Here is a 576,716-nt window from a genome sequence, read left to right as displayed (position 1 = left end):
CATTTAGTTCTTCTCAACCATTGTTATTTATTTTCTTCTGCTGCCTTGGGATTTTGTTCATTTATTTGCCTTTTTCAAGTTCCTTGAGATGTGACATTAGGTTGTTAATTTGTGATCTTTCTGTCTTTTCAATATAGACATTCAAAGCTGTGAATTTTCCCCTTGGTACTGCCTTTGCTGTATCCCATAGATTTTGAAAGCTTATGTCTCCTTTGTCATTCAGTTTGAGGAATCTTGTGATTTCCATCTTAATTTCATCATTGACCAAAGGATCATTCAGCAACAGGTTGTTTAATTTCCATGACTTTATTTAGATTTGATTGTTTCTCATGGAATTGATTTCTAGTTTTATTCCACTGTGGTCTAAGAAGATACATGGTATGATTTCGATTCTTTGAATTTGCTGAGATTTGTTTTGTGGCCCAAGGTATAATCAGTCTTGGAGAATGTCCCATGTGCTGATGAGAAGAATGTATATTCACAACTTTTGGGGTCTGTAAATATCTGTTAGGTCCATTTGTTCTAGAGTTCTATTTAAGTGTAGTGTTTCTTTATTGAATTTTCTGCTTCAAAAATATGTCCAGCTCTGTCAATGTGGTGTTGAAGTCCCCAGCAATTGCTATGCTACTGTGTATTTCTTTGCTTAGATCTAGTAGAATTTGCTTTATGAATCTAGGAGCTGCTGTGTTAGGCACATATATATTTAGGATTGCTATGTGTTCTTGTTGAATTGTTCCCTTTACCATTATATAATGACCATCTTTGTCTTTTTTTTTTTTTTTTTTACCATTATTGAGTTAAAGTCTATTTATCTGATGTAAGAATGACTACATCTGCTCACTTTTAGTTTCCATTTGCAGGGAATATTTTTTCCCATTCCTTTACCTTGAGTCTGTGCAAGTCCTTCTGAGTTAGATGTGTTTCTTGGAGACAGCATATACTTGGGGTTTGTTTTTTTAATCCATTCAACCAGTCTATGTCTTTTAAGCGGGGTATTAATACCATTCACATTCTGTGTTAGTATTGATGCAGGACACTGTTCTGTTATGTTGGATGATACTTTGTTATTTTGTTTTCCCTCTTGTGCTATTGTCTTATAAGAGCTGTGAGCTTTAGATTTCAGTGTTTTTACACTGGTGGGTATCTATGATGTTGTTCCATGTATAATGCAGTTCTGAGGATTTCCTGTAGGACAAGTCTAGTAGTGATAAATTTCCTTAGTGTTTGCTTATCTGGAAAAGTCTTTATTTCTCCATCATTTATGAAACTTAGTTTTGTAGGATACAAAATTCTCGGCTGGCAGTTTTTCTGTTTAAGAAGATTAAAAATGGAACCCAAATCCCTTTTGACTTCTAAGGTCTCTGCTGAGAAGTCTGTTGTTAGCATGATGGGTTTTCCTTGTAAGTTAGTTGTTGCTTTTGTCTTGCTGCTTGTAGAATTTTCTCCTTCATTTTGACTTTGGCCAAGTTGATGACTGTCTTAGCGATGTCTATTTGCTATGAATCATCCTAGTGTTCACTGACCATCTTGTATCTGGATATCTGAATCTCTGGTAATACCAGGGAAGTTTTCCTCAATAATTCCCTCAAATAGGTTTTCCATTAGATTTCTTGTTCTCCCTCAGGAATATCTATAATTCATATATTGGTTCACTTCACATAGCCCCATATTTCTCTGAGTGGTTGTTCATTCTTCCTTATTTTTTTTTTCTGCATGTTTGACTGACTAGGTTAGTTCAAGAGCCTTGTCTTTTAAGCACTGAGATTCTTTTTTCTGCTTGGTTTAATCTGTTGCCGAAGCTTACTGCCATGTTTTGAAATTCCCTAAATGACTCTTTCGTTATTTTAAGTTGTGTTATATCTTTTCTTATGTTATCTAGCTCTGTAGTGAGTTTTTTTGTTTCTTTCATTGATGTCTTCAAATTTTTTTTTGGCTTCTTTATATTAGTTTTCAACTTTCTCTTTAATCCCATTCATCTTATTTGCCATCCATATTCTAAATTCCATTTCTGACATTTTGAAAATTTCCTTTTGGTTGAGGTCTATTGCTGTAGATGCATTGTCATGCCTAGGATGTGTCGAACTAGCTTGTTTTTTCATGTTGCCAGAGTTCTTTTGCTGATGTCTTCTCATCTGAAACCTCTTTTCTCAGGTTATGGCAGGTAGGTTTGCAGTCCACCTGTTCTCCTTTGCTGAGAACTCTCCTACTTAGCAAGAAGAAGAACAGGTCCCCAGATGGCACTTTTATGATCTCCTCTGGAATATTGACCTGGCAGGGGAAGGTTGAATGCACTGAGAACCGGTAATGCAGCTGATCTGTGTGGTCAGGTTACCCTGTGGTTGTCACAGTCCAAGCCGGTGCTAGATGATCTTTGTGCTTACTATAGAGTAGTAGATTATTCCCCAGGCCACTGCTGGAAACTTCTGGTTGGGGACTGGGTGAGTCCCTCTCCACAAAGGCTGGATTGCAGGAGATTATTCTTTCCAGGCTTCCTTGCAGTGGTGACAGTGGTTGCTGGATGAGGTTATCTGGGTAGTGGTTGTGGATGTCAGGGCTGTGGACATTTGCTCCAACCTACCAGTTGCAATTGTAGCTGAAGGCTAGTGGTTCCCCGGCAGAGCATTGGACTATGGGGGTGGTTCCCATCAGGCAGCCAGTGGGATCCTCAGGATCAGGGCCGTGGGTCCTGACAGCAACAAAGGAGCCTCAGGGCTAGGGCTGCAGGGCCTGGCAGTGGTGCTGGAACCTCAGGAGTGAGCTGTGGGGCCCTGAGGCAGTGTTGGAGACTCGGGGGCAGGGCCACAGGGCCTGACGACAGCTGGGGAGCCTCAGAGCTGGGGCCACAGGCTGGGCAGCAGTGCTGGAGTGTCAGGGCCCTGTAGTGACACCAGAGCTATGGGGCCTCACAGCAGTGGGGGAGCCTGGGGATCCTGTAAAACATGGATATTTTACATGCCAAGGGCCACATGGCCAGACAGCAGCATGGGAACTGTGGGGGCAGAGCTGTGGGGCCTGGTGGCAGCTTGTGGGGCAGAGGGGTGGGGCTGTGGGGCCAGGCCACTGGACAGCCTGGTTCTTCCCCTGCCCAGGTCCCAGGGAGGCAGCCACCATAGGGCTTTTCAAGTTGGGTTTGTAGTGCCCATTTGGCTCAGGTCCCCCACAATGGGGAGGGGTGCTCGGCTCCCAGTCACGGAGCACATGAAAGTGTCTACTCTCCCTACTTCCTCCCTTGCCCAGGTGGGGCAATTCAAAGGTGACTGCAGCAAAGCTGAGCCCTAGGTAGACCTGTGCTCTAGATCTGAGAGCTGGGAATGTGTCAGTTGCAGCAACCCAGGAACAGGAGCCACCAGGTCCCTGCTGTGCCCGCTCTCTGGTGCAGTGTCACTGCACAGACTCCAAGCAGCTCCCTGATCAGTCTGGAGGTCTATGCTGGTGGGGTGCCCTCACAGCTCGGGCCTCAGTGCCTGCAGGGGGAGTATGAAGGCCCAGGACTCTGTCCTGTCCTTTTGCACATGTGGATCCCTCCTCCTGTACCTTCCAGTACCTCTAGTACCTTCCAGCTGAGAGGGTTGCCCCATCACCTTCTTCACTCTGAATGTCCGCTGTCACTTCTCTGATGCTTCACAATGCTCTTTCCAAGAAGGCCCATCCATAGGTGGGCATCCACCTGCATCTTTCCATCCTCTCCTTCAGAGCAGGGCTCATGGAATCAGGCTGCTTCTAGTCCTCCATCTTGCCCCTCCCTCCTAAAATTTAGTAACAAGGAGAAAATAAAGGAAAGGAATCAATTCCATCTCACCTGATAAGAGCTAAGTTCCAGAACAACCCAAAATTCTAGGAAGGAGAACTGAGAGCCAGAAAATTTTCCCAAAAATGTTCTCTTTTGTGGATAATTCCTCTCCCCCCTCAGGAATGGAATATAATCAACCCAAACAAGGAAGGGCAGTGGAAAAAGAAAAGGAAAATTCAGCACTTTCTTTGTTGACATAAGTCACACATATAATGTAGACAAATTAGAAAATAGAGACAAGAAAATATAACCACCTGTAAGCCTGCTACCAAGAGATAAGCCTGCTACTGTGTTTTGGTGTATCTCCTTCAAAATGTTTATATATAATATGTTTGTGTAATTATATATTTATATATCTACATATGAGTAGATATATACACATAAAATTATTTTCCTTCCAAGTGGCATGCTATAGATGCTTTTTAAAAACAAAATTTTATTTTCTGTTAATCATAAAACATGGATATTTTACATGCCAATAAATATGTATTTATTTTATCATTTTAGATGGCTACATGATAGTATTTTCATTGATAGATCATAATTTATTTAACCAAAGCCTAATTCTGGACATTGACATTTTTACAGGTATTTACTGTTTATGAATAATGCTGAGGTATCCCTACCTAGGTATCAAGTTTTAAGCACAAGACGTATTGCTTTTTCTTCCTTGCTAGGGTCTGAATATTTGGGTCTCTCCGAAATTCATATATTGAAATCCTAACCCTCAAGGTGATGGTATTAGGAGGCAGGGGATTTGGGAGGTGATTATTAGGCAGGTGGACCCTCATGATTGGGATTAGTTCTCTTATGAAAGAGACCCCAGGAAACTTGCTCTCCCTTCCTGCCATGTGAAGACACAGTGAAAAGCCAGCTGTCTATGAACTCCTAAGTGGGCCCTCACCTGACTCTGCTGGCACCTTAATTATGTATTTCCCAGCCTCCAGAATGGTAAGCGATAAACTCCAATTGTTTATAAGTTATCAAGTATATTGTATTTTGTGATAGCACCCCAAATGAACTAAGACACTCTTGATCAAAATTGAACTCTGCAAATTGCAAAATAACCAAGACATTAAGGAGAGAAGTAAAAGCCACCTTTCTGAGAAAACAGCTAACATTTCAGCGACCATCCTTTCATGTAACTCTTTGTGCATTATGTGCACATAGATATACATATACATATATGTGTATATTTATGTGTACATTTATGTGTACTTGTGTACATATACACAAAGTTTAAGGGGGCATTTTTAAATGACTTGGTGATATATAATTCTCTGTGTCTTAATATATAATGGAAATTCTGCCAGGTTAAGTAGTATAGATTTTAATTCTTACATAAAATTCTATAATAATTATCATAATTCATTCAGCTATATTTTTATTAATGGACTTTTGATTTGCCACCAACTTTTATTATTAAAACTAATGCTGCAATATATATAGCCTTGTGCACATATATACACACACATATATATACACACATACACACATTGACATACTGAGGGTTTTATTTCTATATTATAGAGTCCCAGGAATGGGATTCTGGTTTGAATTATATATGCATTTAAATTTTTAATAGAGATCATGAATTGCTTTTTGACATTTCCACCCAGTGATGTATGAAAGTGCCCTCACCCCAACTCCCAACTTTGCTAATAATAGGTGCTATTATCCTTTGATTTTTGCCACTCTGGTGAGTACCATTGTGGTAATTTTCATGTCCATTTCTTTGCCTATTGGGGAAGATTGAACATGTTATCAAACCTACTCTTCTGTCAATTGCCTATTTATATCCCTAGCCTTTTTGCTATTGGGTTGATTATTTTTACCTTATTAAACAATGAAAGAGCTTTTTATATACTACAGACACTGATTTTTTATCATTTGAATTTATAATATTTTTCCTAATTTGTTTGTCTAGTGACTTTGTTCTTGGTATCTCTTGTATAACAAATAATACTTTAAAATTTTATATGTGTATACATAAGATATATATAAGATATAAAAATATATATCTTATGCATAATATCTTGTGCATATTCCTGCCTTAGTTTAAAATATTTCTCTAATTCCTAGGTGTACAAACAGTAACCTAATTTTTTTTTCTAAAATGATTATTATTTATTTATTTTTACTTCCAAGTGTTAAATCTATCAGAAATTTAGTTTTGGAATTAATGTAAACTAGAAAGCCCAAATTTATTTTCTTCCATTAGTAGTATTATATAAATATAAGTATTATTAATAAATAATTAAAAATTAAGAAAAATAGTACAATCTACCACTGCATTTCACCATTCAGAAATTATATTTGCTGTTGCTTTTTCATGTATATTCTTTACAGTATTTGTCATTAACTGAGTAATTTCCTTCTATTCCGATTTTACTCAATGTGTGTGTGTGTGCCCATGTGTATATTGTAAGAGATACTTGTTGAATTTTTCCAAACCCTTCACAGTATTTATCGCTATGATGGAATGGTTTCCACCTTTAATTTGTTGACGTAATATTAATAATTTCCCCTATATTTAACTGAATTGCTAAAGTAGTTTGTACTTGGTAACTGTGAACTATTCTCCTGTTAATTCAATGAATTCTAGTTAATAAAATATAGAATTTTTGTATTTATATTGCTCAGTATGACTAGCTGATATGATAATATTCTTTTCTTGTTCAGTCTCAGGTTAGGCTATTAAATTATGTAAGTTTCATAAGGTAAATTGGGAAGTTTTTAATCTTTATTCTTATGAATTACCATAATTTACTAGAATTTAGTCTTTAAAGTTAGCTAGAATTCAGGTCTGAAATTATCTGATCCTGACACCTTTCACATAATAGTTTATTAACTATCTATCCAAACAGTTCTGTGTTAAATGATCTGTTTAAGTTTTCTACTCCTTCATGGGTTACTTTGAGAACTTAAAATTTAAAAGAAAATCCTTTGTTTATTGTAGGTTTTCAAATTTCTTACCAAAGAGTTCCATGTGCATTTTATTATAATCTTTTTTGTTTATTTTATATATACACAATTGCCTAAATTTTTATACTATTTTTCATAATCACATTTGTGATTTATGTATCTTTTTTATTGATCAAGAAGTAGCTTTTGAATTTAGTTCTCCTTTTACTATCATTTTTTTTCTGACTCATTGACTTCAGCTTTTATCTTCATACATTTCATTTTGAGTTTATTTTCTTGTTCATTTAATTTTTAAGACAATTACTTTCTTTTTGATAATATTTTTTGTTCCTTTTTTATTTTGGCATATTATGGGGGTACAATTTTTAAGGGTTTTTGATAATTTTTATCAGAGAAAATTATAACTATAAATTTTTCTTTATTAGTCTTTCATTTCTTATGGTATTAATATAAAGTAAACATTTTCACTGCTTTATAGTTCATAATATAAATTTAATCACTGCCCCACACTATTTATCTTCAGATACACTAATGTTATGCTTCCATGTTCTCTTATTTTTTTTTTATTTTGGCATATTATGGGGGTACAGATTTTAAGGTTTCAATAAATGCCCATTTCCCCCCCTCCCCCCACAAGTCTGAGTCTCCATCATGACCATCCCCCAGATGGTGCACATCTCACTCATTATGTATGTATATACCCGCCCCCTCCCCCCTCCCCCCTGCCCAATACCCTATTACTGTAGTACCTATGTGACCACTTAGGTGCTGTTCAGTTAATACCAATTTGCTGGTGAGTATATGTGGTACTTGTTTTTCCATTCTTGGGAAACTTCACTTAATAGTATGGGTTCCAGCTCTAACCAGGAAAATATAAGATGTGCTATGTCACCATTGTTTCTTAGAGCTGAATAGTACTCCATGGTATACATATACTACATTTTATTAATCCATTCTTGGATTGATACATGTTCTCTTTATGGTTAATATCATCTATTGCTATGATTTAAGCTACTACTTTTAAGCTGAATAGTTTTCAAATTTCCCAGAAGCTGCAGGCTTACAAGATCTACCTGGCCTCATGTATATAACCACTTAATCTGCTTAAACTTGTCAACTCTAAATCAAAAATAACTATATATTTTTCTAAGTTATCGACCTAGTCACTCAAACTAGAAACTTAGGACTCATCCTTTACCTCTGCCTGCCCCTTACAACCATATCCAGTCAAACACCAAATCCTGATTATTTTACCTTCTGAATAAAAATTTACCGTTATCCCATCTTCTCCATCTCTGCTGTTACTGCCCAGTTTTAACCTTAAACATCTAGGGCAGATTATTTCAAAGGTGCAAAACTCTCCCTCCTCTCTGACTCCAGTTCCATCCACCCCAAACATATCTCATAAAACCTCCAGGTTGATTTATCTAAAATGTAAATCTCAACATACTAAAAACCCTTCACTCCCAATTTCAAAACTCAACATAGCCTACTAGGCCCTTTTGATTCTCTCCTGAAGAGCATCTCACAATGTGAATAACAGTACGAACCATTTAATGAGTTCCTCTATGAAATGTGCTTTTGTATTCAGAAAGATATGGTAGGGTATTGGGTAGAGAAAGGAACTAAAAATTATTCTCTGTCTACTGTGAACCAAGTCTTGCACTCGGGGCTTGTCATCTTGTTTAATCGTTATAACACGCTTGTGAGATGGGCAGTTAGGAACACTTTCAGCTGCAAGTATCAGAATATCTCACTGGTGGTAGCTTAAACCACAAAGACAGTTCATTCTCTCATCTTACAATGAGACTAGAAGTTGGTGTTTCCAGCTCAATCGTGCCATCAAAGACTCCCAGACTCTATTATTCCACTTAGCACATTGGCTTTTCAACCTTATGCCTGTTTCCTCATGAAAGCAAGATGGCTAATGAAGCTTCGGGTTTCACAGGGAAAACGGAAAAGAGGTGTTACTACTGGTGAGCTTTCCTTCTGAGCCTGGCCCCTTTAGAAGGAAGCAGAAGTTCTCCCAGAAGCACCCAGTAGGTTCCCATTTGCATCTCATTGGCCAGACTGGGCCACCTGGCTTCCCTTATCTGCAAGGGAGATGCATGAGCAAGAACTTAGCGTTTCCGGCCTTTAAGGTGAATGGCAGTGGAAGAGGGGGAGAGAGAAGAGAGTGGCTAGCAGGGTGGCCCAGGGTGGAGACTCCAAAGGCATTTTCATCTTCAATTCATAGATGATGCTAAAGATGCCCAAATTGGGAATTAAGTTGTGTTTCCAAAGTTTATGCTGTCTTCTCTACACTACTTCAGTCTCTACATATACTCTTTCTAAGAATAGAGATATTTTAGATATTTAGACATCGCTGGGGGACATTTCTTGACACCTGCTGGTTTCCCCCAAATCACACTACAATATGTTCTCAGACATTGGATAGAATCACCCTAGAATGTTCTAAAGATGAAGCTATACTGCTACCTATTTGATGAAACCACATGTAAATTGAAACATTTGTAAATTGAAACATTAGGGGCTATACCAATGCTTAGATTGGCTTTTAAGTGTTGTACTTAAAAAGAAAGCATATTCGAAGTATTTAAACTCATATGGCATGCTTTCTCTGACCTCCAGATCTCCAATTGGGAATCCTCGCCAAATTTAATCATTTAGTTATGAATAAGGTATTGGATAGTCATCTTGACCTTTGGATATTTCCCTTTGCCTAATGAATAGGTTGTCAGTTAATTAGTAATGATGGTTAAACTTCCTCTAATATATTGAAGAAAAATGTTTCAAGACTTACCTTAGAGCAGATTTTCTAAAAAGGGAAAATCTGCATGTAAATCTTTGTATCTTATGTTTCTTTAATCCTTGCTTTAATAAATGAGAATCCACAGGGCAATAGTGCAATTTTTTGCTGCTGTAAAAAAAAGATTTAAACCTTTTATTAGTTACTGTGTGACAATTGTGACATTACAATGGAAAGTTTATGATTTTAGATCAAAAGTGGGAGAAGTATATATATATAAATAGTAAAAACATAAAATGTGTACTAATTCTGACCTCATTCGAAATCATTCTTCCCTGACAATAATTTTCAGTTCTACCTGCTGAAAACTCATTTTCTATAAAAATGAAGCCACAGGCAATTTAACAGTCAAGGTTAAAAAAAACGGTCTCAGAAACATGTAGATGGGGAAAATTTTTTTTGCTTATCTCATATCGTTTTCTTTTGAAACAAACCAATCTTAGCCATTAAAACATACTAAAAAGACCTGCATCTCCCATTAAAGACTGGGTAGTCAAGAACATTCATGCCACTCTCTTAGCACCATTAGGTTAAAAATTACTGTACTGTTTCCAGCCTTACTAATAATTTTAATGATGTCCTCATTTTTCTTTCAAACATACACAATTTTCCTATGATGGAAGCATATTACTACTGGCAAAATGAAATATATTCATAGGAATTTTCAGCTTTGAACAGGGGACAGTAATTTCTTTACACAGTCTTCCCAAAAGCATTTGAAAGATTTGCATTTCTGCTGTTAAACATGCATTTTCTGATGACAAAAAAAAGGTTAGAAAAAAAAAAACAATAACAGGTATATATATATGTGTGTGTATATATATATATATGTATGTATGTATGTATATATTATACCATGTGTAATATACATATATATGTAATCTTGAGACACTCTGTAATTTATGGTTCAGGGATGAAAGAAATACAACATCACAGAAGCAAACCCTCAGCATTCTTCTGACTTAGTTTATGCTAAAACAAGTGTTGCTATAGCAACATTAAATCCCCAACAGAATTCCTGGAAGTTAAAGATCTGCCTGCAGACTTGCTTCCAGATGCTGGCTTGTTTGCTTGTTCAATAAAACTTGGCATTTTACATCCTACATGCTGTGTAAAAAAAAAAAAAAAAAAAAAAAAAAAAAAAAAAAACTTGGCATTTATCATATGGGGGGTTGTATCTTGAAACATGCTATGAGAAATACCTGTGACATTGAGTGCAGTGCTCACACTGGGAGGAATAGTATTCAAATGGTAAGAAGGACTAGTCTGGTAGGTGTTTTAGAATTTAGTGCCTATCAGCCTGGTCATTTTTCCTCTTCTCTCATCAAGATTTCCTGTGAAGAAGGAGCTATAAAATACGATTCACCCTAAATGACCATATGATGGGAACTCATTTTGTTAATTAAATTGTTAATCCGTGTCAAGCAGGTTAAGTCTTTCTGGATATCAATGAGAAAATCACATTTTTCTATAGACACTTTGTGGCTTCTATTTAAGAGCAATTTCCCCCCTCCTAATTATACAGCAGTTTGCTCTCAGAAAACAGACTGATTAATGAGGAAGCAGCTAAATGAGTTCTTTAAAAATGTCTAAAAATGTTCTTGCGTCTCCTTTTCTAATCTTCCTCAACCAAGCTGACAGTTTTTTTTTTAAAGAATCTCCTTAAATAGTGAATGCATGACAATTACATCAGAACTCAAAGAATTACCAATGGTCTTAGTTTAAGAAGAGATTTTAAATCACAAAGAAGAGTACTCTATTCATTAAAAGGCCATCTGTCAGATGTTCCCCCCCCCCCACTGACATCACCCTCATCTTTACCTTCCTCTCATCCTGTTGTTTTAATCTCATTTGACTTTCTTGACTACTTTTGCAGAAAACCAGCCTATCTCCACTTGGGCATTTGTCCTCAGCCTCTGCTGAGATGACTTCCTGCCTTGCCAGCCACTGCTCATTAGTCACAACATTTTCAACTTTTTTTCCCAACTTTTAATAAATGTATATAAATGTAGTAGAAGGTAATGTCTCTTGTGGCCCTTGAAAAAGAGGAGGGAGCCCTACTCCTTCTGTATGGGCTGTACCAAGTGACTTCCTTCCAAAGAGTACAGTATGGAAAGGGAACAGAAGAGTCACTTTACAGTGGAGACATGTGGTACACACTGCCTTGGCCAGGTGGTCACAGTCAACATCAGCAGTCATGAATCCTGTTCATAGTTTGCGCCTTTGCAATGATGTGACCAATATGGCACTTTACCTCTGTGATCTTCTCATGTCTGTGGACCCAGGTGAGAATGGGAACCATGTGTTCTTCATCTCTGTAACTCCATGCCAAGCTCACCTCTTTAACATGAGCATTGCCATTCATCAAGTATCCACTATGGACCCTACACTGCACTAAGTGCTCTAGGTATACTGTCTCAGAGAGGTGTTGTCTTAGTCCATTTGTGTTGCTATGCAGGAATACCTGAGACTGGGTAATTTATAAAGAAAAGAGGCTTATTTGGCTCATGGTTCTGTAGGCTGTACAAGAAACATGGCACCAGCATCTGTTTCTGCTGAGGGCTTCTGGCTATTTGCACTCATGGCAGAAGGCAAAAGGGAGCCAGTATGTACAGAGATCACAAGCAGAGAGAAAAAGCAAGAGAGAGGAAGTGCCAGGCCCTTGTTAACAAACAGCTCTGATGGGAGCTAACAATCAGAACTCACTCATGCCCCCTCCTGGCATTCATCTATTCATAAGAGAGCTACCTCCATGACCCATCCCATTAAGCCCTCTGTCCAACATTGGGGATCAAATTTTCATGTGAGATTTGGAAGGGTTAAACAAACCAAACTATAGCAGGTATTAGCCCAATTGTACACACAAGGAAAGCTGAGGTACAGAGAAGTTAAGTAGTTTACCCGAGGACACACAGCTGGTAACTGGCAGAGCTAAGATTTGAACCAGGAAGTCTGACTTCCTAGTATCATACTGTATGCTACCACAAGCAGATACTGAATAAATGCTGGCAATAGGAAATGATTTTCTACTCTCACATGTTATATTTCAGGTAAGAACCACTGGTTTGTTTTGAACATCTGAAATTCCCAAGCTATGTTTGGCATACCCAGTTGATCCTCAGCATTGGGAAATTTACGGTTCTTGGGTTTGGGTGTGGGAGAGCCAATGAAAAGTCCATGACATGTAGCAATTTGTAATGCTGTTGAGCCATGAACCAGAATCACCCTCCTGTGAGGCTGGACAGTAAGAGTCCTTTAAAGTGGTCATTCGTTTTGAGCACTCTCAGCTCTAACCCCTGCAGAAGTTGAGTGGTCAGGTCCAAGCTCCTTGGCTGCCACTCACCCAGGAGTTCAGCATGCTGGTGGACAGTTATCCTGGGTGGGAGGGCTTAGGAGTGATACCAATGACAATCTTCTATGTGGATTACTTACCTTGACGTCCCCAGAGTTTTGACTACACATCATTAAATAGATATGAGCTCTATTTGAACACATCATAAATGCTTTTCCTGTATGCTCAGATATCATGGTTTACCGATGACTGTTGTCCCTACATAATTATTAATAGTGCCCTCTTTCACTCTCAAAAGTGCCCCAGTTTGGTGATGTGTGCAGCCACTGTATCTATAACACAAAGAGTTGTCTGCCACCTCCAAGCTAAAACTCTAGGCACCATACTAACCATGGTCCTAATATGTCAGTGACACCCTGACCTCCTGATCCTAGAGCTTTGGTAGAGTGAGTTTATCTGGGAAAAAAAAAGGGGATTGTGAAAGAAATCATGCTTTTCAGGAGTGTCATTCCATGTGGGTAACTATTTTGCAACTTTGATAAATTTCAACTACATTTCTTTTGCCTTCAAAAAGTGTAACTACTGCAAAACACGTATTTATTTTACAAGAAATATACTTTTTGACCATCACCTGAGTTTCAAAACTAGATAGCTGCCCTTGAGAAGTGACAGATGGCACCATTCTCTACAAGGACAGTCAGCGTGATCCCATGTGACGCCACACTGAGCATCGAGGCATCATCAGCCAGCCTGTTGGAACAGGGCCTGGAGCAAGAAATGCTATAGTTCAACCCTTACTGGCTTGTCATTGAAAACTTTTTGCAGTTCTCACCTTTACCATCGTCCTCAACTTCTCTTCAGGTCTGATATACCTGTCATCCACTGACTGTACAAAACTCAATAGTGTTGTCCGTCACCTGTCATCACAGAATTCTTCTTTACCTTTACATGCTTTAATTTTCTCTTCTATCTGCATCTTTTTTGGTTGCCTTGTCTGTTTCTTTATCATTTGTGATAAAGAAACACATTCACTGAAAAAGAAGGAATTCCACTTCCAAAACCTTATAAGCCGGTGGTCCCCAACATTTTTGGCATCAGGGACCTGTTCGTGGAAGACAATTTTTCCATGGATGGAGGGCATGGGGAGCTCAGGCGGCGATGCGAGTGATGGGGAGCAGCTGTAAATACAGATGAAGCTTCACTGGCTCGCTCACCGCTCACTTCCTGCTGTACGGCCCCCACCCCATTTCCTAAGATTCATGGAAGAAAATTTTTCTACGGCACGGGGAAGTGCGTGGGAGTTGGTCTCTAACAGGCTGCAGACTGGCACTGGTCCCTGGACCGGGGTTGCCGACCACAGTCCTAAGCCAAATACCAGCTATTAATTCCTATTATTTGCTTTCTCTCATTCTGATTTGTTGCAAAATTTTCTTCTCCCATGATCACAAATTTGTGTCAGCCTCCAAAAAAAATCCAAATATGCACTCAATTCTAATTGAGTCAACTAAGGCTCAAAAAGTGAGAAGTCAAAAAAGACAACATATAAGTAACACATCATAACTCAAGCTGCTCTTTGCCAGGTGGGAAGGAATATTTTCTCCCCTCTGCATGGGTCTCTCCCCACCTCTTCTCCAAAGGAAGTAGAGAGGACCCTGGTTGGTCACGCTTCGTGACAGTGATTGGGTCATGTTTACCAGTGGACACCACTGTTGACCAGTGGGTAAAAGGGTCCCATGCCCAGGTGTGCAGAGCATAAAGGGGTCAGATCACTTGAGTTTGCAGCTTGCTGCTGCCACTGACATGTCATGTGACCTCGGGCAAGTTATTTAGTCTAGCAAAACTTCCATTTTTTCATTATGAAAGAGGGAAAATAAACATTTCTATCTCCTAAAATAGTTGAAGATTAAATGATCTTGTCCATGTAAGATGCTTAGCCCAGCACCTGGCACACAGTACGCATCTAACAAATGCTAGTTGCTATTGTTATCTCATGCCATAAGCAGTCCTATCTTGTGCACTCATTTATTCTATTTCCTTATGTATATTCCCAAGTGTGCACTTCATTTCCTATATCATAACCCCAGATTAGGATTCATGTTTACGGACACAGCAGCACACATTCAGCTTTCATCCCATAATCAGGTTGTCCCCGCCCAGCCTTGACCAGGACTCTCTAGCCTGAGTATTGGCAATTGTCCTTGATGAAAATGAAATAGTACTTTAATTATCATTTGTTTAGTTAGCACATTGCTCCTTGTCAGTATAGCTTCATCATGAACTTCATGGGACAGAGTAGAGTTAGTTGGACAAGGATTCCTAGATCCTGACCTAAATACTACTTGTTCAACATGATTTGAGCATATGCTGTGTGCTTGTCATTGTCCTATGTACTGGGATTTCACGGAGAACAAAACAAATATTACCCCACTCATATTCCTTACTTGATCCTTCATATATATCTTATTATAGTCCTTGACATCTTAGATTGTAATTATTTGGTTTTTGCCTGTCTCCCTCTGTTAAGCCATGGATTCCTAAGAGGCAGGTACTCTAACTCCCTCAGTGTCAACTGAGAGTGAGAAAGATGGAGGCATAAAACCATCAGGGAGGAATGGGCTCTCATCCATGCTTGCCCTCTCTTTTTCTTTCTATGTCATGTTCTGAGTAATTTCTTCAGTTCTATCGTCTAAATTACTGATTCTCATTTAAGCTGTGTCTAATCTGCTATTAATTCATCCATTGAAGGTTTAATTTCAGCAATTTTTTTTCTATTCTAGAAATTCTACTTGGGGCCTCTTCTAAATCTTTCTCATTTTCTTTGACTATTATGATAGTGTCATATTGCTTTCTTATGTTTTCAATTCCATCTTTTATTTTCTTTACATATTTTAAATATAATTAATTTCTGTATTTTGTATCTGATAATTTCATTACCTGAGGTTCTTAGGGAAAGGGTGTGGTCCTCCTCCTGCAACTTGTTGTTTCTGCTGATAGTGGCTTGCTTATACAAGTTTGCAATTTTGGATTGTGAGCAAAAGTTTAATTGAGCTTTATGTATGGGAACCTTCTCAAGTATGGATTGAAAAACTTTTTTCTCCTCTGCTAAATGCCTAGGAGCATTATAAACCTGGGGTCGCTTTATATTAATTTATTGTTTTAGAATTTCTAGGACTATGCAAATTGTATAGATATAAATTCAAACCCATGTACTAACATGCATTTGGTCACTAATTTTGAGGAGGTGTTTCTATTCACTCAGAACGTTGGCCAAGACAAATTTATTCCTCATTTTCCATTATGAGGCAAATGTTTTCTAACCCCCTCTTTCTTTGAGTCTGTACCTTTAAGGGTCCCAGCTTTATGTGGCATTCTCAGTCCCAGATCCCACTTTTTGCAGGACTAAGATCTTTTTGTCGCTGCAGAGCCATTGAAACCATGTTTGTTGGTTAAGAAATTGGCAAATACCTTCAGAATTTGATCTTACAATTTCTTTGTTTTGGGCACTCAAGAATTTCTCTTACTTTTTTTTTTCCACTCTCACCTTTGTATTTGAGAATATGTTTATTACATTTTATCCAACTTTCCCAAGTGTGTTGTAATGGAAGGGCTTTCAAGTTAACACCATATTGCAAATCATGAAGGTTAATAATGCTATCAGGGATGTATTGGAGTTTTGTTATTGCTGCCTTTCAGGAGTTCGCAATCTTCTGGGGCATTTATTTGGAAATATCTCTAGGAAGATGTAAAGAAATATGTTCGAAAAGCTGACCCTCCCAGACACTACTCAGTTGGGACAAACATGGTGGGCTTCACTGCTCTTCTATATTCCAGGATTACAGGCGTGAGCACTGCTTCTGTTCCTTGGGTGAAGTGCACACAACACTCAACTGAACACCAAGAATTTAGTGAGCTCCCTCGGAAAGCCAGAGCAAGAAAACCACCTAAGAGCAAAAGCCTTCTGAGTAATGGAGGAGAGACTTTCAAATATCACTCAAACCAGGATATGTTTATGTCCCAACTCAAATTGGGAAATCCCATCGAACCTTCATACCACTGGGGAGGGCGTCTGATAAGTTTTTCACAAAGGGGTTGTCTGACTAATAGCCTCACAATCATCTCAAAACTTTGTTTGAAAAAGTAGACTTCTGAATTCCACTCTCAATATTCTGATTGAGTAGTCTCACATGGAATCTGGTAATCAGCATCTTTAACAAGCAACCCTGGTGACTCTTAAGTATGCCAAAGTGGGAGAAGCTCTAGTTTTCATTTGAAAAGAGTCTGTTGCCATAATTTCAGGGGCCCCACTCATTTATGCAGTAGGAATTTAAAAAAAAAAAAAAGCCAAACAAAAGAAAATCTGTTTCAGCCCTTGAGATTGAAAGTTCTCAATTTCTGTTGCATTAAATCCAAAACTTGGAGCCATTACAGGGAGAGACAGAGACAGACAGACAGACAGAAAGTTCTCTGTAGTTAGTTCAGTAGCCTTGACCCAAATACTTGTGTATCTGGACTCTCATGACAGCAGACATGGACCGCCATAGAATGCAGAAATGCCTAACAAGAGTCAGAGAAATATTAAATAGATACAAGACCCTAAAAGAAGAGTTTCTAGAGCCAGAGCAAAATTGAAACTTCACTCCAGGCCCTCCCGGAGAGAATCCTTCCCAATTGTAATTCAGGAAGGGATTTGTAATTAGTGCCAGAATCACACCCCGTCTAAAGCCATATGTTACTTGCTGCCTATTGTATGCAGCACATGTCATTTAACCATTACTTAACTGTATACTTTTCTTTCCATTTTGTGGGTTTAATCCTTACCCTAAATTGAGTCTTTATAAAACCCAAGTTAAAAGACTACCTTCTGGGAAGTTTATGTAGTCACCGGAACCACAGTCTTGCTGCCCAGAGCAGGAATGTAGCAAATCTATTGAAATGGTGACCAAACAGGGACCTCTGGAGTCCTAGGAGGAAAAAAACACTACATAATATAGAGTGTGTGTGTGGCTAGGCAGTGGGGGACCCGTAATCCATAGCATTAGGCAGATGATTAGACTCAGAAAATATAATTGCAAGTGATGTGGTCTTTTAAGGAATGCCATTAAGATAAAATATTTTAAAGAATGCCATCCATTTGAAATAGTTTTTGGAAAAAAAATTAGATGAGTTTCAAATGAAGAACCTTGCTGAGATTGTTGCTTTAAGCACCATTTTTGGTTTACAAATTATATGCCATTTTACAGACAACTAAAGAAACATGATCCAACTGTATTATTCTGTTACCCCACGTTTTAACAGTTCCATATGGTTAACATCAGTCGGGTAGTTTCTTTAGAAACAATTAAAAACCTTGCCAGACATACAAGAAGAAACCTTGTGAGCATGTTTTCCGCTTGCTGGTGACATTTCATCCTCTCCCCATCCCTTTAGTCTTTAACAAATTACTCAGCCTGTTGGAGTAGAATCCCGCAAAGGCTGGGAAATGACAGCCCTTATCGGAGACAGCTCCTCCTACCACAACCCAAATTGGGCCTTTAGGCAAACCATAAAGTAGAAAGAGATATGGTGTTTTTTTTTTCTTTCCTGTGGCACCCAAATGACAGTATTAGAAAATGAAGCCAGTATGAAAAGCAGCTTATGGAGTCTCGAAATGCAGTACACCATCAAGGTAAAGGAGTTAACAATAAATCAACAGAATGTGAACCCATGTAGAAGGTTGTATTCATCAGGATACCTAGGTTTTGCTGCTGTAATGCTCACTCCAAAATCTTAATGGTTTATGATCACAAAGGTTCGTTTCTCACTCTCGCTGTCAGTGGGGGTGGGGGTAAGCCCAGCTCACTGCCTAAGTCATCACTCGGAGCCTCAGGCTGACAGACAGGGAACCATCTGGACAGTGGTCAGTCAACATCGTAGGGGGAAAGAGAATGTGCTAGATTTGGTGTGTACATTGACTTAGTCAACCTTTCAGCCATCCAATGAGATGGGTAGTAATATCCCTACTTTACAGATGAGGAAACAAGTCTAGAGTAGTTTTAAAGGATTTAATCAAAGTTACCACCTAGCGAAGGGAGAATTCAATGCTAGGTCTGTCCGAATGTGGCAGGCAGGCTCTAAGATGGCCCACAATAGTCCTGGCTTGTGTGTCCTCGTGCAGTCTCCTCCCCTGGAGTGTGGACTAGACCTACTAACTTGCTTGTAATGAATAGCATATGGCAGAGGTGGTGGAATGTGGCTCCTGGATTAGGTTGTAAGAGATAGTAACTTCCGCCCTGCTAGCAGGCTCTCCTTATTGACACTCTCCCTTGCCAGCTTTGATGAAGCAAGTTGCCATGTTGGGTAAACCTACATGGCCCAGAAATGAAGGCAACCTCTGTTCAGAGCCCTAAAGGAACTGAGGCCTGCCAACAGCCGTGTAAGTGAGCTTAGAAGTTGAACCTTCCCCGGTTGAGCTTTTGCATGAGACCCCAGCCCATTTAACACCTTGACTGTGGCCTCACGAGAGCCCCTGAAGTAGATGACCCATCTAAGGCATGCCCAGATAATTCACACACAGAAACTATGAAATAATAAATGTGTGATGTTTTAAGACACTAATTTTATAGTAATTTGTTACACAGCAATAGATAATACACTGGCTACAGAGCCCATGCTCTTTCTAGTAAATGAGTTGGCCTCTTTGTTGCAGAGTATACCACCCAAACCTGTTCTCCATCCTACATTCCTTGCTTTGGTTGGTGATTCTATACATCCAGTCTCGTAAGCCAGAAACTTGAAAATGATCCTAGAACCCAGCCACTCTCTCATTCTTCATATACAGATAGTCACCAAATCTTAGACACTACATCTTATACATCTCGAAACGCTATTCCCTCTTCAATCCCACCATTTAAGCCAGACCTCAACTGTCTCTTGCCTGGACCATTTCCATGGCTCCTGTTTCCCTGAATCTAGACTTACTCCAATCCAATCAACCTCAAACCTATCACTGTCTCCCACATTGCTCCCAGGGTAGATCTATACTCCAAAGCATCTTAGCATGACATTGTAATTTGATGATACTTTTCTCTAAACTTCCTGTGACCTCCAGAACCTTCTTCCAATTCAGGTCACATATAGGTTGTTCTATGTATGGCTTCAAGGAAGGATTGTTAAAGCAGAAACAGGAAAGCAAAATAATCAAAGCCTTGGCTTTTACATACTAAGAATTTAGACAAAATCCTTGAGGGAATCAGGGCATACATTTCACGCCATGTAGTTTTTGAAGGATTTGAGATCAGTCACAGTCAGTTTTCCTCACCTGAGACTAGCCCAAGGTTCTGTGGGCTAGAGCTCAGAAAGGATGGAGGGAAAGCATGAGATGTAGATATATGTGCCCCTGAGAAGAGCTTTTGCTTCCTGACTAGGTGCTCCCATCCCAGTCTTGGGGAGAGGAACAATAGAAACCCCAGCTGGGTTTGGGGGATCAGCTAACAGGGAAAGACATGCACCTGGCTTCCTGGCTGGGAGAAGGGAGCAAACACAGGGAAGGCTGGCAGAGTGCCTTGGCTCCCAGCCTCAGCTGTGAGCTGTAGAGACCCAGCTGAGTGGGGTGCCGAGGTAGACAGGTGGCCATCTGGCTGGACTCTTAGTGGAAGGCCAGATGGGAAGGAGGGCATATTAGTGACTGCCCATATACACAGATGGGGATGAAGGACCAGCCATTTTCCCTCTCCTGGCCCTCCATCAATATTTCAGCACTTTGGAAGCCCCCAGTTAGATACAACCTATGGATTGGGAGAAGCCCCATAATTAATGAAGACTTAGCATCCACTACTGGACAGGTGAGAGATTTGAAACACAGGCTTCACCCTCTCACCAAGTTTCCTTTTAAAACTCTTTCTACCCACCATCCCCACCCCCACCCCCACCCCCAACTTGGGGAGAAAGCATTCGAGAAATCCAGTGTTGGCCTAACAGATCAATGCTTTGGATAGGAATGTGACTCTTGAGAAATGTGGGATGATAGAAGAAGATCCGAGTAATGAAATCACCCCCAGAGCTCAGCCACAGACACCCTTGCCTCCTCCGGCCCTTTCCACTGTTTCACTGGCTCTTGTTTTCCATCGAGCTTTCTCTACCTCTGAGCTTTGTCTGGCCTTGAGGATTTTCCCTATGAATTCTATTCCCCTTGATCTCTAAAGTCCTGGAAAGAAACGTATCCATAAAAATTACTTAAGATCAAACTCTACTCATCACTCCTATTTGATGTAAGGGACAGGAGGTAAAAGGGGACATTCAACGTTTCCTTCCATTTCTCTTAACCCCTCACTCCAAACCCCTCCATTGCCCAAGCTGTGACTGGCAAGCACGGTATCTGTTGCCAACCACCCCAACTTCTGGGCTACCAGTGGACTTTTGTAAGAGTCTAGGGTCTTAGGGAGCTGGAGTGGACTGTTCTGGATTGAGGGGCGAGTTGGAATTGCAACCCCCAGGGGCTTGTATCTATTGGTGTTGGAGCGTGATTACATGTCCAGAGGCAAGGGACGGAAGGGCTTTGGGGCAATTAGAAAATAGACAAGTAAAAAAAGAAGCAAGCCAGATAACTATTCATTCGGGAGTTAATGCTGATGCTCCGAAACACTCCATCCAGCGCAGACTGCGCCTGTCCATAGGAGGAGAGAATGACGGAAGCCCTGATCCTTTACGGCACGATCAACAAGTGCAGTTTAGTGAGACGTTCGATGCTTGATCTTTTGGCCTGGTCCTAACAGGTACTTAGAAATGCCTGTGTGATGATAAATCTGGGGCCACAAGGAAGCCATGGGGGACAAAAATAAAACACAGGTTTGTTGTTGGTACACAAGCTGCGTGCGTGCATGTGCGTGTGTTACGTGTATGTGCGTGCTGTCCCCATGACCTAAGGAAACCCAACTGAGATGTCACCCCCAGGTCCAGAGTAACTAACTGTGGTTTCTGTTTCTTCCTATCTCAGATCTGATTTCCTTTTTCCCTACCTTCCCAGATGCTTTTAATCTGCATTTCTCCTCCATGTCAAAGAAAGTCCAGACTTTCCCCTCCACATCCTCAACCACTGTTTCCATCACTCTCTGGGGAATGAAGCAGCCCTAACTCACTCCCGCCCCCGTCATTTCCTAAAGGGAGTCCTCAGGTCCATCAGCCAGCCCTGTCACTTAGAAACACCGCTCAGTAGAAGCAGAGTCCCCATGTGGGTGCCCTCCTGTGGCTGCTGTGACAGAAATGTATTGTCTCGCAGCTCTGGAGGCTAGAATTCCAAACTTAAGGTGTTGTCAGTGGTGTCATCATAGCTCACTATTACCTTGAACTCCTGGGCTCAAGCGATCCTTCTGCCTCAGCCTCCGAGTAGCTGGGACTACAGGCACGCACTACCACACCCAGCTAATATTTCTATTTTTTATAGAGATGAGGTCTCACTATCTTGTCCAGGCTGGTATCTAACTCCTGGCCTCAAGCAAGTCTCTCACCTCAGCCTCCAAAATGCTGGGGTCACAGGTGTAAGCCACTGCCTCCAGCCTGTGCCTCAGTTTCCCCAGATTTAAATTGAGGGTACCTCACTGGGTTTTGTGATGAATAAATGAGTTACATAAATAGAGCATTTAGAAAAGCATATGAAACATACAAAAAAGTCCGTTCATTTTAGCTCCTTCGGGTTGCAAGGACAGAGATAATTTCTGTCTCACTCTGGGACTTGTTGATTCTGACAAGTCCAGAAACCACATCCAGCTCCTATGTTGCTTCTGTGAATGAAAAGCAATTTCTAATTTAGGACTCTTTTGGTGTCACTAGTTTCTAATTTTCTCCTCTGTCCGGATATTACATCAAGTAAAGATTTATATAGCAATTTTCATCTGAGGGAGCTCAATTTTTTTTAACAGAATGAATGTAGCAAATCACCACTCATCGTCATCATAGCCCTTCAGATGGTCAGATGCATTTACCGCATTTACTTATTCTGAATCCCAAATCGCAGCAGCCTTCAGGAGCCTGTCCTCAAGCTGGGAAGAAATACCAGGCAGCTCAGTAAAGCTGGAACAACCCTGCTCTCTTTTAGGTATAAGAATTAGGGAGCCCAGATGAACAGTTTCTTTGGGGGGCGGAGGGGGGGGGACAGGGAAAGGAAGTTTGAGCCTCTCCAATGTGTTTCTCAACCACAAAACTCCTTCAGAATTGAGCTTTTAGATTCAAACTTCCAAGGGGGATTGTCCCTGGAATAGCATGACAAGTCCCTGATCCAAATTTCAACAATCAGGATGGGCATGGTTTTGTGGCTATAACAAACAAGACCCCAAATCTCAGTACTTTAAAACAGCAAAGGTTCATTTCTAGCTCTTGCCATAGAGCTCGCATATATGGGCCGTGGTCTCTGCTCCAGTGAGACCTTCCCACTCTAGGAATCAGGCTGATGTGTCCAGACAGGCAGCAAAAGAAGAAGGATGTGGAAAATTGCAAAGTAGCTCTTAAATGATATTGCCCTCAAAGTGGCCGATCTCACCTCTGCCCATCTTTCATTGGTCAGAGCACATCTCATGGCCACAAAGTGTGCCCCTCCAATGTACCCAAAGTGAAGGGGAACCGGAGCTCAGACATATGTGCACATGGTAATGTTTGCCGTACCAATATGGCTCCCAGGTTTTGGCTGCTACACCACCTTTGTTCTGATCTATTGGCTTCACCATCGGCATTTGGAACATGATGTAATTCCATTTCACTTTACCTCTCTTCTAACTTGACAGCATCCCTGATATTCTCTGAAATCTGTAGGTGGGAGCTAAGCTCCTCAGCCATACAAATTTGTTCCCTCAAACGTAAGACATTCTCTAAAGAGGAGCCTTTGGCGTTGTCAAGAACGAGTTTGTTTTTCCTCTGAGTTTTCTGCTTCACCCAGCCCCACCTGAGTCTCGTTGTAAAATGCATCTGCATGTTTTAAAAGCTCATTATGTAAATGTATCAGAGTCCATATCCATCAACAGATAATTAAGAAGACTATATCCATATTTATGAGTTAGCTTAATACTGCTTTAATGAGGAGGTTTACTAGAAATACCAAATGAAGGAGGCAAGAAGAAAGACGATCATAACAAAGATGAACACTAGTTTCCAGCAGTTCCTGGGAGTTCTGAGAGCTGTCAGAACATTCAAAGAGCTGTCAGGATGCAGATTTCCTGTGAGCCTACCATAAATGGTAAGCAGCAGCCGGGGAAAGAAGCAGATCATGTCACTCAATACTTCCTTGAAAGTAAACGTATATGCTTTTATTTCAAACAGAAAATATTTAAGGAGCCAAGGTGTCATATTCCCGCCACCTGTAAAAGAAAGCAAGGTCACTGTCTGTGGGACATGGTCAAAAGTCCATCAGCCTCCAGCGGATGTCAAAAACATTCAGAGAGAGTGCCACCACTCTAGCCCATATGGTGCCTCTGTGCAAATTAGAAGAACGTGCCTCCTAGGACAGGAGGAGAATTTGTGTCTCATTCCAGCAGGCACAGTCCTGCAGGCACTTGGCTCTAAGAGGAGAAGGCGTTTGTATGGAGATGCAGGTGCCCTTGCCCCAGGTAGATGATGCCTAGAGCCAGGACACACAGCTAGGTGAGTGGAGCCTGGCCTAGAACTTAGCCTTCATTTGCCCTGACAGCCAGCCACCTTCGTACATAATATAGTACACATAGTACACAATCTGCACAGTGGCAAAGCCCTGTCTAGAAACTCAGGAGTTCTCAGTAAGAACCAGCCTAAGTCTGCAGCAACAGAGAATCCTTCCTCATTCTATCTACAAACTTCTCCCTTCTGTTTACCCAAATGTGTGCTCAACCCCACTTTTGGGACTCTGGATTGCCCCTCTCTTCACCACCCACACACATTCTGTCAACCAGACCTCAGTCACAGGGTACCACCAAATTGCAAAGAAAACAGAAGTATAGGCTTGCTGGGTGACTGGGAAGAGAAGGAAACTGGGCTTGTTGACCCAACATTGTCTCTGCATGGTGCACCCATCTATTCACCTCACCCCTACACATTGGTGGAGTAGGAAGAGGACATCCAAAATTAAAACTCCCATTCAATCAAGGGAAGAGTGGAAGAAGCAGTCCTTGCCCATAGCAATTCTGAAATCCTGGCGTTGGAGAAAGTTCCTTGATTTGATCTAATGCTGGTCTCTCAGGAACAACTCTTGTCTGTCACTCTCCTTTGCAAATGTGAGCTGGACGCCGACTAGCATGTTCTCTTTAGGAGCTCTACAGTTAGGAGACCCTGGTTCTTCCTGGGACAAGTTTAGAGATCAAAGGTTATTTTACAGCTTCAACAATCAAAGGCTTCTTTTTCTTTTAAACTTAGGCTTGTCATTTCTTTGGCTTAAATATATCTCTTCTGTTCTATTTGTGATCAATCAATACTATGTGTCAGGAACCACACCCAGTCCGTTCCTAGACATAATCCTCAAACTCAATTTATGCCTCTGCTTCCTTATACCTACCCCCGCCCCATGAATGGCAGACATCACGTCTTCCCACGTTCCATTGACCAGAACTCATTCACATGCCCATTGAACTGCAATGAAAGCTGGAAAATACAGTCTCACTGTTGCCCAAAAGGAAACGGAAACACAGTTTGTTTGAATGGATATCATTGTTTCTTCCTCATCCGCTAACCTCTGTGGCCGGGGAGATAGTTATCCTGGTTAGTTGGCAGCAGCCACTTGTTTAGAGTGAGGTAAGTCATCTCCAAAAGAAGAAGGGGGCATTGTTTCCAGAAGAAAATAGGATGTGAAATAGACAAAGCAATTGATTCTAAGGGGGATAGAGGTTGAATATTTGGAGGAGGAGACAACCCTAGAATAAAATTGTGACTTCAATGTTTATCAGCCTTATGTGTCTATGGGAAAGTCAGAAGAGCTCTTTGGGCCTGGGTTGCCTCAATTGTAAAATGAGGTAAGAGCAGTATTTCCTTCATAGACTGTTGTAAAGTTCTACTCGATAATGTTTGTCAAGCACTTGGCACGATGCTAGGCAAGAGGACATGTCAGTATTCCATAGTGTGGAGCATGTAAGGCTCAGTCTCTAAACTCTGTTAAAATAAAATTTCACTTTATTTTCCTATATCTGCACTTAACATTTCTGTTAAATCTCCATTCCTTCTGATGACAGAAATTTAGTCTCAGTCCATTCTCAGCCTCCCCCATGGTGCTGTGTAAGTTCCAGGGAGGTAACAGGGAGACAGGATGGCAGGGGTGAGACAGTGGGTGTCTGTCCTTCCACGTTGTTCCACGTTGTTCCCTGTCCACTGAGATGGCCTCACCTATCACTTTGGTCTTTGGTCTGTGTGGTCATGTCTGTGGCCTCCTTTGTTCCTAGCCTGCAGGTCTGCCAACATCACGTATGATGTCTGGGTTAATCCACAGTACACAGGAAACATTTGACTGCTCACGCCATGTTGCAATCTCAGAAACCTCCATGAGGCATGGACCCATCTGTCTGGACTCATTGCACAGATATACCTTCTGCTCCCATCCTTATTGGCTTAGGAACCTCTGGAGTCTTCTCACCTCCTGGCAATGAGGCTGGGGTGCTCTCTGTTCTTGGTTCCCCAGTTCTATCTGGGAGTAACACCACTCAGCATCAACCATCAAAAAATTTAAATCAAGCAAAATTACATGGTGTGATTTTTATTACAGAGTACTTTTGTCACCCTGGAAAGTTCTACTGGATGGCACTGGTCTAAGATCTCTCCCTTGTCTGTCCCTCCCTTCCTCCTCATCTCGGAATCTCTATCTGATCCGAGGGAGAAGCCTTGCTCTCGCATGATCTTACATTCTTACACGCATCCCACCTCATGTATGGACCCAGGTTTTGAAACTCAAAAGCCAAGAACTGACTCCCTGTACTCTGGGCATTCTGCTGAGAGGTCAGAGGCACTGAGGACCAGATACCTTTGTTACCAGTAGGGTGACTGACAATTCCAGTTTTCCAGGACTAGGAGGATTTGTAGAACATGGGACTTACAGGTTCAAAATCAAGAAAGTTCCAGATCATCAGGGACAAGTTGGTCACCCTAGTTACAGAGAGCCAATGCCCATGGGAAAAAATACTCATCTTTCTATCTCAAAATGCATCTCATTTCTGTAGCTAATATTATTCTGATGAGAATTGCACTTTCACCTCCAAAGTTAGACTTGCATATTGTATTTCTTCTTCTCTTTCTAGAAGTTTTCCTGAATCCCACTCTCCCTCCCTTTTCCCTTGCTAGTCCTGTGACTTCCACAGATTTCAGTTGGTTCCACCTAGTATTTATTAAGTGTACACCTTCATGTCACCTTTCCCCTCTACCGCCTCACCAGGGGAATTGTTTGAGTGTTTGATATTTCCCCCTTCTTTCAAGGGAAAACTATTGATTCCAAGGTCAGATGAAGAATGAGCCACATAAAGGACTTCTACAGGACAAATGACCAGAGCCAGCTCCAAAGAATCCCTTTGGGCATTAAACTAAGCCCATCAGTGGATTGTTAATAGCTACCTTTTGGCCCATCTCTAAGTCACATAGTGCCAGTTTCAAAAAGCCACTGCAGGGCTCAGCTGTAAGAGGGACTGCCGTGAACCGCTGTCACTCATCTGCCAACTGCCGTGTGACCCTTGCAAGTAAGTCTCCCTGACATACTCCTGACTTGGCTTATTAGTTCGTGTGAACTGCCTAAAAATACCTTAATAGCAGCAGCTCAGAGGGTTAAGGAAGAAAAAAAAGAGTTGTTCAGTAAGAAGACAAGTGTTCTTCTTTCAACCAATTCCTTCCCTCAGTGACATTCAGGCCTGAGGCAACACCAGCGTTAGTTTTGTCAGAGAATCTGACCAGGGGACATGCTTCGTGCTGTTTTCTGCTCCAGGAACATCCTCTTCCTCTACTGACTGTAACCTGTAAGGTCCAACGCAAGTTCAGCCTCACCAGGAAACTGGCCGTGATTTATCTTGGCCAAATCATTCGTCACAGCTACATATCTGACAGAAGATTTGAAAAAGCAAGGCATTTTATCTAACCCCCCCCCCCCGACTTGTATCAAAATCTTGGGAGAAGGTTCGGAGAACATGAATTCTTAACAAACACTCCAGGTGCTTTTTTCTTTTTTTACAATTTTATTGAGATGTAAATCATATGCCATGGAATTTGTTCATCTAAAGAGTACAGTTCAACAGCTTTTAGTGTATCCACAGGTTTGTGCAAGCACCATCACAATTAATTTTAGAACACTGCCATCACCCCAAAAAGAACTCCATATTCTTAGCTGTCAGCCCCCAACTCCTCCTCCCCCCTCCCTTAGCCCTAGGCAATCACAAATCCGTTTCTATTTTTATAGATTTCCCTAAACTGGACATTTCAGATTAATGGAATCATACAACATGTGGTCCTTTGTGAATGGATTCTGTCACTTAGTATAATTTTTCAAGTTTCATCCCATACTGGTAGCATTTATCAGTACTTCATTTCTTTTTATGTCCTAATAATATTCTGTATGGATATACCCCATTGCATATTTTTTCATTTATTAGTTGGTGTACATTTGGGTTGTTTCCACTGTTACCTGTTATGAATAATGCTACTATGAACATTCATGTACAGGTTTTTGTGTGGACATATGTTTTCATTTCTCTTGGCTAGACTCCTAGGTGTATAATTGCTGGGTCGTATGGTAACTCTATGTCTAATTTTTTGAGCAACTGCTAGACAAGTTTCCACAACAGCTACACCATTTTACATTCCCGCCAGCTGTATAGGAGGGTTCCAATCTCTCCACCTCCTCACCAACACTTGTTATTACCTGCCTTTTAGTTAGAGCCATCTCAGCAGGCGTGGAGTGGAATCTCATTGCAGTTTTGATTTGCTTTTCCCTGATGGCTAATGCAAGCACCACTTATACTCACTAAAGTTTGAGAAACTGATATCCTGCCCTATAGTACAGTGACAGAGTTCCCTGTCTCACGTCCCCCACTGGATAGCAAGTTCCCAGAGGACCTGGAATACATACACAGCTGCTTAGACTCTTCTCAGTGATTGCCCCGTGCCTGGCACATTGTAGGTGCTCCATAAACGAGACCTAACATCTAGTGAGGGCTGGCATTGTGGCAAGCACAAGTTATACCAATTAACTCATTAAGTCATCACAACCAGCCCATGAGGTATAGAATACTATTGCCATCATTTTACAGATGAAGAAACTAAGGCACAAAAAGTTAAATAATTCACCCAGGGTTAGTCAGATATCAAGTGGTGGAGCCTGTATTTGAACTCAAGTTGCATGATGCCAGACTGCAATAGATATCCATAATAAATCTATAATAAATATCTATATATAAAATCTATAATAAATATCGAATAAATGAATGAATTCAAAACTCTGAAAAAGGAGGAAACAATAGGCTACAAAGGCAAGACTCACTCTGTCATCCCTTTCCGTCTGCATCGGCGGACGGAACAGCCATCTTTCAGGAAGAACAGCACTAGGAATTCCTACATATGACATCTTGACCCCTGACAAAACACCAATTCCTGATGTAGGACAGAAAGTTCCACATGCTTAAATTTTTTAGAATCAAACAGACACTAAGCCTGAGCTCCCGTGCCCATCAAGAAGCATTTATGGGCCGGGCGCTGTGGCTCACGCCTGTAATCCTAGCTCTTGGGAGGCCGAGGCGGGCGGATTGCTCAAGGTCAGGAGTTCAAAACCAGCCTGAGCAAGAGCGAGACCCCGTCTCTACTATAAATAGAAAGAAATCAATTGGCCAACTGATATATATATATAAAAAAATTAGCCGGGCATGGTGGCGCATGCCTGTAGTCCCAGCTACTCGGGAGGCTGAGGCAGAAGGATTGCTTGAGCCTAGGAGTTTGAGGTTGCTGTGAGCTAGGCTGACGCCACGGCACTCACTCTAGCCTGGACAACAAAGCGAGACTCTGTCTCAAAAAAAAAAAAAAAAAAAAAAAAAGAAGCATTTATGGTAGAGAATGAAAATTGAGACTCATTCTGGTGCAGACTTGGATAAATGCATGCTATCCAGGCATTCTAGGGATGCCCTGGCAGTGAGGTTGAAAGGAAGAAAGAAGTCTAGATAGCTCTGGATGGAGCTGTTTCATATCAGTTGTCTCCTCTTGAGAGTAAGCCTGCTGAAGATCAGCTTCTAACTGCCAACATTATTTTCTACCTTCTGTATAAGGTAATCCCTTCAACATCTCCTACCAAGCAGGGCTGCTGCACATCCATATCATGAGTTTGTGCAAATTATAAAAAGGTGATGCTTCAATCTGAGCCAAGGTGAATGGCTTGCTGAGCCAAGCCTGGGCTGGATTTTAGCCCATTACCAGTCCACTTGCCTGGGCACCCTTGTGCAGTGCTCAACCTGAACAAGCATATATGGCAGCCCTACTACACCTACATTCTAAAGAGTAGGTAACTCTCTGTATATTAACATCTTGGCAGTCCTAATCCTGGTAAATATAAGAATCTTGGCAATCAGGGAGCTACCTGCCATAAATCAAATAATGGGTTGCCAAAACCTACTTAAGCTTTTCATAATCTAGATAAAGAAACAACTATAGGAACAACAAATGACTGATTAGAGCTTTTGTCTGATATAATGAGATACAAGAGCCAAAAAAAAAAAAAAAAAAAAAAAAAAAAAAACCCAGGTGCCTGCAACTCAAGCCAAAGCCATAATTCAATGCCAGAATCATTCATCTCCACTTCAGTGCCTAATCCAGAAATCCAGGATGTCCTTGGGGTCCTGAAAGACAGAATATAACACCAACAAAGAAGTGAAGGTTTGCAGATCAGGACAGCAGGCAACCTGCTCAGCAGGGGCAAGACCAACTTCCAGCCATGCATCCTGCTTCTTAGACAGTTGACAGAGCCACCCATGATGCAGACTTCGTGAAATGATCACATTGAGGGCCTGGCCAACCGCCAGCCACCACCACCAAACAACGTCTGCCTCAAAGTGTTCTGCCCAATCAGGTTCTATTTCCCACTACACAGAAGGAAGCCAATACACTGAGACAGCAGGGGTTGAAGCAGAGAAAGAGTTTAATGTTGCAGGGTACCACGCAAAAAGATGGGAATAATTTCTCAAATCCATCTCCCCAAGAATTTGGAGACTAGGGTTTTTAAGGATGGTTTGGTGAGCAAGGGGCTAGGGCATTGGTATTGCTGATCAGCTGAGGATGAACTTACAGAGTTGGGAAGCAGAAATTGTCTTCTTGTGCTGAGATAGTTCCTGCTAGGTAGAGAGTAACAGGACCTGTTCAGTCAGTTCTCATGTATGGCCACTGGTCTGGTTGGCATTAGTTGGTCCACCCCAATGCAGAGTCTGGAAAATATCTCAAAGACAAGTCTTAGGTTTTATAATAGTGATATTATCTATAGAAGTGATTAGGGAAGTTACAAATCCTGTGACAGCTGGGGTTACAAGACTCCTAAGCAATAAGCAATTATAGGAAGACAAGCTAGGAAACAATGGCTAATTAATTTTTGGTTATGCCTATACTTCTGTAGAAATCAGACTTCTACAGAAGTTCTTGCCTTACATTAGTTTAATATAGATGGTTTCAAAATCAGCCCCAGGAGGCAGGCCATGGGGAGCAGAAGTAGAGGAAAAGCTTCAGGAGGCACCCAAGCAGATGTCAGGGGAAATGAAAACACGGAGCAACACCAACTCTTATTCATCCCCCTCCCAGTGGCCAAGCCCCTTGACACACAGCTTCAAATGATGTGGCATGGTGGTGGCTTGCTAAGAGACTGTGGTCACAGATGGAATAGCAGTGTTCAGAGAGAAAGAGAGAGAAAGACTATGCATGGACAGATAAGTAGAGCAATATGCTGTAGCAGGCAGTACATAAAGAGAGGCATTAGTCTAACAATGTTAATTATTTATAATGAATTGGCTAATAAAGTTACTAATAAGTTGCTAAGCTTATACTATGCCCTTTACTTGAATTACCTCACTTGCATTGATAAGGCAGCCAATAATCCTAAGAAGTGGGTATTATAAACGTAAGCTACTTATAAGTAAGAACACTGAAATAACTGACCCAAGATCTCACAGCTTCTAAGTAGTAGAGTCTGAATCTGGAACCCTACGGTCCAACCCCAAAGCCCAAGCTCTTAACTATAGCCCTATCTTGTTTCTCTAAGGACTATCTATGGGTAAATGTGAGGTGTAGAAATGATTTGGAGTCATCTATGGGTCTATGAAGGCACAATCAGTCTTTGAAGGCATGATCATATACACTCGGCATGTTTTCCATACATACTTGGACACATACATATATAAATATATACATACATTTAGTCAAAGAATATTAACTGTGCACTGTTATTTGTATGCACTGTTGCATTTGATATTCTCAACAGCTCTAAGAGATTGGGAAATATATGAGAAACAAAACATGGTCCCTAACTATGGCAGATTGTTTCCTAAAATGGCTACAATAGTATCTTCCATCCCTACATCTTCTGCAATGAGATTTCGTCAATCCTCTCTTTAAAAGGTGAAATCTCTTTATCCTCACCTTGAATCTGGGCTGGCAGCGTGGCTTGATTTGACCAATAGCATACAGTGGAAGAGATATTCTGAGATTCAAAGCCCACGGTTTAAGAGGACTGGAAGCTTTCACTTTTCTTACATGCCAGCTGCCATGTAATTAGTCTAAGTGCCCTGAGACCACCATGCTGTGAGGAAGTCCAAGCCAGCCATGTCAAGAGACAGTGACCATGTGGAGGAGCAACCAGATATCAGACATGTGGGTAAAATCTTCATGGAGACCTTTTAGTGTGTCTTAGTAAGAGTTATCCAAAGAAATAAAACCAGCAGGAGATTATATACACATATATATGTGGGAAGAGAGAGATTTAAGGACTTGGTTCCTGTGATTAGGGAGGCTGATACATCTAAAGTCTGCAGGGCGGGCCAGCAGGCTGGAGACCCAGGGAAGAGCTAACATTGCAGTCCAAGCCTGAATGCCATCTACTGGAATGTCATCTTCTAGTCCTGAGACAAGTCAGTCTTTTATTCTATTTGGCCCTTCAACTGATTGGATGAAGCCTACCCATGATATGAAGGGCAATCTGCTCTACTCAAAGTCTACTAAAGTAAATGTTGATCTTGTCCAAAAACATCCTAAAAAAAAGTAGGATATCATGTGACAAAATATCTGGACACCATGGTCCAGCCAAGTTGACACATAAAATTAACCCTCTCCCCCGCCCCCGCCATAGTTCAACTCAAACACCAGCACAATGAGGTTGAGAGACCCCTGCTGACACCATGTGCAACAGCTGAGCTTTGACCAAATTCCTGACTCTCAGGATCATTAGATAACTAATAGCCCTAAAATGTAGTGCCTCAGGACCAGTAATTTATTATACGGCAGTAGAACACTGAAAACTACCCTAATGGAGTTTATAATTCAGTGACCTTAATAGACAAGTAAATAAACACATAGGTGTATAATTACATACTTGATACATGGTGAGAACACAGTTGTTCATTTATTGCATTCATTAAATACGTACTAGGTAAAATTTCCATGATAGTGTCAGACAAAGCTATGGTGATAAGATCTTCCTTTTCTGGGCTCTAATTTGCAGTGGTGGCTAGGCACATCACCGATCCTTCTAGAGCTCGGCTTCCCTATGTGTGACAGCACATCTCCTCTCTGCCTCCTAGGCTCTCGTGAAGATGAAGTGAAACAAGAAACAAAAGTGCTATCATTGCTGAAAAGTCCTCTGCAAGCTACACAAAATAAATGTTCCTTTGTGCTTAAAACGCAAAAATGTTTTACAATTTATTGCTGAAATGGAAACATCTGGCCAAGGAAATTTGAAGGGAGCAGCAACCTTTCTGATCAAAGCAAATTCATCTAATAGCTGGTCCCTGGACTCTCCCTTTCAGCTGTGAGATGCCCATTGCTGAGAGTTGAGATTTTTAGATCAAAATATGTGTCAGCCTTACTTTTTTTTTTCTTTTGACACTTCTGTTTTTTCTATTTTTACTTTTGACCAAGTTAGAAAAGGAAAATGTTATGCATGGTAAATATCCATTGTTGGACATTCCAGCGATCCAGCTAAAGCTTAGGAATTGTTCCATACGTTTATTCACCAGTATGTCTTTTAAACGTAGAGAAAACTGGAAGGAACCAGAATTGTATAGAAATTGTAGAAGCAGTCTCAGCAGGCTACAATAGTCTATAGATGTATGGGATTCCCCCTGGGTTATGAGACAGTGAACCCATAGCCGAATCCAGCCGTGTCTTAAAAACTCCTTTATTGACTCCCCAGGGCCCTCTGTATAAACTGAACTCCTTGGCATAGCACTGCGGTGCCCGTGGTCTGACCATGGCTCCCCTCCCCAACTCTGCTTCTCATCAATCACCTCCTTGGGCTTCCAGTGTTAATGCAGTTGTTTCATCTCTAGCCTTTGCATGAGCTAAGCCCCACCCAGTCCCCACCTCATTTCCATCTTTGCCTAGCTCACTCCTTCACCCCTCATGTTGGACTTTACTTGACCTCTCTGAGAAATCGTCCCTCAACCCCCAAGCTGAATTTGGTCTCCTCTTCTTTGACCCCTTAGCACCCTGGTCTTACCTCAAAGGCAGTGTCAGATTATAGTTTCCAAAAAGTCGAAGTCCTGACTCTCATGCAAATACACCGTGAGCCTCTGCCAAAGACTTCTTTAACTCACTAAATGAGGGACCCAGCAGGCTGATACAGCTGCATCAAAGGAACACATGAGAAGCTGAGTACATACAGAGCGGTCAGGGAAAGGATGCTGAGGTAAGATTGCTATGAATAGCTTAAATGCCAGACTGAATAATGCCCTACAAGCAGTAAAATCATAACTCTCTGGAACTGTCTTTTCCAGTGGACAGAAATCACTGACATCTCTGCCAGACAAAAATCCTTTGCAACTTATCAATTTCCTACAAATGAAGATCTAACTTTACAGGGTCTAGATCCTAACCACAAGTGACAGTAAGCCGAACCATGGCCTTCGGATGGCCCGTGGGCTGACCAATTAGTGCTTTAGAATGACACTGAAGGACACACAGTCATCTTTCTGGGTAATTTATTTTTTTAACCAGTAGGCATCAATGCCCTATTATAACTACCTGTTATCTTGCCTGAAATTCCCGGTAAACCCAAAGTATCTAGGGACAAGGATTGCGTTTTGTTACGTCCTGTAGCCTCTGACCCCAGGGCAGTGCCTAGGATATGTTAATAGGAGGCAATTAGGAATTATTGTTGAATGAATGAAAAAGGCCTTTCTCTTTGAGCACTGAAGTCTCTCCTGCAAGGAGCTCTCAGTTTCCCACAGATCCAGGTAGGAAGCAGCTGGGCAGAGGTTCCAGGCCGGGTCTCTCCAGCCCCAGCCAGTATTGCCTTCTCCTGCTTCTTTCATTCATCCTGCTCTGCAAACCCTAGAGTCACCTGGGTGATCAGGCACCCGGGCAAGGACAAAGAAGCGTGTCTGCAGGGCCACGCCTCCATTCAAGAAGGAGGATTTCCCCGCCAAGGCCCCTGCCCCAGCGAATGGACTAGAACGCAGCCCTCCCTGGCTGGCTGCCTTCATGCTGCTTCTGGGAGTGCAGGGGATCCTTCTATCCCTGGATTTAACTCCCTGGGGACAGCTCTTAGAGTGTGGCTCATCATTCTAACAGGCTGGTGGGGCAGCCAGCTTTTCTCACTGATAATGAGCCCGTATAATTTACATCAAGACTAATTTATGCACTTAAAAAGATATTGCCCAGCAGGGAGAAACTGCCCTATTTGTGACTTGTTTTTATTTTGCACAGGAGGTGGGTAAAACACAGGGAGCCGGGACGGGTGCACTCCAAACACCTTTAAGTTGTGAAGGGTCTGAAAAAGTCTGGGAAAAAACGGAATTGAATTAGCACGGGTGAGAGTGCCGTTGTCACTTTGCATAATGCCATTGTCAATCTTACAAGGATCTCGGATAGAGTTCAGAAAAACAGGGAGCTGTCTGGCTTCAGACAAAAACCACAGGAAAGAATTTCAGACTTCTTGGCTGAACGGTAGGCTCCAGTCACCCCAGAGGCGCTGGTGGAGGGCGGATTGGGACTGTGTCAAAGGAGAAACAACAGGAAAAGAACAAAAATGCGCCAACAAAGGCTTCGCGTGTTCTTAGAAGCAGGGTGGGTGGCTGAAAAATCTAGGAAGCAGGTGTGGTTTGCCTTTAGAGCTCCCAGTCCTCGTTTCTGCCCCTTCTCCCCATTCCAGGGAACCACTTTTACTCCACGTGCTCCTTACAGTTCTGCCCCCCAACCCTTGTGTGCCATTTACCCTTTTATTGTGACTTTGAAGGCTGTGCATTTTCTCTCTCTCTTCCAGTGGCATTCACTTTTTCTCTCTGAAAAAGTGGCCAAGCTCTTTATCATCCACCCAAGGACATTTTTGAATACTGTAAAATTGCTCCAGAACAATAGGAACAAACTACAGCTATTCCAGAAGGGTCCTGGGCAAACTGGACCGAAGGTCACCCCAGAAATGAAAGGTCTTGCCTCTTGTTTAGAAATTGTGGGTAACACCAGACAGGTGGAAAGGAGTCTCTGATTCTTTCCAAAGTGGGGAGTAAGGGAAGGGGGTGGAGAGGAACAGAGATGTATCAGATAGGATGCTTCCAATTGTACATGATCATGTGGCCAGCAATAATGGGCTTAAGTTAAAGGGATTTTTCTCACATAACAGTGGTCCAGGGAGAGGTTGGTCAATGGCTCAGCCACATCAGGGCCACTCTGAAACTCTCTTGGCACTCGCTATCTCATGATGGCTGCTAAGGCTCTGTCCACCATGTCTTGGCAAAGTACACTCAAATGTTGGGAAGAAGATTTGGCTTTTCCTCTTATCTATTTCTTTTATTACATAGATTCTATGTTGCCCAGAAGCCCTCCAGCAGAGTTGACCTCTGTTTTAATTGGCCACATTGGGTCACATGACTATTGCCATAGCTGCAAGGGAGGCTGTGAAAGTGAGAACCTCCATTTTCCCCCTCTGTGGGCAACGAACTCTACAGGGCTGAGAAAGGGTCAGAAAACAACTGCTTGGTGAGCAACTAAGAGAGTCTACCAACAACAACCTTTGCCCAGGCCTTGTACTAAATCCCTAGTCTTGTCAAGAATATATTTTATATTCCCATTGAGAGACATAAAAGTTCCAAAGCAGACAATCTTCTATCAATTAACCTTCGGTGAGATCCAGAGACGTTAGGTATGAATCCATTTGTATATCCCCAATGACTGCCATAATCTTTTCCAAAATGCTTTGTCTTCACTCCTGTTTGATGTCCTGCTGCCCTTGGCTTCTAAGCTGTTAGCTGGGAGTTGTCCTCTCGAGCCTGACGAAAAGTCAGAGATCTCTAGGTAGGGACTGGAAAGTTCCAGATGAGGGGCTCGCAGGGGTGAGTGCTACGTAATAGACACTCTTGAGCCTACAAAGGACAGGTTTGGATGGAGCCTTGAAAGTCTGACCAGGAATTTAAATATGACCAGATTTAAAAGTTTTTAATAGACATCCCTTTTTTCAAATGAAGTCCAGTGCACAAAACAAAACCATCTGGGGCAAATATTGGCTGAATCAAGGGGTAGACCCAGAGCCCTGTGGCTGTCCTTGTTCCTCCTCCCAGCAGAGAGAAGTGGCTGTTGTTCCCAGGAGCTGGCTCTGAGCCAGACGTGGGGAGGGAAACTGATTTAGTCTTTGCAGCATCTCCACAAAATTGATGCTATTGTTGTCACCATTTAATGGATCAGGAAACTGAGTTTTAGCAAATTTTTGGTGGCTTGCTCAAGGTCACTAAGTTCCCAAAGGACAGAGTACAGTCTAGAAAATTAATGATGATTTGATTAGTCAATTTATTAGTAGTAATTATTCCCAGTGCCTTATACGTCCTGTGTGATTCCCTCTTTCCTCTTTCCTTTGTCCACTTTCCCCCTTAGTTACTATGTGAGACTGATAAAGATCTTATTTCCACTTCCTGACTACCCCAAACTCTGTTCTGCCTCAGGACCTTTGCACTTGTTGTCTTCTCTACCTGGAATGCTCTTGACCCAGCTCCTTCCTTTCTTCAAGTTGCAACTCCAAAAAGCTTACCCTGGCCACCCTGAAGGACCCCCCCTTATTTTCTGTAACAGCACCCTGATTATTTCTTCCACTGGGTTTATCACTGATATTGTTTTCTTATTTGTTTGTTCACTTCTCTCCTCCAAAACCTGCCAAGGACTCTCTGAGGTCAGAGATTTCATTCTTGATTTACCCCCTTGGGTTAGAAAAATGCCTGACCCATAATAGGTGCTCAATAAATCTGCCAAATCCTTAAATAGTTTTCAAAGCTAAGACCTAAATCCAAGTTTGAGTAGCTCCAAAAAGCCTGTGGCTATACCTACCTGGCTAGGAGTTCCTTGGAACACAAATTAGAAAACAGCGATCTAATCTAACCCTCTCATTTTAAAGATATGAAAATAAGGCCAAAAGATTGGTATATTTTTCCCTTAGGCTTATAAAGCAAATTGGTAGCAGAGTTTTAAAAAAGGACATTAGAATTGGAAACTGAATACACATTTACAAGCCAAATAGCCTTTGAGAAGCCAGTTAAGCTCTGTAGCCTCAGTTTCCTCATTTGTAAAATATCAATAAGACAGCTGACCTCATAGAGTAGTTTTGAGGTTTACATGGAAGCAAGTAGGCAAAAGAGGCTAGCACAGTGCCTAGCTCATAGTAGGCACTCAGGAAAAGGGAGACTCACTTGAACCTTGGCTAATACTCTTCATTTCCACCATGTTCTTGACATGACATATTACTCTCCACAGACCAGTTTTGCAAGGTCATATTTTTGCAAACCCAGTTTCTTGTTGCAGGACTACAGGAAACTCAAACAATAAACGAGTAGGATCCTGTCTCAGTTAGTTCCTGCTGCTATAACAAAATATCTGAGACTGTGTGATTTGTAAAGAACAGAAATTTATTTTCTCATGGTTCTGGAGTCTGGAAAGTCCAAGATCAAGGCAGCAAACTCAAGGTCTGTGGAAGGCCACTCTCTGCTCCCACAATGGTGCCTCGTTGTTGTGTCCTCATGTGGCAGGAGGCAGAGGGCAAAGGGATCCAGTGAGTTCCTGCAAGCCTGTTTATAAGGGTGCTCATCCCATTCATGATAGGCGGAGCCCTCATGACTTAATCACCCCAAACGCCCCACCTCTTAATACTATCATAATTGGCAGTTAAATTGCAACATATGAATTTGGGGGGACACATCCAGACCATAGAAGGTCCAAATGACTCATCTGCGAATCCCTGGTTCAGAGCTCAAAGTGCCACCCCCTGTGCCCAGGGTCCTAGGCCAGCCACAAAGGCTGAATCAAACTGTCTTGCAGCAGAAGCACTGGTGGAAATCCTGGGGAAGCAGCAGCATTCCGTACGCAGTAACTAACCAAGGGGAAAACCAGCACCTTGGTGTGTCAGGGTCGGGGCGGGACGACAGAGCTGTCAGAGGAAAGTGGAGGCAGAGGCAGGCCATGGTGGGGAGACGCAATTGGAGGTTGCAGTTCCCCTCTGCCTGTCATAGCAGGCAATAGGATATTGGGGTTACCACTGAAGACTCTGGGGTCGCAAAGACCTGGATTCAAATTCTTATCAGCTGTGCTACATTGAACACATGTCCTTAATTTCTTAGAGCCTTAATTTCTTTATCTATGAAATGGAAACAACAGTATCTATAGCAGTGAGTTGTAGCAAGGTTCAAAAGAGATAAAACATGCAAAGCTCCCTGTGTAGTTCTTGGCATAAACCTGGGTTCAGTGAGGTTGACAATTTATATCAACTTATACGGTTGTCGACAGATTTTTTTTAAGTAAAAGACTGAGAGGTGGGGGGCGGGGTGTACTGATCACAAAGCCAGGCCGCTTTGCTTTCTCTGATTTCCTTTTCCATTTTGCAACGGGGAAGGCAGGCAAGACGCAGCCTGTGCTCAGCCTGTGCAGCCACCCGGTTTCAAAATAACCTTGGGCTACAGAGTTGGAAGCTGTATCTTTCGCAGAAACCAAACTTTTCCATCTCAGCCTGCGTGAATGGAGCATGAGAACAGCCCGCAGCCTGCGTTTGCTGCATGTTTCTACGAGCACCAGCAAAGCACGACTTCTAGTAATGGGATCAGTAACCTGAGCAAGGGAACTGAACAGGCAGGTCTGAATTTATCTCCGTCTGTCATGTTCCAGCGAACAAAGAAAGCACAGCAAAGGCGTATGCTGCCTTCTTACGTGTCTGTGCCGGTCCAGCCCTACTGGGCACTATTATTAGTAGCAATATGAATAAATGCTCCTGACGTGCAGGAAAGTTTCTGAGTGCTGGAGAGCCACAGAGCGTGCCAAACACATAAACCACCTGCCTCACAGCTCACAGCACGAAGGGTTCAGGACAAGGCCCACGTGGCACAAACATACTGTGGGGAAGAGTCGTGGCAGGTGAGGTGCAGAGATTTTTTTTTTTTTCCAGGGCTGTGCTGGCAATGAGAGAGACAAGCCTTGGCCCCCACTATCTGGCTGCTCATCCCATTCTTGGCAAATCATTAGAAGACAAGTGACAGTCCACTTCTCATTCACCTCTGCCACCCTGGAGCCCTGGGGGGAAAGCTAAAGATGTGTCCAGCCTTATGGCTAACTAAGTTTGGGGCCAAGGCAGAGACTGCTAATTGCTCCCCAGAGGCTGTTGTCTCTTCCTCGCTCTGTAAGTCAGCAGGGAACTCCTGGGCACAGGACTCCTCTCGGGCAAGCTGGAGACACCCACTCCAGACTCCAGGGCAGGAGGTGTGGTCCCAGGGCTGGACACAGGCCAGCGGGGGAAGAACAGAAGCAAAGTGCACAACACCCCACATCACAGTTTTAGGCGGGGGTTTGGGATTTGTTTGTTTGTTTGTTTGTTTAGAGATAAGGTCTCGCTCTGTAGCCCAGGCTGGAGTGCAATGGCATGATCACAGCTCACTGCAACATCAAACTTCTGGGACCAAGGAATCCTCGCACTCTAGCCTCCTGAGTATATGAGACTATGAGCAAGTGCAACTACACCAGGACAATTTTCTTTTCTTTTCTTTTCTTTTCTTTTCTTTTTTTTAATTTTCTTGTAGAGACAGGTTCTTACTATGTTGCCCAGACCGGTCTTGAACTCCTGGCTTCAAACAATCCTCCCACCTTGGCCTCTCAAAGTGCTGGGATTATAGATGTGAGCCACTGCACCCAATCTCAAATCTGTTTTTTAATACAGAAGCACCACACCCTCCATTCCTTCTTCCCCCTCCCGTTGGCTGGGCAATGGCAGCAACTGGAGCAGCAGACCCCACCGCCCCGCCCCGGAGAAGGAAGCCACGTGCAGAAAATGGCAAATCTGCCCAACCAGCGTCCCGCCCCACCAGCTCCAACCCTCTCGCCCTCCTCCGCTCCACTGCATGGGAGCAAAGCAAACTTCTGTCCTATTTAAGCCACTCTGTTTGGGGGTTCCTTTCCCATAGCTGCTTATCCCATGCCACGTGCACAGACCTGGCACTGAACTCAAGTGCGAGAGCCCTGTCTTATGATTATAAAAGGTTCAAAGTTTATCCGCATTACCTTCATCCTGTCCCCTGCTTTCCTTCGCCCCCTGGGCTCCAGCTGAACTGGCCGCTTTTCTCTTCTTGAACTCATTCCCTTCCTTCCCATCTCAGAGTCCTTGGCCCGGAATGTTCTTCCTTGGCACTCTTCCCGTGCTGACTCCTTGGGGTCTTAGTTCACAAGTCACACCTCAGAGAGGCCTTCTTTGCTCACTATACATATATGTACATATGTACTCATTTTCTACGGTGCACAGCCAACCACTACAAACGGAGCAGCCTAAAACAACACACATTTGTTAATATATCTCACCATTTCTGTGGGTCAGAAGTCTGCCACGTGCTCTCAGGGCCTCACAAGGCTGCAGTCAGGGTGGCAGCTGGCCGTGTCCTCACGTGAAGGCTCAGCGGGGAAGCATCTGCTTCCAAGCTGTCTCAGGTGTTGGCAGAATTCACTTCCATCTGGCTGCATGACCAAGGTCCCCATTTCCTTGCTGGCTGTCACACGAGGCCCCCTGTGAGCTCCCAGCGGCCACTCTTGGGTCTTCGCCATGTGGCCCCCTCCACAGGCGGCTCACCACGTGGTTATTGGCTCTGCAAGGCAAGCCGGAGAATCTGCTGCTGCAGTCAGCTAAGAGGGAGTCTCCTATAAAATAACCTCATCAAGGGCAACATCCCATTGTATTCACAGGCCCTAGTCCACTTTCAAGGGGAGGGGATTCTACAGGGCAGGACACCAGGGGACCAGGTCTCGGCGGCCATCCAAGAATTCAGCCTGGCACCCTGTGTAAATAGCCCTGTCCTTCGTGTTGTTCCTTATTTAATCTCTTCACCACACTCACCAGTTTTAATTATACATTTGTTGACTTGTTGTATGTCTGTCTTGCCTACTGGATTGTAAGCTTCATGTCTTTATATTCAGTGCCCAGTATAAAGCCTAGTGCAAAGCACACAGTTAATAAATAATCTGTTGAATGAATGAATGAACGAACGAATGCTGTAAGGTAGCAGAGCAGACATTATTCAATAGCTCCATTACAGAGTTGAGGAAATGACTTTTGGAGAGTTGCCCAGCCTGCCCAGGGTTAGCCAGCTAGTTAGGGGAAGAGCCTGGACTGAACTAGAATCCAGACGCAGACTCTCCTAGAGAGGGGGGCTCCGGGAGCCTGTGAAAAGCTTCCTTCCCTGTGTAGGTAGCAGAGCTCCTGAAGTGCCACTGGGGGCTACCGAGACGGTTAATGACGAGAGGGCAAGGTTGTGTGCACAGCAGACCTGGGATTCAGGAGTGCCTGGTCCTACCCTTGGTCACACGCCCCGCCCCCTGCAAACCCTGTGCCCAGCTGCCCATTTGACATCTCCACCTGGATGTTTAAAGAGTTTCTCCAATGCAACATGTCCAACGCCAGGTCTCTGGGTCCCTGTGCCTCCCCTCCCCACAGCACTTCCGTCCTAGAGCCTTCCTCCCTGGAGGAAGAAATGTCTCCATCCTTCCAGCTACTCAAGCCAATATCCAGGGTTGGATTGGTTTTTTTTGTTGGTTTTTTTTTTTTTTTTTTTTTTTTTGGTTTGTGTTTGTTTTTGTTGTTTGGGTTTTGTTTGTTTGGGGTTTGTTGAGACAGCATCTTGCTCTGTCACCCAGGCTAGAGTACAGTGGCATGATCATAGCTCACTGCAGCCTTGAACTCCTGGGCTCAAGGGATCCTCCCAAGTAGCTGGGACCACAGGCATGTGCCACCACACCTGGCCCAATCTCCAGTCTTCACCTCTCTGCCCCTGTCCAGTCTGCTCCTTGCAGTCCTCCTGGGTGAGGTCATCCAGTTCATTAGGCAACAGTGACCACTTCTCACCTCCCCCACCACCCATCCCCCTGTCCTGTCTGCCTTTAATCCATTCTCTTCACAGTAGCTGAACAGGGGCTGTTAAAGTATTAAGTTAGTCCTCTGTTCAAACCCTCCAGTCTCCCTTCTTTTTTAGGGGAAAAGCCAAAGCTCTGCCCAGCCTCTATTGGTCCCATACTCTGGTCCCTTTCCTCTGTGCCCTGAGCCTGTCCCTCTGGCCTTGGCTCTCTCTGTGGCAGCCTCACCAGTCTTCTTGTCCTTCCTGGAACACAACCAGGCATGTCCCCACCTCTGGGACAATCCATGCCTTTCCTGCCCAGAACTCTCTTCCCTTCCCTATGTGCTTAACCTGAACCGTCATCTCTTCCAGGCCTGCAAAATGCCACCTAATCAGTGATCCCTGACCAGCCCCTTTGCCCTCAGCCCACCTTCTTGTTCTCCAGAGCACTTATCGCCACTCTTTTTTTTAAAAAAAAAATTATTTACAATCTGTTTATTTTCTTATTGTCTGTATCCCCCGTATTAGCTCGTGAGGGCTGACGTAAAAAAAACACCGCAGACTGGGTGGCTTAAACAACAGAAATTCATTGTCTCGCTCTGGAGGCCAGAAGTCCAAAATCAAGGTGTTGGTAGGGTTGGTTCCTGCAGAGGGCTGTGAGGGAGGGATCTGTTCCAGGCTCTCTCTTTGGCTTGTGCACGGCCATCTTGTCCCCATGTCTCCTCATGTCATCTTTTCTCCTCGTGTGCTTCTCTGTCCAAATTTCCCTTGTTTATAAAAACACCAGTAATGGTGGATTAGAGCCCGCCATTGTTATTTAATTACCTCTGTTAAGTGTCCCTGTCTCCAAATAAGGTCACCTTCTGACGTTCCAGTGGTTAGCACTTCAACATATGAATTTGGGGAGGACATGATTCAGCCCATGACACCCTCCCTGAACATGAGCATCATCCATCTGGCACAGAGAAGGCACTCATTAATCTTTATTGAATGAATTGATGTGTAAACATTCATCATTTTTATAATCATCAATATCATTATCCTTATCAACTAGAAATCTTTTACTGGTATTTCTGGACTTCTATAGGATACTGATAATTTATATTGATATTGATAACCTGGAATTATGTAAAGATCCCAAGATTCCATTTGACTAATTGGATAAATATAACAGAAATATTTTAAAAGGTCAGTATAATTTTGATATTGATTATATTTTATTATATTCTGCTAATATAAAATTTGGTCATGCATAGATGGGATTTATATTACTCACCAAATATCTCAAATGTTTGTTTTTACTCTAGTCTAAAAGAACTTGAGGGTTTAAGTAACATACCAAAAAACAGGATTTCAATAAAATGAGAATAAAAACAGATAAAGCTGGATTAAGCAAAGAAAAGTAAATGTGCTTGCCGTGGGAGTCACTATAATTGCTCTACTTCAGCATAAACTTGTATGAAAAATTGGGGGCAACACAGCAGCAGATAAAAACAGTATCTCAGAGGCAGATTTATTGCAGTTCTTTAGGACACAGGAGACTGTGCCTTCTATGAAACTCAGAGAAATTTCCACATGGCGCAATCCATAGGGCACAATTGTCAGTTGCATCATTCAGTAGCTTTCACAACAGCCGCACTAAGAATTCAGAAGTATTCAGGCTGTTTCTTGTACCCAGCATTGTAAAAGTCAGGCAACAACATTAAGCCATAATTTAGTGCAGGTAGTTTTTGAGGTGTGTGGTGCAAATACACCTTCCACTAAGAGCATCACATAAAACACATAGCGGAATAAATAGATACCACAGCCCTTAAATTCTCTCCCACAAATCTCACTTCTGTTCAGTTGAGCTCTTTGCAAGAATGGACTCTAGCACAATAGGTTAAGGGAGTCAGATATCTGGATTTTAATCCAGGCTCCCCTACTTCTGAGCAGTGTGACCTAGGACAGTTACTTATCTATGAAATGGGGATGATTATAATGCTTTTTCTATAGGTCTGTAAGTGATTATTAAGTTAAATAACGTATGTGACTCTCTTAATGCAATACATGGCATATGGCAGGCCACAGTAATGTTAGCGATTGTTAGTTGTAGCATATTCACAGTTGTAGATCACAGGGGTGTGTGTGTGTGTGTGTGTGTGTGTGTGTGTGAAATTATATAATGAGTGATAGAGTTCACATTCCCTTATGAAAACCAAGGTTCTTGAGTGGTATACTTGCTTAGATGGAAGGCTGTGCCCTGTTTACATGTTCACATGAAGGAAGGGTATAGTAGAATCTGTTCTAGTTTCACTAGAACACCCCATTCTCTGAAAAACAACAGTATGTTAACTCTATCCATGATTTTCCAAAGGTAATGCCCTCATTATGACCACTAGTTTTATTTCTTGGCATTAATTCACTTGATTAAATGGAAAAGAAAGAGACTCTAATTTATCCAACTCTAATTACCCCTCCAAAAAAATTTTGCATGAACAGCCCATCTGTTGTGTAATAATGAATTTGACTGGCCTTTGTTCTTGGTTCCTGGGAGAGGGACTCTGAGTTCTTGGAATTTACCATGTAATAGGAGTGTGTTTGTTATTCATAAGCCTCTTGGATCACACTTGAATTTAAAATATGAGATAACTCAGATTGGATATGGTTACTAGAAAGACCAACCATGTGATTAGAAGGTTGGAGCTGTGAGCCAGCTCAATCTCTAGGGAGAAGAGAGGGCTGTAGATTGAATTTAACCACATGGCTAATGATCCAATCAATCATGCCTACATAATGAGACCCCAATAAAAACTCTGAACATGAAGGCTCAGTAGGCCTTCCTGGTTAGTGAAGACATTGACGTGCTGGAGGGTGATGCCCTGACTCCATGGGCAGAGAACATGGAGGCTCTGTAGTCATACCATCACCCCATGTGTCTCTTCATTTGGCTGGTCCTGATTTGTATCCTTCATAATAAAACTAGAATCATAAATGTAGCACTTTCCTGAGTTCTGTGAGTCATTCTAGCAAATTGCCAAACCTCAGAGTGTTGTAGGAATCCCCAAGATTTGTAGCCCACTGGTCAGGAGTATACAGGTGGTCTGGAAATTGAAGGAGGGGCAGTCTTGTCAGAGACCATGCCCTTAAACCTGTGGGATCTAATGTTAACTCCAGGGAGTTAGTGTCAGAACTGAATATTTTTATACCTATTGGTGTCAAAATACCACCTGAATGCTCTTGAAGTCTTCAGAACCCCTCATCCTGGCTGTGGAATACAAATCATGAGAAAGAGGCCTCAGGCCTCAATTTCTAGACCACCTATATACTCCTGACCAGTGGGCTACAAATCTTGGGGATTCCTACAACACCCTGGGGTTTGGCAATTTGCTAGAATGACTCACAGAACTCAGGAAAGTGCTACATTTATGATTCTAGTTTTATTATTATTTTAGGTCCCTAGGGTCCAAAGCAAAGCTGTCAGCAATCCTCCACCCCCACAACCACTACCACCACCACCAGTGGGATCACAACTGGCACATGGCGGTCAAACACTTCCTGGCCCCTTGTAGCAGGTCTTCTGTTTATTGTGAGGTGGATCTCACCAAACCTTTGGCTGTCCTTCCATTAAAGGGAGCTTAAGAAAGTTTATAAAACTATTGAGACAGTTTTCATTCAGATTTCAGGCTCAAGTCAAGTCCATGTTTATAATAATGGAACATTATATACTCTGTTACTCTCAGTTTCCTTATTCACTTCAATACCCTCATCAGCCCCTTATGTTCCCAATGTCCTGTTCAGGCATAATCATGCGTCATTGATTTATAATGATTCCATTTTTAAATTGGAGCTCAATTATTAGCATCTTATTTATGGTAACCACTAAATAAATAGTTACTAATTGCTGCAGATTGTAGTAGTTATTTCCTTGTTCATTTGTTGTATTCCCAACACTTTTTTTTCCTCTCCTTTTTCTCCTGGTAGCATGCTCTGCCCATTTTCCATTCCCATGTCACAAGAATCATCATGAGACCAGGCCTGTCCAGTCACAGTACTTGTTTTAGTTAGGGTAGGTCAATTGGTATAACAAGTAAGCCTCAAAGTGTATAATGGCTCAAACACAATAGAAGTTTATTTTCTGCTCACATAAATAGCCCAAAGCTATCAAGGTCAGACTAGGGAGGAAGTGGCCTTTGTTCCACACAGTCATTCAGCAGTCAGCTGTCAACGGCTCCTTTAACACCATTTCCAAGATATCTTTGGGCATTAACATCCAGATGGAAGGGGGTGGAAGGCCCACCTGCTTCATAATCTTTCTGGGCCAGGAATAACACACGTTAATTTCATTCTTACTTCTCTGATGGGGACTAGTTATACGGCCTCATCTAGATGCAAGTGTAGCTGGGAAGTGTAGTTCTTGTCTGGGCTGCTGCTTCCCAGAAAGACCTCTGTAATTTGGAAAGGATATAGTACAGATTTTGGTGGACAGCTAGCCATCAGAGATTGGTTAAAGGGGAGACCCATGACATGACCCAAACTGGACCAATCAAAGTACGTTTGTGGGATTGATATTTGAAAGCTGAGAGAAAAAGAGAGCTTTCCTTTCCAGCAACACTGGGAGGATGCAAATCTGGACTTTTGTGGCCACATTCTCTGCCATGAAGTGAAATGTCTACAGAATGAAACCAGAGAGAGGGAGGAAGGGGGAAGAGGGAGAGAGAACTAGAAAGTGAGTGAATCCCAGTAGCCTCAACTTTCATTTTAGTTCTGGTCTTTGAGGCCCAGGCTCCCCTCCTCCTCCTTTGGGCCTCTAGGTCACTCCACTCTACTTCCCAGCTACAGAAGCCACTGAATTCCCCTCTTTGTTTGGGGTTGGGTTGGATTTCTATCACTTTTATCCTTCTTTGAGCCTCAGCTATATGCCAAAAGCTACTAGGCATTTTACATACTTGCCCAAACGGATCCTTAAGACAATTATAGGTATTATTAGTTCCATTTTATAGATAAGAAAACGGAAATGTGAAGTTAAGTAGAGGAATAGAATCTGAAATCTAGATCTAATGGGATGGGGTCAGGATTGACAGGCATTTTCTATACAGGGTCAGAGAGTGAATATGTTTGGCTTTATGGGCCACATGATCTCTGTCACAGCTAGTCAACAATGTCATTGTAGCCCAAAAGCATCCACAGACAACAACATACTGATGGGTGTAGCTTGGCTCCAATAAGACTGTATTTACCAATCCGGCAGTGGACAGGATTTGGCCCAAAGGCCGTCATTTGCTGACCCCTGGTATGGGGGCAAGAATGAACAATGCTAGCCTGAAAGTCAAGAGAGTTGTAGTTTTGTCTGTAGCTGAATCTGTGGCGCCTTGAACAAACTACTTGACACCTCTGTTACTCTCTGTTTCCTCATTCCCTTCAATACCCTCATCAGCCCCTTGTGTTCCATCATGTCCTATTCAGGCATAATCGTGCGTCATTAATTTATTATGGCTCCATTTTTAAATTGGAGCTCAACTGAGAACTACAAACGTATGTCTATTTTAACTTTGTCTTCTTATCACAGGGTATATAAATGTGAATCAATCTTTTTACTTGATGCCCCAGTTCATGGAAGGCATTGGTTAATTGTGTGATTCAGCCCATCACGTGCCCCTGGGGTGTGCAGGGACAGTGTCCCACACTGTGTGCCATGGAGTTGGCCAGTTAGTCTCCCTGATGGAGCTGCCTCCTGCCTCTGCAGTCACTTCTCGCTGCTGCTAATCTGCTCCCTAATGAAGACTCAGTCGCTTAGATCAAGCTCCAAGAATGCGTCCTTGCCCATCTCTCCTTCGAGTAAACTACAACTATTAATAAACCCCTAGAGGCCATTCCCTTTAATTTCAAAGTTAAATTCTAGAGCCTGGATGGTTGGCATTCCTAGAAATATGATCCTGGAGTAACAGGGCATTAAATAAATGCCTGCCTGTTAACCTATTTAGCAAAAAGTGTGACTGACACTCTAGTTATAAGACTAATTTTACAAACTACTCTCTCCTTAAATGACTAGGCTTCCAGAAGTCTCTGGCACTTAAAAATTTTCCATGAAGCCTGAAAGTCAATTACAACAGAGAAAAACAAAAGCTGGAGACTCCCCAGTCTCCATCCTCAGTGGAGCATGGAAACCCCCTCAGGGTTCTCTGGAGAAAGTTCATTATCAACACATTTGTATGTTGTCAACAGGATCAAAAGGGCATTGAATCTGTTGCGGGTATTTAGAATTAGAGATCTGACTCATAGAATGAGTCAAAGAAGGTTAAATAGTAAATGTTTGCTCAGTGGGTCATACAAACATTTGGGCAGGTAGTAGACAGGCAAATTGTATTTAGAAAAGGGCTAGACAGTAAATATTTTTAGGCTTTGAATTCTACATATGGTCTTTGTTGCATGTTCTTCATTTTTTGCTTTTTGGGTTTTTTCTTTACAACCCTTTTAAAATTATAGAAAACTATTTTTAGCTCAAGGACTGTACAAAACTAGCCAGTTTTGGCCCATAGGCTATAGTTTGCTGACCACAGTCTCAGACTGTTGCTTTGCCACCACCAGTTGTATGATTGGGGTGAGCAAACTACGCATGCTAGGCCTCAGTTTCACCACTTATAAAATAAGAAAACCACCACCCATCTTGGTTGACTTGGAAGTGCTATATCACAATACCTGGGCCATAGCAGCATTCAGTCCATGAATGGTGGCTGGCATTGCTATTTTCGGAATCATACACAGAGTCTCTGCTTTAATGTGGCTACTTTCTCTTTGTTTCTTGTTTCTCTGAACAAGTCACTTAAACGTTAGGGTTAGGGATCAAGGTCAGGGTTAAATCTATACACAGGTAGGCCTGGAGGAATAAGATGGTGCTATAGCTTGGATAGCTGTCCCCCAAACTCATGTTGAAATTTGATCACCAATGTTGGAGGTGGGGCCTAATGGGAGGTATCTGGGTGATGGGGGAGCATCCCTCCCTCATGAGTGGCTTGGTGCTGTCCTTGTGGTAACGAGTGAGTTCTTGCTCTACTAGTTCCCAAAAGAGCTGGTTATTAAAAAGAGCCTGGCACCTCCGCTTCTCATGCTTCCTCTCTCACCATGTGATCTCTGCACAGAGGCTCTGCCTGTCCTTCTGCCATGAATGGAAGTAGCCTGGGCCCCTCACCTGAGGCAGATGCTTCTTGTACATCTTGCAGAACCATGAGTCAAATAAACCTCTCTTCTTTATAAATTACCCAGCCTCAGCTATTTCTTTATAGCAGCACAAATGGACTTAGACAGATGCATTTAAGGGTTGCTCCTTAATGTCTTTCCTGCCAACCTGACAAAGGCTTGAATTTCCACCATGAGAATAGCTATTTTGCAACATGGTACCAGGTCTCCATAGTTCCCTGTTACGGCACAAATATATTACCTGGAGGAGACGAGGCCATCGGGCCACCCTCACTAATACCAGAGCATGAGGTTACTTATCACATTAGCTCATTGATGGGCACAGAGCCTGAGGGAAATGTCCACAGTGAAGACCACAGTGGCCAGGAGACAGTCTGCCCAGGAGTTGGCCAAAGATATTGTGAGAAACGAGGGAGGGGACTCTAAATGAGGAGGTAAACTTTGTGGTCAAGTGTCCTATGCCTTTTGCTGTCCTGAGCCCCCTCCCTCCCCACCCCTGAGTTCTGGCCCCAGCTCCCTCCATTGCTGGTGCCTGCAATTTATTTGCTCTACTCATCCCAAGTCAGGCTAGCCACATCTTGTCTCCAGGCCTTTTTCAGAATTCAGCCCACGTTCCCTTGCCAACAGGGAAGCTTGCATTTCCAGAAAGTTTTGTGTGTTTAAAATGACGAGAAAGTGGACTTATGTTTCATTTTCTGTTTTTGTGATTGTGAGATCTAACTAACGTACAGAAAAGTGCATGAAGCATGAACCTAGAAGGAAAGAAACCCACAGAGCCTCCTGCCCCTACACAGCCTTCAGGCCCTGCCAGGGCATAACACCCTCCCCACCCTTGTGGCCACCACTGTCCTCAGTGTCCTGGTATCCATTTCCTTACTCTTTTTAGAAAATAGTGTCATTACCTCACTATGCATACCTGCTTGACATACTTTTTTTTTTTTTTTTAATATATCTATTGTGATAAAACTGCTTGACATACTTAAATGTTATCTGGATTTGAAACGTGTAAGTGTAATTGCACGATTTGTATTTTTGTGTGCCTAACCCCTCTTGCTCAATATCATGGCTTTCAAAGCATACCTGTCATGGTATGAAGCAGGACTTCTTTATTTTGATTGCTATATGGGATTCCACTGTTCAAACACACGCCAGCTGTTTACCCATTCTGCTGTTGATAGACATTTGGTATTTCCATGTTGAGACAATTACAAACAGTGCCGCTGTGTTTTCACTCCTATGTCCTGGTACGATAAGCACACATTTCTAATAAGACCTAGAGTGGCTTTGTGGTCATACAGTATGTGTAGCTTCAGTTTTACTAAATATTGCCAAATGTTTTCTTCAGTACAGTTTTTTTTTCCCTTGTACTTTTCTTGCATTGGCCTATTTCAATTCATACAAGAATTAAAAAAGTGATTTTTTTTCACATTATTCTTAATCATCTTCAATGTTTATATTATGTCATAGCACCCTCATTCCATCATTCATTTAACAACTTTAGTAAAAATGTAGCATGCATCTATCTAGTATAAATCTAGCATGCACATATCTCCAGCCTTAAACAGCTAACATTCCAGTAGGGAGAATTACAAATAAATAATACCTTTTAAAAAGTATGCCAGATACAGACTATATAAAGAAATCCTGGCCGGGTGTGGTGGCTCACGCCTATAATCCTAGCACTTTGGGAGGCCGAGGTGGGTGGATTGCTTGAGGTCAGGAGTTCAAAACCAGCCTGAACAAGAGCCAGACCCCGTCTCTACTAAAAAAAAATAGAAAGAAATTAATTGACCAACTAAAAATATACATACAAAAAATTAGCCGGGCATGGTGGCGCATGCCTGTAATCCCAGCTACTCAGGAGGCTGAGGCAGCAGGATCGCTTGAGCCCAGGAGATTGAGGTTGCTGTGAGCTAGGCTGATGCCACGGCATTTACTCTAGCCAGGGCAACAAAGTGAGACTCTGTCTCTAAAAAAAGAAAAAAGAAAAAAAGAAAAAAAAAGAAAGAAAGAAATCCTACAACTCAACAACAACAAAAAATCTGTTTTTAAAATGAGCAAAGACTTAGATATTGCACCAAAGAAGACATACAAATGCCAACAAGTGTGTGAAAAGATGCTCAGCATCACTCACCGTTAGGGAAATGCAAATCCAAACCACAATGAGATACTACCTCGTATCCATTAGGATGGCTACTTGAAAAAAAATAGAAAATAACAAATGTTGACGACAATATGGAGAAACTGGAACGTTTGTGCAACGTTGGTGGGAATGTAAAACGTTCCTGCTGCTCTGGAAAACAGTATGGCAATTCCTCAAAAACTAAAAGTAGAATTATCATATGATCCAGCACTCAGCTTCTGAGTATATACCTCAAAGAATTGAAAGCAGGGCCTTGAGAGAGAGATTTGTACATCCATGTTTATAGCTGCATTATTCACAATAGCCAAGAGGTAGAAGCAACCCAAGTGTCCATCAATGGAAGAATAGATAAACAAAATACAGTGTATACACACAATGGAATATTATTCAGCCTTTAAAAAGAAAGAAATTCTGACCCAGGCTACGATATGAGTGACCATTGAGGACATCATGTTCAATGAAATAAGCCAGTCACAAAAACGAACACAAATATTGTGTGATTGCATTTATAAAAGTAGTTAAGTTCACAGAGATAGAAAGTAGAACCACGGTTGCCAGAGGCTGGGAGAGGGCACACAGGGGGCTAGTGTTTATTGGGTACAGGGTTTTAGTTCTACAAGATAAAAGAGGTAGGGAGATGGATGGTAATGAAGGTGGCACAACAATGTGCATGTACTTAACACCCACTGAACTGTGTACTTAAAAATGTGTAAGATGATAAATTTTATGTCACATACATTTTAGCACAATTTTTTAAAAAATATGTAGGATATATAAATATAGCTCCCATAGGTATATATCAGACATATGTGTACATATCAGATATAGACAAATAAAATGGGAGGAGTAGGGAGTGTTGTGAGGGTGCAGTTTTAAATGGGGCGATGGAGGAAGCCTCCCTGGGGAGGAGATACTGGAGCAGGGAGGAGGGGTGCGAAGCCATGTGGGTTTGGTGGGGGAGGGTGTTCTGGGTGGCAGCGATGGTAAGTGCAAAGGCCCCGAGGTGGCGTGTTCCTGGGGTGTCCGTGGGCTGGAGCAGAACCAGGGAGGGGAAGATGAGATCAAAGCAGGAAGGCGGGGAAGGGAGGGGACAAGTGCAGAAGGCGTTCCAGGCCACCAGTGGCGCACGACTTTTACTCTCAGTGAAACGGTGAGCTATTGTGGGGTTTTGAGCAGAGAAATGACAAGTGCCGACCTACATTTTAACAGATCCTCCCTGGCCATGGCGTGGAGAGCAGACCACGGGGCCAGAGGTGGAAGCTGGGCAAGCATATGGGAGGCTACAGCAATTGTCCAGGCCAGGGATGACGGGGGAGTGGACGAGGGTGGTCGCAAAGGACATGTGTGTGGATTATGAGCACACTTTGAAGCCAGAGTCAACAGGATTCACTGAAAGATTGGACATGGGGTGGGGGTGGGGTGAAAGGAAGAGAGGGATCGAGGATTCCTTCAACCAGGAACTCTTTTCTAAGAGTTGGGTGACCGCTCCTGAGTGGTCGCATGGTCTCCTGTGTGCTTGGGGCAGGTGGGAAGCAGTTCTTTGGCTGTCCTTTGGGATTGTGCCCTCCCAGACAGCAGCAATGTGCTCTAGGGCCATTCTTCTCCCCTGGCCTAATGTATCTTCGTCCCTGGACTGAACCAACTGGACATTTTAACATGCATCTTCCTCCCTCTAGCCAAAGATTTAGTTCTAGAACACCAGCACAGAGGACCTTTTCCTCCTCCTCCTCCCCTAATTTAGCACATAGATTAGGAAATGGGAAGATACATGGACATGATCAAAGAATAGACCATGTGGGGCATGAAGGAAGGGTAGCGGGGCCCAGGAAGAGCACTGCACTGGGTTTCTGAACACTTGGGTCTCTACTAGCTGCGAATCACAAATCCCAACCTCTCAGAATGTCAGAGTCTTTGACTGTAAAATACGAATAACAAATCTGCCCCTGCACGCTGTGGCGTTATTCAGAGGATGAAATGAGGGAAAGCATGTGAATTTCAGGTGTCACAGGACACGAATTGCAATATTTATTAAATTCAAATTCATAAGCTATGATCCCAGTCATCTCCCACTGTATCCCACAGTGTGGTTTGTGGACCTCCTTTGTTAGGATCACCTGCCTAATAAAATACTGAATTCTGGGTCCCACCCCAGCCCAAGCTTCCTTCCTCCCCTGATCCCAAACAACCAAGCAATTCTTAAACAGGAAAGTTTGGAGCCACTGGTTCAGGAACTAGGTTTGATGGAATCATTTTAAAAAGGGAGAAAGGATAATTTTGTAAGCGCCCAGAGATTCTTGGCACGTAGGTGCTAACCTATAATATAAATAATGGACCTTATTCATCACATTTTAATCTTCCCAGTGGGTGGTACCTAGTGTTCTATTAAAAATAGCCAGGTAAGGCCACTTGTCAGAGATTTAAATGGGCAATAAAAGTTGTAATACACGTCCCTTCTGGAGGAACATTTTTAATGTAGAGGCTTTTGTCTGCAGATGAATTTCAAATGTTCTTTCCACATGTTCCTATGCCCCCAGAGCACTCAGCCTTGGCTTTTCTTGGTACTTTGCTAAGTGCCACAAAATTAAGGACCCAGTGCTTTTATGCCAGCATTTCAGACCTGGGCTCCTCTCCCACAGCCGTTCCATCACTAGGGCCAAATCAGCAATCACACCTGCTTTATCGATCTGGGCAAGTGCCCAGGGGACAGCCTGTCCCGGGTGAAAGCAGGCCCTTAAGTTCTTGCAGCGCATTGACTCAGCAGGACTCAGATGCTTCCACAAGCCAGATGGGCAGTTGGAGTCTCTAAACCCTCAACCTGCAATTTCTTTGACCCAGATAACAGGCCCACCAGCTGGTCACCCCATCCCAATGTCTTCAGCTGGGCATTTCTCCATCCACTCAAGAGACAATAAGCTTTGTGGATATACAGATGCTCAAGAACCCGTCAGGAGTAAATTGAGCATGTGGCAGAGGAACAGGGCAGGGGGCTTCTAAAAATGACCAGCAGCACTTGGGGATTTGTATTTTATATGTAGCCCCAGCTCCTTTTCTTCTCTGATCTTGGAGTCCTGCGTGAAATGACCAGGGACTTCTCTCCAGGGATAATGCACACACACACGGCCACTTGCTATTGGTGCAAAGAGGCACCACTCAGCTGCCCTGATCTCTGGGCATTTCACTGGCCACCAGAAAGCAGCTGGAACAGAGATGCTGCATGCAACAGCCTGAGCCCAGAGCCCTGGGTAACTTTAGGAAAGCAGCACCCACTCACGTGGGAGACACAGACACCTTGAGGAAGGTATAGAGCATGTATGTCTGGGAGCCAGGGTACCCCAGTGGACAGGTGGTTTGCATGGTTATTTTTGCTGCTGCTATTCTTATTTTCATAATTTCCCTGGACTCACTCTACCTGTCCCTGCTCAGGTTGTCTCCTCTTCTGGAATGCCCTTCCTGTTCCTACCTCGCCCTACCCATATTTCTCATGTGTCACCTGCCCAGACCACACGAGTCCTCATTGACCTGCCACCACCCCACAAGCTCCTAGCAATCATCTTCTTCCTATTATTCTGTGCATGTGACTCTGCACTCCCAACTCGATTATGCGTCAGGCACCATGCCTGCGTGTCCTTCTTTACTCCACCTCACTAACTCACGTGACACTGAGCCAAAGCGGGCGCCTGCTCAATGCCTGCTGACTCATTGGCACAAGCTGGGGCATGGAAATAATTGTTAAAACCTGAACTGGGGAATACAAGAGACTTTGTGAAAGGGAGATACCACCTCAGTGAACGAGAAACAAGCTTTGGCAAAACCAAGCAGTAGAGTTATTCCATCATTCTGCAGCTAAGAAAAATGAGAGGGAGAGAGCAAAGTGAAAGTTCCCGGTGACATCAGCCTTGGCAGTCCCTAATGGAAAATGGCCCTGCCAGAGAGCCCTGTGCCCTCATTCCATCGGGAACGGGAAGAGCGCTTTCCATTAACGCCATTAACCTGGCGCTACAGTCAGAAGCAGAACTGGCTGGGCCAAACGCCGCATTTCCAATTGCTGAATCATCTCCGTCTCTTTCGCCCTTTCTAATACCTTCAAGAACTGGAAGAAGCAAAGGAGAGGGAGAGGAAGGCCAAGCACTATCGACATTAGCAAATCGGTAATCGGAAGTGGCTTGGCCGGTCCCTTCCATTTCCTTCCATCCTTGGGAACCCTTGCCATTAAAAACATTTCTCCACCACATCCATATTTTAGACTTCTCATTGTATCCTCAGCCCAAAGGAAAATTCTCAGCTCTCCACCCCCAACCACATACCACCAGCGATTTCTTTCTAAGGGACGAAAATCACTCTTTGTAGTTTACAGCTTCATTGGTTGGCATCAACCAAGAAACCTCAGTAACATCCTGACCTTCTGAAAGACCAAAGATCAGAGGCCTTTCCAGCTGCCCCCTGCTCATGCTCACAATGAAAAGGTGCAAAAGGACCCCTAGATTGGAGATGTGGGAAAAAACACGGAGAAGGAAGTAAAAGTCAGACATAACCAAACTCAATCTTCTCTGAGCTAGGAAATTAGATAGAGCCCAGGGAATTCTATTATTAGGAGAGACTCCGCCACCTCTGTTCCGAAGGCAGGGTGGGGGTAGGTCGCAGAGAAGTCTGCACTGCCCTCTATCGGGACCTGTCGGCATTCAGCTAAGGGCTTTTCATTCACCATCTGTCATTGCACAACCCTGGAGGCTAGTACTACCGGTATCTGAAAAAAATCAGACCAGAGAAGTCAAGTAACTTGCCCAAGGTCGTGCAACTAGGCAACGGCACAAGCAAGGATGCCTAACCAGGCGTTCCCAAGTTCATTTCCTTGCCATTCATCTGGACAGTTAATCTTTCCTTCTTGGAGTTCCAGCAGTTCTCTCTAGCATGGTGTGTCCTACAGCAAGCTGCATATTAGAACCACCTGGAGAAATGATCTAACCTGCCATATGTTCAAGCCCCACCTCCAGAGATAGTGATTTTTAACTGATTGGAAGTAGATCCTGGCTTAGGTAGGTTTTAACAGTTCTCTGGGTAATTCTAAGATATAACCAGCATTCAGAATTCCTGCTCTAGCTGCAGAATTGATGGAGGCAGAGACAGGTGGTCCCTCCCAAACTTGGAACTCATATTTAATAGAGAGGTTAGAAGGCTTCACTAAGGAAAAGTCACTTTTGAAGGATGTAGGCTTCCTAGTGGAATGTTACCATCATGCTTTGTGATACAGCAGGCTGACTAATAGTGCCCCAAAGAGCTTCATGTCTTAATCCCTGGAACCCAAATATATTACCTAGCATGAAAAAGGGACTTTGCAGATGTGATTAAGTTAAGGATATTCAGGTGGGGCAATTATGCAAGATTGTCTGGGGGGTCCCAGTGTAATCACAAGGCTCCTTATGACAGAAAAAGGGGAGTCAGCATTAGAGAAGGAGGTGTGATGATAGAAGCAGAGGTTGGAATGGTGTGAGGAAGGGATCCAAGAAATGTGGCAACCTGTAGAAACTGAAAAAGGCAGAGAAAACAGATCCTCCTTTAGATCATCCAGAAAGAACAGTCTTGCCAGCACCTGGACGTTAGCCCATTACGTCTGATTTTGGACTTCTGACCTCCAGATCTATAAGAATAAATTTAAGTTGTTTTAAGCCATTAAGTTTGTGGTAATTTGTTACAGCAGCAATAGGAACTAATACAGATGTGTACAACTCACTTCACTTGTCTGAAGCTTGGTTTCCTCGCTTATGAAATGGGCTACTCGTATCTACTTCAGTGGGGTACTCGTGAAGACTAATTGTGATCATTACGAGCAATTATTGTGGCTGGCACAGTTAAGTGCTCAATAAACGGAGCTTCCTATTGTGATCCTCGATAGTGGTCTCCTGGAATCCTAGATTCCCCTCGTGGCAACTCTGGGTCAGAACAGGAGGGCAGAAAGTGAAAAGATATTATAATAAAATGTAGAAGAGAAAGACTTCCAGCTGTGTCCGAAGACATTTCTACAGGACAAGGGATCAAGGAGAATGGAAAGTAGATTAGCAAGAGAGAGAGGTAGCAGGATTTCTCAGCCAACTAGCCTTTGGGGGATGCCTGCACCTGCCAGTTCTGAACACCCCATCACATTCCCAGAACTACTGGGTCTGCTTCCCAGGAACTCAGCACCTCACTGTAAAAATTCACACAGAGAAAGACAAAAGGAATGGAAATCGTTGTGATACCTAAGGGGCCCAGAAATACAGGTTCCCTGCCATTTCATTTACACTTCAAATACAGCCAGCAGGTCAGTTTCTGAGGTTGACCTGAGACAATTTTGGGTTCCTAAGCCCTCCCAAGAATAACACATTGTTTTCTATCAATTTAGTTTTGGTTGAATTGTGAATATTAATGTACATTCTACCATATATGATACTTGAGGCCTTGGGCAAATTATTCTGTTCTTCAGCTTCCTCACCTGTAAAATGGGGACAAGGATAATGCCTGCCTGTAGGGTTGTCGTGAGCATTAAATGATCTGTACGCACAAAGGTCACAGTACAGTAGTACAGTGCCTGTCACATAGTCAAGTGCTCAGTAAATTAGCTATTAACATTTCTGTTGGATTATTTTTATTTTGGGAAAAGACACAAGACTAGGTAAAAGAAGCCACACACTTAGAAGACCTAACAGAAAAGACAGTAACTGTCAATGTCCCTCTATTGTTTCATCTAGTTTCTTTTAAGGAGCTGCAAGAGAAAGTAGTCCAAAACTCACTCAATGTTTATTGAGTGCCTATTATGTACCAGGTGCTTTTCTAGGAACTGGGAACCTAAAAATAAACAAGGTCTGTCCCCTTTTCCTCAAGGGCTGTCCGGTGCAATGGTGGAAAGAGACATGGTAGATTTCTTGCACAAGACAGTGAGATGCATGCCGTGACAAGGGTAGGCAGGGTGTGATGAAGACATACGTAGGAAAGGCCCAAATCTGGGAGAGGGGGGCATCGGGGAAGACTTCCTGGAGAAAGTGACATCTACACTGGCTGAGAAGTTTCCCAGATGAATGCCAGGGAAGTGAAGAGTGTTACAGGGAACCAGCTCTTCAAAAATGCAAGATGAGCACAAAGTGTGGGCCAAGCCCCCCCAGAGGGGAGGTGTGAGAGAGGGGAAGTGGGAGAGGGGAGGTGAGAGATTGGGGGAGATGGCAGTGCCTTCCGTTCAGATCACAGACCACAGAGATTAAGAATCAGGATAAAGAGTTTGAATTTTAGCTTGAGGACAATGAGTTGTTGAAAGTGTCCTTTTTGCAGCAAACTTAGTGCCAATTTTTCACGTTTTTGTGCATGTTGTTGGTGATTTCGGTGTTCAAAATTGCTCCCAAGCAAAGGGCTGAAGTGCTGTCTAGCGTGTTCCCAAGCTCCAGAAGGCTGTGTTGTGCCTTACAGAGAAAACACGCGTGTTAGACAAGCTTTGTTCAGGCACGAGTTAGCGCCATTGGTTGTGAGTGCAATGCTAATGAATCAACAGTATATATTAAATAAGGTGTTTTTAAACAGAAACACATATAAAACAAGGTTATGTATTGATTGGTTGATGAAAATGTCGTAACCAGAGGCTCACAGGGACCTAACCCTGTATTTCCCCTAGAAGCAATGATTCCATATTCGCTAATTCAGTGTTTACAGCGGCTGCATAGAACACAACTACTGCAAATAGCGAGAATCCACTGCACGAGAGAGAGGGAGAGTCAGAAGAGGTCCCAGAGGAAGACTTGGGTGGCTTCCAGGTACTGGAGCATTCCTCTCGAGTCCCCCATCTTGACAGCCAATAAGTTTGCTAGACCAAAATGTTCTTTTCAAATAAGGACGTCAGGAGATAGCTTTCAATTGGCTTTGCTTTGAAAAAGCAGCCGTGTTATATGAGGTGAGAGAGGACGGAAGGGAAGTGACATCAGCAAGGCAACATTGAAAATACGATATGGGCGGAGAGAGCACGACAGAGAGCTCATTTTGTTGCGCATGCGCTCACGCGCGCTCTCTCTGGGCGTTACGCAATTATCAACTTGAAGGGGAGCCTTTTCTGGGAATTTTCCAGGGAGTCACAGATTTTACATTCCTACCTCTTCTGACGACACCAAACTTTATTTTGACCCCTACTCTAAAGCAGTACAGTTAAATCTTTGCTTTGCCTCCTCCCGGATTCAGGAGGAAGTTAATTCCAGGCAATTGAGACTTGGCATTACACAGTAATCTCTTTTTTATTAACTCATCTCAGCAGTTGAAAGCATTGGAAAAACACTATCAAAATATTGCAACCAAAAAACCCAAAAACATTGCAATCAAGCTTATATCCTGAACACTGAGAACAATCTTTCCCTTCTCACCGCCCTTATCCTATATTAGAAAAGCAAGGCTTCTCTGCTCTCAAAGTGAGTTCAAAATAAAGAAAAAAATTACTTTGTTTTAAATGATGTGTACATTTTAAAGATAGAAAGAGGACTCCAGCCAAGAGGAAAACAGGTTCTCAAATAGTCACCATCCTAATTAGGCCAGGTAAATCTATAATGAAGTTCTGATATTGTGGAGGAAACTGACACCTGATATATTTTCATGGCAGGTCATGAAAGGTAGTACATTCCGTTGCTTTGTATAAGAAACCACACTCATTCAGACCATCACCCAACTGATAGGTAATTTATGATCGTTCAGAGAGGGCTGGGCCAAACCTCACATCTTTTCTAGCCGAATAAAAGCTGTTATTAGCAGATTGACAAGGTGAACAAATTTAATTTATTTAAACAAATATATTTCTGTGCAGATTATAAATTTACCAGATTTTGGTAACACTAGAGAAACTTTTTGATCTTTTTAAAATTGATAGACTTTATTTTTTTAAAGTAATTTTAGGTTTACAGAAAAATTAAGCAGAAAGTACAAAGTCCTATCCCCTCCCCCCACAAACACAAAATTCCCTCTGTTATTAACATCTTGCATGTCGAAAAGTACATTTATTACAATTGGTGAACCAATATTAATATATTATTATTAACTATACTCCATAGTTTACATTAGGGTTCATTCTGTGTGTACAAAATACACTCTTAATACATTTAAGAAGCACTGAAATCACATCAAAATAAAGGTATCATTTTAGAGGAATCTCTAGGTCACAGTGCAGTGCCACACACATAACAGTCCTGAAAGATAGGATGAGACCCTTAAAGAAAAGGAGCTGAGGTTCAGAGAGGCAAATGGGCTACACAAGCTGAGACAGCTATGAAGTGGCAGAGACAGGATGAGAACGCAGGTCTTCTTTTCTACTTATGCTAATGCTAACTTTTAACAAGCCATTCTTAGGCCCACTTCTTCAGGTTCAGGTTTACATTTCTAAGCAGGGGATTTAGATACACACTGCTAGTGTTTGCACTGAGAAACAAACTGTGACAAGGTGACCAAGATAGCCCCCAGTCAAATGCTTGGCAGGCGAAGGGGCTAATTCATCTCATGGGCTTGGGTGTTAAGTCTGTACCTACAGCTAATTCCCTTGTCTGTCTCCCCCTCTGCATGGGAAGCTCTGGGAGAAAGGGAACCATGTCTACTTGCTCACTACTGTTTCTTTGTTGCTCACTTACTGCCTGGCATAGACTAGTGCTCAAACAGCAGGTATTAGGGAAGCCAATGGAAGGATGGGTGTCCTCACCCGTGAGCAACAATAACCATGCACAACTGCCTCTGGAATCTCTTTCTGCTATTTCCCCTTTCGTTTGTCTGGTAGTTTTCCAATTACTATTTCATATTGCTTTTTCTATTTCTGTGATATTTTGGGCCTTACAATTTCAACCACATTCTATAATTACCAGATAACTTGAACCAACACCAAATTTCCCATTTTCCTTTTCTGCTGTATAATAAGACTCAGAGCCTACCATTTCTCTTAAGATAATATTTACAACTTTGGTCGGCTTCCAGTTCCCGGATCCATGTGCGTGTAGACATGTCAATGCAAATAGCTCTCGCCTTGTCCTTTCCCATCAGCATGAATGGCAAAAGGAGCTGACAGAAGGCAAACTGGGTAAAAAAAATCAGGAAATCTAAGTCCTAAATCTAAGTTCTGCTTTCAGCTCCTTCGAGTAATAAAAACTTGTTTCCCTTTGGATTCATTAACCACGAAATGGGGATAATGTCATGGGTTCTTAGGACACCCTCTAAAACTACTTTTTCCCCATATAAATGAGCAAACAAGGGATGTTAAAATGCTTGGGCATTTCATTAAGCTGTTTATTAGTGTCAGTGATCATTGAATCCAAGGATTCAATGCAAAAATTATAAACTGATAATTTTAGAGACCACATTGAGTCAATAGAAGTGTTTTGTTTGTCTAGTGGTGGTATTTGTAAATTTTAATTTGGTTGCTGAGATGTTTAAAATTTGGGGGACTTCATGTTGTAATTCTGGCTTCCCTTGAAAAGTATGAGGATTTGGCACTGTAGGCCCACATTGCTGTTTGGCAACAGCTGGCCAAAGTTTTTAAAGGCCCAGGAGCACTCTAGTTTTCCACAGTCCCCACCACTCCCTATTGTATTACACCAAGTCTGATCTACTTATTTATGTTACCATCTGGTTCCCACAGGCATTTGAATTTACAACTCATGTTTTAAAGGAAAATTATAAAACATGTAACTGGCTCTCCAATCTGCAGCTGCCAGACTGATCTGTTCACAAATAGTTCTAAAGAAGAAAATTCATAATATTATTTGGCAATCCATTCAAACAGCGAAAAATCTCTCTCCTATCCAGAAAACTTTCCTCCCACCATAAATAAACCAATAAGAATAATATAATTTTAGAGCTAGATGACATCTACAAGCTCATCTCATCCAACCACCTATACAACAGCTGAGAAATCTAAAAGACTAGATCATGAAGATGCTTATTCAAGCCCAATAGCCAACAGCAACCAGAACTAGACTCCAGATAATTCTGGAAACCAGTGGAAAGCTTTCTAGGAAGTCTCTTCTCCTCCTTCCCAGGGTGGGCATAGAAAAGAGATGCTTACTTTCCTTGATGAAAAAAACTTTAGGCTTGGGCTCAAGAACAAGAAGTGTTTTTACTCTTGTTGTAGGCTTTAGATTCTCAGGGAGCTTATTTTCTGACTTTAATTATCATGAAGATTCTCTTTTGCACTCTGCATTCATTTCTTAGGGCTACTCTAACCAAATACTACAAACCAGGTGGCTGACAACAACAGAAATGTATTCTCTCACAGTTCTAACGGCTACAATTCTAAAACCAAGGTGTCAGCAAGGCCATGCTGCTTCTAAGCCTCTCAGTGAGAATCCCCCCTTGCCTTTCCTAGCTTCTGGCAGCTCCTGGCAATCCTTGGCATTCCTTGACTTGTGGCTGCATCACTCCAAGCCCTGCCTCTATCTCCACATATCCTTCTTCCTTGTGTCTCCATGTCTCTGTCTTTGTATCCCACTCCCTCTCGCTCATAAAGACACCAGTCATTGGATTTAGGGTATGCCCTGTCCAGCATGACCTCTGGGATGGATAATTGTATGTGTCAACTTGACTAGGCTAAGGGATGCCCAGATAGCTGGTGAAACATTATTCTGGGTGTGACTGTGAGGGTGTTACAGGAAGATCAGCATTTGAGTTGGTGAACTGAGTGAAGCAGATGCCCTCCCCAGGGTAGGAAGGCCTCATCCAATCCACTGAGGGCCTGAATAGAATGAAAGGTGAAGGAAGGGCGAATTTATTCACTCTGCTTAAGCTGAGAGACTCATCTTCATCTGCCCTCAGACATCAGTGCTCCTGGTTTGGGGGCCATCAGACAGCAGTGCCTCCCCCAGCCCCCATCCTCAGGCCTTCAGCCTTGGACTGAATTATACCAACTTCCCTGGTTCTTCAGCTTGCAGATGGCAGAATGTGGAACTTCTTGACTCCATGACCACATGAGCTAATTTCTATAATAAATTTCTCTCTCTTTCCCTCTCACACTCTCACTCCAATTACACACACACACACACATAATTATTTCTGTTTCTCTGGTTCTTTCTGACACTATGAACCTTTTCTCCAAATTTTCCTAAAATTGTAAACCAGTCCACTGGGGCTGATGAGGACCTCATGGCTCCTGTGTGCTCTATCGCCATTTCTACAGGTCATCACAGAGCTGGCTTTTAAGAGACAATGTGTGCAAACCCTTGTTACCCACCAGGTTCTTGAGGTCTTTACTGCCATCCTTATGTGAGCAACAATAGAGTGCTGTGGTCAGCATTTGGGCTTCTGTGTCAGGCCCTGAGTTACCAGCTGTTTGGCTTTCACACTCCAGCTTGTCCTCTTGTTGGGGACTGACATCACACTTTCCTGGTTTAAGAATTAAATTTAGTGAGTAATGTACGTGCTCTGCCCAGAGCGTTTGAGAGTAATGTGTTCCAGACGGGGTCTTTGTGACAAACAAGGTTGCTGCCTAGAGGTATAACAAAGGACCTGAGTTTCTGCAAGTAAGCAAGACCTGCCCAGCCCCAAGGCAGTGGGGGTCTGGAGGCCACACCATAAACACATTGTTCCTAGGATTGCTGCTTAGCCCCATAAGATGGCTGGTTAGTCAATGACAGGTAAGATTCCTCAGGGAGGAACAACCTAAGACATACACAGCCACCAGGGGCCGGCCTAAAGGAACCGTGGCTGCCTTGCCCAACCTTGCTAATCTCGGTCCGTGATCTATGCCTGGTACCTAGAGCAACCAACTGAAAACCTTGAGTCAGGGGACATCTGTGTCCACAGGCCTATGTGTTCCAGAATTTATGGCCATTGCTGCAATGCCTGGGTGGTCACGTATAAGGAAGTAACTTTGATTTTTTGGAGTATAAAAATAAACTGACCAGTGCATTGGGCACTCGAGTCTTGTACTGTCTTCGTGTGTGTCCGTGTCTTTCTTTTATGTTTTGTGTTCATCCCTCGTCCTGCAAATGGGCCACGGCATCCTCTCATGGTTGCAAGATGGCTGTCCCAGCTATGAGAATCGTGTCTTCACACAGTCACATCCACAGATAGGAACTTTGTTTTCCAAAGGAGAGAAACATTTCTCAGAAACCCCCACCCCTGTGCCATGCAGACTTCTCAGGTGCCATTGGTCACAACTGGGTCACGTAACAATGTCCTAGCTCAGGGCTCTCAAACGTTTTTGGGCCCAGGACCCCTTTACACTATTAAAAAATATTAAGCACCCAAAGAATTTTTGTTTTTGTGTATTATATCTACCCATAGTTACTATATTAATACTGAGACTTCTCTAAAACACTTATTCATTCATTTAAAAATAACAATATAAACCAATTACATGTGAAAATAAATGCTTTTATGAAAAACAGCTATAATTTCCAAAAAAAATTTAGTGATAAGAGTAGCACTGTTTTATGTTTTTGTAAATCTCTTTGGTATCTAGCTTAAGAGAAAGAATAGAAGAAAGCTGTATTCTTATATATACTTTTACACTCAGTCTGTTGTGGTACGTTCTTTTGGCTAAAGTATATATAGAAAATCCAGCTCACATAGACGAAAGGTTGGAAAAGGAGGAGTGTGTTAGCAGCCTTTTTAGATGACTGTGAATATTCTGCTTTGATATTGTCCCAAAACTTGACACACAGTAGTTTCTTAAAGGCTAGTTGCAATGTGAAATCTGAAAAAAATAACAATAAGGTTTTCATACTTGATTACATTAAAATCTTGTATTTCAAATTTTAGAACATTATGTATTGGTCATTCAGAAAATATTAGCCCATTGAGTTATGCAGATCTTCCAAATGCTGACACACTTCAATGTACAATTTTAAAGTATCACATTCATAAATATCACCACCAATCTCATTCTAATTTCTTTTTAAAACTTGAATTTTATTATTGACATCAAATATTATCTTCCTTAATATGACTAACTCATATTGTTTTCCTTGATATGACTAACTCACTTTAGTTTTTGAGAACATTTCTATCAAATACCCAAACCTGAATAATTAGTTTGTCTGTCAGTTGTTATTGCAAGTAAAAATCGTATTCCATGAAAAAACAAACAGCTAATTTAGTAAGCAGCTCAAACAATTGCACAAGTGCTTTTCCTCAGGATCTGCATCAAACCATCATCAAACCATCATTGTGATTAAGGGTTGAAATGTAGTAAATTAATAACATTTACTACTTCAAGGACATTCTCAGTAAAATACTTTCTTTTACTTGTGGTGGTGAAGAATACAGCGACTACAGTTTGGTGCCATGATTTATGTTAAGCCACCAGTATAATTTTTCCCACCATTGCTCTTGCAAGATCAGTACAAATGACTACATGGTGAAAAAGGCAAATGTTATCTTGAAATAATTATATGTGTATATTTTGTCAGGTCTCTATATTCATATGTAAAATTTTGAAAAAAGTTTTGACCTTGAAGACTTCTGAAAAGGTCTCAGGACCCCTAGGTAAATTTACACTTTGAGAACTGCTACCCTATCTGAACAGAAAGCTGGGACAATAAATATCCAAGATTTTTAGCTCGGTTCCCCAGGAAGCAGGCCCTGCCAGCCAGGAAGGATGTAAAGTGTAGCTATTTGTGGCTACTAATAACGCCTGTCATCACCTTTAAATGACATAGAGAAATCCCTCATTGACATTAAATGCCATTGTTTTTGTTGTATCATCTTGTATATGAGCAGTTTATTTTTCCTTTCCTCTCTTCTTTGGCATGCTTCTTAAAAAGTGACTAATTTATTTGATTTTCTCAAAATCTTGTGGATGCAACAGACATTTTTTTAGAGAGATAGGTTAAGTAACCTAAGGTCTGATACAAATTAGGGGACAATCACAGTATCACCCAGGACAGTGTTTCAGGGCCCCACACCAACCTATGTGTAATAGGGACTTTATCGGTATGCCCTGGACTGAAGAATTATGGCGAGTGAGTCATGCCAACTCAGACCTCCAGAAAGCTACTTCAGACAGTTTGACCACAGAACTATGAATGTGATTCTATGGGCTTTTTTTTTTTTTTTCCTGTGGTACCAAATATCTCTTTCCAGTTAGCTAACTTCTCAAATGAACATTTTTTAAATTCTATATCTGTATTCTTATATTACCAGAGAGCTTACATTCTATATCATATTACTTTATCTCACTGCAGAAATGTATTCATTGAATGGGTAACCATGTATCACTGACATTATGACGTACCTTTTTTTAAATTTTAACATTTTTAAATTAGAATGTATTTTATAGTCGATGGAAAGTCATAATCTATTTGGAAGTATTTTCCCTTAATGATACATAAAATAATGGTATATCTATTATCAATAATGTCTTAAATCCAACAAAATATGGTATTTAAAAACTTGACTCTTGGCCGGGCGCTGTGGCTCACACCTGTAATCCTAGCTCTTGGGAGGCCGAGGCGGGCGGATTGCTCAAGGTCAGGAGTTCAAAACCAGCCTGAGCAAGAGCGAGACCCCGTCTCTACTATAAATAGAAAGAAATTAATTGGCCAACTGATATATATATAAAAAATTAGCCGGGCATGGTGGCACATGCTTGTAGTCCCAGCTACCCGGGAGGCTGAGGCAGAAGGATCGCTCAAGCCCAGGAGTTTGAGGTTGCTGTGAGCTAGGCTGACGCCACGGCACTCACTCTAGCCTGGGCAACAAAGCGAGACTCTGTCTCAAAAAAAAAACAAAAAAAACATGACTCTAGATTTTTCAAGGACTGACATAAGAAATAACTATAGTCATGTGTCATTTAACAACGGGAATGCATCATTAGGTGATTCTGTCATTGTGTGAACATCAAAGAGTATACTCACACAAACCTAGATAATATAGCCCAGGCTATGTGGTATATAGCCTAATGCTTCTAGGCTATAAATCTGTGTAGCATATTACTGTACCAAACACTGTAGGCAATTGCAACCCAATGGTATTTAGGTATCTAAACATAGAAAATGTAGAGTAAAAATACAGTATTATGGCCAGGCACCATAGCTCATACCTGCAATCCTAGCACTCTGGGAGGCTGGGAGGACAGGGGGATTACTTGAAGCTTGGCATTCAAGACCAGCCTGAGCAAGAGCAAGACCTTATCTCTACAAAAAATAGAAAAATTAACCAGGCGTTGTGGCACACACCTGTAGTCCCAGCTACTCAGGAGACTGAGGCAGAATGATCACTTGAGTCAAGGAGTTTGAGGTTGCAGTGAATTGTGATGATCCCACTGCACTCTAGCCCAGGTGACAGAAAGAGACTCTGTCTCAAAAATAAATAAATAAATAAATGCTACAATATTACAGTCTAATCTTATGTGACCACTGTCATATACATAGTTCGTCATTGACCAAAACGTCATGTGGTACATGACTGTATTTGAAGACCACCTTCCAACCTTTGGCAAAGCTATTATTCTATGGTTTAACGTCTCTGAAACAAAACTGGCACTATAAATCTCATTGAGTTCCCTGCTTTTAGCCATCTTGCTGTGCCTAGGAGAGTGAATTGCACACAGTAAAAGCTCAATAAATTGTTCCTGAAAATAACATAAAATTAAGAATACAAAATTAGGCATAAACACTTGGAAGGAGCCCTAGTGAGTGAATGTCTCTGAGGTTTAAACTTCATTAGCCTCTAGGTGTGGCATTTGCCTGGCCAAGGAGACATAAGTGTTGAGCAAGACTTCTGGGTAATCTCCTTACAAGAAGGAAGCAGGCCTCTCTTCTCCCCTTCCTCCATCCCACTATCTGGGATTCACCTGTAATGGCTAGGGCTCCAGCAACCATCCTGGGCCAAGAAAATGAGTGTCATAGTCCAGAATGTGGGACAAAAAGTCTGAAGTGATCTGAATCTCTGATGACCATGAAGCTGCCTGCCAATCCCAGGCTGCTTCCCTCCCAGAACCCTGTTGTGAAGGAAGGAAGGTGCTCAAACCACCATCTGAGGTCTCTCTTACTGTCAGCCAGATACAGTTCTTTCCTGATGGGACATCATAAAAATGATTCATACAAGAAGGTTCTAGATCAGGGCAAGGATGAAGGTCATAAAATGAGCTAAGACACAGAGGTCAGAAACACTTTTTCTAGTCTTTGCTGTGCTAGTGATGCCTTTAGCCTGCTCCACGAACTTAAGAAATCCACTTAAGCTGTATTTACTCAAATTTCCTCATTAAAAAAAAAAGAACCTCCTCCCACAGAGTTATGATAGCTAAATGCCATAAAAATGGGTAAGTACTTTGAGATGGCGAAACCACTCATCTTTGTTATGGTTAGTGGTAGTCGTGATGCACCAAGAGATAATCCTTTCATTATCCCACTCCTGCTAAATGAGTTCAAACCTATACTCCCACATGGTGGTGTTGACGTTAAAAATTAAACCTTCATAAACAGTGGTTCATGGAACAGGCACTTTCAAAGTCTTCAGATTTTGAGGTAGTTGCATAGAGTGATCAGCTGTTTTCTATGTCCTCCAAAGATGGAGGGTCGTGACTAGGAGAATAAGAATTTCCTAGCCGGGTACGTCTCAGAGCCATTCCCCTCGGAGCAGAGCCTGTGAGGTTAGCGTTCTCTTGCAAAGGGCTCAGGAGAAGGATGTCAAGGAGTTGGAAGCAGGTTAGAGAGGAAGAAGATAGATAAACATGTGGCTTCGGCTAAGGTCTAGCCTCAGCCTGATCCCACAGGGAGCTCTGCTGCACAAGGCATTGTCCCGCCCCAAGGCAAGGGGGCCTTGAAAGCCCTGTGTCACTCAGTCCCTGGTCCAGCCCTGAGAAGGTGAGGGAAGCCCAGTCTCCCAAGCTTCTCTGGGTGGGGAGGCTCCCACTGGCCGAGGACAATTCTCCAGAAAGGGTGTGGCTGAGATCCGGCAGCAGCTGTGTGAGGATGCTTTGGCCCAATAAAGGGGGTCTGGGTGGTGCACCCCCAGCATCTGTTACAGCAACAGAACACTGAAATGCTAGAGCATTATGGAAGTTCTGACTACTTCTCGAGAGACGCTTAAAAATAGAAACAACTCCCTGTCTGGCAGAGTCCGAATAAACAGGCTTGCCGTGAAAAGGTGCATGGATGCGATATGTTTACCACACGCTATGGGACTCTGCAGCTCTGTTTCTCTGCACCCCCGGAATTCAACTGGAACCTGGCAGAAAATGAGAATGAGTAGAATCCAAGAGCTCTAGCCTGACCATGTCCACACACAGCCAGAGGAGAGAGATGAGATGGGGAGACCTTTTCTCCTATTCCACATTCTTTTTCCCTTTAAATCAGTGACCGCTGGCAGAAGTGGTTTGGATCATCATTAGGAAAGCAAGGTTCACAGACAGCCCCTGTTGGTTTGGGCCTTGGACTATTAGTTAGGCTTTGCTTTCTCCAGCTCTTGTGGCTGACCACAGCGTGGGCACGTGGCTGTGCAGCCAGTGCCCATGCCTCCCAGGCAGGGTGCCCCGCAGCCCCATGAGACTAATTCTCACAGGTGGGGTGTGAGCGGAAGTGATTGTCTGTGATGCGAGATGGTCAGGAAGTGGGTGTGACTCCCCACCATCTCTTTCCCCAGCCTACAGCTGAAGGATTCAGAGGACCAAGAGGAGGACAGAGGCATGAGATAGGAGCCTGAGTTCCTACTTACAGAGAAGCCTGCCCACCCAGGGTGGCTTGGAATAGACCGAAGTGAGTGAGAAATAAATGTTTTGGTATGTTAAAGCACCAACATTTGGAGGCACATTAAAACAACTCGTGTTATTCTAACTAATACAATTATGAATTTCCCCTTTAAAGTTGTCATGAGATTGAGATGATATTTGCAAAGAGTTTTAGGTCCCTTAATGATCTGCAGCATCTTTCCCAGCAAAGTACCTCAAAATGAAAATATTTTTCAAAATTTTGTTGATATATAGGCAAATGTAGCAATAAGGCAAATTCCCTACCCACTCCCTTAAAATATGACATATGGAAATTGTGGAGTCACTTTTGCTAAGCACAGTGTCTGGCAGAAAATAAGCACTTAAAATTGTGGGTTATAAGTATTAGCAAAGAGAAAAGATAGAATATTTTTATGTCAACAATAATAAAAATCAATAATTATTGAATGCTTACTATGTGCTAGACACTGTGCTAAGGATTTAGGTATGTTATTCATTTAATTCTGACCATAAACTGATTGATGTATACATATTATTATCCTCATTTACATGTAAGAAAACTGAGATTCAAAAAGTTTTAGGAACTCGCTGAGTTAGTGACAGAACAGAAATTTGAATTCAGACCTGCCAGCCCCAAAGCCAGTGTCCTTTCCTGTCTACTAAATTAAGGAGTTTCAGGGGTCCCCTCAGAACCTAAGGGCCCCAGTTGTTGGGTATCATTTAATCACCATAAAGCCATATCCAGATCCCTATCCCTTGGTAGATTTTTTTTATCCACTCAAAGTCAACAGGCCACCCAGAAAGCAGGCAATCCCAAATGGAAAGGTGTTTTAGTTTTTGTTTTCTTTTAGGCTATGATTTATATAGATTATGCTATTGTAGCATTTTTCAATCTTCTCTTAATTTCAGCACCGCCCCATATCCTAAAATGTCACATCATGGAAGGAAAAGACCAGAAAACTTACAACGGAGGGAGAGATAGAAGGAGTTAGTGATTTTGCCCCCAGATTGAAGACGCGACCTGCACATTTCGGTCCCCGCTGGCTTCTCAAGTGAGCTCTGGCATCCTGTGATTTTATGCATCACGCATGTGAGCCAAGGGCTCCAACTCTGCCAGACAGCTCTGCACAGGAGGGTGACCTAGACATACCCGTGGGCAAGCCCAGTCAATCAGATGAAAATAAAATTGTACAGATGCTCCATGATACCTACAGGAAAGGGGGACTGCCTTCTCAGACCATTAGTGCCTGTCACGGGTGGCCCAGTGGTATAAGGAAAGTCACAGCTTTGCCATTCCAATCATTCATACCTTGTGAGCCTGCCCAACCTGCTACACTGTGGATTTTTGTTTTTGTCAACAATCGGTATGCTCTCAGCGATAAATTCTGATCCTGTTCCTTAATAGCAACTCAAGGCTAGGGAAACAAGGAAAGTGTTACTGCCACTCACACTCGGCATGTCACTGCGTGGATTTCTCCACAGAACTGGGGATTTAAACCCGTGAATGAATCCTATTTCTCCTCCCCTCTGGATTCTGAACCAATGGAAAAAAATCACACAGGAGGATCAAAGATCATACGAAATTGGTCTTGCCAAGAAGGCTGGGTCAAAGACGTGACTTGGATCCAAGGCCAAGAGAAGCGTCTTCTTGGTCCCCCTGAACTGAAGCCACGCCCTGGCCACACTCCAGGCTGAGTGGAGGGGAGGAGAATGGGTACCCACTGTGGGCTGAGCTGGGGACTTCATGCCCTCTCCCCATTTTCCCAAGGAAGACTGGAAAGAAGGACTGGAGCTGCTCTTCCCGGAATCTTCCTGGGGGACAAGGAAGGATCCCTCTTCTGCAGGATCATGAGAACTGGAGCAGATAAGCTTCCCCCACCCCAACAGACTGCTAAGGACAAGGAGAAAGGATCCCCTGACTCTGGAAGCAGCCTCCAGGCAGCTCTGGCAGACATACCACCAAAGAAAGGTCAGCCTGGACTCTGATCTGGCACACCAGCTACATCCTTGAACTTCCCCTCGTCAACTTTTTTGCACCAAGGACCTGACTAATGTTGTCACTCTTGGCTGAACAGCTGGGACACATCAGCACCTATTGATCCAGATCAGCTCTGCCAGTCTCCACCAGCCAGCGCCCCATGGCTGTTCCTCCGGGTCCTTTCTCCTGAAAGCATCGTCCAGCCTTGAATACAGGCTGACATTTTGAAGTATTGCTTTTCCTGAATTTACTGCATTTTTTGTTCTTGGACATCATAGATGTCCCACTCTATTTTCCTTCACTGCAGACATTGCTCTGTGGTCTCCATAGCTCCAGAATACGTTAGCAGATTAGGCAAGATGAAAATTACAGCGTCCCGGGCTCCAACATGCCTTCCTGGTTGGCGTGGTGTTTTCCAATCTGCTAGTAGTTCACAAACATCCATTTAATTACTTTTGGCTGTACCCATGGGCCATATTTTTCTCTGCTTTTTCTTGTCCCTAGCTCCCAAACCCCTTTGCACCATCACAGCAGTGTCTCCCATAATGAGCCACATACTTCCAGTTACAAGAAGTGCTGTGGAGGCCAAGGAAAGGGCTCTGTTTTTAAGGCACCTTCTTACGAGACCTTGGGTCTTAGGAAGCTAGTTCTTGCTTAGTGCGGCCCTCGTGGCCTTCTTTTGGTGCCCGAAGAGTCAAAGCTCCCTAAAGTAGGCTAGGTTCGCGGGTTTGGTTGACCTGATCTCCTCTCCACTGTAAATGACCTCTTACTTAAAATACTTGCACGTTTTAAATTGTCTTGTTGCCCAAGCAAGGTGGAATGTTCCAGAAGAAGCTACATAAGCACAGAGGTTTAACGCGCGGTAGGTTCTGCCTTGTTGCGCAAGGGCTGTTTTCCTGACAGGCCAGGCAGAGCTGCCAGATCCCACAGGAGCCAACAAGAATTGTAGGCAAATATCCTCAGGCTGAATAATAGCGATGATATCTGGAAATTGTCTCACTTCCAAAAACTCCATGGAACAAAGGGGGTGTTTTGCATATATGTGATCTGTGCTTCACAGGTGGTGTTTTTTTTATATTATTTTAATGAGAAAATATATTTTCAAGGGTTTATAGAACATCCCCTCGGCCCACCCAAGTTCAAGCCATCACTCTTTCTCACCTGGATTGACCTCATGTCCTCCTCTCTGCTGTTGACTTCCAGCCATCCCTCCCACGGTGCCAGCGCCAATCTCCTAGAGCCAGTTGGAATCATGTTTGTCTCTGGTTAAAACCTGTCGAGTCTCTCCTGACTGCGTTGAGTGTGAGTGCCTCACTCTTGGTGCAGGGCCTGCCTTGAAGCAGACCCGATTTACCTTCCTAAGCGCGGCCTGCTCTGTAGCACGTAGCTCTCTCCAAAAATACACCACCCTGCCTGCCCTGGCGCCTGCACAAGGAGACAGACCCCAGCTTCTTCTCTCATCAGGATTCTGCCATGGTTCAAGGCCAGCCCTAAATGCCACCTTCTTCAGGAAGCCTACCACCCTGATCCTTCTAAGCAACATTCTTTCTCTGGGTGTCGATGTGGCCCCTCATTTCCTGTTCTGTCCATTTGTGAGCTTGTCTTACCCTTCTCTTTGAGGACAGTTTGTCTGTCCATCTTGTATCCCATGTAGAATCCAGCACAGTGTCTTACACTTAGTAGTTGCTCAATCAAAGGTAACTGAATTGATTTGGAGTTGGAGCAAGTACTTTTCTTATGCACACTAAAATACTACCTTCCTGAATAGTTTCTATTCATTCTATCTTCAGAAATTGTAACAGCCATTTTTCCAAAACGGCATCAAGATAGAAAACGTGTGCTCTTCAATTTTTAGAACAGTTTCTGTTCTTTTTATCAGACTTTAGAAAGCATGGAAGCCTGTTGTTGGAGGTGGGGGCAAACGGCCTAGCAACTTAGTAAAAACTGCAAGGGCTTTGGAGTTAGGTTTGAATCCTTGTTCCATCATTGACTACTTGTGTAGTCAAGACTTAAGCAAGTTCAGCTCCTTAATCACACTGAACCTTAATTTGTCATCTCTAAAGTGAAGACAAAACTACCTATTTTACAAGCTTATTTCTAAGACTTAAATTAGAACATTTCTGTTAAGCACCCAACCCAGTGCCTAGTACATACTACTAATCATAGCTATCATCATCATCTTTCTCCTAGCAGTAAATCAGAGTTTCTATCATCCTTATCCTCCTATATTTTACTTCAGAATCAAATGTTAAACCTTTTAAGGAGTATACAGTTGGCCTTTGAACAATGAAGGGGTTAGGGGGATTTCCCTCCCCATTCCATGCAGCCAAAAATCCAAGTATGACTTTTGACTCCCCCAAAACTTAACTGCTAATAGCCTATGGTTGACAAAAAGGCTTACCGATAACAGTTGATTAACGCACATTTTGTGTGTTACATGTATTATATACTACACTCTCACAATAAGGTAAGCTAGAGAAAAGAAAATGGTTTTAAGAAAATCATAAGGAAGAGAAAATATATTTACTATTCATCAAGTGGACGTGGATCACCTCAAAGGTCTTCATCCTCATCATCTTCACATTGAGTAGATGGAGGAGGAAGAAAATGCATATAAGTGGACCCGCGCTGTTCAAGAGTTGACTACGTATTGAGCACCTGTTATTTCCGGCATATTACTGGGGAGGAGAAGGCGGATGGGGGAGAGATGGGGACCCAAAAATTGAATACGATGAGATTGTGATTTGATTGAGTGGAGGAAACTAACATTCATTGAACCATGCTATAGACACGTGCTCAGTGTACGTTAAAAGGTAAACGAGAACTAACAGAATCAAAGGGAGCTGCAATATAAATGCAGCAACGAGGAGCCCTTGGACAGGCCTGCAAGCCCCTCTGCCAGGACCCACCTCTCCCAAGGCTGTCAACAGACTGATGCGTGCACTGATGTCACCTCTCTGACCCCTGGAGCAGGGCTGGCTTCCTGGGCCTGAGACCCATGCAGTCCTGTAAGTCCCCCCACCCCCACCCCCACTTAGAAGTGTCCCGTGCTTAGTTTAATACTCTGCTGCTGTTGCCCTGAAATTCTTAATAATTCTCTAATGGGCCTCGTATTTTCCTTTTGCACTGAGCCCCACAAATTCTACAGGAGTCCTGCTTTTGGAATGTGAGAGGTTATGCTTAATTCATTTTTTTTGTCCCCAGTACCTGATACACCATGTGCTCCTAAATATTTCTGGAATGGTTGAATGAATTTCACTTCTACACATAGGTGGCAAATGCTTGTACGCCCACCTTTACTTAAAGTTTTACGCTTAAAGCTTGCAAGTCAGGTGCACGTCTACCTTGGACTTTGAATTGTGTGCAATAGGACGTTTGCAATTTTCTCCAAAATCTGCATGGGGGAGACATAAAGCTGGGTGCCTTCTTCTCCACTTCAGCTTTTAACACCTCAGCTTACCTGTTCTTTTTATACACATAGTTATAACCTAGATCCCCTGTAGTCTAACACACACACCCCTTTTCCTGAGATTGTTTTAAGACCAATTTGTACTTTCAAGCAAACAAATTTATATCGTACATTTAAAAAACAGCTCAAGTACGATATCTAAAAACTAGTGGAGTAACAGGAGACAAGTTTAAAAAACATTTAAAAAGAGATACAGATGTATTTATTAGGGTAAAATGTATATAACATAAAATTTACCATTTTACTGAACTAGACATTTCTCCAAAGAGGGTATACAAATGGCCTGTAAGTTCATGAGAAGATGCTCCCTGTCACTAAATCATTAGAGAAATGCAAATCAAAACCACCTCACCCCCATTAGGATGGCTACTATCAAAAAGCCAGAAAATAACACATGTTGGCAAGAACGTGGGGAAACTGGGACCCTTGTATCCTCCCAGTGAGAATCTAAAATGGTGCAGCCACTGTGGAAAACGGTATGGAGTTTCCACAAAAACACTAAGAATAGAATTAGCATACGAGCCAGCAATTCTACTTCTGGGTATATACTCCAAAGAAGTGAAAAGCAGGGATATGAAGAGATACTTGTACACCCATTCTTGTAGCAGCTTTACTCATGGTAGCCTAAAGGTAGAAGGAACCCAGGTGCCCATCAGTGGAGGAATGGATAAAGAAAAAGTGGTATGTACAGACAATGCAATATTATTCAGCCTTGAAAAAGGAAGGAAATGCAGACAGCCACTACAATATGGGTAAACACTGAAGACATTATGCTAAATGAAATAAGCCACTCATAAAAGGACTCATATGGTTCCACTCATGAGAGGGACTTAGAGCAACCATCACCACTAGAACTCTTCCAGAACCCTTCCATGGTCCCCACCGGAAACTTTGTTCCCATTAAACACAAATTCCCCATCCCTCTCTCCCTTCAGCCCTGGGTAACCACCTTTTTACTGTCTATTTCTATGAATTTGACTATATTAGGTATCTCACATAGCAAAGTATTCGTCCTTTTGTGTCTGGCTGGCTTCACTTGACATAATGTCTTCAAAACCCATTCATGGTGTTGCATGTATCCAAATTTCATTTCTTTTCAAAGCTAAATAACATTTCACGGTACGTGCATGCCACAGTTTGTTTATCTATTCATGTTGATGAACATTTGGGTTGTTTCAGATATATTTTGTTTGTTTGTTTGTTTTTGTTTGTTTGTTTTTTTGTTGTTGTTGTTTTTTGTTTTTTCAGATATATTTTTAAAAGACAGGGTCATGGTATTCCCTGAGAGTTTAAAATTGTACGATATGCAACAGAAATTCTTTTTGACAATGGAAACGAATTTCTTTCAGCGCCCGTGAGCCAGTGGGACATTTTCCCACACAGCCTCGGAGGACTTCTGCGATCACAAAAGACTGCTGCCAGGAAGAGAAAGATGCAGACCTGTCCCGAGGTAAATCTCTGGTCTAACCTGGGTTAATAAGCATGGCCTGTAAATGTCCATTCAACCCGGAGCATAGGCAGAGGGTGTGCCAGCCTTACAAATAAGACTCAGATGCTAAAGGCTTTCATCAACATTTGTACAAGCCACATAACCCAAATCAAGGGACTAGGGTTTGCAATGAAGCGGGCTCTGGCATGGGAGCTATCAAGTGTCCCATTCTTGGGAAAAGTATTTTTTTTTCCATACTGGAGTTTGTGGTGTGGAGGATGGGGGTTGGTTGCAAGAGTTGCTGTAAATACCTTGGCCTGTGGCTTATCTCTCGTGAACATGCCAACCTTAGGATACCATGCTAGATTTACCTAAGTCGGTGAAAGGCTTCTGCAAACCAGACAATGGTCAGAAAACACTGAACGGCATCTTGATGGAGTTCAGATGACTTCTTCCTTCTTTCCTATTCAGTTCGTTGATCACATATGTATGGAGCATCCATGACATAAGTTCCAGGCATCTTGTCTCTGGGGCTACAGAAGTGACGAGCAAGGTCCCTTTACCCAAGGAGGTTATGCACTGAAAAAGAATAAATGAGCAAACAGACAGGATCACTGGAGGTTGTGGCAAGTCCTGTCAAGGCCATGACCAGGGACCTGTGACAAGGAGTGGCTGTGAGGAAGGGGTGGTAGAGCCACTGTCCACCAGAGCGTGAGGGGCAGGGAGCAGGTGGCAGAGGCAGGCAGGATGGGGTGGGCTGTGGGAAGCAGCTGACCAGTGACGGGAAGCCACAGGAAGGTGCCGGGCAGAATAATGATTTGAGTGACACAGTTCAGAGAGCACTCACGCTACAGCTGTGGGGTGGAGAACGCCTTGTGTGAGTCTTTCCTTTGGAAATACCACAGGAAGGTGCAGCAGAGAGCTCAGCTTCGCCTTTCCCTCACTCAGAGGGACTCCAGACTGTCATGGTGGAGGCAGATTTCTGTCTTGTTTAGGCCTCCGCTATATAGAACCTCTTTTATTCTTTCACCTAATTAGCCAGACCTGATCCTAGCGAATAAAGCTCTCGTTTTTGGCAGTTCATAAAAACCCACACTCTGGGGACCATTACCCTGCACCAGCCCTTGGCCTTTGGCATACTCCTCTATTTGACTCTATCGACGTGCGTGCATCCTTGGCACGGGGCGCCACCCATTAGTAGGTGCTCCCTAAACACTGAAGAGAAGGAGAAGGGTGCAGCACCCAGAGTTGTCTTGTTGTTTTCAGATCTTGTTAGTCATCAGGACTCAGAAGAAATCTGTAATGTGAATTTCATCATGCAAAATGGCTCATGCCTGACCAAGTGGCACCCAGCCCAGGAGGGCGAGAGAGTAAGCCGGACTTGGACTCTGGTTACCTCACCTGGGCATGTGCCGTGCCTTGAACACACTGACTCACCGTCTTCTGGGAGGCCATGATTTTATCCGTTTGCAAGCAGCGAGAGGAGAGGCTAGAAGCATCAAGGCACTGGGAGGAGGTTGTGCCCGAGATTCAGGAGGGAACTTCACCTGGTTCACTGCCACAGCCCTGCCCAGAAGCCTCTGCTTCTTCTTTGTAGCATTTATCTCCTATATGACAATTTGTGTTTCCTACAGTTATTTATTCAACATAGCTTCCTTACTATACCATTAAGTCCGCCCAAATCAGGAGCCAAGTCTGCCTTTGTCACCCTGGTACCTGGCACACAGAAAGTGCTCAATAAAATACTGATTGAAAAAAACAAAGGAATGATCAACCTTTTCATGCCAAAAGGAAAGAGATTAAAAAATAGAATCGGTTAGGCTTTACATGGGAAAAACCCCTCTGCAAGTGTATTAATAGATAAGATTATTCACTTTGTGGATGAACCCTGGCAGAAGTCTCCATCCTGAGCCAGCTTCTTTAGTTCCATTCTTGTCCTGCCAGGTAAGTTCTCTCTGTTACCAGGAGCTCCAGGAAATGTAAATAAATTTCAACATTTACTTAAGAAAATAAAACTGAGCGGTAAGCCAGCTAGGAGCAAAGGGAACAGGACACTCAGAGGCTGCGCGCAAGGTCGGACAGAAGTGGCTCTGACATTATCCCGGTGCAGGGCTGCAAGCAGGCACCTGGTGCCGGCGGCCCCGCCTGGCCGCGGCAGGGCGCGGGGCTGAGCTGCGGGGGGCGCGCCCGGCGGGGAGCTGGCGCAGGGGCAGGGCGCCCCCTGCCGGGGGTGGGGGAAATGCGTCCGCACGCGCGGAGCGTGGGTCCCGCAGCCTGTCGGATCCTCGTGCGCAGACTTCGGTTCCCAGCACAGGACAGGTGGGGGGCGGGAGGGGGGTTTGGCAGCCTCGGACTCCAGCCGGGGAGGTGCTCCTCACAAGCATTTTCCGACTCCATCCATCCCCTTCAGCCCTGACGCGCCCCCGTGGCGCACGGGAAAGCACTGTGGTTAATCGCAGACGTACAGTGAAGCCAGGTACGTCCCCCACTCCCCATCCCCAAAGTCCAAAGAAAGAGGGGATTGTTTGAGACGATCTGCAGAAATGTCAGGCCCTAACAGATCCGCAGGGACCCTCTTCTGACCGCGCCACCCTCCCTGTCCTGGGTTCTGGAACACAGGAGCGGGGTCTACTGAGTGTGGCTTGAGGGGCACCCCACGGTGCAGGCCCCCCGGGGACGACCCAGGACACCCTTTAGGCCGAGAGCCTGGACCCTCCCGCGCCTCCTCGGCGGCTGCCCAAGAGTAGGGAGGGGCGCGCGGACCCACGTGGGAACTGAAGCGGGGCCCTGCTCCCCGCCCTGCGCGAGCCCCCAGCTCTGGTTGCCGGCCCACAACATCGCGAGGCTACATTAGATGGTCGGGGTGGCCCCCAACCCTGGTAGCTTCCGATGCTGTGGTCCTATTTTAGACCCTGCGTTGTCGGCGCGGGGCGTAGGGGAACAGCGCGGTCGGTGTGCGCGGGAGAAGAGGGTGGCAGGGGGCCGTCTAACCCGCTGGCTCCGCGAGGGCGCAGGCGGCGCTCCCAGGACCTGGCTCTCTCTTTATTGAATCTTGAGTGACACCTAGTGGCTCATCGCCTCGCCGTCGCGACGAGGCTTTTCAGCAGGCGTCCTTGCCTGTCCGTGGTTCTCTCCACGCACAGACCTGGGGGCCCGGGGGCTGCAGACACTGCTTGGGATGTCCCGGGGAGCGCTGGCTGTCACCTGCCAACAGCCCCCTTCGCGCGCCGTGTGCAGCTCTCATGAAAACGTGCTCCGTGTCTGGGGGGCCGGCTCGGGCCCATCCCTCACTCTCAGGTAGCAAATATACGTTGAGCAGGGTACTGTTCTAAGTGCTGGGGACACAAAGATGACCAAGGCTTGGTTCCTGCTCTCAAGAAACTCACGGCCCAGCTGGGGGAGAAATTGACCAGTAAAAAATATATTACATTGGACAGATGTTAAGAGTGAGTATTGGGTGCTGTAGGGTACAGGGAGTGGACCTAACTCAGCCTAGAGGCTTGGGGGAAGGCGGTCACCCTGGAGCTCAGTTTTGAATATTAGATGGTGCATTAGGCAGAATTCGAAGACGATGCTCCCAAGATTCCCAGCCCCCTGATATGCCCACACCTTCCCCCAGTTATTCAATCAAACAACTAATTTAGGTGCCTCAGTGAAGAGAATTTGCAGGTGTAATTAAAGCTCCCAAATCAGTTGAGCTGAAAAATCTGGAGATTATCTCAGGTGAGCCTGGCCTAACCAGGTGAACCTTTAAAAGAGACTGGGCTTTTCTGAGCCAAAGAGATTTGAAGAGTGAAAAGGACTCATGGTGGGCAAGATTTTCCTTCGCTGGCTTTAGAAATGAAGGGGTCTGCATGTCCAGGAACGCAGGCAGCCTCCAGGAGCTGAGAACAACCTCGGGCGACAGCCAGCAGAGAAACAGAACTTCAGTCCTACGGCTCTAAGGAAACTGGATCCTGACAATAAGGAGTAAGGTTGGAAGTGAACCTCCCTCACATACAGCAAAAGCCAACGTCCTTAGCTATGCCCCTGAGGTCACGCACAGTCCATCCTGACCTTGACCTCTCTCTGCCTGGGTTCATCCTGCTGCAGCCACACTTGTGTCAGAGCAGCTCATCAAGGATGCCCCTCTACCTGCTCCCTCCCCAGTGAGACCTTCCTTGATCTCCCTGATTTCAGTTTGATCCTCCTTGCCCTTCCCCCTCCCCGGGCTCCCTGTTCCCTGCTCCCTTCCCTGTTTTATTTTGCTCCTCAGCACTTTCCACCCTGGCCATGCTCTGGGTTTTATTTATCTCCTTGTCTATATTGCCTCTCTCTCATCATTAGCATACTTGTCTTTTGCTCGCTGAAGCATCTCCAGAGCGTATAACAGTGCATCTATCTGGCGTTCAGCAAATCTCTGCCATGCACTAAGGTCTTGGCTTAAATATCGCCTCTTCAGAGAGCCCCACTACCATGCTATGTAAAGTGCCCCCCATCACTCTCTATCCCCTCACTCTGCTCTTCTCCATAGAACTTATCCCCACCTGGCATTATGTATTTGTCTATCTGCTTACTGTTCGTCTTCCCAACTAGATGCCAGCAAGGACCTAGCTTGGCTCACTGGTACATCCCAAGTGCCTATAATGGCACATGATACATACTTGTTGAACGACTGCTTTATCATTCTTTACTGCTGTTATTAATACTGGTATTGGGAAGCAGAAGATAAGGAGCATTTGCCCTCCAGAGTGGAATAGGGCAGGGGAGAGGGATCCTAAATTGACTGCCCAGCACAAGCTACGAAAGGTAGTTGAATATCTACTCCCTACTCCTGGACTGGACCAATCCCCACTCCCAGGCGCCATTTATTTATTACATGTATGCAACTCTGGATGACACCACGGGCAGCAACCAGGTGGTGTTGCTCTATAAGTGCTTGTGGACCTTTAGGAGGAGAACCACTGTTGCCAACATCGGTCAGTGTGTTTTGGATGTGTAGAGCAGCGCTGCATTTGCAAAGTGAAAGTCAGTAGCTCAGGCAAGCTCCGGGATCATCTGCTCATGAGAAGAGAAGGAGGGAACAGAGCACAGATAGATCCCAGAACCACACTGCCTGGTTCAAATCCTGGCTTTGCTGCCTACTTGAATAATGTCTCTGTGCCTCAGTTTCCTCATCTGTAAAATGAGCATAATGATAATATCTACTTTATAAGGTTGTTATGAGGACACACACACACATACACAACAGTGCCTGGCGTACATCCAGAACTATGAAAGGTCTGAGATTTTTACCCTCTTGCAAGTTCACAAGTTAGCCTGCCGCCCCTTCGTAGATGCTGGATGACACAAGACTCCTGGTTGGAGGCAAAGGACTTTATCACTCACAGTGACAATATAGCCAGAGTATCTGTGTTTATGCCAGTTCCGTGAGCTCAGTTCCCATGGAGTGATACAAAGACATTATCTGCACATAGTGGGCTGCATTACAGGCAAGGAACCCTGAACTTAGGGAACCCAAATCTTTTATAATGGGCAATAAGCATGCCTGGCATTTGCTCCAGAAGGAAACACTACCTCTGTCTTTAAAAGCTGTTTGCTAACAAATGTCTTTGAAAAGATAATCCAGAACAAAGGCAGTTAGTGCCCCTGCTCATAAGATATGCAGAAATACGAGAGACCCATGGAGAATTGTTTCCCAAGAGCGTGTGGTAAGAACTATTATGCTATGAGAAAATGAACCCATACTACATAACTTTATTTCTTTTGGTGACACTAAAATTGATAGAAATTAGAGCAAATCAGGACACGGACTAAGGAAAAGTTACAAAGACTAATGGCAAGTCAAGGAATTTGAGTTAATGCTCAGTGACTAGACTACCAAATGTGTTTCACAAATGGGTTTCCAGAAAAACTGCTGTCAGCAATTGATTATGATATTGGGCAAATGAGTTTGCTGTTTCATGATGAATAATCTATCACCCCCTGTCTTAGAAACGCCGGCACTCGATCTTTTCTGACAGGCAGCATGTATATTCTATTGCCAGGAAGGAAGGCAGTTGTCCAATTCCTAATTTTTTGCTTTGAAAAATTAACATTTAAGTCAAATATAAGATCTGGGGGAGCACATAAGACCTTAATTACAAAGCACAAAGATTTGTACTAATTAATAAGCTGATGAAAAATTCATTGAAATTCAGAGGAAAAGAAATTGGCCAGCATGAACACTGAGTTCCCTAAAATGTTTAAGTCTATCCAAGTAGGCAGTTACCTCTCTGTCATAATTATAATTTAATCATTCACATGATTATTTCATTTGTAAGACTTTAATTGCCCATCAAAAACTATGCAGATATTTCTTTAAAGTTTCTAATTTTTAACAGATATATTTTCCTAGTATGTTAGACACATTTAAAGATCAGATTATCTACCTAAAATACGGTTTTTAGAAAAGTGTCAGAAGTCATCTGTTTGAATCCTGGCTTTGACATTCACTAGCTATGACCTTCAGCAAGTTGTTTAAGCCCTTTGAGCCTGTTTCCCCTTTCCAAATGGGGATAACGATAGGTATGAGGTTGTGATGATGAATGGTTATTATTGTGACTCAATCACATGCCTTCCTTACAGATTCTTAACCAAACCAGACCAGGAGCTAGATGGGGATTGAAATCCAGTAACTGGTTTGTTATAAATTCAGATAGATTGAGCTTCGTGCATCCACAGTCCCCATACCCCAGTCACCACCACCACCCCCCCAGCCTCCAGGTCCTAGAACCTGGCTGTGCAGAGAACTGTACCTGCAGAGCAACACCCAGGCAGCCTCAGGGAGGATGCCAGGCTGCCTTGGCCGGCGGGAGCAGGAAAGAGGGCAGCCAGTGCAGAGAGAGGGTGGAGAGAGGCCTCAGCTGGAGGCAGGCAGTGTGGGTCCCTCCAGGAGACCAGAGCTTGCATGGTGGGACAGGAGGGAGGAAGGAGGGGTGGGGTTATGCACCCTCGGCCCCACCAGACAAGTCTCATCCACCTGCTAAGTGCTTCCACTCAATGGAGGGTAACTATCAGGCCAGATGATCCTTCTAACTCGTGAAACTCCCATTTCCTGAGTGGTTGAGAGAGGAACGGCACCTGTCCCAGCTCTGCTTGTATCTTCCATCCCCCTATGTGGCCAGCCTCCGCCGCCCCCCGCCCCCGCCCCCAAGGCCCTCAAAGTATCTTTCCAGAGTAGAAGCCTAATCAGTATCCCATAGGGGAAAATCCAGCCAGACACACAGGCCTTTAGTGGCATGGGCCCTGTTCCATTTCCCATGTCACATTTCCCTTGCCACCCCATCGTGCCACCTCCCACCCTACAGTCCCCTAAACCACTCACAGCCCCAAACACACCCTGCCCCTGTGTGCGTGCCCTTCCCTCCGTAGGAACACCTGGCTCCCTTATCCATTCACGGAACACGACTCACATCTTCGGAGCTACTTTAAACACTACCCCTGCCTCGAACCTTCTCTGACTCTCACCTCCCGCTGCTCCTCACCTCCTGGCGATCCCAAACCTCAGTTCTTCCGAGCATCCACACCGAAGCCAGCTGTCTGGATTTGAATCTAGTACCCGTGTGACCTCAGGCAATTACGTGAGCTCTCTGGGCTCAGTTTCCTTATTGGCAAAGTAGGGATAATAATACTACCTCATGGGAGTTGTAAAGATATACACAAGTACGAAAAGCACTTACAAAAGGAGCCTGGCACATGTTAGGCACTCTGCAAGACTTGGCATTATGACCATTGTTATTATTTACCAATTTAGTGATTTTTCTACATCCCAACACCACTTAGTCTATTATTAATATTTTGTTTAAATCAACTCTGCCAGTCGCCTCAGCAGTGTCTGTGGAATTACACATTGGAAGGGCTAGTTATATATAATACAGATGAAAATAAAATACGTAATTATTTAAATAAAACCTGATCATCTGAGGACCCCCTCCCCCACCATCGGTTCCTCTCCGAGCACGCCTGGAGAAACACTATTTTATGCTGTTATTCAATCATTTATCCATCTGCCTGCAGAGATTATAAGCTGCACGAGGCAGGCACCAAAACCTGGTTCGCTTTTTAGTTTGCAAAGAGTTGACAAGTACCCTTGATGGGTCATACACCCTCCATAACCATTTGTGGGATGAGTGCATGAATGCATGTAGTTGAATGCATCAACGGATGGTCAAAAAGCCAGAACATTCTACACACAGGTCAGAAAATCATAAATTAAGAATTGCAAAAATAAATAAATTGCAAGATAAAATAGCAAATTAAGAATTGAAGTGAGCTGCCTTCTTCCTCTCCCCACTTTTACCCCTGGAATAACTGGAAGAGCCTTCTCTTCCCAATCTTCTCTCTCCCCTTTCAACAAACCAGCCTCCTGGCTTTTTGACAGCATGTGTTGAAGAAGGTTTTAGGATGGAATGAATCTTGCAGTTGTAATGAATCAGAAATTGGGGGAAAACATCATATTTCAGCAACAGCCGAATACTCTCACTGTTTAAAAAGCACTCATCCCTTAAGCTTGAAAAGATTAGAAGGTAATAATTTATGTTGAAATCCGGCAAAGCCCTTTACAAAGTCCTGTTACTTGTTCCTGCCTTTTGACTGACAAGTATGAAAATAGAGACTGATTTGAAAACCCAGGGCTATTTAACTAGAGCAGCACTAGTTCCTCCATTAGAAACTAGGGAACGAGAAGGCAGGGAGGGTCCAGACACCACAAAGAAACCTGTTATTGTAAGAAGACCACGCCTTTTTCCAAATGAAACTCTCCCCAGCCCTCCAAGTTTGAGTTTAGCTTTCTAAGCCTTCCGAACCTCAAATTGGCAAAAATAATTTTTTCCATGCTAGTTAAAATGCCCTCAAGCTACAGTCATTAGATTTGCTGGACAGCGGCATCATTCTGATGTTATCGGCTCTGTCTTCCTGTTTTCATGAATAATGTATAAGCAGCAGCTATTAGAAATGGATTCTTCCGTGGCTGACGGTATCGCCACCAGACGAGTCCCTGGATTCTCAGTCATTGTGTCTGTAGCTCTAGCAGATCTCCCTCCTCTCTGGCTGCCTGCCATGCATGGAGAACCTTCCAAAGACGTCCGATCCCTGCTTCTCCCTCCGTAATAGGAAACTGGGGGCATCAAGAAGCGGTGCCCACTACCTTCCTGCCTTATAATTGTTGCTCTCTGTCAGAGGGGTCCTGCTGGAGCTCCTGCTAATGCCAAGTTCATGGGCTTGATGCCTGGCCCAGCCTTGCTCTGTGTCCAAATGCCTGCCAGAAAACGCTGCTCCTTGGGCACAGGCTGGATGGGAACTGTGCTAAGGCTCCTCTGCCTGCACTTTTTTCTTCCAGATTGCTCTATGCCGATATCTATCTTATCTTTACAAAGAGAACAAAGATCTTCCAGCCCCTGCCTTCATTCACTCATTCATTCAACACATTTTTATTATTATCTGCGAGGCTTCCGGTGATGGAGGTGTTCAGAGAGCAATCAAGGATTACAGGAATGAATGCTAAATGTTTACAAAGAAGAGCAGCGATTTTGAGAGTGTACGCTAGAGGGAAGTAGCCAAGTCAGGGAAGTCAGGAAAGGGAGGTGAGGATTGAGCTAAGGAGCTGAAAGACCAGGAACCTGAATTCAGTGGAAGGGGTGCAGGCAGCAGGAACTGCATGTGCAAAGTCTCTCTGCAGCGGGAGGGGGCAGGGCCGCTGTTAGAGGAGCTGGAAGAAGGCTGAGGACAGAGCACAGTTTGCAAACAGGATTCGGGGCTCCTCTGCCCCTTTTGACACTTGCCCAATTTTTCCTTCCAGACACTTTCCCCTCCCCTGGAGTCTGTGTCTGGGAGCTGCACAGTCTTGGCTCTCCTCCCAGCTCCCGCCAGCTCTTCCCCTCCCAGGCTACTCCAGTTTTGCCCCTAAACTGTGACTGTGAACTTAGAGCTTTCCTCCCCCTCGGTGCCTGCCCCGAAGAGGAGCACAGTGGGTGCAACGGAGCAGGTACTGTTCTGAGTCTCAGCACAGAACTTGGAAGCATGCTGACTGCCCAATACGGGCACAGGTAAATAACCTGCGGTACACACGCATACAGTCATTAAAAGTGATGTGTTTTCAGATTAATGATTTTGGCAATTCCTCTTGACATAACATTAATTTTAAAAGCCGAATACAAAATTCATCATAAAGCATGATTTCAATTTTATGTGGAAAAACGTGTAGGCAAAGAAGAAGACTAGAATCAAATTCATCAAAATATTAACAGGCTACTTCTATTGGTGGCATTTTTAGGGTGTTTTGTTTGTTTGAGACAGGGTCTCGCTCTGTTGCCCAGGCTAGAGTGCAGTGGTATTGTCATAGCTCACTGCAACCTCCAGCTCCTGGGCTCAAGCCATCCTCCTGCCTCAGCCTCCCAAGTAACTGGGACTACAGGCACACACCATTATTGGTGCTTTTTTAAATCTCCATTTCCCCACAAATGTGTTAAACAACTTAATAAATAATTTAAATGAGGTGACTTAATTGAACTAAACTTCAAGCACTTATTACATGGGAGGCATCACTAGCAATTCAATAATGGGCAGAACACAAACATGGTTTCTGTCCTGAAGAATTGCTTTTACAATTAAAAAAAAAAAGTTAAAAAACAAGATGGAAAAAAACAGCCATCATCACTCCTGGAAAACAATTCAAAAAACACTCCCTCTTGCTGATGCCAGTGGGGCGAGCGCCACCCAGCAACATCCTGATATTCCCCAGCAAGAGTGCCAAGGACTGAACCTTGGTGAGCGTCCATTTGTCATTTGAGCACAGGGCAAGATGCTCGGAACAAGGACTCTCCCCTTGTTTTCTTGTCAGCTGCACAAAACTCCCAGCTTCTGTTATCCTGGAGCGAAAGCTCTTTGTACCACTCCTTTATCAAATTCAGTCCCCACCTCCCTGCCTGCTTACAGTCACTTCATTTCCAGCCCTCCTGTGGGTATATTTCCAAGGAGTTTCTCCCCTGGGAATCATCCCTCAAGGATTCTAGATGGAAAAGCCACCTCCCCACGTGTCTGAAGCCCAGCTGCACTACTCGCTGGTTTCCTAACCGTGCCCAAAGCAGGGGCTTGTGATTCCACGCAGACAAAGCCTCAGCCTGAGCGAGCTAAACAGCGGGAGCCCCAGGACTCCAGTGAGCGGAAGAGTCTGATTGTTTTCATGCAAATTGTTTTTAGTAGTAGGGAGATAACAGGCAAATGAAATATGTGAGATAGGCAGAGATTTTTTTCTAAACCAAGAGTCGGGGTGGGGGAGTTCTTTCATAAAACCTCGGCATGTCTTTAACAGTTAAACGATCAAGTTCCCATATTTCTTATTGAGGGGAATAGAATTTGTCTCCTCCTCCTCCCGCTCTCCCAGGCCAGCACAATCAGTGTCTCTTTCTGCTTCTCCAACGTTCCATCTTAGCCTTGACCGAAGAGTCTGCTTCAGAATGGCAGCTTCCTAAAGATGAAAAGTGCACTACCAGAGGAGAATTCTAATGGTAGACAGGATGAGCAATATTAATTCTACTAGTTGTCTATTTATTTTAATGCACTTAGGGAAAACTATGTCTAGCACATCAAACCCATGATTTTATTATAGACTGTGGCAGTTTTTTAAAAAGTGAGTTAATATAGACCTGATGAAGAGAAAAGCATTAAGTAAATCATAATATGCATGGTATGCAAATGTGGTTAAAACAAAAAAACAAAAAACCTGTGAAGTGGTGCCTTACATGTAAGATGTTTAGAAAATAAGAGAAGGAATTCTGCAACAAATCCAACTCAGCTCCTGGGGCAGGGCCAGAAAAATCAGCTGGTTCATTGCAGTAACTCAGACATAGACGTTTGCATTTCATTCTGGGTCATCAATAGTCTTCACAGTTCAGAATCCAGGAACCTCCTGAAGTCTAAGGTGTGAGTTTTCAAGTTGGTAGACTTGGCCTCCAGTGGGGAGAGGTGTTTTGTTTTAACAATCAGGAAATTTTACATAAAAATCCAAGTTTCTTGATCTCTTGAAAAGCTGGAAGACCTGGCAGGCTAAGTTTACAGCCCTGCATGACAATAATCAGGTGACCAGAGGCAGCAGAAGTCGCCATTCCCTGACACTAGGTCCTACTCCTTCACTTCTGTGACTCAGGCTGCTCCCAGAACAAAGGGTAAATAGGGGGTCCCTCTTCTCTCACCCTCCTTTTCCCCTGCTTCCCTCCCTTCTCATTCTTCTCTCTTCCCTGACAATCCTTTGCCACCCATACACGTGTGTGCGCACACACACACACTCATGAACACAGGAATACCTCCAGGAAATGAAAAAAACATCTCTCTTCCTCCGCTGACCCCCAGGTTTACCTGCCCCTGAGGTGGCAGAGGTGGCCCTAATGCACGGAGACTTCCCAGGTTGATTATTTACTGCCTTTTAGCCATTTAACTGCAATAAGCTCATTTGAAACCTAAATACGTTGTTTTGTTGTGTAGGATATTAGGTAGAAGTAAAGATTCCATTTTTTTCCTACTTTCTACATCATAAAAAAAATAGTATAATGTAGACAGAACAGACATATTTTTTGGAGCCAGTGTGCCTGAGTTCAAATCCTGGTTCTTTCATTTCCTGGCTATAGGATCACGGGCAAGTCATTTAACTTTTCTGCGCCTTAATGTCCTCATCCATAAAATGGGGATTGTAGAACCTATTGTATAGGATTGTCATAAAGATTAAGAGAGTGAACATATATAATGCACTTAGAATAGAGGCTGACACAATAAGAGTTGTACATATTTGGCCTATTATATGAGTAATAGTCTTCCATTCTGTGAACTACCAGTGGGAAAAACTTTAACTCTGCACCTTGAAATGATTGAATCAGTCATATTCCTTTATTCAGCAACCATTTGTTACTGGCAGATAAGTGCCAGGCATTGCACTGAGCACTAGAGACACAAAAAAGTTTTTAAAATGCCTTTGTCTTTAAGGAGTTTCCTATCACTAGTTGATTTGGAATTTGAGGTTAAATTAAGCAAACACCATATGACAATTGTTTAAATAAGGATAAGTTCAATTAAACAAAAGTCAGATGACAATTGTTAATGTAAATAAGAGTCTTATGGAGAACAAAGAATTAGAATCATTCCAGATCCAGTCTACAAACACCAGTCTTCCAAAGAGTCAGAGACTAATTGAGATTTTGAAAGATAGCCCCAGTAAGAAGCAAAGTCCTCAAATTAAGACCGGGAGTGAAGACCAGAGGAAGCTGGTGGAAACTTTCAGGAGAAGATGACCAAGGGCATGTGAGTTACACACACACACACACACACACACACACACACACAGATGAGGGAGCACAGCCTGGACTGGGGGCCGGGAGAACCAGTTCAGGGTTCAGAACAGGTGGGATCTGTTCCATTGTCTTTGCATAATTTTAAGTCACTTGAATTCACACCATACCTAAGTTTTCCTACTACAACGGAGATATATTATGCGTCTATCATTTACTTTTAAGTACTTTAGCAAAATCAGGGTGATATTATACATCTATTGGGTGGTCAGTGAATACACACTCAGGAGTGTACATTCGAGGGAGGCCAGTTAGCATTATATCAGAGAGGGCCAGCTCCCAAGGTGGCTACAAGTCCTTCTGCTATAGATCTCTCAATCAACAATCAATCACTACTTAATTAGCATATTGAGTGTCAGCATTTGTTTTTTATTGCTGAAATTAGTAGCTCATAAAATGACATGATGCATATGAGAAAATGCCTCTCATTAAAAAAAGTCAAAACATGTGGACTGGCTAAAATGGTTCAGAGGGACCCTGCCCTGTGACACACACACACACACCCCAGGAATGAATAGGGAACAAGAATCCAGCTAAGCCTGAAAGCCTACACCCTCAGGTGGCACCTGAGGCTTGATCCCTAACCCGTTCCCTCGAAGAGGGGATTTTTACTTGCATGATGCCTGCTGGGGCACAGAATCCTGCCTCGGCAAGTTTGTCTCTAGTGACTTTCCTCCAGGTGGATCAGATCACAGAAAAGGACAGAGAGCTGGGACTTCATCAAGGCTGCAGAACTGTTTTATGCCTGTGTGGCTAAAGAAGTTCCATCTAAGAAAAACTAGAAGCGTGGTAGAATTTGGCTTGAACTTTGCCTTTAGTTCAGCTAGGACGTGACGTTTGGGGAAGAGGTAACCGTCACCACCTCAGGTTCTCCAGTGGCTACTGTCACCCCCCAAAAAGGAGCCTACATGCAGTGCATGACCAAATTGGCCTAGGCCAGTTCCCAAGGAGGGGTGGGACTCCCTGCCCGGCTCTGGCCTTTGGTCCTCTGGTGCTTCCCTTCCCACCGGATCCTAACAGGCAGGTCCTGAAAGACTCATAGATGTGACAACAGCTGGCAGGTGTCCTTAGAGGGCTGGTATGTGACAGAAAGCTCTCAATGGTCTTATTTGATTTTGAAATGTTTTCCATTTGACCCTGGCTGTTCCCAAGGCCCAAGAGAGAGCCTCACTATCCTAGCTGCCACCAGAAAGTCACATCCAGGGCTTCCAGACTCCAGTTTTACCCAGAGAGTGAATTTCTGCTTCTTGGCCCACCCCAGGCTGCATCAGAGGGAGGGGCTGGCTGGGGTAGGTGTGAGGCTGGGAGGAATAGTGAAATAGCCCGGCTGGCCCAGCCTCCCAGCACACCGACATTAGAACTCCATTCTCTAACTGAGGTCTGCACACTCGTGGGAAAAATTAGCCTTTCTGCCCCTAAGGAGATCTGTCCAAAAGAACTTTCTACAGTGATAGGAATGCTCTGTGTTGGCGCTGTCCAACATGGTAGCCGCTCGCCACATGCAGCCATTGAGCAGTCAAAATGTGACCAGTGTGACAGAGGAACTACATTTCAAATTGTGTTTCATTTTAATTAATTTAAGTGAAATCGCCAGATGTGGCTAATGGTTACTGTATTGGACAGCACAGTCCTGGAGCCTGGCCTCTCTCCCTCTCTCTCAGGACCTTCTCTCAATTCTGAAGCCCTTTGACGTATTGTCAGCCTCTTTCTCCCAGTCTCTTGTCTTGACCTGAGTCCCCCAACTCTGTCTCCTTTCTTCAACCCTCTGGAGGGAAACCCATGCTTCCAAAACATTCCCCAAGAAGTAATGGCCAAGAGGTTAGGCCACCTGGAAATAGGATATTTAATGACATACGGGGCCTCACAGACTGCACACACCCATTTGGAACTAATAAATGCAATGATGCTATTCAAAGTAATAGTAACAACAGTAAGTTATACTCTACTTGCATAGGCGTGTGGACACATCATCACCATGCACCCTGCATGCAAAGCTAGCAGGACAAGAATTAGACTTCCCATTTTAAAGATAAAAAAACCAAAGTCAGGTTAGCTAATAGAGTCACACAACAGGTAATGACAGAGCCGGGACCAGAACCAGGTGTTCTGCCTCCTAATTTCTCATCATTGAAATATTTGAGTGAGCCCTGATTCAAGACGAAACATGACAGGAGAAAAGAGCAAACCATAATCGCCCCCAACAGCTTGACCACGTCTTAAATACAGCTCTTTTCTTTCAGACCTGCAGAGAGCCGTTGCAGATACACTGGACGCTATTTCATTCTCTAGCACTGTAGAAGCCGGAATGAGTTAGGGAAGGTAAGTGGTAACTGTCTTGCAGAGCACTAATGGGCTATCGTAATCCTTCTTGCATTCTTACTGTATTTTTAGGGATCGATGCATCTCCCTCCAACAAGACTTCTGGCCTTCACGCAACTCCAGAGGGTGCCTTCTTATGTAACACCATATGCAAGGCAGTGGCATTACTCTAATGGACTTCATTTCTAAATCGAACAAGCCAAGTTTCTTTCCTTATGCGTCAGTTAAATTGATTTTCATATTATTTTTCTGGGTTCTCCGATGAAGCACGTGCCAGGCTAAGGGTTCTCATGTTTGGCTATTTATCCGAATTGGTGGCACTTTTTAAAAAATACACATGCCAGGTTCCATCCCTTGAGAAGCTGCGGTTGGGCCTGAGCATCTGCATTTTTCCAAGGTTTCCCCCCACCCCATGTGATTCCAGTGCTGAGAGCTGAGGCTCATGGAACATTGGACCAGGACTCAAGAGACCCACGTTCCGGTTCCTGACTTTTCCCCCCGCACTAGCCTCTCTGAGCTTGCTTCCTATTCTGTAAAATGGAGAGATAGAAGGCCTGTCCTACTTTTGTGAGTTTTAAGCATGAGAGCTTGTGTGAAAGAATTTTGACAAGTAACCTATGTATCGATGGTAGGAGGGATCTGGTGACCAGCAGGCAGGCACCGCCTGCGAACAGGCCTGGGATTCGTGACACTGGTGACATTTCCACAGGGGTTCTCATGGTCTGCCTGCCTCCATCACACTGTGCTAAAAATGGGGAGAGTGTAGGTGGCGCTCAAAATGCTTCAACTCCAGTGCAATGGTGTGGGCAGCCTCTCCATGGCTAGGTAATTCTGGACAAATGGAAGCTTGTCTGCAAGAAGCTATATTCATTTCCAGAATAACTGGTGAGATCCCCCAGAATTTTAGGACATTCATTATTTCAGTTTTATCTGTTTTGAGACCTTTAGGCCATGAGATTTGAAACCCTCAGGCATGAATCAGGAGGCAGAAGCACACAAGTCGTCTATTCCCAACCTTGGAGCTATCACTCAGGGTAAACCCATAGCCATTTCATGTGGGGGCATTTTAATTTGGGAGGTCAAATGCAGGAAAAATACTACCGTACTCTTAATTTCAAGCATCACACACACACACACACACACACAGGTTAAATGCCCAGAATTAGGCTACTGTCAAGCCCTAGCCATACAAAAATTACAGACTTACACGAATGCTCCAAAATGCTGATGATATTTTCTTCTGAAACTTCATGGTTTTACCTCTCTTGACAAAAAGATGCTCTATTTCTGTTAATTACATTTTATGCCTTCAGTGCCTCATGAATTGATCATAGCAAGAAAAGAAATGCATTAAGGATCAGGATTTTGCAAAGGATTAATAAGAATACTGAAGGAAGGAAGTTAAACTTTTGATGGCCCTGATAGAGTTATTTTAAAATTCTTATGCAGCAAATTTAAATTTTTTCATTTAAGATAGACATTCTCAAACTTTAATTCCTACCAAAATTACTGTCTGAAATAGATAGAAGGACCCTATCCTAGACCTAGAGAACCAGAAACTATTGGGTGAGGTTGGGGAGTTTGCATTTTAAACTAAGTATTAAAACCACTGTTCAGAGCATTGTCCTAAGAGATGAGTGCCTATGGGGAGCTGGTCAGAAAGAGCAGAGGCCAACTGGGTGAACCAACTATGAAAAATCAATTCCTTCCATGAGTGCCACTGGAATTCCCTATAATAAGAGACTGCTGGCCTGAAATGGACCCCAGAGATCATTTCTTTGTCTTCCCAATAGGTCACAGGTTGAGTGCCAATAAAGCACATTAGAACTTTGGATTTCTGATGAGGCTGCCCAATACAGTTGTACAGGTCAAGCACTGCACAATGGCACCACATCTAAGGGGCCACCATTTACAGTAAACACAGTTAATTTGTATATTATTATGACAGTTTTCTGGTAGATGGCAGTAATGTGTCTTATTCCAACAAATCAACCCACAACAACAATTTTCCAACAGAAGTAAGCAAAGTGTCTTGAAGAAGAGGTGGGGAGTGCCCTTTTGTAATTCACACATAGATGCAGTTTGGGCTCCTTGTAGCCCAGTTCTGGTTCCTGATCTCTTTCCTGGTCATCCCTGGCCTGGAGGCAAAGTCTTCCATCTAAGAGAGGGCTGAGTGAGCAGCAGTTGGGCTTTCCCAGCCTAACAACCTCCCAACCACCTCCAGGCCAGACTCCCTGTGCTCTGCTGGCCATACATAAAAGTGGACCCAGCAGTCTGGCTTCTTAGTGGTCAGTTTATAGGAGGTGGGGAGGGGTTTCTACTGTACCCTGCAAAAAAACAGAAAACTTCTCCTCCTCTTTCTCTTTGTATTCCTTCCCTAATCTCTGTTTATATTGTCCCTACTGATCTCAGGAGATCTGCTCTAGGACTCCTTTTTCATTTTTTCCTTCCCTCCACATCTGGCCTTTAATTTAAAAACATCTGGGCTATTCCTATATCTTACCCTGGGTGTCTGAACCCTGTTCAGCGATGTTAGAGTACTGTTCATTGCCCCAAACTTTGAGGTTTGGGCATGTACTTCCTGTCTCTCCAGGAAGTTTAAAAAAAGAAGTATTTCTTAGTAAAGGGGCAGTGGATCCTCAAATTCTATCTTTTACCCCCTCCACTTTCATACCCAAGCTGTTCCCAGGACAACCTCCCCCCCTCCTTCCTCACCCCTTTCTTTGTAAGCCTGATCAAAATGAGGCAGTATCAATATATGGTGAATGTAGGCTGGCTTAAAATTCTCTGGAGGTGGAACACACAAACCTTAGGATCCTGGAAGAAGCTGCTATAAGAGGATGCAACGTTACATTACAATCTGATGGGGTTAGGGTCACTTTTCTAAGTGCTGGTGTGCTTTCAAAAAGCAAGTATCTTGTAGACCAAGTGGATGCTGTGCTGGCCCGAAGTGACCTTGTGTATAATAGGAACCCTGATCCATTTCATTTATTGCGACAGGTACATGTACATTCACCGAGCATGCAGTATGTGCCAGGCACTTTGCTAGGAGTTGAAGACAATAAGTAAACACAACCATTTCCTGCCTTCGTGGAGTGATCAGTCTAGTGGCGGAGCTGCTTTCCAGCCAGGTAAACAATTTCATATGCGACTACACTCCATATAAATGTTCTAAAGGGAAAGCACACTGTGCTGAATGATGGAATAACATGGGGAGCCTACTCTAGACTGTGAGTGAGGCAAGGCGTGCCTGGGCTGGACTTTCAAGCTGAGATCTAACGGCTGCAAAGGAGCCAGCCCCGGGAAGAGTTGGAGAAGCCTGTGCCGGGCAGTGCAAACAGTCACACAAAGACGACGAACTGAAAACTCTAGAATGTCAGCCTCTATCCTTTTCCTTTTTCCCACCCCCTAAGGTGTCTCTTCATCCTGCCTCTGTTATTTCCGCTAGTACAGTGTGAGAAGCCCTGAGCACCATGCCCGACATAACTAACGCTTACTATGTGCAAGTACAGGTGTGTGATGAGCATGGACTCATTTACTTCTCGTAAACACCCCACATGGAGGGTCTATTCATGCCCGCTGTTTTACAGATAAGGAAACTACACGAGTCACTATGCGCAAAAATGGTCCCTATTATTATTAAAGTGGTAATGTATTCAATAATAGCGTATCAAGCATTTCCAGGTTTCTGGCAGACTTCATCTTGTTTGTTTCTGACCTTTTTACTGCTCATTGAGAGCCTCCTTACTTGACTTCTTCTGTGTAATTTGCAAATTTTAAAAGCTTCTGGTTTTTAAAAATCCATTTTTCATGTTATTGGTGAAAAAAGTCTTTTAACACTGCTGGTCAGGTTTCATAGAAAAAACATTTGCTGTGTCCTCCCTAATCAGCAGCACTTCTTTGGATTCCATTCAATTTAGCAAATGTTTATTGAGAAGCTACTAATTGCCCAGCATGACCCTGGAGATGCCAGTTCCAGAAGTTCAAAATCAAGGGGAAAAAGCACACAAATCACTGTAATAGAAGAGGATGCATGCTCTGATTGTCTTATAATTGAAATAGACACACAGATGGTTGAGAAAAATATGATATAGAGTCAAGTGGACAACTGTCCAGAAGATATTTCTCAGACTTAATTTATATTTTTTGTTTTTTAAATGATAAATGTATAACTGGTCAAAAGCCTTTTTAATATGAAGACATAATAACTCCATATGTTGGAATTTGTTGACTCCATACATCTGATTGGTCTGAGAATTGTTGTGTTCTAAATCACCTGGGTTTCCCCTAATTACCTACTGTTTATTTTATTTATTTATTTATTTATTTTTTAATTTTATTTTATTTCAGAGTGTTACAAGGATAGAAACACTTTGGTTACCTAAATTGCCTTTGCATCACCGAACAATTGAGCCCATCCCCCAGACAGCATGCACCACACCCATAAATACCCATCCCTTCCTCTCCCCATTGTCAAATACATTTTTACCTTTTTTCGTTTTAATTTACAGGTAGGGGAAGCTAATCTTTGAAGATCTATCTAATAAGCAAAGCAGTAATTGTCGAAGAATTGGTGGTACCTGGTGTGCTTATTTCTCAGTTGAAAAGGAACATGATCTTTGCAACAATAAAACAGCGATCTGCCTTTCCCAATGGGGTGAGGACACTTCCTTCTGACTCCTCCTCCCCAGCTTGTTTAGGTAAGTACTAAACTACGCAGGAAAGGGGAAACCCTAAGCAACTGACCGAGTACATTATGATTACAAGTTTGTATTTATGGGGGGAGAGATGAAAAATTATAGGAGTTCCTTGTTTGTATCTTAATAGGCACAAACTTCCCCTTCCAGAGAAGCCTGGCCCGGCATCGATCGGTTTTCAAAGAACGATTTCATGCAATGAGTAAGCAGCTTCTCTAGGTGGAGAGTTTGAATTTCCCCTTCCTGAATCATTTCCTGTATCTGAAATGCCCACATCTTACTAGGCAAGAGCCTAGTAAGTAGAATGTAAAGGGTCTAGCAACTACTAAATCAGAAGAAAACACAATTAATACCAATGTGAGACAAGCACATTCAAAGGAGAGTTCATGGGAATGAATCCAATAAAGGTCTTTTGCTACCAGTAGCCTAATAGGACATTTCCTCTCTTTTTGTTGTTGAACCCATCTATCTAAGAACATATATATTTCAAGGTGAGCAATATAAATTGTGATGTAATTGCTTGAATAAGGGAGAAATGACCTCCTAGAGCTGTGCCCATCAATGTCAGGAAAACACATGCTGACTCTAGTTCTCAACCTGGTTACCATGTGCTGGAGGGACCTCAGAACAGCAGTTTTTAACCTGGGTCTGTGAACTTGGATGCTAAAATAAAATTACATCTTTATTTTCTCTAACCTCTCACTGAAGTTAAACATTGCCTGCAATGACAAATGTAGCACCCGTGGCTTTGTCATGGAGAGAAATCACAGATCTTTTCAAATCACGTGACAATTGTTGCAGCTATCTGGATTTATCCTTATTACCACTTCAGATTATGATTAAATATTAGAGATGCTGCTTGTTTTTGTTATTTACGCTGTTATTAAAGAAGCACATATGTAAGGCACTGTGCTGTATTTTTAAAAATTCTTTTGTAGCTGTGTTTCAACATAGTTGACTTCTTTCATAATCCTGTGTATTTTATTTTATGCGTTTTAAAACATTCTGAGAAGAGTCCACAGATTTTACTGGACTGTCAAAGGGATCCACTCCCCCACCCCCACCCCTCAGTGTGAAGTACCCCTATGGCGTTAGGAAACTCTCAGTGTTGTCCCATTGCTTTAGGAGATTTTTCAGTATTTACCCACTGTAAAAACACAGTTTCCATGAAGCGAAGGGCCTAGAAAATTATCCATTTAGTGCATTTCACTGTGCCTTTCACACAGTTTTAGGTACCTCTTTTCCAATAACACACCTTCACAAAAACCTCAAATGTAGTACAATTGTGCAATATGGAATCATTTGATCTTCAAATCACTGGTTAAAACTGCATCAGCTTTCAGCTATTCAAGAGCTGACTATCTAAGCTGTGAATTATCAAGGTCCCCTTTTCTCCCTGGTTCCCTTTTTGGCTGTTTACCATGTGGTTCTTTTACTATTGGGTCACAGGTGCACTGACAGATAGGCAGGGCTCCCGGAGGAAATGACATTCAAATCTGACAATTTTCCTACACCGCTAAGAAATTGTGGATGAGCGGAGGTTGAAAGTGTTGATTAAATTAGGGTTTGGAGTTACCTGTGGATTTTAATTACCATTCTACCCCTGCCCCAATGTCCTCTGTCTTCCCACTGCTACCGCACTTCTGTGGCTCTAATGAGACACTTGTCAGATGCTATTTTGGATTGCTAGTTATCTTTGCCCTGCATAGGGTCTTCCTACAGAACCTGTGTCCTCCTCTGTGTTGCTCCTGATGCTCAGCAGACAGTAAGATTTTTTTATGAGTAGGTGTGGTTGAACCGAATAGCTAGCTACTGTGCATATTTAGTGGGCCTTCATGCTTGACGATGCCAGTGTCAATGTGATTATTTCCTGTCCTGGATTTTGTTCTGTCTATTCAGATTTTGTTATACAAACATCTATTCCACAAATACTGAACGCTGACTGTGGGCTAGGCATCTTGCTAGACATTAGAGACAAAGATGACCACACTATGAACTTCTTTCAAGGAGTTCTGGAGCCACAGAGACACCAGGCAAATAAATATTTCCATAGGGAGTAACAAGAGCAAACACGGGGGTGGGAACTAGGTGTGTTGGAGACACGAAGGAAGGACTGGTCAATTCTGGAGCGTGAGAGTCAGAGAAGACAGTACAGTGGGAACCCGAAGCATAATTGGGACTTGGCCAAGGGGAAGACGGAGGTGGAGACCTTGCAGGATCAGAGAGCGGCAAGGCTTTCAGCATTGGAGCTGTACGCAGCATTCTTTACATGCCCAGCGCGCATTTCTTTCCCCTCCTCCTCCTTCCGGCTAAAAGAATCCTCATTTTATATATGGGGTGATCCCAAGGAAGCTAAGCTCCTCCCCCAAACCCTCATAAGCCAATCACAGTCGTTCCTTTTCTCTTCCCCGGTGACTGCAGTGATTGGTGTAGGGTGGGCACGTGACCACGCTCTCGCCTCTAGGTATAAGGGGAAGTCTGCCCTGGGACTTCTGTTTGGACCTGAAAAGACAGGGTCTAGCAAGGAGAGAGCTAGCCCTCCACTTCTTGTCTTGAAAACTAATATGATGTGTGCAGCTGTGGCAGCTATGTCGCAACAGCAGAAAGATAATAAGAGCCTTTGGGCTCTTATTGGGGCTCTTATTTGGGCCTATTGGGGCTCTTTGATGGTAACACTGAATAGCAGCGATACTGGCAACTGGACTCCTTGTGAGAGAAAAGGTTAACCCCTGCTTGTCTATGCTGTAAGTAGGTAGATTATTTTTCCTTACAGCTAAGCACTCTGAAACTGATTGACATAGCTTCTGTAAACTAGTTTTCACAGGTCTCCCCAGTGGGCACCCATGAGGCCACGGCTAACACCCGTGAGTTCTACTGGCTGGGTACCCCCAAACTGCATAACTCTATGACTCAAACCCTTCTTCCTTCAATCTCTCCAGTCATTCTGGGGAGTCCCCAGGGGAACATCTCTGAGAATGTGGCCTCTTCCTCTACTCTGTCTGTCCCCATTTTGATGTTGACACGGTGTTGTATGCAAAGACAGGAAGAAAGCCCTTTTCTCTGACTCTTTCTCTCTGTCACGAGACTCCAAGGTGATGCAAGTGCCCTGAATGTCGTAAGCTTCTGGTCAAAGTACTTCTAGCCCCTGACTATCCCCCACCCTGCTCTCCATTAGAGAACGCCTGTAGATTGGGAAACTTACTGTTTTCATCTTTTCTTTGTGTCTTTTCATAGAAGTCTGAGCCTAGTATCAACCTCCTCCTTTAGACAGAACAAAGCAGAAGCAAAAGCCACCAGGCTTATCAAGCTGTGCCTACAGATACCCGGAGTTCAAGTTTGCTGGCCCCACACAGCTGCTCTCCAACTAGCTCAGCCCAGAGCTCAGTTACACTCGCATATGAAGGAGTGGACATCATATTGCAAATATGGTCAGGCGGGGACCTTATATATCAAGCTAAGAAGTATAAGCTGTGTCCTGTAAGCCAGAGCTTCCCGACAAGGGTGCCATACGGTGTGTTGAGATACTACCCTGCCCTCTTGGCCCTTGGGACTGCCAGGCAGAGCCTGACAGACGGGCCCCTAGTGGCCTTGGCTGGGTGTCGGAGGATGTTGCCAAGGAGAGTGAGGGATGACCGGACCATAATATTAAAAGATTGGGAAACAATAGGGAGCCACTGAAGGATTTTTAACATGAAGTAATCTGAGCAGCTGCCCATTTTGGAAGACAGTGAAAGGGCAATGAACCTGGGACCAGGAACGCCAGTCTCACCTGAAACAGCCTAGATATGAAATGATGAGGGGCCAAACTAAGGAGCAGGAGTGAGGGAACAGAGGGCATTCTGGGATATGAGAAATCTTTGATGAAAAATCAAGCCCATGATACAAATCAAGGGACTTGCTGGTTGATCAAATCTAGAATGTTAGGGAAGTTTCCAGGATGACTTCCACCTTCTGGTTTGAGAACCTAGGTGAACAGTCGTGTCATCCAATGAGACTTGGAACATGTGGAGAAAAGGTGCAGAAGAAAATTAACTTGAGGTAAATGTGGACTGTCCAAGGGGTGTGACCAGTAGGCACGTGGACAGATAGCTCTAAAGTTCAAGAGATCACTCTGGTGTAGAGATTTTAGAGTCATCAGCTGGTAAGTAATGGTGGAAGCCCATGGTCATTGGTGATATTGACCATGGAGAATATTCCAATGATAAGGGGGCCAAAACAGAACAAGTGATTGAAGTCAAAAGACCAGGACTGGGGACTAGTTCAGGTGGGCCTCAGCCACTCAGTGTCTCTCTCTCTCTCTCTTTCTCTCTCTCTCTGTCTCTATCTCACCTCTGCTTGTCTTTCAGCACCAGCCATATTATCTCCTACTTCAGTTAGGACTTTTCTACTAGGCAGAGGACAAAGTCACTGGCAGCCCCAGATTTGGCCACTCCCATAAAAGACTTTTTCTCCTACAACCCATATACCAATCCTTGGAAAGAACTCTGATTGGCTTTGCTGGGATCACATGACCTATCCTTTGCCCAAACATATGGAGCACTGGGATTGGCCAGACCTGGGTCATGTGCCCACGTCTGGATGGGATGAGGGGTACAGGCTTTATTAACAGAAGAACAGGGTTGGTAAAGCTGTCTGGGCACATGAAAATAGTTACCATGGTCCCCTACACATCAGCATTTACAAAGACAGAAGGAGGAAGGGGACCCAGTACAGGAGACGGAAAGTTGACATGTCCGATTAGATCAACAGCTTTTCAGAGGCCAAGAACTGTGTCTTATTCTGACCCGTTTCCTCTGTCCCCTACTGTCTTGTACCTAGCGCTGTGCCTATGAACACCCAGTGTGTATGGAAGGAATGCATAGACACTACACGTGATAGGTAGCAGGGATTTGTCAAAAGACATGACAAAGACTAACTCAGAAATCTAATCTGGACAATATACGAAAGCCCATTTTTTAAGTAGCTGGCATAGATATTAATAGATTCTCTGAAAAGAGCCAATTTTTTTTTTTTTTTTGTGATTTGGATGAAGGCACCATATCAGTGTGGACCAAATAGTTACAGATGAGAATCTGACTTGGGGGGAGCGTCTTAGGGAAATTAGGTGGTGGTGTTTTAAAGAGAGTTCGTTTTATTGCTCTGTTCTAGGGCTGACTGCAATTTCATGCTGCATTTGCAAGCCTGCAGGCAGACACCTTAATTACTATGGATGCCAGATAGAAAGAGGAGTGCTAATCAAACCTTTATTAATCGGTGACATACTTCCAACTTTCAGGAACAGATGCTAGGGAGGAATGAAAGCTTGTAAACCACAGTACACACCAACTCCCCTCAGGTAGGGAATGTCTTTTTTCCGTATCAAGTACCCTTTACATCCACTAGGGGGAACCCTCGTGTGCGTCAAAGCTTGGCTTTTTCTGTGCGTTAATAGAATGATATACCCATGAAAACATGCTTGTCTGTTGAGAGGTGGGTCCTCCTCTCTGTAAAGGCTCAAATCTGGCATGTTGTCATATTTTTCAGACAGATGAGAGAATGTCATTCAAGGCATGATAAATAAAATAAATTGCGTAAATTCCCACTGGATTTAGAAGAAATCCATCTTAGAGAAAGTTTTTATTGTAAACAGAAGTTTCTAACAGGAAAAGGAGAGAGTAATGGTTTGTCAGAATCTTTGCTTATTAAAAAATAGAAAATGTTGAATCTGTGCCTTTTCAATTTTAAAGAGCTTAGTTTTAAATACCTGTTAGACACTAGTGTGATCTTTATGCTCAGTGGCATTCTTAAAGTATTATTGGCACTCAGTTGATAATTATTATAATTATTATAAGCTTGCCTAACATAATTACAGTATAAGACTCTTCCCTTTTCAACACAAAACCATTTCCAAACAAAGTTTGAAAGGTGCTGTAAATTAACAAATAATCCAAAAGCAATGCTCAGATTTGCATTCAGTGGTGGTTCCTTCGTATTGTCAATGATATTTTTTGCAGCAAGGAGTTGCTTTTCTCCTTTTATACTCTCTGTCTCTGCAGAGATAATCAATTCATGACTTGGTAAATATGTATTGTGCACATGCCATGTTAAGTCATTGTATTTGGAGCTGTGGGTACCTCAAAGAATGACCCCTTCCCCTAAGAAGTATCCGAGCTTTACAATACAATTCAAACAACATTTATTGAACGTTGACTCTCTGCAAGGCCCAGTGATCTGCACAAGGATGGAACCATTGGTCTTGCTCATTGCCATACTCCCAGCCCTCAAAACATGCCTAGCACATGGTAAATTCTCAGGAAGTATTTGTTAAAGACATGAGCAAGTAAATGAACAGAAAGTTTGAGGCTTAAAGGGAATTATGGAGATAAACTGAATAAGACACCATTTCTGATCTCAGAGAAATGACATTAAGTGGAAGAGCTAAACACACAACCAATGCATAATGTATAATGTGAATCACAAGATTTAAATGCTGTCATAGCTTTACAAATAATGTTCTATTCACATTCAGAGGAGGGAATTCATAACCAAGTGGAAGAATAGTTCAGTTAAACAGATACAACAGGTGAGTTTGAGTACACTGCTAGAATGGAGCCTGGCCTGGAAGAGACATACTCGTTACCATTTTGGGATAAATGAATGAACACTTGCTATACACAAGGCCCTAGTTCCTGGGGGGACTGTAGATGTGCTAGTACTTGGTTTCTATTTTTGTTTATTTTTTTTAAAGGAGCTTAACGCTTAGTAGAGAGGTTCTATTACAACTTCCAGAAAGAGTGCAAGGAGAAAATGGCTTTTAAACTGGATCTTGATCAATAAATAAGAGTTGGAAAAGTAGAGAAGAAGGGAAGGGTGTTTTAAGTGAAAAGTGCAGTGAATGCAAAGGCATGGAGACATGAAAGGTCCTGGCTTGTTTAAAGAGGCATGGAAAGCCCATGGCTAAAACTTGGAGGTGGTCCCAAGCATATCCCTAGCTCTTAGCATAAGGCCCTATATAAGGAAGTCCCTTAATAAATACTTGTTATTTTTAACAATAATGATGGCAAGAGCCAAAAGATGAGTGTAAGTCTTCAGTGCTGGACAAGTCTGAAGATGAAACAGTTATCTGGGCTGGCGTCTGCTCATTGGGGTCAATTTATGGTCAATATCTTTGGTCTTTGTGTGCTGAGGCCATAGGACCCTCCAGACTAGCTGGAGGGTCCTTTACCACCAATATGTTATCAGGGGCTGTTTTCTTTCTTCTACACAGTCTATTTCGTGGCAGCCAGAGGAGTGTTGTGCTCAGGGCAACTGCCGTCAGTTTCACTCGTGTTTACTTGAGGCCTCTCTTTCCATGCCTTCATGCTAACTGCACCCCTCCTACAGGCATCTGAGTTGTCACCTCTGTGACTCTCTCCTGAACTAGGTAGATATGGTTCCATCAGCTAGGTTTTTGTAGTTTTGGTTTGGTCACTCTCATTTGCATAATGCCAGCAATGTTTTCTAAATGCCCTTCCATTTTTAGTCAAATGATCTAATGATCCTAACATTGCTAATAACACAGAGCCTGTTCGCAGAGGCTGAAAGTCTAGTCGAAAAGATAGGACCTGTACCTAAAAAGATAAATACTACTACTGCCATTAGCATTCTTTGCTTTGCACTATAGCTATGGCCCCTTAATCTAATTTCACACACACATCCTTATAGTTCACGGTATCCTTGTATACACATCTGATGGGCAGTAGTGTTTAGTAATTAAGCTTTGGTAATGCTTGGCCTCTCATATGCCTGTTCTCAAAATCTGTCCTTTTTCTATGTTACATTTTTTAAAAGCAGTATACCCCAAATTTTAATATTTCTAAAAATAAAGATTCTTCCCTTGCATAAAAGAAGTGCAGGGGCATCTTCACCATCTGCCTTCTTGCTTCGTGCTTTCTATTTGCTTGCAATATTTATACCACCTTGTTTTCTTTATCGCTTTCTCACCTCTTAATAAGTATATGCCCCTAAATCTGCTGCTCTCCCTACATTTATTGCACTTCTCCAAAACCCTTCCACTCCCTCTCCCTGGTGTTAGTTTTCTGTCATATTCCTTATGCCATTTAGAAATCTCAGATCCATGTAGGTGCCTGGTTTCTTCTTGATATCCTAAGAAAACTTGACTCTGAGCAGCTCATCCGCCAATTATAGATGTGGACTTGGGTGCAGTTTTGACAGGTCCTCTAGATATGGCCATTCACCTGTTCCTGCTGGCTCTGGTGTACCCAACACCCACTCCTAACACTAGTGGCATCCCCTCTTCACCTGCATGGAACCCAAGCTGGTCGGATCAAGAGGCAGATAAATGAATTGTGAACATACGGGGGGACAGTGTGATACATGAGAAATGAACAGGTAGAGACACCCAACAAAGGGAAGTCAGGGAAAACTTTATGCAGGAAGAGATGGTGAGGACAGAGTCTTTGCTGTGCTTTGGCTACTGGCTCACCAGTACTGCTACAACCAAACAGCCAAAGAGGGCAGAAGATTCAGTGTTACCAGCCACCTAATATCATGCTATGAGAGAATCCATTGGCAAATCTGATGTAGAAGGCATGGACGGTGGCCAGAAGAAGGGGTTCAAATCCAAGCTTGGACCTCCATACTCTGTGATCTTGGCATGTCATGAAGCTCTCTGCACTTCAGTTTGTTTATCTGCAAAATGATGTAATAATACTTACAAGGTTATTGCAAAAATAAATGAAGAAAGGGAAGTAAACGTGCTCAGCACTGGGCAGAAACGTGTGCCTGAGAAATGCTAGTTAATTCTTTCCTAAACATAGGAATTGGGCTGAATTGTGTCCCCCCAAAATTCATGCATTGATGTCCTAACCCCAGTACCTCAGAATGGGACTGTGTTTAGGCATAGGGTCTTTAAAGAAGTAAAACAAAATCATTGGGGTGAGCGCTAATCCAATGTGACTCATGTCCTTAGAAGAAGAAGGAATTTGGACCCCGACACATGCAGAGAGAAGACCATGTGAAGACAGAGAGAAGACAGCCATCTGCAAGCCAAGGTGAGAGGCCTCAGAGGAAGCCAACCCTGCCAATATCTTGATCTTGGACTTCCAGCCTCCAGAACTGGGAGGAAGTAAATTTCTGTTATTTATGCCACCCGGTCTGTGGTACTCTGTTATGGGAGCCCAAGCAAACTAATACAGTGGGTTAACATGGCATGAGAGCCCTAGTATATAATAATAGTAATAAGAATGTGTTTATTTATTGAGCATTTCTTATGTGTCAGGCATTGTGCTAAAATGCTTTACACATGTTATCTCATTTAATATGTATGAAAATCCCATGAGACAGATGCTGTTATTTCTCATCTACAATGAGGATGCTGAGGCTCAGGGAGCCCCAGGCTGTGGAGTTATTGAGTGGTGGCACCGGGTCCGCAACCTAGGCCTGACTCGGGTCACTGCTGGCCCACAGAGTTGCTGTCCAAACAAAAAGATGTCCCTTCTGTTGGGCACACTCAGCCCCATGCCAGGGTGCAGGGCGAGCAGAAGGCAGGCTGGGTTTCAGTTCCTCTTGCCCCCTTGGCCAGGTGCCCTCGTGCAGCCCTGCCCCTAGCAGTGGCTCACTCTGTAGCCCTGGCACTTCATCATTATACTGGGCTGGGGGTGGCCAGAGATGACACCATCGCAGCAGGAGCAGCTGGGTGCATGAGGGATTGTGAGCTCTGGCGGTGCCAACCTCACCCACTTCACAGCTGGGACAGAGGCACGTGGAGCCCAGGCCCATGAGTTGTAGGTCCTGGATGGGGACGGGTGGGCTTCCAGTGGCCCTATAGAATGACCACAGGAAGTCCTCAATTCAGGCCAATTCTGCTAGCTGCTAATCGGCCTCAGAATAGCTCTGACTGCGTCCAGCATACAGTCAGCAAGAAATCCAGTTTGCCAGGGCCACACACCTGTCCTTCCACCATCATCCCCATCTCCCCCCCCCCCGCCCCCAGCAAATCAAAGAGACTGCAAAATGCATCTCTGACTATTTGACTATGAATGCAAGTGCACCTTTCCTGATAATTAAAGCTCCTGAATGTTCCAAATTTGCAGCTTTCATGGTGGGGAAGAAAAAGGCCTCTGACACCGTAAATATTTAATCACCATTAAGAATGTCCAATAAAGGAGGGTAGTCGAGTTTCAAATTGGCTGGTTCAGATGATTAAAGTACAGAAGTCATAGCAGGAAAAAATAAAGTACACTCTAAAATAGTAGCATCTTTAGAGGGCTTCTGTCTCTGCTACGGAGGGATTCTGTAAGCAATGAAGGAACCAAGACTATCCAATTTATCTCTGCAATATTAGTGTGGGGTGGGATGGGGCGAGATCTGGGGATGGGAACGTATGGCAATCTCTTCATAATCCTGTTTTGGCAATAGTGAATATAAATGGAATTTCTAGACTTCATTGAAGGAACTGCTGGAGCTCAGACTTAAGGAGATATGTCTAAAAAGGAAAAAGCAGTGTGTTCCATTTTGTATCTTGTTTGAAAATACATTTCAAACGTTCTGCAGAATTTTAGAGATCATAACCATCCCCACCACCTTCTGAACCCTTATCCCCCCAGTAGTTTTGATTTGCTTTTAAGGTTTTTTTAGTTTTATGTTTTAGCTGGGAAAAAAAAATAATAATCTTCCTCAGTCAGGTTTTCATTTGTCTGTATCCCCAGGTTGAATTTAGTGTAGGAAAACTTGTGCAAAGGGAATAAAAATGTAGCTTTTTGCCATTGCCAGACTCGGGGAAGCGACCATTTGGAAACAAAGCAGTTCCATTTTGCCAGCAGTCTCCACGCTTCCGTCCATGCACGGACGGAATGCACGGGTCTAAACGTCATTTGGGGTCACTTATGGATCCATGTGTGGAGGTAGATTGGATTGTGAGTTATGACTCTGGCAGGAAACAGGGGACACATGCAAAGAGACGTGCGAAGGAAGGGCCACGGCTGAGGTGTGGGCAGGATGAAGGGACACCAGTGTGCGGGCCAACAGCAGTGGGAGTCACTGAATCCCACAGGCCCGAGGAGGAGGGTGAGGGGGTGGTCACTGAGCCCAGAGAAGGCTGTGGGTACAGTTATAGCTGTGATAGAGGCTTGTCCCCAGGATCTGTGGCCTTGGAGAGGGACACAGCCACAGCCACTGCATAGAGCATGGAGGCAGGAACTGGGGGAATAAACATATGCAGTCTTCACTCTAGCTACCCAGCCCTGGGGCTCCTGCTGGGTCTTCCCGTGGGTTGACTCCAGCCCCAAGTCAAAAGGCAAGGGTGACATCCATAAATACCAAACTTCTGGGTCTAGAGCAAGATGAGGAAGAAATGTGGGAAAACGGTCTGTAAGGAGAAATGGAGACTATCCAGCCCAAATGGGGAAGAGGAAATAAATAGGCAGAACTAGAGAAGGGGTAGAAGAGATTGTGGCGATGGTTTCATGGGTGTATACTTATCTCCAAACTCATCAAGTTGTATATATTAAATGGGTAGAGCTTTTCGTATGGCAGTCATACCTCAATAAAGTTTTTTTTTTTTCTTTTTTTAAAGGCAAAATGAATAGGGGCAAGGCAAGGCAAGGCAAACCCTCAGTCTTCCATGGGCTTTCATTTGGGATTCTGTGCAAGAGGCTGAGAGGTCGGAGAGACGCTGTTTGGACCACCCCATTCTCAGCGCCTTGCCTGGGGTAGGTGGTGGAGGGTTGCCCTCACCCCAGGGCCACCTGCCGAGCTTCCTGACAGCAGCAGCCCTGTGCTCAGAGCTGACATGCCTACCCCCTCCTTGGCGGGAACACTATCTAGGGAGTGGCAAGGGCAGAGGCGGGGTGGAGAGCCTCAGGCGGCTCACTGCAAAGTCCAGCAACTTTACTGTCAGCTCAGAGCATCTCCTCACTAGAATCTCAACAAAGCGGAAGTACAAGTGCCTGTGAAGTTATCTGCGTGTTTATCTTATCTTCTGCTATTCATTTCAAGAGTTTGAGTTATTATTAATACGAAGGCCTGGCTGCCGCCGGCCGCTCTTCTCTCTGAATGGGTTTATGCCAAGCTGCTGGTTATCAGAGGACTCAGCCTAGGATTACGCTGACAGCAAGTCTCAGAGCGGTGACGAGAGAGCAGAGACCTGGGAAATGACGTGTATTAGAGAGGGATCAGCATTTTGTGTCTAGACCTTGATGCCCTTTTAGCTCCTCATTTCCAAAGAACAGCAAGGAAAATACAGGCAGGGACAGACTCGAATCTTGGGAAAAGTCTGAGAAAAGCTTGATTTTCGAGAGACTGCTCAAGTTACAGAGATTCCCCAAATCTGAAGAGGTAATTCACTGATGAGCTTGTGCACTTCCTGCCGGGTGAACTCCGGTTGGTCTGGAAAAACACTGTGACGGCTAATTTGCCATGTTTTGCTTTCCCCTGGCAATGGTCTCAGATTCCTAGCCACTGAGGGTTTTGGTGAATGCTTTGGAGAAAGGGCTCAAGAGAAACGTCATGGCACCGAGTACCCTAACTGAGAAGTGAGGTACTAGAAGGTTAGGGTGATGTCCTAGACTCCAGTCTCATAAAAGCATCTGACATTTTTACATTCTTTCCATAGGCAATAGCTCAGCCATCTCTAAAGCTGAGTGAAGGCCCCGATTTAACTTAAAGAAGGTCATTGGACCTTAAGTAAAGAATCATTTTGTTGTATGTCCCACTCCATTGTCCCATCTACAATTGTCCTCTAATATGAATTAGACCATGAGCAGTTGTGACATGGAAAAAGATGGCAACTGTAATGTTCGGACAACCTAAGTCCCACCTACTGAAAGAACACCACCGAGCCTTCCTCACTTTAATGGATGGCACGAGGGCACTGTTACCCAGCATACAAATGCTCAACGATCGTCTGGGGCCATGTTGGGTGGGCAGAGAGAACAAGGCACTGAGTTCCTTCAGCCCCATCTTAACTGTGCTGTGCTCAACTGACTTTTCATGTTGATTGAACTGTGTTCCACTCCTCTCTTGGCATCAGCTCAAACTTATTAAATAGCTCTTCCTCTAATCTACTTTGAACCATCTACTCATTAGCAGACTAGAAAGGAGACTGGGTTGTTTCTTTTTCCTGTCAGTTGCCCAGGGCTGGGACTTTGATAAGGGCCTTGATGGGGAAGACCACATAGATATGAGCAAAGCCGTGGAGGGAGGGGGAAGTGGCCCGTCTTAAATCCTAGAAGGACAACACTGGTACTCTTCAGCCCACTGGGTGATGTTTCCCACACTCTGCTAAAGGGGTTGTAGCCATGTAGACGAGGCATGGAGAGAATTTGTTGAACACTGGAACTAATATTCTTAGTTGCTTTAGATCTCTGCCAGCCCAGTCATCCTACAGACCAATGGCAGATTTAAAAAAAAGAAAAAAAACAAGTCAGAAAGAAAACCGAAGTGGCAATGATAGCCATCTTGTGACTGTGACCAATTGCCTACTGAACAGTTGTAATGGCCTGAGCCTCAGCAGGAAAACCACTGAATCTATAAAGTCCTGTCCACCAGAAATGAGTCTGATTGTGGATGGCCTGGTTAACCCAGATTGCCTTCCGTGCCGGAGGGAGTTGATATTTTCTCATTATGAAGACTCTCCCATCTAGTGAACGCTGCAAATAAAACTGCTCGGAATCAGTCGGAACTGCCTGTTTCCGTGGTAGCAGGCCTCTGTCTGGAGGATAAATCTGCACCATCTTCTTTTCTTTGGGTTTCAGCCAGTTGTGTTACAAGGAGTCCCGAAATGTGCTATACGTGACGCCCAACAAGATAGGCTCAGCCAGTTGGAGAGGGACTTGCACCCTTGGGCCAGACAGCGGTGTCCAAGAGATACAAAAGAGATACAAAACCCACATTGCCTAAATATTTCAGTTGTTCGTATTTCCCACACTTTTCAAATGTGAACTTGTGTCCTGAAGGTGGAGCTTTAGTACACAAGAAAATTGGGAAGGGGCAAACACATGTGTACAAAATGGGGTAGAATCAGTAAAGAAGGCATTCATATGCTTCCTTGTCGCCTACATTTTTCATGCCAAAAAGTTAGCACAGATTCTGATTTCTTTCACCATAGGAGTCTGCATACAATTAACTGGGAGGAAAAAAAGAAGCCTACTCATTAGAGTGGGACTTATGGTCCCTGTAGAATGGCAAGGAACTGTAGCCATCAAAGCCATTTATACTTCTTGTGGGTAGTATTTTTTAAGATGCTGTTTCTTTTTCAAAACGAAGCAGCGATGAATCGAGTAGTGATCAAAATGCCGCACCACAGAGCATGTTTAATCCAAATAGCTCCCAACATGGTCTGGGACTGATTGTACCAACTCTACGGGACTTAGAGAAATGACTTGGTTACCAGTGAAGTAAAACTATCTCCGAAATGGAATTGAACTGTTGCTCCTCAGCACTTAACGACACTGCCACAGCCGGGTCACGAAGCCTGTAAAGGCCATTGTGCTCTTCATCATTCACAGGGGAAACTGTCCAAACACCAGTGGGTAAATCCCCTACTGTGCTGTGTAGGGCTCTATGAGCTGCTGCAGAGGTTTTTTTAAAGCATTGTTTTTTTCTACGTTCAAGAATGCAACAATTCTTAAAACATCCGAGCTAGCGGGTAGGGAATGGGGAAACAAGGCCTGATATTCTAGAACAGGTGAAGTGTCTGATTGGCCCGACCTAAGATCGGATTAGCATCGACTGGATACTTTAAGCCTCTCTCCTCCTTCCTCTGCTCTCTTCATGGGCATGCCAACCGCCATCGTCACAGCAGAAAGGACAACCTTCCATCTCACGGGAAAGCATCTGCTGCCTTCTGGCAGGCAAAGATAATGTTAGCCGATTTCAAACGAGGAGCTTACGAATGGACAGATGACCACTCGGGATGCAGCACAGGAGAGCCACTGCTGAAGTCACGGGAGCCTTTAGCTGCATGTCTAGATTAGAAATTAATTAGCGACTGATGCTTCTCTTCTGCTTCTCCTCCCTCCTCTCCCTCCTTTCTTTAAGCCTTCCAAAGCTCCTGCCCTATCCCTCAGCACTGGGGAGAGCTTGAAGCACTGTTGAACTTAAAAAGTTTGAAACCTGCAATGGCTTCTCCTTTAGCAGGACTCAGGCTTTTGCAGGAAGCCACCGCGCCACATTCCCTCCCCACAACAGATTGCATGCAGAGCTGAGGAACTTGGAGGGAAGGAAGAAAGGGGACAGCAACCAGTTGCTCTCCCTGGGGCCTCTTGCCTGAAAATAGTGTGGGAAAGAACAGAGATGTTTCCCAAGGATCCACAGAAGCCCTTAGCACCCCCCCCCATGCACCCCGGCTCACCTGCAAGTCTGTAAGGGTGCTGATGGTGCGCCCCCAGCTGCCTCAGGAAGCTGGGAGGTGTCTGTGTATTTTCTGGGAAGCCCCCTTCTGAGAAATCATGAACCTAACAGTGTGCAATGATTCCCTGTGCTTCGGAAATTCTTGGTGGCTGTGTGGGCAACCCAGCTGTCATTTGCCCCCAGGGTGAAGTGGTGAGAATTCAGGAGGTCCAAAGGAAAAAAGTGGGGAATGATGAGACAGACGAGAGCCTCTGGGGAAATAGGGTACCTGGCTCTAAGAGTAGAAGCCTGGGCTCAGCAGGTTGGAGCATTTAACTTGGGAACTTTTCAGCTCCACCGTGGAGAATGATCTCTGGGGAGTATTGTAACGGCCACAGGTGGCATCTGACTACAGCGGGATAGGTGAGAGGCCCTGGGCAGGATACAGATTCGAATCTGGGCTCTGCTATCAAGCAGCAGTAGGACCCCGGCAATTTCCATGGCCCTTCCATCCTCCTGGACTAAGCAGGGATGATAACAGTCACTAATTAATAGGGTGGTTATGAGTATTAAATGAGTCTTAATCCATGTGGCGAATTTACAGCAGCGTCCGGCACGTAGCGAGGCACAATAATGTTAGCCATGATCGTTAGGTTAGATGGTGAGCAGAACTTTCTAAGTGCTCAGGTTTGAGAGCCTGGGACTCCGTTGCCAAGGGAGACTAGAGAACCTTTTCAAACATGGGCGCTCCGGCCCTGAGGATTGTCCAGAACGAGAGTGTGGCGCCTGCCTCTCCGCCACCTCACTCCTCTGCCTCGGGGCAACCCACTCCCTGTCACAGGGGCGCCTTGGTCCCGGAGTCTCCGGCTCGGCCACGTCTCCCGCGCGCCTCCCGGGGCCTCCCTCCCGCCGCTCCACACCTGTCAGCCGCCCTCGCAGCCTCCCTTGGCCCGAGCCCCGGGGCCTCCGCTGCAACCCCTTCGCACCCCGGGTCCTCGCGCTCCGCCTCGCGTATCCCCTGGCTGCTCTCGTAAACAAAACCCGGGCGTTGGAGCAGCCCCGGGCGGACGAGCGCGGGAGCCCGCTCCGTGCGCCGTTAGCGCGCCCGGGGAGCCCGGGGCGAACCAAAGGGGCGATGGTGGCGGCCGTGGCGGCAGCGGCAGGCGGCTCAGCTTTGTTATGAATAGATGAAAGAGGCCACCTACACAGTAACCCAAATTACGAGACCTCCTTCCTCCCAATCTCACCGAATCAAGAGGGGAGGGGAGATGGGCGTGGAGGGAGGGCGGGCGGGCGGGCAGGAGGCGGAGGGCGGAGGAGGAAGAGGATGAGGAAGGGGGCCAGTTGCATCCCACTTTCACAATGGGAAAGTGAAACGCACAAGCGCACCCAACCTCTCCAGCCCTCCCCGCCCGCCTCGCTCCCCTCCGCCCGTCCCCTCCCTTCCCCTCCGCGCCTCCCCGCGAGCGCCGGAGCTGCACACAGGAACTCTCCGGCGAAGGAGGGCGAGGAGGAAGCGGTGCCGGAGCGCGCAGGGCTTGCCGCCGCCGCTGCACAGGCTGCCGGAGCGAGCCCGCCGCGCGCCGCCCTCCCCGCTCTCCTTCCCGGGCGAGCCGCGGGGATGGGGCGACCGCGGGAGCCCGAGCGCGCGCAGGAACCGCCGCCGCCCGCGTCTCCGTCGCCGCGCGCCTGAGCCGCCGGAGCCGCCGCGCGCCCTGCCCGGGGGCGGCCCCCCCAAGCCCATGGAGGTCTCCCGGAGGAAGGCACCGCCGCGCCCCCCGCGCCCCGCCGCGCCACTGCCCCTGCTCGCCTATCTGCTGGCGCTGGCGGCGCCCGGCCGGGGCGCGGACGAGCCCGTGTGGCGGTCGGAGCAAGCCATCGGAGCCATCGCGGCGAGCCGGGAGGACGGCGTGTTTGTGGCGAGCGGCAGCTGCCTGGACCAGCTGGACTACAGCCTGGAGCACCGGCTCTCGCGCCTGTACCGGGACCAAGCGGGCAACTGCACCGAGCCGGTCTCGCTGGCGCCCCCCGCGCGGCCCCGGCCGGGCAGCAGCTTCAGCAAGCTGCTCCTGCCCTACCGCGAGGGGGCGGCCGGCCTCGGGGGGCTGCTGCTCACCGGCTGGACCTTCGACCGGGGCGCCTGCGAGGTGCGGCCCCTGGGCAACCTGAGCCGCTCCCTGCGCAATGGCACTGAGGTGGTGTCGTGTCACCCGCAGGGCTCGACGGCCGGAGTGGTGTACCGCGCCAGGCAGAACAACCGCTGGTACCTGGCGGTGGCCGCCACCTACGTGCTGCCCGAGCCGGAGACGGCGAACCGCTGCAACCCCGCGGCATCCGACCGCGACACGGCCATCGCGCTCAAGGACACGGAGGGGCGCAGCCTGGCCACGCAGGAGCTGGGCCGCCTCAAGCTGTGCGAGCGCGCGGGCAGCCTGCACTTCGTGGACGCCTTTCTCTGGAATGGCAGGGTCTACTTCCCCTACTACCCCTACAACTACACGAGCGGCGCCGCCACCGGCTGGCCCAGCATGGCCAGCATCGCGCAGAGCACCGAGGTGCAGTTCCAGGGCCAGGTGTCCCTCGACTGCGGCCACGGCCACCCCGATGGCCGCCGCCTGCTCCTCTCCTCCAGCCTAGTGGAGGCCCTGGACGTCTGGGCAGGGGTGTTCAGCGCGGCCACGGGGGAGGGCCAGGAGAGGCGCTCCCCCTCCACCACCGCGCTCTGCCTCTTCAGGATGAGTGAGATCCAGGCGCGCGCCAAGAACGTCAGCTGGGACTTCCAGACCCAGAGAAACTGCGTAAGTCCTGTCCCCGGGGTGCCGCGGGGAGCGCTCGGCCGGAGCCGCCGCCGCCCAGGCAGAGCGGGGCCGGGGGAGGGAGATCCCGTTGGGTTGACATTTAGCAGGTCTCGGGTTCACACCGCCTGCGGCCATCGGACGGCTTCTCCGACGGTTGCCGAGACCTCGAGCACCACCGAAGGTCCCCAAAGGGAGATTGTGTAAGGGGGGCGGGGAGGGTTGAAGTTAGGCTCAAAACTCTAGTGGCTGCACCCCGGTGCCATCCTTCTCTGTGCAAATGTGGGCGCTTGTTGGGGCTCAGCCTCCCCAGGCAGCCCCTCTTCCCCTAGTCGCCTCTGCCGACTCCTCTCCGCCCCTTCTGTGCGGTCTTCGCAGGCGTGTGGTTTTGACCCCCTTGGTCAACACAGTTCCCAAACACAGTGCCCTGGGCAGAGAAGCCATTGAACCCAGAGGGCTCGCTGCCACACCCCAGCCTTTGTGCCCCCTACCGCCGCCCCCCACCGGCAACACGGGGATGTGGTCTGGGGAGTGGGCAGCCGGCTCCGCGCGGGTACCGGAGCCCGCAGAAGAGGCTGGCGGTGGGGCAGAGCCCGCGGCGCGACCCGGTGCCGGGGGCGGGGCTGTGGCTCTGCTGAGGGTGCGCTGTGGTCTGCAGCTGGGGCGGGAGGCTGGCCCGCGGGAGGCGGGTTTGTGGCCGAAGCTTCCCCCTGGAGGGAGGAGCCGGGGGAAAGTGTTGGGGTGCTGCTACAGGCAGTTTCTGGGCTCCAGATTTGCAGGACTCAGAGGTCCCACCCTTGGGCTGCGCCTGAACCAGGCAGACGACACAGGTTTGCCCTGGGCTCCCAGGGCGGCCACCGCTTGCATCTTGAGCCTGGCATGTCTCTGACTGGAAAATAAAGCGGCAGTTCAAGAGGGTCCAGTTGATGAGGATTATGGGGCCATTGTGCACTTCTCCGGAGGCCGTCTCCCTTCCCAGGCGGCTGGCACGTCAACTCCACATATGGCTTCTGAGAGGGGAGCCCGCTGAGAGCCTCCTTTATAACTGGACAGAAACCAAAGCGCAGAAATTAACGGCTACAGGTGTTGCCATTGTTTTGATATGAGTCAGAAAGGAAGGGGAGAAGTCTCCGCTTGGAAAAGGTGTTGTGTTGGTGCAACAACAGGGTTACAGGGGAGCACTGGCGCTCAGGTATACTAATATGTGCATAGAAAGACACCCTCACCCCCACCCACCCCTTTCTCTGCAAAGCGCTTCTTACCAAATACCAGCCCTATCATCCAGGGAGAAATGGGAGGTCTTTTGCAAGGCTCCTTAGAATGGTCACTTGCTTCTTCCTCTTTGCCTGTTGGCTGTGTGCTGGGACACACACACGATGCCTTCGTTTCATTACTGGTATCATTTTTAAAAAATATGTAAATAACCCATCTTGCCTCCTAAATGGCTTAGTCTTGCTGTACACATATAATTTAATATTTAAATCTGTCTTTATTAGATCTCTCTAATCTCATGGTTCAAGTTTGACAAAACCATAGCCTTCTACTTCTCTGTTGAAAGACTGGAAAGTACCCCCCCCCTCAATTATTCGTTTGGGTCAAGATTTAGGCACATTTGGTCTCCGGGGTTAATGACAAGACAGCTCAGAGGCCCACAGCAGGTAATAACGGTGGCAGTCCAAGCTTTGCCATCTGACAGCTGTGGCGATGTGTGCAGCCAAAACATTTCTCTTGACTGCGTCTCTCTACCTATTTGGTCCTGGAGGACTCAGCTCCCTCCCAGACGCAGCAGGCATCGTGCATGCACTCAGAGGCCCAGAGTTTTGGCTCAATCAGGTGTTCCTACTTGTGCTGCCATGGGGGAGGGGTGGGGACAGGGGCAGTGGAGGAGCTGTTTATCCGTCTTCACCGGAGCTTCTGGGAGAGAGCTGCCCCTTAGAAATCAAGCAAGGGATAAACACAAGCTGCCAAAAATCTGGAATTGGGAAAATAAATAATTAAAATGGGTCCCTCCACAGCATTTCTTGCGGCTGTTATTTATCCAGAACTCCCAGTGTGCTCAGAGCTGTGTGTTCTGAAAGACAGGGTCTCTACCCCCTGAGCTTGTCATCCAAGTTAAATAATATACTCTGGTTCAAACAATAGCATGTCATGGCTGCACAGGTGGGAGCTCGGAGTTTTGCATTTTTTTTTTTTCATTTAAGTAAATTCCTTGCTGGTAGTATGCATTAAAAAGCCTTAATGGAATTGAATTTCAAGAGGAGTTTGAATGAAAAAAGGTAGTAGTTTTGATGAAAAAGCTGTCAATTTTCTAACCTATTAAATACGCAGATAAGATACTTAATTCAACAGATATTTGTTTGATGCCTGCTAGTGTAAGCTCTGTGCTGAGTGCCACTGATTTTGCCACTGAAAGGACAATAGCAGGTTGCAACCCCGTTTAATGGGGTCATGGGATCAGTGTGCCCCCGGCTGTCACTCAGAAGAATGATGTCATTTGATTGCGTTTGTTCTGCATTTTATTTCCAGGTCTTGAATGTCTTTTTGGAAAGGCATGCTGAATTATAGGTGCCTAAAACAGGAGCTGAAGTTGAAACACTCTAGAGGAAGCCTCAATAGATTCCAACGGCGATTCCTTCAGAGCAGACACAGTAATTTTAACAGCAATCCACAGGCTGCGAGGCACAAGCAGCTAGGTTTGCTTGCCTTCTCCCTCTCCTAGCAGCTCTCTCTTATTTTCCATTTTCAATCAAGCATAGGGAGAAAAGTGGCAGGACTGACTGGGTTGTATTTTCCCATCTCTTGGTTCTCTTATCTCACATCGGCTGATCCTCCTCCCCTTCAGCTTCTCCCGCCAAGGAGTAATTTACAAGACGTGTGTGCAGTGGGTGTGTACTCGGCCGCTTACACACCAGACGGTCTCTTTTTCTGCCTTGCCACCAACTTTGAATCCCCTTTCACAGCTAGAGCAGGTTAACTGCAGCCCCCAAATGCGTCAAAGGCAAGTGATTTCTGTAGACTCTCTAATAACCCTAATGAATAGTTGCACGGCACTTCCTCATATATTTTATTTCTCTTGAGCCTCTCATCAAGTCAGAGATTGAGTCTATGAGGAACAGCCCAGATGAGGAAACTCCAGATCAGTTAAGCCACTTGCTCAAGATAATGAAAGAAGCGTCAGAGCCCTCCAGCTTAGGTCCAGGTCTTCCCGAGTTTACAGCTCTATTCTTTCTACCACCCTGGTGCTTCTTGAATTTTCCCTTGAAGTTCCCCTAAGTAAAGAGGCAGCAAGTAACCTCCCCTAGGATGTGGGTTGAGGCCAGAGGATGCCTCCTAACGGCAATACAAGATGTTGCTAATCTTGGATTGTGTTTTAAAACTTAATGTGGTTTTTTTCTGTTTTTTTTTTCTATTCCATAACATACCTGTGCTAGGATTCATATAAAAATAAATGTTTTTTAATTCTGTTCAAGTTAATTAACTTCTTCCCTTGCTGAACTCCCAGTACCTCTGGCACACCTATGTAAACCATAGAAAAGTGTTTGTATTCAAGTTTATGGAGTCTGATTGCTCCAGATTTGTTTGGCTGCCATAGTTGAGTGTCGGGGTGGCTTGTGGTTTAGACATGGTGGTCACCCCTCTGTACACACGGAGGGGGAGGACCCTATAGTGCTGGCCCACAGGACTGTCTCCTGTACTTCACTCTACCCCTTGTGGGGGACACACCCCCTTCTTCCACGCTCACACGATTCTAAAGCCTGACATAATTTAACTGTCATGCAGACAACCACAAAACACTCTCATGCTCTCCAACAGACAGCGACCCAAGGCACATCTCGCGACTGTGTGTAGAAGTGACATCCCAGTTCCAAGCGGCAATGTAGCCTATTGACCTCAGAATCCGCAGTCTTCCTGTGATGTTTATTTCCCTTCCAGTTTCTGTTATGATTCTCTTGAGCCATTTTGTGGCCGATAGACTAGATGGTGATTTTTACCCCCATATAATATACACATCTGATATGCAAAAACAGATTCAAAAGGATAACTGTAATGACAGCGCCCACTTAGAAAGAGGGGAAAAAGCAATCATAGCTGCTATCAACTGAATAGTTATTATGGCCAGGTTTTGTGTGAGGCAATTTACATGCCTTATTTTCAGTTGATTCCCAGTTACCAAAGGGGGCAAAGACTGTAGTTATTATTATGATTAGAAATGAGAAAATTAAGGCCCAGAGAGCTCCAGTTAGGTTCCGCAGCTGGAAAATAGCAGAGAATTTAGAGCCTGGGTGGTCAAGCTCTAGGACCTGAGGTTTTAACCACCTTCCAACTGCATGTCAGAGAGCCCCATCCAATTACTATTAGTAATCATGATGGCAATGACAGTAAACATAGCCTTTACTACTGGTTGAGTAGTGTTCATCCTATGCATGTTAACTCATGGATCTAGACAATGATCCTATGAAGCAAGTAGAATCCCCACTTGTAGATGAAGAAACTGAGGCACAGAAAGATTAAATAATTTGTCCTACATATAATAGTATATGCATGTCCACTGCCATGGACAGTCTGTCACCACAGACGTTGGGTCCTGGTGTCGATCCTATCCTGCATGGAGCAAGGTAGGCCCTTACAACTGCTATGATAAGACCAGCTTTTCGTGGACATAAGACATTTGACAGAACAGAGAATCCTTGGTTGCGAACTGAGACCCTAAGTTTGCACTCATGACTGTCTGAAGTTCTGACTCTGGGAGGCTTGTAGTTCCTCGACTATGATCTTTAAGACCTTGTGGATGTTCTGAGCATTCAGAGAGGGCGTTCTCTGTTGAACCCCTGGTACTTAAAATAATACCTGGGATGTAGCTGGGGCTTGAAAAACATTTGTTGAATGAATAGATAAGGGATCTGGGAGAATCATGTTGGAAATGTTTTCTATACTGAGCAGCAACAGTTTCCTGAGTCTGATCACCTCATACTCCTGTAAATTTCATCCTTTTTTTTTAATGTCTGATGTGTCAGGGCCCCTTTCTTCCCTAGTCCTAGGTTCTATGGCATCCTTCACTCCTCCAGCAATTCCTAGATATCCCCATTCACTGGCATAGCCAGACTTCTGGTGTTGCCAATCTGGGAGTTACCTTTGACCATAGAAACCCAGCATGGTTGGAACTTCTCTGTTGTAATCTAATAATACACACAATCATGCCTTTTACCTACAAGAGGAAAGGGCTTTATGCTGTAAGCAGTAGTTCTTAAAGGGCAATCTCTGGACCAGCAGCATCAACATCACCTGGGAACTTGCTGGAAACACAAATTCTTGGGCCCCATGTCAGATTTACTAAATCAGAAACCCTGGAGGTAGGAGGAGGACTACAGCTGTGCTTTAGTAAGCCCTCAAGGGGATTCTAAGTTATGCTCAGATTTGAGAACCCCTATTGTAAGATCAGACATTTTCCTTGTATTCCAGCTGAGGCACCTGGAATAGGAACTTGTCCCATTTATTTCTGTTGCATTTTATTTAGGGCCATAAAAAAGTAACCAACTCATTCTGCTGCCCTTATGTTCTGTATTCCCTCCTGACTGCTCAAAGGCAATGCCTAGGAAGCTCTCTAAAGCCTTGCCATGCTTGTAATCTGAGTCTCAGAAATCTGTAAGTCATAGTTCAATCAGTTCCTTCACTTTTGTGTACAACAGTTCATTTGTATTTTATTCCATGATGCGGGAGGACATCTAGAATCTTCTACTCTGCTGTACACCAAAACCAATCCCACACACCAGAGAATCTTTCCAAGGGTCTGGTCTTTACAGCATCAAACCTGATGCCAATTTCTGTCCTAGTCAGGTACAGTTGGTTGCATGGAACAAACTCAAATAAGAGGATGAGGGATTTCACAGATGGAAACACGTGGAATTGCGTGGTAATCTAGGAATAGAAGCAGCTGTGTAATGGCTATAGGCACAATCTCTGGAGCTAGGTCAGTTGAGACTAGAGCTGCTACTTACCAGTTGTGTGACTTTGGGCAAGTTATTTAACCTTTCTGTGACTCAGTTTCTTTACCTATAAGTAGGGATCCTACTGGCTTCACAAGATCATTGTCTGGATTCATGAGTTAATATGTGTAGAATGGATACTACTTGACCTGTAGTAAGTGCTGTGTGTGTTACTGTCATCACCATAGTGACAGCTAATAATAATAGGACAGGGCTCCTTGTTATGGAGTTGGAAGGTGGTTCTGCATTCAAGGCAGCTCGAAGGAGCTTGACATCAGAAAATAATGGGTGCTCATTCTAAGGTTTTACTTTTAACATGACTTAGCATGGCTGCTTTGCTCTGTCCTGCTGCCAGGTGATCTCTTCTGCTTCCTCAAATGTCCACCCCTTTCCCCCTTCACCTGAGTATGCCTCAGCCTGCCTTGAGCCCCACTGTACATCTTAACAGCCTTTTACCTTCTACTTTGGCTACTAACTGGCAACAAATTTCTATATTATTTAGTCCAAGTTGCCAGGAGAGAGATGGAATCGGTTCCAACTCATCATTCACTCCAGATTATGAGCCCTAGTCCAGTGTAGGGATTTGTACCCCTTGGGGGCAGGTACTGGCTCCTGGTCTTATTAGAAGAAGGGGTCAAACATGATGGCTCCCAGCAGGCCCTGTGGCAGGTCCCCTTAGAACAGAACGCTGGAGGAATCACATGGCGACCAACATCTTGACTACAACAGCATACGATAGCATCATCTCTGCTTCCCTTGAAGTGCCTTGGTGGCCACTCCCTTCCCGGAGCATACTTTGGCCCATAGATGATGAAGACTGAGAAAGCCCAAAGTCTTCTTGGGGACTTTTTGTAGGCATCATGGGTCTAACCTGTTCATGGGATCAGGGCTGTGGTAGTAGTAGGGTTTTTGTCTGTTTGTTTTTATGAAATGTGCTCCTCGCTTTTCTTAATTTTCTATCATGATGAAATGCTAACTGTTATGTGGTCACAAAAACAAATGGAACTGTGACCTACGTTTTAGTTTCAGTAGTTGATTTTCATATTGGTTTGATTGTCGATTCAATAGCTATGCATAGTGTTTTCCTCAGAGACATTTCTGGGGGGATTTGACCCTATTTCTCTCCCACTGCCATGGCCAAAGGTGTTATGCCAGGGTCAGCAAACTTTCAGTAAAGAGCCAGATCAGCAATATTTTAGGCTTCGCAGGCTACATACAGTCTCTGTCGCAGTTGCTCGACTCTGCTGTTTAGTGCCAACACAGCCATAGATAATACGTAAGTGAACAAGCACAGCTATGTTCCATTAAAACTTTATAGACGCGGAAATCTGAATTCCCTATAATTTTCACTTGTCACGAGTTATTCTTTTTTTGACTCTTTTCAACCATTTAAACATGTGAAAACTATTCTTAGCTCACGGGCTGTTCAAAAAACAGGCAGCAGGCCAGATTTGGGCCACAGGTGGTGGTTTGTTGACTCTTGCTGTTATAGAAAGAGAGTGAAACAAGCCTTTTGCATACAGTCTGTTGCTCATGGCGAGGGAGATGTAGCAAAAAGATGCTGTGGAAGCCACAGGAAGAGGCATGGTGCTCAGGCTGGGAGGATCTGGGAGGCTTCCCAGAGGTGATGCTTGAGCTGTGTCCTGAAGCTAAGTGGAGAAGGCAGAGAAGGGAGTTCTAGGGAGAGGGCACAGCTTGTGCACAAGCGGGAAGTTGACTAAGCTTGCAAACCACAAGCAGCTCCCCCTGGCTGGGGAGTGGCCAAAAATGAGCGTGCAGGTCCAGATGGCGAAGGGCTTAACAAGACAGGCAAAGGTAGTTGGATTTTGTCCTGGTGGTCAGTCATTTTCAGACTTCCCAGACCTTGCTTTTAAATAAATTCTCGACCAGAAGCTTTGCATGAGAAAAAGATGAGAAAAAGCATCCTTGACCTGCTGCTCCGGGCATGACCATGGCCAAGGCTCTGGGGACGTGGGGAAGCAGGTGTTGGGAGGTTCCCAGGGCCCTGCAACCTGCCCTGCCCCTTGGACGCACTTTGAGGACCCTGCTGAGCAGGGTGTGAAAACCATGGCTATGGCAGAGGGGGCCCACAGCAGGGTTATAAGCTGGCAGGATCTGAGTGCCTTCTAGAAAGGTCGCTCAGAAGATTAAGTGGCTGGGGCAAGACTGAAGGCAAAGCCAAGGCACCGATTAGGACAATCATTAGTTCCAATGAGTCATTTCTTGAGTTCCTATTAGGTGCCACACAGTATGTGAAAATATTTATATCTGTAGTAAATAGGGCACATGATAAGCATTTAGCAAATAACTAGTTATTTTTATATTAAAATGATGGCTGAAGCTCACCGAGCACTTAGTGTATATCATTATTCTAAGCACTTTACCAGCAGTAGCTCATGGAACTCTCTACGCAACTTTACAAGGTGGGCCATCTTGTTACTCTCGTATTAAAGGTGGGGAAACTGAGGCACACCACTAAATGGGCGATGCGACAGAGCCATTTTGGGTGGGGTGTTGGGGAAAGTTCTCTCCAAGGAGGCTGAGTTAACACCAGGAAGATAAGAAAGGACAGAAAGGACAGCTGTCAGCTTCCCCATGGCAAGTGGGAGCAGGCACTCCTGGCAGCCAGAGGGCAGGTGCAAGGGCTCAGAGGGAGGGACGTGGACAGGCTGGGGAGCAAAAGGCTGGTGTGGCTGAGCTTAGGGAGGTGGTGAGGACAGAGTGTCAGGGGAGGAGGTGGGAGCAGGAAGCAGCAGCCTGAGCCTACAGGCCTCCTAGGCAATGGGAAGGAGATTAGATTTTATTCTCAGAGCATTGGAGAGCTTCTGAAGGGAAGTGAAGTGATTGGATTTGAATTCCTAAATAATGGCTGCCCTGTGGGGAAGGGATGAGAGATCGGCCACAGTGAAAGCAGGAAAACCTGCAGGAGGCTCTTGCAGCAGTCCAGGCAAGACATAATGTCACCTTAGTCAAGAGCAGTGGCCACAAATATGGAGAGAAACAGGTGGAGTCTGTTGATTGCAGTAATTCAATGTTGAAGACCTGAACTGAGCTTGTGGCATGAGGGTAGACAGGAGGGATGAAATGAAATCTCTTTTTAAGACATAGTTTCGAGAGCTGTTGGCGACTCATTAGAGGATGAATTTAATCTTTGTTAAGTTTTAGATGTCTTTGGGACATCCAGGAAGGTCGCTAAGTAGGCAGTTGGCAATGGATTTAGGTATCTGGGGTCCGCTCCGTAAACCCCAGAGTGTGTCAGGCTCTGTGTTGGGCTGTATGTGCCTCGAGGCAGTGGCCAGGTCTGGCTCACTCATCTTGGTCCCCCAGGCATCCAGAAGGCCAACACAGTCAGTGGCGAGCCCTCAGTAAATGTTTGCAGAACTGGGAGGAAGGCGCCCTTCATCTAGTGGAGAAGACAGTTACAGCGTGGTGACATAAGAGCTTCCAAGAGGATGGACTCTGGAGCTGTGTTTCTAAGAAGAGCAAAAGCCAGGCAGCCAAGAGGGCAGGCGTTTTTTTTGGGGACTCCCTTCCCAGTGAGGCAGGATTCCTCGTCATTCCCCCCGCCTGCTCGAAGAAGCATGTTGTCTAACACAGCAGCTGTTCCTGTTCATCGCTCGTTGGCCTCCTCCTGAGGCTCCTTTCTCCATCAGTGACCCCTTTTACAAACTGGATTCCAAGTGCTGACCCTTGCTTCTCTGAGGCAATAGGAGGGCGTAGCCTAGAGCAGCCGGCGGCTATAGGTGTCCCCTCGTGTCAGCCTCCTGTGCTTATTAGCAAAAGCTCCCTTCCTAACCCTCCCCAGCGCTCATGCAGCCTGTACTCCCCCTCTCAGAATATTGTTTCTAATGCATAAAATAAAAAGATAGGATTGCAAAATAGACCCCATGTTAATAATATAGAGACATATCAAAATATTTTTTCAATTTGAGATACAGTAATATATCTTAACACATCCAGTAGCAAGATCTAGCAGCAGTAACTACCATAATTTCAAAGTAGAGATGAGCATACACGATACTTGGAGGTATCTGCAACAACTATCAAATGATATGAAAATATCTGATTTCTTTTGGTGAAAAAGTCACAGGTTCAGTTAATACTGCTGTGGACTGAATCCATAATCAAAGGGAATGCCAAGTTTCAGCGAGCGCTTGCTAAAATGAAGATGTATTTTTTTTTTATCATCTAGTTTCATGGATTTCCTAAATTCTGTCCGCGTGAACTGTGGATATCAGTAGAGTCTCCACTCTAAGCATTCATTTCAGTTACCAAGTGTTTCAGACATGAAATGTAAAGTGTTACCAAGTGTTTCAATGACATGCAATGTAAAGTGTTGCATTTTGTTTCAAAACTCATTTGACTGGCTTATTTTGACTATAGGGAGTTTATTCCCATCTGTATTTTTCAGATCAAGCACTTGGCCAACAGCAAGTGCTCCATAAATAATGGATAGATGGGTGGGTTGAGTGGGTGGATGGGTGGATGGAGAGACCTCAGAGAGAATAAATGACTGTCTAAAGACACACAACTCATAAGTATTAGAGCTTGAACTTGAACTTACATATTTTTTTTTACTCTAAATCTTTTGTTCTTTCTACTCTTCCATGCTATCATCAGCTCTTTTTTTTTTTTTTTTTTTTGAGACAGAGTCTCGCTTTGTTGCCCAGGCTAGAGTGAGTGCCGTGGCGTCAGCCTAGCTCACAGCAACCTCAAACTCCTGGGCTCGAGTGATCCTTCTGCCTCAGCCTCCCGGGTAGCTGGGACTACAGGCATGCGCCACCATGCCCGGCTAATTTTTTATATATATATCAGTTGGCCAATTAATTTCTTTCTATTTATAGTAGAGACGGGGTCTCGCTCTTGCTCAGGCTGGTTTCGAACTCCTGACCTTGAGCAATCCACCCGCCTCGGCCTCCCAAGAGCTAGGATTACAGGCGTGAGCCACAGCGCCCGGCCTTATCATCAGCTCTTTTTATTTCAAAGAGTTAACACAATACTAGGCCATGTTCATAAAATTACATTATTTGGGCCATGGGAGAAAACAGTCCTATTATTTGCTTTGATCAGAGCATGCCCAAAGTACTTTGTTTACTTCTTAAAGCCACATTTGAAGTATACTGAATCCATAGACTGTCTATGGGCTGAGATGGCAAGAGACCCAGAAACTGTCGCTTACAAGCTGTCAATGAACTACAAATGTGAATTTAGAGAAGGCCAATATACATGGTAACAGGAGGTGCAGGGTAGTTTCCTATTGCTCCCCAAGGCAGAACCAAGGCCGACTGTTTACAAGGGACAAATCTTAGCTCAATTGAAGAACTCTGTAATGATTAGGCCTACTTAGCAATGTACCATAGTCGCCTGATGAGATATTGACAGAACGTATTTTCAAACATTGACCCATGTATTTATTCATTCATTCAATAAACATTTATTGACAACCTACTACATGCCAGATGCTGAGGTGGATGCTGCTTTCAAAGTATAGAATAAGGCCAGGCGCGGTGGCTCACGCCTGTAATCCTAGCACTGTAATCCTGGGAGGCCGAGGTAGGCGGATTGCTCAAGGTCAGGAGTTCGAAACCAGCCTGAGCAAGAGTGAGACTCCGTCTCTACTCTAAATAGAAAGAAATTAATTGGCCAACTAATATATATATAGAAAAAAATTAGCCGGGCATGGTGGTGCGTGCCTGTTACTTGAGAGGCTGAGGCAGCAGGATTGCTTGAGTCCAGGAGTTTGAGGTTGTTGTGAGCTAGGCTGACTCCATGGCACTCTAGCCCGGGCAACAGAGTGAGACTCTGTCGCAAAAACAAAACAAAACAAAAAACCAAAGTGTAGAATAAGATAAACTATTGTAGAGCTTAGAGTCTACTGAGAGACAGGCAATAAATATATTTTTAAATCAATAATTATAATAAGTATTTTGGAGGAAATAAATGGATTGCTATGATTCAAATAACAACTAGGGTAGGAATAGAGACAGTTACAGTCATGTGTCTATGAGGAGGTGACATTTAACTTGAAACCTGAAAGATTAGAAAGAGCCAGCCTACAAAGAAGCGAAGGGAGTGAGTCTAGAAGAAGTAGCATGTGCAAAGGCCCTGAGGCAGAAAGAGGGTAACATGTTAAAGAGTCTGAGAGAAAGCAACTTTGGGAGCTGAGGCAGAGTGCAGAAGAGTGGCAAGGAATGAGTATGAAGAAGTCATTAGGGCCCAGCTCAGGCAGGGCCTGGGGGGCATATGGATTCAATTCTAAGTGTCATGGGATGCCATTGAAGAATTTTAGCCAAGGGAGTAAGATGCCCTGTTTTATATTTTAAAAGATCACTCTGGCTATTGGACAGAGACTAGATTGTAGGTTGAAAAGGGAGACCAGGGGGGTCTTGCAGCAGATCAGAAAGGGGGGTGATGGAAGCTTGCCTTGCGTAGAGCCTGTGAGAGGGAGAAGATGGATTTGAGATTGTCGAGAAATTCAGCTGAGATTTTTCATGTGTTGGACATGGGGAGTGATGGAAAGAGAGGAGTTGAGGGTGATTGCTGGTGCCGTTGACCATGACGGGGAAGACTAGGGAATCAGGACAAGTCTAGGCAACCATTTTTCCGCAGCTCTGAAACCATGTCATACATTCCAGTGATCTCTACAGGGGACGGTGACATTTACTCAGCGGGTGTTATGCAACGTGCGGAAGGGGGTGTTTGCGGTATCAAAATGACGGGCGATGGGGAAGCATGCCTTTTGGACAGAAGTCAGAGATGCCGAAAGCCCTGCATCGCACAGGACAGCCCCCTTGACAAGGAACTGTCCCATCTAGAATGCCAGTAGCTTCCTCATAGGAAGACATTGGCGAACCGAGTGTCTTTCAATTCTAAGAATGTAGGGAAAGTGCAGTTTTCACACTATCTGCCATTCATATCATTTTGTGAATGATTTCAGTCAGGCTGTCTTTTCATAAGTCATTGACAAGTTAGCCACGGGGAGGGGATGGAGAATTAGATGGAGGGCAGGGAAGGGACATAAAGCCAGGAGGAGGAAGGATGAATCGTGGAGAGTGGAGCTTTGGTGGTGGGTAGGCTTGGGAGGCTGGAGGACTCGGGCCTGTGGAGGGCAGAGAGATGTGGAAGGAGGTGAAATCCACGCTTCGGCACTTTGCCCGTTTCCCACGGCTGTGCTGCACCCCGCCCTTGCTGGCCTGGTCCAGAGGCTGCCCAGCCTGTCCCTCAGCGTCTCTCCTCCGTTCCTCCTGCACACTTTGAGCTTTTCCTTTTGATCATTTGAGTCCCCAGTGTCAATTCTTCCTTCAGATGATCAGAGATGCCACGAACTTAGTGAGAACCTGATCCACATGGTATACCCCAGAATGGAGAAAAGTGACCCGAGCCTTAATGGCTGATAAAATCACGGTTCTTTCCATCTCCCTAGCTTAATAAAGAGACTTTTCTGATTATTTTCATACACATGATTTCATTTGGGCCTTACCACAACCCTGAGAGGCAGGGCATGTGGTATATTATTGGCTCCATTTTACAGATGTGTTCACTGAGGTTCAGGGACTTAACTTGCCAGAATCAAGCAGCTGGTAGGGAACAGAGCAGGGGCCAGAATTGGGTGTAGGGATCCTTCCGAGGTTTCCTAACTGCAGAGTGGCCCCCTGGGCATGTAATGGGAAATGATGGCACTGCTTCAAAACAAGTATATCCCAAAGGAAACAGAATGCACAATTAACTGCCCACGAGAGGCACTTTATCAATGTATGAGAAATTATCAGGCACCCAGTTTGCATTTGCCCTCTCCTTGTGAGAAAAAAATTAACATGCAGGAATCCTTGTAGCACCTTGCAGGTGAAAGACTTGACTCTTGCCAGGCGCCCAACACTGGAGGCCCCACTTTTGTGCACACTTCCTCCCCGTGTTGCCCAAAAGCCACAGCGTGGCTGTGAGCGCCCGGCCTGAACCTCCATGAGCTGGGCCATCTTTCACGTGGCAGGGGCAGGGCTGGGTGTTGCTCAACTCCAGAGAGTGCCTTTCTCACCCTCGGTCATGGCTGTCGTCCCCTGGAGCTGCGCGGTGCACAATGGGGGAGTGTTTATTGTCAATGAAAACTGGCGTGAAGGAGCTGCAAGGAGATGGAGCTGTTTCTTTCGTGACATGCCCACTACTCCCTGCACACGCACACATGCACACACGCACACATGCACATGTACACATGCACACACGCACACATGCACATGTACACATGCACACACACACGTGCACGTGCGCGTGCGCACACACACGTGCACCAGCACACACACCTCCGTAGCCTTGCTCCCAGTTTGCTGTGTTGAGCCCAAAGCTCGCTCTCTCTTTCAGCCCAAACGTCGTTTGAGCCAAGGTAGCTTTTTCCTCCAACTGAGAAAAGTTTCCCTCTCAGAGCCGGCAGAAGTGTAGGCGTGACGCTGTGGTTAGACATGGCAGGAAGGAGAAGCAGAATGACAACTCTGAGGGAACCAAGAAAGCCCAAAGGGTAGACAAGGTTTAGAGCTAAATCAAGATTGGATTTTTGTCATGAAAGGCAGAACTGGCAAAAGCATCATTACAAGGCATTAACCTTGTTACACACAGACGAACAAGCAGAGGCTGGGATTCAGAAATAAATTACACATAATAAACTAGACAGAATAGGCTGAGAGCAACATTAGCGATTATGCCCTAAGGGGAGAGAAGGGCAAGATAGAAAATAGGCTGGGGGAAGAAAAAAGAGTAAGAATAATCTCTGGACACAGGGGGCTGACTGCACTATTTCCCCTCCTCAGGTTCCTGAAGAGGTTTCTCTGGAGCCTGTCTTTTGTTTTCATTTGCTGAAATGAGCATAAGAAAGCCATTCAGAGGGCTCCTTTTTCCATTCACAGGGACCTGTCCATTTCTCTGTGTTTCCAGCACAAAAGAATCCATTTCCATTCAGCCAGAGCAGCCCCTGGGGTTTTCATGAGGTCCAAGCCTCCTCTTTCCCATTTTCTTCCAGGCTCACTGTTGTAATTGGCTGCAAAAATCCTGACTGTGGCTGGGGTCCTCCAGGGTGGTGAGAGGAAGAAACACTAGTCCAGTTCCTGGTCCCTCATAGCTGAGGAAGAGCCATGCTTCAGTGCCTGCTCCAGCAAGTTGTGACTCTCATTTCTTAAAGAGGGACTTGCTTTTGGTTCCAGGTAACAGAAAATGCAGTCGACAGTGGCTGAAACCATGGCGTCTATTGTTAACTTAGTAAAAAGTTAAAAGGTTGGAGGTCTGTGGCTCAGGGGTATCCTCAAGAACCTAGGGTCTCTTATCTCCCCCGCCACACACACACCAATCGGCATGCTGATTTTCTTCCTCCATCTTGAATCTCGTGGAGGGAAAATGGCCACCACTTGTCCACAGGTGATGGCCTCACACGGTGTATTCCAAGGGAGGAAGTGAGGGAAGAGGGAAGATGGGCTCTCCTCAAGAGTCTTCTCTTATCAAGGAGGAAAATTATTCCCGGAAATCCCTCCAGTGGACTTCTCACATGTCACTGCCCAGAACTGGACCACATGGGCACCCTTAGCTCTAAGGGCTGGGAGAGCTGGTACCTGGCAATGCGGGACAGAGTTGCCATTTGGCTTGGCCCAGTGATGGTTTACACCGGGCTTGGGTTCATTGCTACCTGAACAAAATTAGGGTTCTTTTGACAAAGAAGATGGAAACAACTGCCATGGATGTGGCAGTACTGTTTGTGTTTTTAAATAAAGGAATGACAGCAAACATGGATTGTCTGTTACTTATTATGTGCCAGACAGTGTTCAAAGCTTTATTAAGGCTTCTGCACTATCTCATGCAGGCATCATAACAAGTCTGTGGCGTACATGCTATTGTCATCATTTCCATCATGTAGAGGAGGAAACTGAGTCACAGAGAGGTTAATGTGCACAACATTACTTAGCTAGAAAGTGATGGAGCCAAGAGTCAAACCTAGCCAACCTGGCTCACTATCCTATACTGCCTCTATTAGTTAAGATGATAAAATACTCCAGGTGGCATACAGTAAGTATTAATATATGTTAGCTGGTATTATATTATTATTATTAACATTACCATTATTATCTCTTCTTCATAACCACCCTGCCAATCAGGCACATCAGCATTATTAGACAGTTGAGAAAGACAACCCCCAATGGGGTTTAAATAAATTGCCCAGGTCACTCGGTGAGAACCAAGTTCAAATGCAAACTAGTAGTCCTAGGTGGTTTGCTCTATAGCATCAGCCTTTCAAGTTTGGCAACATTGATTTAATGGCTGCACTACTTACCTGTGCCATTGATCTAGCATTTAATTGGAAAAACTACAATTGTTGAAGAATAGTCAGAAGTCAGAGAAGGAAACTACAAAAGGTAAGACGGTAATTTGGAACCAATTTTCCCCTTCTTCCCTTTAAGCTTTTGAGCTGCCTGTTTTCTTTGGAGGTAGTCTTTCACAAACAAGATCTCTCATCCTCCCTCAGCAAAGGCTACCCATGATGTAATTGTTCTTAGAGGATTAGAATAGATGCAGTCATTAAGTCCCTATAGTATACCAGACCTGGAAGTACACTGTTCCATTTGGTCCTTGTGGATAATCTGCAATCCACAGCCATTATTTTTCTGTGTTGTGAGATGAAGGGGAATGGAGTTCTTCAGCCAAAGATACTGGTGTTAGAACATTCCAGATGCCCAGACAGAGATGATGCCTAGTTCTCTGAGTGAGCCTCTCAGCAGTGCTCAAATATTTAATAAAAGTAATAGGCATGGTCATCCGATCTTACGTTTGAACAATTCTGGTTTGATTTTTTTTTTTTTTTTTTTTTTTTGAGACAGAGTCTCGCTTTGTTGCCCAGGCTAGAGTGAGTGCCGTGGCGTCAGCCTAGCTCACAGCAACCTCAAACTCCTGGGCTCGAGTGATCCTTCTGCCTCAGCCTCCCGGGTAGCTGGGACTACAGGCATGCGCCACCATGCCCGGCTAATTTTTTTTTTATATATATATATCAGTTGGCCAATTAATTTCTTTCTATTTATAGTAGAGACGGGGTCTCGCTCTTGCTCAGGCTGGTTTTGAACTCCTGACCTTGAGCAATCCGCCCGCCTCGGCCTCCCAAGAGCTAGGATTACAGGCGTGAGCCACAGCGCCCGGCCTTCTGGTTTGATTTTAAAGCGAGATGTGCAGTGTGGCTTGTTTTTTTTTTAATCCTAAAGGTCATCCGATTTTTCTTTTTTCTGCTCATAGTCACGAGGCTTCCTTATCTAAACAGTGATCTATTGTTCCGATCCTTAGACCCACAGAGATTTTTTTTCTTAACTTCAATTTTAACAGGACAGCTCCTCATCTTCTCCGAATGCATGAAAAGTATCTTTTAACAAGAAAAAAAAAATTCTCTAATGAGCTTTCCAAAAATCTTCTTAAACCGAGTTCACTATAGAATATTTTATGGAAAAAAAAAGTCTCTCTTAGGTTGTGACATCTTTCCCTTGAAAAGTGATCAGGGCATTGGAGGAATCCTTGGTAGCTTATCTTTCCCTTGCAGCGCAACTTCAACAAAGAAATATAGACAGTCCTTTAAAGGCTTCAGAAATCAATTTAGCCCATGAATCCATTTAGTTAGATGTTAATGAAACTTGGTGGGTTTAAAAATAATGAATATTTAATAAGACATAAATTGAAAGACATAAACACTGTTGGCAATAATATAATGAAGTTAATAAGTCTTAGCCTCCCCTGCCTACCTCCTTCTCCTCCCCAAACAGAGTGATTTTAGGAGTTGCTGTTGCTCCCCGAAGTTTGCCAGCACTCCCATTGGCTACAGCTTCAATGCGCCTCTTAAAACCTTAGTATAGTTGGGAACTGAGCTCTGGCAGATAAAGTATGCTATCACACTGTGTTCAGTCGCTGCAGACGGCAACGGCCCTTTCTAGCTCCCTATCTTCCCGAGATTTGTGTAACAAACTCAGTTTCCTGTCGTTGAAGGCAGGAAGCAGCATGGAACACTTCATTCCTTTTACACAAAAAAAGAAAAAGACATTTTGGTCCACAGTCTCTTCTGCTCTGGGCTTGAAGAGGGGCTTTATTTAATGATCAGGAGCAAGCATGTGATTCTATGTGCCCCGAGCCTCAGACAATTTAAATGCCTTCGGGTTGGGATTTATGCTTTTTTGTTTTCTCTTTAAGAGTGTCAGCACCAGTGCCAGCCCTTCTACTTGGTTCCTCTTCAGCTCTGTGGCTGTGTCTTACCAAGCGTCCACGACTATATATCTTTGCCTTGAACCACCACCACACCACCCCTAATTCTGTTGCCCTGTCTTTGGGCTTCCCATGGTGCCCTTCTTGGAAATGCAGAATCCCTGCTGTCTGCCATCGCACCCATCAGGATTGCCCGTGGCACATCTTGGGGAATGTTTGTGTTTAACCTCACAGAAGCCAGCGCCTAGCCAAAATGAGTTGGCGGCAGGATCCTGAAAACAGCCAAGTATAAGTGCGTTTCCCTCCCAATTCAGCAGTGGGCTGTCTCTTGGCAATCAAGTGGAGCTCAGCTTCCTATATCAGCCGGGGGAGTGTTAAATGGGTGGCCCGCTCACTCCTGGCAACTAACACTTGTTAATACAGAGCAAACAGGGGCCAAACAAGGGTGATCCCTATGGGCAGGGCAAGCGGTGATTTATTTTGCAGATCAAGGTAATGAAAGGTTGCTCCTGGGGATCTTGCCTAAGGAAATGTATTTGGGGCCCAGAAGTGGGATTCCCTCCTAGGAGGGCCTGAGTGTCATTGTGTCAGTATCATGAGAAGTATCGCTGTTAAAAATGATCATTTTGTTTTTTGTGCGTTTGTGTGCATGTTCAGAAAGAAGGGGATCAACCTGAAAGAGTACAGCCCATCGCATCATCTACCCTGATCCATTCCGACCTGACATCGGTCTATGGCACTGTGGTCATGAACAGGACTGTTTTGTTCTTGGGGACCGGAGACGGCCAGTTGCTTAAGGTTGGTTTTCTGTGCCTTCTTCGCATGTCTACTTTCCTAGTGATCTGTTTTGTGCTTTTTGCGCTTTGCTTTTATTTATTTATTTTTAATGCTTCTGGGTTTATACACAAGACCATACCACTTGCTTTGTGAACTCCTCAGAGACCCCTAGAAATGGCCTGGAAGAAATTCCAGAAATCTGTACGTAGCAACGTACCCCCAGCCGTGTCACGAAGTCCCAGCTCCCTTGCTTCCTGGGAGTGTGCCAAGATATTTTCCCTTCCTTACTCATAAGTTGCCTGGGTGAGGTAAACGGGGGTCTGGCCCCTACCCCGTCCCTGACTCACCTTCCTGAGGCATGTGACCTTTTAGTTCTATCTCCTTTATAATGGAAATGTACAAAGCACCTGATTTCTCACAACTTCAAAGAGATGAGAGATTATAGGGCTTGAAAAGAAGAAAAAAACAGGTGTTCCTCCCCAGCCAGCCCACTTGCCTCCCACAGAGGGGGTTTGTTTTCTGCCCTTTGTACCCACATATGCGACAAAGAGGTTAGAGATCTAAAATCCTTTGAGACTCCTCCTGGCTTTTATCTGGGAGGACTATTTTTTCCCCCTGTATGGATGCACCCAAGTTGAGATTTTTATTCACTGATGGGAGGGGCGGTGGGGAGGAGGAGAAAATAAAATCAGAGATACCAATGACTTGTCTGAAATGACATAGTGGTCATCTTATCAATGTCATTGGTAAGCATTTATTGAACACCTCCTGTGGCCCCGAGCACATTAGTGGTTGGGAACTGATGTATTTCTGTCACCCAACACTGATCTTTCATGCCTCTCTGCAGCCAGCACATTTACTCTCAGGCTCAGATTCTTAATGAAATACTAACAGATCAGTTATCCCAACTGACCTCCCACGGATGACTAGCTGTGTGACTTTAGGTGAATTGATTAACCTCTCTGAGCCTCCATTTGCTCATCTGGAAAATGAGATTATACTAGACAACCTAGAAAACCCTTTTTTCTCTTCTGATGGTCTCTATCAGCTCAAACCCTGCCTCCTCTCTGATGATGCCTGAGCCTGGAGTGGTCTTGTTCTGCCCTCCTCTCCGGAAATACTCTCGATCTGTTTCATTCTTCTGATCACTACAGATGTCTTTCTCTGACACCTAACCTTTTCACCATGCTTGTCTTGCCTTCCCAACTTGATTTTAAGCTTCTTGAGAAAGGGGGCCAATGAATTTCCACAGCCTAATACAGTGCTGAGTGCCTGGTAGGCATTTGATGTAATCTGTTTTCTTTGGAGGAAACCCAGTAACATATGGGAGGGAGTTTGTTTGTATACACATTCTTTTAAAATATACATCGATCATCTTCCCTGTTGCGTCAGCTTTATTTCCTGGGGAAGGGTAAACACCCGTCAGTCATTCTGCACAGGTCTCCGGGTGACATCTGTAGCCACACCAACCTGGTCTGGCCGATTGGACCCATTAGCCTGGCAGAAGTTTCCATCAATCCTTCCTGGGCCTCCTCCCCAATTATCTCTTCAGATTTGGGATATTTTTGATGAATGTTTTGACAAGAACACTGTTTCCCCAAAGCTGAGCCAACCAAACTGTTACATGGGGAATTGGAGGTGAAGGAACACTTGGCTATAAATAGTTCCCCAGGGGACGGCCTGGTCTTGCCTGCCCTGTTCATTCACCCCAGCAGCTGGCCAGATTGTAGGGACGCTGTGGCACTGGAGGGACACTGGGCCCGAGCTGCGGCTTCACGCTGTCGAGGAGGCTGGTCTGTATGGGGTGCCCCTGTAGAAGCCATGTCTGCGGCATCGTTTCAGGGGTTCGAAGAACAGGGCAGGTTCACTTTTCATTTGTTTTGTGACTGCACATATTGATACGGTGCCTCCCAAATGCCATGTCACTCTGCATCTTCTAACTAATTCAGTCCTCTCCACAACTTGGTGAGGTGGGTCTGCTATTCCCACTTTACAGATGAGGAAGTTGAGGCCCAGAGAAATTGAATGATCTGCTCAGGGTCACACAGGGACAGAGCAGGGATGTGAACCTGGAGCGACTTCAGACACTGCACTGATATCCCCCATGCTGCACTGGCTTTGTAACCTCTGCCCCTGGCCTGGGCGACCACTTCAGGTCTGGGGGCAAGCAGGCAGCACGCTGACAGGGGTCCACGCCCCGGGGGACTGATGCTCTTTGGGCCTGTAGGAGAAGAAGGCAGACCATCTGACTGAGGGAGCACCTCACTGGCAGGATAACTGCTGGGGTGTTAACCCTCCCTCCCCCGCAAAAGAGAGAGCTTCCCTCACTCAGAAGGAGGCTGGGAGGGAGGAATTTCAGCTGACTTGGCGTCCAGGCACCCCAGGATAGCCCAGTAATTCCCAAGACTCCCTCCTGTACCCTGCGTGCAGATTCTTGGATCCAGCCCCTGAAATTACCCAGGATCCCAAATACCCAGGACTGTGCAGATGACTTGGAAGCCACCCATAATCCCCAAATCCCTTTATTCAAAAGCTTCGAGCTTCGCCCTTGCCAGGCTTGTCCCCAGAACTGTTAGAAAAGATGAACATTGATCGACACAAGCTTGGCTTCTTAAGCCACAGCGTGGAGGAACTAATGAGTGTCGAAAAACAAAACCCAGCCCTTCGCAGACAGTGGGAGGAGGAGAAGAAAGAGGGCTTGGATCACCCGCAGCCTGAATCATCACTTTCCAAGTGATCAAGAGTTGACAGCATTTTGACATTCGCCAGGCGCCGCCGTCTATGGCTGGCTGGATGAGAGGCAGGAAACTGCATTTGGGGGCCAACTGCTGTTTTTTGTCACCACCAGTAAAGACCTGACCTCTTAAATCTCTGCAGACCTTATGCAGTTTTAATTTGGTGCCACTTTAAACGGCATGTTACTTAAATAACTTTTCCTTATTATGAAAGTAATATATGCCTATACAGAAAGTTGCAGAGTAATGGGGGATGAAGGAAGGCGAAGAAAAAGATTACCCCTAATTGTGTCATATAGAGGCAGCTGCTGTCAGCATTTAGGATTCTTCTTTTACATAGTTGAGGTCGCGCTCTATCCAATTTTGCAACCCTCTTTTCTTCAGTTAATTAGAGAAAATGCTTATATTATGATGTTATTACAGACCCTTTGTAAACAGTATTTTTAAGTAGCTGTATTATATTTTATTATTTGGGAACATTGTTTTGCACTCAAGCTGAGATATTGGGTTGTCCCGGCCCGCGGGACCTTCTGTTACTCGCGGGGGTCAAGGGGGACCTTGCCTGAAAGAGATGGGCGAGAGAAAGGAACGAGACCAAGCAAAGGGTTGTAAAGGTCTACTTTACTTGGATTTTTTGTAGGTTTTATATACAGAAACAAGGAAGTAGAAACAGAAAAATAGAGTGGGGGGGATGATGAGGCTTGGGTGTGGGCCAATCAGCCCCAATCAGCGTCTTATTGGCATCGGCAGCTGTTTGTGATTGATCACTCAACCTCAACCTGGCAGGGGGTCGGGAACAATTGCAGGTAGCATGCCCTGGAGCAAGCACGTCATGGAATGCATTCTTCTCAGAACTATAGCTGGAGGGCTGGGTGCTATTTTCGTCTTAGGCTATTTTCCAGGGGGAGGCCCATGCGGAGGACAAGTCGTTGGGATGTGGAGGGTCTTAGTCTCCAACATCTCCCCCTATCTTTATTAATATGAGGGAGATTTATACAGGTTGGTGGAGAGCCTGTCTTAGGCTACGCGATGGGCTTCCACGACCAGCACCCCAAATATAAGATCGGGCGATCGAAATGATGGTGAGGCCTCTGTCGTAGGCTATGTAGGTGGCATCCAGCTCCGGCACTTCTGATTATGAAGTGTGCCCCCGGGAGTTTATTCCCGTCATGGAGTTACCTCACAGCTGGCGGGGTGTGCACCTGGTACGCGGCATCGCGATAATCCCGTCATGGGCGTCTCCACAGCCTTTGGAACCAACTGCGTTCCATGTCTGAGGCAAGGTTAGAAAAATTTAGACCCTCTGTGGCTGAATGGGGAGACTCTGTATGGAGGTCTTCTCTGGAGCCTCTTTGTTCTAGCCGTTGGTAAAACACAGAGACCGATTTTTGTGTGGCTGCGTCTACCTGCGACTTGACAAAGTTGGTTAGTTTTTTGAATGCCCAAGGCCCAAAAGTGAGAAGCAACAAAAAACCTACAAACGGCCCTAAGACACTGAGAAGCAATGTGGATAGCCAGGGGGATGTGGAAAACCAATTTTGATACCATGCCTCACTTTGTTCTCTCCGTTTTTTTCTATCTTCTAGGCTCTAACTCTCTCAATGCTATCTTTTACCAGACCTGTTTTGTCTGTGTAAAAGCAACATTCTTCTTTGAGTGTTGTGCACAAGCCTCCCTCTTGGAGGAACACTAAGTCTAGGCCTCTTCTATTTTGCAACACTATCTCAGAAAGCGAAGCGAGGGATTCTTTGAGATATTTTAGGCCCTGCTGTAGCTCTCGGAGATTATTATCGATGGCAGCAGAGAGCTGCAGGTACTGCTGGTTGGAGGTGACTAGAGAGGCTATGCCTGTTCCAGCCCCTGTGGCACCAAGGCCTAGAACAACTGCGAGTGTTATGGCCGTGATGGGCTCTCTCTTTTCTCGGGGCATTGTGGTGGCACGCTCCCAAAATTTAAGCAATTCATCAGCAGGATGTACAGTGAGTCTGGGGAAAAGCATGACTAACACACAATATTTTCTATGCTCAAGAAACGTTGCAGTGACTACATACGGGGTAAGGCCGGAAGAACAAGCAAAATAAGAGGTGTTAGATGCCTGAATATACTGAAAAGTGGAGTTGACAGTAATTGACTGATTACATATTTTCTCTAAGGGTGCAGGAGGGAGCATTCTTGGGCCAAGAAGGCAAAGGCCTAGGCCTGTGACCTGGCTGAGTGTCAGGCCACCATGGGTCTCAAGACCCCATCTGAGTCTGCTGGTGTAATTAGTAAATAATGGCTCACCAAATGTAGCGACGCCTTCATAAAAGGGAGGCCGGGGGGAGTAGCATACCCAACACTCCTGATATTCTGAATTATTGGCCTCTCGGATGGTCCTGACAGAGGCGACGTTGACTAAGGTGAGAATTAGTTCTGCAGAGGAGGGGGACAGACCTGAATTTTTTCAGGGGACAAGCGGAGGCCTCGAGCCAGTAAGGCCGAGACAACCTGCATGGTAACTTGAAGCAAAGCTGCCTCGTCTCGGCTCCGGCAAAAAGAATGTCATCCATATAATGAATTATATATAGCTGAGGATGTTGAATTCTAAAAGAATCAATTGTCTGAGCCACATATTTTTGGCAAAGGGTAGGGCTGTTGGCCATGCCTTGAGGCAATACTCGCCACTGGAAACGCGGGGAGGGTCCTATACAATTTACTACCGGAAGACTGAAGGCGAAGCGCTTACAGTCATGTGGGTGCAACGGTATGGAGAAAAAGCAGTCTTTCAGGTCAATGACTATCTTATAGTAGCCTTTGGGGATGGCTACGGGCGAAGGCAAACCAGGCTGGAGTGCCCCCATGGGAACCATTGTTTGATTAACAGCCGCCATTTGCCAGTGCTTTTTGAATGACAAAAATGGGGGTGTTCTATGGCGAAGTAGAGGGCTCTATTTGTCCGGCAGCTAATTGTTCCTGCACTAACGCTGTAGCTGGGCTAGCTTGTTAGATGGGAGGGGCCACTGATTGATTCAGACAGGTGAGTCACTTTTCCAGGTGATTTTATCTGCCTGGAGTGCAGGGGGATCAATGGCCCTTATAAAAAATGTTCTTTGAACCCCAGTCCTGATCTGTCTGACTTAGGGAGGGTGGTTAAGGGTGCTCTTAGTCCCTGACCCTCTTTGCCTAAACCCTGTCCTGGGAGGAATCCCTGTTTAAGCATTTGGCTGGCTATAACTTCATTGGGGCTGCACATAATGACATTCATTTGTGCAAGGATATCACGCCCCCATAAGTTAACAGGTAGGCTCGGGACTACGAAGGGTTGAGTGGTACCTCTGTTTCCCTCAGGGTCTTCCCATGTTAAAATTTTTGAGCTCTGGAGAGTATTTTTAGACTGTCCTATACCTTGCAAGTGCGTAAGGGAAGGCTGCAGTGGCCATGAATTGGGCCAGGCGTCCTGGGTAATAACCGTGGAATCGGCGCCAGAATCAAGAAGGCCCTCAAAAAGTTTACCATCTAATTTTAGTCGCAGGGTGGGCTGTTCTTTGGTGATAGCTTGGACCCAATAAAGATCAGAAGAGCCAGGGCAGGAAGCACCTCGGTTAGGGGCGATGGCTGGGAAGGATGTATTAAGGGGCAAGGGCAACACCTGAGCTAAGCGCTGTCCCTTAGAGACACACACAGGGCCGGTAAGCGCGCTGGCTAAGATGTTAATCTCCCCGGTAAAGTCACTATCTACTATGGAGGGGTGGACTATGAGCCCCTCAAGAGTAGAGGAGGCTCGGCCCAAAATAAAAAAGAACATATTAGCGGGGGGGGGGGGGGTCCAAAGGAGCCAGTAGGCAAAATTTGAACACCATCCTCAGGTCTTAATATTGTGTCGGAGGAGGCACACAAGTCCACTCCTGCGCTCCCTGTGGTTGCTCGGAGGAGTCTAGGGGCTGGGGATCCTCTTGTCGGCTGTTCCCCGAGGCCGACTGAAATTGAATAGGACGAGGGGCCCGGGGCTGGCCCCTCAGGCTGTTTCCCAAAAGGGGGGGCAAGGGATTTCCAAGGGCATCGGTCTTAGAACGGCATTCATTAGCCCAATGGTATCCCCTCTTGCAGCGAGGACAGAGGGAGGGGGGCCGAGTTGGCCTGCCTGGTGGTCCACTAAGGTTAGGGGCAGCAGAGGAGGTGGCTAAGGGACACTGTCTCACAAAGTGCCCTGGCTGACCGCACTTAAAACAGCCTCTCTGTGCCGCAGTGCCTTGGATGGCGGCCCCAACCGCAAGCTGCACGGCCTGCGACACCGTATGGGCGAAGGGGTCAGCATCATTACACATTCTAATCATGTCATTAAGGTCTTTATTTTTAAGTTTGCCCCTGAGGATGGCCCTGCAAGCGCTGTTGGCATTTTCATAGGCCAATTGTTTAATGAGTTTATTATCACCATCCTCCTGTCTGAGGGTCCTCTCAGCAGATTCTAAAAGCCTACCTACAAATTCACTAAAGCCCTCTTGAGCTCCCTGGGTGATTTTTGTCAGGGGAGTGAGAACAGATCCCGTAGAGGGAAGTGCTCGCCAGGCACCGAAAGCGGCTGCGGCGGTCTGAGACAAAAGCCCAATCGGGAGTCTCCTTTGGCGCTGTTCAGTGGCAAATCTCCCCTGTCCGCTAAGTTTTTCAAGGGTCCAAGATGCAGAATTGGGGTTTTTTAAATTATTAGCAGCCGTAGTCTGACAGCGGTCGAGAAAGTCGGCCTTCCAAGAGAGGAACTGTCCGCGAGAAAGGACCGCCTGTACTAGCTTGATCCATTCTCCGGGGAGCAGGTAGCCGCCCCCTGAGGCTGCCTCTAGGAGGGAGTAGGTAAAGGGTGCATTGGGCCCATACGTCCTAACAGCAGAATTTAATTCTTTTAAAGTCTTAAGTTTTAGTCTGCGGAACTCAGTGGGCTCTGCAGTGGGCCCCGGGACTGCCTCCTCCGGGGGGTCATCACCTTCACTTTCCCTTTCTCTCTCTTCTGCATCCTCATTATCTGAATCTTGGGGCGGGGATTGGCTAGAAGAAGGGGCGGTAAGGTCTCTTCACCTATTAGACCTGGTAACTACCGGGAATGCTAGGGCTTCATGGGAGGACTTTAAGGATTTTTTATTTAAGGCGGCGTGTGACTGGGCGGTCTCATGATGTGGGTGGCTAATGAAGACCGAATCTTTAAGTGTATCTTGGAGGGAGGACAAGTCTTTGGAAAGCTGGGCAAACTCTTTTTGAAGTTGTAAGACATCCTTTAATTGCGTAACCCTTTGGCTTAAGTCTTCTTTGGCGCGCAAAGGTAAGGGCATTGTAAGGGGAGGCATTAACGAAGGCGCGCAAAGCTGAGGCGCGTAGGGAGGAGGTCTGTGGGGGCCGCGGCAAGAGGCGGCCATTCGGGATTGTGATATCGGGCTGCTTCCTCCTCGAGGGTTGCTTTCTCTGCGGGGTCGAGGGACTCTCAGAGGGGTTGTTTTTTTTTTGTTTTTTTTTTTTTTTTTTTTTTGAGACAGAGTCTCGCTTTGTTGCCTAGGCTAGAGTGAGTGCCCTGGCGTCAGCCTAGCTCACAGCAACCTCAAACTCCTGGGCTCAAGCAATCCTCCTGCCTCAGCCTCCCGAGTAGCTGGGACTACAGGCATGCGCCACCATGCCCGGCTAATTTTATATATATATATTAGTTGGCCAATTAATTTCTTTCTATTTATAGTAGAGACGGGGTCTTGCTCTTGCTCAGGCTGGTTTCGAACTCCTGACCTCAAGCAATCCGCCCGCCTTGGCCTCCCAGAGTGCTAGGATTACAGGCTTGAGCCACCGCGCCCGGCCTAGGGGTTGTTTTTTGAATACCGGGTAATTGAATGCATGAGGGGCTGTACCCTCGGGCAAGGGAGGATAGAGGGTCTTGGTGTCTGGCCTACTAATGGGGGCTCGTCTCTAGATGTCTGGAGCTCAGCTGAGGGGTCCTGAGGGGGCATATTAATACAAACCGAGGGGCAAGGGGAAGGACATGTTGGTCTCTTGAAATTATTAGGAGAAGCTGGCCCTTCGGCCGTCATTAAAGACGTTTTCGAAGTGGACCGCGACACGGGTCGGAGGCAGAATTCTGCTACTGAGAGCAGCTGCTTTTTATTGGGGTCTGAATCTGCCCCTTCAACAATATCTCTGATTAGTCCCCAGTACGAAAAAACAGATACAGGGACGGCATCTGGGCCCTGATTTAGAAGTAAATCGTTTAAATCTCTACCTACTTTTTGCCATTTGTGTGGATGAATCTCAGGTCCACCAATAATAAACCAAGGACAAGCACGATCAAGGAACACAAAAAACTTTACTAAGTCTTTTTTCTTAACTCTAATTCCTCTCTCTCTGAGTGAGGCCTTAAGATCCTTGATAAAAACGGCCTCTTTAGACAATGAATGGCCCATCTCGATGGGGTGACAATGTAAAAATTTACTCACCAGACCGTCGACTCTGTGAGTGGCAGAACGAGGGTCTCTGTAGGGTTTCCTTCGGCCGAAGAGCACTCCGCGGCGTCACCCGACAAAGGTCCGTACCTCGAGCCCCACGTTGGGCGCCACTTGTCCCGACCCGAGGGACCTTCTGTTACTCGCGGGGGCGAGGGGGACTGTGCCTGAAAGAGATGGGCGAGAGAAAGGAATGAGACCAAGCAAAGGGTTGTCAAGGTCTACTTTACTTGGATTTTTTGTAGGTTTTATATACAGAAACAAGGAAGTAGAAACAGAAAAATAGAGTGGGGGGATGACGAGGCTTGGGTGTGGGCCAGTCAGCCCCAATCAGCGTCTTATTGGCATCGGAAGCTGTTTGTGATGGATCACTCAACCTCAACCTGGCAGGGGGTCGGGAACAATTGCAGGTAGCATGCCCTGGAGCAAGCACGTCATGGAATGCATTCTTCTCAGAACTATAGCTGGAGGGCTGGGTGCTATTTTCGTCTTAGGCTATTTTCCGGGGGGGAGGCCCATGCGGAGGACAAGTCGTTGGGATGTGGAGGGTCTTAGTCTCCAACATTGGGTCACTTTTAAAGTGTCTTTAAAAGTATGTGCATTTTTCCCAAGGAAGACGGCACTGTGTCCAAAGGTAAGATTTCACTGGTGATCAGTAGAAAAACTAAAGACTTTAAATGTGCTAATACCTTTCCTGTTAAGTTTTCCTTCTCCTGTCTTTAGTCCTAAGATTTTGGAAACATTGAATGAATTTAGAGCTCAGAGTCCTTTGAGAATGTCTAATCTGCTTTTTTATCAGTGGTCATGGGATCGTGGTCGTGAGGCGGGTTATGTCTAGCCAGCCCCCCACCCCGGTTATTTCCACATTCTACTTCCTTTCTGAATATGAGTGCATGCCATAATTTTTTCGGTTGTCAGCATCTCCACTGAGATCAGCTGAAAAGCATGGCCACACTGAACTCAGCTTTGGGGAATTCACATTGCACGTGTTGCGCAGGCTGCACACACACGCCGTCTCTCTCTCCAGATTGTGGTCCAACCTATTGTGTGCTTTGGATTCCTTCAAGCTGCCTCTGTTGCACATGGAAAATTGCCCTTATTTCAGGGGCAGAATTGAACATTTTGAGCTTTTCCAGGTGGTAAAATAAGTAATAACGAAATATGCATGAAATTTGAAATGAGTAACTTTATGCATGCCCATTAACCTTTCTTGTAAAGCATAAAAGATAAGGCAGCGGGCAAGGAATAAAAATCGCTAACATTTCTGTGCTCTTGGCATGTTCCAGGCATTAGAACCAGCATCTGCACGGGTTAACTGGCTTAATCCTTACGAGTCAATACTATCACCGTCCCCACTTTATAAATGAGAAAACCCGAGGCTTAGTGAGGTTAGGTAGGTTGCTTAAGGTGATTTGAACTGCAGCAATCCGTCCCCAGAGCCCAGGCTTCTACCCCCAACTAAACTGCGTTAACAGTTGAAATATAGTCTGTGGGGCTTGGGTAGAGTTTGTGGAACTGGTTTTTATTTTCTTTCTAATGTTAGGGTATCTGGGTTGATACCAGGATGCAGGTGTGTGAGGGTTCATGAGAAGGGCCGTGGCTTCTGTGGTTTGCTTTGTGTCTGTGTGGGGGCAGCCTCCTGGCAGCCCCGCTCAGTGTAGCGCTCTCTCCTCTTGGGGCTGCATGTGGGGGACTTTGAACCCCCTGGAGGCCCCAGCTTTACCCCAGCAGGCTCCTTCAAAGGAAAGGTAGGAATTCTGGGTCCCGGTTGATGTTTCCAATGGCCCCAGCAGCAGGAGGCCAGTGTTTCCCCCACGCCCCGGGACTGAGGCTGGGTCAGGACGCAGGAAGCTCTGTCATGCTGTCCCCACAGCCAGCCTTGAAGTACTTCTCATGCGCTCAGAGTCAGGGCTGGCCCCCGGTGTGGCCCCTGGAACTGTAACCCCACTAATGGAGCTCATTATCCAAACCATGAAGCAAAATTACACCATTTCCAGAAAGTTCTTTCTGAATTCAAACTGTGTACTATCTGAAGAGCCTGCCTTGACTCTGGTGATTAAAGTTTTCGAGTGAACATAAGAGGAAACAAACAAACAAACAAATACTATATGAAGACAAACTCTACTCATATTTCCACAGAAAGTTCCAATAAGAAAAAGGGGGCCTTGGGGAGCCAGGACAGGAGCTGGGGCCAGAAGTGGCTGGTGGGGACAAGCTGAACTGAGGGGTTGGACCAGACAGTAAAAGCAGCAGGAAGTGTCAAAACTTGGAAGTGGGTTTCAGGATTGGCCGTTTAGAATGTCACATGAAGCCTATCTCAAGTTCTCCCTCACCTCATTCATTCCAATCCGTGAGTCTGCCAGGACTCTGCAAGTTGGAAATTTTGCTCCCATAGAATCCACAAATCTAGAACTTGTGGCTGAGGCTGAATGCTTTTCTCACTACTTACACTGAAATAAGCAGATTGGAAACAAAAGAGAAATTTGCCTTCCTATTTGTATTTCATCTTTATTACTCCTAACTATGGAGGCACATTACACCATTAGATAGTTAGCTTGCTTTCTCCTATGTGTGTGTGCGTGTGTGTACACACATGTGTGTGCATGCGTGTGCGTGTGTATAGGTGTGTGCATGTGTGTGGGTATGTGTGTGCATGTGTATGTGTGCGTGTGTATGTGTGCGTATATGTGACGTCTGTGTATATGTGATGTCTGTAGGTGTGTGTGCACGTGTGCATGTATGCATGCGTGTGTGCGTGTGTGTGTGTGTGTGTGTGTGTGTGTGTTAAGTCTCCTGCCCAGCATTTCTCAGCAACTGTTTATGGAAAATAAATAAATAAATGAGAGGATTGACTTGTTTGCCCTCCAACAGGTTAGCCCCACAGAGTGAAGCATTGAAAAACAAAAAGAAATTTGGCATAAAATATTTTAGCTTTTTGAACACCTGTGGCTTTTTCCATTCCATGGTAATCATCAGGAAAAAAAGAAATAGTCTTTTGTTTAATTTTTCTCCCCTGTCATTTTCCTCACCATGGTATCCTTTCCGTGGGTGGTATTGAACCTGTCCTGCAATTGTGCGGTGTGGAAGCCTCCACGCGGTTCATTTCAGCAGCATGGTTGGGAGTTTTTGTATGCAACAGAAATCCCAAGGCTAGTTAATAGTCTACCATGAGGCTTCAGGAAGATGTCAACAGAAACAATATGTTGACACAAACTGAAATTCTCCATCAGGGAAAATTTGTTTTCTACACAGGCTTCAGCTGGAAAAAGCTGAAGAGCCCTATAAAATCTTGAATGCTAATGGAGTCGTTTTTCATTTAATAAATATTTATTGGGCACCTTTTATGTGCCGAGCACTGCTCTGGGTGCTGAATATACAAAGGTGAACAAAACAGACAGTGCCCCTGCTCTCCTGGTGGGAAGAAAAAGACAGAAAACAAGCAAATGGATTAATCAGTGATAAAGACACTTCCGATAGTGAAAAGTGCCATGATGAAAACAGAGTGATGGGCAGGGAGTGACGGGGGGGGGGGGGGGGGGCGCGGGGAGGGGGGCAGTGTACAGTAGAGAGGCAATCAGGGAGAGCTTCTCAGAGGAGGTGATGTTTGAGACTCAAAGGATGAAGGAGTATATAAGAATATGCATGGAAGAGGGGCAGATTGACTTCAGATTAGATCTATATTAAGGTCGTATCCTGGAAGCAATAGATAAAAATCCACGTCGTGCCGAAGGAGTGTGTGTGAATTGGATGAGATTTCTCTTATGCAAAATTCAACCCATTTTGGGTTCCTGTGACTCACTGCTACTTCCTGCATCGCTTCACTGATCATGTTCTTTTTCCGAGGCTGCCCACCTAAACTGAGCTGAGGAAGGAATGTTTCCCTTGCTCCAGTGTTGTTGGCTTTCTTCTCTGTGTTGATGTTCTCACGGATTTTGCAATTAGAAAGTCGACGTGTTCCCCTGGTGCCTGTGGGCCAGGCTGGGCTGGGGCTGTGTGGGGTGGGAGATGATATTATTAAAAACCTGGCTTGTAGTCATCTGAGAGAGGTGAGACTCCGGGGACCACAGAAGCAGAGATCCCCAACCCCTCTGTGTGGCATATGTTGGGACCCATATGATGAAAATTAAAACTTCTCTTGTCTTATCAGGGTTATGGAGATCACTCTTTGTAAATCTAGCAAAAAAAAAAAAAAAAACCCAACCAGTTTGACCCACTCACCCTTAGACATTTTTAAATTTAATTTGTATGTGTTCATTTATTAATGTGACACGTTGACATTGTTCAAAAGTCAAAAGAACCAAGAAAGTATATGGTGAAAGTCACCTGTTCTTGACTTATAGGGCAACCAATGACAGCAGTTTCACCTTTGTAGAGCATCTTTCCAGAAATACGTTATACCTGTCTACAAGCAAAAGGAGAAAAATATTCTTTCCCCCCTTTTATTAAACATATATATGTTATATATGTATGTATACTTATATATGTGTATATAAATCTGTACTTACAAATATATATGTGCATATTTAACATAACCTATTAAACACAACATATAATACATAAACAGCTTTCTAAATATTTTTATGGCTTAATAATATTTCATTTTTTATACTATAGTTTACCATGTCCTTATTGCCGGACATTTAGGTTGTTTCAATCTTTTGTTTGTAACACAATGCTGCAATGAATATATGTCATTTCACATATACATGAGGGGCTGCAGGGTCCAAGGGTATGTGCTTTATAATTTTGATAGATAATGCCAATGGCCTTCTAAAGAGATCCCACTGTAACCATCGACGAAACATCCCAACTTAAACTCAGCACCTATAGTTATCAAGACAAGACAATAACTGAATATAGTTATTTAGTACAGGCCATGCTAAGTAGCTTGCTCAGGAAACTGATTGGTAAACCCAGGCCCATAGGATACTTTGGTAATTTAAACAAAATAAAAAATAAAAGAAAGATTTCTTTGCCATCATTCAGAGTTCTGGAGAAAATACTGGTGTTTTGTCTCTAAGATATTACATAAATAAACCAATGTTGCACCAAACTAGATCTTTCTAGGCTCTGCCTATCTCCAGTAATGCTCCAAGAGTAAATAAAATAAGCCCTCCCAAAAAACTGCAGTGCCCCTTCTAATTCCCCTAAAATGGATGAGTGGTGGTATTTAATAAATTATGCTTTTATTTATTTTCTTATTTGAAAGCAAATCCCAGACACTATAGCATGTCTCCTCAACATATTTCATTATGCATCCCTAAAAAACTGCAGTCATTTTCTTAAATAATTATAACCATAATGCCATTATCGAAAGTAAAAAAAATTATCAGCAATTCCTTAGAATTATCTACCACCCCAGTCTGTATAACTGAAGTTTCCAACTGACTAAAAAATGTGTTTAAAATTATTTTGTGCTATCCTTGGGGTTATGGAGATCACTCTTTGCATAATCTAACAAAAAGAAAAACACCACCCACCACCCTCAAACATTTTTAAATTTTAATCTGTATGTGTTCATTTCTTAAGGTAATACATTGACATTGTTCAAAACTCAAAAGAACCAAGAAAGTTGTATTTCAAATGGTTCCACACGTTGGCCAGTGCTTACCCTATTCACCCCTTGGCTTTGTCCACTGACAGTTTCCTGTAGGACAGTGTTGTCCAGTAGAACTTTCTGCGATGACAGGAATGTGCCACATCTGCTCTCTCCACTATGGTAGCCTGTGGCACGATGGGTAGTGAGCACTCGAGATGTGGCTATCGTGGCCAAGGAACTGACTTTAAGTTTAAATAGCCTTATGTGCCTACTGGCTACCATGTGGGGTGGGACAGCTATAGAGTCGTTTTGCAGTGACTTGAGGCAAAGACCTTTCCTACTTCCCTTGGGGCCTAACTGCTTCTGTTTGAAGAAGAGCTTTTTAAAAGTCATATTTGATATATTTGGTTAGTGAGATTGACTTTTACAAAGCTGCTGCTGAGTTTGGTGAACAGTCTAGGGGCTCTGAGTGAGTCACTGTTTGCACCAGACCCACCTGGGAGTTGACCCAAGCAGGTGGTGGAAGAAAGTCATTGATCGTAGGGAAAAAGCCAGAAAAGGGGGTGAATGCAGGGAGATGCTCTGTGTGCCCCACTGACAAGGAGCCTTTGGCTAAATGGCACCTACCTAACTGCCACCAGGATGTGTGGGTACAGTAGATGCATGAAAGTAGACTTAGTCTGAAAAGGATCTCAGGTGCCATTTTTTTCTTTCCAAACCATGTGCCCAATGTCACTGAATATAGATGCTATGTCTAGATGGGTTCAAATTGACAAAATGTTGATCACCTTCACTTTTCAAGGTATTGTATTGGGTGAGGGGACAGGTATAAAGATGATTAAGATATGGTCCCTAACCAAAAGGAGCTTGCATTCTAGTGATAGATTATTATCTGTTGAGTATTGATTATGTGCTGAGCATCTTTCATAATTCTTACTTGATTTTTACAAAACCTGTGTATAAGGAAGGCATTATTAACCCCATGTTAGAGATAAGGAAATTAAGTTACTAGTTCAAAGTAGCACAACTTCTTAAAGAGTACAGCCAGCATGAAAACCCAAGCCACCATTATATTAATGTTTCTCTGAGATTATGGTAATCATCTCCCACTGGGTCTTCATAGCCACACTTCAAGCCCTGCCCCCACCCCACACCCCCGTGTCCCGTCACTCCTTGGCTCAAAGCCCTGCAATGGCTTCCTCTCTCTCCTCTAGAGTAAAAGGCAAGATCTTTACACAGGCCTGCGAGACCCGCTATTGTCTGCCCCCCGTTACTTCCCCACCCCACTGCTCTCTACCTGACTCTACTCAAGCCACAGTGATCACCACCCCTTTAGGGTCTTTGCACTGGGGGAGCCTCTTCTAAGAACCTGCTTCATCCAGGTATCTAAATGACTCACTCCCTCACCTCCTGCAAGTCTAAGTAAATGTCACCTTTTCAGTGAGGCTCACCCTGAGCATACAGTCTCCATCCCCTTACCCCACTGCACTTTGACCTATATCACTTATCACCTTCTATTTTAGAATTTATTTTTATTGTCAATTGTCTGCTATCACTCCCCTACACACACACACACACACACACACACACACACACACACACACACACACACACGAATGTAAGTTCTATCAGGGCAGGATCTGTCTCCTCCCCATTGTGTTCACTGCCATTTTCCAATCACCTTGAACAGTACTTGATACACAACGGGTGCTCAGTAGATGTTTGTTGACTGAAGACGAGTAAAGCTCAAGTATATCCAATTTCAAAGCTACTGAGCATTGAGTCACCCTTGCTTATATTTTATATGTAAACACACACCTACTTGTCAAGTTATCTGGGTTGCTTTAAAATGCATGACTATCAGAGTAACCCATCCAAATAAACGTAGGAGCTGCTTCCGTTAGTTGCAAGTCGGTCTTGGCACTGTGTCACTGAAGCTGCTACTTGTGGCTTCTCATCGGGCCAGACATGGTCAGAAACTGTGGACAATGGCTTCCCCCAGCGTTGAAGAGTGGCTCTCTTTTGTTTGTGAGTTTGTTTCTGGTGACTTCGTCCTCCACAAAAGAAGAAACCCTGCGCTGGTTATTACCAGCCGTGTTGAAGACCGAGTGAGAGGAGGATTTAAGGAACGTGGTACCTTAGCCAGTATTTATATATAGTAAGAGAAGATGTAGCTTTTAGGAGGGTTAAGCTACAAGTTTTGCCACCTTGCTATTATTCAAAGTATTGAATAGAAATCATATTTCTCTTTTTGAAAAAAAAATAGGTTATACTTGATGAGAATTTGACTTCAAATTGTCCAGAGGTTATCTATGAAATTAAAGAGGAAACACCTGTTTTCTACAAACTCGTTCCTGATCCCGTGAAGAATATCTACATCTACCTGACAGCCGGGAAGGAGGTAGGTAGAAATACTAGTCATCGCTTTTGACTTATGAATAAAAATTATTTAATTGATGTCATTATCTAGTAGAAAAGCTTTTACTTTGAACTAGTGAGTTTAAACACTGCTGCAGGCTTCCAGAAGATCTGCAGTGGTTCACAGGCAGGGAATTAAAAACCACACTGACTGTTAGTAAGTAAGCTAGAAATATTACCTATTTAGACAATTTTATTATTGGCTATATTTCTAGTCCCAAGTTTTTCAGAGGAGGGTGTGATTGCAAATGGGTGCATAATCAGGAAGGTAACTGAATTTACACATTTATTGTGTGAGTGCTCAACAGTGAGATGCATTTATGAATATACCCAGTGGGGCTGGCTTTGGGATTTGGGGTTAATATCAGGCCACAGTCTCATACACATTCATGAACCAGGAAATATTTGCCACTTGCCCTCCCTCTCTTAATTTATCTGGCTGTTTTAGTTGTTCGTCTTGTTTCTGCTTACTGAAATAAAAATAATATATCTTTTACATTTTCTTCATCCTTATAAACTGATTTCAAGAGAAGGGGAAAGAAAACTAATTCTTATTGAGTCTCTACTGACTACATACTAGTCACTGTTCTTTGTATGATCTCTGTCTAGAGATCTAGCATGGAGTTGTGTACACACACACACATACACACGTATAAGTATAATAAACAATGTCAGTGAAATGTGTTAATAATTTCATGAGATAAAGTTACCCTTGTTTTATATATGAATAAGCTCTAAGACTTGGAGAGGTTAAATAACTTGCTCAAGGACATGTATATACATATATATGTATATATGTATGCTAGTCTTTTTTTTTATTATTTTAGCATATTATGGGGCTACAAATATTGTTAGGGTGTATGCTAGTCTTTGCAGGGCTAGGACAAAAACTCCATCCTGATCCCAAAGCATGTGATAAATGAGATCAAATCCCAAATTTTTGAAAACTATAAACAGGACGTTCTCTGGCTCTGTAGTCTTGACCCATGACCATGTGAACATACAAAGTGCAAAGAAGACCACTGAGACTTGCATAATTATATAAGGGATGTCACAGATGCCCTCACACCACCCTCGTTTTCCTTTCTTTTCCTTTCAGTGATTCTAAGGAGAAGAGCAATGACAGCACTCTCCATGTGCTTTTTGAATCACAGAGTAGGTGTGCAAACACTTTGTAGTTTCTGGTGTTCTTAAAAAGGCCATATTGCTCTTTGCACATTGAAAAGTCAAAACAACCAAAACAACCACATTGAGATGGTCAAGTCTGTATCTGCTACAGCTTGTCACAGTAAATCAGTTCTTCACCATATAGAATCTTCTATGCCAACCCTTCAAACACTTTGTATTATGTTTCTTCCATGGGGATCCCACATTTGAAAGACTTTTTATCTACTCAACAAACTACATATATTAAATAACAATTCCCATTTCCAGGATTTATTTATCAAGGGCATCTCAAAACTGCCAGTCAGAATAATGACTGTGCTACCACATGGGGCTGATAAAATTCCAGCCCAAAGAGAAGATGATACTTGAAATTTTGCTTAATCTGTGCATGTTTTTCCACTGAGCTTTTTGAAATATTGCAAACAACTCCTAAGTCCCTAATATTTCCCTCATGGATAGAAACAGAACCCCAGAACCCAGGACTCTAGCTGGGAAAACCACCATGAAAGCCAACAGTTGATAGGTCCTCACTCTCTGGAAGGCAAAGAGTTCTAGTCTCTGGTCATTCAAAACCTGAAGTCCTGGCGAGAGTTTTCGACAGGGCATCAGAGCTGTTTGTTCCTGTCTTTCATTTGCTTTACTTTCATTTACTGCCAGAGATCCTAGTAGCTTACTCGGGTTGAGCAAATGTCACCTCTAGAGAGGCAAAACCCAAGGAAGGTTCTTTCCTAGACTCTTGGGGAGATAGCAGCAGCCAAACTAATGAGCCATGGGTTATGTATAAAATGGTATAGCATGTGACGTTTAAAAATAATCATGTGGAGTTACGTGCATTGATGTGGAACAGTCACTATAATATGTTATTAAATTAGAGAACAGATCCCATGTAGTATTTATAGTGTCCTCTCTTCTACATGGTTATGTTTGTTTAAATACATCAACTAGTAGTTCTCCAAGAATGTTCTGGGGACTCATCTCCCACCGACTATCCTGAGCAAAAGTGGTCCCATGACCAGTTGGGACTCCCTGTACCCCTCCTGGAACACAAGGTGCTCAGGGTCTCCAAGGTTCTCAGAGGCCTGGTGCTCAGAAAACCCTATGTAGCGTTTTCAGCCTAAACTTTTACATTTATTGGACTGTGCAGCCCTTTTCTCTCATAATAACAACAGCCAATATTTATCAAGTGTTTAGTAAGCGTCAGACAATGTTTGTAATAACCCCATGAAGTCGGTAGCACCTTCACCATTTCACAGCTGAGGAAACAAGGTTAGAGAGATTACATGACACTTATCGAAGTCCCTCAGAATTAAAAAAGATGTTTCGTGAGCTGCAAGGAGATATCCACATTCTGGTGAACTTCCGGCTCAGAACCGAGGTTGGCTGAAATGGAAGGGCGTGGTTGTCCCCCTCTGACTTCCAACCGAAGGGTCTTCCTCAGCATATGCCCTGTTTTTTTCACAAGCCCCTTCTGGAACTCTCCATTCCTCTAACTTCCTAGCACGTGCAACTTCCTGGCAGAATGAGTTCCACAGGTTTCCTCCCTACCTGCTGTGTGACTTGGCCTGCAGAAAATGCACCTTGAGGCAGACAGGGCCTCCCTGCGTCCCCCTGCCCCGCTGGGAGGCTGGCCGAGTGCCGCAGAGGCCCGGGCCTCCCCAGCACGGGCGCCCGCCCTGTGGCGGCCGTTTCCTGACAACTGCAAGATGCAGCTCCAGGGGCCGAGAAGTGATTTAAATACTCCCCCTGTTCCTCTCATTTTCAACACCAGTGGAAGGGTGTTGAAAATAAAAGAAGCGAGCCAGGAGCTGAGGTGGTGGTGCTGTCCCCGGCAGGGTGTGGGAGGCCCCATCCCTGGTCCTCCTCATTGTCACATGCAGTGCCAACCTCACGCTGGCACCCCCCTGGGGCAGAGCCTTTGCTATCCCCAAATGCTCATTTCCAAAATGCCAGTGGCCACACACTGTCTCTGTATGAAAACCAGGTGACCCGATCCCACGATCCCTGTGGAAATCATTATTAGCAGATCCGAAATCCCGCTGCACATCAGACTCACCCAAGCGAGCTATTCAAATACAGATTCCCAGGCCCCGCCACCGGATATGGCGGGAGCCTCTGCGGCAGGGGTCGGGAACATGTCCTTTCAAAAGCCCCCCGGGGTGATTCAGCTACGACTGCTTCATATCCGAGAACTTGAGACCCACTGCCCGATGCCACTCACAGTTCAAGCTGATAAACATGCTCCTGGTGGTCCCTCCATCAGATAAGGTGCTGTCGTTTTTTCTGGTGTCGCTTATAATTCCATCGGAACTACTGTCGTCTTTATTTTTAGGTGAGGAGAATTCGCGTTGCAAACTGCAATAAACATAAATCCTGTTCGGCGTGTTTAACAGCAACAGACCCTCACTGCGGTTGGTGCCATTCGCAGCAAAGGTATTTCCTGAATTCTTTCTCACCAGCTCACGTTTTTTCCAAAAAGAGTCATGCGGCAGAACACTTGTTGCCCTACTTTAATGATCCTGTTCCAACCACCTGGGGGAACCGATCTCTTCCACGACTAAAATCTCTTTGTGTAATCCTAATGAATTCTCGAAAATGTTTGCAGCCAGGTCAGTGCTGCTAAAAGCATTTGACCGGGTGCTCTGGGCTGCCCTGCCTGGGGGCGGGAGGGGACAGGCGTGTGGCATCTAGGGGCCTGGGTGAGAAAGCAGGCGGATTTGCTTTTACTTTCTGCAGAGTTCCCCAAGATTTAGGAGAGAGGCAAAAGCTTCGCCCTTGGAGACGATAAAAGAATAGAGATGTTTGAACACTTTCAAATGCATCCCCATCATGTCGTCTATTCTGTGCGCTCCCTGGAAGCCTTATTATTGATGGCGCCGTCTCCTAACGCGCCGTACAGCTGCGGGCCTGATGTACAATCGCAGTCTCCGGGCAGAATCTGCCCAGCCTGGTCTTGAATTACGATGTTCTCGACCCAGCTAGGCTCTGGGGCGACTTGTGGCGGCTTCCTCGCCATGGCAGTTCCTAGCGTCGCTGGGACCAGCCTGGTTGGATTCGCCGTTGCCATGGCAACCCAGTACTCAGGCTCTTGCAGGAGAAGCAAAGGAGGGGAGGGAGCAGTAGCTGCAGCTCGGGCAGGAAAGGGGGGAAAAATACCCATAACAGTGTCTGTCAGTTGGGTGCTTTCGGTTTTTAAAGGTGAAAAGGATGAGAAAGAACAGAGCAGGTGGAGAGAGGCTGAAGGCTGAACAAGCGGACAGTGTGGGGATGGAAAAGAGAGAGAATCGGGGAGCTGATGGGGGAGGAAGCTGAGAGAGATGGAGGGAGAGGGGGACATACAATAGAAGCCAGAGAGGTTCAGGAAACAAACTAAAAATATGGGGATGGAATTAATGAAGAGTTCAGGGAAGAAGTCACAATCCCAGCTGCAGCAAGACGAGTAATTGCCTTTGCCTTTTGCTGCGCTTCCTTACCCGGCTGTTTCCGCCCGAGTCACTGGCTGACAAACGAAGCAAGGGCCAAGAGAATTCGCATGAATTTATTGTAATTGGGTGGGAACGTTTTCTTCTCTTCGCTTGGCCGAGACTAGAGTTTAAGACATTAACTGATTGAGAACGGCATTTTATTGTTGCAGTCCCACCATAATCTTTTCGAGTCCCCGTCTGTGTTGTAGGGCTACGTGCAGGGTGCACTCGAGAGGGGTGGTGATGGTGGTGGTTAAACAGCCACACGGAGCTACTGGCTCCTGTATTGACAAGCTCAGCGCTGGAGTGCATGGGAGATGAACTGGTGACATGAATTTGGGAGTTGGTAGTATTTGGATAGTACTTAGAGAAGCGTTAAGATCAGACGAGGGAGTGAGTATAGATTGAGGAGAGAAGTTCGGGAATTAGGCACTGAGGTGCTGCAAGGTTTAGGGGTTGGGAGAAGGAGGGGAAATGGAAGTGGAAATGAGGAGGAAGCAGCCAGAAAGGCAAGAGGAAGACCTGGGGTGGGAGGAGGGAGAAGGAGGGCATGGCGGTCTCCGTGGAAGCCAAGGGAAGAGAGGAGGGGAAAGCCACCCACTGCACAGCATCTCGCCTAGAGGCCAAATGGGAGAAGAGAGTTGGTCCACTGGTCTTAGCAGGTGGTGACTGGTGATCATGACAAAGGCCATTGTCAGGAGTGATGCTAAAGCCACAAGAGACAATGTGAAGATATGACAGTGAGCAGGGACAACTCCCTAGGGGAGCTTTCCTGAGAAAGACAGCCAAAAAATGGAGCCCACATCGAAGGAGAAAGCTGAGTCCGAAGAGTTCTGTCTTTGAAAATGCACAAAACAACAGTGCATCTCCAGGCTGTTGGGAAATTCCAGGAGAGAGGGAGAAATCGATGGTGCAGGGGAGAGAAGCGAGAGTCGTGGAGTGTTGTCTTTCAGTAGATGAAAGCAAATACGACCTGGACGCCAGCGGGGGGCCAGCCTAGACAGGGGCGCGGGCAGGTCATCCTTGGTGATGGAGGAGGGTGAAGGGTCTGGGCCCAGGCGCAGGGAGGCGGCGGCAGCCTGTGCTGTGTCTTTCCATGTTGCTCACATCACTTGGGTGACTTATGAACAGCGAGAGTGGGGCAAGACAAGAGGGAGCAGGAGTGCACTAGAAGACCAGGAAAGAAAACAGAAGGGAAATTCGGAATGGTTGCCAGGCAGCATTGGGCCCCACTTGAGGTCGGTGGTCTTGCCTTTGAAGCGAGAGCAGTGAGCATGGTTTTGCTTTTTTCAAGCCACCTCCAGCTCTGGTGATGTAGTCATAGAGTCAGGGGAAGTTAGATGCAGCCAGTTTAGGGGCTTTGCCAGAAAATGCATCAAGAAGGGAGACAGGGGCCAGCGAGCTGAGGGCGTATGCAAGGGATGGACGATGGATGACACTGGTGTGGATATTGACATGTGTAATGGTGGACCCCTGGCTCTGCGGAGGGAAGGAAGGAAGGAGGACCCCATGGGTGTGAGGGAGGTGAAACGGGGGTGGGTAGGATCTGCCCATTGGAGGTGACGGTTGGGTTTAAGAATTGTTGGAATTGGGGAACTGGGAAGGGTAGTTGATGGACTTTGGGGGCTTAAAACTGAGGTCATGGAGGGGTGGAGTTATTGGTAATGACAAGGCTGAGGGGTTGACTGTGTTGCCGAGGTAGGATGGAGTGCAAGCGCATTGGCAGAGAAGAGTCAAGGAACCGAGGTGGTCGTCAGAGTATTGGATGGATCGGTCATCTGCGGGGAAATGGAAGTCATGAACAACGATGATGGGAAGCCCGTGAGAGGGGTCAAGGGAGCTGCGACCTCAGGGGAGAGTGATTTCAGTAAGATTAAGAAGGTGAAAGGAGCCATCAGAGAAGAGGCTGAGCACATCAGGGCTTGTGTTGACCACTGGCTGTGAGTTTTATTGTATAGAAATAAAAGCCTGCCACCTGCCACCTGCTCTTGCTCCCTCAGCCCTGCCCCAACATGTCCCAAGAAGAGTGACCCTTTTAAAATCTAAATCAGATTATGTCACTCTTCTTAATAACCTCCACTGGCTCTCTGTCTCAGAATTCAGTCTGAGTCCCTCACTGCCAGGGCTTGCATGCCTAGCTTCATGCGATCTGCCCTTTAGTATTCGTCTGACCTCTCCTGCCTCTCCTTTGTTTGCTCTCCCCCAGCCACCTTGACTCAAGAATATGCCAAGCATGATCCCACCCCAGGGCCTTTGCACTTGCTGTTTCCTCCATCTAAAATATCCTTCCCCAGGTGTTTTAAGATCTGGCTCTTTCTTGATCATCTGGTCCTAGGACACCCACCTGGTTATCCTGGCTTCAGTGACTTCCCCTCACTCACAGTGACAGTACAGTTTTCTTTGCTTCATGGCCCATCTCTGTCTGAAATGACTATTTCTCTATCTCTCCCTTTATTGAAATGTGCTCAGAAAACACAAGTTAAATGAATGAGGTAGATTGAGTGATGGGTAAACTCTACCCATGGCAGGTGGAGACCCATGTCTTACGTGTGGTAAGACATTCTGGAGCCATGCAGTGATGGCCCCCAATGCCATGTTGGCTCACTTGGTTTCAAACTGGCCTGGTCCAGCCTAGGACGGAATGAAACTGAGCCTCAGCTCTGTGACTCATGGTAAGCTCCCAGTACCATTCAAAATTAGGAATTCTAAAGGGGGATGTTTTCTTATAACTGTAGAGCAACCCACTATGTTTATTTTAAATGTCACAGATTTATTTAGAAAAATAATTTATTTTCTCTGTTGAGAAGGTTGAGTTTTCTTGCATACGTGTCTAGAGAGTAGATTTTGGTGGTGGGGGAGGTAAGGAAACTATCTTAACTTTCTTTTGATCGGATGTTAAGAATAGGCATGCAGCATAAGCAGATAAAAAGCAATTAGATAAACAATGAGCTCTAAAAAGTCTAGTATTTTATTGTTGGAACCTCAAATCCAACCTGTGCTGAATTTGTCTGTGTGGGTGGAAAAGGAATTTTTGCAGGCTGAATATCTTGGGTTTGGAAGCGGTTTCTCAGTTTCTCCCATATTGCAAAGCATCGCACATGTGTTCAGTTATGGATTTCCACAAAACTGGCAATCCTGAACCAATGAACGGGTGAGGTTCCAAAAGTTCATTTGCAAGTTTGTTTGGCACAAGGAATGCATTTTCCCATAGAAACAATGTCATAAATTAAGGGTTGATTTCCAGGGCAGCCCACAAAATCCAACTTACTTAATCTTAACAAATATTTATTGACTACCTACCAAGAGCCCAGTGTGGGAAGTGAGATAGCTAGGTGGTATTGAGAGAACTCGGATGCCATTCTTGGCTTTAAGGAACTCTCATGCTAGCTAGAGAGGCAGACCTGTCAATGGGTGCCATTCATTCATTCGATGATATGTCCAATCACAAATACTTTTTAAGCACCTACAATATGCTAAGCCCTATGTTCAGTGTTTGGGGTACAGTTCTTTCTTGCCTACATGGAGCTTTCAATCTAGTGAGGGATAAGTGTATCAGTCAGGGTTCTCCTCCATTACTGCTGCCTAACAAACAACTCCAGACTTTTACTGGCTTACAAGAGCAAGCATTTGCTTACATTTCTCTTCCTTGCTCACGGATGTGCCTGTCCACTGCAGGGAGGAGAGTAGGGTCAGCGTCCAGCTGCAGGCTGAGTTCAGGTCTGTTTCTCACGTCTGTCATTCTGCGCACACTCTTCTTAAGGCAGACAGCAGAAGCACGAGAGACCACACTAAACTAGGCAGTCCATTCAAAGCCTCTGCTCACATCGTGCTTACTGGCATGCCATTGATAAAGCAAGCTGCATAGCCGAGCCCAGCATCCGTGAAGTAGGGAATTACACTCCACCTGCTCTCGTGGGGACACTGCAGAGGCACACGGCAAAGGGTCGTGCAGATGGGTAATTCTAGTACAGGAGGGATTGAAGGATTGGGAATAATAATCCAATGCATCAATAAGGAAAGGAGATGAATAAAATAGAGTGTAATAAGGAGGGCTAACACAGAGGAAGTGTAGGATTTCAGGGGGCCATATAAAATCTAACCCAAACTTAAAAGGTCAGGGAAGGCTTCCTGGAGGAAGGGGTCTCTGTGCTGAACCTGAAGTGTAGGCAGGTGTCGGTGAGGTCAAGGGGAGGCAGGGGAAGCTGGCTGAGGGAATAGGCCACGCAAAGGCCAGGAGCTACAGCAGAGGCTGCCCGCACTCAGTCTGCACGAGCACACACTATAGCCGAGGACTGTTGTAAGATAAGGGGGCAAGGTAGACAGGAGCAGCTGAAGGGTCTTGCAGGCCACTTTAAAGAATTTGGACTTTGTTAAAGGACTTTGGTGAGCCATTGCAAGGCTTTAATTAGAAGTGTGAGCAGATCAGATGACTGTTTTAGAACAAGCATTCTGGGGTGCAAGGGGCACTGGCGAGGGGACCCCACTGGAGGCCGGCAGATCAGGAAGCAGGTGGCTGCTCCCAGAGGGAGGCTGGGGACTGAGTTACAGTCCTAGTAGTGGTGATGGAAAGAAGTGGGTGGATTAGAGAGCTAATGGAAGATAGAACTGACAGGACGTGGTGATTAATTAGATTCCCCTTTGAGTCTGACACACTAAAAATAGGGCCATAAAATGAAAAATAAAATATCAAGGTGGTCACTGTTTTTCTGGAAGATGTATTCTTTCTCCTTTGATCTAGGTCTTCACAGAGAAAACAAAGAAGGATATGTACCCATGTGCTGGGTTCCTCCTGTGTCCCAGGCACAGGACGGGGCACTAGGCTGGACCCCAAAGGGTGGGTACTTACGTGAGACGGGGAAGGTTAGCTGAGTCTCAGAGCATGCAGGGGGCTGAGTTATTGCGGTGAGTTAGGCGTTGAGGGTACAGGGGAAGGAGCGCAGGGGTCTGGCTGGGGTGACCAGATGGACAGAGGTGCCATTTACTGAGTAGGGAGTTAGGAGCGGTGGCCTGTTTGGGCCACACGGGAAATGCAGGGGCTGATGACAGCCACGCTGGCACCATGAGCAGGACGGCTGAGGAGGACAGAGTAAAAGTCCCAAAGGCAGCTTGCCTGGGATCCAATCTGGGCTTCTGTGCAACCTGCTAGTTTCTTATCTTCTCTGTGCTAAATCTCCTCTTCTGTAAAGCGGGGTTAACCGTGGTACCCGCTCCAGAGGGTCGCTGAAAGGATTGGATCAGTTAATGCACGTGGTCCCAGACCCGGTGCCTGGCTCACGGTAAGCACTAAAGTGGTGTCCACTATTGTCACGGTGGAAGCCCGAGGAGGGAGCCGCTGGTTGTCCCCGAGGTTGGGAAAGGCATCAGAGAGGAGGTGGCCTGGAAGCCTGCACGGACTGTCACCAAGGGAAGGGCGGGTGGCAGGCATTGCGGGCAGAAGAGCCAGTGGGGTGAGCGGTCTGTCCTGGGACTGGAGACCGAGTCGTGTCGCTGGAGCACTGGCTCCAGAGGGCAGGAAGTGGACGGAGGCCCTGGCTGGGCTCTGCCTCTGGACGGCGGTAGTGGGTGCTGGGAACTCATTAGGGGCTTAAGCAGGGGACTGCGCAGTCATATCTGTGTTTTAAATGATTACCCTGATGGCAATGTGGAAGATGTCAGCTCTCCGACCTCCCACGCCGCCACCCTCCCAGGGCCGCCTTCCTGCGGTGTGCTTTGTAGAGAGGAGTTCGTTGCACGTCTCTTCCTGAGTCATCTGCTGGGGGCAATGTCTCCGAATGTCAGGTACGTCCCCGCCTCTCCCAGCACCGCCATGGGGCTCCACTTGCCTTGGTCTCCGTCACGTAATGGGATCAGGGCTGGGTCCTCTTCAGAAAATGGGCCGTGCAGGACAGGCCACACCTGCCTTTATCGTCCCGTCCTTCATGCTCCACCTGCCCAGGGCGTCACGGGGGAGACAGAGCCCCCAGCGTCCCGGCGATAAGGCGTCTGCACGCTCCCCTTGATTATTTGTATAAATTTAACATTCGCCCGTGTTCTTCTCCATGTTTCTTCCATGCCGACAGTGGGAGACCTTCAGGCAGCCCCTGGTAGCTGTTTTTAGGTCTTCAGCTGCTGTTAGGCTGTTCCCCACACGAGACTGTGAAAGAGATCGTTTCTCACTCGTCCTCCCGGCAGGGCCCTGTGGCCATCTCCCCATCAGCCTCTCTGAAGGGTTGGGAGTGACAGAAGGGGATTTTTAACACGGGAGAGAAAATTGAAATCTGAATTCTAAACATATTTGTCCCCAAGACAGCGGAGTAACAGACCGAAAGAGTGGAATGGTTTGCTTGTGGGCGTGCCCCAGTTCCTTGCCTGGCCTTGCTTTCCTGTCTTGAGGCCTCTCCTCCAAGCGACACTACTTCCTCAAGTCCCCCAGAGCCAATCATTCACCCTAAGGGGACCCTCCCCACCAGGGGTGTTACTGCCCTAAAACTTGACCAAGACGATCCAAGGTGCACTGTCACTCGTGGCCACATTCTTCTGTTGTGCCATCACGAGATGTCCGAGCCGCAGAGGGGGCCAGGGAGAGCTCTGTGGCAGAAAAGCCGAGCGGGGTGTGCCTGTCATCCTCCCCAGGGCGTTTGCGGTGCCCCTGCCACAGGAAGCCTGTCCTGGAGACGGGCTGCATGGACAGAGAAGATCATGCTCGTCACACTCCAGACACTGCCCCATACGGCCCCTGCCATGCTACGTTAGGTCCCCCTGGCACCCCGTAAAGTAAGTGCTATCCCAACCCCCACTTTATGGGTAAGAAAACAGGCTCAGGTTGTGTATGGTTTCCTACTGCTGCTGTGACAAATAACCACAAATGTGGTGGCTTAAAACAACACGAATTTCTTATCTTCCAGTTCTGGAGGTCACAAGCCTGAAATGGGTTGCACTGGTCTAAAATCAAGGTGTAGACAGGGGTGGGTTCCTTCTGGAAGCTGTAGGGAAAGTCCATTTCTTTGCCTTTTCTAGCTTCTTGAGGCTGCCTGCATTCCTTGGCTCTCGGTCCCTTCCTGAGTCTTCAAAGCCAGCAGTGTGGCATCTTCAGATCTCCCTGGTCCCAAGCTCTGTGTTGTCCTCACATCTCCTCTGGCTCTGACTCTCCCGCCTCCTCTGGTGAGGAGCCTTGTGACTACACTGGGCCCACGCAGATCATCCAAAATAATCACCCCGTTTTAAGATCCTTAATCACATCTGCAAAGTCCCTTTTGCCGTGTGCTGTGGTATCAGTGTGTCCCCCAAAGTTCACGTGTTGGAAACTTAATCTCCAATGAAACAGCGTTGAGAGGTGACACCTTTAAGAGGTGATTAAGTCCTGAGAGCTCTGTCCTTGTTAGCAGATTATTGCTGCTATCACAGGAGTGGATTAGTTATTACAGGAGTGGGGTTCTGATAAAAGGAAGAGTTTGGGCCCTCTCTCTCTCCCCCTGTTCCCTCTCTCCCGCGGGCCCTCTCTCCCTCTCTCATGCTCTTTTGCCCTTCTGCTATGAAATGACACAGGTCCACACCAGATGCAGGCCCCTAGACCTTGGACTTAACCAACATCCAAAACTGTAAGAAATAAATTTATTTTCTTAATAAATTGCCCAGTCTTTGGTATTCTGTTATAGCAACACAAAACAGACTAGGACACCATGTAAGTTAACATAGGCACAGGTCTCAGGGATTAGGACGGGGACATTTTGGGGAGCCATTACCCTGCCAAGTGGAGCCAGGTTTCAATTCCAGGCTTAGCTCTGAGTCCCAAGCCTCTATCCACCACTGTAGCAAAAGGAAAGAGAAAGAAAAAAGAGACATTATCCCTCGTGGCAGCACGAGAGAAGAGAGCCTGGAACCCATGGCCGGGTGGAACTATGGTGACAATTGATGTGCATAAGAAAGGTGAGGGAACCCAGGGCCCTCTTGAGTTATAGAAACTGCTCCACCTGGAAAGTTTAAGCTGCCATGCATTTATGTAACAGATATTTATTGCGCACATATCAGACACTGTCCTGAGCACCAGGGCGCTGAGCACTAGCAGTGAACAACGCAGGCGCCTTCTAGCGAGGTGTTTTCATTTCCCAGGCTGCCGTAGCAAATCCCCACAAAGCAGGAGGATTAAAACAACACGCATGTATCGTCGCATAGCTCTGGAGGCCAATAGTCTGGGCTCCCAGGGAATGTTCCGGGGAGGATCCTTCCTCACTTCGCACAGCTGCTGGTGGCTCCTGGTGATTCTTGGCTTGGGAAGGACAACGTGTCTCTGCCTTGGTCTTCACATGTCCCCCTTCCCCCTGTGTGTGTCCACACCCCCTCCTTTCCCTTCGAGAGACACCAGTCATTGACCTCCTTAACCCAGGAAGGTTTCCTCTCAAAAATCTGCAAATTTTACATCTACAAAGACCCTATTTCCAAATTAGGTCACATGCTGAGGCTCTGGGTGGCCATGCATTTGGGGGACACTATTCAACCCATGACATGAAGGATGAGGGACGGTGTCCAAATACGTAAGGAAACAGAGGACGTGTCAGATGGTGATTGGTGCTGTGGGGAAAATGCAGAGAAAGGAGTGGGGAGCGCTGGCTGGAGGCGGGGCAGGTTACAGCTTTAACTGGGACGTCCCGGAGGCCTCACTGAGAAGGGGACACCTGTGCCAACACCTGAACCCGGAGATCTCTCCCTTCCGAGGTCATCGCCAGGTTTAGCAGAACGGCCAGGAAGACAATCTGGGACGGAAGATCGTTCTCCCGTTCCTTCCAGCCCGGGAAGTGTCCTTGTGCAGATCTCAAGCTTGAAGTCTGTGTGGTGACACTTCTTTATGGTCCAGTGCGGTTCTAATGACAGCGATAATGATAATAATGGGATTTGGGGGCGGCCCCTCCTCCTTGTGTGAGGACCCCATTGTGCCGACTAATTGTGTAGACGCAAGTAGGACAACTGTCTGTGGGGTGGAAGCAGTGGGGAGCAGAGGGGAATGTGTTATCTGGGCCTCGGGCGCCGCTGAATTACCCTGGCACAGGCCGAGTCGGTGCATCTGGGTTACCAAGAGGGCCGGCCGGCCTTTGGGGCCTTCTAGCGCTGGAGCGGGCCGTGGCTCTTCGCCTCCGTTATCAGCTGCTGGAGGGGCTGTGAATAAACCCTACTTATCTCAAAGCAGAAGGTGGAGCGGGTAAAGCCGTTAAGGGACAGAGCTGCACCTTGGCGTCCCAGACAGCTGGCAGTGGTGGGCGCTGGGAAAACGCCCACCTCGCTCAGAACCCGGGTCGCTCTGTCTGGTAGAGCGGGCAACAGAGGTCCCCCGACCCTGGCACCCGGGCGGCTCCTCCCACCCTGTCTTTCATTGATGCTCTCCGACTTCCAAGCAGCACCATTAAGAACACCCTTTCTTAATGGTAAACATATATTTTAATGGAATGGATTTTTTTAAATGGTCTTATCTCAGGCAGCATGCACTTTCATAAGAATGTATTGATTGGCTTTTAAAAATTCCTCAAATGTTTTCACTTGTCTTTGTGACCGAGTGTTTGTCCTGTTCCCAGCAGCTGCTCTACATCCACGCACAGCGTTCAGTTCCTCCCTCGAAGCCTTCCTGCCAGTCTTTTGCTTTTTTGCTTTTGTAATGTTTCATAGCGTCTGGATGCTTCTACTCTGGTGTATGGAGAGTGTGCCGTTTCTGATAGGCCGAGCTGGGGTTTGATATTGCTCTCAGGAGGATGGGGTTTAATGTCATCGCCACCTGATTACTGGTGGGGAAACTGAGGCCCACAGAGGCTAAGGGATGAGCCCCCAGTTACACAGGGAACGTGTGAGAGAGCACTTGAACCCAGACCTTCCCGACTCAAAATGTATCATTTTCCCATTTTTATTTCCATGCTACCTAATTTTTTTAAATGTCTCTCCTCAGTTCCGCAGTTCATGGTTTGCATTTGGAAATTAAAAGGCTAACTTTCAGTACACTCATCACAAACAAAAAGAACCACATGGGATGAAGGCCACAAATCCCTTTTGTGTGAGTGTTTCAGTCTGCAAATGTGTTTTATGTGTGCTAAATGGCTCACAGTTTCAAGACAAAGGCTGGTTTTCCACCGTGCCAGCTAACAGGCCAACCTAGCGAACAAAAATCAATGAAATGACTCTATGGTGGTATCATGGAGACATAGACAAGAATTTAGTCCCTTTAACATTTCATTCTTAATCCAGTTCAGCTGCCATTCGTTGAACCCCAGCCTTGGGCCAGGCCCCGTACCAGGCCCCCGGGGAAACAAAGACGCGTCAGTCTCTGCCCTGGAGATGCTCACAGGTTAGTGTGGGAATCCTTTCAGCAAACCGTGGAAAGCGCTGAAGGCATGAGGAGATGCCGCTGCCCTGGAAGCCTTTAAAACGTTTGAGCGATTTGGCGTGGTGGCGAGAGACGGATGCCAGCGCCCGGCACCGCGCTGCCTAACCTCTCTGCACCGCGGAGTCCCCGTCCTGACACGCAGGTGGTAACAATGACACCTGCTTCATGGAGCGTTTGTGAGGACTGACTGTGAGGTTAGTTCCCAGGACGGCCTAGAAACAGTGCCTGGCGTGTGGACACTAGGAGAGTGCTGTGGTTTCAGAGTGTCACCCCAAAAGCATGTGCTGGAAACTCGCCCCCCAGTGCGGCAGTGCTGGGAGGCGGGGCCTAACGGGAAGCGTGGAGGTCATGAGGGCCTCACCTTCATGGATGGATTCGTGCCAACGATAAAAGGGCTGCAGGCTTCGAGTTCGATCTCTGTCTCTCCTACGTGTGCACGTGCCCTCTCAGCTTTCTGCCATGGCATGATGCAGCAAGAAGGCCCTTCCTCGCCAGATGCCGCCCCTTGACCTTGGACTTGCTAGCCTCTAGAGCTGTACAGAATAAACTTCTGTTCCTTCACAGATTAGCCAGTCCGTGGTACGGACTAAGACAGCAGGGCTCAGTCACTGTTAGCTATTGTGAGAGGCAACGGAGGACAGTAGGTGAGACCACAGACTTTGACGCTACACTGCCTGGTTTTGTATCTCAGCTCCTCCAATGACTGCTTAGGAAAGCAATATGGAGCCCTCTGTGCCTCTGTTTCCCCCATCTGTAAAGCAGGGACAATTACTATAGCTATGTAGTAGGTCTGTTATGAATAATAAATGAATCAAATCATGTGAAAAGACATTGCCTGGCAAGTTAGATGTTTTTGCTTTTTAGAAAAAAACCCTTCTAAATTGTCTGTGTTATTAGCATAATTTTATCATGTAGATTGACTTTCAGCTCCAGTGATTGAAGATCCAATTTTTCAGCTTTCCTAGCAAGTTATTTTGGTCTTGTATTTTGGCATTCCCCTTTTAAAGACTCTGGAGGCCTTTAATTTGGAGTTGAGTTCTCACAGAGACTTCCTATTCCCTTCTGTTCAGTAGACTTTGCTTCCTTCATCTTGTGGACTGGCAATTATAATGAGAGTCCCCCAATTCTGGAGACCCCCCGGGCCCCTACTTTGGGCTCTGTGCCTTTTTCCTAAAAATGCAGACATCTGGTTTCAAAACACTTAGCAAAAGACCTTGAGATGTTCTTCTAGCAAAACCCTCCCCCAGCACGGATACAGTCTTCTGTTCCCTGCAAGAGAGAGAGAGAGGGAGAGAGAGAGGGAAGCTGGATTGTTTCCTTGTTAAAAGTTTTCTGATACTTTATCAGGATAGAATCTTTGGAACAGTTCACACTAACCCCCACATTCAAGCCACTTACCTGATATTTAGTTATCAGATTCCTTCAGGGACTGTCTGCTCTTGGTGAACAATTAGATTAGAGGATGCTGATGAAATTCAAGTGGCAGGAAGTAGAAGTTACATTTCTGAGTTCAGAGTTTCTATTTCAAGGTTGAGTAAGTGGTAAATTTTTACTGAGAGATTCTAGCCTAATAGAGTCAGATTCTCAAGGTCCCCTGGCCCAGCCCATGGGCATTTCACCTGCCTGGAAACTTCAGCTCCTTTTCAGAGGTGGGCCTCCTGGTTCTTTATGTTGGCATGAAAACAATTAATAATTTAAGCCATGCCCATTTAAAAAAAACAGAAATGCTGTATAAATGCAATACTGTAATAATAAATTTAAAAGTCGATCCAGCTGGGCACTGTTCCCAGACTACCAGCTGAGCAGAAACACAAATAAGTAAAGAAGAGAAACTGCTATATAATGCAAATGGCTGCAATCTCGTTGTTTTCAGCTACTCTTATTGCAAATATATAGTATTGAAGTTACATTATAGATAAATGGGTTTATGTGGGCTAACCTGGAAACCTAATCACTGTTTATAACATTATTTTTATAGGGTAAAAATGTATTCCATTTTACAAACAGATGGTTTGCAAGCGAATTTTTTGGGAGCACAATAGATTTATAAGTTGAGGGCCGCCTGGAATTTTAACCTCTAGCTGGGTGTTTTGTATTCAGGGCTAGTGGCAGATGAAAATTAGGGGCCTCTCAGAATCCCTACTTCTGTGTTTCCCTCCCAAATCTTTGCTCCCTTCTTCATCCTAAGGACTCTGCCTTCCCTAGTCTGTTCTCTTTCTGGGGTCCCCAGCCCTGTCCCCTGGTCCAGGCCCAGCCCCACCTTCCAAATACTGTTGAGACCCCAGAAAGCCCAGAGCAACTCTGAATGCTTTTCTCCTTGTGTCCATAGGTAGCCATGCAGCTGAGTGGCCAAGTGTGTGGCTCTGAAGTCAGACTTCTGCCACTTAGCAGCTGCGTGATCTTGGCATGTTACTGTACTTCTCGGAGCCTCTGTTTCATTCCTGTAGAATGAAGCCATGAGAAGTAACCGTAAGCACTAAGAACAGTGCCTGGCACAGAGTGATGTTCCCTCCATGCCATTGTGTGATGGGGATATTATTCAGGGACATTATGGGTTACACAGGTCTCTACAAAACTCAGGAAGCAAACCCACTGTATGAAAATACTTTCTGAATTTCAAACAGCAAACTTAGAAACAAGTGTCTAGAACCTCCCTATTCATGAGTTGGGGCCTGTTAGGTTTGGAACATACTTTTTTATGCATTGGGGCTGAGGGAGGGGTGGTCATGTACTCATATACTTATGTAGTTGAGTGATAATATCAAACTCTGTTATTATTTTGAATAAATCAAGCTGTACAGCAGATTTTTTAGCAAACTAATAAGAACAAGCCTTCTTAAATAGCTTCATTGGCATATTTTCACATGCAGTGTTTTTCACCTAAGGAGAAAGATTTTTTTTTTTTTTAATTAACTTTTTGGTTTGGGGGTTTTTCCTTTAGGCAATCTCGTCTTTGCATTTGGGCAGGTTCTGTTTTCTAATTTGCAAACAGGCTTGTGTCTGCTTCTTGGTTTTATCGTGTAAGCATGAGCTCTAACTGGAAATAAGGGCTAGAAAAAGTACTGATTGGGAGCCCTAAGACTTTCAGGTAGATCCACACTAGACGACAGGACAAAAGCACGAGCATAGGTAAAGAAAGAAAATATATTGCTACCATTTTCTCCAGAATACACCCATTCTAATGCACATCCAATTTTCCTCCTACTTGTGGCCTGAAGAAATTGCAATAAGGACATTAAGAAATGCATCACTACCTAAAAATGCATCACTGAGGAATCAGCCTTACTAAAAGTCATATCTGACAATGAGATTTTAATTTGATTAGGGTGGTGGCTTAAGTGTTTGTGCACTTGCTCCTTGCTCTTGTTGATACACAGGAATAAGAGCGATAGCTTTCAAAAGGAATTATTTCAAAGTAACTGGTTTTGTTTACTACCATATGGGAGCTATAAGATCTGTTCCCCCTCCTTAAGAAATGTGAATGTGTGGGTAAATGTACTGTCATGAAGATTTTATAATCTGCTGCATTTGAAAAGTAATAAGATACTCTTGTTGGTTGACCATCTGGTTATACATTCTTGGTGTCACGGTTCGCTTTTTATTTTTTTATTTTATTTTTTTACTGGTGAGAGGCAAGGAATAGGAGTTCAGAAATTTCAGAGTTTTTTCTTTTTTTTTCCCCCAAACAAGGAATTTATATTTAGTTGTTTAACATGGCTAGATTTTGTTTTTACCTTATGCAGAATAGCAAATGAAAGGTTCATTATGTATTTTCTTTTCTCTCTTTTTTTTTCAAAAAAATAAACAGAGAACCTCAACTCCTAATTGGGTCCTCAGATTTGAACTTTTAGCTTATGATAAAAATAGTCTCTTTAGTGTAAGGAGTCAGACAGATGTAAATCAAAACCCTAGAAAGAGAAATCACCAACAAAAAGGAACTATAGAGATTTCACGTTTCATCCATTCATTGAAAAATATTTATTGAAACCCTAGTATTTGCATATCATGCTGCCAGACGCTGAAGGATTTGCTAAAGAAATATTAAAGACGTTCTCCCCTCCTGTGAGGAGCTTAGAGCTTACGTGGGGAGAACTGACACAGACATATGAAACAGTTAAGTTGTAATTCAAGGCAGCATACGATTAAATACCAAAATGTGTGGTTCCGACAAGAAATGCTATAGGAGTTCAGAAAAGGGAGTGATAACTCTGTGGCACTACTGTTTTCTGCCTACAAATTGGCAAATTGTAGCACTATTTGTATGAAATATTTTACACTTGTTTTTTTGGCAGCCTTAGGCTTTGACTCCCAGGCAGCATTAAGAACCTACAAAAATATTTGTACTTCAGTCTCTTTAGAATTGGCTTTTCTCTCCCTCTCTCTTATGGGCAGAGAAAGTACCTTTTACAAACCAGAGTGCCCCTGAGAGGCAGGGAGTTTTTGACAGTCATGATCTATTTCAGATACAAACCAAAGAACCAGCTTCGTCACTCTCTGTTTTCCAATCCAGCAGGGCTTGTCTGCCCATTGCAAGCTCTCCCTGACATTGGGAGGCGTTTTAATTTTGAACTTTATGTCCGTGACGGACGAGCTAGCCATCAAGGGTCAGATAAATTTATGGCTTTGGAGAGTTGCTGATGAAAATCCCCGGGGGTGTGAGGTTGGAGAAGGGATGGACAGCAGATACCTTGGGAGTTGGGACACAGATGTGCTGGCCCGCTGTGAGCAGGGTTCCCCAGATGTCAGAAGACGGTGACACGCCGAAGTATTGTGCTTGGGGGTGACGTGCTTAGCGAAACTCACTGACTTCCTGTTCTATTTTTGCCATATTCAAATTAGCGCGGAGCTCAAAGACAAAGCCATGAGGCCTAAATTCTTAAGAGTTAAGAGAGAAGAGGAAGAAGAAGCAATAAAACCTTTGTAAAGTCTAATAGCTCTTTGGGCCGGTTCATACCTCATTCCCCTTGGATCCCCTCAGGGACTCCCTGCAGCCGAATGTGGTCATCATTTGGTTGCTTTTCAGTGTCATGATTCATGTGTTTTCAGTTTCTTTTATAACTCACTGTCACTGGTTTACTGCCTCTTCTGTTTAACCTTAGGCCTTGAGGAGGTGCAGATACCAAAGACGTTTTGTTCTTTTCCTTGGTGCCATTCAATGGGATATCTGTGGAGTCTGACACCATTTGAAGATAATGTGGCACTTGGTGTCTGTTCTTGTCCAGTTGGTGGCCCATCTGGTGGGGCAAGGGTTCCTGAGTTACCGTGACCCAGACTAACTGAAACATCAAGCCAGCCAGTGATCTCACCGGTCGGCTTCTGAGCTGTTGTTTATCAAAGCAGTTGGCCCTGGCCACAACTGAAGACTTATTTGGGGCATCCTCTCAGCTGGCTGACTTTGGAAAGTAGCCCTAGAAAATGTTTCACCTATATCTTTTGATATAATTTGGTATCTGCCTAAATAAACGTTATGTGGCAGATGGTTATGGAACATCTTATCAAATTCTTGATAAGATGTTCTTCTTCAATTCATAGCAGACTCTACCCTTGAAATATTTTTATTTAATCATCATACTGCAAAGCACACAAAATAGTAGCTTTATCCTTTTTTTTTAAAAAAAAGAAAAAACAAGTTCCACAATAGGTTAATAATCTGGGAATGAATTACAAACCTAAAATGTATACAATACGCAAACCCTCTCTTGGACTGTTCTTTGCTAGGCATTTCTAGAAGAGAACTCTTTATTTTAGAATCCACGAGAGGATGTGCTTTGGATGTATTTGGAGATGTCATCTTGAGAGATGGCTCAGGAGTCGGAGTTCAACATGTTGTCTACATTTGTTCTCTGCTCCTAGACATGATGGAAAAAATGCTCTGCTGTTTGCTTCTTGCTTTTCATGGTTTTAGCATCATGATCCTATGCTCGTTCAAAATCAATAATCCCCCGTACAAAGCCTGGCAATCTGTCCTGAAGCCAAGTATGAGAAAGTTTTAACTAATCCGTGTGTGGGGTTGCTGTTTTGTCACCTTTTCTTTTTTTTCAGGTGCACTTTTCAAGTAGATTGTGTACATTCAGAGAACTTAGAAAACTGGCTGGATATTTCATCTGGAGCGAAAAAGTGCCCTAAAATTCAGATAATTCGAAGCACTAGAGAGAAGGTAAGAGGAAAGATTTTAATTCATCTCCATTGGATTGTCTCATTTTGTACAACTGGTGCTAACTTCCTTCTGTGTGTAAAGTATCTGTTGGCGATCAAACAAGCTCAGTTATCGCGGTGCATTGATTTAGGTGACAGACGCCATCCACTTTGCAAGGTGCTGGGGAGGGTGTCATCAAGGGATTTGTCATCTTGTGGAGGTAAAGATGACCCTTAGTAGCTGAATTTGAAGAAAAGATGGACTTTTAATGTAATATAAACACATACCAATTTAAAACATAGAGAAAAAGAAGTTTAGACTCGTGGTCAAGAAGATCCCTTAAATGTGGCTTCATTATAGACTTTTATTTTGTCACATGGTTCCTTATCCTAAGGTGTTCAGGCTTCTAACAAGTATCCTGTGAACACGACTTCACGCAGTATTGGCAGAGGTGGTGAGAAAACCACTGTGGGCAGTGAATATTGCAAGTGGGGACCCTTGGAACACTGGGGGGGGGGTCTTGCTCTGGCAGCACCACCCCTGGCAGCACATCAGCCCTGTCACTGGATGACAGAAAGGAAGCAAGTGGCATAGTCAAGCATTTTCTAATGCACATACCAACCATGCCCGACGGGGAAATGGAATTCCTGCCTTGCAATCTCAGTGGTGCTGTAAGGAGACATTTTCTCCCTAATTATGGCTCTTGTGTTATGAATAATTGTACAGAGTCCCCATCAGCAGCCAGTTGACCTGTCTGTTGAGCTCACTGTGTTTTATTTGAATGCCACATTAACAAGGAAATGGTCCACTTTTCTTTTCCCTTACACTTTGCCATTTCAAATAAATAGCAAGAACCATACCACTTAAGATGATTTAACATTTAATAAAGGAGAGCCAGAGTATTTAATGAGTGATAAATAATAAAAGAATCAAGCTTTCAAGTCATAACTGATCAGAACTCACACATTTAAAGTTTTTTGGCTGTTGTCACTTTCTGTTTTTTTCCGGGTTGGTGGGGGGAGAACTTCTTCAGACTAACTTCTACCAGGTCTGAGTCAGAGTGAAGAGATTTGGTGGAAAATACACTTAGGCATCCAAACATCAGCGTGGCCAAAATTTTATTCCTCTCAACGGTCTGAAAAAGGGCCAACTTTGGTGCTATTTCTAGAGTGATAGGAAAGACCATGATCCCTGAATATTCAGGACTCGGAAGACTAGTTAATTTTATGGAGGATTTTTTTTCTTTTGTCATTTAAAAAAATTTAAGGGTAATATTTCAGCCAAATGTAGTAAGTGGGAGTAAGTAGCTTGTTCTTTAAATAAAAAGTGCTGCTTATACAATTTGTTTACCTATCTATGGGTTTGATAGTATAGATTAATCACCATTTGTATCTAGTCTGGAACATTTCAAAAAATGCTTGCCACCCAAACAACCACTAGTGCTTTCTTCCCTGCCCTGAGTCCAGCTGTGGTTGATCCTAACCCTCCCAGAGGCTTCCCACACAGCCATTACCTCACTCTCTCCAGCCCACTGTCACTCTCAAAGTAAAGGAGATAAGAATTTAATAATTTGATCAAAGCCATTCTTTGAAACCAACTTTGGACTGACCATTTTAATAGTGTTGAAAAGACATCTGACTCTACCTCTTGATCCTGTTATTGCAAAATATTTCCTATCCTTAAGGCCCTCTATGACTTACCTAAAAGTCTCAAGTCTTTGTGTAAATAAATAATACCCAACCCTGATCTAAGGAGATGGCAGTCTATGGTTGTCCCCTGTGCAATCTATTGGCTCGATTCAAAGTGTATTTGCTAACTGCCTATCACATGCTTAGTAACATTCTAGTAACTTTGTAGGTACAGAATAACACCCATATAATACAGAACCTCTGTTCACAAGAAGCTTTGTTTCTTTGCACAAAACAATTAAAAGATAGTACATCCACATACTCACTATGGGATCGGCATTAAAAAGAAATAATTAGAGCAATTCCAGTTGTCCTGGAGGGATTTCTGTGAGGTTTGATTGAGTAAAAACAGCAAGATGCAGGAAAGTATGCATTACATGATCTTATATTGATTTAAAAAATACCCCTATATATGTTTGAGTATATATGTCTCTACCTGATTATTTGAGCACGGAGAAAAATATGGGAAAATTCATAAGAGGTTGTAAATATGGGCCCCTCTGGTAGAATGACCAATATGGTAGAGAAGGAAGGCAGAGATAAGTAAAAAAAAGAGGACAGAAAAAAGCCTCACATACATAGACACTAAAAAGGACCTAAGAGATGATACCATTTTTGCATTATGTAAAATAATATATGTTTGTATACCAAGAAAGAGATTTTAACATTCAGTCAAAATGGCTTATACTCATAGAAATAGAAAAGATGTAGGGATAAAATTATTTAATACTTCTTACAAACAATGCAGCTTTTAAAGGAGAGACACTACAAATCAGAACTAAAACAAGGAATTCCACTGTCACTGATACTATTGACGTTGTTTTTAAAGTTCAGTCAGTGCAGTAACACAAGAAACAACTAATAGAAATAATTATTGGAATGAAATATACCAAAATACCCTTATTTGCTAATCTGAAGTGGCCACATGTCTGCAAAATCTAAATATATTATTCTTAAAAATTATTCAAATGACTAAAAGTTAAATGAAGTAATGAATGTTGAATCAATATGCAAATATCAATAGCCTTACTACATGTCAGTTAAAACAGACTTTTAACTTCAATTACTGAAAGGTTCTTTTCATAAAAACAACAAATATTCAGACATTAACAGTGAGGTATATATCCTATATTTTAAAATCATTTTTACTAGGAGATACACTTTGGAGACAGCTACCAAAAATAGTGATTTGGACTTTGAACAGCTTAGCTTAAGCCATTCTTTCTAATAGGAATTAAATAGCAGAACAGTAGTCTATTAGGGCTATTTATAATTCATCATAGTGAAAACTTAACAATTAAAAGCATAAGTATAAATAAAAATATACAAGGTATTTTCTTGGAAGATATGGACAATATCTTGAATATAGCTAGACACATTCTATATTTATTGGTGGGAAGATACTATAAAAATGTCACTTCTACCTCAACCTATTTTTCTAGATTTCATGTAATTCCAGTGAATTTTGAATGGGTATTTTCTTAAAATTAATACAAAATTTATCTAGAATAACATGAACTAATAAAAAAATATCCAAAATATATTCTGAAAAAAGATTTATTCCGTCAAGCCCATTCCCATTAGATTGTAAACATGATAGGTAGATAGATAAATACATAGATATCAACAATAACTTAATCCAAGATTCTGGTTCAAAAATAGGAATACAGATCTATAGAATATAGTAGAAAGCTCACAAATAGGTATAAAAATTTCAAAGATCAGATATCATAAAATAAAGGGAAACAAAAGGATTATTTCATAAAAGTGTTGAGATAACTGGCTTATACTATGGAAACATAATTTAGTTCAGATTGTACATTAAATATAAAAATAAAATTTAGACTAATTAAGAAATTCATATAGAAATCTAACTCACATAAGAACTAACAGAAAATAGAACTGAACATCAGATACTTTGGAAGTATAATTTGCTTACCTCTGAAGCAATGTAGTATATAATAACAAAATAAAAATATTCATGTACGTAATTTCCTTTTTAAAAAAATCTACACAACAGAAAACGAGAGTTAACTAAAGCACACTTCAGGAAAATATTTGCCACAAACAAAATATTAATTATAAGCTAATAAAGCTAGGAAAAATTAAAAAGAAAAACATCAAGACACCAAAAAGTAAGTGGGCAAAAGCAACTATTCTCACCAGTGGAGATTCAGAAAGCAGATATAAATATGGAAATATGTTCAACCTCACTAGTTTTCAAATAAATACAAATTAAAGTGATAATAAGCTATGCTAACACCCAGTGTTGGTGATGCCAATTAGCACAACCTTTTTGGAAAGCAATTTGGCAGGGTGCTTCAAAAGTCATAAATATATTCATTCTGTTTGAAGCACTAATTTCAGGCTTAGAATCCTGAGGAAGTAACTTGAAAGAAGGAAAACCGTAAGCCAGAAGTTCCTCTTGCAGTAGCATTTATAGAATTGGTAACCTGAAAATAACCAAATCATTGAGCAACCGTTGAGGAGAACCGTTAGGTATGACACGGGATGTCGGCCTGATGGAATGTCACGTAGCACGTAGTTCTTTGGCCCCATGGATAGAAGTTGACACGCCACTGCCTCTGTGTCCCATCTGACCCTCTGTGCCTTTACTCCTTCTTTAGCCAGCTTGGTTCAAGAAAGCACCATCAACCTGGGAAGGATTCCCATGTTGGGTTTATTAAGCGAAAGCTTCACCTTTTTAACCACACTCGCCTGGGACCCAGAGTCACACAAAAAATATTAATGCCTTCATTAATAGTGCTTGCTACTCTCTCCTTCCACTGCACCTAAAAAAACACACTCTCTGCTTTTCAGAGCAACTCCAACCTGGCTTCTGCCCCACTCTTCCCCTGAACCTGTTCTAAGTTCACCAGGGAACTCCCTGTAGCCACTCCGGCAGATGCTACGAAGTCCTCGTCTTACTTGACCGATGGGTGGTATTCTTGAAACCCTCCTTTCCGTTGCCCTTCCGTGGCAACCCCTCCCCACACTTTCCTTCTCTCTGGCCATGCCTCAGCCTCCCTTGCTGGCTCCTTCTTTTCCTGACTCTAAATGCTGAAGCTGTTTAAGGCCCACTTTGGGCTCTTCCTCTCTTCTTACTCTATAATTTGTCTGTAGACAATCCTATCCACTCCCATGACTTTATAAATTACCTATATGTTGATCTCCAGCCCAGGTGGCTCCTCGTATCTCTGGGCCCTGTCCAATTTGACATACCCTTTTCATTATCGTACCAGTATCTTGAACAAAATACATCCAAAATAGAAATCTTGAATCTTCTACCCAAAGTCTGCCTCTCCTTCCGTGTGTCCCATCCAGTATGTGGTTCCTATCTCCATCCATCCATCCATCGGCTACCAACATCCTCTGAATCCACATCCCACGTCCAATCCTGACCCACGCTACCTCTAACCTCTAGCCTTGACTCTGTCCAGTCTTTCTATTTCCACTGTATCATCCTAGCTCAGGCTTCTGTCATCTCTCAATGATCTCTTGATCATCTGTGTGGCCCTCCTGTTTTAGTCTGGTAGAATGCTCTGTACTTCTAGTCTTTAAGCTCTTTGAGGGCAAAGACTGTAGCTGTTTGGTTCACAGATGTAATCGATACCTTGTGCAGCACTTGGCGTATATTAGGAGCTGGATAAATACTTATGGAATAAATAGATGGAATCATGTTTACAGTTATGTAAAAACAATGTATGTGAGAACTCGAAGGAAACGTGGAAAATTTATAAGAGTTGTTAAAAACAGGATTTTTAAAAACGTTTCGATACTCTCGTTACGATTGGGCAATGGATTCAATTTAAGACAAACAAGGGCGGTCCGCAAAGTGTCCAGCCATTGTTAACATGATGAGAATGGTTTCATGGCTGGATACTTTCCAGACAGCCCTTGTATATGCATAGAAGATAATATGTGATCGTGTGCTAAGATGGGTGGTGCAGACATAAATGCAGGGATGGAGATATTAGTGTGAGTGAGAGCTCAGCCATTTGTTGAAGATGAGCTAGCAGAAATGGTTTGGGGTTTGCCTCTAGGCTCGGGTCCCCTAGAGATGGCTGGACTTCAGTCCAGATGGAGTGGACTGAAAGACCTTGCCGTCTCCCGGAGTGATTCTATGGCCCAGTAACAGAAGTTCTTGGAAATGGTAAGATGGAGGTGACCCCCAGGGCCTAGAGTGGACTTAGTGAGCTTATCAGAGAACGAGGGCGACAGCAGAGTCTTAGGTGGCAATGTAGAAAGTCTGGGCGGAAGTCAGCAGTATGACGGAAGATGGCCACTTTTCAGGTCGTCTAGACTGTGGCTCTTCACAGTCGGTGATAAGGTTACCACTTCCTCCACTCCCAGCTTCCCTGCGCTTAGCTCCCTTTCTCACCAGACCCCCCATGCACCTCATGCAAAAGGAGCCCACCACTGGCATATTACTTCCCTTAATTTTCCTTCTGAACAGGAGACCGGCTGCCTTGTTCCTTTGGATAATTTCTTTGGGGAAAAGTTGCTTTGGGGAAATTTCAAGATTTTCTTTTTGTGTCCCTTATGTACATATACACACATGTATATACTCACGTATCCCTGTACATATACAAATACACACACATTTACACACAGATACACCCTCCTCCCAAATCTGATTGTAGGTTTCGCCACAAATAAAATCTTAACTGATTTTAAAAGTAGATTTCACAGGCCATCTTCTTTAACTATTATCTAATAATATTAGCAATAAGGAATAGTTGACAAATGTTTCTTAATACCTGTGAGATCAAGGCACATCCTCTTAAATGAACCCTGGATCAAAGAGAACAGATGAAAAAAAAATGTCATGTGTTTGGATGGGAATACTTAATAGCACAAAGATAAAATTTTTTCTAACATTAAGGCATATATTTAATACAATTCTAGTTAGACTCATAGTCCTCTGAACTCCTTTGGATAAAATGATCTTAAAGTTCATATGGATAAGTAATATCTAGGAAATGCTAAGAAAATTATGAAAATAAATATAAAGAAGAAGAGATTTGCCTTATCAGATACTAAGTATATTTAAAATCATGGTAGTAAAAACTTGATGAAATTGGAATAGAAGTAGATCAATAGATTATCAGAACAGAGTAGGGTTCAGAAATAGATTCCAGATATACAGTAATTTAATATATGACAAAGTGGTATTTCATTTCAGTGGGAGAAGGAGGTTTGTTTTTTTTAATAAATGGTTATAGACATAACTGATTATCCATCTGGATAAAAATAAAGTTGGACCCTTCTCTCACACTATATATAAAAATAAATTCCAGATGGATTGAACATATAAGTTTAAAAAATAAAACAATAATGACGTTGGAACCATTTTATATTTGTCTGTAAGCTAGATTTTGGGAAGCACTTTAGAGCCAAGACAAGAAACCCTGTATTTGATTACAGAAGAACACATTGTGTAAGGGTAGAAGATGCCACAAACAAAAGTTAGGAGACAAACAGTAGACTAGGAAAACATATGTGTCGGAAATATGATAGATAAAGATTAATATCTACACTATGCAGACAGCTCCTTAAAATTGATAAGAAAACTATACACAAAGCCAAAAAAACGGTCAAAGAATAGAAATAGGCTATTTACAAAAAGAGCCAATAAAATATCTCTTCTTTACATCGGTTCCTTTGAGATATTCTGCTTCCAGTGGCAGGTCAAAGGGTGAGTTCATGTGAGGCTCAAAAGTGGATGGAAATGATGCAGAAACCATTAGTTTTTCCTGTGTCGTCTTCCCCACACAGACCGTGGTGACAATGGCAGGAAGCTTCTCTCCAAGACACTCGAAGTGTGTGGTGCGGAACGCAGACACCAGCAGGGAGCTGTGCCAGGGCAAAAGCCAGCCAAACCGGACCTGCACCTGCAGCATCCCCACCAGGGCCATCTACAAAGGTAGGTGGGCTCTTCTGGGTTTTTGTCACAAAGTCAAGAAAGCAGGAGAGCTTTCTGGGTTTGGATTGCCCAAGGAAACACATTTAAATAACAGGGAGCCTGAACAGTTCCCCCACTGTAGACTCAACTCTCTCCCCACCTGCTGGTCCCCACTTTTCCCCTGGGTCCTGCTCATCTCTGCTCTACTTCATTCCTCGATTCCAGAACCCTACCATCAGATGTGACTAGACAGGGACAGAGGAGGGCAAGCTGGACAGGAGAATGCAGTAAAGGCAGACACCACTGGGCTGCTCCGCCCAGATGGTTCTGATAATTCAGAGATCTGAAAAGCAAGGGACGCCCTAGGTGAGAGGAGAAAATATAACTGGCAGTGTTCTATCAGCTCAAGTTCATTGCAGTCATCATTCCTTCATGCAGGAAGTATTTATTGAACATCTCCTGTGTGGGAGGCACTATGCTAGGTGCTAGGGCTACAGTGATGAAAAAGACTGAGCTGGTCCTTGCTCACAGTATTTACAGCCTGTAGGAGCAGAGATAATAAACAGCTCATTGCAATGCCATGTGTAAATGCAGGGAATACAGAGTACCACAGAAGCACATGAAAAAGGTACCTAAGGGACTTGGGACTGGGGGAGAAGACAAGGAAAGCTTCCTGGGGTAAGGGATGTGCAGACATGACTGCAGTAGCAGAGCTGAGCCACACAAAGAGGAGGGGAAGAGTATTCCAGGCACAGACCAACCTGTGTGACAGCCAGAAGGAGAGAAAATCTTTGTTCAAAGAACAAGAGATTCTGTATGGCTAAGGCACATGGGATAGAGGAAGGTGGAAAGCAGAGGGAAAATGGACACCAAAGGAGGCAGCCAGGGGACCACAAGGGGCCCTGTGAACTACAGACTCAGTCCCAGGACCTGTGACGAGAGGACAAAAGGCTTAAGCTGGAGGCTGGTGTCTGTCTCTTCCTGGAATGTAAGCCCTGTGAGGGTGGGGACTTTGCTGCTGTGCTTAGAACCGTGCCTGGCACAATGTAGCCATTTATAATCAATAACTGTTTGATGAATGAATGAACGAATGGCCGAAGGTGGAGAACAGACCAGAGAAGTGAGAGAGTGAAAGACTTGAGTTCCAAAGTGTCAGGTAGGAAAGCTGTGACAGTGGTCCGGGTGAGAGGGCATGTGGGAGCTGGAGTGAAAGCCCGTGAGACGGAGAGAAGGGGACAGGAGCAGGACGTGGTTAGGAGGCACAGCGGGGGCAGTCTGGGCATTCTCCAGTCTCTTCAGATGCGAAAGACTGGAAGTAGAGTTAAGTTCAAGGCACCGGCCTCCTAGGATGGGTGACGATCATTAATGGAGTTGAGTTCTTTGGTGAGAACTGGAGTTGCCCAATGTCTTAGTCCCTCCGGGCTGCTATAACAAACTATTTTTTGACTGGGTAATTTACAAACAATAGAAATGTATTACTTACAACTCTGGTGGCTGGGAAGTTCAAGATCAAGGCGCCAGCAGAGTCGGGGCCTGGTAAAAGCTGTATGCAGGTGGTGCCTTGTGCTGCGTCCCCACGTGGCAGAAGGGCTAAGGGAGCTCTCTGAGGCCTCTTTTATACAGATGCTTATCCCACTTGGGTGCAGCCCTCGTGATTTAATCATTTCCCAAAGTCCCCACATCTTGCTATTATCACATTGGGTATTAGATCTCAATGTATGAATTTTGGGAAGACACTAGCATTGAGACCATGGCACTCAATTGATTTTAAACCCCTCAAAAGGGAATTTGATGCACCAGGCCAGAGTCATGAATTTAAAAATGCCTCCCAGCCACTGGGCTCATGGTGGTTGTTTGGGTCTGAAGTGCTTGGAAAATCAGCTCAATTTCCCATTTTACTCTGTCCACACTATGATGTACTTCTGGTTAATTCTGGTCATTGAAATGCAGATCTTGCTCACCTATTAAATACACTTCTGAAATATTTGAGATCACCTTGTAAAGTTAGTTGGTTGCTTTTAAAGCCTACATTGATTGCACCCAACCCTTCACCTGCCCTTTTCTGATTATCTTGCATATTTTGAGCAGGCAAACAAATTCACTTCCCACTTCTTGTACACAGCCAGCAGCGGTCATTGCCAAACCTTTGTCCATGGCCTTCTTCAAGCCTAGAATGGCCTCACCCTTTTCACCAAGTCCTCTTTCCCTTCTGCTTTGAAATATTGGGAAAAGTCACCTCTTTAATATGGCCTGGCCAGATTCTGTATGAATCTGTAGAATGCCTCTATCATTCTAGCACCCCGTTGGTCCTCCACGGGCACCCCTATCTTGGTACCCAGGAACTATGTGGAGCTCAGAACATTCATATGGTGTTTCTTTGACTGTGCTGTCATCATTGTGGTTTTTTTCCCCCTAAGTTATTTTACTTCTTCTAGAATAACTGTAAATTCTTCCAGAGCAGAGACCATGAAAATTCACTTCCTTGCAATATTTGCAAATAATGTTTTGTTCAGATTTGGTGCTTGGAAAAGTATGGCTTTTGCAGTCTTCATCACTGGACACTTGTAGAGTCCCTCGGTGCTTACTGCCCATATGTTCCTTCTGCTAACATTTGTCAAGTGTCTGCTCAGATGCTCTTGCCAAGGGGTCACGCCAGCTCCCCAAACCTCCTCACCTTTAGAACAGAACATTATCATTTCACCTGCTTATGTGAGCAGAATTTCATGTGGAATTCTGGCTTTCAGGGGGAATTTATTGCTATGGAGAAATACCTTAAAGTACACATTCTTAGATTTTCTTAAATTTTAGTCATCAAATGAGGGGTGCCAGCAAAGTCAGGCCCTACTTATTTGTCAAGACTTGAATTCAAAAAGCACCATCTACTCTCCCCACGAACTCATAAAAGGAAGAAGATGTTAACACCTTCTTACCAGCACTGGTGCCTGGACAGAACAGGATTTGGAAGGTGCTACTCTGGGCTAGGGCACCCCAACCTGGCTCTCTACAAGTGTTCCATGGGGAACATTCCAACCACAGCTTCTGGACCCACCCCAGGCCTGTTAAAGCAGACTATCTAGGAGCATGGCCCTGGAATCTGTATTTTCATAAATTACCCAAGTGATTCTGATAGACAGCTGGGTTTGGGAATCACCACCTTGATAGTGTATATATTTACGGAGATAAAGGAAATACTACATTTCTCTAACGCTGATTTAGTAGAGTTTTTCATCCTTCCTATTTTATTCTTTTAGGGTTTTCTTACCAATGGGTAGGTTTTCAAAAGCAAATAAGAAAACCTGCATCCTAGATTCGGCGATAGTTGACTCCAAGAATATCAAGGGAACTATGGTTCAGAGTTTGTTAAGTAAATATTTGTAGCATGGATTTTTTTCTGAAGGTACAGGCTTTCCTTGCAAATGTTCCAGTTTTCATGTTCTAGGCACTTCTTGCTCGGTGACTTGTTTTATTCTTATGCCTTGGCCAATTACAAGCTGAGATAGTGATCCCAGGGAGAGTATGAGATGTAAATGAGCTGTAAAATGGCTTTTTTCCTAGTGATTATCCATGGGAGGCTTGGAACTGGAGTTGGGCTCAGTCTGTTCGGAGGCTCGCGCCGTGCACTCCGGCTGCCTGACGTGAGGGGCCCACGGGGAAGGAACCACATACTGATTGAAATGTTAGCAAACAGCTGGCACACCCCCGCCCACTCTGCAGACGAGGCAAAAATATTTATTTTTTTGCGTTTACAGCTATGCTCGACTATAGCAGGAATCCACCATAAATGACTTTTTCTCCCCTCTTCGCTCCAGATGTTTTAGTTGTCAACGTGACATTCTCCTTCGGTTCTTGGAATTTATCAGACAGATTCAACTTTACCAACTGCTCATCATTAAGAGAGTAAGATTTTTATTTGAAATTTGAATATTCTCTCATTGGTCTTATTTATTTGTCTTACTCCTCAATTGCCTAAAGAACTCTTTGGTGGAATAGAACTTTCCAAAGTGCCTTTTGGAGCATGGCCTAAACGGGAGGCAGGAGGGCCCCAGAGCTAACCAGCCCAGCTGGCTCGGCCAGGCCCTGGCAAGTAAGCTACAGCCGCCAAGGAGACAACCACTGTGCTTGAGTGTTCACGCCAACAGGGACATTTATTTTCCTAAATTAAGACCGAGAGGCAGACTTGAAGCGAGGACAGAAGAAGGGGCGCCATAGGTTCTCCCAACTCAGAATGGTGTCTAGAGTTTGGGCAGAATGAGAAGGCCTGAGCATGGAGTGAGGAGAAGTCAGACTTGAGAAGGTCAACAGAAAGTCTCTTTCACCAAAAGAACATGTCCTTTCTGTCCCACCCCTCTTTCACCACCTGTGACCCCTTTGAGCTACGTACACCCCTGAGTTAGGGCCACACCTCACTCCTTGCTTCTAAAGCAGACAGAAGACAGAGGAAATGTGTTTCTCAGGGGCCTGACTTTCCAGTTGGAAGTTGGGATGGAGGTCCCCATGGAAACAGCGGGCAGCCGTGTGAGTGGAGGTTCGATGACCACTTGTGTGAGCACCAAATGTGGGATTCTTTTGGCCTGGCCTGGGAACCGTTGTTTCTGTGGGGAATTTGAACTTGAAGCTGAGTTGGGAGGCTGCTCCAGAGCCCCTCCTCTCTCCCACAAGGCCTGGCTCAATTAGGTCTAAGTAACAGAAGGAATTTGGGGAGGAAAAGTACAAAACTTTATAGAGAAAGCCTCAGAAGTCCATGAAAATAGGAAAAAAAGGGGGAGAATTAAAGAGATCTTGATAGCTCAAAGGGAGTTGAAAGATAATGTAGCTCCCCTGATGCCCAGATTTAGAGGCCAGATGAAAGGAAGTGACATGCCCCAGGTCCCACAACTCGGTAATTAAGAAGAGACCTGAAGCCCAGGTCCCCACCCCCAGAGCACCAGTGCCCTTTCGGTAGGTGACTGCTTCCTGCGAGGGAAGCTCGTAGCACAGCCATCACACCTGAGGGGGCAGGACGCCCACGCAAGCCACAGACCTGCTGTGGCTCACACAGGTGGCCTGTGCGTACAGAAGCCAGTCTGAGTTTTCTCCTCCCATCAGAACTGCAGTTTCTGCAGGCCCGAATCTCAGAGTGCTGCAGCATTTCTTAGAGAACATAGAAAATACAGACTGGGTCTCCCCTCACCCTGACCGGCCCCCCTTGCTGTCCCCTCTGGCCTCCCTTGGCTACACACCAGCCCCGATCCCCTTTTTACCATTCCTTCTTTAAGTCCAGTCACTCTCGTAAGAGCTTTTCAAGTCCTCCACGGTTGCCCATGCATGATGCGTGATCTGATTGGTAGACACAGTTCTTCCTTAATTTGATTATAAAGCAAACACCGCCACCCCGTTCCCTGTGCCTGCCAGGTGACACTTTCTGTTTCACATCTTCAGTGAAGGAGGCCTTGCTGGGAGGGGTGGGGGCGGGGACAGAGCTCAGTCTCCAGGGGGACTTACCTGAGGGGGGACAAATAGCAGAACTGGATTCAGAAACAAAGTCGCTGGGTTCCTGCTATCTACAGACCAGCAGGTGAGCCCAGCTTCAGGTTTCCATGGCAACACCCTTGCAGGTGTGATTACAGTCCATCAACCGGAGGGCTTCCCAGAGCAGGCCACAGAGTCAGTCCTCTCCGCCCAGCCTCAAAGGACTGTCCGCTCTCCTCCTGGTTCCTCGCAGTCTGCCCAGAGATTTTTTTTTTTTTTTTAATCTTTTGAGTGCTTGCATGCTGCACCACAGAGGGAAATTCTAGAAGATGAACATTTCCCTAAAAATGGAGGGAGTAAGTCGGTTTTCTGTGTTGCCAGATGCCCAGTGTGCATTGGAACTGGCTGTGCTTGGTGTAAGAGTCAGAGAAGGTGTATCCACCCCTTCATAGCCTGTGACCCTTCCGATTATTGGAGAAACCAGGTAAGGTGACATTGTTGGTATTCTAAGGTTTAACCAAAAATAAATGTATGTGACCACTCAGCCCAGCCCTGTCCTTTGGGTTTGTTTCACACCTTGACTTTGCCGCCCACTAGGATGTTGACGGGATGTTCTCCATTTCAGGAACAATGTCCAGGGGCTGCTGAGAAGTCATCCAGGACTTCGGGAGGAGGAAGACCCAAGGCGATTGAGGGTAACAGAACCGGCCAGGGTGCACAGGTCAGGCCCCGTTTTTGTTTGAATGATGGAAAAACCCTCCCTTTCAATGACAATGACAACTACTCCTACCAATTTGGGTTCCTCAAAAAAAAAAAAAAATTTCTCTATTTTACTTTATACCAAAATTCCCTTTTTTATCTTTGGTTTTTAACCAAGTTTCACTTAATTGGCTCAATATATCAGAGGCTGCATATTCACATAAAAGAAATTAAAACTCTGTAATTATGAAAAATGATGTTGTTCTGGTAGAAGTACAATTTTTAAGGTGACTTTGTGGCTCACTCGGGGAGAGTTAGAAGGAGGAATAGCATACCACCTGAAGGGATTTCAACTTGAACCACATATTATGACTGCATTTCTGGGAGTGAGGTGCATGGATGGGGTCTATGCAAAGTCTGCAAACTAACCTTGATTAGATTGGGTTTTTTTTTCTTTCTCTGTAGAGACATCGAACCAGTAGTTCATAGTGCTAAAACAAAGAGTTATTACAGAATATGTACTTCTCTCTCCCCTTCTTGAAAATGAAATTTCCTTGGAAATTTTTATTATTTTCTTCATAGTAAATCACCAAGCTCACATGTTGGTTTTATTTGAAAAGAGCGGATGTGACAACATAAATATTTCCAGGCAGAACATAAGTGATCATGCTCAGAGCTTCACTTAGTCGGCTAAAATTCATCGAGCATCTGTACGTGGTGAAAAACAAACAAAAAAAAGGATAAGTCCTGCTCTCATTAACCTTGGGGTCCAGTAGGAGCAGGCAAATGAGAAACAACAGCCCTGGGAAGAACAGGCTCAGTTTTGTATTTCATGACTTTGACTTCTCCACTTGCTACTGTCTAAGGTCAAGTGCCAACATACATAAGTAGCACATTTTTAATCATTACTGAAAAGTTCTTAGTAACTTTAGCTGAATTAAGTAACAGGCGGAGGGAATGTGGATCAAAATGGATTATGAAGTTAATTAAAGGCATTAGAAAAGCCTGGTGTGCCAATATCTTCAGACTTTAAAAGTCTTCAAGGTTTTATTAAGTGATGGGTTACTTTTCTTATCCCATTGGTTTGTAAAACTGAGACATAGTGACAGGGCCTTGGTTCAGGGAGACAGTGGCTTTTTCTTTTGAATTTAAACTTTGTTGTTTCAATTTTCTAAATTTTGATAAAATACACATAACATAAAATTTACCCTTTTTACTATTTCTAAGCGTACAGTTCAATACTGTTAACTATATTCACATTGTTGTGCAGCCAATTGTCAGAACACTTTTCATCATGTAAAACTGAAACTCTATTTTCATTGAATAAAAGCTTCTCATCTCTCTTTCCCCAAGCCCCTGGTAAACCACCATTCTATTTTCTGTCTATGAATTTGACTACTCTAGGTACCTGATATAAATGGAATCATACAGTCTTTGTCTTTTTGTGACTGGCTTATTTCACTTAGCATAATGTCCTCGAGGTTCATCCATGTGGTAGCATGGGGCAGAATTCCCTTCCTTTTTAGGATTGAATAATATTCCAGGGTATGTATACAGCACATTTTGATTATCCATTCAACTGTCGACGAACACTTGGATTGTTTCCACATTTTGTGAGCTATTGTGAGTGATGCTGCCACGGGTGTACAACTATTTCTTTGAGAATAGTTTGAAATAGTTTGAAAATAGTTCTTTTGGGAATAGGCCCAGAGGTGGGATTGTTGGATTATATGGTAATTCTATTTTTAATTCTTTGAGGAACCACCATACTGTTTTCCATAGCAGCTGTACCATTTTACATTCCCACCAACAGTATACGAGGGTTCCAGGTTCTCCACATCCCAGCCAACCCTTGTTATTTTCTGATTTTTTTCCAGAGGAGCCATCCTAACAAGTGTGAGGTGGTATCTCATGGTAGTTTTGATTTGCATTTTCCTAATAATCAGTGATGTTGGGCATCTTTTTATGCCTGCTGGCCATTTGTATATATTCCTTGGAGAAATGTCTAATCAAGTCCTTTGCCCATTTTTAAACCAAGCTATTTGGTTTTTTGTTGTTGAATTATAGGAGTTCTTTATATATTCTGGATATCAACCACTTATCAGATATATCATTTGCTTGGGATATATCTCCCATTCCATAGGCTGACTTTTCATTCTGTTGATTGTGTCCTATAATGTACAGAAGCTTTTCATTTTGATGAAGCCCAATTCAACTGTTGTTTTTTTCTGTTATTGCCTGTGCTTTTCGTGTCAGGTCCAAGAAATCATTGCCAAATCCAATATGATGAAGCTTTCCCACTATGTTTACCTCTAAAGATTTTTAGCTTTTATATTTTAGTTTTTGACCCACTTCAAATTAATCTTTGGTGTAAGGTAAGGGCCCAACTTCATCCTTTTGCATATGGATATCTAATTTTCCCAGCACTGTTTATTAAAAAAGAATGTTCTTTTCCCATTGAATGGTCTTGGCACCCACATTGAAAATCATTTGACCATGTATGTGTGGGTTTATTTCTGGGTTCTTTCTTCTATCCTATTGGTCTATGCATCTGGTGCCATGCTTGCCGTTGGATTAGTATAGCCTTGCAGTGAATTTTGAAATCAGGAAGTGTGAGTCCTTGTTCTCCTTTTTCAAGATTATTTCAGAAAAATATAAACATTTAATTTTGAAATAAAGTGTAGATTCACCTGTAGTTGTAAGGAAATAAGGCTTGTGTCTTATACCCAGCTTCCTTCGGCAGTAACACCTTGCAAAACCTAGCACAGTGTCACAGCCGGGACACTGGCGTTGACAGCAGTCAAGACACAGAAGCCCCATCATCGTGAGGCTCCCTGGGTTGCCCTTTTATGGTCACACCCACTTCCCTCCTCCCTCCCACTCCCCATCTCTGACGCCTGGCAACCACCAATCTGTTCTCCATTTCTGTAATTTTGTCATTTAGAGAATTTCACATAAATGGAATCATCCAGATGTACTCTTTGGGGGATTGGCTTTTTAAACTCAACATAATTCTCTGGAAATTCATCCTAGTTCTTTTATGTATCAATAATTCGTTCCTTTCTATTGCCACGTTGAGGTCCAGGCAGTGGCTTTTTAAACTTCTTTTATTTTAAAGAAAAAAAAAAAAGTCACTACCTCCTGGTTTCCTGTGTTGAGTCTCTCAGCACCTTTTGAACTGTGGTTAAAAGAACTAGGGTCGCCAAAAGAGAAGGAGGAGGCTGAAATGAAACAAAAGCCTGGATCTGTCTTCAGTGCTTCTCTGTAGATTACCTTTCTGAGTTTGGAGAAAGACATTTTGTTGATGCTGAAATGTTTTCTTTAAATATGTGACTCAGAACAGAGTCTCTCTTTTGTCTGGTAGGGAATGGAGTGTTATTTTCACAGGAGGGATTTCTCATGCTCTGTGAGACACTGCTGTCTTTCATTATCTGGTGGCATGTATAGCGTTCTGGTTTCCACTTTGGGTTCTCCCGTCGGCCTTGGACGAAGCACCCAATATCTTTGCAACTCTTTTCCTACCAGAGAGGCCATTGGTAGCTTTGTTTTAATTCATCATCCCACATGACCTATGTACCGAGTGCTGCCAACGTGCCGGGTGCCAGGAATGGTGCAGGCCCAGTCCTAGGCTTCTAGGATCCTGAACTTGGGTTGATTCTTCCCGGAGGTGGCACCTCCATTAAGCACCTATCAGATGCCATCATGCTGAGCTCCATGGATACCATGAGAAGGACACAAATCAGGCCCATCTCTAGCCATCAATCTCAAGAATCTTATCTATGAGTACATAAATGACAAGATTTTTTCAAAATGTTAACATAGGGAAAGTACCTGAAAGCATACAAACCAGAGAGCCTCTCTGTGCCTGGGCCCTTTCTGTTTGTTTAAGCCCAGTGCCTGGCAGTTAAAAACAATCCGTGTGGTTGGTTAAGTCTTTGGTGTCTGGATGGATTCGTTGATGGAGATGGCATTTCAGCCCACCTTTGAGGAACAGGCAGGTGAATGTGTGTGTTCTAATCAGAGGAACAAACATGAGCAAAAGGGGAGGGTGGGGATGGAAGGGGCCAGAGAATTCCAGGACACCCATTAGAGGAAATGCTAATAATTCAATTTGGCTGTCAAAGAGGATGCAGGAAATTATGCGACATAGATTGAAATGACCCTGGGGTCTGCATGTACAGGGCCTTACGTACCAGCCCTAGGAATTTTAACTGTGTTCTTCAGTGGCAATGGAATGCTATTCAGGACTTTTTGTGTAATGTATGAATTCGCCCACCCAAGGATGTGGTACTTATGAGGCAAGTTCTGGTTCAATCCCAGTTGGGCCAGTAGCCCTCACACCGTTTCATGGCCCCAAGACCCACCCCTCCCGACACCCTGATCCAGAAACACGTGCTGTCCCCTACCAAGGAGGCTACATTAAGGAAAAACATTACCAAAATAGGGAAACAAGCTCAAAAATCTCCATAGGACCTTGGATGAAGAGCATTTTCAGATATAAAAGCCAGTGTCTGTCTGTCTCTCCCTCCTCCCTTCCCCAACACATTTAGCAGTAAAACCATGTCAGGGATCACTGGCCCTGTCCCTCTGCCCTAATCACTTTTCTTTCTATTTCTTAACGATCTTATACATGGTGCCTTCAGCCACTGACAGCAGAGATAGCTGCCCTCTCTTTCGTGCATTCAAGGAAAGATTACGAAGATCTATGATATGATGTCATTCTAGTATTTGTTATTACGCTCAATATGTTCACCGCTATAGGGCAGAAATAAACCATACGAAGCCATGCCTCCTGCTCTTGAGGAATTTACATTCAAATTATTCTTTCTTTCTCTTCCTTTGCAGTCTCCTCTCCTCTTCCTCCCTCACATTTGAATATGCATTTTAATTTCTCACAGGCAATCCAAGTGAACTCTTTTGAGGACCTTGCTTTCAAAAGGGAAATTAAATTTTACATATACCTTGTTGAGTAGCTTCTATGGGCCTAGTACTGTGCTAGATACTGCAGCATTCATTCGAAATGTGTTTATTGAGCGACTACTATGTGCTAGAAAGGCAGGCAAAATGTGTGTCCACATGGAGCTTACATTTTAGAACTTACGCTATTTTGGAGGAAGTAAGATTCATTTTCATGAAACAGTTGACTGTGTATAACACAAAAAGATATAAGAAAGAATTCCAGAATATACTAAATTGAATAGTGGTAGCTGATATTTGTTAAGCCTTTGCTACGCCCTGAGCTCGGAGTATTTATTTAAGCCTCACAATGGACCTATTTTCCCCATTTTATAGGCAAGGAAATTTTGGCTGAGAGAGAGTAAGCAGGTAATAAACAATGGATAAGAGATTTGAACTCAGGGAATCTGACTCAACACAGTTTTAACCACTACCCTACATTGGCTGACCTATATTGAATATATACAAGGGTTAAACCGTGTAGTGTTTCTGACACAAGTCAGTGTGGAAGGGAGGGAACTCATACCGGCTTCTCTTGGCATTAGGATGTCCAAGCCTGCGGGAGGGAGCAAGACCTACAGCCTTGGCCAGGCTGTGTGGGGAGTGGGTTAGCATCAAAGAGGAGGGCGGAGAGGGGTAGGTTGGGGTGTGGTCAGAGGGAAGGAGTCAGACCCAGGCAGGGCTGGGCATTGTCTCCAAGACAGGGAGGGCAGAAGAGGCTTAGCTGGGCAACTGAGGCCCCTAGCAGAGAGAGCAGCAAGAATTACACGCTCACGTTGAAACTTGGCCCAGGGGTGGATTGTAAGGGTTGGGTTTAAGTTGGAATCGGGGAATGAGATGCTTAAGGTCATGGAGTCCTGGTCGCCCCGTCCAGTCCTGAGGGGCCACACTCAGAAGGCTCAATGGCCCTTCAGGAGGTGGCCTTGGCAGCCCAACCCTGGGCCAGGTCATCTTCGCTTGAGTCTTGATCTCTTCCCACAGGGCACTTGTCTGTCCTCGTGTCCCTGGAAGTCCCCAGGTCTCTGTCAGGAGGCATTGCTAACTATTGACAGTCCCCAAGTTCCCTGGCGCCTGCACAAGGGGCCCCGTGCAGAGACATTTGCCCCGGCAGCTGAGCATCAAATGAATAGCCTTTTTGTTCCCTTTAACTCTCTAATTTTCCTTTGGTGGAATTGCATGTTGCTGTTTTCTTTCCATATCTCACTTCCTTTTACGCTTTCCCGTCTCCAATGCTGGTTAGCACTCTTCTCGGTTTATACATTTTGTTAATACATTACTTCCGTCCTCTTCTCAGTCATTAACAAAGATGTTAAATAATTCTGAACCAAATACTCACCCCTGTAGGGCCCTACAGGACACTTTCCTTTAATTAGTTGTGCTACCTTTCATCTCTCTAATGTCCTTTGGTTTCAGATTTCCAGCTGGTTTTGAATCCATGGGACTTTTTATCCAGTCCTGTTTGAACTAATTTCATGAGTGAAAATCTGAGAGACGTTTTACTGAGTGTTGATTCAGGTCCAGGCCTACAGAGAGCTTTGCTATATTCAGACTTTTTTTTGTAACAGATTAATAGAGTACAATTTGGTCTTAATAAACTGAGCCTTCCTAATGCACCTCTTTCCAATATTCTTTTCAATCATAGCAGTATTTTCTCCATTAATGTCATGGTAATTTGAATTGTGTTGACGTCAGACTTCACAAAAGCTACTCTTACTGTCAGGAGAAATCCTCTTAGACCTTTTCAAAGATAACTAGTTCTTAGTGGTTGTGCTATTTCTGATATCTTGTAATGACTTAGTTAAAAATAAAAAAATAAAAATAATTGGGTATTATATAAATCACCTAATTAGCCAGTTTCTAATGTGCTTTCTTAGACAAAATAGAGAGTGAAAACCAGAGCTCGTAGTATGTCATTAAATAATCTCAAATTGTGCAGCCATTTACAAATAACCCTTAAGTCTTTAAGATGTAACTAACAGGAAGTAGACTATTGTAATGTTAATTGCTGGACAACATAGAGCTATGGTGGTCACAGTCAATGGTATTTTGATTTGATATATGGAAATCCTTGGACATAGGGTGAGGGACAGATCTCACTTTAGGGCTGTAAGAGATTGTCTCTTTGTGTCAAGCTCGATTATGTTTTTAAATTAACCCCTTCTGTGTGTCAGCTTGTGGGGCTGGCTACTTTATGTCAGGTCCTGAATCAACTCTTGATTAAAATACAAATATTGATCTAAAATATTGAATGTGTCAAACCTTTTGGGGAGATCGTTCTTTGTCTTTTTGTCTGTATTGGATTTTTCAAAATCTTTAGAAGTAAAAATAGAAAATGTAATTCTAAGAACTGTTGCTGCCCTACCCCCCTATCGTTTTTTTTTCTTTTACATTTCCTTATACCTGCCTATTTATTTGGGGGGGGGGCACTTGGTAGCTCTTTAACCCACTTATGAAGATTAAGAGAGGTTCTACCAGCAAACAAAAGACAACTAATCTGACCCTCTTTGAAAGCAGACTGGAAGCATCTGCTTTCACGAGATAGTCCAGGGCTGGATTCCACCCCGGGCAGCCAAGGGACACTTCTCTAAACAATAAGGCTTTAAGATGAAATCCTTTTGAAGGAGCCAGGCTGGCTCTACTCAGGGAAATAAAAAGTTAATCAGATGATGTAGCCGGCCCTCTGATGGTGTTTGTCGAGCCATTTAAGGAGCAGACTATAACTCCCTTACACAATCTTTTTCATGTTAGTTACAAGGCTCTCTTTATCCTCTACTGAGAGTAGAGAAGTAGCATTTACTTGGCATGTTTGGAAATTTTGCTTGAGCACACATCAACAGTATAAATACAAGAAGTGGGGAGGACTGTCTAGAAAGAGAAGAAACCCGGCAGTCATAGTTGACCTGCAGGTAAATGTTGAGTCTGCACTGAAGTTTACATTAAAAAATTAAAACAAATTCTCTCTCTCCTCCCTAAGAAGACAGTGGACTCCTCTAGAGCAGAGGTCGGCAAGTGTTTTCTACAGAGAGCCAGACAGTAAACATTTTAGGCTTTGCCGGCCGTGTGGTCTCCCTTACAGCTACTCCCTGCTGCCGCTGTAGTGCAAAAGCAGCCGGAGACGCTACACAGACGGGTACTTATGGACGCTGAAACCTGAATTTCGTGTGTTCTCCTATGTCATGAAATATTATTCTTCTTTTGACATTTTTTTTTCCCATGGGTCACACCAAAACAGGTAGTAGACAGGCTTTGGCCCCCAGGCGGTGGCTTGCCAACTCCTGATGTAGCGCACACGTAGATCACGCGCCCCCCACGCCATCTAGTGCCGGCCTGAGGACCCTGTAGGTGCTCAATAAATACTTGTTCTCTTAGCTGCCACCGTGCAAGAGCAAAGAGTGAGCCTTTCGCCATATAACACACACTTGACATTTGCGAGAGATTTATCTTGAAGTCTTTGCTAATCCCCCCATTCCAAGTACCACTCTAGCAGATAATTTCCCCCATAAAATGCAGTCAAGTATAACAGAATAATTAAAGTGACCCTTAGTGATTCTATAAATACGGGGCTGAAGTCCTTTACAAAGTGATTAAAATAAATTCTGCTGCTGAGATCAATTCTCTGTCACGTTACATCACGGCTGTGATGACACTAACGGTGAATTTACCTCAATCTGCAAAACCAATCCAAAGCGTCGATGAGTGATGGGAGCTGCTGTGCCGCACGGCGCCTGTGCGTGCTGGGGAGCAGGCGGAGGACACGGGGTCTCCGCAGCACGGCCGGCCCCAGCGGCCCAGCTTGGCATCTTGATGAGCGTTGCACACACAGAGGAGCAGGGGCTACTCCGTTGCTTCAAGAAGCAGGCGGTGGCTCACGCCTGTAATCCCAGCACTCTGGGAGGCCGAGACGGGTGGATTGCTTGAGGTCAGGAGTTCGAGACCAGCCTGAGCAAGAGCGAGACCCCTGTCTCTACTATAAATAGAAAGAAATTAATTGGCCAACTAATATATATAGAAAAAATTAGCTGGGCATGGTGGCACATGCCTGTAGTCCCAAGCTCCTAGGGAGGCTAAGGCAGGAGGATCGCTTGAGCCCAGGAGTTTGAGGTTGCTGTGAGCTAGGCTGACGCCACGGCACTCACTCTAGCCTGGGCAACAAAACGAGACTCTGTCTCAAAAAAAAAAAGAAGAAGAAGAAGAAGGAGCAGGTGTTAGGCAGGTGTTGGACATCACGGGAGCTCTGCAGTGGCTCCCTCCTGGACTTGGTCCTCCGAGTGGATGCACTCAGCGTTTCTGGTTTGGCCAAATGTCACATGATTCAGCATCTCTGGACCTTTGGGTCATTTTCAAATACCAAATGTGTCTAATGTTCACGCATGCTAACGATCTGCGGTGCTTTACATTAGCCAGACTCTTAGGATCTTACGTCCTGCTTTGGTCACCATATTCTAGAAGAATACAGACTTGCCGGAAATGATCTACGAAAGGACAATGAAGTGATCAAAATGATAGACAGTAACATCTGTAGGAGGAAAGCTAAAGAAATCAGGATTGTTTTGTCCTGGGAAAAGGGAAAATGATTCTTTTGCCATCAAATGAAAGCCTTTGTTTCTAAAAGGGGGAAATTGATTAGATGTTGCAAATGGAGAAGTGAGGTGGCATTTGCCTATATGATGTGAGGCTAAGCCTCAGGTGACTCCCAGGGACACGTAGGCTTGATAAGGCCTGTAACTGGGTAGCAAGAAGGAGCTTGTGGTATCTGAAAACCGTGGGAAAGAAACGGTTGGCCACAATGGTCTAGGCCTCTAACTGTTTGATATTAGGTCGCCGAGCAGATTGATTTCTTGAGGTTTTGGGGTTTCCCCCCCACACAAGTGTACTCAGTGTACTGCTTTATATAAATAGCCTAACTGAAAAAAAAAAATATGAACTGCTTTCTTGGGAATCCAATTTATCTGGAATGACATTTATTTCACCTTCATGATGAGTCTGTCATTGGCCTCCGCTCAATGGACTCCTTTCCTTTTCCTTTATTTTGCTTAAATCACGAGCCTCTGGAGGCCGTAAGGCAGTGAGCGTTTTCAAAACTCTAGTGACACCTCCCTCTTCAGACAGAATGTCAGGCTCTTCAACTATATTTTCGACTGTCTTGTGAGACAAAGACTAATTGGTTCGACCTCATGCTGTCACATGTTGAGAGACATGAATCTCCAGCACTCTTCCTTGAATTCATTGATTTCATTAAACACTGTCTGCTTGTGTTTGCAAAATGTTGTAATTTCCCAGTGATTTCTTCTAACTGCAGCACATAAACAGATTTTTTTTTTTTTGGAACGATGCCATTTCTTAGCTTTGATCTCGTGTTTTACTCTTTTCTTTCCAATAGGTCTTCTACATTAAGTCCATTGAGCCACAGAAAGTATCAACCTTAGGGAAAAGTAACGTCATAGTTACAGGAGCAAACTTCACCCGGGCGTCGAACATCACAATGATCCTGAAAGGAACCAGTACTTGTGATAAGGATGTGTAAGTGGAAATACTAGTTTTATTCAACTCAGTCACTTATCCTCGATAATGTAAAGCTAAAACCTACGCGAAAGGATATAACCTTTATATTGTCAAGTCCATTTCCATGCACCAAAGTGGACCGATTAGTCTGAGTATTTGATATAATTCTAATAAGTCAAATAATTTGAACAACAAATCTGAAATGTGTTGTGACAGAATCTACCCTGTGTCACCCCTAAAAAACCTCAGTACACAATAATTTCAGAATGTTGCCTGTTTGGGATCTTGATTCTTTTTTGGTAACAAAATCAAGTATATAGGGTAGCACACATCATTTTTGAGATGATGCATTTAGAAAAATAGTTGAGCACTCAGAATTTCATGGAGGATCTTATGGAACAACTCTTCCAATGTGCTACTCAAAGTTGAAAAAAGAAACTTGCAGATCCATCTTATGTGGAACTTTTATTCTTTGTAGCCTGCTCTTTACTGGTTTCGGTCTCCAATAATTAAATTACTATCATATATAAACATTAGTAGGAAAAAGAACAAAACACCCAAGCATAAATGTCTTGTCAATGTACTTCTTGAACTCCATTGTTTCTATGACCTCTTTCCCCAACTCATCCTATCAGTGGAACTTTGGGAAAAAAGTTTTTCCCACTGATGTTCTTGGGCAAATTGTTACTTCCCTCCCCAAAAGAGAGATATAATAATAATAACGCAACACATTCTTTGAGTCTTCTGCTTGTTAACTTTTATAAGTTTGGGCTAATTTGAAGTAAAAGATGTTACAGTCTACATGAAGTATCATACTGAGATTATTTTCATCATGGAAATGCATTTTAGACAATCTGCTGAAGCGTGATGTTTTGGTTTTTAACAACTAAAACAGATTTGTACAGCATTCTAATCTGCCATGCTTATTTACTGCACTTCTGTTTTAATTCATTTGCCGCACATCACTGCCATGCCCTGCCCCTAGTAGCAGTGAATTTGGAATATCTGTGATCTTGATGGGAAAAGCTGCTCATTGGTGGCTCTCCTGTGCTCTGCTATTTGCCGGAATTATCAAGCACACATTAGAGGCTGTATCTATGCAACATAGGTTTTTTGGGTGCCGTTTATCTCGGCTAAATACCGTATTGCAAAAATCTTTCATTTTGTGTAGCGAAATCTGTGAGGTTAGACACCTGTGTATTCACTGCAAGGCAATCAACTTCTTGGAAAATAAGTAGTTTTTCAGAGCATTACCCATTTCTGACTCTTTATGCTCTCACTTTAATTCCGAATGTGTCTTAAGATACTGCAGTTATTAAATTAGATGACTAAGAGGCCTTTCTGCATGGAGCATTTCAGTAACCACATCTGTGTGGTGAACCCAAGTTCATGAGCAGTCAACATAATACTCAGTTAATCCTGTATCTGAGCCCATACCGTAATCCCAAACTCTTTTAATATGGCATTTTTAAAATGTGTAATTATTTTAAAGAGAAAAATATAATAGTGGACTGACCTACATTCCCACCACTCTCTTTCCAAAATTTATAAACAAGTTTGAATTTTAGCGATTAGCTATTTTGCCATGCATTTCCTTAAACTTTGCTCTGAGTATAAACTTTAAAAGGCACCTCTGACGTGGTATAAGTACGAATTGACTCAAACGTTTTTGAATTTGCCTTTTTGTAAGGGTAATAGCATTACAGTTAATAACCATGCACATGTCCTTTAAGTAGTAATAATAGAGTCTCCTGTAGCATAATTATACTGAGCATTAGTCAGACGCACCCCAGCCTTAATGATTTGTGCGTTAGAGGGTCATTGTACACACAGAGGATGCTGCAGGTTACAGAGGGAACATGGCAGAAGGCTTTGCTTTGACTCTAGAAGGCCATGAAGGACCAAGTCCCACAGGATATCAGAAGCACCCTGGACAGGCCCAGCTAATTCCCAGCCTGGAGGCTCCTTAGCCCTGGGCAGGTTGGCCGCGATGCAAATTGATTCTGAGACCCCTGGGCTCTTGGCATAGCTCTCTGCTCTTTGAATGGCAGAATTCTTATCTCTGTCTGGGGTTGAGCTCTGCCCTCCCAGTGCTTGACTGGGATTTCTTTTCTTTTCTTGCTTTTTAAAGATTTTTATTATGGAAAATTTCACACATATACAAGAGAGATGAGTGGAACGAACCTCTCTGTACTCATCTCCAGCTTCAAAATATATCAACATTTTGCCAATCTTCTTTCATCTATCTTGTCTGGGTTTTGGGGGTGGGGTATGGAGGATGGAATAGCAGCTGGAGTTTCTTAAAAGCATATACTCAGGCTGGGCGCGGTGGCTCATGCCTGTAATCCTAGCACTCTGGGAGGCCAAGGCAGGCGGAGCGCTCAAGGTCAAGAGTTCGAAACCAGCCTAAGCAAGAGCAAGACCCCGTCTCTACTAAAAATAGAAAGAAATTAATTGGCCAACTAAAAATATATAGAAAAAAATTAGCCGGGCATGGTGGCGCATGCCTGTAGTCCCAGCTACTCGGGAGGCTGAGGCAGAAGGATCACTTGAGCCAAGGAGTTTGAGGTTGCTGTGAGCTAGGCTGATGCCATGGCACTGTACTCTGGGCAACAGAGCGAGACTCTGTCTCAAAAAAAAAAAAAAGCATATACCCAGCCACTGTATCCTTTCACTCATAGATACTTCAGTATATCTCTAGCAGATAAGAATCGTGCCATTATCATACTTAACAAAATTAACCAGAATTCTTAGTATAGTTTATTGGGTCCATGTTCTGCTTTTTCTTGGGGCTTCTCGAGGGTTATGGTCACATCTCCTCCCTTTACCACTTCTAAGGGAAATGCAAATGCAAAGATAAAAATGTGCAAAAGAAAGAGGAACTCAGCCCCAAATAATACCCAAGCTGGGTAAGTAGTTCCCTGCAGCTGTTCGCAAAGGGTTGTAGTTCAAGTGCGATTCATACACTATCACCTTGGGTAATCAACTGTGCTAAGTGTCTGTGTCATGTAAGAGTTGTTTTCTACCTCTTTCTAGGATACAGGTTAACCACGTGCTAAATGACACCCACATGAAATTCTCTCTTCCATCAAGCCGGAAGGAAATGAAGGATGTGTGTATCCAGTTTGACGGGGGGAATTGCTCTTCCGTGGGATTCTTATCCTACATTGCTCTACCACACTGTTCCCGTATATTTCCTTCTACCACCTGGATCAGGTACTTTCTAGATTCCTAATATTTTTTTTCCCATTGTGGTTAAGGGTCATATGCATAAAGACCATGGATTTCGCTCAAAGAAATTCAGAAATATCAGTCATTCTAAATTCCTCTCACAGGGTTCCTCTCAGGATTTACTCCTAGTAAAACGCATACCTGCCAAGCTGGTTGATTTCCATTGTCACAGTGAACACTATGAGCACATCCTGTTTTTCTCTTCACCTTGGCTACCAGGAAACTCGCTACCAAAATATTTGTTCAATTTAAGTAGCTATTCCTAGCCTAGGTTTCTGATACCAATATGTAACACTCTTCACTTTGTGCCACTCCTACTCATGATAAAAAGCTTCTTTCTTACAAATTTCATTTTATAACCATTAGAATAAGCTATTTTAAGATCTTTGGGGAAATATTGGAAACTATCAAAATGAGAACCAGTATCAGCATTTTAAAGATGTTCCGTAAGAGAAAGATGAAAATTCCAAAATGAACTCTTCCAGGTGAATCCAATATATTAACAGAAGAAAACTCTCTCCCTAGCTGAATTTCTTTCTTTGTTTTTTTATCATTTTATTATTTTTCTAAAAACTTTATGTATATACAATAGTTGTACATATTTATGGGATACATGTGATGTTTTGATATAGTCATACAATGTGATGATCAAATCAGGGTAATTGGGATATCCATCACCTAGATCTTATCCCTTCTAACTGGAACTTTGTACCCATCAACCAGCACCTCTAAGCCCCACTTCCCAGCCTCTGGTAACCATCATTCTACTCTCCATTTCTATGAAATCAACTTTTTTAGCTTCCACATAGGACTGAAAAGATGCAATATTTGTCTTTCGGTGCCTGGCTTATTTCACTTAACATAATATCCTCCAGTTCCATCCATGTTGTTGCAAATGACAGGATTTCATTCTTTTGTATGGCCGAATAGTATTCTGTTGTGTGTATATACCACATTTACTTTGTCCATTCATCCACTGATGGACATTTAGGTTGATCCCATATCTTGGCTACCGTGAATAGTGCTGCAGTGCACATTCTCCCTAGTGGAATTTAAATTCACATTCAGATTTTAGAGTTCAACTCTAAAGATATTTTCTTTACCTAACACAGTATGAAGCTAATTTTCAAAATACTCTCTGGATAAAGCTACAGACAAAGCCTTGTTAAAAGAAAGAAAGAAAGAGAGGAAAAAAAGAAGAAAAAACCACTTGTAATATTCTTATTTAAGACCAAGTGAGAGGTGGCTCTATCAGTTTGCTCGGGCTGCCATGGCAAAGTCCCACAGTTGCTTATACAACAGGAATTTATTTCCTCCCAGTTCTGGAGGCTGGAAGTCTGAAGTCAAGGTGTCACCCAGAGTTGGTTTCTTCTGAGGCCACTGTCCTTGGCTTGTAGATGGCTGTCGTCACCCTCTATCTTCACGTGGTCTTCCCCGTGTATGTCTGTGTCCTAATCTCTCCTTCTGATGAGGACACCAGTTGTACTGGACTAGGGCCCACCCCAAAGACCTCATTTAACCCAATTTCCTCTTTAATCCCTCCCATCTCCAAATACAGTTACATTCCAGGTCTTGGGGGTTAGGGCTTCAACATACATATTTTGCGGGGACACACTTCAGCCCATAACGGTGCAAGAGGGGAAATTGAAATTTCAAAACCCAGGCTCTAGCGTGACACTCACTCTTCTACCCCGGGACTACCTGCATCCTATACATAAAAGCAGATGTTGGTGTGACACTCACCACGTGCCTGGTGTGTTAATCCATTCACCAGGGTATCCTCGGAACAAGAGAGATCTGCTACAGGTCGTCCCTTTGCAGACGAGGGAACTGAGGCAGAAAGAGGCTTCAGAACAACTTGCCCCAGGCACCGCTCTGGGTCACCACAGAGTCCTGCTTTGCTGTCAATTAAGAGGCTCCTTACTGCCCGGCCACCTGTGACATTCCGAGCCTGTGTGTCTTGGTTGGCCCTGGGTGGCCGTGCTTTGAGCAGGAATGTGGCCCTGCAGTGTGGCCGTTAGCAGAACACACTCTGCTTTTCTAGTAACGGCTGTGGGCACGAGGCCAACTCAGCCCCTCCCCCTGCGGCTGGAGGACTCAGGGTTCAATGTCTTCCCTCTGCCCTGCACAAATTGGGCAGCTCCTGCCCACCTCCTCGTCTTGTCATCAGGGGCTCAGCCAGCTGTTGGCCCTGACATACTCAGGCTCTCGTCCCCTAGAACGAGTGCCTGGTGACCTACGTGAACAGGGGTGGGAGGGCAGTGACAGCGTGGCCAGCTGTTTATTTCACACCTAACGGCTGCTTTGCTTATATGTGTGATTATGCGCTGAGAATACGTGAAATGATCTGGCTTGGCTTCGGAGAGATGGAATGGAGCTGTGATTCATACGGCTTACCAACTAGGACTTATACTTTTAATGTCATTTATAATTTTACCTTGTCCAAAGTGTTCCCTGTCTCCGTAAATAAAATATAATTGGTAGGTGAGGAGTTGGATTTTGAAAATTGTTAGATTGAAGAGTCTTCATATAGGTTAAACAGCAATCAAACAAAATTCTGTTTAGTGAAACCTTGAAAAGGTACAGCTGCTGATCTGATTACAGGCACCAACATGACACCACAAAATTCAAAGTCTATTAAAGAATTTGGGCATTTTCCTGGAATTAAAATAGGATCTGACCTGAATTTTTATATTTATACATCTTGAAAACCATGAATTTGTGGCCAATATCCTGAAAAGACTTCTAAAATTGTCTTGCATTTGAAATTAAAATTAGTTAATTTGCTCTCAAACATAACTGTGTTTAATATTAAATGTGAATAAATTGATAGCTTCGTTCGTAAATGCAAAATGCCAGCGCGTTTACGATGAAACCCTTATTGTTGCTTTTTTTTTGTTCCTTGCAGTGGTGGTCAAAATATAATCATCAGGGGCAGAAATTTCGATGTAATTGACAACTTAATCATTTCACATGAGGTAAAAGGAAACATAAATGTAAGTCTTCAGCTGCTTTTTAATAATCGTTATTTTCAGAGATGATTTTGTTTTCCTCACACTATACCATTTTGGGGGTATTTTTTATTTCTATGACTTGGGTATTATGAACTTCTACCTGTTTGTACAATACATACTATCTGTGCTATAACGGAAATAATATACCTTGTACTTGTAGTTGAGTATTCCTAGTTGCGGCACAGAAGAAAGAGAAAAGAAGTTGGTATGACAAGACCTGCCATGGTCCCCTTGTGTGATTTGTGGCAAGTCACTTTAATGAGACAGTGCTTGTGAATATGTGTGAAGATGCCTCGTGCACGGTTAGGGTGTGATGGGAAGCATAGCATTTCTGTGAGGAGCAGGAGGTGGCACTCCCATTGCTCCGCGAGGTTAGGTCGCTTGTGAAAGTCCCAGAAACCTTGTCGTGTGCTTCTCCTCGCACATTGTCTCTTTGACCATGTTTGGTCCCTGCCATCTAATCCCACCTTCTCTTGCCTTTCATCCCCTCGCAGTGGAAACTGTAGGAAGGGTCTGGTCCCCACCCTCTGCCCGGTTCTCCCACCCGTGCCTCAGAACTCTCTCAGGGGCCTCGAGATTGAAGCTTCCGATGCCAGGACTGGGAGGGGAGATGAGGGATTTCAGCTGCAAGCTGGGCCTCCCAGCGCACTTCTACACTCTTCCTGAAAGTTCTTCCCCATTCTCTCTTCCCCTTTCTCCTTTTCTTTGATAAACCTCCCTGGGGCCCTACCCAACCACTTCCTGCCATGGCTGGAAGATCTAAGAGTGGCTGCAGACCTCGTCCCTGCGTGGGGCCAGCGTGGGCTCAGGCCTGGTCAGGAGGCCTCCCGCTACGACCTCCTGACGGCCTTGGCATGCACACATGCCCCCGCCAACATGCGTCAGAGCCAGTTCCCTGCCTCACACTGTATCCGACTCCAGGCTCTGTCTCTGTGATGCAAACACATCGAGTTGACGGACTCGTCTACATCGACGTTCGGGCCAGAGGTGCTGCCCACACTTGTCAGTGGACCTGCTCTCCCTCCCACATGCTGTTCCCAAACCAAGCAGAGTTCATTGAGCACCTACTGTGGGCAAAATGTTTTGCTGGGTGTAGGGGCAAAAGATAAATGGGATAGTCATACCGCCTTCCTGGGGGGAGATGGCAAGTCTACCCTGGGATGGAAAGTTGACAGTGCAGGGTGTCAAGCTCTGGGTCCTCCAGTTCCTTTCCTGCTCAGAAACCCTGCGAGTCCAAGAAGGCGCCTTGCGTTTCTACACGAAAGGGATGTTAAATAGGGGTGGAACGAAGGGTGGCTGCAGCATGGGGCCACATGAAGCAGGGTCAGCCTGAGCACTCTGCCCTGGATTCTGTCCCTGCAGAGATGCTCATGCCACCGTCCGGGTGTATTTGACCTTCTGGGCTGACAGCGGGTCCATTGGGCTGTGGTCAGCAGGGCAGGTCTCGAGGGCTAGGCTAAGCTAGAGGCGATCAGCTCGTCTTTGTCATTCAGGGGAGCGTGGGGGCCACATCATGGAGTGAGAGCACAAAGGAGGAAGAAAAGAGCACCTCGGTTGGGGTGTGGCACAAAAATCCTCATTTTAAGAAGCGAAAGGGTGGCCAGCGAAGGTAGCTGAGAAGTTGCTCAGAAACGAGAGAGAGAGAGAATTTCGGATCGTGGGAGGTGGTCACTGGTTCGGGAATGCAGAGTCGTGAGGGCATGTCGAGGTTGGGATGACCCTGTCGTCCTTCCAGAAGGCACCGTGCATGCAAGGCCAGCCTGCTAGCAGTTCAGGCTGCCGAAGGAGTGGAGGCAGCCGGCTCGGTGGCTTTCATCCCGCCGACAGGAGCGCGAGTGGGAGGCGGAGGGCTGCAGTTGGGAAAGACGTTACTGTGGAAGGAAGGTCGCGCTTGCCCAGGTCTCCGCTCTTTGCTTCCGATTTTCTCACCCGTGTCTCTCCCCGTCCTCCTTGATAGAGTCCAGCGTCAGGGCCAGGGAGGAATAGCTCTCTACACCGGGCGAGTCTCTTTTTACAAGTTATAATCGCTCTTCTTCTTCCCCCCCAGTGTTTGCCCACATCCCCGACCCCACCGAATTCCCCTGCCTGTCTCTCTCTCTACTCCTGAACAGGACAGGACATTCATGCTGTTTCTTCACAAAGCACACCTGTACGTCGGGCCACCTCTTCTGCGTCCTTTCCAATATTCACGCTCTTCATTTCACAGGCGACACGTTCTTTTTACTGTTGTTTTCTCCTGTCTTCTGTTACACCGGAAAAGCCTTTTCCTCTGTGTGGTTAGTAACTTCTGCCCCAGCCCTGCAAGAGGTCCTTGGCCAAGAGCGATGCAGCCACATCAGTAGGTCGGGCCGGCCTCACTGGGGCGTCTTCTCTTCCCTTCTCGTGCTTTCCTGCGACTCAGACGGGCTGACTCGAAGGACACCGAAGTCATTGGGACCAGAGTCTTCCCCTTTCTCTAGCCTCATTCTTTCTGCGTAGTCTCTTTCCCCATGGCATGACCTCCTGGACGGCTGTCATCATCACTAATAATATTAACGATAATATTAGCGCACGTAGTTTGAGAGCCTACTATGTGCCAGGCACTGCTCTAAGCATTTTTACACATACAATCTCATTTAACTTAGCCCTCACTTAATTTAATGAGTCATATCTCATTTCATTTAACGTGATACTGGGAGGTGTGTAGTATTGCTGTCCCCATTTTACGGATGAGAAAACAGAAGCACCGAGAAGTTCAGTTGCCGAGGTCACTGAGCTCTTAGAGACCAGGCCTGGGGTTCATTAGAGAAGTGATTAAAATTCTCTTTTCTTCTCTCCCAGGTCTCTCAATACTGTATGGAGACTTCCTGCAGCTTCTTGGCTCCCAGTTTAAAGAGTTCAAAAGTGCGCACAAATGTCACCGTGAAGCTGAGAGTACAGGACACCTACTTGGACTGCATAACCCTGCAGTACCTCGAGGACCCCCGATTTACAGGGTATCGGGTAGAATCGGAGGTGGATAAAGAGTTGGAAGTAAAAATTCAAGTATGTTCCTCTATTGGGGGATGTTCCCCCGCCCCTTGACTGGAAAGGTGTGCTTTTGCTTGTGCATGTCTGCCCTGATTTTCTCCATCTTCCTTCTGCTCTTCACAGAAAGAAAATGATAACTTCAACATTTCCAAGAGAGACATTGAAATTACTCTCTTCCATGGGGAAAATGAGCAATTAAACTGCAGTTTCGAAGACATTACTAGAAACCAAGATCTGACCACCATCCTTTGCAAAATTACCAACATCACGGCCGCAAACACCATCGCCTCCTCTTCCAAGAAAGTTCGTGTGAGTCAGCTGGCAGTCCTACCTGCTGTCTTTACCTGATCTTTGGTAATTCCTTTGCTAAACCAGAGGCCAGAATGGAATCTTTCACGGATCTTTCGATCTTCGCTTTAAACAGAAGATAAACAAAGCTGGTTCTGCGAGCCCAAGCATAATTTCTCCAAAATAGCTGGCAGAATCCATCCATGTGCCTGTTTGAATGTCAAAGCGTTGAACACACCATTGTCTATAATCCTAATGAGTCTTGATAGCTTTTGTTCTAGCCATACATTTAGACTGTGGCATCTGCAAGCAAAATCTCTAGACCCATTGATGAATGAGCTGTTATTCTTTTCTCAAATATGGAGGTGACATGTCTTAGCAGAAACCTCAAACAAGGGCCTCTTGGGCACACTCAGACCCTGATGGAGACCAGAGGATCTCTGGGTTGTGAGCTGCTTCCTTTACCACGAACTCATACTTCCTGCAATTGTTCTCTCCCCAGACGTGTTTGGGAGACCCATCACTAGTAGATTTATGTCCCACAATAAAAATGTGAGGCCGGCCGGGCGCAGCCTGTAATCCTAGCACTCTGGGAAGCTGAGGCAAGCGGATTGCTCAAGGTCAGGAGTTCGAAACCAGCCTGAGCAAGAGCGAGACCCCATCTCTACTATAAATAGAAAGAAATTAATTGGCCAACTAATATATATAGAAAAAATTAGCCAGGCATGGTGGCGCATGCTTGTAGTCCCAGCTACTCGGGAGGCTGAGGCAGCAGGATTGCTTGAGCCCAGGAGTTTGAGGTTGCTGTGAGCTAGGCTGACGCCACGGCACTCACTCTAGCCTGGACAACAAAGTGAGACTCTGTCTCAAAAAAAATAAAATAAAGTAAGAAAATAAAAATAAAAATGTGAGGCCACTGAGAAGGGAAACATATTAATTAGAAGTCACCCTTTATAGTTTTCATGCCATGTGAGGCTCTGTATAGCCCATGTAAAAAATGCCTTATGATCTATAGTCATAAATAATTGGATAAAGGACAATGAAAAAAAGCCATCAGACTGGAAGGCAGAACCAAAAGGGTGTTCATGTCCCAGCAGCACCAGGTAATAGCTGTGTGGCCTTAGGTAAGTCACTTGACTTCCCCGAGCCTCCCTTTGCCCATGTGTGTGGTAAAGTGGGTGATACTAGTCCTAAAATCCAGGACGACTAAGCCCACCAGTGCTCTCACCCTTCCTGTTAGTTGAGGAAAGCAAATGCTAGCATTCTTCGTCTCTTATGACGTATTTCCTGAGAGCCATGATGGGGACGTAGTGGAGAAGCAGACAGGCAAAAACATCTGACTTTGTGGAAGTCACCTAAAGAGACCAAGAGTGAAGAAAATAAATTAAAAAATGTGTTAGCTGGTGGCAGTCATGACGGAGAAAATGGAACAGGGAGGAGAATGGCGTGTGGTCGGGGCAGTGGAGGTGGGCAGACACGGCCTGCCTGCGAAGGGGACGTTTGCGTTAGGACCTCGGGGAGGAGAGAGACGAGCCTCGGGCCACCGGGGGTAGCATCTCCAGGCAGAGAGGAAGGAGGCTGCCAGGGTCCTGAGGCAGGAGCCTGCCTGGGGTGTTCGGGGAGGCCGGCGTGGCTGGAGCGGAAGGAGCGGGGAGAATATTTGGGGGGGGTGTTAGAGAATTAACGGGGAGAGCAGGAGATTGTCAGGACCTCGTGGGCCCCGCCGAGGGCTTGGCTCGTGTGCTTGGGAAGCCGGAGGAGAGTTCTGAGCAGGGTGCCGTGAGCGTGGGGTCTCTACAGGGGGACAGCCAACAGCCCACTTCAGAGGTGGGGAGAGAGAGGACTGGGGCTGAGCACCCAACTCAGCGTCCATGGCCGGGAAGGAGAGCGGGCGGCCCAGCCGGGTGGAGCACGCGGGCGTCTGCATCCGGGCTCCGCTCTGGGCGCTTTGCTCAGACGCCCCACGGGGGCAGGGAGGGTCCAAGGTTTGAAACGCATCTTACCACTTGTCTGTGCATCCGTGGAGAAAATGAGGCTTGGTGTAGAGGTTTTCCCTTTACAAGTTTCATGAAATTTTTATAACCAAAAAAATGCTAAGACTGGAGAAAGCCCTCAGCCATTATCCAGTCAGAGTCACAAAACTGGTTTTTGCCCCAAAAATGCTTTATTCAAAATAGGCCTGATGAGAAGCACAGATGTAAAAAAGATAAAAGTTGAATTGCTCTTTTGGAATAAAGGGTAGGGGCTTTTCACCCTCAGATCACTACCTCTTTATTGCCCTCTCGCTGCAATTTCAAACCCCGAGCCCAAAGAGAGCCAAGGTTTAGAATCCGTAGGTCCAGCCCAGCACACCTCAACTATGACATACCGGGAAACTGAGGCACAGTGAATGTTCCTGATTTGCCCAAAGACACATAGCTAATCTGCCCCAGAGATGGGACCGGAACTCAGATGTCCTACCTCGCTCACCACTTCTTTTTGTGTCTTGGAACCATGTGGGGAAAAATCACGTACATAAACATGGTACCCAACTCAGTTGGGTCTAATGACATTGTTTGTCCCCTTAGGTCAAACTGGGAAACTTGGAGCTCTACGTGGAGCAGGAATCAGTTCCTTCCACTTGGTATTTTCTGATTGTGCTTCCCGTCTTGCTAGTGATTGTCATTTTTGGTAAGTGCCCTGTTTAATTTTGTCAGAGAAATTATTCCCTGGGGCTCCTTGTCAGGCAGGCAGACTTTTAGCTTTCAGGGGCTGTTTGCTTCAATTAAGTATTAATGGATGAAAACCCAAATCAAAACTTTGGGAGAGAGAATAATAGGTGCATGCTGAGGGCTTCCTAAACATTTTTATTTTAGGATGGTTCATTAATAAAAGGCTGGATTACAGAGATGGTGTCTTGGTGTTTGAGAGAGATAATCCACTGTGTTCCCCAAATCCTTGGAATTGTGGTGATAAAGGGACGTTTCGCTTATTCCCTCAAGTCCTCTGGGATTTTGGGCGCCCAGGACTTGGTCATTCATCCTGCCCGCCCCCCCAATCCTCTCTGCAACCCTGATGTTCCTGGCAGAGCTGCAGTTTAGAAGAGTGATCCATGTCATCTCTAAAAGGCTCATCCACACACAGTGGCCCCATGCTGGGTGCTCACTAACTCCGGCCCACCAATGTTTTGTTTGGCCCACATAGCATTTTTAATAACTGTTAAGTAGTTGATAACATTTAAAAATGAGTTATTCTTATTTTAAAACATCTCTCGAAAACTTGAAAGATTTGGATGGTTGGACCCCAGTTTTTCCATAGCATGAGTTTTCATGTGCTGAAAGGGCATGTGTTCCCTGGGTTTTCACCATGGTCCGCACCACTCCCTATTGTCTCCCCCCAGGCCATTGAACCCATCTATGTAGCCATTTCATTTGTGACTCTGTTTCTGAGCTGCTTTTCATTTGAAGTCTATTTTCTCCCATCCTTCATTGAAAAAGGAACTCTTCTCCACCAAGAAACAGCACATTATATTCTAACATTTTAGGCTAATAGAGGCAATTGTTAATATCTCCTTCCATATACTCATTCATTCATTCCTGCATCCATTTACCTTATGTTCTTTGGATACCTGTTATGTTGCTGATAACTGTAAGTCTCTGGAGCTAGAGGAGATGAGTTAAAGCCTTTGCATGCATGAGCCAGTGTTGCTCAAAGTGCAGCCTAAGGAACAGTGGTCCCAATCTGTGCTCCTGAAAATAGAGGTTCCGTGGTTAAATAAGTTTGGAAATCACTGCCTACTCTGCCCTTTCTTAGAGATGCACAAGGCATGTTATGGTTAATGCCATTGACTTTGTAAAGTGGTCCAGTGAAGAACCATATTTAATTTTGTTTCCTCTAGCATTATTCACAACTACTGATTGCAGAGCCCTTTTATCAGGTAATTTTTATTAGAAGAGGAGAAACTCCATTGCTTATTTGAATACTTATTCTTTTTAAAGAATAAGTTTGGGTGGGTGCGGTGGCTCATGCCTGTAATCCTAGCGCTCTGAGAGGCCGAGGCAGGTGGATCGTTTGAGTTCATGAGTTCCAGACCAGCCTGAGCAAGAGTGAGACCCCATCTCTACTAAAAATAGAAAGAGATTAGCCAAACAACTAAAAACAGAAAAAATTAGCTGGGCATGGTGGCGCATGCCTGTAGTCCCAGCTACTCTAGAGGCTGAGGCAGGAGGATCGCTTGAGCCCAGGAGTTTGAGGTTGCTGTGAGCTAGGCTGACGCCACGGCACTCACTCTAGCCCGGGCAACAGAATGAGACTCTGTCTGAAAAAAAAACAATAAGTTCATAATGATTTCTGTGAGTGAGTTTTTACAATCCTCCCAACATCACGGTGAGGTAGGCACTCTTACAGAGAAGGCAGCAGGCACAGAGATGCTAAGGGACTTCACCCAGGTCACACAGCGAGGAAACAGCAGAGCAGGAACATGAACGCAATCACCGAATCCGTTCGCTTTACCGCCTCTGCAGCACAGTTGGAAGGAAGATGAGGTGGAGAAAGAAGCAATATCTAGATTGGGGAGAAGGGGGCGGTTCCTTGTGGCCCATTCATCATGTCACCCCGTTAGGGCTATGCATGTCTGGCTTATGTAGCCAGCAGTGAATCTGTGGTTCCTTTCTGCATCTGAAACACAACTTTATTTCTCCAGGGATGCTTAGAAACATTAAAAAAGAATGGAACAATATAAGTGGCTGTGGCTGTAGGGAAACTTGGCTTGTTTCATTACTTTTCAGCCAACTGGGATCTTTGGTTACAAGTGAAGGTTATTTGATTTAGTTTTCACTTTTAAGATGAGTGGATTTTTTTTTTTTCTGTTGCATTTTAGTATCTTCCCCTCCAGTGACCCCCTCACTGGGAACTTTTTATAAAATCTAGCTCTTAAATGCTATTTTCTATTCTCATTCTCTCTTTCCCTCTCTATATTTCTCCCTCGATCTCTCTCCTTACCTCCTTTTTTTTTTTTTTTTTTAAAGAACTGGAAAGGTTGGCTTTTGTTTTTATTTATTTATTTTGTAACTGACGCGGCATCTCTGTCTCTTAGCGGCCGTGGGGGTGACCAGGTACAAATCGAAGGAGCTGAGCCGCAAACAGAGTCAACAGCTGGAACTGCTGGAGAGTGAGCTCCGGAAAGAGATACGTGATGGTGCGTTCCAAACTTTTATTTGTAGAAAAACAAGGCTTTTTATTTATTTATTTATTATATTTTTTTCCTTACCCTTACATGGAGGACGGCCACAGTAATGAGAACTGTTTGTGCAACAGAAGACAACTGAACAGCGGGGCTTGGGCCTGGCTTTGTGTTTTATTTCAGCTCCTCTCTGCAGCCAACCAAGTAATTATCTATTGTTTCTTCTTTAATGAAAAGCAAGGTCATACTCTGTGTTAGACAAAACAGCAGAAGATCTTATCCATTGTTTGTTGAGTTAAAATACTGCTCTTGGGATTCTGTTTTGCAGGCTTTGCTGAGCTGCAGATGGATAAATTGGATGTGGTTGATAGTTTTGGAACTGTTCCCTTCCTTGACTACAAACATTTTGCTCTGAGAACTTTCTTCCCTGAGGTAAAAGAGCATTGATCATATTCCTAAGGTTGAGTCTTGAATAATAATGAAGGTGCTTGTTGCTATTGTCAAAATGGGTGTTTGCTTCCAAGGCAACTGTGGGTAATATGCTGGGTGTAAAATCATGGCTTAAGTTTGAGCAGAGCAGGGAGGAGGATAATTATTAATTGCATTGATTAGGGTATAATGCCGTGATGGGTCACTGGCAATTACTCTTTGTCCAGGAACAAAAACCTAGGAGGGACGGAAGTTCAGAGTGATGACTTTTGCTTTATTTTACTCCCAGTTTAGAACCGAATGTGTAGCTGGGAAGTGAGCTAGTTTATTTAAAAATCAATAAATTGTGAGCTGACCAATTTGTTGCGTTTATCTGCATGACTTACATTGCAGCCACTAGACTATTTGCTATTATTTGTCAATTGGAAATGAAAAGTAGTATGGGGCCGAAAAGGAAGAAAGGAGACATAGATGGGATTTGAGTTGAAAACAGGCTTTTTTAAGCAAATGTAGAGTGTTTGTGGTTCTCTTCGGCAGTTTTTCTTCAGCTGATCAGTTTGTATCATCCTCATTTAGTAGAAATAGCTGCACGAACTGATTAATTAGTTTGTTCTAGGGCTCCAAAGAGTAGTCTACTTAACCCTTTGGGTTGCTGGTCTCACCTGTGTTCTAACACCTCCATTTTCTCACCCACTCACTCAGCCTTCTTCATTTACCCTCCCAAGTCTTTGGTGAGCTACACCCATCCTCTGTCTCATCGCCTCCACGTCCCGATACCCCAGCTCCGCCATATCGCCCTTTTTTTTTTTTCTGGTCCCAAATGGTTGACCCCAGAGAGGCCCAACCTCCGGACCACACCAACCCTGACTACCATTTTAAATCTTGACTTCTAAGCAAAGAAATCTCCCCAGGCCAAAGGAGAGTTTGTATCACCTTACCAGAAGCTTCTCCACTGCATTTGGCCGGAAGCCTAGAGATCAGAAACCCAGACACACACAGTAAGCAATTTCCAGCTTCTCTGTAATTCCCGAAGCAGATACCATGATATGTCACGCCATGTCTGCAGGTTGGGATACCTCCATAAAACACCCACCATAGTTTTGGGTCCAAGCCTTTGTATTGTAAATCAAAAAGACTATAAATAAGACTTCAGTTTTTTAATACGGGTGAAGTTTTTTTCCTTAGCTTGCTCTCCAAGAGCATTAGGCGCCAAGATTCGCCATGTGCCACCGCGTGCATTTCTATGGCGGGACACCGCCTGGGGAGGGCCACTCGGCTCCCCGAGTCAGGATGACAGTGCGAGGACTCTACAAAGGTTGCCTCACGAGTCCTACTTCCCAGCTATCTGAGATCCCCATTAAGAATTTAAGAGCAATAAAATGACGGAGATTTTTTGACTATCAACATGAGTGCTGTGTGGGCTTTTACAGTTAATGATTGCCCTTGAGTGCTGAATAGAGTAATCTGTGGCCTGAAAAAGAAATTTTCCTATCTTCTAAATTTGGTAATCAAGAACGAGATAGAGAGATGAATATAAAGGAACACTGCTGCAAGTGGAGTGTTTCAAAATTAAAAAAAAAAAAAAAGAAAGAAAGAAAGAAAGAAATCCCAGGAACAATGCTACATTATTTTAGGAGAAGATAGTTTGCAAGGAGCAAAACTGATTTAACTCGGGGTTATGTATAATCCTCAAAGGCAACTGGGAAAGCCATAAAAATTGAAGTCAGGAGAAGTCATTAAAGGAGAGAACCCAGGAAAAACAAGCATAAATTTGTCAGAATCCTATCAAGAAGACCTTAAGGCAACATTGAATTTATAATAATTAAGAGAGAGAGAACAGGGAAACACATTATAATAGGACAATGCCACTTGAAATACATTCCAGGCTGCAGATAAGTCCGTGTATAATTAGCCCCTCCGCTAATTGATTGGGAGCCGGATCCTGCAGGCCTGGAGGTTGGGGCTGGGGGACTTGGAGGATCAACACCTGCCAGATGGCAACAGGCATGAAACCCAGAGGAAACCATAGGTTTGCAAAGGAGACCAGGGGAGCGCCAGTCCCCTGGTTCTTTGCCCTGCTTTTTGGTTTTGGCTTTTAAAGCCTTGCTTTTTATTCTGTTGACTCTTCTTTGTTTTGCTGAAACTAGAAGAAGAAATAGGAGTAAGCAAAGGATCTAACCTCCTGGAAAAGGGAAATTTGAATGAAAGGAGGAAAGAGCCTTAAAACACAGAAAGCCAGTGCAGCGTTTTTATTTAAGGTTCAGAATCCATCCATTTGAACTGTCCGTTTACATGAAGTCAGTTCAGTGGAAAAATATTGAAAACTAGGAAATGCAAATCAGTGTCCAGCAAACCTAGGTTCTGGTGTTTTGTTGTTTTTTTTTTTTGCTTTCTACTAGAGGAGAATAGAACCAAAATAGTTTGAGGTCTTTTGCTTGGGCTAGCAAATCTGAAACTGTGAAGGAAACAACTCTGCAGAAGAGATTTACTAAGATATAAAATTAGTTCAAAATTTCAATTATTACCAAAAAAGAAAAATCTGAATGTTTGAGTTTATATTTTCATTCTGTTGACTCAAGTGTTACTCAACATACTTTTAAAATTTAATCAATTCCAATAAGATTTATGATACACTAAAAAAACCTCAAATTTAAAGTTTATATTCAGGAGCTACTTAGCATAACCCATAAAAGTAGTTTTAGAAACCAGTAGGGTAATAACATTATGGTCTAGTTTGCTATAAATTAGGGATAAAAAAAAACAATAATAATAGCTGGCATAGAGCACTTACTATGCAGTCAATTATTTTATGTTCACACTAAGCCTAGGAGGTGGGAACCACTATGGTCCTTATTTTATAGATGAGGAAATTCAGACACAGCTACCAACTTGTCCAAAGTCATGTGACAAGTATGGGCTAAGACTAGGACTGGAACCCGAGTAATTTGGCTCCAGATTCCATGCTTTTAACCACCTCACTGTGTTCCTTCTGTAAGAACACTGAGTATCGGGGACAGTAGATACTACTTAGCTAAGACTTGTGAAAATTTAACATAATCTAGTGTTTATCCTTAGAAGGTAAATTGCTTGAGGAGTGGTCTGACATTTGCATAATCCTCATCGATGACCTCTTCTTTAACTTTCGAGTCAATTCTTTTAAAATGTGAGATGATACCTTCATCTACCATAAATGGGACGTATGCAATGATGATGATTCTTCTTAGAGGCTTTCACAATCCTTTGGTGTTTCTGGAGAGCTGAATATTTATTACGTATTAGAGGGTATGCAGCGAGCATAAGCCCAGGGGCTCTTCAGATTAGCAAATAGCGTCTCTACTTTATTAAAATGGACTTGGGTATTATAACAAAAATACACTCTTCATTTCCTTTGGATGTTATGAGTAATAAAAGTGTCTCCTTCCTCTCAGTCAGGTGGCTTCACACACATCTTCACTGAAGATATGCATGTAAGTCTCTATAAGTTTTCATTTTTAGCCCAGTGACTGCCTGACTTTCATGGTGTTGTCATTATCATCATCATCTCCATTGTTATTACTTTGAATTGTTATTGTGGGTTTTTTGGGATCATGAATTCAATATTAAATAATTCATTGTCTTGGAAAACCCATTGTGGATCTACTTTCTAACTGTAAACTTTTATATTATATTATATATTTCTTTTTTTTTTTTCCAGAACAGAGATGCCAATAACAAGAATGAAAGTCTCACAGCCTTGGATGCCCTCATCTGTAATAAAAGTTTTCTTGTTACTGTCATCCATACCCTTGAAAAGCAGAAGAACTTTTCAGTGAAGGACAGGTAGTAGTCAATTCTTTGATGTTTTGAAAGCCTTTGAGTAAAGAAGATAAAACCTGAGCCCCTTATTTTATTTCCAAACCACTGGCTCAACTTGGTATCTTGAGAACATGCTCTTCCTCAGAGGCTGTTTGATTGGGTGTTCATGCAGCCAAGATAGCTCCATTTGAGATCATACCACCCCAACACAAATTCTTTTTTTTTTTTCTTTCAATTTTGAGACAGGATTTTGCTATGTTGCCTAGGCTGGATTTGAACTCCTGGGCTCAAGCGACCCTCCTGCTTCAGTCTCCTGAGTAGCTGGGACTACGAGTGCATACCACCAGCCAGCTCCCAACACAGATTCTATTTTCAAGACACACACACACACATACACCCCAAAAAAAACCCCTGAAAAACTCCAACACCATAAAAAAACCCCACATAGATTCTGAATCAAAAAAAGCAGAAGTGATATTTTTAATTTTAAAAACACCCTGAAAATTTGGGAAGGAGACCCACTTGTTACCACTCTAGTTTAAGTACTGAAAACACAGAAAACATCCTGAAATTAACATTGGCGTGTGGTTTTATGGCTTGAGGACAGAAGTGGTCAGAACCTGAACATTTAAGAAAAAAGAAAAAAAGCAGCTTCCAACAAGACAGCTGTCCACCCCACCCCCCTTGCCTGCAAGCTTCCACGAAAACTGCTATCAGTGTCTGGCTGAGCTCATGGCTGATGGTTAACCCAGGTTCTTTTTAAACAGGTGTCTGTTTGCCTCCTTCTTAACCATTGCGCTGCAAACCAAGCTCGTCTACCTGACCAGCATCCTGGAAGTGCTGACCAGGGACTTGATGGAACAGTCCAGTAACATGCAGCCTAAACTCATGCTAAGACGCACAGAGTCCGTGGTCGAAAAACTCCTCACAAACTGGATGTCCGTCTGCCTTTCTGGTTTTCTTCGGGTAAGTGTCACATCCCTGGGCAGTGTCAGAGGTAAGACAATAGGCGGTTATTTTTAGCAGCCGCCGATGTCTTTGCCAGGATAAGTCATGAATGCTCCCTGGTGTCAGCATTTAACTGCATTTAGTCTTAGTCCTTCTCGAGAGTGCATAGAGGGGCAAAGCAAAGATTGGTTTTGCTGTAACTGGCCTATGCAAATGTAAATCATTTAGAATTTCCTCAGGTGAGACTTTTCGAGCAAGCTCAACTTCTCATCCCCAACATCAATTAACACCCGGAGCCCAGCTGGCCCATTTAAGAAAATGCACCGAGAAGGAGGACTATTTCAAATACTGGAGAGAACAAACCGTTTCAGGCCCTCTGAAGCATTGTAGAAACGCCCATTACCTACCATACCCTGGAAGCTAATTACAATCAATTCTTACCAGTCGTTCCACATTAAAGCAAGTCCCCAAAGACCTGCCTGCCCCTCGGAGTTCATTGTGTTGGAGTTACTGTATGATTGTGGTTGTAATCCAATTGAACCTTAAAATCTTTTCGAATGCAAACTTTTCACAGGCTCCAATGGTTAAGACAGGGGGCCCTGGAACCCACTGCTTGGTCCAAAGCTAGACTTTACCACTTGCTTGGTTTATAACCTATAGAATTAGAAGAATATTTTAGGGCTGTTTTGAAGCACAGATGAGAAAATGGATGCAATTTCTCAGCACTGAGGAAGCACTCCACAAATGTTGGCCATTACTATTATAAAATATTAATGTGAAACCAGTGTGTCTTGTTGAATACAATCTCTGTTCAGCCCTCTGAGGCCCCTGGTGCAGAAGGTTTGTACCCTTAATTCTACCAGCCATCCCAATTCTGGCAAACCTGCATAATTGTGTATTTGTAGCTACTTCTGAAATCCAATTAAAATTTGAATAAGATACACTGCTATGCCACAGGTTTTAACAGTGCTACTTAAGTTTAGATCCAAAAGCAGCACTTTAAATAGACTGTGCCTAGTTTAATGTTTAATGCAATCTTACAACTAGATGCACACAATTTTTTTTTATTTCTTACCAACCCCTACCTCTCCCAAGGCAATACCCATTTTATTAGGATTAATGAAATCTGCCTTCTTTTCTGTTTACTTGGTATAAAGCATCATACGCATTGGGGAGGTGTTGAGCCAGTTATTTCTGGGGCGAATATTTTTTGCTTCCCCCTGTTGTTGCTTTAGCCACAGCAGCCGCTAATCAGGCTTCAGGCCTTTTAATTTTTTTTTTTTTTTTTTGAGGCAGAGTCTCACTTTGTTGCCCAGGCTAGAGTGCGTGCCGTGGCGTCAGCCTAGCTCACAGCAACCTCAAACTCCTGGGCTCAAGCAATCCTGCTGCCTCAGTCTCCCGAGTAGCTGGGACTACAGGCATGCGCCACCATGCCCGGCTAATTTTTTCTATATATATATTTTTAGTTGGTCGATTTCTTTCTATTTTTGGTAGAGATGGGGTCTCGCTCAGGCTGGTTTCGAACTCCTGACCTCGAGCGATCCGCCCGCCTCAGCCTCCCAGAGAGCTAGGATTACAGGCGTGAGCCACCGCACCTGGCCTGGGCTTGGTCTTAAAAGGCCAACTCCTGCCTGCGGGTCCCCGGGAGCATCGACTCAGAAGCTCTGGAGGTGGCGCCTGGTAATCCACAACTTTCACAAGCTCCTCCAAATTAATCTGCATGCCTTATGTCTGAAAACTCCTGCGGTCGTAGGGAGAGCACTGGACTAGGAGTCTTGGTTAGAAGAAGCAGGTTTGGGCTCTAGAACGTCGCGCCAGGCCCAGCCAGCTGTGTCTCTGGGCACCGCTCCTTCTTTGGAGGCATCTGTTTTCAACCCACCAAATTGAGGGGTGTGGCCATTGGCAGTAAATTTCCTCCAGGTGTTTCTGCCCGGGCCCTTGTGATTCTTGCTCTGCGCTCTCAGGGGCTGCTTTGGGCTTTTGAGGAGGGAGGTGTTCAGAAAATCTGGGCTCCAAGCCCAAGCAGCCCCCTCGAGCACAGCATTCTGGGTCAAGATTTCGCAGTGCTGATTCAAGAATGTGTCTCGCACTCCCGGGGGTGAGGGGGCGGCACAGCTCCCGGGGAGGAAGTGGCTTGGAGCCAGCCAGCGATGCTTTCGCTTTCAGTGCAGCAATTCCCTGAGCTGTGGAGGGCCTGCTGTCCCTCCACCAGGGGCCCCAGGGGCTCCTGCCCTGCCCCACTGATGTCGGGTGTCAGGTGAGCAGCACCAGCCCCGTGACCTCCAGGTAACTTCCCCTCCCAACACTCCAAACTTTGTGGGTTAAACAACTGCCACTTGGCGGCTGTGCCTGAGGTCACACTAAGAGCTTTGCTTACCTTTTCTCGTTTAATCCCCTTAACAGTCCCTCAAGGTAAGTACCTCTATGACCATTTTGCACACGGGGGACCTAGGGCACACAGATGTGACTCTCCCCAGGTCCCCCAGCAATTGTGGGCCACTGCCAGGATCTGAGCGCTCTTAGCCACCCCCGGGTGCCGAGAGGAGGGAGCCTGCCCTCATTGGTTTAAGTCCCCAGGCCCAGGCCCTGGGGGTGGGGAGTCATGTCCCCAGCAGCTCTGACCTAGAAATTGTGTTCAGTGGTGACAAAGAAACCTCATGGCCCTGGGGCTGTCTGAGCCGGCCACACGTCAGCACACCCCGCCCCTCACCCGCCAACACGCACACGCGGGGAAGGTATTGAGCCGGCAGCTGCCCAGGCCTCGTGTTCAGAGATCCCAGTTCCGTAGGTCTGCGGCAGGGCCCTGGCACCTGCCCGCTTAGCAAGAGCCCCAAGGGGTTCTGCTGGTGGTGAGCAAGGCTCAGGACTGTGAGTGTGGACAGCAGCGCAGGACCAGATGTCACTGGTCTCAGTCTAGTTACACTCTGGAGAGTTCTAGAGAATTCCCAGGCAGGGCCCTTGAGTCGGGAGCTGTCCCTTCCACAGCCCAGGAGAGCCCACCTGGCCCCCCAGCTCCAGCCTCTGCAGGCACACGTGGGCCCCATACAAGGGCTCTGGGCTCATCTCCAATTGATGCTGGAGGGCAAGAGGAAGTCGGGTTCTGGTCCTGTGGTCAGGACATCACAGGGGTGCTGGAGGGGAAGAGAAGGGAACCATGCGGCTGGGAACCACTAAATAAAGGAAGTTTTGCCTGAGAATGAAATGTCATGCACTAGTCCCACTGCCCTCCCTACTTTGGAAATTTCTGAACATTCTCCCTCTGTCCTGCACTGAAGAAGAGACTCAGGGATCTATCAGTAGGACAGAAGCCAGAAAGGCGCGTGGGAATGAGGTGTATGCAGCATGGCAGAAGGATGGGGAGGGCACATATTCTCGCAGCAGACATAAAGGAAGAAACAGGGTGGGGGTGGGATCCTAAGAGATTTAAAAGAGGTCTTAGGTCATTTACCTGTTCACTGGAGAGCAGGTGTGAGATTCAGCGGAATCCTCCTTTCAAAGCTGGATGTGCTGGCTGGCGTGCTTGACTTTGTAAACTGGTGCTTCAAGCCCTGGCCACATGGTGGGCTCTTCACTGTCACCAAGGCACTTTGACACCCTGGCTACGGTTCTTCCTCCCCCACGTATGGGCCTAATCTCCACTGATCTTGGAAGGTTCATCACTGAGCAGAGGCTCTACAGCTGCCCCAGGGCAACGTGCTTTGGGAGGATGCGGCGGAAACTCGCAGCCTGCCCGTGAGCTGCTCCGTCCTCCGGAACACACACCTGGTGGCTGCAAATCTGAGGCATTTCAACAACCGCGAGGGAGGCAGCCCCACCCCCTCCAGGAGAAGGTGCAGGTGGCTTTAAAGTTTGAAGAAGCCATCAGGATTGGCCTGCGAGTTTGGGAAAAGCCTTGGAAGAAATGGATTGGCTCTAGCTCAGGGAAAAGACACCAGCAGAGGTGCCCAGAGGGGACAGTGTAGAGTGTCTGGGAACTCCCGGGACAAGCCTGCCCCACAGGGGAAGATAAGGCTGCAAAGTGTGGAACTGAAGGCCACTTCCTTCACGAAATGCTGTCAACCCCCCAAACCAACCCCTTAGGCAAATGTATAAAATGTTCTTACATGTATCTGCTACCAATTGTGCATTTTTTCTTTTTTTTTTTTTTAATTTTACTTGTTTTTATTATCTTTTTTAATCTAAAATCTTGTGCATATTTTAAAATGTTTATTTTTGGTTTACTAAAAAAAAAAAAGGTGGCTAATTAGGATTGTAAACTCTGCATCTACTAGTTGTTCCAAGACATCATTAGCCTGCTAGTGACCATTAACCTACCATGTGTAAGTTTAAAATAGTGATGGACTATTTTGTGTGACTTCATGTCGCTGTCAACTCTAAATGCTGTGACAGGGTGCACCTGAGCGTGTGCGCAGACATGCATGCGCTCCTGTTGGGGAGAGGAGGTGGTTTTCTGTGTTGTGCGTCCAATCCCAAGCGGGGCAATATGTATTTTCTTGGGAGTTCCATGTTGTTAGAAGACACTGCCTCCTGTCTCCTGTCATACTGCCATAAACGGAAACTTTGATTCTTTGGAAAGTGCGGTGGATCCCACAGAAAGCTAACTGTCGCGTTTGTGTCTTTTCCAAGGAGACCGTTGGAGAGCCGTTCTATTTGCTGGTGACGACCCTGAACCAGAAAATTAACAAGGGGCCCGTGGACGTGATCACTTGCAAAGCCCTGTACACCCTTAACGAAGACTGGCTGCTGTGGCAGGTTCCCGAGTTCAGTACTGTGGTATGTTCTCCAGAAAGGTCCCCACACAGACTCAGAGATAAGTCTGGCTGGGAATTGGAGTGGGGTGGAGGTGGGGATGGGTCACTTACAATGAAACGAAATCATTCCAGCTACGGGAGGCCTCGTGCGTTGAGTTAATTAAAAACAGTAGTTGATGAAATATTAACACGTGTTCGCATAATAGATTTTAATTACTTGGATTGGGGGAGAAAATATTGTAATGATGCCTGGGTTACTCATCAATTTCCAAAGATTTTAATATCAGGATTGCTTATAGCTTTCAGCGTCGCCAAAGGAAATGCAAAGTACTCCCTATTCAGCACTTATAATTGCAATCAGAATTTCTCAAATGACTCTGCTCTGGGAAGACAATGTGTGAAGATATATTTCAACCAAATTGAGGCCGTCTTATTTTAGAACGATAACACAAGACAAATTCCACCGCGTTCCCCATGCAACATGACGCCCTTGCTTTATTTTCATGGATTAGTTACAAATGTTTGGTGTCGCCCTGCACTTAATGTACTGTGATCTCATAGATATTTTTAGAGGAAGACTGTAAATCACTACAGCGAGATGACTGCCTAGCTGCTTGAGGCTTCACCCACTGGAGAACTTCCTTTTAACCAGTCCCCTCCCCACCCACCCGCTACCCTACCTAGAGAGAGAGACCGATTTAGGGCACATTGAGGAATTTTGGAGAGGGAGCCAAGCATGGAAAGTATCTCCAGAGTTACTTAGGAATTTTCTATGCTTTTCTGTTAAGATAGACTTGGGGAAGAGAGTGCTGTGTTTGGGGTTGAACTTTAGCTTTCTGGAGACGCTGGGCTGCTTCGCAGTCTCATTAGTGGAGGAGGAGGAGGAGGAAAAGATTGCAGTGGGGTTTGGGACTGCTCGTTAAGGGAGCGCAGTCTCTTGTGGCTTTGCTGTGGATGGCCAGGACTGTGGTGTCATCCGGGAAGAATTCATTCCCTAATTGGAGAAGGCACCGCGTTGCTGTGGACCGTGTCACGGCTGTGTCCGCTGGTGGGAGCACAGCCTGTAGAGCAGCTGTTTCAAGTTCTCAGTCACCGCCAGATGAAGTGGCAGCCTGCTCAACTGCCGTCCCAGAGGCAGGAAACTGGGCCGAAATTCAACATTTCTCAATGTTCCCACTTCTGTGGATGCGCACACATCTGCATCCGAGACGCAGCGGAGTGGGGGGCAGTGGCTCCCAAACTTTAGCGTGCATCAGCATTGCCTGGAAAGCTTGCTAAACACTCCGGGCACCGCCTGGAGCTTCTGCTTTAGTAGACCTGGGTTGTGGCCTGAGAATTCACATTTCTAATCAGCTCCCTGACGCTATTAATGCTGCTTAAGAACTATTGGTATAGTGGTTAAGAGCATGGACGCCGAATCCTGCCTCTCCCACAGGTTAGCTGTGTGACATTGAGCAAGTTTCTAAACCTCTCTGTGCCTCATTCTCCTTTTGTGTAAAGTGGAGATGATAATCATTGGCGCCTGCCCATCTCATGGGGTGTTTGTGAGGATTAAAAGAATCAATATTATATAAAGCACTTAGAACGTTGTCTGGCACGTGAGTGCTCTGTAAGAAACTTTATTCAGTTTAATTCAGATCTCATCGAACACTTGTTGGAAATGCAGACCCAGATAGATAGGTACTTGGGCCTTCCCTCGGGACTGATCAAATCAGAATCTCTGGGGAGGGAGCCCAGGCATGAATATATTTTTTAAAACTCTCCAGATAATTCTGCCATGTGTTGGGCATGGAGAACACTTCTGGATATCTTGAAGGAAAAAAAAAACAAAAAACCTGCTGCCTCTCCTTCCAGCCATCCTGGGTTTGTGGTCAAGCCCAGGGGCCTGTCTCCCAACCTAGAGGATGTGCATGCTTTTACTCTAAAACATCTTAGAAGCCCCAAGAGTCCCTAAAGAAAAACATTTGCCCGAGAATGCACAGGTCGGGGTGGGGAATCCGGCCGGGTTTCAGTTTCGTGAAAACATGGAGCCCACACGGGAAGGCGAGGAAAGGAGAAGCCGGGATTCGCACTGGGGAGAAGTCAGATGCCTGAGGCAACTTCTGAGGTCTGAGCCGTTTTTTAATGCTTTACATCTGAACACTTTTTCTCCCTTTCATTTTGAAACATTTATTTATTTCACAGTCAATTAAGACCATGTGTTTCTGATTTGTTAACACTCCACTCATCATCAAAATGTTACTTGATGTTGAAGAAATTCATGTTGACTCTTGAAATTTTTTTTTTTCTTTATAGCCCCTCGGGAAAAGGGTAATGGAAAATTATGAATCCAAAAATCCACATAAATCTGCCTTTTCAGATTTGAATTTGCGGGCAGAGTCGAGACTAGAAAAGGGATGGCCCACTTGTTTTAGGGGCTTTGCCTTCAAACAGTGATTTTTTTTTTTTTTTTTTTTAAATGACTTTCATGGGGCCTGTCCCCACTTCTCTTTCTTGGGGCATGATTATGCTAGAGCCGTAGGGAAGGTGCGAGATCCGGTCAGAGCTTGTGTGACAAAATGTTAACAGAAGGTCGATGTGAAAAATTTAAGGTTTTTCATTTCCTTTCAGGCAAGTCCCCCAGCCTGAACCACCACATTTCTAATGTTCTGCCTTCCTCCTTTCCCTCCTCCTCCTCCTCCCCCTGCCTTCACTCCCCACCCCTGCCAGCCGTGCATGCCCAGTGGTTTCCAGTCTTGACTTCCCAAATTTGCCTGAGGTGGTTTGTGTAATTGAAAACCAAGGTGTGGTGAACAAACAGATTCCATGTGTGTATGTTTGGGGAGAGGGGGTGATTTCTTTCAAGGAAAGTCAGGAAAAAAAAAAAAATCAAGAACAGCCCCATGAACAACTTGAGATGACAGAGCCCTGGTGCCATGGCAGGGACATGTTTGAAAACCAGCCCCCAAACTCGCATTGAGCTAAATGCTCGGAAGGACAGCACCTCATTTAACAGCCTAAAAGTTAGGTTTCACGCCTCTAAGATTAGGATGTGTTCTCCCTGAGGTGTGGGGTGTTTTCTAGAACATAAAGACATCTTGCCAGCTTCTCATACGTGAAATCATTACGCTAACAAATGGGCTCTGGGAAGTAATGTTTTGTTCTTTGCACCGTGGGAGGAAAATGCCTCTTTCCTCAGGTCTAAGCAAAGCCCCCCAGAGCCGTAGGTGCTCTGGCTCGGTGAGGAACCATCCTCTTCTATCCAGGCATCCATGCTGGTGCGACAGTGAGGGGGGACCGTCCTGATGTTGGCATCCTCCAGCACGGAGGATGGTACTCGCAGGACTGTGGGCTTCTTACGTAGCTAGGAATTCAGATCGGACAGCTGGAAGGGGGGAGTTAGACCTATTGCTCTGCTGTTTGTATTTCCCCTTTGCAAAATTTTGAACAAGTTTGATTCCGTCGATGGAGAATCTCGGGCCTTCGCTCAGCTTGCGCTGCGCCTGGAGCAGAGCAGGTCGCCTGAAACTTTGGAGGAGCTCGCGAAGCCTTGAGGATTTCCGCTCCGGGAAAGCGTCCCACATGGGAGAAGGGACATTTGCCTCCCTTTCAGGAGGAGATGAGAAAAACCAATAACTCGTAGCAAGCGTGCTGAATTAGCAAGAGAAGTTTGACTTGTAATCAAAGCTAAGCGTGAGATGGTGTTTTGAACTCTTAAACACAGAAAATGAGCTTGCCAATCTGCTGTGTCTGAGAAGATAGCATCTTGGCACCCTGGGAAATAGTGTTCCAACGAATGTGTTATTGCCCTCGTTCTCATATCTGTAAGAAAGTCTTTAAGATTATTAGAAATTCTTGAAAAAGCACAGGTACATGCCTGCAGAAATATTAATGCCTCCATTATGATTTATTGAAGGCTTATGCCAGCCCATGCTAGTCTGTCTCTTTCCCCAGTGGTTGCCATTTTGGGACAATCATGTTTAATAAAATATTTCATGTATAACAGAGCGCTAGGTGTCTCTAGTAGGAGTTTCTCATCTCTCCCCGCCACTCCTCAGCCCCTTTGGTTCCACTGAGTCTGTCCCTGCCGAAGATCCATTATCCCCGTAGTTAAACAACCCACCGTCCCGATTAAGTCATTCTCTGTTACTTCAATTACATCCCATTGTTCATTAAATCCCGATGTTTGCACTTCAGCAATCTTGTTTTTAATACTCCTAGCATTTGTGGAGAAACAGTGAAGTTAATTAACAATTCTCCAGCTTTTTTTTTTTTTTCTTTTTCTTTCTACCATAGTACAAATCATTTCCATTATGACTTGCAATAATGCTGAAACCATTACCAAGTGCATAGTTAGTGTTCGGAGCTTCCTGATCAAAGACTGAAACCATTTTTCATAATCATTTTAGGTAAGTCGTTCCCTAGTTGACAGCAAGCCATGGAAAGTGAAAAATTAACGTTTAATGGGTGTTTTAAATGATTTTCCTCTTCATGCCCTTTCTTCTCATGCCTATAATGTTGGAATTAGAAAATAATTTCGTTACCTAAATAGAAAAGTATTTAATTTTCTTCTTTTATGGCTCAAATGTGACTATTATTTCACTGTTAGGATCCTTATTTACACTGGTACTTCTGAGAGAATGGTAACATTTATTGCAAATCATGGTGGAAATAGAAGGCATTTTCTAGATTGGTCTTTTTGGCCTCATCAAAGTCATCGTTCCATTTGAGGGTACTCTTATGTAGTACAGGGGTCCCCAACCTGTGGTGAGTTGTATAATTATTTCATCATGTGTTACAATGTGGTAATAATAGAAATAAAGTGCACAATAAGTGTGCTTGAATCGTCCCTAAACCATCCCACCCTTGGTCCATGCAAAGATTGTCTTCCATGAAAACAGTTCCTGGTGCCAAAAAGGTTGGGGACCGCTGATCTAGTACCCTCCTAAAATGGCCTGCCTGCCTGTTTTTGTAAAGTTGTATTGGAACACAGCTATGCCCGTTCATTTCCTCATTGCCTGCAGCTGCTTTCCTGCTGCCATGGCAGACTTGAGTAGTTGCAACAGAGACCACGCGCGCCTCAGAGACTTAAGTACTTACAACCCGGCCCCTTACAGAGAGTTTGCTGGCCTTTAATCCAGGGCTTGCCATACAGAGAACAATAATGAGAGTCCTCCCTCCCGCCAACCCAGACGGGCTTGTGGCCTCTTTTGTCCCCTTGCAGGGCTCAGAGCAGGGGAGATGCCTACCTCTCCCCACAGTCCTGAAACTCATGGGCCCTTTGCCAAAACAAAAAAGAATGCAAAGACTGAAATCAGTTATTTGGGGCTAAATCAGACAATTCTTCTCACTTGATTCTAGGCTAGACAAATGCTAGTAAATTTAGAAAACTTGAGAGAAACTTCAATGGGAGGACATTCTCTCCATTCACTTTTTTTTCTTTCCAGTGGAAGAGGCTCCCCTTCTCCTGTGTCCTCCGCCCCCACTTTGTCAGGGGAGCGAAACCCCTTGGCCCAGGAAGCTGTGGGCTCAAAGCCTCGCGGTGCAGGGAGGGGGAGTTAAAGGAGGCGGGGTGGATGGGCTCAGCGGGACATCGGCGGAATGTCCCGGGCTGCTGACTCCAGCTTGGAAAGAACCTTAGATCAGAAGCTTCGCTGAGACTTGCACTTCCAGCTCCGGGTTCACGCTGCTTCCGTGGAACTCCTGAAACCGGCTTCCTTTCTTCTCTTCTCCTCTCTTTCTCTAATTCAGTCTGAAAACCAGACTTTTCTCTTGACTTTCATTTGGCTCTGAAATAAAATTAGAAATATATTTTATAGGTTTTATTTAATGAAAGCAATTATTGCTCCAAGGCCTTTTATGAGAAAGTTGCTGGTTTTGTAATAAATTCTCTTGCAATTACTTTCTAGGCGTTGGAGGGTATTTCAGAAAAGGAGGCAGCAGCCGCCCTGCCCTTGCCAGCCAAGAAGGGGGATGAGGGGCCAATAAGATGCAGGATCATCCTCCCACGTGGGAAGATGCCCGCTCTCTGCCCTCGATTCGTCCTCCCAGCCCCCTGCAGCCTTATTTTCTCTGCCTCCTCAATCTTTAAAATTGCCAAATCGTACCAAGGGACGACAGGTCGAACCACCAGTGAAATGGGAATGTGGTCGTCTGTCCCCATGCCAGCACAGACGAGGTGGGGTTTGGAGTCTGACAGTCTTGGTTTTGGATCTGGGCTCAGCCGCTTTACTAGCTTGCTGTGTGACCTTGGGCAAGTCAGTCGACCTCTCTGAACCTGTTTCCTCATCTGCAAACAGGCAATGACAGAAAGCTACCCTTGTATGTTATGAAGTCAGAAAATAATAATATATATGCAACATGTCTAGCCATCTCGCCTGGCACAGAGTAGGCGCTCATTCTTTTTGTAATAGTCTTTTCTTGTCTGAGCCGTTTTTCTGGAAGGTCCTCTAAGCAGAAAGTGTCTCCTCAGCGTTCTTTTTGGCTGGTTATTTATTGACGATGGGTGATGCCGGAGAGTTGATTAGCTGAATCCATCATCATGAAAAGTATCTCTTAAGTGCCTGTGTGCATGTGTTCTTATTAAAAATGTTGCATATAACTCTGTCACTGGGCATTTACATCCCATGGCAGGCAATATCCCACTCCTGGACGGGTGTGAAGAGGAGGTGACAATGATATACCTGAACAGTAACCCCAAAGAGGCTAGTTGGTGACATGCTACGAAACAACTAGGCCCTTCCAACCTGGCCCTCTCCCTATGCCTTCCGGGCTGTGCATTTTCCATGAGTCTTACCCTTCTAATCATGGTCCTAGGCATAGCTCCCAAATCCGTCAGGATGCGAGGCAGCTGCGTGGAACAGAGACCCGAGATGTCTGTGGCTTGAGCAACAGAGAAGCTCATTTCTCCCCCGATGGTGCTCTAGGGTGGCGGTGCAGGCCTGGTGGGGCAGCTTCTCCTCTCCTGTGGCCGAAGCGTGTGATCACTGCAGCCCCTTCCTCATTCCAGCCAGCGGGACATTCGCAAGGCTGCAGAAAAGGGGACAGACGGTCCCCAGCTATCTTTTAAGGAAGTTTCCCAGAGGCTGCCACACAACATATGTCATTAGCCAAGGCATGGTCACCTGGCCACACCCAGCAGCAGCAGAGGCTGGGAAAGGTCATCTTTATGCTGGGTGAACATGACCTAAATAAAGGTGTCTGTGGGTGGCACCTGGGCCAGAGGTGCTGCAGCTTCGGTGCTTTCTGTGGGTTCAGGCCGAGCCAGGGTAAGGAGGTCGAGCTTCCTCCACCAGGTTGTCGTGTCCAGGCCGCCACCTCTGAGAGCCTCGACTGAAAGCCTCGGGCAGATGGGGACTGCTCTAGGAGGTTTGTCACCTTGTGTGGCCTTCTGGCTTTGCTGTTAAGAGTCTGGACACATCCTGGTTATGACCTCCAATAGCTCTGTGCTCTTGGACAAATTTCTAAACGACTCCGTGTCTCAATTTCCTCATCTGTTAAATGAGGCTAATAATAGTTCCTACTTCATAGAGCAGTTGTGAGGATTAAATGAAATTGCAAATTCATTCTCAGTACATGGTAAGTGTTCAGTAAGTGCTGGCTGTTATTAAAAATGTAGAGCAGCATTCTCTCCACCATTTTTTTTGTATAAATAATAGTACAGAGTTTCTCTTCCAGATGGCAGGTGGTGGTTTTGGAAAGGCACAAGCATGGTCTACAAGATCTCCCCACTCCTATCCACCAAAGGAAGTGGGGTTCTTTCTCTAGGCTTTCTGACTTGGTAGCCTTGAGTTAAAGATTGCAAGTTAAAGCTTGCTGCTCACCAGTTTAAATAGAGACTGGAAGCCAAGTGTCTCCATGGTCCAGAGGCCTCCCTCATGTACTATGTGGGTCCTTTCTAGACTCTCTTCAAGTGCCCCCTCCTCCATGCAGCCTTCCCTGATTTCTCTCCCTTTGAAAACTCCCCTAGAAGCTAGAGGTGATCTCTGTGAATCCATAAATCATTCCATCTATACCTACCATATTCTACCTGGTATTAGAATTTGTTGAATATGTCCCACAGTTCTTCTTCTAGTCTGCTTATACTTCCCAGGCAGGATCAGTGCCAGGTTCCACTTTGTATCATCTACAATGCACACAATAGGTGCAAAATAAATGGGTGTTATCTACCCCAGCATCAGCAAAGTGAGCTCTTGTCAGTTTGGTGCATTCAGCAGTGAGGAAAAATTGGGCTAATGGTGCCTTTAATAGTAAGAGTGTGGAATTTATATCTTAGAGCAGAAAGTCTAGAGATTAGGAGCTCCAACATCAGGCCACCCACTCAGTGGTGTCAGAGCCCTGGTCACCCCCTCCTTGCCCCTCTTGGCCCTGCCCTCCTAGTCACAAGGTGGCTGCCAAAGCTCCAAGCACTGCTCTCCCTTCCGTTGGGGTAGAAACCCTTTCCTTTTTTATGTGATGGTGGGCAGACAGCTGGGTTACATGACCAGTCCCTGGTGAAGGAGAGGGGAGTTGCCACCTGTCACGATTCCTAACCTAGGCTGGGCCTACCTGCCATTGGTACCTGGCTACTGTGCGCAAAGGAGGAGGGATGGCTGTTGGACAGCCAACCAGATCTGGTGCCCCAGCTTAGCTGACACTTGCATGTCAAGGAAACAGGGAGAGGTGGAGTAGTTCCTCTTAACAGAAGGGCAGATTTTTGGGAAAGAGACCTGTGTGCATTTTAGAGCACTTTAGCCTTTTGCGGGTATGACACCATTCCATAGATTTGGACCTTGCTTACTTTATAAAACATTCTCATGCTTTGAAAGGCAGGATCACCACGTGTTGAAGAACACAGAGCTGGAGTGCCTAGTTCTACCATTTTCTGGCTGGGTAACCTTGTGTCATTTATTTAACCTCTCTGTGCCTCAGTTTCTCATCTGTGAAATGGGAACAATAAAAGAATCTACCTCATAGGGTTGTTTCTGAGATTATGTATACTAACACATCATTTAAAACAGTGCCTGGTAGATACAGAGGATTCCCTAATAGGCTGGTAGTCCTGTCTCATTATTTAGTGATCCTGTCCCTCCTCTGAGATAGGAACATTGAGAAATTTAGGGCTCAGACAGGTCAGACGACTGGCCCACACTCCCACAGCTGAGAGGGGCAAAGAATGGATGGTTCCAGGAGGTCTGATACTGCAGGCCTGGCCTCAGGCCCTCGGCCCTCCTGCCCTCCCTACTCGAATTCTCTGAGCACTTACCGAAGGTGACAGTTACACCTGACAGTGGTTTCACAGGTGGTTTCACAGGTGATGCTTTTGTCTCGCCAAGGTACCGTGAATTATCCGGGAACAAGGACTGTAACACCAAGCAGGGCACAGAGAAGATTCTGGCTAAATGGGCTGGGAAGGGGGTGGAGGGGCTGGAGGGATGGCGTTTTCATGGGGTGTCTCCCCCCACGGGAGGCAGACCCGGCCATGTCACTGTCTGAGGTAGGGTGGGGACCTGCTCCCACTCACAGTGTGCCTTCCCTGAGCAGGGGAAGGGGGTGTCGGGCGGCGTCTGCCTCTTAAGGCCTCGACTACACTGGCGCTTCAGGAAGCTGCTGCTTGAGCGCCAAGTGTCAGCAGCATACAAAATGAACACACATCAATTCACGTCTGCGTTTACTCTCAGAATTCCCTGTGGACTCTGTCAATTGCCATTTTTACCTCTTTTCCACCCAGCTAGCCGTGGAGGCAGCGGCAGATTTACATGCTTTTACATCCAGTTAAGTTTTGTTTTTATTATTTTGCTTATGTTTTTAAAAAGAACATTTATTGCCTATAAAAAGGTGTTTTTGTTAAGACAATAGTGCCCTTTAGGTAGTAACAGAATGGTGTTTCTCAAATACCTATAAACAAGCTGGGATTGCTGGAGCTCTGATTAAAAGTTGCCTTCTGATCCCTCTTTAGCTCTGGAAACCCCTGTGAAATAGCGTGACTGCAGTTACTCCCCGCCACGAGGAGACCGACTTGTAGAGAAATATGGCGAGACCCGCTCAGACTCAGCGGCAGGTCCGGCACTGACCCCCTTAGCCCCCGGCCCCTCCAGAGCGCGCCCTTGTGTTGGCCACCTAGCTTAGGGCGTTGCTTGCAGCCTGGTCCAGGACAGAGTTCCTGGAGGTCGAGGGCTTGCTGGGCTGTAGGCAGGACCAGGAGGGTCGGGGAGGGCCAGGGTGGTAAAGCGGGGACAGTGTAGCTGAGAGCTTCGTTTTGCCAGCTCTGCAGTTAGACAAGTCTGGCTTCAGCTCCTGGCTCTGCCACGTAGCGTGTTTCTCCGAAAATAAGACCTACCCATAAAATACGCCCTGGCAGGAGCATTTGCGCAATGTAAGCCCCACCCCGAAAATAAGACCTAGGGATGGGCATGGCTACGCAGCGTGTCTGCACAACCCATGCATTTAGTCGCAGAGCGGTAAAGACGAGCAGCCCTTCACATCTGCCCCATCGTGACAGCTACTATCCCAGAGGTGACCAGAAAGGTGCTGGTAGCCCCACCAACAATGTCGGCTCCCCCTGTCAGGTCCCGGCCATCCTGTGCGTGCTGCAAGCTGAGGCTTTGAGGGGAAAATAACACATCCCCTGAAAATAAGCCCTAGGGTGTCTTCTTGAGGAAAAATAAATATAAGGCCCTGTCTTATTTTGGGGGAAACACAGTACTAGCTGTGTCACAGAGCAAGTTACTCAGCCCCTCTGGGCCTCAGTGTCCCCACTGTAAAGTAGGAATGGTGGTAACGATACTACAACTGCCTTCACCTGGGTGTTGGGAGGATTAAGAGAAGTATATCTGGAAATGCGTGTGGCAGAGGGTCTGGCCCCAGAGGCCCCATAAACACCGCTAGCGTAGGGGGGCGAGGGGACATGGGGCGCGAGCAAGCTGGGTCCTTCCAGTCTGCCCAGTGGTCGTCGTCCTCGCCCACCACTCCGGCCTTCTCTCTCCTGTCCCGTGTTGTTTTGTTTTTTCTTTGTAGCAGGCAGGCATTTGACCCTCTTCCTAGCGGGTGGCTGGCCCAGAACACCACTGTTGTCTGAGAGCGGGCAGGGTTGCAACTTCCCAGAAGGAGACTGGCACAGGCCAGGCTGAAGTCACCGGAGGCAACCTCAGAGCTGCCACTGATGGGGGTTGTAATCATTTGGTTAGGATGAGACCAACGCTTACTCTTGCATGATTAGAAACGGGATGGTGGGGGCAAGGTTTGAAGGCACGTGTCTGAGTCCTTTGGGACTGTTAGAACGCAGTAACCAACAATTGGTGGCACATTTCTCACAGTTCTGGAGGCTGGGAAGTCCAAGGTCAAGACTCAGTGTCTGGCGAGAGTCCACCGTCTCACAGATGGCGCCTTCCTGCCGTGTCCGCAGGTGGTGAAGGGGCCAGGCAGCTCTCTGGGGCCCCTTTTAAAAGGGCACTAATCCCTCAAGCTGTCACAGCCCCGTCACCTCGTGAAAGGCCCCTCCTCTACATACCTTCAGCTTGGGGATTAGGATTTCAACTCATGAATTTAGGGGGACACACACACTCAGACATGGCATTGGCAAGAAGACGTGCCCCTGAGGACCTTCCCAGGTCCGGCAGCCCCATGCCCATGTCGGCGGGCCCTAAGTCACGTGTCCCGAGGGCTCCTGGGCGAGATGCTTGTTCCAAGTGCCACGTGGGTAATTTGGTTCATCATCACAGGAAACCCAGGAGGCAGTTACTGTTGTTGTTCACTTTGCAGGTGAGAAACCAAGCTCCAGAGAGGTCAACCAGCTAGTTAGTGATGGACTGGCAGGTCACCTAGCTGGTTTGTAGTGGGCTGGGATTAAAGCCAAGAGCTTGCCTGAGTCCACTGCTGGCAGCTTCCTCCTCACTCCGACAGAAATCCTGAGCATGGAGTCACCGGGGCTGAATGTTTCCAAATGAAGGCATACTGATACTGACAATAATCATAACAAGTTAATGTTATTACTGTTATTGTTATTGAGCCCTCCCAGCAGCCTGGCCCCATGCTCAGCCCTTGAACACATTATCTCACTTAATAATCTCCATCACAATGCTAGGAGGCAGCTACCATTATTATACCCATTTTAAAGTTGCAGTAATCCTAAGGGTCCCCATTTTCCATACTGTTTGTATTTTCATTTCTTAACACTCCCATCACGTGATTGGTTTACATTCCCTCATTAAGCCAGGCTCAAGAACACTAAATATTTGTGCATTTCACACCATCCCCAAGTCCCTCTGACTCCGTGAAGACCAAGGTGCCTTAGAATCTAAGCTGCACATGATGCTATTTGCAGAATACCCTTAGCTCGTCCCTGAATCCATTCCCTTGAGGATCCGTAGTAGGTAAAACTTTTTCTTTGTTCTTAGACAAAGTAAACTTGAAATTGCTTTTCAGTTCCCCAGTTCTGTGTTTTCTGAAATATTCCCTAGTTCTGTGTTTTCACATATGCACAAAGGCCCTACTTCCCCTATTAGTCTAATTCTGAAGTTTTGCTGCACTGGGAGAATGTTAACTGACAAAACGTTAAGTAATGGGCTGAAACGTGGAGTAATTAATGCAAGAATAATAATACAGGGTGGGGAGCTCAGTGTTTTAATGAGGGCTCCGAATCCGGCTGACTGAAGACGTTGGGAGCGGAGGGGAGATGGATGTTACTGTAATTAATGCTGCATATTAAAAAGTGACCTCTTCAGCGTGATCAATACAGGGACCTCGCAACCTTTCCTGTCACCTGGAACTTTGCTTCTGGGACTCTGTGGTCCCGCTAATAAAACAGATAATCACCATTCTGCCCTCATCTGCTGTGGAATCTTTCCAATTTTTTTTTTTTTGAAGATGAAATTAGAAATCACCATTTTTAGAATATTTATGTGTACATATATTTTACTCTGAGATACATTTATTCAATGCTTTCTCTATAATGAGGGTTTTAACTTTGTTTTTCTTTCCATTATCCCTGAAAAAACTGGATTATGGAGAGAAGATGAAAGCAGTATAATGCGACGCGGTGTTTGCTAATGTGCTGTCGGAGGTGTTGGTAGGCGTCGCCAGGGTTTGTGTCTTCTGTGAAGGGCTTTCCGATTGCAATTATCTAATAGACTCAGAAACCTGTTTGTATTCTCGCAGGCATTAAACATCGTCTTTGAAAAAATCCCAGAAAACGAGAGTGCGGATGTCTGTCGGAATATTTCAGTCAACGTTCTCGACTGTGATACCATAGGCCAAGCCAAAGAAAAGATTTTCCAAGCATTCTTAAGCAAAAACGGCTCTCCTTATGGACTTCAGCTCAATGAAATTGGTCTCGGTAAGGCAATGTTGGGAGCAAATTGTCCCAGTCCCCTGAGAATTGTCCCTCCCTTCCTCCCTGTCCTCAGCACCTTCTGTTTGGTGACGTATCTATGGCCAGGTTGTTCCCAAGGGCATGTCTAGGGGCCGAGAGATGGCTTTGCTCTCTTGTAAGCATCATGATTCTGGCCAGGCACAGTGGCTCACGCCTGTAATCCTAGCACTCTGGGTGGCCGAGGCGGGCGGATTGCTTGAGGTCAGGAGTTCGAAACCAGCCTGAACAAGAGCGAGACCCTGTCTCTACTAAAAATAGAAAGGAATTAATTGACCAACTAAAAATATATATACATGCATTTGAGCATTTTGGGATAAAAAAAAAAGAAAGAAAAATAAAAATATATATACATACAAAAAATTAGCCAGGCATGGTGGTGCATGCCTATAGTCCCAGCTACTCGGGAGGCTGAGGCAGGAGGATCGCTTGAGCCCAGGAGATTGAGGTTGCTGTGAGCTAGGCTGACGCCACGGCACTTACTCTAGCCTGGGCAACAAAGTGAGACTCTGTCTCAAACAACAACAGCAGCATCATGATCCCTCAAAGATGCCATTTTTAAAATACAATGTTTGTAAATCAGATTCATGAGATTGCTGACCCTGAGACCACACGGGATCACCTTGCATCTGGACGCACACAAAGGTGCAAACTCTGCGCCCTCTGTGTGTGTCGCGCCTCGCTTTGGCATTTGATTTGTTTGTTATGATACTGAGCGTGTCATCAGTGGGTGGCTCGGACTCTGGGTGTTAACTCCAGCCTGCTAGGAAGGTCATCTTCCTCTCTGCTAATCTCATCCTACGTTAAGTGTATGCTCCGTCCTCCCCCAGCACAAAGCAGCATCTGCTACAAATTCATTTTCGGGCTCTATCGGCACACGGCAGAGGAGAGCATCTGCCTGAGCCAACGGGGCTCCGCTCCACTCACGTGCTCATCAACATTTTAAAGTTGAGCTCCACGCAGCCCTCCCGGGAGACTGTCGTGGGGTTTTAAAGCAGATAATGGGACGGGAAAGAAGAGTAAAATTGCAGCAGTGACAGTGTGACAAGGTTCCGCTCCCCCTGCCCCCCCCCCCGGGTTGTACAGTTAGTTGTAGGCCTCGACTAAGCAGGCAATTAAAATCCTCCCACTCGGCCCTCCCAGTCAAACCTTCTGCTAAAAGGCCATTGAGAAAAGCCTGGGAGGTCTGAGTGAGGGCATGCGAATGTGCAGCCATGTCATGACCTGGCTTCAAAGAAGGCAGAGCCACAGGGCGCCTCTCTCTGCCTCTCTTCTGCTTCCTTCCATGGGATGGCTGCTGGGCAGCTTGAAGACCATTTTAGCTCATTTGGTTAGACACAGGATCAAAGGGGCGGCCCCAGCCAGAAAACCAGGACTGACCCCAGACCATCAACTTCCCTGCCCTGAGCATACATCTTGCAAACGTGGTTCTCACTCCAAAGGACACGGGCACTCCCAGCCCGACGACCACAGGGAGAACAGCCCCCACAGCCTCAGTCCTACCGCTGATGAGTCGGTGGTGGCATCCTCACCCTTTTTCTGGGTTTGTGCCAGTCAGGTGTCCCTTGCCTCCTAAAATAGGAAGGCAGGGAACAGGACAAGCAGGTGGCTTCACATTGTGGTCTGACAGTCTTTATGGACAGGGACACAGCCTGCAGCCATGTCAGGCTTCTGCCTGCCTGCGGATCTTCCCAACTACCTGCAAGCTGGTCTCGGGAAACTAAGGCAAAGCCTTAGAAAGCAACCATAAACTGTGCTGAAATCTAACTCCAGAAGCAGCTATGCTCAGAGCTCTTCTAGCAGAGGCTCGAAAACTCAGACGCCCAAATGGGGCAGAAAGGACATACATAAGGGATGTCTGCTGTCAAAAGTGGTGGGGGGACTTAGCTGGGAAAGGACTTGCCACCCAAGGGGGCAGTGCCGCTTAGCTGCAGCCGATGATCGCCATGCGGGCCGTAGGGTCAGTGTTACCAGATAGTCTGATATTTTTTTGAGAAGAGAAATGAGACATCCAAATTGTTATGTGCAATCTCCAATCTTTAAATGTTGGCACTGAGTTGACGTTAAAATAATAATTAATAAAACGCCATAGTTTAAAAAAAAATTTGTGGGCCACATTCTGGCCCCAGATACAAGTAAAAGCCTCAGGGTAAAAGCTTCAAGGAAAAGTAGTTTTAAACATCAGAGCCCTGGCCAGGTGCAATGGCTTACACCTTGTAGGCCCAGCTGCTTGGGAGGCTGCAGCGAGCTCGGATCGCACTGCTGCCCTCCAGCCTGGGCAACAGAGCAAGACCCTATCTCTTTGGAAAAAAAAAAAAAAAATCAGAGCCCTAAACACAAAACAAAACTCAGGCTACCAGTCTGATATTGCCACACCTTAAACAGAGATTCACCACTTTATTCAAGTTTTATTTATTGATAAATAACATTTGTGAAAGTAAGAGGGTAGCATTTAAAATTTCTCATAATTTTAAAAAAAATAAAATAAAACCCACACCTCTCCCTGCTTTTTTTCCCAGAGCTGCAAGTGGGCACACGACAGAAAGAACTTCTGGACATCGACAGCTCGTCTGTGATCCTGGAAGATGGAATAACCAAGCTGAACACCATCGGCCACTACGAGGTAGGAGCCAGGCGCGGCCGCCGTGCCGCCTCCTCAGCCCCGATCCTAACGGGACCAGAGCATCTGCGGCCCCGTGGAAACCTTTTAAGTAACGTGGGGCTCTTGCCCGCGTCCTGGAATAACCTGCAGACTCATTGTTTCGGTTTTCTTTGGTGCTTGTTCCGATGAGCCGTGGTGTGATGGTCACGGATTCCCCTCTCTGACGGCTGTGGTTTTCCTATCGCTCGAACACTCTCCGAGCTAAATTTTAGGTGGGAAGCTTTCTTTGCCTTTAGGGGATTCTCAGACCCCTCGAGAAATGTTCCTAGGAAAGCCAGAGAATAGTTACCATTTAGCTTCCACCGGGTGTCAAATGTGCTGGTGTTGCACAAGCCCCCTAAAAGTGCCAAGCCTCACCTCGGTCCACAGTGTCACCATCGACCTTGTAACCTTTTGTGTAGGGTCTTTTTTCTGAAGAAGTTCTAAATTTGCTGTTTGTTTGCAACATTCAGCGATACTTCCTTAGGCCCCTTGACCCACATGGGGGTTTTGTGCTGAGGTCAGTGAGAGACGCACACAGCTTCTCGGAGACCAGAGTGCCAGGGAAACCTGCGTGAGTGTAACTAGATGGGAGGCAGGGCAGGTTCCTGACCCCACCGGGGTGCTGGGAGTCACACGTTCAGCATCATTATCTGGGTCTTTGTTGAAGATTCGGTGTGTGCTAAGAGCTGGAGCTGCATGGATTGCAACAGAGACCAGGTTCCTGTCCTCATGGAGCCTGCAGCCCTGGGAAGAGGTGTGTGTGTGTGTGTGGAGAGACAAGGAAAGAGGCAACACCTTCCAGTGTCACAGTGCTGTGGCTTGGAGCATCCAGGAAGGCTTCCTGGAGGAGGTGATCACTGAGCTGGGGCCCAAAGAATGAGGACTCAGCCAGGGGGCCAGCGCAACTGCAGGGGAGAGTGTGTCCTTCCACAGAACAGCTTTTTAGATTGGCCAAAACTTGAGAATGCCCTGGCGGGTGTTGTGTGGAGCAGAGTGAGAGCCAGTAATAGCCAGTGCTATGGAGTAATAGCCAGTGCTATGGAGTAATAGCCAGTGCTATGGAGCACTTATTCCGTGCCGGGTGCTGTTTTCAGCATTTCCTTGTATTTTGGCTCGTTCTGCCCTACAGCAGTCCTGCGAGGTAGGTACCATCCTTAACTCCGCTTTCTGGATGGCTACACTGAGGCTCGGGGAGGTTTAGTAACAGCTGGTCAGTGGCGGAGCCAGGTTTGGATCCAGATAGTTGGTTGTGGAGTCCATGGCCGGATGAGCATGTGCTGCGGCCTCTTACAGAGAAGGGGGGTGGCGCGAGAAGGGGTGACGCGAGAAGGGGTGACGCGAGAAGGGTGACGCAGGTCCTGCAGGGCCTGGGCAGCCTCCTCAGGAGTTTGGATGCTACCACGAGAGCAGGGGAAGCCACTGGAAGGCCTTAATCAGGGGAGGTTTGTGTTTCCGAAGTGATCGTGGCTGTGCACGGGGCACGATGTAAGGGGTGCAAACCTGGTGATAGGGAGGCCGTGAGAAGCCGCTGAGGAATTTCAGGTGAGGAATGTGGCATCCGGAAGTGGCGCGGTGGCTCTGGAGATGGAGACGCACGGGTGGATTCGGAGTTGCCCCCGAGGCGGACGCTGCATGCCGTGTAGATGGGAGAGATGCTGGGGCAGGGGCAGGCTCGGCGATGGCACTCGGGTGGCTGCGCAGGTGCAGGATGCGGCTGCTTTTGCAGACCTGAAGAAGCCAGGAGGAGGCGGCGCTTCCCGGGACACTGGAGAGGAGGCGCCTCCTGTCTCCCACTGCTGGAAAGCCCCAGGGAGACAGGTCTGCACCAGGGAGGATTTTGGACTCTGCCAGGCTCTCCCTTCACCAGGAGGAAGCTGAGAATGTTCCAGCACAGAGCTTTCTGGACAATGGCTAGGGACAGGGCACACCATCCTGGGGCAGTTTGGAAGTGGTTGCTTTGGGTGACACCTGAATAGTTGCTGTCCCTGTGGCTTTGCTGGAGGGGACCTGGCAGAGAAAGCTGCAGTTTAACAACCCACTCCTGTGCTCACTCTCCTATAGCTCAGACTTGCCAATCGGGGAGTCATCTTGCCAAGAGCTGTCATTGTTAGCTTTTGGAGTTTGTGAAATCCCCGGGGAGCTTTCTTAAAAGCTTGTATTCCTGGGCTCAGGAACCCGGGGAGTTGGTGGCCGCACTTGGAGGAACTGCTGGGTGTGATGGAGGGAGGGGGAGGGCACAGTCGGAGATGCCACCCTGCTAGGTGGAAGTGCTTAGAGAGGAGCTTATCATGGCATCGGTTCAAGGTTCAGGGTTCCAGACTGCAGGCCATCTCCTTCTGTCCCCTCGTCTAGGTGGCAAGCTTGTTTTGGCAGGTTGGGAAGGGCCCGGCCTCAGACCTCCGTTGGTGCTCTTGGCTGGAGTGCGCGCCTTGCTCAGCTGTACCTGCCCTGCCAGGCCTCTCAGCACCCCGAGGCCATGGGTGGTGGGGTGGCCCCGAAGGAAGGGGAGAGGGTCAGTCACTGCCATTAATAGAGAAAGGCAGGACAAGCCACTCCAGTGGGGAAAACGAAGAACCACCACAGCTGTCTGCGAGGTGAGGGGAAGGCCTGTCGGGAGAGATAGAACATCACTCTTCACTGGAGACATCGGCCGTGCTAGACACCTATCTGCTTAAGGATGATAATGAAATTAATCCGGCCTGTAGTCACTTCCCGTCCAAATGATTTATTGGCCTCATACCCCAGCGTTGCTGCATGGTGGTAATAAATGACAAGACGAGGACAGGAGGGCTTAAAGGATTCTCCTTATGTTTAGAAGCTAAGCCACAAGGCAAATAAACGCAGAGAGCTTGAAGGAAACCGGGAGGTCATCAGGCCCAGTGCTCTCTGGGCCTGGACCATCTCAAAAGCTCTGGTTTTTAAAGATTGCTCAGAGAAAAGCATCCGCCACCACCCTCAGCCACCTAAATCTATACTTGATTTAGCTGCGCCTCCACAGATTCAAAATTTGGGGTAATTTGACAGGGCTGGGCTGAAGTTTGCTTTGCCCTTTCGTTTAAAGACACATTTTCTCCTGGAGCACTTGCATTTCCCTCCAAAGAGACAAGATGCTAATTATCACTCTTATTCATTTACTAAAGCACCCTAGTTTGAGTCACTGTATGTGCTTGAAAGCAAAAAAATATTTCATTTAAAAATAGGGTCTAATTCAGAGTTTTAAGTGAATCAGACTCACCTCCCTCCAATTAGTCCAAATTAGTTAGAGTTTAAAGTTAATCTGCAGTGACGGCCAGTTCCTCCTCCTATCCAAACAAAGTCCCTGCTGCTGGAGTGTGGGCCTGCTTCCTCTCACCGTGGTCTGTCCTTGGGGAACACGGAGTGCGGCTGGGCTCCTGGATGCTGCGCTCTGTTTATTGGAAGAGCAGGTTTCTAGGGGGGATCTGAGGGCACAGCAAACACACGGCGTCTCAGGGATTAGATGCGGGCCCGGCACCGCACACTGCCAGTGAGGCCCTCTTGTCACCTATTGGCTGGGGTCCTTGCCAAGCCGAGCATGGTGGCAATTGCTTTTCATGATGGTAATAATGGCAGACAGTGCCCAGCACTGCTCACAGGCACTAGGTCAATTAATGTCCACGACAACCCTACGAGGCAGGAGGGCGGGTTTCTGCTCCAGTCTCAGTCTGTCCTATGCAGACAAGGGGCTAAGCATGCCACTGTCTTCACAAACACATTAAGCCAGAGGAGCTTTTCACCCCTCTAATTAAACCCTCCCCCAGTGCTGCCTTAACTGGCTGTCGCTCTGTGTGCATTTACTATGAAGGGGACACGGGGCGTGTGTTCTGGAGCCAGCGGGATCGGGAGTCTTTGTGTCCAGGGGCTGGGGGCATGCTTGCCCCATGTGGCTGTGGCGGGATGGTGTCTCTGGGATCCAGGCTTTCTCCCTCTCACCTGCACCCCTGTGACCTTTTGCTGGACCACGTTATGGTTCCCGCCACACCCTGCTGTGAAGTGGTGTTGACTGTGCAGGACAGGTGTTTTGTTGGGCAGGAAATTTTCTCTATGGATCACACCTCTTGTTGGGCTGCAGAGCTCTGAGAGGCGGAGAAGACGTTTAACCACCACGTTGCATGAAGAGTGTTGCTTGTAACAGATGTGTGCTAATGCAGAGATGGCCACTAACACCAAATTTGCCATTCAAAAGACACTTAAATCTCATAGGGACATCCCAAAAGGTCTGTTGGGTAAGGTCAGTTCTGGTCAGGTGTGTCACCTGCGACACTAAAATAAAGGGACTGGACTATCTCTAACAGTCTCTTGCAGTGCATCGATCTTTAGAAACTCATTTATTTAATAAACACACGTGGTGCTGCTTGTGTTACCAGGCACTGTTCTAGGGCCTTTCACCCATAGCAGCTCCTTCCGTCCTCTTTACGGCTCCAGGAGGTGAATACTATCACTTCTCCCCATTCTGAGGCCCAGAGGGGCTAAGAAACTTGGCCAAGGTCACACCACTCCTCTCACTGATGCCCCAAGGCTGAAAGCAGATGAAAAAAGAACCACTAGAGAGACTGTGGCTGTGCTCAAGGCCCGATTTATGAGAAATCCTGGTAGTTAACATTTTCTGGTGTCAAAATTCAAAAGGGTAACTTGAAAATCTTGCGATAAATCTCGTGCCCCTGAATTTATCAAAATGATTCCCTCCTTGTAATTTTACTTTAACCTTGTTTCTAGCCAGCAGTCCGTGAAGATGACAGTTCCCTTCTTCAGAAAGGAGGCCCCTCCCAGGCGTCCAAGCTCCGACACCTCCAGCCCAGCACAGGTCCCCAGTTTCACACACTCCTGGAGGCCTGGCTCCCTCAGGACGGAGACTAGCTCAGGGTTCGCTCTAATAGTCCACAGAGGGAGTTAATTTCAAGTAAACAAGACGGAAGCAGGAGCCCTATGGGCATTTGCTCTAGTTTCGAGAATCCCCTAAGCCTGCCCTGGGTTTGAAGCGCCTGTTGAGAATGTTCTGAGAGCCCCTTCCTAATGCTCTGGTGAGCCCCAGCCCCCTTTGCTGAAGGACTGAGCAAGGTTATCCTTCAGGCCCTGAGGAAAAGATTTCTTTTTCATCTGTTTCCAGCCTTGGGGCATCAGACAATACTGGCGGGTGGCTGCCTGGACAAGGCTAGTGGAATAGAGTTCTGTTTCCACATTACACCGTTTTAGCAGAAAAGGCAGTTTCAGGAATGAGACACATCAGGGAAGGTTTCCATGTGGTGATTCATTTTTTTTTATTGTGTTTTCAGATTTTTTTTTTCCTTTAAACAAAGAAAAGGTGTCATGATACTCAGAGATATTTATGATTTTCTGTAAAATTCCAGCATTTCTCCTAGGTTGAGCCATATAAAATTGCCAATAGTTGACCATTTTTACCTATAAAAATGGCAGCTTCAGTAAGGTTAAACATAAGTTCAACCTTATTTATTTATTTTTTTTAGGAAATCTATTTTTATGGAATTATCCCCAAGTTATGCTGTACAGATAGTATCTTACCATAAAGAACTCTCACCTTTGCTTGCAAGAGGTTTGGAGCATGGGTAGCCCCTGTATATGTGAGGAGTGACTTTACCTTATTGACATGGGTCCGTTTCTCCCTGAGTGGTCAGAGCTTCTCATTCTGATGATGAGAAACTCTTCAGTCACCTGTGCCACCTCCTACATGGGCTGGCCATCATTGGGGAGGAATCGCCTGTTGTCACGTTGAATCCTGGAACACCGTGAGACTGGAAGGAATTTAATTTGAAATTGCCGTGCGTACCGGTTCTGCTCTGGGCTGGAGAAACATTCCTGCCGGAGATCCATCTAGTGGCATTAATCTTTCTTTGATTTAATTTGGTTTTCATCCCTAAAGTAGGGGCCCAGAGGACGCTCCCTGCCTCACAGGAGTAGGGGACGATTAATGAGTCACTTTTAGAAAAGCATTTGGAGCTCCTCAGGTGGAACAAACAGAATCAACTTTTTAACACTTTGGATTCCATGGCACTTTTCAAAAAGTCAGCAGCAGCTGACTTGTGCAAAACAGAAAACAGAAACCTTTTCCTCCCACAAACATCTGTAAATAAACTATTTTTCTGTCTTTTATAACAGTGTTAAAGTGTCACATGTGGGAAATGTTCTAGCCCTAGAGCAGCTGTGAAAGTTAGAAATACACTCACACACACACACACACACCCCTCATCCACTAATAAAATGCTTTTAAACTTGCTCTCAGGAGATAATTTCAGAGTAAAATTTCCTTGGTACAAGCTGCGTCTGCGCTATCTTAATGCCTGAGCATGGTGCCAGCAATGAGTCTGTGCCAGCTCTTGAAAAGACATTTGAACTTTTGGCAGTGCTTCTTATCGGAAGGCCCATCCATGGTGTTTGTGATTATAGAGTAAGGGTGCTCACTTTTGGCAAAACAAAGCGTCTGACAGTAGCGGAGTATTGGCTCAACACTCCACGGGATCCATTTGGGATTCATTCTTTGACAATTACCCAGAATGAATCACCAGCTTCCTTTTATAAAAAGATATTTATTGGCTTAGAAACAGAGCATATCGAGCCCTTCATGGGGAGGAATTTTGTAACTATGTTCAAACCTTCTCATAAACTCGGTGTCTGAGTATTGCTAAGGGGGTGCCTGCACAGAGCATTTACTTTAATTGCATCAAATATGGAGGAGAATTGGAAAACCAGCCAGAAAACAATGAATGGCTCAAGGGGGAAAGGAGAGGACGGGTTAGGTAATAACGGCAGAGCTCAGTAAGAGTTAAGAATCCTCGCTGGAGACACTTTGCAGAGGCCTCATGGCCCCAGCCACCCCTCCCCCGCGAGATGTCATGACCACCAGCAGTTGGAGGCTTCTGGCCTACACTTACTGGCTGGGTGGACACAGCTGGCTGGACAGCTGTGTTTGGGGGCCACTTGAGGACTGGCCCTTGCTCTATGTTGTTCCTTCTGGATGCAACCCGAAGGGAGCTTAGGTTTTAATCCTTTGGTGCTTGCTAGGCAGGCTTATACATTCTGATAACCAATGTGCAGCAGGCTGGAAGAGAAATTCTAGGTTTCTTAGGTTTTCGAAACTGGGGAAGACCAGGTCCAAACTAATATTAGAATTCAGGACAGCAAAATCTCCTAGCTGATAAGGTTCAGAAATGACAGTGTTAATCCTCTAGCCACAAGTTGAGGATGGAGGTGGGGGTTTGTGTATCTCTGATTTGCCTCTTTAGTCTTACAACTTTGTGGACCAGACCCTCCCAGAGAACGATTTACTCTTCCCTGGGAGCCAGGCCTGCCTTCTGCATCTTAGCCTCTATGTCCCCCTCTGCCTGAAGGGCACTTCTTTACCTGGTTATTGGCCAGGTCCCATCAGGGTGTGTGGGACAAGGGCACTGCAGGACCAGGACCTGGGCTCCCAACTCCCAAAGGCCTCAGGTGAGAACTCTTGACTTTAACGCCAAAAGAGGCTCTGTATACATAGGCATTGCATCACCGTGTCAGTGTTTGTTTATAAAATGCATACATTTAAAATATGTGGCAATTTTTAACAGCTCTATTGAGAGATAATTTATATACCATAAAGCCCACCTGTTTAAAATGTACAATTCAGTGGTTTGGGGTATATAGAATTGCACGGCCATTGCCACAATCTAATTTGAGAACCTTTTAATCACCCCTGACACCTTGTCCTCATTAGCAGTCACTTGTTATTTCCTCCACCTCTGCTTTAGGCAACTAATACCCCACATGTTCTGTCTGTATGAATTTGCCTTTTCTCGGCATTTCATATAAATGAGGTTGTATAATATGTGGTCTTTTGTGACTGGCTTCTTTCACTTGCCATAATGTTTTTGAAGTTCATCCATGCTGTACCACGTATTAATTCTTTCCTTTTATTATATGGCTATTTGTAGTATATTCATACTAATACATAGTAATAGCCGTACACTTAGTATCAGCAAAAGTTAAGCACTTTCTTGTATGTTATACTTAAATTTCAAAGTTTTTATTAAAATGTATCTGCAATTTTTATGACTTTATAAGCTTTTAAAAAAATATTACAAGTTGAGTATCCCTTTTCCAAAAGGCTTGGAACCAGAAGTATTTCAGATTTTGGATTTTGGAATGTTTGCATATATATAATGAGATATCTTGGGGAGTGGACCCAAGTCTAAACACAAAATTCATTTAGGTTTCATGTATACCTTATAGCCTTAAGATAATTTTATATAATAGTTTTAATTTTGTGCATGAAACAAAGTTTTGACTGGGTTCTGACAGTGACCTATCATATGAGGTCATAGGTATAGAATCTTCCACTTGTGGCATCACGTCAGCACTCAAAATTTCAGAATTTGAAGTGTTTCAGATTTCATATTTTCACAGTAGGAATGCTCAACCTGTATATGCCTACAGAAAAGAGAAGAAAATGTAAGTGCACTGCTAGAGGAGTTATCAAGTGCACACATCCTGTAACTACCACCCAGGTCAGGAAATGGAAGCCTCCTCCTGGCCCTGGCCCTTCCTGATCACTTCTCTAAATACCTGACGTAGAAATATTGTATTCGACTCTCTGGGTTTTATTAGCTCTATGTAAATGGAATCATTCAGTATGCCTTCTTTTGTGTCAGGCTTCTTTTGCTCAATATCAGGATTGTAGGATTCACCCAGTAGTTTGATAATTTTCATTATTTTATAATCTGTTGAATGAATATGCTTTAAATTATTCTAATGTTGATGGATATTTTGGTTTTTCAAGTATGGGGCAATTACACATAGTTTGCTATCAGGACTTGTAGTTATTTCTATTGAGTATAGACCTAGATATGAAAATGCTGTGTCAGAGGATAGACACCAGCTTTATATACCACAATTTAAAAAAAATTTTTTTTTTTTTTGAGACAGAGTCTCACTCTCTTGCCTGGGTTAGAGTGCCATGGCATCAGCCTAGCTCACTGCAACCTCAAACTCCTGGGCTCAAGCAATCTTCCTGCCTCAGCCTCCTGAGTACCTGGGACTACAGACATGCACCACCATGCCCAGCTAATTTTTTCTCTATATATTTTTGGTTGGCCAATTAATTCGTTTCTATTTTTAGTAGAGACAGGGTTTCACTCTTGCTCAGGCTGGTTTCAAACTCCTGACCTAGAGCAATCTGCCCACCTCGGCCTCCCAGAGTGCTAGGATTATAGGTGTGAGCCACCGCACCTGGCCAATACCACAATTTTTGAAAACCTATTTCAACATTTCTTCATTTCTTAATACAATAGTGTCATAGCCAATTAGGGCTGATGTAAGAGAGTATTATCAACTGGCTGGCTTAAACAACAAACATTTATTTTTCAGGGTTCTGGAGGCTAGAAGTCCAGGGTCAGGGCCAAGTACTGGTAGTTCAGTATCTGGTGAGGACCCTCTCTCCCTGGTTTGCAGAGTGCCATCTCCTTGTTTCCTCACATGGTAGAAAGCTGAGAGAACCAATAAGCTCTAGTGTCTCTTCTTAGAAGGGCATTGTTCCAATCAGGAGCGTTCTACCCTCACAACCTAATCACTGCCCAAAGGCCCCGCTTCCTAATACCAGCACATTGGGATTAAGATTTCAATTTGCTAATTTGGAGAGGATGCAAACGTTCAGTACATAACTAATAGGAACCTCAAAAAAATGAAACTGGCCCAGGCTTCCCTTGACCTCTGAGAGGCTGGGGCCTGTCCTAACATGGCTTAGTCTTCCCAGCACAGTGCCCAGAATGTAGTAATTCTTGATAAATATTTGATTTAATAAGCAACAGCATATAAAATCCATCCAGCCATCTAATTCCTGGGTGAAGTTGAGAAATACATTAAATTTTGAAAACTCATATATTTTTTATCTTTGGTTTCAGATATCAAATGGATCCACTATAAAAGTCTTTAAGAAGATAGCAAATTTTACTTCAGGTAACCAATATAATATTGTTAACCTTTTGTTCTCACCCAGCTTTATGAAGTATTGCTATTTGCCTCTCTCAGATGTACTGCCACAAAGGTGAGATAGAGTTGTTGCAGTGTAATTCTCTGAAAGCTGAGAAAAGCCATTCTGATGTGTTTCTGGTTCTAAGAATGTGAGCCTGGCCAGGAGAGGAAACTGTAAATGGTGGTTGGCCCAGGCTGCCTAACACTGAGGAAGTGGCTGCCTCTTAGCAGCCCTAGCCTCAGGGCAGAATCTCAGCCTTACAGCTTTTTTCCATCTCCTTGGTAGGATGGGGCTAACAGAGGAGAATCCCCTGGCAGACAGAGAGGGAAGGTTGCAGATAATCACACAGCCCCACAAGGACTGAACAACCAGACAATCCACTTAGAAAGTCCATTTGTGAAATTCCCAGAAAGTGAAGAGACAAACTAAAGAGGGAGCTTTTATGGGAAAGTCAGTAGGCCAGTCTCGAAAGACACCTTCTAGCTCCCCCCCCATAGCCTCAGGGTGGGAGGACACTGTGTGAGAGGAGGCCCAGAACCTTTATGAGGGCTGAGAACTGATTGTCTTGACTGGGATACAATGTCTCTGGAGATAAACCTGGAATAAGACCTAGGGTTTTAAAATCCCTCTCAACCAGCCAGATGTAGGGCTTCCTTCGTTATTCACTACTAGAAAGAGCAGGGTAGGCCCCAGCATCTGGGCAGTCCAAGCAGGTAGTACGGGGCTCCTGGTTATAGAAGTGGGACAAGTTGGTAGGCTGTAGGACACCCCTTTGGGGAAACCCCCACCTTCCATCACTACATGTGGCTCTAGTGGAGACATCTTGCAGAGGGTGGCTATCACTCTGACATAAGGAGGATGTTCTGGTGTTGAAAAAAGTGAAAAAGCTGTGTTTTTTAGGCTTTAAAGATTAGGCCTTTTTTTTTTTTTTTTGAGACAGAGTCTCACTTTTGTTGTCCAGGCTAGAGTGAGTGCCGTGGCGTCAGCCTAGCTCACAGCAACCTCAAACTCCTGGGCTCAAGCGATCCTTCTGCCTCAGCATCCCGAGTAGCTGGGACTACAGGCATGTGCCACCATGCCCGGCTAATTTTTTTTTTTTATATATATATCAGTTGGCCAATTAATTTCTTTCTGATTATAGTAGAGACGGGGTCTCGCTCTTGCTCAGGCTGGTTTTGAACTCCTGACCTTGAGCAATCCGCCCGCCTCGGCCTCCCAAGAGCTAGGATTACAGGCGTGAGCCACAGTGCCCGGCCAAGATTAGGCCTTTTGAAGAGCCTGTTATTTGGGCTAACAATCTGTTCATTTAGGTTCAGCCTAAATATCCCTCCCACAAAGAAAATTCCCAGACTAGATTCAGCCTCTTGTTAGATACTTGCTTAGTATATTATTCTCCTTTACAATCCTTATCACAACTGTAATTAATTAGTTGTATAATAAGTAGTTTGATGTCTCACTGGCTAGCATATAAATTCCATCAGGGCAGGAACTAAGCCTATCTTACTCACTGCTGTGGGCCTGGTGGCCCCTGCCTGGCACATACATTGATGCTCCAGGTACCTATGTTAAATGAATCTGGCATGATTTCTCCTACCCGTCCCCAGCCAACAGATCACGCGGCCTCTGTTTTAACACTTCCAGGGGCAGGGAACCTGCTTCCCACTCCAATCCCTAGCCCATCCCATCTTCACACTGTTAAGATGCAGCAGGGGGAAAAATGTAGCTGTGAAGAGCCCAAGTAACCTCCTCCTCGGTTTATGCACAAATGGGGCTTTTTATGAGAAGGCCAATTAGCCTGTGGTTGTTTTTTTAATGGACTGTCTTCTCTCCCTCTTTCTCTGGGGTTCAGACGTGGAATACTCTGACGACCACTGCCATTTGGTGAGTTCAGGCTTTCTTGCGCTCACCGCTGAATTGCATGCCTTCTGTAGCATGAATGGTCTCCTTGGGTAACGCTTCTACTCTGTCTTCCCTTTAGATTTTACCAGATTCGGAAGCATTCCAAGATGTGCAAGGAAAGAGACATCGAGGGAAGCACAAGTTCAAAGTAAAAGAAATGTATCTGACAAAGCTGCTGTCGACCAAGGTACATTTACTGTTCTGGGAGCGCTTTTACGGCTATCTTGGGGGTGTATGATGTGTTTGACTTAATTTCCACTGAAGTGTGAAAATGTTACAAATCCCTTGTGCCTTCTAGCAAAGCAAAATGAAAGTTTAAATTGTAAACACTTCCTACCCCCTTTCTCCTGTTTTGTTTTTATAAACTGCAAAGATAACAGCACTTTACAAAATTTCTACTGTAGCATCTTCAATCAGGGATTTAATACTGCTCCAAGTCCCTTTACCCACCATTTCACTAGGTTATTTTTTAGGTTGACTGCGTAATTATTCCTTTTTGTTTACTGGTTATTATAGATGAGCAATAAAACTCCCTCTTTGAAATGCAAATAAAATGAAGGGGATGGGGAGGGTCAGTGACTGTAAACCTAGTAAATCTTACTGATTTTTTTTTTTTTTCATTTTAGAATTAAGAATTTTGCTCACATAAAAGTGTCAGATGTGAAAGCCAGTAGAATACCAAATCGGGAGCAAATTTTACTTTATCTGGCTTTTAGTGGAATTAACAGAAGTCTGCAGTGATCTTTTTTTTTCCCCTCTAAAATGACTAGCAATATAAATGCTATTATCTATGCTTGGCCCTGGTAACTTGATGGGCATGCTTCTTCAGATTATAACAAAGAATCTACTTAGAGCTAGGAGATTTGTTTAGTGGGCAGAGGACAGTCCAAGCCTCTTGCTTTTCTCAGCTGTCCCACAGAGCCACAGAGCTCAGCCTATTTGGTTTTTGTAAAAAACTCAAATGCTTTGGAAAGTACACAGTAAAACCCTATGATGGAAATACATGCAACAGGAAAAATTCTGGGAACAGAGCAGCATCGATTGGGTTTTTCCAGGCTGAACATAAACTGAGAAGCTATGGATGTTTGGCTTTTATTAGTTATGTATACAGCACTACAACTGACCTGGTGACTGCTAGCCATTTCTAAGATATCCTCCCTGTTGAGTAAACGATGTTATCAGCAAGAAGATTATGAACCAAATGTAAACCAGGGCATGGGTTTTCAGGACTTATGTCGCACACTATGAGTACTGGCCTCATTTTTACATTTAATCTCCCAAATCTGATGTTCTCTGTCTTTCAGGTGGCAATTCACTCTGTGCTTGAAAAACTTTTTAGAAGCATTTGGAGTTTACCCAACAGCAGAGCCCCATTTGCTATAAAATACTTTTTTGACTTTTTGGATGCCCAGGCTGAAAACAAAAAAATCACTGATCCTGATGTCGTACATATTTGGAAAACAAACAGGTGGGAATGTAGTTGATTACTGTTTTCAAGAATCTGGAACAGGATATTAACTAAAAGGAGGGTATAGATTGTTATAGAAGGATTCATTTATCTCTGTTTCATAATCTTTGGGCTTGGTTTGCTTAGTTACTATTCCTATAAACTCTATTATCTTTAATGCAGGAAAAAAGACATTGTCTAGAACTTTAAAACGAGTTTAGCTTGATCAGCAAAGGATGAGAAATATTTCATCATATCATTTATCCATTAGAGAAGGCTCTTTTAGTTGTCACTAAAATAGCTACTTTGTAATTTCCAAGCTATCTGTCTAAGCTCTGATTCTGTATAGGAATTTCTGCTTTTATTATATCAAATGCAGTCCTCGGATACCATGAGAACTAGCCAAAGGTTTGTGTTGTGCATTTCAACATTTTACCTTAAGCACAGGCAAGGCATACCTAGGACAGGAAAGTTTCAGGAAGGCAGAGGAGCAGACAGGAGGCATGAGCTTGCCTGGCATGCAGGAAGAACAGCAAGGAGTCCAGTGGAGTTGGAATGGGTGAGGTACAGAAGGCCAGATCCAGGGAGGTGGAGAGCCTCAGAGAGTTGGAGCAGAGGACAGACGTGGTCTGATTCGGTGTTGAGAGGATCACTGGTAGTTGTGTGAGAATAAACTGTCAGAAGTTGGGGGAGAATAATCCAGGTGAGATTTGGCGGTGACATAGAAGGCATCGGGTGCTAGAGATCACAGTGTGATGTTCTCACTGGTAACCTCTTATGATCAAGAATTCTTATGGCCGCTTTCAAACTTCTCCTCTAGCCTGCCTTTCAGCAGTAGCTCCGTCGGTTTAACCCTTTCTTGTTCTCTGAGTGATGCTGCCATCTGTTGCTTGGTATATTTGGCTAAGCAGACTTGTATATTTCAATAACAAGGACAAAACTGCCTGTTTACAAACTGTAATAAACAGACCTTTGGCTTCATGAATGGCCCTATTTGAAAAGAATTATTCTCTTTGAACAGCCTTCCTCTTCGCTTCTGGGTTAACATCCTGAAGAACCCTCAGTTTGTCTTTGACATTAAGAAGACACCACACATAGATGGTTGTTTGTCAGTGATTGCCCAGGCATTCATGGACGCGTTTTCTCTCACAGAGCAGCAACTGGGGAAGGTAAGGCCCAGCTTGTGTATTTCTTGTCCATACTCCTATGAGTCTGATGCACAGTCTTTCTTGTTAGCATTTCTACATCAGCCAAAAAGATATAGTCAATGAGGATCACTGTAAATTTGCTTTTCTTTAAAAAGTGAAAATGGCCAGGCATGGTGGCTCATGCCTGTAGTCCCAGCACTTTGGGAGGCAGGAGGATTGCTTGAGGCCAGAAGTTCAAGACCTCATCTCTAAAACATTTTTTTAAAAATTGGCATGTGCCTGTAAGTCCCAGCTACTCCAGAGGCTAAGGCAGGAGGATCACTTGAGCCCAGGAGCTTGAGGTTGCAGTAAGCTATAATCATGGCACTGCACTTCAACCTGGGCAACAAGGCCAGACCCCCATTTCTTAAAAAAAAAAAAAGAAAGAAAGAAAGAAAGAAAACAAAAATAATTAGCCCCACTGTATTACAAAATTCTACCTGGGAAAAACTTTACAATGCATTTTGTTTCCTAGAAAAACCTATGGAACACAGATAGATAATCTATTAACCGAAAGTGTGAAATCGTATGAAACTAAATTAATTGCATCTGAATATACATAAAGTATATTTGAATATAACGAATTGCTTATGGAGAAGAAAATCTTGCCTGAGATTTCTAACAATACCAGTTTGTCAGTTTATAATCAAAGCATAAATATTGCTTTCTTATAGTTTTCTTTGCTGATCAAAATTCCCAAGAAAGCGAAGAAAGATGTTTTGGTCATAGTTGAAGCACTCTAAAATATATTAAACTGAGTAATATCTGTACCTAGTGGATTATCTCTGAATGCTGAGAAGCATGTCTTTGGCAGAAGGATTTTAAGAGTACCCGGAATGAACAGTGATGGATGTTTCATAGGTGCCACAGACTCCTAGGCATAATCTAAACTCTTTATCACCACTCTTCCTGCAAAATCACATTGTCTTGTCTCCTCCTTCCTCCTGCTTTCTTCCAACCTCTATCCCCAGTCAACTGGTTACCGCTCTCTTCTCTCTTGAACATGTTTTCCGTCCCTTCTTCCTCATCCCCTGCCTACTGGGATAATAATTGTTTCCTAACTGGTGTCCTTGCCCCTGCTGCCCACCCATCCCCTAAATGCTTCCTTTTCACAGTGTCTCAGGTTATCTTTCTGAAACATACATATGATCTTGTCAGTCTGCTTCTTAAAAATTGCAAATAATCCCCATTACCTACCTGCCGAAGGCTTCACAGTGCCATGGGGTGCTTTCTGATGGGCTCCAGGTCTCTTTCCTGGCCTTATCATTTTCTTGCACACTAGACATACCCTCTACGCTATAGCTTTTGTCTCACAACCCATCTAGTAAAATCCTACTCACTTATTCAACAAACATGATTTCCTAATGTGTACTCGAAAACGTAGGAGACTCAGATCAGTTTAAATATACCTACTTTGTGAGCTTTCCTCATTTGACTAATCAAGTTCATCTTAGCACACTGAAAGACACTTAGCTGTTTACTTATTCACAGTCAAAATAGCTGTGTATAGATTGTTTGCCATGTTTTTGGTATATGTCAATTAATCCTCACAAGTACCACATCTAATAGTTATTACAGATGAGGAAATTGATGTTCTGAGGGTTACAAATCTTGCTTGACCACACAAAGCGGAATTATGATTTCTGATTTGTCCAACTCTGCAGTCCTTTTCTTTACCCCCTGCTGCTAATTACTTGTATCACAGTACACACAGTGTAAATTTGTCTTCTCAACTAGGCTGTAAGCTTCTCAAGGGCAGGCACTTTATCACTGTATACTCAATACCTGTGCACAGTGTACGGTTAGTAAATAAATGTTTATTGAATGAATGAGTCACATGATTTCTGAGTTCTACCTAAATTGACAAATGAGAAGATCTCAGTTTAGGCATCCTTCAGAATACATGATCAAGTCATTGATTCGGGCTCTTTAAAATGTACTGGGACATTAGCCCTATCATTAACTCACCTATGTTCTGCTCACCCTGAGCAGAATTTTGTGAAAAATAATGACTTTTTAAAATTCTTTACTTATTTTATCACTGTTGTAATTACACTAAAACATTCAAACTTCCAGGGGACCTTTGCAAAATCAGATATGAGAACCACCAATACTAATTAATGACTATGAACTTCCTTAAGGAAAATGGAAGATCGTGATAAAATAATGAAATAAAAGGGACAAGCTGAAAAATCTGCCACTGCCAATTACTTACCAGTTTCATGGTTATATAAAGGGCTCAATCAGACCTACAATCAAGTCTTTTATAAATGCCAAATTCACTGGTGGGTGAGGATGAGAGCAAATGTTTTAATTCAGGCTTTTTACAACCATTAGTAATGAACTATGATTGAAATAAGTTCCATTGTTACAGTAACTCAAAATCATGCAAAAATAATAATTTTAGTTCTTTTATGAGAGGAAGGCAGAATATATTAGCATTTAATCTGCCTGAAAATAACAGTGACTCACCAGAACTATCTAGATGGCAGTCAGTCATTCAGTCAACAACATTTATTAAGGCCTACTGCATGAAGCTTTGTTAGCAGGAGATAATACTGTTATAAATTCCCCATGGTTTTTTACTCTTTTGGTGGTGGTTGCTTTTTTTCAGGAAGCACCAACTAATAAACTTCTCTATGCCAAGGATATCCCAACCTACAAAGAAGAAGTAAAATCTTATTACAAAGCAATCAGGGATTTGCCTCCATTGTCACCTTCAGAAATGGAAGAATTCTTAACTCAGGAATCTAAGGTATCATTAGAAAGCAGAAATATTTGGTTACTACTTTATCATAAAAAGTTATTTCAGAATCTCTAAACAAGCCTTTCTTTTAGAAACATGAAAATGAATTTAATGAAGAAGTGGCCTTGACAGAAATCTACAAATACATCGTAAAATATTTTGATGAGGTAAGATTTTAAATAACATTGTATTTTAACCTATGAATCAATCACAAGGACTTGGCTATAGCATTCTGTAAGTTTCAGGACAGCTCTGGCATCCCAAATGGCCAGAAAGGAAGGCCAGGAAGTCTGTCTGAGATGGGGGATGCTGGCACTGAGCCAGACCCCATACACGGCTGCCCCCTCTTACCGTTTTATCATGCTGCTCACCTTTGGACCAGCCTGAATTTACATTTGAGGTCATGGGGCCTACAGCCACACTGACTCAAGTTAGCTTTGAGTAAGTAGTGGCCCTATTACATAGGGCCAGCTTATGCTTGATTGTCATCTGCTAAAAATGAAAGCTAAGCTTGTTAAATTGCCTAGTTTTGTATTCAATAGTTATATGACATTTCTAACTTAAGCAACTATTTCAATAAACCATTCTCCTTTATGATTAATTCTCCTTAATCTGGATTTTTTTCTTTGGGAATTCACACAGACACATTCATCAGATGTTGTTTCCAAATATATGTTAATTCCCCCTTCCCTGATTCCCCCCCACTCAGTCATGCTGGGACAGGCTATCCATGTCAATGGTGAGAATAGCTCACCAATTCCATTTGCTACTTGAAGATCAAGTGAAGCGCTAAGGTAGGGTAGAGGCAATGAGTTCCTTAAACATGATAAGCATCCCTCTTTCCAGGGGTCAGGGGAGAGAAGGGGAGCACTGGGGATGGGGGAGGGAAGAGGAGGGACTACACTGCCCAGGTGGGGAGGGGGGAGGGAGGGAGGTATTAGTCTCTGACCAGGATGCCCTGCCTGCTGCATTTAAGTAGAAATACTTGCCTGCATGTTGGCTGCCCAGGAATGCTTGCTGTGCTTGGAATGGCTGTGACATAATGCATAAAGCAGGGCCTTGGAAGCCTGGCCCCATATTTGTAAGCAAATTGTTGGTATTTCTTGCAAGCTTCTATTTTAAGCCAAAGTGTTGTTGATCCTGTGATAATGACTTAGCAAAACAACTTGCAAAGTGAGTATGTAAATGATCGAAGAAAATGTTGGCATCTGTTTCATACAGATTTTACCACTCACGGCATCAGGTATGCAAAAAAACAGAATTGTAATGCTAAAACCACAATATCTAAAATAACTGTTCTAATTGTCAACAGATTCTAAATAAACTAGAAAGAGAACGAGGGCTGGAAGAAGCTCAGAAACAACTCTTGCATGTAAAAGTCTTATTTGATGAAAAGAAGAAATGCAAGTGGATATAAGCACTCTGGGGCCTGGCTTAATCTGGCAAAGTTCTTCAGACGACTTGGGAGCAAAATGGCTGCTTGAGCTACTCTGTGTCGTTAATTTCTTGTTTGCACATAGGTTCCACTTTGAGCACTGTCTTTTTAAGAGACCAAGGCACATGCACAGCTTTTAGAAAGCATACCAACTGTTGTGCCTGTGTGTATACTGTGGGAACCCTTCTGTAAATAGAGTTGAAGTGGTTGTTGCAAACAGCCTCCTTGTTTACAGAGAATACAGGGCCAGTAAGCAAGTGTCAGTATTGTAACTACAGTCTCCACTTAAGCACAATGATATAAGTGGTTTTGTTTGAAAACTACAGCTATGTAGCACTTGTGACTACACTGCACCTCTGCAGAAAAGGGATACTTGCCAATGCTCAAAACAAAATGTGAAATGAGTCATTTGGAAACAAGGTGGAGGTGTCAGGGCAACCTCGAGGATTTGCAGCATTGAAACTTTCCCCAGTAGTTCTTGGAAAAGCTGACCGCAGAATTTGGTAGTGTGTACACTTAGCATTTGTGAGTGTGTGTGTTTAAACCAAAAACTAACAGTGTTGCAACATTGTTGAAAGGGCTCGTGTTTTTCAGTGGTCACCAACTGCATCCCATCCAACTCACCTCCATTTCATCAAGGAGCTCTAAAGCAAGGAGAGTGAGTGGGCTTTATTTAAATGAACAGCATTTTACCCACTTTGTCCTAACATGTTCCTTTTTTCCCCTTCATTTTTTGTTTCATAATGTATTTGGATAGTGGACATGTTGGGTATTATACAAAGAAATCATTAGTTCTGCTTCAAAATATTTGAGCAGAACTATCTGGGAAAGAGTAACTTACTCCCCTAATCCTGCATTTCTAAGATACTAGTGTCTCCTTGCTTTAGGTTTCTGGTGAACCCTGTGGTTATAAATACTTGTGTGTGATTTGAAAAAAAAAAATACATTTTACATTTCATCAAATTGCTGTTCACACTGGAGTATTATATATAAATATATATATTTGAGGCCCAAGGCCCAAAAAATATTAGTATACATCTTGGTATCTTAGTCTTACTATGTACTTTTGGAAAGTATTCCTCACAGGAGAAAGAATTTAAAATACCCACTTTATTCATACCTTTCTTTTTAAAGAAGTCTCTATCCAGTTATACTGTAGTCTTTTTATTGCTGATTTTTTTATTCCTGAATTTTTGCTGCTCATGACCAATTTTAATACCACTGTGTTTTCCTTCTATTAAACCAGAAGAAGTAAAAAGTGTAATTGGCAACTCGAGCTTTTCTTGTGACAGGCACCTTTTACCCTTGGTGCTCCAAATCCCTGATCTAGGCCAAATCCAAGTCAAATCAAACATGATCACATATTCGTTCAAATCATTTACCAATACTGTATGGAACACATCAGGATTTAAACATGAAGTTGTCTTAGATAAATGCAATTTTTTTTTTGCTCCTTAGTATCTGGTAAAGAGAGAGAAAGGTGATACCTCAACAAACTGATCAGAGAAAATAAGCAGTTACTGCCCTGATAGGCACCTTCCCAATCCTTTCGCTTTTGACCACTGTCCGTCCAATGGACACACCTCAAAAATACTACCAAATAGGTTACATATAAGTATAAAGGTGAGAGGTCTGGTCCCCATAAAAGGCTGCTACAGTCTTCAAAGAGGTGAAGGAGTTCATAAGAGAACAATCGTAGGAGAGTTGAGAGCCAAGGGTAGGAGAGTTGCCCAAAAGACTTCCCCTTCTTAAGGGTACAGAAAACTCAAAGGATCAGCGACAGCTTTATCTAAGTATTTACTAAATGCTACACGAGGGTGTCCCTGTCCAGCTCTCTGGCACATGAGTCCTGTGTAGAGAGTTACCTCCTCTTCCAGGGACTGTGCTGTTGGGAACTTTGGGCAAGTCACTTACCTCTTTGTGCCTCAATTTCTGTATAATATTTCTAACCTACCTCACTGAGGTGGTGTGGAGATTCACTAATGTATGTAGCGTGTTTGTCAATCCTCCAGTGAAAAGCACTATCTAGATCACATTTTGGATCATATTAGCCAAAAGCAGTAAATGGCCAAATTAGATGTGTGCTGAAGACAATCAGTCACTGGGTCTATATTAAACAGCATCAGAAACAAATGGCAAACGATTTCTATTTTCAAGTTTCTTTGCGTATTTTTTTGGTGCAAAACCATTTATAAACTTTTTTTTTCTAACACTAGTGTCTACAGCAGCATTTAAAAGTTAATTCTGTTACCTTTTCCGTATTAGGATTTAAAGTCTATTTCTTATTGTATACCTGATTGAAGCTGTTCTTGAAGATGAATGTTTTAAATGTCTATATCCAAAAATAAACATTTTGATGTAACTTTGGACTGTGTCTTTTTTTCAGTTTACTAGTTATTTTTTATTCTAAGTGGCTCCATCGAAATTATTTTTTCGGGAACAAGGTGTCACTGTACACACTGTGTGAATAAGTAGCCATATTATGGAGTAAGTAAACCTAGTGTCTTGCTGAATGGTGCTGAGGGCTGCTGAATTACATTCCTGACCTCCATCATCAACTTCAACTTTTGATTAAGATTTCTGGATAATGAACATTCTCCACTTAGTTTGCCGGACTTGAGCTCTGCCTCATTGACATGAAATTATTTCAGTAGAATTTCTCTACAAGATGTTACATAAAAAGCTTCTGAAGGGTACACAGTAGGGGAAAAGAAAAGAAAACAGTGGCATATTTATGAACACAAATAAAACATTTACCATTATTTGGTTAGATCCAAAATAGTGGGAAGCAAAGTTAAATGGCAACAATACTTCTAAAGAGATCCCACTGGGTTCAAGTTTTACAATCAATGCCCCCCCTAATTTAATACAGCCACAGGATTTAATTATTTGTACTTACTTTCTAAACTAATTCAACAAAGTTAAACTCGGTAAGATCTTCTACATTGCTAAATATACGTTATATGCTCAAAAAAATCAAATACAAAATACAGTTAGAAAAATATTTATTAAGTTCTTTAATAAATTATGTGCACAGTTTTTAGAAAAGGTAGCCTTTTAATAATGAATGGAGATACCTTTAAGATTTTTTATGCTGATTTTTAAATTGTCATCTTTCTTCAAAAACTCGTTTAAAGTTTTTGTATATAAGTAAACCAGATGATGTTTATTGACTCTGTTTTTGCCAAGCATCTCAAAGATGAGGAAAAGGAATTCAAGATGGGCATATTTCAGGCAAAACAATTCAACAAAATTAATAATTTTATAACTTGATTCCCTAATTAGTTCCTTTTAGTTTTTGTTTTACATTCTCAAAGGGTAATCACATATTCTAAATTTCTCTGAAACTTTCTTTTAATGCATCACTTGTCATCATTAGTATAATCCTGAAATCTTGATAGGCATGCAATACAGCATGTAGCTGGTACCTTTTCTTGAGGCACATTCAAGTATTTTGGCAAACAGTGATAAAGTATCTAAATGCCACAAATGTTAAACCTTCAAGCTTTATAGAGTCACTGATTTCACCTCTTTTAGTCTTGACACCTTTCTCCAAGAACCTCATTCCCCAGGAGGTCCAAGTTCCTCTAGTTGTTTTCTTTGTGTTGTTTCTAGTTCTTCCAGTCTTTTGCGAAGTAGAGAGAGTTCCCTTTGATGCTGTTCCTCCTTAAAGTTATGCAGAGAGAGCACAGCAAAAGAAACTGTTAGAAAACCTTGTAGAAAAGTAACTCTTAAGGCAGCAGGCTGAGTCTGCCTCTTTTATACAGGCCTGTAACATCTGGCAAGGAAATGGCCACTGTGGCAGTCTAAAACCACAGCAGCAGGGGCTAAACTACTCACTAGTTCTCACTTCTCTCCTGCTTCAGGCTGTAGCCTTAAGCAAAACCCAAAGTCTGTTCTTCTCTAGGTGTAAAATTCACCAAGGAGTGAATCAGAAATATACTAATAATGCAGGGCCCAGGCATATTTAAATGGCAACTTTCTGTAATAAGACTCTTTATAGTAAACTGCTATTAAACTCCAAAGCACTTAGCCTGAGATTAAATTCAGTGACTAAAATCTTCTGTTCTTACAACATTATAAAACATTTACTTATTAGTAGTCTATCCTCTGAAAACCACTCAATTCGATTCCTTCACTATCTCAGAGGCCTGACACAATAGAAAGAGCCTAGGTTTTAGATTCAGAAAGCATTAGATTTGAAACTTAACTTTGTCACTTATTAGCTATGACCTTTAGGCAAGTCTCTCTGACTCAGTTTCCTTCTCTATGATTTAGGAAAAAGATCTGCCCTTAAAGCATTTTTCATTAGTATTAAATATTGTATGGAAAATGTATAGTTCACTGCATTAATAAACGCTCAGTAGTAATTAGTATATGAGTAAGCTACAAACTCTAGGTTACTCAAAGACTCATTACTCATTAATAAAGAGTCTTCTATTGCCAAATCAGAGATTTCACTCCTAGTACTACGGCTAAGCAACAGAAGAGATTCAAGTCTACTTTATTTCTCAGCAAATGTGTATGGTAAATGAAAAGGAAGGAGTTAAAACTGACTGGCTTTAAATGTTTATGTCATTTTTGTGGCAAATTTTGAGCACTGATCACATTTTTACATTTGAGTTTTAACTCTATATTTAAATAGGTAAAAACCTACAGAAATCTCTGACAAACTTTTTCCTAAAATAAATGCTTGTACCTGCATATGAGGAAAGCATGTTTCCATGCCTAGAACCATGGCTGATGACTGGAAGCTAGCAGGATTGATGGATGTTGTTGGTGGCATGTTAGGAACCAAAATTAGACTTCGAAATTCATTATGTCGTCTTTGTATATCCTTTAGTCTTTTCTGAAGCCTTGTATATTCTTCAAATGGAACATTTTGTCTTAAAAAGAAAAAAAGGTGTTTCTGTTCTTTAACAGTTATACTGTATTGAAGAACTGTATGATTCAGAGAATATGATTTTAAATTGGAAGAGAAGGATTTCTAAATTTTAAGATTTATCTATATATCATATATAGATACAAATCTGTTTACCTAGAAAAATAAACAGAAAAATGACATTACATCTTAATTGTGAACTAAAATGCTCAACCCCTACCGGCTGACTGAATGGACCCCCTCGTGGCCAGAGGAATATTCAAGGGCAAAGTTGCCTGCCAGGAGGAGGGAGGTCAGACAGGCCTTATCATGCCCCCATCCCTTCTTGGAGACTTCCTTTGTATCCCATTAACAGGCCAAGGGCATGCAAGACAAACCTGCACGCCCTCAATTTGCAACAAATGGTGGCTTATCTCTGGTAAACAGTTTATGTTAAAACATTCCATGTCTTTAGAAAAAGCTTCTTGTCTTTAGCCAATTACAATCTAAAGAATCTTTAAACCCACCTATAACCTGTAAGTCCCCGCTTCAAGATGGCCCTCCATTTTGGGCCAAACCAATGTATGCCTCCCACACATTGATTGATGGCTTTACCCAAAACCCTTGTCTCTAAACTGTATAAAAACCAAACTGTAACCCAGCCACAGCGAGTCCACTTGCCCAAGGCCTCTTGGCAGTGGCTCTGGGTCATGGTCCTCAAATTTGGCTCAGAATAAATCTCTTTAAAATTATTTTGCAGACTTGGCTTTTTCCGTTGACATAATCATATGAGATTATCAGCATTGCAAGCTGTCAACTCACAAAGTTTCATCCGCTAATTAATCAAAAATTTTAAATCTTTGATACTTTTACTTTCATCCCCTCTCCCAAATTCATGAATCCTAAAACTCAAAGGAGACTCTTTAAACCAAATGAGTGCCTTATCTTACAGGAGGAATCAAATAAAAATATAGTTGTCTCTCGGTGGGAGGGATTGGTTCCAGGACCTCCTCGTATACAAAAACCCTCGTATACTCAATTCCCAAAGTCAGCTCTGTGGAACCTTCATATAGAAAAAGTCAGCCTTCCATATATGCAGATTTTACATTCTGCAAATACATGTTTGGTTGACAAAAATCCACATAAGCAGACCTACGCAGTTTAAGCCCATGTTGCTCCAGGGCCAACTGCCGAGAAAATGACGGGTTGAACCTTATGAAACTGCCACTTTTCCAGGTGAAATATGGTCAAATATAGAGACTTTCATACAGTTCAACCTAATTTTTAAAATGTAGGTATGATATTGTGATATAATAAGAAATACATATTTGGTCTCTACCCCATTCCAGCTCCTAAAACCCTGGGAATCTCCACAATGATAAGAGTGTCTTTTGTATGCTAATGAGAAGAATGGTGGCTGGGGGCCACTAGATAGCTTCAGGATGGGGCAGGTCACCAGAAAGACCATGGAATGGTTAGAGAGATGGAACTTTCAGCCCCACCCTCTACCTATGACCACTGGGGAAGAAGAAGGGCTGAAAGTTGAGTTGATCACCAATGGCCAATGATGTAATCAATCATGCCTATGTATGTAACAAAGCCTCCATAAAAACCCGTAAGTATAGGGTTCAGGGAACTTCTGGGTTATTGGATGTGTGGAGGTTCCTGGAGGATGGCATGCCTGGGGAGGGCATGGCAGCTTCACAACCCTTCTCACAAGCCTTGCCCTATGCATCTCTTCCTCTAGCTGTTTATCTGTATCCTTTGTAATGTCCTTTATCATAAAGTATTATAAAGCTGGTAAATGTAAATAAAGTATTTCCCTCAGTTTTGTGAGCTGCTCTAGCAAATTAACTGAACACAAGGAAGGAGTCATGGGAACTCCCTGGGGCTTATGATTGTATTCTGAAGTGGAGAGCCATTGTGTGCGCCTGAGCCCTCAACCTGTGGCATCTGCTATCTCCAGATAATAGTGTTACAACTGAATTATAGGACAACCAGCTGGTGTCCACTGGAGAATTGATTATTTTGTGTATGGGGAAAAAACCCATACCCTTCTGGTATCATTAAGTGTTGACTATGAGAATATGAAAAACACTTCGGTTTATCTTATTTACAAAGATGAAGCTATTCAACTTTAGGAAAAAATGGCATGAAGAAAAAAGCTAACTTTCCAGGTCTTCACAGATCATCTTTTTAGACATGACTTTCCTGACTGTCAATCACACTAGTAATCAAATATAGTTTCAAAACCATTCAAAACTAGATGATCTTTGCCATAGCTGCCCAATCTTGAATTGACGGTATTTCAGCATTAATGGTTATGGAAGAGGTACCAAGTTGAATTTTGTTTTAGAATCAATTTGGTGGCTTCCTACTTTGGAACAGAGTATTAGAAGTTTGGCATTATTTCCATATTCTAGAAACCTCTTAAATGTTCTCCAATATACATTAAAAAAAACAAAACTGGTAATAATTATACCAGAGAACACCAGTACACACTATAAAACATCAGTGCATGATATTATAGGCAATTTCCATTATAGAAAAGTTTAATACTTTAATAGCTGAAGTCCTGAAAGCCACCCTAATTAGCTGAATTCAAAAAGATTAACTTAAATGGGTCATCCAATGCCACTGCCACCTTTAGTAAGTAAATCTTCTCTGCTTAAAAAACGCTGCCAGATGCAGAAGCCAACGCCTATATTCCCAGTGCTTTAGAAGGCTGAGGCAGGATTGCTTGAGGCCAGGAGTTTGAGATCAGCCTGGGCAACGTAGCAAGACTCCATCTCTACACATATTTTTAAAAACTGTCTGGGTGTGGTGGTGCACACCTGTAGTCCTAGCTGCCCAGGAGGCTAGGCGGGAGTATCACTTGAGCCCAGGAATCCGAGGCTGCAGTGAGCTGTGATCATGCCACTGTGCTCCAGGCAATTGAGTGAGACCCTGTGAGTGAGTTGGGGGAGGGGGGGAAGAGGAAGGAAGAGAGATGGGGGGGGGGAGGGAGAGGAGAAAAAAATAAAGCTAATGATGATAATTACTAGCTGTGCTTGGATGTGACTGCAAAACCAGAAGCTATACCCCAATAATATTTTTCCACACCAAGAAACCAAAAACTGACCTTTGATTCAAAGTTGTAGCCCCAATTTCCAGAACTATGCAATAGCTACAACTGTATTGTCTCGGCAGGAAGAACTCACACCATTCCTAGCTACTGAAGCCAGTGACTGACCTTTTATGTCAGTCCCAACCATAACCCAAGCAACTGCCTTGTGATAGAGACCTTTTGGTTTGAAGGAACATTCAGTTAAAAAAAACAAAGTGAAAGATAATTAATAATAGGAGTTATCAAATAGTTTTAGAAAAAATTTAAATGTATATTTTAAAAGAAAATATCAAAAGTACATTATACTTAGAAACAACGTTCTATGACATCAAAATAACGAGTTAGATACACATAAAAACGCATTACCTATTTAACGCCTGATTTTCTGTTTCCAATTCTTCTTTCTTTGCCTCTAATACTTCTACTTTCTCCTGCAGCCTCTTCAATTTGTTTTCATGAAGAGATTTTCTCTAGAAAAAGAGAATATGAACAAATGTTTAATACATAATCTCTTATTTGACAAAACTATATAGAGAATGTGTTACTCACCAAAAAAATTATTTAGAGGTGAATGTTTTCAGTGAGGAAACATTTGTTTCTTTGTTCACCAGGAACAAAGATTAGTAGATATGGCTCTTATTGGAAATTGCAAAGATAATAAACCACAGATCTACCTCATCTCCTCAGTGTGACAAATAGGACTATTATGAATGCCAAATCAAAAAGTTGGTATCAATAACTAAATTGCTACAAACAAAAAAATCCAAAAAAGGAGTCAAATTTTACTAATGAGCCTGCCTGTCATCTCAGAAGAAATTACAAGCTCTTCATTGTCCCAGAAGGTATGTGTTTAAAAAAATTGAAAACTCAAAATTAATATAATTTATATTAATTTACAATTGATAAATTACTACAAAAGCAATAAATTAAAGGATCAGAAAGGTAAAACAGATTATGGAAGCATCTCAGTTTAAAAGTATGTCTTTCTAAATATTAAAAGGAAAAAATTTAAACTTTACAATACACAAAAGGAAAAATTCCCAAAAGTATATACTGCATTGTTTCACTAACTAATATGGAAAAGTCCAGTATAGTGCAAAAGGAGAATATCAAAATAATATTTTTTCAGTTTTTATAAAGTTTTTTTAATAGAAATATACCTATAATGTTAAAACTCACAAGCCACAACCTTTTTAGGTATTTGTTTTCTAACTCTTTTTATTGAAGTATAATAAGCTTATAGAAAAAATGCACAGAATATAAATATAAAGCTAAATAAAAAAACCACAAAGCAAATGCTGGTGTGATTACCTCATAGGTATCAAGAGCACTGCTGTGCCAGAAGTGTCCCTACTTTTCCCCCTTCCGATCACTAGCCCTTCTGTCCTTTGAGAAGGTAATCAACTAGTTTATTTTAGTATAGTTTAGTTTTGCTATTTTTGAACTTCATGTAAATGGAGGTTGAATCGAGGATAACCTATTGACTTGGTACCCTTTATTTAAAAGATAAAGGGTAAGATAAAGACCCTTTCCTTATTGAATGCAGTGGTACCTTTATAGTAAATCAGGTGTCCAAATATTTGTGGGTTTATTTCTGGACTCTCTTCCATTTGTTTGTCTATCCATATGCCAATACCGCACTGTTTGAATTACTGTAGCTTATAATAAGTGTTGATATCTAATAGTGTGAGAGTATAAGACCTCTAGCTTTATTGTTGTTCTTCAAGATTGCTTTGGTTATTCTAATCTAGTCCTTTGTAGTTTCATATAAATTTTACAATCCATTTTCTAATTTCTACAAAGAAACCTGCTGAGATTTTGATTAGGATTGTATTCAACTTATAGATCAATTTAGGAAGAACTGACATCTCTATAATACCAAATCATCCAAATCACAAATATGGTATAGTTTTTCCCTTTATCTAGGCATTCTTTAATTTTTCTTAGTAATATTTGTGTTTTTCAATGTAGGAGTCATGCATGCATTTCCATTGGATTTGTCTTTAGGTATTTTACATTTTTTATGCTATTTTAAATGGCATTTACATATTTTATTTTCTAATTGTTGTGTGTGGTAAAGAAAAATAATGGATGTTACTTAAACTTGTATCCAGCAATTTAAAAAATTCAAATTAATCTTAATAGTTTATGATAGATTTGTTTGCATTTTACGCATACACAATCACATCATTTTTGAATAACAATTTTACTTCCTCCTTTCCAATTTTTATAGTTGTATCTTTTTCTTGCCTTATTACACTAGCTAGAACATCCGATAAAATATTGAACAAAACAGTCATAGTGGACATATTTGCCTTGTTCCTGACCTTATGTGAGTGGGAGGAACATCCCACTCATCCAACCAATTCCCCTTGATTCCACTGCAATCAGGTTTACATACGTACCACTCTACAGCAACAACTCTAGCCGGGGTCACCAATGATAACTACATAGCCAAATCTATTTTTGGTCTTCATGTTATGAACCCTCTTCCCATTTTATCATAAATGTCATTTGATACAGCTGACCCTTCCAGAAGCACTTTATTCCCCACTTTCTTGGTTCTTCTCCTACTATACTGGCTACTCCGTCTCAGTTTCCTCCATATCTTCTCAACTTCTAAACTTTAGAATTCTGTAAAGCTCAATTCCTCCAATTCTCTTCTCAACCTTCCTTCACTTCCTAGTTGACCTTATCTAATCCCATTGTTATAAATACCATTTATATGCTGATGGCTCCCAAGACTTCATCTCTAGCCCAGTCCTCCCGGGGAACTCCAGATTCTTGTATCCAACTGACTACTTAACATCTCCACGTGGAGCTCTAATGGGCCTCTCTCAAAAAGTTCATGTGTCCAAAAAGACATCTTCATTTTACCCCCAAACCTGTTCCTCCATTGTCTGTCCCATGTCAGTAAATAGGAAGTGTATTTTACCAACTGCTCAAGTCCAAAATCATAGTCATCTTTGATTCATCTCTCTTTCCTACCCTACAATGTAAGCTCTACCTTTAAAATATATACAGAATCTGAACACCACCACTAGACCACTAGTCCCACCACTATACCACTCTACTCCAAGTCACCCTGATCTTTAACTCGGATTACTAAGAAGTGGTCTTTCTGAGTCTTCTTTTGCCCCCCTATACAACCGCCACAGAGATTCTTCTAAAATATAATTCAGATATTATTTCTCAATTCAAAAACCTCCAGTGTGTTCCTACCTCACTCAGGATGAAAGCCAAAGGGCCTGCATCCTCAGGCCTGCAACTACCTCTAGAGAGGTAGTTGTCCTTGTCCCTGGGCCTCCTCATGCTCCTTCATCAAACCAAGTAGATTCCTGTCCCCCTCTTGTACTTGCTATTCCTTCTGTCTGGAACATTCTTACCCTACATATCACAACATGGGATCCATTCTCCTTTCCTTCAGGTCTCTCTCAGATGTTACCTTATCAGAGAAGCCTTGCCTGACCACCTATATACAACAGCACACCTGCTCCCATTAATTTTCTTTTTAGCACCCACTTCTACCTTATACATATTTGTTACTTTATGTCTCTCACTCACTACAACATAAGCTCCTCAGTGTGGGGTCTTTGTTTATTTCACTATTCCAGTGAATAAGTAGATAGTAGATACATAATAAGTAGGTGCTCAATAAATTGGTTGAGTAAATTGGTGAGATGAATACAGAGAAACCTGGTAGTGATGAGAATCTGAGCAAGGATATTAGTAATAGGAATGAAAAGAAATTGGATATGGGAAATTTGAGAGACATTATAAAGGAAGAATTCATAGGTCCAGTGACTACACTGAGTTGAATAGTGTCTCATGAATTTTTGATTCATGTCCATCCAGAACCTTAGAATGTAACTCTGGTATAATAAGAAATATATTTGATCTTTGTCTCTAGTTCCTGTCACAGAGCTCTTAAAACCCTCGGAATTTCCTAAGTGATAGGAATGTCTTTTGTAATTCCTAACAGGTCTCTTTTAATCACACCTGAGTTTACATCAGTGAGGTGACTTGGGAGGGGGCTTAGATAGCCTTGGGTTGGGGGTGGTCACCAGAAAGATGATGTGAATGGATGGTGGATGCTTTCAGCTCTACTCCCCTGACATCCAGGGAGTAGAGGAGGGCTGGAGATTGAGCTCTACAAAAACTCTTACACAACTAGATTCGAAGAGCTACTGGGTTGGTGAACACACTGATTTTCAGGGAGAGTGGCTCACTCAGAGAGGGTGTGGAAGCTCTATGTGTCTCCACCGCTCACCCTCCATGCCTTGCCCTATGCAGCTCTTCCATTTGCTGTTCCTGAGTTTTATCCTTTTTGATAAACTCGTAAACATAAGTAAATTTTTTCTTGAGTCCTGTGAGCCATTCTAGCAAATTATCAAAGATGTAGAGGGGGTCATAGGAACACTTAATTTATAGTTAGTTGGTCAGAAGTACAGGTGGTTTCGACTTGTGACTGGCGTCTAAAGTGGGGGCAGTCTTGTGGGGCCGAGCCCTTTAACTTGTGGGATCTGAGAACTGATTGCTGGTGTTGAAAAACACCCCACCGTGACCTTATTTGGAAATAGGATCTTGGCAGATGTAATCAAGTTGAGGTGATACTGGATTAGAGTGGGCCTTAAATTCAATGTGACTGGTATCCTTATATAAGAAGGAGGAAATTTAAACACAGAGATACAGACACACAGAGAGGACACCATGTAAAGATGGAGGCAGAGACTAGAGTGCTGTGTCTAGAAGCCAAAGAACACCAAGGATTATTAAAACCACCAGAAGCTAGGAGAGGGGCATGGAAAAAGATCATCCCCAGAGCCTTTGTAAGGAGCATGGCCCTGCTGGAACCTTGACTTCAGATTTCTAGGCTCCCAAACTGTGAGAGAATAAACTTCTGTCATTTTAAACCTCACAGTTTGTGATAATTTGTCACAGCAACCCTAAGAAACGAATACAGTGACTGACTAGACTTGGAGAAAAGGCGGTTCTCAGGATGAATCAAAGGTTTGAAGCCTAAGTGACTGGAAGGATGACTTCTACTGAAAGAATTTTCTGAGGGGAAATTGGTTGAAAGGAATGATTTTAATTTTTACTTCAGCAGTCCAATACAGTCACAGGATAGTCAAATGGATGCCTTAGCATTACAAGCATCATGACACAAAGGAATAAAAGATTAAAAGAATATGGAGGCCGGGCGCGGTGGCTCACGCCTGTAATCCTAGCTCTCTGGGAGGCCGAGGCGGGCGGATTGCTCAAGGTCAGGAGTTCGAACCAGCCTGAGCAAGAGCGAGACCCCGTCTCTACTATAAATAGAAAAGAAATTAATTGGCCAACTAATATATACAAAAAATTAGCCGGGCATGGTGGCGAATGCCTGTAGTCCCAGCTACTTGGGAGGCTGAGGCAGGAGGATTGCTTGAGCCAGGAGTTTGAGGTTGCTGTGAGCTAGGCTGACGCCACGGCACTCACTCTAGCCTGGGCAACAAAGCGAGACTCTGTCTCAAAAAAAAAAAAAAAAAAAAAAAAAAAAAAGGAATATGGATACAAGACTCAAAACTGGGAGTCCTCTATTACCCCCTTCTAGTCAAATCCAGTGAACTTTTTTCAACAATCATGTTCAATGACCATTTTATCTTTGACATCTTTCTTTTCCTTGGCTCCCACAACACCATGTAACTTCTGCTATGACCATCGTCCACCACACCTAGCTCCTCTTTCCAAATAAACTTAGTCCTTGGCCCTTGTATTCTTCAATTATGTGCACAATCTCAAGTTTCTAATTACACATCTCTAATTCGAATTACTCATCTTCACACTTTACATTCCATTATCTCCAGTTAACGTATAGAATATCTTCACTTACACGTCTAAATGGCTACACTGCCATCACTTCATACCTAATGTGTTTAATCAAATGTATCTTCTGTTTCTACTCAACTGACACACATGTTCTTCATTCCAATAACTCTGCTTATATCCTTTCACAGCTAAAATACTTCATATTATTCTTCCTTATTCACCAATATTCTGTACTTTTTTTCCCCCTTCAGAATACCTCTGGGAGTTACCCTTCACCTTCATTCCCACATTCCAAGCCCCAATTCCAGATTTATTACCACACTTTAGGTTTACTATAACAGCATCCTAACTGGTTTCTTTGTCTTCAGGTTTTTTCTGTCTAGCACAGTGGTTCTCAAACTTTGGTGTCCATATAAATCACCTGGGAGTGACCAATAGTATTATTTAGGCATTTCTTGCATGTTATCTTATTTCTCCAACGAGACTATATGGTCATCAAAAGCAGGGAGTAATCATGGCTTCTATTTTCTCTCCAGTGTGTAGCATAATCTAGGCCACACAACATATTCAGTAAGGTATTTGCAACTTCAAGACTATGATTCATCTCTATCTTGAAAACATCCACAACAGTATCTGACCAAGAATTACTTCAGAGATATTTATCTTGGAATAAAAACAAGTTGTCATTTCAAGTGCCTTCAAAAGGAAAAATAATTCACTTTGCTCACTTCAAGAGATCTCTCTTCAAACTCAGACTTCAACAATGGGGGTGGGAAGATATAAAGGGAAGTAATCAATCACAGAAGGGCATTCCCACCTCAAGATCCCTGGTCAAGCCCTTCCAATCAATGCAGCAAAATATCATTTACACGAAAGACCCTACCAAAAACACCAGAAATGCCATAAGCTTTGCACCTAGGAGGCTGGAGCTCTAAATAAATACACTCAGATGGCAGTAAGCAATCTTATCCAGCCTGAGGAAAAAAATAAACTTGCTACTCTCTAGTTATAAGAATTTTTCATAGGAAAGTAACTCTAAAGGATGATTTCTGCCCTAGGGTTCATAATTGGTGACTGTTTTAAGATTACTGCATGAGAAAGTGATTTTTGTCATTTAAATAAAGAACCTTAAAAGATATTGCACTCTTACGAATTATATTTCTATAATCTTATAGCCAACATTTTCATATAGAAGCATTATCTTTAACTTGAATAGGAAAAAGGTATGAGTTAACTTAATTTACAGTGATTATTCTGACAAAGGAAATAAGACTCATACGGACCATGGCTATAATGAAGAGAAAAGCAGCAAAGTATTTGGAATCAAAGAAAATGGGAAAGTAAAGAGTACCAGTGCCGTGGAAAGAGCACTGGACTGAGAATAGGAAAATGTAGATCTCAGTCATGGTTTTGTTCTTACTAGTCAAGTGTTCTTGGGTACCTACTACTTCAGTTTCCTAATTTGTAAAAGCTATCTGAATGCTAAAATCCCTTCCAGTCCTAAAATTAAATACAATTATATAGTTTTAAATAGTATTTCTATGTCACATATAATGTTTTTCTACTTTAATTGATATAAAATTATAAGCTCCTAGAGCACTGTCCCACCTGATAGGATAGCTCTAGGTCATAATTATGCACTGAATTGAGTTTAATAATTTCCTGTGACTTAAATCACAATCCACAGATCACATTTTAAAACATGAAATGAATATTTACTATGTTAACACCCATAATTTGGCAATTTTTTTAGTAGGAAAAAAATTTATCCTCGGTCACAATAATGTTGAAATGTTACTTTGTAGGTTTTTTAAAATATCACCTCCCCCCCCCCTTCTGGTATACCGATGATTAGTTGATAATCTCTCTCACCACTGGATGTCACTTTTGCTCCAAAAGAAGTCAACCCAACCTAATCTCAATAATTAGAATCTGATCTCTTAAGATATTAACCCTAAAACCTCAACATAAAATTTTCTCTGTGAAAGATAAAATCAGTTGTTATAATTTTTAGTGATTTCTTGCTGAAATCTGGCTTTCAGATGCTTCTAAACTGCAATCACAGTACAAAGAAGTATAAGTAGGAGTTCTGAGATCATCGCAAGTCATTAAAAATTCACTGAAATCCCATCAATATCCCCACACTTTTTAGTACTTACATAGACAGAAAGGAAAAGAAGTGACATACTCAGCGAAAAAACTAAGTATTTATATTTGGGTATAAAAATACTAGGATTCCCATATAATAAATGCTATTTTTGTAATCTCAATATTACACTACTTTTAGCATTATGAGAAGAAAAAAATAATATTCAGAAACCAAGGAAGTAGGGGAGTAATGACTTTTAGACTACCCATGTTGTCACTCCAATTGTCACATTTGCAGTTATATCCAATAATGTAAAAAAGTGGCTAAGTGTCCTTGGTTTCCCAATTCAGAATATGTGAACAATCTAGAGTTATTTTCTCTAATGCAAATGCAAATAGTTAACCTTTCCAATAAACATACAGATACTAAGACACTGATGCCTAGATCTAGAAACATCTTCCTTTAATCTCAGTTTTTCTCCTTTCTATAAACAATGACACTACTAAGGGAATTTATCAAATGGAGACATCAAATCATTTGTGGGACTATACACACACACACACACACACACCATGTCCCTTCTCTATATCCCAATCCAGTTGAAGAGAACTGCACTGCCACAGTGAGTCAAGTCACAATTACTGATGGAACCTGCTACATTACTTGGGTTTATTGAAATAGGAAAAAAAAGTTGTAAGCCACTGACTTAGATGAATCATCTAGCTACATTATTTCCATGATGTCCTGTACTGTTTCTAGGAAAACAGTTTTTATGTTCTTTTTTTTTTTTTTTTTTTTTTTTTTACTTTTCTTTTTTTTTGTAGTACAGAGGGATGGAAAGTTTTTATGTTCTGAAGAAAAGTATGCCTGCAAAGGTAAAATTTTAAAAGGATCAAGGCTGTGGGACCTCCCAGGGCTCTTTCAGAAGAAGGAGTTCCTCTGCTGGGGCAAGGAGATACTTGATCCCATAGCTCTGAGTTAGAAACAGAAAAGGCTTTTACCACAAAAGCAATATTATAGATATAAGTTAGGCATAGTTGAAACAATGACACACAATTTAACTACAGAATGAGTTAAATAAGACTCAGATGGGCTGGCCTAGAAACTTTATCACTCTGAAAAACACCATTTCTGTGAGACAATACATGTCAAATCTAAAAAAATAACTTCTACACAAAATTTAGAAACAAACCTGTTTGGATTTTCCCAATTTATCTCTGCAAGGCTGACAGTAAAATGTTATGTTTAAATGTCAAATCTAAAAATCTCTGCTTCATTTCTACATTTCATTCTTCTTAATAGTTAATTATGTTTTACTCTATAGAAATCATTTCAATAAGAATGACTTGCCTTTTTCTGGGCAGTTGCAGCTCGCTGAAGTTTCTCTTTAGCTTGATTATACTTTTCTTCTCTGTCTGTGATACGCTCATGAAGCTTATGCTTTTCTTCCAACCACTGTATCTGTTTCTCTTCCAATGTCCTGCCAGAATAATGTATGCAAAGCAAGGAGGTCAATATAAACTATTAGGATTAAATAGGTATAATAAGTATAAGCAAACTCACTACCTGCCTAACCATACCTTTAACTATCCAATTGTTTAATGTTACCATTACTAAGCACCTCCTATGAATCAGGCATTGGGCTTAGAACAGTGTATGATTACATCATTTATTCTTCATAAAAACTCTCTGAGTTAAGTACTTCTGTTACCTTTATACTTCTATCTTTCTAACAAATGAGGCAACTGAGGCTTAGAGCAGTTAACCAACTTGCTTAAGGACTCACATCTAGTTAATGGCAGGACGAACATTTGATAACCAGGAGTGAACTCTGATAACCATCAAGCTATAAAAATGTCACCTAATCAAGTTACTTAAAAATCAAGTCTAGAATCAAGTCTTAATGCAATATGTTTTCTGGGTAGAGTTACATTTATATAAATGATATTTTAAAATAACATTATAACAACTTACATTTTTAAAGCTATTCTACATTTTTTATATGATTTTTAGTATCCTTACTATAGGCAGTAAAAATGAGAACAAATCCTGAGAAGTTAGATTACTTGCCTAAGGTCATACAGATTCTAGATATTTTAGCTGGGTCTAAAATTACATTGACCCCTAGTCCAGCTATTTTCTTCTATACAATCCTATGAATAATATTCAAAAACCAATGAGGAATTATTTAAATTTGTTAGCTCCACTGTCATTATAATGCTTAAGCTCATTTCAATCAAATAAATACTTGAGAATTCCAAGAAACAATTTTTTCTTTTTTTTACAAAATACAAGAAAAATAAGTTGGATCAACTAAAATGTCAAAACAAATTATGAACACATACCTTGCTTACTTCATTCTCTTGAAATTCAACTCCATATATGAAACCATGGATAAGCCTTACAATATGAAATAACAGGCTGGGCATTGTAGCTCACACCTATAATCCCAACACCTTGGTAGGCCAAGGTAGGAGGATCACCTGAGGCTAGGAATTCAGGAGCAGCCTGGGCAACATATAGAGAGACTTCATGTCTACAAAAGATTTAAAAATTAGCTTGGCATGATGGCACACACCTGTAGTCCCAGCTACTTGGGAGGCTGAGACAGAAGGATTGCTTCAGCCTAAGGTTGCAGTGAGCTATGATTGCGCCACTGCACTTCGGCCTGTGCAACAGAGAGAGACCTCCATCTCTAAAATATTATTTATATTTATTTTATATTTATATTTATAATATTTATATTATTATTTATAAAATATATTATATATATATATAAAATAACAGAAGAACTGAAGAAAAAAAGTTTTATGTAGTATGGTGGCCTTCAGAACAAATGTGAAAAAATACTTTGTAGATTAAAATTAAAACATATTATGTTATTAAGTATTAAATGTCCGATTTCCTTAAGTACTAAGTTTGACAGTTAATATCTGTGACATTTCACTTTGACACTTCTTGTTTTATTTTTATTGTCAAGCTACATCCTCTTTCTTTCAAACGTAAATTTTGACTTGTGATTATCTTTCACAATTTTAGAATAATTTTTGTACAAGCATAAATATGTCAAAAATTCATATTTTAAAATATGAGTTCTATCATATAACCAATACAACACAGCTTAAAATACCAACAAAGTGGAAAAGATGTAGCTAATGAACACACAGTATGTCAATAGTTTAAAAAGTTCCTTTCTGGTACTTTAATCTTAAAAATGAGCCATGTGGATGACCTTAGACTAAGGTGAATAAAAATAAACTAAAAACTGTAATGGAAATGAATTCATCTCAACTTACGCATTAATTAACAACAAGGTTTGACTATTCCAATAATATTAGACCATTTAAAACAAACTGATAAGGTAAAAGAAGCTGGATAGATGGGTACTACATAAATTAAACAAACATCAAAAGAAAAACTGTCTTGAAGCTTGCCTTTCTTTGCTGTCACGACATAAAGACAACCCATTTCTACACCAAATTGTTATGTGTGATAAAAAATAGATTCTTTTCAACAATCACAAGCACTCAATACAATGACTGGATAAAGATAAAATGCTGAAACACAGTCCAAAAACAAATATTCATCAAAAAAAAGCTACAGATGTCTGGTGATCCAGCGCTGGTATTATCCACTACAGCTTCTTTATAAAACAGTGGATGTCTACTATAATCAACTAGACGACACGATGAGGATGCTTGCAATTAAACAGCTGAGACTGGGCAATAGTGACAGGCCAGTCATCTTGCAAGACAATGCTCGACCACATGGCACACAAACAACGTTGCTCAAACTACAGAGACTGGACTTAGAAACTGTCATCCACCATATTCACCAGACCTTGCACCAACTGACTACCACTGCTTCCAGACTTTGGACCACTTCTTACAAGAAAAAATATTTAATTCTCAACAAACTGTGAAAAAAATGCCTTTTGCAATTTCATCGAGACTCACTCTCCAGGTTTCTTCCCTGCTGACATAAACAAGCCATTGTTAAATGACAAAACTGTGCCAATAGTTTAGACACACACTTTGATTAATTGTACTACTTGTTTGAAATATACCAAACAGTAGTGTCCTACCACACCTAAACAAATTTTTCCAGAAAATATAAGATCTTGAATATCACTAAAATCATTTTTTCCCCTGCCAGCTTAGTATACCATCTACTACTAACAAATGTCAAGACAAAAAAAAAAAAAAAAATAGACAAATTCATTTTTCAAAGGGAAAATCCAAGAGACGAGTTCTAATTCTAGGAAGTAGGTGTTATACATCAAAAACAAAACAAAAACCATTCTTTCTATGACACTCAGAAGAATAGTTTAGATTTTTGACAAAAGAAATGTTTTAGTTTACTCAATAAAAAAAAGTTTTTCTTTGAGAGTTTTCAGAATACCATGCTCAGGCAGAATTTTTTGTTTAATTTTTTGAGACAAGGCCTCACTCTGTCACCCTGACTAGAGTGCAATGGCATCATCATTGCTCACTGCAGCCTCAAACAATCTTCCTGCCTCAGACTCCTCAAGGAGCTGGAATTACAGACATGTGCCACCACACCTGGATAAATTTTGTACTTTGAAGAGATGAGGTCTTGCTGTGCTGGCTGGTCTTGAACTCCTGGCCTCAAGTGATTCTCCTGCCTCAGCCTTCTTAAAGTGCTAGGATTACGGACATGAGCCACCACGCCTGGATCAAGCAGAATTTTAATATGTCTTAATTTTATGTTTTTAACAATTCAAGAATCCATAAAGTCCATTCTATATACAGTACTACCTAAGACCATTGTATGCTTTCAAAGGGTATTTGTAACCAGTTCCTAAAATACATTCAGCATTAGAATCACCACTAAAGGTATATATCACATAGAAAAAATAAAAAATTAGTTTGTACATAAAAAAAAGAGCAAACTCTACTTTTCAACTTCTAGCTGTGCTCTCTCAGCTTGACTTCTTAAATTTCGGCATTCTTGTTTTAACCTCTCCACCATTTCCTTCAGCATTTGGTTTGAATTCAGCAAGTCATTCTCTGACTGTGTAAGTGAGGTCACTTGTATCTGCAAACGACTGATTTGCTTAAAAGAGAAGAAAGAAGAGAAACATAAGGCCACTAAACAAATGCAGTAAGGCAGGGAGACACAGAAGTTACTAAGCGTCTTTCCCTCACAAGTCCCCCAACCAGGTGGTATGCCCTGAGGCTGCTCCTAAATAAAATAATAAATAGCAGCAGCTATGGTCACTTATTATTATAACCAGAGATCAGCAAGAACTATGTCTCTCAGTCACTGAGTTCCCTCCCTCCTTTCCCAAAATATGTGTGCCAGAAGAGGTATTGGGAAGGGGAGGAAGGTTCTGAGGAGGAAAGCAGAGAAATGAAAAAGGACAACCTAATGATTTAGTCTCCTTTCACCCTAGCCTTCCCTTAGCCTCTTAGGAAAAAACAGATTTTTAGAAGCAGGTCAGGTAAGAAAGCAGCTAAAGAAATCTGTTTTCCCCTTCCCACATATCCTGAGATGAGCAGTCTTCAGGAGTTCTGCTCTCTGAGCAGTCAACATTGCTCATTGTAAATACAGCAAGGATCACTCTCACTGTTTTTAAATAGTTTCTAAGCATTCTGCTTGCAGTGCTGGGCAGAAAAAAGATGCTCCAAGAAATCTAATCAATGCTAGGAATTCCTTGTTCTCTAGAGCCATTTATCAAACCACATAATGTCACTCAAGTCTTGTTCTCTATCCCAATTTACCTTTATCTGGGAGTACTCCTTCTCATGAAAAGTGGGTAATTATCTAGTTACAGATTACCAGGCTACAAAGATTTACACTGCTTCTAAATTATATCCAAATAATCTTCATTTGGAACAATTACATCTACTTCCCCCACAAACCATTTTACCAATTATTAAGAGTCCTCCTTTTTCTTTCACTTCTTTTTACCTTTCTTAGCCATTCTGTGAGAGACATTTTGGACCAAAGACAGTTAAGAGAACAGAGATCAAAAGAACCCATTATGAGATTCAAGGATAAAAAGAAACAAGGTTCTTATACAATAAATTAAGTAAATGGAAAATAATTCCATTACTTCCTGATGGTAGCAAAGTCAAATTAAGATAGGACTCTGAATGTCCACAGAATAACTGTTAGCAGAATAAAGTAAAATGCTATGTCTCAGATTTTTGTTTTAGAATGAATTTCTCCATATAGAACTATTCACTCTTTATTTTTACCTGGAGTGGCAAATATTAAATCTGTATTATAGCTGCCTGAACAAGGCCTTCAAAGAGCTTAATACCTCTCCATATCCACAGGATGACACAAAGCCCAATGCCAATAATAATAGATAACTCCTCTCCAGGTATCAAACATTATGCCCATCTAGTTAAGACTTAAAAACCGTAACACATGCAAAGCAGTACCAGCTAGCATGCAAGCATAAATTCTAAAAACAGAATTCTCACTACTTCATAATTTATAGGGAAAAAAACCCCAAGAAAACAAAAAAGAAAATAGAATTCAGAAAAGAACACTCTTCCATGTTTTGCCCAATCTTATACGAATCTTTCCCTGAATCCAAATAACTTTACTTAAAATATAAATTTCCTTCCATAAATACAACACTCAGATTTCATAGGGCTGTAGCAAGAAATACTGCACGGAATAAATGTAAAGTTACAAATCAATCACCCAAGTAATTTAAAACCTGGATGATCTTTCTAATCAATTTTATAAATTCAGAATATCCAAATACTGTCCTTCCAACTATAATTTTAAAAATTTCATCATGAGTCACAGCATATACGTATCTTAAGAAAAGCAGTTAGCAAAAGAAGCTTACTAAAACAAAGCATAGAGGTTTAGACATTTTATCTTTACATATCAACTTCATCAGTATGTTATCAATTGTGGTAATTAGATTCTCTAAATACTGACGGCAACATTTAAAAAAATATGCAAAACACAGATTTAAAGTATTTTAAAACATAAAAACAAAATGTTTGCTAAAATCATACCTGTTTTAGGTCAGAATTTTCATTTTTTTCTTTCTCTGCATTTTCAATAGTCATAATTTGTTGTTGAAGTTTTAACCTAAAAATCACAACCCAATACAAAAGACATTATTAGGAAGTCATAAGTCATTTATTTCACTGAATTAGACAATCATTTTACTGAATGCCTGTTTGACACCAGGCACTGCGCTATGCAAACTGCTGGATAACCGAAAAGACTGAGACTTCAGGCAGCCAGGCTGTGTTCACATACACTGAAAATGTAACACAAATCACAGCTTTTGCAATAGGAAAATGTAAAAAATTATGGGCACAGAGAGGATGAGAAATAAAGTCTGTCCAGGGGGACTAGAGAATATTACATAGATAAAAACCTGACAAGTAGGATTTTGATAAACAGAGAATAGCCTGAACAAGTAGCCTTTGGTGAAAAAGTACAAAATGGGTTGCTAAGGTATCAGAAAGTAACCCAATTTTAGGAGAGGCCAACTTCCATCCATACAGTATTTTATAATTTAGAAAATGCTTTCAGACACACTGCTACTTCACTTTCATTCTACAAGGATACAGATATAAAAGAAAACTATCTAATACAGAACACACACATCCTGTATTCTATAAAATATCTTATGAGCTTTTCATCCCTGAGATGAATGAACACTACACAATTTGCATCCTCTTCAAAGGGAATGATACATCTTCAGCCTTAAAATGCAGAGCAGCTCTGGTGACCAAATGACTAATCTCAAGCGGAAGATGTTATATTAATTAGGTTTGGCAGGATAGGCCCCTCAACACCCCCCCCCTTTTAAAATTCTTCAAACACTTATCTCAAACATAATTTACCTGGCACTTATTATTTATAGCTTGGCATTATTAGCATGTGTTATCTGCCCAATTAGAATGTGTTTACTGGGACAACACACTCAAGAGCCTATGGCTATACTTAAACTATGGTAAGAATTAAATAAATATTTTTTCATGGACAGAATGAACCCAAATCATGGATTAGATGTTTAAATGTTTAAGATGATTGGCCAACATGGAAGAAACCTGAAGATATGACCCACTGAGTCCTGAGATGTTTACATACAAACATCAGTATGTATGTTTACATACAAACAATGGATCTAAAGAAGTCCAGTCCTTTTCCTTTTGTTCCTTTGTCAGTACCAGTCACACTCTCATTTCATAATTCTAGCTACATAATTACTCTCTCAAATTTTCTGTGTACATCCTCCACTAAATGTTTATGGATATTACTAACTTGGTAATTTTAGGTTACTGAGTTAATGAAGATTTCTATACACAAAATCATGAAGATGAAAGTAGAAGAGAGAACACTGTGGGTCCTAGCTCAGGTCCAGAGTTAGAAAATCTAGGCCCCCAAGTATATCCTGGCTCAGGTTAAGAATATGGATATACTTGGTAAAGCAGTAAGAAACAAGACTTGGTTAAGAAAGCATTAATGGCCTGAATGCTTTCTATGTATTTACATAAATACAAAGAAAAACAATAGTGCCCTATATACAAAAGCTGAAGCCAAAGGAACAATAGTAAACAGTATCTGAATATTATCAAAATATGAAAGGATAGGGGAAAAAAAAAACAAGATATGAAAGGAATAAGAACACCATTATGGTGGACTATAGGAGATGATTTACAAGGCTTTTTTCAGTTCACTTTACTAAAGCAGTATTGGGTTGGAATCTAAAACTAATATTTTTCTTCAGGAGAAAATTAGTCCATGATTTAAGATCATTACATTTAAGATTCTATGAAATAATGAAAGTTAACAAATAAAATTAACATTGATATTATCAAGATTTAGGAATAAGATTAATATGGTCTTAAATCTACCTTTTTGAACAAAAGAGTTCCAGATGCTATAGATTTATGAATATAGTATCTCCTTTGATTAGGTTTTTGAATATTCAAGGTTTATCACAGGTCAAAAGAGAAAAAGCCTTATAATCAAAGTACAAAGTACAGAAGAAAGTACAATTAATTTTCATTAGGGGATCAGTAAAAGCTGTGTGAAAGAGATGCAATTTGTTGTTTTGGTTTTTTTAAAAGGCATGGTCTCGCTCTGTTGCCCAAGCTAGAGTATAATGACACAATCATAGCTCACTGCAGCCTTCAACTCCTGGGTTCTAGTGATCCTCCCCGTTCAGTAACCTGAGTTGCTGGGACTACAGATGTGTGTCACCACGCCTGGCTAATATTTTTTTTTTTTTTTTTTTTGAGACAGAGTCTCACTTTGTTGCCCAGGCTAGAGTGAGTGCCGTGGCGTCAGCCTGGCTCACAGCAACCTCAATCTCCTGGGCTCAGCGATCCTACTGCCTCAGCCTCCCGAGTAGCTGGGACTACAGGCATGCGCCACCATGCCCGGCTAATTTTTTGTATATATATTTTTAGTTGGTCAATTAATCTCTTTCTATTTTTGGTAGAGACGGGGTCTCGCTCAGGCTGGTTTCAAACTCCTGACCTTGAGTGATCCGCCCGCCTCGGCCTCCCAAAGTGCTAGGATTACAGGCGTGAGCCACCGCGCCCGGCCTAATATTTTTTTTAATAGACAGATTCTATGTTGTACAGGCTGGTTGCTAACTCCTGGCCTCAAGTGATCCTCCCACCCCAGCCTCCCCAAGTGCTGGGACTACAGGTGTGAGCCACTGCACCCAGCCAAAAGATATAATTTGAACTGGACCTAGAAGGCAAAATAAGAGTCAGAGATAGAGAAATGAAAGATATAGGTGAAGAAGAACATAAATGATGAAGCAAGCTAAGACCTTAGAGGAAACACAGGAGATAGAATTAAGAGCACTGCTCATTTTGGAAGCAGAGTTGAAAACAATATCTTCACTAAAATAGGGAAGAGAGAATAGATAAAGATACAGAAATTCTAAGCTGGCAAGAAGTTGAAAAAATTCATATCCAGGAGCCTTCTTTCATGTGTGAGTGAGAACACAGCTGACCAATAGTTTTCAAGCTGAAAAAGCAGCAAGGGAACCAGGTTAACAGATTGGAAGAAAAAGAGAAGTATAAGCACTACCAGTTTTAATATCTTCAGTTAAAGTAGAATAGATAAGAGAAAGAAATTTATGTCTTTGAAGTGATTGGTTCTAAGAGATGACAAGGTCCAAAATGTGGCTAGGTGTATGGGATGGTAAAGTAGAATAAAGATAAAGAATGACAGCATGAACATAAAATAAACTATAAGGCCTAGGCATTAAATAGTTCAACAATATGAATGTATAGGCACTAAGAATGATGGCAAGGGATAGAAAATAGAAAAAAGTTGAGCCAAATACCCAAGTACTCAGTGACTGCCGAGAAATACCCTGTAGGTCAATAACTGAAAGAGATAAAAAGGCAGGTATAAACTGGATGCAACTAATATCAGAGGAAGAATCATCTTAACCAGTTAGTCAAACAATGGTCTGCAAAAAGTGGGGATTACAAATGCTGATTTCCCTTCTTGGTTCCTTGTTGTAGGAGAGATAAAGAAGAATAATTTTAACTTAAAAGGTTGCCAGGTTACATGGTACCAGGAGAAAGTTTCAGTGAGGGTGTATTTAAAAAAAAAATGTCGAGATCACAAAAAAATTATTGGTAATAGAATAGGGATTCCAGAAGTTGTGGTAGAAATTGTTAAAAGGACAGCTTTACTACTAGGAAGTGGGGAAAAATCAGAAGGTGAAGGATGAGAAGGTTGGGGAATAAGAAACTATGAGTCCAAGTACTTTATATTTTAAGAGTAATTATGGAAATAGAAATAATAGGTAAACTGGAGGGCTAAGGTACAATAGAGAATGCAGCTGTGGAAATATTCAAATGGAAACTTTGGAACAATATTAAGATGGAGCTGTTTCAAGTTCCCTTAAAAGTACAGAGCAGCCAACTGTGATGATCATGGTCTAAGGTTTTCTGTGGTAGGCAGCTGATACGTGCTATTTCTACATTCAACAAATATTTACTGAGTGCCTATAAATGCTGAGCCCAGTTCTAAGTATTGTAGATACATTAGAGAATAACAAAGGCAGAATCCCTATCCTTAAGAAGTTTACAGTCCAACAATGCTGCCCAATAGAGCTTTCTTCAATGATAGAAACATTCTATAATCTGTGCCATCCAATATGATAGCCACTAGCTACTGTTGCTATTACACATTTGAAATGTGGCTAGTGCATCTGAGGAACTAAATTTTTTAATTTTTAAAATTTAAGCTAATTTAATTTAGATTTAAACAGCTATATGTGACCAGTAATACCATATTGGGCAGCAAAGGCTCTGGTATATATAACCTCTTAGCTTCATTTAACATGAATCTCTATTATCAAGGGGAAGCAACATATAGGGCAAACAATGTAAGTTGTATTTATGATTTCTTTATTGTCAAAGATTCCTAAAACAAGTGTCTTGAGAATGACAGTGACTTTCTTCTACCAACCTTCTAAACGAGCACAGTTCTTGCTTCTGAGCATTAGAAATTGACTCTGCCCATTATTAGGAGAAAGGGACTTTCCTGGAAGAATATAAGAGCCTACTGAATCAAAAGAGAACTAGAGAACCAAAACCAGGATACAATAATTGACAAGAATCACAGGCAAAGAGATGCTACAAAAACTGCCTGGTCCTTCAAATGCTGCCACATAACCTTCCATACTCTACTTCCTACTTCAAATTATGGGAGAGAACATGTCCAAATGACCAAGATGATTCTTCTTAAGATGAGTATAAACAGAAAGGCAGATATAGTAAATGATAGTTGTTGTTGTTGTTTTTAAAAAAGCAAATATCCGATATAGGCAGCAAAAAAATCCATACTGATGAAATCAAAATGTTTATAAAAATCTGGAGAAAAAAATCAGAAAGCCCCAAGTGGAAAATAGAGCTCTGGCTTTAAGCCATGCAAAAGATAAATTTACTACAGGTATTTTAAATGATTAAGTTCCTTTTCCCTTGGTTATATCTCCTCTCACTTCTAATATAAACTGTTTATCACCCACTGCCTTCTCCCACAGAGAGAAATAGGCATATAACCTGAACTGAGCTAGAGTGCCTGATCCCCATGGCCACAGTGGTAGGCCCAGGGATGGGCATGTGAACCAGACCCAACCCTTTCTCTAGATTTTTCTAACATGAGTTGGCAAGTAAAAATTCTGTTTTCTTTGGTCTCAACATATGGTCTTGGCCGCAAAGAGAAAATAGGAGAAAAGAAGCAGACACAGGAGAAAAAAAAGGAGAAGAAAGGAGGAAGGAGAGAAAAAGAGGAAGGATGCCACTCTTATCTGATCACATTTGCATTCCTAGATCAGGGTGTCCATAAGACGAGCATAACCCCTGTCTCTTCCACAACATAGGTCAACGAATAGAGTCCCCTTTTTGGCTTGCATTAGTTGGAGCTGGGTTGCTGTCATAACCAAAAGTTGACTACATACTTTATTACACTTATTCCTGTAATTTTTATATGTTTTTAATTTCTAGCTAACTTTACAATCTTTACAAGTTTAATAAATGTGCAGTGGGACAGCCTTTTGAAATACAAAATACTTTTACAACAATTTTATTTCTCTTGGCACTGTAATATACTAGTGGTGAAAAAACCACTTTAATGAAGACAAAAGACTAGTATATAATAATTTAAAGCACCTGCCAAAGCAATGATTAATATGATGTAGATTAATATCTACTTATCATAGATATTTGTTATTTGTATATAAATGGATACTTCTGCTTTACATGATTTATGCTTTTCATTTCCTTAGCAAGACCTTTTTCTCCACAGATAAGTCTCTGAACTATCATAGAATCTAATAACAAAAGCTGCAATTATTACTTTAATGAATAATCAAAACAGACTTGGTTGATGCAGCTGGGCTTATAAATTGGTAAATCAGAATTGCCATGAGAAAAAAAACCATCACAACTGTAAAAAACTAAAAAAATAATAGTAGTAAGTCATGCAAATCTTGTGAATTACTCCTGCTAGATTTTACATTGATTACTATGTCCTTATTTTTAAATAAGTTGGGGTCAATTATACATTATAAATGATCTGGAGAAACTGTAGAGAAATCAAAGAAAAATTAGCAAAATGATTAACAGAATAGAAAATTATTTATATTAAAGAAAAGCTAAAGGATTGAAAGCTGTTTTATATAGCAAAAAAAAACCGCAAAAAACCTAAGGCTCAAGTTCATTATTGTCTTGTAATGACAGAATGCTGAACATTTTATCACTATGGCAACAGAAGCCCAAAGCAGAAGAAACAGGCTTAAATTCTAACAGAAAGTATTCTAACTGGCCAAAATATGGGACCATAATAGGCTAAAACATTAGAATGGGGTCTGGGGAGGGTCACTTCCCCCTTTCTGGAGATTGTCAAGGAGAGATAAAACAAACAAACAAAAACTGACCTGTCCTGATTAGTTAAAAAAAAAAATGTACCTATCTAAAAGCAAAGTGATGGGCAAGATTGGCTCTCAAAAATCCATTACATATTTATGATTCTAGAATCATAGCCAGTAACAATTTAAATTAGTAGTTCATTTAACCTGACGTAAGTAAATAATACACATATCTCTGCCTGAAGTAGTTCTTTTACTGAGTAATGTGAATCAAGAACTTTGTCTCAAAACATAACCTACAACTTAATGAATATGATTTTTAAAAGCCTCCCAACTTTAATCTATATAATTAAAGAAGTCACTAAGATATTAGAATTAAAAGACAGATACAAAGAACTTCCAGGTGCTGAAGACAACAGCAGATGTCTAGCTCTGTGTTATCCACACATTCTGCAGAAACAATACAGAAAAATAAGGAGAACAAACAAAGCCACACAAAAACATACCCTTAGCATAACCAGAAGACTAAAAATGCCCAAATTTCAAAACTATAAAATGAAGGGAAAAATACCAAATTCCAGCAAGTGATCTCTCATGCTCATGCCTGCAAGTCTTTTCAGTAAGCAGGGGCTCAATGCATGTCAATGGACTTAACTCTTTCATTATTTATTAAAATAAAAAGATCTCCAATTTGGCTCATAAAGTATGACCCAACCTACATGATATATATAAAATATACATTTACAAAATAAAGTGATTCTGAAAATTTAAAAATAAGGGGACAAAAGTATACCATGCAAATGGAAACTGTAAGAAAACAGGAGTAGTGATGATATCAGACAATGTAAAATTCAAGCAAAAAAAGGTTACATTACAAAAGGCATTTTAATACTAAAACCATAATTCATAATTAAAATATAACTGTTAAGAAAATCTATATATTATACCAAGTAACACAGTCACTTTTATGAAGCAAAAACTACAACTAGTCATAAATAAAAAACACACTAAAAATAAGAGACTTTAAGAGATCATTCTTTGTACAAGAAAGATCAAGTGGATAATACATACGTCCACAGAAGACCTAAACATCACAGTTAATAAGGTAGATCTTATGAATATAAATCATATTTTAGACCCTTATAATTGAACACTTTCCATGTGCTTATGTAACACTCACAAAAATTGATCACATACTATTAATATAAGGCTGAGACTTACATACACTAAGGGGCATACACTATTAACATAAGGCTGAGTGCAGTGCCCAGAATGCAAAACCGAAGGAGACATTCATTTTAAGATTCCTGCAAGAGCAGGAATGAGCACATCAGAGTACCCCAAATTTTGTACCCTGGGTGCCTCATTTGTCTCACCCTAATCCTGGCCTTGATGTATCAGATTATAAAGCAACATTAGTATGTTCCATAAAGTAGAAATAAAACAAACAATACTTTCTGATCATAATGCAATAAAACTAGAAATTAACAACAAAAATTGTAAAGGGCTCTCCCACTTAGAAATTCAAAAACCTTCAGTTATAAATTAAAGCACATCACTTCAAAATTCATGTTGAAGTCTCAACCCCCAGTACTTTAAAATATGACTGCATTTGGAGACAAGACCTTTAAAGAGGTAATTAAGGTTAAATGAAGTCGTTTGGGTGGCCCCTGATCCAAAATGACTGGTGTCCTTATAAAAAGGAGACACACCAGAGATGCAAGCATACAGAGAAAAGGCCATGTGAGAATACAGTGAGAAGGTGGCTATCTGCAAGCCAAGGATAGAGGCCTTGGGAAAAACTAAATCATTCCATAACTTAACCTCTGACTTCTAGCCTCCAGAAGTGCAAGAAAATAAATTTCTGTTGTTTAAATCATCCAGTCTGTGGTGTTTTGTTACGGCAGCCTTAGCAAACTAATGTATCTTCTGTTAAACAACTCTTGGGTAAAAACAAAAATTCAAAGTGAAATTAGAGCATTAAAAAAAATGATAATTAAAACACTGTACATGATAATCTATGGGATACATCTAAAGCAGTGATAAGAGAAAATTCTCAGCACTAAATACTCTTACCAATAAAAATGAAAGAATAATCATTAGAATCAAATTCCTATCTCAAAAACAAAACGCACAAAATAAACTAAAAGAAAACGCAAGGTATATAACATGATCTCTAAGAAATCAACAAAGCAGCTATTAGAAAATATGTGACTCTAGCAAGGTACCAGGATTCAAGATCAATACATAAAAAGCAAATTAACTATATTTCTACATGCTAGCAATGAACACTTAAAAAGTAAATTTTAAAAAACCCTCCATATATAGTAACACAAAATACTTAGGAATAAAGTTTAACAAAAGATGAGCATGACGTATATAACAAAAGCTACAAAACACTGCTGAAATAAACTAAAGTGGATGTAAATAAATAGAGAGATATGAGATATGCATGGATTGAAATACTCAAAACTGTTAAGATAACAATTCTCCTCGAGCCTACAAATTCAACCCCAATAAAAATTTTTATAAGCTTTTTTGAAAAAAGTGACAAGCTGATTTTAAAATTTATATTGAAACGCAAAGGACCTAGAAGAACCAAAAGAATTTAAACAAAAAAGAAACTAGAAGACCTGCACTACCTGAATCAAACTTACTAGAAAGCTACAGTGATCAAGATGGTGTGATACTGGTGTGAAGCTAAGACATACAGACCAATAAAATAGAACAGAGAATCAAGAAACAGACCCATATTTATATGGTCTATTAATTTTTAACAAAGGTACCAAGATAATTCAATGGGGGAAAAACAGTCAACAAATGATGCTAGAAAACCTGAATACCTAATAAAAAAATAAATATTTACCCAATCCCACTGCTGGGTATCTACCCAAAGGAAATGAAGTTATTTTATCAAAAAGACACCCGCACTTGAATGTTTATCGCAGCACAATTCACAATTGTAAAGATGTGGAATCAACCTAAGTGCCCTTCAATTCATAAGCAGATAAAGAAAATGTGGGCTGTGTGTGTGTGTGTGTGTGTGCATGTGTACACCATGGAGTACTACTCAGCCATAAAAAATGAAATAATGTCATCTGCAGCAACTTGGATGGAACTAGAGACCATTATCCTAAATGAATTATCTCAGGAATGGAAGACCAAAGACCAAATACCTTAAGTTCTTACTAATGAGTGGGAGCTAACTGATGGGTACACATGTGCACATAGTGATATAAAGGATATGAGAAATCAAGAAGAGGGGAAGGTGGGTGTGGGATAAAAACTTACGTGTTGGGTACAATGAACACTATTCTGGTGATAGGCACACCAAAAGCCCTGACTTAAGCATTATACAAGATATCTATGTAAAAAAATAAAACACTTGTACCTCCTTAATATTTCAAAATTAAAAAGATCTACAATAACAAGTGCAAGAATGTGGAACAAATGGAATTCTCATACATTGCTACACGGAATGAAAACATTCTGGAAAGTGTTTCCACTTTGGAAAGCAGTATTTCTGTATGTTATAAAATTAAATATATACTTACCATATGACTCAGCAATCCCATTTCTGGGTATGTACTCAGGAGAAATAAAAACATATTTCTACAGAAAGACTTGTGCATAAATGCTCACAGCAGCATTATTCATAACAGCCCCAAATTAAAAACAACTCAAATATTTGTCTATCAACAGGAGAATGGATAGACAAATCACATTCTATTCATACAATAAATACTAATCAGCAGTAAAAAGTAATGAACTACTGACACATGCAACAACATGGATAAACAGTGGTTGCCTGAAGCTGGGGATCAGGGGAAAAGGTCAACTACAAAAAGACACAAGGTGGGAGGATTATTTGAGGCCAGGAGTTTAAGATCAACCTTAGCAAGAGCCAGACACAGTCTCTACAAAAAATAGAAAAATTAGCTGGGTAGTGGTATGGGCCTGTAGTCCCAGTGAATCCAGGGGCTGAGGCAGGAGAATCACTTAGCCCAGGAGTTTGAGGTTGCAGTGAGCTAAGATTACCTCACTGTACTCCAGCCAAAGTAACATGGGAAGACTCTGTCTCAAAAACAGACAAAAGACATGGGGAAACTTTTAGAGGGATGGAACAGTTGTATTTTTACTGTATGATGATTATACAACTATATACAATTACCAAAATTCATCAAGTTGTATATTACTTAAATGGGTAAACTTTATGTACATTAAACAAAACTGTAAAAACTTTTTGAATAGCAAAAAACACAGAAAGTAAACATAAAAGCAGAAATTAATGAGGTAGAAAAATACTAAAACAGTTGATCCAATAAATCAAAATCCTAATTATAAAATTACACTGAACTATATGCTTTAAAAGTTTTTTTTTTTGTTTTTTTTTTTTTTTTGAGACAGAGTCTCACTGTGTTGCCCTGGCTAGAGTGAGTGCCATGGCGTCAGCCTAGCTCACAGCAACCTCAATCTCCTGGGCTCAAGCAATCCTGCTGCCTCAGCCTCCCAAGTAGCTGGGACTACAGGCATGTGCCACCATGCCCGGCTAATTTTTTGTATATATATTAGTTGGCCAATTAATTTCTTTCTATTTATAGTAGAGATGGGGTCTCGCTCTTGCTCAGGCTGGTTTCGAACTCCTGACCTCGAGCAATCCGCCCACCTCGGCCTCCCAGAGTACTAGGATTACAGGCGTGAGCCACCGCGCCCGGCCTGAAAGTTTTTAAAATGGTAAATTTTATATCTTACCACAATAAAAAAATACACAAACCACAAAATATAAAATATATAAAGCACTAGCTGACTTGAGCAAGAAAGACAGCACATGTACAAAATAAGAAATAACAAAGGGAAAATAAGCAATGAAATAGAAAAAAAATTACGAAGAAAAACGTTTAAATATCTCTGTGTAATAAGTTTGAAAACATATAGAAGTCCTTATGAAAATACAGATTATAAAAATTGACTACATTAGAGATAGAGCTTAAACAGGCTGACCTCTGTAGAAGAAACACATAAAGCTATCCAAGAACTGTACCAGAAAAGGGCACCAAGCCTGGATGGGTTCACAGGAGAATTCTGCTAAGTCTTGAAACACATTATAGTCCTACAGCACCATATTTGTCCCAGAGCATCGAACACCAAAGAAAATGTCTTAATCCTTTTTAGGAACAAGGTTAACACTAAGCCTGAAACATTACCTGCCCCTCCCCCAAAAATTACAGACCAAGAGCTACATAAAGCATCAACAAACAAAATACACCCTCACCTTTAACAAAGAAACAAAAGAGAGAAACTAAGATGAAAGGGAGTTTTTTTTTTTTTTTGAGACAGAGTCTCACTTTGTTGCCCAGGCTAGAGTGAGTGCCGTGGCGTCAGCCTGGCTCACAGCAACCTCAATCTCCGGGGCTCAGCGATCCTACTGCCTCAGCCTCCCGAGTAGCTGGGACTACAGGCATGCGCCACCATACCCGGCTAATTTTTTGTATATATATTTTTAGTTAGTCAATTAATTTATTTCTATTTTTGGTAGAGACGGGGTCTCGCTCAGGCTGGTTTCGAACTCCTGACCTTGAGCAATCCGCCCGCCTCGGCCTCCCAAAGTGCTAGGATTACAGGCGTGAGCCACCACACCCAGCCGAAAGGGAGTTTATTCCAGAAATTAAGGCTGGTTTAATATTAAGAAATCTATTAACACACCATCTTAATAAATCTAAAAGGGAAAAAATCATGATTGTCTCCAGAGATTCTAAAAAAAAAAAATTTGACAATTTTCAACATCATGCCTAATAAAAATACAAGAAAATAAAAATTGATGAATAGTTTCCTAAATGATAAAATATACATATATTTTAATCCTAAAGCTAGCAACTTAGTAAATGAAGAGTAGAGACAGTTTCAAGAAGATGAGGAATAAGGATAAGATATCTATGATCTCTAATTTACTAATTTAGAGGTACTTGCCAATGTAATCAGATAAATCAATCAGCAGAATAGTAAAGAAGTGATATTATCTCTATTTGTAGATAATATGATATTGGAAAATCCTTGATAATTCATAATAAAATGAACTCAAACATAAAAGAATTTGATAAGTTAGTAAGATATAAAATTAACCTATAAAAATTGATAGTTTTCATTAACAAACAATACCACCTGAAAGACAAAACACATTTACAATAGAAACAAGAATTAAATATTTAGAAATAAGCTTAATGGGAAACATGTCCAAACTCAATAAAAAAGGTTTTAAAACTCTCTTGAAAAAACACAAAAGGAAACTTCAATAAATGAAAATGTATCTCTGTTGTTGGAAAGGACAACTCAACATCAGAAAGATGTCAGTTCCCCCTAAGTTTAAAAATTGAATGCAGAGGATTCTGGGGAGATGGTGGAATAGGAAACACCAAGAATCTGCCTCTCTATCAGGCATAACTGCACTGGCAGAAACTGCCGAAGTATTTTAGAAATCTGGAGTCTACTGAAGGCTTACAAACTTCTAGTGGAAGGCTTGGACTGTAAATTGTGGTTAATTTCAGTCAATTTCAGCTGTTATACAAGTAGCAGCTACGCATCCCAAATTCCCAGAGTCATGGCAGGCATCTTTGCAAGAGTTCCAGGAGCAGCTTGCACAGAGCCTGGGAGTCAGGGTGGTGAAAAATCACCTTGTCCTCCAAATGTTAGAGACCTGTGCTCTGATTACTGATGGCTGCTTATAATCCCAGAAGTGCAGACAAAGAGGTAGGCAGCTATTGTTGTTGCTCCTCCCACAATTATAGAAAGTCCCTCCCCTTCTGGCTGAAGTGACTACCAGGGAATTTAAAGGGCTGCCACCCAGCTCCTTCATTTTCCCATTTTTGCTCATTTGGAAGCCAGACATTAAAGGCTATAAGGATACCCAAAAGCAGCTGCATATATAAGGAAAATCAGAAAGTGACTGTGCACACCCGGAGAAAGGCAAAGGTTCAGAAAAGACCCGAGAAGGCCTTAAGTTTATACCACAGGCTGATCTTTGGCAGCGACAGGATGTTAAATGTAGTCCACTTGGTAACCAAAAATAAAAAAAGCTATATAATATGAACAAAAGGAAATGAGAAAGGAATTAAAATGTTTCACAACAATAAAAACAAGCACAAAAGACAGTAATGTAAGAAATGAGGGACAAAAAAGATTTAAGACATATAGAGAACAAATGGCAAAATAGAAGTCCCCACTTATTAGTAATTTCTTTAAATATACATGGATTAAACTTTCCAATCAAAAATCACAAACTGTCAGAATAGATTAAAAAAACATGACATAACGCTGTCCAAAAGATACTCACTTCAGATCCAAAGTTACAAATAAATTGAAAGTGAAAGGATGGAAAAAGATATCCCATGCAAATAGTAACCAAAAGATAGCAGGGACAAATAAACCCTCAGATAACAGACTATAAATCAAAAAAGCTCACAAGAGACAAAGATACTATTTAATAATCAAAGATTCAATATAGCAAAAAGACATATAACAATTATAAACATTTATATACCTAATAATCAAACTATGTGATGCAAAAACTGACAGAACTGGAGGAAACAGACAATTATACAATAATATTGGAGACTTCAACTAGACAACCAGACCAGTAAAATAAAATAGAAAGTCCAGAAATATATCCAAGTATATATGGAAATTTAAAATGTGGTAAAAGCATCATCATGAATCACTGGAGCAAAGATAAGTCTTTAATAAAAGTATGGGACAATCTGTTAGCCATTTTGAAAAAAATAAAATTAAATCCACACCTCACTGCATACACAAGAACACACTCCAAATACATCAGAGTACTAAATATAAAAAAATGAAACTATACAAGCAAAAAAAAGTGAATTCCTATTTAACCTTGGTGCAGGGAAAGACTATGACTTAAAATCTAGAGGCAATAACAGATTAATAAATTTGATAATATAGTAAAAATTTCTGCATAGTATTGGCAAAATCCCAAAAATAGTCAAAAAAAAAAAAAAAAACCACCTGACATAACTGGGGGAAAAAAATATGTGCAGCATAACCCTAATTTAAGAACTCTTAGGGAAAAGACCAAAGAAACAATAGGGAAAAAGATGAACAATTAATTCACAAAAAAGATATAAAACTGGTCTTAAAACATATGAGAAGTTGTTCAACCTTGCTTAGGAGGTTGCAATAGGAGAAATGCAAATTCAACAACACTGAGATGCACAGTGGTACAATTCTCTTGGATGGGAATTTGGTAATATCTAACAAAACTGCATATGCATTTACCTTTTGACCCACCTATTTACTTCAGGAATTTACCCTGAAGATAAACCTCCAACAATATGAAAATACACACACATAAAAGATTATTGATTGTATCATTGGTTGCAATCATAAAATACTGGAAACTAAATACATAGAACATTTGAATAAACACTGATACATATACACAATGGAGTGCCATGCAGTTGTAAAAATAAATAAATAAAAAAGAATGAGGATAATCTCTATGAACTAATATGTAGCAATTTCCAGGATATATTAATAAGAAAGAAGAAATAAAATATACATGCATCTGTTATTTGTGGGGGGAGCTGGGAAGAAGGGAACCAGAAGGATAAACCAGAAACTGAGATTAATTACAAGGAGGTACAGTAGATGGGGAAAGATTAGGGAATGGGAACAGAGTAGATGTGGGAATTGGCACTTTTTCAGTATTATTTTATATATTGTAATTCTGTTCTTTAGAACAATGTTGATGGTTCACATACCAAATATATTAATAAATAAAAAAAACAAGGATGAGGTAGGGAACCAAAATAAAACAAACAAATAGAATAAAACAAACAAATAAACCTTTTTTATAAGTGACTAACATAACCACATTGAAGGAAGGTTAACATTGATGTTAAAAATTCTAAGTAACTTTGGAAAATAGTATTTCAACTACACACTGTTAAGGCTAAAGACAAAAAGAACTACACACATGGCCGGGCGCGGTGGCTCATGCCTGTAATCCTAGCTCTCTGGGAGGCCAAGGCGGGCGGATTGCTCAAGGTCAGGAGTTCAAAACCAGCCTGAGCAAGAGCGAGACCCCGTCTCTACTATAAATAGAAAGAAATTAATTGGCCAACTGATATATATATATATAAAATTAGCCGGGCATGGTGGCGCATGCCCGTAGTCCCAGCTACTCGGGAGGCTGAGGCAAGAGGATCGCTTGAGCCCAGGAGTTTGAGGTTGCTGTGAGCTAGGCTGACGCCATGGCACTCACTCTAGCCTGGTCAACAAAGTGAGACTCTGTCTCAAAAAAAAAAAAAAAAAAAGAACTACGCACAAATATTACACATTATTCAACAGGTTTGCTTTTCACTGAGTTGAGTTAGCAATTCCCAAACTTTATGTAAAATGCTAGGACTTCTGTTCACAAATTTTACTTATGTAAAATTCTAGGACTAAGGAAATAAGTAAATGTATTATAAATGAAAGCCAAGTTTCTGTCAAAGGAGTTGCAAATATTAAAAGAGAGAACACTATAAGGAGCTCCATGGTGTTAGAATGGAATTGGAAATATCAATATAAACTCAAGATTACTTATATACATACAGAAAAATAAAGATATATTAACAAATGTATGTATTTGTGTTCATGTAAACAGATTTCCTAGCTCAGTTCACTGAGAGGACCTAGAAAGAATGACCTGTGGCAACAATAAGCATCCTTAGTGCTGAGATTTTGGTTTCTAAATACCATTCTCCAATTAAAAAGGAACCACAGCACCTTAGAGAAATAGCTAATTCCATGGCTGGGGCAGGGAAAGTAAAGAGGTGGCTTAGGATGACCTGTGATGCCAGAAAATAAAAAGAACCTCAAAAATCGGTACCATTATGTCAAAGGGACACAGGATTCAACCTGAAAGGGCTTTTAGTGGCCAAATCTGAGAATATTTGAGCAACAAATTATAACCCATAGGAAAAATAAGAATCTAAGTCCATAATAATATAATATTTAGAAGAGAAGGGAAAGCTCTTCCTTTCAGAAGAATTCTAATAAATGCAGAAGGAATAACAGAAATAGAAAAATCACCATGTGGCAAACCAGAATAATAATCGTTTTGGGCAACAATTATTAATGGATGTTAAAATTAGTGGAAGAATATATGATAAGAAAGTAGAATGAGAATATTTACATAGTCTCAAAGTATCATAGGGGGAGCCGTAATATAATTCTATATTACAGAGGGGAAAAGTAGTAATTTTACAGTGGAAAAATCCGGCAGATACCACCTCAACCAGTGATCAAGGTTAACATCACCAGTTAAGGAGATAAATCACAATCTCCTGATATGATGCATTGAGGACACATGACTTTGGTTTTATTTTTGCTAAAAATGAATAACCTGAATTTAATCATGCAGATCATGAAGAATGTAATACGAACCCAAATTGAGAGATATTTTACAAAATAACTGAATTCATCAAAAGTTTACTATGTTCCACATTAAAGGAAACTAAATAAAGGCAATGTGTGATCCTGGATTGCATCTTAGACCATAAAAAGGACATAAGTGGGACATTTGGTAAAATTTCAATAAAGTCAATACATTTGATCAATAGTAATGTTTGATTTTCTGATTATATTAATGTTAATTTTTTAGTCTTGATTAATGTAATAGGGTTATATAAGATGTTAATATTTGGGGAATCAGAGTGAAGGGTATATGAGAATTTTTTATACTATTTTACATCATTTTGATAACTCTGACATTATTTCAAAGTGAAATTTTTAAAAATATATATGCATATATAACCTAATACTCTGAAGTTCCCTTCTGGCCGACTCCTCTGCCATCTGTGAAGCCCGCAATTTCTCTGCATACTGATCCTTCTCCGATTGCCTCAAGACATCATGTTCCACTTTCATTTTCTCTAAATCTGCTAATCTGTTCTCAAGTTCTAACCTAAAACAACAGATGATAATTATGTTATAAGAACAACAATAAAGATGATATGACAGCAAAATGTTTTCATTTGCAAGAAGATTTAACTCACACTAAGGTAATTAAGTACTTACTTTTCCTCTTGTAATACCACAAGTTTTTGATAACCTTCTTCCTTGGCAGCTTGCACTTTACGTATTAATTCACGATCCTTTTCTACTAAGAGCGCTTTGTGGTGTTCAACAGCTGATTTGAGAATCTCATTGTCTGACTGTAATCCTAGCATTGTTTTCAAGAAAAAAATATACTATATTCAATGTTATTAAGATGAAAAAATCACAATCAACAGCAAGCATTCACAAGCCAGTGAGACAAAAGAATGTAAAAAGTCTCTCTGGATATGTATTCTCAAAGATCCTTATTCACTGATAAATCTTCTTAAAAGAAGAATGAAAGAGACTAAAACTCAAGAGTTAATTTTTCTGTCATTTTACTTAGCACATATACAAATACTTTCATAAAATATTATATACATTTACTCATTTGAATCTTGAGAGCTGAGGCAATCAATCTGGATGATATCCAAACAGGTTTACTTACTCCACCCTCTAAAGGAGTTCTGTGACCTAAGCTCCAAGACATCATAACAAAGCTGGCCAGTGGCACAGCGAATAAAATAACAAAACCGTCAGAACCTATGATTCTAGGAGAACTGCTAGATTTCTAGCAGAAATACAAATAACATGGAAACTTTCAAGTTTGTCCAATGAATTCACAAATCTCCTTTGTCATGAGATGGCAAGTACTTTGCAAACAGGATAACTAAAGAAAATTCATACTAACTTCAAATAAAACAGAATGCAGCACTAGATCCCAAATTCTTAAGTTCCTAGGAAAATTTATTTCCTAACTCTACGGAAATGCATGAGTCAACAAGTAGAAATTAACAATAATAATAAAATCATTCACAGCAGTTGAGCACAGTGGCACAAGTCTGTAGACCTAGATACTTGGGAGACTGAGATGGAAGGATTGCTGGAGCCCAGGAGTTCTAGGCCAGCCTAAGCCGCATAGTGAGACTCCATCTAAAAAAAAAAATCATTATGAACTCTGTCTGAAACTACATATGCCAGTTCAACTACAGACCAACTGAAGGACAGCTGCAGGCCAAAGGCAGCTTATTTAAGAGTACTCAAGAAAGTTAGAAACAATATAAATTCCGAGAAAACTTGATAAGATAAACATTCTAAGACTAAATCAGAGCTTAAAAATAAACCTACACTGAACTAGGCTCTAACAACTAGCCTAAGTTCTATCTAAAAATTAGAAAATATTAAACCTGGAACCCACCTATCTTCCTTACAACCTTTAGACTTAAAATGTCCTAGGACTTCTAACTACATGTCTAAATAGCTTTAAAATTATAAACCCAGGAAGCATAGAATTCCATTTTCAAAGTTTTATGTAATTTATGTATTAATCAAATAACTATGACATAAACATAAGATTTTTTTTAAAAAAGTTATATCTCATAATGAACAAAACATTCAACATATAAGCAAAAACATTCCATATGTTTTTAAAATTAAATCGAGCTGAAAATTTGGAAATAAAAATTCAGGTTGATGTATTTGAATACTTTAGTTTATATTCAAAAATAATAAAAAGCATGGTAAGTCATACATTACCATCCAGTTCACTTTGAATCTTATTCCTTTCTCTTTCTAGCTCACTCTTAGCTCTTGCTGCCTCCAGTTTGATGTCTGTTATTTCTAGTTTGTTTGAATGTTTAAGTTCTTTTACCTGTTGGTAATTAGAAATTGAAATTACTATTGGTCATTTTCTTGTCATTCAATACTTACCCCAAAAATAAGTGTAAATGAGAAAATGCTTTGATAGCAGAGTGTTAAGTACCTTCCAGGCAGAAAGGTGTGTCGGTGCCTGGGGCAGTACTTGGCATAAGGAGACACTAAGAAAACAGTCTTTTCCCTAATAGAACTGAAACATTTCTTTACAAACATCTGGGTGGGGTCATCTGTCTTAATCTTGCCTTAAAAGACTTAAGTGCAAGTATCTAAAATCAAATAGTCAATGACTGAAACATCTGTAGGGAAAAAAAGTGAACCTTCTTTTAAAAAAGTGCTGGGGACAAAGAAGGCCCTCTAAACAGAAGGAACAGCATATAAAATGTTACTTAAGTATAACATCACAGAGTCTGATCTTAAAACAGTGAGCTATGCATTATAGGTAGAGCAGAGGGAGGCAGGAAATCTGTGAAGTAGCAGGGAATAAACTTCATATGACAAACCAAAGGGTTGTTTATTCTATTAGCTGCTGAAGGTGGCACAAATAGCTCTAATGCAAATGTGTTAGATTAAGAAACCGAAAGAAATTAAGAGGGAAGGAATTAATAAAGAAAAGAATCAACTGAATTTGGTAACTAGATAATGTACATGTATATATATGTATGTGTGTGCAAGCATGGGGTGGGGGGAGGGAGAAACATGTATTCATATAAATCGTATGAATTTAATCTATTATTGCCAAAATCTGATTATTTTAAAGCCCCAAGTGAAGGTGAATAATTGTCAATACTTTTAATGTAATTAACACATCAGATAACATTTCTCAGTCTTCACGGAAATATTCTTTTTGAAGGCTGAATAATTCTAGTTCATAAGTAGTATTCCTTCTTTCATTCAACAATATTTACTGAACACCTAATCATATGCCAGGCACCATTTTAGGAGCTGAGGACACAAAAGCAAATAAGAAAACCTTGTCTTTCCAATTAACTGCACTACTCTCTAACACTTCCCATAGCCCTACTCTTTGGTTAGGTGTTTCTAAAATTAGAGTAGTACAATAAAGATTTTGTCAATATAAAGATTAAATAAACCTGTATTCTGACTTATTATACTAACATATAAAACTATGAAATCAGAGTAGAAAACTATAAACATATACAAATCAAATATATAAAATGTGAGATGGTGGGAATAGGAGGGTAAAGGATAATTTACTTAGAGTCCAATAAGACCCTACAAGAATTAGAGTTGCTATTGAGACAAATCAGAAAGAAGTCCTAGAGCAAAGAGGTAAAGGACAAGAAATATGTGTAATATTGGCAGAGATGCCTTTGATAAAAGGCCCTGAAAATGCTGCAAGGAATGGTTTCATGCAAAATTCTCATTTAAAGGAAACAAACACAAAAGCTGATATTGTACTGCCTTCTTTGTATTGCTAACTACAATAAGACACTCCTCCAAATTAACTTGCAGATTTTCAAATGTTAGTACATAAAATGGCTACCTTGTGCTGACATCAGTCTTGCATTTTTAAAACTCCTTTCTGAAGTTCTTTTCTGTAAGTCTCATAAAATGATGTTTAACTACATGGAAGCAGCTAAGAAATTATATTTAACACTTAAACTTTCTGTAGATTGAATCTATTACATTTCATGGAAAGACAACTATAAATGCTTTAAAAATTTGAAAAAATACAATTACAATGACAATCCAATCACTATGACAGACGTAATTATACTATTATATACTAACTGTAAAAGGTTAAGAATGACATAGCAGCTCAGTAACAAATCATATGTAGCTGTTTTAAATATGAGGTAGAAAATTAAAACCATCTTATTTCATAGAAAGTTGATTCATTTCATAGTAACTTCAAGAACCACAAACAAAAACCTTATTCATTTCACCCTGCGATATGCTGAAAATGAGAAAATATTTTCAACTACACTATAATTATTGAAACTGAAAGGACAGTGGACAGGAAGTCAAGCAACAGGTGAGGTCTGACTTCAGACCTATTTTTATTGTTAAACTAGTGGTATATGCTCAATTTACTTGTCTTCTCTTCATTCAAATTTACTCATTTATGGATCTTAAGTTTTTCTTTAGTGCCTTATTTCTATAATCATAACATAATGAATGCACTTATATAGTTGTTAGCTTCCTAAAAATATACTAAAAGGAATTACTAATATTAAAAATAAAAAACTTACATGAAAATTTATTACCCAGTAATGACACATAGCACTTTTCTATGAGTAACTGAACCAAATCCCAAATAGCCACAATAGTTTCTTTCTGCCTCTAGATCCCTGGTCCTTAATTTCCTTTGTGATCAGACTCCAAAAATCCTAGGAAAACTAAGAACCTCTTATTTAAATAAAATGTACAATATTAAAATGTTACATAAAATTCCAAGAGATTCATGGTATTCTAAAGATTCTCTGGGCCAAGTCACTTTGTTTTTCACAAAATATCTTCCATGGGCTGGGCACGATGGCTCACGCCTGTAATCCTAGCTCTCTGGGAGGCCAAGGCAGGTGGATTGCTCAAGGTCAGGAGTTGAAACTAGCCTGAGCAAGAGTGAGACCCATCTCTACTATAAATAGAAAGAAATTAATTGGCCAACTAATATATATAGAAAAAATTAGCCAGGCATGGTGGCACATGCCTGTAGTCCCAGCTACATCGGAGGCTGAGGCAGTAGGATTGCTTGAGCCCAGGAGTTTGAGGTTGCTGTGAGCTAGGCTGACGCCATGGCACTCACTCTAGCCTAGGCAACAAAGCGAGACTGTCTCAAAAAAAAAAAAAAAAGTCTTCCATGTAGATTCTGGCCTTTATATTGTGCATTTGCTTTACAGTTTTGACATGACAGAAGTATTCAGAGATTGCAACTAACACAACTTTAATAAATGTAAAAAATGGCAATACTGAGCATTTTACAGGGGTTCAGAATCTGTTAAAGTACACATCCCTACACAATGACACAAAACAATATGTATAAGAAACAGAAATATAGTTTAAAAATGTGTTATCTAAGAAGTTGTGGTTTCAAATCCCAAAGCAATGGTACTGAAATTATGATCTTTTTCAAAGTTCTGTAATGGTATGATCTTATTAATTTAGCTAAAAAAAAAGGATAATTCTGTGGGATGGCTTCCTTAAAACTTTTTTTCATTGGTGTTCTAAAGATCAAAAACCTCATGAGGTAACAAGAAGAGTGTACCTCACTGTGAAACATCTTTAAGGTCATTTTCAGGCCATCTTTGGTAATACCTTTTAATGCAAGATTGATAGTCATACTGACATAACTTTGTTCTGACATCTAACAAACATTTATAAATTTGAATAATTTAGACAAACACACCCCAGGTGTTCCTTTGCATTGCAAACAACCATTTGCTAGAAGTGCAAAATGTTTATGAAAATTTCAAGTTGCAAAGAAAACTGTGACAGTCATGTTTGAAATAGTATTATAAAATTTATCTTGCCAATGGAAACTTTTTACATGCAAGATGTTGAAGGACGGTTTTTAACACTCCATTTATATGCAAAATAATGCAAGTGTGCCTTTAAAAAGACAAACAACTCTGAGCAGTGTGTGTGTTAATAAACAAGCTCAGAAAAACAAATAATACTGTACTAAATTGCTGTTCTTCCTTCAGCAGAGTAGGAGAAATCATCTATGCTCAAACTCTAAAAGGAAAGAGCAATAGAGAAGGGTATATGTACAGAAAAAAGAAGAGAAATCAGGGTCAGCAAATAGGTGAGCCAGGGAGCTTAGGTGAAATATACTGCAGGAAAAGTACCTAGTGATCCCCAAGAGAGAAGCCACAGCAGAAGCCCAGCATATCCAACGTCCTATTGGTATATCTATGCTTCCAGTTATTCCAGCAGGCAGTCTGGCTACACAGGCTTAGAACATGTGTTACAAATACTGGGTACTCAGTATTATTTTTACAAAATTGAAAATACTTTATACTGGAATTGGAAGAAAAGCATGAGAGAACTCCCTTTATCCTGAATTATTTCTATTGTGTTTTGTATCTATTTTTTTGTGTACTCTATAATTGGAGGCGTTCAATATATATCTGAATATATAATCTACTTAAGCAAGAATTAACCAAATTATTAATTTATTTTCTAGTAGGACTTACACAATCTTAGTAGGCAGGAAGCAGTCTTAGAGATAGGCAAAAACAGACGTTGCTTTAGCTTATGAGGAAACTGGATCCCAAAGATGTTAAGTAACTCACCTAAGGTTACACACACAGTTACTGATACAGTGAGGAACAGACTAGTCAATGTGCTAAAAATTCTGTACTCTTTATGTTACATTATTTTTTTATTTAAGGATATCACTAGTGTATAATCGTTGCCATTATCATTTTTATCACCAGCTACTATTTAGTGTGTTAAATACTATCTTTAATCTTCACAAAAATCCCATGAGATAGATATTATCCCCATTTAAACGTTAAGCAAACCAGAAGTCACACAGGTGGTAAGTGAAGTGAATGAGTCAGGATTCAAAGACAGAGTCATCTGAGCCAAAGCCCATGATTTTTCCACTGCCCTTCATTACCTGCTCCAAAATGATAGTTTTTAATTTCTAAATAAATCTGAATTTTAGCCTATGAACTATAAGACTGTACTTGAAATTAAAATATTTTTAAATATTTAAAAATCTTATTTGTCCAATTTTCACTTATTCTTTTTAGTGTTAGCCATGTCTGTTGAATTAAATGAGACACTGGCTACAAAATCACTTTGTAAACTATAAAAAGTATAGATAGAAACTAGACATATAATGCAAATGCAGAACAGTATGTGTCTGCCATGGGAAAAATTGGGTAGACCATCTCCCAGGAGTAACATTCAATACCTTTAAAATTATGGTTTTAGCCTTTAAGGCACAGAAATCCAATTTTGTCACCACATTTAAAGAAGACTCTCAAGGTTAGACTCACATTAATAAAGTTTAAAAAGAGTGATCTATATAGTCACAATGGCAGTTTAGTAATTATGAGAAAAAATATAACAATAATTAGAATACTCTTGAATCTGAAGGATTACTATCTTCTCTCCCTGTAGACAAAATTACACAGTAAGAAGGTTGCTTGGTGATCATGGAATCAGAACAGACCTGACTGAGATGAATGCATTCTTTCATGACCACAGCTTAAGACAGATTGGTTTATTCTCCACATTAAGAATAATCTTTTCAACGGGACCACAATAAATTCTGCTGACTAAAATTCTTTCTCCTGTCATAAACCCTATCTCTGAGTCTTCTCAAGCAACTGCTTGGTCAAAGAATTTATAATTAATATTCCTTTGGATAAATTCACATATTTCTACTAGGCTATAGTGAGTGCCTTTTAGTCTGGGAGCCATCCTGTTTTAGGTCATTTCATATAATTCTACCCTGATAGAAAATGCAAGGATTTCATTGACTCAGAGACCAGTCTTATTTCCAAGTTCTTAGAAGTGACCCAAATCCCAATAATAATAGCTAATATTGAGTGATTATTTGTTAGAACCTATGCTAACATTCTTTATGCATATCTAATTTTTGCCACAACTCTGAAGTCCCATTATATAAAGACACTAAAGTTTCAGAAAGTGAAATGCCCAAGGTCACATAGCTTTAGAAAGGGAAAAATTAGAATTTGAATCCAGTCTGTCTGACTTCAGAGGCCAACAGTCTGTAATATACTTTTATCATTTCTATCCTATTTTTGGTTATTAGATTCCTTATATAGATTATATTTGAGAATAAAACCATTAAGTTTGAGAAAAACCTTATATAAAAAAATGTTTTTGGAATATTCAAATTACATTCTTTTAAAGATAACATAAATGCAAATCATACTGCTAATATTAATTTATTCACTGAAGAAGTATTTATGGAGTACCTATTATGTGCCAGCACCATTCCAGGAGCTGGAGAAAAAGTAGTGATAAAAACGATGTCTGTTCTCTTAGAGCTTACATTTGATTGAGGGGAAGATGGTGGGAAAAAAAAAGTGAGACAAAAATAAACAAATATAAATTTATCAAACAGTATATTAAAAGCTATAAAGAAAAATAAAGCAGGTAAAGAAGATAGTAAGGCAGAGGGAGAGGGGAGATGCTATTTTACTAAGTGAAGACAAGGAAGACAAGGAAGGTCTCTCTGATTAGGTGCTATCTGAAAGAGGTAAAGAAGCCAGGCAAGTAGATATGTGAGGGAAGACAAAGCCAGGCACACAAATGCAAAGGCCCTGGGGAAGCAGTGAGTTTGCTCAAAGAAAAGAGAGAGGGCTGGGGGAGCAAAGTGCAAGAGGTAAAATGGATGGTAATGGCTGTGGAAAGATTGCAGGATCCAGATCATACAGGACTCTGAATGGGTAGAGAGAAGACCAGCTAGTGAGCTAGCATAGAAACTGAACCTAGCTTGGACTAGAATGGCCACAGTGAAGGTGGTAAAAATTAGTCAGATTCTGCATTTATTTGGAAAGCAGGATAATAGGATAAAAAAATATTTCAATACAGAGAACTAAACTATTTAAACACAAAATTTCTTTGTCATTATACAGTACCAAGTATTCTAAAACATAGCCAGGCATAGTAGCTCACACCTGTAATCCCACCTACTTGGGAAGCTGAGGCAGGAGGATCACTTGAGCCCAGGAGCTCGAAGTTACAGTGAGTTATGATCAGGCTACTGCACTCTAGCCTAGGTGACAGAGTGAGACCCTGTCTCCAAGGGGGCGGGGGGGGGGGGGGCAGGGAATAAAGTAGATATAGAAGATGACATGCTCCTCCACTGGGCAATGCATTTATTTCTTGTAAGGTAGAATAATACAGTAAGATTTCAGTAGAGGGACCTAACAATTAAAAACAAAATTTCTTTATCATATGGTATCAAGCATTCTAAAAGAATGAAACAGAAACAAAACAACTTACCGTACTGGTCAATGTACTTATTTCTCTTTCAGCTTTATGTAATTTACTATTTAAAAAGGTATTTTGTTCACTGCTTGATTGTAGCTCTTTTTCCAAGCGTTCGGCCTGTAGTTTAGCTGATTGTTTTTCAGCCTTTTGTTAAAACAAAATATTTTAAAATTTTTTAATAATTTTTCACAATTTTATCAAAATAAAATAAGCACTATTTAAAATACATATAATTATACAAAAAATTATTCAAAATCTCAATAATATTAATATGTCCCAAAGTAACAAGAGTTTTCTCAAGCTAATTGGTTCAAATGAAAGATATTTGCTACAGGAAATGTGCAACAAAGATATTCTAGACAAACAACATATCAATAACCACCAACAAAATAAAGCTCATATACTTCTCTCATGAGAGAAATTACCTACGGCACTCATTTGTTACCTATTTACTCAAAACTGACATATTAATAATTCAAACAAATATTTTTGGGAGTTTCCAGGCCACAGCAGATATGAAAAAGCATATTAGAAGACAGAAGAGAGGGCTCATTGATAGCAGTAAGTAGTAAAAATTAAACATCTAAATCAGTGGAGATTTTTTTAAAAACAGAGAGGAAGAGAGAAGAATCCAAAATCCTCAGCTAATCTGAAGACTTCTGAAGTATGAGCAAACAAGTTCTTTACCTCATCACATAATTAAAATTTTAAAGAAGTCTGTAAGTTGTCAAAAAAATTTCTGGTTGGTAACACTCATTGTACTCTTTAATTACAAAGGGAAAAGTAAAGGCTTTAAAAACATATTTTCTACTCTAAATAATTAAAATAAAAACATTTAAGCAATTAAAGGAAAAGCTTCAGTTTTATAACATCTCATGCTCCTTGATTTATGATAGGGTTACATCCTGATAAACTCACTGCAAATTGAAAATACCTAAGTTGAAAATGCATTTAATGCATCTAAGCTACCAAACATCATAGCTTAGCCTAGCCTACCTTAAACATACCCAGAATACTTAACATTAGCCTACAGTTGGGCAAAATCATCTGGCAACACAGTACCCTGTAGAGAGGTTGTTCACCCTCAAGATCATGTGGTAGACTAGGAGCTGTAGCTTGGTGCCACTGCCCAGCCCCGAGAGAGTCATACCACATGTATTACTAGCCCAGGAAAAGCTCAAAATCCAAAATTTGAAGTACAGTTTCTAATGAATGCATACGGCTTTCATACCATGATGAAGTCAAAAAATTTTAAGTCAAAACATCTTAAGTTAGAGAACATTTGTATCTTAACTATGATAAGGAATGTATTCAACAAATAATTTGGGGAAAAAAACCTGTTTTCTTCAAATATAAAAACCATATCTCTGGCCACAATGGTAGCCAAGAAAGTTAAAGAAATGCATGCTGTCATGTGCTTATTTTAATTTTATCTGACAAATAGGAAACTTAAATATAGGCTCTTCTGAAAATGTCGCAAATGAACCATCCATCTTTTGTCATCATTCAACTTGCCCTGAAAATAATCACTATAAACGACCTCAATGAAAAGTTTCACATTGGGACTACATACTATATTCAACTGCAGTAGTCATCCCACTTATTCTGTCACTGTGTAAAATCACTGAAGATGTTAGGATGGCAACATAAACAGTCTCACTCTGAACTGCTTCATGTCTAAGGTCCAATGATATTGACAAATTTACTTCAGAAAACTAGTAAATACTGACAGAAGCTTCAAGTGAAAAATAAAAAAATTACTTCTACTCTTCAAAACATCTCGGTGTACTCCTTATGCCAGCTTGCTGGCTGGAAAATTAAAAAAAAAAAAATCACCATTTTGGATTTGGATATTGAATTTTAACTACAAAACAGGTGCCTATTAATTTCTCTCCAACCAAACTCATTTCATACCTGTTCCAAAGAAAACAAAAACACTTTGAAATGCACAAAATAAATGAAAACAATTAAACTGGTATATTTGCTACAAGTTAGGCACTAAAAACTAGGAGGAGTAAGCAAGTCTGAATAAAATGGAAATCGAGAATTTTCACATGGCAGTACCTCTAGGAGTACCAGCCTGGCTCTGCCAACACTTATCTCTCTCTAATGAACTCAGGAAAATAATTCAGTAGATGCTTGTATGCATTAGTACCCAAGCTGAATTTTAGTACTCTGGCAAGAAGCTGTCATAAAATACATAAGATGGTATTTCTGTTCAAACAAGATTTACAATTTTAACATCTCAAATCCCAGTGTAAGGAACATACTATTTTGGAAGAAATTATTCTTTCTTATTTGAGATGACTTTTGGCTCCAGAAGCTGAAATACATATATATTTTTGATTTTGCATATTGTATTTTGTGTCATTATAAGAGTTAAGTCATTTCAGAGAGGTGACTTGACTTTCAAAGAACAAATAATCCCTTCGTAAATGTGGTAGCATAGGTAGTGCTTACAAATCAATAGCTTTCTTCTTTACAAAAAAGAATACATACTCTTGGGACTCCACAAATGCGTAAGCATTAGATTGGTAAGCATACATTTATGCTCTAAAAATCAAAGGCTTGTCAATTGCACTTTTAAAAAAGTATGCCACACTCTACTGGGAAGCAATTAAAACCTTACCTCCAGGGATCTGACTGTAGCCTGCATCTCAGCCAACTGCCGCACCTGTATTCTTTGGGCATTTTCTACCTGAGCATCAGAATTCTCTTTTTCAGCCCTTAATTCTGCTACTTCAGTCTCTAAACCTTTTAATTTCTGACACAATTGGACTTTTTCTCGAACAAGTTGTTCCACTCGTTTGCTGTCTCTTGTGGGATCAACACTAAGCAGTTGGTTATGTAGTTCTTCTTTATCTTTCTCCAGTCTTACAATCTAATAATAATTTGAAAGAAAGCATACAAGCTTAAATTATTGGATTTGTAGTCATGAACATGCTTTACAAATCAGTACATTAAAATTAAAAATTGACAATATGAAAGCTCAGTTGATGAAGTACAATGGGAAAAATCTAAAATGTCACGTTCTTCATTCTGTACTCAGCACAACTCATATGTGAAGGCAAAGACTTTGCCCTATATTCCCTCTGTCTCCTCATGGTGTCCACACAGGGCTTAACCAGTTGCTGACTAAAACTCAAAGTTATAAATATTATAAAAATAATTATTAAAAATACACCAAGTATTTGAAAATTCATCAAAACAGGGATTCATGCACAACTAAAACTCTGACCACTGCTAAGCTTTTCCTTATGTGACAGTAATTCTTTGGCTATGTCTATACTAATAAAATTATCTATTTCAAGGAACTTAATTCACACAAACGTTGCGTGTCTGTGTAAATAAAAACAAATGTGATTGATGAGTGTTTTTAAATGACAGCTGAGTTCATTAAAGTCCTTGTTGTAATGATGGCCTGGTTGTTAGTTCTTAGATTCAAGAAAGAATAGAAAATAATCACTCCAGGGCATGTGTTAAAGTTGCAGGGGAACTTCTAGAGCAGAGACACCCGTGGTCTTGTCATTCACGTCAACTATCACTGCCAGACCCCATGGGCCTCCAAATGAGTGGGTTTCATACTGCTTCCTAATCTCTAAGGCATTTCAGAGGCTCCTCACCTCTGGGGACTACAAGGCCAAGCAATCAGGGTAGAACTCTTTCTTTCCCTTTTCTGATCTCCCCAACTATCCCCCCCCCCCCCGCCCCCTCTGCCATGACCAAACCTCTATTGGTAACAATCAGGTCCTCTTTTGAGTCTCTTTTTACATATTGTCTATATGGTTTAAATTAAGGAAAAGATTCACCTGCTTTTTTAAAAAAATGGTAGCAACCACTGCTGTAAACAAAACCAGGGGCTGTTTGTAGCCAGGATGAACTTCAACTGCACACTCTAAGCCGAAAGAAATGATAGGCAACCTAGCTAAAGTGGTCCAAGAGACAACTGTTTGATCACAGAGCTATAAATGAATCTAGAAAGTATGAGGCCTCCACCCAAGGGCAGGATCTGTTTTCTACATCTGTAAAATTGGAGACTGAACTGTAGGCAATATGAGATCCTTTTCAGTTTTAACACACAGTGATTCCAATTTGGTTTTTTCATGTTGAATTTAAAATATCCATGAGAAATATAGGTAGAACCATCTAGCAGACAAAATATTTTTCTAGAAAATTAAATTAATACTTGAGGGTAGCTGTAGCATTCAGTGTTAAGCCCTCAAAAGTCCAACTAATTAGTATCTCTCTTCTACTTTTCCACCCATACTTTACATGTAACTATAGTATACAACTGGGTTCAGTCCATGATTTTTTTCCTCCAACTAGCTTTGTAACTTTGTGCGAGTCACATTTTCATTCTGGCTTCAGTTGAAATGAAGGACTTGGGCTGGTCTTTAAGATACCATTTAGCTTTTATGAGGTAACTTAAATATGGTTTTAATGTGCTATATTAGAGGTGTGGCGGCTCATTGAGGTCAGGAGGCAATGTGTAACTCAGGTTCAGACAGTGGTGCCCATTATTGAGTACTTACTATGCATCAAATACTGAGGCTAAGTGCTTCACATGTAAACAATAGTAACAATTTCCCTTGTGGTTCCCATTTTACACATGGGGTCATGTGGCTCATGTTCCTAACCAGCATGTTCCCTACATTATTGCTTTCTCTGCGAGTTCTGAGAGGCATCTATGTGATAGCTGCAGTAATAGCCAAAGCTATGGGACTAGATGACAGATAGGTAATGGCTCAGTCAGGATTAGCTTCCATGTTTATGTCCCCTAAACCAGACCTCACTATCAAATTATTCTTACAACTGGTGATCACTGCCTAATTTTTCTGTTCACTTACTCATCCACACAATATATATTTACTGAGTACTTACTAAGTACCCGGCACTGCTTTAGGTAGTAAGGGTACAACCCAGCAGGCAAACACACACAAAACCTCTGCTGTCACGGAGCGTATTACACTGGATCACCACCATCGCACCAGTAATTGTCCTAGGCATCTAGACACAGATCATGGACACGACCTCAGATCTTTGCTTTTCCCCCACTCTATCAGATTCACATGTCATCTTCCTTGATAACCTCAATTTATTGTGCTCTCAATCCTTCCTCTAACTTCCAAAGGGCTTTGCTTGAATTTTTCTTTTATGACATTTACCAGATCTGCCTATATTATAGTTACCTCTACATTTACTTTATTCTCTTCTAAAATATAAACTTGTTTGACAGGTAAGATGATGTATTAACCAATTTTACTTTCTAAAAAGTTGAAGTAAAGGAAATGAAACAGAAACAGATCAGGGACTAGGAACAGTGGTTGATTTCCTTTTCAAAGAATGAAAGCACCGCTCCAATTCTCCAAGGCACAGAAGAAGGAAAGACTGTGTTATCTAACTGCTCCACGAATCTTTGGTCTTATCTTTATGATGTAGCATAGAGAAATGGGTAAGAGAACAGACTCTAGAACCAAACTGTGGAGGTTTCTTTTTCCTTTGTTTGAAAGATATTATCCTACTGTCTTCTGGCTTGTATTAGTTCCAAAAAGAAGTCTGTTGTCATTCTTATCTTTGTTCTTCTATGTAAAACGTCTTTTTCTCCTTCCAGTTACTTTTTCTAAATTGAATTTTTTATTTGCAAATAATTCACAAAGAATTATTAGTATTTTAAGGGATAATAGATAGATCCTGTGTGCCCTTAACCCAGTTTGTCCCGATGGTAACATTTCTCTTCTACTTTATGGAAAACATTATAGAGCAGGTGTCCTCAAACTATGGCCCATGGGCCACATGCCGGTGTTTTTGCCCATTTGTTTTTTTATTTCAAAATAAGATATGTGCAGTGTGCATAGGAATTTGTTCATAGTTTTTTTTAAACTATAGTCTGGCCCCCCCAATGGTCTGAGGGACAGTGAACTGGCCCCCCGTTTAAAAAGTTTGAGGACCCCTGTAGAGAATTAGTCTCACTTCTTTAAACAGTAAAAGGCCGGACTCCGTGGCTCACGCCTGTAATCTTAGCACTCTGGGAGGCCAAGGCGAGAGGAGCACTCAAGGTCAGGAGTTCAAAACCAGCTTGAGCAAAAGCGAGACCCCCATCTCTACTAAAAATAGAAAGAAATTAATTGACCAACTAAAAATATATAGAAAAAGTTAGCCGAGAATGGTGGTGCATGCCTGTAGTCCCAGCTACTCAGGAGGCTGAGGCAGAAGAATTGCTTGAGCCCAGGAGTTTGAGGTTACTGTGATCTAGACTGATGCCATGGCACTCTAGCCCAGGCAACAAAGTGAGATGTTGTCTCAAAAAACAAACAAATAAATAAATAAATAATAAAAACAAAACACACTTAGTAAAATCCTCTAGTAAAACCATTCATTTGGGGAGTTTTGAAATTATGAATTCAATTTCCCTAATAGTTACAGATCTATTTCATATCAGGTGGGTTGTGGTAGTTTATGTCTTTTGGGGAATTAATCCATTTCATCTACACTGTCAGATTTATTTAGAGTTGTTCTAAGGATCTTATTATCCTTTTAATATCTATAATTATGACACTGTCATGAGTGATATTCTCTTTTTCATTCCTGAGATAGGTAATTTGTATCTTCTTTTTGTCAGTCTTGCTAGAGGTTGGTCAATTTTAATAAACTTTTCAAAGAATCAGCTCTTTCAGTGATTTTTCTCTGTTTTTCTGTTTTCAATTTTATTGATTTCTGCTCTTTATTATTTCCTGCCTTATGCTTGCTTTAGTTTTGATAATACTTTTCTAGGTTCTTGAGGTAAAAGCTTAGATGATTTAATAGGCATCTTTTCTAATGCAGGCATTTAGTGCTATAAATTTTTCTCTTAGCACTGCTTTATCTATACCATAAAAATTATATGTTGCACTTTCATTTACATTTTCAATATATTTTTGAAATATAATCTCACTGAAATGTTTTTCATTGAAATTTCCTCTTTTACTCATAAATTATTTGAAGTGCGTCATTTCATTTCCAAGTGTTTGAAGACTTCCCTAATACTTTACTGTTATTGATTCCAAAATCAAGTCTACTATGGTCACAGAACTCACTCTATATGATTTCAAGTTTTATAAGTTTGTTGAGGCTTATTATTATTATTATTTTTCGAGACACAGTCTCACTCTGTTGCCTGGGCTAGAGTGCTGTGGAGCCAGCCTAGCTCACAGCAACCTTGAACTCCTGGGCTCAAATGATCCTCCTGCCTCAGCCTCTTGAGTAGCTGGGACTACAGGCATGTGCCACTCCTGACAACAACTCCATGAGATAGGTACTATTATTAACCCCATTTTATAGATGAGAACACTGATGCATGCAGAAGTCAAGATGATTCCCAAGGCCACACTAAATGAACATATAAAACATTTAAAAATTTTACATGTAAAAAGTTTGGTTTTTGAGCTATTCTAGTCTGCATTCTAGCACAAAAACCTTTAATGAATAAAATTTCATAAAGCCTATCTAAAAGGCTGTCAAAATCAATCCCAAAGAATTCCCACTGTGAGACAATTTCTTTTTAACTTGGGAGACTTTTGCCTATTTTGATGTGGTTCAGAGAAATATGAAAAGAGTGCAGGTCAGAGAACCTGGAATATTTTATAATAGATAAAAGAACCATCTGGGCCTAAAGCAGCATTCCAAATTAGAACTTTAGAACCTACTAGGGCAAAAAGGAAGTATTTGAGAGGTTTCATGATGTCTACTGATGTGTGTGTGTGTGTGTGTGTGTGTGTGTGATCCCCATTTTATAAAAATGGAAGAACTGAGAGACTGGATGGAATGAAAGCAAATTCCAAATTATCCACTCAGCAATACTGCTTCTGCATAATCAATTGGGAAAGGAAAAAAACTTCAGTCTTATCAGAAAGTCTTACTTGGTCTTTCAAGGGTGAAAAATAGATCACTCATCAGATTTCAGATGCAAGTTTTGTTCTTTAAAAAAAACAACAAAACTAAGAAACTACAGAATACAAATAATCCTTACAAGATAAATATCATCATTATATTCTAAAAGCAAGATATAAAATAAAGCACCATTATACTGAACCTCAGTAGTTATTCTTTAATACGCTAAATCTTGATTTTAGCCTGGAAATCTTTATCATTCCTGTTTTTCACAATAAAATTTTTACATGTAGTTTCTTTAAGGCTGTCATAATTACAGACTGAAAACCTTTTGTGTAGTATATATCAACCAACCTCTCAACAAAATTGCAGTTGTTGGATGGTCCTAATCAGAGTGGCAATTTCAAATTACTACCTGCCACTGGATGGGTTGGCAGGTTACTGGATGAGTAAAATCCAGAATGTGTGTTGACCACATGCTGAGATCCAGGCTTAAGGCATCTGGAATGTGAGTGGTAGGCTGGTTTGTGGGTTTGAGGGTCTGGGTGGGAGATTGCATTTTCTGATTTGTGCAAAGCATGGGAGTGTGACATTGAAGGTGGATTTATTCTATAGCCTTTCCCACTCCCTCTTGAACTGAAGCTGGAGAGAACAGGTTTTTGTGGGTTTTTTTGAGACAGAGTCTCGCTTGTTGACCAGACTAGAGTGAGTGCCGTGGCGTCAGCCTAGCTCACAGCAACCTCAAACTCCTGGGCTCAAGCAATCCTTCTGCCTCAGCCTCCCGAGTAGCTGGGACTACAGGCATGCGCCACCATGCCCGGCTAATTTTCTATATATGTTAGTTGGCCAATTAATTTCTTTCTATTTATAGTAGAGACGGGGTCTTGCTCTTGCTCAGGCTGGTTTCGAACTCCTGACCTCGGGCAATCCGCCCGCCTCAGACTGAGAATAGGCATTTTTAAAATGTTATGACATATGCTGATACAATATGATGGCATTAAATAGAAACAAGAAATGAACTAAAATAAAAACAAAAAATGCCCAGGGCTTAGAGTTGGGATACCTGAGTTCTACTGTTAACCTGGCTGCTGACCTTCTGTGATACTTCAGACAATTCACTTATCCTTTGCCTCAGTTTCCTCATTTAAAGTGGAGAAAATAAGATGGTCCTGCCTTATCTCACTGACTACTAGATGATATATGAATAAAACACTTAAAGCATAAAGAATATTTTAAATGTAAAAAACTATTATATAGTCTTCTGGGGTACTGTATAGTTGTGTTTTTTTTTGTTTTTTTGAGACAGTCTCGCTGTCACCTGGGCTAGAGTGCCATCGTGTCAGCCCAACTCACAGCAACCTCAAATCCCTGGGCTCAAGAGATCATCCTGCCTCACCCTCCTGAGTAACTGGGACTACAGGTGCATGCCACCATGCCTGGGTAATTTTCTCTATTTTCAGTAGACAGGAGTCTCACTTTTGCTCAAGCTGGTCTCAAACTCCGGACCTCAAGAGATCCTCCCACCCTCCCAGAGTGCTAGGATTACAGACATGAGCCATGGCACCTGGCCTGGTACTGTATTGTTAATGGACTCAAATTATCCAAAGTTCAGCTTCTTACATATGAAATAATCATGGAACAGTTTGTTCACTGATATGAATAAATCAGTCTGATCCAAATAGCACAGTTTTAGTTTTTATTAGATGCCTAGAACACTATAAATATTTAGTAATTCGTAAAGGCCAGTGAGTATATTTTAACTCTTAATTCCAAATAAAGACAATGCAATAAATTTAAAATGTAGATGTGTTTGTAAACAGAATGTATCACAGAACTACAGATACCACGCTATTTTTTTATGAAAATGGTAGTATATAATTGGTATTTCTTTCTTTCCATCCTCAAAAATCATCCAAAAGCAACATGAGGAATAAAAAACAGAAACCCGATTTTTGGCAAAACTAGGAAAACAAACCAGAAAATGAGCAGAAAGGCTGCCAAAAGCAATGGAGATGGAGTAGGAATGCACACTGTAGGCAGCAGAGAATGTTGCAGCTGCAGATGTCAGAAAGAACAAAGTATCCTTCTTGAAGGTGATGGGTACACCCTAAAGTATAAATCCCTTCTTTGTAGCAATGGAAACAAGGTGCATGGGCTGACAGCTGGAGCTCTCCTGGATGTGGTTTGGTTCCAAGAAGTAGAGAGGACAATGATAACCACTTCAGTACGAGCATTGACTATAGTCGACAGCCACAGATGAACGTGCACATCAACTTTAGTCGACAGCCGTGATATGAAGGCGCACAGCAAGGGTCGACTTTAGCTGACAGCCGTGATATGACTTTTCTAATTTTTCATTTATCAAAATATAATTGTGGGAAAATTTGAAGAGTGCATGCATGAGTGGGATCCTTCTTTTTGCCTCGTTGCCCTCCTGAGAGCAAGATGGGTCACCAGCAGCTCTATTGGAGCCACCCGCGAAAATCTGGCCAGGGTTCTTGCTCTTGTCCCGTCTGCTCAAACCAGCACAGTTTGATGTGGAAATGCGGCCTCAGTATGTGCCGCCAGTGCTTCCGTCAGTACGCAAAGGACATCAGTTTCATTAAGTTGGACTAAGTGATCTTCTTTGAATGGATTTTCCACAGCACCCACAAAGTGAAAGAGACCATGCTAGCTCTTTGTATATAAAATAAAATTTAAAAGAAACTTCAAAAAAATAATAGTGAACATTTAAAAATAACATAATAAAAACATATATGTATATGTTACCTATTCTGATTTACATTACAAGTAAAGCTGCCTGTAAAGTAAAACAAGCTTTCAGTGCTTTAAAGCTTTCCTCATCACACAACAGCAAAACGGATTCGTAGTCAATGCACAGCACAAACTATCCTGCGGATTATGAGCGCCGGCAGTGGGCTAGGTTTCGCAGCCGGTAAGCTCTGTACCGAATAAGGAATCACACAAACTGTTAATGTATTTGCAAAAAGAAGTTTGTCTCTGTGGATATGTGAGTCACACTGCCTGACAGAAATCCCTAAAGTTGTCTATCTCCATTGGCTGGGTCAAAATAAAGGAAACATGGAATGGAAAAATATAATAACAGAACATTCATAAGAAAATTACTGATATAGAACAGATAAAAATCATGACAAATATTCTACCACTAATAAAAATTATGCAATAAAATCTAATTTGGGATTTATAAAAAATATATAATCATAAAATTTTATTGACTAGAACAATAATGAATAAGCTACTATAATAAATCACTCACCTCTGATTCATACTTTATTTTTTCTTCTTCTAAAATATGTGCAAATTCTTCTTTCTGGTGTTCAAATTCTGACTTGAGAAATGTGTGTTCATAGCGAAGCTTATTATATTCAGCTCTATACTTTTCTACTTCCTAAAATAAAAGATTACAATTTATCATGAATTTATGCACAAAATTTATACTCCAAAAATCACTTTTGCAAATATAATTTTAAATTACATTATATGGACAGCCATTCTAAAAGTAAAAAATAATAAATTTAACAGAAATACAAATGAACCTGGAAAACTCCTTATGACAAATATACTACATACAGAATTAGTACATTCATGAGAAAGTACCAATAAAGTAAATTACCATTCAATTAACCTTATTTCTTCACTGATTCTCCTTATAAACTCAAAACAGATAAACGGTTATTTGAATGTTTAGTACAGCAACTTAAGTTTCAATCAAATATTACAATGATAGTTCAACTCAACATACCAACCTAAAGAATATATATAGCACCATCTCTCCTGACTAACCAGGAACACATGAGATTCCCTGCAGTGTTCTAATCCTGCTTATTAATGACACTCTGTAAAAGCTGCTGGTATTATGAATACTCAACAAGAAGTTCGGGCAATAGAGCACAAAGATATAGGAGACACTATTTCAACATGTATCATGAAATTAGGTAACGAGGAAAGCATGTCTCCTAAAATACTCAGCTAAGTATTTGAAAGATTTCTAAGCCAGTTTACAAACCAAGAAAATATGTTTCATGATCTTATTAGAGATATACTTTGTGTTTTTTTTTTCTTTTATCTTATTATGGGGGTACAAATATTGTTAGGGTTACATATATTGCCCCTGCCATTCCTCCCCCCGCCCCCACCCCGTGCCAAAACATCAAGCGTGTCCAACCCCCAGGTGGTGGCACCACACCTATTATGTAAGTATATATCCTTCCCCTCCTCCCCCTCCCATCTGCCCACCACCCGATAAAAGTTTTTGTCTTTTTTTCTTTTTTGACATTTTGGTTATATTGTATATCTTTGCCTCTCCCTAAGAAAGGTTAGAGGTATTCCCTTAAAATGCTTTTACTTGATCACCTACCTTGGGTCTGAATGATTTGATTTTTAAAAATTAAATCTACTCCCAAACCATAATGGTTTGCCATGAAGAGTATATTCGAAAGACCATATTATCAAGCCAGTAAGCCACTACAAAAGATTCTATAGTCGTTTTATATAATGGCAGTATCATTAGACTACAATTACCCAAAGGGCTCCATTTGAAGGGAACAATAATCATTTGTATGTACAAGGGCAGGTATGTTCATTAAATAAAGTAAAACATAGAAAATATCTAGCACAGTACCTCACTTATCTGCAGTCTTCTCCTGTCCCCACTATTATGCATTTAGTCATACTATACCAACACTTCATAAAAGTGGATTGCTCTCAACCTGAAGTAAAACTATAACAAATTTTTCCATGCATGAGGGTGTATGAAATTATTTCCTTCAACAAATATTAATTGAGCACCTATTCTATACCAGGAACTGTTCTAGGAACTTTGAATGTACAGGGAACAAAACAAAGGTTCCTCCTCTCATGCTACTTCCATTCTAGAAGTGGTAAAACAAAAAATAAACACAATAAATAAGTAAAATAATACAGCATATTAGAAGGTAATTTATATCAGAAAAAAAATAGAGCAGAGAGGGATGTTAAGCAGTGAAAGGAAAGGCAGGTTGCAATATTAAATGGGTGTATTGGGGATAGTCAAAGTAGGCCTTATTGAGAAAGTGATTTTAGTGAAGACTTGTAAGAGATAAAGGAGTTAGCCAAGTATTCAAGGCAAAATGATGCTAGAGCAAAAGCTCTTCAACTGTTACACTTCTGGAGTGTCAAACATACACCAGGAGGCCAATGTGAATGGAGGAAAGGAGGTCCAAAAGGTAATGGAGTCCAATCCTGTGAAGTCTTAGGGGCCACCGTAAGGACTCTGAGTGAAAAGGGGAGCTACTGAAGGCTGGGTAGGAGAACAATGCTTTTCATCAAGACTTTGATATAGTTACATGAGGATAAATGTATAGTTCTTCACATAAGGTACTTACTTCATCCAGATTCCGAAAACGTTCTCTCATTGGAATTTCTAATTCTTGTTGTATTTGGGATCTTAACACTTCCATTTTTTGTGGAGTTAATACCTAATATATAGATAAATACAAACAATTCTAAATATGGATCATAAGTATTAAAATCAATAGTTATCCAAATTTCAAAGCCTAATTATGACAATCAAATTTGATTCATAAAAGTTTTCACAATATAGCTAATTTTATAGTAATCACTATATAAATAGAATCATCATTTGAAACAATACTTTAAGAATCTCAATTTCAGGCTCTCAGAGATGTCAAAAATTCCATTAACACGAAAGAAAGACAGTCAATGATTATTATGTTATGAATAACTATGTTAGCAGCTAAGACTATCATGTTGGATACAATGGCTGATTGTCTATTTTCCAAAGCAAGCAAAATAAAGGCATAATAATTTGTTATACCAAAGAGATTTCTTCAGACTTATTTTTAATCAGAAAAGGCCGATTTTTACTCTCACCACGAAAACTAATTTAGGCTCCTCCCTGTCATAGTCTCTTATAGAACTCATATTTCAGTAAGTAATTAAATATTTATGTACACTCCATATGGGCAGAGTTAGTCTTTATCACCATTGTATTCCCAACACCTTCTACCACTGTCTGGCACTATAGAACCACTCAATTATTACTTCATGAATGAATGAACAAACAAATGAACAAATACTGGCTGTAAAAAAAAAATTAACAGTTTGCATTTACATTAATTTCTGTAAAAATGAGAATGTTCAGTTTAATTCATTTATTCATCAATATTTCAATTTTATTCAAAATATTGCATTTTACTGAATGAAAGCCTACTATCCATAAAGCATTATATAATGCACGACAATCTACATACCACACTGTTCTAAGCACCTTACATGCATTAAATTTATTTAATTCCCACAACAATCTCATGATGTAGCTAAACAGGGCACACAAAGAGTCTAAATAACTTTCTAAAGATCACAAAGGCTCACATGAAGTATGTTATCTCCTCATAAGAAGTTCAAACTCTGGTATGAAAAATAACCCAATTAAAAAGTCTTTGGGAAAAAAATAAAAATAAAAACCCATACACACAAAAAACTGTGAAAGTAGGCAATATAGGCTTACCAGATAGGGCAAGTCAAAAAGGGAAAACATTTAGGATAGAAAGAATGATGCATCAAGAAAATGAGAAAACTTAAGCTTAGGTAGAACCCAAACTCAAAGAATAGAAAACATTTTAATTTGCCTGGGGCAGCAAAGACTACATGGGAGAAAAGGGATTCTCAAAGATCAATTGAAGGCATTTTGGATGGGAACACAAGAAGCACTACAAGAGATTCAGAATCCTGGGTCCCTATGCATTAACGCTGGCACAGAGATGATAATTACTGATGCTGGGTGATAGGTACATGAGGATGCATTTCACCACTCTCTATCCTTCTGTACATGTTTAAGATTTCCATAATTAAAAGTTAATTACAGGTTCGGGTACAGTGGCTCACGCCTGTAATGCTAGCACTCTGGGAGGCCGAGGCAGGTCGTTTGAGCTCAGAAGTGCGAAACCAACCCCTCTACTAAAAAAAAAAAAAAAAAAAAAACGGAAAGAAATTAGCTAGATAACTAAAAATATATAGAAAAAATTAGCTGTGCATGGTGGCGCATGCCTGTAGTCCCAGCTACTCAGGAGACTGAGGCAGAAGGATTACTTGAGCCCGGGAGTTTGAGATTGCTGTGAGCTAGGATAACACCACGGCACTCACTGTAGCTTGGGCAACAAAGCGAGATTCTGTCTCAAAAAAAAAAACAAACAAAAAAAAAAAACATGCAAAGGAGGAAACTACTACCCATAATGAGTAGGGGGGGGGGAATTAATGTAAAACAGACCTAGAAATGACACATATGTTAGAATTAGCAAAGATCTTAAAACAATTATTATAAAGTTATTATAACTGAATTCCACATATTTGAAAAGCTAGAGAAAAAACTGAACATGTTAAACAGAGATAAGGAAGATTATAAAAAAGACCAAAATTGAACTTCTAGAGATGAAAACTACAATTTCTGAGATGAAAAATACACTGCATGGAATTAATGGCAGATTAGACACTACAGAAAAAAAGATCGGTGAATGTGAAAACATGACAACAGAAACTATCTAAAATGAAACAAAAAAAAGACTAAAAATAAATAAACAGAATATCAGAGAGCTATGGGAGAACTTTAAGTGGCCTAATATTAGAATGTAATTAAAGTGCCCAAAGGAGATAAAGAAGTGTGTAAAAAAATAAAATGTGGTATATGTACACCATGGAGTACTATTCAGCTCTAAGAAACAATGGTGATATAGCACACCTTATATTTTCCTGGTTAGAGCTGGAACCCATACTACTAAGTGAAGTATCCCAAGAATGGAAAAACAAGCACCAGATATATTCTCCAGCAAACTGGTATTAACTGAGTAGCACCTAAGTGGACACATAGGTGCTACAGTAATAGGGTATTGGGCAGGTGGGAGGGGGGAGGGGGGCGGGTATATACATACATAGTGAGTGAGATGTGCACCATCTGGGGGATGGTCATGATGGAGACTCAGACTTTCGGGGGGGGGGGGGAAATGGGCATTTATTGAAACCTTAAAATCTGTACCCCCATAATATGCCAAAATAAAAAAAATAATTAAAAAAATATATATTTTTACAAATAATGTCCTGGCTAGGCACAGTGGCTCATGCCTGTAATCATGGCACTTTGGGAGACCAAGACAGGAGGATTGCTTGAGGCCAACAGTTCAAGACCAGTCTGGGCAACATAGCAAGATCCCATTTCTACAAATTTTTTTAGAATTAGCCAGACATGATGGCACATGCTTGTAATACTAGCTACTTGGCTGAGAGAGGAGGATCACTTTAGCCCAAGAATTCATGGTTACAGTGAGCTATTGAGCTATGATCATTACGATCATGCCACTGCACTCCAACCTTGGCAACAGAGGAAGACCCTGTTTCAAAAAAAGAAAGAGAGAAAAGAAATAATGTCCAAAAATTTTCTAAGTTTGATAAAAACCGTAAACCCATAGACCCATAAAGCTCAACAAACCCCAACCACCAGAAACATGAAAAACCGCAAATGTCTGTCAATCAAATTGCTCAAAACCAGCAATAAAGAGAAAATCTTAGCAGTCAAGAAAAAAAAAAAAAAAAGACACACTACATACACAGAACAAAGATAAGGATAATAGCAGATTTCTTATGTGAAAGAACATAAGTGAGAAGATGGTACAGCAACATGGTTAAAGTACCGGTGGGGAAAAAAACCTGTCAGAATTAAATACTCAGCAGAAACTTTTTTTTTTTTTTTTTGAGACAGAGTCTCACTTTGTTGCCCAGGCTAGAGTGAGTGCCGTGGCGTCAGCCTGGCTCACAGCAACCTCAATCTCCGGGGCTCAGCGATCCTACTGCCTCAGCCTCCCGAGTAGCTGGGACTACAGGCATGCGCCACCATGCCCGGCTAATTTTTTGTATATATATTTTTAGTTGGTCAATTAATTTATTTCTATTTTTGGTAGAGACGGGGTCTCGCTCAGGCTGGTTTCGAACTCCTGACCTTGAGCAATCCGCCCGCCTCGGCCTCCCAAAGTGCTAGGATTACAGGCGTGAGCCACCGCGCCCGGCCTCAGCAGAAACTTTTAAAAAACAAAAACCTTTGCAGATATACAAAAGCTGAAAAAAATTCTCACCAGTAAGGCTGTACTATAAGAAATGTTAAAGTCCTTAAGACAGAAAGAAAATAGAAAGTGATACCAAATGGAAATACAGATATACACAAAGGAATTTAAGAACACTGAAATTGGTAAGTATGTAAATATATAAGATTTTTTTAACTTAAATCTATTTAAAGATAATGAGCATTTTAGACACAAATAATAACAATCTAGTGTAGGGTTTATGCTGAGGTAGTCAGAGAAAAGTTATATCCTATGAACTCTAAAGTGAAAGATGTATACTATTAAAGCCAAAAGGAATGTTTAAAATAAGACAAAGAGTTAAAGCTAATAAGCCACCAAAGGGGATAAATTGGAGTCATAAAAACAATCAAAAGTATTAAAGAAAAATTGAAAAAAGAAATAACAGATGAAACAGGAAAGAATGAGAGATTTAAATCTATATTAATCACAATAAATGTAAAAAGCCTAAACATCCCAATTAAAAGGCAGATTGTCAGAATAAATTACAATGAAATACACAGTATTTTTTAAAGCACCTTTAAACAAACATATACTGAGTGTTGATAAGCTGAATGAATAAATCATATTGCCCATAAGTCTTAAGTAAAATCTGCAAATAGAAATCAATAAATTAAAGAACAATGTGTATGCATACTTTGGACATCAAACTCAAGTTATTCAAATCATTAGACCCATGAGTAATTCATATATACTAAATAACTTTTACTTCTCATTAAGCTCTAATAATTGATTTTTTTTGTTATCAGTAGAGACTGTCCTGGGTTAAAGATGCAATACAATTACCTGCATTCTCTGTATTTGCAGTTATATATCCTGCAATGTTGGTTGTATGTACACGAAACATCCTTATGCTACTAAACAATTTAGTTTGTACCCAAAAAAACTAAGTATGTGAGCATAAATAGCTAGATTTAGTAATTCCATAATGTATACATATATCAAAACATGTTATATACCATAAACATATACAATTTTTATTGTTATTTAAATAAAAGGAAGGAAGAAGGGATTCAATTTGGTTCATATGCTCTTACAACTAATGTTAGAGGTTTCAATACTTAGAATAAAATGTAGACTGAAATACAAAGGATTATTTACTTAACTCTAGTTAAACCCCAAACTAAATCAACTACAATATATTTTAAACATATTGATTACTGAGGTTTTACTAAATATTAAAAAAAAAAAACCTAAAGAGGCTTAAAGAGATGTCTCAGGATCCTTCTTTGCTCCCATCCATTATTTTATTTTGTTTTTTGAGATAGGCTTGCTCTGTCACCCTGGCTAGAGTGCAGTGGCATCATCACAGATCACTGCAAGCTCAAACTCCTGGGTTCAAGCTATCCTCCTGCCTCGACCTCTCAAGCAGCTGGGACTACAAGGGTGTGCCACCACGCCTAGTTAATTTTTTCTGTTTTTAGTAGAGATGAATGTCTCATTCTTGCTCAGGCTGGTCCCAAACTCCTGACCTCAAGCGACCTTCCTACCTTAGCCTCCCAGAGTGCTAGGATTACAGGCATAAGCCACCATGTCCAGCCTCATCCATTAATTTTTAAATACTCTGCTCCTCTTCACTAATCATGAGCTCCTAAAAGAGTATAATAAGAATCATATTTCATCAGTTATGTTGAGACTTGTGCTTGGGTGCTTTACATTTTTTGTTTCTGATATTCACAACTATTACCCATATTTTACAGGTTTTAAAAAATATATACTAAAACAAATGGTTTGAGAGAGCTTACTGTCAGGCCAGGGCTCTGTCTTGTCAAAATGAATGATCTCCTGAAAACTCTGAGAATCTGCAGAAGGCTCAGGGCAAAGCAAGCAAAAATTGGCTGACCTGTGCTTACTATCTTATACACAGTGAAGCAGGTGCATAGTATCTATGCAGCTCCTAATATTGTATGTTCAGTTATATTGCTGATACCTCTGGAAATAACAATGATTTAAATGGTATAATGGTGTACATCTCACCATTGGCCTGGGCTACCTAACAGCAAACGGAAGTTTAAGAGTCCTCTGATCCATGAGGTCTCTGACAAAGGGTCTCTAAGATTTTTTTCTTTATCTCCTATGAATTTTATTTAAAGCAAGCATGCACACACAATAAAATTTATCTTCCTCTCCCCCACCTCATAAGTACACATAAACCGAAGACAGAGAATAGAGGATTTTCCCCATCCTATTTTAGGAGAAATTATTCTGTCTTGACTTCTAATGGAATATTGCCACTATATGTCCCAAAAGAAAGTTACAAGAATGCTTTATCATATAATAGTTTGGGTATCATTACCTATATAAAATCTATAAAAACAAATTTTTAACACTGCAATACTTGCAATATTAATAATATAAGCTAGCCAGGCATGGTGGCTCACACCTATAATCTTAGCACTTTGGGAGGCCATGGGAGGAAGATTGTTTGAGGCCAGTAGTTTGAAACCACCCTGAGCAATACAGAAAGACCCTGTCTGTACAAAAACTTTAAAAATTAGCCATATGTGGTGTAGTCCTAGCTACTCAGGAGGCTGAGGCAGGAGGATCACTTAAGCCCACGAGTTTGAGGCTGCAGTGAACTATAACTGGGCCACTGCACTCCAGCCTGGGTGACAGAGCAAGACCCTGTCTCTCTCATTCATTCATTGATTCATTCATTCATACATAAATTAGACCAATCTTTTTATTTTTCTTTTTATTTATTTATTTATTTTTTTGAGACAGTCTCACTCTCTTGCCCAGGCTACACTGAGTGCCATGGCATCCTAGCTCACAGCAACCTCAATCTCCTGGGCTCAAGCGATCCTACTGCCACAGCCTCCTGAGTAGCTGGGACTACAGGCATGTGCCACCATACCCGGCTAATTTTTTGTATATATATTTTTAGTTAGTCAATTAATTTCTTTCTATTTTTAGTAGAGACAGGGTCTCGCTCTTGCTCAGGCTGGTTTCGAACTCCTGCCTTTGAGCGATCTGCCCGTCTCGGCCTCCCAGAGTGCTAGGATTACAGGCATGAGCCACCGTGCCCAGCCTAGACCAATCTTTTTCAAATGTTTTTTTTTCAAATATTTTTTTAATTTAAGAGGCTAAATGTTGCTGTGACAAAAATTCTTAATAAATTAATGACTGGAACTGAGTAATATATTTTGACCTGAGCTTTCTAGAAGCAAGAATAAAATAGGAAACATACTGGGTTATATAGTTTTCATTGCCTAGTACATAAAAAAGACATAAATTCTTGGTAATTTTTTTAGTTTTATCAGAAATATATCAAATTATTTCCCACACTAAAAAGGGTTGCTAACATGGTACATAACAATAATAGCTAATATGTACTGACCACTTACATCAAAGCATTGTACTAACATATTCTATGCAGTCTCATTTCATCCTTACAAGCATCCTGAGTTAGTCATTATTATCATTCCCATTCACTATTGATGCAGAAATATTCTTTAAATGAATGTCTTTTATATCTTTTTCCTATTAATATAAAAGCCAAAGGGATGATATTAAATCTTAGAAAAAGGCATTTTGCAAGTAGACTAGATAATACATGTATATTTTTAAAATAATCATCTTTCAAAAAGCTTCAAATATTTCTTGCTGATCTTACTTTGTTGAATTTACTTAACTTTTCTAAACTTATAATTTGTACAAATTGCAAGCATCCATTAAAGCAAATAGATAAATTGCTTTAATGTATATGTGTGTATGTATGTATACATGATTTTTCTTTAGCTTATTTTTGCCAAATAAAAATGTCACATAGAAACTAGATATGTTTATTTTGAAAAACAGAAACTTTACTTGATAAATTGTATTTGTCCACAAACATTTGGGAAGTTAACACATGGAGGAACATCCAAAGTTACCAACAAGAAGGCTATAAGGATGATTTCATTTCAGTGAGAGAGAAGATGTTTAACATGATTATAAAGAGAAGTGAATCACTCTTCAAAGTTCACTAAATTCTCTAGCACTGAAAGCACTGAAGCAAAGAATGGAGTCCTGTGTGAAAGATGCTGTAAAAGGATTCTGCTTTCCATAGTGTATTATTAATAGTTTCTTAGGTTGCCATAAAAAAATGCCAGAAACTGGGTGGCTTAAAACAAATTTATTGTTTAACACTTCTGGAATCTAGAAGTCCAAGATCAAGGTGTTGGCAGGGCCATGCTCCCTCGGAAACCTACAGGGAAGATTCTTTCCTTGCCTCTTCCTAGTTTCTGGTGGTGTGCTGGCTTACACAGCTCCAGCATTTCAATCTCTGCCACTACAACCAAGCATTCCCAACCATTTGTCTGTCTCTCTTCTCTTCTTATAAGGACACTAGTCAATATTGGGTTAAAGGCCATATAATGCTATATAACCTCATCAACTTAACTAATTACATCTGTAATGATGTTATTCCAAATAAGGTTACATTCTGAAGTACTAGGAATTAGGACTTCGACATATCCTTTTGGGAGATACATTCAACCCACAACAGATATGAAAGAAAAGTAGATGATTATCAACTCTAAGATGCTGAGGCTCTAGGTATGTATGAGTCAGAAAATGCAACTTTATATTATACAAGGGAACTTCAAAAAGGTTCATAAAAATGTTTATCACGGCCTGGGCATGGTGGCTCACACCTATAATCCTAGCACTCTGTGAGGCCAAGGTAGGAGGATCACTTGAGCTCAGAAGTTCCAGACCTGCCTGAACAAGAGTGAGACCCCGTCTCTACTAAAATCAGAAAAAATTAGCCAGGTGTGGTGGGTGCAGCCTGTAGTCCCAGGTACTCAGGAGGCTGAGGCAGGAGGATACCTGAAGCCCAAGAGTTTGAGGTTGCTGTGAGTTAGGCTGATGCCATGGCATTCTAGCCCAAGCAACAGAGTGAGACAATGTCTCAAAAAAAATAAATAAATAAGTTTACTATGAAAAAACTATGCATGAATTTCAAAAATTTTTTGCACCAACATAAACTCATACTAACTTACTATAATATCCCTAAACTGGATCTGGTTTGAGGCATTAAGTAGGATGAGACATCAGTTTAAAAAGAGCCGCTATCAGAGCAACATGAATTCTGCTAAAATTGAAGCAAAAACATACATCAAATTTATGGTGAAGTTTGGATGGAAGAATGGTGAAATCACTGATGCTTTATGAAAAGTTTATAGGGACAATCCCCCAAAGAAATAAGCAGTTTACAAATGGATAGCTTGTTTTAAGAGGAGATGAGAAAATGTTGAAAATGAAGCCCACAGTAGCAGCTGTCACCCACATCAGGAAAGGAGAAAATTGGGCTGGGCATGGTGGCTCACACCTTCACCAGAGAGTGTCCTTCTCCATCACAACAATGATCCTGCTTATTCCTCTCATCAAACAAGGGCAATTTTGTGAGCATGTTAATGGGAAATTATTAGGCATCCACCTTACAGCCCTGATTTGGCTCCTTCTGACTCTTTTGTTTCCTAATCTTAAAAAATCTGTAAGGAGCACCCATTTGTCTTCAGTTAACAATGTAAAAAGGACTGCCTTGCTATGGTGAAATTCCCAGGACCCTCAGAGTTCTTTAGGGATTGACTAAATGGCTGGTATCACCACTTATGAAAGTATCTTGACCCTGATGGAGCTTACGTTGAGAAATAAAGTTTACATTTCTTACTTTTATCTTTTAATTCCATTTTTTCCACAAATTTTTTGAAGTCCTCTCATATATGAGCAAAAAAATAATCCAAATGCACTCAATTATTCCATTTATTCATGTCATTCATTTAACAAATAGATATTTGCTAGGCATTGTCCTAAACACAGGAGACACACTGAAAAAAGTTCCTGCCCTCATGGAGCCTGCATTCAAATAGGAAAAAAAAGTCATCATTTATGACTATCTACTTTATGCCAGGCACAGTAGTAAAAATATACATGTTATCCCATTAGTCCTCAAAACAACTCCTATTTAGTTAGAAACTTTTATCCCTTTACCACATGAGAAAACTAAGGCAAACAGACATAGTTATTTGTTGAAGGTCATCATCTTCATGATGAATTGACACTTTCTTCATCATAAAATGTCCATTTTATCTTTAATGCTATTTGTCTAGAAGTCTACGTTATCTGATATTAACATAGTCACCCCAGCCTTCTTAAGCTTACTTTCTCTATGTGGTGGGTACAAATAAACATGTTAGAGGCTACCTCAAATACCCTGGATTCGACATCCAAAGCTTCCATTCATATAGGCCCCTCAATTTTTGCAAAACAAATTAATCCACTGATTCTATAGGTTTAAATTACATTTCCCCCTTCAATTCACATTTCAGAGGTTTTTATTTGTTTAAGTGTCCTAAACATACCTAGGAACAAAACAGTGAACATAGTAGAGGCTCTAAACCAGGCTTAGTGGTGTTCCCAACAATGGAAGATTTCAAGAATTTACTAAATTACAAACTTCCAAGGCAGCTATCAAAGAAAATCTAAAAGTTGGATGATATGCCAGACTAGATAACTTGAAAGATGCCTTTTTAGTCTATGAACTTATGACTTCAGTATTAATAAAACCTTATTATTTGAATTAAGAACATTCTTAGGCAGAAATACACAGCCTGGTGCTGTTCAGGGATTAAATATATACAGGAAAATATTCATATATTACCTATTAATTTGGAATTTATATTAATAGTAAATTTGACTGTAGTCAAAGTTTGGCTTTGCTCTACTTTCCAGGCAAATGAAAAGTGAATAGTGTAAAAAATATCTAAGAAAACTAGTTCAGTACTTCAGTACCCAATGTCTGTAGCTTTAGAAACCCATTTACCTTACAATGTGCACATAAATTATGTGTACATTCTGTTTTTATAGTCTCTTTTAAGAAGTTCCTTAAACATACAATCAGTATTTTTTAGCTTATTTTCAGTTATCATAAATATTCAAAAGTTAGTGAATCTTTTTTTTTTTTTTAAACACAATGCCAATTTATTTTTTTAAAAAGCTCCGTGTCCGCCTATGGTTTGCCTTTTCTTTGTATAAAAATTTATACAAACTTTGAAAATTACATAAGTTGTAATCATCTAATACTGGGGTCCCCAATCCCCAGGCCTCAGACCAGTACCTTTCGGAGGCCTGTTAGAAACCAGGCTGCACAGCAGGAGGTGAGCAGCAGGCAAGGGAGCAAGCAAAGCTTCATCTGATTTTACAGCCACTCCCCATCACTTGCCATCCCCCCACCATTCCATGGAAAAATTGTCGTCCATAAAAAAATTATGTTCCATGAAACCAAGCCCTGGTGCCAAAATGGTTGGGGATTACTGATCTCATACATTCAGAAAAAATTTTCCCTCCCTCCCAACAACTATCCAGGAGGAATTAAAAGTTCTGAAAAAGGCCAATTCAACATGGTGTCTACCCTAGTAGTCACAAAAAGTGAAAAGATGTGGGAAAAAACAGAAATAGACTAAGAGGTCTTACCAGAGTAGGGCCCTGGCTGTCGCCTGGGGCCGTGAAAGGCAGAGCCTGCAGCATGTAGTATGTCAGCTGGGAGACCTTGCAGCCACATCTTCCTCACCCCAACACATCCATGTCCCAACTTAAGTGTTATAGAAATCCTTCAGCAGGGTTCTCCTCCACTGCTCTGCTATGTGCATCTGGTACTCTAAGTCCCCTGTCATAGCTGTCTGCACATTCCACTTTTCCATGAGAGGTTTTCCATCTCAGCCCCTAGAGGAGCCTACTGGTATTCAATCGGCTTCTTCCTGGGTCCAAACTCCATGTAGTATGCAAATGAGTACGTGTATTGCAGGGTATACTGACACTTAGACAACAGCTTGGTATTGTCCTGTAGGTACTGCCAGTCAATCCTTGTCCCCAGATTGTTCATGACCCTCTTCTGAATCCTCTCATGAATCTGCTGGTATGTCTGTGCCCCTAGCTGCAAGCTTTTGTTTCGATTTTCCCACCTCTCACATTAGAATTACTTTATGAGGGCTTCCCTGCCTTGAGCTTGCTGGCTCTCATTGACAGTATCAGGATTCTCCTTGTAATGACTGCATTCACAGTACTCACTGTCATGAGTCTTCCAATTTCCTAGACACATCCAGCAGAAGACAGGTTTACATTTGGAGCATTGCATGTAATTACAGCCTCCCTTCTTCTCAATGTAGATATTGTACTTGAGACAGTCTTTAATGTGAGCACCAATGCAGTTGGCTATTTGAGAGTCATCTGCACATTTCATGAGCCATTTCCAGATTGTATTATAGCAGAGTCTGTGAGGACGTAATACATCTGATGACACTTGAAACAGAAGACCTCACTGCCCCAATGACACTACATTTGATTAACTCTAGATTCCTGTACCTGAATAACCATGGAGCAGCCTCTACCAGGGCATAGCTGGAGCTGGTAGTAACTCTCCAAATAGTCCCTGAAGAGGTAGTTTCTGCACTTGTCTCTCAATTCTTCATTGGGAAACAACTGAAACAGAAAGTCCTTTGAGGTACACAGTAGACAATCATGAGCCACAGAGGTGACTCCCATGCAGTCCTTGACAAGTACTGAGCAGTGCTGCTCCCAACAACTATGGCAAAACTGGTACTGACAGGCCAGAAAGAGTGGATCTTCCTTCCACACAAACTCCATACACAGTGCACAGTGGTGAGGAGGATAGGCTTTGGGGACATGTTCGATTGATCAATTAGGGCTGAATTTGAGCTTCAAGTCCAGTTGACAGGAATTGGACTTGTATTTGCCCAACATCTCTGAGACTTCCCAGTGGAAATTAATGAATATAAGTTTAGCAAGTGAATGAGATACCTTTATGACAGGGGCTAAAGCTGGTCATGTCCTTAAGGGCACCCTCCAAGTCCTTGTAGGTCATGCAGGGAACTGGCACTCCACAGGATCAAAGGCATTGGCTCCCTGCTACTCCATATCTCTGGCTACTCCCACATAACAGTTTTCTATGTCCCCAGCATCCTTGTCCTCTTTCTCACAATTTGGGTCACAGTTCTCTTCAATGCTGACAGACTCCTGGCTATTCATGTCCACAGACACCTTAGTATCCAGCCCAGCCCAGTTGCAGATCAGGAAAGCAGCTGTTTTTTCCCTCTCATCTCAAACTTTCTCAAATACATAGTATTTTTGTCTAATATAAAAATATTGAAGATTTTTCAGGCAGATATCATCCAAATATTCTATGTCATACAGTTTCCATAGGGAGCCATGGCTGAGCCCAGACAGGCCAGGTCAGACCAGGCCAGACGGGTCAGATCAGAGCACACCACCAGTTGGGTCTGCCCTGCTTCCTGCAGAGAAGCCATACCTGCAGTTCTGCTAAATCTTTCTTTTAAAAAATATTCTTGGCCGGGCGTGGTGGCTCACGCCTGTAATCCTAGCACTTTGGGAGGCCGAGGCGGGCGGATTGCTCAAGGTCAGGAGTTCCAAACCAGCCTGAGCAAGACCCCGTCTCTACCAAAAATAGAAATAAATTAATTGACCAACTAAAAATATATATACAAAAAATTAGCCAGGCATGGTGCCGCATGCCTGTAGTCCCAGCTACTCGGGAGGCTGAGGCAGTAGGATCGCTGAGCCCAAGAGACTGAGGTTGCTGTGAGCCAGGCTGACGCCACGGCACTCACTCTAGCCTGGGCAACAAAGTGAGACTCTGTCTCAGAAAAAAAAAAAAAAAATTATTTAATTCTAAATTTTTATCAATTCAAACTCACCTTTTCCCTAGTTATTCCTAATGGCAAAATACTATTTAAATCAGAATAGTTAATACCAATTTACATAAAATAACAGTTTCATGGCTACCCTACATGGTAGCTAACATTCAAAAATATATGAAAGAAAACTATACCACCTGGAAATATAACAAAATAATTATTAAGGATATAGGGAGAATTCCCCAAATTTATCAAAACTACCTACTTCCATTAAGCATCTGACTACTTTTATACTAACCCAAACATATTTTCTCACCTGTGCCTTTATTTCTTCTAAGTCTTTAGTTTTTGCTAATAATTCCTCTTTTAGCTCTTCAAACAGCAGCTGAAATTTTTCCTGGTGAGTTTGCTTTTCATTTAACAGGCGTTTAAGTTCATTTTGTGACTTTATGTACTCATCTTGCAACCTGATTTTTTTAAAAGAAGAATTCAATTTTAAGTGTTTCCTCTGCTTTCTAATTGCATTACTTTAATGTAAAGTCAACCAACACTGCAGAAAAACAAGATCAATACCATATATTCCATTAAACACACAAACACCTTTTCTTTACAGAGTTTCATTTCATTATTAACACAGTAGTTTCTGAATGCAATTTTACTTTGAGGGGGAAAAACACATTTAGCCCCCTGGATTTAATTTTATATGCCTTGCTACCTTCAAAATAAGACTTTTATAAATTCACAACCCACTTGATATTATACTTAATTTTGAACAAAATAATTTTAAAGGAAAAATTTTACTGCATTAACAAAATTTTATATGTATACACTAGAAAATAACAAATTAGGCCAGGTGCGGTGGCTCATGCCTGTAATCCTAGCACTCTGGGAGGCCCAGGCAGGTGGATTGCTCGAGGTCAGTAGTTCGAAACCAGCCTGAGCAAGAGCAAGACCCCGTCTCTACTACAAATAGAAAGAAATTAATTGGCCAACTAGTATATATGGAAAAAATTAGCCGAGCATGGTGGTGCATGCCTGTAGTTAGTCCCAGCTACTCAGGAGGCTGAGGCAGAAGGATCACTTGAGCCCAGGAGTTTGAGGTTGCTGTGAGCTAGGCTGATGCCACGGCACTCACTCTAGCCTGAGCAACACAGAGAGACTCTGTCTCAAAAAAATAAAATAAAAAAACACCAAAACAAATTATACTGTGTATTCCAGAGCAAACATTCAGCCAAGACAGTTCCAATAAATTTTAACTAAGCCCCCCACCTCTAAATTGAAGGATTAATAATTTACCTTGTGTGTTCAGCTTTCAGAGTCTGATAATTAGTTTTATGATGTTCACATCGTAACCTTTCATCAATTAACATTTTTTGAAACTCAGACTGAGAATTTGTCAGTCCATTGTCTCCACCAGGAGGAAAAGTGTCCATATTGGTAAGAGAGCTGACGACCATGTAAAAATAAGTTCTGACTTTTTTATTGCTCTAGTTTTCTCTCCAACAGTATTTTCCACTTCTTTCTTCCTAGCGCAGAATCTCAGGAAACCAAATTATATCTGCACAGAAAATTAAACTTAATTAATTAGTGATTAATGAACTTAACCTTCCTTTGGTATTAACGTATTTTTATCATTTATTATTCTCTTTATCATTTTTATAACAAAGCCCAATTTTTAGATTTTCAATTGTTCATAAAACAAAATGCAAAAATAAGGTTGAATCATACCTCAAAAAATTTTCTTTTCTTCCACATATTCTGTGACCATCACATCTTCAAGTATTAACCTAACAACAGTAAATGTACAGACTTGCCCAGTTTCGGCATTCCTAGATTCACAAACTACAGTCATGTTTCCTGAAACTACTGCAATAAATTTCAAGGGTGGATCCTGGACGAAATTCATACTCCCAATTCAAGGGAAAAGCCCCTTGGAACTTAGTAAGTGGCTAAGCTAGGGAGAATCGTGGTCTTTACAAAGATGACCTTTAGCATGTAACTATGTCTGTGATTAATGCTGTGAAAGGTCTTTTGACACATGGCAAACTGTGCTTAGCCTGCAGATTCAGATGAGAAATCAATCAACAAATAAATATTGATCAACTCCCATGTGTTATACACTATGTTAAGAATAGAAAATTAAATCATCTCACCTATATCCCAAAGCATAGACCAAATATTATGAAAGTATAACTATTAATATTTATTATATCTAGAAGTAAAAAATGATTTAAATGTTCTTAGTATAAAGAATTAAGAATAAAAATTTTAATTAAAATAGTTCTGTCCCCCCTTTAACCTCACTTTCTCTAGACCATTTAAATATATATTTTTCCTCATAGAGTTTTTCCTTAGTCATGTGTTATCATAATTGACTTAATGTAAGATTTTTGGCCTATGCAAACCAACCATTAAATTACTCAATCTAGCCTGAAATATATCATCCCTGATAAATTAGTGTGCTATCTGCATATCACATAAGAAAACTATAATTGTGGTTGCTTTGGTTTACTGTGAAATTATATTTTAATAGAGAAGGAAAAATCCTTCAAGGACAGTTTACCCTCATGTTACACGTGCACTAGGATTCAACCCTGGTAAATACAGAGTGCACTCCCTGTAGCAGCTACCACAAAATAATCCTGTCAAGAATATACATTTGCCAACAAATTCATGAAGTGGATCATAAAACTGGCATGCAATTTTGATCCTATTGTAAGTAAAAAAAAAAAAAAAAACCAGCATCACACGATACAGAGAAATTTTTCATGAAAGAGTCAACTGATGCAGCAAACATCATTGTGTCTTATTTTAAGAACTTGCCACAACCACACCAACGTTCAGCAACCAGCACTCTGAGCAGTCAGCAGCCAATAACATCAAGTTAAGACTCCCCACCAGCAAAAAGGTTACAACTTGCTGAGGGCTCAGATGATTATTAGCATTTTTAGCAATAAAGTATTTTTAAATTAAGGTATCTACAATTTTTAAACATATGAACTACAGTATTGTGTAAACATAACTGTTATATGCACTGGGAAACCAAAAAATTCATGTGACTTGCTTTATTGCAATTCTCACTTTATTATGGTAGAAACCCAAATAAGTTAAAATTGCTAAACATAAGTTAGGTTTATTGTTGACTTTTAAAGCTTTATAAAAAGACAAAATATTTTTTGGTTTGTTAGAAAATATGTCCTTTTCCACACTAAAAAATTGTTCTATGGGGAAGGGCATGGTGGCTCATGCCTGTAATCTTAGCACTGTAGGAGGCCAAGGCAGGAGGACTGCTCGAGCCTAGGAGTTTGAGAGCAGCCCAGCAGTAGCAAGACTCCATCTCGGATGGGCGTGGTGGCTGACACCTGTAATTCTAGCACTCTGGGAGGCGGAGGTGGCAGGACTGCTTGAGGTCAGGAATTCAAGACCAACCAGAGCAAGAGCAAGAGTCTCTAACAAAAACAGAAAACATAGCTGGACATGGTGGCACATGCCTATAGACCCAGCTACTTGGGAGGCTAAGGCAGGAGGATCACTTGAGCCCAGGAGTTTGAGGTTTCAGTGATCTATGATGATACCACCACACTCTACCTGGGACAACAGAGTGAGACTCTGTCTCAAAAAGAAAAAAAAGAAAAACACCTCATCTTTACAAAAAATAAAAAAATTAGCTGGGTGTGGTGGCACACGCTGTGGTCCTAGCTACTGAGGAGGATGAGGCAAGAGGATCTCCAGTGCAGAAATTTGAGGCTGTAGTGAGCTCTACTGACACCACTGACACCACTGTACTCTAGCCCAGGCAACAGAGACTGTTTCAAAAAATTGTTCTATGAAAAAACATGTTTCTAAAATTATAAAATGTATATTTATAAAATATTGGTGTGTGAAAGGCAGTTCAAAATTGCTTTCTTCCTAAGTTTTCACTAAGAAGGTGACTAAGAGTTAACATTTTTATTTATATAATTCTGTATACAAGGTGTAGAAGAAAATAATAAGGTATATTTCTGGTGAAAAAAAGATTATTTAAAAAGACAAAAATGTGTTTTTACTTAAAAAATAATTTTGTCTAATTCAGAGGTTAAAGATTTTTTCAAAATATGGGGTTTAGAAAAAATAAAAGCAAGACAGAAAGGAACAAGTATTAAAAAAAAAAGTAATCTCACGCAATTATTGTAGCACTCTGGGAGGCTGAGATGGGAAGATCATTCAAGGTCATGAGTTCAAGACCAACCTGAGCAAGAGTGAGACCCCATCTCTACTAAAAATAGAAATTAGCTGGACAACTAAAAATATACAGAAAAAATTAGTCGGGCATGGTGGCGCATGCCTATAGTCCCAGCTACTCGGGAGGCTGAGGCAGAAGGATTGCTTGAGCCCCGGAATTTGAGGTTGCTGTGAGCTAGCCTGATGCCACAGCACTCTAGCCTAGGCAACAGAGCAAGACTCTGTCTCAAAAACAAACAAAAAAACCATGAACAAAAATGTTCACAAAATTATAGAAAAAAAAAGTGATACCAAATGTTATGAGAATGTATTTCTGGCAAGAAAAGTTAAAAAGAGAATGAGAGTAATTTTTGTATAAAAAACAATCTTGTGTGGTCAAAACGATAAAAATTTTATCCAAATGTAAAATGATTGGTGTTCCAATATGAAAAAGAGAGAAATTAAGTAAAACAAAACTAAAGGTTTAAGCAAGTTATAGTAAGTCTGAGCAAACTGTGAAAAGTTTGTGAAAGATGAATCTTATGAAAGGAACTTTATGTGTGATCAAATTGGCTAAACTTAGAAGAAAATCATTTAAAGGTTTTTATAAAAATTGAGCTTTGATATCAAAAGTACACTGATACAAAACTAAAAGTTGATCCTCTCTGTTAAAACAAGGTTTTATTAGAGTACTGAGTGCTCTTAATAAAAAATAAAAAGTTTTTCTTTACCTTTTGGTAACAGATTCTGTGTTTTATCAAGATTAAGTTCTTGTGCTTTGTGCTGTCCTTATTAGGTCCTTGATTACTTGAGAAAACTGAGCCTTAAAAGAGTTTCTTTCTATATCTGTGTAACTTTATATATTTTTATAAGTCTTCTAATTATTACTCTGGTCAACTGAATGACTGTTATTTCACAGTGACCTGTGATCCCATTTTAATTGTTTTAAACCTTTTGATATTTTTGACAAAATTCCCCAAAATCAAATTCAAATTGAGTCATTTTGACCTCTCCCACCTTGTAAAAGAGAGATTTAAACTAATAATACTTAACAGATTTATTAAATTGTATGGGAAGGAATGTCAAAATAAGTGAGAATGTCAAAATAAGTGATTTTGACATTCTTTAAGTTATATTTATGCATGTGCTATTAATGTGTTCTAAAACTTAAATGTAATTCCTATATATATGATATTTCTTGGTATAATACTATTGGTCATGACTTTTGTTATTGTGTTAAAATGTTACATGTAACAAAAATAATCAAATTTCATTGTCGATTGCTGGTTATAATGAAATCTCATCAGGTTTTTGACCATGACCATTCTAAGATTTTGTCATTCACAGTAATTGTTTTGACTCTTCTCTAAAAGCAGCTACAGTCCAAAATTGCTTTTTCTTCATGAGGATTTTTTAAAAAGACTAAAAATTAAAAAACCTCTGGCTATTAAATACAAGTTGCTGATGACTTAAGATCAGACCACTGGACTAGGTCAGAATTTCTAAACTCTAATGAAACTAAAACTAGAATTTCCTAAAACTCTAATAAAAAAAAAGAAAATACTGGTGAATTTGTAAAACTGTTAACCAATATCAAACAGAACAAAAATTAATGACGTAAAACTAAATGAACTAATGAAAAAAAATTATGAACTTTATTTAAAATTTTGTTGGTTCTTTAATGTTTTGTTTTCCAGATTTGTTTTTTAAACTTTTTTCTCTTGAGCTATCTATAACTTACAGAAATTTGATAAAGTATACTTTTGTGAACAAAAATTGAAATATTTACTTTTTCTCCACACTTAATCCCTCCAAAATTCAAAAACTACTTGTAAGTATTCTTTCTTTCTTTTTTTTTTTTTTTACAATATGGCTGTTTGCATAAGTTCTATAAAAATCTGTTCTCTTTGTAACAGGATACAATCAAAAATCTTGGTTGTATTACCAAGATTTAGACTGGGATATCATATTTAAATTGTCTATAGGTATTACATGCAAAGCCTAAAGTCTGTCTTGCTTTGGTTTCCTAGCCTTAAGAGGTTTCAAATCTGAGATTCCCATGTGGTCAATTACCATTCTTATTGAACTTATATAAATAATCAGGCTAAGTGTAATGAAGGTAAATTTACTTTACAAAAAATTAGCTTCATATTAGTTATCATTGGTAAAATTAGGAGTAACTATTAAAAAATGTATTTCTAAAGAAAAAATTATAATACACATTATCAGGTTGCAGCCTGTTCACTGTTTTTGAGTTTTTGTTATCTACTGTGAACTAGACTGGATCCAAATTCTTCTAGGTTCCTCCCATCCAATTAACCTATTCATGAGTTACTAGATAATAAAATTGTTCTAGATTACCTAGCATTTAAACAAAAAGGTGTCTATTCCATCACTAATATCACATGATGTAGAGGATAAATTCCTCTTATCAATGTAAAAACACAATTACACAAAATAGGAAAACAAGCTACCTGGCTCCAACAAGTTACACCCAGTACATCTGAATTTTTCAATCTGTTTAGTTGCTTACCCTCAAGAGTAGGCTCATGGTTTATAACTATTATTCAGACTAGATTTATTATGTTGTTGCTAATTACTCTTTATATATTACAATCTTTAAGCTCTGTTCTTATTGCCTATCTAATCTTATAAGACTAACTCTCCCAACAGGATAATGTTAGCCCAATGCTATGAGAAAATTACTAATGCCTATGGGACCAATAAAATAAAATTTGATGTTGAACTCCAAACAGACCTGCTCTAAGGGGTTTCCCCTACACTGGGCTCTTTGTTGTCCATGTATGGTCTGGCTCCCAGACATAGACTCCTATACTCCCCTCAAATGTGAGACCAAACTGACCAGCATAGCTTTAATTGTTCCTTGGAGCTGGGATAAACCTAACTTCAAAAATGGTTGATCACCAATACTTTGGAAAAAAGATCTTGATCAAAAGGGGGAAATGTCAAAGTTAATTACATAAAATGGAGTCATTCATACCTAACTAAAATGGGGTAAAGAGGTCACAGGGAAAGGCACTCAGGTCCCTGGTTCCAGGGACTGTGTGTGGACACTCAATAGAAAAAACACCAACACGTAACTGTAACTTTAAGATTATATCTTACCTAGTAACTGCTACCACTTGTCAATCAGAAGTCACCAGCTCCCATAAGACATTGTACCAATCAACTTTCTTTCAAAACAATTCATGTAACCTTCCTTTTTCTCCCCAATAAAACCTCAATCTTTCTGTTTTTCAGATACATAGAGGCTACCCTGGTTTGTGTACTCCTAATTGTAATTTTAATTCTTTCATATTATTCCCAAATAAAGCTTTCGCTTGGAGATTTGCCTCTACATATTTTAATTTAAGGCTGACATTAATACCACCAAATGCTGGTGAGAATATGAAGCAAGAAGAACTCTCATTCGGTGCTGTTGGGATGCAAAATGGTACAGATGCTTTGGAAGAAAGTTTGCACACTTACAGAAACTTTATTCCTAATTGCCCAAATTTGGAAGCAACCAAGATGTCCTTCTGTAGGAGAATGGATAAGTAAATTGTGCTACATTCAATGGACTATTATTCAGTTCTAAAAAGGAGTGAGCTCTTGAGCTATGAAGGGACAGAGAGAAACCTTAAAGCTACATTACTAAGTGAAGGAAACCATTCTGAAAAGACTACATATACTGTATGACTCCAACTATATAACATTCTGGAAAAAGCAAAACTATAGAGATAATAAAAAGATCAGTGGTTGCCAGGGGTTAAGGGGAAGGGAGCATGAATTGGTGGAGCACAAAGGATTACTAGGGCAGTGAAACTATTCTATACTACAGTATAATGATGAATACATGCCAATACACATTTGTCAAAACCCACAGCACATATAACACAAAGAATGAATCCTAATGTAAATTATGGACTTTGGCTGATAATGATGTGTCAATGTAGGTTCATCGATTGTAACCAATATACCACTCTGTTGTGGTATGTTGTTAGTGGAGGAGGCTGTGCGTGTGTGGAGATAGGAGGTATTTGGGAACCCTCTGTACTTTGCAATCACCTTGGCTGTGAACCTAAAATTGCTCTAAAAAAAACAGTCTATTGAAAAAAAGGGAGGGAGAGGAGGAGGAAAGGAAAAAAATTATATGACAGAGACCAAACATAGTCTAAAAGCCTAAAATATTTATTATCTCACTCTATAATGATAGTTTGTTAAACTCTTCTCTAGAATAACCATTAAAAATTCTAAAAAGGGTGGAGCAAGATGGCAGACGAGAAACACTGCCAGACAGAGTGTCTCTACAGAAAAGACAGATTCTAGCAGAAATTAGAAAAAAAGCAAGAAGACGAGCATACAGCGGACAAGGGACGGAAGGAGGGGTAGCTGAGACCCCGGGAGACTCCACGGGTGGAGGCTGCGGAGGAGAACTGGAGGCTGAGACCACCAGAGCAGCCCGGAGACCAGCGGCAAGGGTAGGTGGATTTGCTATTTCCCTCCCCTGCATTTGGGACTGCTGGTGGGCTCCCCAGCGGGTGGAGAGACCTACCGACGCCAGCCCAGAGACAGCCGCTGCCAGCCAGCGGTGAGCCTGTAGCAGACGTGGCACCAGGTTCCCAACTTCCTCGGGGCACCTCCGTGTGCACACACCCGAACTGCCCGGCAGGCGCCATATTGCCTCCTCCTCCCCTCCTCCGACCCTACCCGCGGCTGCCCAGAGAGACAATACAGCCACCAGCCAGAGGCACCTCCAGGGAATGGGACCTTCCCTTTTGGGACCCTATAGTTGACTCAGGGGAACTCAGACTGTGAGTTCCCTACACGACAGCTCTCCCAGGTGCTGCTGGCACGGTGTTCCCAGGAGAACGGTGCCGACTCAGAGGCTGAGAGACATAGACCCACCTTGGGCTCCCTGTGGGTGAATTGGAACCAGAACTCCTCTCCCTGGTGGGTATACAGTTTGAACTCTGGGACCCAGAGGTCGGACCTGCAGACCAGATCCCCTGCACCGAGGGCTAGCATTGCCCGGGGCACAGAAGGGTTATACGTGAACAGCCTACTGAGATGTGTGTGCCTCCAGGGGCGGATCAGCATCCTAGAGGGCAACCCTCCTCCCAGGAGGAGACCGTGCACCCAACCCAGGTGGGGTTCCTGTGCAGGGAACCTCCCCGCCGGCATCACAGTCCAGGGAGGCCTGGCGGCTTGTGGTCTGGCCTGCTGGCAGAGGCCCAAGAGTAGCTGTGGAGTTGGGGAGGGTGGAAAGAAGTGAGGCCCGGTCCAGACTGTGTGTCTCAGACAGGCCCACTCCCACAAGCAGACTTTCTGGCTAAGCGGGACCATTCCAGCCCCGCACTGACAGCTTTTCCTGGAAGCAGAGAACAGAACTTTGACCCCTGCTAACTGCCGGAGGGCAGGCTTACCCAACCCAGCTCCGCCCAGAACAAGAGCTGATAACAGGACACAAAATCAACAGCATAGCCTGTTCCTCCAAGCAAACGCCACTTACTGACAGGGACGGCATCTTGCAAAGCCTTTCCACGACACCCACTGACTCAATATACAGGGAGTGGTCCAATCTCACCCACAGACACCACCTAACGCCTCAGAAACTAAACAAGGTGTGTGAATACCCAAACAATAACCTAAAGGAAAGAAACAACAACTGATCAACATGGGAAGCAATCAGCGAAAGAACTCAGGAAATATGAAGAACCAAACAGAAAACACACCCCCAAAGAGGAGCACCAGCCCCCTAGAAACGGACACCAACCAAAATCAGGCAACCAATATGACAGAAGAGGAATTTCCTATGTGGATCATAAGAACACTCACCCAGCTGCAACAACAACTCAATAACCAACACAAAGAAACCACAAAAAGCTTCCAGGATATGGGAAAAGAAATAGACACAATGAAGAAAAGTTTAACTGAACTCCTGGAAATGAAGAATAAATTCAAGGAACTACAAAATACAGTGGAAAGTCTCAAGAACAGGGTAGATCAAACAGAAGAAAGAATCTCAGAGCTTGAAGATAACACCCTCCAATTAAATAAATCAATCACAGAAATAGAGCAGAGAAACAAGAGAAAAGAGCAAAGCCTACAAGAGCTGTGGGATTATGTGAAGAAACCTAATGTGAGGGTCATAGGGTTACCAGAAGGGGAAGAAGACAACACTCAAGGGTTGGACAAGCTGTTTGAAGATATAATAGAGGAAAATTTCCCAGGCCTTGCTCAAAATCTTGATATACAAGTTCAAGAAGCTCAGAGGACCCCTGGGAGATTCAATGCAAACAGGAAGACGTCACGACATGCAGTCATCAGACTGACCAAAGTATCAACTAAAGAGGCCCTTCTAAGAGCTGTAAGACGAAAGAAGCAAGTGACATACAAGGGAAACCCAATTCGAATAACACCAGACTTCTCTAATGAGACTTTACAAGTAAGGAGAGACTGGAGCCCCATTCTCACTCTTTTGAAACAAAACAATGCCCAGCCTAGAATATTATTCCATGCAAAACTAAGCTTCGTATATGAAGGAGAAATAAAAACATTCTCAGACAAGCAAAGGCTCAGAGAATTCACCAAGACAAGACCAGCCCTACAAGAAGTACTTAAAACAGCGTTACGCACAGAACATCATAATAACAACCCATGAATATAAAAACAACCGAAACCCAAAGATATTAAAGGCCAGATATTACAATGGCTCAAGACAGAAATCATAGCAACAACATCCAACCGAACAGAATGATCAGTAATCTACCTTACCTATCAGTTCTCTCAATAAATGTGAATTGCTTAAACTCTCCACTCAAGAGACATACGCTGGCTGAATGGATAAGAAAATACAGGCCAAGTATATGCTGTCTTCAGGAAACACATCTAACCTGCAAGGATGCATATAGACTAAAAATAAAAGGGTGGAGATCAATATTCCAAGCAAATAGAAGCCAAAAGAAGGCTGGAGTGGCAGTTCTAATTTCAGATGATTTAGTTTTTAAACAAACAAAAGTAGTGAAAGACAAAGAGGGTCATTATATAATGGTGAAGGGCACAGTCCAACAAGAAGAGATAACAATTTTAAACATATATGCACCCAACTTAGGTGCACCCAGATTCATAAAGCAAACCTTACTGGAGCTAAGCAAATGGATTAATAGCAACTCCATAATCGCCGGAGATTTCAACACCCCACTGACGGCATGAGACAGATCCTCCAAACAGAAAATTCATAAAGAAATAATAGACTTAAACAAAACTCTAGAACAATTGGGTGTGACTGACATTTACAGAACATTCTACCCAAAATCCACTGAATATACGTTCTTCTCATCAGCTCACGGGACATTCTCTAACATTGACCATATCCTAGGACACAAAGTAAATCTCAAGAAATTTAAAAAAATAGAAATCATACCATGTACCTTCTCAGATCACAGTGGAATAAAACTAGAAATCAACCCTAACAGAAACTCACATTTCTACACAAAAACGTGGAAATTAAACAACCTCCTACTAAATGATTACTTCATAAATGAAGAAATCAAGACGGAAATAAAAAAATTCTATGAAGAAAACGACAATGGAGAGACAAGTTAACAACTCCTCTGGGACACAGCTAAAGCAGTTCTGAGAGGAAAGTTTATCTCCATAAATGCCTATAACCAAAAGACAAGAAGATCACAAATAGACAATCTAATGAAACAACTCAAAGAGCTGGAAAAGAAGAGCAGACCAACCCCAAACCCAGCAGAAGAAGTGAAATCAACAAGATCAAATCAGAACTAAACGAAATTGAAAACAGGGAAGCTATTCAGGAGATTAATAAAACAAAAAGTTGGTTCTTTGAAAAAATAAACAAAATTGACACACCATTGGCTAAGCTAACGAAAAGCAGAAAAGAGAAATCTCTAATAAGCTCCATCAGGAACAAAAAAGGAGATATCACAACTGATCCCAAAGAGATACAAGATACAATTTATGAATACTACAAAAATCTTTATGCACACAAACTGGAAAATGTGGAGGAAATGGACAAATTTCTAGAAACACACAGCCTCCCTAGGCTCAACCAGGAAGAAATAGATTCCCTGAACAGACCAATCTCAACAGCTGAAATAGAAACAGCAATTAAAAATCTCCCTAAAAAGAAAAGTCCCGGTCCAGATGGCTTCACACCTGAATTTTACCACACTTACAAAGAAGAACTAGTACCTATCTTGCAGAAACTATTCCACAACATCGAGAAGAACAGAAATCTCCTCGACACCTTTTATGAAGCGAATATTACTCTGATACCAAAACCAGGAAAGGATGCAACAAAAAAAGAAAACTACAGACCAATATCCCTAATGAATACAGATGCAAAAATTTTCAACAAAATCTTAGCTAACCGAATCCAGACACTTATCAAAAAAATAATCCACCACGACCAAGTGGGCTTCATCCCAGGGATGCAGGGATGGTTCAACATACGTAAATCTATAAATGCAATTCACCACATCAACAGAAGCAAAAACAAAGACCACATGATTCTTTCAATAGATGCAGAAAAAGCTTTTGACAAAATTCAACACCCTTTCATGATACGAACACTTAAGAAAATAGGCATAGAAGGGACATACCTAAAAATGATACAAGGCCGGGCGCGGTGGCTCACGCCTGTAATCCTAGCACTCTGGGAGGCCGAGGCGGGCGGATTGCTCGAGGTCAGGAGTTCAAAACCAGCCTGAGCAAGACCCCGTCTCTACCAAAATATAGAAAGAAATTAATTGACTAACTAAAAATATATATACAAAAAAAATTAGCCGGGCATGGTGGCGCATGCCTGTAGTCCCAGCTACTAGGGAGGCTGAGGCAGTAGGATCGCTGAGCCCAGGAGATTGAGGTTGCTGTGAGCCAGGCTGACGCCACGGCACTCACTCTAGCCTGGGTAAGAAAGTGAGACTCTGTCTCAAAAAAAAAAAAAAAAAAAAATGATACAAGCCATATATGACAGACCCATAGCCAACATCATACTGAATGGGGAAAAATTGAAATCATTCCCACTTAAAACTGGAACCAGACAAGGATGCCCACTATCTCCACTTCTGTTCAACATAGTGCTGGAAGTCTTGGCTACAGCAATCAGACAGGAAAATGGAATCAAAGGTATCCAAATAGGGGCAAAAGAGATCAAACTTTCACTGTTTGCTGATGATATGATATTGTATCTAGAAAACCCCAAAGATTCAACCAAGAAACTCCTGGAACTGATCAATGAATTTAGTAAAGTCTCAGGATACAAAATCAATACACAGAAATCAGAGGCATTCATATACGCCAACAACAATCTAACTGAGAACCAAATCAAAGACTCAATTCCCTTCACAATAGCAACAAAGAAATTAAAGTACCTAGGAATATACTTAACCAAGGACGTAAAAGACCTCTACAGGGAGAACTATGAAACACTGAGGAAGGAAATAGCAGAGGATGTAAACAGATGGAAATCCATACCATGCTCGTGGATCGGCAGACTCAATATCATCAAAATGTCTATACTACCCAAACTGATCTACAGATTCAATGCAATACCTATTAAAATCCCATCAGCATTCTTCACAGACATAGAAAAAATAATTTTACGCTTCGTATGGAACCAAAGAAGACCCCGAATATCAAGAGCAATTCTAGGCAACAAAAACAAAATGGGAGGCATTAATATGCCAGATATCAAACTATACTTCAAAGCTGTAGTAATTAAATCAATATGGTATTGGCACAAAAATAGGAATATTGACCAGTGGAAAAGATGTGAGAATCCTGATATAAAACCATCCTCATATAGCCATCTAATCTTTGACAAAGCAGACAAAAACATACGCTGGGGAAAAGAATCCCTTTTCAATAAATGGTGCTGGGAAAACTGGATAGCCACCTGTAGAAGGCTAAAACAGGACCCACACCTTTCACCTCTCACAAAAACCAACTCACCCTGGATAACAGACTTAAACCTAAGGTATGAAACGATTAGAACTCTAGAGGAAAAAGTTCGAAACACTCTCCTAGACATCGGCCTGGGCAAAGAGTTTATGAAGAAGTCCCCAAAGGCAATCACAGCAGCAACAAAAATAAATAAATGGGACATGATCAAACTACAAAGCTTCTGCATAGCCAAAGAAATAGTCATGAAAGTAAACAGACAACCTACAGAATGGGAGAAAATTTTTGCATCCTATGCATCCGATAAGGGACTGATAACTAGAAATACTTAGAACTCATGAAAATCAGGAAGAAAAAATCAAATAACCCTATTAAAAAGTGGGCAAAGGACTTGAACAGAAACTTTTCTAAAGAAGACAGAAGAATGGCCAACAAACATATGAAAAAATGCTCAACATCTCTAATCATCAGGGAAATGCAAATCAAAACCACAATGAGATATCACTTAACCCCAGTGAGAATGGCCTTTATCAAAAAATCTCCAAACAATAAATGCTGGCGTGGTTGCGGAGAGAGAAGAACACTCCTACACTGCTGGTGGGACTGCAAACTAGTTCGACCTCTGTGGAAAGCAATATGGAGATATCTTAAAGCGATACAAGTGATTCTACCATTTGATCCAGCAATCCCATTGCTGGGCATCTACCCAAAAGATCCAATGACACTCTACAAAAAAGACACCTGCACTCGAATGTTTATAGCAGCACAATTCATAATTGCAAGGCTGTGGAAACAGCCCAAGTGTCCATCAATCCAAGAATGGATTAATAAAATGTGGTATATGTATACCATGGAGTACTATTCAGCTCTAAGAAACAATGATGACATAGCACATCTTATATTTTCCTGGTTAGAGCTGGAACCCATACTATTAAGTGAAGTGTCCCAAGAATGGAAAAACAAGCACCACATATACTCACCAGCAAATTGGTATTAACTGAACAGCACCCAAGTGGTCACATAGGTACTACAGTAATTGGGTATTGGGCAGGGGGGAGGGGGGCGGGTATATATATACATAATGAGTGAGATGTGCACCATCTGGGGGATGGACATGATGGAGACTCAGACTTGTGGGGGGAGGGGGGGAAATGGGCATTTATTGAAACCTTAAAATCTGTACCCCCATAATATGCCGAAATAAAAAAAAAAAAAAAAATTCTAAGAAGTTTGGAAAAATTAGGCCGGGTGTGGTGGCTCACGCCTGTAATCCTAGCACTCTGGGAGGCCCAGGCGGGCAGATTGCTGAAGGTCAGGAGTTCAAAACCAGCCTGAGGAAGACCCCATCTCTACTAAAAATAGAAAGAAATTAATTGACCAACTAAAAATATACATACAAAAAATTAGCTGGGCATGGTGGCGCATGCCTGTAGTCCCAGCTACTCGGGAGGCTGAAGCAGTAGGATCACTTGAGCCCAGGAAATTGAGGTTGCTGTGAGCTAGGCTGATGTCACGGCACTCACTCTAGCCTGGGCAACAAAGTGAAACTCTGCCTCTAAAAAAAATAAAATTAAATTAAAAAATAAAAATAAATAAAAAATTTAAAAAGTTTGGAAAAAGTAAAATCACTCGAACACTCTAAAATAGAATTTGACCTCAGCACTACTGTTATTTTAGGGTATATATAGCAATTCTTTTTTGTTAAGGGACTATGTTGTACATTGTAGAATGTTTAGCAACATTCCTAGTTTCCACTCATTAGATGGCAGTAGCACCACTCCCCTAGGTGTGAAAGTCAAATATTCCACATAGGACCCTATGTACTCTATCACCCTTACCCCTTTGTTGAGAACCATGGTCTAAAAGAAGGAAGGAAAGAAGGTAAGAAGGACCCTAAAGCAAGTAGGAAAATAGGAACAGTAATACAGTAAATTTAAGCAAATAAACCAGTAATTGTTTTAATGTATACAAAATATATGTTTCAAATAAAAGAAAAAATTAAAAGGAAAGATAAATCCCAATTATATGCTCTTTTACAAGATAACTTAAAACATACAGTCAAAGAAAGGTTGAAAGAAAAAGGAGGAGAAAAAATATTGCAAACATTAATCAAAACATAGATGGTAGAACTATATTAACATCAGATAAAATAGATTTTAAGCCAAACACTAATAAAAATGGAAAGAGACATTCATAATGATGGTTAATACATCAGAAAGATGAGACAATTTTAAATTTATATACACTTACTATGGCCACTAAGTAAGTAGGGTAGAAGTTGTCAAAACTGTAAGGAAAAATAGACAAATTCACAGTAATAGGGGAAGAATTTAACCACTATTCTTGGTAACTAATAGAACAAGCAAATAAAAAGTAATCAGTAAGAACATATCCTGACCTCACATATAGAACAGTGTACCCAAAACTATAGAATACACATTCTTTACAAGCATACATTAACATTTAGAAAGACCGACCACACATGCTAGGTAGGAAAAAAAAAAAAAAAAACCGCAAAAATTTTATAAGACCAAAATTGTACAAAATATGTTTTCTAACCACAATGTAACTAAATTAAAACAAACCTCAATACAAAAAGATGACTGGAAAAGCAACATATGCTTAAAAGTACACTTCTAAATAACTTATTAATCAAAGAAAACATCAAAATAGAAATTAGAAAACACCCAGAACCAAATAAAAACTTATATATTAAAACTAATGGAATAAAGACTTCTGCATCCATGAAGGTGGAGCAGATATACACTTCCCTATTACACTTACTAATACAACTAAAAGTCCTAGGCATTAAATATATGACAAACATAAGACTCTAAATAATGGAGACTCAAAGACAACCAGCTACAGACCCTCAGGATACAAGGACAAACACAGTGGTTAAGTTTAATTCCTTGGGTTTTCTTTTTCATATATCTCAGACTTGGAGTGTGAAGAAGCTGGCAACCAGAAAACACCAATGGATTAAGAAAAAAAAAACTTAAACAGGGGGGGCGGAGCAAGATGGCGGACGAATAACACCGCCAGACAGAGGGTCTCTGCAGAAAAGACCGATTCTAGCAGAAACTAGAGGAAAAAAGCAAGAAGACGAGCATACAGCGGACAAGGGCCGGAAGGAGGGGTACCTGAGACCCCGGGAGACTCGACGGGAGGAGGCTGCGGAGGAGAACTGGAGGCTGGGACCACCGGAGCAGCCCGGAGACCAGCGGCAAGGGTAGGTGGATGTTGTTTCCCCTCCCCTGCATTCAGGACTGCTGGTGGGCTCCCCAGCGGGTGGAGAGACCTGCAGACATCAGCCCAGAGACTGCCGCCGCCTGCCAACGGTGAGCCTGTAGCAGGCACCAGGTTCCCAACTTCCTCCGGGCACCTCCGTGTGCACGGACCCGAGCCACGCGGCAGGCGCCATATTGCCTCCTCCTCCCCTCCGCCGACCCTACCCGCGGCTGCCCAGAGAGACAATACAGCCACCAGCCGGAGGCACCTCCAGGGAACGGGACCATCCCGTTTGGGACCCCGCCCACCCTCCCAGGTGCTGCTGGCACCGTGTTCCCAGGAAAACGGTGCCGACTCAGAGGCTGAGAGACATAGACCCAGCTTGGGCTCCCTGTGGGTGAATTAGGACCGGAAATCCTCTCCCTGGTGGGAATACAGTTTGAACTCTGGGACCCAGAGGTCGGACCTGCAGACCAGATCCCCTGCACCGAGGGCTAGCATTGCCCGGGGCACAGAAGGGTTATACGTGAACAGCCTATTGAGGGCTGTGTGCCTCCAGGGGCGGATCGGCGCACTAGAGAACAACCCTCCTCCCAGGAGGAGGCCGTGCGCCCAACCCAGGTGGCGTTCCTGTGCAGGGAACCTCCCCGCCGGCACCACAGTCCGGGGAGGCCTGGTGGCTTGTGGTCTGGCCTGCTGGCAGAGGCCCAGGAGTAGCTGCAGAGTTGGGGAGGGTGGAAAGAAGCCAGGCCTGCTGCAGACTGTGGGTCTCAGACAGCCCCACCCCCACACCCAAGCTGAGAACAGAACTTTGACCCCTGCTAACGGCCTGAGGGCAGGCTTATCCAACCCAGCTCCGCCCAGAAAACAGGCGGATCTCTACGAGAGCTGATAACAGGACTCAAAATCAACACCATAGCCTGTTCCTCCAAGCAAACGCCACCTACTGACAGGGACAGCATCTTGCACAGCCTTGCCACGGCATCCACTGACTCAATATACAGGGAGTGGTCCAATTTCACCCACAGGCACCACCTAACGCCTCAGAAACTAAACAAGGTGTGTGAATACCCAAACAATAACCTAAGGAAAGAAACAACAACTGATCGACATGGGAAGAAATCAGCGAAAGAACTCAGGAAATATGAAGAACCAAACGGAAAACACACCCCCAAGGAGGAGCACCAGCCCCCTAGAAACGGACACCGACCAAAATCAGGCAACCAATATGACAGAAAAGAAATTTCGTATGTGGATCATAAGAACACTCACCCAGCTGCAACAACAACTCAATAACCAACACCAAGAAAACACAAAAAACCTCCAAGAAATGGAACAAAGGTTCAACAAAGAGATTGACACAGTGAAGAAAACTTTAACCGAAGTCCTGGAGATGAAGAATCAACTCAGAGAACTACAAAATACTGTGGAAAGTCTCAAGAACAGGGTAGATCAAGCAGAAGAAAGAATCTCAGAGCTTGAAGATAACACCTTCCAATTAAATAAATCAGTCACAGAAATAGAGCAGAGAAACAAGAGAAAAGACCAAAGCCTACAAGAGCTGTGGGATTATGTGAAAAAACCTAACGTGAGGGTCATAGGTTTAGCCGAAGGGGAGGAAGACAACACTCAAGGGCTGGACAAGCTTTTTGAAGATATAATAGAGGAAAATTTCCCAGGCCTTGCTCAAAATCTCGATATACAAGTTCAAGAAGCCCAGAGGACCCCTGGGAGATTCAATGCAAACAGGAAGACGTCACGTCATGCAGTCATCAGACTGACCAAAGTATCAACTAAAGAGGCCCTTCTAAGAGCTGTAAGACAAAAGAAGCAAGTGACATACAAGGGAAAGCCAATTCGAATAACATCAGACTTCTCTAATGAGACTTTACAAGCAAGGAGAGACTGGAGCCCCATTCTCACTCTTTTGAAACAAAACAATGCCCAGCCTAGAATATTATTCCCTGCAAAACTAAGCTTCGTATATGAAGGAGAAATAAAAACATTCTCAGACAAGCAAAGGCTCAGAGAATTCACCAAGACAAGACCAGCCCTACAAGAAGTACTTAAAACAGCGTTATGCACGGAACATCATAATAATAATCCACGGATATAAACACAACCAAAACCCAAAGATATTAAAGGCCAGATATTACAATGGCTCAAGACAGAAATCATAGCAACAACATCCAACCCAACAGAATGATCAGTAATCTACCTTACCTATCAGTTCTCTCAATAAATGTGAATGGCTTAAACTCTCCACTCAAGAGACATAGGCTGGCTGAATGGATAAGAAAATACAGGCCAAGTATATGCTGTCTTCAGGAAACACATCTAACCTGCAAGGATGCATATAGACTAAAAATAAAAGGGTGGAGATCAATATTCCAAGCAAATAGAAGCCAAAAGAAGGCTGGTGTGGCAGTTCTAATTTCAGACGATTTAGTTTTTAAACCAACAAAAGTAGTAAAAGACAAAGAGGGTCATTATATAATGGTGAAGGGCACAGTCCAACAAGAAGAGATAACAATTTTAAATATATATGCACCCAACTTAGGTGCACCCAGATTCATAAAGCAAACCTTACTGGAGCTAAGCAAATGGATTAATAGCAACTCCATAATCGCCGGGGATTTCAACACCCCACTGACGGCACGAGACAGATCCTCCAAACAGAAAATTAATAAAGAAATAATGGACTTAAACAAAACTCTAGAACAATTGGGTCTGACAGACATCTACAGAACATTCTACCCAAAATCCACTGAATATACGTTCTTCTCATCAGCTCACGGGACATTCTCTAACATTGACCATATCCTAGGACACAAAGAAAATCTCAAGAAATTTAAAAAAATAGAAATCATACCATGTACCTTCTCAGATCACAGTGGAATAAAACTAGAAATCAACCCTAACAGAAACTCACATTTCTACACAAAAACGTGGAAATTAAACAACCTCCTACTAAATGATTACTTCGTAAATGAAGAAATCAAGACGGAAATAAAAAACTTCTATGAAGAAAACGACAATGGAGAGACAAGTTATCAACTCCTCTGGGACACAGCTAAAGCAGTTCTGAGAGGAAAGTTTATCTCCATAAATGCCTATAACCAAAAGGCAAGAAGATCACAAATAGACAATCTAATGAAACGACTCAAAGAGCTGGAAAAAGAAGAACAGACCAACCCCAAACCCAGCAGAAGAAGTGAAATCAACAAGATCAAATCAGAACTAAACGAAATTGAAAACAGGAAAGCTATTCAGGAGATTAATAAAACAAAAAGTTGGTTCTTTGAAAAAATAAACAAGATTGACACGCCATTGGCTAAGCTAACGAAAAGCAGAAAAGAGAAATCTCTAATAAGCTCCATCAGGAATAAAAAAGGAGATATCACAACTGATCCCAAAGAGATACAAGATACAATTTATGAATACTACAAAAATCTTTATGCACAAAAACTGGAAAATGTGGAGGAAATGGACAAATTTCTAGAAACACACAGCCTCCCTAGGCTCAACCAGGAAGAAATAGATTCCCTGAACAGACCAATCTCAACAGCTGAAATAGAAACAGCAATTAAAAATCTCCCTAAAAAGAAAAGTCCCGGTCCAGATGGCTTCACACCTGAATTTTACCATACTTACAAAGAAGAACTAGTACCTATCTTGCAGAAACTATTCCACAACATCGAGAAGAACGGAAACCTCCCCGACACCTTTTATGAAGCGAATATTACTCTGATACCAAAACCAGGAAAGGATGCAACAAAAAAAGAAAACTACAGACCAATATCCCTAATGAATATAGATGCAAAAATTTTCAACAAAATCTTAGCTAACCGAATCCAGACACTTATCAAAAAAATAATCCACCACGACCAAGTGGGCTTCATCCCAGGGATGCAGGGATGGTTCAACATACGTAAATCTATAAATGCAATTCACCACATCAACAGAAGCAAAAACAAAGACCACATGATTCTTTCAATAGATGCAGAAAAAGCTTTTGACAAAATTCAACACCCTTTCATGATACGAACACTTAAGAAAATAGGCATAGAAGGGACATACCTAAAAATGATACAAGCCATATATGACAGACCCATAGCCAACATCATACTGAATGGGGAAAGATTGAAATCATTCCCACTTAGAACTGGAACCAGACAAGGCTGCCCACTATCTCCACTTCTGTTCAACATAGTGCTGGAAGTCTTGGCTACAGCAATCAGACAGGAAAATGGAATCAAAGGTATCCAAATAGGGGCAGAAGAGATCAAACTTTCACTGTTTGCTGATGATATGATATTGTATCTAGAAAACCCCAAGGATTCAACCAAGAAACTCCTGGAACTGATCAATGAATTTAGTAAAGTGTCAGGATACAAAATTAATACACAGAAATCAGAGGCATTCATATACGCCAACAACAATCTAATTGAGAACCAAATCAAAGACTCAATTCCCTTCACAATAGCAACAAAGAAATTAAAGTACCTAGGAATATATTTAACCAAAGAGGTAAAAGACCTCTACAGGGAGAACTATGAAACACTGAGGAAGGAAATAGCAGAGGATGTAAACAGATGGAAATCCATACCATGCTCGTGGATCGGCAGACTCAATATCATCAAAATGTCTATACTACCCAAACTGATCTACAGATTCAATGCAATACCTATTAAAATCCCATCAGCATTCTTCACAGACATAGAAAAAATAATTTTACGCTTCGTATGGAACCAAAGAAGACCCCGAATATCAAGAGCAATTCTAGGCAACAAAAACAAAATGGGAGGCATTAATATGCCAGATATCAAACTATACTACAAAGCTGTAGTAATTAAAACAATATGGTATTGGCACAAAAACAGGAATATTGACCAGTGGAACAGATGTGAGAATCCTGATATAAAACCATCCTCATATAGCCATCTCATCTTTGACAAAGCAGACAAAAACATACGCTGGGGAAAAGAATCCCTCTTCAATAAATGGTGCTGGGAAAACTGGATAGCCACCTGTAGAAGGCTAAAACAGGACCCACACCTTTCACCTCTCACAAAAACCAACTCACGCTGGATAACAGACTTAAACCTAAGATATGAAACTATTAGAACTCTAGAGGAAAAAGTTGGAAACACTCTCCTAGACATCGGCCTGGGCAAAGAGTTTATGAAGAAGACCCCAAAGGCAATCACAGCAGCAACAAAAATAAATAAATGGGACATGATCAAACTACAAAGCTTCTGCACAGCCAAAGAAATAGTCATGAAAGTAAACAGACAGCCTACAGAATGGGAGAAAATTTTTGCATCCTATGCATCCGATAAGGGACTGATAACTAGAATATACTTAGAACTCACGAAAATTAGGAAGAAAAAATCAAATAACCCCATTAAAAAGTGGGCAAAGGACTTGAACAGAAATTTTTCTAAAGAAGACAGAAGAATGGCCAACAAACATATGAAGAAATGCTCAACATCTCTAATCATCAGGGAAATGCAAATCAAAACCACAATGAGATATCACTTAACCCCAGTGAGAATGGCCTTTATCAAAAAATCTCCAAACAATAAATGCTGGCGTGGTTGCGGAGAGAGAGGAACACTCCTACACTGCTGGTGGGACTGCAAACTAGTTCAACCTCTGTGGAAAGCAATATGGAGATACCTTAAAGCGATACAACTGAATCTACCATTTGATCCAGCAATCCCATTGCTGGGCATCTACCCAAATGATCCAGTGACACTCTACAAAAAAGACACCTGCACTCGAATGTTTATAGCAGCACAATTCATAATTGCAAGGCTGTGGAAACAGCCCAAGTGCCCATCAATCAAAGAATGGATTAATAAAATGTGGTATATGTACACCATGGAGTACTATTCAGCTCTAAGAAACAATGGTGATATAGCACACCTTATATTTTCCTGGTTAGAGCTGGAACCCATACTACTAAGTGAAGTATCCCAAGAATGGAAAAACAAGCACCAGATATATTCTCCAGCAAACTGGTATTAACTGAGTAGCACCTAAGTGGACACATAGGTGCTACAGTAATAGGGTATTGGGCAGGTGGGAGGGGGGAGGGGGGCGGGTATATACATACATAGTGAGTGAGATGTGCACCATCTGGGGGATGGTCATGATGGAGACTCAGACTTTTGGGGGGAGGGGGGGAAATGGGCATTTATTGAAACCTTAAAATCTGTACCCCCATAATATACCAAAATAAAAAAAATAATTAAAAAAAAAAATTACACACAAAAAAAAAAAAAAACAAAAAAAACTTAAACAAAAGTCTGCTCTCTAGTCAAAGGAACAAAAAAGGGAGACCCTAGCAAAACAGAAAATTTGTAGACAATTACAATCTACTCTAGCCAAAAAAACCCTGTGGCTCGCTCCGCCTCCAACCACCCAAGCAAAGGGCAAGTGGGAGCCAAGCTTGGCTTCCACTCTCGCCAGGCTGTAACAAAGTACCCCAATAGCCTGCTAGGATGGTGTAAAAGAAGGCTAAATAGAAAGTGGGAACCTCTACATCCTGCAAGTGTCAGCGGAAACCACGTAGAAAATGAGAATTTTTACCCCCACCAACAGTAAGGAAAAACACCTCCCTCATCCCACTGAAGTGCTATCACAGAAGGCCTAGCAGAGAGTTAGGACAGGCAAGACCACTCGGGTGGTAATGAGGCTACCCTCTCCAGGGTATCAGCAGAGATTACAGGAGGAGCCAGAATTCCAAGCTACCCAGCAATAATGAGGACCTCCCCAACTCAGGTGTCAACAGCAGCCAATTAAAGAACCTAGACTTCTACCCCAACTTGACAATAACAAGGTAGCATTCCCCCCTTTTCCCCTGCCAGAGCAGCGTCAGAAAAAGCTAGCTAAAACAGAAGGTTTAAATAGGATCTACAGTATTCCAACAAAACATTCCAAATATCCAGGTTTCAACAGAAAAATCACTAGTCATACCAGAAATAAAGATGATTTCAAACTGAATGAAAAAAGACAATCAATAGATGCCAACATTGAAATGTCAGAGATGTTATGGTTATCTGACAAAGATTTTTAAGCAATGATAAAAAAAAAATACTTTAATAAGCAATTACAAACAAGCTTGGAATAAATGAAAAAAGAGAACACATCAAAGAAAAACAAATATCATCAGCAAAGAATAGAAGATAAAAAGAACCATGTGGAAATTTTAGAACTGAAAAATTTAACAACCAAAATAAAAATCTTAGTAGATGAGCTCAACAGCAGAAATAGGAAAAAAAAAAAAAAGTATTCACATTCTGGAAGATGGAATAATAAAATTATCCAATCTGAATGACAGAAAATAGACACAAAAAGTAAATAAACAACAGATACTCAGAGTCTGTTCAGAATAAAATACCTACCATTCCTATCATCAGAGTATGATTTCATTTATATGAAATATCCACATTGGGTAAATACATAGAGACAGAAAGACTGAGGGGTTGCCAGAGGCTGAGAGAATAGAAAAATGAGGATTGACTACTAACAGGCACAGGGTTTTTTATGGAGTGGTAAAATGTTTTGTACTTAGATAGAGGTGTTAATTAGATAACACTGTACAATGTAGTAAATGCCACTATATTGTATTTTTTTTAATAGTTAATGTGGCGGGGTGTGGTGGTTTATGATCCCATCACTCTGGGAGGCCAAGGCAGGAGGATCACTTGAAACCAAGAGTTTGAGACCAACTTAGGCAACATAGTGAGGTCCCATGTCTACAAAAAAATGTAAAAATGAGCCAGGAATGGCGGGATATGCCTGTGGTCCTACCTACTTGGGAGGCTAAGGTGAAAGGATCGCTTGAGCCTATAACTTCAAGGTTACAGTTAGCTATGATCATGCCACTTACACTCTAGCCTGGACAACAAAGACGACAAAGTTAGACTCTGTCTCTAAAAACTGAAAGTTTTAAAAAAGGCTAATTTTATATGAACTTCACCTCAATAAAAGAGAAATAAACCTAGCAAACTAGGAACTTAAAGGCATGTCAACCTGATAGGAGGTATATACAAAAAGAGTACAGTAAACACCAGGCTTAAGTTTAAAATCTTATAATACTTTCCTTTGAGAATATGATCAAGACAAGAAAGTCCATTATTGCCACTTTTATTCAACATTGTACTAAAGAACTGAAACAAGACAAAGAAAAGGTATAAAAACTGAAAAAGGAAAAGAAAAACTTCCTTTACATACAGATGCTTTTTATATGCGGATGTTTTTGATTGCATATGCAGAAAAATCTAAGAATGAAGAATTTACAGGTCGGGTGAGGTGGCTCACTCCTGTAATCCTAGTACTCTGGGAGGCCAAGAAGGGAGAATAGCTTGAGCTCAGGAGTTCGAGACCAGCCTGAGCAAGAGCAAGACCCAGTCTCTACCAAAAAACAGAAAGAACAGCCAAGCATGGTGGCATGCACCTGTAGCTACTCTGGAGGCTGAGGCAGGAGAATCACTTCAGCCCAGGAGTTTGAGGCTGCAGTGAGCTTCGATGACACCACTGCACTCTAACCCATGTGACAGAATCAGACCTCATATCAAAAGAAAAAAAGAATTTATACAGAAATAATTAGAATAAGCAAAATTGTTAGATAAAGCATTATACAAAAATTAGCTGCATTCTACATACCAGCAACAAAACATTTTAAAAGACATGCTTAATGATCACATCAAAAAATCAAATATAGGCCGGGCGCTGTGGCTCACGCCTGTAATCCTAGCTCTTGGGAGGCCGAGGCGGGCGGATTGCTCAAGGTCAGGAGTTCAAAACCAGCCTGAGCAAGAGCGAGACCCCGTCTCTACTATAAATAGAAAGAAATTAATTGGCCAACTGATATATATATAAAAAAAAATTAGCCGGGCATGGTGGCGCATGCCTGTAGTCCCAGCTACCTGGGAGGCTGAGGCAGAAGGATCACTCGAGCCCAGGAGTTTGAGGTTGCTGTGAGCTAGGCTGACGCCACGGCACTCACTCTAGCCTGGGCAACAAAGTGAGACTCTGTCTCAAAAAAAAAAAAAAAAAAAAAAAATCAAATATCTAGGCAAAAAGATATGCAAACCATTATATGGAAAAACTATGGCTAACAAAGAAACTAAAAAAGATCTAAGTAAAGAGAGACATATACCAAGTGTATGGATTGAAAACAATATTCTGAAGACATAAATTGTCCTCAAACTGATCTACACATGATGCATTATCAATCAACATCGAAAGAGTTGTGTGTACGTGTGAGAAACTTAAAATGCTGACTCAGAAATTTATGTGGAAATACTAAAGACCAAGGCCAAAACAGTGGAAATTATTTTAAAGAAGATAGGAAGCCTTTATCTAGATATCAAAACTTACTATAAATCTATAGTAATTAAGATAGCATAGTATGCCACTGACTTAGTTATAGACAAAGAGATCAACAAAACAGAACATAGCCCAGAAACTGATCTACCCATATAAAATACATAATTTAGAATAAAGGTGGCTTGCTCAACAGTGGATTAAAGAGAGTCTTCAGTAAATGCTGCTGGGACAACCATATCACCTTTTTGAAAGAAAGTTGGGCCTTTCTTTATTTTACATATTAGAATTAATTCTATTTGGACTGAAGATCTAAATGTGAAAAGCTGAAATGAAACAAAGTTGCTGAATATCAGAAAATAATCTTCAATACTTCAAGGCAAGAAGAGTATATTCAAAAGGCTAAAAGGCAATTCCCTGATAAATGATAAGATTGAGCACCTTTTCTTTGTTTACTGACCATTTAGATATCCTCTTTTATAAAATGTCTATTTGAGTCTTTTGCCCAATTATTTCTATTGAATTGTCTTTTTAATTACTAATGTGTAATTCTTTACAAATTTAAATCTCAAACAAGATAACTTAAAAGACTGACAATAAGAAGTCTGGAGAGGATGGGAAACAGCAGATTGTAGTGTAAATTGACATATCCACTCTGGAAAAAACTAGCATTATTTACTAAAATTAAAAAAATACATTTACTATGATTCAGCAATTCCTCTCCTTTAAATATACCAAATTGAAATATGGGATCTACAGGTACACAAAGAGATTTATGTCACACTGTTCAGAGCAGTATTACTCCTAACAACTGAAACCAGAAACAAATCAAATGTTCATCAAAAGTTGAAGAAACAAATAGTGGTATAATAGAACTTGTACTATATTGCAATAAAAATAAGTTATAGATACTCTCTAGATGGGTTGAGTATCACCAACATTGTTCAAAAGAAGCCAGACATAAAAGCATACTAAATCATTCCAAACACAAAAAGTTAAAAAAAATTAAAAACAGGCAAAACTATAATATTTAGAGGACACTTGCTTAGGTATTAATATGCTTAGGTTGTAAAACTATGAAGACAGGAAGTGATTATCATTAAAGTCAGAAAAATATTACCTGAGGAAGGCTGGCAATGTTCTACTTCTTGATTCTTGTAGTTACATGGAAATCTGCTTTGTAACTTGCTTTGTAAATCATCCAGTTGTATAGCTTATATGTACTTTTCTGTATGTATATAATTCACAATTTCTCAAAAAGAATTCAGGAGGAAGAGTGATTCAAAATTTGGGCTTAGCATCATAAAGAACCCTGATTTTTTTCATTGTTCTTCCAAATCCTATTAGCTTAATTCTCTACACGTTGTGTTTTAGACATCACATGAATATATAACACACACACAAAAAAAGCTCATTTCTTCTACCAGTTGCCTTTGTTCATTCGTTTACAGTCTTTTTTAAAGCAAAGTTTATATATAATGAAATGCACAAAATTTAAATACAGTAATGTGTCACTTAATGACAGGGATATGTTCTGAGAAATATGTTAGGCAAGTTCATCATTGTGTGATGTTAGAATGTATAGTACTTACGCAAACCTAGATAGTACAGCCTACTACATAACTAGGCTATAAAGTATCATCTATTGCTTCCAGGCTACAAACCTGTACAGCATGCTACTATGCTGAATACTATAGGCAATTATAACACAAATCAATAGGCAACAGGAATTTTTCAGATCCATTATAATCTTATGGGACCACCGTTGCATGTGTGATTATGTAGTGCATGAATGTATACAATGTCATGAGTTCACAAAGGAAGAAGCCAAGAAAGCCTCAATATCATCGATTTAAAACAGTCCCATCACCCCGGAAAGTTCCTTCATGCCCTTTCCTAGCCAATCACCCCACCCACTTTTATGATTATTTTCACCATAGTTAGGCCTGATCAAGAACATCCTTAAAATGAAATTATACAGTATGTGTTTTTGTGTACTTGCCTTGTTTCACCAACATGACTATGAGATTGACTCGTTTCTGTGTAACTCAGTAGTTTGTTCCCTTTTAATGCTGAGTAGAATTTCATTTCTATTTCAAATAAACCACATATTGTTTATCCATAACCTCCTAATGCACATTTGGTTGTTTCTAGTATAATAAATACAGCTACTATGAAAATTCTTGCACAAGACATTCTGAGGACATGTTTTCAAGTTGGGAGTGGGTGGTGGTAAATATGTAAGACTGGAATTGCTGGGTCATGGAGTAGGTATATGTTTAACTTTATGTAAGAAACTGCCAAATCTTTTTCCAAAGTGGCTGTACCCATTTTCTGTGCCAACCAACATTAGAGTTCTGTTTGCTCCACATTTTTGCCAACACTTGGTGTTGTCAGTCTTTTTAATTTTAGCCATTTTAGGGGGTATAAAGTGATATTTCACTGTACCTTTCATTTGCATTTTCCAAAAGCACTTTTTCATATGTTTAATGGCCACTCATAGATCTTCTTAATCTATGAAAAGATTTTTGCTTTAAGAACTGTCACAGCAAAGAATATTTACTTTGTAACTGGTAAAATGGGAGATGGCTACTTTGTATATTAGAATGAAAACAGACTTGGAGAAGCAGAGCAAGATGATGGCCGAGAAACACCGTCAGAGTGTCTCTGCAGAAAAGACAGATTCTAGGAGAAATTAGAAGAAGCAAACAGAAGAGCATACATCAGAGGAGGGTCAGAAGGAGGGGTACCTGAGACCACGGGAGGGGATTACAGAGGAGAACTGGAAGCAGAGAAGTCCGGAGTAGCCTGGAGACCAGTGGCAAAGGTAGGTAGAGCAGTTAACTTTCCCCTCCCTTGCATCTCGGACTGGTGGTAGGCTCCCCAGCAGGTGGAGAGACCTGGGGACACCAGCCCAGAGATGGTCACTGCCAGTGAGCAGTAAGCCTGTAGCGGACACGGCACCAGGCTCCCAACTACCTCGGGGCTCCTCCGTGTGCACAGACTCGAGTACAGCAGGTGCCATATTGCCTCATTCTTCCCTCCCCCATCTCTATCTGCAGCTGCCAAGAGAGACAATATAGCCACCAGCTAGAGGCACCTCCAGGAAACAGGACATTCCCTTTTGGAGCTCTATAGCTGACTGAGAGGAACTCAGATGGGGAGCTCCCTACCCGCCAGATCTTCCAGTGCTGCTGGCCCCGGTGGTCCCAGGAAAACAGGGCAGACCCTGAGGCTGAGAGACATCGACCCAGCTTGGGCTCCCCGTGGGTGAATTGGGACTGGCACTCCTCTCCCTGGTGGGGTTAGGGATTGAACTCCAGGGCCCAAAGGTCAGACCTACAGACCAGAACCTGTGCACCCAAGTCTCGCATTGCCCGGAGTATAGAAGGGATATACGTGAACAGCCTACTGAGGTGTGTGTGCCTTCAGGGGCAGATCAATGTCCTTGAGAGCAACCCTCCTCCCAAAGGGAGGCCGTGAGCCTAGCCCAGGTGGCTATCCCGTGAAGGAAACCTCCCGGCCAGCATCACAGCCAGGGAAGGCCCAGTGGCATGAGGTCTGGCCTGCTGGCAGAGGCCCAGGAGTAGCCACAGAGTTGAGGAGGGTGGAAAGGAGCGAGGCCCGCTCCAGACTGCAGGTCTCAGATGGCCCCACCCTAACATGCAGACTTTCTGACTGAGCAGGGCCATTCCAGCCCCTCCCTGACAGCTTTTCCAGCAGAGAACAGAACTTTGACCCCTGCTAACAGCATTGGTGGTGCCTGAGGGCAGGCTTACCCAACCCAGCTCCGCCCAGACTCACACCCAGACCAGCCCTCACTAAGGGAGAGAAAAGGACACACATGGAAGTCCCAGAGCCCCACCCACCACCTGAGGCACTAGAGTGCCTCTCCAGAGGAACAAGAACTGGATACAATACCCAAAAGCAACAGTGTAGCCTGTTCCTCCGAGCAAGCACCACCTACTGACAGGGAGGACATTCTGCACACTCTTTTCACAGCATCTACTGACTCACCATACAGGGTGTGGTCGAATCCAACCCACAAACACCACCTACCAGCTCAGAGACTAAACAGAGAGTGTCAATACCCAAACGAAAACCTAAAGGCAAGAAGCAACAACTGATCCACATGGGAAGAAATCAGCGAAGGAACTCAGGAAATATGAAGAACAAAACGGAAAACACACCCCCAAAGAGGAGCACCAGCCCCTTAGAAATGGACACCAACCAAAATCAGGCCACCAAAATGACAGAAGAGGAATTTCAAATGTGGATCCTAAGAAAATTCAATGACTTGCAAAAACAACTGGATAACCACCACAAAGAAAACACAAAAAAACTCCAGGACCTGGAACAAAAATTCACTAAAGAAATTGAAACAATGAAGAACAGTTTAACCGAACTCCTGGAAATGAAGAATAAATTCAAGAAACTACAAAACACAGTGGAAAGCCTCAAGAACAGGGTAGATCAAACAGAAGAAAGAATCTCAGAGATTGAAGATAACACCTTCCAATTAAATAAATCAGTCACAGGGATAGAGCAGAGAAACAAGAGAAAAGAGCAAAGCCTACAAGAGCTGTGGGATTATGTGAAGAAACCTAATGTGAGGGTCATAGGGTTACCAGAAGGGGAAGAAGACAACACTCAAGGGTTGGACAAGCTGTTTGAAGATATAATAGAGGAAAATTTCCCAGGGCTTGCTCAAAATCTCGATATACAAGTTCAAGAAGCTCAGAGGACCCCTGGGAGATTCAATGCAAACAGGAAGATGTCACAACATGCAGTCATCAGACTGACCAAAATATCAACTAAAGAGGCCCTTCTAAGAGCTATAAGACGAAAGAAGCAAGTGACATACAAGGGAAAGCCAATTCGAATAACACCAGACTTCTCTAATGAGACTTTACAAGCAAGGAGAGACTGGGGCCCCATTCTCACTCATCTGAAACAGAACAACGCCCAGCCTAGAATCTTATTCCCTGTAACACTAAGTTTTGTATTTGAAGGAGAAATCAAGACATTCTCAGATAAGCAAAGACTGAGGGAATTCACCAAGATAAGACCAGCCCTTCAAGAAGTACTCAAAACAATGTTACTCAGGGATCAACATAATAAACACTCACGAATGTAAATCTACTCAAAGATAAAGATCAAAGCCCAGATATTACAATGCCTCAAGAGAGAAAACAAAGCAACAAAGTTCAACCCAACATAAGGAACAAAAATCTGCCCCACCTATCAGTTATCTCAATCAATGTGAATGGCTTGAACTCCCCACTCAAGAGACATGGGCTGGACAAATGGATAAGAAAACACATGCTAAGTATCTGCTGCCTTCGAGAAACACATCTAATCTGCAATGATGCAGTTAGACTAACGGTAAAGGGATGGAGAACAATATTTCAAGCAAACGAAGCCAAAAGAAAGCTGGCATGGCAGTGCTGATTACAGATAACTTAGCTTTTAAATCAACAAAAGTAATAAAAGACAAAGAAGGTCACTATATAATGGTGAAGGGTACAATTCAACAAGACAACATAACAATTCTAAATATATATGTACCCAACCTTGGTGCGCCCAAATTCACAAAGCAAACTCTACCTGATCTAAACAAATGGATAAACAACAACACCATAATAGTCGAAGACTTTAACACCCCACTGACAGCACAGGACAGATCCTCCAAACAGAAAATCAACAAAGAAATAATGGACTTAAACAGAACTCTAGAACAAATGGACCTGACTGACATTTACAGGACATTCTACCCCCAAACCACTGAATATACGTTCTTCTCAGCAGCTCATGGGTCATTCTCTAATATTGACCATATCCTAGGACACAAAGCATGTCTCAAACAATTTTAAAAAAATAGAAATTATACCATGTATCTTCTCAGACCACAATGGAATAAATGTAGAAATCGATCCTAACAGGAGTCCTCATTTCTACACAAAGTCATGGAAATTAACCTTCTGCTGAATGATCACTTCATAAACGAGGAAATCAAGATGGAAATCAAAAGAGTCTTTGAACTAAATGACAAAGGAGGCACAAGTTACCAAAACCTATGGGACACAGCTAAAGCAGTCCTAAGAGGAAAGTTTATTTCCATAAATGCCTATATCCAAAAGTCGAAAAGATCATAAATAGACAACCTAATGAATCATCTCAAAGAACTGCAAAAAGAAGAACAGACCAACCCCAAACCCAGCAGAAGAAGTGAAATCATTAAGATCAAATCAGAAATAAATGAAATTGACAACAGAGAAACCATATGGAAGATTAATAAAACAAAAAGTTGGTTCTTTGAAAAAATAAACAAAATTGACATACCATTGACTAGACTAACGAAAAGCAGAAAAGAAAAATCTCCAATAAGCTCCATCAGGAACAATAACAGAGAAATTACAACTGATGCCATGGAGACACAAGATATAATTTATGAATACTACAAAAACCTCTATGCACACAAACTGGAAAATGTGGAGGAAATGGACAATTTCTTAGAAACACACAGCCTCCCTAGGCTTAACCAGGAAGAAAAAGAATTCCTGAACAGACCAATATCAAGTACTGAAATTGAAACAGCAATAAAAAACCTTCCTAAAAAGAAAAGTCCTGGACCAGATGGCTTCACACCCGAATTTTACCACACCTACAAAGAACTTGTGCCTATCCTGCAGAAATTATTCCACAACATCGAGAAGGATGGAATCCTCCCCAACACATTTTATGAAGCAAACATAACCCTGATACCAAAACCAGGAAAGGATGCAACAAAAAAAGAAAACTACAGACCAATATCCCTTATGAATATAGATGCAAAAATTCTCAACAAAATCCTAGCCAATCGAATCCAGGTGCTTGTCAAGAAAATAATCCATCACAACCAAGTGGGCTTCATCCCAGGGATGCAGGGATGGTTCAACATATGCAAATCTATAAATGCAATTCACCATATAAACAGAAGCAAAAATAAAGACCATATGATCCTCTCAATAGATACAGAAAAAGCATTCGAAAAAATTCAACACCCTTCTATGATAAGAACGCTCAACAAAATAGGCATAGAGGGGCTTACCTAAAAATGATACAGGCTATATATGACAAACCCACAGCGAATATCATACTGAATGGGGAAAAAATGAAAGCATTCCCATTTAGAACTGGGACAAGACAAGGTTGCCCACTATCTCCCTCCCCTTCTATTCAACATAGTGCTGGAAGTCCTTCCTACTGCAAGCAGACAAGAGAGTGGAATTAAGGGCATCCAAATGGGAGCAGAAGAGATCAAACTCACTCTTTGCTGATGACATTATAATATACCTAGAAAACCCCAAGGATTCAACCAAGAGACTCCTTGAACTGATAAATGAATTTGGTAAAGTCTCAGGATAGAAAATCAACACAGAAATCAGAAGCATTCATATACGCCAACAACAGTACAAGTGAGAACCAAATCAAAGACTCAATTCCCTTCAAAATAGCAACAAAGAAAATAAAGTACCTAGGAATACATTTAACTAAGGAAGTAAAAGACCACTACAGGGAGAACTATGAAACACTGAAGAAAGAAATAGAGGATGTAAACAGGTGGAAGAATATACCATGCTCATGGGTCGGCAGAATCAACATTTTTAAAATGTCTATACTACCCAAGGTGACCTACAGAGTCAACACAATCCCTATCAAAATACCATCATCATTTTTCACAGATATAGAAAAAATAATTTTATGCTTCATATGGAACAGAGAAGACCCCATATAGCAAAATCAATCCTAGGCATTAAAAACAAAATAGGAGGTTATCAGTCTACCAGATTTCAAACTATACTACAAGGCTATAGTAATTAAAACAGTTTAGTATTGGCACAAGAACAGGGGCATTGACCAGTGGGACAGAACAGAGAATCCAGATATAAAACCATCCTCAGCTAGCCAACGAATCTTCGACAAAGCAGACAAAAACATATACTGGGGAAAAGAATTCTTATTCAATAAATGATGCTGGGAAAACTGGATAGCCACATGCAGAACACTGAAACAGGACCCAATACCTTTCACCTCTCACAAAAATCAACTCACGCTGAGTAACAGACATGAACATTAGGTTTGAAACTATTAGAATTCTAGAGGAAAATGTTGGAAATACTCTTCTAGATATTGGCCTAGGCAAAGAATTTATGAAGAAGACCCCAAAGGCAATCACAGCAGCAACAAAGATAAACAAATGGGACCTGATCAAATTAAAAAGCTTCTGAGCCAAAAAAACTGTCAAGAGAGCAAACAGACAACCCACAGAATGGGAGATAATTTTCACAAGCTAAATCTCCAATAAAGGGCTGATAGCTAGAACCTATTTAGATCTCAGGAAAATCAGCAAGAAAAAATCAAACCCTATCAAAAAATGGGCAAAGGACATGAACAGAAACTTCTCAAAAGACAACAGAATAATGGCCAACAAACATATGAAAAAATGCTCAACATCTCTAATCATTGGGGAAATGCAAATCAAAACCACAATGAGATATCACTTAACTCCAGTGAGAATAGCCTTTATCAAAAAGTCCCCAAACAATAAATGCTGGAGTGGATGCAGAGAGATAGGAACACTCCCACACTGCTGGTGGGACTGCAAACTAGTTCAACCTCTGTGGACAGCAGTATGGAGATACCTCAGAGTGATACAAGTAGATCTACCATTTGATCCAGCAATTCCACTACTGGGCATCTACCCAAAAGATCAAAAGTCACTTTATGAAAAAGACACCTGCACTCGAATGTTTATAGAAGCACAATTCACAATTGCAAAGTTGTGAAACAACCCAAGTGCCCATCAATTCATGAGTGGATTAATAAAATGTGGTATATGTATACCATGGAGTACTACTCAGCTTTAAGAAAAATGGTGATATAGCACCTCTTGTATTTTCCTGGATAGAGCTGGAACCCATTCTATTAAGTGAAGTATCTCAAGAATGGAAAGACAAGCACCACATGTACTCACCAGCAAATTGGTATTAACGGATCAACACCTCAGTGGACATATAGGAATAACATTTATTGGGTGTCGGGCAGGTGGGAGAGGGGTGGAGGGGATGGGTATATACAAACACAATGAGTGAGATGTGCAATGACTGGGGGATGGTCACGCTTGAGGCTCTGACTCAAGGGGGGAGGGGGGACATGGGCAATATACGTAACCTTAACACTTATACCCCCATAATATGCTAAAATAAATAAATAAAATTTTAAAAAAATGAAAACAATCTTAAAATTGATCTCAGCAAACTTACCAGTAGCTTCCTAAAGCACTCACTGTGGGTTTTCTACCTCCATGTTTGTTTTTTTTTGAGACAGAGTCTCACTTTTGTTGCCCTGGCTAGAGTGAGTGCCATGGCGTCAGTCTAGCTCACAGCAACCTCAATCTCCTGGGCTCAAGTGATCCTTCTGCCTCAGCCTCCCAAGTAGCTGGGACTACAGGCATGCACCACCATGCCCAGCTAATTTTTTGTATATATATTTTTAGTTGGTCAATTAATTTCTTTCTATTTTTTTTAGTAGAGACGGGGTCTCGCTCAGGCTGGTTTCGAACTCCCGACCTCGAGCAATCCGCCCGCCTCGGCCTCCCAGAGTGCTAGGATTACAGGCTTGAGCCACCGCGCCCGGCCTCCACCTCCATGTTTTTGCAAATGCTAATTTCCTTGCCCAGAAGGCCTTTTCCATCCCTCTGTATTCTGATCTAGTAAATTCCTATTGGGCCTTCGACTCTGATCAGGAATGCACTACTTCCTCCACAAAGTACTGGATCTCTCAAATATACATAATTATTCTTTTATCTTGCATTTAGTATATGTAACACATGCAATGTAACTTCCTCCATGGCAAGAAACATGTCTTACTCATCTTGACAACGCCAGCATCTAAAACAACCATACAAACATATTAAGAGCTCAAAAATAAAAAATGAACAAATAATATGCTCACCACTCTAATGCTAGTTTGGTTTTGATTCTTTTTTCATCCATGTTCAGAAACTGAGGCTTCCAGATTATAGTAGGCTGAATATTACACCAACCCCCAAAAGATGTCACTTTCTAATCTCTAGATGCTATGAATATTTACCTTATATAATAAAAGATGGGATTAAATGAAGGGTATCAAGAGAAAGAACTTACCCTGAATTATATGTATGAGCCCTAAATGCAATCACATGTATCCCTGTAGGAGAGGAGAGGGAGTTCTGAGACTGAAGAGAAGGAGGCAATGTGACTGCGGAGGCAGAAAATGGAAAGATACCGCAACAAAGTAAGGAATGCCTGGAGGCACAAGAAGCTGGAAGAGGCAAGGATAGGATTCACCCCTAGACCCTTTAGAGAGAATGTGGCTCTGCAACAACTTGATTTCAAACTTCTAGTCTCTAAAACTATGAGAGAATAAATTTTGGGGTTTTTTTTGAGCCACCTAGTGTGTGATAATTTCTTACAGCAGCCACAGATAACTAATACACTGGCTTTCTCTATTTATTCATAATGAATTTTACCCAAACTCAAAATTTCTACCACAATTTTAAATTCCTACCATGGTCAAACTTCTCTGATTTCAACCAGTCAATATACAGCTATCAATTACTCACAGAACTAAATATATATTAGACATTTGAAATATACAATAAAAGAAACAATGCTTATCATGCAGGATTTACCAGATAAAGAAACCCATAATGTAAAAGTACAGAGGTCAAACTGTGCTAAGATAAAAAAATGAAACATTATCTTTCTTGGTTAGCCTATTTTTCAGTGAGCACTTATTAAGCTAGTCTCTGTGAAAGGCAGTCTTTAAAAGACTAACAGCCCTTCTCCAAATTCATCTTCCTGTCTTTGCAACTATTGCACTCACATAATCACACCCGCATGTCCTTCCCACCACTTCTTTTGACTAGTCCCAACTTTACAAATGACATTTTCTTTTGCACAGGCACTGTACTTCTTAAGCAGTGAGTGGTACAATGTCTGCCCAAAAGTATGGTAATTCAAAATATTCAAAAAGCACAGCTGCTGATGCTCATGGAAAGCTTCCAAAACACATTCCATTAAAAAGCACATGCTATGCCTTTGAACATTTCAAAACAATGCTTTAAATACTACATGCCTCAAAGTGAATGTTGTTTTTTTAAAAAAAAAAAAAACATTAAAAGTCTTGGGAGAACCTACATCAGGCATTTATTCACTTATAAACAAAACATTAGTAATCAATTTCTTCAAAATCCAGAGAGAATTCTATACTAGTCACCCAAACAGCCTTTGGATAGCCATCCCAGGATGTCTTGTGTACAAAAAATGTCACAATTTGACACTCTGCCAGAACCTGAAGTGCAGCTGGGAGCAGACCCTTCAAAGCCCTGGTAAGGTGCCAGGCCCCATAATTGTGATTTAGAAAGAAACAGGGGAGGGCAAAGAAAGAGGAAAGGAAGAAGATATGTATTCGAGTGGTTAGCAATCAACCAGCAAGCACTCTAAATTAAAATGTTATTCTATTCTTATAATTGTACTGTCTGCCTCTGCACAGCTTAATTCACACAAAAGAATTCTGGAAAGTAGGATATAGCAATCAGTCAACCTCGAATGTTTAGTAGGAAATTATGAAAGTCTCTGAAAGTTGTGATCTGAAAGGCAAAGGTGACTCCTGCCCAAACCATACTTCAAATTTATTTTAATGTTTCTTAGTGTGGGCTCTATTACATATAACATGGGGAATTTCCAGAAGATATATGAGCACTTAGTACCTCTGTGTAAGCTGTAGAGTCTTCTTGGCTTACATTCCCATCTTTCTCCTGAAATAAAGAAGGCTACCTACCATATGGCTCCTAATGCACAATAAAGATTGTCTACTGATGTAACATCATATCCTGAAAATTGTGTTTTAAATAAATACTGATTTAATTTTATTTCCATGATATTTATGCCTTAGTCTCAAAAGTTAAATAGAAAAAAATTGATAATTAAGAGTTTAACTGATATTTTTACTACAGTTGACATAAACATTCTCTTTTTCACCTTTCAGAATCTGTCAGAAAGAAACTATAAATTTTTCACTGCCAGAAACAGGAGATAAATAAAAGTCATCCTCAAGCCATACAGGTTAATTTTAAAACCATATATCTTTTTTTAAAAAAGTGATTAAACAACCAGTATTAATTGAATGACTACTACCCCATACTTAGAGTGGCCTACTTATAAGGGATTTGAGTGATATAAAGAAACATGCAGACTATCAAGTCTATCAGACTTCTCCTCAGTAAGGAAGAGCCTGCCCACCCTTCAGGATACTACGGAAATTTTCTAAGTGTCTTTTATATGCCAGATACTTTGTTGGGTACAGGAATACAGAAATAAATAAAAGAAAATAATTGTCCTCAAAGAGTTCATGATAACCACTGGAATATACTTGTTAACCAACATGTGCTGACTGAATGAGAGAAAATGTACTCTTTATTAAATCCCTTTGGACTGTTAAAATTTTTATCATGTACATATACTAATTATTCAAAATAAATTCAGAAAGTTTTAAAATTATATAACATTGTAATATATTTAAAGGTAATATGGGTACACAGGGGAGAGACCCCTAATTCTGTTAGTGAAGCTGCCAGGGAAAATTTTACAAAGAAGGTAACCCCAAGCTAAAACTAAGAAAAAGATGCAAGAAAGGAGTATCAAGTACAAAGGCATGGAGACGAAAGAGAAGAACATTAGAGGTAGAGGATGGGGAAAGGAGAACAGTCTAGAGAAAGGCAGGACTTTGAAGGCCACGTGCAGAAGACTGAAGTTTATTCTGGGGTCTTGGAGAGCTACTGAAAATGTTAAGCTTGTGGATAGATGGAAGATAGTACAAAATAGGAGATTTGTATCTCAGAAAAATAAGTAAGTTATTTGTAGAGGACAGATTTGAGGGGAAGAAGGGATAAAAGAGAGAGAAAAAGAAAAGGAGATCAAAAGTATAAGAAAGCAACGATGAAAGCCTGAACTAAGGTAGTATGGCAGCAGGTAGTCAAGAAGAAACAGTCTTGAAAATTAATTTGGAGGCAGAAGGAACAAGAGTTAATGGTTAGATACTGATACCCCTCTCCCACCAAAAAACAAAAAGTATTTTAATGTCACTAGTTAAAAGTCCAACAAGGAAACCAGAACAGAGGGAGGGAGGCACTAAAATGGAATCCAGTTAAAGTGGAAGAAAGGTAGTTTCAAAGATTACAATTACTTCAAGCATTCGTTCTCAATAAGAATGAAGAATCAAGCACAGCGACCTCTGCAAAAACATCTTAGTAAATTGCAAACACCGTCAGAGTAAAACGCTCAGAATATCCACCTTTCTTCCATAGAGATTTCATAAGCAGAAGGGTAAACTCTAAAGCTGGCTCTGTCAGGAACAAAGACATAAAATAAGGATTTTGTTCCTTAAATGTCCACCTGCTGCTACTCCTCCTCATTCTTTCCTTCAAACAAATCATCTCTATAGCAACACACTCTTAAGAAATTTGTGGGTGGGAAGCATATGTTTGTGGAAAAATGAGAACACAAGCTACTTTATTTTTTCCTTTAATACAAGAGATACACAATCTATTAGGATGCAACCAAAAAATAACAGATATGAAACAAAAAATTTTTAAACACAAGGAAATGTAAAAATTGTACAGTTGATACCGCACATTTATATGGAAATTCTTTTTATAGGTTACAATGACACCTTGTGGTAAGACTTTTCAAATTATACAAATTATCTCGGAAAATATTTTTACAGCAGAGATATAAGAAAACTGGTTTAGAAGATAGGAAAGACCAAGACCATAATATTGACAAGGTATGGACATGTGCATAATTTATTTGGAAAATTAAGGTTGAAAAACCAAATTTTAAAAAATATCACAATACCATGTAGGCAAAAGCAGCTTACTAACTACAAATACAGGTTGAATATCCCTTATCTGAAATGCTTGGGACCAAAAGTGTTTCTGTGATGTAAATCCTACTCTCTCGTGGGCTTATAATGTAATTTCAGAGAAAGCTTGAGGAAGAATAATACCAAGAACATTGTTTGCTAAACAATTATGCACGCTTGATGATAGTTATCAAGACATTTCTACCTCAAAAATAAAAAATTCTGGACAACCTGATAATGAAAAGCTTTCAAAATGAACATATCCTTTGACCTAGTAATTCTACATTTTAGGAATTCTAAGAAGCTAGTGAGAGATATGCACATATGTTTAGGGATCTTCTTTATCATTCAATAAATGTTTATTGAGTACATCCTAAATTCCAGATTAGAGTGGAGGATAAAATTAGCTCCATGCTCTCATGGTACTTACAACATAGTGGAGCTTATAATGGAAAAATAGGTTACTAAAAAAACATGTTACAAATGACAAGATATGCCTTATTCATGGATCAAAAAAATCAACATTGTTAAGATGTTAATTTCTCCCAAATTCAATGTAATGCTATTCAAAATCCCAGCAGACAATTTTTATAGAAATTAATAAGCTGATTTTAGAATTCATATGGAAATACAAAGGTCCAGAATAGCCAAAAAAAAAAAAACTCTGAAAAAGAACAAAGTTGGAAGACTTGTACTATCTGATTTCACAACTTAGTAAAATGTTACAGAAATCAAAACTGTGTGGCATTACATCACGACAGACACACAAATCCATTTAAAAATAAAAGAAAGGCCAGGCGCCATGGCTCATGCCTGTAATCCTAGCACCCTGGGAGGCCAAGGCAGGTGGATCGTTTGAACTCAGGAGTTCAAGACCAATTCGAGCAAGAGCGAGACTCTGTCTCTACCAAAAATAGAAAAAATTAGTCAAAAAATTTAGAAAGAAATTAGCTGGACAACTAAAAATATATAGAAAAAAATTAGCCGGGCATGGTGGTGCATGCCTGTAGTCCCAGCTGCTCGGCAGGCTGAGGCAGGAAAATTGCCTGAGCCCAGGAGTTTGAGGTTGCTGTGAGCTAAGCTGACACCATGGCACTTTAGCCCGGGCAACAGAGTGAGACTCTGTCTCCTAACTAACTAAATAAATAGAATTCAGAAATAGACCCAAACATCTACAGTCAATTGATTTTTGACAAAAATACAAAGTCAATTTGGTAAAGAAAGGATAGTCTTTACAACAAATGGTCCTGGAACAACTGCCCTTCCCATATACAAAAAAAAACACAAAAAACGGACTTCCAGTCATACCTCACACCATACACAAAACTGTCTCAAAATGAATCACTGACCTAAATATGAAACCTAAACCTACAAACCTCCTAGAAGAAAACATAGGAGAAAATCATTTTGATCTTGCGTTAGGTAAAGATTTCTTAGATACAACACCAAATGCAAAATCCATAAAAGAAAAAGTTGACAAACTGGACAACAACAAAATTAAGAATTTCTGTTTTTCAAAAAACAGTTACACAAATGAAAAGATATGCCAGGCTCAGAGGCAGGGGTTAGCTTACAAATCATATAACTGATAAAGGACTTATATCCAGAATACATAAAGAACTCTCAAAACTAAATAAGAAAATCCAATTTTTTTAAACGGGCAAAAGATTTGAACAGATATTTCACCAAGGAAGATATATGCATGGTTACATAATCACTTATTTGTAATTGCTGGTTGAAGCATTTTTATGCTTGGGGGTGATTTGTTGATTTGGTGCGCTGTCAGTTACAGAAGAGATCTGTGTGGCATGCTCTCAGTGAGGGCCAGGGGTTCCTTTAGCCTAAAGTTACAGGCCTCTCTGGGGCAAGTAAAGAGCTGGCAGACTAGCTGGTGAATTCACAGCGAGTTCTGGGAAATGAGAGAGCTTTAGGGGGCTTGAGAAACTGTCCACTAGTCCCAGATGAACAAAGACTGTATGCATGTGCACTAGAGACTAGAGCAGGCCCGGGCCACCCACAATGTCCAACGGAGCTGTGCACCTGGCACAGAAGAGATACAATGGAGGTCAATGGAAAGTAAAAGCTAGGGCAGACCTGAAAATGACCTGAATTTAAATGCACTCCTTAGCCCTTATACACAACCATCAGCAGAGAGCAGAAACTGTATTGGTTGAAGCTGTTTGAACACAACCTCTGACCAATCCTTGGTTGAACACTAACATATACAAATATAGGAAACCAGGCTTAAAAATAAAGAAATAAAAATAGTAGAGACATCAGCAACCACACAATATAGGGGAAACAGATTCACAAATTTAGATCAGGAAAGTTACTAAACAAACAGAAAAAACAATAACTTCAAACCCTCTGAGGAAATATAAAAGTATGTAATTACTTTAAAATATTATCTAAAATGTCTAGTATTCATCAGAAAATTACAAGACATGCTAAGAAAAACGTGTGACCCATTCTCAGGAAGAAAAACAGCAAATAAAAACTATCTCTTGGTGTCCCCAAATATTGCATTTAGGAGACAAAACACTTCAAAAGAACTATATATAATAAATATGTTCAAATAACTAAAGGAAATCATGTTTAAAGAACTGACAATGGCTCAATGAAGTGAAATTTTCAATAAGGAGATTAAAAATTGTCTTTAAAAACAAGTTCTGAAGAAAAATATAATTACTGAAATAACTTGCTAGAGAAGCTCAATAGCAGACTTGAGATGGCAGAAAATAGAAGCAATGAATTTGAAGACAGGTAAGTATTAATAGAAAGTATGCAGTCTGAAGAACAGAGAGAAAAAACACTGAAGAGAAACAGAGCTTGGGGATCTGTGGGACAATATCAAGTATAGGAGGTCATCAAATACTGTCATTTTGTTCAACACTGATGAGAAAAAAATAGACTCCTGGCCAGGGCCACTGTCTTTCTGGATTTTGCACATTCTTCCCCATGTATGCATAGGTTTTCTCTGGGTACTCCAGTTTCCTCCCATATCCCAAAGATGTGTACATTAGGTTCACTAGTATACCTAAATGTCCCATTAAGAAAGAGTGTGGGTGTATAAGTGCTCCCTGAGATGGGATAGTATCCTGTCCAGGATTGGTTCCCTCAGGATAGGCTCTAGCCACCTGTAATCCTGAACTGAAATAAGCAGGTTGAAAAATAAATACCAATTATTATAAAATAAAAATTCATAAAGTATATAACCATACAAGTGCACTACAATAAAGAATGCAGTACAAAAGTGCTCAGCGAGTTCATCATATTTGGAATTTTCACACACTTGTTTTTTAATAGAGTCTTGCTCTGTCGTCCAGGCTCAAGTGCAGTGGTATGTTTATAGCTCACTGTATAGCTCAAATTCCTGGGCTCAAGCAAGCCTCCTGGCTCAGCCCCTTTAGTAGCCAGAAGTAAAGGCACGCACCACCACACAGAAATAATTTTTTTTTTGGTAGAGATGGGGTCTCACCAAGTTGCCCAGGCGGATTGTTTTTGAACTGCACAGGAGGTATCCCTTATAATTTTTGCTTTGCAAACATTTATTCCTTGACTGCTGTCACTGACTGACCAAAAATTGGGTAATTATCTTGTTTTTAATTAATCTTTCTTAAACATATGTATAGCTCATCTTTATTTCAATTTTTAATATTAGAAGTGCTTTGGGATACTTAGAAGTTTGATGATGTTTTTTGTGACCAGAAATATGCCATAGAAATTTAACTCTTGTTTTTCTTAATTAGCCTATGGTAAAACTAGTTTCATTATACATCATTTTGCTTAAAGTCACAGTTTTCAAGAACATATTGACAATGTTAAGTGAAGAATTATGGCACCTCAAACACATGTAATGGAAATCTCAGAAGGATAAGAAAGGAACAGAAAAAAATTTTGGAGAAATAATGACCCAAAACTCCCCAAATTTGATGAAAAACATTAATTTACACCTCTAAGTTGCCCAACAAATCTGACAAAAATAGATCAACCAAACTGCTGAAAGACAAAGAGAAAATCTTAAAAGGAGCAAGAGAAAAATAACTCCTCACATACAGGGAAAGAATAACATCTCGCTTCTCATCATAAACAATGAGGTGGAAAAACAATGCAATTTCTTTTAAAAAAGAATAATCAACAAAATCTCCACTAAAAATTCTTTATAAACAGCAAAACTGTCCTTCAAAAATGAAGGTAAAATAAATACACTTCCAGATAACCAAAGACTAAGAGAAGTTACTGCTATCAGACATGCTTTATGAGAAATATCAAAGGAAGTTCTTGAGAATGAAGAGAAGTCACACCATAGAATACCAGAGAATCTACAGGAGAATGAAGCTACCAAGAAATTGTAATTATATAGGTAAATACAAAAGACCCTAAAAATATAATTATACTCATTTTTTCTTCTAAAGATATGACTATATATAGCAATTACAGTGCTGTATTGTTGGTTTATAATAGGCATAGCTAAAATACATATGCCAGTAATAGGACCAAAAAGGGAAAAGGAAAAAAGATATACTGGAGGGAAGTTTGTATAATTTACCAGAATCCAATATTATTCTGAATAAGTCAATGCAATAAAATGTTAAAATGCATATTGTAATCCCTAGAGCAACCACTATGAAAATAACACAATACAGTAAAAGAAATCAATAGAAGAATTAAAAAGGTATTCTAAAAATTATTTAACACAGAAAGTCAGTAAAAAAGGAAAAGAGAAAGCAAAAAAAAAAAAGATAAACAGAAAATAAGAGAATGGCAGATACAAATCCTCTAATGTCAAAAATACATTAAATATAAATGAACTAAACACCCCGTTCAAAGGGAGAGAATGTAGGTTGGACGCACTGGCTCATGCCAGTAATCCCAGCACTTTGGGAGGTCAAGGCAGAGAACTGCTTGAGCCCAGGTGTTTGAGACCAGCGTGGGTAACACAGAAAGACCCCACCTCTACAAAAAAATTTTAAAATTAAATGGGCATGGTGGTGCACACCTGTAGTCCTAGCTACTCAGGAGGCTAAGGCAAGAGATTTGTCTGAGCCCAGGAGTTGAAGGCTGCAGTGAGCTATGATCATGCCACTCCAGCCCAGGTGACAGAATGAGACTGTCTTAAAAATAAATATATAAATAAAGGGGGGGGCAGGGGGAGAATATTAGATTGGATTACAAAAACAAAACCCAACTACATGCTGTCTACAAGAGATACATTTTAAATTCAAAGACATAGATAGGTTAAAAGTAAAAGAATAGGGAAAAAATATACCATACAAACAGAACCATAAGAAAACTAGAGTGGCTATAGTACAAAGATGACAAAATAGAATTTAAAACAAGAAAGATTACTAAAGACTACGAAAGGCATTTCTTAATCATAAAAGGGTCACTGGAGCAGGAAGATAAAACAATTATAAGTGTCCATGTATCTAACAACAGAACTCCAAATACATGAAGCAAAAGATAGAAATTAAAAAGAAATAGAAAATGTAAAAATGGCTGAAGATTACAACAACTGATGGAACAAGTCAGAAAATCTGCAAGGATATAGAGGACTGGACCAATTAACTTGATATAACTCACAGAACATTGTACCTTATGACTGCAGAATACATCCCCTTTTCAAACACACAAGGAACATTCTCCAGGATACATTATATAAATGGGGTTGCAAAACAAGTCTCAATAAATTTTAAAAGACTGAACTCACAAAAAATATGTCATCTGATCACAACAGAATCAGTGATCCACACAGAAAGAAATATCAAAACATTTGGGATGCAGCTAAAGCAGTGCTTAGAGGGAAATTTATAGCTTCAAACAATTAGATTTAAAAACAAAAAGATCTCAAATAAATAGCCTAAGTTTCTACCTCAGGAAACTAGAAAAAAAGGGGGGGGGCATATTAAACTCAAAGCAGAAAAAAGCATGAAAAAATAAATTAAAAAATCAATGAAATAGAAAATATAAATAAAAAATGAAATAAAGTTGGTTCTTTGAAAAAAAAAATCAACAAAATTGAAAAACCCTTAGCTAGACTGAGAAAATAAAAGATACAAATTATCAAAATCAAGAATGAAAAAGAGAACATAATTACCAACATTACATATGTCAATTTAAAAGATTATTTTTAGGCCGGGCGCTGTGGCTCACGCCTGTAATCCTAGCTCTTGGGAGGCCGAGGTGGGCGGATTGCTCAAGGTCAGGAGTTCAAAACCAGCCTGAGCAAGAGCGAGACCCCGTCTCTACTATAAATAGAAAGAAATCAATTGGCCAACTGATATATATATAAAAAATTAGCCGGGCATGGTGGCACATGCCTGTAGTCCCAGCTACCAGGGAGGCTGAGGCAGAAGGATCGCTCGAGCCCAGGAGTTTGAGGTTGCTGTGAGCTAGGCTGACGCCACGGCACTCACTCTAGCCTGGGCAACAAAGCGAGACTCTATCTCAAAAAAAAAAAAAAAAAAAAAGATTATTTTTAAAAAAATAAACCTTATATCAACTTAGGCAATTTATATGAAAAGGAATAATTCCTAGAGTACACAACTTAACCAAAACTCGAGAACAAAAATCTGAGTAGACCTATAAATAAGTGATGAAACTGAATAATTTTAAATTTTTCCCATAAAGAAAATCCCAGACCCACACACCTCCACTGATAAAGGCTATCAAATATTTAAAGTAACAGCAATCCTTTGGAAACTGTTTTAGAAAAATAGAGAAGGGGAAAACACTATGCAATTCCTTCTATAAGGCCAGTGTTGCCCTGATATCAAAGCCAGATAAAAGCATCATGAGAAAAGAAATCAGACTAATAACTCTAATGAACGTTAAGTGTGAAATTCCTTTTAGGCAAATCATATTCAATAACATTTAAAAGAGATTATACAGCATGACCAAGTGAGATTTATCCCAGGAATACAAGGTTGGTTTAACCTCCAATAATCAATTGTAATATACCATATTAACAGACTAAGGAATAAAAACCATATGACCACCTCATCAGATTCAAGAAAAAGCATCTGACAAAATCCAACACTCATTCATGACTAAAAACTCTCAACAAACTAGAAACAGAGGAAAACTTCCTCAACCTAATAAAGGGCATCTAGAGAAAATTTACAAATAACATCACACTTATTAGTGAAAACCTGTATCTTAGGGGGAACCTAAGACTGGAAATAATGCAATCCACTCTCAACACTTCTATTCAATATCTTACTGGAGGGTCTAGCCCATGAAATAAGACAAAAATGAAGGAATGAGTAACATTCAGATTGGAAAGAAAGAAATATAATTGTTTTATTCAGAGACACGATCATCTATATAGAAACGTGCAAAAATTTATTGCATTTCTATATGCTAGCAATGAACAATCTGAAAATCAAATGATAAAACTCCATTCCCAAGAACATATAAATTATAAAATTTTTACAAATAAATTTAACAAAAGGGCAATATTTGTACACTAAAGACTAAAAAACATTGAGAGAAATTAAAAACCTAAATGGTGAGACATTACATGTTTATGGATTAAAAGAGTCAATTTTGCTAAGTTAGTGATTCTTCCCATTATTGATGATATTCAATGCAAATCCTATAAATCCCAGCAGTTTTTGTAGAAATTGAGAAGCTGATCCTAAATTTTATATTGAAATAGAAAGAACATAGAATCAATTTTAGAAAAAAGAAAAAGTTCAAGGATTTACACTACCCAAATTGAAACTTACTATAAAACTATAATAATCAAGACAGTATGGTATTGGAGTAAAGATAGGCATATAGATATATGGGGAACAATATTTGAGTCTAGAAATAAACCCTTATATAGTCAACTGATATTTTACAAAGATGCCAATACAATGTAAAAGAACAGTCTTTTTAACAAATAGTGCTGAGATAATTTACCGTCCACAGTTTTAAAAAATGGACTTAGATCCTTATCTTACACCATATACAGTTAATTCAATATGGTTTCTAGGCTGAGCACAGTAACTTCCACCTGTGATCCCAGCAGTTAGGGAGGCCTAAGGCAGAAGAATTGACTGAGGGCAAGAGTTTAAAACCAGGCCGGGCGCGGTGGCTCATGCCTGTAATCCTAGCACTCTGGGAGGCCGAGGCGGGCGGATTGCTCAAGGTCAGGAGTTCAAAACCAGCCTGAGCGAGACCCCGTCTCTACCATAAAAATAGAAAGAAATTAATTGGCCAACTAATATATATAATATAAAAAAAAAATCAGCCGGGCATGGTGGCTCGTGCCTGTAGTCCCAGCTACTCGGGAGGCTAAGGCAGGAGGATCGCTTGAGCCCAGGAGTCTGAGGTTGCTGTGAGCTAGGCTGACGCCACGGCACTCACTCTAGCCTAGGCAAGAAAGCGAGACTCTGTCTCAAAAAAAAAAAACAAAACAGCCAGGACAACACAGTGAGACCTCCTCCTCTTAAAAAAAGAAAGAAAGAAAAGAAAAAAATGAGCCAGGCTAGGACCTACAGTCCTGGCAACTCAGGAGGCTGAGGTAGGAGGATCACCTGAGTCCAAGAATTTGAGGCTGCAATGACCATGCCTGGGTGACAGAGCAAGACCCTGTCTCCAAAAAAAAACCAAACAAACAAAATAAAATCCTAGATCTAAATGAAAGAGCTAAAAAGAAAACACAGGAGAAAATCTTTGTGACCTTTGATTACCCAAAAAGTTCTTATATATAAAATGAAAAATGGCGTGGTGGCTCACGTCTATAATCCTAGCACTCTGGGAGATTGAGGCGGGCGGATTATTTGAGCTCAGGAGTTCAAGACCAGCCTGAGCCAGAGCGAGACCCATCTCTACTAAAAAAAATAGAAAGAAATCAGCTGTACAACTAAAAAATATATAGAAAAAATTAGCTGGGCAAAGTGGCGCATTCCTGTAGTCCCAGCTATTCAGGAGGCTGAGGCAGGATGATCACTTGAGCCCAGGAGTTTAAGGTTGCTGTGAGCTAGGCCGACACCAGGGCACTCTAGCCTGGGCAACAGAGTGAGATTCTGTCTCAAAAAAGAAAATGAAAAGCATAAGCCATGAAAAAAAAAAGATACTATGGAATTCATTTAAGACTTCTGCACTTCAAAAGACACCATTAAGGACATGAAAAGTCAAGCCAGAGACCAGGAGAAATCTTTGCAAATCACATCTCTGACATAAAAGGAAAAAATACCCACAAACTTTCATCCAGAATATATAAGCAACTCTTACAACTCAATAAGACGACCAAAAACTCTGTTATAAAATGGGCAAAAGACTTAGACATTTCACCAAAGATGACTTACAAATGGCTAATAACCACATGAAAAGGTGTTCACCATTTAAAGAGTGCCCTTTAGAGTTAGGCATTACAACTTATCTTCTTTTAATCCATATGACTTATGGAAAAAGTATCATTTTACACACGAAGACAATGAGATCAAAAAATTAAGTAACCAGTCAAAAAATTAAGGCAGTGGAACCAAGATTCTAACCTTTAATTCCAAATTCAGACTCCAAAGTACATACTCTTTCCTCTGTTACACTGCTAACCAAAGACATAACCTATCTCCACCTGCAAGTTCGGATCTTTATTTAGATTAGTCTACATTTATAGGGCCATATAGTCAATGTTTCTTGAGTAACAATTTCCATTTAATCAATAAACTAAGTATACCATGCATTCCTCCCTTGACTTCCAAGATCTTACCCTACTCTGGCTTTACTCCCTACTTTCTTTCTCCACCTACCCATTACATGCTGATGTTCTAATTCCATACAACTGTCCCCAGGAATCTCATCTACACCCAGAATCTCAACTACCACTATAGCTGATGACTCCTAATTCTGCCTCTCCAACTCAAAGAAACTTCACCCTAGTTTTTCCTTGAATAATTCCCTCCACACCAGGTTGACTACTTCCTGCATACTCTCAAATTATACTTAAAAAATTCTAATGAGGCATTCCTCAATCATATTGTCTACAGTTCTAGGTCAGGCATCCTTACATGCCCCAGACACATTATTTATCTTTATAGCATTTACCATGTTACATTACAAATTACTATTTCCCCCACCAGATAATACGGTGCTTGAGATTTGACATTATGTCTTATTCCCAATCTCCCCAGTGCCCAGCATTGTTCAAAATACATAATAGGCACTCAAATATTAACTAAACCCATAAGCAGGAGAAATATAATTTGCTTTAAAGCATACAATTTCTGAAAGAAACCTTCAGAAATTTTTTTCAAATGAGAAAACAGGCCAAGAAAGGTGACTCACCCAGTCAAGCCTTGGTCTCCTGAATCACAATTCTCTTCCCACAAAATCATAGTGCCTATTAAATTGTGCTTATTGAGCCAAACTTTCCATGAAGCTCCAGAAATACAAAAATGTTAAGAAAAGAACCATTTCAACTTCATCCTACCTCAGCTCTGGCTGGCTATATCAGTTGTCAAGAACTCTACTGTTAATTATTACTTAATAGCTTTTCTGCTCAGAATAGACTAATCTTTAATTGAACCAGTGTTTTCACATGTCCTTCACACAAACAATACATATCACGCATCTCTATGTGAAAAACAAATGTTTGGGAATTTATAATTTGTCAGTACTCCAAAATATAAACTTAAGAACATACATTGTATGCCCTTTAATAATATCTGAAATATCTGCCCTAAACCAAAATCTAATCACATTTGAGAGAAATTAAATGTGAACACTAGAGATAGGCAATGCAGCTTCAATAAGGAAAATCCCTATAGTCCAATGCTACTGTTTCCAGTGGTTGCTATGTTATACTGCAATTGGGTTACTGGGCAACAACTCAGAAGCTAGGATTGCAAGTTCTCTAAAGAAACAACAGAATCAAACCAAGATTTATAAAATACTCTGAGACTCAATTTCATCTTTTTATACCTTCAGCTGAAGTAACTCTTTGTTATAAGCACCAGATACAGGATTTACAGCAAGACTATTAAACTACCTGGACATTTTAAATACATAGGTAGAGAATGGTAAGTGCTTTCCAAAAGGCAATGGCCAGGTTTAGGTTCCTCCTAACTCTGAATTTTAATCCAAAAGCAATCTGAAGTCACAATTTGCAGAAAGCAAATAACTGGACATTTTCTGACTTTCTTAATTTCTTTCATCCTGGATTAAAGCTCAGTTAAACTAAAAAGAAATAGTACTAGATTTGACAGTCAGTGCTATGACATAGAGAGGGCGGTTCTAATGGAAAAATATATAATAAGCTTAGGAGAATTGCTAATTTATGAGGGACAGATGAAAGAATTGACATAACTTCATAAATTAAGTCTCAACTAGGTCAAAAAGTAGGATGGAAAGCCGTAAACCAGGGAGATGGAAAAAGGCATAGAAAGAAGGAGGGAAAAGGGGGAGGAGGAAATGGTATGGAGGGACACACTTTTAAAACTAAGATTCTACTAAGGAAGAACCAGGAAATTGACCAAACTCCCCAAGCCCACATGGGAGTAGTGCCAGCATTCCTGAGGGAGTCCTTACTGCTGGTATTGTCATGGGAAATTCTCAAATATTCACACTTTCTAGGAACAGAAACTTTCCTTCCGATTCCAATGAATTCCCACTCTTTAATCTCCTTTCTTATGGTTTACTGTTGCCCTTCCTCAATTTCTCTACTTTCAACAATCTTCTTACTCCCAGTATGCTATGGAAGGAGAGGGATAGAAATGCACATTCATCATCTTTAAGAAACATTTATTCAGCAACTTCTATTTGGAAAAGACTAAGTATACAGCTCATTGAAATCTGGAGTTCTGCTTTTAAAGGGGCTTACAATCTAGTTAGGAAGTCAAGGTAAACATTAAAAAAGATTAATACAATACAAAGGATAGGTATCAATTATATGACTCCCAAATTCATAGTATTTCCTACAGTATGTATGAGGTCATGATGAAGTTGAACCTTATAGAAAAAATACAATTTACATTTTAATAAAGAGGAAAAGAAATCAGGTGAGGGAGGTAGAAATACATGAAAACTAATATGGAAAGAAGAAAGCACATAGCAGGTTTAGAGGACAGACAAGAAACCAGTCTAGGCAGAAACACCTTTTCTATAAAGAACATAAGCTTGAAAAGGCAAAGAGGATTTTAAAGAGTTCAGCTTAGATCAAAAAATGTGAATTTCAGTTATTAGAAAGTTTTTTCACAGATATATACACACATTCTCTAGAAGTACACTCAGGTTAAACAATGTGAGAAAATTACTTACTGAACCTAATACATTATGTATGACAAAATTAAAATCAAAGTCACTCACTTTAGGCAAAGAGACTACCTAGAGAGAGAGAAAAAAAGAATTCTGACAATTCACTAATCTTTCTGTTAGGATTTCATTCTCCTAAGATTCTTGACTTAGAACTTCCCATGACATAATACTGTTTTCTGATTACTAAGGATTTTATCGCTCATCATGAGTCATTTTTTTTTCCTGTTTGTCCTGCCCAACTTTGGAATATTTCATTACTTCAACATCAGCATGTAAGAAAGAAAAAGAGGGAGAGAACTAAAATGAAGCTATGGGTTTCAGAAATACAGTAAAGGCATGATGTTAAGAACATCAAACTCCAAGTTCCAATTCCCATTACTAATACACTGACTTCAAAGAAGTCATTCAGTCTCACTGTCTCAAATGTCCTCATATACTTACTTGAAAGCTTATTGCATTCAAAAGATCTTTTAGAAAACTAAAAACTTGCCATACAAATTATATCATTAAGAGTTCAATGAGCGAAGTGAGGTTATTAACTAAGCCAACGATTAAAAACTACCTATGAATAGTGTTTCAATCTCCCACTGATGTCTGAAACTCTAAATTGGTATTACACCATTATTTGAGAATATTTCTAAATATAGTCTGCACACTTCATCTGATTTGAAAAGAAAATACTCAAAGAAGGCTAATACTCAGCATACTATGACCTAAAAAAAAAAAAAAAGCAAAGGGCAACTCACAGCCATTTGCAACTCTGAGTCCTGTGTGACAATGCAATTTAAAACATTCTAATAATTCTAAACAAAATGAGTTTAAAATCAAACCTCAATACAAAAGTTGAGTAGTAACTGTAACCACCTACAGGCTAACCTCATGAATTTTGAGAATTCTGACTCCAGATAATTGTAGGATAGGTAAGTTTTCTAGTTGAATGTTATACTTGTTTACTGATCCGTTGCCTGGTAACAGATGCATTGCTTTACCGACCTACTCAGTTTTGGACCCACTCAAGTATTTTGTGCTCATAGTTTGAATAGATTATGAACTATATATCATGAACATGTCCTTCCTTATCCTAGACCTCTTTGAGATTTGAAACAGCTTCATCATTACATGATGATTAATGTGACCAAAGGCTTTCAAAACACTTAGCAGTGGGTATGTTTAAGGGCAAAGTGCTCATTGACTATGGTCAAAAGTTGGACACTAAAGATTTACCAAAGTATCTATTTAAACCCGACATACACTAACATATTTTAGACGTTATCTCACTAATGGCAGCCAACATCACTGTTAAAATTGTCTTTAAGGCCAAGGAAAATGTTGGTATAGCTTCTTCATCGTAAATTAAACTGGAGATACTTACATGTTTAGCCAATTTACTAAACTGGCTACACAACCACCACACTAGAGTGCATCAAAAAAGCTCCATAAAGAGCATTTAAGTGGCTACAGAACGTGTCTCGCAGGCTAGTTTTCTAACATGCGCCTCAATTACTTTTCTAGGAAAATAAAAAAGGATTCAAGGGTAGGTTGGGGAAGAGGGATGGAAAAGATGATGTCCCCAGAAAGAGAGGTTACGTACCAGACTCACACACGGTCCTTGCAACTTGTACACATAAAACTTAAGTGACCGGAGTTCTGGCCGCACTTGCCACCGGGGGGACACCGCCACAGCTCCAACCATCGGCACCCACTCAACTTGGCTCGTGGAGACATTGGGGCAAAGGGTTACAGTCCTACAGCGGGGTGTCGGCCCAGCCCGCCACGCCTGCGGAGGTCCCGGCGGCCGCTCGCCCAAGCTGAAAAGGAGGAGCCGGAGGGCCGAGCGGGCTCCTCGGCCCCCCAACCTGGGGAAAGCTGATGTATCTCGGGAGAGCTCCGAGAGCAGCAGCGACAAGCCTCGCTCTTCCTCGGCGGCCCGGCCTCCTCACGGGTGCAGGGCCAACCCCGGCGCTGACGTCCGGCCGAAACGCCACCTCAGCCCGCCGCCCCTCCAGCCCGGCGGAGCGGGGTCGGTCCCGAGACTCAGAGGCGCGCGAAGCAGGAAGTCCCGCCCCTACGCCGACGTCACCCACGCACGGACGCCGGCCGAGGCCGGAGCCGTTAGAGGCAAGAAGCTAAGGAACCCAGGCGGGAGCGGTCACTGGCAACCGCAGGCGTGTGGGGGCTCAGGCGGTGCTCTTGTAGTGCCCTGAGGAGACGAAGAGGTCCCCCGAGACCCCGGTACTTGCCTCAAGGAGCCAGAGTGACGCGGGAAGCCAGTCTCCCTGGCCTCCGCCCAAAGCAGCATCTCTAGGGGTTTTACCCCTTTTCGCGCTTCTCCTTACCTCTTCCCACACTCTTCTCTGAGGGCTTCCGTGGTCATCCTGCCGCCACCTCCGTCCGCCCGCCTTCATGCCTGTGCGTGCAGATTTGCAGGCTCCCGAAGTCGCCTGCCTACCCCTCCTGCCTTAGGGCGTCAGCCCACGAGTGGGCAGTCGGCCCAGCTTGCCACGAGGGACCGCTCAGGTCAGAACCCACGGCCCAGGAGAGAGTCCCTCCCCGCCCCCGCCTCCGCACCTGCACCTCCTGTTCCAAATCTCCTTACATAGTTAGCCACAAATCAGGGCCCTATTGGAGTCACATGGTGAAACTGTTGTCTTCAGGCTGACAACTAGCTGGAAGAAGGGATACTAGCTTTTGAGAATCTCGGTTATAACCCAAGAGCTGAGATAAGGTAGGCTTTCCTTCCAGCCTTTCAAAATAGGTGGTGGAAGAAATAGGCACCTTGCCTTCCCCATCGTTTGTTCAATGCCTTGGTTTGGGTTTTGATTCTCACTACATTGTAAAGAACAGCTTTTTTTTTTTTTTTCTCGCCAAGGCTAATGTTTTCAGGTTCTTGTTATGATTAGAAATACAACAGATGTGACCATTTTTATTGAAATGAGGAAAAAGGGCGTTAGAAAGACAGTGAGTTGGTAATGGATGGGTTACACATATATGACATGGGAGATGTTTCAAAGAACAGAATAGAGGATCTGACAAAAAATACCTATGTACTTACGTTTCGTATAATAACAATAGCTCCTATTTGCTAAGCACTTAATGTATCAAGTACTGGCATACTTTATCAGGTTATCTTATTCAACCGTCACATCTCTGTAAAGTTACCCAGAATCATTATTTGCAAACGTTGGTGCCAGACAACTCCAGAAATTTCGGTGGTAACCAGTATATTCATTACAAATCATTCATTGGCCAGTGGGAAAAAGATTATTCAAGAAACGAGTGGGCCATTGGGGAGAGGGTTTACATCTATCTCATTTCTCATGCCAAAATAAATACTAGACAAATCAAAGACTCAGAAGTAAAGAATGAAGCCTGGCAAGGTGGCATGCATCTGTAGGCCCAGCTACTTGGGATACTAAAATGGGAGGATGGCTTAAACCGAAGAATTAGAGTCCAGGCTGGGCAGTATAGTAGACCCCATCTCTAGGGGGAAAATGAAACAATAAAAATAGAATAGGCCGGGCGCTGTGGCTCACGCCTGTAATCCTAGCTCTTGGGAGGCCGAGGCGGGCGGATTGCTCAAGGTCAGGAGTTCAAAACCAGCCTGAGCGAGACCCCGTCTCTACTATAAATAGAAAGAAATTAATTGGCCAACTGATATATATATATAAAAAAAATTAGCCGGGCATGGTGGCGCATGCCTGTAGTCCCAGCTACCCGGGAGGCTGAGGCAGAAGGATCACTCGTGCCCAGGAGTTTGAGGTTGCTGTGAGCTAGGCTGACGCCACGGCACTCACTCTAGCCCGGGCAACAAAGCGAGACTCTGTCTCAAAAAAAAAAAAAAAAAAAAAAAAAAAAAAAAAAAAGAAAGTGAGTTGGGGACAGGTGCTCATGCCTATAATCCCAGCACTTTGGGAGTCTGAGGCAGGAGGATCACTTAATAAGCCAGGAGTTCGAGACCAGCCTGGGCAGATGAGCCAGACCCCATCTCTGTCTTAAAAAAAAAAAAAAAAAAAGCCAGGCATGGTGACTCATGCCTGTAGTTCTAGCTACTGGGGAAGCTGAGGTAGGAGGATCACTTGAGCCCAGGAATTCGAGGCTGCCATGAGCTATGATTGTGCCACTGCAGCCCTGCCTTGGTGACAGAGCAAAACCATGTCTCAAAAAAAAAAAAAAAAAAAAAATCTAGTTTTAAAATGGAAAAAGGATTTGAATAAACATTTCTCCAAAGAAGATATACAAATGGCCGTAAGCACATGACCCATCAATTTCACTTAGTTACCCCAGAAAAATGAAAATACAAGTTCACAAGAAAACTCATACAAAGAATGTTTAGAGCAACCTTAGTCATAATAACCAAAAACTGTAAACAACCTAAATATACACCAACAGGAGCACACATTTAAAAAATTATTATTTATTCATACAATGGAATACAACTCAGCAATAAAAAGGAACAAACTGCTGACAACATGAATAAATCTCACAAATATTTTGATAAACAGAAGAAGCCAGGCACAGCATAGTACATAATCTGGTTTTAGAAATCCCAAAGTGGGTTATAGGGGACAGTGATGGGAAGGAGTCCAAGGGAACTTTCTAAGTAAAAGAAAGGTCTTATATTTTGTTCCAGGTGGTAATTATACAGGATACACAAGTTGTCACAACTGATCAAATTGAACATTTAAGATATGTGCATTTTATTCTATGTTAATTGTACCACAATAAAACATATTTTAAAGTGTTAATAGAAATTATAACTTTCTATTCACTGAAAAACTAATGTTTGCTAGCAAGATCATTCTCTTCCTGATATCAAGATACCTAGGAAGTCTGACTAGTAATCAGAAAGTTGCTGGTGCACCCAGACTCAGAGCAAAGGGAAGGTCTTGAGGAATAAAATCAAACTACAGAGAAGCTTAATGAGTTCTCAAACAATAACAAATGGGTCAGTCTACTATGGCAGATAGATGAAATAACTGCTATAAAATTAAAGCCTTCAGTATTGTCATGCCAACAAAATTTGTATTACAAGTGAGTGGAATAATGGTATCTTTAGGAACTCAATAAGGAAATTGTTATAGAAGTTCATATTTTAAATAAGAAAAAGTGAGGAAATTGGGAGTATTCAAGGATATAGGAATTCTTTATAAACAAGCATTCTAGTATTGCTTTTCATTTAATACTTTGTTTCCAGAGCCAGAAATAATGTAAGAGGAATAAGCTTGTATTTCAGAATGTCAAGAAAAAAAGTTATATGTCATATGGCTCAGTGGTAGACAAAACTATTTTTATCTTAAAATTTCACATACCTTCTCCTTTTCTCTTCTTTCCTATTTCTCTTTCATCGTTCTACTTTTCTTTTCCCTCCTGCTTCCTTTAATCCTTTCTTTTTTCTCTTTTTTCCTCCTCTAGACCAGATTACTACTCAGCCTTATTTTCATAACTGACCCCTGAAAAGAGGCATTTTAGATACATTTTCCTAATTGCTCTCCCCCCTCCAATCCCTATGAAATTTTAAGCAAGAAATACCAGATATACTGTTTGTCTATTTGTGTACTATGGCTCCTTGGAGAGCCGCAACCCATTGTAATATCTAAGATTTTTTGCCCACCCCCAACCAACTGATTTGCAATCAGTCAGTAAATGTATCAAAGTGAAAAATGATCTCTGCTACAAACTCATCATACTCCCAAACAATTAAAATTCTCTAATTTTTTTAGACAATGCTATCTACTAGTGATTATTTCGCAGTACCTCCACATTTGAAGAATGTCTTCCTGAGACTGTATCCATGTGACTTGACGGACACTTGGAAAGCACCTGATCACAAAAGTAATATATTTGCAGTCAATCCCAAAGGTGGGTTACTAATACAGATGGCTAATTTTATCTACCATATACTGATTTGTTTCCTTAACTTCACTTTCAGAAGGTGATTATTTCCTAAAATTTCCTCTAAATTCTGAGCCTATATAGCTTCTTTGATACTTATAATCCACTTACTTATAACTGTGCTTATGCTCCGAATGGTTCTCAATAGAAGCATTTTAGAAATGAGTGAAAGTGTCATTAGTTGCCTCAAGATTGGGGGGACAGTGCTACTGGCATTTGTGGGGGAGGCCAGCGATGCTAGACATCCTGTAACACCTTGGACTTTAGTCAGTTCAGATCCTCTTAGAATGAGACACACCACCAAGACAGAAGTAGACATGCAAGAGACAGACTGGGAGAAATGGCAGTTACAAGAGAGAGGAAACAGTAAGCAGGGAGAGCCTTCAGACTGTGATGCCAATCTTTTTTTTTCTTTTCTTTTGAGACAGGATCTCACTCTATCACCCAGGCTGGAGTGCAGTGGTGTCATCATAGTTCACTGCAGCCTCAAACACCTGGGCCTAAGCAATCCTCCTACCTCAACTTCCCAAATAGTTAGGACAATTGGCATGTGTCACCATGCCTGGATAATCATGAGGTAGATCTGACACCCATGTCAAAGTCATGAGAAGAAGAAAAAAGAAGATTAGATAGGAACAACCTTAGACTGTAGCACAGCTCTGAGAAAGTCTTGGCCAGGCCAAAAGGGAGCCACAAGGCAAAGACTTACCACTTGAGTCATTCTAAGGGAACAAGATAATATACATAAACAAGAACATCTACAGAGACATGCTAAGGTAACTATTTTGATATTTTTCCCTTTTATCTTTCTTTATCTTCTCTTTTTTTTAAAAACCAGGTTAAAGTTGGATGCAGAATGAGAAGTTTTGGGAGATGAGGCTTGGGCACAGCATGGAAAACAAGATGAATTAACTTCTCAGGCTGCATAAGTATTCACATTTCTGATTGAGTTGCAGCTGGTTTCTTCTTTTGACCTCAAAAGCCATTCGGAAACTTTGGAAGAACTTCATGGCTTCTTTTAAGTTTTGCTTTTGGTTGTAAGGAGGGATAGCATTGGACTTAATAGAAGTGGCTTTACTTGGTCTACAGTATCAATAATCTTATCACAGATCCACCCCTGTGGTTTCTCGTTCAGACTCTGTGGGTCTCACTTCATTGTCAACTCCATTGCATTCATGATTTTAGCATCACAGCTAAGCATATTTTTAGTTGATGGTCTGAAACTCTTTGCCTGGGTCATAGGCAGAGAGTCTCACACATTTTTTTCTGTTAGAAAATTTTCATATCACCATCAACCCATGCTTTATTAGTTTATTTACTTAGCCAGCAGCTGCTTCTCAATAGGCCAGCTTAGGAGGCATTTTTCTGGCATTATTTTTATGTTGCACCTTGATTTTTGGAGGTTAACCAATGCCATTTTTAATCACTGTTGGAGGTATTTTGTCGAAGGACTCCTTTTTGGTTCCTTCATCTTCGTCATCTGCTTCATCTTCTTCATAGGTATCATTTCCTGATGTTTCTCAAACTTCAGAAGCATTTGCATCTATATTTCTTATCATCTTCATAATTTCTTCAATCCTATTTTCCTTTCTAGTCTTTCTAGTAGGTTCTCTCTTGCACCTCCCGTGTTCTGGGAGTAACTCCTCTGTGATTTTCTCTGGACCTCTCTTCCTGAAGGAAAACTTGACGAAGGGGATTTGGGGGACAAACTACACCCCCTGTCACTCAGTTGGACTCAGGGCTGCAACTGCTACTCATTTTCCTACTCCTCCACTACACATTTCAAATTCCACTTTTCTTCAGCTGTCACTTCCACAGATCTTAGTTGTGTGACCTGGGTGTGACCCAAATACTCATTCCTGATGAGAAATGTTTATTTGTAATTATACCCATCTCACACTACACATGCTGCACATGTCCTTCCACAGTTATAATGAACTATCAAGAGGCTCCCAAGTAGATCACCTAGGGTCCACATATTTTTCCCAGCCCTTCCTCCTCCTGTTGATCTAGGTCAATTGCCCCTGCCAAGATGGGGACTCCTCTTTTTGCCTGCCAGTGCCTGGACACAAAGAGTCCAAAGTGCCCAAAGAGTAGCCATAGCTTGTAGTTCAGTGGGACCCTTGTTGTTACCCTTGGCAAAAAAAAAAAAAAAAGCACCCCCTTTGGAGACCAGGACTTCTAAATCTTCGAGAGTTTTGGGAACAGGAAGCACAAAGTTCCCCTATGAGTCATTAGGATTGATGTTAAGTGGGGCTATTTCTGCTTCCTCTGCTTTTTTCCTGGACCTATGTATTCTTCCTATTAGGCACAGTGCTTCTAGAGCTCTCTGATTTAGTGTATTTACCGTATCCTGAAGGATGGCACTCCATCGTTACAGAATATTGCCTCTGAACTGGCACTTTGAAAGCTGCACCTTCAGTAAGTTGCCCAGTGCTCTATCAGGCTGGCTGCTCTGGATGGTGCAGTATGTAATACAACCAGTAGATCCCTTGGTAATGAACTCACACCCATACTACTTTTACTATGAAGTGGGTCTCCTGTTTGGATACTGTTGAGTTGGATACTACACCTGTGGATCAGGCCTTCTTTAAGCCCCTGGATAGTGATATGGGCTGGGGCTCTGACAGCAAGAAAGGCAAACCCATACCCACAATACATATTTATCCCTGTGAGGATGAACTGATGGCCACTCCAGAATGAAAAGGGCCCAAATGTTGTTTACTTGCCACCAAATTGCTGGTTTATCATCTCAAGTGATAGTGCCATATCAGGGACTCAGTGTTGGTCTCTGTGGCTGATAAGTTAGAAATTCAGGAATAAGTAGCTAGATTGGCTTTACAAGTAGAAATTCATGCTGTTGGGCTCACGTGTAGCCTCCACCTCTGCAAACATGGCTATTCCATTCATGTACCATTATGCCAATTCTGGAATAGATTATGACAAAGCATGGCTCACATCAACTGGTAGAATATTTTTGCCTAGTTGGTTGTTCAGTTCCTCTGCCACGGTGAATGCTTTCTGGTCAGAATGGACATGTCATACAAAAATCCTCACCCTTTGTGCCCACTGTCATATGTCCATCTCCACATACCTCTTCTCCAGACCTCCTCTTCTCCAATCTTCCAGTCTTTTCCTTCAGGATCCTGAACACCTGGCCAGGCCATTGCTACTGCCCAGGAATCTGTATACATTCTCACCACCGGTCACTTCTCCATCCATACGAAGTGAATGACCAGGTACATTGCTTGAAACTTTGCCCACTAGGAAGATTTTTCCTTCTCTACTGGCTTTTAGGGCCACCCCTGAATGTGGCTATAAAGTGTAGCCATCCATTTTCAATTTCCACCCACATACCAAGCTAACCCATTCATAAATCAAGCCTGTGCTTTCTCCTCCTCCCTCAGCTGGCCATACATGACGCCCTCTATGGCCAGTGCAGCCTGAGGAAAGGGTGCTGGTATAACCATGGTAGGTGATATGGGTACTGGGCAACTAGCTCATGCAGTTTATTCATGCCCTCTGGTCCTATCTGGGTCTGATTTTGAATGCATCATTTCTATATTATGATGATATGCTGTTGGGCCCATTAACTCTATAACTGAGTATGTCCAACAGAATTCAGCTCATGATGGACACTTCTGAACACATGGAAACTTAGTACTCCATAGTAAAGGTTCTGCCTCTACTAGGGCCTACTACCACACCAGGGACTGTTTCTTGAAAGAAGTAAAGTCCTCTGCTGCAGATGGCATGGCCTTGCTCCAAAACTGTAGAGGCCTACATGGTGATCTTATTGTAAACTCAAGGCTGCAGAGCTCCTTGCTTCTCCAGGCTGTACTCACAGTAGTCAACCTTCCACATGTTGCCTAGGATATGAACCAGAGCAGTATTCCTAGGTGTGAAATTTGTTTCTTCCAAAACCCAAAAAGGCCCAGCAAGCATTGTGCTTCATTATAGCAAGGGATGCAAGATGTAGAAATCTGTCTTTTACCCAAGATGGGGGATGTCTCCACAAACCACTGACTACAGGACCTTGAAAAACTTTACAGAAGTGGCAGATCCTTGAATCTTCTAGGATTTATGTCCTACCCTCTTGATGCATGTGTCTTACCGGGGCCTCTATCATAGAAACTACCTCTTGCTCATCCTGTTCAGTTAGCATATTATTGATATATCATTGTGATGTTCTGCAGAATATCCAGTGGATATAGTACATATCCACTCAGAATGTATTACATTAGAGGGTGGAAGAGTTAACATAGTCCTTAGACAAAACTGGCAATAAATATTGTCACCTCCAAGGTGAATGTGAACTGCTTCTTATCCCTATTTCTGATTAGAATATAAAAGAATGCATTCACCAAATCAATGACCACAAACCATGCACCTAAGGCCTTATTAATCTGCCCTAGAAATAATACCACAGCTTCAAAAGGGACTACTACTACTTGGCTAAGCTTGCTGTGATAGCCTACATTTGCTCTATAGGATCCAAACTGGTACTGATCACCACTATTTCCCCTGGGACACAATATCATTTCTTATTTTTTATATTTTCTGGGGTGGGGAACAATTTCAATGGCTTTCAGCTGATATTCCTCATTATGATAGCTAACAGCCCAAGGACCCAATACTTCAACTGCCAAGGATGTCTATTATAATTATATACTCAGAGACAAGAGAAATGACCAGCAGGTGGTTGGGTCTGCGGACCCAGTAAATTTACTGTAAGCCAGACTTTAGTTAGGATTCTCTTACCTGTTCTCATAAGCCCCCACTCCAACAGAACATGATGATACTTTGGGTTTCCAGTTATAAAAGTCAACTCAGTCCGTAGGTCCAAAGCACCTTGAAATGACTAGGTACCCTCCTTTCCCCAGTATAAATGCCCTACCCAAGTAAATGCCCTAGGTCCTTTTGGGGAATGACAGGAGGGATTATATGCTTGCCACAATGTTGCAGAGTCCTTCTCCTAGGGACCTAGATCTGAACTTTTGCTCAAATTCAGGAACTAACCAACAGATTGTGACATTTTATTGAGATGACTGCCCTTAGCCTCCTGGCCCTCCATTCTTGCCTTCTTCTAATTGTAGATGTTAAGCAGCACTCTTAATTTCTGCCTATTTTGCCCCTATGGTAGGGTAACCAACTTGTCCCGGTTTTCTGTAAGTTCCAAGAGAGGCCTCTGTTTCTCACACTTAGGATTTAACTGTTTGTAAACAGCCTTCAGTTTCTCATTCTCTCTCTGCAGGCCATCAATACAATTTAGTAATAAGCAGCCAACTCCACCATCCTTGTAAGCGTTGCTCTCTTGATGTCTTTCAAATGCCCAAATTATTATACAGGCAGGGGTGCTGTTCTTCACACTGGGATTTTTCCCAGGCCTCCACCAGTGAAATCTTCAGCAGTTGAGCCTCCACCTTATGTCAAATACTGCCTGTGTCCCACATTCCATTCAGGATGGGGTCACCCTTGCCAGTTGGTTGGTAAGTGATGGACTCCCTAAACCCTGTCTAACCATTTGCTGTCTAAGGTTACTCCCAGATTGTCACTTTGAGTCTTCTATAAAGCAGACATCAAGACAAAATTGGATTTTCAAGTGATTTATTGGGTAAAATGCCTGTGAACAATAAAGAGGTGAGGGAGAAGCAGCAGGCAGGAAGAGCCTGCAGACTGACACCTGTGAATGAAGAAAAGGAAGGAAAGAAGAATAAGTAGGAAGAGCCTCAGGCTGCAATGCAGCTCTGTGAAAGTCTCAACCAGGACTATTGAGAGTCTCCAGAATAAAGATTGCCTGTTAGAGGAAGCCATGTTGGGCAGGAATGGTCTGCCTTCACCATATGCAGTCATTGGCTGAGAGAAACCCAGGAAAAGTATGTCCTCAGCATGAATCCTGCAGTGAATTTTGAAGGTGTGGCAGGAAGAGGCTGTCCAAACTTACCACATGTTCCCTCTTGAAAGGGAGCTAAGCAGCACATTCCGATAGCTGCCACAGTGACACATAACAGAGAATTTCCCCTTAAGTTTCATATATTCAGACAGACATTAATATGTGTTTAAAAATAAAACCTCACTTTACCATTATTTGGAATTTTCTGTGTTTAAAATCTAATCTACTTTAAGTATAAACAAAAATGATTTTGAACGGTTTTAATATCTACTGAATTTTTCAGAATAAAAATGCCATGTAAATTAAGAGAAAATTATAGTTAATGTTATTTGAACTTTACCAATTGTCTTTGCCATTTTGAAATATTACATCCCTGGCAGCAACAATACCCTGATATTTGAATCACCAATACAGTATGATTGTATCTATATTTGTGCCCTGATATTTGAATCTCCAGTAGTATAACTGTCTCTATACTTGCGCCTGTCATGCATGTACACAAATATGCCTCAACCCTTATTTCAAAATGGAAATATAAAGAAAAATGCCAACAGTATTTCCTTTGAATGTTTTCTCTAAAATCCAACCTTAGTCATTTTAAGCATGTGGAATTCTCACACATTATTGGCAGAAATAAAAAACTATACAATTTCTCTAGGGGGAATTTAGCAATAGCTAGCACAGTTAAAAGTTCATTTACCTTTGAGCCAAAATACTTTTAGGAATCTATCCTAGAAAGAAAGAAAATGTGACAAAAATATTCAGTTATACATATGCAAGGACACTAATTATGGCAATATTTGTAACAGTATAAGACATCTTTCAGTGCAAACATTTGTTGTGGAGGATTGGTCTGAATACATTATAATAGATCCACACAGTGGAGTACTATGCAGCTATGATAAGGACTGAGTAATATCTCCAAATACTGTTATGGAATAACTCTAGTATATATTGTTAAATACAACATTAAAACAAAAGTACAGAACAGTGGGATATAGTATGTTCCACTTATGTAAGGAAGGGGAAAAAAGAACTTCAGAATAGTTAATAAGCATTAAGATAATTTTATTCTGTTATATTTTTATTAATATTGATATTATTTTGAAAATATTTTTATGTATACATGGATAAAGCAAATAAATGATTATGTCAGTATCATTAGGAACCAAGAATTTTGGTGTAAGAGGAAAGATATGCAAATATAAAATCAAAGAATTAGGCCTGCCATGGTGGCTCACGCCTGTAATCCTAGCACTCTGGGAGGCTGAGGCAGTAGGATGGCTCGAGCTCAGGAGTTCCAGACCAGCCTGAGCAAGAGTGAGACCCCGTCTCTACTATAAATAGAAAGAAATTAATTGGCCAACTAATATATATAGAAAAAATTAGCCAGGCATGGTGGCACATGCCTGTAGTCCCAGCTATTCGGGAGGCTGAGGCAGCAGGATTGCTTGAGCCCAGGAGTCTGAGGTTGCTGTGAGCTAGGCTGACGCCACAGCACTCTGTCTCAAAAAATAAAATAAAATAAAAGAATTAAACTTCCAATAAATAGTCTTATATTTAAATTGGAAGCATTGATATATTCTCAAGATGTAATTTTCTCTTTTAAAATATGAATTTCCTAGCTCTTTTCACTGAAAAGGACTAGGAACAACAGTCAGTCCTATAGCAATGAGTCCCTCTAAAAACCATTTCCCAGTAAAAGGAACCAAAACTTCTTCATGATATAGTTAACTCCAGGGATGGTGTGGGAAATATATAAGATGAACTTGAAATATCTTTTCATACCCAAAAGTAAGGAAGGTATCAAACACTGTTAAGGTTGTGTCAGAAGAACCCGGGAGCCAACTTGAAGAAGCTCCATCTGGCAAAGATAAGACAATTTCAGCATCATACTGAATGATGACTGAAGTGAATTAAAAATACCAAATATATTAAAATCCATAGTGTATAGTGATATTCAAAGTAAAAATTATAGCTAGCATATAAATTTATTATTTTTTCCTGTATAAACTATATTTCTTGTATGAACTATATTTCCTATACAAATACTTAAAAAGAGAAAGTTCTTTATATGTCAGATAATAAATGCAGAAAAATGATAAAAATTAGAATATCACGTCCAAGTGTGGTGGCTCACACCTGTAATCCTAGCACTCTGGGAGGCTGAGGTGGGAGGACTGCTTGAGCTCAGGACTTTGAGACCAGCCTGAGCAAGAGTGAGACGCCGGCCGGGCGCGGTGGCTCACGCCTGTAATCCTAGCTCTCTGGGAGGCCGAGGTGGGCGGATTGCTCGAGGTCGGGAGTTCGAAACCAGCCTGAGCAAGAGCGAGACCCCGTCTCTACTATAAATAGAAAGAAACTAATTGGCCAACTAATATATATAGAAAAAATTAGCCGGGCGTGGTGGCTCATGCCTGTAGTCCCAGCTACTCGGGAGGCTGAGACAGAAGGATCGCTTGAGCCCAGGAGTGTGAGGTTGCTGTGAGCTAGGCTGACGCCACGGCACTCACTCTAGCCTGGGCAACAAAGCAAGACTCTGTCTCAAAAAAAAAAAAAAAAAAAAAAAAAAAAAGAGTGAGACGCCGTCTCTACCAAAAATAGAAAACATTAGCCAGATGTGGTGGCATGCACCTCCCAGCTACTTTGGAGGCTGAGGCAGGAGGATCACTTGAGCCCAGGAGTTGGAGGTTGCAGTGAGCTATGATGAAGCCACCTCACTCTCCCCATGGTGACAGAGTGAGACTCTGTCTCAAAAAAAAAAAAAAATCTCCTTTTTGCATCTTAATGAAAGAATGGACCTAAGCAATGATCATCAGTGTCTGCTAAGACTATTAGGTTAAAAAAAGGCTGATGGGAAACTTTTATATAGAATAGATCATGCTTTCAACACTTGAGCACACTAATCAACCTTAACCGAAGAAGAGAAACAGCCAGATATTGATGTGCTTTCTGCTATGATGAAATAGGAAGGGCATAGCTCCATCTGTGAAATATTGGCATAGCTCCATCCTGCCAAAAAAACCAAACCTGATAGATATCAAGCCTCTAGATCTAAACAGTAAATACAGAGAAAAGAGGAACATGACAAAATGACACACAGGGACACAATTAGCAAAATCCTTACTATGGGAAACTATGTGACAAATGACCTAGTTTCTTCAACAAACAAATGGCAGGAAACATTTTTTTAAAAAAAGAATACAGATTAAGAGAGATTTTGAGAGACATATCAACCTTATGCAATATATGGGCTTTGTTTGAACTGAGTCAAGCAAATCAACTACAAAAACATTTAAGAATATCTGAGAAAAAAAAGTATCTGAGAAAAAATTTTAAACTCTATACATTTGGTGATATTAAGGAATTATAATAAAATATGGTATGTACACACACATACCATGGAATACTACTCATCCATGAAAAAGAATGAAATTAATGTCTTTTCGAGCAACTTGGAGGGAACTGGAAGCCATTATCCTAAGTGAAGTAACCTAGGAACAAAAATCCAAATACCTCATGTTCTCACAAGTGGGAGCTAAGCAATGGGTATGCTCAGTCATACAGGGAGACATAATGGAAATTGGAGACTCAGCAGTGTGGGAGGTGAGTGCAAGATGAAAAATTACCTATTGGGTACAACATACACTACTCAGGTGAGTGGTACAATAAAAGCCTAGACATCACCACTATACAATTCATCCATGTAACAAAAAACAATTTATACCCCTAAATCTATTACAATATTAAAAATAAAATACTTAAAAAAGGAATAAAGTTAAACTTTTCTTAGGTGATATACAGTATGTAGTTATAGTTTTTAAAGTTAAAGTAATTATGGATAAAATAATATATCTAGGTGCTATCTGGAATTCACTTTAAAATCTGAGAAGGTAGGGATGTTATATATATAGATCACTGGTTCTGAGACCACAGAGTACATACAAACCAGCTGGAGAGATTGTTAAAAACTGATTCCTGGGCCCTACCTCAGAGATTATGATTCAGTGGTCTGGAATAAGATCAATGAATCTGCATTTCTAGCAATCTTCCAGGTAATACTGATGCTGCTGGTCAAGGACCACATTTTAAGTAGCCTTGGTAAGAATGAAAAAGATTGGCTATTGATAATTGACAACTGTCGAAGCTGGGTACTAAGGAAGCATGTAGTCCATTATACCATACTCTCTACATTAGTATATTTTTAAACCTGACAACTTTACTATGTCTGCCAATGTTCCCAAATATTTGTGTATTGTCATACCTATATTTATTATAAATTAATCTCATGTTATTCATCCTTTATAATATAGTTAGGGCATTAAATCAATTTTCCAATTAATGAGTGTAGGTAGGTTGTATGACATACGTATTTCATTTGAGAATGGTAAAAGAGTGATAAAAAATAGCATAGGAATGTTGCATGTGGTAAGGGCGAGAACTGCTAACTTAAGACAACTAGGATACCCGCAGGCCATGGAAGGAGCCAGCCCTGGCAGCTGAAGGGAGGCTGTGTTGGCAATCAGAGCAGAGACCTCACCAGACCAGCCTGGGTTTCCACTTGCCTAAAGGAGAGGCATAACTAATCAGAAGTATTCTTGAGTTCTGTTAGGACAATTCCTTGTTCACCATTTGGGATTCCCTGACTATTCAAGATGGGACAATGATTCTGAAAACACATTGATTTTTCTCTCCACAGTGGCAAGCTGGTTATTAGCACTCCAGGAACTTGCCAGAGAGCTCCCTATCTGATAGGTAACAGTACCACCCAAGAACATAGCTGAGAACTGTCTGAGAACGACAGCCTGAGGCAGTGGCTCCACTTTGCAATCCTTAGGAGAGCTTTTATTGATACTTTGGGTCTCACCCTTAGAGATTCTGACTTAATTGATGAAGAATAACTAGGCATTGGAGATTTTTTAACTCCCCAGGTGATTCTAATCTGCAACCAAGACTGAGAACCATTGCTTTAAGGCTGCAGTAGTGGTTCTCAAATTTAGATGGATTCAGAATCTCCTGGAGGGATGGAAAACACAGACAACCTGCCCTCACCCCAGAGTTTCCAAGTTCATAAGTCTAGAATGGGACCCAACAATTTATATTCTTAACAAGTCCCTTGGTGATGCTGCTGCTGCCCTGGAGACCACGCTTTGAGGAAAGCGCTTCTGCTGGACACCCTAAGTACAGTGGTTGTCTCAAGGAAAAGCTCTTGTGTATTTGTTGTTAAACTAGTCGCTTTCTATATAGAACACCATTTTTATTTGAAAGAACACTGGCAAACAGTGGTTATTCAGACTTGGGTATTTCAGAGACATTTTCTCGAAAATAAAGTCAGTCACTTCAAGGAAAACAACTGACAATATTTGTTGCCAATAACAAAATCTGAGCTTTCAAGTGAAAACTAGAAATTTGGAAAACTTGTAACGCATGAGCTTGACTACATACCAACATTTAAAGACTTTTGTGATAAGATTGGTGGTGATAGCAATGAATGTGATTTTTTGATACTGTATAATGAAATGTGTCAACATTTGGAGGACCTGCAAAACTCAGTGAACCAGTATTTTCCAAATGAATGTAGTGTTACGGTGTGACACATGAGTGACAAAGCCATTCAAGGGCAACTTAGACAAATTGATTTTAATGTAACAGAGTAGTATGGTTTCCTATTCCACATTGCAACTAACCTTTAAAAAGAAGCACTTGTGGAATTGTGCTATAGTACAAAGAAGAATAGGCACTGTTATCTGAAAAAACCATAAAATACCCCCCTTTTTCCAAGTACATATCTCTGTGGGGCCAGATTTTCTTCATATACTTAAACCAAAACAACATATCACAGACTGAGTGCAGAATCAAATATGGGAATCCAGTTTTCTTCTATTAAACCAGACATTAAAGAGATTTGGGGAAAAAAAAGTGTCACTCTTCTAATTTGTTTTTTGGCAAATAGTTAATTTTCATAAAATATTATTTAGGTTAACATGCAGTAAATGTATTATTATTATTTTTAAGTGAATTAATATTTAGTTAATTCTTAGTTTTAATTTATAATAATAACATTATTAGATATAGGTGATATAAACAGAAGCTCATTGAGGTCCTCAATAATTTTTAAATGAATAAAGGAGTACCGAGACCACAAAGATTGAGAACTGCTGCTCCAGTGTTCCAAGATTGTTCTATTTCTTGATTTTGGTGGTGGCTACAAGGATGTTAGTTTTATAGCTATTTCTTAAAATTTAGACACAAATTTTATGTACTTTTGTGTATGCTATGTTTCACAATGTTTTTCAAAACTTGCAATTAAGGAAGTTGCCCTTGGTAAGTAGAAAGAGTAGGATTTTGGAAATAAAAGATTCATAAGATGCTTATATATTTTGGCTACCAATAAAAAGGTTTTCTAAGCTGGGCATGGTGGTACATGCCTGCACTTTCAGCTGTTTGGGAGGTTGACATGGGAGGATCACTTGAGGTCAGGAGTTCAAGGCTTCTGTGAATCATGATCATGTCACTAAACTCCAGCCAGGGTGACAGAGTGAGACCCTTTGTTTAAAAAATAAAAATAAAATAAAATAAAAAGGTTTTCTGCATTTGAAAATTAAAAAAGTGATGATTCAAGTCCTCTGTGTTAACCTCTTGTGTGGTATGGAAGCAAGAAAGAATAATTATAATCCCACCATCTAGAAAGCATGAAAATGCTTTATAAACTGTAAAGTAGTATGCAAATGTTGGCCACTATTATTATTGCAGAGTAACACATATATATCAGTTTAAAAGTTTCTCTCTCCTAATAAACCTGCTTATAACCTTTAGGCAGACTTCAGATAATTCCTTAAACCATGGTTTTCCTTTTTTTTTAACTTCCAAAATAGTTGGAGTTAAATTTGTTCCACATTGTTACATTATTATGTTACTTTTTTGTCATATGTTACTTCTCCAAATAGTATTTAATCTTCTGACTTATTTTCTTTAAACTGCCTCAGCTTATGTGTCTTAATATTTATGACCTCGACTATTTTGTAGAAAAAGGAAGAGGGTAAGTTATATATAAATAACACAGAACAGACAGGATGGGAGAAAACATGGCCCTTGCATGTCTTCTTTCTAAAGGTTGGGAGGCAACATTTGTGGCAATCTCGTTTCCCTCTTTCTGCAGCACATCACCCTCAGATAAGTAAATAAAGCAGAGGACTTTCATTTCCAGCCAGTTGTCATAGCAACTTTTGACAATCCAGTGAAGAAGGAATTCACATATCTTAAGCCCTAACTCCAGAAGAGCTAAAAAGACACAAAGACTAAAAAGAAGATTAAAGAATGATTTGCAAGATGCAATAAAATTGAATATCCGTTATTCAGAACTTTTCCAGTAAATGTATGTGCTTTTTCCCCTGACATATTTGTATTTCCCCTTATAGATTTCAGAACTCAACAGCAATAGACTAATAATAGCTACCATTTATCACTTATTATACGCCAGACACATAAAACATTATATACATTATGTTTCTTAACACAACCAACAACACTGTAAGTGTGATACTATTTTTGTCCACATTTTACAGATGAGGAGGTTGAGTTTAGACAGATGAAGCAATTTACTGAAAGTCACAGGATGAGTGCTCATCCGCTCAGCCTTCCACACAGTTGACTACTTCTTAAAACACCGTCTACTTTTCTGGATTTCCTCCTGCTTTACTAATCAAACACTTTGCCAGCTTCTTTGGTTCTGCCTGATCTGTAAATATTAGAATGCCTAGGACTTGCACTCTTCTCTATCCAGATGATATCTTCCTTTCCTATGACTTTAAATGCCTTCTATGTCTTAATAATTCCCAAAATGTGCATCTCCTGCCTGTATATTTCACATGCACTTCAGATTCATGGATGCAACTGTTAGCTTGACACTTAGATATCTAACAGGTATTTCAAAGGTAATACATCTAAAACTGTCCCTGTCCTTTGGCCTTCCCTGTCTCAGTAAATGTCAGCACTGTCTAACCCAGATACTTAAGTCAAAATCTCTAAGAGTCATCCTTGATTTCTCTCTTCCCCTCAACCCTCGCTGTTAATGTATAAAGAAGTCATTTCAGATGTATCTATAAAATCTGTCTTAAATCTGCTTTTCACCTCCATCACCACCACTTTAATGAAAGCCACCATCTTTTCCTAGACTCCTGTCTTAGACTGTTTTGTGCTTCTATAACAGAATATCACACACTGAGTAATTTATAATGAACTGAAATTATTGGCAAACAGTTCTGGAGGCTGGGAAGTCCAAGTTCAAGAAACCAAAATTGGTGAGGGCTTTCTTGCTATCTCATCCCATGGCAGAAGAGTAAAGAGAGGGCAAGAGAGTACATAAAAGGGGACCAAATTCCCCCTTTTATCATGAACCCTTTCTGGCAATAATGGCATTAATCCATTCTCTCCACCCTCACAGGCTAATCATATCTCATTAGGCCCCGCCTTGTAACATTACTCTTAACTGAATTTTAACAAAACAAGAGGGTATTTATAACTAATTCTTCATACTCATATTAACATAAATACCTCCATACAAATCAAAATACATGTTAATAAAATAATACAACACGCTTCATGGTTACAACAGGTTAACAGAAATAATCTAATAATAAAATATTCTCTAAATCATTTTCTAAAATTCCTCAGGATATTTATTCTTTCAAAAATCTTAAAATTTAGCCTTTCCCTTTTACTACTTATTCTCTTGATCTACCTCATTACAAACATATGTCTTTAATGTAGACTAAAATGTCTCAAAACAATAAACAAAACACTCAAGTAATATTAGAGACATTCAATCATTCACCTATGACTCATAAATGCTTTCAACAATAAACTCAAAACTTTCATTCCTCATACCCCTACTATGCCCATTTCAACAGGAAACAGCCAGATCAGTCAATACCCTAATTCCCTAAGATTAAAAAATAGCAAAGAAAGGGGGGAATTGTAACTGGCTCCAAGAAAAAAAACATTTGTAGTAGTTTTTTTTTTTTCTTTTATAGTTCTCTTATGTTTTAAGTTCCCAGGCCAGTAAGATTTGCTGACCAGAACTCTGTAACTTTATTTTACACTGACATATTCCCTTTTGAGTTTCTTTCCCAGAAAAGGCAAAGCCTCCTTGCAGCCATGAGATAGCTACAAAGCCTTATACCACCCGTTTGTCCAGAAAAGACAAGATAAGTGACACCCTACCAACAGATTGTGCCCAAGGACCCACTGAGCAACCTTCTGCCCACAACCCACCTGCACACACGACTGAAAAAATGACCAATATTAACCCCTAATTCATTATGCTACTAAAATCCCCAACCTGGGAAAAACTTATCTGCCATTTTTAAATCATGGGATGTATGTACTAACATGATTTCTCACTCTTGTGTGCCCTACACTCCACCCCAAACGTGAACTAGTACTCACTGCCCTTATACATTATTCATTTCAACTCCAAAAAAAAAAAAAAACAAAACAAAACCTGACCCTGTTGTTTAGGGAGGTGAGTCTGAGGTAGTCCATACTTCCCACCTCCCATAGCAACTTCTAACCAGGAACTTTCTAACCAAGCCCCCTTCTTCCACTCTCAAAAGAACAGCCAGAATGAGCCTTTAAAACATATATCAGATCATGCTAGCTTTAAAGCCTTTAATGGCTTCCCATTGCTCTTAGAAAATGACTTGACCTTCTGACTGTAGCCTTCACGGCTTTGCTTAGTCTAACTCCAGCTTCCTGCTCCAGGCTACTACAATTGTCCATCATTCTGCATTAGCCACAATCTTCTCCTTGCTTTCCCTCAAACTCATCAAGCTCTTTTTGACTCAGATTTTGCAGTATAAACTATCTCAAACTTCCCTCAGCTCATCTTCCTAACTGGCTCTTTTTCTTTTTTTTTATTTTTAAAATGTATTTACTATTGTAGAGACAGGGTCTCACTCTGTCACTCAGGCTGGTGTGCAGTGGTGTCATCATAGCTCACTACAACCTCAAACTCCTGGGCTCAAGAGATTCTCCTGCCTCAGTCTCCCAAGTAGCTGGGACTTTCTGTGTGTGTCACCACAGCTGGCTAAGTTTTTAAAATTTTTTGTAGAGATGGCATCTCACTCTGTTGCCCAGGCTGATGGCTCTTTTTCATTCTTCAATTTTCAGCTCAAATATCATCTTAGAGAATATCTTTTCTAAATCTGCCTCCCGTTGGGGCTCTCAGTCCAATCACATCATTTTTATTTTTTTTTTAATTTTTATTATTTATTTATTTGGAGACAGAGTCTTACTATATTGCCCAGGCTGCAGTCCTGGGCTCAAGCAATCCTCCCACCTCAGCACTCCCACCCCCAGTAACTGGGACTACATATTTAAATTTTCTTGGTAGCCCTGACCTGTATCAGAAATCTTTGCTATTCACCTCTCCCACTAATGTAAGCTCTGTAAGGCTGCTGGCAGGCCCCCTTCCTTCCCTAGATCAAAAAAGAAAAGGCTCATGGGAGACCAGACCTGCCAAGGACAACTGCACCACTGAAAACTACCACACCCAGATGAGAAAGTTTTGGCTCCTGCATTCCGCAAATACTGCCAGCTCCTCCTATTTCTTAATGACCACCAAAGGTCGCCCCAGCTCTTCCTGCCAAAAGTCTCTAGCCTGGCTCAAACAGTATAAAAGGCCTCACCCCCTTCAAACGGAGGTGATTTCTGGGGCCCTCCTCTCTTAGGGCCCCAGAACCTCATCCAGGAGCACTAAATAAAGCCACGTGATTTGGCCCTACTCTTTCTCTCTCTCTGTCTTTTCTTTTCACTGCCATTGAAAAACCTTACAAGCTCCATAAGGTCAGATAAACTGTCTTTTTCATTTAGGGTGTGCTCAATAAATACTCATTGAAGGAAGAAAGGAAGAAAAAGGGAAAAAGTGAGAACTCCAGTGACAAAATCACATTCCATAGTATTTTTATTCCAAAATTGTATTTAACTGCCTTCTTATTGATAGGGTTCAGGACAGGCTACCCCAAAATATGCCACCTTGAAAAAAACCTTAGAAGCAGGAAGATCACTTTTACCTTCTCCTCAACCTTCTCCCTGAAGCAATGGAAGGTTCTTATCTCCGAAGACACAGAGAACAATCTGAACAAACAGGCCTGGCGAAGTTCCCTTTAGTTTACTGCCACTAGATCATACCCTTTTGTCAAATTAGACTGCAGAATTATTCACTCTTCATACAACCTAAGCATAAAAACACACAAGTATCCCTGTTTCTTTGGGTCTTCATTTCTGAAAGAGCTCCCATGTCATGTAAAACTTACATTAAGTAAATTTGTATGCTTTTCTCTCTTGTTAATCTGTCTTTTGTTATCGGGCCACAATGAACCTGGCAATGAATAAGAAATTGAACCTGGCAACGAATAAGAAAAGATTTCTTCTCCCCTACACTATTTGTAGCTTTCCGAATTGATTTCTAGTTATGTTATTTTTTTTTCTAACTTTAGACTGATCCCTGAATCTCCCAAAACACTGAGTTTGCGATGGGGGTGAAAGGAGATAGGCTGTAAAAGAATGAAACTGGAAGGGCTCTCAAACGACTGCAAACTCTTTTAGCTTTGAGGGAAGGAAGACAAAAGAGAACACTGTAACATAGGTTTTACTCCTCAAAAATGAGGGTCAAATTCCTTAAAAGAAGAACTCAACATATTCTCTATCACATCCTTCCTCACCAAACTCCTAATGTAAGACTCCTGTCTTTGCAAAAATGTCAATGATCCCTATAGAATCCTCTCCCTTAACTAATTACCTGACCTTTTGAGTTGTTTCCCAGAAATGCTGGATTTTCTGCAGAACAAAGGAGCTGAGATTCTGAAGGCCCCTGGGCAGACTTCCTGACGACTCATCATCACCCACAACCTGCCCACAATGCACAGGACCTGCCCCAATGCATAAGGCAAGTCACCTTATTAGTTACATCATGACCTGCCAAGGCATGTTGGCCCCTCCTTTAAAAGCCCAAGATCTCCCTTAGTCAGGAGACAGATATGAGGGAGCTTCTCCCATTCTCTCAGCAAGACATTTGTCATATTAAAAATTCATTTCTTCCTTGGCAATCCTTGTTGTCTCAACAACTGGATTTTTGTGCAATGAGTAACTGGACCTAAATGGAGACACCCTTGCAGTTTCGACAACACCAAGGTGACTAGGAAGTTGTTTTCAAGCGAAGATCATTCTTCCAAAATATTAACTCTGGGGTTTGAACTGACAACCATACCAGCCCGTTGCCCCTCATCCTTGCTCTTTAATTATTGGCAATAAAATTGTATCTAAACAATTTATGAAGAAAGAAGGCAGAAGGAAGGCATATAAGAATGGATGACACAGTCTGAACCATTAGGACCCAAAGAGCAGCCTGAGCAAATTAATGGCTGTTTCTCACAGCTGATGCCTCCACACTAACTCAGAATGGGTGTGAGGTCCAGTCAGTTCCTAGGGGAAGGAATAGGAAAGATGATGCAAGGATATTTTTCTATGGGGAATACAGTTCTAATTTACACAAGTTTCCAAAGGGTTTGCATCTCAAATATCTCATTCTACTTCTGGCACCAATAAGAAGCATGCCAAAGCCTGAGAGAAATAAATTGTTATAATTTGCATGTGAGTTGGCTTTCAGTAGGCTTGGCTCCTGAGCCTTTTAAATGTCAAGGATTTTAGCATTAAAACACTTAGCTTTCAACACTTGAGAACTCGCAAAGCTAATGTTTTTGTTTTGTATTTTAACTAACAATTTTTTGGCTGAAGGCTTTCATTTCGGAAACACTTAAATTCCTAATAAGTAAAAGACTTGCAGGGGGCTTGGAGAGTTTGGGCCATATGATAGAATGAAAATTAATTTTACTCTTGATCTTCATATTGACTTCATATTGACCTTGCAAAGGTTATTTATCTTCCTGTGCTTTCAGTTTTTTCATCATAAAACATAAAAATAATGGATATTATTTTGAGTTCACTGGAAAAAATGGACAGGCTCCGGGTGGTTATTTGTAGATGTACTCAAATCCAATCCAATTATGTAAATGCTATTTTTAAACATCTTTCTAATTCTGCTTCATATGATTTCTAAGTTTCATACAGTGAAAACAAAATTTAATTTGATAGTCTGTCAAAATCTAATATTATGTCTGTAGTTTCCTTTCAATTGGAGTGAGAGGGCCTTAGTAAAATTGAAATAATAAAATCTCCAGAGTTAATTTTGTCTTTTCTTCTTCTGCACAGAACCATCCCTATTTACTCTGTTAGGCAAGTTTTCATTACTTTATGCTCCATTCTCATGCCTCTGACCTTGGATTTACAAACACCATGATTTTATATGAAAAGATATTTTATATAAGAAGAAATACAGACACCAGAAAAATTAAAACTATATAATTTCCCTAGTAAACAAAGAGCGCAAACTAAAATGAGATAACCTTTTCACCTTGTCATTTGGCAAATATTAAGATTAAAATGGGTAAATATTTAAAAATTAAAGTTTTCATTATTGTCTAAGGTGTAAAGAAACAATTTTTCAGGCTGGGCGTGATGGTTCATACTTGTAATCCTAGCACTTTGGGAGGCTCAGGCAGGAGGATTGCTTGAGGCCAGGATTTCAAGACCAACCTGGGAAACAGAGCAAGACCCCATCTTTACAAAAAAATTATTAACAATTAGCCAGGTATAGCGGTGTGCACCTGTAGTCCTAGCTACTGAGGAGGCTAAGGTGGGAGGATCTCTTGTGGCCAGGAGTTTGAGGTTATAGTGAGTTATGTTCACACCACTACACTCCATCCTGGGTGACAGTGTGAGACCCTATCTCTTAAAAAAAAAAAAAAAAGAAAGAAAGAAACAATTTTTCATATGCTACTGTTGGGAGTGAAACTGCCCTTACAAATTAATAAAGAGGGGTGCAAGGTGAGAACTGTGGTAAGTGCCTAGCTAAAACTATGGCACAAGAATGGCTAAAAATAATAATTGGCCACTGTCCTCTGTTTACTTCTCTAAAATTGCCACTCTGGAGCCATATAGCTGATGGGCATAAACAGTTTTAGCTTCCTCCACAGATAATATCACCTTTTGAAACCTAGGGGTAGTATCTGAGATATCTTCCAGGTCCCCCATTCCAGTGGAATGGCTGACCACCCAGAATAGCGGCCCACACTGAGGAACGGACTCAGCTGGGCTTGTGACCCCACCCAAGAACCCGGTTAGCAAAGACAACAATTTCTACAACCCTATGGTCCCACCCTGAAGCCAGCCAATTAGCAGATTCACTTGCCTACACCAAACTGTCTTTAAAAACCCTGTCTCCCAATTTCTCAAGGAGGTGGATTCGAGAAATTTCTACTGTCTCCCTCCTCCCCTGCAGAATAAACCCCTCAGCCATAAAACCTGCTGACTCAGCGTATTGGCTTCTTGGGCAGCAACAGGAGTATAAATTGGAAAGATCTTTTTGCGGAGCAATTTGGCAAAACCTATCATAAGTTTAAAATTTTTACTTTGAACAAATTTTACTTGTGAGAACATGAAGTATTTGAACAGCCAGCTAGTATACAAAGACACAAACAAAATACCAAGTGTCGGTGGGAATGTAAAGCCATTGGAACACTTAGACGTTGTTAGTGGCAACGTAGGCTGGCACGACCACTTTGGAAAACAATTGGCATTATCTGTTACGGCTGAAGGTGTGCATGCTTTATGATTCAGCAGTTCCATTCCTGGGCATATATTCAAGAGCAACTCTTGCACATGTGTTTGTTTATATCCACGCTGTTTGTAAGACCAAGAAAGCAAAAACAACGATCCCAATTGTCCATCAACAGTACAATAGAGAAACAGTGAAAATGAATGAATGATAGCTACACACAACGACATGAATGATCTCAGAAACACTGTGTTGTGAGGAAAAAGCAAGTTGCAGAATAATATATACAATATGATTCTGAAGAGTACCAGAATATGCCACCCCAAAATATACCTCTTTAGCATATGAATTATTTTGAGCTAAAGGCAATTGAGAAACAACAGACACAGATAAAGCTCCTCACCTCCCCCTTAAAATACAGTATAAAATTCCCCTTTTGTAAAGGAAATTTACATTTACCAAAGGTGTCTCCTTACCAGGAAGAGAGCTACTGACAGATACAACTCTTATCATCTGAAAGACTCTTACCTGCATAATGAGATAGTCCTTGTTTACCATGAATTCCCCCATCTTCCCAGACCTGACCTCCCCCACCCAGAAGCCCCAAACCCCTGTCCTTTAGATAGTATATAAGCCTCAACCATCTAGCCACCTCCTTGAGTCTCATTTCTTAGTGAAACTCTTATAAGAATGTAATTAAAACTTTGTTTTCTCTCTTATTACTCTGTCTTTTTATCAGTTTAATTTGCATGCCCAGCCTGCTGGGAAGGTAGAGGAAAAATATATTTTTTCTTCCCCTCCAATTCAATTTGTATAAAGTTCAAAAGCACGCAAAACTAATTGGGTAGTGGCTCACACCTGTGATCCTAGCACTTTGGGAGGCCAAGATGGGAGGATCACTTGAGGCCAGTTCAGGACCAGCCTTGACAACATAGTGAGACCCTGTCTCTATGAAAAATAGAAAAACTATCTGGGCATAGTGGCATGTGCCTGTAGTCCCAGCTACTCAGGAGGCTGAGGCAGGAGGATCCCTTGAGCCCAGGAGTTTGAGGTGGCAGTGAGCTGTGATGATGCCACTGCACTCCAGCCTGGGCACTCTAGCCCAGGAGACAGAGTGAGACCTTGTCATTAAAAACAAAAACAAAAACTATTTGCTTGGGGAAACAAATATATGTGATTGTAGAGGCAAAGGGAACTTCCTTTCTACCCTCTGAAGGTTTGAAACTTCAGGTCTCTGGAATAAGTTAACTGTAGGCAGATTAACAGGAGAAAAGGCATGGAAGTGTACTATGTGCACATGTGCATGGGAGCCACTCGAAATAGGAAACTTCAAGAAGCAGCAAACTGAAGCGTTAACCCATACAGAAAAGAATAGGGGGTAGGAGGGTCCTGAAGGCTGGTGGTGACAAGCAATAGGAGGGGGAGGGGAGCACTGCCCTGCCAACAAAGGCTGTCTTATTATGCAGATACTGGGAAAAGTGTCTCCAATTGAGGTATCCAGACTGTTAGTCTGTTTTCCTGAGACTTAATCTTTCCTGGCTGCTGACTGCATTCCTTCTGGAAGAACTTCCTCTGATCAGATAAGGGAAGGTGAGGCAAGCCCTTCCTGGCATCTGCTGCTCCCCAGGTGCTCTCAGTTTGAAAGCCACTGCAGAATATTCTGGGGTTTTCTGAGCCCCACATGATAAAACTAAAAGCAAGGTAGCAATAGACATAAATTCAGGATAGTGGTTACCTCAGAGGGAGGAGGAGGAGGAAGACGGGGTTGGTTAATGATAATGTTTGGGGTTTTTTCCTTAAACTTGTTGATAAATTAAGAGGTGTTTGGTTGTAAATGTGTTTCTTTTTAGTTAGTAAATATTTTTGTGTTCAGTCAATGTTTAATAACACCAATTTAAAGAACTTAGATATCTGAAAACAGTTATAGGTCAACTTGAATGGTTTTATTTATATAAAACTCTATACCTTATATTTTCCTGGTTAGAGCTGGAACCCATACTACTAAGTGAAGTATCCCAAGAATGGAAAAACAAGCACCACATATACTCACCAGCAAACTGGTATTAACTGAGCAGCACCTAAGTGGACACATAGGTACTACAGTAATAGGGTATTGGGCAGGTGGGAGGGGGGAGGGGGCGGGTATATACATATATAATGAGTGAGATGTGCACCATCTGGGGGATGGTCATGCTGGAGACTCAGACTTGTGGGGGGAGGGGGAGAAAGGGCATTTATTGAAACCTTAAAATCTGTACCCCCATATATGCTGGAAAAAAAACCCTCTATACCTATTATGTATATAAACAGTAATGAATCATTATATTACTTAGTGATTGCATTTGTACTGATTTTTCTCTCCTCATTTTACTTTATTTTTTTTGTTCTTATAAAGGACATATGTATGTTCTTTTTTATAAACACAATAAAACTTTTTTTTTAAAAAAAAAAGGATAACTATTAGGATGTGCATAACAGTTTTATATATACAACTTATTGTGTAAGAAAGACTTAACCTTACCCAAAGTGAGGTCTGGGCTTTGCTTTCAACCCCTAAAAGGTAATCTTTAAGCCCTTGGAATTTTCTGCCTGATAAGAAAGAGTATCTTTGTTTATTTGGGAGCCTTGAACCATGCGAGATAGTCTATGATTAAAACCATCCTTTATAAAATTAATAAAATGTCATAAGGTGGGAACTGTAGCAGAGGCCTGCACTCTGCAAAGGTACAGGCATAGAGAAAATGTATATATGAAACCAGCCATTGTTCCCTAGCTTGCTTTCCTATAACTGCTTCCTACTCAAGAGTCACATAGCGCATGCTCAAAGATTCTTAGCTTTCTTCATTGCTCCCATAGATAACATCACCCTTGTGAAACCTAAGGCTGGTCTCTGAGGTATCTTCCAGACCCTGCATTATGGTCCACCAACAGACCCAACCAGACCAGTGGCACATACCACATAACTCGTCTTGGGACCTGGGAACTGACTTGCCACAGGAAGACAATTTCTGCTTCCCAACCCTTTGAGTTCATCCCCATCCAACTAGCAGACCCAATTCCCTAGCCCTTTACCCACCAAACTGTCTTTAAAAATGTTGGCCCCAAAACTCTTGGGGAGACAGATTTGAGAAAATCTTCCCCTCTCCTCACATGGAGCCCTGCGATATTAAACTCTTTCTCTAACCCTTACCGTCTCAGTGTATTGGCTTCCTCTTGAGCAGCAGACAATGAACCTGGTTGGGCAGTAACATGATAACAGTGATTTATGGTAGGGGCCCTGGGGTACATGATGTCAACCTCCAGAGAGGCTGGAGGCTAAGGTCAGCCAGATGGGCAGTCAACCATGTCTATGTGATCAAGCCCCAATAAAAACTCTAGACACCAAACATACTCCATGTGTATTGTCACATTTTTGCTAGGAGGAATTAGGACTGTCCAAGACTCCATGAGAAGAGGACAACTGGAAGCTTCATACTCAGAACTCTCCTGGACTGTGCCCCCTGCACTTCTTCCTGGTTCATATTAACTTGTATCCTTCGATGTCAGAACTCATGACTATGAGTAGCGCAGCTTTCAGTGAGTTCTGTGAGTCCTTCTAGTGAATTATTGTAACTGAGAGTGGTGTTGGGGACCCCTGAACTGCCAATTTGTGTCACAAGTGAGGATGATCTTGAGGACACCTCAGTTTTGGAGTTGGTATTAGAAGTGGAATTTGCGAGAATGACCCTGACTCACTGAAACATGTGGTTTGGGAAGAGGAAAGATGAGAGGGAAATAGTTGAGGAACCTTTGATTCCTGGATGGCCACTGGATCATCTAAGATATGGAACTGTAGATGTGCTGCAATCAGTTACTGGAGAGAAAAAGCTACCAGTGGAATTTAGAAATGATAGATCCAACTTCCAAGAAGTTGGCTCGCTTAATGTATAAGGAAATGCAAAGTAGCAAGAAACAAGCTAAATTTACAATCATTTGGTTATTGCTGTCTATAATAGCTAAAGTGAAAGAAATGGACAATGTTTGGGGTGGTTTCTGACACTGAGGCCAAGCCTGGACTCTATCCAGTCTGAGCTATAGCCACTGGCCTCAAGGCTGCTACCAAAGGAAAAACTTATGCTGAAACAACAGATAGTTGAGAATATTTGAGTGATTTGCAAGAGCATGGGGAAAGACAAAGGTGAGAGTCAAGGGACTCAGGAATCTTAGTCCTTAATAGTTATTAAGAAAAGGGATATATAAAGTGAACAGTGATGTGGTCAAAACCAAAGTCATAATGCAGCACTATTGGAGGGCAGGTGGACCAATAGGAGCCCCAACATTGAAGGTTCTCAACCAAATCTGCTTTATTTACCCTAATTTGGAGGGATTTAAAAAGGCAGAAGGCAAAGATGGCAATGAAAAACCTGACCTTAAGTCACCTGGAGAAATAGTCTCACAAACTAATCAGTATAAGGACTGAAATAGGGGCTGGGATATCTTGGCCCAACTACCAGCTGAGGACCCCGGGTCATAGGTATATGAGTAGATAAAATGATCAGGGGATGGAGAAGAGACCTTTCTGGAACTTCTTGACCAATATATTATGGTCCCCAAACCTGCTGGTGAAGTCCTAATGGGACCTAGAGTTAGATTGGGAGTATATGGGAATGCAATGCTTCATGAGATTAAAGTGACAATCATTTGGATAAAAATGGAAATGTTCGAACATACATGGTGAAGTAGTTGTGGTTCCTTTACCTAAATGTATTACGAGGACGAATATTGTGTCTGATTTAAGGGTACTTCCCCCACCTAGCATGGGAAAATAAAAGATACATACATTTTCCCATCAATCACTATCAATTAGACATTCTAAATGGGAACCAACAAGATTGCCTAAGCCTACAAAGGTTGTCAATGAGAAACAGTATAGGAGGCCTAGTGGGCAAAAAGAGATTACCACTCTAGTCAATGACACATTAGAAACCCAGCTCTGGTCAGTTTATTTGGATTTTGGAGGATACATTTTCCACATCTGGCAATATTGCTAGCTTCTATCCATGAAATTGCCCAAAGAAGGTTGTATTGAAATGGCGGCTTGAACAGAGACAGGCTATGTCTGAATTGTACAAGGTGGTCACTTCTCTCTGCTCCCTATAGTTTGTGCTCAGATTTGACTTTGGAATTGTTTGCAATACACACATATACGGACTAGAGCTTATGACAAAAGTGAGAACCACTAGGATTTTCCACCAGAAAATTTCCATTTGAGAGATTATTACTAGCTTACTATTAGACTTTAACTGAGACTTCCCCTACAACTGAAGGACAGAAGGCAATCCTGAAACCTGAAATAACCATATTCCTTGAGTAATGTCAGAGAAACACCCTAAAAAGTTAGGAAGCCCTAAAAGAGTTCCCTAATAAAATGGAAATGGTTTGGACATATATATGCCTGGTACTGGGGGAATGCAAAGAGGTACTCAACCTACTCACAAACAGATAGACTCTTTCCCCCTAGGGCTGACTTTGGAATGGCCTGAGAAGCTGCTGGACACTGTGATTACTTGAGTGCTGCCCATAAACAGCTCTCTATTAACCAACACAGAGCTTCTTGGTTTATGGATGGCAGTTTCAACGTGAACAGACAGCTGCCACTCTGGTTAAAGAAGGTACAAACCAATCAGCTCAGTGGGTTGAACTGCATGCCATTTTCCCTCTGTCTGAGTTTTACTGACTCATGGGTGGTAGCTGATGGCTTGGCCTCATGGTCTCACGGTCAGGCAGACAGGCGGCGGAAACTGGACTATTCCAGGGATGCCCATATGGGGCAAAACCCTATGGAAATCACTATAGGAACATAAGGGATGCATTAAAGTAAGACATGTCAATGCCCATTGGATGACCCTGCTTCCAGGATCAGAGGTTGGCTGGAACTGACAAGTGGATGTCCTGGTGCACTCACTTGAAGTGGCCACTGGGGCCCATGAACTAAGTGGAAATGGGGGAGCAGTGGGCTTGCAGAGAGGGGCTGAATTTAGACATACTCCTCTCATGCCTTCTAGGTATCAAATAAACTTATCCTCTCTTCTGGAGCCTCTGGGGAAGAGGTGAGAGAGGACACTGGTACAAGTGTCCACTCTTCCCCATCTCACCTGCACTTTCATTTCTCCTACCTGCTGCAGTGGGCCAGGCCCAGAGCTACAACAGTGGGGGCTAGAAGCGACGAGAATCCCTGAGCAAAAAACTGTAACTGCTCCTTTAAACCCTTATTGTCGAGGGTCTGATGGGTTGAACTCTACCTTCATCCCATCTCACAAATTTGGGATTGACAGTGAATGCACCTTGTGATCTAAATAGCCCACTAGTTCTGTCTCTATGCGCCCCTGCCCTGTATGAGTGGGAGTGGGGGCAGGTGGAGGCACTTGCTAGATTAGTATTGGGGCCAGCACTATGAACCAGCACAGTGCTTAGACGTAATGTTTCTTCCAAAGGTGGGAACGTTTGGGTAAAAACAATGATAAATGGTGAGGAGGAGGAATAGTAGCTGAGGGTAATGAATGAATAGTGGGTTATGCAATGAGGGAAATCTAATATTACATTGATCCCTTGAGGGACGCTCAGAGCAAGAGATTATATTGTCTCTTAGCTCAATTATACCAGATTCCTGGAAGGGTGAAGGTGCTAGGACCACTCCCGCTTTCGGAACCTGACAGAATTGAACGTTAGCCTGCAAACCTGAATGGAATGGCTCCAGGAGGCATTTTGGTCACATGATGTAATGATGACCTGGACCAACTGTTAGTGAGTGGGGCTCTAGTAACGTGCAGTATCTTTGGACTCTTATTTTTCAAGTTACATCTCATAGCGTATTATGCTATGATGTAACACTGCGTTGTTGGTAAGATATCACACTGATAGTGATGGTCAAATGCACTGGGATATTGAGTGCAAGTCTCATTAGGATATCATAATGATGGGAAATGACTGGTCTAAGGAAAAGCTAGATAGATTTAGTTAACCATCAGCTAATTTTTATGCTAGATAGCTTTCCACACGTTTACCAGAGATTCAAGTAGTGGTAGATTAAGGTGATAATGAGTAATAAAATTAGTACGAAAATATGAAAATGCAGGTAATGGCTTTATAGGATGGGTTAATGTTTCTTTAAATCTTTCCCTACCCCACACCGGTTCCTCCAAATGTTAGGCGTCCTCATCCTGATACTATTACTACATCTGTCATAGAAATGCCACACTAAATATAGTTGTTGAGACAAATATGGCCATTTTCTATGAGAGAGCCTTGGTCAAAGGTCAGGAGATGGCTTGTGTAACAAAGAATTAACTTTCCCCAAAGAGAGTTCTGGCCTTTGCTCTCAGCCCCTGGGAGGAAATCTTTAAGCTGTGGCAATGTCCCACGTGATGAGTGACTTTGAGCCACACCAGATGGTCTGTGCTAACAATGGTTTGTGATTTGGGGCCTCATGGCTGCACCTCTGGAGAAGCTGGTGACTGAGGACAGCCATGCAGATGGTCAGTACTGTGACTTGGTCTCTATGGCCAAATCTCGATAAAATCTCTGGACACAAGGCTCAAGTGAACTTCCCTGGTTATTAATACTACAAGTGTATTGTCATATATTGTTTCCAGAAAATGCATCTACACAGATGCTACTCAACTTATGATGGGGTTATGGTTTCAACTATGAATTGCGTTCTCACCATCAGGAAGTCAAAAAATCTTAAGTTGAACCGTCGTTAAGTTGGGGACCATCTGTATATATCTCTCTAATTGGTTCTGTTTCCCTGGAGATCCCTGACTAATATACTCCCCAAGCCTTAGGCATTCAGAGCCTACAGAGCTTCAAGATCTGGCCTTTTTTTCCATTTTACTCAGTGGGGGAAAAAAAAAGATCCGGCCCCAGTTTACTGCTGCTGCCCCTGCATACTTCTGTCCCCTGACATGGAGCTACTCGCAAGTCAAAAGCCACCACACTCCACCTACCTCCACACCCAGGCAGTAGCCTCTGTCAAGAACAACCTTCCCATTTCCCACTTTCTTTCCCAGCCCACTGGACCTTCAGTCTTAGCATAGATTTGTTTTTTGTTTTTTTGGTTTTTTTTTGAGACAGAGTCTCACTCTGTCACTCTGGGTAGAATGCAGTGGTGTCATTGTTGCTCACTGCAACCTCCAACTCCTGGGTTCAAGTGATCCTCCTGCCTCAGCCTCCCAAGTAGCTGGGACTACAGGTGTGGGCCACCATGCCCAGCTAATTTTTCTATTTTTAGTAGATACAGGGGTCTCACCCTTGCTCAGGCTGGTCTGGAACTCCTGAGCTCAAGCGATCCTCCTACCTCAGCCTCCCAGAGTGCTAGGATTACAGGCATGAGCCACTGTGCCCAGCCCAGTCTTAGCATAGATATTAGCTCCTCTGGGAAACTTTGGATAAAACCCACCTTCAAAAAATACTGGATTAGGTACCCCTTGTGCATTCTCCCAAATCAATCTGTATTCTCCCCTTCACAGAAATTAGCACACTCTAGTGTGGTTACAGATTTTCTTACCTGTGTCCATAACTCCCCCACAATCTCTTCCTATAAAACAATTTGGGGCCTAGCATGGGCACTCATGCCTGTAAACGCAGCATTTTGGGAGACTGAGGCAGGAAGATTGCTTGAGGCCAGAAGTTCAAGATCTGCCTGGGCAACATAGAAAGACCTTGTCTCTCTCTCTCTATATATAAAAGAAATTAGCTGGACGTGTTGGCATGTGCCTATAGTCCCAGCTACTCAGTAGGCCAAAGCACATGGATCACTTGAGCCCAGGAGTTTGAGGTTACAGTGAGCTGTGATCACACCACTGTACTCTAGACACTGCATGCATCCTGCCCCACAGCGCTGGGAGAAGCTGTCTGCATGACGCCCCTGGAAACACACACCTGGAGCTCACCTTGACGCTGCCCTCTGCGCCTTTCCCATTGCCGATTGTAATCTGTGTTCTTTCACTGTAATGAGCCATAATTAAGAGCGCAACAGCTTTCTTTCCGAGATCTGGGAGCCCTTCTAGTGAATTGGTGCAACTGAGGAAGTCTTGGGGACCTGCTAGTGGCAGCAAGAATGTTCATAGACACATTATTCACAATTGCCAAAACCTAGAAACAACTGAAATAACCACCAACGAGAATAGACAAATAAACTGTGGTACATTCATGCAAAGGAATACCCTACAGCAAGAAAATTAACTACAACTACACGTGATATTGATGAATCTCTCAAACATAATTTTGAGCAAAAGAAGCCACATAAGGGAGTATGTAGTATATGATTTTATTTATATAGGGTTCAAAAACTAATCTATAGCGATAGAAGTCAGAATGAGGTTACCTTTGGAATGGGGTACCGGCTGGGAGAAGGCACAGGGGTGTTTGTGGCATATATAATACTCCAGTTTTGGATCTGGGTGGTGGTTACGTTGGTGCCTTCACTCTGAAAAGTTCAAGCTTGACACTTACCATGTGTGCATTTTCCTGTATGTACATTATACCTCGACAAAAGCTGACTCCCTACACACCTATTATAATGGCAAAGAAAGAATGAAAGAGAGAGAGAGAGAAGAAGAGGGGAGGGGGAAGGAAGCTAAGAGCTGGCAAGGATGTAGAATAACTGTGAGTCTCAGGCTGCTCTCGGGAATGTATGGTGGTATCAGCACTTTCGAGAACAGTTTGGCAGTTCCTTATAAAGTTAAACATTCTCTTACCATCTGACCCAGTAATCCCATCCCAAGCAGTTACCCAAGGGAAATGAAAACTTATGTTCACACAAAAATCTGAATACAAATGGGCAGCTTTACTCATTATCTTCAAAAAACTGGAAGAATGACTGGGCACGGTGGCTCACGCCTGTAATCCTAGCACTCTGGGAGGCTGAGTGGTAGGATTGCTCAAGGTCAGGAGTTCGAAACCAGCCTAAGCAAGAGCGAGACCCCATCTCTACTATAAATAGAGGGAAATTAATTGGCCAACTAATATATATCGAAAAAATTAGCCAGGCATGGTGGCACATGCCTATAGTCCTAGCTACTTGGGAGGCTGAGGCAGCAGGATTGCTCGAGCCCAGGAGTTTGAGGTTGCTGTGAGCTAGGCTGACGCCCCGGCACTCACTCTAGCCTGGGCAACAAAGCGAGACTCTGTCTCAAAAAACCAAAACAACAACAGCAAAAAAAAAAATTGGAAGAACTCACATGTCCTTCAACAGGTGGAGGATAAACTATGATACCTCCACATAATGGAACAGTTACACTACTCAGCTCTAAAAAGGAGTGAGCTGCTGGCACACTCACTAACTTGGGTGAGTCTTGTGCATTATGTTACATGAAAGAAGTCAGACCCAAAAGACTACACACTGTAGGATTCAATTTATATGAAAGTATATTCAATTCACTATATTTATATGGAAAATTTATTTCCAAGTGACAAAAAGCCTCATAGAGATATGTGTAGTTAAGCCGGGCCTGGGATACGAAGATGCCTGGGCAGTTACTATCTTGAAGAACTAATTTCCAAACCCATATTCATGGAGCAAGTATCAGAGGGGATCCTATTTCTCCACTTTTGCTCTAGCGCCTCCCACCAAGCCACAAACCAACCAGGATCTAAGAGTCTCTTAGTCCAATCTGCTGTGTCACCACACCCTTGGGAAAGAGTCACATGGCCTCCGCCTGAGAAATAGTTCCAGCCCAGGGCACATGGGGCTTAGAGAGTAAGAATCCTCAGGTCTTCAATACTCCGCCACAATGTTTGTCCTTTCAGAATGAGAAGAAATAACCTGTTAATAATAAAAAGCTAACACACAATAATTACTTTGTGGCTGGGCTTTGTTCTTAACTTCGCACATAAGTAGATAATCAATCCTTACAACAACCCTATGAGCTAGGTAGTTTTATAAACAATCCCATTTTACAGATGGGGAACTGAAGAACAGAGGGTTTACGGGACTTGCTCAGGGTACAAAATTAATCAGTGGTGGAGGCAGAATTCAAATCTGAGCAGCGTGGCCCCGAGGCATGTTCCTAACTACCGTGGGGTGGTCCCTCTCCATGCACAGCCTGGGTGGGGGGGCGGTGGCTAGTATGTCCTAACTCAGTGTCTTTCAAAGTATAGACCGCAGCTCCCTAGTGGCATGGAATCAATATTACGGGTTGTGGCCAGCTTTCAGAAAGTAGAACACAAGTCAATATATTTTGGAATGGGATGAGATGAAATGGAAAATAATCAGAGTACCTTCCATGCACATGAGCTGAGTCACTAGAGAGGGTGCATTTATTACTTTGGGTCAAGATCTGAAAAGTTTAGAACCACCGACCAAGTCCACACTCAGAGGGTAAAAGCTCAAGATGTCCTAAAGTGTGAAGTCTAGGCCAACCCTCCTCTAAGAATGTCAGTCCTCCCCCATTACATACCCGGTGGTCCCCTAATGCTTTGAGGGTCTTGATGATGCAGAGGGGTAAGCTGGGAGTAATTCGAGTTCAGAACGAGAAGGTTAAGCTAAGCCTCCAGCTTTCATCCTCTGAAACAGAAAAATGTGGATTCTCTGCAGTCTGCAGGTGCATGTTATACCTGGCGGGGAAGCTCCAGCTGAAATGGCTACAGCCCTTTGCATCCAAGTGCTTTAAATTCCCTGTCTTCTCACAATGAGACGTGGTAAAAATACAGGTGATAATATAGGCGACAAGGGACCAGTATCACTGAGCACCGTGGTCCTGTTCCCTGGGCACAGGGCAGCTCAGGTATGCAGGAGAGACGGGCAACGTCTGCAGAGGCACATGCAGGGTACAGGAAGAGGACATGCTGCCTGTCCCAGCATGTCACAGCCCTCGCATGGGCTCCAGCAACTGCCAGAAGTAGAGGAAAGTTGTCTTGCTCAGATACGGGATCCTCCTATATCCTGTTGGGCCAGAGCCCAACGTACTAACTCTCTAGCTTTCCAGTCTTCCCATCTGCGCACACAGGCACCTCCTAGGGCATGTGGCTGTGTCATACCTGGTCCTCAGGAGTGCACGTCCTCCTGGATTGTGTTTTTCAGGGTGATGTTGCTACTTAAATAAACTCTCAAATGTCAGTGGCTTCACATGGTAGATGTTCATTGCTGACCTGTGTAGTAGCCCCACGTGGGTATGCCTACCTGGCACGTGCCTTCTACGTGGTCATTCAGAGGCCAGGATGCCTTCCTTTCTGTGGCTTCACCTTCCTCTAGGCTCTCTGGGACCTCCGAGTCCTCTGCACCCAGCCTGCAGATGGGGGAGGAGTGGAAAAGACACGCCCTGTCTTGAGCTCCCTGGCCGGTTGACGAGAACGTGGCCTCCTCCAGGTGCCAGCAGGGAATGGAAGGTACCGTCTCCAGCTGGGCTACTGTTTCCAGCACCAGCTCTCCCCTGCCGTGAGGGCGCCAGGCATCCTTGTCTCTGTTGCACTGACCAAAAACCACCATGGCCCCGTACCTCCCTAGGAATGATTTCGCTTTTCTTCCGGAACAACTAGGGTGCCTTCTCCAGTGCCTGCCCTTCCCAAGGGAGGCTCTCAATGATTTCCTGTGTATGTCTACTGTGGCTGGCAAGTCTCTTCCTCTAGAAGAAAGCCACAAGTTGAATTTCAAAGCAAGGCCCACTTCTGTTTTCTAGGGTATCCAAACATTGGGAAATAGACAGGAAGGTTGTGACTGGTAAATTTAGGAACAGAGGCTGGACAGGTGGCGGAGAGGAGGAACTTCATGTTTCACTTTATGACATTTGCATATTTGGTTTAAAAACTAATGAATGGGGAAAAAAAAAAACTAATCAGCATTGCTATTTGCATGAAATTCAAGAATAGGCCAAACAAATTGATTATGGTAAAAATCAGAACAGTGGCCACCTCTGGGGAAAGGCGAACGAGGCAGGAATATTCTCTATCTCGATGTGGGCGATGGCTACTCAGGTGTCTACACGGGTACAAATTCACCATGCTCCATGCTCACAGTTAGCACACTTCATGTTCTTTGCTGTATATATGTTATACCTCAATATTAAAAAACAAAGAGGCGGGGCGTGGTGGCTCACACCTGTAATCCCAGCACTTGGGAGGCTGAGGTGGGAGGATCACTTGAGCCCAGGAGTTGGAGACCACCCTGAGCAACAGTGAGACCCTGTCTCTACAAAAAATAGAAAAATTAGCCACTCACATGTGGTGGTGCAGCCTGTAGTCCCAGGTACTGGGGAGGCTGAGGCAGGAGGATCGCTTGAGCCCAGGAGTCTGAGGTTGCTGTGAGCTAGGCTGATGCCACGGCACTCACTCTAGCCTGGGCAACAAAGTGAGACTCTGTCTCAAAAAAAAAAAAAAAAAAAAGAAATCTGTTAAAAAACATTCCCCATCCTACTTGTCTGTCTCTGGCAAAGGCCTTTTCCTGTCCTGTCGAGGGTGGCTTCTCCACAGCTATAGCCACACCAGCTGTTTTGTTTTGTTTTGTTTTTATCGTTTGACCGACATTCCTCAACCTCCCCACTCCCCCACTCCTGGTGAGCTCCACTCTACTCCCTGCTTCTATGGGTTTGACTGCCTTAGATTCCACACACGAGTGAGATCATGCAATACCTTTCCGTGCCTGGCGTATTTCACTCACCCTCCAGGTTCACTCATATTGTTGCAAATGACGGGATTTCCTTCTTTTTTAAGGCTGAATAGTATTCCACTGTGTACAAACCACATTTTCTTTACCCATTCATCCATGAAGGTTGATTCCATGTCTCGGCTGTTGTGACTGACACTGCAATGAACATGGGAGTGCAGATATCTCTTCCACATACCGATTTTATTTCCTTTGGCTATATACTTATAAGTAGGATTGCTGGACCATATGGTAGTTCCAGTTTTAATTTTTTGAGGAACCTCCATACTGTTTTCCATAATCCCCATGGTAATTTACATTCCCACCAACAGCATACAAGGGTTCTCTTCCCTCCACATCCTCGCCAACACTTGTTATCTTCCGTCTCTTTTGATAATAGCCGTTCTCATGGGGGTGAGGAGATAGCTCACTGTGGTTTTAATTTGCATTTCCCTGACGATTAGTGATGATGAGCATTTTTTCCTGTACCTGTTGGCTGTGCCAGCAGTTTTCCCAGTTACTTCCCACTGCCTGCACTTTTTCCTTCTCTAGCTATTATCGCATCCTTCTTCAGTTTATAAATAGTGCGTTAAAAATCACTGGATCCTTTCCTTTTCCCATCTTGCACAGCTCTGATGTGTTCCCCAAGGTAAAGGAGTCCAAACCCAACTGCAGGACAGGATAAGGAACAGGAAAATGAATTCTTTTGTTGTAACATTTTGCTCGATGCAGTTTTCGGGAGGCAAGCCTGCCACTTTCTGCTCCCCGCAGCTTTGTGTCAGGGCTGTGATTTCGGGCCTTTTTAAGGCTACAAATAGGCCTGACCCATCTGGCAAATCTCAAAGTCAACCTTCCTATAGTGTGTCACCACTCTGAACTGGAGTTATTTAAATTCAACCTTCTCCCTGACCTAGAGGAGAACAAACAGCACAATGTTGCTTTAAGGGTTCAAACAAAGACCCCAATGCTGGTGATGTAAACAGTAGAGTCCAGCAGAGGAGATGGGTTTTTGCCTAGGCCATTTGCACATTGTTTAATGTACTAGAAGAAGCAATTTGGAAGCACCCTTTGAACCTGAAAGAATGTCCCCAAAGTAAGTTTGTATTTTTAAAAACTCTGTGCCACCTCCTCCTCATTTGAAATTTCACTGCTCTCTGGGAGGCAGATAAAATCCTTTACCCCACCCGGCACCTTCTTTTTCTTCTTTGCCGTCAAAATCAAACTCCCCTTACAGAGTTTGCAAATGCCATATATTTCCTTCCTCCGCCTCTCTTGCAGCCCAGCATGGGCATGTAACCTAATTCCAAGCAAGGGAATATGGAGAAATATGCAGAGTGGTTCTAAGAAAGGTCTCTTTCCCGATATAAAAGGAGCAAGTGGGAAGAAAGGCCTCCCTTCTTGTTTGTTGGACATGCATCTGCCAGTGATGCCTTGGGAGCATCTCGCCTTCATCCTTTCTCTTCAACGGGAGGCCCTTCTTCTCGGGTCGGGCCTGCCTGGCCCTGTGCCCATTCTTAGAAACCTCACTCACATGGCTTCACCTGTGTGGTACTGTGACATACATATTCGGTTTCATCCAGAGTTCCTAAAAGCCTTGGAATCTCCAGAGTGACAACAGTGTCTTCTGTATGATGATGAGATGGCTGGTGGCGGAGGGGCCCCTAGAGAGCTTCAGGATGAGGGCTGGTCACCGGAAAGACCCCGGCTTGGAACTTTCAGCCCCACCACCCAACCTCTGGGAAGATGGGGGTGCTGAAGGTTGAATTGATCACCAATGGCTAAGGATGTAATCAATCATGAAGCCTATGTCATGAAGCCTCCATTGAAACCCAAAAGGACAGAGTTCGGATAAGCTTCCAGAGAGCCGAACATGTGGAGGTTCCCAGAGAGGGCGTGGGAGCTCCATGCCCCTGCCCCATACCTTGACCCACGTATCTCTTCCATCTGGCTCTTCGTCTGTAGTCTTTGTAATATCTTTTATAATAAACCAGTAAATGTAAGTCAGTATTTCCCCGAGTTCTGTGAGCCCCCTCCAGCAAATTCATCAAACTCTAGGAGGGGGTCATGGGAGCCCCAATTTATAGCCAGTCAGTGAGAGACACAGGTCACAACCTGGGGCTTGTGATTGGCGTCTGAAGAGGGGGAGAGTCTCGTGGATCTGATGTGTCTCCAGGTAGATAGTACCAGAATGGCACAGGCGTTGTGTTGAGTAGAGAGCAGAGAATAGGAGAAAAAGCACTTTGGGTTTTTAATTCTATCTTGCTAATAACCCATCACTTCCCTGCCCTTATTTCAGTAATTCAATAAATGTTTATTAAGCACCTACTTTGTGCCATGTTCTAGAAGGTAGGACAAGACAGACAAGGTCTCCACTCTCGTGAAACTTACAGTCTAGTAGACTTCTCCTAGCACAATGTCCTTAATTGTCTCCACTGGACATTTCTGTTTCATGTCCCAACCATTTCTGACACAACACATCAAAAGTCAAACTCACAGGCCGGGCGCTGTGGCTCACGCCTGTAATCCTAGCTCTTGGGAGGCCGAGGCGGGCGGATTGCTCGAGGTCAGGAGTTCAAAACCAGCCTGAGCAAGAGCGAGACCCCGTCTCTACTATAAACAGAAAGAAATTAATTGGCCAACTGATATATATATAAAAAAAATTAGCCGGGCATGGTGGCGCATGCCTGTAGTCCCAGCTACCCGGGAGGCTGAGGCAGAAGGATCACTCAAGCCCAGGAGTTTGAGGTTGCTGTGAGCTAGGCTGACGCCACGGCACTCACTCTAGCCTGGGCAACAAAGTGAGACTCTGTCTCAAAAAAAAAAAAAAAAAAAAAAGTCAAACTCACTCTCTTTGCTCCAAAACTGACTTTCCTACTTCTGGTCATGAACCCCAGGCTCAAACTTGTGACATCATCTTTGTCTCTTTGTTCACCCCTGTTGCTAACATACCTCCTATCCATTTAGTCATTAAGTCTACATCCCCTAAGTGCCAGGAGCTGGAACTACAAAGATACATAATGTCTAGGCATGATGGCTGAAGTAAAAAAAAAAAAAAAAAAATACATAATGGTTCCTTGATAGGCACTCAGATAATGACAACATAGTGCAAGATGTGCCACAGTAGGAGTACGTTCGTGGTAGAGGAGAGGAGAAAAATCTCAATTCTTAAGAAAGCCAGGCCGGGCACGGTGGCTCATGGCCTGTAATCCTAGCACTCTGGGAGGCCGAGGCGGGCGGATTGCTCGAGCTCAGGAGTTCGAAACCAGCCTGAGCAAGAGTGAGACCCCCCCCCCCTACTATAAATAGAAAGAAATTAAGTGGCTAACTAATATATATAGAAAAAATTAGCCGGGCATGGTGGCACATGCCTGTAGTCCCAGCTACTCAGGAGGCTGAGGCAGTAGGATCGTTTGAGCCCAGGAGTTTGAGGTTGCTGTGAGCCAGGCTGACACCATGGCACTCACTCTACCCTGAGCAACAAAGCGAGACTCTGTCTCAAAAAAAAAGAAAAAAAAAAAGAAAGAAAGAAAGAAAGAAAGCCAGGGAAGGAGAAAATGAGGAGAGTAAGAAAAAGCAGAGCCGAAAATTGAACCCTGGAAAACACTAACATTTGGAGGGCAGAACAGCATCAAATGAGCAGAGAAGTCAGGGTATGATAAGGCCTGAAAAGGTCTGGTGGCTTTGTAAAGCAGGAGGTGATCTTGGTGAGAAGAGTGTCAGTGGAGTGGCGGGTTAGCCGTGGTAGTCAGAAGAATGAGTGAGTGGAAGGGGCTGAGGAGGACTGGCTGGACATCTGGTAACACTGTCTTGATTCTCCTTTGAGACGCCTTCCTCTCTCTCAGACTGTGCTTGGGCGGAACTGGCTCCAGCCCCAGATCTCAGGCCACACACCCACTGCCACGGAGATGCGTCCAGGGATGGGCTCACCACCAAACCTGCGCCAATGGGAAACCCACTGCTGGAGCCGTCAGGAAAGACATGCCCTGGTTCTACACCGGTTCGAAGCTCAGGCTCTTGCCGGAGCTGAACTGTCACATTAGTCTTTTTTACTCATCTCTTTGACTCTGAATTCTTCATATCAACCAAAGCTTCCAAGTTCTTCTTTCTAGCATTGTTTTTACATTATTCACAAACTGTTGAGCACCCACCATTAACTTCCTCATCCTTAGCGCTTCATACCCCACCATCTGGAGCAAGTCGTCCTTCCCACCTTCCTGTCATCAAGGCTGCACTTGTCTTCCGTACTCCTGGACTGCCCACCCCTTTCCTCTTTACTGTTTAAAATCATTCTCAGCTTTCGACGTCCTGGCTCCAATACCATCTTCTCTGACTTCCATTTGGTATCAATATGACTTGACAGCAATTTTTGGAAAATATGACTTATCGTCTAGTTTTATTACCTCTCATTTTGCATGTTTAGTTTTTTTTCCTCTCCCAAATTACACTGGGGGAAATTTGAAGACAGCCGCCATGTCATAATTATTGGTATCCTGTGTACCACTGACAACGGTGCTCCGCACAGCCGACACTCAGAATTTTCACAGAATGACTAATAGACATTTGCAGTTTGGCAGTGGGTGGCAAGAAATGGAGATTATGAAAAGCTACAATTTAAATGATGAGAAGAGATGTGGTCAGCAGGCAAGAGAGGAAGAGACATTTAATGGATGCAAACGGTCTGGTCAAGAAGACAGAGCTGGGAGTGCAATGAATGGAGAGTTTTGTACAGAGTCAGACTTGAGAAGGCAAGGAGATAAACCCCGAGCAGCAGGATGGGGGCCATGGGGACAAGCTCTGAAAATACTGCAGAGTCTGTGATCCAAAGGGTGATGAGATGTCTAATGAGAAGCTAAGTGACTTCAAGGATCAGTGTAGCCAATGACTTCTGCAGCAAAGTCTCACGTGGCTCAGAGCAGGAAGAGGTTGGGAGGACCCAGGGAAATAGCACTCATTGATTGAGGACATTTTCTCACTTTCTTCAACTTCCTCCCAACCTCCTCTGGAAGGATGAAGAAAAGCTCCCAGCAATCGCCTCCCCAGGGATGTGGAATAGTGATGAGAAATCACTTTTTTTTTTTTTTTTTTTTGAGACAGAGTCTCACTTTGTTGCCCAGGCTAGAGTGAGTGCCGTGGCGTCAGCCTAGCTCACAGCAACCTCACACTCCTGGGCTCGAGCAATCCTTCTGCCTCAGCCTCCCGAGTAGCTGGGACTACAGGCATGAGCCACCACCCCCGGCTAATTTTTTTTATATATATATCAGTTGGCCGATTAATTTCTTTCTATTTTTAGTAGAGACGGGGTCTCGCTCTTGCTCAGGCTGGTTTTGAACTCCTGACCTTGAGCAATCCGCCCGCCTCGGCCTCCCAAGAGCTAGGATTACAGGCGTAAGCCACAGCGCCCGGCCGAGAAATCACTTTTGACAAGGTTCCAGGTGACCTCCACATTGTGGTTCTCATGGTCATTTCCAATCTTCACCTTCCTAGATGAATCCTTACAGATACACCCAAAAATAATGCTTTACCAGTTCTCTAGGTCAGAGGTCCCCAACCTAGGGAGAGTTGTAGAATTATTTCATCACATATTACAATGTGATAATAATGGAAATAAAGTGCACAATAAATGTAGTGTGCTTGAATCATTCCAAAACCATCCCCCACACCTCGCTCCATGGAAAATGGTCTTTCATGAAAATGGTCCTTGGTGCCCAAAATGTTGGGGACTGCTGCTCTAGGTGTTTCTTAATCCAGTAAAGTTGACACCTAAAATTAACCATCACGCCTGCCCATGAAAATCTGACACGTGCTACAGCATGGATGGTGTCTTTAAGATGGTAACCTTGAAAGCTACGTGAAATAAGCCAGACATAAAGGATAAATGTTGCATGATTCCACTTATATGAAGTACCTAGAATAGTCAGATCCATAGAGACAGAAGTTAGAATAGTGTTTACTGGGGACTAAGGAGAGGGGAGAATAGGAATTAATAATTGGTACAGAGTTTAAGTTGGTGACGATGAAAAATTTCTGGAGATGGCTAGTGGTGATTGTTGCACAATAATATTGATGTGCTTAATGCCACTAAATTATATGTTTCAAAATAGTTAAAATCGAGCAAAGCACAGTGGCTCATGCCTATAATCCTACCACTCTGGGAGGCTGAGGCAGGAGGATCATTTGAGCCCTGGAGTTCAAGACCAGCCTGAGTAAGAGCGAGATCCGGTCTCTACCAGAAATACAAAAAATTAGCTGGGTGTAGTAGTGTACGCCTGTAGTCCTAGCTACTCAGGAGACTGAGGCAGGAGGATCCCTTGAGCCCAGGGGTTTGAGGTTGAAGAGAGCTATGATGACATCATTGTACTCCAGCCAGGGTGACGGAGCAAGACATTGTCTCAAAAAAACTAAAAGACTGGTTAAAATTGGTAAATTTAATGTTATGGATATTTTATCAAAATTTAAAAATAAATAAACAAAAACCTCTAATGGCTTCCCATCTCACTCAGGGTCAAATCCAACATCCTTTCTTAGACCTGTAAGGCCCTACAACCTTGGGTCCCTGCTGTGCCTCTGCCCTCCTCTCTACTACTCTTGCCCCTGCCACTCTGCTGCAGCCATGCTGACCTCCCTGCTACTCCTCAAACAAGCCGTGGGCACTACTACTCAAACATGCCAAGCATTGGCCCACCTCAGGGCCTTTGCATTTGGTGTTCTTTTTGCCTGAAATATTATTCTTCCCTCCAAAAGTCTGCACGGTTAACTCCTCTATTTTACTTGGTTCTCTATTCAAATGTCACTGTTAGAGCATAGTCCCCAACTAAGATAGCACCTTACACCACCTCCATTGTCACCATCCCTTTACACAGCTTTATTCTTTAAAGCACTTTTCACTAATATACATTTTTTATTCTTTATTCAGTTATTGTCATACTCTCATACTCTACCCATTAGAATGTAAGCTCTTTGAGAACAAGGATGTTGTCTAGTCCACTGATAGATCCCAATTTCCTAAAACAGCACCTGGCATACAGTAGGCACTCAGTAAGTATTCATTGCATGAATAAATGAATGACTTTCACCTATCTCAGCAGGTACCAAAAGATAGTAAACCAAGAGACTAGACGGCTGACTAATTTCTGGATAAGTAAAAATAATTCTTTTGGAGGAGGCATGCTGAACCCATTGCTTATGTATTTTGTTTTTATTTTTCTTTTCTTTTTTTTTTTTTTTTATTTTTGAGACAGAGTCTCGCTTTGTTGCCCAGGCTAGAGTGAGTGCCGTGGCGTCAGCCTAGCTCACAGCAACCTCAAACTCCTGGGCTCGAGTGATCCTTCTGCCTCAGCCTCCCGGGTAGCTGGGACTACAGGCATGCGCCACCATGCCCAGCTAATTTTTTATATATATATCAGTTGGCCAATTAATTTCTTTCTATTTATAGTAGAGACGGGGTCTCGCTCTTGCTCAGGCTGGTTTTGAACTCCTGACCTTGAGCAATCCGCCCGCCTCGGCCTCCCAAGAGCTAGGATTACAGGCGTGAGCCACAGCGCCCGGCCTGTTTTTATTTTTCTAATTGAGAAAAACATGCTCATTATCAAAAACTTGGATAGCACCAAAAAGCAAAGAATAAAATAAAGGCCACTCAATTTCACAATTAGGAAGTTTCATTCAAGTCCTTAAATGTATATACGTTCTTCTTAGCCTGGGTGCTCTAAAATGCAGAGCCTGAGGCAAGGATTAAAGTGCTGATACTTCACCTGGGAAGTGCAGGCACAGGGCTAAGGGGGAAGAGAAAAGGGAAGGTGAGGGAAGGAAAGATGCAAAGTAATACAACGCGCAGCATTGTCATCTGGTCATCCCTTTGTGACCAGCGCAAAGAGACACAGCGAGTCCCTGTGCAGATGTGCCTGGTTGGCATGCAGGACTTTATTGGGAGTTTTGCAAAGACAAATTGCACATTGGAATAGTCTGAAACATGGACAAATATGGGGATATTATTGCCTAATTCTTCCCTGTCTCCTATTTCCTATGAATTAAGGTTCACCCATGTGGAACTAACTTTCTTCAACTTTCAAGTTGTATCATTATAGCCCTTGGTTGGCCACACATGAAGCCAGACCCATGTCTCGTGTGGCGCTTCAGCAGAGTCTGGAGTAGAGGGGTGACTCAGTGTGGTGTCCTGATCAGAAAGGAGAAAGAAGGCAGTCAGGAGATTTCGGGAAGTTGCATAAGGTTTGTATCAAATAGAGTACTTTAAACAAAATTGGGATCATACCACTTACATAGTTTTTTAATCATGAAGGTATCATTTACATACCATAAGGTTCACCCCGTTGTAGTATACAATTCAGTGGTCTTTGGTATATTCACAAAGTTGTGCAACCATCACCACTAATTCTAGAACATTGTCATCAATCTGAAGACATCCCATAACCACCAACAGTCATTGCCCCTCTCTGCTCCCCGCAGAGCCCCAGAAAATACTAATTTACATTCTGTCTCTATGGATTTGCCTATTCTAAACATTTTCTCTGAATGAAATCATGCAATATATGGCCTTTTGTGTCTGGCTCCTTCACTTAGCATAATATTTTCAAGGTTGTTGTTTCATCTATGTTGTAGCATGCATCAGTACTTTTTTAAATGGTTGGATAATATTCCATTGGAAGGACAAAATTTTGTTTATCCATTTATCAGTTGATGAAAATTTGGGTTGTTTTTACTTTTTGGCTATCGTGAGTAATGATGCTACAAACATTTGTATACAAGTTTTTGTGTAGGTTTTCATTTTTTTTGAGTATATATCTAGAGTGCCATAATTGCTTGGGTTTTTTTTTGTTTTGTTTTTTTTTGTTTTTTTTTTTTGGCATGTCTCATTTTTTTGTTGAAAATTAGACATTTTAAATAATATAATGAAATAATTTTATGAATCAGAGTAGTTTCCTCTCTTCCCAGCTTTCCCAGGTTTTACTGCTGTTACTGTTTGTGGTTGTTATTGTTTGTTTAACAACTCTTCTGAACTAATTCTGTAAAGTCTATATTCTTTGTTGTATGTGGCCATTGAAGTCTCTGCTCATTTAGCTTAGTGGTTAACTAATGATTGGATAGATATTTCTTTAAATGCCTAGAACCAATTAATTTCCCAGTCTTTGTTGAAGGGCTTTCTGTACATGTTGGAGCGTGCTTTCAATATAGACAGGCAGCTTACAACTCTGCCTTAGCTTCCACTTGCTGCTTTCACAGACTCAAGGTTAGCCAGAGGTGAGAGTTTAGGCCCTTCTTTTTTCCCTGAGCATACACAGCCCTGGTCATAAGCCCTATGTGTGCACTCTGCCTTCTAGATTCTCAGAAATATGCTGAAGCTTCTCAAAGCCCTCATGGGACATCTTAGTCCTTAGATTTTCCTTTTAAGCTTTTTGGTTAACTTATTGTTTGCCCAGATGTTAGCCACCACCTAAGGCAGCCAGTGATGTTAAACAATTGTCTCTAATTGTTTTTGACAAATGCCCCTGGGGAAAGGCTATTTGTACTGGGAGACTTCTGTGTCAAGTCAAATAAAGACAACCTTGTGAGTGGGATCTTCCAGGGAACCATAGACAGGTCAAACAATGACATTTCTCTGGGAATGAGGCTTTTGAGAAGTTTTAATCTTGTTCTGCCCCTTCCAATGGCTGCCAGGATACTGATTTACAACATCCCTGTGGGATATTGATTTTCAAGTCTACTGTAGAACTGGGAAGAAGAGGATAGTTATAAGGCAAATCAAAATGTCAAAGAGCTCATTGTTTTTACTGAAATCCAGCCATTTCTTTTGAATCAACATTCTCTGTTCAATTTTGACAATTTTGCCAGTTTTCTCTTCATTTTTATGGGCAGAGAATTTTTGGAGGTCCTTATTCTGCCATTTTTTGTGACATCACCTACACAATTTTATTGATTAAATTTTTCATTAAACATGAGCATTTTGCCATATCCTTATTCTCTGAAAACATTAATTTTAATACATGTATATTATTTTATTGATACTTCTTTAATTATTCTTTAATGTTGAACTTTTAGATTATCTTCTTGTTTTCTCTTTATAGATAATGCCTTGATAAATATTCTTTGACCATATTTTGGATTACTTTCTTAAGACAAATTGCTGGCAATGAGACTACTTACTGGGTTAAAGACTGAACATTTCTAAAGCTGTCTGAGTTAGGAAGTAATAGAAAGTCAGCTGCAAGTAACAGAAAAGTTAACTAACAACTAGAGTATTTATTGTTTATGCAACCAAGAAGTTTGAAGGACGACAAAGTGACTCAATGAAATAATCAAGAAATTGACTCTCTATTTTTTTGCTACAACATACTCAGAATGTTGACTTTTTATCCATGTGCTTATTGTATCATGGTGGCAAATGGCTCCAAGCATCACAGTGTCCCGCAAGCAAAATTCAGGAAAGCTAGGGCACATGAAGCCAGGATAGTGAGGAAGGCTGTTCACATACCATTCTTTTTTTTTTTTTTTTTTTTTTTTGAGACAGAGTCTCACTTTTTGTTGCCCAGGCTAGAGTGAGTGCCGTGGCGTCAGCCTAGCTCACAGCAACCTCAAACTCCTGGGCTCAAGCGATCCTCCTGCCTCAGCCTCCCGAGTAGCTGGGACTACAGGCATGCACCACCATGCCCGGCTAATTTTTTGTATATATACTTTTAGTTGGTCAATTAATTTCTTTCTATTTTTTTAGTAGAGACGGGGTCTCGCTCAGGCTGGTTTCGAACTCCCGACCTTGAGCAATCCGCCCGCCTCGGCCTCCCAGAGTGCTAGGATTACAGGCGTGAGCCACCGCGCCCGGCCCCATTCTTTTTTTTTTTTTTTTTTTTTTTTTTTTGAGACAGAGTCTCACTTTGTTGTCCAGGCTAGAGTGAGTGCCGTGGCGTCAGCCTAGCTCACAGCAACCTCAAACTCCTGGGCTTGAGTGATCCTTCTGCCTCAGCCTCCCGAGTAGCTGGGACTACAGGCATGCGCCACCATGCCCGGCTAATTTTTTATATATATATCAGTTGGCCAATTAATTTCTTTCTATTTATAGTAGAGACGGGGTCTCGCTCCTGCTCAGGCTGGTTTTGAACTCCTGACCTCGAGCAATCCACCCGCCTCGGCCTCCCAAGAGCTAGGATTACAGGCGTGAGCCACAGCGCCCGGCCTCCCATTCTTTTTTAATTATGAAAGAAAATGTTCCCCACAAACTTCCTAATGGAATTTCCCTTAGGGCTTAAGTGCTGAGTCATGTGGCCACCATTAACTATCAGGGAGGCTAGAAAACAACTATCTGGCCTTTTCTAGACTCAATAGTGAGATGAGAAGAGGTCTGAAATAGCTGTTGAGGATTTAGCTGTATTAGACAGCAAAAGCCACAATAGTACTAAGTAACAAATCACCCCAGAATTTAGGAGTAAAGAACAATAAGCTTTTTTCTTTCTCACAGCTTGGATCAATTGAAGACTAGCTGATATAGGCTGGGTTTGGCTAGCCTTGCCTATGGGAGAGCCCAGGTGTATTCTATGTGGGGCTATTTTTGTTTGTTTTAGTTTTTAACCTTTTATTATAAAATAAAATATAAAGAAAATAATTCAAAATAAATGTATATCCTAGTGAACTGTAAAACAAACACTTTCATAACCACTACTCAGGTTAAGAAATAGAACTTAGAGCCACCCTGATAGCTCCTCATATGCCTCATCCCAATTATAGCCCTTTCCTTCCTGCCCCCCTCAAATTAATCACCATTCTGACTCTTACAATAATCATTTCTTTGCATTTGTTTATAGCCTAACCATTCATGTACATATTCATAGACCTTACGGTGTAGTCTTTAAATTTTTTAAAATATATTATTTAAGTCTCTTTTAATCTGTAATTTCACTCATTATACTTTTCTTTCCTTACAATTTATCTGTTTAAGAATCTGGGCCTTTTGACCTGTAAAATTTTCCACAGTCTAGATTTTGTGGATTACATATTCATGGTGCATCTCAACATATTCCTTTGTCCTGTGTATTTCCTGCAAATGGGCAGCTAGAACTAGAGGCTCAAGCAGACTTAGGCTCAATCCCTATAGCAAGTATATAGATGATGCCTGATTTTTCCTGTTTTTGTTTTTTTTTAATGTTAGCAGCTATTAATGCTCAATGCCTAGATCCATTAATTCATTTGAGTTGCAAAATGGTAATTATATAATTCTATCATTTCATTTTATTTATTAAATAAATTAATTTTATCAAGATATACATCCCCTCATCTACTAATGGCTACCCAGCAGTACAGTTTATATAGGAAAGTCAGGATAGTGCCTGATTCTTTTCCTTTTATTCATCCATTTTTCAAAAGAAAGAATTAATTCCCTGTCATCCTCCAAAGGAGACTGATTATTTTTTATTATTATGAACTCATGAATTTAAACATATTTGATGAGTTTCAATTCATTCCAATTCTTGTCCTAATAGAAGCTAAAATTGTCTTCTTTGGCCACTGGGAATCTCTAGTAACCTTTGATAGATTCCTTGCTATTTGGTATGACAAAATGTTCCAGGCTAATTTTGTACTTTTTTTCGCCACAGATTTGGAATTAATCATTTTTACAAGAGGCTCTGGTTTTCTTTTAGTGGAAAATGGTATTACATTATCATAAGCTGAGCTCCAGCATGCTCTATGCTACTGGTGGGTTGGTCAATATTTAAGGACTTTTTCAGTGAACAGAACTGGAAAACATTTTTGAAGATAAAACATTTCATGACTTCACAGTGATATTTCCAATTCAAATTCAGGACTACAGTGTTATTCCCTAACTTTTAAAATACTATTTCTGTATTTCCTACTTCCACACCAAGAATCAGGGTTCTGGTTCTCAAAACATTAGAAATGATAGACTATCACATAATTGCTCATTTACTTCTACATTATACACAGGAGCATTTCAAACTAACAATACTCAGAATAACCACAATAATTATGATTACTCAAAATAATTATTTAAAAGTTTTGCATATTCTCCCCTCACTTTTCAAAGTTGTATTATATCTACATTGTCAAAGCATATAGTCATCACTTACTATTCACTCCTTTTTAACTCTCATTTAGTCTTCATCCACAAGTAACCACATGTTTAATGCTCACCATCAGTCCTTATGCCAAAGTCTCTCTAAACATTTTGGTTGTCCAAAGCCTATTTTCTAATAAGGTCCTCAGGAAGTACTCATAGGAAAAATATTCCCTAAGTTTCTGCATGTTCTTAACAGTTTGTCTCTCCCCTTTGTACTTGAATATTACATTTTCTTTTCTGAGTATACTAAATATGCTATTCCATTTTCTTCTGACATCAATTGTCACAATCAAAAAGTCTAATAATAATCTTTTTTCCCTTACAAGACACATGCTATTTTTGCCTAGATGCCTACATTTTTTTTTCCTTTTTCTTAAAAGTTCAGAAATTTTACTAGAAAGTGTCTTAGTGTTGGTCATGCAGGTTCAATCTTCTCTTACGCAGAGTGTGCTCTTTCAATATGTACTTTCAAATTTATTTAATTTCAGATTTTTTTTAAATAATAGCATTTAGTGTTTTATTTTCTTGTTTTGGCTCTCATATTCAGGAACTTCTGTTATCCATCTGTTGGATCTTCTTTCATTCATTGTACTATTTCTCAAATCTTTATCTTTTTCTTAATTTCTTCTGATTTTTAATATTTTTCTTATTTTCACCTTCTGTTTCTCTTAAGGAATTACCTATTGTGTTTGTTCACTGGGTCATTGTAGTTTAGACTTCATTTTTGTATTTCTTTTTTATATTTTTCATTTTTATATTCATTTGTATATTTTTATTCATTTTATATTCATTTTTATATTTTTCTTGAGGGCTGTCACTTCTGAGTTTTTTCTAATTCTCATTTCTGTTGTACTTTAATGTTTTGTATCATTTTCTTAATGTCGTTTAGCTCACTTTGAAATAGTACATTGTATTTTTCTTTTTCTTTTTGAAGCAAATCTTTCTGGCCTGCTTTCATTATGTAGAGGAGCATTCTTCTGCTCCTTATTCATTTTTCTTACAATAACTTTGTATGAGGTTTGACCTCAATACTTTTCTATTACTCATTTTTATACAAATTCCATTTTCTTGAACTTTGAAAGAAGGAGGCTTTGTCCAAGGTAACTGTTCCAACTTTACACAATTACCTATTCTGTTGTGTTTCATATAGCGCAAAAATATAGCAGCTTGCTTTATAAGATTTCCTGGATATGTTCCCCTCATCCTATTCTGTTTGAACCTCCTTCCCTTCCTCTCTGTAATGCCTATGCTGTTCAGTTCTAATTCTGTTCCTAGTAGCAGGGAAGGGCCTTGTCCTGAACGGGAGCCCCACCTGGTGGGTTTTGAGTGTTCACAAGGACTAGACTATTCCAGACCTTTCAGACCTTACTGCAGGCTCCCCACTCCCACTCATCAGCTGACTGAGTAGGCAAAATAATTTCAGCTACTGTTCCAAAATTAGCCTGCTGAGCCTCCAGTGATCCTTGTTAGATATTTGAGGGGGTTCGTATTCTCAGGTTTGTTAAATGCCCCATTCATCTTCTCTGCTTTCTCCTGCACAGATGCTCATGCCAGGCAGGTCTTGTGACTATCAATGATGTAGCCTCATGGCTGGGCTCGGTGGCTCACGCCTGTAATGCTAGCTCTCTGGGAGGCCGAGGCAGGCGGATTGCTCAAGGTCAGGAGTTCGAAACCAGCCTGAGCAAGAGTGAGACGAGACCTTGTCTCTACTATAAATAGAAAGAAATTAATTGGCCAACTAATATATATAGAAGAAAAATTAGCCGGGCATGGGGGTGCATGCCTGTAGTCCCAGCTACTCGGGAGGCTGAGGCGGCAGGATTGCTTGAGCCCAGGAGTTTGAGATTGCTGTGAGCTAGGCTGACGCCACGGCACTCACTCTAGCCTGGGCAACAAAGTGAGACTCTGTCTCAAAATAAAAAAAAAATGATGTATCCTTACCTGCTTCTATTTTCAGAGTTCACAGGGTAATTTCCCACCTGGTTTTGCTGGAAATGTCTACAGATTGTTGGTTTTGATATTATTTGTATGTGAGGATTAGGAAAGTACCAAGCACTATTCTCTCACCACCATTCCATCTTCCCAAATCCATGGGTTCACTCCAGGGCCAGGTCGAAGCAACAGGATTACACAGTGGAAGCTCTTCTTGTGACAAAGGGAGAAATGCGACAGAACAAACTTTGAAACCAGAGGATGCTCACAGCCCTGCTGGCAGCACACATTTGTTAACGTTCCATTGGCCAAACACAGCCACCAGGCCAACCACAATGTCAATATGCAAGAAAACTCTTCTTTTAGTGGGAAGAACTGCAACATCGTGCAAAGAGCATGGAGACAGGGAGCCATGAGGAATTCAGAACAATAATATGCTCTACACCAACCAACTACATCTACCCATTTTCCAAATCTTGCCAAATTATTTTCCAGAAATTGTTTATTATACTTCCATCCATAAATAAAAGTACCATTCACACTACCACACTCATCATTACTGAATATTTTTAAATTGCCATAAATTTAATAAGTAAAAAATATCTAAGTGTAGTTTAATGTTTAGCTTGCACTTCTTTTATTTTTGTGAGGTTTAGTGTTTTTTCATTAGTTTATTAGTCATTTGTCTTTCTTCCTTAATGACTTATCTGCTTATGTCTTTTATTCATTTCACTGTAGCAGACGGTGTTTTTCTTATTGATTTATAGGACCTCATTACATATTAAATACTTTAATACTTATCTTTCATATTCCTTGCACATATTTGTTCCAATCTGTCATTTCCCTTTTGTATCATTTGTCTAATTCTGCATAACAAATCACCTTAAAACTTAGTGTTCTAAACCAAAATAAATTTACTTATGAGTCAATGGATCAGCAGACTATACCTGATAACATGGACCAGGTTGGGCTGATCTTGGCTGGGTCCATTCATGCACCTGTGTAAACTGGTGGCATGGCTAGGGAAGGGTTGGTCCAAGATGCGCTGGCTCACATGTTGGCTGGTGGCTGTTGGCTTGCTGTCCCCTGGAACAATGGGAATTAATGGACCATATTACTACCATACCTTTTGATTGTATTTATATTGTTTTTGGTATACATTTAAAAAAAATTTTTTTGAGACACAATCTCACTATGTAGCCCAGGCTAGAGTGCCGTGGCATCAGCCTAGCTCACAGAAACCTCAAACTCCTGGGCTCAAGCGATCCTACTGCCTCAGCCTCCCGAGTAGCTGGGACTACAGGCATGTGCCACCATGCCCAGCTAATTTTTTCTATATATTTTTAGTTGTCCAGCTAATTTCTTTCTATTTCTAGTAGAGACAGGGTCTTGCTCTTGCTCTGGCTGATCTTGAACTCCTGAGCTCAAATGATCCCCCAACCTCGGCCTCCCAGAGTGCTAGGATTACAGGTATGAGCCACTCGCCCAGCCGTACTTCTCTTTTATCCATCAGAAATTGGTAGTGTGAAATGTAGGGGAGAAAAAGTAGTATCTTTTCCTTGCCTATGGCTAGGTTGTGGCTGAGACACCCTATAACACAAGATAGATTAATAAGAGAAAAGTACAACAGATTTATTTAATATAGATTTTATATGACATGGGAGACTTCAGAAATAAAGACCCAAAGAAATGGGGAAATCTGTGTATGAACAGTTGTGTAGAAGTATGATTAGAAGTCAAAAGGGTATGATCTAATGATAATATATTACGGGGAACTTAGCAAGACCTGTTTGTTCAGATTGTTTTTGGCATCCCTCTGTGACATTTCTTCCCTCTGAGTATGGAGCAGGACACCTGCCACAAGAAGGTGTTCAGGGGAGAAGGGAGGGAGAAGGTCAGAGAGACCTTCCTGTGTTCTACAGCCTTGCTTTGGGGAAGGTGGGGCAGGAGGATTCTAGTTTCTATGGCTCCCTTCATGAGAGAGAGGGCCAGGGGGAAGGTCAGAGAGACCTTCCTGCTGCTGTGATTCTTTTTTCAATTTTCTTCAGCTTAAAATAGTCAGTATGCCAAGGTGCTGTATTTTGGGGTATTGTGTTCTGAGTCCCATCAATTGAGAATTTAAATGGCTGCTTTTCCACACATGGTTAAACAATTCTCCAAGCCTTCTTTATGGAACAGTCTTGCCTTTTCCCATGGACTGGGGATAGCATCTTTATCACAGAGGACAAAGGTGAATTATGATATAGTTCTTGGGTCTGTTTCTGGACTCCTGCCTTTGTCCCATAGACGTGTCTATCTGTGGGCTCTCCCACTGCTCAAATCTGCATTCAAGGGGTGGTAGAACCGCAGGGTTGATGTGAGATTATCACCATCGCGTCTGCAATGTAAGTTCATATCGTATGGCCCTTCTGAAGCCCAGAGACCAAGCTGAGGACTGAAAGTTCAGGAGGGAGACACAGCAAGGGGCCAGGGATACGAGGGGTGTGGGATCAGTCCAGACCCCCCAGAGGGCAGAGGTCTCTGAGCAGAGGAAGTTGAGAAGCTAGTACTCGCTGTGAGAGCAGAAGAAACAGTTACAATGACACATTTGCTCAGAAAAGAAACTCTGGGCTTCCCTGACCATCACCTGAGGTACTTAAGACACATCTGCGAGGCTGGGCACGGTGGCTCACACCTGTAATCTTAGCACTCTGGGAGGCCAAGGCAGGTGGATCGCTTGAGGTCAGGAGTTCGAGACCAGCCTGAGCAAGAGCGAGACCCCGTCTCTACTAAAAAAAAAAAAAGAAATAAATTAATTGACCAACTAAAAAATACACATATAGAAAAAATTAGCCAGGCATGGTGGCGCATGCCCGTAGTCCCAGCTACCCGGGAGGCTGAGGCAGCAGGATTGCTTGAGCCCAGGAGTTTGAGGTTGCTGTGAGCTAGGCTGACGCCGGCACTCACCCTAGCCTGGACAACAAAGCGAGACTCTGTCTCAAAAAAAAAAAAAAAAAAAATATATATATATATATATATATATATATATATATATATTCCAAGGTGTACATGCCCACATAAAGAAAAGAAGAAAAAATAAGATTAATATATATTATAAAAAATAAAAATTAAAAATAAATAATAAAGAAAGACACATCTGCGGGAGGAAGGTCCCGGAGAGCCAGGTGATCACCCCACGTGCACAGGAGCGAGCTGTGCGCCATGAAAAGGCAGGCTGCAGTCTCTCACCTGTGGCAGAATATATAATATTTATCGATTTTCCTTCAAGTAACAGGTTTAGTGAAGATTGTCAATTCTCTGGGGAGATAAACATGAAATGCTTTTTCCCCCCACTAAAATCTCTCAATGGCGCTGTGTGGAGGGGCCCTTTCCCGCTGGGTGGCAGGCTCCATCAGCTGCACAAATCCCCGTCTGATTCCGTAACTTTCCATCTAGTTATCAAAACAGCTTCTCTGTAGTTACGACGATCCTGCACTGTTCGGTTTGAAATTTCAACCCTATACCCAGCTAGGAAGTGGTTTAGGGCTTTCCTCCCTGCCTCTAGTGCAGACGGGACTAGTGGCTTTAGATTTGGGCGTGGGGGACAGGGACATCGTCTACTCGCCCCCACCCCCCTTGCCAGTGCTTTCCCCGCCGGCTTTGGGGGAGAGGAAGAAAAGGCAAAGCTGAGTATGTCCTTTGTGATTCCCTGTGGTGGGACGGTTGGTCCCGGTGGCCGACCACGTGGCGGGAGACATGCCCGGGCAGCCAGTGCCACAGCTCCCAGTGGTCCCTTGGGAGACGTGGCGTCCTTTTCCAGCCGCCCCCTGCCGATGGCCTTTGCGGCATTTCTCCAGTGCTCGCTTCCCTAACATGCGGCTCTCCCTAACAAGGCTCCAGCCCTCAAACTCAGCCCGTGAGCAGAAGGTAAGCTCTCTGTACCTCCCAGCAGCTGGCAGCTTGAGGGAATAACCCCCTCAACACCTCACATCATCCTGTTACATTTCCATTTTATAAAAGTGTCCTTTGGACCCAGTGCCAGCTTCCTGCAGATCTCAGGGCTGGCGATGGCCCCTGGCTCCATACCCTCATCTGGGCTCTTGCCCCGCACGTCTCTACCACCCAGGTTATAGTATATTTCCTGTGACCCGTTGAGTTATGAAGTGTTTGCCTCCTTATAAGATCTTAAGATTCAACAGAGATCTGGAGTCACTTTTCTAAGACCCTCCCTCCGCCCCCACAAAATCATCACTATATTCAGATTAGAACATAAAGTGTGAGAATCCACCACCCAGGTTTTCTCCCATCCGATTGCCTGGGCCTCCAGGATGGCAGGAGCTAAGTTCCCAGGCTCTGGTGTCAGACAGTTCCTGGTCTGAGGCCTGGTTGAACCACTTCCTGGCTGGATAATCTTGGACAACTTTCTTAGCCTCTCATAGTTTCAGTTTCCTCGATGGTAAAATATCCATAATACTACACAGTATGTATCTTACAGGGTTGTTGCATTGTTTAAATGAGATTGCACAAGAAAAACCCAGGGCCTGGTGCCCAGAAGTTCTCACTGAGGCAGTTACTGTTCTAAATAAGATAGTAGCCTCAGGCCACTGCTAAATTCAAATCTGTCTAATGGCACTCCCTTACAGATGGCTGAATCGTGTGTTCTTGGGGTTCCTTCCCAAGCAAGGGACCTGGCATGCTGCATTGCCCCCCCCACCTCTGCAGTGATCCTTCCACTAGGGGGGTGGGACGGCGCAGGAGCGGACGTGAGAGGTGTCTACTAGTTAGTATGTGTGCACAATCGCATTAATGTGCAAACAATAAAAATAAAAAATCTATTGTTTATGCTCTCCAGCTGCAGAGACCATGTGCTAGAAAACGCCTAAAACACTGTGTGGTGCTTCTCAATACTTAAACCTACTGCCATACGACAATGGCCAAGTAGTGGTCGTGAGTCAATTCACACTAAAGGAGGATGGAGACCCTGAGCCAAGGGACCCTTTAAAAGGTGTTCACGGGATGGTCCTTATCCACACTGCACCTGCTCTCAGCCCGCCCTTGGGGTTCTTATGTCACACTTGTATCCAGATAAATAGCCCAATTAGAAACCTACTGACCAAGACTGTACTAAAGGCAATAACCCTTCACCCTAGAAGCTCTCCCTTTGTAAAATCGCCCTTAAAGCCAAAGGAAAGGCGCGTTTGCGTTCTCATTCCTGGACAAACTCTGCCACCTAGCGCTTGCTCGCACACTCGCGCACCAGCGACGGAGGGTCTCCTTTGTTATCCTTCCTCTTGGGACTTGAACAGAAAAGATCTGTCACCCGGTCGCCCTATCTCCCTGTGCCCCTAACTCCCATCAGTCTGGTCCTCGTGGATAATCCACCAAAAGGCTCAGGTGTTATTTCCGTGCCAAGTATTTCGAACTGATCTACCACATCGGTCTCATTCTGTTAACAAGTGTTTCTCAGCAGATCGGCAGGGATCAACTCTGCACGGGGGAAAGTGAAGGAGACGCTTCCTCTGCCCAGCGCCTCCCCTGGGAGTGGAGCCTGAAGCCAGCAAGCAGGGCCGTGGGCAGGTCCCTGGATCCACTCTGGGCTTAAGACGAGGGGAGCAGTCTCCGCAATTTGCGTCCACTGGATAGAGGGAAAACGTAGATGGTGATCCTGCTGTAGCAAAGAGAACCGTGGGTGTGGAAATAGGGGATTTGGGTTTAAAATCTGGCTCTAGCTGTGGAACCTTGAGCCAGAAAGTGACCATTCTCAGCCTCCAGCTTCTTATCTTATAAAATGGAAATAATGGCCTTGCCCTGCTAGTCACAACCCTCGGGCCAGCTGCAGCAGGGTGTGACGCAGTGTTTCCTTCATGGGGTCTGGGGCCACCTGCTTCCTAGGCGGGAGGAGAGCTGCTCGGGGTGCAGATTCCAGGGCTCTACCCCAGGGGGCCGAATCAGGGGGCTTTGCTTGTTGGGGAGAGAATAATGAACCCCCCAAAATGTCCATGTTCCAATTCCCAGAACCCGTATGTGACCTTACATGACAAAAGGGACTTTGCAGATGTGATTAAGGATCTGGAGATAGGGAGATTACCCCAGATTATCTGAGTGGGCCCAGTTATCACAAGGGTCCTTAGGGGGGAAACGGGGGCAGGAGACGCAGAGAAGATCTGATGACAGCAGGGGAGATGGCAGTGACGTGGCCATGAGCCGAGGAGTGCAGGTGGCCTTGAGAAGCTGGAAAAGGCAAAGAACAGACTCTCTGCAGAGCCTCCCACAGGCACTGGGACCTGCCACCACCTTCCTGCAGTCCTGTGAGACCCACGTGAGCATTCTGACCTCTAAAACTGTAGATAATAAATCTGTGTTGTTTTAAGCCACTGCGTTTGTAATAATTTGTCACAGTAACTCTAAGAAATGAATGTGTCGCAGCGCAACAGATCAGAAATCTGCATTTTTGATGCACTCCTGGTAGGACCATATTGCACACTGAATTCCAAGGCTAGAGCTGTACTAGAAAGAGACTGAGGACCCGGAGGTCTGAATTCAGCCAGCACTGGCATCCTGAGCTGTGTGACTTTTGCAGAAACTTCACCTCCTTTGTTGGGCCTCAGTTTCCCTATTGGTAAACAGAAGCAGTGGATGTGGGGGCAGGGCAGAGAGATCTCTGGCTGTAGTATTTTAAGAGCCCAAGAGAAAAGAATAAATCTCTTAGAAAACAATGAAGACTGCCCAATGAAGGTCTTACTACTCAAATCTCTTAGAAGAAAGAGATATTGTTCATTATTTTAACAGCTAATTTTTGCACATCCTTCCTCTGGGCCAGGTCTTGGTCTCAGCATTTCACTTACATGCACTCCTATCGGTGGGGTTATCTCCATACAGCAATCGGTCCACTGTGCAATTAATAATTAACTGCTTTGAGAAGATGATTTCTAATCAGCAGTCAGATCGATAGCTAGTAAGGGGGCTGGGGGGTGGGCACCATCTTCAGCTAATGAAGGGGGTGACTCCCTGTCTCTGCTCTGAAAAGAAAAATGTCACAAACATTACATGCAGCCTGAGGGGTACGATGGAAGGAGGAAGGGGCTGCCGTTGCCAGGCAACCAGCTCCTCACTAATCATGTGCATAAAAGCCTTGGGTCTCCGTTATCAGCACAGCTCCCAGGCGGGCGCTGCCTTCTCCCCACCCCCTCCGCCCTCCGCCCTCCAGCTGGCCTTTGGGCTCTGGTTCCAGGCACTCAGGCCCTGAGACAGGTGCAGGTCGCCCTCAGTATCCCAGAGTCGCTTCTGTTGCTAGAAAGCAAGACGAGAGAGCAAAGATGCCTTCTGTCCAACCCCGATGAGGGAGGCCTGGCACCTGTATTCCAGGACATGCTTCCTTATGCCGTGGCCTTTTGAGTGAGCCATCACCCCAGAGGCTTACTTGGATTTGAGCAAAATCCCGTTCTGACCCCTCCATGCCACGGAGGCTCTCGCTGTTTGCCGTGCGGATGCTGAGCAAACACGCGGGGCCCTGGGCTGGCTCTCGATGTGCTCTGTAAACACTTCTCTCTGGATACAGCCAACCGTCCAATTATGCAGGATCCAACCCTCTTCCCCTGGGGACTGCTTGTCTTAAAGAGCGAGGACCCAGGGTGACTGGAAAGTTGACATAGCACATGTCGTACAGAGAAAATGCACCCTGGTGGGAGCGGTGGTCCCACGGGGCCAGCCACCTTTCCGAAGAGAAGCGCAGAAGGCTGGTCTGCAGCTACTTCTAGAACGTACGAGCCCGGGAATAGCCAACATTAGAGAGACTTTGCACCTGTTTCCTTGCAAGACACACGGGCACTCTGGGAGCGTGGGGGCGCTTCCTCAAGGTGGAGCAAAACACTTGTGTTTGGGCCGTGGTGCTGGAGTTGTCTAAGTGCTGCCTTGGTCCCGGAAAGTCATTTCAGAGAGAAGTCATTACAAGCACTGGCTAAAAAGACAGGCGACACCCAGAATGTTGGACGTCCCAAACCATTTACCTGCCACGGTTCTAGCTGGCACTGTCCTGGCACTGTCCTGTTCTGCTCCGACGGCTCAAGTTGGGAGAGGGGACATGTCTTCCTTGGGGAAGGGCTGAAGGGCTGGCGCCGCCCCAGCAGGCCAGGCAGGCTGCACTGCTCCTGGGAACGGTTGATGCGGGACACACTCCAGCGCCCGTCTCGGCCCCGTCCTCGCTCTGCTTGAGCCACGCCGGCCTCCTCACCGTTCCTCAAAAGCTCCCACGTCAGGGCTTTGCACTTGTCCCCTAGGCACTCCCCACTCGGTATCTGGAGGACATGAGACTTTCCCTGACCACCACACCGTCTAAAATAACAGATCAGCCACCCACATTACTCTCCACTTGCCATCTTTCGTTTTCTTCAAGTACCTGCGCTTTCTCTCTCTCTTTCTGTCTGACTGTCCATCTACACATTTCACCTGTTCATTGCTTGTTTCCTTCCCTAGGGAATATGTTCCAGGAGGTCAGGACACTTGTCTGCTTTAGCAATTGCCACATCCCTGCAACCTGCCACACGGCCAGCCCTCAGTGACCGTGTGCGGAGCTGATGACGATTCCCGTGATTCCACTCTGCACGGGGAAGACACCAGGCTCCCACTTACGCCCTCGTGCCCAGGCACCCAGACCCGGGTTCTGGAGGCGACGGATGTCAAGAGTGTCTGAGGGACCCTCCCAGATCTTCCTGCTCATTCAAACACACACGTAGCCATATTCCTCCTGCTCCTCCTTTCTAAAACAGTAATAGTACTTTATATATCTTTTCTACTTTGCTTTTTTGTTTACTTTGCGTATCTTGAAGATAGTTTCGTGCCAGTTTAAACGAAGCTCCCTTGTTCTTTTCTACAGCTGAGTAATATTCCAGTGTATGGATGTGCAGCGATCGATTTATTTGGCCCCTCTAGACAGTTGGGTAGGCTGTCTCCCATCTTTTGTTATTGCAAACAGTGTTGGAAATAATCTTGCCCATATGTCATATCGTGCACATGTGACCGTATGTATAGGATAAATTTTTAGAAGTCAAACTGCTGAGTCAAAGGGTATGTGCACTTACAGTATGGATACAAAGTGCCAGTGGCTTTTGCAGAAATTGTATCTACACCCACCAACAATTCATAAGAGCTGTTCCCCCACATGTTCACCAAACCTTCTTTTATCTTTGCCAATCTGAGAGTTGAAAAGTGACACTGCAGCATAATTTTATTTAGCATTCCCTTATTGTGAAGGTTTAATATCTTTCCCTATATCTAAGAGGCATTTGTATCTCCTTTCTTATGAACTGCCTATTTTTCTATTAGATTTTTGGATTTTTTAAAAAATCAATTTATAGGAACTCTGATATATTAGGAAAATTACTTTTTGGCTGTGACATGAGTTACAAATATTTTCCCTATGTGTCATTTGTCTTGGATAAAAATCATTATATGTTTTCTGCTTGAAGCTTTTTTAGTCTAATTTATTCATCTGTGTATGTATGTGTGTGAGACTGCCACTTTTTAATTTGCTTTTTAAATACTTTATCCTATTTATCCATTTAGCCGTGTTCTTCCCAAGTACATCTTTCATTAGTTACATTTACATCGGCGCTTCCCGGATGTGGTTTTAGGATATGCTCTCGAGTCCTGCTGGGTTGAGGGGCTACCTTATTCTTTGAAGACCCTTGTGAGAATTGGGAAGCGCCCAACCTGTGATTACCCCCATCCATTTGATGTTGGCTCAGATAAATCTCAGTTTCAGAAAGTGACATTTTTTTGAGTCTTTTTCAGGATTCCGGAACGTGCCACCTGTTTTAGTCTTTAATCATCTCTCCACTCATTACGGGTGCAGAAGGCTGAAGCAGCTGGAAAGCAGCTGTTCCCAGAGAAAGGGAGCCCCCCTCTTCTGTCACTCTCCGACAGGAGCCCCTCATGCACACCGTGTCAACCTCAACGAGCCTGCCCTCCTGCGCCCAGCTTTCTGCGTCCTCCCTCCTCAGTGTCCCCACCTGTCTCCCCCTCCACCTGCTTACTGTGGTTCCTGTCCTCAGCCTCTGTCCTAGGCCGGCTGGCCATCCCCAACCACCCCCAACCCTTCATTGCAGCCTCCGAGTGGGAGCTGACCCAGGTAATGGGGCCTGAATAACGAGGAACTCTTGGAGACAACGAATGCAAAATTACAAAGGCAAAATTAAATACAAAAATGAATAGAATAAGAAAATACAGGGGCCCGGCATAGTGGCTCATACCTGTAATCCCAGCACTCTGGGAGGCTGAGGCGGGAGAATCTGTTGAGGTCAGGGGTTTGAGACCAGTCTGGGCAACATAGTGAGATTCCCATCTCTACAAAGAATAGAAAAATTAGCTACATGTGGTGGCACCTGCCTGAGGTCCCAGGTATCCAGGAGGCTGAGGCAGGAGGATTGCTTAAGCCCAGGAGTTTGAGGCTGCAGTGAGCTATAATGACACCACAGCACTCTAGCCAGGGAGATGGAGCAAGACTCTGTCATAAAAAAAAAAAAAAAAAAGGAAGAAAGAATATACATCACAATAAATTACAAAGTTTTAAAAGCTGGCAAATACCCATAAAAACAGAAAATATAGAAAAATAACATTAGTTTGTGTTAATGAATTGTCTGACACACTTCTAGAATACTTTTCCCCTTCCTTTTTGGCTGCATACTCTTTTGACTGTCTCTTCATGTGACAAGAAGTTTGAAATCCCATTATCCATAAAGGGAATAGAAAGACACTTCAGGCTGTTTTCTAGCATAGATGATAGTTTAGAAAAGTTTATTTTAGCTTCACAATCTGTTATTGGTAATGTCTTGCTGAGACACAGTCCGATACAGTAGGATGCATGAATCATACAACTTCACACAAAGACATTCTTACTATTCCCTTCAATCCTGTGAGTGTTATTACCAGGGTCCACAGGAATCCTGATAAATTTGAATTTGCACAATTTCCATCAAAAAAAGGAATCAATATATAGTATGCTTACAGAGCTTTATCTGGTATATTCCCAATAGGACAGAATTTCAGTTTTGACCAGAAATCAAGAGTCCAATTGTCCACTTTACAATTTTACATGTTTGATGACTGGAAGAATTTTCCAACAGACCAGCCCTGGGGCCTTGTACGTTTCCCACTTGCTTCTGCTCCACTCCCACGTGCCTGTGACGGGCGCTGTGGGACACGTTCCTAGCCCACCTCGACCTATGGCCCCACACCTGAGGGCAGGGGTCAGTAGGAGAAGGATTCCTAAAGCCACCCTACACTCAGCCAACTAGCAAACTTAATGAAGGGACTGGAAACCCTATATAAATATATATATATATATATATATATATATATGTGTGTGTGTGTGTGTGTGTGTATATATATCCCATGTAACACAAATTAAACGCGTCCTTAACTCCATTCCCCCCAGCTGTTTTTCAGAAACGCCCATGATCACTCTGGGGCATGGGAAGCATTTGAAAAAGGAAGTTGAAAAGGAGATGAATCGAGGCTACTGTATCTTCTACATTGTATCTTCTACACATTTTGCCAAAACGCACTCATGTGACCCTAGTGAGGGGGGACTCGTGTGTGAGCGGCCTTGAAGCTGGAGCTACATAAGCTTCAGGATCACCCAGCTCTGCTCCTGCTGTCCCTGCACCCCCCACCCTCTCCGCCCAGCCTTGATTCAAAGCAGTTCCTGCATGTGTCAAGATTTTGACCTCCAGGGATGGAAATCCACCTGAACCCAAATAGATGGAGGATACACTGATCCCCAAACCGCAACTGGAACGGTTGGGAGCAACTGGAACCAGCGATGGAAACACTCCCGGAGTCTTCATCTCTGCAGTGTGGACTAAAACCCCAGCCTTCAGGAGGCTTGGCCTCTGCCAGCCCCACACTCTCCCGTACTGCTTTGTCACTGCAGGGAAGCCCTGGGGGCCCAGACTGGCCCAGCGACAGTCACGTGACCACTCTGGTACGCAGCTCTTGGAGGCTGGAGCAGGGGAGAAGCGAGGGGTGCTGTGGTAGACAGGCGCCCATGTCCTAGTCCCTGGGACTGTGAACGTCACCTTATGTGACAAGTGGACTTTGCAAATGTGATTAAACTAGGCATCTTGAAACGAGCAGATTATCCTGGATTATCAGGATGGGCCCAACGTAACCACAAGAATCCCTGTAAGAAACAGGCAGGAGATTCAGAGACGGAGAAGGAGACATAATGGCGGAAGCAGAGGTTGGAGTGTTGTAGGATGGGGCTACGAGCCAAGGGATGCGGGCAGCCTGAGTACCTGGGAAAGGCAACAGACATATCCTCCCCTCTACGACTCTAGCAGGGCTGCAGCCCTACCAGCACTTGATTTTAGGACTTCCAGAAAGGTGAGAAAATGAATTTGTGTTGTTTCAACCAATACATTTGTGGCAATTTGCTATGACAACAACAGGAAACTAACACAGCTGCTGAGAAGATAAGAAAACTAATGCACACGGTACCTTCGCCCTCCTCCTTCCTGGTCCTGTCCATCTGTTATGGGCTGAATCACGTCCTCTCCAAATTCTTATGTTGAAGGCTTAAACTCCAGCACCTCAGAACAGGAGTATATTTGGAGACAGAGTCTTTAAGGAGGTACTTAGGATGAAATGAGGCCATCTTGGTGAGCTCTAATCCAATCTGACTGCTGTCCTTGTAAGCAAAGTAGGTTAGGACACAGAAAGGTACGGAGGGAAGACCATGTGGGGACACAGTGAGAAGGTGGCCCTCTACAAGTCAGGAGAGATGACTCAGAAGAAACTAGCCCTGCCAACACCTTCACCTTAGACTTCCAGCTTCCAGAATTGTGAGAAAATAAACTTCTGTTGTTTAAACCGCCCACTCTGTGATGTCCATTCTGGCAGCCCTAGCAAACACATGCCCTCCTTCCAGGTAGAGGTGAAATTCCACCCCGTTTCTCAAGCTGCCTTGGATTAGCCAGTTTGCAGGGCAGGCGTTGTCTCAGAACACCTCGTGACTGACAGTCACCACAGTCTAACCCACGGGGCACACACCGAGATGCCTACAGGGGCCAGGAAGAACTTACATGAGCAAGGTGCCTAAGTCTAGGAATCAGGATTTGCAAATTAAACAGAAGTGGTACATACAATCACAAAAACAGTGTGTACTCTCAGTCTTCCTGTCTGCTTTTGTTATAATTTTCCCACTTTTTTTTTTTTTTGATACAGAGTCTCCCTCTGTCACTCCAGCTAGAGTGCAGTGGTGTCATCATAGCTCACTGCTGCCTCCAACTACTGGGCTCAAGCGATCCTCCTGCCTCAGCCTCCCAAGTAGCTGGGACTACAGATGCATCCCACCATGCCCGGCTAATTTTTCTATTTTTCATAGAGATGGGGTCTCGCTCTTGCTCAGGCTGGTCTTGAACTCCTGAACTCAAGCAATCCTCCTGCCTTGGCCTCCCAGAGTGCTAGGATCACAGGCGTGAGTCACTGTGCCTGGCCAATGTTTCCACCTTTAATTGAGGACGTATACAAGAAAAATCCTCTCTCTCCCTGACTGTACAACAGGGAAGGCTGGGGTGAGAGGCCCCTGCCCTTGTCTTCTGTGCGCAGAAGCCCATGGGAGAGGTGGGGAGGTGAGCTGGGACATGCAGGCCCCGGCTGCTGCTCACTCCAATCAATTGTCACCGGGGCAAGTACCAGCCCAGGGCTGCCAGAGTTTCCCAGTCTTTTTCCAAAGGACAAGAAATAGATCTTTTATATATATATATATATATATATATATATATATATATATATATATATATATATAATAAGTCATGAAATCTGATTTTTAAACATTTGCAACTAATTCAAAAGGTCTCAAACACTGCACACCCATTACAATGGCTACTATCCAAAAATAACCCAGAAGGTAAGTGTTGGTGAGGATGTGAAGACGCTGGAACCCTGCGCTGTTGGTGGGAATGCAAAATGGTGCAGCTGCTGTGGAAAACTGTCTGGCAGTTTCTCAAGAAATTAAAAATAGAGTTAGCCTGCTATCCAGCAATTCCACTGCAGGGTATATACTCGAAAGAACAGAAAGCAAGGTCTTGAAGACATATTTGCACACTGGTGTTCATAGCAGCATTATTCGCAATAGCCAAAAGGTGGAAGCAATCCAAATGTCCATTGACAGATAAATAGATAAGCAAAATGTGGTGTGTGTATTCATGATGGACTATTATTCAGCTTTAAAAGGAAGGAAATTCTGACATATGCAATGTGGATGCTAAGTGAAATAAGCCAGTTACAGAAAGATGAATTACTGCATGAATCCACTTGCACAGGTACAGTACTTAGTCAAAATAGCCCAACGGTCATTGCCAAGGGCTGGGGGAGGGGAATAGGGAGCTAGTGTTTCAGCAGAGTTTCAGTTTTGCAAGATGAAAAGAGTTCTGGAGATGGGTGGTGGGGATGGTTGCACAACAACATGAACGTACTTAACACCACTGAACTGGTTAAGACAGTAAATTTTATATTATTTTACCACAATTTAAAAAATTGGAAAAACAACAACTGCACTGGCTAAGATTGTATTGCCAAGCAAGATACACTTAAGGGCCAGGTTCTGCTTGCAGGCCACCAGTTTGCAACCTCTGTTTAACACTTGCTTTCTAGTTGCTTCCTGGGTTCGTGTCTTATTTACCCAACTAGAAGGTACAATTCCGTGAAAGCAGGGACTGCGTCTTAAACTGCTTGGGTGGCCTTCAGAGCCGGAGCTCAGGGCTGCGCACTGGGCAAGTCGCGTTGCTGCCAAGTGCCGGGGACACACGCTCACTCATAACGAATTACGAGACGCCGCCGTGCGGGACACAGAGCCGTGGCCAGAGGGGACCGCGCCGCCAAGTCTCAGGAGTGCGAGGGGCACAGCGTTTGAAGCATGAAAAGCAATTCATCGCGGCCAGAGTGCGGAGACAGGGATGTGTCAGGGGCGATGAGGCTGAGGAGGGCAGGAGAGTCGGGCAAGGCCTCGTTAAGGGGAGTCACCTTCATCCCAGGGCCAGTGGGAAATTGCTGAAGGCTTCAGCAGAGGGTGACAAGATTGGATTGGATTTGGAGATAAATCATAGAAACTAGAGGCTGGCAGACTCGGGAAAATGCTAAATGCCTCTGGGCAGCAGCTCCGCGGGGCCTCGCGCGCTCGTACCTGCAGAGGGGGGAGCTTGGGACGGACTCGGGGAAGACCTGGGGGAGTTGGCGGGGGTTGGGGGGACTGTCACATAAGCGGGGGGAGGGCTGACCGCACCCCATTGAGAGCAGGTGGCCGTGTGTGCCTGTGCGTGTGCGTGGCGTGCACAGTTAGGGTGTGCAATGCCCGGGCGACCCCCTCGCCAGTGCCAGCCCAGGCTCAGCAGGTGGAGGTGGTGTTGAGGGCCAGCCACCAGACCCTCTGTCCCCACTGGGGACACCGGGAGGAAATACAGCCTTCGACAGATCCCAGACACGGTACCAAGCACTCAGTAACCCGTGGCAACCCCTAGAGGCTGCTATAACCTCAGCAATGGCGGCGTCGCCCAGGGCCCCTGCCGGTTGCCCAGACGCAGACGTTGCGGAAGCGTGGGGATCAAGGACGTGACCACGCACGGCCGACGCACTCATGGCACCCTTGTGCTGGCGGCGTCTGAAGGGGAAACCGCCGGGTCCTCTAACGCCCTGAGAAGAGATGGCATCGAACAGAGGAAGACGTTTCTCCAGAGGCCAAGGGCCACGGAGCGTTTCTGACGCGTCTCTCTCTTTGCGGAAGGGCAGTTCTTCCACACTGAGACCTGAATCGGTTTCTTCAGAAAGAACTAACGGGCCGCGACTAGGAAAGCCTCCCGCAAGCTGGGAGACGCTGCGGTCGGAAGAGCCGCGCTGGGGCAGTGCGGGGAAGGGTGGCGTGTGAGCCCCGGGACGCGGCCTTTGCCGGGCTCGCCGTGAGGAGCTGGTGGCCCTGGACGGCTGGCCCCAGGGTCTTCGCACTGGTGACCACGGAGGCTGGATTCTTCATTCCCGCTCTTGACCGTTGGCAGAGATGCCAGGTCGCTACACCACTGCCACCAACACGTTCCCAACTCCAGCCGCATTTCTGAGCGTGGAAGGGGCAGCTCCCTGGGGCCCAGGGCTCTGCCTTGCCCTCACGCGCCTCAGGGCCCCACCTTTATACTTCCTCTGCGGTGGCACGACAGGGACGGGGACCGTGTGTGGTGGTTCCCTTAAGCAGCAGCCACCAGAAACACATACAGCTTCCAGACAGGCCCCCCGGCCCCTGCTTCCACCCAGACTGCCACCCCCATGCCCAGCGCGGACTTCAGACCCAGCGGCAGGAGACAGCTGAGCTCCCTTGTGACACGGGGGCAGCCACGCAGGCGCTTCCATCGCACCCTGGCCGCTCCAGGAGCAGGCCCCCCCCCCCCAGAGCCACCGGAAGAGGCTGGGTGAGATGGAGGCCAAGAACGCCCAGATCCCCCGACCCGGCCTCCAGGCGCAAAGCACTGACTGCTCCGGCCACCGTCGACTCGCCCCGCCCCCACCCTAATCCACACGGTCGCGCCTCCACGGGTCTGTGCACCCAAGATGAAAACGCACATTTGCCGGAAGCCGATCTGATGGGCCGTTTTGACCCCGGGGATGTTTGCTGTGACCGTCTTAAAACACCCTCCACAAAATTACTCGAAACACTGCTTTATATTAAAAATTAAGAGTGGTCCAAGTGAAAGAGACAAATGATCAGTGAGGGTTTGTATGGAAAGATAGGCATGGTATCTATTCAACATATTACTAACTACAATAAAAAACTAAATGTTTAATAATTTGGCTTTTCCCCCCAGCTACCTAAAACCATCCCTTATACCAAAATTGCTGCTTCAGGATCACCATGTCCATGTGTCATAAGTTTGGTCATACTGTCTCCTTCATCTTCCCACACCCTGTGTCAGTTAGGAATGCTTTGTGATGCAACTAATGGACGCAAATAGGGGCTTAAGCAGGACAGATATTTATGATATCACATCATAAGTTTGGAAGCAGATGATTTCTGCACTGATTCAACTGCTCAACAGGGCTGACAGGGATCCAGCTCCTGCCCATCTTTCTGCTTCCATTCTTAGCATGTTTGCTTTTAGTTCTCACTCTGGTCACCTCATGGTTCCAAGGTGGCTGCCACAGTTCCAGGTATCACATCCTCATACAAGGCAGGAAAACAAAGAGCAATACTTAAGAGGCTATTACAACTATCCTGGGAAGACCTGAACCAGAGCCAACACAGTTGCAGTTGAGATGGAAAGATGATGAATTTAAGATATATTTAGCAAGTAAAAGTGACATGACTTCTAAGAGGACACATAGGTACTACAGTAATAGGGTATTGGGCAGGTGGGAGGGGGGAGGGGGTTGGGTATATACATACATAATGAGTGAGATGTGCACCATCTGGGGGATGGTCATGCTGGAAACTCAGACTTGTGGGGGGAGGGGGGAAAGGGCATTTATTGAAACCTTAAAATTTATATCCCCATAATATGCTGAAATAAAAAAAATAAAATAAAAAAGTGACATGACTTGATGGTGGCAGTGATGAGCGAGATGGCTCTGAGGTCTCCAGCTTGGGTGACTAGGTAGGCGGTGGTGGTGCCTTTAATGGAAGTACAGAATGCAGAAGGCACAGATTTGGTATAAGGGAGAAAGAACAGATTGTATTTTTTAGTTTCAGTTGCTCTAGGGACATCCATGGACAGATACATTATATAGGAAATTTAAAATATGGATCTGTAGCTTAGAAAAGAGGCAGGTACAAATTCTGGTCATAATTGGCACAGAGGTGGTAGCTGGGTCATGGAGAATGTGCAGGAAGGAGGTGGGTGGATAATGGGGCCACAGAACCTGGGAGAGCAGTGGAGACGTAGAAGAAAAGCAGGAGAGGAAAGCCCTAAAGAGGACAGAGCTTCAAAGGGCAGGGAGAGGTCCGCAGCATCGACTGATCTAGAAACCAAGGAGGTCAGGGCTGTGAAGTACGTGCACAGGTTTCGGCAGTCAGGTACCTGATGATCTCATTGGAATCATAAAAGGGAGGCAGTGACTCTAGTTTATAGCAGCTCGAGGAGACTTAGGAAATAAGGAAGTGAAGACTTCCTTCAGGAAAAGTGTAGGGAGGGTTAGTCATGTGACCCAGTTCTGGCCCAAGAGTCATAGGGTTGGTCTTGGTGGGGAAGTTCTACAAGAGATTTTCCTCTTTATAAAAGGCAAGAAGTGAGGAGGGCCTGCAACTCCTCGTGTTTCTATGTGAGGATGTGATGTCTGGATCTGGGCAGCCATCTCGTGGCCAGGAGGAGAGACATCGCTGATGCACTGAGGCCCGCAGAGCAAAGGATGGATGAGTGCAGCCCTCAGTGAGCTAAAGAGCCAACCCTGCAACCACCTACCTCCCTACTTCTTTTTAGGCAGGAAAACTAAATCCCTGTTGTTTAAACCACTTTTACTCTGTTTGTAACTGGTACGTTGAATACACTGCTCACGAGATGTGATAAAAACGCAGGTCCATGACTTCTGTCCTCACCCCCAGGTAACAGTCTGAAGTCACCTGCAATAGCAAACACAGTTGCAATTCCGGTGCAAGATGCATGAAACCCTGAGCCTGATTTTATATCGAGTCTCTCACCACCCCCACCCCTGCCCCCGGCCTGTGTCAGGCCCAAAGGCTGAGGTGTAGACAGGCCATGGCCGGCTGCTTCTCCCTCTTTTTGCCTCGTGGTTCTCCTCTTTCCACCCAACTCCTACCCCTACCGGCCACGAGGGTGTGCCGGATCATTCAGGGTCAGGGTGTGGGGAGGGTGACGGGCAGAGTCCTTCCTAAATGGGTAGCATTACAAACGGCTGTGGCTGTCTGTCCCCAGCAGCTGTGACAGCCACCTTTCTTTCTAGCCCTTCTGCAGACTCTTAGGAAATTGCTGCCTCCAGGGATTCTTCCCTGCAGGCCCCCTGACCTGAGGGGACGCATCTGTCCTGGGGCCTCCTTCCTCAGCCCCACGGGGTGCCATGCCCACCTCCAGCTTCCTTCTGATGGGCCCACGCCCTACCCAACTGGAGGACAGGCTTTCTCTCCTGCACGGCGCGTGTCAGATGGGGGGAGACACTCAACATCCTGGTGGCTGTCCCCAACACAGCCCTCCTGTCTGGCAGCCACAGGTCTCTTTAGTTTTCTCACGTGTCAGTCAGGGAGCATGTCTCAAAGCTCTGTCTGAGACCTGCCTTGACGTGAGGGCAGGAGAACCCCCATTTCAGAAGAAATCAGGAGGGAAAACCAGTTCGAGAACCTTCTTTCTCTCTCTCCTCTGAATCCTCCAATGTCCTTGAAGAGGGAGAGGGGTTTGAGGACACAGGAAGAGGCCCTGAATCTTGCCCTACCTATCGCAACTTGGCTTTGGAATTTTTTCTTTTGTATTCTGGCATCTTGCTCAAAACTTTGGTTTAACTACCCACCTCTGGAGTGCTTATTAGCGAGAAAAATAAACCTCTATCGGGTTAGCCAGTTTTCGCTCAATATTCTATTACCAGACATCGAAAGCAGATGAACCGCTTCACCATGCTGAGCTGGCTTCACGACTCCCCTGGCACAGTAAAGCCAAAGCTGATCATTTATAGTAGTAAAAAATTGCAAATATCTAACAACAGGAGATTAAGCAAAGCAAACATGTATATGACGGAAAATTATGCAGGCACTTAATATGATACTTTGGAAGAACCCAAATAGGGAAACATAGAAAAAAGGTCATATTTTGTTATGCAGAGAAAAAAGGCTAACAGGAAATCCATCAGAAAGGTACAAGGCGAATTTGGTGGGGAAACGCCACACACACGTATTATGACGCACGCACAGGACAGATAGCGGCACTTGCATCTGGCCGGGGCCCTGGACATCTGGGCAGGCGGGAGCTTCACTTCTGAATTATTCGACATAAGGAAGGCACTGATTCTAGTTCACTCCTTTTTCAATGGAAGAAACTAGTTTTCTTTGTTTTAAGTTTGACATTTTTGGAAGGAAAAGGATAATAATGGTTTTCTCTGGGCAGAAGAATTAATGGAGATTTTTATCTTTTTGTTTGTGCCTTCTGTATTTCCCTAAGTGTCTCCAAGTCATTTTGTATTACTAAAATAATCAGCAAAAAACTCACAATAAAATTGCTCTTCCTGTCCCCGTTCCCTGCCCTTCCTGAAAAATTTAGTTCTGAAGCCATTAGTGGCTAACGGGGCAGGGCAAAATAGGGGCCCATGGGAGGAAGGGTTGGTGGCCTGGAGTGGGGCAGCCGAGCTCACTGAGGGTGAGGAGGACACGGGGGAGGGGTAGTCTGGTGGAGGTCATGGGTCCAGGAGGTGGGGGGAGGGTGTCCTTGGCATTGCCCATTGGCAGCCCAGAGCTCATGTCAAAGTCCCAGCAGGGTGGGGGGACACCCATGCACTGGGACAGCCAGCAAGGGCATCTTGGACCCAAGCAGGGTGAGGGGGACAACCGGTGGAGAGGCAGCCTGGTGTTGAGTGTCAGCACCCGAACCCCACCCACATGGGGGGTTGGGCAGCAGACAGGGGTGACTGGTGGAAGGAACATGTGAATTTACTAGAGACAATGGAAGTCCGGGTTTTCACTGTTGGAGAAAGGAGTTACACATGCTGAAAGGAGGAAAACTTGAATAAACTCAGAGGTGTTGACTGGTATTGGAGGTGTTAGTGTATACTCATGATTTTCAATATAGAGACAGACACAGAAGCAAGCATAGATTGGAATATTTATCTATATGAATACACACACACACACACACACACACACACACACAAACAAATATAGATGTTGTCTTAGCTCAGGCTGCTATCACAAAATACCAGACTGGGTGGCTCACACATCAGACATTTATTTCCCAAGTTCTGGAGGCTGGAAGGTCCAAGATCAACATGATGACTAATTCATTTCCTGGTGAGGGCTCTCTCCCTGGCTTGCAGGTGGCCACCTTTTAGCTGTGTCCTCACATGAGAGAGAGAGGGAGAGAGCATTGCTCTCTCTTCTCCTTCTTGTAAGGGCACTAATCCTATCATGAAGACTCCATCCTCATGACCTAACCTAACCCTAATAACCTCCCGAAGCCCCATCTCCAAGTGCCATCACACTGGGGCTTAGGGCTTTCACATATGAGTTTTTGGAGGCACAAACATTCAGTCCATGACAGATGTACATGTTATATAAATTACACACACATGCATATACAAACATGACATGTATTCCCTACCTCTATCTATGTTGGGAGGGCCTGGGAGTGGTGATACCCTAATGGCAGAGCAAACCTAGCATCCAGATCTTGGCTTTCAAATACAATTTTCCTCTAAAAGGAACACAAGCTCCTTGCAAGAATGACCAGTTCTAAGTCTAGGGCAGGGAAAGTACAACATGAGCCTGGGGCAGCTTGTGCCAAAAAGCAAGGGGGTGCTCAAAGAATGATGACATGGCAAAACGACATAAATAAAAGAATGCCTGAATGAGTTCCCATCAGATGAGCAGGGACAATTTGTCATCAAAATGAATAATAATCCTTTGAATAAAATATGAGACCATGATTTCATACTTACTCATATACTTACGGATATAAGTAAATAAATGAATAAATTGAAAGTCTGATGAGGAATGGGAGGTTCAAAGTACTTCTCTACAAAATACTTACTATTAATTACCCAGGGGGAAAAATGTCATTACAGTGAAGGGGCCTGGCAGACACTTTAATTGAGTGATCAAAGCAAAATGATCAGTAATGGGACAAATTGAAATCAAGTCCCATCTGATAAGATGCAATGGGGACACGGTGTCACTTCTGCGATAATCTTGGCCAAAGATGGATAACGTGAATTTAATCATGAGGAAACACCAGATTGAGGGGCGTTATGCAAAATACCTGGCCTATAATCTTTAAAAGCGCCACGATCATGACAGTAGGGCAAAGATGGGGGAACTGTTTCAGACAGAAGGAGACAAAAGAGATAACTAAATGTAACCTGTAATTCTGAACTGGATTCTTTTGCTGCAAAGGCAATTATTGGCACAATCAGTGAAATGTGAATGGGGTCTGAGGACCGGATGTCAGTAGGACATCTATTTAATCTCCTGATTTTGATGGTTGTATCGTGGTGGTGAAGGCATTGTCTTTATTTTTAGGGATCACACACTAAAGTATGTGCAGGTGACTGGGTATCAGACTGGCTACTTACTCTCAGATGGTATATAGCAATGAGACCTGGGAGCAGACCTCGACTTCCTTGTGCCACATGGGAGGCTTCAAGCCCCTGAAGTTCCAAAGAGGTTCCCAGGAGAGATGGTCCAGGCCTCGGGAAGGCTGTGTATGCAGCTGGCAGCTGGGCCCCTCTTTGTAACGTCTGTCTGTCCATCCTACTCTGAGATAATGGCTTTAAAACATCCCAGAATACTCAAAATCAGAAATTAAAAATTTCTAATATTATGTCTCTGGGCTCTCTACTCTGTCCATTGGTCCATGTGTCTGTTTTTATGTCAGTCCCATGCTGTTCTCATTACTATAGCTTTGTAGTATATATTTGAAGTCAGGTAGTATGATGTCTCCAGCTTTGTTATTTTTGCTCAAGACTGCTTTGCTATTTTGTGTCTTTTGTGGTTCCATACAAATTTTAGGGTTGCTTTTTTCTATTTCTGTGAAGAATATCATTGCTATTTTAATAAGGATTTCACTGAATTTGTAGGTCACTTTGGGTAGTCTTGATATTTTAACAATATTCATTTGTCCAATCCATGGAGTATCTTTCCATTTATTTGTGTCTTCTTCAATTTCATCAATATTTTATAGTTTTCAGTATACAGATCTTTCACCTCAACTAAGTTTATTCCTAATTTTGTTTTGGTAGCTATTGTACATGATATAGTTTTCTTGATTTCTCTTTCAGATAGCTTGCTGTTAGTGTATAGAAATGCTACTGATTTCCCAGTGTCCTCAGGAATCATTGAAATCCCAGAAATCCTCCTAATTCAGGTTCCCATAATCATAAGTTGCTTCCTGCCTGTGGAAGTGGCCTGATGGTTTGGAGTTGGACAGAGGAGAGTGTGAATTCCAGCTCCACCATGTCTAGGCCTCCTGCTCCTTCAAGTGTGAAGTGAAACAATGACAGCAGCTGCTTCTTAGGGATAAAGTACGACAATATATAAAGCCCCTAAGCCCTGTGCCTGGTCAATGACGTGTTCCATGAACAGGAACTGGTTCCCTTTATCATTAAAGTTCTTTGTAAGTTGTGTTTCCCTGTTTTGATTCTAGACATGCGGTCATCATCTCGATAAAAGTGAAAAGTACATACAGCCACTCTGGGCTGGGCTCTGAGGTGTGCCCTGTTTTTAGCCAGGTGGACTTCAGACTCCAGCAGGTTTTACCTGACCTGCTTTATGGCCCAGGGCTCCTCCTAGCAAGGGGTGTGGGGAGGATGGGACGGGCAGGGCGAGGTGTTCAGGTCAGTATCAGGGAAAGCGAAGTGGAAGGAAGCTGTGCAGAAGCGCCAGTGCTCTAGTTGGATACCTTTATCCCTTTCCATGGGGAAGGGGTTATGGTAGAAGGTTCGAGTAAACCCAATTCATAATCAATAATATTTACTGAACGCCAACGGTCTAGCTATGGCAGATAAAGAAGACAGAGACACAGTCCCTGACATCGAAGTGCTCACAACCTACTGGGTGAGGAAAGTGGCCCCCAGAGACCTGTCTCTCACATTAACTGGCGTCTTTGCTCATCGCACTGGCTGAACAGCACCTCTGTACAACACGCGTGGCACTCACGAGGGCCTGGGGGAGGACCAGGTGAGTGAGACAGTGAGATGTGGCTCTGGCTTCAAGGAACTCACTGTCCACTTCAGGAGAACTGGAGACCCCACCGAGAGAGGTTTTAGGGGCATGTTGGGGGCTGATGCTTATTTTTAGTGGATTAAGAAATCCAGGGAGGAGGAGTGGAGATGATTCCTTTAAGAAGCAAGTAGTGAAGGGAAGAGAAGGGTTAGAGCAGGGGTCCTCAAACCTTTTAAACAGGGGGCCAGTTCACTGTCCCTCAGACCATTGGAGGGCCGGACTATAGTTTACAAAAAAACTATGAACAAATTCCTATGCACACTGCACATATCTTATTTTGAAGTAAAAAAACAAACGGGCAAAACCACCCGCATGTGGCCTGTGGGCCGTACTTTGAGGACGCCTGGGTTAGAGGGTGGAGGAAAGATCACAAAACTGGGTTTAGGAGAGCAGCAGCGTGGGCATTTGTGCAGGAATGAATCCCTGGAGAAACCGGCGTTGATGACAGAGGTGTGGGCTCTCAGCATGGGTGAGAGGGCAGAGGGATGGACAGAGGGGTGGACAGAGGGGTGGACAGAGTGGAGAAGCTGAAGGAGGGGAAGAAGGGTGAGCAGATAGGACAGCTGAGGCCTAAGGAAGAAGGTGTCCCTGCCCTCGTTGGGGGAGACGCCGGGTAACGGGGCGCCAGGGAAGGGAGTGGCTTCCTGGGCACCTGCTGCAGGAGGGAACACTGCGGCCCAGGCAGCGGGGAGGGCCCAGGCTTGCGGGCAATGCTGTGGTCATCAGCGGAGCCCCTGGGCCCGGGCAGGTGGCCAGGGCAAGGGGCAGGGGTCAGGCACGGGGCTGCTGCGGACAGCCTCTCAGGGTGGCAGGGAGCTGGCAGGGGCAGCCAGTGCGTGAGCTCAGGGCCTGGCGCCCTGCAGAGGGGGTTACTCACCGCTGACTCAGCCCCAGGTGCTCATTTGCATGTTATTCATTTTGAGCCAGGAATACCGGGGCATCTCTTCCCCTTTCCAAACAGAACCACCCAGATCTTCCTCGAGCACCAGCGGCTGTGCTGAGTCGCTCTGACTTGGAAATATTTCCACTTTGGAAGCGTCTATTCAGCCATATCCACGTGGCTATCCGTGCCATTGAGCTGAAAAAACAAACCACTCAGAAGTTCATTTCCTCTCTAAGAATATCAAGGTAAGTTTTAATATCAAAGTTGACATGCTCAGAGCATGGGCCTCACCATCTCCAAATATAATTGTTTTAATTTGCTCTCCCTCCGCACCAGAATGCAACCACCGCCATGAAGACAGGAACGTTGATTTGTCCTTTGTGCCTGGAACAGTGCCTGGCGCATAGTAGGGGCTCCATTAACACATTGAGCGCTCTATCGCCTCTAAATCTTACAACCCGGACAGGTAGCAGTGTAGCACTGGGAGATTCTGAGAGGTGAACCCAGGTCAATCAAGTTGCCCGGAAGGGGACAGACCCCATGGTTTCAGGCCGGGCTCCCCGCTGTCACGCAGTCAGAAATGACTGTATCAGTTGCCGCTCCTGTGAAACTGATCCGTGCTAACCCAGCTCTGACACAGACATCCCTGACAAGAACAAGCAAATGTGAGTTACGTGCAAATGTCTACAGCTGCCCACGAGCTGAAATGCTCTGCCCAGCTGGATAGCTCAGCCTGTGGCCAGTAGGATGGGGTCACTGAGGAAGCCCCCAGCCTGGCTTGGAGGCTGAGCAGAGTCGATACTCCCAGGGAGACCACAAGCTGGTGCTGGGACTGTCACCCACTCTCCAGCTCACCCAGAGAGCCACAGCCACCAGCCTCCTTGCGTCCTTCCTGTTTTCCCTTTGAGGGTAATTGCTTGTTGAGTGACTGAATGTATCTCCTCCGCTCTCTCCACCCACTGTTCACTGGCTTTCTTAGGTGATTATTTCTTGTTAACAAGGGGAAGTCCCAGTGCACAGCAGGCAGTCACCTTGTAACAGTTCTGACCATGTCTGGGGGGACAGCCACCTCTCTGAGAACCCAGGCCTGTGTTTGGGTCCCAGCTGGCTGGTGACACTGTGTGTGTGGCGAGTATGCTCTGCCTGTGGCCTTTTGTCTGAGTAGCGTCTAGGACGCTGAGAGTCTCTTTAGTAAATGGAGGCCCTAGCTGCTAGTGCAGACCAAAGCATGAATTTGCTCTTTCTACTACAGTAGCTTATTTTTAAGCTAAACAGAAAAAAAAAAGTCCAATTCCCAATGCCTAGGCCAGAGTAGAGTAACCACCACAAAACAGCTGTTAGCATGGCTGACACTTGTTCCTGCTAACTGCTTTAGTCAAGTTAAAGGCCTGGCAAGGGAGAAATTCTGGCTGCTTTAGCAAGGAGAGAAATTTCAGAGGTAGCTACCACAGATGGTAGCAGATGTCATGCAGCTCAGAGCAGAAGCCACCGGGGACGTCACCATCTCAGAGCTAAGCAAAAAAGCTGAGAAATACTCAGCCAAGCCAACTGCCAATTACATACCCCAAGAATCTCAGGAAGCCACAGAGGGTGTAAAAGTTTCTGTAATTAATAGTTTTCCATTCTCTTTATCTATAAATCTGTCGGCTCCTGGCTCTTCAAAGATCTAGAGTGTCGGCTTCAGGTATCTCTGCCCTCACCTAGTATGGCCAGCAGTGCAAAGGTGGAAATGCACAGTTTGCAACCACAGTATTGACTGCTCTAGTCCTAAGATGAAAAGTGATCCTGGTGGACAAGAAGCCAGTTGCTCAATTCTATTACTGTGCAGGGTAGCAGTCACCAGTGTAGGCTAGCGTCACACAAGCTTGGGGCCTTACCATTACCTGCTGCATGATGCTGCTATTTCATCTCTCTGAACCTGTTTCCTCATCTGTTAGGCAAGAATAGTGCCTATTTTGTTGGGTGTTGGAATGATTACTCTGATATTGCACCTGGCACGGTGCATCGTACACGGTAAATACTCAAAGAATGTTAGATGTCATCGCAAACCTATGAATGCCCAGAAACGTGCTGTTGGGTACTTTCATGGCCCTTATGTGTCCCATAAATTCCTACAACTCATGGTCATACCTATTAGAAAGTAACTCTGCATGTGCCACTGCAGTCAGTAATCTGCAATCTCATAACTGCAAGTTCTACAAAGCTATTATGAAAAGCTATTAAGGCCTTAAACTACTTTGTCAAGTTGACTATGGTCCTTCTCAGATGTACAAGATAACTTTTTTCTTTTGTTAGAAATCCATGAATTACATAAAGTCAGAAGTATGGCTTTTTTCTATAGCAGTATCTTTCATTATTAGCTAGAACCCAACTAATAGAGCGTTTTTTCCATTTCTTTTTTTTTTCAGGGAAACATAGACTTGGCAAGGTGTTCCTCCAATGGAACATTTGGGGATATGCGCGGGGCTAGACACATGTTTAATCCAATCATTTCCACATTCTATATTTACTTCTTCAGACATCAAATGACAATGGTGTGCAAAATAACAATGTCCCATAAGATTCCCAAAGATTCAGATATGCTCTATTTTCCAGGGCAGGAAATGGGTTAATGTAGTTAAGAATTTTTCTATCGTCTGAACGTTCTAGTTATTTGATTTGTACAGGGTGGGTGACCAGTGGAGAAAATTGGTCAGGACATGGAGCTGACTGGAAGCAGAGGGCTAAACGGGCAGGATGATGAAGAGGCCTGAATCCCTCCCTTCACTAGCCATGACCTTGGGGAAAGCTCACGTGTCTGAGCTCCCATTTCACCCACTTAATAAGTAGCTCCCCCTTATCTGTGGTTTCACTTTCCTTGGCTTCAGTTATCCATGGTTCACCGTGGTCTGAAAATATTAAATAGAAAATTCCAGAAGCAAGCAATTCTTCAGTTTTAAATTGTGTAGTGTTCTGAATAGCATGACGACATCTCACGCCATCCCGCTGTTCCAACTGCAACGTGAATCCTCCCCTTATGCAGCTCCTCCACGCCACAGACACTCCCCGCGTGAGAGACTTAGGAGCTGTCTAGATGCTTAGACCAACTGTTGCAGCATCACAGAACTTGTGTTCAAGTAACCCATGTTTTATTTTTATTACAGTATATTGTTATAATTGTTCCATTTTATTACCGTTGTTAATCTTACTGTGCCTAATTTATAAATTCAACTTTATCACAGGTATGCATGTACAGCAAAAAAAAAAAACAGTATATATATATAGGGTTTGGTACTATACCCAGTTTCAGGCATTCATTGGGGGTCCTGGAACATACCGTCCCAATGGGTAAGGGGTACGGCTGCAGGGAAAACGGTACCTGTATCACAGGACTGGTTCAGATGAGTTCACACACTAAGAAACTAAAATGCTCTTTAAACACCAAAGCTCCAGACACATGAGAGCCCACCGAGCGGACTGCTCAAGTCGCCAGGGTCTGTGCCCTCGTGCACAACCCGGCCATGCGCACACCTGAGCTGGCACTGCCCTGTGGTTCCCGTCTTCTCATTCCAGCCCACGATGGCTCTGCTGTCCTCACCACCACTTCCCCTTCCACGACACAGGGACACGTTTCCCAGCAGGCTGACATGATCGTGAATAAACCGCCTTCCTTCCTTCCCCCCTCCCTCCCTCCCAGGGATCAAGCAATGGGCCGCTCATCACCAACTTTCTACGGAAAGGAAACTTGAAATTAGTGTAAAAACTGATTACAGGGGGAGGATCGAGGGAGGAATAGCTGGAGCACGGAGGATTTCCAGGGCAGTGAAACGACTCTGCATGATACTGCAGTGGTGGATACACATTTGTCCAAACCGATGGAATGCACAATGCCAAGAGTGAACCCTAATGGAAACTGCGGACTTTGGGTGATCATGATGTGTCAATGTGGGTTCATCAGCTGTAACAAATGTCCCACTCTGGTGGGGGATGTGACAGTGTGTGTGAGGGGCCATGCCTGTGGGGGGACAGGGGACATACGGGAAATCTCTGTACCTTCTATGCAATTTTGCTGTGAACTTGAAACTGCTGTAAAAAATAAAGTCTGTTAAAAATTGATTACACGTACGCACATTTGCTACTGAGATGGGCTCTGACAAATGTGAAAATTTAAGAAATCTAACTCTTTATTTAACACCAAAGCTAACATCAAGTGTTCGTTTAAAAAAATAATGGCACCCGCTTTGAGTTCATTGATGATATCACCATGGGGTGAAGATCTACAGAGAATTTACAATTTTAGGCTGACATGAAACTACGTAGTATCTCACAAAATGGAAACTGTGCAACAGACCTCACAAGAAACATTTCCAGTTGCTACTTTCAGAGCCGCTAACTACTACCTAAACATATCTTAAACACAGAGCACGTTTTGTTGAAATATTCTCTTAGGACAAACACAGCAGACATGCTTTAAATAAATTAAAATTGCAACACATAAATCATTTCTAAAACAATCAAGGTTCATTACTTTTCAGCTTCTTATAAACAGAGAACTGACTTCAGAAAATGACAAGTTAGTTCTGCTTTGTATCTTTTTTTTTTTTTGTAATTTCTTATCTACTTTTGATGTGAACAGACCAATCTCATTCTTTTCAGTAATTTATCTTTTTAAATCAACTCCTTCCTTGGTGCATGTGCTAACCTTGAAATGCAACTCCAAATGAGCCCTGAATTTTAAATGATGCTATTTTCTCCCTATCCCCAGCCCACTCCTCAAAATTATAAATCATGCAAAATAGCTTGTTTAATCACACATGTTCACATTAATAAGGGTATTTAAATGTTTTTCCAAACCAATACAACTATATCTGGATTCCCTACAAAAATGTTCTCAGTCAATGCAAAATAATTTGGTACAATCCAACCAAAAAGAACAAAAGTAATTAGTTGCCCGAGGGAAGCTAGTTCCCTCATTATTACTGAGCACATAATTAAACCTGATATGCTAGAGAAATGGCAAGGCAATAAACCTGCATAGTGGGGCAATACTTAAATGAAAACAAGAGCGACAAAGCAGAGAAGGCTAAAACCACATGAGTGCCAACTGACAAAGTAACAGCCTCACTGGCTGAAATGAAAAGCAGAGTTTCAGAAGATTTCTGAAGATTTATGTCTATCAAGGGTTCACAGGGATCGCATAGGCAAAACCACTAACGTCACAACCTAGAAACTTGGCACTACTCCTACTTTCACTGTCCAAAACCAGTGAAGGAGTGCTTTTGGTTGTTGCTTCATTATGGGTTTGTAATTTTGGGGGGTGGGGATGAGGGTGTTATTCTGGCTTAGCCATACTCAAAGTATGAGCTGAAATAACCAATTCAAAACCCACCGGAGAGTATTTAGCGTTTTTGTTTTTGCTCAACAAACTATCATTATCCTGGTGATCGTGAAAATATGTCACACACACAAAAATACAATGCTAGAATCCAAAGACCAGCATCTTAAATCACTCAATAATGTTCACTGGGTAACCAGGTGCGTTTAACCATCTAACTACTAGTGTTCACTGTTAGGTATGCACAAGATGTTTACTACGAATGAAAGGTGCAGAAAAGAGATTAATGTAAATGTAAATTACATGTCCAATTTCAGGATATGTCATAGCTATATCACAATTTTTCATTGTAATAGTTATAAAATTTCATTTAATCTCCTTACACATCGAAGACCACAAAGCAGTGGGAGGGTTTATTCCTTAACAGAATAAACTGCAGAAAATAAAGGTCTCCTTGGAGTGTATCATCTTGTTAAAAAGTAAAAAGCTTCATGAACTTCCAGTAACATTCTAAAATAAATATGCCAGGCAGGTTGAGCACATCCCAATAAAAACAAGGGTATCTGACATTTATTGAGAGGCAATGAGAATATGAATTCTTTAAAAGAAATTCGTAATCAGATAGGATGATTTAGACCCTACAATACTTCAGAACAGAGCCAGTTTCTAGGAGCTTCTGTTAACAGCTCCAGCCTGGAGGGGGGGGAACGTGCTGCTTTCCATTTCCTTCTCTCTCACCGGGGAGAAGACACAGCGATCACGGGTCTGAGAGGCGCCAGTCAGAGCAAACCCGCAGGGCACGGCTGAGTGTCGTAGCAGTGAGCGGTGGCAGGAGAATGGGGCCCGAGTCTGGATTTTCCCAGAGCCCTTCACCTCACAGGCTAGCAATCCCGCTGGTTCTCTAAACCAACAGCAGCGTCTACACCCACCCCGACCCTGGCATGCACAAAGATCCGCTCTAAAGAGAGCCCACCCAGGACCCAGCTTGACCAGCGGGTACATTCCAGCTCGGGAGACCCTGGAAGAGCCCGACAACGAAAAGGGGACACCGCGGGGTGGGAGGAGTAACTCCCCCCCCAATCAAAAATACTCTGGTTATACAACCAAAGACTTCCTGAAATGAATGACATTTATTGTTTTAAGAAGCCTGGGCCTGGAAATAGTGGCGACAGCTGAACCAGTCTGTGAACGTACTGAAACCACTGAACCGCACGCCTGGAGAGCTGGAGCCGGGCGGATCTCCCGCACGCCGGACCTGGACTAAATGCTCCACTAGTCCATTCTCTCAAACCGCGGCACGTTCCGTCACATTTATTTTCAGGAGATTTCCCTAGGAAGAGCTGTTTGCAAAATATTGCACTTAATTTAAATCCGGGATATTGGATGTCTTCTGGAAGGAAACGTACACCGGCTCGCCTCTTCGCGCGCTCAGTGAAGGGTGGAGGTGGTGGGAGGCGGCCTCGGCAGCCGTTTCCACCAGAACCATCTACGCCTTCCTTTTTGTTATGTACGCGGAAAAACAGAGCTAAAGGAAGCTGGGCTGGGCTGAAGACAGAGAGCAGTGTCCCCCGAACAGGCACGTTAGCTTCTTACGCCGCCAGCTCAGAAGCACGGGGCGGCCACCCCACTACCTCAGGACTTACTTTCAGAAATATGCTGAGAGAGACGGATGGCAACCTTGGCTCAAACACTGGATTCAATTTATTCCTGCCGGCCTTTCACGGCCGTAAGAGGCCCCTCTCCATCTTCATCCAGGAGAACTGCTCCCACTAATCTAGCCAGCATCCAACGAGACCAACGTCTCGTTTTCCTCACGCTTCCAGCGCTCCCACTCCTCAGTGCACTTCGGCTTTATAAACTAAGACTCTGTGTCCTTCAAGGAAAAAAAAAAAAAAAAACCAAACCTGTAGCATGAGCATTTGTTTTCATTTCCTGAGTAAGCTCTGCAATCCCTCACAAATCTGTGACTAAAATGAATCACAAAAAGTGAATCACATCCTCGAAGGGGGTTTATCACAATTAAGATTTGCCAAAACACAAAGCTCCATAGTGCTCACAGGACTCAAATTAATGAGAAAGCCACAGTTTGTGAGGGATTTGGAAACACTCCTGCATGCTTTCAAGGCAGGGCATTTGCGAGCCAGTTAAGATGAAGTCAGCGTGTGGTTCCCTGGGGATTAGAAGGGGAAGGCCCCATTCACAAATTCTTGTGTTTTACCGTTTAAAGTGCAACGAAACCCCAAACGCAGATTTTTGTTGGATAAACAGGTGTGTTAAAAGATTTCCATGACAGCTGGCTATGGTGGTGCACGCGTGTAGTCCCAGCTACTCCAAAGGCCGAGGTGGGAGGACCGCTTGAGCCCAGGAGTTCGAGACCAGCTTGGGCAACACAGCGAGATCCCATCTCTATAAAAAGAAATTTAAAAGATTTTCATGCTACAGGGTCACACGTAATTGACCACTGTGGACGCTGGGTACGAAATGGGGCCTATGGTCATCAGTGGACAAGCAGGGGGGATCACACAGGGATTTATTGCACTTCAGTAGGCCACTAGCGTTCAACACGGCCAATGCCATGGCCGTGTTCTTCACTTCCCCAGATCACACATGCCCTGTGCTGTTCATGGGACTCAGGGAAAACACAACCGCCAGCGACAGTGCTGCTCAATTCTGACAGTGACTTAAGAGAGGGAGACCTCTTTTCTTGTGGGCCACCAATTAAGCCCAGGGCTCAATAAACACGGGTTCACCATGCTGGGCTAACCAGGTGGGCAGGAAATCTAGTCTGATTAAGGCAGTGAGCAAGGCGAGAGAGCTCTGGAACAGATTCACATTGACCAAGTGCAGGGACGGAGCTGCCGCCTGCTGCCGAGTGAGGAAACCGTAGATATTTACACCACACAGCCCCAGGTATTCTTGCACGCGTCAGTCGGCACAACCGCTCATTTTAAAATTTGGTAGTATGCACAGAGTTTTCTTTAACATAAAAACGTGAAAGGATGTGAAGGCAGGAACCAGCGGCTTCATCTCGGTATTATTATCCTTTCTATGGCACACAGGATGTGGTCCCAGTTTTTGCAAAATATAGCGAGCAGAGTCACGGCAAAGAAGGTGCCCAGGATGTGGAAGCGGCTCTTCATCATGGGCGAGACGAACTTCGCGATGGTGGACACGCACACCAGGATGACGGTCATGAAGGCCAGGACCACGTTGATGCACTTCCCCAGGAGGACCTTGGCGCTCACGGCGTCCGTCTGCAGGACCTGCTGCTCCTGCTGGTGGAGCTCCAGCTTGGCGATGCGCGTCTGGCACGACTCCAGGGCCTCCTGCGGGGAGAGGGAGAGCGGGGTCAGACGGGGGTCAGACGGGGGTCAAACGGGGCTCAGACGCGGCCGGGACCAGGGGCGGCTCCCACCTGCGCTCGGCCCGGCAGAAAGCCCGACGCCCGCCCGGCAGCCTCCAACCCCGCGCTGACGGTGGCAAGAAACAGGAATCCCAGGGCTCGTTTTCCCGTTATTCACGTGCACACAATCATACAATACCGTAGAGGAGGAATTATGGTGAAGCTTTTGGACTTTACCTATTTTTAAAATAAAACGATATAAAATATCGGCGCCTGCTGGTGCCACCAGGGACGAACCAGAGAAGGGGTGGTTTTTTTTTTTTTTGCGACAGCTGATGATCTGCCTTCAGCCTCGGAGTGTGTGGGCTCCCCGATGCTGGTCCCCACGTCCACTGCCCGGAGCCTCTGCGCCCCCATTTAAAGGCTGGCAGGGGGGGGTGAGGAAGGAGAGGGGACTGACCTCGGGGCGACTCTGCTTCCACCTGCTCTCTGCACCCCGGGCACTCAGGATGCCGTCCGAGGCTCTCTCCCCTGATCTGTTTGCGCCACGGCTTCAGTGCTAAGACACGGCTGACTCTGGGTCTCTAGCTCTGCCATGTCTTCGGAGATTGGCTCACGTATCCACGTGCCTCCCTGACACTTCCATCGGAGCCTCTTAAAAGCACCCGAAACACAGCGTGTCCTAATGCGGATTCGTGTCCCGCACCCACCCTGCACCTGCAGTCGACCCTTTTCTCGGGAAACAGCACTACGACCCACCCAGCCCCCCACGCGAGAAGGCTGGGGCATCCCTCGACACCCTCCTCATCCCATCCATCCCCCAGCTGCCAACGCGCCAGCCGGCACCCCCCTCAATCGGGCCATTCCTCTCTCACCCCTCCAATCTAAGTCCTCGGCATCCCCTGCCTGCCATAACCTTACAGGAATGTCCTCACACACTTCTGTCCCCACCTACGAATCCATTTTTCCCCACAGCAGCCCAAGGGATCTTTTAAAGATGCATATTTGATGTTACCCTTTTTCATAAAACCTTTTGAATCTTTCACATGGTCCTTCAAGGCCATGCAAGGCCCAGGCACAGCCACCCTCTCCTGATTCACTTAATTCTAGCCCCTGCTCCTCACAGTGCTCTGGCCAATCTGGCTTTCTCCAAGCTCTGAACAGGAGCGTGCACTCGCCTTGGGGCCTTTGCACATGCAGTGTGCTCTGCCTGAAATGTGCACCTTCCCCACTCCCTCTCTTCACCTGCGGATCTCCTATTCACCTTTCAGGCCTCACCAGATAGACACAGCTTCCCTGACCCATCAGATTAGGTCAAGTCTCCCTCCGGCTCTCCTTCCCAACCAAGAGACACACAGTACATGAGGACAGGGACCAGGTCCATTCCCCGGTACAGGGCCGGTGCCGGGCATGCAGCAGGTGCTACGCACTGGCTCAACGCTGAAGAGATAGCCTGGTGCCAGTAATAGGATGTGAGGCTTGAGAAAGAAACCCCCCGAGCCTCGTGGGCTGAAAGGACCTAACTAGAGGTAGTACAAAGCACCCCTTTCAGTTCACTAGCCTACCATCTGACCCATTTGCCAATATGTGTGTTCAATTAAAATACAGTCACCTTTTCAGGTTTTAAACAAGCATAATAGCTCCAACATTGATTTGCTGTTCTTCTGCTGAATATACTCTGTGGGCCAGAGAACAGGGTTCTCTGTTACTATAGTAACTTTCATTATGCTAGGCTACCAACAAAAAGGATAAAACTCCAGATCTTCACATTCTGAAAAGTGCTGCCTTTCTACAATAACAGGCGCGTACCGAGAAATCACGCACTCTTTTCTGCTGCTTGGGCCCAGGGCTTCCTCCACGTTAGGCATGGCACAGAAAAGGTGACGGAACAAGACAAAATACCAATATGCTAGGCAAATTCGTTAATCTTTGATTGTATGGAGGAATTATACCTACAAATGGACTGATCTTTGAATTGCCTTGGAACTGCTGCCAAACCTTTTGCCAAAAGAAAAAGCCAAGAAAATTAAGCATTAAATTGCCAGAAACTTCAGTCCCAGCAGCAACAAATATTCAGCCCCACAATTTTCAGTACTTCCTTGGGCTCACCATTTAACTTATTGGGGGATGAGGCCAGAAGAAGGGATTATCTTCAGACATTTTAAATTGGGAATTCGGGGGTTAAAAAAAACTCAGTTGTTTAAAGCAACGACAAAACCTTTGCATCCCTGTGGGCACCAGCCACCCTCGTGGACACCTACATCAGCCATCCCCTCGGCCTTGCTCTGCCTGCAAGAACGACAACAACAACAGAGCAAGAAGCAAAGATGAAGTGGCCAGTCCCAACTGCTAACGCCCTGAGGAATACGGCTACTCACCAGTGCTTGAGAAAGAACAGCCGGTGTTTATTTTTTGACTGTTTACTGTATGTCAGGCAAAGCTTCCAATACTTTGCATGTATTATCTCATTTAATCCTCCTGACAACCTTTTGAGGTAGAGCTCATTAATATTTCCATTTTATAGGTAGGAAACTGAGGCACAGAGAGCTAACTCATCCAGGGTCACACAGAGAGCCAGGATTCTAACCAAAAGAATATTAGCCCAAACTATCCCTTAAATAAGGAAACCATCCAGTCAGACCCCACCCAGTGACATCCAAGACATGTCCTAAGCCAGAATGACCTGAAAACCCCACTGTCCTGTTCACCTGGCAACATTCGACATTTAAGTGGTTCACGTTTCTCCACCCAGTCATGGTGAAACCCAGTCCCTAAGCCAGAGCAGGGCCAGAAATCCCCAAGCGGCTCCCGTGCCAGTCTCTAGAGGCAGCTTTTCCCACCAGCCCCGCCGCTCTGGTTCCCGGAATTGTCCCGGAAGGCATCTGGGATCAGCACGGGCTCCGCCCTCAACACGCAGTGAGATCAAACACGCGCGGCGGAAACTCCAGCTCACTCACTGCGGGAGAATCTCTGGGTTTCAGTTTTCTCCCCTGCAAAGGGGGGCTCAGTCTGCTGACAGCTTTCACAGTGGGCGAAAAATAACTGCTGTCCACAAAGAAAATTCACAGAAATGAAGCTGAGCATTCTTTTGAAGAGTACATTTTTTTAAAGGTAATCAAGAAGCCTGGGGTTGTTTCACTACAGGCTGGTCCCACGTCAGGACACACTGGGACACGCCTCTGCTACACTGACCCCTCATCCTTCCTTACGTCCACCCCACCCACCCCTCCCAGTCCACTCATTCACATTCACTCCTCAGGGACGATTTGTAAGACGTTATTAGTCCACGCAATCTCTCTGTGCCTCGGTCTCCAGATCTGAGAAGTGGGGATAATAGTAGAACTACCTTAAAGGGCTGCTGAGGAGTAACTGGGGGAAAGAGAGCTTTGCTGGTGTCTGGCACACAATATGCACTAAAGTGTTTGAAATTCTTACCAAAAAGAAAGTGATCACTATACAGACAAGCAAACAGGCTCAAGGCTTGCTCAGGGCCACAGAGCGGATAGACGGCAGACGTGTCACCACTAAGTGACGGACTGCCCTGCAGTCACGCAGTCCACGGCTTGCTGGACACATGCCTGAATTTCTGTGGCTCACAGGGGCGGTGCCATGTAATCCGGCCCTCGTTCCTGCTGTCTGGAGCTGTGCGGCGGCTGAGCTACTCCGGACTCTCCATCTAGGCAGTAAGCCTTCTGAAGGCAGGGATTGTTTCATTTTTGGGAGGAGGGGGGCAGCAAACAATGTGGCGTTATTGAGCACACCCAGATGAGGTTCTTGGGTCCCAAGAGAGGGGGCCCGAGAAGTCGCCTGTCTCATTGTTAAATTTTAAACATTGTGCTGGTGATGGGCTTGGGGTACGTAATAAATGCTTGCTAACTGATTAGGCAGAAAGCAGGTACAGCACAGCCTCTTCACTCAGCAATGGCTGTGACATGAACTAGTGGGGTGAGGGGGAGAAAATGTTTTGCCTCATGTGCCAAAAGTCCTTTGGGGCTCAGGGGTGATGTACCCAGTCTGTTAAATGCATGAATCCCCAGGCAGAGCCGGGGTCTGTGTCTAATCGGGAAGGGCAAGGCACCTGGATGTCCCGCGCCCGCTCGTGGGCCTGGTAGGCCACCTTCTCCTCGATGCTGGCCAGCTCCTGCTTCAGGTTGGCCGTCTCGTGCTGGTGCAGGTCGGTCAGGTCGTGCAGCTGGTCTTCCAGGCGCTCGTACCTTCACAAAGAGAGCAGCCGGCTCTAAGCGTGACATTTCATAGGCCTTCTGACAGCACATTCTAGAATGACATCCTTCCTATCGCACCGTGGCTAGCGCCCTTTGGCTTGTCTTCCTCCCCTGGCAGACTGTTTCCCCAAAAGAATTAAGTCTGGCTGTGGGGAACATGCGTGGGGATCACACTGATGCCCAGATGGGGGAAGGACTGGTCTCTGCAGTCTTACCTCTCTGTCCTGGCCACTGGGGCTGCATGCAAACCCAATCTGGCTTCTCTGCCCATGTCGGACTAGCACCTTAGCTGGCTGTGGTGACAATGGGACAGACCTTGTCAGCTGATGCACTTGCTAGGGCCAGTCAGGAGACAGGGTTCTCCGGGATCCTACTAGAGGTCGGGCCCTGCTGGCATCTGTGGTGGCCTCTCCCTTCTCTGCCTCCCCCCGCCCCCAACTGCTTAAATGTTCACAGCCAGAGAGCTCATAAGGAAAGAGCCATGCCTTTTAGTATCATCTTCTACTCTGGGGCCAACTCTACAACTTCCCAGTGCACACACTCATACTGAATATGGTTTTCAGCTCTTGGAACTTAAGTGCCAATGAGAGGATCTGTCTAATATTTGAAACCTTTATCATGTCTATTTTGCAATAGGATGCACTGTTTGGGGAAGATGCATTGGCCAGGAATGACTTTGATCAATGCCAGTTTTAGATTCTTATATAGGTCACCTGAGAGAATCTTTTTTAAAAAGAGAGGCAAAAACATTAATACAGATTGAATGATTATTTTCAGGCATGACTTCATAGGTGCCAAATGCTGCTGCTGTTGTATAATAAGCCTGTTAAAGGTCTCTTAACCCTTTGCACTTGCTTGCTTTTTTCTCGATTCCTTTATTCTACTCGGGATTTAATTTTTTAAATACCCCAGATTTTACAAAGCGTGGCAGAATAAAAAACTGGAGTTTCTTTTCATACAAACTTTTATTTATTTGGATTTTTTTATATTTCAAATTATGGATACATTCAAAGAGTAATTTTAATCTCTATAATTTTTGCTAACCGTGCCGAGTCACACTCGACATCCGAGTGCAAAGGGTTAAATAACACGGTGAGTGGCTATATCAAGGGACCACAAACATAACCATAGGACAAAAGGAAACAAAAACTGTCCTAAACCTATGTAAATGGGTATTTGTAACCTGGGACAAAATGTGCATCTAAAAAGTGCTGCATTCCAAACTATTTGGATGGCATTAGAGTCAATATTTTCTGGAAAAGCTGTAACCTAACAGTTCTTGTCTGACAAAGATACCACAGTCAAAAAGATATGTGCAAAGTTTTAAAATCTGTTTCATAAAATATAAGTTGAAAAAAGCCATATTTCTAAATTAATACACACACAAAATCATATATCAATTATAAAACAACGTATAAGCTAAATTTAAAATTTAAATGTTAAGCTGGGCATGGTGGTTCATGCCTATAATCCCAGTGCTTTGGGAGGCCAAGGCAGGAGGATTGCTTGAGGCCAAGAGTTTGAGGCTACTGTGACCTGTGATCACCCCACTGCACTCCAGCCTGGGTAACAGAGCAAGACTCTCCATCTCTTAAAATTAATTAATTAAACATCACAATATGTAATAGGCATTTCATTATTATATCTATATTCTTAGAATATAACATATTGAGGGAAAATGAGGAAAAATCACCTATTTGGGCATACACACTTTTTATTAATAAGCTATAAGCACATAAAAGCCATCCTGTAAAACATCTATGTTTAAAATGAGCTAATATAACCCAGAAGATTTCCATTTATACTTTAATCTTTTTTTAAATTTAAATTTAAGTCTTTTGTAAAGATGGGGTCTCACTATGTTGCCCACTAACTATAAGCCACACATTACACAACTTAGAATCAGGAAGGATGTATAAGTATCCCTTATCCCAAATGCTTGTGATGGGAAGTGTTTCAAATTTCATTTTTTTTCAGATTTTGGTAATATTTGCGTATACATAAAAGAGATATCTGGGGTATGGGACCCACGTCTAAGTATGAAATTCATTTGTTTCATATACACACAGTCTAAAGATAATGTATTTTCAGTAATTTGATGCATAAAACAAAGTCTGTGTCAAGTACCTACATGCGGAATTTTCCACGTGTGGCATCATGTTGGCACTCAAATAAGTTCCAGATTTTGGAGCATTGTGAATTTCAGATTTTCGGATTAGGGATGCTCAACCTGTATTGATCTTTAAATGCTTTCTGGCCCACATCATACTTATTGAAAACACAACCATTATTAGCTCGTCGCTTTCTAGCAAGTCCCTCTGCAGTCGGTAACCCCTGCTTGTAAAACAACGCCAACAGAAAACTTAGAAACAAATACCTGTATCTCTCCTCCTGCAGGGTCTGGGAAATAAAACCGTACTCTCGCTTAAACTGCACCTTCAGCGCCTCGATGTCCTCGGCCAGCTGTGCTTGGGTGTCTTTGATCTCCCTTAGCTCTTCCAGGATCACGGCGAGCTTCCCCTGGCTGTCCAGCGAGCCGGCGGCCCCGGCCCCGAAGGACTGGTTCCCGTTGCTGTCGGCCGAGCCCGACGTGCCGCTGGAGCACTCGTCGTCGCTGCCGTACCTGGGTTTGTTCACGGTGGTGGCGCTGCCCCCGTACCCCCTGGCGCTCGCCTCGGGCCTGAACTCCTCTAGGGAGTTTTTCAAGTGAGCTATGTTGTCGGCGCTGCCAAACTTGTTCCGGATCAGGTTGGCAAACTCTCGGGACTTACTGAACACAAACACGGGGGGAGTGAGGGAGACCCCTGGCATGGCCGACTTGCTGCTCTCCATGCTGTGCGGGGCAGTTCGCGATTTCACGTGGGCATCCTTCAGAGAGCGCTGTATGTCCTTCAGGTGGTCTTTGGAAATGTCCTTGGAGCTTCTGGGGGCTCCATTCTGCTCGATCTCTCTGAGCTTTCTATGATACTGCTCTAACTTCTTCTGCAGCTGGGCAATGGAGTGGGCCGACTTCTGATTCTTCTTCTCGAAGACTTGCTTGATGCGCCCGGCCTGCTGCTTGTCTGCGCTGTTGACCAGTTTCAGATATTCCGCCACGTTCCCGTCGCGGGATGTTTGCTCGATTTTTATCTGCTCTGTTACCTTTAGAATTTTTTGTTTCAGGCTGTCTGCGCTGAGTTTGACCTTGTGGAAGTCCAAAATGCCATCTGGGACATCGAAGTTGAGGTTGGTGTCTGACCCCCCGCGGCGTATGTTCAGGGGCAGGCTTAGGGTATTCATGTCATGACGTTCTACCTAAACGAGACAGGAAAGAAGCACGTTGAGATATGAAGTCAAAGGGACAGTCACTACGACTGAATCTGTGCACACACAACAAACATACTTTAAGTTCCAGATTTTCAAACTACAAGTTTCACAGGATAAAACCCCCCTCCTACCCCCTCTGGCTGAATACAGGACAGCCTGATTCCTTTCGGCAACCATCTAGACTGACTGGCTGTCAGATTCAGAGCTCCCAGGGCATCCGATTTTCTGTGTGATGAGATGGCAACTCTCTGCTCCCAGGGTAGAAAATGCAAAACAGAATGAGGTCACCCGTCAGTCCTGGTTTCCCAATGTGCCCAGGTAACTGGGATGCCAGCAACGCCCATTCACTGAGAACTTCACCATTATGGGAAATGTATCCAGTTCATAACTCACCCATTTTAACCGAAGGAGAGTTTTTTAAAAAGGAAGAATAAAAGATACCAGCAGGTGCATCCATCAACACAAAAAAATTATTTTCATAATGGAATCATTAAACAGATGTGACAGAACAATATGATGCAAGATTAATTTTAACAACCCACCAATTATTAAAATTGGATAATATAACAACAGTATTTAGTTATGGAAACAAATAATCCCAAACCACACCATGGTGATTTAAAAAAGAAAGAAAAACAATACTACTGCTAAGCCCACAATAAACATCATTTTCACTCAAGGGCCATTTAGGGAGAAGAATTACAAGGTAGCACTGAGCATGCTGGGAAAGGGCCGGCCAGTCTGAGCTCTGACAGGGAAAGGCAAAGCAGACTCCATGGCTACTTCCCACGGGCTGTCTCCCTTGATCTTCATGATCTGACATGGTAAAGAACATGCTGAGCCCATAAACAAGCAGAAACTGACGGTGAAGGAGCCAGGATTTGAATCCAAGTCACCCTAACTGTAATCCTCTTTCCATGTCAGGTCACTCTGCTATTAATGTCCTCAGGGGACGAAAAAAATGAATCTTTGTAGAGTCTGAACACAATCTCCAAACAATGATTCATAAGATCTAAACTGAAGCATCTCATTTGTCAAGTGAACATCCCTTTGATTAGAATAATGGAGTCTCAACAAAAATCAAATGGGAGGCAAGACACTATTTAGCACAAGTTACCCTTTTTTTTTAGGGACTAGGATGCTGACGGGGAAAAAAATCAGTAAGAAATTGACGGACCTCACCCTGAGTGAACCAGACTCAGTAGGGACCATTTCCAACAATGCGTATTGATGCTTTGCCCACATGTCAATCCCACCCAGTGCTGTATTTCCAAAGGGAGCCCAGTGGAAGAGCCAGACATAATCCTGCAACAGGCCTTCTTCAGAGCTGACGCAAGTTTGCTAACAGCATCACCTGGCCCGTCTCTTCCCAAGCACAGTTGTTTTTTTTTTTGAGACAGAGTCTTGCTTTGTTGCCCAGGCTAGAGTGAGTGCCGCGGCGTCAGCCTAGCTCACAGCAACCTCAAACTCCTGGGCTCAAGCAATCCTACTGCCTCAGCCTCCCGAGTAGCTGGGACTACAGGCATGCGCCACCATGCCTGGCTAATTTTTTCTATATATATATATTAGTTGGCCAATTAATTTCTTTCTATTTATGGTAGAGACGGGGTCTTGCTCTTGCTCAGGCTGGTTTCGAACTCCTGACCTCGAGCAATCCGCCCGCCTCGGCCTCCCAGAGTGCTAGGATTACAGGTATGAGCCACCGCGCCCGGCCCCCAAGCACAGTTTTGCCAGGAACGAGAGCCACTGGTTGCTTTATCTGGCAGAAGAGCATCACATAGGAAAGACCGGAAGGAAATAAATAATCACTGTAAGACTAGAAAACAGTCTCTAAGAAAAAGGGATAAAGGAATTGTGACTTCACCTGGTCAGGAGGGAATGAGGGGCATAGGGAATGAAGAAGACATACAATAACCTGCACGTCCTAGAGGGATGGCCACAGGAAGTTCAAAGACTTGATGGACCTGGGGCTTATTAGTGAATTCAAACAGGAACGGGTTCAAATTACAGCAACAAAGTGCGCTAAATTTAGAAAATGCTTACTTTGGGCAGATTAATGGTAACGGGGCAATTAATGGTAACTGTACAATCACTGAGGCTGGAAGCTTGATTTTACTGGAGATATCATATTTGACCATGCCCCTCTACTTCTCAGAAAGTTTCTTTGGCTTCCTAAGGCCTCCCCAACGAAGTAGTACAACCTGGCCACTGTAAGGCCCTCGCTGACCTTTCAGGCCTCATCCTGTACCTGAAGAATACCATTAATCTTTAGTGAACCTACAATCCTGAGTTCTCCACATGTACGTGAATTTTCTACAGATTTCCTTATGTACGTGATATTCGCAATGCCTAACACCCAACCACTTCTACTTACATATATGCTACATAGTCCTAAAAATCCATTTCAAATGCCCCTTCTTCCATGAAGCTTCTCCTGGTCCCAATGGAATGCTGCCTTTCCTTTCTGCGATACTCCCCAGTGTTGTGTGCTTATCTTGTGGCACGACTTTACTCTTCCTTTTGTCACACACCCATGTACTCTAACCCTGATAGACTCAAGGGAGTCATCTCTCCCTTCAAGGGAGAGATGATGTCATAGCTGTACCCAACTTGAAGTGCTAGTATTACCCTTGTTCACAGGAGGCTGTCAATAACTGTTTGTTTGCTGAACTAAGGTGACATCATTCTTTATTCAAAGAAGTCTACATGAAAATCATTTATTCAGGTCATTAAATATGAAATGTCCAGTTTTGAATCAAAAGTGTAGTTTATTATATCTCAAACAAGAAGCAGTACAATTAATGAAAGTATGTGCCTAAACTATCGACAAAGTTTTGTCATCTTAACGGTAGTTTGTTTATGCCAGCAGTGAAGAAGCATAGAGAGCAACTGGTGATGAAATCAAGAAAGGCGTTTTCCACAGCTTGTTGAGAACTGAATATTTTTCCTTGCAAGAAGTGGTGCAAAGCCTGGAAGAAGTGGTAGTCAGTTGCTGCAAGGTCTGTGAATATGGTGGTGGATGACAGTTTCTAAGCCCAGCTTCTGTAGTTTGAGCAGCGTTGTTTGTGCGACATGTGGTTGAGCATTGTCTTGCAAGAGGATTGGCCTGTCTCTATTGACCAATCTCGGTTGCTTAAGCACAAGCATCCTCATTATTTCATCCAATTGGGTGCAGCAGACATCCCGTGTAATCAACTGACCAGGTTTCATGAAGCTGTAGTGGGTAATATCAGTGCTGGACCACCACAGACCCCACTGGCTTTTTTTGATGAATATTTGGTTTTAGACAGTTGTTTTGGCACTTCATCTTTATCCAACCATTGTACCAAATGCTTGCGCTTGTCAAAAAGAATCCATTTTTCATTACACATAACAATATGGTATAGATGGTTCACCTTTATGTCATACAGCCAAGAAAGACAAGCTTTGAGATGATTTCTCTTCTGATGCTCATTCAATTCACGTGAAACCTATCTATCTAGCTTCTTTACCTTGCCAATTTGTTTCAAATGGTCCAATATTGTTGGAATAGTATCATCAAACCTTGCTGTTAATTCATGCATAGGTTGAGATGGATTCGCTTCCACCACAACTTTCAGTTCATCATTATCCACCTTGGCCTCAGGTTGCCCACATGACTCATATTCAAGATTAAAATCACCAAAATGAAACTTCTCAAACCATTGACATACCATGAGTTGATTAGCCACATGCTTCCCAAACACTTTGTTTATATTTCAAGCTGTCTGTGCTGCATTGGTTCCACAATGGAACTCATATTGAAAAATAACACAAATTTTTTACTTATCCATGGTTTCACAAAAATTACTCTAAAAAATTTTGAAAGATAATCACAAGCCAATATGTGCATTTGAAAGACTGAGGTGATGATGTACACTCACAATAAACACAAAACTAGAAGCGTCAAAGTGAAATGTCAGAGACATCAACCATCAAACTTAGTACTTACAGAAATCGGACATTTCATATTTAATAACCTAAATAAAATACATTTCAATTAAATCAAAACATGACCTCGGAAGTTCTACCCATATAGCTCTGACAACCCCAGGTGGAGACAGTTTCCCAATACCTCCTAGACAATAAATCCTGTGCCATTTTAAACTGATTTAACTAAATATTTTTCTGGGTATTAATGTGCAACAAGATATACAAATGCAAATATGAACTTTTTAATTGAAATATAATTTACACTCACAAAAGAGCACATTTAATAAGTATAAAACTCAATGAATTTTTACAAACTGAATCCATTGCGTAACCAGTGGACAGTCAAAGAAACAGAAGCCACCCGTGCGTCCCCTCCCATCACAACTACATCACCCTCACCTCCAGGGGTAACCGCAGTCCTGACGTCAAACAGCATACGTTATGTTTTGCCTGCTGTATACCCATAGTCTTCTTGCCATTTCCCACTCAACATTGTTTGTGACTTTCCTAAGAACTTATCCTTTCCCTCCTGGAACTCACAAATAAAATGAGATTAAGTTACAAATAAAAAACGCTCATCATTCTCTATTGAGAAGAAGATAGGAAAGTTTTGACACCTCACCTTACCAAGCTGAGCGACAAGTCAGCACCTGTTCTTCTTGCTTTGATTCTCAACCGGTCATCTCACTCTAGTCTCAATGCAGCAAGCCTCGCTCTCTCCCCCAGCCTGCTGGTGCAGGACGGCCCCGGGCCCCCAGGGGTGTTTACGCACAGACTGACTTTTGACTCACTTTAGTTATAACAATGCCTGGCGTGTCCTCAAGAGTCCAGGTTGGGGGAAGTGACAGCATTTAAAGCCCCGATTAATCAATCTTACTGCTTGTCAGCAGATCTCAGTTGCAAATGTTTGATGAGGGTAAAAAGTTGGAACTATATTGCTGGGCTGTACCTTTCACCCTTTTACAGCCCCAGCACGGCATGAAAATTGAGCCAGCTGTACATATCATTGTTAGATGCCCGTAAATTCCCCCGAACACAAACTGAAATTACGTGTATGTGCTAGAAAGCAAGCTGCCAGGCTCGCCCATCCTTCGTTTAATCTGAACTTGGCTCTGTCCCTACACAGTACACCGTACAGCGCAGCCTGGTTTCAGGGTCAGGACGTGGGGAGGAAGACAAAGGTTCATGGATCACCTGGAGTCAACGTGCATGCTGAGCGTGGGTCAGGCAACTGTGCTCCAATTTGGCACTGACGTTTACTAGCTATGTGTTCTTGGGTAAACTCAGTCACATCTGTGGGCTTCCATTTCCTAATCTATGGTACAAGGAGCTAGAACCAGACAATTCCAAATACTGCACAATTCCAACAAAGGCAATCCAAGCTATTGCTACTGTGAGCCAGTACTGAGCACCAGCCAAGACCGAGGGCTCTGGAGACAGACTGCTTTCATTTCCATCTTGGCACCACTCTTATAAGCTGTGTGACCCTGGAAAAATGACTTAGCCCCTCTGTGCCGCAGTTTCCTTTCCTGAAAATGGAGATAATGATTCTTCAAAAGAGTCATTGTGAGGAATACATGAGATAATGCAGGCAAAATGCTTAAAGACCTCCTGGCACACAGAATGGTTTCAACAAATGTTTGTTAGCGTTACCATCCCAGTTTTGTTTTAAAATGTACCTAAATTCAACTTCATTTTAAAATGTATGTAAAGACTGAAAGGAAAACAAGCTCCAAAATGTCAACACTGCTTACCTCTGCACCCTGGGGTTGTGAGGAATCATTCTTTTGTATTTTCCAATTTCCAATTTTTTAAAAATGAAATGGGTGGCTGTTTTGGCAGAAAAGATCTTGCTTTTAAAAATAACTGCTAGCCTCTTTTAGTTCTCCCGGAATTACTTGGCTGTTATTACCTTCCATGAAAGGCAGACCACCAGCACCCTAGCGAAATGCCACTCCTAATTGCATTTTCCTTCCGGCAGCAGAGACGTTTCCACTGTCACCTCAATGTTCTGGAACAAAGGCTGAGGAAAAGCCTCAGTCCTGGACAGACGTCATACTTGGACCCTGACTCATCTCTGCAAGGAACCAAGCCTCCAGCACAGCACCCCACGGTGGCTCACCTTACTCGCCAGGGCGCGGGCAAGCCCTCGCCGGTGCCGTGCGGAACACGCTGTTCAGCCTGCGAAAGGCAGCTGCCTCCCAGCACACTTTGTTATTTACCCCCGAAAGCTCCACGGGGAAATGAACAAGGAGGGAAGGCTACCCAATGCAGAGATACACGACCCAAACCCCCATGAAACAGAACTGCAAAGGAGAATGGGGGCCTCCTGTGGGCCCCCGAAGGAGAGGACTGAGGCAGGAGTTCTCTGAGGCTCTGGGGTCCGTGGAGTGGCCAGAATGTGTGACAGGTGACAAACGCCTGCTTAGTCCCAAGACCGGATACAATGAGCCTCTGCTTAAAGAAAGGCTGTTTGAGCTCAGACATTGTTAAGAAAAGGGTCAGGTCTTTCAAATAGGCTGTTACTTCCAAGACAACAGGTATTTCAGAACACACGTGAGTGCAGGGTTACATACACACAGGCCCACAGGATCTGCACATTCAATATCTAAAGGATTTTACAAAGTCTTTGCAGCCTAGGAATCCAAGTCAATATCACGAACATTTTTTACTATTAATAATTTTAGCTGACCTCTACTTCAGGTCTAGAGTCAAGGCTGTTCCTATGGTATGCCAGTCAGAATGTGCTAGGCTTTGCCGTGGTATCGACGTCAAAATCTGAGGGCCTTTAAAAGAAAGGTTTATTTCTTGCTCATGCTAAAAAGTGTGCCATGAGTCAGCCGAGGGACCCAGGCCACACTGGAGCTTCTACTGCCTGGAACGCTGCCAGTGAGTGGGCCACCGACTCCTAAATAAAGACTTGTCCCGTAGGAGACCCACCTGTGGCTTCCTCCACTCATTACACAGGCCCCATCTAACTTCTAGGGGACGGGGAAGGATAATCCTACTGCATGTCTAGGAGAGATGTCATGGTAGTGACATGTCAAGTACCTTCTTTATTTGCTAAAAAGTCTCTGAGGTAGGTTCTACTATTATTACTATCTTAAAAATGAGAAAACTAGGCACAGAGAAGCAAACTGCCTGGGGGCACACAGTAAAATGGCAAAGCCAGGACTGAAATCCACACAGTCTGTCTCCAGAGCCTGCCTCCCTAACAATGACTGAGTACTTTTATTATGAGTCAGGCACTGTGAAGATTTTTTTATGCATTCATATATTCTTCACACCAACCCTCTTTTTATGAGAAACCCAAGACTTATAAAGAGTATATATGTTTCTTGAAGCCTGTGGTTAATAAGCAGCTTAATTGGGGCTCAACTCGGGTTTATGAAATATGCAAGACTTTGCAAGATCTGTACGAGCTCAGCCACCGACCATTCTGCAATGTCCCCAACGTGGTCATCCAGACTTGTATGGACACTTCGGGTGTGATTAACACTACTCTGTCAAAAAATCCTCCCTCGGGCTGAACTTGAAATTTTCAGCTCTGTAACTTCCCATCAACAGCCCTGGAGTTGCTTCCCAGAGCCACATCAGTCGGGTTTGATATTGTCTCCACAATCCATCCTTCTTGATTCATGTTCTAAAATATAAAACATGATTTAGGCCAAATAATTTTATGAGGATGAAAAGCTTGTTGCTTTTACTGGAACAATGCCCAAGCATTTACAATCACTAAGAGAAGAGAGAAATGAGAGAGAAGTACTAACAGAAGGTAAAAATAAGGAAAGTAAGATAAAGGACCTTCGGAGAAGTAAGCCGTGTTTCCAAGGGCCCGAAAAATGAGGAGTTGATATCTGGACACGTGTGGGGAAAAGCAAGCAGCAGCTAAGGGCTGGAGTTTCCTGGAGAGAAGGGAAATCTCCACTACTAATACATGCGCTACTACTGACCCACCTTCTTCCTGCTCTCTTGGGGTCACTTGGCATGCACTTGCAAAATGTCCACACGGACAGTGAATGTGGAACCCAGGGAGGATAACCAAACCACTAGGCCTCAGCATCGAACACTCGGTGTTCTTGCTAATGCAGCTAACCTGCACTGGAAAAATAACCCCGAGGGCTTGATAAACCTCCTTATCCTCTTGTTACCAGAGACATACTAATACGTTCATGTGGACATCTCTACATAATGTGCAAACACCTACATTCTCTGGAAGAGGACAAACATTTTCCCCCACTACGTTCCGGAAAGGAAAAAAAATCTTAAGGACCCTCACGTGGTATCCAAAAGGACATTTTATTAGTGAAGTGTCACGGCAAAATGATTGTTCTAATTTGTTTAGACAAGAAACATTGCCTTTCATCGTTCGAGTCTGAGGACAGTACACTCTGAACTTTAAGCAAGTGCACCACATACAGCACGGGAACTGAGTCAACGGTTTTACCGCAAAGGTCTGATTTCCCCGCATGCCCAGACAAAAGCAATTCTGTCGCGTCAAGAGTTCTACTTCCTGGGGGGAAGGGGGGCATAGGCAATATACGTAACCTTAACACTTGTACCCCCATAATACGCTAAAATAAAAAAAAGAAATAAAGAAATAAGCCAAACATAAAAAAAAAATTCTACTTCCTGAGTGCAGGTAGAGTAAAACCATGTTACTCTGCAATTAAGGATTATTTGGGCCAGAGGCTGGAATACGCACACCTCGGATAGTCCGACCCTTTCTCCAGATGCTGCACACTAATAGTGCAAAGGAGATTAGGCAGTGTTTAAGATTCTCTAAAACAAATTCTTCAAGCACCCTCAAGCTCTCACAAACACTTGATACTGTAATTAGAAATAATTATCTTCTCATTAAGCCTCTACCAGGCAACACTGATAATCTACTTTGAGTTACATGCACTAAAAAAAAATGCATATTTCTTCAAAATAGCTTATAACTCACTTTCGATTAATACAAACTAATCCCTTACAAAATGAGTCTGACCTGGTACTCGGTCTACATAAGAATTAAAGGAGGGAAAAAAGCCAGATTTAAAAAGATCGTCCCTGGAAGGGCAGAAGGGAAAGGCCATGGTGATGCCAACCGACCCTTACGCTGAACACCAAGGACAGGTCACAGTCAGCCACGGTGCTGGGGGCAGCGGTGGGGGTCACTATGTGGACATGAGGCAACACTCAGACAGGGCTGTTTCTAGAAGAGGAAGGAGCCCTGGGGACCTCACGTATCTCGAAAACAGGCAAGTCTGGAAAGGGGAGTGAGCCCTTAATATCTGCCCTAACCTCCCCAGGCCTGGGACCAAGAACCAGGCCTTCTCGAAGGAAGGGTTCACAGTTCCTTCATGTGGGGAAAGAGAAATAGTGATTTCTAAAAAAAGCAGTAGGAGGCCCCAATTTTAGGAATAAACAGAACAAACGTCCACTGAAGCTTTTAGTTCCTAACTCGGAGGAGAAGGAAAAAAAAGGTGAGTGAGAGCCCCTAGGCACTAACGCCTTTCTGGGGTGGCAGGGGTATTTCTGGAAACTTTCCCGCACATGCGTGTTCATTCCCTTAAGTTTCTGGCAGTGTCTGTCAGTAAAACCTCCCCGGGAAAGAGGGTGGGCCGGCGAGGAAGGGGAGGTGGGAAGACCACCTTCTGCTCTGAGAGAACCACCCCCAGGAAAATGGGCCTCCAAGGTCCGAGCCAGTGAGCAGAGAAGACAGGCCCAGCCTGGTGGCCCAGCTGCGGCAGCCTGGGGACAGGGGTCTGCTCGCCGCCCAGCATGGCCGGGCCAGTCTGTTCTGTTGCCTTAGCATTTACTCACCGCCTCCTTCACCCCCAAAACATGCAGAGTGGGCGTTCTTGGGGGGAACCGTGCTTATAACGACTACAAATGCAGCACCTGTCCTGCAAAGCCTTTCGGCATCTCCATCTGAATGAGCTCTCAGGGGTTCCTGGTGGCCTCTCAGACGCACAGATGACGACTGGCATTACAGACCACACGGTAACGGTAAGGGTTAAACAAGAGCACTCTCAAGGACACAGACCACACGGTAAGGGTTAAACAAGAGCACTCTGAAGGACACCGACCTGCCACTGGCAGTCAGAATTCCAGAGCTGGAAGAGCCCCGGCCTCACCCCCATTTTTAAAAGCAGCAGCGTGAATGTAAACCAAGTAACTTTTTATTCTAACGCACGCCCTGTTCATAGATGACTTATACAAAAGGAAAATAATTTGTGTCCTAAAGCATAGCTTTCTGAATAAGTAAGTGAATATAACAGGGATGTGTGTATCAGATAACAACAATTATGCTCCCTTTTTGTGCTGGATGCTAGGAAATTCAGAACTAAACTTAGCTGGAGTTAACTGTCAGATCTGGGGATCGGCCTATTTGTTTTCCCTCCGTTTCTGACTTTGGTGTATTAGCGCCACTCTAACGGTATTTTCCACGTGTCTTATCATAATCTGACCCTTGGCGGAAGGAGGCAGGTGTACTTTGATCTATAGATGCTAGGGACATCCTCCTGCCCAGAGATGAACACCATGTACACGCTCCCGCAGGTAACAGGGTAATGTGGTCACACACACACAGCTCATAAACTGGCACCACTACTTCCTCTATCCCCATTCCCAAGGCACTCAAAGTCACACAGGGTCACCACCTGGCTCATGTCCTTTAAAAAGTTGCTATGAAAGACTGAGCCAGGAACTGGCATTTGGTACTTGAGTCCCAAAGTGCATTCCCAAAGCAAATTTAAGCCTTGCAATTAAATTATTCTCTGCAGGTCAGGGCTTAATTTATTTTTAGTGCTGTAACACATACTAGGTGAAAAACCTATGTACCATATGTATGAAAAGCCGTTGTACTAGATGATTTGTAGTATAGGATTTTATTATAAATGAATCAGAACACTACTAACTGACAGGGCTGAGAAATAAAGTTTTGAGGGAGTAGAAGAAAAAACTGATCATTTCTTTCTCTTTTGCAATACTGAGGCTACTTCTGAATAGTTATATATTTCTAATATCAGCCAGTAATATTATCACCAAATGGCAACTATAATGAAAAAGCTGACTTTATGTGTATCAAAATCATATATAGAGCCGGGCGTGGTGGCTCACGCCTGTAATCCTAGCACTTTGGGAGGCTGAGGCGGGCGGATTGCTCAAGGTCAGGAGTTCGAAACCAGCCTGAGTGAGACCCCGTCTCTACCAAAAATAGAAAGAAATTAATTGACCAACTAAAAATATATATACAAAAAAATTAGCCGGGCATGGTGGCGCATGCCTGTAGTCCCAGCTACTCGGGAGGCTGAGGCAGTAGGATCGCTGAGCCCCGGAGATTGAGGTTGCTGTGAGCTAGGCTGACGCCACGGCACTCACTCTAGCCTGGGCAACAAAGTGAGACTCTGTCTCAAAAAAAAAAAAAAAAAAAAATCATATATAGCATTACATTTAAAGGAAAAAAAGAAAAGACCATTAAAAGTATATTCAGGCCGGGCATAGTGGCTCCTGCCTGTAATCCTAGCACTCTGGGAGGCTGAGGTGGGAGGATCATTTCAGGTCAGGAGTTCAAGAACAGGCTGAGCAACAGTGAGATTCCATCTGTACAAAAAACAGAAAAATTAGCCAGGTGTGGCAGCACACGCCTGTAGTCCCAGCTACTGGGGAAGCTGAGGCAGGAGGATTGCTTGAGCCCAGCAGATGGAGGTTGCAGTGAGCTGTGATGATGCCACTGCACTTTAGCCTGGGCAACAGATTCTGTCTCCCCCAAGCCCCGCAAAAAAAGTATATTCAATCAACATTTTAGCACAGTATTTATTTCTCTCTTATGGAAAAGCAGCCTTACTCTTAAGTTGTGCTGGGCCTTCAAATGAGACCATCAACACAAAAACTCTAATCTCCTTAGGCTGAATAAAATTATCTTTTTAAAAGATAAACGCATGGCCTCCTTCCCAATTTACCTTTCAAGGGACAATTCAAACACAGTCTCTTCCACAAAGTTTCTCCCACTCCCCTGCCCCTCCAATGGCCAGCTGGAACCGATGGCTTCCTTTGTGCTCTCCCCACATTTGCATTTACCCCTTTTACAGTGCTTATTCTGCCAGGTAGGATATGTATTTGTGTAACATTTGTCCCCCAATCTCTGGAAGCCTCCATGAAGAGAAGGATGGTCTACTAAGCCACCTGGGTCTGCCCCACACTCCTTCCTCAATAGGACCTTAGTGTTTACTAAGTGAATCAGTGGTTGACTAAGAGCCAACTGGGGCAGCCAGTTGTCCCTCATGTTTACATTCGCTCAGCTGTTTGCAACGAGATCAAGAACCTGCAACCATGGTTGTGCTGGACTGCTTTCAAGACAGACAGAACTGTGAACAGGTCATGGCTTTTGATCCAAGCGAGAGGTCAAATACTCAGGAAACGTGTTTCATGGCTCTCCACTGCTCCAAGCACAAAATAGGTGAGCACTTACCAAGTGATAAATGTTAAGATCCACAACGCACAGAATGTGCAGGTGTGATCCTTCCTTCCTGGGGGACATTTTCCCGAGGGTACCCTAATAACTACCGCAGAGAACCCAGGTGCCTGCTTCTTCAAACACACCCACGTGTTTGACTCGGCCCCTTAGCTGTGATGGCATAAAGGAGCAGTCTCGTACTGCACTAAATGAAACACTTTTAAAAATAATTTATTTGATGGCACCAGCTAGATTATCAAATGTAGTTTCTTGTCCCTTAGGAAATCACAATTTGGTAGAACATAAACATAAAAATAAGAGTCCTTTTACTATCAAAAGTTTAAGAAGGCAATGATTTGTTTAAAGGACACAGGCAGGCTTCAAGAAGAATAGCCTGAGAGGCTAGGATCTTGGAAAGATAGTTCAGATTTGTTAAAAAAGAGAAGCCATGAGTTATTAAGGACTTATAAACATCAGATAATTTTCTAAATGCTTCACATAAACATTATTTTATTTTTCCTTTTAGGAATCTGAGATTAAAATTATTACTCCCATTTTAGAGATGGGAAAAATGACTTGTCTGAGTCATAAAGCCAGTAAGTGGCAGAGCTGTGATAGTTCTAGCCCAGGTCTTTCTGGCTCTAAGATCTTGAGAGCCTACTGCATATTCTAAACCACTTATTAGACACATACCTGTTTCCTACAACCCCCCAATTTACTTGGTTTACTTAAATCATCGTGTTACCATTGCAAAGGTAAAAAAAAATACATATGAGAAACCTGAAGAGCAAATACAGACTGCTTCAGACAGTCCTTGGTGCCACGAGGCAATTACTGGAGATGTTCTCAATTTGATATTAATAAGTAAGAGAAGAAAGCAGCTTAAATCCCAAGATATCTTGCATAATAAAAAATGTGGACTGCTTCTGTTTTACTCATTAATAATAATTCTCAAGGCCAGCTTGTATAAAACTCTTTTTCCTGAAGCCCCAGCAGATTCTATAGTTATTAAATACTCTGCTATCAAGGTACAGATAAGAGAAGGCTTTCTTCTACAGCCACAGCAAAGATTCACGTTTCATGCAGGGAACAGTCTTCTAGGAACATACTGTTTTGTAATCTGGGGAGAAAAGAGACTATAAAGAGATGAACTGTGGACTGACCATGACCCTCCTTGGAACCCAAGTGTGTATCTGGGTTGACCAGGTGGACTATGTTTCCAAAACAGAGGGAACAGCCTTCCAGGGCCCCCTTACCACACTTGCAGCAACCATGCAGCTCAGACTTCACAGGACACCTCTGATTCTACAGCCATATATCCTAAACAGAGGTTAACTGCCAGGGTGGTAGCATAAGTCAGTGGTTAAAGGCACAGGTGTCAGAGATAGACTGCTTAGGTTCAAATCCCAGCTCTGCCATGTTAACTGTATCACCCTGGGCAAGGTACTTTCCCTGTGCCTCACTGTCCGTATCTGGAAGACAAGGACATTAGTATCTACTTCAGAGGGTGACTGTGAAGACTGTAAGAATTAATATTTGTGACAGGGCCCAGAGTGAAGTGCTTTCAGTGCTGCCTGTCATTTATTAAACCTAACACACCCAGATGGGTGGGGACTTCAGAGACGTCCAGAGCCAAGAATGATGCTGCTGTCACCATGATTAAGCTCTTCCAACGGAAGCGACAACTGCCTCCGGTGGCCCAGCATGCGTGGAGTGTTTGTGTGTGCCCCAATTGCTACCTGTGTGTGCACCTTGATGCAGAAAGGGGAGTGGAGAGAGACAAACAGGGTCTCCAATTCAACCAGGAGGTTCCTTAAGGATCAAGTTTCAACAAACCTGAACAGGAAAGATCACAATTTTTAGAAGGTGGTCACATACCCCAAAGGCTAGGACACTGCTTTACAGGACCTTATCTAGCATTTGAATTATATGACTTTTAAAAAGGTATAGTACCTCAAATGACTAAGATTGAAATTTTCAATATCCAGCCCTTCATGTTTTTATAATTGTCATTTGTCTTCCATTAATATGTTGCTATAGTCAGTAAAACCAGGACTCTGCATTAAGACCCTAAAGATAGATGTCTAACATGTCCCATTTCTCAAGTCTTTAAAGGGAAAATTGCATTAGATAAATGTATCTAATGATTATAATTTGCTACTTCCTCTAGAAAGCCTCCTTAAACTACGTCTTGAGAGTATCCTGGCAGAGCTGGGAGTGGTGAGATGTACATGTAGTCCCAGCTACTTGGGAGGCTTAAGGTGGGAGGATTGCTTGAGCCTAGGAGGCCCAGGCCAGTATAAGCAACATAGTGAGACCCCCATGTTTAGAGGGGGAAAAGTGGGGGAAGAGGAAAGGAGGAGCAGGAGGGGGAAGGGGAGAGGGGGAAGGTGGAAGGGGAGAGGGGGAAGGTGGAAGGGAGGGGGAAGATGGAAGGGAGGAGAAAGGGGGGTGAGAGAGAGAGAGAATGGAAGCTTGTTTTTATAGACAGTATGTGGGGTGTTGTTGGACGTTATACTTAATTCCATGAACTTAGGTATCAATGGCCTCATTCTCCCATTTTACCCAGGGTCTCTTTCCTTCATCTCTTACTCAAAACTGTCACCGAATTCTGTTATTTCTTGCTCCAGTAAGTTCTCTCCAGACTGATCCTTCCGTGCTATCTTCAGGTCCGCCTACCTGAACCCAGATCCTCATTTCCTTTCTCACCTATACAAAGGGCAAAGGGCAATAGCTTAACCAGGTTTTACTGTTTTATTCCTTCAATCCAGTTTACAGAAAGTCACCACACTAATCTTCTAAACTTCCACTTTCGTCACGTTGCAACACTGCTCAAGATGCACCACTGTCCTCCTCCAATAAAGGAGTTGGGCTCCTACTCCTGCTGGTACTTAAGCCCTGAAAACTTTTCCTATTTCAACTATCTGATGTCTTCCTCCTTCCTTTGCCACCCCCCAGATGGATCTCAGCACTGGAGTCCGCTGAACACAGTTCTGTACTTTTTGTTTTACCCCATGGCTTACATTGGTCTCTTTTGGGCATAGCATTTCCAAGGCCTCTGTCTTATCCAAATCCTACCGTTCCTTCATAATCTCTTCCACGAAGCCGCCTTCTCCTTCCTGATCCATTTGGGCTCTTATACTGCTGAGTGGATCCCCTTTCGTTTTATCATCCTTGTTGAACTGTAAACTGTTTACTGAAAGCATTCGCTTTTTTAGGTGCCATACGACACTCACAATGGAACTACAGTATCATAGGAGAGCAAATAACTATGTATGCAACCACTTTCTCTGTGCTATAAAGCAGTATATTACAAATTCTGAATGAGACCCACATTAAGAAGTACATATTTGCTAATATATATATACACATGTATGTGTGCATATGTATATATATCTAATGGAAACCAGAGTTTTGTAAGATAATGCTTCCCCCTTTACTATAAGCAATAACTGTACTTACAGTTACCTCATTTTTTTGGACAACTGCATATTAGAAATTATAAGTAATTTTGTTAATTATTTCAATTTTAGTCATTATGTAGAAAAAGTCCTTCTTTGTAGATAATTATCAGGAGCAAAGTGCCCTGATGTCTGTATGTCACTTATTTTGAAACAGATTACAAATACAAAGAAAATAAGAAAAATTTTAATTGTTGAACCTGAATAAGGCAGATGGTGTTTGCTGTACTGTTTCTCCTGCTTTTCCATATAAAAAACATAATAGTCGTTACTCATTAAATTTACTTCATGACCAACGGGTTTCAACAGTGTTTGAAAAAGAGTGATTTATAATTAGAAAAAAAAATAAGCCACTTGTTTCTATGTTTGTTGATTATATTTAAGGAGGCTCTAACATTCTGAAGAATGTTCTATGGTTACTTCCTGGCCAGTGGGTCAATAAAGGATTTAAGTTTCCACTGCTGAGTCTACTAATCTCTCCTTCAAAATCCTTTCTATAAAACTTTCTATGAATCATTATTACCTTAGCAGAAAGGTATAAGATTAAGGACTAGTTTTTTACTTGTAGATGTCACAGAGTCAGAACTTACTCTAAGACTTCCCAACCTAAGAATAATTCTTGTGTTTTATATCAGGGCTTTAAAAGGACTACATCTGAGAACATAAAAGGTTGAAGACAATGAATTGAAACTGAAAATGCCGTAACAAAAGTATGTACTGGCTGAACTTTCCCCTTCCTTCTCCTTTAAGGATTGGTTTTAATTTAAGATTAAGTTCCATGAACAGAGTCATGGAACTGTCTAATTTATAGACAGTTAATTTATTGTCTAATTTATACTGAGTGCGAAGTACTTATAGATAAGTGAATGAAATGTCTAGATAACTGAAATTCTTGCCATGCAAGGGTCAAAATTTTAAGTCTTGTTGATTATGGATTTCTAAGTTTCTAAATTTCCAAGATTGTGTTCCTATTGACAAAGGGCCATCCACATAACCAAATGTGAACTGTGACACAGCACGGTGACCTCAGGAAGACACCTGAACTAGATCAATTAAGGGACCTGGGTTCTGGTGAACTCTCCAAACCTTAGCTCCCTCATGTGAGAAAACAAGGTGGCTGAACTCTGCGACTTCTACGGTCCCTGTAGCTCTTACACTCAACAGTCTGTCACTACTTCATCTGTAAGGCTGGGAAGCCCCTACACAAAATGCCAACAGTCTTGTTAATAAATGAAATTATTACCATGTATCAACTAACACAAACTGAATATTTACCCTTGCTTGTAATGACTCTTACTCACCAAAGTAAAAATTAAGCAAAAAACAGTCAAAAACCGTATGCAGCAAGGGAGTGAACTGTCAACACACAACTCAGATGAACCTTATGTGTGTAAAACTTAAAGAAACCACACACAAACACACACATGCATGCTATATGATTCAGGTGAGATGGAGGCCAGAACAGTGGTTGGAGGCCTACAGGGGCAGGGAGAATGACTCACCAGAAGGTGGCACAAGGGAGCACCGGGGTGCAGACAGTGTTGGTCCAGGTGGTAGCTACTCAGTGCTTATACAGGTAAAAGTCATCCGACTACACATTTAAGATGTATATGCCTTATAGTAAGTTACACATCAAAACAGTAAAATATAAAATGCAAAAACCCTTAGATAAAAATGCAGGAGTTAAAATTATTTATCTTTATAATACCTACAAAATAACATTGCAAGTACTCAATGAATGTTGATTAACATATAGTATTGTTCAATTCTAGCAGGAAAAAAAAACTTTAATTTCATTAGCATGTCAACTTGTACTTATTTTGTCAACTCTTGAACATTTTCAAAGTTTCTGAAACTTTCATGCCACCAACTCATAAATATGTTTTTAGTACAAATATTTGTTATTAGGACACAAAAGTACAAATAAAAAAAAAAACCTGGAATTCCATATAGGACACCAGCAAAACAATAATGTCTGTGGTGTAACTGAATCCATCAGATTTAGATACAAAGTATTTCATTTTAAATTCTGCAAAATGCAGCAAAATCCTAAATACCATGTTGATCCAGATTGCTGCTAATGCCTTGTTTCATTACATAATAGCTATTTAGAAAGCCAATGTTTTTCAATGAGGCTAGATTTAACTAAAAGCACACAAAGTACAATTAGGGCTTACTCACTCACTCAGACCAAATTGTTTTTATGATAGCTAATAGAATTGATTAATTTAGTTTCCAAACCAAGCCCCCCAAAATACAGATTTTCCACTGGAAAAACATTTTTCTGGGCATCTTTTGTGAGCCAAGCAGGGCTAAAAGCACTGGAGTCAGAGAGAGGAAAATGATGAGCTCTGCTAGGAGGTCACTGGGTGGGGAGACATACAGAATTACAATCATAAAAAAATGTAATGAGCACTATAAGGAACAAAGGAGAGGAAATATGTAACCAGGGGCTCCAGTGAGAAGGCTACTAAGAAGGTGACACCTGGCTTGGACTTAAAGGTGGCAGCCCAAATGTCAGCCAAGAGAGCCTAGCAAGGAGTACATCATGTCTACTGAGGCAGAGAGTGACATATGTATTTAGGAAACTAATAGTTGCTTGGGGTGTCTAAAATTGAGAATGACTAAATGAGTATGACTGAGGGCTGGGACAAGCAAGAGGTGCAGGGTATTTCGAAAGGGAAGAGGCAAGGGACTTTGAAGAACACGGATAGCCTGCAGCAGGCTCTGCAAACCATGCTAGGCTTGACACTTGATCACGTAGGCAAGAAAAAACTAGAGTTTTCAAGTAGGTGGGCTTTTAAATTTTTATTAAAAAAAATTTTTTTTCCCCTTACTTTGTCTCTCCGGCTGGCGTGCAGTTCACTGCAGCCCTGAGCTCCTGGGCTCATGTGATCCTCCTGCCTCAGTCTCCCCCCAAGTATCAGGGACTACCATGCTCATGCCACCACAGCCGGCTAATTTTTAAATTTTTTTTGTAGAGATAGGTCTTGCTATGTTGCCCAAGCTGGTCTCGAATTCCTGGCCTCAAGCGATCCTCCCGCCTAAGCCTCCCAAAGTGCTGGGACTACAGGCACAAGCCAACTGCACCTAGCCAGGCAGGGTTTTTTTTAAATATAAAAATAAAATATTGAGAAACAGAGAAGTTGGAATATCAAAAAGAACAAGAACTCATAACACCCTATCTTAAATATAGACAGTGTTTAGACCCTTAACATTTTTTTAAAAAAATACAGAGCTGTAATTATACTGTATACAGGGATTTTGAATTTGATTCATCAATGAAGTTGTACAATTTGGCCAAGATATGACTCTATACTCACGCTGCACTGCATGCCAGCACGGAGTGCGCCTCTCACGGAGGCAGAGATCACAGAACTGGACCGACTTTTTTTTTTTTTATACATCATCTGAAGCTAAGAATAGTTGGGTTCTCACCTAAAATAATATCCATCACATGATGGAAAATCAGGCATTTTGCCTCATAAGTACACAATTGGTAATTTATTCCATCTCCACCCATTTCTCTTCTGGGGACTTAAAATACCAAACAAACTCTAATTGTTGGTACAGCCTTGGTGCCTTCCACCGCGGGGCCAGACGGATTACTAAGGGCAAGGCTTTCACCTAGGACGGAAGAGGCGGCAGGAGTTAAAGATGATTCCCCTGAAGGGCGCGATTCCTCCTGTCTTTTATTTATAGACTAAAGAGAAATCCCTCCATGTGTGATGCAAATAACATTCTCTCACTGAAGCCATAGTTACAGGAGATGTCCCAGATTCTTCTGGCTGTAGGAAAGCACCGTGGAACCCCTATCTCCTCCGTCTAACTAGGTACTATATGACTCAAATTCTGTCTGAAAAAATAAAAATCCAAATTAGATTCGTGAAAGGAAACAAAGTGAGGGTGGGGTGGGGATGGAAGGCAGTTTCAGGGCCAGATGCTTTTTTCCTCTTTACTGGGAATTGCAATAAACCAAATCATGGGTCTGTACCTGGCGTAGAGCCCTAACTCCCCAACGAGACTGAGAGAGCTCCCAGACAGGGACACCTGCTCTTCGCTTATCACAGAACTACCATTTGAAATCACATTAATTTTATGCCCAGAGGTAAAATGCCTTTTGTTACGAGGCTTTACTCACTCCTAGTTCCCTAAGATATATGAATGACGAGGTTTTCTTTTTGCTTTTTCTTTTTTGCCTTGGAAGAGAGGATGCACTTAATATGACTCCAAGGGCTGCTAACTACATAACAGTATCTACAATGCGGTGCACTTGATTTGACTCAGCCGACCCACCTTATTCAGCATTTCAAAATGTTAGAGGACCATCTGTTTCAGATTCATCAACTGAGAACACTGTGAAACCTCATTCAGCCCAGGATATTGCCCTGAACTTGATGAACTAAAATGTCTTTGATTGGTACACTTTGATGACTCTGATGTCATTCACTGCTTTAGATGTCATGGCCGATGTTTTATTAATAAGATCATTGCAAATATTTCTGTAAACACCACAACCCCCGTGTCAGAGAAACAATCTGCCTGGCTGCTTTTCTTCCTGGATAAACGTGTAGTCAACCACCAACGAATGCATACTCCACATTACAGGACTGACGCAAAGTGTTCAATCACATCTAATCAGAGGCAAGGGTACATTTATTTTATTAAGGGGCACATCCTTCAAAGGAACCCACTTTATATACAAAAACAGAGGGGAAGTGATAAGCATAATTAGGCAAGAACTAAATGACAAACAGATTTGGGCGACATCATTTATTTTCCACTTACATAGCATCTTCCATCAGAAATTTCAATAAATCTTTCCAACTCTTCTTGTCCCAACCTGGGATAATGATTCCCTGAAAGTGTTACAAGTCCGTTCTGAATTTCGCACCGTACATCTGACAGCCATGCAGGACTCAGCACTAAGTCCCCCCTCGCCCTTGCCCTCCCACATCACTAAGTTCTTTTCTCTTTCTTGAAACTCTTAGCACCTGACCCTTCCTTTCTCTCCAACACCAGAGGCCCACCTGGGCCAGGTCTTTTAGACTGCACATCTGTACCACGGCAATGATCTAACATATTTGTCTCCAGATTGCTCCTCCCAATGGTCACCACATTCGCTGTCTACGGGATGAGGCTTAAATTCCTGAGGCTGGAAGTCAAGGACCTGCATGTCATGATCCAACCCTGTATCTGTCCAGATGTTATACTCTCACCCTCTTACCTAGACCAAATGGTCTGATCCAGGTGAACTTTATCCACACCAAGCATACTGGGGCCAAGACCATTTCTACTAGCTCACCCCGCCTTTGCTCACCAGTGTCCCCAGGCATGCAGTCATCACTGCCTCTTCCACCTCCACCATCTGCTTGGTGTCTGCTACATGCTGTCAGCATGACAGATTTTTGACATATTTTGTCTGAGTTCTCATCTCCATTATGCCAGTCATGTTTAGTGTATCAAAGAAATCAAGGAGGCTGGTCAGTGGCTCATGCTTATAATCTTAGCACTCTGGGAGGCCAAGGCGGGAGGATTGCTTGAGCTCAGGAGTTCAAGACCAGCCTGAGCAAGAGCGAGACCCCGTCTCTACTAAAAATAGAAAGAAATTAGCTGGACAACTAAAAATATATATAGAAAAAAATCAGCCAGGCATGGTGCTGCATGCCTGTAGTCACAGCTACTTGGGAGGCTGAGGCAAAAGGATTGCTTAAGCCCAGGAGTTTGAGGCTGCTGTGAGCTAGGCTGACACCACAGCACTCTAGCCCCGGCAACAGAGTGAGACTGTGTCTCAAAAAAAAAAAAAAAAAGAAATCAAGGAACTTGACAAGGTCACAAACCAGGGAGTGACAAGCCAGGCTTTGGACTCAGGTCTGAGTTTTACAGACTGTGCTCTTTCTGAAACCTCTGGCTTCTTGGAATGTCATCCCAGACTTTCTATTTACCAAAACCTTGGGGTTCCTTCAGAGTCTGACTCAGTTTAACCTCTTCCTCACGGGGTAATTTCTGAGCACCCCCAACCTAGTAATCAATGGTTACTCCGGGCTCCTGGTGCTCTTACTGAGTCCCTCCCCATGAAACCCTTTACTGCCTCATGATATCACTTAATTTTTTTTTTTTGCAGCCCTAGAGCCAGTTACCAATAGCTCCTTGAACACAGCAGGCACTCACATATCTTTTAACTGAGTCACTTGGCTTAGATATCATTTCCCCCGGGTAAAATTCTGTATCAGGTAACTGATACGGATAACTTCAATAAATGAATAAAATCAGTTTCAGTAATAAGGGCATTTATGATCTCATAAACAAAGATCAGAAGACAAGGCTCATTTGGTGGCTTAAATTAAAAACATCAAAGACCCAAGCTCCTTCCATTTTTTCTCTCCACTGGCCTCAGGACGTTTGCTATTGCCACATGGAGGCAAGACAGCTACTGTAGTTCTAGGAATCACATGTAGACAATTTCTGGCTATAGGTAAGGACACTTCTTTCATATTTTATTAGATAGGAAAACATTTTCCAGACACTCCTCAGCAGACTTTTCCTCCAGCTTCTTTGGCCAGGGCCAAGTCCCACGTCCACGGCCTCGCCGCCAGGGAGGCTCGGGAAGCTGTATCTCACGTTTTCAGCCTCTGCTCCAGGAACAGGCTCTGCCAGTCAGGTAGAAAGGGAAGGCAGATGGTGTGGAAAGGCAATCCACAGTGTTTGCAAACACCATCCTAAGAGAATATTAATGCCGTGATAAGCTCTGTATAATGAAACTCTTCCATGTCTAACTACATGGATTATCGTAAGAAGGGTTTGCTAACCAGGTTAAAACAAACAATCCAGTTACTAGAGGGTGTGTTTGCACTAGAGGTAGGAGACAAGAGAAGTGGAACCTTCTTTAGCCACTAAGTTGTAAATACATCCCCTTTCCTCAGATTTTTAAATATCACAGTCTCTTTCAAAACGCTTTAAAATAGGCCACACACACAAAAATTCCAAAGACCAAAAACCAAGACCCCCAAAAACTCTAGATTTAAAGAACAGAAATGGAGATCACAGTATTTGCTGGTCTTTTGTTCCTTTCTCCTGACTCTTCTTGCTGTTTCTAAAAATGAGAGTCTGCTGCTGCTGCCACCACCACCACGACTGCCACGTGTTTCCAACTCTGGAAACAGCATGATCAATAGGGAATCACCTTAAAAATTCTTGTACAATGGAAAATGATGCGGCAACTGAAGTGGAAATGAGTCTGAATGGGCTACCAGGGGAAGCTATCCAAGCTAAACTGTTATGAGAGAGAAGCAGGATGCAGAGCTGAGCCTGCAGCGAGCGCTCATTTGGGCTTTGAATGAGCGGTGGGGGGATTTATGATCGATGTAAACCACTGTACGCTATGTGTATGAGAATTTCTAGAAGGAATCTTAAGAATTGTGGGTGGTAGTTGCCTGTGGCGAATAGGAATGGGAATCTGGGGACAGAGACACTTCGTTTTCATAATATCTTCTTTTTGATATAGTTTTTGTTTTTATTCACCTTATTTTCATATTTTTGAAAAAGTCCCCAGTGCCTGCATCCTCAAAGTGAGACTAATATGCAAATATCTGCACAGTGTCATCAGCACACCGCCTCTCTCCTCTGAGTACCTATCATTTCACTAACTGTAGCAAAACAACTGGCCTCCAGGACAGTAAGCATTTTTGTAACTCACACTAACTTGATGATTTCATTTATGCAATTACTTTTAGGGAAAACTCCCTACTGAAAAGAGAACTTTTAAATCAAATTTCCCAAGGAAATAAAACATGTCTTAAAAGGTAGTTCTAAAAAAAAAAAAAAAAATTTATGCAACTTAGCTAGACTTGCCAAGTCATAAATATAAGTTTTCAAGTGAAAATCCCATAAAAAACACTCTATAATAACATTACACTTTCTTATCTAACTTCACAAAATACCATTTTCTTAAGGGACCAATGCTACTGAAACATTTTCACTGAAAACTGGGTTTCCCAATGCTCACAGCTTTGATTCTGTGTATCATGAGCAATGATGTTTCCCATACAGACTCTTCACTAAGGACATCTATGGGAGCTGACCATGGCAGTGTATGATAGGTGTGTACACACACACACACACACACACACACACACACACACACACACCCCTGGGTATCCACGTGGGGGACTGATTCTAGGACTTCCTGAAGATATCAAAATCCGCAGATGCTGAAGTCCCTGATATAAAATGGTGTAGTATTTGCATATAACCTATGCACATCCTCCCATATACTTTAAATCATGTCTAGATTGCTTATAACACCCAATACAATAAAATGTTATGTAAATAGTTATACTGTATTGCTCAGGGAATAATGACAAGAAAAAAAAATGTACAGACAAAAACTTTTTTTCGAGTACTTTCGATCCAAGGTTGGTTGACTCCAGGGACGTGGGACCCACGCATACTGAGGGCCAACTCTGTGAGGGCCGACCCAGGGCAGCTGAAGAGACACACAGGTTCACCTAGCGACCGACTGCATACGCTGCATGTGCCCCCTGAGAACTAGACTGTTTTATCCGTGATTCTCTGGTTTTAAAGTTTGGTTTGGTCCTTCAAAAATAGTTTCTGTAACAACTACAAAAAGGAGTAACACTATCTTCTTGAGGTTGAAGTCAGTTTCTCAGAAGCCACAGCAGGACAGGACTACTTTCACTTTTTAACCCTTTGCACTCGGACGTCGAGTGTGGATAATGTCGAGTGGATAATGAGAAAAAAGCAAGCAAGTGCAAAGGGTTAAATTTTTTTAGTGGCTCTAGGATTCATTTGAAAATGAAGCAATGCTAAAATTGGATTACAAAATGTATTTGAAAGTCTGCATTTAACTCACTCTTAAAACATTAAAAACAGGCATTTAAACATGTACATGCCCTAAAGACGTAGAAATTCACTCCCTAGGTTAGAGGAACAAGTGTCCACTTTAGGTGAGTGCATTAAAAATATTCATAGCAGCATTGTTCACAAAAGAAAAACAACAAAAGCAACAACAACAAAAAAACCCCACAAATAATCCAATGGCCTATGGGAAATAGAATGGATGTATATACACTGTGTTTATTTGTACAGGGGAATGAAATAAACCAGAGCTACAGGAATTAAAAGGGTAAATCTCAAAAAAAGCAAGTCGAAGAAGAACAGAGTATGAATTCCATTTTATAAAGGCCAAATGCAGGCAAACTCTCGTTTAGGTACGAACACATAGGTGGTAAACAGAAAAAATCAAGGGAATGGTTAATATAAACTTAAGGACAGCAATGATAAAGGGCTTGTGATGGAGGAATATGCAAACAGGGATGAAGGTCACAGGGTCAAGTTCAACTTCTTACCCTGGGTTTTACATACAGGGTATTTCATGTCATTTTTTTTTTAATGGCATACCTTCTCTGAGTAATATTTAATTACACAGTAAAATAAACTAAATGTATGTATGTGCCTGAGCTGAAGTTGTAGAAGGAATGACTTCTTTCAATCCTATTGCTTTATCTCTGGGGCTCTATATTTAATTCTCTGGGTATGAGAGTTAAAATCTAAATCTGAGGCACTACTTAAATTGTGACCTGGTCTCAAAGGCCCTCAGGCTACCACTGCACTGTGTCTCCCTGGATCCCTATCCTCTCCGGTTTGCACCCAGGAATGTCAAGGATGCAGACAGGAGAAAGCCCAGCATTTTCCCCCAGGGCAAGGGTGAAGATCCCGCAGCAAAAAAATGACCCACCCCATAGGCTGACTGGGGGAGAGGGACCAGGGCATTGTGAAGGCTTCTCCAGAACAGCCCGTCAACCAGCAGCTGGCCAGAGGAGACTCCTTCCTACATCCCTTGAGCAGCCTGGCACAGAACACAGATGGCAGCTCTAGTTGTTTTACAAGCCGAGTTCTAGTAGTTTGGGGAGCCATCGTCCCTTTCATTCCAAGTGAAACCCAGTGTGTCAGGCTGTCAACTGCTGCACTCACAATGTTATGAGGCTGTAAGATGCTTTGCTGTTGGAACGACTGGCCCTAACAAAAAAAAATTTTTTTTTAAATAATAGAAATCTAACCTCCAAGAAGCAAGGGATCAGAGGACAAGCAGCAAATGTTCCCCACCCCTCCCCCAGCCCAGTTGTTTTGGGTTCTAAAGACTAGGGATAGTTATCAACAGTAAGCCCTCCTTTGCGACATTCTAGACCAACCTTTGCTACAAAACTAGTTGCGGGGGGGGGGGGGGGAACCCTAAGTTAATAAATGTGTTCAAATATTTTAATGTCCAGGGAAGGAAGGAAAGATTATATGTATTTTGTAGCAATATACAGAAGTTTTCCATGAGAAGGACAGCCACAAACTGAATATAGATTTCCCATGAGAGCAAGAGCTCCCCAAGACAGAATTCAGATGAGCTGGAACCTCCAGCACCCCACAGGGAGTGCATCCCACCGTGGGTGTCCAAGCACGGTCAAAGGAGCCCTGATCAGACGCACCCTGCATTTCCACAGCTGTCTCCTCTCCTGACCCACGGCTCCGAGGCAGCCACCACACCCTTCTTCCCCATGGTGGGCAGACAGTGTCACACTAAGTCAGTTTTATGGAGTTTCAGGTTTCCAGGCAAGGACTCGAACGCGCCCACTTGTTAAAAGACTGGATGTTAAAGTACAAAGTTAGATTCCAACTCAGAGCCCCATTAGGCCAGGATTACTTTGCAGCTCACAGGGAAGTAGGAGGAGAACTGGCTCTTCTCCAACAAGCAGCCAGGACACTCAAACCTGGGTATTTGTCCTTCTCTTAAATCACTCATGCTGGATTGACATTTTTAAAAGGACCACACAATAAAAGAATTTAGTGATTCACTGGGAGTTTAGGCAGTTTAAATACCAAGAAACCCACTGAGAAATTAGAGGGATTTAGGCAAGCACAAAGATAACTATTAGGAGCAGAAAACAGTTCGTATTTTTTTTTTCTTGAGACAAAGTCTTGCTCTGACACCCTGGCTAGAATATAGTGGCATCATCCTAGCTCACTGCAAGCCCCAACTCCTGGGCTCAAGCCATCCTCCTGCCTCAGCCTCCTGAGTAGCTGAGATTACAGGCACATGCCACCACACTTGGCTAATTTTTCTATTTTTAGCAGAGAAGAGGTCTCACTCTTGCTCAGGCTGGTCTCAAACTCCTGATCACAAGTGATCCTCCCTCCTCGGTCTCCCAGAGTGCGGGCATTACAGGCCTGAGCCACCCCGCCAGGCCTACAGTCTGTATTTCTTTCAAGCACCTCACAGGGTATTAATTACCACAGAGCTCTACCGTACATATTTACACACTCCGGCTGACATGGAAGAGCGGCGAAGAGACTTACCAACTGCCACGCCACGGATCAGGGAGCGCACCACGATCGGCAGCCAGCTCGCCCTCCTGCCCGAGAGGCATTTGAGTCTGCAAGGCTCACAGGCCAGATATTCCTCACAGCACCTACCATATGACTCACCCTGGACTTTGGAGATACTGCTCACATTATCTCGGGGTATTCCTGTGTTTGTCTCAGAGAAACTCCACGCCCTGCACTGTACCCAAGTCAGACGCCAGCAATAATGCACTGCATTCAACACGCTGCTGGACAAATGGGCTCTTTGTGCTGCCAGCAGAAGAGATCCACGTTGTGTCTTCGCAGGGAGGCCGACTAGAGCAGGCGCCTGCTATCCCACAGCTCTGGGACGGCAAGGGGACAGACATTCTGTCTGGCAGCCCCTGTTTACCGATAGGGAAACGGGCTCAATTCCACAAACCCTGCGCTTGGGCAGGGCAAAGGCGAAGCGTTGGGCTGAGCACAAGAAACACCAACATGAATGAAGGCAAGGCCGGTAGAAAGGGGAGGGAAGCGGCACAAGGGCAGGGAGCAGAGTCAGGAGACTCTCTCCTCTGTTGATTCATTCACGAGACAGAAGGTCCCGGGTGCCTCCGTGTGTCAGGCACAGCCCCCTCCCAGCCCAGTGGCCAGCGAGGGAGACACAATGACAGCCACTGATCTGGGCCAGGAGAGTACTTGGTGCTAAGGATGCGGGGAGGGGCTGCCGAGGGAGAGAAGAGGAAGGGAGAAGGGACACAGTCGATGTGAAGTAGGAAGAAAGACTTGTCAGACGAGGACGCAGTCAGCCAGAGAGCAGGTAAGGATTTGGAGGATGAACCTGAGGTTCCCGTGGGACACATACACGCAGATGTCCTGACAAACACCCAGAGTGCCCATCAGTGACAGTGCCGTGGCCACATACACCGCCCCCCCAGAGGACAGGTGCAGACTTTAGGGTCAGCCAGGCCTGATTAAATCTAAGCTCTGCCTCTTTATAGCTTTATGACCTTGGGCAAGTAAAAGAACCTTTCTGAGACTCTGGTCTCATGTAAGGAAATTCCTCTTGAGATTTAATGAGATCAGAAAAGGCCCTGATGTCATGGCAGACACATGATATTTAACTCTTTCCTCTTGCCCTTCCGTGATCATATACTGCTTTGCATTATAATAATTGAGTACTTAACTCTTGCAGCAGATCACAAGCTTTCCTGCTGTCTGTCACTCATCTTTAAATTCCTTTTGACCTTCTTGGTACACATAGATCCTCAAATATTTGAATTGCCACAAGTCATATGAAAAACTCAGGCCAGAATGTTCTGGGGGACCGCGGGTTTCCTGCCATTGACATTAAATAACTAATGCAAAGATCTCAAAACGGCCATGTGGTTTAAGCAGTATTTATTTAACTGTGTTGAGGGGTGGGGTGGGGGAGGAAAGGGCGATGAGGTTTGGAAGAGTCAGAAAATTTTGTCAGTCTCATAAAGCCTAGTCAAAGTAACAGAACTTTACTCTGAGTAAAACTATACTGTAATATTTAAGAGGAAGAATGCTTCCCGGAGTTAATATTGCATAGCCTCTATTCTCTGGCTCAGCTCAAGTAAAGGTCTCGAGTAAAATTAAATAATGAATTCTAGCAAATGGATCTTGCATTGAACCAAATGTTAAGTCAACAATACACTCTGTGTATAAGAAATATATACTTTCTTTGCTAGGCTCATCTTGCTTATTCTATTTATAACTATCAAAATGAATATTTTAAAACTATAATATGATTTTTAAAAACCTGACTGACCACTAAGGCATGCATAATTCAATTCTACACAGCCAAGCTTATTCATTTTGCTTCTGGTTTTGCCTTCAAAATTTGGGTTCCAACTTGTCTTGACTATTTACACAGCTTCCTTCTTAGTCTGAAAATATCTTGGTCACTGGATATTTTGTTTCATCTCCAAATTACTTGCTAAAACATGTTCCAGATCACCTCTACCTTCCTTCTAGATCCTTCCCTGGTAGCCTCATATATTCCAATCCTTTCACCTGCAGTCCAGTTCAGCATGCCTACATGTTACATGTCCACTCATAAACAGCTCAAAAAAAAACCCCAAAAAAACCCCAAAAACCCAACAAAGTTTCTAACATAAAATTATTTGACAATTGCCTCAAAGCTCTCTAATTGTTGGGCTCATTTAAATATTTTGATTAAATGTGTAGAATGATTCAATCCAGAGCTGATGTTCTTCGGGATGTTTTCAACCTGGCCACCTGAGACATGAGCATCACCACTCTGAGAGGCCACTTTGGTCCCTCAGTGCTGAGGAAGAGAACAGCTAACCTCTCCCTCACATACGCAGTCCTAACCCTGAGGTTCCTGCTGCTCCCAGACCTTTCCGGAGTCTGGGTGAATCCTTCTAAACTCACAATACATTTGTCCTCTTTCTTGCCACCTTTAAGAGTCTGACACCTCACTGACTCACAAACTCAAGACACCTCCCAATTCTTCCCTGCTCTAAATGGGCTTGAACTTCCCAGACTTGAACAGACTCAACTTTTTTGTGTGTCTATAAGATCCTCGCCTATCCCTCTGCCAGCAGGGGCAAAACGAGGGCCAGATTAGATGGTATCTGCCACTAAGCCGGCAACGTCCCCACGCCACCTGCTCCCGGCCGGCGTGACTGTCCCTCAGACGCTGAGGAGATGCGTACCATCTGAGTGAGAGACTGAGACATAACCCTTTCCATTTAAACATGACTTCGACATACACAATAAACACACACACCCAGAGTCTAACTACACCATGACTCACGTTAGAGGTGTTTAAAAACAAAAGCATCTTATGGCTGTGAAGCTTCGCCCAAAACTGCCCTGAGGCTTCTACTCCAGGAGCAAGTCAGATCCAGGAAATGGTTCACCGGGATCTAGAGCGGGATTTTCTCACTATCACGTTGTGCTCCAGGGCTGTCTTAACTTTCTTCTGAACCCAGTTCGGGATCTGCGACCTCCTGTGAACCAAAACTCGCTCCTTGCAAATTCATGGTTAGCTACACACACTGCTAAGCCATTCCTCATCCTCTCTCTTCTCCCTCTGAACGCCTTAGATATCTTTGAAACTCTTCCCTGGTGAATCTCAGGTTCTAACACATTAACTGCCATGGAGAGTTGTATTCAACTCCCTCTAGTTTTGACCCCAGGGCCACGTGAAGCATATATAAAATCTTGTTGATGTTCTTATTGTTACAATTGACAATTTAATTCTAAAAACATGGATTAAATGAAAAGAACTCAATGCATTTCATTTTTCTATTTATGCTTACATTTAAATTACACTCAAAGTTTTTATTCTATATTCATAACAAAACACTGTGATTCCAAGGAAAAGTTTCTGATTTTTTTGTGTGGCTGTCAATGTGTTAAGCAGACAGGGGTAGTTAGCTGCTTGCCTGCTGCATCAGAGACAACTAAGCTGGGGAAGCCTTCTGAAAATAGAAAGTTTTTCTTGCAAATTGGTGCAATCTTTGGGAGACAACATGTTCACATCTATCCTTATTTAAAAGACACGTACCCTCTGACCCAACAGTTTTGATTTTGAAATTTATTCATATATGGTTATAAAAAATGTACAAACATTTTCAATACAGTATTACAGAGCAAAACAAATGTAGAGGAAAAAAAAATCCCCCTGGAAGGAGCCTAAACCGTGTATCAAGAGAGGACTGGTTAAATAAATCATGGATATGTGCACTGTGTGCAGATACCACTTCTGTAAAATCACCTAAGAAATATATAACACTGCTATCTCTGGGGGAAAGGATAAGAAGCTAGAAAGAGAAACTTTATTTTTTGCCTTAAGCCTTTTAGTACTATGGGATTTTTTTTTTTTAAAATGAACTTGCACTTTTTAGGGTAAGTTACTTAACAGGGAAAAAGTGAGACTTTGTAATTTAGGTTTATGCAGATCTACTAAACACTTCATGTAATAATGTCATTTACTCTTTGCTAAGCAGGAAACAGAAAAACTAGGCACAAGTAGAAACTGTTTAGACCAGATATACATTAAAATGCGCTTGCTTTAGCAGTTAATGATTTAATCATGATATATTATCAGAAGATCAGAGTATTTTTCTCTAATGCACTTGGTCTATGTATTACTGACTTTTCTATAATCTAAGTGGCTTGATTTGACACATTTGTGCCAAACGTGTATTTACACTTAAATTCAGTTTTACTCAGGAAATCGGGTTGGGGTTGGTTTTTAAGTTTTTGCCTTAAACCCTAAAAAGGAAAACAAAAACAAAAAAAACAACCCACAAATCCCTTTAGGATTTAAAAAAAAAAAAAAAGATTAATACCCAGGGCCTGTATAGGAAATATTATTGAATCTTCAGGTCTGGAATCCAATCTACACATTAACAAGCTCCACAAGTAATTCGATGTCCATGTCATTAGCACTGCCTCACGCACACCAGAAGTAACCATGCTTAGCAAATACTGTGTCTTATCCAGAGGAAACACAGCACAGAATATTCTGTGAACAAAGGTGTCCACTACTGTACTACTCCGAGAGTTTAGAACAGATAACTTTGCTGAACACCGATACAGGGTCTGGAGTTAGCACTGGGGGCAGGCACACGCACCAGGTCCTCCCACCCACACACGGTTCTGGCTCGAGGAGTCGAGGGGCAGTATGGGGAAGAGCCATCTTCGAGACTGGACAGTGCAGGCCCGTGTTTCTCAAGCTGTGGCTGCAATCTCAGGATCAGAACCTGGAATCTCCATCTGACAGCCTCCTTTCTACTCCTCCCCCCAACCCCATTCTTATGTGCAAATATAGTTTGAAACTACTGAGCGAGACTGGTATTTCCCGAACACTCAGTCGTAAGACTGGATGGGGCCCAGCCATCCTTGCCCCACCCCAGATCCAGTGAATCAGAAATCTCTACTAGAGGTTCTGCGTGTTAAAGCAATGCCCCAGGTTATTCTTATAAAACTGGAAAGTTCAGGAAACACCAATTCAGGTCAAACTCATTCTTAAGATAAGGAAATCAAGGCCCAAGAAGTTAAATAATTCCCCCAAGGATTTACAGCTGATTAATGATAGCTGGGAGACCCGAAACCTGGTGAGCTAATTCCCTCCTCTTAGACCAATACTGCCTATATCTGTGAAGTTTTGGATACACCATGAGGCCGTGAATGAGTGACTAATGAAGTTGAACCCAGAGGGCATGTCAGAACGTGCCAGTGGCTTAAAGGATAACCGACACAGTAAAACTGTCCAACATCAACCTGTCCCCAGGTTCTTTCACTTTCAGTATCAGTATGAGCAGAAATGTAAAATCGCACACCTGACAGAAAAGTAAACCCGGTCCCACACAATTACAGCACGGGGAAGCAGGAAGACTGGATGATTCAAAATTCTCAGATCTCAGCATTTCTGGTCAAACATTTGCACCTTCAGCAAAAGAACCCTAATAACCACACATTTTCGGTTGTGGCAACGGCCTGCACCTTGCTGCTGGGAGAAAAGAGAGAGCTGCTCCTACAGAGGCCCCACCCGTAGCCCGGAACCAGAAACTCCAAACCCACCAGAGAGAGAAACCAGGATGGGAAACAAAACCCCCTGGTTTGGAAAGCACCCAGCGAGCTTTAACTCAGAGAGAGTTCAATCGAGTTATAATTGCCTCTAATTGGCCCTCCCACACTGCCTCAGAACTTAACAGCTGTAATCAGTTTCTCGAAGAAGACTGTGTTGTATTTCTTTCCTACCTTTAAAATCAGAATCCTCTCTGCTTAGCTACTTACCATTACTGTTTTGATTTTTAAAAAATATACCAAGACATAAAAAAGGATGAATGAATGAATAAAAGCAAAGAGGCAGATGGACTTTTTTTTTTTTTTTTAAGAAATAAGCACTGATCCCTCTGACTTTAATGATGAGCCAGTGGGATTCAAATCTGTAATGGAGACGCATGTCGACTCAGGAAATCTTTCTGTTCCAGGGCACATGGTCCAAAAAACACATTCATCTGGCCGGACATTTTCCATACTCTGATTTTTATCTTTCTTGGCATGCTCAACTCTCCTTTAATAAAGTCACAACCCTTTGTTGCCATGGAACCCAATCAGACACGAAGCCTGTTACTGTGACTTCCCTGTAGATCTAAAAAAAGACCCAGTGACCAAAAGACCAGCTCTTTCTTTAAAAAGAAAAAAAAAACCCTAAGATTTCTGGTACAACCTAACCCTTTTATATCCACTTCAGTTTAAGCTTTCATGCAGCTAACTTGCTAACTTGAACTCTTGAGCCAAAGCTAGCCAGTGTTCTACAAAAATTTTTCAGCTGGGATTTTCCAAAGAAGATGATTTTATAAATAAATAACCTGGCAAAGAGGGTGAAAATGTTCTGGGGATACCTTTCATTTTTTTTTTTTCTACTAGGCAAGATTTCTGAAATATGAGCAGATATTTAGCAAACACGTGTCAATCAGCAGCTACTAAATTGCAATATTCATTTCCATCAATACTTAATGTTTGCCAAAAGCTCATTATTTCTCTGTAAAGAAGATTCCAAACAATACAATCAATCCTGTGTTCTGTCATATCTAGATCTGGACTAAATCTGTAGAGGAAAATATCTGGGACTAATAGCAGAGCTACTTAAGAAAAGAGAATTAACATTTGTTGAGTGCCTACCACGAGCCAGGCACTTTTTTTTTTTTTTACATCATCACGAGAACCCTGCAACTGTGGCATTTCCATGTCTGTTTTGCAGATAAGGCACCAGGGCTCAGAGAGCTTAAATATTTAAGCAGCTTGCTCAAGCTGCCATGCTAGCTAGAATGGTGTCTGGTTCCCAAAGCCAGAGCTATTCATTCACTCAACCAGCATTTATTTCTGGCCTCAGAGTGCTAGGCATTTTGTTAGGCTTCCTGCTCTTTACGAGAGAATTTACTGCCCGTGTAGCTTGTCTATAAAAAGGGTGTGGAGTCTATCTTAACTGGCGACGGGAGCCAGTTCTGGCCATGCTCAATCATAACAACTACTGCATCCACCAGCTGTGGCGACCGCTTGGGAGAATCATGAGTAAAGAAGGCTCTGGCCACTTGCCTAAGACAACGCAGGACAGGGCACCTGTGACACCCACCCAGAAGCTGGCTGCTGCCCAAGACCCTCCAGCTCCGGACCCCACGGTGCACAGGACCACGAACATCATCAGCAAAGTCAAAGGCAAGCCATGCAAACTCACAACAGCTTTTTCAGCCTGGTTTTAGGCAAGCAGCTCCAAGAAGTGACTAGTAAGAAGCAATCGTGGCAAAGCATAGAAGTTAATTTTGAAATCATTAATTATACCAGCCTCTCAGCTAAAGATATTTTACCTATTTCCTCATATAATGACTACAACTACTGTCACTGAAAGAAATGTTAGAAATCAACACAGAACTGTAATGAGATACCACTTCACACCCACTAGGATGGCTATAATTAAAAGATAATAACAAGGGCTGCTGAGGACGTGGAGAAATGAGAACCTTCACACACCGGTGGTGGGAACATAAATTGGTGCACTTTTCTGAAAACACTCTGGCAGTTCCTCAAAAGTTTAAATGGAGAATCACATAACCCAGCAATTCTACTCCTAGGTATATGCCCAAGAGAAACAGAAACATATACCCACACAAAAACTTGTACACAAGTGTTCATAGCACCATTATTCTTACTAGCCAAAAAGTGGAAATAACCCAAATGTCTGACTGATAAAATGTGGTATATCGGTACAATGGGATATTATTCAACCTTAAAAAGAAAGTACTGACAACTTAATATTTTGAAATTAAAAAAAAATTACTATTAAAAAGTACTGATTCGTGCTATAATATAAATGAACCTTGAAAACATTATACTAAGTGAAAAAAGCCAGACCCAAAAGACCACGATTCCATTAACAGAAAACGTCCAGAATCGGCAAACCCGAGAGACAGAAAGTAAACTGATGGATGGATGTGCAGGCTTGGGGATTTTAAAAGGGGGAATGAAGAGAGATTGCTAATGAGAATCTTTTTTGGGGTGATGAAAATGTTCGAAAACTGTGAAGATTTCACAATTTTGTGAATATGCTAAAAACCATTAAATTGCACACGTTATATGGGTGAATTGTATGATATATAAATTATATCTCAATAAAGCTGTTTTGTTTTGTTTTTTAAAGAAAGACCCAACACAACCTTATTTTTTGGTGTTTGGTTGTTCTAGTAAACAACAAACAGCCTAACCAACAAGACCATCTGAACCTGGACAGGTTATTTTGTCTTTCAGGGTCTCCGTGCCTTGTTAAGAAAACAGGGTTCATGCCTGAACCAAATGCTGTCCTCCCTCATGAGCAAAGCAATCTGCGGCTTTGCATCTGAGGGGAAAAACCACTTGGGTGAAAATCTCGCAGCTGAAGTTCGAACGAGAGAGTCAGACCTCCTCTGCCTGCCAGGCCAGGGCCCACCCCCCACCCCAGCAAAATCACATCCAGCCCACTTGTTAGGATTCCTGAACACCTACTATGTGCGAGAAACAATTCTACACCCATTTTGTTGTCTCTCATTCTCAAAACAATCCACAGGGAAAGCTGGTACCCTTCTCTCTCTACAGGTGCAGAAACAGGCTCAGAAAAATTATGCAAGGTGATCATGGCTGCACAGCTGCCAAGTGGCAGAGGCAGGATGTGAACTCATACTGAAGTCTGTCTATGCTGCTTCTCTTACTCCTATGTCCGTTTTTCACAAACTGGGTGGCTTAAAACAGACATTTACTGTCTCATAGTTCTGGCAGCCAGAGGCCTGCCAGAAGGATCAAGGTGTCGGCAGGGCTGTGCTGCCTCCAAGGCACAGGGAAGTGGCTGCTCCACGCCTCTCTCTTAGTCTGGGTTGTAGATGCATCGATCCAATCCTCGTCTTCACAACCCTGTGTCTCCACTGCGTCATCCGTCTGTACATGCCTATCGCTATGTCCAAACCCCCCTTTTTATAAGTACACCAATCATGTTGGAGTAGGGTCCACCCTACTGACCTCATTTGAACTTGAGGGTAAACTTTATAGAGGTTTGATTACCTCCGTAAAGACCCTATTTCCAAATAAGGTCACATTCTGAGGTATTGGAGGTGAGGACTCCAACATGTCTTTTGGGAGGGGGGCGGGAAGACACAATTCAACCCGCAACACTGAATTTCACTATAAATGACACAGAAGTTCCAGGCAAAGGTCAAAGGGTCTCGCAGTAAACAAAGGCGGCACACACAGAATTGTTCTAACAGGGAGAAGTTGTACTAGGATTACTCCTTTCCATCATCCAATAATTAAAAGCAGCATTCCAAACTCAAGAGAAAACCTGCCCTGGAGTAGTCACTGCTGTACTGACACTGCGAGGAGTGATTTAAATCACCACAACGTCACTCAGTGTTAGTTAAAATTATTGCCTTTGTATTTGGTATGTATTTAATTTGTTTGAAATTTTCATAACAAAATGTTGAGGGAAAAATTACCTCCGAATATTGATAAAATCTGCTAACAAAATCTTTATTCTTAAAGAACATCTAAGTAAAAAACACCAATTAGCATCTTTGAACAAATATTTTTCTATGAGCTGAATGCAGGGAGAAGTTTTAAAATGTGAAAATAAGAGTACATCTTCCCTAATTAGACTGATTTAAATTAACTAACATCGATGAGGCCTTAACTAATCATTTGATGTACTTAAACACTGAACTCTGAAAAGCCCTGCTGTCTGTTGGAATGTGTGAACTCAAATATTATACTAACATCAATGCATGGAATTCTAAATGCAGGATTTCTTTCTTTTCTTGCTTCCTTCCATCTCTCTCTATCGACCCAAGCATTCGTTTTGCAGTATGGGCAAGCACTGGAGTGTGATCCCTGCCCCCCTCTGGGTAGAGACGAGTGAACCACAAGTTACAAGGACACGAGGGCTCAGGTTAGACTTGGGCACAGGCTGGGTGGAGGAGCCCCCAAGCCAGGTGTGGGTCAGGGAAGACCATGTGTGTATGACCTTACACAAGCCTCCAACATATCTGTATAAGGAAGGAATTACGCTTAAATTCTACACTAGCAAACGGACACTCAATGTGCTGGGCAAACTGGCTATGATGATCTCATATAGCTTGAAAGTGGCAGAACCAGGATTTAAAAGCCAGACCCGTTGTCTCCAAAGCACTGGCACCATACTGCCTTGTCACCTCGCCCATGCAGAGTAAATTCTTAGCACACTGCAGGAAGGCTTCAACACAACCTGCAGTGAGAAGACCTGACCATTTCTTATCACCCTCACTGCTCCTTCTAGTCCAAGCCACTATCACCACTCCCCACCAAGCCCACCTACAAGCTCTTTTCAATCCAGCAGCCAAGGACATCCTTGCAAGACACGTGCTAGCCCAAGAACTGGCCTCCCCGCTCCCTCCCAGAGCCCATGTCCTCCTGCTCAGCTCCTTGCTGACCTCACCCCAGATCACGGCCTCCTCGATGTGCCTCAAACACACAGGCACACGCCTGTCACAGGGAGCCTGCTCTTGCTGTTTCCTCCCTGGTGCTTCTCCCTTACACAGCCGCGTAGCCGACTTCCTCAGTCTTCCCTTAAAGCCCTCTTAAGAGAAGAGCTTTCCTTGAGCCTCCTGTTTAAAACTGCTTCCCTCTCCCTCCAACTTGGGCCTCCCTGAACCCCTTCTCTGCTTTATTGTTCGACGTTGCACTTCTCACCATTTAACATGCTGTATATTTTACCTACGATCTGGTTGTCTGCCTTGCTCTACTAGAACACACACTTGATGAGGGCAGGGATTGTTCTGTTTTGTTCCCCGGGATGCCCAGCATGTAGTAGGTGCTCAATACACATTTGCTGACTCAGCGTGTTGAATGAGGCTGAAAGCGAATCTTTACAAGTTCGATCCACACTTGTGCTGCTCATGAACAGACTCTGGCCTGGCATCTCCACAGGCCCCACTGCTGACTTGGTGGACAGGTGAAGAACAGGTAACTGGTGGGGGAAAGAGGGTGGAAGCCAAACCACAGGGCTCCAAGGAGCTCATTGTTAAATTCAGTGACATGAAAAAGTACCTTTCCCACGCCACATGCTGGGCAAACAGGTATCGCCACTGCTACTCACTCCAGGTGTGGTCCCAGGTGAAGGGGGCTCCTCAAGCCAGGACAGTTGAGGGCAGCAAAAAGCAACCTACCTTCTCGACTTCTCTATGCAAAGTGCTAATCAGAAAAACAAACAAACCAACCACTCTGCTGGGGCGCTGGAGGTCCCTGTTTCCCCTGGTGAAACTCCACCTATTTGCACAAGGGCTCTTTTCTTACACTGATCTCCTCATACCTTCCGCCTATGAACCCTCACTAGAGCTAACCAAATGAAAACCACACGGGTTCGATTCTGCAAGAGGCCTCAGACAGCAGAAGGCGGGCTTTGAACTTGCCTACATGGTGACTGGCAGGAGTGGGATAGTCCAAGCATCTCAGCGTCTGCTGGATGGTGAGGACACAACGAGAAGGCAAAGGTCGAACAGCAAAAACAGTCAAACCATGAGATGGAACACTTTTCCAAGGAGGAGCCTGTGCCACAGAATGTAAAATGTCTGCCAAACTGTCCACCCATCCTCATCCGAAGTCCCTTACGCATTAGGCTGGTGGTGGTGGGGAAACGGGGATGACAAATAATAATTACAGGAAAGCCATAAGTGCCTGGCTTTTGTAAAATTCTAGGGCACTTGAAGGGTTCCTTTCAGATCTGAAATTCTATGGAGGGACTAAAATCACTGCAAGATTGTTTCCAAAAAGCAAATAAAACCTCACTGAGAGAAGGTACTATAATTTCTTGAGTTTGCGTCATTCTGTTTTCTGTAGTTAGAAAAAAGGTGATGGATTTGGGTTACAAAGGCAGTGTTCCACTATAAAAACCTGCTGGTTGCCATGACAATTAACATCCCTCTTCCTCCTTTTTTTCTGTAGCATCCTTCTTCTATTTGAGTCAAGTCAAAGAACCATGATTTAGTATTTCCTTTGCATGAAGATAGAAATATAAATATACATATACAAACTGCATACCAAAGGTGAACCAAACCCTTGAAAACTGATACCATCTGCCCTCCTCTCCCAATAAAGTCCTACAAACAAGACACCCTCCTGCAGCAGGTATAGGTATGAAAGGCGGGTGGGCCAGGAAGGCTTGTAGCTGACATCCACTCCTCTGGTCTAGAGCCTCTCTGGGTCAGTTCTTTCGAGAGGGGCTCACGTGAAGCCAGGGCTCCCTGGAAAACAGCCCCAGCCACGCTGCACAGTCATCACCTGCCTGCAGGTCTGTCCTCCCCAGCCTGAGCTCCTGGGGGTGCTGCCCACACCTAGCTGACCTCAGGACCTCACACGGTGCTGGGCACATGGTGAAGCACCGAGGATGATGAAGGGGGCTCAGGGATAAAGCAGCTTCTCCCTACATTTTCTACCTCTGGACTGGGCCTATCCTGCCTCAAATCGGCCCAGAGAAGAAAGCCAGAGGAGAATTCCAGATCCAAGCTCTGGGGTGTGAGCCCGAGACACCTGCAACTACTGCAGACTCCCATCACTGCGGTCACAGGTTGTGACCACGTGACCCTGCCCCAGACCTGGAGCAAAATAAAGAATGAATCAGAAAGTTACAGCATGAATGTGATTCATGGTCTCAGGGCAAAGGCTGTTAAACCAAATTTACGGTAAGACTCAAATGGAGACCCTGCTATTGAACCAGCATTATTGCTCTTTGTTTAAAGTTTTTGTAAAAAGTGAAATATGCCCATTTAACTACATTTAATTACAAAACATGCTTATTTTAGAAAAGATGTGAAGATACAGAAAGCCACAAGAGGAAAATAAATCACCCATCGCCCTACCACCCAGAGGTAGCTGGTGCCTGCATTTGGGTCTCTGCGTCACCGTCATTCAGATGTTTGGGCAGTTCCGCCCACTGGTCAGGGGCAAAGTCTGTGGAACGCAGAGCAACCTGGGCTCAAGTTCTAGCCTTTTCACCCTCAGTGGTATGATCGAGGATCAAAGTCCTGTAACTCCTGTTTGAGCCTCAGTTCTTCACTGGTAACATGAGGATAACTGTATCTACCCTTGGTGCTATGTGACAGCTGTTTTAAGCCATGAGTGGCATGGCACCCCCACTCATTTATGCGAGATTTATTAATATTCTACCTGTACATGCCCCTTTTTAAACAAAAATGCTCATTTTCTGTGTATTTTGTAAACTTTTAAATCAACATAAAAGTATGACCTCTTGACACGTCAATAAATATGTTTCTAAAACATAGTTAGTTTTAATTCTGAAACGAGAGCTTACATGAGACCAGTGGTTATTTTTTCTACAGCAATCATCTGCCACCACTGAGAATCATTCAAAAAAAGTTTCTAGTAACTTCCCCCCACCGCACCCTGAAATATGCACATAAATATAAATATACATAAAACCCACGGAGCCTAGGTGTTATGGGCTCACTTGTGTCTGCCTAAGAATCTACATGTTGAAGTCCTAACCCCCGTACCTCAGAATGTAACTGTCTTTTAAGACATGGCCTTTAAAGAGGTAATTAAGTTAAAATGAGATGATTGGGGTCTAATCCAACATGACTGGTTCCTTACAAGAAGATTTGGACACAGGTGCACAGAGGGAAGATGAAGTGAAGACACAGAAAAAATGGCCACCTATGAGCCCAGGAGGAAGGCCTGGAACAGATCCTGCCCTCACAGTCCTCAAAGAAACCAACCTTGCTGACACCTTGATCTTGGACTTCCAGGCTCCAGGACTTTAAGAAACAAATTTGTTGCTTAAGCCACCCAGTGGTACTTTATTAGAACAGCCCTAGCAAATTAACATAATACGTTAAAGACAGAACACTGGCCCTAATCGCATGTAATATGCATACTAATATTTAACATATCATCTTTTATATTCTGAAGTAACAAAACAACTTTAAAAAGTAGTGGGGGGCTGAGCACAGTGGCTCATACCTGTAATCCTAGTACTTTGGGAGGCCAATGCAGGAGGATAGCTTGAGCCCAGGGGTTCAAGATCAGCAACATAGCGAGACACCCAACTCTATAAAAAATATTTTAAATGAGCCTGGCATGGTGGATGTACCTGTAGTCCCAGCTATTTGAGACGCTGAGGCAGGAGGATTGCTTGAGGCCAGGAGTTCCAGACAAGCCTGAGCAAGATAGCAAGACCTGTCTCTTCAAAAAATTAACAAATTAGCCAGGTATGGTTGTGCATGTCTGTAGTCTCAGCTACTCAGGAGGCTGAGGCAGGAGGATTGCTTGAGCCCAAGAATTTGAGGTTGCAGTGAGCTATGATGACACCACTGCCCTCTAGCCTACACAGCAGAGTGAAACTGTGTCTCAAATAAAAAAAAAAGAAAACATAAAGTAGTCTTTGCATACAGATTTAGTGTCTCTGTCTTGCAACAGTACATGTATTATTCTAATTTATCTATCTGTTATTAAAATTATCCCAAACATGCAAGAAATTATTTCAAAAATGAGGGTTGAGAATGATCAATATTTAATTATGTTTTTCAATGCTATCCTTTAGAAATGAAACATTTAATTTAAAGAAAGCCACAAGAATACAAGAATATTTCACTCATTTCCTATTTGCCCAAAGAAATAAAAGTTTCCCCAAAAATGTCTGTTGGAATGATGGGCTCATTTTGTCTGTCTTTGAACAGTGTAATAAGGCTCAAGATCTCTCATTTCAAGTCTCACATAAGAGCCTAATTGGAGCCTGGAGTATCTAAAAAACTTTCTTTGCATTAGATCATTTTAATTGGCCAGAATGGTAGTAGAATTCTCAACAGTAGAATTAAATATGCTCCCATTCACCCAAACAAAATAGAACATTTCTAGATGACAGAAACGGACAATGACTCTGCATAAATAAGTGTTCCCACTGCTCCCCCAGTAGGACAAACATGAGTCACCTGAATTGGGGAGGGCTCTCACTTTAATTTTGGTGCACACAAGCCCAACAGACGCCAATTCAGAGAGTACCTCTAAACTGCCCAGCACGCGAGGTACACTTTGGCAGGCTTTATACAACTACTACTACTTGATAATTTGCTTAAGTCAGGAGGCTTTTTACAAGCGTGGTGCCTTTCCCAAATGAAGGCACATGCAATAATACGCTCTTGAATCAGGTTATGAAATGTTAAGTGTTAGTTTCTGGGCACAGCCAACAGTTTTAACCTCCCTCTGTGTCAGAGGCAGAGATACAAGGCAGGTGGACTGCTCAATAATTAACACAAGTGCATATAACAACCCTTAAATATCTAGTGATATTTAGGAAGGCACAGGGGTAACATACAAATAAGAATAATTAAGCCAAATAAGGAAACAGCTCATTACCTACAAATCTGAAATCCTGTTACATGCACTATCCTGATACAAGTGACAATTTAAATTTCCCAATACAGAGCCCCGCACAAGGATGCTAAATATGTTTAGTATGTAAGAGGAACGCAGGCTTGAATGTGGTCTGGGGCAGTAGTCCTGGGCCCTGTGGAACACAAAGGCAGGTGCCCGTCCTGCCCTTGCCCTAGCTGGGATGGTGCACCACAAATTATTTAAGGCAGCAACAGTGGTTTTAGGAAGCCACAATGCACATTCTTTACACTAACAGTTTTTGCAAACTGTGGAAGGGCAGGATTTTAAAACATTAAGTAGAATTTGTTGAGAGGCAATATTTAGTTCAAAAAAGAACTGGAAGCAAATTTTTTAAAAACACACAAAAAAATTTATCTTTTCTCCTCTATCTTTTGGTCTTTCCTTACTGTAAATGATACTGGAATTAAGCCTGTTTGAAAATTTCCAAATGCAGGCAGGAGCTAGAGTTCTCAAAATGCTCATTTAAAATCCCTGGGGGTGGAGGGTGGGAGGGTGAGAGGAAGAGGGCTATCAATCCAGAATGAATGCACCAGAATCACAACCTTCTGAGTTCAACAGATTTAAATCCCACAGAAAAAGCAGACATTTATAAAAATAAAATTTGATACCTATAGACAGCGGTGTATTTTTCAAGACAAATAACTATGCACAAGCATAGTGCTGGGATAACTGTACAGACACCCGAAAGAGAATCAAATAATTCTAATCAATTCAAAGATTCAAATACACAAAAATCAAAATCATAAAATGTATTTGGAGAACCATAGGCGTTCTAGTTTTTTAAGGAATCTCAAACTACAAAGGCCAAAGAAACTTACAAGCCATGAAATTTGTAAGCTTCTTCATGACAAATTCTGGTTAGTATTTGTTGTCATAACATATGCTAGCTCTAGGCTCAGCCCACACAAAACATATAATTAAGTCAATGGGACAGGCAGAATTCTAAGATGGCCCCCAAGATACCGTCCCTTCCAGCCTGGGTGAGCAAGACGTAAACATGATGGGATTTCACTCCCAGGACTATGTTATATGGCAAAGGTGAAGGAATTTTGCAGGCATAATTAAGGCCCCTAATCAGTTGACTTTAGTTAATCAAAAGACAGAGTGTCTGGGTGGGCCTGACCTAACCAGGTGAGCTCTTTAAAAGTGGATTTAGAGGTAAGAGACAAAATGCAACAGCAGAAATGCAATCTCACTGGCCTTGAAGAAACAAACTGTCATGTGGTGGAGAGAGCCACGTGGGAGAAAACTGTGGGCTGAGGGTCTTCATCCTACAGCTGCTAGGAACTTAATTCTGTAAATATCCAGTGAACTTGGAAAAGAATCACCAACTTCAGTTGAGACTGCAGTCCTGGCTCACACCTTGATTTCAGGATAAAAATCAGCAGAGGATGCAGGTAAGCTGCACCTGGACTCCGGGCCCTTGGAAACTAAGATAATTAAATGGGTGTTGGTTTTTTAAGTTGCTAAGTTTGCGGTAATGTGTTATATAACAGTAGAAAATTAACACAATCAGGAATGACAAACTGGGAAAAATATATGTGCAAAGCAATTTACTTAATAGGTAAAAAAAAACTTCCACAAATCTATTTAAAAGATCAACAACCCAAGAGATAAATGGCCAGAATATATAGACAAATAATTCATAAACACAGACAAATGTTTTTCAAGTCTGTGAAAACATGCTCAACCTGTTGTACTATAGTTACATATGATGTAACCATTAGGAAAAACTTGGTGAGGAGTACACAGGACATCTCTTTACTATTTTCTGCAACTTCCTGTAATTTAAAACTATGATAAGCTTCATTCATAACAGGAAAAATATAAATTGAGCTACCAGTATTCACCTATCAGATTAGCAAGGATCAAAAAACTTGACAATACACTGTGTCAGAAGGGATGTGAGTTGAGGCACGTTCATACACTACTTAAGGGTTATATAAACTGTTACCAGTTCTGTTCACTGCTGCACCCTTAGGTCCTAGTATTCCACACAAAGTAGGTACACTGTTCACTCAGTGTTCAATTTGGCAATATCATAATCGAAAATGCACATGCCCTTTGGCTGAGAAATTCCACTTTCAGAAATGTAGCCTACTAACATTCTTTACCATGTGCACAAAAAAGCATGTCCAGGTCACTTAAGGGTGTAACCAAAGACTGGAAGTAATACACATACCCTTTAATAAGGAAATGGTTAAATAAATGATGCAATAACTATGCACTCAAACAGTGTTCAGCAATTAAAACAAGGCAAATTAATCTGAATTGATGTAGATCAAGAGAATATGCTTTCCAGCTTCTCGAATCTCATAGTGTAATTTCACAACATTCCCACGTTCACTCATCTGGTCAATATTAAGAAAACACCAAGTACGTGCCAGCCTCCATGCCTAGATAAAAAGTGCACAACCATCCCCCTGAGAAAGCAGGAGCAGGTGCCCACAGGCACAAAGAGGAGGCGTGGGAATCCACAAAGAAAGGATACCAGAGCTCCAGGGCCAAGAGGTGAAAGAGGAAGGGCCCGTGAGAGACTTTGGGTGTCAGGCTAAGAAGCTGGGATTCTGTCCTCTTGAAGGATTTAAAGCAAGATAGTGATAAGACATTATACAAAGTACACATTTAATGTAAAAATAAAAGAGTGAGCCAGCTGCATAAGTTCATAATCTGGGGACCATCTCTTGATTTCATTACAGGTGTCTTAAGTTACCTCCACTTGAGTACCTGCAGTAAGCTGAGTCACATAGGACATAACCCTTCACCCAATGCCTGAAGGTATGATCATATAAAAACATGAGCACAGGCCAGGCCGATGGCTCACACCTCTAATGCTCACACCTCTAATCCTAGCACCGATATGGGAGGATCACTTGAGGATTGCTCTCAGGAGTCTGAGACCAGCCTGAGCGAGAGCGACACCCTGTCTCTACAAAAAATAGAAAAATGAGCCAGGCGTGGTGGCACACTCCTGTAGTCCCAGCCACTTGGGAGGCTGCGGCAGGAGGATCACTTGAGCCCAGGAGTTTGACGTGCAGTGGGGTATGATGATGCCACTACACTTTAGCTGGGGCGACAGAGCGAGACTCTGTCTCAAATAATAATAAAAAAATAAAAATTAAAAACATGAGGACAGTATGAAGTCCTCTTGGCCCATGTCATCTTGTGGAGTGGATTCAAAGGATATACTTGAGACATTTTCCTCTTCTGGAGAAAATTTTTTAAGCCCCACTCTCAAAGCACCTGCACATGCTCCACTCGACCATAACATCCCTTCGCCAGCTCTACACCCAACATTTAGCAATGGCAGTGACGCAGCAACTCTTGAACTGCATCTCTTCCATCTGCCTTTCAGTCTTCTGTGCCTTTTAGTGGGGTTTTCAAGCACTTTGCCTGATGCAAAGACACAACCTAAACAGCTCTTACTGAATGGGCCTCATATTATCAGATAAATTAAAATCTATGCCAACTAGTGATTCAGTCTTAAATAGAGGCCACCTGTTCCAATTAGGGAGATTAAAATAGTACACTGCTGACTATCTGAAGCCGCGTTCAGGCCTTCTGGATGATCACAACTCCTTGACAAAGAAAAGGGACTTCTGGCCCCAACATAGCGGCACACGCTGGAGTAAATATATTTAGGTGCTGAAGCACAGCTTTCACTAAAGGCACTCTTTATTTTTGGACAAATGCTTATATCCAAATTTCTGTGAAAGGCTGCATGCAGCTCAAGGCACCATTTAATTTCCTTACATTACAACAAGCCTACATACTCAGCTTAATTAGGTTCAACTGTACTTCAAAAAAAAAAAACCACAGAGCTTAAATTTCTTCTCCACCCACCATCTGTCCTTGCTTGAGATTCCCAAAGGATCCGCATCTTCTGGCTATTCCACTCTTCAGCCTAAGGTCCTCCCTGGCTTCAGTTTCTCTCCGTCACCAATAAGACAAAGGAGGAAACAATGGGGAGACACAGCCAGGAGCAGGAACGACTCATTTCCAACCTCCCTCAGGGTCCCCACTCTGACAATGCTGCCTCCAGCTTACCAGAGTGGGCTCCGGTCCCTCCCAAACCACCACCATTTATATTGAATTAGGGCAACTGGTTTATACCTCATGTGGTACACAAAGGATTCAAGGTAGATTACAGGAAACACGTATGTGAACACACACCCACACGCGCATGTATACATACTTTAAAACCACGCCAGAGAAAACATAAATAAGAAAAGGAAGCCACAATCAGGAGGTAAAAAAAATAGAAAAAGAAGTAGTCCATCAAATCTCACCTCAGTTCAACTGAAATTTGGATCTGAGTTTCCTGTTGGCCAACATAAAAAGGGAAATACTGAATAATTCAAATTTTCAGAACCTAAGGAAAGAAATGCTTCTAAGCATCTCCTAGGCTAGGCTGTGGGTCTAAAAATAAGAATTTCATGAAGGAATGAGGGGAGATGAAACAGTAAGAGCAGTGTTTTCCTAAATGATTCTGAATTATTTTAGGTAATATAAGACAAAAGCATTAAATAACACAGAATTACAGTGAGTCAGTTATTCCCTTTTCAATCTTCATTCAAACCCAGTTGATTCAGTGCAAGAGAAAGTCTGTTTGGTGCTAAAAGCTCTTAACAATGCTTCAACACTTGCTAATCTACTTCTTAAATCTGGCACTGCAGGCCTCAAACTCAGACAATATATAGCTAGAATAGTAACACTGACACCTTAAATTTAAGTTTTAAGGAGTGAGTTTATTTTGAAATATTAAGTAAATAATAGTACAAGTGATATGAGGCTATGCGTAGGAGACGTGGGAACAAAAGAAGTTTGGGAAACGCCGTAGACGACCATGGATGACTCAACGTCAGAACAACAAATGTCGTGATGGGCTCCCTAACACCACTCCTACGGGTGCCCCCACCGCTGACAGGCAGAGAGCTGACACTGAAGCCAGACTCCAGAGTCCACACTCTTAACCAACCTCTCTATGCCTCAAATCCAGAGATCAGCCAAGAGAGTAATGTTGGAGACAAGGAGGAAGGGGTGGTTGAGCAACATTCAGGAAGTCAACCGCTGGATGTAGTGAGTTGGGGGGCAGGGTGAGATCGAGGGGGCCCCCCCAGGCATCTGGTCTGGGGCCTGGCTGTATGAGAAAAGCATTAACCAAGAAAGGGGGAGAAGGCTGCTCAATGAATGAATGAAGTCTGACATGCATACTTCGAAGTGCCTGTGGAACATCCAGGTGGACGTGTCTTATACGACGCAGTGAAAGCCACACCTTACTCCTACGTTGGGCTCTCGCGTCCATGCACAGGGCAGAAGTCACGTAGGCTTTCCCTCGGGGGGCACTTCGCTGGGGACTGGCACTGGACATGCCATCTCTCGATACGCTACGGGACTCTATTCCTGTCTTCCCCTACTGTTGGAGCAGATGACTGTTTCTTTGGCCAAGAGCCGGGCTTGTGTTTAGGGGTCGTGTTGTATGAAAATTACATATACTGAAAGCACTCAGTGCTGGAAGAGGCTTGATGAGAGACTCACAGAACAGAGAGCTTGAGAGGCAACAGCAGACCCGGCTGAATCCTGAGTTAAAAGCACACATGGTGCATGCACTCCACGGCTTATGCACTTGGCATACTTTTCCCCACAATATCCTACCCTAATGGGTGGAAGGTCAAAATAACGATGAAATCTTCCTTTCGCAAAACTTTACACAGAAAAAAAAAATGAGACTAAAAGGGACCCCAGAAAAGATAATTTTGTAAAAGTGGCAACAATCCAGTATAGCTCAGTAGTTTGACATACGAATTGTCACCTTTCTCTATCACAGGGCCCCAAAAAATCTGGAAATAAGCTCAGAAGGATAATGGCCTAACACTAAATAATTCAAATTCATTTTCTTTACCTAGAAAATTCACAAAAACTTAAACCTGTTCATCAATTCTTTACTGAAAATAATTTTAAATTCTCATTCTAGCTAGTTTGAGATATTCATAAAATGCAGCAATTAAAATTTGGCATTTAAAAATATTTAAAGCAATTCCTTTCTAAGACAGAAGATGGTAAAATGGTTAGTTCTAATCAGTCTGTATTAGCTACCTACATTTACTGGGTACAGTCTGGTTAGTGTCATTTTTCTGCTTCTGCAAATGGAATAGCCTGGAATTAATGTCTAAATTACCTTCCAGTTCCAACATGGTAAAACCTTAAATCTAACTGTCTGGTCCTCTGCCTTAAGTATAAGAAGCACGTGCCTTCGATCCACTCAAGCTCGGGGCCGCAGGGAGTTCTGGTACAGCCACCAGGTTACAATTTTCCTACCTGCTTGAAACTGTCTGTCGTAATGTTTTTAGTTGGCCCAGGCTCCTCAAATGCACTTAGACCCCAAGGCAGATACCAGTTTACAGTCAGCCATTTAATACGTGGCTTCCTGAGGGGACCTACGCTAAAATGGGATTTCAGGAAGCACTCCTGGAAAAGATCTGGTCTCTGGAGAAAATGCAAAGTGTTGGAAATCACACCCACAGTCTCCACCCCACTGCAGCCCCCCTGGTAGCCAGAGGGTACCACTGTTGTGTGTTTTCATTGTTATTCCTCTCCCATCTAAACGTTAACGGGCACTTAGCAGGCACTGGCAAGGCACAGTGCTTTATATGCACTGCATCATTAAATTCTTGCAACAGTCTTCTAGGAAAGGGATTACGATGCCCTTTGTAAAAAGGTAACTTTGGGAGCATGCCCCAGGGGACACTATGGAGAGTCAACCGAGCAGGCACCCTTACCCACTCCAGGGTACTCCCCAAAGTCCCCAAGGTGTGATGCGCCGCAAGGGGACAAGAGGAAAAGTGATTTACTATTACGAGGAACCTTACAGAAAGATTCCCAGGTGACTGATTACGTGATTGCAAGAGAACAAAAGGTGTGGGCGCACAGGCCAGTCACGGGGACCTACTGAGGAGAAACGTGTTTGTAGGCGCGTCTGGAACTTGATGGTCACTAGGGAGAACCGCTTTCACCCTGCCCCTCAAGAGCTCATCTTCCAGAGACCAAATGACAGGCTAAAAGATGGTTCTTTAATCATAAGCGTATTTAACAGCCTCTAAGATTTCTCCAAACTACTGGCAAAATTCTTTTATCCTAGGTATTATAAAAAGCTCATAAACTATCATTCTGTATCATTCATTCAAATGTTTACTGGGAATCTACAAGTACGTGCAAAAGACTGGCAAAGCCTGCACCATAAGAATGCAGAGCACACAACTTGGGCGGGGGTGGGGGGGCAGCATTCACCCCAGAGGCAGACGGGGAAGCGGTTAAGAACCAAGCTCTGGAGGCACGGTGGCACATGCCTGTGGTCTCAGCTACTGGGGGGGGGGGCTTAGGCAGGAGGATTGCTTGAGCCCAGGAGTTTGAGGTTGCTGTGAGCTAGGCTGACGCCATGGCACTCTAGCCCAGGCAACAGAGTGAAACTCTGTCTCAAAAAAAAAAAAAAAAAAAGAACCAAGCTCTGGAATTAAGACAGAGTGGACTCAAACCTTTCCTCCACTATCACTTCCTAACAGCCATAAGACCGTGACAAATTACTAATATGTCTGGGTCTTGGTGTCCTCACCTGTAAAATGGAACTATATGTAGGATATTGTGAGGATTAAACAAGACAGTGTATCTGAGGTGCTTAAGACTGCCTGGTGTAGAGTAAGCAATCAGTACACCCTGACTATTATTATTACTGCATTCTTCTCCTCATTTATGTTCTTTTTGCCTCCTTGCAGAGGAATACTCAATAAATATACCATGTTTTCCTTTAAGTAGCACCCCTGCCAAGTCGATGGAAGTGGTTAGATTATGCACAAATCATATATCCTGATGTTCCCTTTCTAAGGAATGAAAAGTCCTCATTCTGATTCACAGTACAGTGATTCATGGTTCTCTTCCTTCTCTCTCACCAACCCCCTCCCCCCACTGAAAACATAAAAACAATTAAGAAACAGCACGAATGAAAGCTGCAGACTTTCCTTAAGTCAAGATTTGGGCAATTTCCACCTGGGACTAGGCTGATTTTTGACCTTAGCAGCATCCCTGAAAATTCAGGCAGAGGGTCTGCAGCGGGAACACATCCTGCGATCCAACTTGCTAGCAGCTGTCTTGGTGCTTTCTATAGTGGAAGTGACAGGCGGGTGTGCTGGTGGTGGCTGGCAATTCATTCTCTTCTAAAGAGAGAACCGGTGAGCCTGCAGCAAAGCGTATCTCAAAAACACACACTACATCAATTTGCTCGTTCTAAATATAAGAAAAATCTGGCCTGAGACACTCACCATTATTCATAGTCTCTTTAATGAGCTCTTTAGAATAAAATAAATCACTGGTTAGAACAGTAAATCACAAACTACTCACTTTACCACTTCACTGGGTCAGTGTCACCTACGACAGAAGTCTGTTCCACTCGCCCTATTTCCTGCCCAGGGAGGGGACATGCTATCATCAACTTATTACCTCACTGCCCAACCAGTTCCACTGTGAGAAGGGCTACAGGATCCTCTTCTCCTTGACTGCCTTTGGTCATTACTCATCATGTAATTGTGGTTCTATTTCCAAACCAGAGAACACTTAAAGACATACTACAGGTGGCATTCATGCTCGACTCAAGTTTTACTTTAGATGTTAGAGACTTTTGTACTTATCATTATCGTTTCCTCCTGTACAAGAGAAGGGTACTGTCTGGGACCACAAGTATATAAATGAGATATACCAACCAGATATTAAGCATAAATGAGATCTACCCACGAGATATGAAGCTTCCAGAGAGACCAGACTGTTTCACTGATCATTGTATTCCTGATGTTGAGACTAGCAGCCACACATAGAAGGTGCTCAATAAGGATTTGTTGAATAAATGAAGCTTCTCGCCCTCAAAGTGACAGTATCTGCAGTTTATAAACACATGTAAATAATCAATGTGATGAGAAACAAATGATGGAAGAAGGTACAAAATGCTAGAAAAGAATTTCATAAAATTAGCAGTCTTTCCATTTTCAAGCTTATGAACCCTTATATAGTACAGGTTGTGTATCCCTTATCTCAAATGCTTGGGACCAGAAGTGTTTCAGATTTCAAATTTTTTTCTGATTTTGTAATACCTGTATTATACTTACTGGTTGAGCCTTCAAATAAAAAAATCTGAAATGCTCCAGTGAGCATTCCTCTGAGTGTCATATTGGCACTCAAAAGGTTTTGGATTTTGGAGCATTTCAGATAATCGGATTTTTGGATTTGGGATGCTCAACCTGTAATAAAAATGGTTACCATCTATTGAGTTCTTACTGTGCACATGACCTTGAGTTAAACATTTTATAGACACTACTGCATTTATTCCTCGAAACACCCCTGTTATGCAGAAGTGGAAACTAAGGCTAGGAATGATAGGATCCAAGACCGCATCAAAAGCAAGCAGCCATAGCACAACATCTGTATTCTGGGGACTGGCCTAATGAAAGTGGTTCTGTAAGGAAAATAATCTGGGCCTTGCTTGCGGGACGAAATAGAAGCTGGTGAAGGCTGTAAGTGGCTAAACTAAGGCAAGAGATGATTGGGGGATAAGGAAGGAAGGAACCGATTTCAGAGAAATGTCAAGGAAAGACCCAATGGTATTCCTGTTAGGTTAGAGAGAGGGGGGAGGGCAGGCACTCAAGATGACTAGCAGTTCTGATTACAGGTAGCACCAACAAAATAAGAAAAAAATTACTCATCTATGGATAAAAATAGGTAACATTTGAGTGCACACACCAACTTTTCTTTCTTTTTTTTTTTTTTAACAAACACTCTCTTATTTAAGACTCACAATCACTCCCACAAGATTGGATTATCATCATCTCTTTATAGATGGGGAACTGGAGGATCAGAAAGGCTACTGAGGACCTTGTCCCAGTGCTCCCCCAGTTAAGAAGTGTGAAGAGCCAAATCTCAACCATGTTGGTCTGACCCGAGCCCCAGCTGTTTACCACTCTACCCAAGTGGCCGAAGGTGGCATTTTAGAACATTTAAAACAGAAACCGGCCGGGCGCGGTGGCTCACGCCTGTAATCCTAGCTCTCTGGGAGGCCGAGGCGGGCGGATTGCTCGAGGTTGGGAGTTCAAAACCAGCCTGAGCAAGAGTGAGACCCCGTCTCTACTATAAATAGAAAGAAACTAATTGGCCAACTAATATATATAGAAAAAATTAGCTGGGCATGGTGGCGCATGCCTGTAGTCCCAGCTACTTGGGAGGCTGAGACAGAAGGATCGCTTGAGCCCAGGAGTCTGAGGTTGCTGTGAGCTAGGCTGATGCCACGGCACTCACTCTAGCCTGGGCAACAAAGCGAGACTCTGTCTCAAAAAAAAAAAAAAAAACAGAAACCAACTAAAAGAACCCTAATTCACACATAATTAATAAAAACCAGTTACTGTATAGAAAGCAGACTGCCTGTATTCTTAAAAAGATGATAGGCTTTAACTATCTAGGGCATGAAAAAAAAAGTGGGATTCTAATTATGTATGCTCTTTCTTTTAAAGTAGAGAGAGATGTGCATCAAGTTAGCAAGAACCATTTCTGAGTTTTACAAAGATTAACTTTCAAAATGTGAATGATCCTGACTTGTCAGCTTAGAGACAATCACAGAATTCATTAGTGACTTTACATTTTCACTGGAGGGATAAGGAAGGAATCTAGGTTAGTCCACCTGGCTATAAAAATAGACTTCTACAATATTAAAATAGTACACTGTCTCATTATTATTCCAGTCTCAAAGGCTCAAGTCCAGAGAGATGTGTATTTTCCCATATTTTCCCTTTTTATTTCAACATGATTTTTTTTCCCCAGACAGGGTCTCAAACTCTGTCACCCAGGCTGGAGTATAGTGGCATGATCTATCACAGCTCACTGTAGCCTTGGACTCCTGGGCTCAAATGGTCCTCCTGCCTCAGTCGCCCATCAGAGTATCAATCTTGAACTCAAAAAATGACCATTCAGTTTGTAAGAACCAGATCTCACAGAATCTTGGCCCGCTCCTGGGAGGAAACTACATATCCCTGAAAGGTTAATCAACTCTTCCTATGCACCCCTAATTCTCGTTAGTGTTTTTAGGGGAGCTAATTTACCAAATGAGTCCACAAAAGGGTTCTTTTGAAACCCTGCATGAGTTTATTCCCAAGGAGATGGTGACATCAAGAAATAACCACTTGGTGTCTTCCTTTTGCATTACATACTTTCCGGGTGTGAGGAAAACATGTCTTTACAATTATACCTAAGTGAGTTCCACAAAACAGAATCATGTAATGCGATGAATACTTTCAGCACAGGAAAACTGTTCCTTCCCTTTATTACAGCAGGCTTACTGCGGCCTTAAGGACATATTGAAATCACATCAGCCCCACTTGAGAAAAGTTCTTATGTGTTTACAAAAATCTCACTAACTCTCCCTATTCCTCATTGTCTCAACAATAAAAACCCCAAAAGCGGACAATCAAGAAGTTTAAACTCGGATCTCAAGAAGTCGAGCATCACTGCTGTAGAATTTGTGATCATGTTCTACTAAAGTCCCAGCCCTTCTCGGTCTGATTCTTCTTCTCTTCCTTAGATCTTGTATATGCCCCATATACCAATTTAGGATACTCAGCACATAATAACACTTAGCTCGGTTTTAATACATGGTCTATTTAATAACCGAGTACCCCTATGCTAACAAAACAATGTAGCAGGTATAAGAAGACAGACAAAATGATAAGTCGGTATAGAATTTTAAAGAAACTCCCTTCATACAAAGTTGGCACTTTAACAGAAAAGACAGGTGTGGAAATGGAACCATGGCAGACAAGACAGAGACAAGCTAAGTGCTCAGTTAAGTCACACATTTGCTTTATCACCTTCCATCTAAGCAGATGAGGCATAAACTTTATCGCCACCATTTTACAGGTTATGAAGAGTGAGTTTTGGAAAGTTGCATGAGTTCACAATGAGCCATGCATCCCTCAAAGATTACTAATCTTGCTGTTTACACAAAGATCATCCCAGTTGTGACAAGAGAAACCCGAGCTTTCCACATTTTTTTCAAATCTACAACGTTAACTTTAGAGACTCGGCCCAATTACAAATGCACGAGAAAACGATCTGCTTTTCCTCACTGCTAGCTCTGCTAACTAGCAATCATCTTTCAAGAAACTCCTACCTGTGGGCAACCAAGAATCCTTAATGTTTACCGCCAAGTGGAGTTTCTGGTTATTTTCAGAACAAATTGTCATGAAACTTTTTTAAAAAGTGCAAAAATAAAGAGAATTTGAGGGGCGAAGAGAGAGTGAGATGGGTGCAGGGGGTATCATTCCACCAAATCTATTCAACCTGTAAAAATTTAAATCATTCTACTAAATTGATTAACAGAAGCTGAAAGGAGAGACTGAAAGCAAATATACCAGGGACTTCACATCTGGGGTAATCGATTACTACTTTGAATTATGGGTGAACACTCAAATCCTGCACGAAGGCCGCCACAGGTCCCCACCAGCGCTCAACTATTTCTGTCCAGTGGGTCTCTGGATCTCGGAGGTGGCAGGCCAGGATCTGAGCCCGGCTCTACCTCGGTGGACTTCAAACCGAGAGGCTGACACCCAAATCCCCAGCTCTCGAACAAGTGAGGAGTTGGCAGAGCAAAGAACAACTCCAGGTACCTCCTGCCAGAACAGAAGCCGGGGTGGAGGAGGTGCTGTGCTAAATGGCACTTCAATCAGCCAAGGGGAGAGCGAACTACGGAGCCCCGCACCCGGCCTCCAGGACCCAACAGCGGAGAGGGCACGGGTATCCCCGGGGAGGGCGGCGAGCCCCCGCGCCGGCCGCGGCCTCCGTCTTTATTTCCAAGCACCACAGGGCTGGATGCTGCAGCCTGCTCAGAACGAGCTATTTTCGCCCACAGCCAAAATCAGCAACAGCAAATTACATTGCAAACAATGGCGAGGGCGCCCGCTCCGCGCGGCTCCAAACTCCGGAGAGGCAGCCGAGACGGACTTCTCGCCCGGGCGGCGCGGGCCGCCGGCTCCCCGCGCTCCGGCCGCCAGCGCGGGCTCCGGCCCCAGCCGCGAGGGCCGGGGACGCGGCGGCAGCCAAGACTAAGGGGGGCGGCGACCACCGCGCCGGGACGAGACCCCGGGGCCCTCGAGGGCTGGGCGCCGCGGGGGGCGGGATCCCTCGCCTGGTCCAGCGCCGCGCGCTCCCCGGCGGGCAGGGCGGCGGAGCGCCGGCCGTCTGGGACCCGGACCGCGCGGGGACCGCGGGGCGGCGCGGGGCAGGCGGACCCGCGCTCGCCGACGCCCCCCTTCCCGGCCCTTCCGGCCCGCAGAGGCGGGGAAGTGCGGGCTCCCGCAGCAGGGGACGCGGGGGGCCGGAGTTAGTTCGCGCCCAGCCGAAGTCCCGCCGGCCGCGCCCCGTGGCCCCGCGCGCCCCGGCCCGAGGCTCTCACCCGGCCCTTGCAGCGGTGGTGCCGGCCGGGGTCCGAGTAGGTCCGGTCCACGGTGAGCGCCGTGTCGCTGCCCGGCATCCTGGCGCTCCGGCCGGGAACTTTCCCGTCTCCCGCGGCCGCCGCGCCGCGAGCCGCCCGCCGAGCTCGGGCTCCCCCGCGAGCCGCGGCCGAGGGGGCGGCGCGGGCTGCTGCAGCTGGCGGAGACACCCGCGCGGCCGCCCTGCGCCGCCGCCGCCGCCGCCGCGGGGAGGGGAGGGGAGGGGGCGGGGCCGGCAGGCGGGAGTCTCCGCCCCTTCCCCGCCCCCCGCGCGCCCCGCCGGCGCCCAGACCCCTCTCCCCCGCCAGCCTTCCGCCTCCCTCCCGCCTCCCCGGCCGGCTGGACCCGGTCCCACTCCCTCCCACCCAGCCCGCGCTCTCCCCGGCAGACGAGCGACATCTCCACTATTTGTCGGCTTATTTGTCTGTTTATGATGAAAGATGGCTTTCATGGCAAGACGTAGACGTTTGCCGTAAATGCTTCCTTCTATGTTACTCTTCATTCAACAGGCACTTTTTTGGGCAGCTACCAAGTACCAGACCCTGGGCTAGAAACCGGAGATTTAAAAAAAAAAAAGGTGAGGGGGGTAATACTTTTTTCTTATGATTCCACTGAGCATACAGCATGCTTAAACTAAGATCTGCTGTGTTCTGTATTTTAATTTTCCGTGTCTGGCTCAGTTCTATGCTGTAAACTACTCGAAAGTCAATATATCTTTTCATTTTAACATTCTTTATTCCCAGAGAATGGTCCCTGCCCACAAAGAATTTGGAGTCCAGAAGAGGAAGGGCTGATTGGTGAACAATTATATATCAGTCACTCAAAGCAAAATTGTGAACACCTGGGCTGGCTGTGTAGGCTGTCCCCGCAGAAGACTGGGTTGAAATACTTAAAAGTGCAGCTGTTCCAGAGAGGAGCTAGAGCACAAAGTGGCCAGCAAGGAGGGAGAGGATTTCCTCCCCTTCAAAGGCTTGAGGGGGAAGGGTAGAGTAGGCTGAAGGAAAATACTGAGCGTAACAACAGAGGTCCATTGGGCAAACTTCAGGTCATCAGTTTAGGGGGTGTCTTCAGGAGCAGAAGGACGGGATGGGGAAACTCAGCAGAGACTATGCAGGGTTCTACTTTCAAGGGAAAGAAGTTCAGCATTTTTCTGTGGGTTTTGGGCAGCTTCTGGAGATTCCTGAACAGGGAAATGACAACATCAGAGTGGAAATTTGGGGAGAAAGTGTATTTGATAGCAGTGTGAAGCACGGATTAAATAAAGATGGGTAAAAGACGCTGGTTAGAAGGCCATTGCAGACCAGGTGCAGTGGCTCACACCTATAATCCTAGCATTTTGGGAAGCCAAGGCGGGAGGATCACTTGAGGCCAGGAGTTTGAGGCCAGTCTGGGCAACACGGCGAGGCCCCTTCTCTACAAAAAATTTAAACATTAGCCAGGCATGGTTACATGCATGTAGTCCCAGCTACTCTAGAGGCTGAGTCAGGGGGATTACCTGAGCCTAGGAGTTTAAGGTTATAGTGAGCTGATTGCACCACTGCACTCTAGCCAGGGCAACAGAGCAAGACCCTGTGTCTGGGGGGGGGGGGGTGGGGGGAGAAGAAAGAAAGGAGGTCATTACAAAGATTGAAAACAGCCTAAATAGCCCTCAAAAGGAGATTAAGTAAATAAATGATGGTACATCACCTAGGAGAACATTAGGTAATTGTACTAGAATGAGGTAGCCCTCTATGTATAGCTATGGAAATACATCTAATATATATGGTTAAATGAAAAAAGCAATGTACAGAATTATATGGCATTCCACCATTTCTGTAAAAATGAAATATATTAAATATGTATGTGCTTATATATGCATAGCATATTTCTGGGAGGATAAATAAGATACTAGGGAAACAGACAAGAAACTGATGCCAGAAGAGGGGGAACTAGGTAGAAAAAAAGGCAGAGATGGAAGAGAGACCTATTTTTCGTTGTGTGCTTTTTAAACTTGAATGTTTGTATTGTGGGCAGATAGTAACTATTCAGGGAGTAAAATAAAAAATATTTTTAAGTAAAGAGGGTAAAGTTATTAAAACGAACTTAAAAAGAAATTATAAATCCCATATAATCCTAAAGCCATTCAAGAAATTAAATCAAGTTTTAAAATACCTACCTACTCCCACCCCACACACAACTATACCAGGCCCAGAGAGTTTTTCAGGTAAGTTTTTCCGAAGCAGAGAAGAGAGATACCAAATGTTGGGGGGTGGGAGGAGGTAAAGAAGGGAGATTTTAGCTAGAGTGGCCAGAGAAGGCTTCCAAGATAAGGTGAGATTTGTGCAGAGTTGGGAAGTGGGGGAGCCAGCAGTGTAGATACCTGGCAATTTCAGACAGACAAACAGCAAGTTAGGAGCCCTGAAGCAGGAACATTTGAGGAATGTTCAAGAAAGAGTATACAGGCCAGTTTTCAATGGAAAGAGATGAGGTCTGAGACATTGCAGAGACCCAGATCATATTAAGGCCTTTTAGGCCATTTTAAGAACTTTGACTTTAATTCTGAGGGATATGGGAAAATTTGGAAACTTCTGAGCAAAGGAGTGGCATAATCTGCCTTTTCACTTGGGGAAAAAAAAATAGATCCCAACCCCCCAGCATAAATAAAAATCAATACCAGATAGATGAAAGACCTAGAAGAGAAAAAAACCCAACTTAAAATTATCAGAAAAAACCCAGAGTATATCATTATTATCTCCAGTTATAAAAAGCAGATCACAAAAAGCATAAGCCATAAAGGTTTGCCATCATTAAAATTTTTAAACTTCTGCTCATGAAGAAAATAATAAAATGAAAAGATAAGCCACAGACTGAACTCAAGCTAAAAAAAAAAAAATCAATGTGGATGAATTTCAAAAACAAAACTGAGAAACAAAAAAAGCAAACCTTAGAAAAATACTTGCAGTAAGATTCATGTAAAGTTTAAAAATACAAAGAAACAAGTCATTTTTTTAGGAAAACAAAGACAGAGCAAAACCATTAAGAAGAGCAAGAGCATAATAAACACAGATTTCTGGAAAATATCTCTGGTGTGGTGATGAAGGATTCAGTAGGAGAGGAACACCAGATTATAAATATGTCATGCTCTTTAACAAATAGCTGTTGGTACACTGGATATACATTCACTCATACACATATACATACAATATTTCAGAATAATTTAAACGTTTAAAGGCAACAAAGACTCAAGGGACAGATGTTATATCATCTTTAATCCTGGAATTCAAGTCACCAGTGCGGGTACCTTCTCAAACAAATAAATAGCACTTTTGCAAATATAAAGCTTAATATAAATGCAACATAGTCTGTTATTATTAAGTCATTATGTCAACTTAATCTTTCAAAGATCCATTCTGAAAATCTCTGGCTTTCCCCCGTCATTCGCCTGATACCCAATTGCTTTTTCCAGCTACTTAGGGCTACAGGAAGTATTTTCCTTGAGTGTGTGTGTGAATACATTTAGAGAGTCCAGGCCGGGTGTGGTGGCTCACGCCTGTAATTCTAGCACTCTGGGAGACCAAGGCGGGTGGATCGCTCAAAGTCAGGAGTTCGAGGCCAGCCTGAGCAAGAGCGAGACCCCGACTCTACTATAAATAGAAATAAATTAACTGGCAAACTAAAAATATATATATGAAAAACTTAGCTGGGTATGGTGGCACATGCCTGTAGTCCCAGCTACTTGGGAGGCTGAGGCAGTAGGATCGCTTGAGCCTAGGAGTTTGAAGTTGCTGTGAGCTAAGCTGATGCCACGGTACTCTAGCCCGGGCAACAGAAGTGAAACTCTGTCTCAAAAAAAAGAGAGTCCAGACCTAAGTGAGGTCCCTGATGAAGCAGGGTTGGGCTGTGGTCGGTGTGCCAATAGGCATCTACTTTCCATTTCTGTTATTATCTTTGTGTTCCTTAGAATTCCATCCTAGAATGCTGACCCTCAATGAGAAGGATGAATTTATAACTTTATTAGGCTCCTTAAATTAATACAGGATGTCCCCTTTTTAGATCATTTAGATTTATTTCATAAGTTAGTTGCCCAAAAGCTGCTCTGTACTCATACAAAATAATTTTTTTAAAAATATACAAATAAAATAGCACAAGAGCAAGCTCCCTAGAAAAGAAAGAAAACAAGCAGTGCTGATCACCATCTGGCTCTCCTTTTGAGAAGTACAACCCAAGGGGAAAATAGACCATGTCCTTTCCTTTAGCCAATGCCTAGGGTTTTGTCAGCTGAGAGAGAGAGGGAATGAGAGAATATGTGCGAATTTTTCCTGTCAGTGTAAGAATTCTGTGTCTCTGCTACCTCCAAAAGCCTCGGTCTGCAAAAAATAATGAAAAATATAATACTGTTAAAGTGACAAATGCAGTCAGAACAACGTGGAACACAAAGGTTCACACCTAAGGTATGAAATAAGAATTTACTTGCAAAGCGTAGGGAAGGAGCACAACAAGGCAGCATACGCTAAGCACCAAAGAAGTGAAATAGGTAATTTGGGCTGTAATAGTTTAAAGTTTGGAATGATGAGAAAAGGTTTATCAAAAGGAGTAGGATTACACTTAACTTCTGTGGTGCATATTCATTGTTTCTGCCTGCCCAGCATCTGGATTTTCTTTTTGGATCTATCCTACCCCTACTCTTAAACCAAATGGTTTAGATGAGGTAGACCTCTCCCTACCCCTGTATCTAGGGAATGGTGTGTGGTCCAGCCTTGGCCAATCAGAGTCACTGTGATTTGTGTAGGGAGAGGCACATGACCAAGTAAGAGCCAATCAGAGGCACCCCTGAGACTTTTGTTGGAACTGCTGGGAAAGAGCTATGCCCTTTCAGCGGGCTTTGCTAAACTGGTACAATGTAAGCCTGCTGCTGTGGTGGACATCCTTGCCACCATACAAAGACAGCCTCCCTGGGAAAGCAGAGTGATGAAATAGAGAAAGACTTGTTACTAAATTGTTAGAGCACTAGGTCTAGGCTCTTTTCATTATTTGCTGCTGCACAATAAACCACCTTAAAATGTTCTGGCTTACAACAACAACTACCATTCATTTACTCGTGATTCTGCAATCTGGGTAGGCCTCCAAGGGAGATGGATTTTTTTCTCTGTTCTACGTAGCCCTGGGTGGGACTGGAGTGTCCAAGATGGCTTCATTCCCATGTGTGGTATTATGATGTATGTGTGTGTGTGTGTGTGTGTGTGTGTACATTTTTGTCCACCATTCCTGGCTTATAATTCCCATAACGCTTGTTACAGTCTTTCGTTACAATGTTAAGGTGCTATAGGCCTCAGAAGCAGCCCTCAGAAAGATTCTTCTGCCCTTTGACCTACTTTTTTTCTCCCCAAGAATCTTTCCCCTGCCTTTCTGTCTTAGAGCGGGCCATAAAGAAATTCTCTGACCTATCTTATCCGATTGTAGGTCACGAGATTCTCATTTCCGAAGGGGTCCTGCCCCATACCCTGGAGGAAGGAATGCTGCACAGAGAAGCCAACAAGAATCTGAACAGACAGGCTTTCCTGGGTTTCTCCACTCAGTCTATTAGTACTAGATCACACACTTTTTGCCCAATCACATTTCGACATAGTTATCCATACTTCAATCAAGCCTATCCAATGAAGTCTCCATAAAAGGCCCAAGAGGACAGGGGCAGAGAGCTTCTGGATAGCTGAACACATGGAGGTTTCTGGAGGGCTGTGTACCCAGGGAGGGCATGGAAGCTCCACGTCCGTTCCCTCATACCTCACTCTGCGCATCTCTTCCTCTGTGTCCTTTCTAATACACTGGTAAATGTGTTTTCCTGAGTTCTGTGAGCTGCTCTAGCAAATTAATCAAACCCAAGGAGAAGGTCGGGGGAACCCCAACTTGAGACTGATTGGTTCTGGAGGCCTGGACATCTAACTGGTGTCTGAAGTGGGGGCTGGGGGCGCATCTTCAGTACTGAGCCCTGAAACTCTGAGATCTGATGCTATCTCCATGTAGATAATGTCAGAATTGAATTGGAAGACACCCAGCTGGTGTCTGCAGCAGAAATGATTGCTGGCTTGTTGGTAGGGAAAAATCCCCAGACATTTGGTCGCAGAAATCTTCTGTGTTGGTTGTAGCTGTGGTGTGGGAACAGAGGAAAAACAAAGTTTGAGTCGGTTTTTCCACAAACAACATGTCAGCATCTATAGGAATTGGGGTAGCTAGAATGACGGGGATGGGCCAGGCTTCTGTCTCTATTTTTGTATGTTTATACTTTTAAAAATAAAATATTTTTAATTTTATAGTCTTCCAGGGGTCCTCTCTCTCTCCATCAGGGTAGTCGGACTGGCTTCTAAGAGGGTAAAATCCAAAGTTACCTCATCTCCTCAGACCTAGCCTAGAAATGGCAGAGTTTTACTTCCGTCACATTCTATTGGTCGGAATGAGTCAAAAGCCCCGCCCAGACTCAAGGGGAGGAGCAATGGTGTCCACCTCTTGATGGAAGGCGTGGTGTGCACACATAGGGATGGAAGACATTGCCGGCTGCTGTCCTGGCAGTCAGTCCAGCACACCAGCCATGCCTAGAGCCCCGCGTCAGTGGGAGGAAGCCATGCATGCCTTTTTCTACTTAAGCCATTTAGAGATGGGTTTCTGACTCCTGGGACCTAAGGAATCCTGACCAATGCAACATTCAATGCTGGGTAGGAGCAGAAGAAGACAAAGAGAAGGGCAGCATTTCAAGAAAAGGCAAGAACTTTGGAGGGTGGGGCTAAAAGCAAAAGCAAAAAAACTTTGAACAGCATGAATCGTGAACAGAGTGTTTTGGTGGGAACAGAGAGTTTTCTCAGGCCATTTGCTAGAGCCTTCCTTGGTCAGTCCATGCCAGATGACCTGTAAACTGTTAAATTAATTATAGTCTATACTACTCATTTCAATACAAAGTTGCAATATCTTATGTTTTAAATATTTCATGTGATAATTTCTATGCTCCCTATACCCTAGCTTGTAGGTTGCCAGAAGGAAAGGACTATGCCTTCCTTAAGGCTTAAGCGTGCATTTTCCTGACATTTCTTAACACAGTAACATTCAATATATTCTTGCTGAGTAAATGAACAGATGAATTCAACATTTATTAAATGTCTACTTATTTTCTAGGCATTGGGGTTTTAAATAATGACTAAGACATAAGCAAAAGATAGCTTTTGCCTTCACATAGTTGGAATGAAGACTATAAAAGGATGAAAATTTGCTGGATGATGAATGTTACCAATTTTCAAATACTGAGTAGTTACTGAAGTGTGTGACTTCTCCATTCATTTTTTTTTAGTACCTTTGGTGTGACAGGCTCTGTTCTTGGTGCTGAGAATATAAAAATGAGTGGGACATCCTGAAGGAACATCCCATCTAGACAGGAGGCAGACACCCCCAAAACCTTGCTATGGATGCCAACATAGTTATGACTTGGCCTACCAGTGGTAGGACAAAAAATGAAGTGGTCACCCTATGCATCTCACATCCTTAGATGTTTCAGTCCTACTATGGCATCACAGCAGGGAGAAGGAAGGAGACGTAAGGGAAGTCGGGTTTTGAAGAAGAAAATGCAAACCTCTTATAAAGTAAAGGGAATGTATTTCTTTTCATATTCCAGTTTGATTTAATAGTACAGGAAGTATGCCCTTTGGGGGAAAGACTTATAAGACAAAAATTATAATGACCTTTTTCCCTCTGTAAGCATTTAAGGAGACAGCAAAAGGAAGACTAAATCAGATGTTAACAATTTATTCCACTAGCTTGAGGGGAATGCATGTTGATTTATATATATAGGATCAGAAGCTTCCTGGTCTGTTGCAAATTTTAACTCCCTGATTTATAGCCAATTGGAAATGATCACTCTTAACATTTCCAATTAATTTCTAACATAGCATATTCTATATGACAGTAAGGAAACAATCACTGCAATTTATGTAGCATTAGCAATTTTCTGGCACAGAAGCCCAAAACTCCCACTTGGCAAGATTTTGATAAAAAACAGGATAGTAGAAAAGACTGAACTGAAACCCTGTAGGCTAGTCAACTTCCCTTCTAATATTCCTTTTTTTTAAGCAAATGCAACAATTTATACTACTGATTTCATGGGGAGCAATGATTATTAAGAGGATTCCTTAGGCAGCCTCCAAGTGTTCTGGGAGATAGTCTCCAAAATTAGCCTTCCTTGTAGACTTCAGGCTACGTTAAGAAGTACAAATATGTATTTCATCTCATCAAAATTAAAATCTTATGCTTTGCAAAAGACCCTGTTAAGAGGATAAAAAGGCAAGATACAATGGGAAGAAAATATTTTCAAAACCACATAGCTAACAAACAATGAGTACCTGGAAAGTATAAAGGATTTTCAAAGCTCAATGATAAAAAAAAAAATCCAATTTAAAAATGGGCAAAAGGCATGAACAGACAGACAATTCATAGAAGAGGCAATACAGATGGCAAATAAACACATGAAAAGATGTTCAATGCCATTAGCCACTGGGGAAATGCAAATTAAAAACCACAATGAGATGTCACTGCATACCTGTCAGAATTGCTACAATAAAAGAGAATGATAACACTTGATTCTGGCAAGGATGTGGAGAAACTAGATAAGTCATACATTGCTGGTGGGAATGTAAAATGGTTCAGCCTGTCTGGAAAGCAGTTCGGCAGTTTTTTATATAACTGAAACATGCAAAATGCCACCTGACCCACCAATCGCACTTTTGGGCATCTATCCCAGAAAAAAGAAAACATATGTTTATACAGAAACCTATATACCAATGTTCAAAGCGAGGAAACAGGCCAGGTGTCCTTCAGCATGTGAATGGTGAAGCAACTGTGGTATGTCCACAACATGGAATACCAGTCAAAAACAAAAAGGAACAAATTGATATGCAACAACCTAGATGAGTCTCTAGGGAATTATGCTGAGCAGAAAAAAAAAGCCAACCCAAAAGGTTACATACAGTATGATTTCATTTACGTGGGGATCTCTGGGATCGTAAAGAAATGTAGAAGAGATGAGTGGCGCCAGCAGCTAGGACCTAAGACGGGGAAGGGATGGTTGCAGGAGGGAGGTAGGTATAGTTATGAAAGGGTGACTCCAGGGATCCTGCAGGGGTGGAACTGTTCTGTGTCTGGAGAGTGGTAGTGGATAGAAGCTACACAAGGGATAAACTGCAGAGAACTAAATATCCGCATGCACACACACAAGTCAGTCCAAGCAAATCTGGAGCAATCTGAGTGAGATTGGTGGATTGCACCAATGTTAATATGGTATTTGTACTAAAGTTTTGCAAGATACTACCATTCTGGGAAATTAGGCAAAGGGTACACAGTATCTTTCTGTATTGTTCTTTACAATTGCATGTGGATCTACAATTACCTTAAAATAAAAAGTTTATTAAGAATACATTTAAATTTAGGTACAATTGTAGTCATTTTCACCAGAAAAACTTGGGGTTTGGGGAGGGAGTGGAACAACACATAAGTGGGAGTGGTTGATATAGGGACTTTTTCTCTGGAGAAGTTGTCCACAGAACAGCATTCTTCCAGGTTCTGGGCCCTGCTTGCACCAGAGAAATGGATTAGCTGTATAAACTGAGGGCAAAGGAAAGACTGCAGGTGTTGCTCATTAATGTGACCATGAAAGTCAGTACCTGGCCAGGGTGTACACTGTGTCTCAACCTTAAGTCAGCTACAAACAAGCTGAGGGCCAAGTGGAGTGTCCATTATCCTTGGTCCACCAGTGCTGAGCACAGCACCTGGCACAAAGCAGAAATTCTACAAGGCTTTTGTTGAATAAATAATTGATAATTAACTCCTAATTTGGTTGGAAGAATATATTAAAGTTCATAGATTTGGTTGAGTTCAACATGACTCAGTACATACTGAGTTTTTTGGTAAAAATTTACATTGTAAGGTTGAGTAGAATTCTTTAAATCCATGTGCTTTGCTGTGTTTTTGGATTCCCATACTGGTTTGAGTCTTTGTTTTATATCATGTACACACAGATTATAAGTGCTTTGTTATTTCTCACCTCTTGACCCTACCACTTAGAAGGAAAGAGTCGCACTGTCTGATTACTGTGCATGTCTCTTGGCTATCGGCTATTGCAGTTTCCCAGAAGTCCACAACAATGTTAGAAAACAAGTGAAGATAAAAATGACTTACTTTGAGCTGGGCACAGAATGTTCCATTTAGTTAAATCTGGAGTTGCGATCCTGTGGGTTCCTGCTTCACGCAGCCACAGAGAAAGCAGCTCTCTGGGGATCTCTAGCTGACTCCATTCTGTGCACGGCCAGCCCAGGAGAATTCTTTTTCATTAAGCACATACTGAATCTGAAGGATGAGCTAGCCACACTCCAGGAACATATTGTCTGTGAATTCACTTTGCATTTTATCAACTCACTTTGCAAGATAAGGATGATGGGAAATGAAACTGCCGGAAAAATCTGATGTGACATTGTTTTAAACAGTCCAAGTCACAGTCCTATGAAAAAAAGAGGATGCTGCTTGCCGAGGCCTTCCTTGTCCACTCCAGTCCCCGCTCATCTCTCTCCCTTCTCCGAATTCTGACACTATCTGCTGCTTATATCGCTCACACAGACATTCAATTATAAATGATCTTGTGCAGTTACAGGCAGGCGGTGTGGTATACGAGAGACAGACTGCCTGGATTCCAGTCTTGGCGCCGCTCCTTACTAGCAAGGAAGCCTTGGTGCTTGCACCCGTAAGCTGAAAATGACAATAGTACCCACCTCGTACCGTTGTGGAGGATTAAAGGAGGTAATATATGTAAAGCGCTTATAAAATAAGAGCTCAGAAAATGTTTGCACAAAACAAAACCTAAAATCTGTCTTCATGTGATATCTTTTTCTCCTTACCAGTAAGACTTCAAGGATTTATGTTGTTATCCTGGAAACGTTCTATTGAGCAGGAGGATGCATTTCAATGCCATATATCATCATTACAAATTTTGTTAACACAACTAGGAAGAAAGTACGAGCCTCTGGACCAAGCTCTGGGCCGGCTCTGGACTCAGCCCATGTCTTCTCTGTTGGGCCCGGCCCATGCTGTTCCTACCTCCCCAGAGTCTGCAAACCAGCAGAAGTGAGAAGAGCGAACTTCCTCCCTTTACCCTAACTTTCAATTCCCTTTGTTCCCACTAGCTCCCACATAGAACATGCTCTTTTTGCTTGTATACTTTGACCAAATAATAATTCTACTTCTAGGAATTTATTCTAAAGAAATAATACAATACGGGCAAAGTTTTACACCGAAGAATATATCTCAGTGTTTTATCATTCAGAAAAGTTTAAAACGAATCAAAGTCCTATTTATTGTTTATGAAAAAAATAAAGGACTGATTAAGTTATTTTGTGGATAATACATTCATCCACAAAATACAGTATAACTATTGCAAATTATACTTAGGAATCATATGAAGGAATGTTTATGTAATTTCATAAAAAATTATAATAATAAAAAGCAGGATAACTCTACCAGATTTTTTCTTTTCTCTTTCTTTCTTTTAAGAGACAGGGTGTTAGCACTCTGGGAGTCCAATGGAAGAGGACTGCTTGAGGTCAACAAATTCAAGACCAACCTGAGCAAGAGCGAGACCCTCATCTCTACCAAAAATACAAAAAATTAGCCAGGCATGGTGGTGAGTACCTGTAGTCCCAGCTACTTTGCTGGAGGCTGAGGCTGGAAGATCGCTTGAGCCCAGGAGTTTGAGGTTGCTGCGAGCTAGGCTTTCGCCATGGCACTCTAGCCCAGGCAACGGAGTGAGACTCTGTCCCCCCAAACAAGAGACAGGATGTTGCTCTGTCACTGAGGCTGATGTATGTGTAGTAGCCTGACCATAGATCACTGTAATCTCCAACTCCTGGGTTCAAGCAATCCTCCTGCATCAGCCTCCTGACTAGCTAGGACTACATATGCATGCCACCACGCTTGGCTAATCTTGTTTTTTTATTTTGTAGAGACAGGGTCTTACTATATTGCCCAGGCTGGTCTCGAACTCTTGGCATCAAGCCATCCTCCTGCTTAGGCCTCCCAAAGTACCGGGATTACAGGTGTGAGCCATCACACCAGGCCGACCCTAGCAGATTGACAAAAATTTCAGAGTATTACGATACTTAGTACTGGCAATGATCTGGAATAGCAGGAACTCTCACGTCGAGCCACTCCACTCCTAGGGTACATCCTAGAGGACACACGCCAACCAGGACACAGGCACAATGATGTTCACAGTGGTAACAGGCCCCATCTGGAAACCAACTGTCATCACTAACAGCATGGATAAGTAAATTGTAGTACAGTTATTTCCCAATTAAGGTCAGCCACCTGTCGCTGAAAATCAGATAGTCTACGCGAAAATGCTAGCTGAGAGGCTATTATCTTAACTCATTTGACAAAATGGGGTTTTTCTGTTAGATGTAGTCAAACCTAATACTGACTGCTGGAAAGCCAACAAAGCGCCTAATGCAAAGTACCACAGATGTTGATATTTCTTGCTCCTCCCCACACCCCAAATGTTCAGAGCAAAATGGTCAACAGAAGTCCAAAATATTTTGCTACTGAAGAGTAGGAGAAAAATCTTTATCCATTTCTTCTGTGTCTTCCTATATCATCACTATAGGATTCCACAGAGAGCCAATGACAGTTATTTATTTCGCCTACTTCATCTGCACCAGGCCCTTTAAACACATCAGCTCTGAGTTATTGCCAAGCCCCTTCCCTGCCATCTCTAAAATTGGAGATGCTATTATTTTCCCATTTTACTGAGGAGCAGCCAGGGAGTCTGAGTAGATTAAGTGATTTGACCAAGAGTACTCAGCTAATTAAAGGCAAAATTGGAACCCAAATTCCAGGTGTTTCTGACTCCAAAGCTCATTTACTAGGTGGATATCCTTGGATGATTTATTTAATTTTCATAGGCCTCAGTTTCCTCAGCTGTAGAACAGGGATAATGAATGGCACCCAGTAAACAATAACTGTCTCTTGGCTACAAGTCTATGCTGCACTGCTGAGCATAGGAATGAGGAAGAACCTCAACACATCTGGAAACTCCATGTTGTATGTCCCTCCCCAAACATTTAATGCATATGAATGTGACTTGTGACCACGCCCTGCCCAACCTTTCCCTGCTTCTCCCAGACTGCTTAATGAACATTCCACCCTTCCTAATAATCTCATGAAGATGATTTCTGTATTCAACGCCTCTTGTTTTCTGTTCTTCCCATGAAGAAAGAAAACAAACAGGGCTTTTGAAATTCAAAATTATACCATCACGATGTTATCCTTCATCTGAAGGCTCCCTGTAAATCTTGTCTCTCTTTTCCAAGCACTTCTAGATTTTTGGCTTTGCATTTCAAGTTTCACAAAATGAGAAGTCAATTCTCATAGCACTTTGGAAGTGAAGGTTCAATTTCCTGCAAGTATTTAGAAGTACTCACTGTCCTCGCTGACAGTTTTGAAAGGTATTCTATAGTTCTATTATTTCTCATTGTGGCTGATGCACTCCCAGTTAATATTTCTGACATTCCATTGATTTTCCTTCCATTAGAAGACATGTCTTCCACAAAAGGAGAAAAATCCTATACAGGCACAAGATTTAAAGTATCTAACATGGTGTGTATAGGATGCCCAGCAGGCAGGCACACTCACTCACACGCATGTACACACACTGACCACACATATACAGAGGAATGAGCAGAAGTTATCAGGAATGCAGTATGTTGGTTTTTCAGAATATTAGCAGAATTTGGTCATTTGGAGTTAAAAACAACAATATTCCTTTTCAATCCCAAAAGGGGATCCTTTGAGGTAATAGGCGGAAAAACAAAGAAAAGATTAAGAAGAGGAAGATCAATTTATATAGCTCAATTTTTAATTTCTGCTCCAGTGAAAGAAGCAGACAATCCATAAATGTCACTGGTGCTTCCTACTGCTCATGATTACAAAATTATTCTCTATGCTCTACTTGAAAAGAGGTTTTTCTCATTTGTCATTGCTTCCATCTAATCCACTCTGCCTTTTTGAGACAGGGTCTTACTCTGTCACCCAGGCTAGAGTGCACTGGTGTAATCACAGCTCACTGCAACCTCCAACTCCTGAGCTCAAGTGATCCTCCTGCCTCAGCCTCCTGAGGACTACAGGTGCATGCCACCATGCCCGGCTAATTTTTCTATTTTTTGTAGAGATGAGGTCTTACTCTTGTTCAGGCTGGTCTCGAACTCCTGGCCTCAAGCAATCTTCCCGCCTTGGCCTCCCAAAGTGCTAGGATTACAGGTGTGAGTCACCATGCCCAGCCACCATCTAATTCTTTTACAAATAGAGTCTTATTCTCTTCAATCCAAAAATATCAGAATGTTTTAGATATAATCAATTGGAATATAGATGATGCATAGAACCCAGTCCAGGAAGACCTATTTAAACTATTGTGCTTTAAATGTTCTCCCTCATTTAGATATGAAGATTACTTGTACAATAAATGATTTTCTAAAACTGCACTGTCCAGTACAGAAGACACTAGTTACATGTGGCCACTGAACTCCTAAAATGTGCCTACTGTGACTAAAAAACTGGGTTCTTATTTTTTATTTCAGAATATTATGGGGGTACAAATGTTTTGACTACACGAATTGCTTTCGTACAGTTTGAGTCAAAGTTATAAGTGTACCCATCCTCCCACCTGCTTGATTTCCATTGGGTTTTACTTCCATATATGCGCACAAGGGTTGATAGATTAGTTCCAATTTAATAGTGAGAACATGTGGTGTTTGTTTTTCCATTCTTGTGATATTTCACTTAGGAGAATGGTCTCCAGTTCCAACCAGGTTGTTAAAAAAGGTATCAGTTCACCATTTTTTATGGCTGAATAATACTCCATGGTATACATATACCACATTTTATTAATCCACTCATGTATTGATGGGCAGTTGGGTTGATTCTACATCTTTGCAATTGTGAATTGTGCTGCAATAAGCATTCAACGGCAAGTGTCTTTTTGAAAAAATGGCTTTTTTTCCTTTGGGTAAATACCCAATAGTGTGATTGCTATGGTAGGTCTACTTTTAGTTTTTTGAGGTATCTCCTTACTGCTTTCCATAGAGGTCGTACTAGTTTGCAGTGCCACCAACAGTGTGTAAGTGTTCCTTTTTCTCTGCATCCATGCTAGCATCTGTTGTTTTCGGACCTTTGATAAAAACCATTCTCACTGGAGTTAGATGATATCTCATTGTGATTTTGATTTGCATTTCCCTGATGATTAGAGATGCTGCGTATTCTTTAAATTTGTTTATTGGCCATTAGTCTGTCTTCTTTTGAAAAGCTTCTGTTCATGTCTTCTGCTGACTTTTTAAAGAGACTGTTTGATTTTTCTTGAGTTCTTTTTCTTGAGCTATTTTTCTTGAGTTCTTTGTAGATTCTGGTTATTAGCTCTTTATCATATGTATAGCAAAACTGAGTTTTTAAATTTTACTGAATTTTAATTAATTTACACCTTGAAGACTTAGTACAAAAAATGTAAAATATCTCATTAATATTTTTACAATGACTGCATATCAATATAAGCCACAAAGCCCACTGTTAGTTACCAAAATATGAAAGCAGAGACTAACAAGTATTCTCTACAATGGCTACATAAAATATGGGACTTACATAAAATAAACATGCTAATACTAGTATTATACGTAGCTCTTTCCCCCAGGTGATTTCTCAGATCAAAATTAATCTTCCTTCTCTGGTAGCGTCTTATGTATAACTTTAGTATTTATCAAAGTCTAGTTTATACTAAATAAACTGTACGTATGTCTACCACACCTCCCTCTAGTAGACCATAATCTTTTTGAAATAGAGGACTCACTTGCTCATTTTAAAAATCCATCAGTCCCCAACATGGTTCTTACACTGGAAACCCTTCCATAAATGTTTGAGGATTTGGATATGGTGTATGTACTGGTATTTTCTTAAACATTAATTTTTCTATGAAAGAAAGCCTAAAACAAATATTGAGATATTCCATACTCATGGAGGGAAAGATGTAGTAAGTATCAAACAAATGTCAGTTTTTCCTGAATCGATTAATACATGAAACAGAACCCAATCAAAAAGAGTTTTTCCCTTATCAGCTATACATGTTAATATTAGAGAGCAAAAAGAAAAAATTTAAAGAGAAAAAAATTTTAAACAAAATAAAGATGTAATAAAAAATTTATAAAAATAAAAAAAAAAGAAAAGAAAAAGGGTTTTTCCTAAAACTTGATAAGCTTATTTTAAAATTCAAGGGAAGAAAAAAGGTAGCTTGGGGAAAAAATATGGTGAATGGGGACAGGCAGGGTGAGATCTGACCAGATAGCCAGACATCGCATCAGCAACAGCATAATGAAGTCTAGGTGACTAGGAACAAGATAGAGACCACAGAAGAGAGAGCTCAGGGTAGACTCACACATCTACAGAAGCACAATCTAGAAACCAATCTAGAAACCAATCTAGAAAGGAAACAACTGGTAGTTCTTATGGAAAAAAGTGAAACTGTAGGAGATGCCTGAATACCAAACCAAAATAAACAATTCAGATGTCATTGTTTCATATCTGAAAATCATTACATCATATTTTGTTTTTATATATTTTTATCTTATATTTTTTCTTTTTTTTTTTTAAATTGTTTTATTTGAATTTTTTTTCAAATTGCATGGTAGAGGGGGGTCTTCTGCAAGGACCTAGACAAATTCTAAAAGAGCTGTAACTATTATGTCATATCTTCTATTATTGAGAATTCCACATGGACTATGTAATACAAAAATTATACATCGACATCCATTGTTCCTACTCAGTCAATAGAAATAAATAAGAATAAATCAATAGAAATAAAAAAGGAACAGATACGATAGTTTTTTAAACTGTATCTTGAAGATGCTTACACAACAATGCACGTAAAACACGGTTTTTCCTTCTTTCCTGTCATGAATCAAGCAGAAGTCACTTGTGGCTTTCTAAAGGCTAGAACAGAGGTGCAGGCCGTCACACACGTGGAGAGACTCAGTTACTGTACAAAGCGCCGCACTGCTAAAGGCTTCTTTGAAGCTAACTCCATAAAGCTGAAAGCAGAATCCAGCCGAACAATGACCGTGCTCCGGGGCTGTTAACGGCACCCCTCGCCTCACCTCCCCCTGGGTTGCTGTCAGCTGAGCACGGCTCAGTGTCGCCCTCACTCACCCCATCTCAGCCTGTTAGTTGTGCGGAGAGCAACCCCGCGTGTCAGACGTCCAGAGCATCAGCATCACACGGAGGTGGCGCTCTCCGGGTGCCACGGGGTTGCTTCCACCTCGGGATGCCTGAGCCTGTATGACGTTTCTTCCCTGACCTGGAGGGAGGCCCAAACCCCAAAACTGGGCTTTGACAGAAAAAGAATGTCTCGAACCCATCACATATCACACACGCTAGAGCATCTCTCTCACATGAGTTTCTAAAGAGTCATTTCACCCATTTTTTCTAGACCCCTTGTCTCGAATTCTCCTGGTTGACCCTGTGGTGATCTCATAACACAGACACGGTATTACTGTGACTGTTCGTTTTTGCCTTCTCAGGCTGCCTTAACAAAATGTCACAGACTAGGGGGGCTTAGTTTCTTACAGTTCTGGAGGCTGCAAGCCTAAGACCAGGGTGCTAGCAGGGTTGGTTTCTTAGAGGCCTCTCTCCTTGGCTTGCAGATGACTGCCTCCTCACTGTGTGCTCACATGGCCGTCCCTCCGCGCATGGTCACCCCTGGTGTCTCTCAGTGTGTCCAAGTTTCCTCTTCTTTTATGGACACCAGTCATATCAGACTAGAGACCAAGCTAATGGCCTCACTTTAACTTAGCCACCTCTCTAAAGACATCATCTCCAAATGCCGGAACATTCCGAGGTACTAGGGCTTAGGCCTTCCACATACGAATTTTAGGGGGCACAATTCAGTCTGTAACGTCTCTCGTGTGCTGACTGACTTGGCGCATACACGTAAGCAGCCGTACTGTAAGACGAGGAGGAGCAGCAGCAGCTGGGAGGCGAAAGACAAAGGATCTAGCTCTAAGCCGACAGAGAAACTCCACATCCCTGGGAAAAATAAAACTCTGATTTCTTTTGTTGAAAACAGTTCATTTTGATTAGGTGCTCTCTTTAACTCCTACTTCAATGTTACACAGAGACAAGTTAGGAGCTACGTAAAGAATTTCATCAAGACAGATAACTAAAGAAGTAATGATTCATTAAATGTCGTTAACAGCAACTCCTGAATACCCAGACTTTTCTCCTTTTGAGCAGCGACAATTCTCAATATGCCACCCTTCTGGGTGAAAGAAACGTACACAGAAAGGGAGAGTGCGGGCAGAGGAACATAGGAGACGGGGTAGGGGTAGGGGTGGGGGGATGGGCGGGATGGAGATTTTAAAAGGAAGTTTGGTAAGAAAAAGACACACACTGTGGGGGGGGAGGGCGGCGCATACCACAATGATGCCTCTCTGAATGAGCCACCAGGGCAGGCCTGACCAAAGGAGTTTGTGGTGAGAAAAATAGGCAACAAGAAGGAAAAAGAAGCATAAAGGTTTTACAGGACCCAGTGATTCATTTCTGAAATGAGACACAATCTAGTTAAAAGGACTTGGGAGACAAGTGAGCACCGCGAGTTATCAGTGGAGACCGTGCACACGAGAAAGTTCTGCCAGCCTCCGTGGGTCCCTCAGGTCAATAAACAGTATCCCTGAGATTCAAACCTGAGGCTAGCAAAGGACTCTACAGTCCCAGATTCTGGTGTTAAAAGTCTGTATCATGCCTAAGTAAAGACATTTAAAGAGATGTGGCCAAAGATGGGATTTTATAATTACATATTGATTTATATCGGATTTTTTGGTCTGCTGCAGAGTTTGGAATCTCTCCAGCATTACTTCCTTGCCAATTTCTAGGTAGCTTATAGCAATTTCAAAGTACCTCTAAATATACATTTTCAACAGATGGGGTTATTAAATGCTTAGTGCAAACAATGATCCATAGCTCTGTTACCACCCACCAACCAGTAGACAAAGCAGAGCTTCTCTCTGCTCCACTCTCATTCCAATAAATATTTACATCCTTCCATTTACTCATTTCAAGACTGTAGGATATGGAATTCCATTGCTCTTTTAAGGTGAATGCAAAGAATTGTTAATGCCTTTTAGATTTTCCAATTCACTTGCTCTCAGAAGAATTTATCTTTAGCATAAAGAATGGACACAGTTTATGATCTGTAGATACTTTCATTTACATATCAACTATACTTCTACTTTAGTACCAATATATTTTTTTTCCAAATAGGAACCATTTCCTAAAAAGTATTTATATTTTTAAAGCCTAGAATTGTAGAACTTTTTAGAATAAGCCTATGGCCCAGCCTTCTTTATTTGATGAAGAAACAGAGGCACGGATATATAAAATGACTTGCTACTCAGTAGCAGAGCTGGAGGAAGAGGCAGGAGAAGAGAGACTCCACAGTTACTGTGGGCACCTCCTGAGTGCCAGGTCAGCGTCTATGCACTTCCACAAACACACACCTTGCAGCGAGCATCCATGTCGCAAGCTTAGGATAGTGGGACTAAGGCCAACAAGGGTTAGGAAACTTGGCCCATTGTCACTCACAATAACTGATTTAACCCAAGTCTGCCTGAAACCTCAGACCAACCCTCTTCTATTTCCCTATACTTTCTGAAAAAAAAAAACAGAACTATGTTATATTATTAGGTTCAAAACTGATATTTATAATGGTATTACACAAAATTAGATTCAATAGCATCTCAAAACCCTAAGTTTATTTCCTACTATCCAATCTCTGGATTATTATTGGTTTCTGTTTTGGCGGTATAACTGACATTTACTTAAGAAAGTATGAATTAATACATATTTAGATGCAAATCAAGTGAGATCCTGGCTGTTTGGCCTTAATTAATCATTGGTGAAAAATTCTACAATCTTTTGAATCTTTTTATTTTGAATGCAATTATTTAAATAAAAATGTAATGCAATACTCTTTAACATTACATTTATCTGAATAGGAAAATTATTGAGGATATCTTGCATGCCCATCACCTAATGTTCCTGGTGAGGGACATGAAAAGGTACAAAAATCATCAGCTAGTAACTGATTCAAACTGAAGACCACCTGACACCAGAAACTAAGCCTCTTTTTTTTTTTTTTGAGACAGAATCTCACTCTGTCGCCCCAACTGGAGTGCAGTGGTGTCATCATAGCTCACTACAACTTCAAACTCCTGGGCTCAAGTGATCCTCCTGCCTCAGCCTCCTGACTACCTGGGACTACAGACAGGCACCACCATGCCTGGCTAATTTTTTTCTATTTTTGGTAAAGACAGGGTCTTGCTCTTGCTCAGGCTGGTCTCGAACTCCTAACCTCAAGCCATCCTCCCACCTCAGCATCCCAGAGTGCTAAGATTACAGGTGTGAGCCACTGCATCTGGCCCAAGCCTTTTATTATATAACATTTCCCAGGTAAAAGAAAAAATACATATAAGAAAGTGTAGAATGCACGTTAAAAACCTATCAAGTGGCCGGGCGCGGTGGCTCACGCCTGTAATCCTAGCACTCTGGGAGGCCGAGGCGGGCGGATTGCTCAAGGTCAGGAGTTCAAAACCAGCCTGAGCGAGACCCCGTCTCTACCATAAAAATAGAAAGAAATTAATTGGCCAACTAATATATATAATATAAAAATCAGCCGGGCATGGTGGCATGTGCCTGTAGTCCCAGCTACTCTGGAGGCTGAGGCAGGAGGATCGCTTGAGCCCAGGAGTTTGAGGTTGCTGTGAGCTAGGCTGATGCCACGGCACTCACTCTAGCCTAGGCAAGAAAGCGAGACTCTGTCTCAAAAAAAAAAAAAAAAAAAAAAACCTATCAAGTATATTTAGATGTGAAAACTTCTTACAACTTTGTGTGCTGGTGTTCAATTTCTGTGAAGCTGTTAATTAGAAATAGCTTTCCTTGGCAGAGAGAAAAAATAATTTATACTTATTTGGAATAGTTTGGTAACTACTCACCTACAACTAAACTTGCTGCCAAAAACACAGTTGGACCACTGGGCTAATGAGACCTAATGCTTCACACCTATTGACCCAAAGTGCTGTGGACACAAAAGTCATCCTTAAACCCCATATGATAATTCTGAATTGCATGAGTGATTAGGTAAGAGTGTGACCTATTACCACTGACATAAAAACAGCTCAAAGGGCATGCACCATTACTATTCATAGGAGCCCAGGGGCATACATAACATTAGTTTTCAGAAGACAGCAGGTAACATTCATCAGCTGACTTTTTGTGTCCTTCTGGTCACATTCAATGCACAATTTTAGAGTCTAAGGTTAGAGCTCTTTTTTTTTTTTTTTTAATAATACTCAATTTTCCTTTGAATTGCTGAGAAAATCTAAGTCTGCCCTTGGGTCATCCTCAGTAGACTAGAAGCCAGGAAGGGAATGAGCTTCTTTTGTTTTTATGTCATCATGTCCATAATTAGGCAGTGCTTTTAAAAGAAAAGAACAAAAAGGTTCCAGGCACAATAACCCTGGTGCAGTTCTGCGATCCAGAGTGGTATTATACTGGCAAGGCTGGTTATTATTCTTTTTCACTCTTCCCTCGGTTGCCAAAGGCATACTCAGTAAATCAAATCTACTTCCTTCGGCATCTTAAATCCCATTTGTATGCCTGTAGAAACACACATTTCCTGAAGAAAAGGAACCGTGTCTTTAAAAAGGAAGTTGAAATCTTTAAGCTTGAGATAAGCCTTTTCAAAAGGGAAGAAGCTTTTGGCAGGGCTCGAGTGCTTCCTCCCCCAGTGGAAACGGGAGCCCTGTCCCCTCATTTCAAGGACACCACTGCACAGCAGGTAAAATACGCTGGTACCACGGGAACTGACTCTGCCTAACGTATCTGCAGCTTCAGATGGCTCCCTTGGGGGTGGGGGGAAGAGTGAGTTAATTTGGGGGCGTCTGTGAAGATACTTTCCCTTTTCAGTACCCTGACACATCCCCGACCCCCAATTCAGGGAAAGCACATTGTGGGTATTTGCTCAGGCCCACACTGTGAGAAACCCTATTTTGTTGGATCAGGCACATGAAGTCATTAGATCACGACATGAAGCCCATAAAAAGGCCACTACACACAGCCACGGGATTGTTTCAGCTTTCCTGTTCTCTTATTTGACCAACTCCCTTTGAAAATCGATTTCCATTTTCTAAGCATTATAGTCCACACAACTAACTATATCTTTCCCCCTTAGTCAAATGGATCGCCAAATTAATGAGAATGGCAATTTCGATCTCCTCTTGGAAAACACTTTGTTTTAAGAAACAACCTAACACTTGCATCGAAACCCAGGCACACCAGCCAGGGACATGTTCCGAGGGCCCGCGGTGCCAGGCTCAGGCCAGGCTGCAGGGACACGGCAGCCGAATGAGCCCAACAGAACCCGGCAGAATGGGTCACTGGCGCTGATCAGGGAGGACGGACATTTCACAGGTGCAGTATGACGTGGGCTCTGAGGAAGGAGCAGAGGGTGTGACGGGGGCACGTGGCAGGGAGACCTGCCCAGATCCAGGCATCAGGAAGGATTCCCTGACAACGTGGCACCTACACTGAGGCCTGGAGAAAGAACGGTTTCTAGGAGGCTGCAGAAGAGGCAAAGACAGACCTCGGAGGGGAAAGTGGTGCTCGCCTGAGCAATGCAGATTCATCCGGGGTAAGCTGGACAGGGCAAGGCATGGGGCGGGGAGAAGGCAAGTCCCAGACGGCAGAGGGCCTAGAGGGCCCCAGGAGGGAATCTAGAATTTACTGCCAGGGCAATTAGAAACCATCAGTTGGAAGGGTCATGTGATCAGATTGTTATTATTATTTGTAATTGTTTTAGATCACTCTGGCCACAGTTGGGGTGAAACCATATAATCTGGTGTATTAACTTTCTTTCTGATAAAACTAAATAAAGAAGTGAACCTACCATATCCACTTTTTTTTTAAATTAAAAAATCCCCTAATTAGGTACTGGGGTACTCCAAGTAGCAGGATATAGGAACAAAACTATTATTCAAAACCAACAGAAATAGGCTTCCTGTAGTCAAGGAAAGATGTTGAAATTCTTATTTGGGGCAAAAGCATTCTTTATTCCAGGAAGGAGCACTCTGGTCATGCAAACGTTAGTGGGAACACTCCATTCCACTGATGTCATCCAAGAGCAAACACTTCAGATGTCATTAAGTGTCCCTTTTACTAACTTGAAAGGCTGCCCCACTGTGAGACGGGCGCATCTTCAGACAGAATTTTTTTCACTGCTCCTCACAGAGTTCTACATCATTGTGCAAAAGGTCACTTGGCAACTCTAGTTGCAACTGGAAAGGCAGAACAGATGTGCAATTACCCATTAGGAGATGACCCTGTCATCTAGGCGAGAAGTGACAGAGGCTTGGACTCCTGTGGCTGCAGAGTACATCTGAGAGATGCCTGTGGACAGAAACAACAGGGCTCGGATGTGCCCTGCCCCTCTCCTACCCCCAGCTGTCCCTGCATATGAGGTGTTAAAGGAGGGACTTTACGAATAGGACTCTTAAGCAACTGGTCGGTGGTGGTGCCGGTTGCTGCAACGTGGGACCCCAGAGGAGCTGGGGGCGGCGAGAAGCACCCGTGCATTTGGACGTACTAAGCTGCCCACATATGGATGGAATTAGATGGATGGACAAGTAAGGCTGGAGGTCAGAAGAGACCCAGGAGCACGAGACTTCAGTTTGGGACTTGTAGAAACACAGATGCTATGTCCAGCAGGTATGATCTAGGAGAGAGAGCAAAGCAGGGAGGGAAGGGTCTGGGGCAGATGCAGAGAAATGCTGGAGGGCTCTGCAGCCTCTGAACCAGTCCCTCTGCTTCCACCCTAGCCCCATGCGAAGGGCTTACTCTGCCAGAAAACACCACAGGATGTGTCCTGCCCCTCTCCTACCCCCAGGCTGCTACTCTGATCCCAGGTCCCCACAGAGCTCGCTCTGCTCCGGCCACACTGGCTTTACTGCTGTTCCTCAAATGGATCAAGTATACCCCTACGTCGGGGCTTTTGCACTTGCTGTTCTTTTCGCCTGGAATGATCTTTTTCTAGATGTTCCACATGTTTCACTCCCTTACTTCCTTCAAGTCTCTAAAAATCCCAGCCAATCCGTGAAGACTTCCCTGAACATCTTATTCTAAATTGCAATGCTCAATTTAGAATAATTCCCTGCTTTCTAAAACTTAATGACATCTGATATGATCTACATCATCTGACATATTTTGTTACATGGTATAATACAGTATTATTATATATCATGTATATCTATATGTGATATGTATATAATATATAACATAACTATGATGTACATTATATTACACCATCTACATATAATCATCTGGTATATTATATAGTAATTTTTAAAACTTCCCGCTTCCATGAAGCCAACAACCTAATTGTGTTCATTGCTGTATCCCTACAGCCAAGAAAATTTCCTGGCATGAAATAAGCACTTGCTAAATATTTGTGCAACAAACAAATCCCAACACTTCATGATAGCATAGAGGAGTAGCAGGGACTGCAGGTACAGGAGAAACGAGAAAACGCAGTGTCACAGAAGCCAAAGGCAAAGCATGCTGGCAAGAACAGTGGTCATTTATTTGTTGCTTATCACTGTAGCAGACACTGCTCACTACTTCCCACAAACTATCTCATTTAGATCTCGCTACAGTCCTGAGGAAGGACCTACCCCCACTTCACAAGTAATTTAGAGAACTAAGTAACTATCCCAAGGTCACAATGTGTACTAAATCCTGCTAAGAGTGGAAATAAACTGAGTCCTAAAACCTCAAGTCCACGGAATTGAGTCGCATGGAGACCACCGACGACCTTAACAAAAACCTGGGCAGTGTCCACACTGGGGAAGAAACAAGAGGGAGGTGAGGAAATGAGGACAGAGTCAGCCAACTCTCCCCAGGGCTGGCCTGTGAAGAGGAGGAGGAAGATAGCCCTATAAACAGGTAGAGAGAGGGTTTTATTTTCGGTGACCACAAAATAATTTGAATTTCTAAAACCCAACTCCTTTTCAGAGTGTGGCTTAGTATGTCTATGTGAGCAATCAGTATAGATCAGCTATTTGTTTTCCCTGCTTCCTGCTGCAAAGAAATTCAGATTTGGTTTATAAACTTGGTTTAAAAAAATGCATAAAATCTGCCTCCCACATCCTAGAAGATGGGGAAATCTATAGAAGAGAAGGCATGTAACTGGGTCAACAAAGAAACAAAAAGATGACCTACTCTGGTTTTCTTTGGAAGTTGAATACCAGCGGTTTAGAAAAATCAATCAAGCCATACTATTCCGTAGCAGTGTGGCTGGGAGGCCCACACGCTGAGCCCACAGGCAGGCGTTCCTTCTGGGCCAGCCACAGGTTAGCTTTACCACCTTGTGCAAGTCACCCGGCTTCAGAGTCAAGTGTCCTCTGTGGATCCAGGGGATATTTATCATGCCTCTCTTGGCTCTGGGCAAAATCAGATGAGATGGAGTCAGTAAAAGCACTTTATACAAATGCAGGGTATTCCCAGTATTTATTGTGATTGAAGGTTTGCATTAAGAGATACTTACAATGTACACAGCCTGGAAGCAACCTGTCTGGATATGTGTACAAACATTCACCAAATGATTCAGAATTTTAAAAAAATTCAGTGATAGCTTAACAATGCCAAATATATATTTAGAAACACCTGCGTATTTACTTTCATTATCGCAATTGAAATGGTGCTATTGAAGCAGATTTACTGCGAATCAGGTTAAGCCAGGCCCAAGCTTGTGGCTGTGACGACTGCTCTTTGAAAATGCTCAAAGTGGAACATACTTTCAGTTTGATCGCTTTCAGTCTGCCCTAGGTCAGACAATGCTCCTATTCTGTACCCAAATTCTGCCGCAGAGGTGTTTCTGGCCTGTGCATTTACTACCCAAAGAAAAACCAGCACAGCCAGTCTAATCACAGACCAGCTGAGCCTCAGGACTCTCCCTTAAATACTCTGACATCAGGCCTCACTCAGGCAGGGCAAGATTACACAGGACTGCAGCCTGGAACCAATTCTCTGTCTGTTGCTTATGGAGACATAGATACGGCCTTCTCCAATGAGAAGGTCAAAGACAGAAGAGAATCATTAGGACTTTACTTTTTTGTCCCCTTATAATTTTAAAACACTCAAATCCTCCTCTCTAGCAAATATTAAAAATGTTGAATGGGGGTGGAGGTGGTGGATTAAGAGTTGCAGAGACCAAATGCGTCAGGCGCTTCACTTGTGTAACATTCTAGACTCTGAGAACCTCTGCGTGGGTGTGAACGAATCCCACATCCACCCAGATAACAACAACAATCACTCACTCAGCGCAGTTCTCCTGGGCACCCTCTGGTATCTCTGAAAAGAAACTGGCTCTCCTTCCTCCTCTTGCTCCACAGGGCCTGGACTGCCCACCAGGACAGGAACACCCCCAAATCAGCACTGTCTTCTGAGCAGCTTAGGCCCCTGTGGTTGTCGCTAGGAATGGCCCGGGGGGCACACGGGGGACCACAGATCTTTGGTAAAGCCTTCATGTTTTACAAAAGAGTTTCAAGTCCAGAAATTTCAGGACCGAAAAATGCGTGCAGCCTCCTGAAACTTCCAGGGAATTCTTCTTGCATTCAGGGCAGTCCTAGCTAGGATCTTAAGTATCAAAAATGCAAAAAAAAAAAAAAAAACAAAAGAGAAAAGAGAAAAGAGAAAAGAGAGAAGAGAAGAGAAGAGAAGAGAAGAGAAGAGAAGAGAAGAGAAGAGAAGAGAAGAGAAGAGAAGAAAAAAAAAGTAATTTGTATTTACTGGGTATTTGGTGCGGTATGGACTAGGAGATTAATGATGACCATCATCATCTCAGACCTTCCACCAATCACTCAGACCAGATGTTCCCTCCTCTAGCTCCCTCCCTCTCTGAACCGCAGCCCTTCTGCATTACTCACCATTCCCTGCACATGCCTCGCCTCTCCCGTCTTGTGCTTTTGCAGGTTATGTCCTGCTGCTGGAGAGAATAACCCCTCCTCTCGCACAGAAATTCCTCCCGTCTGGGCCCAGGTCAAATGCTCTTCCTCAAAGAAGTCTTCTCCGATTGCCAGGAGCTACACCTCCTTCCTCTTGCCTCAATGATATTTTGTTTATAGCGATAATAAGTGTACTTATTAAGCACGTACTATAGGCCAGGAATTGTGTGAAGCACTTTATAGTTTTTATTTCATTTAATCCTCACGATGCCCTCCATGTGAACATGCTGTTATTCCTTTTCATAACTGAAAAAAACCGTGGCCGGGAAAGGTCAAGTACTTTAAAAGGGCAGTGAGGCACTGGACGTGGGCCAGGCAGGTGGACTCCAGAGCTCCCACTCTGCCACATGCCGCCATATGCTGTGACAATGTGTACAAGTTTGCCATCTGCTCTGTGAATTTCTGAGGTCCTATATCTTTGGATAGCCCATTATATTAACTCACAGCCTGGCCTGACTAGGTGCTGGAATTGGAGCAAAAGTGCATTTACGGGCTCGTTCTTCCAGGCTTGCTACCTATCCATCTCTGCTTCATCCTTAACCCAGCAAAAAATCTTCAGGACAGGCCAAGAGCAGCAACTAAACTGGCCTTACCAAGTCAAGCATCTAAGACCCAGGGAATAGGAGAAATCTGACCCCTGAAACTCTCTAGAAGCATCCAGGGGGCCCACAGGATATGGGCACTGTTGTTTCCTAATTTTGGTGGCAGGTATCTGACACACAGAAGCCTGTCTCTGTGCACCGCAGCTAGATCTCTCAGAATGGCGAGTCCTGGGTGGCCTTTTTTCAGGTATATAATAAACCTATATTTGTTGCAGTCAATATTTCTTTAGACTCTGCTCTCAATCTCCTGGGGGATAATAAATTCTTGTTGAGAGAATAAGACAACATGGCTCAAAGGCTAAAAGCTAATGTGGCCAGATGCAGTAGCTCTTGCCTGCAATCCCAGCACTTTGGAAGGCTGAGGTGGAAGGATCACTTGAGACCAGGAATTAGAGACCAGCCTGAGCAACACAGTGAGACCTCCAACTCTACAAAAAAATAGAAAAATTAGCTGGGCATGGTGATGTGCACCTATAGTCCCTGCTACTTGGGAGGCTGAGGCAGGAGGATCACTTGAGCCCAGGAGTTTGAGGCTGCAGTGAGCTATGATTGTGCCACTGCACTCCAGCCTGGGTAATAGAGTGACACCCTGGCTTAAAAAAAAAAAAAAAAAAAGCAAACAGGCTCTAATGTTCAACAGTCTTGGTTTGAATGAGTCCTAACTCTGCCCCTACGTTTGTGGTCTGGGACAAGTTATTTAATGTCTGTACCTAAGTCTCTTTGTCTGATAATGGAGATGATATCACCACCTGTTCATTCATAAGATGACTAGGAGCACAGAATGAGATAATGTATGTATAGTGCCTAGTATAGCACACTCAATAACAGCTCTTATTTAACAATTACTATTACTATTAATTGTTACTGTTGGTTAGTTACAGTTTATAGCTCACAGGAGCAGGTTTTCCATCTGAAAAATTCTTTACTGAAGTTTATTGCTTAGTGCTATTCTTTTCTGCTCTACAGGGCTAGCTGTGAATATAGAGACCAACATCTCTGAACATAAAGAATGAGCAGATGTAAAAACATTAGTGGTATCACCTAACAATGAAAGCTGCTCAACATACGGTGGCCTCTAAGATTTTGTGCCACCCCTTTTCCTGCCAATGGGAGTTGCCTCCTAAGGAGGTTGCCTTTGGTTCAACTTAAATACCCCCAATCCTTCTTCTTCTTCTAAGATGCTAGTTTTTCCCAGCCACTAAAGTGATGATTCTCAAACTTTAGAGGACATAAGAATCACTTATGGTGTTTCATAAATCCAGATACTTGTGCCCCACACATGGGATTATGATTTTTTTGGAGACAGGGTCTTGCTCTGTTGCCCAGGCTAGAATGCAATGGTGTGATCATAGCTCACTGCAACCTCAAACTTCCGGGATCAAGTGATTCTCCTGCCTCAGCCTCCCAAGTAGCTGGGAATACAGGTGTGTGCCACCAAGCCTGGCCAATTTTTCTATTTTTTGTAGAGACAAGGTCTTGCTATGTTGCTCAGGCTGGTCTTGAACTCCTGGCCTCAAGTGATCCTCCTGCCTTGGAATCCCAAAGTGCTAGGATTACAGGCATGAGCCACCTGTAATAATCCCTGGCCTGGGATTATGATTTAATAAAGAGCATCCCAGGTGATTCTGATACTAGTGGTTCTGTGAACTATATTCTCAAAAACATGGTCAGTAACTGATACCTTAGAAATATTTATCCATGTAAGTTTATTTTCTGTATCAGAAGAAGATTGAAGAACTTCTAATTCTCTAAATCTGCAACTGTATTTTTTGTAATTAATGTTCGTGTTAAGCCTAATCCTCAGATTCCATAATAATAGGCGTTTCTATTAGTCATGACTTATCCCAGTGAGTTGTTTTTAAAGTCTCCCTTTACTTCTTGTTGTTGATGAATCCTGAACATTTACTCTTGTTCTTTCCTAAAGTTGTGTACTGAAAGAATTTTCTTTAAGCCAGGCCAGGATCTTGGCATGGTTCTCCTGATTCTGGAACCAAGAGGCCTGAGTCTCTCTTATTCCCGACAATCTCTGAGCCCCCTTTCCCAAATGGCTACAGTCAGGGTGATATTGGCAGTGACGGAGAACATGATGCCGGAGCAGCTGCAGGCTCTGAAGCACAAAGTGCTGCTCACAAGCCTGCCTTCTAAAATTCATTAACGTATGATATAATACATATCCATCTGACATATGTTTTATATATATTATTTTATATATGTGTGCATATAAAATCAGTCCTCAAGGGTCTAGAACACAGGGCATCAGGAGAGAAAGAAGGCAGTTGCAAATATTGGATCTGCCCCAAGACTGGCCAGTCTGAACACCCCTTTCCCCTGGGCTCCAGTGTTTGCGGGGAGCACAGCATTTCCGAGCAATAAGACTACGAACTCTAGGGGCGAATTACCTGAGTTTCAAATCCTAGCTCCAATATTTACAACTATGTGCACCTGGGCAAGTTATATAACCTCTGTATGCCTCGATTTTTTGCCATCTATAAAACCGTGTAGGGGAGGAAAAATATCTTTTCTTCTACCCATCTTAGGTTCATTGGCTAGAGCTCCTGTAATAAAAGCCACATTAATAAGAGACAAGCAAACAAAGTTATTTCATGTGTCTTACACGACACAGGAGCCTTCATAAGGAAATGAAGAGTCAAGGACACAATTGAACCTGAGTGTTTTCTACGGTAGTTTGATGAAGAGTGGACAACCATGGAAAAATGTGATAGGGCAAGGGGTACGAGGCAAGGGGAGCAAGCTGGGGAACTCAGCAAAGCCTGTTTGTGCAGATTGCTCTCCGTGTCCCTTCCTCTTGAGAGATAAGGATGCGCCTTTCCTCTGGATATAGCAAGGGCACCTCTCACATGAGGGTTCGTGACCTGCTTCAGGGAGGAAGGGTGGGAGAAGGTCAGAGAGACCTTCCTCCTCCTGCTGTTTTCTCAAATTCCTTCAGCTTAAAATATTCAACATGTCAAGGTGCCACACATTGGAGTAGTGTGTCCTAAACCCCACCAACTGGATGCTATGAGAATACAACTGGCACGTAGTGTCATATGAGCGTTTATGATTATTGGATGGTCACATGACCCAAACCATCCCATGGTACTCAAGTTCCAGGACTTTTTGCTGGAACTACCGCGAAAGAGATGGCTCTGCATGAGCTGCTATATTGGTAAAAAAAAATGTAAGCTGAGAACTGCCAGGGCCACCTATAGAGAAAGTCTTCCTGCGAGTGAAGCCATTGCAGAGGAATGAAGGCTGAGAGTTGGAGACAGAGCATATGGGGCTTAATGCTAATGTTTAAGACCTGGACATCTAATGTGGACTTTTCAATGACATGAGGTGTTAACTTTCCTTTCTTGCTTGAGTCAGTTTGGGTTGGTTTTTCTCACCTGCAAATAAGAGAATTCTGACCTAGTTTTGTTGAGATATAATTCACAGCCCATACAGTTCACCTGTTTACAGTGTACAAGTCAATGATTTTTAGCATAGTTATAGAATTGTGTAACTATCACTAAAATGTAGGATTTTTTATCTAAAAGTCCTCAGAAAAGGCTCAATAGGCATGAGGTGTGGATGATAATGTGGACAGGCATGTGTAAATCTGCTTCCAAAATCACCAACTTTTGGGGGGGTTAATATATATATATTTTTTAACAGAGATGGAATGTCATTATGTTGCCCAGTATAAAGTGCAGTGGCCATGCACAGGCATGATCCCACCACTGATCAGCACAGGAGTTCTGGCCTGCTGTGTTTCTAACCAGGGCTGGTTCACCCCTGATGGTCCTCCACTCCCAGGCTGCCATATGGATGCCAAACTTAGTATAGCCAAACTTACCCAATTGGCATAGCACACTACAGCCCAGTACACCTGGGCTCAAGTGATCCTCCTGCCTCAGCCTCCTGAGTAGCTGGGACTATAGGTCCATGATACAATGCCTGGCTAATTTTTCTATTTTTGGTAGAGACCGGTCTTGCTCTTGCTCAGGCTCCTCTCAAACTCCTGGCCTCAAGCAATCCTCTCACCTTGGCCTCCAGAGTGCAGGAATTACAGGCGTGAGCCACCACGTCTGGCCTAACTTTTTGATTTAGAAGTGGCTTAAGTACAGCACAACACAATGGAAAAGAAAATGAACTATGACTTAGAATTCCTGATTTCTTTTGAGAGACATTAGAAAGTCCCTAAAATCTCTTCATACTCTAAATAATTCTATAGTTTAGTCAAATTCTCTCATATCTCAGATGATAAAAGTGAGGACCAGTGAGGTTAACTGCTCAAGTTCAAAGAGGTACTGCTAAAAATATTAAAGAATTAAGTTCAGTTTTCTATGTTGTTAGTTTGAAGCATTTCTTACTTTTTCTACAAGATTTCATACTTATGATCTATGTCAGTTTCTTGAAATGCCTGGAGGTTAAGACAGTCTTAAGTACTAACCAAGCATTCAATTGCTCATCCATTCTTCATTCATTCATTCATTCATTCATTCATGAAATACACTGTGATTAGGATACTCCCTATGTTAATGTTCGATTCAGTGTGCCTGTCTTTAAATAGTGTTCTACCTACAATCTGGAGAAAAACCAATATATTTTCCCCAAAGCAGGGTTATTTCAAACATACTCTATTAGGGTTAGGTAGATAATAGATTGGTGAGTTTCAACAAATATTTGTGCAATAATCTTAGTCTGCAGAAGCAGGACGTTTACTTGCAAAGAAGTGCTGCTGGAGATAGAATGGATGATGTTTAGGGGAATAACCGTGCTCTTCTTCTTCTAAGAAGAAAGAAAGTTGATAACCAAACTGGAAATTTAGAATAATTTGACTTCTAAAAGCCCCTGAGGCTTCAGAGGACTTAGGGAAAACATAAATAACAACCCCTGAGCTGTTACTAATTACAAATCTGTGTATCTGGGTACATAAGAATTCTCTATGCAAGCTTTGGAAATTTTCAGAAATACACTTCCTGGAAGAACCTGAGAGGTTTGGATCTGGCCAAAAAAATATAATACAGTCTGTGGCAGAATGCATTGTGCTCAGCTGTTTTCAAGGACAGAGAGGCATTGGCTTTATCTGGGATATCCTGTGAAAACACAGTAAGAATACCCAGGGAAAGATCAGCAGCAGGGATATTGCTTGTGGTCAGTGTTTGTTTTCAATGTGTGTTTTTTCCTTTGTGAATTCTATGCAAAGTAACTTTGAGCCCTGTAAAAAAAGTACTGGATATTTTATTTAAATGAGAGGCAAGAGAGCCCCAGCTACTTGGGAGGATTGCTTGAGCCCGGTGTGAGGCTGGGAGGTGCGCAATGAACGCGCCCGTCACGTGCCACTGCACTCCAGCCTGGGCAACACAGAGAGACCCTGTCTCTAAAAAAAAAAAAAATTAAATAAATAAATTATAAGCAAGAGGTGACAGATTTTGAAACTGAGTTCACTAGCAATGTCCCTGGATGGACTTCAAGGGGGAAAGCAGTGAAAAGGAAAAGAAAAGCTGTCCATAATTCCACCACCTTGATACAACTGAGAACTTCAATGACTTTTCATTTACTTTCCTCCTAAATATTCACTGTACATACTTGCAATTGGGAGGGGACAAAGTCCTAAGAGGTCTTGGAGAGACTCCCCTGCCCACCACCACTGTGCTATCCTCCTTCCCCCGCACCTCCCCACACATACATTCTCAGGATCTGAAAACGGCAAGACCAATCCCATCGTGATTTTTACTCCTTGTAAGGTCAGTCCCTAAAAGCCGAGAATCTCCAGGGATGCGGGCAGAATAAACGTCATCACCAGACTGCCACCCACACACAGCTCTTAAGAGCCCAATGCCCCAAATCCATCCGCTCTGTCCTTGGAAACCACAGCCTGTCATTAGCAAAGTCTTTTCTATCCTCAACCTTTGAACATTTTCTTCACTTTCTTGTTCAAGCTGAAACCTGGGTCTACCCCGCAGTCACCACTTCCTTAGTGCCATGGCCCCAGGTGGGCTCTTGCCCCTGTGAGTCAACAATCTTCCCTTCCCTCTACGCACACTCACCAGCTCTGAAGAGTTGTTCTCAGACTACACCCTGGCTACCCCTCCTTGCTGCAGCTATCAATAGAATTCTCACCTTGTCACTCCCCTCTCATTCTTTGATGACTTTAGCCCCTGACTCACTTAGCTGTCAACATTACTGGTATATGAAAATACTCAGTGCTTTCAAAACCCAGAGGAGCCTCCCGACATCCCTGCTTCTAGGTTCCCATCACATACCTTGTGCTCCACCCTACCTTAGCTTCCCCCACCATCACACTCTAGCCCGTGTCATTACCAAAACCCACACTGCCTCCATCATCAATTTCAAGCATCCCAGACACTACTCCTTTATTCCTAGCTGACGCCCTTTAGTACCCTCCCAATCCAAGGAGACCTAGAATGCCCTGATCCTACCATCTGGTCACTGTTATTACTATCACTGTCACTGTTATTACTACCTCCATATCCCCACTTGCTTCTTAGGCAGCTCCTCATTCACTTACTGAGACCCCCAACTCCCTTGCCTCTCCTTCCCTTCATAATATTGACCCAGCAAAGCCTCCACCTTGGTGAAATCTAACTCTCCACTCACTCTGTGCCTGCATCCATGCAGTGCATCATGGCTAGAGAGAAACATGTACCCACGTGGCTCCTCTCACTTGAAACTCATGACCAGAAACTAGGATTGCCACCTGGTCGTCCCGCCCTACTTCCCTGGTCCATTTACTCACCCATGCCCCTGGACATGCTCATACTACTCTCTCCTCCAACTCCAACACCTCCTCCTCCTTCACTCTTGGGTCATGGCCTTGCTTTCTACTTCTCTGAAGAACAACTGAAGCAATCAGAAGAGAACTTCTATGAGCTCCCACATCTACCCCCATACCCGCACCTGTGCCCGTATGCACTCTGCCCCCCCCCTTGCTGTGGATAGACTGTCTGTGACCCTGAAGCCAACCCCTCTTCCCTATTCAAGGGCATCGGACCAACAGTTCTTCCCTCTCTTTCCCGCATCATCATGCTTTTTCTCTCTGTGGATCATTCCAATAGCATCAAACATGCTGTTATTTTCCTCACCCTTAAATATCCCTCTCTTGACCCCATTAAGACCTGTTAAAACAAAGGCAAGTCTTGTTGCTCCAGCTCAAAACTCCCTGATGGCTCTCATCTTACTTAGAGAAAACTCAAAATCCTACAAGGGCCTACGCAGTCGGCTCATCTACTGCTTTACCCTTCGTGCCCTGGCCACGCTGGTATGTTCGCTTTTCCTGCAACTCACACCAGGCGTGCTCCTTGCTCAGGGCCTTCGTATTTCCTGTTCCCTGAAATGCTCTCCCTCAAGATATCTGGGCGTTCATCCCCTCACTTCACATTTTTACTCAAATGTCATCTTTTCAGGGAGGCTTTCTTTGGCTTCCCTGTGTAAAAATTGCAGCCACACTTCCTCATTTTTCCTATCTCTCTTCCCTGCTGTATTTTTCTTCTTAGTGCTTATCGCTCACACACACCACACAAACCTTACGTGTTAGGTTTATGGGCTGTTTCCCCCAGTCGAATATAAGCTCCAAAATGGCACAAAATTTTTGTCCATTGTGTTTACTGCTGAACATATTCCTTAGCAATGCAGTGCTTGGCACAGAGCGGTACTTAATAAATATCAGTCAAATGAATGAAGGATTAAAATTAAAGACACAGACATAATGTTAAATCATTTTAAAGTTTTCACAAACATGCTCATTTATGATTCTTCTATAGCCTGTGCATCAGAGTTCTGTGATTCAGACCTATGGATCTCATTTTACCATGTTCTACTGGAAACATTTTTTTTGGTCTTTTTTTAATAGAGTTTGACTTCAGAATGAGAAAAGTAAAGAACCTGGAGGGCCTTCGGCAACTCACTCGGTCTCTATCCTTGCTTTCATTTCGGTTTATGCTAAGATTGGTTTGGAGAGAGGAGGCATGTGTGTCTATCTTGGGGAGACAGCTGAGAAGATCTTGGGGGGATTTCAGCATGAGTATTTGGCAACAGAAAGGATGATTCAGAGCTTGAACATGAAACTCACACAGAGGCTCAGGGGGAAAAATAGGAGCTGGAAAGAGAAGGTGGGATCGGCCATATCGCCAGAGAATAAGGCTCTCTGGATCAGAAAGATATTTCGGCCTAGAGCAGATTCCAGAGATCAAAGGAGAAGTGGCATTCCACAACGGGGAGTACAGATTTTAGCCATGATTAAAAGCAAAAATGAAAACAAAGCCGCAACAGGATAGAGATTCCAAAACAACAGGGAGGCAGTGAGCTCTGGAGTCAGAAGCTCTTGCTTCCAGGCTGGCCACCACCAACTCCCAGCGCTGGGACACGGCTCTCGGGGCTGCTGAGGTGCCAGGGCAAGCCCTGGCACTAGCTGGCAAAGGCAGGGGCTTGGTGGCTGTCACTCCTCCCCCACCCCGTCCTCTGCTGAGTCCCCAGAGCCCAGCTCTGCCCTCACGCCAGACTTCACAGACTTTCTTGCTCTATCACTCTCCTGTACCCCCTTGCCCTCTGCTTAACCCACCCCCGGATCACCCTCACAGTTGCTGTTTGTGCCCCTGCTCCACAATGGAGCTGGCGTCAGCTACGTCAGTCCCTGAGCTGCCAAACGTTAATTTCCAATTAAAAACAAAGTGTTTTCGCAGAGAAATGTTGGACGAGCAGCCACTGTGCAGGCTCCAGCCTCCATTTATTACTCCAGGCTGACAGGTTTTTTTTTTTTTTGTTTTTTTTAAATAGCAGAAATCTTGTTTTTCTTCTCTGGAGGAAAGCTTGTTTCCATAGAAGGATTTCCCCTCTTTGTGTTCATTCTTCATTCACAGTTTCAGTGTTTACTTTTTGCTTTTTATCTTTACATAATCCTTGCTGGTTCAAGAATCTGAGGAGACTCTAGACTAGAACCCCTCACCCTCCTCTGCAAAATCTCTGGTTCACGCCAATAGTGGCTGACACATTTCCCTAGTTTTCCTTTCACATGTTTGTCATGTGAAAAAATGCTGGTAAATCATGTGGACAAGCCTCAGATAACTTGGTATTTATTTATGGGACTCTTTCAAGTCTTTCAGCCAAGATTTTGTGCAACAATCAGTTCATTTTAACGGAATTGCTGGAGACGGGGTTCCGGTTCCACATGGGCTGCATGACCAGTGACCTCTCTAAAAGTCCAGCGAGGTTACAGAGGTAGAGGCAGGTAGCCTCTTTGCTTGGAAGGCCCAGGGACCCACTGCACAGAGAATAGCTGTGTCCGCTGGAGCAAGTGGCCTCCAGGACTAAACTCATAAGCAATGGGGGAATGAGGGCTGGGACTTGTTTGCCGAAGCAGGAAAAGAAGTGATGCCATGAGGGCATCTCCAACAGAACATGACCTCCGTGAGTGACGGCAGGGGACTCTTCCTGTTTCATTCAACACGCCCCCAGCACCTAGCTGTGTATACAGCTCAGGGTTGATGTTCAGCAAATACTCTTGGAATGAATAAATGAATGGATGAGGTAGAAGGACAGGGCACCACAAGAATCCCCTTGCATAAAAAGGAGAGTTTGGGAAGGAATTAAACCTGCTACTGTCATGTTTAATTTTACTAGAAAATATTTGTAATTCTATTGAAACACCAGGTTGGTGTGGCCTGGAGGAAAAAAAATATTAGTCACCAAATCCTTTTTTGCATATAAGACAATCAAAAATTTGGGCCTTCAGGCAAAAATGATGATGTCTAGTGTGTACCTAATAGTTAGGAGGTGACAAACTAAAATGGCAACTCGTGCGTAGTGCTATATCTGTATGAGTTATTATGTATGTGTACATGCAGAGCTACAATTTATTGAGCATTTGCTACATGTCACACTGTTTTTCTAATACCACTAAGATGTTGTAGCATTATTATCTCCGTTTTACAGATGCAGAAATTAAGGCTCTGAGAAGTTAATAAATGCAGCTCAATATGAGGCAACCTTGAAAATAAAATAAAATGACTCCTCATTTTTCCAATGAAAAAATTACCCACTTCCAAAGATTTCTGGCTAACTTGAATAAAAAAGCTTTTAGAAATGATGGGACAAAATCTCTTAGATACACTGTTTAAAATAAGAAATCTAGGCCGGGCGCTGTGGCTCACGCCTGTAATCCTAGCTCTTGGGAGGCCGAGGCGGGCGGATTGCTCAAGGTCAGGAGTTCGAAACCAGCCTGAGCAAGAGCGAGACCCCGTCTCTACTATAAATAGAAAGAAATTAATTGGCCAACTGATATATATATAAAAAAATTAGCCGGGCATGGTGGCGCATGCCTGTAGTCCCAGCTACTCGGGAGGCTGAGGCAGAAGGATCACTCAAGCCCAGGAGTTTGAGGTTGCTGTGAGCTAGGCTGACGCCACGGCACTCACTCTAGCCTGGACAACAAAGTGAGACTCTGTCTCAAAAAAAAAAAAAAAAAAAAAAATAAGAAATCTACCAAGGTCACTGACTTAATTTTTCATTTGGTCAAAAGAAGAAGAGACAGAAATACATTTTTGAATTTATTTCTCAGAGAATAGCTGTGCCCACTGATCAAACTTTACATAATCTTTGGGAGTTATGGTAACCAATCTGAATAGTGTTACCCTGTGACAATTAGCATGCAATATTATTTCCATAGGCATATTTCCATAGCCATATTATTAAGTTTTAGCAAGTCTAGGTATCTCCAAAGTGGGCTTCTTATGGACAACCCTAAAAGGATATTTAAAGGTAATTAAACACAGAGTAGGATTTTATTATGGGAATGTTTTCAGCTTTCAACTTTATCTAGCACCTGTCTTCTCAATGGCACTACTGTTTAGCACCCTGTCTCTATACTTTTATCAACAGCCTCTCTTACAGCCTGGAGTTTCCTTAACCAGCAATGCTAAAAAGGAAAAATACAGTTTCAAGGCCAGAGGCAAGATTTTATTTGCTGAGGCTGAATCAGAAACACAGACCC

General features: G+C 42.6%; 4 protein-coding genes, 1 long non-coding RNA gene and 2 pseudogenes across 7 annotated transcripts; 2 read left to right on the top strand and 5 right to left on the bottom strand.

The window, feature by feature from the left end:
- Positions 1-115,199: 115,199 nt before the first annotated feature.
- On the top strand, positions 115,200-259,652 carry PLXNC1 (plexin C1). Its single transcript, XM_012775273.3, has 31 exons — positions 115,200-116,602; positions 135,445-135,585; positions 152,551-152,685; positions 156,199-156,299; positions 173,715-173,829; positions 181,275-181,422; positions 185,211-185,298; positions 187,231-187,333; positions 187,475-187,570; positions 197,885-198,024; positions 201,043-201,222; positions 204,146-204,233; positions 207,072-207,275; positions 207,384-207,569; positions 210,116-210,218; positions 212,623-212,724; positions 213,038-213,141; positions 216,567-216,605; positions 216,833-216,957; positions 217,701-217,899; positions 222,508-222,654; positions 235,746-235,923; positions 238,476-238,579; positions 248,506-248,560; positions 250,426-250,457; positions 250,555-250,662; positions 251,780-251,943; positions 252,944-253,091; positions 255,724-255,864; positions 255,948-256,022; positions 257,168-259,652. The coding sequence occupies exons 1-31, from the start codon at positions 115,547-115,549 to the stop codon at positions 257,270-257,272; spliced, it is 4,710 nt and encodes a 1,569-aa protein (XP_012630727.2). The 5' UTR covers positions 115,200-115,546; the 3' UTR covers positions 257,273-259,652.
- A 626-nt stretch (positions 259,653-260,278) lies between these two features.
- On the bottom strand, positions 260,279-387,969 carry CEP83 (centrosomal protein 83). 2 transcript variants are annotated; one of them, XM_012775275.3, is made up of 16 exons: positions 387,350-387,969; positions 334,159-334,420; positions 333,179-333,329; positions 319,445-319,537; positions 317,338-317,469; positions 308,824-309,075; positions 306,207-306,338; positions 299,136-299,250; positions 297,582-297,726; positions 297,319-297,468; positions 280,159-280,234; positions 278,070-278,227; positions 274,502-274,631; positions 265,624-265,727; positions 261,990-262,176; positions 260,279-260,956 (listed from the first exon to the last, which is right to left on the bottom strand). In XM_012775275.3, exons 2-16 carry the CDS (start codon positions 334,317-334,319, stop codon positions 260,852-260,854), a joined length of 2,091 nt encoding a protein of 696 aa, XP_012630729.2. In that variant the 5' UTR covers positions 334,320-334,420; positions 387,350-387,969; the 3' UTR covers positions 260,279-260,851. The 2 variants fall into 2 exon arrangements, with proteins under 2 accessions (XP_012630729.2, XP_075863217.1); XM_076007102.1 differs by lacking the exons at positions 333,179-333,329; positions 387,350-387,969 and having other exon boundaries at positions 334,159-334,246.
- LOC109730950 (small ribosomal subunit protein uS14-like) lies at positions 316,483-316,676 on the top strand. Its single transcript, XM_076007103.1, has one exon. The coding sequence runs from the start codon at positions 316,506-316,508 to the stop codon at positions 316,674-316,676; it is 171 nt and encodes a 56-aa protein (XP_075863218.1). The 5' UTR covers positions 316,483-316,505.
- On the bottom strand, positions 330,144-333,162 carry LOC105877072 (E3 ubiquitin-protein ligase ARIH2 pseudogene; annotated as a pseudogene).
- A 45,753-nt stretch (positions 387,970-433,722) lies between the features above and the next one.
- LOC142873269 (uncharacterized) lies at positions 433,723-458,129 on the bottom strand. The gene is made up of 4 exons (XR_012921310.1): positions 457,689-458,129; positions 441,790-441,928; positions 440,978-441,052; positions 433,723-434,005 (listed from the first exon to the last, which is right to left on the bottom strand). It is a non-coding gene; the product is annotated as an uncharacterized LOC142873269 (long non-coding RNA).
- An 11,619-nt stretch (positions 458,130-469,748) lies between these two features.
- Positions 469,749-538,166, bottom strand: TMCC3 (transmembrane and coiled-coil domain family 3). Of its 2 annotated transcripts, none has more exons than XM_012775278.2 (4): positions 537,945-538,166; positions 480,867-481,783; positions 478,345-478,480; positions 469,749-474,249 (listed from the first exon to the last, which is right to left on the bottom strand). In XM_012775278.2, the coding sequence occupies exons 1-4, from the start codon at positions 538,020-538,022 to the stop codon at positions 473,947-473,949; spliced, it is 1,434 nt and encodes a 477-aa protein (XP_012630732.1). In that variant the 5' UTR covers positions 538,023-538,166; the 3' UTR covers positions 469,749-473,946. The 2 variants fall into 2 exon arrangements, with proteins under 2 accessions (XP_012630732.1, XP_012630736.1); XM_012775282.3 differs by lacking the exon at positions 537,945-538,166 and adding an exon at positions 509,015-537,572.
- A 16,541-nt stretch (positions 538,167-554,707) lies between these two features.
- LOC142873591 (uncharacterized) lies at positions 554,708-554,758 on the bottom strand (annotated as a pseudogene).
- Between the last annotated feature and the right edge of the window lie 21,958 nt (positions 554,759-576,716).

This window comes from Microcebus murinus, chromosome 10 (genome assembly GCF_040939455.1).
Source record: "Microcebus murinus isolate Inina chromosome 10, M.murinus_Inina_mat1.0, whole genome shotgun sequence".
NCBI lineage: Eukaryota > Metazoa > Chordata > Mammalia > Primates > Cheirogaleidae > Microcebus > Microcebus murinus.
The sequence above is the reverse complement of the archived record's forward strand: the minus strand, read 5'-3'. Positions and strand labels throughout refer to the sequence as shown.

What these genes read in the sequence shown, in the direction of transcription:
- CEP83 (XM_012775275.3), bottom strand. Translation starts at nt 334,319, where the DNA reads ATGGTCGTCAGCTCTCTTACCAATATGGACACTTTTCCTCCTGGTGGA. An exon ending in GTGGTATTACAAGAGGAAAA is followed by an intron (nt 297,469 to 297,581) that starts GTAAGTACTTAA and finishes CTGTTGTTTTAG; the next exon opens with GTTAGAACTTGAGAACAGAT. An exon ending in GAAAATCAGGCGTTAAATAG is followed by an intron (nt 262,177 to 265,623) that starts GTAATGCGTTTT and finishes TTTCTTTTTAAG; the next exon opens with ACAAAATGTTCCATTTGAAG.
- LOC109730950 (XM_076007103.1), top strand. Translation starts at nt 316,506, where the DNA reads ATGGGTCACCAGCAGCTCTATTGGAGCCACCCGCGAAAATCTGGCCAG.
- PLXNC1 (XM_012775273.3), top strand. Translation starts at nt 115,547, where the DNA reads ATGGAGGTCTCCCGGAGGAAGGCACCGCCGCGCCCCCCGCGCCCCGCC. An exon ending in TTCGAAGCACTAGAGAGAAG is followed by an intron (nt 173,830 to 181,274) that starts GTAAGAGGAAAG and finishes TTCCCCACACAG; the next exon opens with ACCGTGGTGACAATGGCAGG. An exon ending in AGTTGGAAGTAAAAATTCAA is followed by an intron (nt 207,276 to 207,383) that starts GTATGTTCCTCT and finishes TGCTCTTCACAG; the next exon opens with AAAGAAAATGATAACTTCAA.
- TMCC3 (XM_012775278.2), bottom strand. Translation starts at nt 538,022, where the DNA reads ATGCCGGGCAGCGACACGGCGCTCACCGTGGACCGGACCTACTCGGAC. An exon ending in ACCACCGCTGCAAGGGCCGG is followed by an intron (nt 481,784 to 537,944) that starts GTGAGAGCCTCG and finishes TGTCTCGTTTAG; the next exon opens with GTAGAACGTCATGACATGAA. An exon ending in CTGCAGGAGGAGAGATACAG is followed by an intron (nt 478,481 to 480,866) that starts GTATTTGTTTCT and finishes CTCTTTGTGAAG; the next exon opens with GTACGAGCGCCTGGAAGACC.